This window comes from Rhinopithecus roxellana, chromosome 8, assembly GCF_007565055.1.
Source record: "Rhinopithecus roxellana isolate Shanxi Qingling chromosome 8, ASM756505v1, whole genome shotgun sequence".
In the NCBI taxonomy this organism is placed as follows: domain Eukaryota; kingdom Metazoa; phylum Chordata; class Mammalia; order Primates; family Cercopithecidae; genus Rhinopithecus; species Rhinopithecus roxellana.
In genome coordinates, this window is record NC_044556.1 from 61,153,013 (window position 1) to 61,705,732 (window position 552,720).

At 34.7% G+C, this 552,720-nt stretch overlaps 1 protein-coding gene across 1 annotated transcript; it reads left to right on the forward strand.

Moving 5' to 3' along the window:
• The first annotated feature begins 29,619 nt into the window (after nucleotides 1–29,619).
• On the forward strand, nucleotides 29,620–434,844 carry KCNT2 (potassium sodium-activated channel subfamily T member 2). The gene is made up of 28 exons (XM_030937154.1): nucleotides 29,620–29,965; nucleotides 145,475–145,554; nucleotides 147,832–147,931; nucleotides 157,665–157,713; nucleotides 161,106–161,165; nucleotides 171,328–171,402; nucleotides 172,603–172,686; nucleotides 175,700–175,794; nucleotides 214,853–215,033; nucleotides 216,342–216,506; nucleotides 218,623–218,759; nucleotides 221,489–221,552; nucleotides 245,950–246,058; nucleotides 272,563–272,671; nucleotides 298,997–299,146; nucleotides 300,846–301,075; nucleotides 313,957–314,170; nucleotides 316,720–316,825; nucleotides 321,151–321,323; nucleotides 328,496–328,567; nucleotides 332,070–332,204; nucleotides 342,849–342,960; nucleotides 362,048–362,149; nucleotides 365,531–365,614; nucleotides 366,935–367,063; nucleotides 389,888–390,188; nucleotides 424,633–424,717; nucleotides 432,336–434,844. The coding sequence occupies exons 1-28, from the start codon at nucleotides 29,871–29,873 to the stop codon at nucleotides 432,445–432,447; spliced, it is 3,408 nt and encodes a 1,135-aa protein (XP_030793014.1). The 5' UTR covers nucleotides 29,620–29,870; the 3' UTR covers nucleotides 432,448–434,844.
• The last annotated feature ends 117,876 nt before the right edge of the window (nucleotides 434,845–552,720 follow it).

Sequence of the window (552,720 nt, forward strand, 5' to 3'; positions counted from 1 at the left end):
TATAATAATTTCCATTTGTACCCATCCATATGTATATTAAGTTAACATGAGTTCAGACTAATGCTTCTGACTCTAACCCAATGCTACAAGATTTATTCTAGATTTCCTCCTGTTTTATGCAACCTCCCCTTCCAACAGTGAGAAGCTGACTCCTACCATGTAACATCTATTTACTTTTGTTTAATAACAGTACACAGGTATCGCATTTTGAGAATTATTCATTCTCACCCACATGAGAAATAACTTTGCCAGCTAGAATAGTACTTATGTACAGTTCCTTTTGCCTTCAGACTTACAGTTTCCAATAATTATCAAAGTTACTTAGATAAGCACCCTTTCCCTCTTCTTTAAGTGAGGTGATACCATACATTTAATAGAGTTAATTTTTAAATCTGAATTCCACCCAGTGATCCATCATCTTCCTACTTGATTATTTTTTAATTTGGATACATCCATGTTTACTCTTTGTGCTATGAAGTTTTTAAAATTTTTCTTGAAAGCATAATGTCCCATATTCACCACTACAGTAACATATGGTACTGCCAGCCTATAGAGTTGATCAATTAAAAATAAGAGAAATAGGATATTTTCTTTACCTTCATTTTTTACTTCTCCAACATTATTTTCTTTATATAGGTCCAAGTTTCTGACCTATATCATCTTCCTTCTGCCTGAAGTAAACCTTTTCACATTTCTTGCAGGTCTACTGGTGATGAATTCCTTCATTTTTTGTTTGCATAAGAAAGTCTTTTTATTTCTCCTGCGTTTTTACAGGATAATTTTTCTGGATATAGAATTCTGTGCTGATAGATCATTCTTTCAACACTTGTGGTATTTTACTCCACTCTGTTCTTGCTTTTGTGGTTTCTGATGAGTCGTCACTGCACTTCTTATCTCTGGTTCTGTAATAGGTAAGGTGTTTTTTCTTCTGAATTCTTTAAGATTTTCTTCTTTTTTTTTGTCTTTGGTTTTCTTAAATTTGAATAAAATATTAGGAGTGCTATTTCAGCATTTATTCAAGTTGGTGTTGTCTAATCTTCCTGGACTGGGTTGGGGTTTGTCATTAATTTTTTAATGTTTTTGGCCATTATTAATTCAAATTTTCTTCTGCTCCCCTCTCTGTTTTTTCTCCTTCTAATATTCTAATTATACATGGTCCCTCCATTTGAATTTTTCCCAGCATTCTTAAACATTCCTGACTGAGTTTTGTTTTTTCTTTACTTTACATTTTTCTCCTTAAATTTAAGTTTGGAAAGTTTCTATTGACCTCTTTATAAGCTCAGTGATGTTTTCCTTACCCTATTCTGGCCTACTTATGAGCTTATCCAAAGCAATCTCCATTTTTGTTACAGTGGTTTTGATTTCTAGCACTTCTTTTATATTCTTTCTCAAAATTTCTATTTCTGCTTACATTATCCATCTGTTCTTGCATGTTTTCTATTTTTTCCACTAGAACCCTTAACATATTAATTATAGTTATTTTAAATATTCTGTCTGATAAGTCCAAGATTTGTGTCTTATAAGTGTGGTTCTGATTTTTGTTTTGTCTTTTCAAACTGTGTTTTTTGTTTTCTTTTGGTGTATATTGTAATTTTTTGTCAAACACAAAACATGTTATATCAGGTCATAGGAACTGAGGTAAATAAAGCTCTACTGTGAGGATTTATGATCTGATTAGAAACTGAATTTTATTTAACGCTTGCTGCAGCTATGGATGTCAAATAATTCAAATTCTTCTAGTGTCCTTGACTTTCCCTCCTTGACTTTGGGCATTCCTAAGTATTTTTTCTCAAGATTCTGTGTCTTGCAGTTCTTTCATCTGTAATCAATAAGAGTTCTGTTGATTTGATGGTAAGGTGTTGTGGGAGAAGGTGTTTTGTACGTTTTGTAATTGTTCAATTAAATCTAATTGTGGGATGGGGGCTGTATATTTGGCCTGTGATCTTCACAAGTGTTTTTTCTCATATAGTTTTTTTGCTTGTTTGTTTGTTTGTTTTGTTTTCAATTATCCTTCCCAAGGTGAGACAGAAAGAATAGAAGAGGCTGGTGTGATAAGAATACCTTTCTCCATGACTCTGGGACAATGCTCTGTTATCTCCCTGGAGAGTTGGGATTTGTTATGGAAAAGATTCTGGGCATGTTTCACAAGGATTACTCTTCCAAATCCTCATGCCAGAACAAGGTCTTTTTTGGTTCTTCATTTTGAGAACCTGGTGCTATTTCTGGAGGTAAAGCACACAAAAGTGTGTGTACACTAGGAGGTGTGGGGTCCTTCTGAGTCTGCGGTCTCTGGGGTTTCTCATTTTCATTCTAGTCCACACTTGGCGTCTAGAAATTTGTCAAAATTATCGTTTAATTCTTATTAGTTTATGGCTTCAGCTACTTTTGCTTGAGATAAGTGGATCTGGGCTGTGACTCTCTGAATTTACTTCTCCAGATTTCAGGATGGTGGTTTGCCTGCAAAATCAATTCTTTGTTGGGCTCAAGAAAAGTTACTTATTTCCAATTTATCCACCTTTTCCTTGTTGTAAGAACAGGAGTGCCTACTTCTTAGATTTTGACATATGAGAGCTGAAAGTCCTTTATATTATTGACATGAATGTCTCAGTTGCTCAAATACATGGGTATCTTGATTGGGTATGATCTTTGTCTTTGGCATCTAAAAAAACTAGAGGAAGGCATGACAGAATGGTCCAAACCTAATACGTTTGCCTAGCTTGCACAATTGAAGCAATGTTTCAGACCAGGAGAAGAAATAGTGTTTGGTCTTCTCACAGAAGAGTTAACGTAAGCAGGGGCACTATCAGTTTAATAGCCCCAACGAGACAGTATAAGCCATTGAAGACTACAGAGGCTTAGACAAGAAAGTGCCATGTTCTCAAACTGACATAGGAGTGACAAAATATGGCCCTGGTACGTTGTCTTAAACATTGCAACTGCTTTTTAAAAATAACCATCTAAAGGAAAACCAAGTCATACTAATGACAAATCATCAATGAGTTTATTGACAAATCATCAATGAATTCTAGAACACTATAAACTCTTGATGCATGTTCAGATTCTGTTACAATGACGACTTTTGATAATGGCTTCTACTGAGAAAACTGCTTATGTATCACATTGCATATCATCCTAGCACAACTGAAAAAACATGCTGACTTTGAATAAAGCCAAAATCCAAGGCATAATTCAAGGTACCTTGTTGGGAACTATTTGGACTATAATTCAAACAAATTGTAAAGATGAGCTGTTGACTCATCAGCCATTAACTACAAAAAAGGAGCTTCAACACTTGACTGATTGTTTTGGATATTGCAGATAGCACATACCACAATTAAAAATTTTACTACAGCCTCTAGACTAATCAAACAGACTACCAGCTTAATATCTACAGCTCCTGGCTTTGAAATCAGTCCAAACATTAGTAACTGAAGCCCTGAAGCTCATATCTCCTTCATACTCCATGACATTACAAATAATCTGTTTCTGGTCGCAGAGCTGATTGAAACCTATGGCAAAAGACCATGAGTACTCCTCAGCCTCTAGAATTCATACTCAAGGACTTTCTTCTCCTGCTACAGAGAAGTGCTCCTACTATTTCTCTTACAGATTTAGATTATCTCACCTCAAAAAATGTCATTACTGCTTAGCGGAGCCCCCATATAGAAGCTAGAACTGGTCCTTCAGACCTCAGCCATGCTACCAGCTCCACCTTTACACAAATATTTCATGACTGTCTATAAAATAGTCTGCATACAGAGAAAACAAAATCAGTGCAATGAAGCAGCCTTCCAACACAATAATAGATTAACAAAATTCATGGCATTGATTGCTCTTCAAAATGAGTTGCACATCAAATGGTGTTCCTAGACGTCCCAATATTTACTGAAATTTACCTTTACGTAGACTTCTGGGCCAACACTAATAGCCTGAAAATATACATACTCAGGACTGTGTTTGTATGATAGCATAGGAAAGATCTGGCCTACTAGGAATGCATGAGTCATGGAGTGGGGAATGATAAAATTTTGAGAAGGAACAGTATCCCTCCCTTCTTTTAATAACAGTATTGTTAAATATATGTGCCATCTCTCATTTCTTTTATTTTTTGTGAGTACCATCACCTCTGAATATATATAGAATATTTTTAGATGCTTCTTTTAACCTCAATATGTGAAAGATCATATTGTTCAAAGTAAGGATACTTGAGCAGACATGAACTTGGACATTAACTGTGCCTCAAGTGGTTTTACACACCCCCGCTTCTGCCCCCATGGACTACTTATGAGAATAATATGGTGACTTTTGTTTCCCTGTAAAACTCACCACCCTGGAGAAAGGACATTCAGTATGTCTCATTCCCAAGAGAGAATGCAAACTTTAATTGGTTTGGTTTAAAAGTACTCAACCCTGAGAGATGGATGGGAGGATGAGAGCTCTTAAATAATTTTGTCTTTTGCTATTACACATATGTAAAAATAACCTGAAATACTCTTTTACAAATTTTTTGGGCAATGTCCCATAATACAAATCCCTTACAAATTTGGATATGTTACATTCCACTTGATCCAGCTTGTGGTTTCTCACTGATGCTCCACTCTCAGTAAATACTGTGCAACCCACTCTACTCCCAAACATACTGTGAAACCCACTATGGGTTTGTGTCAACCAGAGCTAAATTGCTTACACTTAATGAGTGCCCCCAGGGGATGAGACAAATATGAATGGTTTGGAGGCTCATTTCCTTCTCTCTCTTCCCCCCCGCCCCCCGAGACGGAATGTCTCTCTGTCGCCCAGACTGAAGTGCAGTGGCCTGATCTCGGCTCACTGCAAGCTCCACCTCCCGGGTTCACGCCATTCTCCTGCCTCAGCCTCCCGAGTAGCTGGGACTACAGGCGCCCACCATCACGCCCGGCTAATTTTTTTTTGTAATTTTAGTGCAGACGGGATTTCACTGTGTTAGCCAGGATGGTCTCGATCTCCTGACCTCGTGATCTGCCCGCCTCGGCCTCCCAAAGTGCTGGGATTACAGGCATGAGCCACCGTGCCCGGCCCTCTCTTTGTTTTTCTTTTTTTTTTTGTAAATACAACAAGGATCTGGCCCAGCTTGAGCCAATCTGGGGAGAAACAAGGCCCTTGTCTGACTTCAGCATTCTTGTCATTCAAGGTCTTTCCAAGTGCACTTGCTTTACAGATCTTGGCTGTAAGTATGCCTAGTCCCTAGTATTGCTCCTGAGATTCCCTGAAACACTTTTTGCTAATTAAATTATGCATTTCTATATCCATCCTAAGCTAACTTAAATATTTGTGACAAGAAGATAGGACACATTCTTTTGTGTGTGTGTGTGTGTGTGTGTGTGTGTGTGTGTGTGTGTGTGTGATTCTCATTTCTACATCCATCCTGTACAGGTAGGCTTCTCCCTGATGGAATATTGGTCATGGTCCACATAGACCTTCAATATTTTGCCTGTACTGTGAAATGAGAGCTCAGGGGATTGCTTGGAATCAGCTTTTAAGTTTTACCTGAAGATCAAATGTCTTTAATAGTTGTATGATTCTTCAGATTTTCTATTTCTCTTTTAATCAGTTTTCTCAACTTCTAATTTTTCTAGAAATTTGCCTATCTCATATGCATTTTCAAATATGTTGGCATGAATTTGTTCATAATTGTCTCATTGTTTTAATCTTAATATTATTTAATTCTGCCTGTTCTCTTTTTAGTTCTGCTTAATGTTCACCTTATCTGAGGTTTACCTACTTTATTGGTAATTTCAAAAACATCAATTCTTGGATTCGTTAGTTAACTCAGTTTTTCAATTTTGTTAATTTTTTTCTTTATTATTTCCACTCTTGTTGGATTTATATCATTGTTATACATGAGATAGCTGTTTAGCTCATTGATTTTAAAACTATTTTTTCTAATGTAAGAATTTTAGGCTATCCATTTATCTCTATATGTTCTTTTAATTTAACACTCTATTAAGATACATAGTACTTAAGTTATTCTAATTTTCTGAATTTTGCCTAATTTCCTTAGTGATTTTTCCTGTGATTCATGAGTTGTATGCTTTTTCTTATATTTACAAGTATAGTTTTATTCCAGTCATCTTTTGTTATTATTCCTTAATTGTATCATCATCTCATGAAGTTACTGTTTTAGCAAGTATTTGAAAATTTTTAAAACTAACTTGATGACTTGGCACACTATGACTTTTCATAAATATTCTATATGTGCATAAAAATGTATATTCTTCAATAGTTATGGTACACTAATATATATTATTATTTTAAGTTTAGTAATGGTGTTGATAAAATTGTCTAAATTGTTTCTGTTTATTAAAAATTTGTTTATTCTACCAACCACTAAGAGAGATATGATAAAATGACACAGAATGTTGATAGATTTGTCAGTATCTCTTTGTAGATGTGTCAATTATTCACTCTCTTTTCTCCCTGCTCTTTTTCTTTGTCTCTCTCTCCCCTTCTTTTTTCTTCCTCCCCTCTCCTGTCTCCTATGTTCTTAGATAAAATTGTAAAACTGTTGCAGATTGAGAAGTGAACATTTTACCATTATGCACTGATCCTCTTTAATTTACTGACATTTTGTAATCTAATGGATTTTTTCAGTTTAATTTGATAATTTTATCTTTTCACTGCAGAGTTTAGCTCAATTAGTGCAATTGTGATTATCACTTGTTTTAATCATTTTCCTGTCATCTTACAATTATTTCCTCTTTTACACTTTTTACTTTTCTTCTTTAATGATTTTTTTGTTTTTGTCTTATTTCATTTTTCATTTTTATTTTAATTATTTAAATAGTTATCTTAAAATTTTGTCATATGCATTTAACTGCATAAATTAAATCCATATTTTAATCACCCTTCAAACAATAAGAAATTATAATACTTGTCTGTTTATGACTTTCCCAATTTACACGCTCTTATTTCTTAGTATCTTAATCTTGCCCTTTCTTTTAACACCACTAATTAAAAATTATGATTATTGATTTTTAAAGAAATAGTATTTACCTAAATTTACCTCAAAATTAATTGTCTCTTAGACTATCCCTCTGTTGTCATTTATGAAAGCACAACTTCTAGAAGCTTCTTTCATTCTCTCTTTTTTTTTATATGGGTTTCTTGCTCTATCACCCAGGCTGGAGTGCAGTGGCACGATAATGGCTGACTGTAATCTCAAACTCTTGGGTTCAGGGTGTTGGAAATGCTTGTTCCCCAATGCTGCAAAGAAATAGCATTCGAACATAAATTTAATTCTCTCAGCAAGGCAATTTGTACTTTCTACAGAAAGAGTGCTCTCTGCAGTTATACAAGGGGATCCTCTGGCCTCAGCCTCCCTAGTAGCTGGAATTTCAGGCATCCATCATCACACTTGGCTAATTTTTTCTTATTTTTTGTAGATGCGGCATCTCATGTTACTCAGGCTGGTCTTGAATTCCTGGCCTCAAGCGATCTTCCTTCTTCATCCTTGCAAAGTGCTGAGATTAAACGCATGAGCCACTACACCCTGCTAAAAGCTTCTTTAACAAAGTCTGTTTTTAATAATTATTAGCTTTTTTATACAACATTTTTCTTCAAAGAGAGTTTTCCTGAGTACTCCATTGGAAGCTGATTTTTATTTTCTCTTGGCAACGTGAAGAGACTATTTCACATCTCATAGTTTCCATCTTGGCTTAAAAGTGTAAGATGGAGTTTTGAGCCTTTGTTTCATTGGTGAGTTTTCCTTTTTCTCTGCTTCCTTTAGGATCTTCTTCTTGTCTTTAGTGTTCCTCATTTTTACTAATGTATGCCTAGGTATGCATTTCTGTTTACTTGTTTACAACCCTTCTGTACTCATTGCTTCCTATCTATGTTTTATTTGTTCTGAAAAATTCTCAGATATGATTTCCTCAAATGTTTTCTCTTTTCTTTTATATATTCTTTTTCTGGGACTCATATTAGAGGTATATGCTGACCTCACTTTATAGCTTCTGTTTCTCTTTCATGTGATTTTGTCTGTTTTGCATTTGGGGCTATGTCTTCAGATTTATGTATTTATTTTATATTCTGTGCCTGATAATTTTAATGTCTGATGTGGGCATCATTGTAAATTTTTAGGTCTTATTTTTTCTGGCTCTCACTCTTGAAGACAAAGTTCTCTGTGTGTTTAATGATCTGTGATTGTCAATTCACGTTTTCTTCATATGTGAGAACATCTGAAAATATGAGGGCCTATTATTTTTCATAAGAAAGAGGAAATTTTCATTTGGTTCTGCCAGGTTCCAGAAGTAAGCAGTGAACCATGCAACATTTTAGATAGCTCCAAGCATCCCACTCACTAAAGTGGCAGTAATAAATACACCCAGAATCTCAGTGACTTAAAATGAGTTTTTATTTGTTTCTACATGTAAAAACACAAATATATAAAATATAATATAATTATATACAAAATATTGCATTTTGTGTATATAATATACAACATATTGTGCTTATATGTATAATATACAAAAATACAAATAATTTTAAACAGACTTTGGTTTAGACATATTTTTATAGAACATTCTTTAATATTTGTCTATTCTATTTCTCACTCATGCTGTTTGTTTATAAGGGCCACCCATGGACTGACCGTACATGTTTTTCTCACCCTGAGATCAACATGAGATCTCAGCCTGAGATCTAGGCTACCTGAATGCTATCAGTCACAAAGAAAAAGGAAGAAATCTGGTAAATTGTACACTATTTCTTAAAGCTTCTGATTGGAGATCATATAAATCAATACTACACTCATTTAATTGTCCAAAGAGGGTCCCATGGGTGAATTTAGTATCAAAACTATGAAGCATAGTCCTACTGTTAGTCTTAAATACTCTCATTTCATTGTTTCCTATTTTTGTTAGGTTTAACCTTTGTTCTAAGGTTCCAATGCTTACATTCAATTTCATACTTAATTTTTCAATTTTCTTCAAATCTTAGTTTTATTTCTAAGTGGATTTATTTTTTGCCACGAGTCTTTCCAAATGTGGCTCTTCTGTTATTGAGATCTTAATTTTGATTCATCTTTTTTCTCCCTGTATTTCATAATCAAATTTTTAGGATAAGCTGTTGTTGGACTCTATTCCTTGATTTCCTGCACATTCATAAATTTGTTTCTTTTATACTAAAATGTCAACTTGACTGAATATAAAAAGTATTGAGTCACACTTCTTTTTTCTAAGGACTTTATGAATATTGCACTCATTTTTAGTCTGTGATTACGTGCAAGAGTCATTCAGATTTTTCTACTTTCCATGACTTTCTCTGAATACCTATAGGGTACTTTTTTTTTTTTTTTTTTTTTTTGAGACGGAGTCTTGCTCTGTCGCCCAGGCTGGAGTGCAGTGGCCGGATCTCAGCTCACTGCAAGCTCCGCCTCCCGGGTTCACGCCATTCTCCTGCCTCAGCCTCCCGAGTAGCTGGGACTACAGGCGCCCGCCAGGTCGCCCGGCTAGTTTTTTGTATTTTTAGTAGAGACGGGGTTTCACCATGTTAGCCAGGATGGTCTCGATCTCCTGACCTCGTGATCCGCCCGTCTCGGCCTCCCAAAGTGCTGGGATTACAGGCTTGAGCCACCGCGCCCGGCCTTATAGGGTACTTTTTACTTTGTAACCAATTTTAATTTGACTTCATTTACATTGTTAAAATCACAAAATAAGATGTACTGTTTTACCAAGTCAAATAACACCGACATATAGAAAAGAAAATATCAGTAGCATTTATATACGCCCTCCTTAAGCTAGTTTTCCACTTTTTAAATATAAATATTTATTGCTTACAACACAGTTAGAGAAAATGTGGAAATCATATGTCTAGGATGAATTACTATTTTAAACGTAAGTACAATCATGTAAGCAATATGCAGATGAAGAAACACTACAAGAGTAGTAACATTCCAGAAGTTCCTGCATGTCCCCTTCCATTAGCTTGAGTAACCATTAGCTTGACTTCTAACAGCTGAAATAGTTTTGCCTATCTTTTTTGAATAAAAAACAAGAAGTTATTTGGCAAAATTAAAATATGCATAGTCAGAAATATAAATGGGATACAATATTTTTTATATTTTGTGTTAATGAAAGCATTGTATACAGACAGTGTAGTATCACACAAAAAGGTATGTGTATATTCTTAATAATAATATTTGAATTAAATTTTGTGAGCTATGTGAAGGGAGGCTAAATTTTTATACCTTCAGGTATCAATGGTTGTACTTATGTGAAATCCTGGGCATTGAGAAAGATTTGGAGAAACCAGAACTTTCATATATAGCTAATGAGAATGAACATTGGTACAATTACTTTAAATAACTCTTTAGCAGAATCTACCAAATTGGAAAATATTCACATGTTGCAGTCTATCAGTTCCATTCCTAGGTATATATTTAAAAAATTTATAGACATGTTCGCTAAAAGACATGATATGTATTAAAATTCCAATAGCCCTTATGATGGAATTGGTGCCTTTTTAAGAAGAGATCCAAAAGAGCCTACTTTCTCTCAATCTCTCTCTCTCTCTGTCTCTCTTTCTCTCTTTCTCTCTCTCTCTCCCTTTCTCTCTCTCTCACTCTTTCCCTACCACATGAGGATATTGCAGCCATCTGCGAACCTAAAGAAAGGTACTCACCAAAACCCAGACCATTCTGACATCTTGATCTTAAATTTCAAACCTTCAGAACTGTGAGAATTAAATGTTTGTTATTTAAGGCACACAATTTTTAGTATTCTATTTTAGCAGCCCAAATTGTCTAGGAAAATACATTACCCCAAACTACAATGCTTTATTACCACTCACCCACGCACATACACACACAAATGCTAAAATGAAAAAAATCCCATCGTAAGGGCTCCACCCCCAAGTCCATGACCAAAGGCCCCGTGCACTAATGTCATTCCATTGCAGAGTAGGCTTTCAACATGAATTTCGAGGGACATAATCATGCAGTCCATAGCACTTATTTAACAGTTTTATAGTCTTCTACAGCTTTTCTTCTATGTGCATATATAAAGGTACAGAGGATTTTTTCTATTTTATCTTCATTTGTTATTTAACATTTAATCATGCAAATAATTATTTATAACATGTGTATAAGGACTTACTGTAAAATAAATCTACATCTGCTTAAGAAATTGAATGTTATCTTTGTAGAATTCTTGATCTATCTTTGAAATTCAGTATTTTCAAAAGCATTTTTTTGCTTTTATTTAATCATCATTTTAAATTTATTAATTTTTAATTAATTCAGCTCTAGAAGCAGTGAGTTGAGATAATCATACTCTTCGGTTCAAAAGCACCTTAGTTGTTTTGTTTTATTTTCTTATCCTCTCTTATTGCCACTCTCTCTCCGATTGATTTTTCTTTCCTCCTACCGACTGCCAAACACATTAAAATATTTGATGGATAAACATTAGTGTGCATGTTCTTCCAAAATATATGTTTCACTTTTTCATAGAAATTATTTTTCCTACACATCCTATACTAGCTCTTAAATTTTTTATTCTGTATTATGTTTTAAATACCTGTCATGTTCATATACATGTTGCTGCATAGTTTTCATAATGTACACCAATCACAGATGACTTGTCTATCCCCTCAGTGACAGTCACTTTAACTGCTCCAACTTCTTTCTATCCCAACAATAATGCAGTACATGCCTTTGTACATGTGTCTTTATGGGTGATTGTGAAGACATCTCGGGGTATAGCTTTTGAGCTGCATTCCTTTTCCAAAAAGTTTATGTATACTAAATACAATTTTATACTAACTAATTGCTCTCTGGAATATCTACATAAGTCTGTATTCCAATACAGTATACAAAGGTTCTTATATCCTTATATGTCACTATTGTTTTAAAATTTGTATTTCTGTAGTTACTAATCTATGTAAACATTTCTTCCTAAACTTCAGGTAGTTATTAGTTTTCTTTCCTTTTCTGTAAAATTCCTCTTCATATCCTTTTCTATGAAAAACCATACTTTTAAATTATTGATATAATTGATACGCATAAATTTCTTATATATTTCTTACTTATTCTCAACTAACCCCTAATTAATTTTATGTATTGTAAAAGTCAGATTTTCCCAATCTGTCATTGGCTTGGTTTGTTAACTTTAACAGTTGTTTCTTTGTTCAGAAAAGGCATTGATTTTCTAAGTTTATTTAGTATCCAGCAATCTTTATGCACTCCGTTTTTTTTTTTTTTTTTTTTTTTTTTTTTTAGTCTGAGACAGTGTCTTGCCCTGTCATCAGGCTGGAGTGCAGTGACAACATCTCCGCTCACTGCAACCTCTGCCTCCTGCGTTCAAGCGATTCTTCTGCCTCAGTCCCCCGAGTAGCTGGGACTGCATTGCAGGTGCCCACCACCATGCCCGCTAATTTTTGTATTTTGAGTAGAGATGGGGTTTCACCATGTTGGCTTGGATGGTCTCTATCTCTTGATCTCCTGATCCGACCATCTCGGCCTCCCAAACTATTGAGATTACCAGCGTGAGCCACCACATCCGGCCTTCATGCACTCTTTTATCATCGTTAATAGTTTGCCTATGAATTCAGCTCCTCCAGTGTTTTTCTTAGTTTTATTGTTCTATATCGTTTTCTTAGAATACAATATGCTGTCTTAACCTATAAAGGATTATTTTCTTTTCAGAAAAATTAGTAAATTTTTGAATTTTTAAAATATGTTTTCTATTATCATATATGGGTTACATAATTGGTTTTTTCTCATATTCAGTAACAGCAATTATGCATAATTGTATTTTCTTTTTCTTTTATTTGTATCTCTAATCTGTTTTATTTATCATTTTTAAGAATTCCACATTGATTCTTTCAAGTCTTTCTTTCATGTCCTAAAATATAGAACAGGGATAAATATATGTGTGTGTGTGTGTGTGTGTGTGTTCATGATGGGGGGTGTATGTGTGTTTATATGGACGCAATGCTGCTAATGTTGCTTTTATTTTTGTATTTGTTTTGTTTCTCTCTTTTATCTTTTTCTGACCTCTGTGACGTACTTTTCATTTCTGGTCTTGTAACTGGTTTATGTTTTCTTTAAGTCTTTTGAACTCAAGAAGATTTGATTAGAAACGATCTTTTCGTTTTTGGTAATTGCTCTAGTCGTATTTTTAACTCTCTTTTTCATCCTATATTGCTTTTTTCTTATTTAATTTTTAATCTAGGAGTATCCCATCCATGTTTGTTTCTTTCTGATTATTACTAATTTTGAGTGGGATGCACATATCTGGTTTAGATATCTGCTGAAATAAAATTCAGGGTGAGAGATGTAAGCTAAAGCAGTGAACACTTAGGACATATCCTCATCATCTTTGTTTTGTCATCTCCTTGGTAATAGTCTCCACTCTTATTTACCTTTCTCATGTCTGCTGAGCAGAAAATCTTTGGAGTTTTCATTTCCACAGTAAAGCCCTATGTTCCAGGTGTCTGTGACATTTTTAGAATCTATTAATTTATTTTCTGCTGGCTTTGATTAGCTGTCATCAAGGTGATTGGGGTGTATGTACTATCATCTTGACTGATTTCTGAAAAGGTGGCATATATATGTGGCTTCTTATTCAGCCTTTCTACACTCCTCAATCTTGCTTTATAACACTGTATCCTATTCTCATGTTCCATGTAAGATATCTTTGATCCTTTCAGAGCTGTGCCATCTATTTTGAAGAACCTCTGCACTATTTAAAATATCTCTTAGTGTTTGCACTTACCCTTGACACTTTTTCCCATTTTGGTCCCGATAAGTTTTTTTTATTTGGAGTTTGTGATTTAAAATGTGATTGTCTCCTGGTCCCATTGATGACACAGCACTCGATGTTTTTTTATATTTGGTGGTTGTTTCAGTTGGCAACAGAGAAGGAGATGAATAAAATTGCAAAAGTGAAGAATGCTCAATTCATGAAGTTAAAAATGATGTAAAAGTAATTATTAAAATTACATAAAACAGGCCGGGCGCGGTGGCTCAAGCCTGTAATCCCAGCACTTTGGGAGGCCGAGACGGGCGGATCACGAGGTCAGGAGATCGAGACCATCCTGGCTAACACGGTGAAACCCCGTCTCTACTAAAAAATACAAAAAACTAGCCGGGCGACGAGGCGGGCGCCTGTAGTCCCAGCTACTCGGGAGGCTGAGACAGGAGAATGGCGTGAACCCGGGAGGCGGAGCTTGCAGTGAGCTGAGAGCCGGCCACTGCACTCCAGCCTGGGCGGCAGAGCAAGACTCCGTCTCAAAAAAAAAAAAAAAAAAAAAAAAAAAAAAAAAAATTACATAAAACATTGGGCAAAATTTTTTTCATTGTTCAAAACAGAGTCTCACCCTGTTGCCCAGGCTGGAGTGCAGTGGTGTGATCTCAGTTCACTGCAACCTCTGCCTCCTGGGTTCAACCCATTCTCCTACCTCAGCGCCCAGTAGCTGAGATTACAGGCATGTGCCACCACATCCAGCTAATTTTTGTATTTCTAGTAAAGACAGGTTTTCGCCATGTTGGCCAGGATGGTCACAAACTCCTGACCTCAGGTGATCCACCCACTTCGGCCTCCCAAAGTGCTGAGATTACAGGCGTGAGTCACCGTTCCAGCCTGGTTAAAATATTTTTAATTGCTGATCTTTGAAAGTCTGCTATTATTGTGAAATTTATTTTTCTATGGGATCAGATGGACTGATGATTTGTGGTGGGTGTGTAATTACTGCAGAACAAAATTTGGGACCTGAACATGGAGTGTTAGTCTGTGCCAATTATTTGAAAATTAGCATCCAAAAAGCAATAAAATTTGTTCCGAAAAATTGTAAAGTTATTTCACTACCTAGTTTTACTAGGAAAAGATTCTGGCATTGGGCCAATGATGACTGATAATTATTCATAGCACTATTGAAGAGATTGATGTATTTTTCTAGGATTTTTTTCAGGTGTAAGTGATAGAAATTCAGTTCTCTTAAGCAAAAAGATAACTTATTGATTCCTATGACTGGGTACTCTAGGAGTGGTGCTTGTTTTAGTCATAGCCAGATCCAGAAGCTTAAAAATAAATCTTGTGTTGTTGCAAAGTGTTAGGTATTTTCGGACCATTCACAATATGGACAGACATAGCCCCTAGTTAGAAATCTAGCAGAGCAAGAATTTTGTCTCCTGATATCCATACATGAAAGATTCCTCTTCACCATTGCTCATACTCTTTGAACCACATTAGATCATATGCTCATGCAAGTATATAGAAAGAGGTGGTAGAATACCACCATGATCTAATTAAAAACATAGGAGTTTTATATATTGGAACAGGATATTGACAGATGAAAATTTATTAATAAGTCCAATGTAATTAATTGGGACAAATATTATAATATCCTGAGTGCAATATGATCTCAGAATAGGCTTTACATTTCTATTTTGAGTACAGTATATGCAGAGACTCTGAAGTCTATTCTACTTTGTTTTGTTCTGAAAAGAACTGGACAAAGACAGACTAGACTATTTTAGTAATCTTTATTCTTTAGTTGTAGATTGGAAAACCAAAGACTTGAGGTATCTGTTCTGGTAGCTCTAGGTTTTGTTGGGAATCCGAGTTTTAAAGATATTCTCTTATTTCTGTTGGAAGTGAATAAAGTAAGTCTTCAGAGCTTCTGACAGCTATCTTGAAATCACAAAGAGGGATGTAGAAGGAATGGCAATTGCATGCAGAAGAACTAAATCCTTTGTGGCATCCATAGGTCACTATATTAAGTTTTGCTAAAGCTGACCTATGTCCGAATTTCCCCATATGTGACATAATAAATTTATTTAATTTTTAAAATGACATTGTAGATCATATATCTGCTACTTACAATTCAGAACATCCTAAGGGATATACTGGGACATTTTGATCCTTGACCTTTATGAATAGTGGCAAAACCTCCTTGTTTGAGAATTTATAATCTGCTAATTTGGATAAGTCATATTGACCTGGATGTTATTTGATGTTCCTCTTATGACTCCTCTTGCTCTAACTAACCAATAGAATCTTCCCCTTATATCTGACATCCCCACTTCACATTTGACTTGACTTCTTAACTTGGCTCTTCTTTCACAGTTCAGTTTCTGCACTATCTCTACTAAACAAAAAAGGTATATTTTTTCCTTTTGGGTTATGATTTGGGCATTTATATCTTCTCCCCTATTTGATGAATTGCTGCTTATTAGTTCACACATGACTTTAGCATGAATAACCTGGTTTCTAGATTACTCTTTCTAATAATGGTTGAGCTTCATCTCAGCACTTGGAATCTGTCCTTCACCTGTGGTTGGCTTTATTAGGAACTTATCCTTAGCAAGAGTTTTAGCAAAGAAGGGAATTGAGAATGAAAAATAGGTGAGACGTTTAAAAACAAAGTTATTTGATTTCCTATATTCACAATCTTAGCCTCATTTGACTCATGTTCTAGTTTAATTAAACTATAAATAAAATATGTTTGAAGAGTTGCCTGAATAAAACAGATAAGCCATCAAAAAATCATGGCCTTAGATAATTTGATAGTCAACTCCTAGGAAAACAGCCTATTCCTGATTCAGGAAATTAATTGAAAACTCATTTTTGGCTGTCAGGTCATTAACATTTAATGGCATTCAGTAGTTCTGTACCACACTGTGCAACCTGGGGATTTTCCCAGGGCTTAAGTACAAGTGAGCTTGTAGGCTTGCAGGCAAAAAGAAAGGAAATAGAAAGTGTAAAGCACAAAATAGAGTTGTTTTTTATTTCTGCTTCTTGATCTGGGTGAATGCCTTGTCAAAAATGTTAATAGTCCTAATATGCTGAAATATCATATCTTTCTGCATATTAATAGGTATTTTAATATGCTTTGCATTGATATTTGAGTGGGAGGTGGTGAATTTTTCTCTTAATTATTGATTTGGTTATGACATTTCCAGATTGCTTTTTTGCCATATCCTTATTTTTTGCAACCGTAAAGCTTGCGTGGACCCAGTGTAAAAATTGCATTACTCATTTAGCTCTGTAGCACATGTTCAGCTTGTTGCATCTGAACTCAATATGGTGCATATATTTTTTTTCTATGCATGTGAATGTAATTCAAGATGCTTGTTTTAATTTTAAATGCCTACATGCTCTGGCTTCTAACTACAGAATATTTAAGGTTTTCTGATTATCCATATTTATTATTTCCAGGGGAGTCCAGAAGAATCACTGAATAGCCAGATTTTTTTTCTTTTTAACTTTAGCACATTTATGTTGTTTCAGTTGCTATGAGGGTACATATTATAGTTTATTTTTTTGGATATAATCAAAACTGTTCAACCTAAGGAGTAAAACTTGAAAAGCGTAATTAAATTCATTAGTTGCTAAACATTGAAGATGAATTTATATTAAGGAAAAGACTTCTAAAAATGTTGATACCTATATTTTGAAAAACGCATATAATAACAATAGCAGACAATGTGGTGAGCACCATGGTAAATTATTGATATGTATTAATGTATTTTATTCCCCCAAATAAGCACTCTACTCCATTTTGCAGATGGGGAAAATGAAGCACAGTGAGTAAATTGTCCAAGGTCAAGCAGCTAGTAAATGCCAGTTTCAGGCTTTAAATCCAAATAGTCCGGATTCATAAGTTGTGTATTACCAAACGATATTGCTTCTCAGGTAGTTGATTAAAGTGAGGCAGAGGGGAACAGTGGACTGGGGAGGCAATGAACCCAGGTGTGGAAGAAGGTAAAGGGAAAGGGGTAGGCTTTAGACTAAGCTGTGCCGATTCTAGAATTCACAGCCCAAATGATGGAACTGCTGAAGAAGCTTTTCTAAGATTTTATGTGTGGGTGTGTTTGTATGTGTAAAAGATAGGATACAATTTTTGTACTCTTCAGGCTGGAGTGATCTGGGGGTGCAAAGGTAGCATTTACATTAAGAAAGAGATGCATGCTGACTCACTACTCTCAAATAATAGACATGCATGTTGAATAAACTAGTCTGATCTCAGCTAAAAAGATGTAAAATCACTAATAATATATAACTTTTTAGATATCAACCTATTCAATTATATACCTATAGTATCTCATGTTCTATAATTTTGTTCTTTTCTTGAGCACTGAATACAGAATGTTCAAATGCGGCTACACAGTTTCTGCTTATGGCCTTACTTACTGACTTCCTCTCTTTTCTCAATCTATAAGTATGTGTATTCAATGTCTTGACAATAGCATCACTATTCTTGTTTTTCTGTTTCATTCTTATTTTTATACAATAAAAAATTTACAGTCCGGGCGCGGTGCCTTATGCCTGTAATCCCAGCACTTTGGGAGGCCGAGGTGGGTGGATCACGAGGTCAGGAGATTGAAACCATCCTGGTTAACACGGCAAAACCCCGTGTCTACTAAAAATTAGCCAGGCATGGTGGCGGGCGCCTGTAGTCCCAGCTACTCAGGAGTCTGAGGCAGGAGAATGGTGTGAATCTGGGAGGCGGAGTTTGCAAGGAGCCTAGATTGTGCCATTGCACTCCAGCCTGGGCGACGAGCGAGACTCCGTCTCAAATAGATAGATATATAAATAAACAAAATAAAATAATTTACAGTAAAAACTCGCATATTTAATTATTTGTGCACTGAAACTGCACAAATCAAAGTGTTAATGGAAACAGAGCTACCATTTAACACTTGGAAGAGGTGAGTTACCTAAAAATAAATAAGAATATAAATTTGGTATATGATGACAATATTATTAATATTTACAACATATCTTTGTGGGAAAAGAAAATATATGAATCTTAAACCACTTAAGTATTTATATATAGCACACCAATACTCTTGATGTATGTAATACTCTTCTGTACGACAAAGTATGAATTTCCTAATTTCACGCCAATAGGCAACATTTTTTTTTTGACTTTTTGTCACCTGCTGTGTCTGTACTGTCATAGCACTTGCAATGAAAACTACTGTTAGCTTGTAGCTAAGGAGCATTGCATAATAATCAGAAAAATTTAATTTTCATGTTAATTATACTAAAATATCCACTAAGTGATTTACTTTGACTTTTTTGGTCTTTCTTTAATCATCTTCAAAATGAAGAAAATATCTATCCTACAAATATAAAATATTTTCAAATTATGATAGATTTTAAACTAATGAATCTGAAGTCATTTTTAATATTGGAATGAATAGATAGTAACTGTATAAGTTGTTGATATATTTTAGACATAATTCAGCAATAACGTTTACAGTTTTCCTCTGTCAATTAAATGTCTCAATACAAAGAATTAATAAAAATAAAAGACAATATTTCACATGTCAGTAAAACTTTCAATTAATAAGGTATCCTATGTATGTTTCTTCCTTTTTACAAGCATTATCCTACTTCTCAAATCAAATCCTGTATGAGAGAGGACCTAATAGACCTTAATATAAGGCTCTGACAATGTTTTCAAAATTTGCATACCTTAGTTAAATATGCAGATACACACATTTAAAAACAATGTCTACATGTGCAATAAAATTTTCCCAGATCTGAATTTTAAAATTTACGTGATTATCTTTTTGTTTGAGACAAGGTCTGACTTCATCGCCCAGGCTGGGGTGCAGTGGCGCTGTCTTGGCTCACTGCAACCCCCGCCTTCCAGGCTCAAGCCATCCTCCCACCTCAGCCTCCCGAGTAGCTAGGACTACAGGCAAGCACCCACATGCCCAGCTAATTTTTGGGTTTTTGTTTTGTTTTGTTTTGCTTTTTTGTAGACATGGGGTTACCATGATCACCTCCTCAGGTTTGGTTAATTTGCTAGGACAGCTCACAGTACTCAGGGAAACAGTTTACTTGTGTTTACTGGTCTACTGAAGAGACACTACAAAGGATACAGATGAACAACCAGATGGAAGAGATGCATAGGGCAAGGTACGTGAGAAGGGGCATGAAGCTTCCATGCCCTCCCTGGCACACCACCTTCCAGGCATCTCCATGAGTTTAGCAATCCAGAAGCTCTACAAAACCTGTCCTCTGGAGTTTTTATGTAGGTTTCATTATATAGGCATGATTGATTACATTACCGACCATTGGTGATCAATTCAATCTTCTGTCTTGCTCCTCTCCCTGAGATTGGAGATTGGGATAAAAGTTCCAACTGTCTAATCCTGACTTGATCTTTCCAGTGACCAGCCCTCATCCTGAAACTATCCAAGGGTCCCAACCACCAGTCGTTAGCATACAAAAGACACTCTTCTTACTTCAGACATTTCAAGAGTGTTGGGAGCTGTATGCCAGGAACCAGAGATTGAGACCACATATATATTTCTTATATATCACAATATGAATGAAGGTAATTGAGACTGGAGCAAAGTAGATGAATAGGATAGTGATAAAGCAATTTTATAATTTTATTTTTTAATTTATATTAACAATTGGTAAACACCAACATCTGCTAGTTATTAAATAAAAAGCTTCTTTCCTATGTGTATTGAGAAGAATATACACTTTGGAGTCAGAAAATTATTTAAATCTTGGCTTAGCATCTTCTAACTGGGTGGTATTTTCTGAGCCTAAATTTTCTCATCTTTTGAATTAGGACAACGTTATTTATTTTTCAGAGTTGTTATAAAGCTCCTATAATATTACCTGGCACATAATAGTTATTCATACTGTAGCTACTAATGTTTTATCAATATTATTAGCAATGTTATGTTTTCAACCTTTAATAGTAACAAAGTTAAGCCTTAGTTCATTCGCATTCCCTTAGTATCTATGGGGAATTGGTTTCAGGAGCCTACACAGATACCAACATTTAACTCAATTCTGACACTGTCTACCTAGAGATAGCTTCTGGTCCTCCAATTTCAAATCCAAAATGTGTGAATTTTCAAGCCCCTTATATAAAATAGCACAGTATTTGCCATGACCTATGCACAATCTCTGTGCACTTATATCATCTCTAGATTACTTATAATCTAGATTATAAGTAATACAATGTAAATGCTATAGAAATTATTGATATCCTGTGTTTTTATTTATATTGCTTTTTATTTTCATTTTGTTATTTTTGGAATATTTTTGATCCATGGTAGATTGAATCCACAGATGAGGAATCCATGGATGTGCAACTCATGGATATGAAAGACCAGCAGTATTTAATTTCTCATTCATTCATTAAACAGTTATTGATCATCCACTAATTGCCAGGTACTGTAGTAGCCATTTCTAAACAAGTACAGATACGCCAGTACTGGAAGGATGGTCGTGAAGAGAGGTGCACCCTTCAATCTATCCGTGGCAGAATTTGGGACACTAGTAACATAAATATGGGAATATTCAATATTAAAACAACAACAACAGCAACAACAACAACAACAACAACAACAACAACTGGAGTTTTCCAAATCTGATGGAGATTTTTTTCTCACAAAGACAATATGTTTTGTAAGTAGAAGAATAATATGGATATGATTTATTGATTGTTGTAGGAGAATATACTTCAATGTTATTGAATAACATTTGCCACTAAATAATTCCCTCTTTGGTTCTATATTCTCTCTCCCTACAAAATCCAGTCAATGTGAAGGAGATTTAAAAACAGATAAATGAAGGTGTTATGTGTTATCATTAAGAGTAGTGTTGAATAGCACGTATCTTTAGAGAGATACATGAGAAGAGGGAAAGAAATACCAGGAAGATCAGAGGATATTACTATGAACACAGTAAAACATTAACTGTCTCCTGACAGGTTTTTATCATAAGGTTTAACCTTGGCCAGAATTTGTATTTTTAGAATGGCTGACAAAAAAAAATACTAGAAGTGTTGGATAAATTATATTATGTATTGGAATAGCTTCATACATAAATCTCTAAATGACTTTTCTTTGTATTATTTACCTGTGCTAACTAGGTAAAATTTGTGAATTAAATGTGATATTCTGCCTTCTTTATTTTATCTCTACTCCTTCTTTTCAGTGTTGCTGAAATAAAAATGATTCTGCTCATGTAGCTGGACATGCTTAGAATATAGGACAGGTTTTGTTACATTTTTATTTCTGTAGATAGAATCTATTTTAGCTTGAATCAAGGGTCACAGAATAAAACTAATCAAGAAAATAGAGAAACACGTGTCCCTCTGCTCTGTTGGGAGAAGTTGAATTGCCGTCGGTTTTGCTCCCACCTCTCCATTCATCCTTCTCCCTAGTGGTCTCTGGGCTCAGTCTGTACCCTCCTCTTCTTTCATAGTATAAGAACCAGGTGCATTTATCCTTCCTCAATTTCAACAGTCACCTACATGTTGATCCTTTCCAGTTTTGTATCTCTGGAAAAGTGTTTGCTCTTGATATTCAGACCCATATATTCAAACCTTCTAGAATTCTCCATTTGAGCTTTTGCAAATCATGCAAAGCAAAATCATTTTCTCACTCAAACCTACTTCTGTATTCCTCTTTCATCCAACAGTAATACCCTCCACCTACTTACTAATCCGAGAAGCCTAGGAATTATCACTGATTCTTCACTCTCCATTAAATTTTACAATCTCTCCATTACTATCCCATCAATTCTGTCATTTTAATTTGTTATAAATCTGTTGTTTGCTTTCATGTGCATTGTCATCACTGCCTCATTTCAGACAATTGACATATCTGTACTAAAATACTGCATAGCTCATAAATGGTCTCCTTTCTTACATTCTTGTCCTCCCCACCAATCCGTTATCTACACTGCTACCCCAGTGATCTTTCCAAAGCATGAATTGGGCTTTGCAACTTACCTGCTTAAAATCCTTAAAAGATTCATCATTGTCTTCAAAATAAACCCAACCTTGTTGGTATAGTATACAAGGCTCTTCAGATATGGTCCTTAATAACTGAAGGTGCCAATCTTGCCATTTTTTCACCCTCCCTCTTTGGCTCCTCCTCACCCAAACTCATGTCCCAGCTCAAAGTCTATGAAGCTCTTGCATTTGCTAGATCCACCCATGCTTTCTCATTGCTGTCATTTGTGCCAGTATACTTTCCTTGCTGCTACTATTGCCTCCACCTTACTCACCCAATTTTTTATTCTTCAATATAGATGTCAGCCTCTACAGAAAGCCTTCCTTGATTTTCCAAAACTGGAATTGTGTGTCTTTATGTGCTCATTAGCAGCACAGCAGAATGTATTAATCACTATTGAGGCTTATTACATTCTAGTTTAACTTCTGGATTCTCTGTCTCTCAGCAGCTACTATACCCTCACTCATTAGACTACAAAAAGTTCAATTCATAGTAACCACTTAACACAATTTTATTGATAAAAAATAGTAGATTGGTATGAAACAGAATCGGTGAAACAAAAACAAAAACACAACAAATAAACCAACAAAAAGAAACCCATAGTAGAACAGACAACCACCTTCATAGAGATATTATGTAGCTTAATGACGTTATTTGAAGCGATGTGGATTTTCAGGTCTTCTGCCTCAGAGATGAAGTATCTATAAGTGGGTAGCCTAATATATAGTAAGTTTTTTTTTATCTTTTTAAATTTTATTTTCAAATAGTAGTTACAGGGCTATGTAGACATAATCATTGACAACTTTAGGAATTTTATCATAAAAATGACAAATGTGATGGACACATATTTTGAGTTTTGGGTAAAAATCCCCATCATGTTCTATGAATGCAACTGTATTCATTACACATTTATGAGTTAATCACAACTTAATTATCAACAGGGTGTTAAAATTGTTAATTAAATCATTCTTTACCCTTGGGAATGATTTTTTGTGTGTGTTAAAACATCAGTATAATCAATCGGTGTACTGGAAACCAGAGATTTTCGAAACAAACTTTTTTATTAAAAAAGAAGGAGAAATGAGAAGGTATCACATGTGTTTTCTAGAAAATAAAAAGAATAAAATTTCTAAAGCCAGGAAGCCATTCTCCTTAATCTTCATTTTTTTAATACTTACTCTACCCCAGTGGCATAATCATTCAGGAAAGTTTGGAAAGTTCTTTTTTGTTAATGTGGGGAAATTTCCTCTATTGCTCTAACTTACACTAGATGTTGATTAGAAGATTTAAGAACATTAGTGAGTAAGATACAAAATTGCAATGTTCAGAACAAAGTTTAAAATTGTTTTCAAAAATCAAATCTCATGTCATAATAGAATAAAAACATTTAAACATAGAGAAAGGAAAAGGCTCTATAAGGTATGCAATTAAAAGAGCACAGTGAAAGAAGGAAACAAAGGTAAAAAGAGTGAAAGAGGAAAACTACTTTTAATAGCAGGAAATGACATGACACGACAAGAAAAAAACGAAAGAGTAGAAAGACAGATGGGAGAACCAGAAGTGAAAATTAATGACAAAAAGAAGAAGTCCACCTACAGAAGACTGAAAAAAAAAATACAAGGGACAAAATGATCTTCCAATTATAAATGTGTTTCGTTGACCAAATACTGCTATATTTTAAAAAATGCCAGAATAGCTGTATTAGTCTGTTTTCATGCTGTTGATAAAGACATACCTGAGATGGTGAAAAAAAGAGGTTTAATTGGACTTACATTCCACGTGGCTGGGGAGGCCTCAGAATCATGATGGGGGGTGAAAGGCACTTACGTGGCAATGGCAAGAGAAACTGAGGAGGGTGCAAAAGGGGAAACCCCTGATAAAACCGTCAGATCTCGTGAGACTTATTTGCTACCATGAGAACAGTATGGGGGAAACTGCTCCCATGATTTAAATTATCTCTTACTAAGTCCCTCTCACAACACGTGGGAATTGTGGGAGTAAAATTGAAGATGAGATTTGGGTGGGGACACAGAGCCAAACCATATCATTCCACTCCTGGACCCACCAAATCTTATGTCCTCACATTTCAAAACCAGTCATGCTTTCCCAATAGTCCCCCAATGTCTTAACTCATTCCAGCATTAACCCAAAAGTCCACAGTCCAAGGTCTCATCTGAGACAAGGCAAGTCCCTTCCACCTATGAGCCTGTAAAATCAAAAGCAAGCTAGTTACTTCCCAGATACAAAGGGGTACATGTATTGGGTAAATACAGCCATTCCAAATGGGATAAATTGGCCAAAACAAAGGGGTTACATCAAGTCTGAAATCCAGCAGGATAGCTAAACTGTAAAGCTTCAAAATGATCTCCTTTGACTCTGTGTCTTACATGCAGGTCACACTGATGTAAGACATAGGTTCCCATAGTTTTGGGCAGCTCTGCCACTGTGACTTTGCAGGGTATAGCTCCCCTCTTGGCTACTTTCATGGGCTGGTGTTGAGTATCTGTGTCTTTTCCAGGTACACAGTGTGAGCTCTTGGTTGATCTGCCACTCTGGGGTCTGGAGGACAGTGGCCTTCTTCTCACAGCTTCACTCGGTAGTGCTCCAGCAGGGACTCTGTGAGGGGGCTCTGACCCCACATTTCCCTTTCACACTGCCCTAGCAGAGATTCTCCATGAGGGCCCCACCCCACAGCAAACTTTTGCGGGGCATCCAGGCGTGTCCACACATCTTCTGAAATCTAGGTGGAGGTTCCCAAAACTCAATTCTTGACCTCTGTGCTCCTGCAGGCTCGATACCATGTGGAAGCTGCCAAGGTTTGGGGCTTAAAATCATCAGCTGAGCTGCACCTTGGCCCCTATTGGCAATGGCTGGAGCAGCAGGGCACCAGGTCCCTAGGCTACACACAGCATGGGGACCCTTGGCCCCGCCCATGAAACCATTTTTCCCTCCTAGACTTCCAGGACGGTGATGGGCGGGGCTGCTATGGAGACCTGTGATATGTCCTGGAGACATTTTTCCCTTTGCCTTGGGGATTAACATTTGACTCCTTGTTACTTATGCAAATTTCTGCAGCCAGTTTGAATTTCTCCTCAAAAAATGGGTTTTGCTTTTCTACTGCATCGTCAGGCTGCAAATTTTCTGAACTTTTATGCTCTGTTTCCCTTTTAAAATTGAATGCCTTTAACAACACCCAAGTCACCTTTCAAATGCTTTGCTACTTAGAAATTTATTCTGCCAGATACCCTAAAATCATCTCTCTCAAGTTCAAATTTCCTCAGATCTCTAGGGCAGGGGCAAAATGCTGCCAGTCCCTTTGCTAAAACATAACAAGAGTCACCTTTACACCAGTTCCCAACAAGTTCCTCATCTCCATCTGAGACCACCTCAGTCTGGGCTTTATTGTTCATATTACTATCGACAATTTTGTCAAAGTCATTTAACAAGTCTCTAGGAGCTTCCAAACTTTTCCACATATTCCTGTCTCTTTCTAAGCCCTCCAAAGTGTTCCAGTCTCTGACTGATACCCAGTTCCAAAGTCGCTTCCATTTTTTTGGATATCTTTCCAGCAATGCCCACTCTACTGGTACCAATTTACTGTATTAGTTTATTTTCACACTGCTGATAAAGACATGCCTGAGACTGGGAAGAAAAAGATGTCTAACTGGACTTACAGTTGTTCTACATGGTTGAGGAGGCCTCAGAATCATGACAAGAGGCTAAAGGCCCTTCTTACATGGCGGTGACAAGAGAAAATGAGGAGAATGCAAAAGCAAAAACCCTTGATAAAACCATCAGATCTCACGAGACTCATTCACTATGATGAGAACAGTATGGGGTATACTACTGCCATGATTCAGATTATCTCCCACTGGGTCCCTTCTGCAACACATGAGAATTATAGGAGTATAATTCAAGATGTGTTTTGGGTGGGGACACAGAGCCAAACCGTATCAATAGCATTTCCTATATTACATTATTATTCTAATTTTCTTAAGTTAATAGTAAAAAAAAATTCACTTGGACAATTTCAAGACACAACAGAGAATCAAAGTATTGTCAATGCAGTAGTTTCTAATTGGTTGGGCTGAGCACATTACTTTGTATCATTTGTATGCTTAATGGTACATACTATTAGCTGAGTAGATTTTTTCTTATTTATTTATGTATTTATTTATTTATTTATTTATTTATTTTAATGTACTATTTGTTCTCTCCTAAACTGTTATCTGAGTATTTGGAAGCCAAATGACTAAGATTTTCACAAACGGTAAAATAGAGGCACATAGCTTTCTTTTAAGTAAAATGTTGCTTTATCCTCTAACCTCCAGCGTCCCAGGACTAACAACTGATTGCTATTTTTTTCTTTTCTTAGTGCTTTGATTTTTAGTCTGTTAATGATATGCAAATATTTCAGATTTTCTGTTATCCAAATAATACAGTTAGACTATAACAATAAAAATATTAACCTGGAACATTAAAAATACAATTAATAGAACAATTTTAATAGGAGATGATAAGATCTAAAATGTAAACCAGATCTCTCTCTCTCTCCCTCTCTATCTGTATAAACTAATAATGTAGTAATATTACTTTCTTATTTAGCAAAGTAATTACAAAAGTTCATGCTAAATTATGATTTCATAAACAAACACATACCACAGGAGCACAAGTATGGATGGAAAAAAACCATGCTTAATTTCCTAGGTTTAATAGCTTTTAATACAACTCCACACCTATTTGTTGAAATGTGGCTATTTTGAAGGTCCTGTGCTAGAGGAAGCTAAGCCACAGGGAGAGGGAAAGAGATGTAAGAAGAATGCACAGATAGCAGGTCAGGTTATAGTAAGCACTCCAGGCAAAATATCCACATGGGTTATGAAGGGTTCAAACAAAAGCGTTCAAAGGAAGAAGGCATCATAAGCAGCTGGAAAAACCAAGAAATCTAATGGAGAATATGTCATTTGAGATGGGTCTGGAAGAATGAGTAGGATTTTGAAGATAGAGACAAAGGGTATGACTTTTATTTCAACTGCTATTTTTCAGGTTTCAGTAGTCACCATATTTCATTTGATGTTACAAGTTTTAGTGATTTCTTCCTTCATTTCTAGCTTCTTAAATAAACCCTCTGCTACATGACCTCTACGGAGCATTAATCATGCCAAATTAATCACTATTTTCTGGATAAGCCATATATTCTAAAAAAATCACTATGCCGGCCGGGCGCGGTGGCTCAAGCCTGTAATCCCAGCACTTTGGGAGGCCGAGACGGGCGGATCACGAGGTCAGGAGATCGAGACCATCCTGGCTAATACGGTGAAACCCCGTCTCTACTAAAAAATACAAAAAACTAGCCGGGCGACGAGGCGGGCGCCTGTAGTCCCAGCTACTCGGGAGGCTGAGACAGGAGAATGGCATGAACCCGGGAGGCGGAGCTTGCAGTGAGCTGAGAGCCGGCCACTGCACTCCAGCCTGGGCGGCAGAGCAAGACTCCGTCTCAAAAAAAAAAAAAAAAAAAAAAAAATCACTATGCCTCTACTCATACTATTCTCTCTGCTTGCTTCACGTTTCTTCTTTTCCCTAAAGTAGGCTGCGAACAAATATAGAAGGCTTGGTTCATTTTCCATGTCTTCCTTGACCCCCACCTCGAAGAAGTGTGTGTATCTCACAGGTATTTCCAAATCCCTCTATATGTTCTTTGATTATTGTCTCTCACATTTTATCCATTTATCAAGGAACAAACTTGTTCCTTCACACAGAGAGGTTCTTAAGTAAGGGCAGGAGAAGCCGTATGGGTATCCTCCCGCCCAGGCTGTCAGGTGGTCAGTATTCGGTCTGTATACACTCTGATGCAATCAGTTTTTGAAGGAAGGAACGGTGAGCGCAAACAGAACCAGAGCTTGTTTAGTAGGGTTCATATAAGCAGTGGTTCTTAATGAAAAAAAAAAAAAAAAAAAAAAAAAAAAAAAAAAAAAAAAAAAAAGACCCTGGTGTCTCGGGCTCACTTCTTCCTCCGTGTGAATCACTAATAGGAGCGGACCGAAGGCTGAGGCCAGGCCACCTGGAAGCCCACAACGCTGCTAGTAGCAGCAACAGCAGTAATAGCAACTCACTACTGTAAAATCCTCAGTGCGTTTCGATGTTCCTTCCCTGTCATCTAAATGCTTCTCTTCAGCGGCCTAAGGTGGCCCTTCATTTTTCCCCGAGTTCAGGGAAACACCTCCCTTCTTTCAGAATGTGAGAAAAAAATGGGATTTTCCTGGGGCTGAGAGTGGGGATTCCCTTTCCAGAAACGTGCAATTTTTTCATCCCGCCCACCTGGACCGAAGGCGATCAAAGAGAGGGAGCTGGTGGCATATTGGAACACTCCAAGCACCCTGGCCCCCCTCCTTCCAGAAAAGGGTCTGGAGCCCCGCAATCCGCTAATTAGCTCGCCCCCATTGGTTGTCCCCAAGGCACCCCCGTGCCGTCACTGTGCTATGCTAATGAGGGGGAGTCTCATTGGCTGGGCCTTCAGCTCCAGCTCCGCAGGGAGATTGCGGGGAGAGCCGGGTTGGACGCGTCTGGGGCCGAAACCCACCGCCCCCGACTCCCGCCAGCTCTGGGCTGTGCCGGGTGCAAGCCCGCTCGAGAGAACAGCAGCGGCCGGGCTGCTGCCCTCTGGGAGGATCTGCCACCTGCCTTTAAGGAAAGTGCTTCACCATCAAGTGGCGCTCACTCCCACCCCTCTCCCCTCTTTCTAGGCACCGCGCGTCTTTTTCGGCGAAGTAACTTTTTATACTCGCCTCCCCCTGGTCCTGGGGACCAGAGGCGGTGCCGAGCCTGGGGGCGGTTCCTTGGCAGCGTTGATTCTTGTCAGAGCCAGACTTTTGCTCCTGGGTTGGGTTTGCATCATCCCCATTACACCCTCAGGAAAGAGGAGCCAGCCCCCTTTCAAGCCTTAGCTTCCGGCTCCAAGCCGACCCCCTCCCCCTCCCTGTCCCCTTCCCCTTCTCCCATCCCTCTCTGGGCCACAGCGTCTTGTTAGTCCTCTCCCTCTACTCCGCAATATTTTCTTTCTTTCTCCCTCCTCTCCTCCATTTGTTGTTTGATGTTTCCCACTCTTTGAGGAAGGATGGTTGATTTGGAGAGCGAAGTGCCCCCTCTGCCTCCCAGGTACAGGTTTCGAGATTTGCTGCTAGGGGACCAAGGATGGCAAAACGATGACAGGTGAGTGGTGTGGTGGAGGATTGTTCTGTAAATATTGCTGAAAAAGAGACGGAAATGGGAGGGCCGAAGTGGGGAAAGGAGGGAGAAAAGGAAAACGGAGCCAGAGAGGGAGACTAAGGCTGGGGGAGGGAGTAAAAGAGACTCTGATTTGTCTCTCCATTTTGACTCTACAGAACTGTTGCTATAGATAAGGAACTCCTTTTCTTTACACTTTTCTTATTCTTGCAAGGTATTTATTGCATTCATTTGGTGCTTATTCTTTTGTCTATCTATGCTTTTCTAGGATGTGTATAAGGCTGGTATCAGAGGTACAATACACCCAAATGGTATGCAAGATCAGTTCCAAAAAATTTGCGTTTTTTCCTTAGGTGTGGTTAATCAAACTCAAAATTGCATGCAAGTTGTTTGAAAAAGCACATTAGAAACTTAAAATCTCCTGAGTTTATTTACCTACTCCTTGTCTGTGTTGTCTTGAGTAGGTGTCTACTTGTCACTGGAAATTTTATGCTGTTTAAACATTTGGAGTTTTGGGTAGACAATTGGTTTAAATATGTAACAGGTAGTTAGTGAAAATGACAACCGTTTTAAAAGAATATACTCACTTTGAACAGGTAACTCTGACCATTATGAATAATGGTGTTTGTATAACATGATACAACCTTTTCATAACTAGTATATTTTTTTAACTGAAACAGCATATATGTCTCAAAATTACAACTAAGTTTCAAAACTAGAATATTTATTGCTAGCAAAATATTGTTCATATGTTTTATTTATAGCACTACTGCTTTGCACAAACTTCTGAAATTCCTCTATTTCTGTCTCAAGCACATTTTGTATTTCAGCGAATTTAGTATTTTCTGGAATAGTCATCCCATATATCGCATGCCACGTTTCTTTGTTTTAAAATAATACGTGTATACTAACTAGGTTCTTAACTCAGTTGAAATGTTTCATTGAAGTTTAGTTTAGTATTGATGTTCTATTTTAATTATATAAAAGACCCATTATTGGTCCAATCCAAAATCCCCTTCTCATTCACCACTGACCAATACACTCTGTTTCTTTTCTCCACCTTTTCAGCTCCCCATATCAACTACTGTCTCTACACACCCAGGATTTTATCTTGAGCATAAATTATGGGCATCTCGTTTGGTCTCATATTAGTAATTTGAAGGGAGATGGATGTTTTGTAGAGGATATTTTGATTCAATCTCTTTTAGGCAAAAGTACACTTATTGGCTAAAAATCTAAAGAAGTAATACCAATTTCTCAGTATTTTTGTGAAGTGTTTGAGTAAACTGAAGATAAAGAAAATAATTTTTAAGTGAATTTGTAATACAAATTGACATTTAGATAAACTGTATTAGCCTGGTTAAATGACTTTTTAAGTGTAGCATGGTGTTCCTAGTGACTGAATGTACATTTAGTTCAGGACCTCAGGATGATTATATAGAATAGAAATCCTCTTTGGAGAAAGTGTGAGATAGATAAACACATAAAGCCCATACTTTGGTTATAGTGATGGTATTGTTGCTTGTTTGTTTTAAATATCATATCCAATATGTTAATTTTCATGTGGTTGCCCTCATTTTTTTAAGGATGCTGCAGAAATATTTTAGTAATTAAGAATTTTGGTTAGTTGAACACTGCTTAAATGGATCACTGCTATATTAAAAAAGTTTTGCAGAATGGTTAAAATGTTATATTATGTTAAAAGGTCATGCTAGCCCAACTTTAACTTAAAAAGCAGGCCACATTTGCCACTAAAATGCATTATTAAACATTTAAGACAATCATTCAACCATTTTTAAGGACTTGGCTAATTTTGTGGCTTCACGGAAAACTGTTTTTTGATTGTGGTTCCATTTGTTGTTAATCTTTGAAGGCAAGATACTTGGAATCAAGGAAACCCAGACTTCAGTCCTTGGCTGTTTCCTTCACTAGATGAGTGGCCTTGGGAAAGTCATTCAGCCATTATGAGATTCAACAATCTTATTTTTTTATAATGGGAATTATACTATTTATCTTATAAAACTGTGACAAGAGGAAGGATGGAGAGGCACAGAACTAACATTTAGTTGGAACTAAGTTCTCCCAGGTTCTTTTAACTGTGTGATATGTTCTCTCTTAGTTAAACTCTGAATAGCAGGTAATTATGTTAGGCACAAAGAAACTGAAATTTTGGTAAATTTAATACTTGTCTTGGATATTATATCTTATCAGTGTAAAGATGACTCTTCAGTTCAGCTCATTGTTATTCAAATCCTCAAGAAATTCTTAAGTTCTTTTCATTTAATTTATTTGAACTTATAAGAATAATTTACAGCACCTAGCATTGTTTAGGTGCTCATTAAATGTTAGTTCCCTTGTTCACTTCTGATTTGCTGTTTGCAATCCTTTTTTTTTTTTTCCTTTTCAAAATCCTAAGCCAATATGTGGTAGGTGAAGTCATCTTCCTTGTCTATACTATGGTGACAAATTCCTCTTTGTAATTACGCCTGAATAGCAATCTTATTCTACTCAGTTATCTTCTTGGACTTAATTCCTATAGAGTTGAGGAGGAAGCCCTCTTTCATGTAGGAGTAGGTAGGTCATTTCCAACAACAGATACATTTAGTGTTCTGCCCATATTCTCAAAGCAACTTTCATTGAACACCTCCTGCATGAAGTTTTCTCCCCACCACCAACCTCAGGTGCACACAAGTCCTGCTTGGAGAAAAAGCTAGAGTGTCACTGAGTAAATAGGCTATTTCTGAATCAATACTTTTGGTTCCTTGCTCCTCAGCTTGGATAATTCTGAAGCATATTCTACACGGTGTCCAAAGGGACTGAGCTCCACTTGCCCGCAGTGATAACTGGCTTAATACTGAAAGCTTTATTGGCTTCTGTCTCTCTTCTCCCCTACTGGTATTTTATTTGTGATCAATTCCCAAATAAACTGCTTCTGCTGCAATCCTATCTCAAGCTTACCTTCTGGCAGAATCTGAATCAAGATAGCTGTCTTCTGGATCTAGAGAGCCACATCCTTGTAATGATGGAGGAATTGTGTTCCAAATGTAGGAACATAAACACTTCTACCTTGTTCCTCGCTGTAAGAATTTCAAACTCCGGCCGGGCGCGGTGGCTCACGCCTGTAATCCCTGCACTTTGGGAGGCCGAGGCTGGCGGATCACAAGGTCATGAGATCGAGACCACGGTGAAACCCCGTCTCTACTAAAAATACAAAACATTAGCCGGGCGCGGTGGCGGGCGCCTGTAGTCCCAGCTACTCAGGAGGCTGAGGCAGGAGAATGGCGTGAACCCGGGAGGCGGAGCTTGCAGTGAGCCGATATCGCGCCACTGCCCTCCAGCCAGGGCCACAGAGGGAGACTCCGTCTCAAAAAAAAAAAAAAAAAGAATTTCAAACTCCATCTTAGGTCATAGTTGATTGGCATATGAAAATGAATGAAGCATATCATAGATACTCAAATGGGTGTTGTTAAAGATATAATATTGATGGTCCTGTTAGGATATAGGAAGTATGTATTCCATACCATAGATTTTCTGTGAACCAACTTTGGATAAGTAGGTCACCGAAATTTATATTGTGCCACCTTTTGTGTAGGTATAAACACATACACATACACTGGCATAATGTACATGTAATGTATATAGTGTATATGTAAGAGATCTGCATTGTTTTTGTAATATATGTATTATAAAATATTGCATATGATATGCTAAAAATTGTGTATTGTTATGTAATGCATCATATATTACAAATATGTGTGATGAATAATATATTATAATATATGTAATGAATATATATGTGTGTGCATTATCTTAATGCTATCCTTATATAATTGCTTCTCTCTCATTTGCACTCTGATATCATTTTCTGAGTAGGACATATGGGAATAGGGTTAGACACAGCAGTGCAGAGAACTTAGCACATGGATAACACTACTTCTGTGAGGCCACAAAATAAATCTGAGAGTCGCTAAATGAGAATATTGCTTATGTGTAGGGATGTCTTTTGTATATACAATGCACACTTACTTGTTTGACATCCTGAGTAAAAACCAAAACTCTAATTCAAATGATTTGTATGATATGTCTTTAATGGCCATGTATTCATTCAGCTAATATTTGAATGTTTGCTACATCTCAGAGCCCCATTAAGTTAGGTTTTGGGACAAATATGGAAAGGAATATGAAATGGTGCTCAGTCTAGAGGAGGTCACAGATATGATAAGAGGTTAATTCACCCCAGAATATTGACAGTATTGTTTATGTTATGATGATGTCCTTATAGAATTTCCATTTTAAGACTGTCAAGACGATTCTGCACCATTTGCAGAAAGGATATTCAGCATTTACTTGAAAATAAAGTAGTTGAAGTCACATATTAGAGATGGCTGAAGGCATTCAACATTCAATATTCAACTCCTGGCACTAAACCATCTTCCTGCCTTGGCATCCCAAAGTGCTGGGATTATAGGTGTGAGCCACTGCTCCAAGCCTGTTTTCTGTTTTAATATTTCTACGATTCACAAAGCAATAAAGATTTAGGGTATTCTCCTGCAGTTAAAGACTGATAAGTTACAGGTTTTAAAAGTCGTCAGACACTTATACAAGCCTTCTCCTGTTTCATCATGATTTAGTAATTTTAAACTTTGGAACACAATGCACTTAATGTGAATAAATTGTCGCAATTCCAATTACTGTTAATGGAAAATCCTCAGTTGTAGCCATAGAAGAGAAAGTCATTTATTTAATTAAGACCATCATAGTTTTCAAAAATCAGGTCACTTGTTTCAAATCCAATAATTTCATGTATACCTGTTGTATTTTATAGGTGGCCTTTAGAAGTAATTAAAGGAAGTCAACTAATGCATTGTAGTTGTTAAAACGTTAAAGGATTTGAACACAGTACAAGTCAATCCAATTAACAGTTTAAGAGGTATTTATAAAAATAGATAAATATTTCAACAGCATTTGGAATATGTGTAATTTTAGATATAAACTGCAAAATATATTGCTTTACATAATCAAATTCAGTTGTGAGAATGGGTTTTGGATTGGCATATTAAACATTTTACAAATTACCAATTTTATACCCCATAATAAATTATATATTGTTTTGAAAAGCAGCCATTTCTTGTAAAATATTTATTCTAAATTTTAAGTTCAGGTTAGTAAAGACAATTTTAAATTTTTGAGTGCTGTTAAAATGAATGACACATTATTTTTACTCTTTAATCAGATAGTGGCATCAACTATGCATATACAACGTCTGCAAAAATGATTTAAACATTTACTTTAGGAAGAGTTTAGACAATCCTGTGTTTCTTATCAATATCGACTATATTATGAAAAAATCCACATTAGAAAATTAGAAACTTAAACAGGTAATGGTATAAAAAATAGACTTTGAATATATATAGTGTAATACATAAAATGCAGAGAAAAGATTATTACTTAGTAATTATTGTTTTTCAATCGCTACTAAGAATTCAGACATCAATATTTTATATAAAACACACAGAGTTCTTTTCTTTTGACCAACTCTTATAAATAAAATTGAAATGTTACTTTTCAAATTACTGATACTTTGTTTTTAAAGTCTGATTCAAGTTAACAGCTATCATATGTCCACTTTCTGTACTTGGTTATATATTAGCAGTACTTCTGTGAGTGACTTAATCGCTTCCCCGGGGTTCCACTTCTGAATACTGTCACATTCGGTATTACGTTGCAATATATGAATTTCTTGGGGACACCAACATTGAGATCATAGCAATCAATCATTTTGTCATCGGTGGTTCCTCTGTTTTTATTAGAGTATTCATGTATTGCCTATGTCATATTATTTATTATGCACCATGCTTGTCTAAGTTATCTTTAGAAAATAGAGCAAAAAGCAACATTTTTTACAGTGAAATGGTAACCAGTTGCTTTATATACTTATAATTTGAAATTAAGTTAACTTGGCCTTTTTCTGAGCAATATTTAATGTTGAGCAGTATCCTTCATCAAGATGTCTTTTTTCTGAGTTTTAAATTTATAATTAAAATTTTCTCTGCAAAAGCAATCAAAACAATAAATAATTATCCAGAAAGACAATTATTTTTAATCTTTGACAATCCTTGATTGGATATGGGATTTTTTTTATGGGTCATAGGAAAAAAACCCTTTTCACAGGATCTTAATCATTAGCAATTGAGTTGTAATTTAAGTAACAGACATCTATCTAAACATTGTGAGATAATGAATAGGATAAACTGTGTCCACATTGATAACAATATATTATAGTCATCTGCTCAACTTCTTTTTGAAATTAGGACGGATATGAATGTCAGACATATTACCAAAGAAATAAGACTTTTAGATAAAATATTGAGGAATAAAAATGCAGTATGGGGCAATTTATCTTTTATGTTGCTTTGTAATCTTATGTGGCAATTCTGAAAAAAAAATTGAAGTAGGCTAAAATACAGGGTCAGAGAATTGGTATGATGGCTATAAAATTGGTGAAACACCATCATTATAAGCGGATTAAAATAACCACTGTATCAGTAGAGCCAGTTATGTTTTTGCTAAATAACATCTCCCTACAGAAACTTCTGACAGATTTGGATATATTGGTCTTTATCATTTCAAAATTTAAATGATAGCCTGCAGAAACCCTTAACAACATTGGCATCATTCTTTCACAGATATTAAACACCTACTAATTATCAAGAAGCACACTAAGCACTAGGGATAAAATTGTGAGCAAAACAGACCTAGTTCAGATGTAAATGATTTTACAGTAGTGGAAACCGATATTAGATTTAAAAATACATACATGAACTTAAATACAGTTGTGCTAGGCTATAAAGGAGAATTGCACAACGTTATGAGAGAGCATGATGGAAGATGAGTCTAGTCTGGCAGATGAAATGGTGGTCTGGGGAAAGTTTTCAAAGAAATCTGTGTTGAGATCAAGCTCTAAGGATGAGAAGATGCTGGTAGATTAAATGGGAAAAGAATATTTCAGGCTAAGGAGCAGCTTGCCCAAAAGGCCAGTGTCGGGAGAGAGCGAGGCATTTTCAAGGAACTGAGGAAAGTCAGGAGGCATTCGGAAGTATGGGTCTGGAGTTCAAGAGACCAAACTGGGCCTTACATGTGGCCTTGTTACTGAAGCCATCCATAGCTATGGAGAAAATCACTTACAGAAGAGAAGGGTGGGCCTGGAGCACTGACACAATTTCATACTCAGCACAAAGTCAAAATTGGTTGGGTGGGGTTGTAGACGGTAGGATGCAAGTGAAGGTGGGGAACTTTAAGTCTCTTCTCATCTTGAGTTTTCTGCTTATGTAGAGTAGAGATGGATATGCAGGGCCAGAAACTTCTTCAGAAGTAGAAGTGGTGGTGGTGTGTGAAAGTTTAGAGGTATCAGCAAATGATCAAACTTTATGAATAAGCAAATTGTCAATATTGAGCATAGATACTGTTTTACTCTTGCAATTAAATAAAACATAGAACACTTGTTACTCTGTCAAACATGCAATGTAATCCATATCAAGAATGGATATCTAATATACACGTATTACTATTATTGTGCTCCAGAACATAGAAACCAAGCGTGGCTGATGTGTAGGGGACAATCGCTGGCAGCGCATCTCCAACTCTTTGACCTCTTTCCTCTTTAGAGTCTCAGCTGTACCTCTCTTCCAATCAGTGTTTCAGTAGTCTCAGCACTACGGCAATCATGCCACAGCCTTAAAGGGTGAGAACCATATCCCTCTGTGTATGCATTCCTTGAGTTCAGAGTTGTATTACTTCCAATTTTCACAGTATGTAAATATGGGTACGAAATGGACTTGGCATATAAAGCCAGAAAACTGTAAATCTAAGAAACAGTGAACTGGTTGTTCTTGGCTTTCTTGCACTGGACTTACATGTAATCATAATGATGAATTGTTATTACAAGGGCATACTTAGCCAACTTGTAAACCACTGTGTAAATAGGGATAAAAGCGGATTAACACATTTGGACCTCATTTAACTCTCTGTGGGAAAACTTGTAGATTGTCCACATATTACAAACAACTAGTTGTTAACAACGAGGGCCAGATGTCTAGTTTAATAATGGACAAATCTGTCAAAAATTGAAATACTACTCTGTCCCATAGGGATCAGATAGGGTGATCAGCAAGCTGCACAGGTTCCATTAAAGAGTGATGGTAATGACTTCCATCACTGCCACACTATGTGGTGATTACATTGGCAAATTATAGATGGAAGCTGTCAGTATTTTGTTTCTATTTCTTACCTTTCTTGCTCACAAGAGTTTATGTGCTATTTCATCCATTTCCAATAAAAATGCAAAAGATAAGGTGAAAATGTATGATCATATTGAGTATAGTATTTATCGTAACATCAGAGAACATTTACCAAGTACTTAGCATGTGTCAAACATTTTTCTAAGCAGTTACATATATTACTTTATTTAATCTTTATACCAATTCTGAGAAATTCTATTATTTTTCCCATTTTACAATTGAATCAACCAAGGTACAGAAATATATAACTTGTTCAAAGTCACATAACCTGTAAGAGGTAACTAGAATCTAATTATTATGCCCATTCACAACACTTACAACATACACAAATGCGATTTAATGCTATTTGAATAATAGGAAGAACAAAATTCAAACAAATTTAAAGACTTTTGAAGTCAGAAAAATCACACAGCTCTTGCATCCCCATAGGCCAGTGTTATAATGATTTGATTGAAATAAGTGTTAGGGAATTTTTGAAGTTGGTCATACTTTCTGAAGGAAAAAACGCTTTTCCCTCTAGATGTACAGCATGGTTCTTCTGACAGTCTAGAGAAAGTAGAATGAAATGGAAAATTAGCAAAACAAACTAAGGCAATGGTTTTATTTGTGTGTTTATGGGAGTATAGATTATTGATTGATTGATTGAAATCAGGTAAAGGTAATTAGTATTCCAGGAACAAAATAAAAACAGTTGCTTAGCAGAATGGTTAATATGAAAAAGGAAATGAATGATAAATGAATCATGAGCACATATCAATCAAAAAGGCATCATGTAAGATCAAACAGTTAACTTACTGTTTTAAAATGTCCATTTTGAATGCTTTGGCCAGGGTCATTCACTTCTTTGCTACTTTAGGTAATCCACAATTATTATTATTATTTTATAGCTAGGTTTGTTTTTCAATGTTTTTCTCAGTAGGACTTTAGGATTTCCTGTTTATGCTTCCATCTCCTGAAGTATTTGTGCCAGTGTGAAATTGATTTTTTTCTCAACACTGTACTGGTGATAATGAAAACACTATGCAGGAATGTTATGAAATTTACATATCATAAGGTGAAGTTACTTGATTTAGGGCTTAACACTTAGGCCTACTTATTAGTATGTTCTGCCTGTTTTGAAGATTTGCAGTGGTTCACAGAAATTCATGCAATAGCACAGAATAAATAGAAAGTACAACAGAATGAAAAGATAATAAGGAAAAAAACCAAGTTAGGTGTATGTAGGTTCATAGTATGACTTCCATGAATTTGTATGTATTTACTGAAGATGGGTTGTAAAGTTAGCCAGAGCAAAGACAAGGGCATGACCAGTCGCATAAGACGAGGAATGAAGTAGTAGTTCAGAAGAAGCTCAGCTTTCCTTGGGGCTCAAATTTAAAGCAAATTTATCCTGTGGATCTTTGGTTAGTGTACAGTATTCTTATTCACTCTCCTATCATGAAATAGCAAGTTTCATAAGACTCATAACATTCTCACTCCCTGGTGCTGATATAACTAGAGAGAATTATTTTCTTAAAGTAGATCTACAGGACACAACCAGTACTGTATTTCAGGTATATCCTATAGGACAAAAAAAAAAAAAAAAAAAAAAAAAGTACATGAGGTTACTGATTGATTATATTATTGATATATTGTGTACAGTGTACACTGCTCAGTCTTTCAATCTTCCTTAAGAACCTTTTAATCTTCCTTAAAAAAGTTTTTAACTTTCCTTACAAATCTTTTTTTTTTTTTTTTCTTTTTTAAGGATAGGTGGCTTTGATTAATAATAAAGAGATTGAAGTTACAAAGTTACATTCATTTTTTGGGGGGGTGTGGGAAGGGCAGAGTCTCTCTCTGTCGCTCAGGCTGGAGTGCAGGGGCGCGATCTCGTCTCACTGCAAGCTCCGCCTCCCGGATTCACGCCATTCTCCTGCCTCAGCCTCCTGAATGGCTGGGACTACTGGCTCCCACCACTACGCCTGGATAATTCTTTGTATTTTTAGTAGAGACGGGGTTTCACCGTGTTAGCCTGGATGGTCTTGATCTCCTGACCTCGTGGTCTGCCACCTTGGCCTCCCAAAGTGCTGGGATTACAGGCGTGAGCCAACACGCCCGGCAGAAGTTACATTCTTTGTTGAGAACCTGATATGTAAATGTAGTCAATAGATACTATAATAGAATGGCTGTCCTTTGATGGAGAACATACTAGGATTCTAACCAAAACACAAGCCTGAATTATGTTTATTCTCTCCTTTTTACCTATATTGTACTAATTAATTTATTTTCTTTTTCCACTAGTGTCCAAAGTAAATATACAATTTAATGTTCTATTAAGACTTTGTAAGGGCTGGGTGGGGTGGCTCATGCCTGTTATCCCAACACTCTGGGAAGCCAAGGCAACAGATTGCTTGAGCCCAGGAGTTCTAGATCAGACTGGGAAAAATGGCCAAACCCCATTACTGAAAAAGGACAAGACATTAGCCAGGTGTGGTGGTATGTGCTCTAATCCCAGCTACTTGGGAGGCTGACATAGGAGGATTGCTTCAGCTTGGGAGGATTGAGGCTGCAGTGAGCCGTGATCACACAGTTGCACTCCAGCACAAGACCCTGTCTCAAACAAACAAGCAAACAAAATAAATAAATAAAAAGTAAAGACTTTGTAAGAATTCTGAGTTTGGTTATTAATATAGCCCTATACAGTCAGCCTTCTCATAGCCATGGGTTTTGCATCTGTGGATTTAACCAATCATGGAGGGAAATTGTTTTTAAAAAACAAATAATACCATCAAAAAGTGGGCAAAGGACATGAATAGACAAGTCTCAAAACAAGACACACAAATAGCCAATACACATGAAAAAATGCTCAACATCACTAATTATCAGAGAAATGCAAATTAAAACCACAATGTGATACCACCGTACTACCACAAGAATGGCCATGATTATGAAGTCAAAAAACAATAAATGTTGGCATGGATGTGGTGAAAAGGGAACACTTTTATACTGCTGGTGGGAATGTAAATTAGTACAACCACTGTGGAAAACAGTATGGAGATTCCTTGAAAAACTAAAACTTGAACTACTATTTGATTTAGCAGTCCCACTACTGGGTACCTACTCAAAGGAAAAGAAGTCACTATGTGTTTGAAAACGACACATGCACATGCATATTTATAGCAGCACTACTTGCAGTTGCAGATATATGGAACTGACCTAAGTGCCCATCAACCAACAACTGGATAAAGAAAATGTTACACACGTATATATATATGTGTGTGTATATATACACGTATATATATATACACGTATGCACACACACACACACACACCCCCTATGGAATACAACTCAGCCATAACAACAAACAAAATAATGTCTTTTGGAGCAAATTGAATGGAGCTGGAGGCCATTATTCTAAGTGAAATAACTCAGGAATGGAAAACCAAACACCATATGTTCTCACTTACAAGTGGAAGCTAATCTATGAGGATGCAAAGCCCTGAGAGTGATATAATGGACTTTGGAGACACGGGGGGAAGGTTGGGAGGAAGGGTGGGGGATAAAAGACTATATATTGTGTGCAGTGTACACTGCTCAGGTGATGTGTGCACTAAAATCTCAGAAATCACCACTAAAACACTTATCCCCATAACCAAAAACCACCTGTAACTCAAAAACTATTGAAATAAAAATAAAAATGAGAAACCTACTACAAAAATGCAAATGAAAAGCCAGTACAGTATTGCAATTATTTACGTAGCATTTACATTGTGCTAGTTATTATAAGTAATCTAGATTTATACTTGATGGGAGGGTATGATTAAGTTATGTGCAAATGTTATGTCATTTATATCAAAGACTTGAGCATTTGTGGTTTTTAGTATCCCCAGGGGTCCTGGAACCAATCCCCTCTAGATACCAAGGAATGACTGTTTATATGTGCATAGATAGAGATATATATGAAGTACATGACTATTATGGCCAACTTCTGGTTGCTAAGTAATTCATATCATATGAATAACCTCAAACTAGTGCAGCTTTTTAATTTATCTATCATCTTTAATATCACCATAATTATTTCAATTATAGTGAATTAATATCATTAATTCATTAATATCAATTCCTTAATATCAATATAATTATTTCAATTCTCCATTTCAAAAACTTACAGTAGATTTGTACTATTTTTTCAAATTCCTTCCTCAATTAGGTATTGAGCTCTGCCTATTGTTTCTTGGTACAGTTTCATTCTATCTTATTTAAATTACTACAGCGCTTGCCAGCGTAGCTCTTTATTCCAGGTCTGTTTTATGCACCCTATCTACAGTAGTCTTCAATGCTTAACTCGAGCCTCAGTCAACCTATGCATTTTCATCATAGTCTTCTTAAACATGATTTTACCATGTCATATTCACATTTAAAGACCTATGGTATGTCATTAATGCTATTATTTGAAATTTAAACTGCTCAGCTCAACATTCAAAGCTCTTTATTAATCAACTTTTCTTCCTAAAATGCTTTTTGAAATTTGATCTGTGTATTTATTCACAGAAATCATCTCTTTTTTCACAAGCTGATGTCTGCTTTTTGCTTGTGTCATACCATGATCTGAGGCTATCTGGTATCAGGCCACCCCCTTTTTCATTACCAGACTCTAAATTGGATGCAGTACCAGAGTTATTAACGACATTTTGAAATCACTCCAATTAATCCATATATTCTACATGCCATTATTTTGTTTTATAATTATGCTTATATTTTTGAAGGTGTAACATAACTTTCTAGGGGTAAAACCAGGTCTTTAATTCGTTTTGGATCCTTCTACATTATTTAACACAAGTAGTCCATACAAAGTCTCCAAGAATTTTAGTTCTGTGGTATAAAGAAGATATTGCCAAAAGAAAAAGAAGTAAGTCACAGCTATGAATATATAGGCCACCACATATATACATATGTACATATTACAATAAAAATGAGTCATTTGAATTAAAATTCTTATCCCCCTTAGAAACAAAATAGTTTTCAATGTTCATTATAAGCCTAGGTATCATAGTTTAAGGTATTTGACTTGAAAATGTCTTTTCCCCATCTAATTTAATATTCACAAGGAGCTTTTCTGTGGAAATAGCAAAGCAGAATGTGTTCCAGTCCATAATTCATACTGTGACAGTTCAAATGACTGTTAAAGTGAATTCTGAAATTTACATAGGGAATTGCTCAGTGAAAACCATCAATCTGCTTGACAGCCAGCAGTGCCATTGTCCAAGGGACATGTGGAGGTGTTGTAAATTATCAACTCCATCTCATACTCACATAGGTAATGATAGTAATACAGAGTTGAGATGAACGGTATTGAATTTTGTGTGTGTGTGTGTGTGTGTGTGTGTGTGTGTATGTTGGTCTTCTGTAAAAAATTTTTTCTTTTCCTTATTGAGAAACAGTGCTTATAATAGTTTAGGGTCTGTTTAGTTTTGCAGTGTTAGTATGAATAAAGAGTGATTTTCTTGAAGAATCAAAAGTATGTAAAATACATCTGTGACCATTATCTAAACAACGTGTTCTAAAAATTCCAATAGAAGGTACGTTATTCAAAAACATGTACATTCCTATTATTATATGTGTACAAAGTCAGATCTTTTGTGGGGTTTTTTGTTACATTTTAATTTTTAATTTTTGTGGGTACATGGTAGGTGTACATATTTTGGGCGTTCATAAGATGTTGGATACAGGCATGCAACATGTAATAATCACATCATGGAAAATGGGGTATCCATCCCCCCAAGCATTTATCCTTTGTGTTACAAAAAAAATCCTATTATATGCTTTTAGTTATTTTTAAAACCAATCCCACTACTGGGTGTCTACCCAGAGGAAGAAAAATCATTATACAAAAAGATACTTGCACATGCATGTTCATAGCAGCACAACTCACAATTGAAAAAAATTGGAATCAGCCCAAATGCCCATCAATCAAAGAGTGGAAAAAGAAAAAAAAAAAATATATATATATATGTGTGTGTATATATATATGTATATATATGATGGAATACTACTCAGCCATAAACAGGAATGAATTAATGGCATTTGCAGCAACCTGGATGGAATTAGAGACTATTATTCTAAGTGAAGTAATTCAGGAATGCAAAACCAAACATCATAGGTTCTCACTCATATGTGGGAGCTAAGCTATGAGGATGCAAAGGCATAAGAATGATACAATGGACTTTGGTGACTCAGCAGCAAAGGGTGGGAGGGGGGTGAGGGATAAAAGACTACAAACTGGCTTCAGTGTATACTACTCAGGTGATGGGTACACCAAAATCTCACAAATTGCCACTAAAGAACTTACTCATGTAGCCAAATACCACGTATTCCCCCCAAATTTTATAGAAATAAAAATTATTTTATTAAATTAATTTATTAAATTATCTTAAAATAATTTTTATTAAATTTAATATAAATTTTTTATAGAAATAAAAAAATAAAAAATAAAAGTACATTTAAATTATTATTGACTGTAGATTCCCTCTTGTGTTATTAAATACTAGGTCTTATTCATTCTTTCTATCTCTATATATGTATTTTTAAATATATATTTTTATATGTGTATATACGTAGATATGTATCTGATTATATGTATGTATATATACATATATGTATTTCTAACTGTATATATGGTTAGAAAGCATTTGATAGCACATATATTAATATATAACTTTAACTATACATAAAATTATAACTATATAAATACATTTATATATTTTATATAGTTTGAAAGTTATATATTAATATATCTATATATAGTTTGAAACTTATATATTAATATATGTGCTATAAATATAAATATATAAATATACAGTTAGAAAGAATAACATTATATATTTATATAAATATATACATTTCTTTTTTACTTTTGTTACCCATTAACCATCCCCACCTCCTCTCCCAAAACCCTCACACTATCCTCCCAGCATCTGCTAAACATTCTTCTACTTTCTGTCTCCATGCCTCAGACTCCAGAGGAGCTGGGAGTACAGGCGCATGCCACTACACCTGGCTAATTTTTGTATCTTTTTGTAAAGACAGGGTTTCGCCATGTTGCCCAGGCTGGTCTTGAATTCCCTGCCTCAAGTGATCCACCAGCCTCATCCTCCCAAAGTACTGGGATTACAGGTGTGAGCCACTGCGCCTGGCCTGAGATCTCCTTTCAACATGAGATTTGAAGGTGGTGTAACATCTCAACCATATCAATAAGGAAGAGAACATACCTCTAAGTTGTGGTTGAGGTGAACTCGATTTTACTGCCAAGTAACGTGAAAATATCAATTTATAAACAGAAGCTTTGTTTTACTTAAAATTTTGAAGTAGATCAACCATCAGGATTTTGTGAGTGATGGAGCCCTTGCCCACCCCCAGCTCATCACCAAAAAGTCGTTTTCACCTGGAGAAGCATGTCCTACATTATCTGGAAGGGCAGTGAAGGAAAGAACGAGGGTAGTGCCAGGGTCTGTGAGGAAGCATGAAAGCAAGGCTCTGGAGGAGGAGTGCAGGCTTGGGGCTGTCACCTGAAACCTGGCCTCCACTGCAGTGACCATTATACTATTTACCTTTCTTATAACAAGCCATCTCATAATTAGAATCTGTTCTGCTTGTTAACAAATATTATCTGTCAGTGGCTGGCATCTGTTGATCACTTGTGGCAAATGTGGGATTTCTATACAGTTCTTTTTTACCCTCACCCTTTTGTATTTTTGCTCACTTGGCATATTTTAAATGCCTTATGTGAAGAAGAGCTATACTCGGTCAAAAGTGTGGGAAAAGTAAAGATTGACAAGTAGCAGCATTCTTGGCTTTATTCCTTTCAATATGTCCTTTAACATTTTGGTGATTTCCCAAAGACTAGAGGGTCACAGTGTGTTTACTTTGTATTTATTTTTTATTTGTATAAATTTAAGGGATACAAATGCAGTTTTGTTACAGGGATATACTATGTAGTGGTAAAGTCTTGGCTTTTAGTGTAGCTAAAACCTGTATAATGTATATTGTACTCTACACACTATTTTTAAAACAACAATGGCTACAAAAATGTGTTCTCTGGCATTGGAATGAAGAAAGCAAGAGGAATGTTAGAGTTACTCTGTTTAGAAGGTTTAGGAGTACACTGTAGGTAATACTTAGTAAAAATTGATTTAGAAATCTATATGCATAAATTGAATAACTTTTAATGAAATGGGATGAGTATGATAGACGGTAGGTTCAATAACTGACAGAATGAATGAAAGGGACAATTCAGTGTATTCAAAACACCTACAGAGAGCCAAGAATATCAAGAATGTGGAATAGTAGTCACATATAATCAGAGTTAATGAATAAATGTCACAAATACACATACTCATGTTGTATACTTTTATAAGAAATGGAACAACTTATTAGATTGATTATGAAGGATCTGGTATCAGAGGGATTGGTTTTTGGTTTGGTAAACTCCCCAAAGAGAGATGGTTTCAGAATAGAAAAATAAGGAAACATGTCATGCTTAAACTTACAATATTATTTGGTAATAAACTACTCAAATAATTTTATTATTTTATTTTAAATATACATTTTGGACATTTAATGCCAACACCTCTAGACTACAAATACTATGTTAAATTCTTTCAAGAACACTTAAAAATGTATAGTTGGTACATTTTAATGTGTGGAATTGTTAACAGAAGAACATGTAAAATACTTTGACTATTCACGCGGACGCACACAAACACATGCTGTTTTTTATATATAGTGACTTTAAGGATTATGTTTCTACAAGTGGAGTTATACCATAGAAGATACAGTTATATCAACTGATGTTTTCACTTAACATATTTTATGTAAACCTACTTAAATCCATTATTTTGTGACATGTATTTCTAAGTAGATTCCTAAACAAGATTACTTTTGATAGTATAATATTCTATAATATGAATATATCATGTTTATTTAATTAGGTGTTGTTAGATATTTAGGCTGCTTCCATGTTGATATTTTACATTCTTGTCTTTAAATACTTATAGGCTTTTGGGGGGCCTCACTGATGATTTACTAAAATAAATTCTTAAATATGAAATTATTGAGGAATAAGAGTATGAGCATTTCTATTTTATGGTGTTTAATGCATACTTCCACATCATTACCCTAGAAATATGATTTCATTCCTTTATACAACTAGTAGTCTATGTATTATTGTTTCTTGGTAAAAATTAATAGCTGCCCATAACTATACAACTTCTGTAAATCATTGTAAAATGTAAGTTTCTAAAATAATTGATTAGAGAAAACTATATTAGTCCTTTTTACTTTCTGGGTATACTATTGTATCATTGTAGATTTGTATCATTGGCAAAACAAAGACAAACAAGGAAATTTACACAGCTTATGTATTAAGAATAACAATAAAAGTGACTGCTTTTTAAAAATCTCAACAGAATGTTTGCAATAAGACAGTTTTTGTTTTGCTAATGAAATCTTTGTTTTGCTGTGTGCTAGTAAGGAAAGTAAAGGGAAAAGATTAATAAATCACACTTTGACATTGCCCTCTTGGAGAACCTCATGATAAAAATAGATACTATTCATGTTTTTATTATTTTAAGTAAATCATCACATTTGTGGTGTATTGCACCCAGGGCATTAGGGCAAAAGCTTTTGCTTTAAACGTTTGTTTTCCTTTTTTTTTTTTTTTTTCCGTCTATTTAATCCACATTCAGTGCTACAGAATATCACTTTTCAGTCAAATATTACAAATCAAATGTTCATGTACTGCCAGTGCTACTAATAGCATGTTCAAATAACCTGCAGAAGCTGAACTGCAAGATTTGAGATATTCAAAAGCCACTCCCTCTTGAAATAGCAGTTCAGGTTAATAGTAAATGAGAATTTGCCCTTTACTTTGCCTCAGCCGATAGAAAAGGTTTTTTAAAGTATTGATTACAGTTATTGTAATTTTTCCACACTATCTTATCAAGGCAAGAACCAGGCAGGCACTGAGCTAGAGAGTGTTACCATTTTTGAAAAGATGAATAAAATTTTCTCTCAAATTAATTAGATATTTGGGAGCAGTGGAGCATGTCAGTATTTAAGCAGGAGAATTTGAACTGTCTTAATTTTGCAGTGGACTTTTATTTTACTCTTCATCATGTTACTCCTAACCATGCCATTGCGTAGTCAATTTAATGCTAAAAGCAAATATCAAAGAGTTTGGGTTACATACTCTATGGGTTATTTCTGATACTTCTGTTTCATTAAAATAGAAGATTAAGTTTAAAAGGAAAGTAATTTTTTTTTCTATTGAGTACTTACATAAACATATGTCTATAAATTATTATAATCAAAGCCTACAAAGCCAAATCTTATAGCGTTATATCTAAATCAGGACTCTGAAATTAGGACATGATACACAGCAATCTGAATAATTATATGGAATGTTAATAAATGTTAATACTCTGTGAATTCTGGTATTACTATTTTGGTAGCAATTAAATAATATACTTTAAAGGTCATATGCTTCTTTAATGTCAGTATATTAGAGCTGTTAAGGGCATAAAGTCTTAACCAACTCTTTCTGATGAGTTTGGTCCCTCTTCCAGCATTTAGTAACTGTGTGGTCTTGGGCAATCATGTAATCTCTCTAGTTGTCTGTGCTCTCATCTGCAAAATGAGGATAATAATTTTACTGCTGTTGGTAGGTAATACGTAATTTATGAAAATTCCTTAGCTCAGTGCTGGGTAATAATTTCTGCTAAATGATACCTTCTTAGTCTTTAGAAGTCATCAATATGTTGTTATTTGATATTTTATGATTTAGAAAAAATATTTTCAAAAACACATTAAGTGTATAAAGTGCCAGTTCTTGTTAAAATTTTATTGAAATTTTTTCCATGATTCAAATATTTTCTATATTTCATTAAGTTGCTTTGAGGAAAGTAGAATCATCACAACAGAAGTTTATTGCTGTTCATGTTTCATAAACTCAGTCCATTTGAATGATACTGTGCTAAATGAGTTTTAGAGAGTCAAGCTTCAAGTCAAATTTTTTTCTCTCATACTTGTGGAAAACAAGAGTTCTGTTATCTTATTAACACTTATTAAATACTGTGATTATTATTCAATGTGGACACATTTTATCAATAAAATAAGAACTCAGGGGAGGAACACGAATAATATATAGTTTGTAATGGTAAGATATGATGGAAGAGATTGTATGTTGTACCACTTAGGGTTGTTGTTTTTTTTTTTAAATTCACTCAATTTTAATGTTGGTAGCCTCTAAATTATTTGTCTCCAACTAGTTCTTTCTATTCATGTTTCATAGTAGAAAAGGTGGTCTGATATTGGCTTTGCCAATAGCAGAGTAAGAAAGTGACTCAGTGATAAATCAGGTACTCTTATTAATGATAACAGAAATGAATAACAATGCATGTAAAAATTCGTATTCTTCTAGCAGCAGGGGATGTCTAGATTATCAATTGACTAGTATCAAACAAATTTGCCCCCAAATGATTGAATTCTTAATATTACTGACAGTTTTAAAACTTTAAATCAAGAGTTTAAAAACTCTATGAGATTTTAAATAAAACAACAAAATGGGGAATTTAGTAGCAAGAAAAGAAGTGAATGGCTTGATTAATCTGCTAATTATATGTATATTAATTAATTAATTTCTTTATTTTGAGACAGAGTCTAACTCTATTACCCAGGCTGGAGTGTAGCAGCAGAATCTCAGCTCACTGCAATCTGTGCCACCCAGGCTCAAGTGATCCTCCTGTCTCAGCCTCCCGAGTAGCTGGGACCACAGGCACTCACCACCATGCCTGGATAATGTTTTGTATTTTTTTAATAGAGAAGGGGTTTTGCCATGTTGCGCAGACTAGTCTCAAACTCCTCAATTCAAGGAGCTCAAGAGATCTGCCACTTTGGCCTCCGAAAGTTCTGGGATCGCAGTCATGAGTCATCACACTAGGCTTGCTAATTTTATCATTAAGAATTCAATAGAGTTGAAATTTATATGCTTTTAATAAAAAAGTTTCATTTATGTTTATTTCTATAAAATGTAACTGATGGGCTATAAAAACTAAAGTACTTGAAAGTATGAGTGTATCTAAAGTTTTAAATCCTGTACTTCTAGATGAGCTATTCCATTTTCAGTCTATGAATTACTAAGACTATGTCCAAGGAATTACACTGGTAAACCTTATGCATGAGTGAGTGAATGGTCTTTTCTTTTTTGATTAAAAGAAAAAAATACTCTAAAATAATCCCATTCCTTTTCTTGCTCTGTTATTTGTGAGTCATCAAATTCATTGTGTGATCTCTATAATAAGTTTTTTTTAATTAGTTAGCTTCCTATTGGCTGTAATAAATAGTTCAGTTATTTCCACTAAATTGACCAGTCCATTCCATTTATTTGGGCACTTGGATTATCGACTGAGTGGAATGACAAAGATAATTCATTAGTATTAATTGTTTAGATAAATACGTGTGGTCCAATAATCAAAATATAAATTAAATATATGTGTAGAAAACCTTCAAAGGAAATGTTTCTTTTCCTCTCTTCACAGTTTATTTACTCACTACCTATTACTTGATGTGTAAGTCAAGTCATCTTCTCTTTGAAGAGATAATTTGTGTAAAGTGTTTGACACAGAACAGGGTTGCATAGTATCTCAAGGTTACAGCTAATTCTTAACTTTCTGATCTTCCTCTTGCCTCTTCCTCACTATTGAGCTTTCTTCCTAGTCTAAGATTTTGTGCTTATTATTTTATTTCATTTTTATAACTACTCCCTTGAGTTGTCATTTTTAAAATATCTCCAGTTTCTACAACTAGACTCCACGTCTCTTCTACACCGTATTGTACTCATACTTGAAAATAATAAATGCTTGGCAAATTCTGAATGATAAGCCTCTACTGCCTGTGAATGGTCCGTGTTCTGGGTAGAACACATGTGTGCTGACTCTCCTTCATGGGGCCCATGCCCACTGGAAGCACCCTCTTCATTCGAAGTTCATCTTTGCAAACCCCACCCCCAAACAAACAAATGAAATGTTTTGCTTGGAACCCTGATTAAAGTCTCCTGAATATTAGACTGGGTGACAAATCATGAACCGTATTTGTACTTGGGTAAAATTTAACCCAAATTCCATTTGTAATCTTCAAGCTAATTAACTTCCTCCTGAGTCCCAAGGTTCTTTTTCTAGCAAAGCTTATATATTTAGTATTAAAATAAAATCTGATATAAAAGTTGACAGGAATTTTCTTTTGACAACATTATTTCTAGTTACTACAATGTTTGACAATATAATTTTCTGAGAATATGTTTATTCATCTGTACTCTTTCTTTCTCATCCTCATACTCTGTTGCTTTAATGGTCCAGGCATGCCCCTCTCTGCTCATCCTTTCTTCTAAGCCTACTGGTATGCATGCACCCTTACAAATAAATTTTCCAACACTCAGTTTTTTCAAAGAGAGTTCATCCATTCGTTAATTTGAGTAGGAACTAAACTGTAACATTAGAATCTTTTTAATAAAAGCTGATAATTTTCACACTACTCTTCATATATCACAGGTTTGGAAATGTGTTGCCCCTCTTCTTACAAATTATACACCATTATATTTCCCTTTATTTGAGGCGTATTTTACTTGTTACAGCCTTTGCTTTTTTCTTGTCACTGTGTTTTGACCTTTGGTGATTCCTCCACAGTTATGGAGGGTTTAGATGGGAGCTTCTATTCTTTTTATTTTATTTTATTTTATTTTATTTTAATCCCAGATGCTAATATCATTGTTTTCGCATTCTTTGCCCAGCGAACACCCTGTTCCAGACACTGCCTTTATAATTCCTTTAGTTTGGTGGCTTTTATGTCCAATTCTGCCCAGCACCCTCTTGTTAGGCTGGACCTGAGCATGACCAAGATTGTTTTACTTCTGGAAACTTATGTGACAACATCCCACCATGTAACTCTAACTTGTCCTTTCAGTCTTCACACTTCCTTACTAACACTAAACTGATTCATTTTTACATATCATCAAGACCTTCAGTACCCTATATATTTCCATGCTTTCCTGCCATTTTTAACCTGAACTTTTCTTTCCTGCCTCTTATTTACTCTTTTATCTTGTGCATTACTTTTTCTGCCCTATGGCTCTACTTATGTTCCTCTTAAAATTTCTGATGATCTTTTTCATGCTAGGTCCAATGAACATTTTTTTTTTTTTTTCTGACTCTCCTCCTCTTTCTCGAAACTTCCTTCTCTTGATTTCTATGATATCGTTCTTCTTTGTTTTATGTTCTACTCATCTTATCTTAGTTCTCCTTTACAGGCTTCCCTTATTTTATGTAGCACTGAAAACTATGTTTTATCAAGGATTCTTCTTTGGTGCTTTGTTCTTTTCATTTCTAGTTTACTTCATTTAAACTTCAATAAATGTAATTATATGTTGATAATTTCCAAATCATGATATTGTCTTGCTTCTCTGTGCAGAGCTCTAAAACTATACAGACTACTTTCCACTGGGTGTCTTTTCGTGTTCAACAGACATTTCAATCCACAGTGTCCAAAATTAATTTTGTCATCTCTTCGAAACTATTTACCCTATAGTATTTTCTGTGTTTAGGTATGGTACCAACATGCAACCAGCCACCCAAGGCTCGATTATTAAATTCTTTTTAAAGCTTGGTTCACTACAGGTCTCATTGCTTCAATTCATAGACGGCTCAAATAGCTGCCTTCTAGACTCCATTTTAATTATTACTCTTCTAATTAATGTGCCTGCCTTTCTCATCTGAACTGTAGAGAGGTGTTTTAATTTTTCTGCCTCAGGTCTTCTTTCTGGCTGCCACTGGACAATTCCTCTGTCTGGAATGAATAACAGCTTCTGAAGACATCCCACCCTACCTCTACACGTCACATGATATTCATCTATTGTTTGACCAGTTATCACTTACATAATCTTTATCTCAGCATTTTAGGAAGGCTTTTTCCCTATGCAAATCTCTGTATTTTATAATTCTGTATGATTATATTTTATAATCCTATGTAATCTGTATTATCTTCTGTATTTTATGCTTTTCAAACCTTTATTGTACTCTATTTGTTCTACTTTATTTAGTTTGGACAAGCTGAAGCAGGTGACATGGCTCATCTGTATCCTTGCCTGATGCATCAATGCAATGTAAATGAAGTGGTGGTGAGAGAATAATTCAAAGGACTCAGTGTTTGAACCAAGCCTAGTCAATGCTGCTCTATCTTGGGTGTTTGTGGAGGCACTACATTAGTGGCCAGGCCTGAATAAATTGGGAACTTGCCCTTATAAGGCAGCTCACACAACTTGCCCTCTATCATTCTCACCAACCCTTCAAAACTTCTAAAAATCTCAGCTCCACTTTGTTTTGCAAGTTTATTTTCCCTGCTTGCATAAAATTATTCATGGATCTTTAGCTCCTTAAAAGAACATGCATATAACATTACTTTTTACTAGCATTCTTCCAAGTACTTTACATGCCCAATGAGAAAGCATAGTATTATCCCCATTGTATAGCTGAAGAAACTGGCATAGAGAAGTTAAGTAACCCGTTGGTGATTACAAAGCTAGAAAGTGGCAGAGTCAGGAACTTGAACCCTATTTTTCTTGGCCATTAGGCTTGCTGGAAGGGGATACTAAGATGTAGTAAGGGAAAGTGGAGATGAGGGTCTTTTTTGATTTTCCTAAAAAATGTGGTGTTGTACTGGCATATGGAGAGAAGTTGATAAATAAATATTAAATATATACATGTTGGTTTTGAAATATATAAGACTTTTTAAAGTGTACCTGAAAAACTGGCAGTATTATTGGTTCTCCCACAGAATTTTCTTATGAGAGATATAATTTTCCTGAAATGTGAACATTGAGGCATTTGTAACGCCTATTATCCAGGTAGCATCTGTCTATTCATGTTGTACACATCTACTATAATTTAGGAGAACAACAAAATGAAAGACTTAGTTTTCAAAACATAAGTAATGGAAGAAAGTGATTTTGATATTTTTATGACATGGCTTTTAGTAAATACTTTTAAAATGAATTGAAGTTAATTTATGCATGAGTGGGATTTCTTTCTCTTTTTGGAAAGTTTTTATAAATAAATGGAAGCAAATATGTTCTTACCACTAACACTTTCCCCTCTGTCTTTCCCCCCATCTCCTTAGGATACTTGTGGAATGTCTCTAGAGTGAGTCGAGACACTGAGAGGACTTTGTATTGTGTTAACTTCATTATATTGAAATTTTGGAAGAGCCTCAGGGAATAAGGGACAGGAACAAATGGGGCAATATTCACCCGGTGGCATTCATTTTCAGTAAAGAGCAAGCAAAACCCTTTATTAAATTTAATGTTTTAGTTTTGCTTAGTTTGGAATACACACGTGTGTTTCACATATATAAAAATAGAACTTTTTTTTTACTAAACTTGTCCAGATCTAGATATTTCTAGGCATATGGATTTTGGAGGTACAAAATGAACTACTAAGAATAAATATTTCCTATTTCCTGCTCCTCAAGTATCATGTGAGAATAATTTTTCTATGACAATAAAAATAGTGAAACACCACAATCTGACCTATATATTTTCTTGCCACAGATTAGCATTTATGTTATCTTATTCTAAGCCAGTGTGATACAAAAAGCTAAAAATGCTAAAATAATGACTATATCACATATGTAATAATATTTCAGTTTAATTTTCTGAAAAAAGTGTATGTTTTGTAAATAGCTGTAGCAGCTATAGTCAAGATGATTTCTTGAGAGGAAATTACCTGTTCTTTAAAAAGTGTTCTTGCCAAAATAATGCTTATACGTAGCTCAAAAAGTCAGCTATTGTTAGAAAGCTTACAAGAAAACAAGAACAAGTAAAACAACAATAACAAAAACCATCTGGCCTCTGTCTTCACCTTGTCAGCCTTTCCATGATGTACTTTTCAGAAAGAAACACTTTGAAGCTTTTTGAGATTTTTTCCCCGCTTTTGTTCTCTATAGTCAGTTTCTCAGTTTCTCAATTTTGGGGAGTATTCATTGACTTCTTACTGTGAAATATAAGGAGTTAGCAGTCTAACTATACCATCACAACACACATCTTCCACTCCCCATTCTTCCAATATGGTCATTATTTTTGTTTAGAGGAATACCATGTATGCATATCATATAACTATTTAAATTTTGCTCAGAACTGAGTAATGAGTGTTATGATTATCATTTTCTTATTCAACTGATTTTGTTTCTAGGGATTTATGCATTTTCATTTTGTTGTCTGCTAAGTTTTCTAGTTACCTATTGATAGTGTTTCACCAAGCACTGTAGTAGAACTCTAAAGCCTTTCTCAGGGTAATCAAACACTTCAGACTTTACCTGTAGGGAAGGTCCAGGTTATGCTGTGGAAAGAAGCAGTCTCAGATCCTCCATGATTCTCTTCTGTGGAGTTACTCAGGAACTCTCTCCCCTCCCACTGAACCATCTTCAAGCTTCATTCTGTGCCCACAGCTCTCTGGGATTGTTTATCACTTTTTCTCTGTTGAGCTGGGGCTTCCATTCTATTAGTTCTTCCATTTAGTATTTCTGGAGCTGGGACTTCTATTCATAGTAAATCCATTATCTTAGGAATGCTGTTCACTTTCTTCACTTGAGTGTCCTATTTCCTGGATTTGTTTATTCTTTTGTATTGGTGAAGCACATTTTCCAGAAGCTTCCCTAGAAATGATTTCAGGAGGAAAGTTTTGAGCTTGTGCATGTCTGAAAATCTTTTTATTCTACCTTTCCACATGAGTGGAAACATTTCTAGGTTGGAAAATTATTTTCTGTCTGAATGTGGAAGGCATTTTTCCATTCTTTTATCTTTCCATGCTTCTGTTGAGAGGACCATGAACATTCGAATGAGACTTGATTCCAGCCAATGAAAGCTGTATCACCACTTTTCTGATATTTCATGATGCTGTAACTTAGTGTAGGTCTTTTTTTTTTTTGAGACGGAGTCTTACTCTGTTGCCCAGGCTGGAGTGCAGTGGCCGGATCTCAGCTCACTGCAAGCTCCGCCTCCTGGGCTTAGGCCATTCTCCTGCCTCAGCCTCCCGAGTAGCTGGGACTACAGGCGCCTGCCACCTCGCCCAGCTAGTTTTTTGTATTTTTTAGTAGAGACGGGGTTTCACTGTGTTAGCCAGGATGGTCTTGATCTCCTGACCTCGTGATCCGCCCGTCTCGGCCTCCCAAACTGCTGGGATTACAGGCTTGAGCCACCGCGCCCAGCCAGTGTAGGTCTTTTTAAAAACTTAACTGGGCCGGAGGTGGTGGCTCATGCCCATAGTCCCAGCACTTCTGGAGGCCAAGGTGGGTGGAGCAAATGAGGTCAGGAGTTCCAGACCAGCCTGGCCAACATGGTGAAACCCTGTCTCTACTAAAAATTCAAAAATTAGCCAGGCATGGTGGCGCATGCCTGTAATCCCACCTACTCAGGAGACTGAGGCAGGAGAATCACTTGAACCCAGGAGGAGGAGGTTGCAGTGAGCTGAGGTCATGTCATTGCACTCCAACCTAGGTGACAAACGAGACTCTGTCTCAAAAAAAAGGAAAAAACAAAAAGATTTTCTACTGTTTTTTTTTTTTTTTCACTTTTATTTTAGATTTAGGGGTACATGTGCATGTTTGTTATATAGGTAAACTTGTGTCATGAGGGTTTGCCATACAGATTATTTCATCACCCAGGTACTAAGCCTAGCACTCAATGGTTATTTCTTCCGGTCCTCTCCCTCCCCCCACCCTCCAACCTCAAGTAGGCCCAAGGGTTTATTGTTCCCTTCTTTGTGTCCATCTGTTGTCATCACTTAGCTCCCACTTATATGTGAGGACATGCTGTATTTGGTTTTCTATCCCTGCGTTATTTTGCTAAGCATAGTGTATACAAAATGGGGGAAAAAAGAAAATAATCTACATGACATGGATAACATGTCATTGTACCTTGGTCAGAACCCATACGTTGTGCAGTACCACGAGTGAACCCTAAGGTAAACTATGGGCTTTGGGTGATTGTGATGTGTCAACATAGGCTCATCCATCATTAACAACTGTATCTTGATGGAGAGGGATACTGATAATGAGGGAAACTAGACTTGTGTAGCTAGGGGTTATAGGAAAATCTCTGTACTTTCCTTTCCATTTTGCTGTGAACACAAAAGTGGTCTAAAAAAATAAAGTCTTTATAATACATTCTAAAAAAATGTTAATTGAATGCTATTTCGTTTCCCTCTAATACAAAAATATAACTGGAAGCTCTTTATGAATCAACAGGATTTGTTGCCTGAGGACTTTACTGTGGGTGACACAGGGAGTAGCTGATTATTTCCTTGTCACTCCCTCTCCTCCCATCCAAATCCCAAATGCCAATATTTTCAGTCTCTTGGGTCAGTCCCTCTAGATTTGAATTCTCTAATGTGCCATTTTCTAGAAGCTTAATTGAAAAAGAATTCTTCATACGTTAAGCTGTAATGTGTAGACTTTAACGTAGTCCCTGCAGTAGGTAGACTTTAACATAAGCAGAAGTGCCAGCTCGCCTCCCTAATTTCTTTCCTTCCTGGCCCATTCTGGTCTACAGCTAGTCTGTTTCATCCTCCAGTGCTCTATGAGGTCAGGGAGTGATATTTGCATAATTCTGTATGGTGAAGAAGGAGGTGTTGGTTCTCAGAGACTTTGCAGCCATTCTGTTTTTTGCACCAATGCTTTCTCCACTCTTAAGGCTCCTAGTTCCCTGAGTGACTTGTCTTTCCAGGTACGGAGGTGCTTCTTGTTGTCCTTCTGTGCTACCTAACATCCTGTCGGTTCTGGGTCTGTTACAACTAATTGGTTTTTCTCCTAACTATGGCGTATGGTAAGACTGCTGGTTTCCAAATTTTGATTCCAAATGAAAATACTTTAAAAATATCAATAGCACTTTTCTGTGAGCACTGTACTATATCAATGAGCTACTACAGCAGAAAGTGTAGCATTAAGTAAAATCCCCTAATGTGCTAAAAGCAGTGCAGATTTCATTTCTCATTACCCGGTTTTCCTAATAAAAAAATAATTTACGCATTTTAAAATAACATACATGAGAAACAGAGATAGAGTTTAAAATTTCTGTGTATTACATTTTTTGCTTCTTTGCATTTCTAATAATTTTTTGGGGTTATGAGTATTATGAATTCTACTTTTTTGGCAGATATTTTGGATTTCTGTAAATATTCTTGAGCTTTGTTTTAGAATATTATTTGGAGACAGTTTGATCCTTTTGGGTCTTGCTTTTAAGTTAGGCAGTACCAGAGCAACGCTCAGTCTAGGACTTATTCCCCGCTACTGAGGCAAGACCCTTGCGAGGACTCTAGCCAGTGTTCTCTGTTGTCCAGGCTGGAGTGCAGTGTCATGACCATGGCTCACTGCAACCTCTGCCTCCCAGGTTAAAGCAATTCTTGTGCCTCAGCCTCCCAAGTAGCTGGGATTACAGGCTTGTGCCTCCACACCCAGTTAATTTTTGTAAGTTTAGTAGAGACAAGGTTTCACCGTGTTGGCCAGGCTGGTCTGGAATTCCTGACCTCAGGTAATCTGCCGGCCTTGGCCTCGGAAAGTTCTGGAATTACAGACGTCAGCCACCGCACTCTGCCCTCTTCCTCAATTTAAGCTGAGAAGACAGTTCGAGCTAATGATTCTTAGATTTTATGTATATATAAAATCTAATATATATATTATTTATTATATCTATATTTATATTATTGTAAATATATATTAGATCTATCATATGTCCAAGTAATCTGTTGGTTTACATGATGAATGTCTACATTACAGAAGTCAGCTGAACTGACAAATCTCTTATACTCAGAACAATGGTTGAAATGTTTTCCCATTAGACGTTAGGGGGCTCACAGCTCTGCTAGAGTAGTCAAGGGACATAGTTTAGCTCTATGGACAATTTACTTACGAGTCATTCAACATAAAACTGTAGTATGTCATTATGTCCATTCTCTCAAAAGAAGAGTGTTAAATGAAACGAAAAAAAAATAACGTAGATACCATTGAATTATCCAAGTGAATGACGCTAGATACAGAGAATTCTGAATTTAAAAGGGAGTAGTTAAGAGAGTGTTCAATAATTGTATATCGAGATCTGTCAGTCATTGTTAGGGAGTTAAAGCAATGCGGATCATAGATCTTTGAAAGTTTCACCTTGTATGATTGATTAATTCATACTATTCACCCCATTACTTTCTTTGGGAAATGGCAAACTTTCACTTCTAAAACTCTGTTTATACTTTATACTTTCATAATTTTCAAAAATTGCTTAATTATAGATACCATGAAATTTATTTAGTACAGAAATTACTAAATAATGTACTCATATCAATTAATTATGAGTCTTTCTGGAATCTTTGAACTAAAGTCACCCTGTTACTTGTTGAAAACAGGGAGAAATATCTGGGAAAGACAGAGACAGACTCAAAACTCTTCTTTATCTGGTATTAATTTTTAAGAAAAAAGACAAAACCTTTCTTATGTATGTTTTTAAGATTGTAATATTCAATCGTAATAGAATAATGCAAGTAAAATTGTACATAAATCATATATATAATATCTATAATAGCTTCAATGTTTTAGAGTCTATAATTTTAAACATAAATGTATCTCTTTAAATCATAAAATATTTTTGATCTCTGTAAAAAAGTTGTGTTATTATTGAAAAGGCCTCATCAAGAAATAATTTCCCTTAGAAAAACAATTAGAAATTTGGAATATTTAGCTTATTCTGCCTGAGGTTTGTATCTTTATTATGCAATAGGAATTTTGTTGTAAAGTGTAGAAAGTACTGAAACGCATGAGAGCAAACCTGGATTCCAAGTTTTTTAGTCTTCCCTTGCTACCTACTTCCTGGTTAGTTGTTTAACAGCTGTTACTCTAAGTGATTCCCTTCTAAAACGAGACAACTTTCACTCTCTTTCACTCTCTTATAGGATTGCTGTGATAATCACGCTGGATAGTGTGTTTGAAAATGATTGGTTAAACACTTCACAAATGTATGGATTATTTGGTATGAAGATAGACTCTTAAGTTGATTAACATACAAGAAGACACAAAATTTCATTTGTTGGTTTTTATTACCAGGATGCTTTTCATATTTACTCTATTTATGCTTCATAAGAGCCTACCCAAAAATTAGATATTATTTTCTCCTCTCTCCAGAATAAGTAATAATATTATCAATAACTGATTCTCAGAAAAAGTAAATGATTTAATTAAGACCATGTAACTGTGATGGAATTGAGATTCAGACCTTGGTCTACTATACTGTATTGTTTCTTTATCACCCAGTTTTGTATACTTAGCTGATTTTTCCATATCTTTAAAATCTCTCTCTCTCTCTCTCTCTCTCTCTTCCCTTCAGGAAACTAAGTATCTGACACTATTATAAGTTAATTAATGCTATTAAGTTATTTGCAGGCCTCTAAGTGACTGAGAAAATAAATAAGAGTAACATACCAAGATAAAGTTATGGGTATGATAAGAGCACAATAAAAGAAAAGACCAAGGGAGGATTTGAAGGGAATGAGATGTTTACGTGAGTCAGGCGATAGGAACATGCAAAAGGAATAGCATATGCAAAGGTAAAGAACAGTGAGGGAGCCTGGAAAATTTAAGGAACTAACAAGCAAAGGGTGCAGTTTGGATAATGTCAGGAGATAATATTGCAAAGGTATGTAGGTTTCTGATCAACAAAGCATCCTATACCTCTCTCAAGTTTCTGAACTTTTTATGTTGAATTTGATGGAGAGGGAGAGATTTTTAAATGATTTTAAGCCATGAGGTGACCTGCTGAGATTTCTGTTTGGGGTTGTGTCTCTCCTCTGCTTTTACTAAAAGTTAGCTTGACTTGAGTAAAAACTTAGATGATTAAGTTTGGCTGTGATGTGAAATATATGAAAAATATATATAATTTCCTCTTCAAATTTCTGTTTGGGAAAGTTCTTGAAAGTCAATGAACCATTCTTTAGAAATAAAAACAAATTGCCTATGTTACTGCATGTTGAACTTTTCATGAGTAATATTTTGCTCTGGTAAGAGTGCATGTGTGCATGTATTTTATTATATACTGTGATTAGAAATATGTAAGGCAAACAAAACAAAACAAAATCTAGGAGGAAGAGAAGGGAGGGCATTCCTAGATCTTATTTAAGATTCAGAGCCCCTGGATTAAAAAAAAATCTGAGATAAATACTTATGGACATTATTTCCTGGGTTAAAGAATGATTTCACTCATGCAGTGAACATTTGTTGAAGTTTTACCATGTGGCACACACGTGTTTATGAACTGTAGATACAGTGATGAAAAATATAGCACTCAGCACTCCCAAGTGGGACTAACGTATATTTCAACAATTGTGATGGATTGTGATAAATGTGATGAGGGTTTGCACATTAAGGAGGTTATTCAGACCAGAATAGGCTTGTCAAAATATTAAATTGAAGGAAATAATAGAAATTGCCAAAGTATTTATCCTTCTTAATTTTTTTAAAAATTTTTTTTAAGAGGAAGGGTCTTGCTTTGTCACCCAGACTGGAGTGCTGTGGTGCAATCATAGCTCACTGCAGCCTTGAACTCCTGGGCTCAAGCAATCCTCCCACCTCAGCCTCTTGAGTAGTTGGTACTACAGGTGCATGCCACTATGCCTGGTTATTATTATTTTTTTTTTTTTTTGTAGAGATGGGGATATCACTATGTTGTCCAGGCTGATCTCAAATATCTGATCTGAATTTAACCTCCCACCTTGGTCTCCCAAGGTCCCTGCCCTGATCTTCTTAATTCTATAATACTCAGGCATGGCACCTTTCTCTTAGTGTCCCACAAAGGTGGAAATGTTCTATTAAAAGGAATTTGGACATAGTAGGGTTCAAAAAACAGTTTTCATGTTCATGGATCAGAAGATTTGACATAGTAAAGGGTCAGTTCTTTCTAAAGTGATCTGGGATGAAGGCACTTTCTGTCAATATTAGCAAAGTTTTTTGTAGATAAGTTTTATTCTAAAATGTTTATAGAAAAGAAGAGTCTTTGGAATAGCAAAAGCAATTTTCAAAAAGAGCAGTAATGTGGGAGGAATTAATTTTCTCAATGTTAAGACTTACTATTTAGCCACAGTTTTTAAGACATTGTATTTCTGGAGAACGGATGGAAACGTAGCTCAGTGGAATCAAATAAGGAACCCAGAAATAGAACCACACTAATATAATGCTCAACTAATAATATGCTCAATTAATTTTTAACAAACTAGAAAAGGCAGTTGAATAGAGGAGGAATACTTTTTCAATAAATGGTACTAGAGTAATTGGATATTTACAATTAAAAAATATAAGTCCCACATTTTGCACAAAATTATTCACAATAAATCATGGAGTTAAATGTAAAATAAAAAAAATAAATCTTGCAGAAAAACAAATAAAATGAAATTTTTAGGATCTAGAATAGGCAAATAGTACTCAGATCTGACATCAAAAATATGATCCCTACAAGGAAAAAATAAATTGCACTTCATCAAAATGCAAATATTTTGCTCTGCATAAGACCTTGTAAAGAGGATAAAAAGACAACTTACAATGTGGGAGAAATGTTTTCAAACCATATATCAACAATGGACTTATATCTAGAATATATAAAGATTTTTCAAAACTCCACAATAAAGAAGAAACAAAAAATATAGCTAGAAAATGAGCAAAAGATATGTGCAAATATTTTGGAAAAGAAGATATACAGATGGAAAATGGGCACATATAAAAGACCATAAGAAATATCATTAATCATGAGAAAAATATAAGTTCAGATGACAATGTGATATCACTACACACCTATCAGAATACCTGAAGATAACAAAACATAGTAATACCTTGAAATGCTGGGAAGGATGTGGAGAAACCAGATCACTTATGCATTTCTGGTGGGAGTATAAAATGGTATGGCTCCTCTGAAAAATTGTGTGGCAATTCTTTATAAAACTGAAAATGAATGTACATGACCTAGCAATTTCATCTTTAGGCATATGTCGCAGGGAAATGAAAACTGATTTTCACACAGAAACCTGTATACAAATGTTCAATGGCAGCTTTATTTGTAATAGCCTGCACCTGGTTAAATAAGCTGTGGTATATCTATACCATGAAATACTAGTCAGCAATAAAAAGGAAAAAGAAAACATAATTATTAATGCACTCAGCAACTTGGATGACCATCAAGAAAATCATACTAAGGGGAGGAAAAACACCAGTTTCCAAAGAACATACATAACACTTATTTAACCTTCATGAATAGCATATTTATAGGAATGGAGAGCAGATTAGTGATTGCCAGATATTAGGAATGGGGATGATGGTGAATGTGGTTATAGGCAGATAGTTTGAGGAAGTGTTGTGATGGTACAGTTAAGTATCTTGATTGTGGTGGTAGTTACATGAAGCAGCATGGGTGATAAAATTGCATAGAGCTATATATGCACTAATGAGTGCATATATTTGAGTCCCTAATATGAGTGCATAAATGCATTGAATCCATTCATAATTGGTGAAATTTCAATGAGATATTTGGATTGTACCAATTTCAGTTATTCTGGTTTTCATATAGTACTATAGTTGTGTCAGAAGTTAACAATAGTAGGAGCTGGGTGCAGGATGCATAAGACATCCTTGAACACTTCTTTGCCCTACCTGTGACTCTATAGTCATCTCAAAATAAAAGGTTAAAAAAACATGAAACAACTGCCATTTGGGAAAAAAAATTGTATATCTCCTCCATTAAGGATATTGTGACAAATAAAATTATTGGAACTTATGAACATTTCAGTCAGTTTTCTGAGGTAGCTCATTCAGATCCCTTCCTTCCTTCCTCTTTCTCTATCCCTCTTCTTCCTCCTTCCCTCTCTTTCTTCCTCCTTTCTCTTATTTCATATTTTATTTATTAGTTATTTAGTGTTTGAAACACTTTGAAGGATACTGGAGAAACGGCTTAAAGAAAATATGAAGATCATGTAACAAATCTTCAATCTAACTGAGTTCTACAGAGTAACTCATCAAAGTTGTTAAGATCATTTTCTCCTGGCGTGATTAGAAATCAAGACTTCCCATCATGAACTTAAAAAAAAAAAAATGATTCAGCAATTAAATGTAGTGCTGGATAAATAAGCATATCAAAAGCACAGTGTCTGCAAATTCCCATCACAGAAGGTGCACTTGATTTTAGATCAAGAAATCCGTGAAGTGAATAAACACACACACACACACACAAATATCTTTATGAGTTATATTTTGTGCTTTCACAGAATTTTAAATGTGTCTGTCACAATTCTCTCTCTTTTTTAGTATGTTTTTATTTTATCCTTAAATCTTAAAAATAGCCGTAACTCTCATATTTTTCTGTGTAGATTGTTAAGGCCATTCTTTGAAGTTAAATATAATAGACTGAATTTCTGTGAAGGATAAGCAGATGTTTTCTGTCTCTCTCATTAGGAAAGACATGGCCAAGTATCTGTTGTGTGCCAATTCAAAATCATCCAATTTTTTTTTTTTTTGAAATCCTGAAGAGACAAGGCCTGCCATGGTTAACAATAGCTTATTTTATCCTAGCATCCATTTAAACCTGAGACACTAGAATCCCTTTTCATTTTCTTCTATGTGTATATGGAGTAGAACTTATTAAAGTTTTTTGAGAAGCAGGTGTCATCATGCATCAAGAAACAACTGGAAATTATACATTAGACATTCTTACTCCATAAAAGCCTTTGCAGCAACTTTTCTGTTTTTTTTTTTTTTTTTTGTGATGTATCCATAAAATGAAATATTATTTCATTGTAAAAAGGAATGAAGTGCCAGCTCATGCTACAACATGGGTGAACCTTGAAAACATTATGTTAAGAAGCCAGACATAAAATACTACATAGTGTATATTACTATCTATATAAAATGACAAGAATAGGCAAATCCATCAAGACGGAAAGCAGATTAGTGACTGCCAGGGGCTGGGAGCAGAGGGAAGCGACTTCTTACTAGGTACCGGATTTGCTTTTGAGATGAAGCAAATGTTTTTGAACTAGATAGTGGTAATAAATGTACGACATTGTCCATGTCCTAAATGCCACTTACCTGTACAATTTAAACACTTAACTGTTAAAATGGTGAATTTTATGTTATGTATATTTTACCACCCCAACAAAATAAAGTATTGTAAAGCATCTAGCACAATATCCAGCACTTCACTGGAGTTCAAAAAAAAAACCTTCATTCATTATGAAGAACCAGTATGTAATCTTGCTGAACTTCTAGAATTATAACCAACAGTCAAGAGACGTACCTGTTTAAATAGTCTATGCAGCCTTATCATTGTGATGGATACTTTCCTTTAAAGTTTAGGAATGTTGACTGTAAAACTCATGCATTCCCCAACATTAGCATCACAGCTGTGATAGTCCAGCAAGCCTGGGCTGAGAATCACTAATTAAACACCTACGAGGCACTGATCTTGGTGCTAAGTGCTGAAAATGTGAAAATAAATAAGCCATGCGTCCTTCCTTAAAAAAAAAAAAAAAAAAAAAAAGAAACTTTTCTGTTTTGGTTCCTATGTGCTAGTTCATTCTACAAAGTGCCTCAATAAATAAGAACATTCTACAAAGTTCTTCTTCTTTTCACCAGATTTTATTGAAAGGGTCTACATTAACCTACTATCTAAATGCATCATAGTACTCAATAAAATATAGCAGCCTTTCAATAATAGTATCCATCACCCTTAGAAAGCCTTTGCATTCCATAATAATGATGACCTACAAATGATCCCACTCAAAGTGGTGATAGTGAATAGGAATTGCTGACAAAATGGCAAAACATATGCAGTTCTCTCTTTTGAATATTTTTTCCTTAGTCTTTTCTGATTCACTTCATTGCACTCTCTTTATCTCCTAGAAAGCCAAGATTAAGACATCTAAGATTCCTTTTTGTGTGTTGTTATCAAAGTCTTCCTTCTTTCCTAGATGCTGAGGGAGATACTCACTCATTGCTTACAGTGACTAGGTCATCACACCAACCTCTACTACTACCCAAACTTAGGCTACTACTCTCGAACTGGAGGATCCTATGCCAGGTGGAGCTTTCCCTGCAACGAGAAAAGTTCCAAGTCTCTAGTGGATCTTTATATTTGATCCAAAACTTGAACTGGCAAGGTTTAATTTTGGTGAGAAGGTTGGATGAATTCTCAGAATATGTCACTACCTTACCCTCTTATTTTATAGTCAAAGTTTGCTTTCATTTGGAAGAGATAAAGTGGTGAACATGAGCATTTCACCATGATTCATGAGCATTTCTGAGTAGAATCTGAGCCTTATGTGAGACAAGAGGACAAAGGTGTTCATAGAACCATTTCTTTCATGGTATTGAGAGATTGCCTTTCAGGTCCTGCTTCTTACTTTTAAAAGCTCTTTTAAGCAGATTTTAACACATGTACAATCAAGGTCGTATTTTTAGAATGGATGCACGTTAACAAATATATATACCATTTCTACTGCTAAAATAAAATAATTGATATTTCTGTTTCATGAAATCTCAGGAACTCACATTACTTCTCCATGAACACACCTCATTCTCTGCTGAGCTGACCCTTTCCATGGAGGGATTTCTGCATGTCTAAGGGAATAATGAATATGCTGGATCTCTGGAAACATAGATCTCAGAAGCCCTATACCTTCCCCTGAATTTGCACCATTTGGACTCTAATTTGATATGCATTAGGGAATGAATGATCTGTTGATCACAATTACCTTGTTTATAGACACGTGTTCCACAATAGAAGTAAACTAATCAATATGATTTAGTGACCAGGAATCCAGATGTCTTTTAAGACCAATTTTGACTTGTATTGACAGACTAACTTAACTTCAGTCCCTTGGAGATCAAAAATTGCACATGAAAGGACTTATTTTATTCATTCTCACATTTCTTTTGGCTCTCTGTTCCAATTGGATTTCAATGCTATTATATTCTGAGATGTTCCCTGAAGATAGCTTTACCTCTCTCATTCTTACTGCTTTAGAACATCTTGGGCACAGAAAAGTTTGGGGAATTTTTCGGTTCTTGTCCCATGCTGCCTCAATTCTTCCAACAGATACTGTAAATGGACCCCTAAGCATTTCTTTCTAATTGAACTTATTCTTCTATTTTCTGTTTAATACTCATGTGCCATCCATATCTTTGCAACAATATCTATTCTTAAAACGTCTATTATTTCAACAAATATGTGTTGAGCATGTCTCAGGTACTGTGAGATTACTATTCAATGTGTTGAAGTCATACAAAATAAGTAAATATTTCTGCCTTTATGGGGTTTACATCTTAGTGGGGAGGGGGAGACAAACTAATATAAGTAGTCTGCCATATGGGACCATATCAGAACAGTGTGGTAGGAGCAGGCCAGGAGAGCGAGCTGTCTGTTCATGTAGCTTACTTGTGCCTTCATGGCACTTACGTTAGAGGAAATGAAGACTTGGTTTTTTAGTGGAATAGGTCAGATGCAGCTATTCAATTGTTTATTAAGATGAACTCTCTGTGTTCTGTGGTCAGACCTTTAATCTTCATCAAGATCCAGTAGCAAGTAAGAATCTATCTGGCTTTTTTTGAAAAGCACAGTAGTTACTCACCTAAGAAGTGAGAATCCTAGGCATCCCCATTATATTCTTTTTATGAGGGCTTGTCACATATTCTGTATAGCACCCTAATCTGCTGTAGACACTTTGAGTATCATTGCATCTGCCAGTTTATAACATGTACAAAGTATTTTCCTGTTTAGAGAATCCTACTTTGAGTAGGATTCGAGTAGGATTCTCTACTCATAAAGCTTTTCAGTTCACTTGGTATTGTGTCAGAGTGTAACACCAATATGTGATATCAAAGTGTTGGGATGAGGTTCCCACAAGTATGTCTAACTCTCTCCCTTTGCACATTTTCAGGTTCTTTTCTTTATATTATGATACAGTTTTTTCCAATTGTTTTAAAGTCAGGTTTCGTCAGGTGAAATTAAAATTATGTAATCAAATGCACTGTGAAAATCTACCAACGCATATTTTAAAAAATTTAAACAATAAGAATATCAAATTCCAACAATTCTTCAAATTGGGATTATTTCATACTTACTGTACTTCACCCAAAGAGCAGATTATTCTTGCTATTGTTACTGTTCTTGGTTGTTTTTAGTGGAATGAAGTGTTGTCTCAAATGTCCTCACCTATCGTTACACGAAGCTTGTATACTCAAAGGCCTTTAAATTTTTTTTTTTTTTTTTACACTCTAGTGAAAGCTTCCTGGACTCAGGAGTCTTTTTGCTGGTTAGAACTTCGTAGCATAGCAGAAATTTCCTCTAGCCCTTGAGTGACTTTGGTTAACTTGGTTGAAGATTTCCCCCAATCTCTACACCTTTCTTCACCCCTGGAGGTTGTTTATCTGCCTCATAATCAAAGCAAAAGCATGCCTTTATTTTTAATAGAAATTTCTAGCAGCATATGTAAATAGCTTTCTTCCCACTCTGGCCATTTTGGGTGAACATGAACCCCAGTTGCTTAAGTATGAATAGGGACTTGCAGTCTGAAGACTGCCATTCTCTCCCTTCAGCCCTGCCTTTCCTGTTATCCTTTTGAATTATTTTCATTAACAAAATGAATTCATAGGGTTTTTTTTAGCTCTCTCCAGAAGTCTGAACTCCCTCAGCACTGTTTTGCCATAAATAGCTATAGCAGTAAGTTGTTCCAAGTGATCCTGAAGAAATCTATAAAATTTAATTGGTACATATCAAATAGAGACTGAAATAAATGAAATGATAGCTTTATCCTAATGTTGTGACCAAATACCAGATAAATTTATAGTTGTATTACAATCCCAATAAAATTTAAAGTATTTATTTTATTGAAAATCAACATAGCACTATCAAATTAATCTGAAACATAAATGTCAAGAATATGAGGTCATTTTTTAAAAATAGGAACAGACACTGCCAAATATTAAGGCATATTTTAAAAAGACAATATTTTAAAAAAATATTTTATTCAAAAAAATTCAGAAATTAATAAAACAATATGATCCTGAAATGATAGGAAGTTAACACAAGAATTTTCAATTAGAAGTAATCAATTAACTTGAAAGAAATAAATTTACAAATATAACAACATAAAAATCAAATCAACTTAACATTTTCAACAGATTAAGAGGCTAAATTAAAATAAAATCTTAGAAAAAGTAGGAGAAAGTAGAAATTGATATTTAAGATATCAAGAAAAGGATGGAAATCCTTTAGGAATAAATTTGTAATAGCAATCATTCACACTTCAGTGACTCCTGCTTCATCCATTGTCCTGGATTATTGCTTCTTTAAAAGAATAGAAAGTTATCACAAGAGAGCACATCAATAGATTTTACTATACAGAGTTCTTTGACCAAGAGCTATGAATTTTTTGTCTGTGTGCCAAACATAGTGTCTTTCTGGCATGCATTCAACCAGTATTTACTATTTGCTTTAATTATGTTGGAACCTGGAGGAAAAAAAAAAAAAAAAAAAACTCATTATATGACCTAAAGCAGAGTTCCCCAGCCTCAGGACCACTGACCGATACTGGACCTGGCCTTTTAGGAACTGGGCCACACAGCAGGAGGTGAGTTGCCAGCAAGCGAACATTACCACCTGAGCTCCACCTCCTGTCAGATCGGTGATGGCATTAGATTTTGTTTGTTTGTTTGAGACAGAGTCTTGCTCTGTCGCCCAGGCTGGAGTGCAGAGGTGCAATCTCTGCTCACTGCTAGCTCCGCCTCCCGGGTTCAGGCCATTCTCCTGCCTCAGCCTCCCAAGTAGCTGGGACTACAGACACCCACCAGCATGCTCAGCTAAGTTTTTTGTATTTTGTTTAGTAGAGACGGGGTTTCACTGTGTTAGCCAGGATGGTCTCGATGTCGTGACCTCGTGATCTGCCTGCCTTGGCCTCCCAAAGTGCTGGGATTACAGGCATGAGCCACTGCCCCGGCCATGGGCCTTAGATTTTTATAGGATGGCGAACCCCACGTAAACTGCACATGTGAGGGATCTAGGTTGCACGCTCCTTATAAGAATCTAATGCCTGATAATCTAGGGTGGAGCAGTTTCATCCTAAAACCATCTCTACCACCATCTGTCTTTCATGAAACTAGTCTCTGGTGCCAAAAAGGTTGGGGACCACTGACATAAATAACACACTTTAATGTGTGGTAAATGCAGATGGAGATTTACTGGGTATTAAGAGAGAGCAGACAAAGGATACTTAACGCAGTCGAGATCAAGTCTCAGGGTTTTTTGGTTTTGTTTCATTGCTTCCTTAGAGGTGAAGCCTTCTGTGCTGCAATATTAGAGCTGCTAAGAATTCTGAAAAAGACTGCAAGCACATAAATTGAAACCTAACGCTAAAGGTAGAGTGTTATCCTGAACGCAATCAAAGTATTGGATAAAGAAAGGATTCAGTACTGAGGGATAGTTGGAGATGTAAATGCTGTCCGGCAATTCCTCTGCTGTTTTCTATATCCTATTTCCTACATAAGCCCCTTTGAACTGCTCTCCTCTCTCCTCAGCAGTCCTTTACCACCTTTATCTCTTTCTCCACAGAAGATCTAACTTTTCACTTCAGGGATATGACAGAAGCCATCACACAGGAGAACTCCCTTAAGTTCTTGTAACAACATCTAAATGAACATAGTCCCATATGAATTGCTTATGACAAGAGTAAGAGCTGTTCTTCCAGATAGTAAATAATATGCCTTCTCTGGAACTCAGCTTTTGTATTTCCTCATGAATCCCAACCATCAGTTATCCATCCTGTTTCTAAAAATTCTGAAAAAAAAAAAAAAAAAAAAATAGAAGATCCTAGATTTATGCTGACAACAGCACTTGCTATTCAACCTTATCATTCAGGGACTTAAATGCAATGTGATCCCAGCACTTTGGGAGGCCGAGACGGGCGGATCACGAGGTCAGGAGATCGAGACCATCCTGGCTAACACGGTGAAACCCCGTCTCTACTAAAAAATACAAAAAACTAGCCGGGCGACGTGGCGGGTGCCTGTAGTCCCAGCTACTCGGGAGGCTGAGGCAGGAGAATGGCCTAAACCCAGGAGGCGGAGCTTGCAGTGAGCTGAGATCTGGCCACTGCACTCCAGCCTGGGCGGCAGAGCGAGAGTCCATCTCAAAAAAAAAAAAAAAAAAAAAAAAAAAAGCAATGTGATCAGAAGGTTAGACTTCAGGGAGGAGTGGAAATTTGATCTTTGCCCTTGACAGATAAGGAGATTTTGATGAGGTTACACTAAGAAGAAAGCATTATAGTCTAGAAGATGGAAGAGGGCATGGGAAAGTGAGTTGTGTTCAAGAAATGCTACACAGTCTAGTGTAGATTATTTAAAACTTTAGTGTTCAAGTAGAGGAGTGAGAGATACGGTTGAAATATAGAGTGAACTGTTTCATAATGGACCACTGTAATTAAGGAATTCATATTTAATTTTGTAATTAATATTCATCAAGTAAAGTTTTTAAGAACTATATAGATTAATAACTTTTAACTGATGTCATATGATTCTTGCATTTATTTGTGTTATTTATTGATGCATTTTAGTACATATTTGTGTTTATGGATCTTGTATGTATTCGTTGATTGATTTTGCAAGGTACTTTATTTGAAACTTTTGAAGTATATAATAAAAACCTAGCAAGATTTTTATCTTGGCTTAACAAGCAATCTTGCAATATAATAAAATACTAAATCTAATAATTTATTCATGTGTATTCTATACTTTTCTCCCAGGAGGTGCCCATATTAACTTGACATCTTTATCAGGCATTCATTTGCCACATTTTGCTATGGTAGTGATATACAATTTCCTTCTTATTTCTCAGGAAATGTCCTTTAAATAACTTTGTTACTTGGTACTAGCATGGTAAAACTGAAACAACAGTTTATTCATTGTGAAACTATGGGGAAACTTCCATTTAGTTTTCATAAAATATTCCTTTGTGTCCATTCTCACTCCCACCACCTTAATCTACCTTTTATTACTTCACATCTGCCCTATGGAGAGGGCCTCCCAAGATAATACTTTCCTTTTCCAACCTATTTGATTAATCTTGCACACAATTGCCATATTCATACTCATAAATATATCTTTGATTATGTCATTTCTCGCTGAAATAAGTTTTATTGTGTATCCCCATTTCTTCTTCCTGACTCAAAGGACACAATCTAAACTTTGCAACTTAACATTCAAAGACCACCAGTTATGACACCAAATTGCCTATGAAATCACTCAAACTGCTCTATTCAGGTCACTTTGCTACTTTGTTACTTTTTATAAACAAATTTCCTGCCAGGAAGGTAATTTTTTCATTGTTTGAATCTGATAAAATTTGCCCCAGAAATAGTCTCACTCTCCTTGGCAGTAAAGGATCTTTAGTGATCTAACTCAAGTAATCTTTTCCTTCACGGTCTACTTATTTCTTTTTTACAAATTAATTTTTAAAACTGACAAATAAAAATTATATATATTTGTAGTTTATAAGATGTATACATTATAGAATTGCTAAATACAGCTAATTAGCATAATCTCATCTCAAATACTTATCATTTTGATAGTGAGAAAGCTTCAAATCTACTCTCAGTGATTTTCAAGAATGTAATATATCTTTATTAACTACAGTTACCATGTTGTACATTAAATCTCTTGAACTTATCCCTCATCTCTAATATAAATTTTGTATCACTTGACCAACATCTCTCCAGCCTCCTCCCCACCCACATCCCCTAGTAACCACTCTTCTATTCTCTGCTTTCATGGGTTTAACTTGTAAATTACACTTATAATAAATGAGATTATGCAATATTTGGCTTTCGGTGTTTTGCTTATTTCACTTAACATCATGTCCTCCAGGTTCATTCATGTTGTCCCAAATGATAGTATTTCATTTTTTAAATGATGATAATATATACAACATATATATGAATATGTATAATAATTTGTATATATACAACATTTAAAACAGTTTTCATCCATTGGTGGACACCTTGGTGGATTCCATATCTTGGCTATTGTGACTAATGCTACATGAACATAGGAGTGCAGGTATTTTTTTCAGCATGTTGATTATATTTTCTTTTGGATATATACCCAGTAATGGGATGACATGGTAGTTCTATTTTTTATTTTTTTGAGGTATCTCTAGGCGGTTTTCCATAATGGCTCTACTGCTCCACCAACAGTGTGCAGATGTTCCCCTTTCTCCACATTCTAACCAACACTTATCTTTTGTCTTTTTGCTAATAACCATTCTAATCTGCATGAGATGATATCTCATTGTGGTTTTAATTTGCATTTCTCTAATGATTAGTGATGTTGAGGATTTTTTCATATATCTGGTGGACATTTGTATGTTTTTCTTTGAGAAACCCATTTGTAAAGTGGGTTTTTTTTTTTGCTATTGATTTTTTTTCTTATTTATTTTTGTATGTTAATCCTTTATCAGATACATGGTTTGCAAATATTTTCTCCTATTCTGTTGATTGTCTTTTTACTTTCACTCTGTTGATTGTTTTCTTGGGATGTTTTATATAACCCTATTTGTCAGTGTTTTGGTTTTGTTGCCTATGATAGGGGTGATATCCAAAAAATTATTGCCCAAACAAAGGCCATCTAGTTTTTCTTCTATATTTTCATCTATTACTTTTACAGTTTCAGGTCTATATTTAGGTCTTTAGTTAATTTCTGTTGAATTTTCTGTGTAAGAATTCAATTCTTTCTTCTGCAAGTTGTCCCAACACCACTTATTGAAGAGATTATCCTTTCTGCATTGTGTGTTCTTGTCTTCTTTGCTGAAAATCAATTGACTTTTAATGTATCTATTTATTTCTGGGCTGTCTATTCTGTTCTATTGATCTTTGTATCTGTTTTTATACCAGTACTATGCTGTTTAGATTACTATAGCTTTGTGGTATATTTGAAGTCAGATAGTGTGATACCTTTGACTTTTTTTCTTTTGGCTGAATGTTGAGTTGACTATTTGGGGTCTTTTGTGGCTTCACTCAAATTTTGGAATTGATTTTTCCATTTCTGTGAAAAATGTCATTAGAATTTTAATATGGATCTCATGGAATCTGTAGATCACTGGGTAGCATGGATGTTTTAACAATATTAATTATTATAGTGCATGAACATGCAATATTTTTCTGTTTATTTGTTTATTCAATTACTTTCATCAGTGTTTTATAATTTGCAAGATACAGGTCTTTTACCTCCTTGGTTAATTTTTTTCCTAAGTATTTTTATAGCTATTATAAACAGGATTAAAATTTTTTTTCAGATAGTTTCTTGTTAGTGTATAGAAATCCTACTAATTTTAGTATGTGATTTTGTATCCCGCAGCTCCACAGAATTCATTTATTAGTTCTGAGTTCCTTCAGTAGTTTTTTGGTGGGGTCTTTTGTATTTTCTATATATAAGATCATGTTCTCTGCAGACATAGACAGTTTAACTTCTTTCTTTCTAATATGGATGATTTTAATTATTTTTCTTGCCTAATTGCTTTGGCTAGGGCTTACAGTACTATGTTGAACGTAAGTGGCAAGAATGGTCATTTTTTGTGTGTGTGTTCTTGATTTGAGAGGAAAAATTTTCAACTTTGCCTCATTGAGTACGATGTGTGATGTGGGCTTGTAATAGATGGCTTTTATTGTGTTAAGGTTTATTCTATGTGTACTTTCTTGAAACTTTTATTATGAAAGGATGTTGAATTCTTTCAGACTTTTTTCTGTATGTATTGAGATAATCATATGATTTTTGTCTTTCATTTTGTTGATGTGATGTATCACATTTTTTGATTAGCATATGTTGAATTATAGTTGCATTACATGGATAAATACTGCTTGGTTACGGTAAATGGTCTTATCAATGTGCTATTAAATTTGGCTTACTACTATTTTGTTGAGGGTTTATATTAACAGTACATATTGCCCTAAATTTTTCTTTTCTTGTAGTGTCCTTGTCTATTTTTGGTATGAAGGTAATGTTGGTTTCATAAGATGAGTTTAGAAGTATTTGCCCTTCGGTTTTTTGGAAGAGTTTGAAAGTTTTTTTTTTGTTGTTGTTATTGAAGATAAAATGATAAAGATGAAGACCACTTCTTTGAAATGACAGACTGCATTTCCAGGTGGCACCCCAAACAGATGGTTTTAATAACACAGTCACTCCCCAACATCTTGTGAAAATTATACTAAAGCAGTCATGGTATTTCTTCATTACTAGTTATTGGAAAAAGAATGGGAGAAAGGTGTTGGAACAAAAATTGTAATCCCTAAAAGAGAATAAACAAAACAAAAAAAATTCTATCTTTCCCTCATATTTCTAAGGCCTGATTTCCTCTCCTGGCAACTGGCAGGGCTAGGTATTAGGACCTAGAGTAATGTTCCTACATTTTTGGCAATTTTGGGGAAAGACTGAAAGTTAAAGGCATAGAATAATTACTATTCTTACATCTAGTGCTCAAGTCCTGGATGTTAGAAACCTCAAAATTTGGGACAGTCTCTAAATAATGAAATATTTACTCCTTTATATTAATTGTATTTCTTCATTACTAGTTATTGGAAAAAGAATGGGAGAAAGGTGTTGGAACAAAAATTGTAATCCCTAAAAGAGAATAAACAAAACAAAAAAAAATTCTATCTTTCCCTCATATTTCTAAGGCCCGATTTCCTCTCCTGGCAACTGGCAGGGCTAGGTATTAGGACCTAGAGTAATGTTCCTGCATTTTTGGCAATTTTGGGGAAAGACTGAAAGTTAAAGGCATAGAATAATTACTATTCTTACATCTAGTGCTCAAGTCCTGGATGTTAGAAACCTCAAATTTTGGGACAGTCTCTAAATAATGAAATATTTACTCCTTTATATTAATGGTCTACACAGAAGGTCAGTGGACAACTAGGATGAGTTTAAAGCAAAGATTCTGCACTATACTTAGATAGTAGAGTTTTGCTAAATTGAAAAGAAAATATCTGGTATGAAAGAAAATAGTATTTTATTGGGTACTCAGGTGTTTGGTTTGGTTTCCTTGTTTACTTTTGTCAAGAGGGCACATTCATTGTTAAAGACATTGAGCTAAAATAGAATTGTCTTGGCAGTAATTAGCAATTCAGGAAAAAAAAAGAGAGAGAGAAGAAAGAAATCAGAGCCTTACTGTAATAACCAAAATACAATTCAATTAAAAATCAATGATATAATGACCAATTTATTATTTTTATTATTTTTCCCCCCAGTTCCCTCAAATTCAGTATTCAAATTTCTCAAACCTAGCACATGACTCTCACCCATCCTTGCTTCTCCTTTCATGTCCAGATTTCTTGGAATACCATCTGCCATGTTATTGTAAACTACAAAATAAAATTCTAAGCTCTCCAGTCATCTGAATGGACCCCTCTTCTTGGCCAAGAGCATTTCAAAGTTAACCTGACAAACTAGTTCAGGCCATGATGGTAAGGAGGTGGACAGACATGCCTCAACATACCCTCCTTCCTTTTGAATGCAGGCACAACTGACCAGTGTTAACATTAAAACAGAGATGTTAAGACTTTTTGTAGCAATAAGGTACCACATTCCAGCCTGACACTAGTATAGCATCACATGACAGATAGCAGGTCCTGAAAGAAATCAAAATATTTTATTCCAAAATGTATTTCTTTGACATATTTTGAAATGGCCCTGAAAAGCTGTCTCTTGTGGGAAAAATCTACATTTTGTAGAGAATTCCTTTCCCTTTCCAGATCTTTTCCCTGATCCAGGAGAGAATTAACTAAGAGTCTGGCACCTTTTTTAAGTCAATAAGAAACATTTGCAATCTATTTTCTCTGAAGCTTGATAAGACTCATGTGCATATTAAGAACCTTGGTCTCCTCATCCCCTGATCTTAACCCAGACACTCCTTTCTATGGATTCCAGGTCTTTAGATAAACTCAACCAGTTGCCAAATCTTTTAATCCCTCTATGACCTGGAGGGTCCTCCTTTACTCCCTGGAGTTGTTCCGCCTCTCTGAAGGGAACCAATGTACATACATCTTACGTGTATTGATTAATGTCTTATCTCTTGTCTGCCTAAAATGTATAAAACCAAGCTGTATTCCAACCACTTTGGACTCATGTTGTCAGGATCTCCTGAGGCTGTATCATAAGCATTTATGTTTCCTTCCTTCCTTCCTTCCTTCCTTCCTTCCTTCCTTCCTTCCTTCCTTCCTTCCTTCCTTCCTTCCTTCCTTCCTTCCTTTTTCTTTTTCTCTTTCTCTTTCTCTTTCTCTCTCTCTCTTTCTTTCTTTCTTTCTTTCTCTCTCTCTCTCTTTCTTTCTCTCTCTCTCTCTCTCTCCCTTTCTCTTTCTCTCTCCCCCTCCCTCTCTCTCTCCTGTCTCTCTCTTTCTCTCTCTTCTTTCTTTTCCTTTTTTTTTTTTTTTTTTTTTGAAGAAGTCTCGCTCTGTCACCAGGCTGGAGTGCACTGGTGCGATCTCAGCTCACTACAATGTGAGTATTTCTTTAACCTTGGCAAAATAAACTTCTAAATTGATTGAAACTTGTCTCAGATACTTTTTGGTTTACATTATAAACAACTTGGGAGTCATCTCTATGCCTCTCATTGTGATATGCAACTCACCAGCAGATCTTATTGATCTTATATATGAGATATCATAAATACATATAATTCTCTCCTTTATGATGCCCACCCTATTCTAAATTCCTACCATTTCTCACCTGAACCCTTTGTTAGTTAGGGGAGACTAGTCCATTCCTCTATTCTCTTTTATCCTTTACAATCAGAAAGATGATTTTTTTCCCCTAAAACTTTGACTTTTTTTCTCTTTAAACTTAACTGACAAATAGTAATAACATATATTTATGGGATATAATGTGATGTCCTGATATACGTATAAGTTGTGGAAGGATTAAATCAAGCTAATTAACATATGTATTATGACGTATACATTTTTAATAATAAGAACATTTCAAAACTACTCTTTTAGCAATTTTGAAATATATAATTCATCATTAGGTCACTTAAAATATTATCTTAGAATATAAAACTAGCATATTTCCCCGCTTTTCACATTGAAAAACAAAGTCTTCCTACCTAGAAATTCTAACCACAAAGGCAGAAGAAAAAGGAAAACTTCATTACTGAATAAGTATTAAACTGGAATGTGATACACATCACAGGTGATCTATTAAGGTACTACAAAGATGGAAGGAAATTTTGAAGCCAACTAGGTATGGACCTTTATATAAATGTTTTAAAGATACACAACAACTGGTCCTCAAGGAAGAGGACTCAGCAACACCATTTGTCACAAGTAACTGGGGTGGCCATGTGTGATGACTAACTGTCTCAGGAAGTCATTTTGCCACTTGGAGCAAGGTACCCACGGAAGGCAGTCTCCTATTTTCCCACAGAGAGTGAGATAGGTAGGGATGTTACCCCTTTTGCTCTTCACATTTCAAAGAGATGGCATTCAGGTTCTTTAGAAAGATATTCATGTATCATAAAGCTGACAAAAAGCCTACCTAGCTTTCCAAAGGACTTATATACATTTCAAAGAGAAGATGACGTACTTTACAATTCTAATTTTTAAAAAGTAAATAAAGAAAAAGGAGGAGCGAGATATCTCCATATTTTCAACATGGAAAATTAATCATCTTGTTTTTAATTTGCATTTGTCCTTACAACACCAAAATCATTTTAATTTCTTTAATACCTCATTGTTTGAGTGAAAGATTATTTTTCTGCTTCACCATTCCCTTTACCTAATTTAGATTTCATCATCTTTTTCATAACATTCCTTTTATTAAGTGCTCTCTCCTGCAGCAAATTTTAAGCTACACAAGCACAGGGCCTGCATCAGGTTTTGTTCACTATTGCTTTATGCCAAGTTTAGTGTAGTTCCTCTGGATGCAAAGCAAGCACTTTACTCATCTTTTTAGATGAAAGAATGTAAAAGAATAACATATGGGAAATTAAATTATTTAAAAAGAAAAATAATTAATCAAATATTTAGAATATTTATCAAATAACATCTGAATCAAGAAAATCTTTCTAAGATTAAAATTAAGACTGTAGAAGCAGTCTTTCTAAGAAAAAGAATGAGAAGTCTTATTTAACATGTCCCGTGGGCACACACATACATACACATAGAAAATTAAAAGATGGATAATACACTGGGAAAATACAAGAATGGATTGATTGATGTATTCTAAAAAATATTTTGGAGAATATTTTGCAAAGAACTAAATAGAAAATCCAGAAAAGATGAAATCGAAATATATTCTAACCACAAAAAGATTACCTCACTAAAAAACAGAGAAATGCACATTAAAATGAAATGTCATATTTAGTTGTGCTTTTTACAATTAAGCTGTTTAGTGTGAAAGAGGATATAGTAAAATAGAAACTTTCTTACTTTGCTAAAATAGAAACTTTCTTACTTTGCTAATGGGAAGGTAAATTTGTGCAACCCTTTGCAAAATGATTTGTCAATATTTATCAAGAGCATTGAAATGTTCTACTCTTTGACCAAGTAACTCCACTTCTGGGAATCTACCCTAGGAATGTATCTTAAATGATACCCGTAGTTCATTTATAATAACATAAAACTGGAAACAATCTAAATATTCAAAATTGGAGGAATGGCTTATTAATTCATGAAATATATGTGTTCATGGGATGAGTTTCTGTGTAGGCGTAAAATACCATGTATACCATTGTAACATGGGAAATATGCTGTTTTCATTGTTTTTTAAAAAAATTATTGCCAGGTTATGCATGTAATATGGAATAAAATGAAAATATAAATTAGTAAGAGAAAGAGCATTCCATTTATTTACTATGACTTTTATTGAAGTAAACAAATTACATATAAAACACTTGTGGAAAAGACATGTTGTTTTCAAGTAGTCTTAAAAAGCTGTACTTTAGATGAGATCAATATAGGACTGTATTCAGTGACTTTTTTTTCCCAAGTTAAACAGCTACTGTTTATATACATTTAAAACAAAATTAGGTGTGACTTTCTTATGCATATCTCATTTGTGTTTCAAATAAATGTGTCTCTTATGCTATTACTTCTTTTATTAAGATATTACTTGTTTACAAAGATATTACACCTTTGCATAAAAGTTTATATAAACTTGTGTGATGTAATTAAAGATTTATAATCAAATTTTTATACATAATAAAAATTCAAAAGCTCACACATTTGATTTAATGTGTATTTTTCAGGTTTACTACATTTCTGCAAAACACTAAGAAATGTTTTAACTCTGAGAAAAGATGTATCCACTTTATAAAAAGAGTAATAAGTAGAATACCTTCAGGAAAACACTTAGAAAAGGCGAGGATAAGTGATGAGTCATAACCTTATTTAAGTCAGCAGTTTGTCTTCTTACCCTAAGCTCACAGCCTATTTGCTTTTTGTTTTGTTTTCCCGGCAAATTACTGGCCAGGTTTCCGAAGACATTAGACATTCTTGTAAATTACATAATAATTGCCTTGTTGCACTGGCTGTGAAAATATTATTCCTCCCATTTGCTGCAAGCCCAAACAAAAACAAACAAGTAAAAAACACCCCCCAAATTAATAAAAACAACAAAACAAAAGAAACAAAAAACTACACACATACCCCCACACACACGTTATTCTAGATTTTCTAATTATTATAAGATTGTCAGATATATCCTTACTTTACTTACTTTATCCTTACTTTATGACCTTATTAATTAATGATGTAGATTTTTCTAGATTTAATAATTTGATTCTACTTTCCATTTATGATTTGAATGTGCGCATTTTCATGTGACATATGAGAGTTACATGCATAATTTTTTCAACAGTGTATAAGCTGCCTCTACTAAAGATTTTTTTTTGTTTCATTATATCGTGTAATTTTCTAATTAGAAATAAGAATCAATCACTCACTCTATCTTAACATCGGCTTACAATTAAAAAGTGCTTTTTGGAAAGTGTACCTCATCCACTTTGGCACGATGCTAATTTGTAACATTTTGACAGCAGTGAGATAAAATATTACAGAACATTCTCTGTCAGGTTGTGCAACTTCTCACATTTTGCCGCATAAGGACAATGAGATCTCATTGCTTTTTCTTAGTATTTCTGAAAGGCATTCTTTGATAAGGAAGTTTGATTTCATTTGGAACAAAAGATGCACCTTAAAATAGTAAATTTCTTTTTAATTTAAAATAATGTAAATAACTGAAAAGTTGGTTTATTGACCTACGTGATCATAGAAATTACGTGAGCTTATTCACAAACAAGACTTCAAAAAAATTGAAGTTTTTTTTTTTAACCCTCTTTAATAATCCTATACTTTTCTTTTTGCATACTTATCACTTTGGTGAGATTAGATGCTCAGTGGTAAGTAAAATGGAATAACATTGCTATTAATTAATACACCTTGTGCGCGTGACGAATCAGACTGTTATTCTATTGTCAGCCCACCATTTTGTTTTTCTACATGAGATCTTGTTGAGTCATAAACTTTGTATGAGGAGAATATTCACAGAGGCTATGAAAAATGACATCCTGACTATTAATTAAGACTAAGCTACAGTGTTCACTGAGACCGTTAGATTCCTCAAGAAATGATATGATGGCATTTGCTATGTTTTTAAAATCCTCACTCAAAATTAAGATAAAAATCCAAATACTTTGACAATTCTAGAAAAGTTAAATTTTATACCATCCCTTTGTGTCATTCTAAAACAAGGAATATTTTATTAAAACAAATAAATTTCTAATTTTTATGGGTACATAGTAGGTGTATATATTTCTGGAGTATATGAGATATTTTGGTGCAGGTACATAATGCATAATAATCACATCATGGAAAAGAGGGTATCTATCCCCTCAAGCATTTATTCTTTTTGTTCTGAATAATTCAATTATACTGTCATTATAAAATATACAACTAAATTATTATTGACTATAGTTCCTCTGTTGTGCTGTCAAATACTGTCTTATTCATTTTTCCTAACTATATATTTTTTGTATTTTTTAATCATCCCTACTTCCACCCTCTTTTCCCAATACCCCTCACCCCAGCATCCAGTAACCATCCTTCCATTCTTTTTCTCCATGAGTTCAATTGTTTTGATTTTCAGGTCCCACAAATAAGTGAGAACATATGATGTTTGTCTTTCTGTGCCTGGCTTATTTCACTTAACATAATGACCTCTAGTTCCATCCCTGTTGTTGCAAATGACAAAATGTCATTCATTTTTATGGTTAAAGAGTACTCTATTCTGTGTAAGTGCCACATTTTCTTTACCCATTCACCTGTCGATGGACACTTAGGTTTCTTCCAAATCTTGGCTATTGTGAACAGTGCTGCAACAAATAAGAGAATGCAGATATCTCCAACATACTGATTCCCTTTCTTTTGGGTATGTACCCAGCGGTGGGATTGTTGTACTCTATGGTACCTCTAGTTTTAGTTTTCTGAGGAACTACCAAACTGTTCTCTATACTGCTTGTGTTAATTTACATTCCCACCAACAATTCTTCACATCCTCACCAGCATTTTTTACTGGACTGACTTTTGGAAAGAAAGCCATTTTAACTGAGGTGAGAGGATATCTCATTACAGTTTGATTTGCATTTTCGGATGATCAGTGATGTTGAGTACCTTTTCATATACTTGTTTACCATTCGTATGTCTTCTTTTGAAAAACGTGTATTCAAATCTTTCACCCAATTTTAGTTGAATTATTAGATTGTTTTCCTATAGATTGTTTGACCTCTTTATATATTTATTTATTTTGGTTATTAATCTCTTGTGAAATGAGTAATTAGCAAATACTTTCTCCCATTCTGTGTGTTGTGTCTTCACTTTGTTGACTCTTTCTTTTGCAGAGCAGAAGGTTTTTAACTTGATGTGATCTCATTTGTCCATTTTTTGCTTGGCTGCCTGTGCTTGTGGGTTATTACTCAAGAAATTTTTGCCCAGATCAACATTTTGGAGAGTTTCCCCAGTGTTTTATTGTAGTAGTTTCCCAGATTGACATCTTAGATTTCAGTCTTTAATTCATTTTGATTTGATTTTCGTATGAGGTGAGAAATAGGAGTCAAATTTCACTCTTGTGCATATGGATATACAGTTTTCTCAGCACTATTTATAGAAGAGACTGTCCTTTCCCCAATGAACAGTTTTGACATGTTTGTCAAAAGTGAGATCACCATAGGTATGTGGATTTGTTTTGGGGTTCTTTGTTGTTTTCCATTGGTCTGTGTGTCTGCTTTTATGCCAGTACCTATCATGCTGTTTTGGTTACTACAACTTTGCAGTGTAATGTGAACTCAGGTCACGTGATTCTTCCAGGTTTGTTGTTTTTGCTCAGGATAGTTTTTGCTAGCCTGGGTCTTTTGTGATTTCATAAAAATTTTGTATTTTTTTTATTTCTGTGAAGAATGTTATTGGTATTTTGATTGAGATTGCATTGAATCAGTAGATTGCTTTGGGTTGTGTGGGCATTTTAACAATATTGATTCTTCCAACCCATGAACATGAAATATTTTTTCATTCTTTTCATGTCCTCTTTAATTTCTTACATTAGTATTTTATAGTTTTCATTGTAGACATCTTTCACTTTTTTGGTTAATTCCTAGGTATTTAATTATATTTGTGACTATTATAAATGGAATTGCTTTTTGATTTCTTTTTTAGATTTTTAACAGTTGGAATATAGAAATGCTACTGATTTTTGTTTGTTGATTTTGTATCCTGCGACTTTACTGAATTTATCAGTTCTAATAGTTTTCTGTGTAGTCTTTTAGGTTATTCCAAATGTAATATTATTCTAAATATAAGTATCATCTGCAAATAAGGATAATGTGACTTCTTCCTTTCCAGTTTGGGTGCCCTTTATTTCTTTCTCCTTTCTGAATGCTGTAGCTAGTGCTTCCATTACAATGTTGAATAACAGTGGAGAAAGTGGACATTCTTGTTATGCTCCAAATCTTAGAGAGAATGTTGCCAGTTTTTTTCCCATGCAGCATGATATTATCTGTGAGTCTGCAGTATATAGCTTTTATTATGTTGAAGTTTGTTCCCTCTGTCCCAAGTTTTTTTTTTTTTTTTTTTTGAGACGGAGTCTCGCTCTGTCACCCAGGCTGGAGTGCAGTGGCCGGATCTCAGCTCACTGCAAGCTCCGCCTCCCAGGTTTAGGCCATTCTCCTGCCTCAGCCTCCCGAGTAGCTGGGACTACAGGTGCCCGCCCCCTCGCCCGGCTAGTTTTTTGTATTTTTTTTAGTAGAGACGGGGTTTCACCGTGTTAGCCAGGATGCTCTCTATCTCCTGACCTCGTGATCCGCCCGTCTCAGCCTCCCAAAGTGCTGGGATTACAGGCTTGAGCCACCGCACCCGGCCCCAAATTTTTTGAGTTTTTATTATGAAGGTATGTTGAACTTTATCCAGTGCTGCTTCAGTATCAATTTAAATAATCATATGTTTTTTATTCTTCCTTCTGTTGATATGATGTATTGTATTGATCGATTTGCATATATTGACCCAACTTTGCATCCCTGGGATATATCCCAGTTGGTCATGATAAATGACCTTTTCAATATAATGTTGAATTTTGTTTGCTAGTATTTTGTGCAGGATTTTTGTATCAATATTCATCAGAGACATTGGCCTGTAGTTTTCTTTTTTTGGTGGTTCTTGTCTGGTTTTGGTAACAGGGCAATACTGGTCTTGTAGAATGATTTTTGAAGTATTCCTTTCTCTCTACTTTTCAGGACAGTTTGAGTAGTACTGGTATTAGTTATTTAAATGTTTGGTAGAATTCAGCAGTGAAGCTGTAGGGTCACAAGATTTTCTTGTTATTATGACTTCAATATCATTTCTTGTTATTGGTTTGTTCAGGTTTTGGATTTCTTCTCAGTTCAATCTTGCTACTCCTTATATGTCTAAGAAATTATCCAATTCCTCCAGATTTTCCAACTTGTTGACATATAGTTGATCTTAGTACTCACTAAGGACCCTTTGAATTTCTGTCGTATCCGTTGTACTATCTCCTTTTTCATCTCTGATTTGATTTATTTAGTTTTTCTCTCTTTTTTCTTAGTTACTTTGGCACTTGTCAATTTTGTTTATTTCTTCAATAAATCAACGTTCTGTTCAATAATCTTTTGTATTGTTTTCTTCATTTCAAATTCATTTATTTCTGCTCTGATCTTTGTTATTTCTTATCGTCTACTAATTTTGGGTTTGGTTGGCTCTTGTTTTTATAGCTCTTTAAGATGCATTATTAAGTTATTTATTTGATGTTTAGCAAGAATTTCACTTTCATTGTATTTATAACTATTTCTAACGTTTCTTGAAGTAGGCACTTGTAACTATAAATTTACCTCTTAGTACTGCTTTTGCTGTATTCCATAGGTTTTGGTATGTTGTTCTTCCGTCATCATTTGTTTCAAGAAAATTTTCAATTTCCTCTTAATTTCTTCATTGACCCATGGTCATTCATGCACATACTGCTTAATATCTACGTGTTTTTACACCTTTCATAATTGCCATTGTTATCAATTTATAGTTTTATTCCCTTGTCAGAATCAATGCTTGATATTATTTCAATTTTTTGAATGTTTTAAGAATTGTTTTGTGACATATGGTCTATCCTTGAGAATGACTCATGTGCTGAGGAAAAGAATGCATATTTGCAGCCATTGGATGAAATGTTCTGTAAACATCTATTATGTTCATTTGTTCTGTAGTGCACATCAAGTCCCATGTTTCTTTATTGATTTTCTTTCTGGGAGGTCTGTCCTCTGCTGAAAGTGATGTGTTTAAGTCAACTATCAGTGTGTTGAGGTCTGTCCCTCCCTTTAACTCTAGGAATATTTTGCCTTATATATCGGGGTCTTCCAGTGTTGGGTGCATTATATTTACAATCATTATATCGTCTTGCTAAATTGACCCATTATATAATGAGCTTCTTTTACTCTATAGTTTTTGGCTTGAAATCGATTTTGTCTCATATAAGTATAGTTACTTTTGCTTCTTTTTTGGTTTCTCTTGACATGGGATATATTTTTCTGTCTTATTATTTTCATTACAGAGGAAGTGATTTTGTTTAAGAAGTAGATCATTGGATCTTGTTTCTTCATCTATTCAGTCACTCTGTGTCTTTTGATTGGAGAGTTTAGTCCATTTACATTTTGTTATTATTGATAAGTAGGGAGTTATTCCTCCCATTTTGTTCTTTGTTTTATGGTTGTTTTGTGTTCTTTTCTTTCTTCTCTCCTATTTTCCTTTCTTTTAGTGAAGGTGATTTTCTCTGGTGGTATGCTTTAATTTCTTGCCTTTTATTTTTTGCATATCCATTGTATGTTTTCTGATTTGAGTTGACCAAGAGGGTTGCAAACGCTATCTTATACCCAATATTTTAAAATGCTGACAACTTAACACTGATTGAATAAACAAAGAAATACGAAAAAAAAAAAAACTAATAAAAACTCTACACTTTAACTACATTTCCCTGCTTTGTACCTTTTTATTCTCTTTATATCTTATTGTACTATGTCTTCAAAAGTTGTTGTAGTTATTTTTGATTGGTTTATCATTTAGTCCTTTTGCCTAAGTCAAGCATAGTTACGCACCACAATTACATTTTAACATTATTCTGTGTTTTCTGTGTGCTTACTATTTCCAGTGAGTTTTATACCTTCAGGTGATGTTTTCTTTCTCATTAACATCCTTTCCTTTCAGACTGAAGAACTCCCTTTAGCATTTCTTGTAGGAGAGGTCTGGTGTCGATGAAATTCCTCAGCTTTTCGTTGTCTGGGAAGGTCTTTATTTCTCCTGCATGCTTGAAGGATATTTTTGCCAGATATTATTATTCTAGGGTAAAAGTAAAGCAGGAATGTTTTAGTTTTTATATACTACTATAAGGACTCCTAGAAAATGAAGAAACTCATGATTTTAAAAGTAAAACAATCAGTAACTCCGCTTTTTAGAAACAAAAAATAATGTAGATATGGGCACATGTATCAAGAGAATTGGCGAGTGTTATTTTAGAATTAGAATGTGGTTTATTATTTCCCATTGGCATAAAATATTTACCTTTTTTTCTCATTTTTTTCTATTTATTTTATTTAGTTTCAAGAAAAGCGTTTGAAATTTTGTAGGTAACTATGTGATGACTTGATAGAAGAGAATAGGAAGGAGAACAGAATTGGCAAGAGTTTGAGACTCACTGTATTTATAAACATTTCTAACACATGACAAAATCACATTATTTTTAATATAGTGACCAGATACCTTTTCCATTATATACTCCTTACAATACATTTCACATTTTGTGTTTAGTTATAGGCACAACAATTGAAGGATACCAACCAGGGCAGGTAGAAGAGTGAATATTTCTTTTCATTATAAAAAAGGAAATTTAAGGGTAGAGAGTGTGGTAAAACTAAATGAGCCCACAGTGGATATTCTATAAGTGAATGTAATTGAGAAAGGAAACATTTTTTTCAGGTCGTGATTCTTCCATTGAGTTGTAAGAAACTGCAGAAAAACACATCAAAAAAGAGTCGCTCCATATTTCAGAGTGGACTTTATCCTAATGAGATGGATTCTCTCTCACTGATCCCCACTGCAAGTGCCAGATGCTCATCTTTCATGGATGATTTAGAAGGTGTCTCTCTAAGGAACAGAAGAAAGTAGCCTTTAAGGGTATTCATATTTTGACTGTATATCACCCTACTCATGTGTCCCTAACATACAAAAACTGCAGTCACCAAGATCTCAATGAAATAGCAAAGTAATCAAAGTTTATTTTGGTATTTCTCTTTCTCCACCAAAAATCCCCCTTTACAAAATTCTCTCATATTTAACATCTTCAGAATCCCCACATCTACCTGCCACTGGTTCTTCTATTCCATCTAGTCCTATTCTTTACACAAACAATTCCAAATATAAAATTTATGTTTGTTCTTCAAACCAAAACAAATATAGCTATACTACTTAGTGCCTTTGTGCCACAATCCGATGAAGACAATTGAACAGAAATCACAGACTTAAGACATTTAATGATCCCAGGGGATATCTAAGCATGAGTTAATCATCATCAATCTCAAAGTAGTAGGCATAGAGGAGTCAAGTCCAGGGAACTTCCAAGCTTCACTCATCTCCTGGAGGTTGAATTTATTCCCTTCCTTCATTGACTTCCCTAGAGGCAGTGATGTAAAAGCATGCAGTATGAACTGTGAACTGAGGCAGCATGGTCTGGCACAAATTCTGCAAATATCTCAAATAATGAATCATAAATATATGAATGTGAAGTTTGTGTGTGTGTGTGTGTGTGTGTGTGTGTGTGTGTGTGTGTGTGTTTAGAAAAATATCAGGAACATAATCTCCCAACATTGCCTTTAAATTTTCCATGGGGTCCATCTGAATTTGCTTAGCAATCTCTCTCAGAGCTTCCTGGTATCATTTTTCACCCTTCTACTGCCCCCACAGCCTTTGGTTCAGAGAATAAAAGCATCTGCCTGACGGAAACAGAGGTTCCCATGATAATTGAGCAGAAAGGGAATAGAAATTAGAAAGAGAGCATGTTCAGTTTTCTGGTGTCTGCTGACTGATTTATTTTAGAACCTCTACAAGTGGTCCTGTGCTTATTTTTAAGCCATTTGTACATGAATAAAAAAAAAAAAAAATATGTTCTTTAGGTTTAACATCCTAAATGGTTTCCTATATGTTAACATAAGAGATATATTAAAGACTACAAAGCTAAAGCTATTTTCTTGATTGTGATAATCATTTATTATAATAGCGTATACAACAGATATTACTTAAATGCTATCTAAAAATTTACATTTTTCTGACAGAATGATCATAAATGTGCCATGGTTAAAATAAGAAATCTTCATTCTGTATATTTTCTTACACATGGTGCTTGAAGCAAAACAGTTAAGAAGAATCTAGACAATCCAAATGTTTGATTTTCCAAATAAATTTGCCAGGATCTTTGGGTTTAAAAATTTTTTCCTCTCACTCGTGCTGAGAAAGTGCATATACATTTTGAAATTTCGTCTATTTGAGCAATGCTTTATTATCCTTTAAACTGATAATAAGCATATGGAAGTGGGATTGAATTGGAGACAAGCTGTTGATTTCTATTGAACACTCAAAAAATGTAAGGTATCAAAAAATTTTGTTAACTATCTAATGATGGGCTAAAATGTATCTGAAGTTTGGTAAAGTGGTATGTCATTCTGATGTGGGGCCAGAGAAAGGAATAGATCTTAAATCATTTGTCAAGCACATGGTACCTGTCTTTGGGGCCTTCTCATCTCCATTTCCTTGCCACTCGGGCCTCTGTTTCTTTCTCAGCCTATTTCTGCTTAAGGCATCTGAAACTTACAGCCCATGAGTTTTCCTACTGAACTCTTTCCTTCTTGCAAAAGGTTGTGTGTTTTATAGCTTGCTGTTTAGTTTAACCTCCATCATTATACTCAGATCCTATTCAAGAAAACTCTGCTTTCAGCTAGCAGTAAAAAAGAAATACTCAAATGTGTCTGAATAAAAGACCCACATGGCTCATAAAATTTCATGTGCATTGTAAGAATCACCTTGGTTACTTGATGAAAATGTGCTTTTGAAGGCTGGTACCAGAGTTATTTCTTTTCCATGTTTAATAAGCACTCCAACAGATTCTGATGCTGGTTGAGAAACATTGTTCTGGGATTTCTGTATATTACTAGAATTTTGGAAGGATTTAACTTAAGTCACAAGCAGACCAGAGCTGAAATGTGATACTATGTATCATAGAGATGTTTGTGAAACTATGAGTGTCACATACATGAAAAAATAAAATACATAATAACATAATACATAACACATAGTAAATTTATATGTGGTTTTGCTTTTTAGCTTATTCTTACTCTCTAGCATGGGGGGCCTATTAGCTGTAAAATAATTCTGTGTTACTTTTCCCTTGTGAAGTTTCTCACATCATAATTCACTTTGGAATACTTAGAGACCATGTGTAAACAAACAAACAAACAAAACAGGGTCATAATAGAGAAAAATGGAAGAAAATAAACTGCCAAAATTATACATTTTATTAATAGAAATTTTTGCATTTACTTCTTAAATTCAAAGAGAAATTTTGCTTTATCAGAATATAGCAGCTAAAGGAATATTTTAAAGAACTATAAAAGCAGATCTCCCTTTAGCTACTCAGCACAGAAGTACAATACAAAGAATGTCTTTTTACTATTTTTATTTTTTAGTTATTATTATTTTCTTAAATTCTCTCTCACATCATCATTTTTGCTTATAATGTTCTACTTATTTAATGAATACCTCCATAAAATTTCTTAAACTTTCCATTGCTAAGTGTCCATGGCTCTAGACACTTAGAAATGCTGCATCTGTGGACCCACTATAGATGTACCAAGTCAGAATTGCATTTTAGAGTATCCCTAGCCAATTTGTATCTGAAATACTTTTTTTTTTGGATGTTACCATACTGGAGTTTGTTTCTAATCTACAACTTTATGAAATGATTGATTCTTACTAACAATTTTCTAAAAGATGTATTGTTTTTGTTCAAATTATAAATGTCCATTTAAAACTAAAAAATACAGAAAAATCTAAATAAACTCAATCACTCAAAAATATTATTAATGTGATATTTTCAGGCACTTCTACATATAGGCAGATATAAAGAGAAATATGAATGTATGATGAATGGACTGATGGATGGATAATGAAAGGGTAAGAATTTTACCGAAATGAAATCATTCCATACAAAATATTTTAAAACGAAAGATATTATTTGAGTTGATAAAAACAAAGAAACTTAAGTGAAATTGAAAGTATTGTTGAACTTGAAGTAAATGTTTCTTTACAAGAAGAGCTATTAGATTTTACAAGTCATCTATAATGAGAACATTGTGAGATTAAATGTTTCAACTTTAGACATCCATTCTCTGTCCAATGAATATGAGAAAGTAAGTATCCACACTGCCTCACACCTCTACCTCCCAATTTTTTTTTTTTTTAATAATGGCAAGATTTTTTAATATTCACATTTGATTCCAAAATCATAATTTCAAAAGTTGTTAAAGTTTATTCCTATTTAGGGGTATAATTATCTTACTAATAGTACTTAGCAACAGTATCTCCCATCCTTAGTTTTTAATTTTGACCCACTTCTTAAGTTCAAATATTTAATTACATATTTTAATTTTCTCCACAAGGAAGTGTAATGAGTATTGTTTAACTTCTTGCATGCTTAAGAAAATATGTTGTCTTTTTACTAGAAGGCTAAATCCCATGGGTATATAGTTCTTTTGTTCCTCTTTGTTGCATAATGCCATAGGTAATTCCTGTGTTTTCAGGCATTGACTTTTTTTGCCTGGAAAAATCTCAGATTACTCTAATTTACTTATGCTGTCCTTGTACCTTACCAAATATTTATTACATTCTTTTTCTATGCAGTTTAGTACCTTTACCAGAATATGTGTTAGTTTTGCAATCAATGTTTCACGATATACATTGTGCCTTAAGTTGCTGATGATTCAAGGTTTCTTGATTTCAGTCCAATTTTCTTCAATAATGTCTTCAATGATTATTTTTGACTTTCTAATTTTACTTGTTCTCTTTTTAAGGGAAGTTTATTTATCTGTGTTTAAATTTTTTCTTTACTTCTGTTTCACCACAGTAGCATAGGTTTTGTAACAACTGGGAGATTTCATCACTCATTAGAATCTGATGCTTAGGTTTTTCCTTTTATGTTACTACTGCTTTTGAGGAATTAGCACTAATCTTCTGTTTCCAAGACTAAGGCATGTTCTGAGCTGTGATGTCAGGTGCCACCAGGTATAAGCAGAGGTGACTTAGAAAGCACTCAGTGTTATGGGAAGGTGTCCATCTGTTGATAATACAAATGTCAAATTGCTGGCTGCTATCACTAGGAGGCCCATATGCTGCAAAGATAAGAAGAGCAGCTAATTACACTCCATCTTTCAGAAGATATATAGTTTCCACTGTGCTAGAGACAAATGATGTAACATCAAATGTATGCATGACCAAAGACAAAAATAGACACATTTGACTTCTTTAAAATTAAAAACTTATGTGCTTCAAAGTACATCATCAAGAAATTATAAAGATAATTCACAGAATAGAAGTTTTTTTTTTTTTTTTTTTTTTTTTTTTTTGAGATGGAGTGTTGCTCTGTTGCCCAGACTGGAGTGCAGTGGTGCAGTCTTGTCTCACAGCAAACTCTGCCTCCTGGGTTCATGGCATTCTCCTGCCTCAGCTTCCCGCATAGATGGGACTGCAGGCGCTCACCACCATGCTCAGCTAATTTTTTTGTATTTTTAGTAGAGACAGGGTTTCACTGTGTTAACCAGGATGGTCTCTATCTCCTGACCTCGTGATCCACCTGCCTCGGCCTCCCAAAGTGCTGGATTATAGGCGTGAGCCACTGTGCCTGGCCTAGAAGAGTAATATTTAGCATGTAATGGAATAGACAAATGTTGGTGAGGATTTGAAGAAGTTACAGCTCTCATAAAATTGTTTGGTGCAAATATAAACTGATGAAGCTGCCTTGGAAAATGATCTGGCAATTCTCAAAGGTTAAACAGATTTAACATATGACCCAGAATACTATTGGGTATATATACTCAAGAGAAATGGAAACGTGTTCACAGAAGGCTTGTACGTTAATGTTTACAGCAATGTTACTCATAATAGCCCAAAATGTAGAAATGTGGTATATCCATACAAAGGAATATTATTCAGTAATGAAAAGAAATCAAGTATGATACAAGGTACAATATGGATGAAGTTTGAAAACATTAGGTTCAATGAGAAGAGTCAGACATAAAAATATAATATATTGCATAATTTCATTTACATGAGATATTTAGAATAGGTAAATCTATGAAAACACAAATTATATGAATAGTTGTTGGAGCTGGGGGGTGGGTAGGACGGAGAGTTCACTGGGGAAATGGGTGCCCCATTTCTTTTGGGGTGCTGAAAATATCCTAAAATTTGCTTTGGTGATGATTGCATGACTCTGTTAATGTACTGAAACCTACTGAATTATACACGTTCCATAAGTAAATTGTATGCTATATAAATTATATGGCAATATAGATATTAAAAGGAAAAGGCCAAGTGGAGCACAGTTTGGGGCTTTGCTTTCAGGTTCTCCTTGGACTTGCTTAGCAATCTCTCCAGCCTGATCCTGTTTCCTCAAGGTCATGTCTTCTGTTCAGTCTCCCCTAAACCATTGGTACGTCCCTGTGAATGCACTTTCTCTTCCCCTCCACTCTGGTGATCTGCTTCATGGTGGTGACGAAGAAAGGAGCTAAGCAAACAAAGGTGGTCTTATTCTCTCTTTATTCTCTTTTTAATTTTATAATTATGTTACAACTATATCCTGCTTACTTCTTATGGAAATACAAATCTGAACCTGGACAATTTTCAAGTGTTGGCGGGATTAGACCTGTGGGGAAACTCTCATAATTTATAGCAATTATGAGAGGTTCCACTAGTAACTTTTAGCATGTATGAAGAAAATATCAATATATTTGAATCAAATTGTCTATTATCCAAATGTTAGGTTTCTGAAAGGTCCACTGGGCTAGGATTTTTAACAATATTTTGGTAAGAATGAGAATTAATGTTTTTTGCCCCTTTTTCCTGTCCAGAAAATCATTTCATAAGCATTAGTTTTAAATCCAAACCTTTTATTTTTGTGAAAGCAGTCATTATTTCAAAGTTTTTTCTCAACTGCTAACATCCTGAGTAAAATCACATTGCTTAGTCTCACAGGAGACATCATTTGTACTATAAAACAAATGTGATCATGTATAACAAGACATCAAAGTGCAAGCTCGTCAATGTGCCTTTGTGCCGTTCAGGGCTTTCTTTTTCCAGTGAACTTTATGTCTGAAAACAAATTAGGATGAAAAGCCTGCTCAGTGAGAATATGAAATCATATCAAAGAAAGTGCCCAAACCATCCAAGCATTTCTAACATCCAGCAACTCAATTTCAAATCAGTTTGTTTCCAGTTTCTAACTCTAAATTTTCCCATGTTGCCTTTTCATCTTTCTAAATGCAATCCCCTTTAGAAGTAACAACACTTCCTATTTTCAGAAGAGCATTATTAGAAGTTGAAGTATATATTATTTTTTAAAAAATATTTATTTGTGAATAGGTAGTACAGTCATGTGGTTTAAAATTTTAAGACTAGTGTAAACAAGAATAAACACTCATTTGTATCTCTGGCTTCTTCCAGTTTACATTTCTAAAGACCATCAATTTAGGTGGGTTTTCTTTTTCCAATATATGCCTCAAAACATATTCTATACATCTATGATTAAAAATATATGTATATATATATTATATTCTTTATACGAATGATGGTGATTGTAGTCTGTTTTGTATATTTCTTTTTTCACTTTTCAGGAAGTGACAGAGATATGTCTACAACAGTGCATCAAGTTTTCTTATGGTTTTAAAATTTGTGATGTGAACTTTTGCATGGGAATGCCATAACTTACTGCTATGGTCACCTTTCATGGATATTTAGGTTGCTTTGGAGAGTCACTTGAGTTGTTGTTGCGTATGAGTGATTTGTTCCTTTCTGTCTCTGAGTGGTATTCCATGGTGTAGATGTACTATAATTTAACTATTCAACCAAGGAAGCACACCTGGGCTGTTTCCAGTTTTGAGCTATGACAAGTAAAGCCGCTATGAACATTTATGTTCAGGTTTTTCGTGTAAATATACAATTGTATTTCTGTGGCATAAATGCCTGAGTACGACTGCTGGATTATGTGGTAGTTCCATGTTTAATTTAAGAAACACCCAAATGGTTTTTTCCGGAGTGTCTGTATCACCTACTTCCCAATCAACAATGTATAAAGGATCCAGGTTTTCTATATCTTCATAGCATATAGGGTTGTTATTATTTTTTATTTTGGCCAACTGATAACTGTGTAATGGGTTTAATTTTTAAAATATGAAATATTAAATACTGTATTCATTAAGAATCATCCAGAAAATTATAGAAAATTATTGTAGACATCCATTTTCCTAACACAGTATGATTCTTCAAAGATGAAAATTAGAGTTACAGATTATACTTTATGACTTTTTAATTAAGTTTAGTTCTGTCTGGACTTACTTTATTTCCCAGGATTTTCTTTTCCTCTACATCTACTTTCACAGATTTGAGAGTACTAACATGGAAGTAAGTATGATTTATTGCTTCCCACTCTGACAAAATTTATGTTTCTATTGTTATATAGCAAGAGACTTCAGATTAATAATACTTCATGAGATGTACACAAGACATTTTACTGAGATTAAACTTTAGTATTCTGATTTTAGAATCCTCACAACTGCAGTATGTTAAAATGTTAATTCTCTAAGATATTGCCGAGAGACAGATGGGATAATTATCTTCATATAAAATATAATTGTTTGAAAGCTACAAATTAAATCATGAACCAAATTTCTCATGCATAAAGCTTAACTCTAGTAAATTCTGTTTAAGAATTATAAGTCAATAGCTTTCAAGACCAGCACTTTTTTTTCTTTATTATTATTATTATTATTATACTTAAAGTTCTAGGGTACATGTGCATAACGTGCAGGTTTGTTACATATGTATACTTGTGCCATGTTGGTGTGCTGCACCCATCAACTCATCAGCACCCATCAACTCGTCATTTACATCAGGTACAACTTTTTTTTAAGTTAATATTTTGCTTATACATTTACTAAATAGTTCATAATTTATAAGTTTATATAAAATATCTCACCATATTTATTTATGTTGCTAACTTTACTGTGAACATGTAATATTCCTTAATGTTCCACCAGTGTTTTCTGTAGTTGACTTGTATCCTTCAGACTTCTGTTTCTTGGTCATTTTCTCAGTAAGATATTTGACTGAGTTAAATCCTCCTTTTGTATATTTCCTTAACTCTTATTTCGTAACACATAGACTGACAGTTCTTCAATGCTGATCATGCTTTAACAGAATCACTTGTTTCTTGTCGTCCTGAGGAGGAGCAGTTACCTTATTTATTGTCATTTTCCCATAGTCAAGTTTGGCACCTTACCCCTAATAGGCATTCAATAAATCTATATATTTTTGTTGATTGGTTGAGGAATAAAATAATGGACCTAAAAATACCTCCCAGGCTCCTCAATCCATTTATATGTTAATTATTATTTCTTCAGTGAGTAATGTGTTCCTATTGCCTAGTTCTTTGAGGGTGAGCAGGTGGATGAACTCAGAAGGGGAATTATACAAGAAAGGTGTACTGTAGAAAGTTGTCCTGTGATCTCTTTTCCTCCAGCCACTTTCAGACATACTAGACTTATAGCTCCATCCCCTTATCCAGTATCTTGTCTTTTGGAAATTTAGATCTCTATAAAAATATGTAAGTTTTTACTTCAAATTAATGCGCTCTGAAGTTTTGTATCCATAGATGCAGTGTCACCAGGTTGCCCCACATTCTTGTCCTGAAAAGACTTGATAGAATTTTCTGACTATGTTTATGGAAGGTAATGCATATTTGGGTCAGTTTGTAAAAAGTAACAAATTCTAATTAGACAAAAAGCTCATTTTGGAAACTATATTTTCTTACTAGACTTTAGGCAGATTTTAGTTTAGTGTAAATGAGTTGGTTATTTAAACCTTTCACATCATGATTTTTTAAATGATAAATATTTTTACATAATTCTTGCTTTTGTAAATTATGTTTTATATACAACTTTTATCTAAATCTCTTAAATAATGATTTTTAAAATTATAAATGCTCTTGTATATTTCATTTTGTAAATGATGTTGTATATTTAAATTTTTAGGTGTTAGACACCTTGTGTTTTATCTGGAAAAGGGAATAATTGTTCTTAAAATGTTTGACTACCTCATATCATAAAACATATTTATTTAATTATTGAATAGGTGGCATATTTAAATATATTAATAATCAATAACTATATAATGGTGCATTGGACATTATCTCTCCCAACTTTGTACTTTAATCAATGTTCATCTTTACAGCATATTTCATGTCCTAGTGGTTGAGTATAGAATGTATTATCAGATAATTAATAATAAATCCTGTGTAATCAAAAACTGAGTCTTTTAAAAGTGACACTCAAGTGTAACACATTAGTAGAATATAAAATAATCTTGCTTGTTAGAGAAAAGATCAGCAAAGGTTTTCTGTGTAAACACCAGATAGTAAATATTTTAGGCTATGGGGCCATAAGATCTCTTATTAAATATACTCATTTATGCTGTTGTAACTTAAAAGCATTCTCTGATAATATACAATGAGTATGTTTATGCTCCCATAAGACTTTGCATATGGACAATGACATTTGATTTACAAGTAACTTTAACATGCCATAAAATATTACTCTTCATTAGATTTGTTTTGGGTCATTTAAAAATAGAAAAAAAATCTTAATTTATAGGATGTAAAAAAGAGGCAATGGTCAGAATTAGGTCCCTGGATTTCCTGACCTCAGTCCATAGCAAGTTATATCGTTGGGTTATATAATGTAATTCATTTTATCTCTATTTTTTTCAAATGTATTCAACATATTGATTTAAAATATATTTACTGACTTCTTTGGTTTTGTATATTCTATTTATTAATTAGGAATTAAGAGATACAATAATTTTGGAGTGATAATTAGATACTAGACGCTTTTTTTTCTTTTTTTTTTTTTTTTCTCAGTACAGTCACCTAAATAGATTTTTTTTCTTTTTCTTTCTTTCTTTTTTTTTTTTTTTTTTTTTTTTTTTGAGATGGAGTCTCACTCTGTTACCCAGGCTGGAGTGCAGTGGCGCAATCTCGGCTCACTGCAAGTTCCGCCTCCCAGGTTCACGCCTTTCTCCTGCCTCAGCCTCTCTAGTAGCTGGGACTACAGGCACCCACCACCACACCCGGCTAATTTTTTGTATTTTTAGTAGAGACAGGGTTTCACCGTGTTAGCCAGGGTGGTCTCGATCTCCTGACCTTATGATCCGCCAGCCTCAGCCTCCCAAAGTGCTGGGATTACAGGGGTGAGCCATCGCACCTGGCCTAAATAGATATCTAACTTCTATTTCATAGCTGAAATAATGAGAAAGAGAGGGGATTAGACATATTTTCAAGGTTACATACTTGCTGAGAGTTGGGCTATAATCTTTATACATGGGTTTGTATGATTCTGTGTTTGTAGAGCTGAACAACTATTATTCAGCCACGTTATGCTGCTTTCACTTTAGCACAGTATTGTGCTCATGCTTACGTGTTTAAAATTTTGTTGTTTCTTGGTTGGTTGGTATTCAATGCGGCTATAGTCTCAAAGACACAAACAGGAAAATTGAATTCGTATTTATTTTGCATTGCATAATTTTCAGCTGAGTGATTTTGCTCCATCTAGCTTCCTTTTGAGGAGAATTGGATTGGAACATTGCCAAATGAAGTTTGATATACAGATTAGTTTCTTTTTTCCCCAAACATGGTCCCCGATTTGGAGTTATATTTACAATTTAAGTTTTAACTTTGCGATTTTAGTCAATATCCTTTGGAATTCTTGGATTTTCAGAACATTTGATGATGCATCAGTATTAAGAGATTGTTTTTGACAGTGGTTAGAGAAAGAAGGAAATGTTCGTATATGTAGATTATAAAATATGTAAAAGTGCATATTCTTTTTCCTGGACTAGTAGTCTAAGAGTGATCCTTTTACTCAACAACAGCATAGAACTATATTCATAATGTAGGTAGTATGAAAAATTGAGCTACCCTTAAAAATAGAATTCAACTAGGGCAACACATTTTAATTCACTTTATAATTCTTCAAATTTGATCATGCCTTTTTTGGATATACACTAATTTATTTCAATAAATTATTTCAGAGTATATAAGAAATTTATTCAATGTTTTGAACAGAGTTGTTAAAGTAATAACAACTAACAGCATGCCACTGTAGCTAATATAATCACTCATTATATATATAATATGTATAATTTTATATATATAATATACTTTTACTTAAATGTATTATATTTAATTATTGTTTAGTGGCTAGTAACTTACTTTTAGATGTCAGAGAAAATTATTTCATATCTGTTTCCAAAATTCAAAGCAAAATCTAATATTGAGATCATGCCATTGCATTTTATGAGATTGATAAGAGTTGCAATTATTACTTAATGACTGTCAAGATAAGTGAGGGAAATGCCACTTTTTTAGATAAATAGTTTAATTGAAATAAAAGCTAAGTACTGTGTACCATTACATTGAAAACAGCTGGCAAAATGTGGGATGATGTTGTCCTAACTTGGAAACATCATCATTTTTAAAAACATTATTTGGGCTTATTTTTAAAATTGTGCATACCGTGTAATATATTCATATTTGGAAATTTATAGAAATGTTGGGAATCTATACTCAAACATCATAAACTGAAATATACCCATAATTTCACTTAATGTATACACAATAATGATTTAAGAAAACCCATGAGGGCACTGTATTCCCAGCAGCCCATGCAATGCAAACACACATGATGTACTCAAATATTTATTGAATGAGTTAATGTATGGCATCCATCTGCATGCTTTGTTTTCCCAAAGAAATATATTTTCTTATATTCTTATGTAAATTATCAGTAAAATAATACTCATTTATTTTTAAAACAGAAATAACTTAGTTTATCATGGATAATTTCATTAAAATGTATTCATTGCTTTCATTTTTGTGTTCATTTCTGATTTCTGTCTTCAAGAAGGTATTTAATAGTACTTGATTAAACTGCATGAAATGCCCTTATTTAGACAAAATATAAAACCATAACATAACACAAAGAGGAGGGTAAGATTATGTTTTAAAAATTCAAAAAAGGATACATTTCATGGAAGTGAATATTTCATTTCTTAAGCTCTAATCTTCTAAGTACATTTCAAAGTTAATTTTCAATTGAGTTGTGCTAGAATAATAAGCAGAAGTTAGAACATTTTAAGAATAATTAGTGTGAGAGAGTCAGATCATCCTTGGAAAATTGAGTTATAATTTAGTAAAACAGAATTTCAGTATGACCTGTGTAAGGAAGATGGTTATGCTTTAGTCAGGAGTAGGCTGAAGTGGCTTTCTAGTGCAGCTTGACTCAGCAGTTTTGGAGCGCAGGCACACAACTCCACACATTATGTAACCATGCTACATGAGGCGCATTATATAACCATGCCACGTCAGGCACATTAGATGATCACCCACCTGAGGTCATCCTTGGTTTGTAGTCACTACAGTCTGTAAAAAGTATAATTACACTGCTAATGCTGTACACACAGCTTGTGGTTTGCACCCATGACTCGCATCCAGGTCAGCTTGCACACACAGAGAGTAAAAGCCATGTCAAACTGTCTATGATTCTTTGAGTGTTTTTCCAGCTACCCATCACTTCATTGACTCCCCTCAGACCTCAGTTAGAACCTAACAATTAATTTCATGAACAGGATCCCCAGCTGGGTGAGCCTTTGGTCCATGCTGATTCCAGGTTTATCATGTAGCCACAACATGGGTTGTGGTTCCTGGTGGCAGCTATACTGCTTGGATGGCCTTCGGTGGGAACCTGAGCGGCAGTAGATGGGTCCCCTGTTTGCATGGAGAGGGCACTGAAGCAGCTGGAAGCACAGAACACCGATAAGGAATGAGTCTTTGCAGGCAGAGTTGGATGTGCATTTTTAACTGCGCTATGAGAAGTACACACTCAGACCCTGAGAGATTCAGCAGAATTAAGGGTCTTTCAGGCACAGGTGGGGCGCCTCGAGGCCTGGCTACACAGCTCAGGAAAAGAGTTAGAAGCTGCCGTGAGTTAGAAGGCACAGGCAGGGCACCTGGAAGCCCAGCTACAGAACTTGGAAAAGGAATTACCGGCTGCCGTGAATGCAGACCTGGGTTCACACCATAAAGAAGGGAAAGGTGCTTCAATTGTAGGTTCCCTCACCCCCACGAGAGATAAGAATGTCCCAACAAGTGACACACTCACAGATATGGATACATTTGATTTCGGTTGGAGTTAACTGAGAGAAAATCGTTAAGCAGCCCAAGGAAGTACTCCTAACTTTGTGGAGACAGTTGTCTTCGGAGCAGCAATTCTAGAAAATGCCCAAGTGGGAGAGGGTCATTGCTGCATGACCCAGTCCTGCCTGGCCATTTCAGGTCAAAGACTCATGAGAGTGTGGCAGGATGGGCTACAGTCATCATGCAACGAATTACTCAATAGCGGGATTGGTGCATTCATGGATAACAATCCCCCAGACTGGGAAAGCAGCTAGTAACTGCATATGCTGCCCTTCAGGTTAGTGACAGTGTGACAGGATAGGCTGCAGTTGTCGTGTGGATGACTTACCCAATGGCGAGATGGGTGCGTTCATGGGTAACAACCCCCCAGACTGGAATGGCATAGACATCCACTTTAGCAATGTGGGGCACCACACTCCAACTTACAGCAGTGGAGTATGCTGAGTATAAGCCCCTTAGCAGCAGAGTTGCAAGAGATCTTGGGACCTGCAGTCCTAATGCAAGATAAGGCCATGGTGCCTGAGGCACCCCTAGACATGGGTCTAGCCGAGGTGCTACTGCTGCCTTGACTGCTGTTGAAGTCCCACCTAGTACTAACACCATATTGTTTGAAACTGGGTGTGGACAGTGTGATCAATGGGTTGAACTCAGAGCAATATGAATGGTGATCACCAAGGAAGTGACACCTATGATAATCTTCACTGATAGCTGGGCAGTTTATCGAGGCTTAACCTTGTGGTTAACTACCTATAAGTTACAAAAGTGACTAGTTGGTCACCAGCCCATGTGGGGCCAGGCCATGTGGCAAGACCTATGATAGGAAAGATGACCTTCTCCACCAGGTATGGGGCTGAACAGTAACCTGTTGTTGTCTGCCCTAATGCCCATAAAGATAGGGAAATAGAAATCTGGCTTAATGTATAAAGCAACATTGGGATAATATCACGTGGAGTGGTTGGCACCATAACCTGGAGTTTTTGCTCCCTGTATTATTGCTGTGGCCTCTGAATCCAGGGTTCTGCCCTGTGGGCATGTGTCCCTGCCTGGAGGATACCCTCAGCTTAGAGGGTGGAGCACAAGGGAGATGGTTGCGCTTTAGTCAGGAGTAGGCCAAAGCAGCTTTCTGGCACAGTGTGATTCAGCAGGTTTGGAGCGCAGGCACACAGCTCTACATGATATGTATCCAACACCATGTGAGGCACATTAGATGATCACCCATGTGTACTCATGCTTGGCTTGGGGCCACTATTGTCTGTAAAAGATATAATTACCATGCTAAGGCTGTACATACGGCTTGTGGCTTGCACCCACAGCTCGCGTACAGGCCGCCTCATGCCCAGAGGGAGAGTAAAAGCCGTATTGAAACTGTCTGCGATTTCTCAAGTGTTTTTCCAGCTACCCGCCACCCCACCAACTCTCCTCAGACCTCAGCACCTAACAAACTGACATTTCATATAGTCATTGGCATCAGATTAGTATTCTCCATGGGCGTAAGTACCTATAGTAAAAGGGTGTATTATGTATAACACCCTTATACTATAAAGTAGTAATGCTGGTAAAACCAAGGTTATAAAAATGTGCAAAGGAAATAAGCATGATTCTAAAAAATGTTTTAGAGAAACTTTTTAAACAGCCTAAACTGGAATACATTTTACTATGTTTTCTCAAATATTTGTTAGAGTGATTTTCAATTGTCATTATTAATTGGAATTATCATTAGCAGATCCAGGCATCCTGGCTCTCCAATTTCCAATGTGTTACTGATGCTATCTTTAAATGAATATTGTTTATGACAAACACTTTTACAATATGTAACAGAAGAACAATTGAAATTTAGTTATTTGACATTTTAAGGATAAAGCCAAATCAAAGACAAAATGAGATGGTGTTGACCACATGGTGAATACCTCATAATGACCTTACTTGATGAGGCCCATGGTACAGTCTTAAAATCCTCCTGGAATGTTGGGCCTCTTTTTGTGAGAACATCCAGAGTTGTGTAATTTCAGAGCAACCGATCCATACTTAACAAACTAAAGTATGACTGAGAAACAAACCTTAATGTTAGGATACTGACTTTGTTCACATTAAATAATATGCATGGAAAGGAAAATTATAATCAGAATTATACCTTGATAACATGGAGCCAAGTAAGTAAAGAAAAGGGAAGTGAGTGATTTGAAGGATAGTTAGTAAGCAGTCCATGCTGTGGCTAGTCTCTACTAGGAAAATTTTATTAGAATTCTCCTCTAGAATTGAGGATGCCGAGAATTCTTTTGCTTTTGTTTCCTTTCATTGAGATGATTCAGCAGAAAGATATCAGTGAAGCTGGGTCATTTCTGCAAAGTTCCACAAAGTGACCTGCTTTTTCTTGAGTGGATTTTACAATCTATCTAATATATATCAAAAATATATAAATTCAGTTTTCACAGTTTTTGAATTTATTTTCTTTTATTTCTTGGTTTTACCTTTTAATCAAATTTTTAAGAAACAGGCTTCCTTTTTTTGTTCTTTTATGATTTGAAAGGCTAAAGATGAATGCCTTCTTTTAATATGTTTGTGTCACTCAATGCTAAATTAGTTCACAAAAGTTTTCTTGGTCTTCCTATTTCCTTCTTATTCTTCATCTGAGAATAACTTCAAGACATAAGCATTTCTGTTTCAGCTCAAATAATTAGTCTCCCAAACTCTAGCAAATACTACGTTAATAATAATTTTGTGGCTTGTATATATTTATTGCCTGGAGTAAGGTTTCAAAATGAGCAAGTTTAAGGTAATGCACCCAGCCCATTGTGTAGTTTCAATGCAGAAACAGTTTTCCACAGAGTCTAGTAGGAAATCAGTTTACTCCATGGAAAAATACTGCTATTTAAGATTTTCTCTCAAAGCATAAATATACTGAAAATAGTAATTTTTCAAATGCACTCAACATTGAAATATGGATAATCATCAGCTATGGGACCAGTCTTTGAATATGTGGTTTCCAAGGTAGTGCATTAATATATCTTAGGTAAAAAATATTTTTCCTTTTTTTCCCCCCCACCAATCTATTACCTTCCAAGTTTTTGTGAACTGAATGCAAGAATACTGGATCCTGATGACAGGTATCATGCATTATCTTCAAATTGTGAATAAAAGCCAATTTTAAATTAACCAAATTACCTTTGGAGCTGACCATCTACACGAAGAGAAGGCCTTCAGCCCAGGCTTTATGGTACTAGTGGAGAGGCCATAGTTACCTATCACCCACTCAACATACCCATTCTTTAGTGTCATGGATTTTCCATTCAGAGCACTTATTCTAATGTGTAAATAAACATTTATTATTTTTTATTTATTTTCTGTTGCTTCTGGCTATGGTAAGAGCTCTATGAAAACAAAACCTATTTTCTGTTCCTAGCTTTATATATGATGCCAACCACAATAGAAGACATAAGAATTATTGAGTGAATAAATAAATACTTCTACACCCAAGCTGAGGATTATTTTTCCACATGGATTATTCAAAGAATTCCTTGATTTCTAACCTAGGAGAAAGCTAGTCAGATTTCCTCCAATCTAACATGGGAGAAAGCTAGTTCATATCTCTTGGGAGACTAAGGACTCCAGAAGATTGAAGAACTTGAAAAGTTTCCAAATGCATTTTGGTTTGTATGAGTGCTGCCAATTAATGCCAGTACACCTAGTTCATATTTATAGTTGCTTCTCTAGAATCATCAGATTTCTCTTTTTAAATGATTCTCATCATTATGAGACATATAGACCTCTCCACAGAGGAATAAGAACAAGGATCTCCTTTTGTGATTGTAATTATCCCTTTTGTAAGGAATATTTTTCTTCTTACATATGCATTCCTAAGAAGGCCAGTAATTATTGCATATTGGAAGAGAGTTTCATTCACTACATCAATAGCTTTCTCTTAGTCATTCTGCCAGGACCACTAAGAAAACCTGTGCTTTAGAAGATATTAGTAGGTGCAAGTAATACCTATACTGAATTATGATATTCTTTTTTTTTTTTTTTTTTTTTTTTGAGACGGAGTCCTGCTCTGTCGCCCAGGCTGGAGTGCAGTGGTGTGATCTCGGCTCACTGCAAGTTCCGCCGCCCGAGTTCACACCATTCTCCTGCTTCAGCCTCCCAAGTAGTAGCTGGGACTACAGGCGCCCGCCACCACGCCCGGCTAATTTTTTGTATATTTAGTAGAGACAGGGTTTCACCGTGTCAGCCAGGATGGTCTCGATCTCCTGACCTTGTGATCCGCCTGCATGGGCCTCCCAAAGTGCTGGGATTAGAGGAATTATGATATTCTTAATAATCACCTTGATCTCTAACGTAAAAATGCAAATTTTATTTCATACACGATTTATATTATCTTTGGTTACCCACAAAAAGAGTCAAATTAGATTTGACCAGATAGAGATCTCTGCATGTGCTGATTATTTGAGAATTTTCTTTGCTTTTGAATTGCTGCTGCTTTTCTTTAGAAGGGGTAAATTTTGAATGCCCCAAATTTGCATGAGTGGAAATTATGTTCCCAAGATGATATGGAGAAGTTAGCAGCCTGAACTCCTTTTGTTTCATTGCAGTGTCTTACATTATAGGTTGTATGGTTTACGCCTTGGTTTATAAGAAGAGACTATGAGCTTGATTATTAATCCAAGTATATTAATAAAGTTGAACATTATCAGCTAGGCATCCTTTCACGTGGAAAAGTCACTTGTTTTGACTCAGCAACAGAGAATCACTAAACACACTAGAGTTTGTTCCTGGTGATACATTATTGGAGATTGCAGTAAAGTCACAATTTTTCTACTCTCTTTTATTTTCATTTTATTTTATTAAATAAATATAATACACATAGAATTAAACTAGGTGTGAAGATTCAAGGCTGGAGTAAGAAACACATAATCTCAAGGATTATATGTAACTTCTCTTGTTTATATCGATTTTTTTTACCTTTCCTGTTAATAAGACTCATGTTCCAAGTGGGAACTTGGAAATGTTAGAGTTCCAGGATATTAAGGTTATAAATGAACTTAGCTGTTGAATGCTTCTATTGATGTTACTTCTGGAAACTCAAAATCAGGTCCAAATAAATTACATGGAAATTGTAAATATCACCTACTTTTCCCTGTTTCTTGCTTGGCTAGTGCTGTTGTTTATGAACTATTCAGAATCAGAATGAATTGTTCCTGGCAGTATGTACTGTTATGCCAAACTGATGTTTTGAAAAGATGTCTCATGGACTTAAGTTTTAAATCAGAATATTATTTCTGTTGATCCTCATTTTATTCGTTGTGAAATAAATATGAACATGTGATAAGGCATCTCTTTCCTAAGATGGAAAAAGACTGATAAAATAAAGACTTTGTTGCTAAAAAAACCCAACATTTTATTATAGAGTTGAGCAAAGGAAACTAAACTACAAATTAGTGTGTTTTGGTAGCTATAGATAATGGGAGTAAGAGAACTGACTCACAGATAAACCTGTTTAGAATACTGATATCTCCGAATTGCCACTTTCTGTAACTTCCACATGTTAGGAAATGCTCCTTCAGTCATCAGTTCTTCACTTTTACCAGCAGACATTTTACAGTGTAATTACATTAAATTGCTGAAATAAAGACATCTCTAATTACTTCATGGAGAGACTCTAGTACAGACTGACTAGAGACTCTCTTGAAATAATCACTGAGCTCTTATTTCAGCAAACTTACCACAGATCTGCATTTCTCAGCGATAATATTGTGTATCCTTACTGAAAGTCTGTTTTGGGGTGATTTTTTTTATTATTTATATTTGTCTTATAATAATGGTTATCATAAGAATACCATAAAGATATGAGACAAAATGGGGAGAAGCTTTGACCTGTGAGTTCTATATTAAGTATTTCATATACATTCTTATTTTATTCTCATTAATATTAGAAAGTAGGAATCATTACCGCCATTTTACTTCAAGGAAATGGAGTCGCAGAACAGTTAACGTGGTGCCTTCGAAGTCCTGTAGCAAGTCAGCCCGTAGCTGGATTTAAATCCAAGTCAGTCTGGCTACAAAGTTCGTCTTCTTTTATTCCATGCCATTTTTCTTGATGTTACAATACTCAGCTGGTAACTTGTCCATTTGGAAGTCTGTGAGGGGATTCTGCTATGAGAATGGCAAGAATATATTTTCACTGATGAGGTCAGTAGACATGGATGGGTCTAGCTCAGCTGAGTTGAAGAAAATGTCTCCAAAGCTGTAGATGGCAAAGCCTACACTTGAAGAAATGGGAAAAGTAACTCCCCACAGACTTTTCAGCAGAATAAAAGTTATGAGAATATTAGAGGACATGGTTCTTCATCTCTGGGCAGTGATAAGTTCAAGAACTTATGTTGTGTAAAATTGCTATATACAGTAAAGCTTTGGCTTCTGATTCATCCTTTTAAGTTTGTGTTTGAAACTAACAAATAATTCTGGGAAATTGTCAGGGGCCGAAATAATAATTAAATAGTAGTTGGGAAAAGGACATGATGTGATTTCCATTATGGCCTATTGTTAAATGATCTAATGTCATCAGAGAGTAGCTATTTGATTCTTCTAATATAACATTCAAAAAGTGGTTTTGAAGGGATAAACATTTTAGGAAGTAAAATCATAGTTAAATCTTGTGATAGAGATGTTATTAAGTATAAATGATGTTTCTTATTTTGTTAGCACTTTATTTATATTACTTAAACAGTATGTAATCACTATAGGAAAGTGGAAAATACTGATTAGTGACAATTACTAGAACCTTCAAAAAAAAAACACAACATAATTTCAGCAATGCTAGTAAGTTGGTGTATAATATTTACCAGTTTTTCTATATTTACATGTATATACTTTACCTAAACAGGATGAAATAAAATGGTTTTGGTGACCTATTTTTTGTTTGTTTCTATATCAGTTTTCCACTTAATAGTACTTTATGAATAGCTGTCTATCATTAGTTGTGATTACAATACTATTTCATACTGTTGATATACCAAAAATATTTAACTAATTGTCTTTTACTGAACAGTTAGTTAAAATAGTTAACTAATTGTCTGTTATTGTTTCGATTTTTCAATCAAAACAAGGCTCTCGTGATTAAGACTTCAAAAAATATTTATATTCTACTTTGCAAAATTGTCATCATCTAAATTTTAAATCTGCTCCTAACATTTTGTTGCCTTTTAATGGGATTTGTACATTTTCTATATTGCTACATTTTAATGGATTTATACATATATATTTTTTCTTTGTGTGTTCTGCCGTTCCTGTTATAGCCACAATAAACTTCATATTTATTGTGTTTCTAAATGTATCAGTCATTTTGTAGGATGTGTGCCAAAAAATAGTGTCTTCTTAAAATTTGACATTTCATACTCCTTACTAGTATGAAATATGATTGCTGCATATTCTTCTGAGTCATCAGTCCTGTGTGTTTGGTAGACATGATCTCCATCTCATGGGAGATGGATGTTAAAATTAACATCTGATTTTGTTTACCAGAGAAAAGATCATAGGATATATTTTCTGAAACAAGTGGTATGTTCTGTATTTTGAGCACCGAACATCTTGAGACCAAATAAATGCAAAAGATTTTTAGAAAGAAGCCGAGAGGAATATTATGACAATTTATTTGCTATTAATGAATGCACAGTGTTCTGTAAAATAATCATGTTAACCAGTACACTGGTCTTCCTGCATCATCAACATTTCCTTAATAGTCTGCCAAGCAATGCTGAATCAAAGATACCATTAAAGAAATTAGAATCAGCTGCTGAAGCTGAAATGTTTACATCCTATAAAATCCTTAAAAAATAATGATAAAAACACAAGCCTACATTTCTTTGATCATGCTACTGGATGAAAGGAGTTTGTGGCTGTAAATAAATTTCTTTCTCTTGAACAAGTATCTGAGCAGAAGATCATAATGTCTCCACAGCTAGTTCCTTGCGGATCTACATTTGTGCCTTTTCCACGACTTCAGCCATCAATATCTGATTCAAGAAAAAGGTACTGTAGGGTAAGCTGTAACATCAAGGGGTTGAAATTATGAAAACGATTTTTGGATGTTTTTTGCTGACATGGATAAGGCTATAATTATTTGCTCTTTACTTATTTATTCATCTAAAATGGAGTATTTTTCATAATCTGTCGTTTCAATGAACTTACATTACATGGTTTAAATATATTTCTTTTAATGATCAACAAGGGATACACATTTCAGAAAACTCTCTTAAATATCAGTAATATTCAGTTTCGCTATTTATTTTTAAGTTACTTTGCAAAGTTGAGTACACACGTTATACACTGACTTTAAGCCATTACATTGATCTCATTTGACCTAAAATCTTTTCTCTACCATTGCTTTTTAAATTGAAGATATTTTGAATATGTTTCAATCAGCATTTTTTCCAAAAAGTTGTTCAATCACATTATTTAAGATTCATATTCAGGAGCTAAATATGTATAGCATAATCATAAGCATGAAAGGTATGGGGCAATCTAATGCACAATCGTATCATGTCTGACTTTATCTGCCCTTGAATGATTAGAATAGCTTTCTCTCAAAATGACTACTTCTGTTCCTTTTATCAGTACATTTTAGGCCAGGCTGCCAGTATTGCAGATGGGGTTGTTACAAATATACTGATGTCACCAATCAAGGGAATAATTCTACCTAATGAGCAAGGGAAGTGTTAACCAATTTTTATTAATGACAATCATAAGCCAGCAAGAAGGAAATCTCTACTCCATTAATGATTGTGTTTTTTTTATGATCAACACTTAAAAGTAAAATGCTTCTTTTTAAAATGGACCTTTGCTAAAGTAAGTGGGTATGAATCCATGAGTAAAGATTTATTGCATTTCTTAGTAGCCCTTTAGTCAATAGCACCTTCTTTGGCTTAGATATCATCGGAAAATAAGAATTTAGTGCATGCCATTTCTACTTGATTCTAGCTTGAACAATTCTAAGAGAAGCGAGGAAAGGAATCATGTAATTTATTTTTTCAATGGAAATTGCAGCATAGAATTTTCTGTTTTTCAGAGGAAAACATAGAATAATAAAACTAGTGTATCAAAAGACCATTTCTCAAACTGTATAAATACTTGGGACTACCGAGGATTATAATATGGACAGTAAAGTATTTGTTCACAATAATTCTACATCTGATTCTAACTTTCTAGAGAATGCTCATATAAAATCAAAAGGATTCATCTTTCTGTGGATTGCCAATGCTCACAGCATGAGTGACCTAAACAAATTAGAAAATGGAAAATGAAACAGGATATTTTGACAGAAAAAGCATAACGTTTTAATTCGTGATCTGGAAGCATATGTAATAAACATGGGACATTGTTCTATAGCACTGATTGTGGAGATTGTTAAGATTGGTGACATAGCTGTCATTCCATTACTGACCATTATTCTGTTTTATCAAAAATGCTTATTAGAGATAGTTAACTGAAAACAATTTGAGGCTAGAAAGTTGACAATTTAGGATTAAGGAAAAGTGGCAGAAGGAATTTGGTACATTAGCAAGAGTCATGATATAAGACCAGACCTATGTTCAATTCTTGCTCTGTCACTGTGTGTGAAAGGGGTGTACCTCTGTTCATAGGAATTATGTTCCTTTTGTGCACCAGCAAGCTTGCTTCACATTAAATTATTTAAACAAACTGGAACTTTTCAAATGGTAATTCAATATTTTCATTTAAATGAAAGTTTCTTAGTAATTAAGCATATATCCTTCATATGCTAGAAATATATGCTACTTTCAAAGAGCACATGCTGATTCACAGGCAGAATAATGGTTTCCTATTATTATTGTTCCCCATGAAAGAAATTCAAGCAGCTTTTAAAGTACTTGAAACTGTAAAGATAATGGCTTCATTTTCAGAAAATTTGTTAGATTATTAATATCATTCATTTTAGGTTACCCTGTTTTGCTAATAAAGTGTCATTACTCACATGTGAATATTTCTGAACAGATTTCAGGTAATTTAACCTAACTTCGTGTTAGTATGATGCATTTTTATGTCTGTGCTTCAACCTTTGTGTTACTAATACCTTATATTGGACAAACAGAAGACAAATTACTGAAGCTTATTAGCAGCTCTCATAAGTTCTATGAAGTCCATCTTTTTACATTAAAATGAATAAAAGAGATAACTTGTGATATCAAACACTCTTTTGCTTGTTCTACAAGAAGGTTAGAGATATCCTACAGAACAGTGATCCCCAACCTTTTTGGCACCAGTGACTGGTTCCTTGTAAGACAGTTTGTCCACAGACTGGTAGGGCATGGTTTCGGGATGAAACTGTTCTACTTCAGATCATCAGACATTAGTTAGATTATCATAAGGAGCACACAACATAGATCCCTTGCATACACAGTTCACAATAGGGTTTGCAATCCTATAAGAAACTAATGTCGCTGCTGATCTGACAGGAGGCAGAGCTCAGGTGTTAATGCTTGTTCACCTCCTGCTGTGGGCCTAACAGTGCACAGACCGGTACTAGTCCGGAGCTTGGGGGTTAGGGACCACTGTTACAGAATGAACACACTGAGGAGTATACAAAAAAGTGTAGACACAATGACTGACTTTGTGTTGTTAACATTTAAGGAACAGACAAGAACACATTGGATTATCTAAATGAAACTACATGGTGGCTGGGCGCGGTGGCTCATGTCTGTAATCCTAGCACTTTAGGAGGCCAAGGTGGGTGGATCACGAGGTCAGGAGATTGAGAGCATCTTGGCCAAAATGGTGAAACCCCATCTCTACTAAAAATACAGAATTATCTGGGCGTGGCAGCGCGTGCCTGTAATCCCGGCTACTGGAGAGGCTGAGGCAGGAGAATCGCTGGAACGTGGTAGGTGGAGGTTGCAGTGAGCCGAGATCGTGCCACTGCACTCCAGCCTGACGACAAAGCAAAACTCTGTCTCAAAAACAAAACAAAACAAAACAAAACAAAACAAAACAAAACAAAACAAAACAAAACAAAACTACATGGTAAGGTTCTAAGACTCAGAGAGAGTAATACTGTATGTATGTAAATTGTATATGTATAATTTATGTATACAATAATGTAACATATAACATTTGAATGGACTGTGTATGTGTGCATTTGTATTTTATATGATTTATATATTATAATTTATAAAATATAAGCATTGAACTTGTGTGTATGTTTATATATATATCATAGTATATATAAATTATACATGAATAATTTTTATATAATTATATGTGTAAAGCTTCACTCATGCTGAGCATTAAGACTCTATCTTGTAGTTTTATTTGAATGACCCACTGTGTTCTTGTCTGTTCCTCAAACGTTAACGCAAAGCCAGGGAATGTGTCTAGCATTTTTTTTTGCATACCCCTCAGTGTGTTTATTCACACACACACACAGTCAGTTCTCATTATTTGTGCTACTTATGTTCTATAAAGTAGTCATCAACTCTGCATTAGTGAATACTAAACTACTACTTCTAGGTTAGTATAGGAATAGGATTCTATAAACCTTTGGTCACATTTTTGTCAACAAATACATAACCTTGTTTTATGTATATGTCTGTTTAAAGACACCTTTTAAAATATATATTTCTATCACATAATTAAATATATACAGTATTTCATTACAATAAAACACTAGCCAAGAAAGTTTTCACATTTGCTGATTCTGAGTAACATGGCTGTAAACAGTAACGTAAACTTTTTTGGCTTTCAACCTCATAACAGTACTGCCTACTGTGCTTTTTTTGTTGTTTTTAAATCAGCTATCACCTCATGAATTCACAAATTTAGCTGCCTTCCCATCTTTTCTATAGCCTCGTTATGCACAATAGTTAGTTTAGCACTTTCTAGAGCAGGCGCATGTACAGACTGGCGATTATCTGGATGCACATTGAACTCACAGACAGCAGCCCTACAACTCATGACTGAAGAAAGCTCATCTAACACACATGTTTCTCTGTAAGGTACATCACAGTCTTCTACTTGCAGTTAGTAACAGTAGCAGAACCTCGACATTACACTTAAGAGCTGTTAAACAGGGAAACAAACAAAAGCATAAAAATCACACACACACAAAAGTGGCACTATTAAGACCATGGAAAGGACACTTACTTACAGTATGAGAGCTGAAACAAGAAGGCAGGGTATGGCCTGGGTCAACTCCATCTCTCCATCTGCGAATTTGCTGTGCAGATGACTGATTTTTTTTTTTTTTTGGCTTTACATAAATCTACAAATAACTGTGAAAATATTACCATTGTGGTCATTTTCTGTCTGTTCACTCACTTTCTTGGACAATCAAAAACCACTGAATAGCTACTTTTTTTGTGGTATTGACTATTCTTGCAAATGACATTGACATCTAATCTAGGTTAACTTCTTGAGCTAGAATCTAAAAGTCAAATTTGACTTGTTCTTTCCCAAAGATCTCCAAAATACAGCAAATCACCAAATTTCTTCCCTTTCTATACTTCAACCATAGCAATATAAAATAGATGAGAAATTGAAGATTCTATAATAAAATACTCATCGTATTTATAAAAGTTGAAACCTAGTGATTTATTAAATTAATATTTTTTAAGCTAGAAGACAGTTCATGGAACATGAAATCTAAATTGATTGATTTTCCTATTTGTTGCTAGAAATAGAAGTAAAATGAAAATTTGATAGCTTGGAACTACAATAGGCAGATACTTCAAATATTAAATTTAATAACTCCACTATCAATTTTTTATAATGATATCCAGGATATAGGAAAATGCAGATTTTGCTTAACACAAAATATATCTTATTATATATGACTTTAGTGTGAACTTCACTGTTTTACATCATATTATGTAATGTGTCTTGTATTTACATTTGAAACACAGACATTGACTGATATGGCATGATTTTGATAACCTCACTTATTGTATTTAATGAAATATGGAAAATTATTATGTAATATGGCATTAGTGATAATTATTTACTTGCCATCCTCTTTAGTGCACATGTTATTTTATACCACTGGACATCCATTCTCTCATTTTTGGTAACAATTCCTGATTCCCCTCTGTAAAACCACTTTTTTTCCCCCTTATTCTCAATCCATGGACTTTAGTACCCTTCTCCACCCCATTCTCATTCAAGCTCCCAACAAGAATGTGTGAACCTGAAATAATCAAATGGTAAGAATCCAGTTCTAAAGAATTTACTGAAGTGTGAAGTTTAAGGATGGCTGTCTGGGAAACACAGACTCCAAATGAATGGGGTCAGTGTTCTGAAGTGGAGAACTAGGGTTTTATCTTTATAGGTAGAAAAAAGAAATTAGTAGGATTATAATATTTTTCATATAAAGCTGGTTTATGAATTACAACAATTTGATTGGTTACACCTCGTTCCTTTTTGGGAAAGGTATACTTAACAGTTCATCTTGAGCAACTTGATAATCATAGAGTCTTTCGTGCTATCTGATCTGAGTCAGGAGCAAGAGAAAAAAGAAGGAAGTCAACCTATAATGAGGGTAAACAAGTAAGAGGGAAGGGAGCTTATCTCTGGTGTCATTTAATCTTTTACAACATTTTACAGAACAAAGTAGGTAAGGAAAAGTTAATATATAATTAGAGAAACAATCACATTTTCTTTAAGACTCAAAATAATTGAAAATTCCAACAGCTTTAATTTGAATTATTTATTTTCACAAATGTTACCAGGCTAAGTCAATTAAGGAATTTTATCCTCTGACCTCAGTTTTTAATTTAAAAGTAGATGCGTGGCTCTATCAGATGCTTTGAGACCCAGTAGAAGTTTTTCTTGAAATTGTGGTCTAGGCTCTCTTTCTTTATGGACTCAACAAGAATAAATACAATTTCTGGAGCAGTTGCAGACATCTTGCCACCATGAAGGAAAATCTGCTTCTGAATGAAGCAAGGGAATTGTAACTGGAGATGGAGAAAAATAAAATATCCGTGAATAGATAGGCTCCTGCTTCAATCCATGTCTGTAGGTGTCACCAGTCTACACGTTTCATTTTTGAGAGGCTTTAAATTCCTTCTTAATTTAAGCTAGTGTGTCTGGAATTGGTTCCTTCCGGTGGATTCTTGATCTTGCTAACTTCAGGAGTGAATCCGCAACCTTCGCAGTGTGTGTTACAACTCTGAAAGGTGGTGTGTCTGGAGTTGTTTGTTCCTCCTCGTGCGTTCATGGTTTCATTGCTTCAGGAGTGAAGCCACAGACCTTAGCGGTGAGTGCTACAGCTCGTAAAGGTAGTGCGGACCCAAAAAGTAAGCAGCAGCAAGATTTATTGTGAAGAGCAAAAGAACAAAGCTTCCACCTCCTGGAAGGGGACCTGAGTGGGTTGCCCTGCTGGCTCAGGTGGCCAGCTTTTATTCCTTTATTTGGCCCCACACATGTCCTGCTGATTAGTCCATTTTACAGAGTGCTGGTTGGTCCATTTTACAGAGTGCTGGTTGGTCCATTTTACAGAGTGCTGATTGGTGCATTTACAATCCTTTAGCTAGACACAGAGTGCTGATTGGTGCATTTTTTACAGAGTGCTGATTGGTGCATTTACAATCCTTTAGCTAGACACGGAGCGCTGATTCGTGCATTTTTACAGAGTGCTGATTGGTGCATTTACAATCTTTTAGCTAGACACAGCATGCTGATTGGTGCATTTACAATCCTCTAGCCAGACAGAAAAGTTCTCCAAGTCCCCTCTCGACCCAAGAAGTTCAGCTGGCTTCACCTCTCACTAGTACAAGTAGCTTCTTTTTCTCAATTGCAAACTGAGGAGTATGAAGTCATATTATACCCAACAAAAAAAACCAGTTCAGACATTTGAAAACTATTTTAAGAGTTAAAGCCTAAAATCTTAAGGTTTAGTGACTTGATTTCCACAGATTTTGCTGACTATTTGTATTAAGACATCATTTTGGTAAACGTACATCTATTCTTCATCAAAAACTGCTGGTACCTCTACTAGTAATACTTTGTGCATATGTATTATCTTCCATCACTTATATCTAGTTTGTATTTGACCTATAGCTCTTTTATGGACACCTAAACTAAATTCATTTTAATTAGTCTTTAATTTTTGTTAATATAAAGAAGTTTACAAGCAATCTAGGATACAAGAAGGATAAAATTTGTAAATATGCATGCAGAAAATGAAAGCAGGTTTGGAATGGAGTTGCCCAGCATAGGGACTCTTTCTGCATAAGCACATTGTTTAAATACAAGTTACAGAGATTATTACACTCTGTGGTGTATTGTTAGACAAAACTATAAGTATTACTGGAGTTTAATTATTTATTTATGAACCTATTTATGAATTCCTGACATTCATCTTTATTTTATAAGTTAATATGCTTTTAAAAAAACTTTTGTTTTAGCTTCAGAGGTACATATTTGGTTCGTTATATAGGTCATATATATAACATATTGTATATGTTATATATAGGTCACAATATGTTATATATATGTGTCATAGGTGTTTGTTATACAGATTATTTTGTCACCCAGGTACTAAGGCTAGCACCTAATAGCTGTTGTTTCTGATCCTCTCCCTCCTCCCAACCTCCAACTTCAAGTAGGCCCTAGTGTCTATTATTTCCCTCTTTGTGTCCATGTGTTCTCATCATTTAGCTCCCACTTGTAAGTGAGAACATATGGTATTTGGTATTTTGTTTCTGTGTTGGTTTGCTAAGGATGATGCCATCCAGCTCTATTCATGTTCCTCTAAAGGATATAATCTCATTCTTTTTTTATGGCTGAGTAGTATTCCATGGTGTACACATGCCACATTTTCTTTTTTCAGTCTTCCACTGATGGACATTTATGTTGATTCCATGTCTTTGCTATTGTGAATATTGCTGCAATGAACATGTGGGTGCATGTATCTTCATGGTAGAATGATTTATATTCCTTTAGGGTACCCAGTAATGGAATTGTTGGGTCAAATGGTAGTTTTGTTTCTAGCTCTTTGAGGAATCAACACACTGCTTTCCACAATTTTTAAACTAAGTTACACTCCCACCATCAGTGTATAAGCATTTTCTTTTCTCCACAACCTCACTAGCATCTGTTATTTTTTGACTTCTTAAACATAATAGCCATTCTTACTGGTATGAGATGGTATATCATTGTGGTTTTGATTTGCTTTTCTCTAATGATCAGTGATGTTGAGCTATTTTTTTATATGATTATTTGTTGCACGTATATCTTATTTTGAAAAGTTGATGTTTATGTAATTTGCCCACTTTTTAATGGCTTGCCTATTTTTTTTTCTAATAAATTTATTAAAATTTCCTATAGATATTAGACTTTTTTCAGATGTATAGTTTGCAAATATTTTCTCCCATTCTGTAGATTGTCTGTTTGCTGTGTTGATAGGTTATTTTGTTGAACAGCTCTTAAGTTTAATTAGATCCAATTTGTTGATTTTTGCTTTTGTTGTGATTGCTTTTGGTGTCTTTGTCATGAAACCTTTGCCCGTTCCTGTGTCCTAAATGATATTACGTAGATTATCTTTCAGGACTTTTATAGTTTTGGGTTTTACATTTAACTCTTTGATCCATCTTGAGTTGATTTTTGCATATGGTGTAAGAAATGTGTTCAGTTTCAATATTCTGTATATGGCTAGCCAGTTATCCCAGCACCGTTTATTGAATAGTGAGTCCTTTCCCCATTGCATGCTTTTGTCAGCTTTGTCAAAGATCAGATGATTGTAGGTGTGCGCCATTATTTCTGGGTTCTCTACCATGTTTCAATGGTCTATGTGTCTGTTTTCATGCCAGGACCGTGCTTTTTTAGTTACCGTATCCCTGTAGTATAGTTTTAATTCAGGTAATGTGATGCCTCTAGCTTTGTTCTTTATGCTTAGGATTGCTTTGGCTATCCAGACTCTTTTTTGGTTCCATATGAATTTTAAAATAGCTTTCTCTTAGTTACGTGAAGAATGGCATTGATACTTAGATAGGAATAGTTTTGAATCTGTAAATTGCTTTGGGCCGTATGACCACTTTAATAATATTGATTCTTCTTATCTATGAGCATGAGATTGTATTTCTATTGTGTCCTCTCTGATTTCTTTGAGCAGCGTTTTGTAATTCTTGCTGACATCTTTCACCTTTCTGGTTAGTTGTATTCCCAGGTGTTTTGTTCTTTATGTGGTAATTGTGAGTGGGATCATTTTCCTGATGAGACTCTTGGCTTGACTGTTGGAGTGCTAGGAATTTTTGTATGTTGATTTTGTATCCTAAAACTTTGCTGAATTTGTTTATCACCTGAAGGAACTTATGGGTTGAGACCATGGAGTTTTCTAGATAGAGAATCATGTCATCTACAAACAGGGATAGTTTGACTTCCTGTCTTCCTATTTAGATACACATTATTTCTTTCTTGTACCTGATTGCTCTGGCCAGGACTTTCAATATTATGTTGAATAGGAGTGGTGAGAGAGGACATCTTTCTCTTGTGCCAGTTTTCAAGGGGAATGCTTCCAGCTTTTGCCTATTCAGTATGATATTGGCTGTGAGCTTGTCATATATAGCTCTCATTATTTTGTGATATAGTTTTTCAATACCTGGTTTTTGAGAGTTTTTAAAATCAAAGGATGTTGAATTTTATCAAAAGCCTTTTCTATATCCATTGAGATGATCATGTGGTTTTTATCTTTAGTTCTGTTTATGAGATGCATGACATTTATTGATTTACATATGTTAAACCAACCTTGAATCCCAGGGATAAAGCCTGCTTGATCATGGTGGATTAGCTCATTGATGTGCTGCTGGATTTGGTTTGCCAGTATTTTGTTGACAATTTTTGCATACATGTTCATTGAGGATATTGGCCTGAAGTTTTCTTTTTGTTGTTGTTGTTGTGCCTCTGCCAGGTTTTAGTATCATTTCTTTGATGCTGGCCTCGTAGAATGAGCTAAGGAGGAGTCACATCTCTTCAATTTTTTGGAATAGTTTCAACAGGAATGGTACCAGATCTTCCTTGTATACTAGGTAGAATTCAGCTGTGAATCTGTCTGGTCTTGGGCTTTTTGTGTGTATTGGTAGGCTATTTATTACCGATTTAATATCAGAGCTCAGTTTTGGTCTGTTCAGGGAATCAATTTCTTCTTGGCTCAGTCTTGGGAGGGTGTATGTGTTCAGGAATTTATTTATCTCATCTGGGTTTTCTAGTTTGTGTGCATAGAGGTGTTTAGAGTAGTCTCTGATGGTTATTTGTATTTCTGTGGGGACAGTGGTAATATCTCCTTTGTTGTTTCTGATTGTGTTTATTTGGATCTTATCTCTTTTCTATATTATTCTAGGTACTATCCTATCTAACTTATTAATTTTTTCAAAAAAATTAACCCCCAGATTTAGTGATTTTTTTATTTGTTTTTCTGTATCAATCTCTTTCAGTTCAGGTCTGATTCTGATTACTTCTTGTCTTCTGCTAGCTTTGGGGTTGGTTTGCTTTTGCTACACTAGTCTTTCTAGTTGTGATGTTAGGTTGTTAATTTGAGATCTTTCTAACTTTTTGGTGTCAGCATTTAATACTGTAAATTTCCCTCTTAACACTGCCTTAGCTGTGTCCTAGAGATTCTGCTGTGTTGTATCTTTGTTCTCACAAGTTTCAAAAAACATCTTGAATTTCTGCCTTACTTTCATTATTTACTCTAAAGTCATCAAGGAACATTTAATTTCCATGTAATTGCGTGGCTTTGAGTGATGTTTTTCTTTATTCTTGATTTTAATTTTTATTGTGCTGTGCTCTAACAGTGTGTTTGGTATAATTTTGGTTCTTTCAGATGTGCTGAGGACTTTTTTATGTTGGACTGTATGGTCAATTTTAACCTGTGTGCCTTGTGGCAATAAGAAGAATGTATACTCTGTTGTTTTTGGGTAGAAAGTTCTGTAGAGGTCTATCATATCCATATGGTCCAATGTTGAGTTCAGGTCCTGAATGTCCTTGTTAATTTTCTTCCTCACTGATCTCTCTAAGACTGTCATTGGAGTGTTGATGTCTCCCGCTATTGTTTCATGGGAGTCTAAGTTTCGTTGTAGGTGTTTAAGAACTTGCTTTATAAATCTGGTTGCTCCTGTGTTGGTTGCATATATATTTAGGATAGTTAGGCCTTCTTCTTGAATTGAACCCTTTACCGTTATGCGATGCCCTTTTTTTCATCATTTTTGTTCTTTGTTAGTTTAAAATCTGTTTTATCTGAAATTAGCATTGCAACCTCTGCTTTTTTCTGATTTCTATTTGCTTGATATATTTTCCTCCATCCCTTTATTTTGATCCTATCTGTGTCATTGCATATGAGATGGGTCTCTTGAAGACAGCATACCATTAGATCTTGCTTTTTTTTTTTTTTTTTTTTTTCTTTTAATCCAGCTTGCCACATTGTCCTTTTTAAATGGTGAGATTTAGGCTGTTTCCATTCAGGATTAGTATTGATACATGTGGATTTGATCCTCTCATGTGTTTTTAACCAGTTATTATGCTGACTTTTTTGGGTGGTTGTTTTATATTTCACTGGTCTGTGTACTTAGCTTTGTTTTTATTGGCTGGTAATGGTTTTGGCTTTCCATATTTAGTGCTTCTTTCAGTGTCTATTCTAATGTGGATTGATGGTAACAAACTCCCTTAGCATTTGATCTAGAAAGGATGATGTTTTTCCTTTTCTGAGAAAGCTTAGTTTCATTGGATATAAAATTCTTGATTAAAGATTTTTTATTTCTTTAAGAATGTTGAATGCAGGCTGCCAATGTCCTCTGGCTAGTAGAGTTTTTGCAGAGAGGTCCATTGTTAGCCTCTTGAGGTTTCCTATTGAGAAACAGGACTAGCTGGAATTTCCTAGGCGGACAGAATTCCTACGCCTAGCTGGGAAGGTGACCACATCCACCTTTAAACAAGGGGCTTGCAACTTAGTCCACACCCGACCAATCAGAGAGCCCACTAAAATGCTAATTAGGCAAACACAGGAGGTAAAGAAATAGCCAATCATCTATTGCCTGAGAGCACAGTGGGAGGAACAAGGATCGGGATATAAACCCAGGCATTTGAACTGGCAATGGCAACCCCCTTTAGGTCCCCTCCCCTTAAATGGGATCTCTGTTTTCACTCGATTTCACTCCATGAAATCTTGCAGCTGCACTCTTCTGGTCCATGTTTTGTTGTGGTTCGAGCTGAGCTTTCACTTGTTGTACACCACTGCTGTTTGCTGCTGTCACACACCCACTGCTGACTTCCATCCCACTGTATCTGGTAGGGTGTCCGCTGTTCTGATCCAGAGAGACGTCCTTTGCCATTCCCGATTGGGCTAAAGGCTTGCCATTGTTCCTGCACAGCTAAGTGCCTGGGTTCATCCTGATCCAGCTGAACACTCGTCACTGGGTTCTATGGTTCTCTTCTGTGACCCACGGCTTCTAATAGCACTGTAACAGTCACCATATGGCCCAAGATTCCATTCCTTAGAATCTGTGAGGCCAAGAACCCCAGGTCAGAGAACACTAGGCTTGCCACTGTCTTGGAAGTGGCCTGCTGCCGTTCTGGAAGTGGCCCACCACCATCTTAGGAGCTCTGGGAGCAAGGACCCCCTATTAACACTATGTATGTGACCTGCCCTTTCTGTCTAGCAGCCTTTAGCATTCTTTCCTTTTGACTTTGGAAAATCTGATGATCATGTATCTTAGGGATAATTTGCTTGTGTTTAATCTTGCAGGGGTTCTCTGTATTTCCTGAATTTGACTTTTAGCCTCTGTAGCAAGGTAGGAAAATTTTCATGGACAGTATCCTGAAATATGTTTTCCAAGTTGTTTGCTTTCTCCTGTCCCTTTCAGAGATGCCAGTGACTCATATATTTAGCCTCTTTACATAATCCCATATTTCTTGGAGGTTTTGTTTCTTTGTATTCTTTTTTTCTTTATTTTCATCTGAGTGTCTTATTTCAGAGAACCAGTCTTCAAGTTCTGAGATTCTTTACTCAGCTTGTTCTACTGTGCTGTTAGTACTTGCGATTGCATTGTGAAATTTTTGTAGTGTGTTTTTCAGCCTTTTCAGATCAGTTAGGTTCTCTCCTACACTGGCTGTTTCATCTATCAGCTCCTTATCATTTTATTAATTCTAGGTTCCTCAGATTGCATTTTGCTGTTCTCCTGAACATTGATGATCTTCATTCTTATCCATATTCTGAATTCTATTTCTGTCATTTCAACCAATTCAGACTGGATAAGAATGCTTGTCGGAGACTAGTGCAGCTGTTTGGAGGAGATAAGACACTCTGGCCACTTGAGTTGCTCAAGTTCTTGCATTGGTTCTTTCTCATCTCTATGTGTGGATATTGCTTTAACTGCCAGGCTCCCTCTGATTAAAGTGGTAAAGTGGGGGCAGCACGGTATTGCTGGAGTCATAGGTCAGATGGCCTTGTCCGGTAGGGAGAAGAGAGTACTGGGACCTGCATGGAGTACCATCTGATCACTTTTCTGTGAGGTGGGTGCTCTGTTCTGGGGGACTGGACCAACCTCTGGTCACCATGGACTCCCCAGACTGTGGAGACAGCAAGCGTGAAGACTGTAAGACAGCAAATACGGCAATCCCCACTCCCATTGGGAGTTCTGTCCCAGGGAGCTGCAGAGCTGCTACTGGCTGGAAAATGCCAGCTGTGGGGTGGTTGGAGAATTAGGCTGGGAGGACCCACCCAATGAGGAGGTATGAGATCAGGGACCCACATAACAAAAAGTCCTGTTGCTTTTCCATAAGGGTGCTGTGGTATGCTGGGCATCTGCTCCAGTCCCTAGTCACCTTGGATTTTTCAGTACCTGAAGGTATCAACAGTGAAGACTGCAAAACAGCAAAGATGACTGCCTGCAGATCTCTCTGGGAGCTCTGTCTCTGAAAAGCTCTGCCCCTGTTGCCAGCCCAGACACACTAACAGGGGTGGCTAGGTACCCTGCTTGACAGGTCCCACCCAGTAAGGAGGATAAGATCAGGGACTCACATTAAAAAGCAGTCAGCCTGCTTTTTCATAGAGCAGCTATGCTGTGTTGGTGGTCTGCTTCAGCCTGTAGTCCTCTCAGACCCTCCAAAGCCCAAAGGCAAGAATAGGTAAGGTGGCAAAATAACAAAGATGGTAGTACACCCCTCCCTCTGGGAGCTCAGTGCCTGGGAGGTTTGGGACTGCTGCTGTCACCTGGAAAACACCGGCAGGGGGGTTGTAGATCTTGGTGGAGAGATTCTGCCCAGAGAAGAAAAATGGGACCAGGCACTCATGTGAAAAAGCAATCTAGCTGCCTCTCTGTAGAGCTGCTGTGCCATGCTGGGGGACCACCACAGTCCCTAATTGCCCCTGATTCCTCAGATCTCTAAGGCAACAATGATTAAGGTTACAAAACAGCAAAGATGTTGGTCTGCCCCTCCCTCTGGGAGCTCCATCTCAAGGTGATGTGACAATGCTACTCATGACTGGCTGGAGTTCCAAGCCAGTGGGTCTTATCCTGGGAGTTGCCGTGAAAGCAAGGCCTGCAGACGAATGCTGCTCAGTGCCTGGATTTGGCTCCTTTCCTAGGGCATGTCTGACCTTCCACCTTGCTGAAGTTGCAGCTGCCTTTGCTGGGAAGCCTGGGTATCTAATGCTCCTGGGGCTTCGCATGTGCCTGACCAGATGCTCTGCATGCCAGACTAAAAGCCCTGGTGTAGGGGTTCACCAGGGGACCTCCTGATCTAAGGGTTGCAAAAATCTGTGGGAGGAGCATGGGTCCCTGAGGTCACTCACTCATTTACTCACTAATTCCCTGGGTTGGGGAGGCTACCCTGGCTCTGTGTTGCTCCAAGGTGGGCAGTCATATTGTCTTGCTTTTCTCCAATATCCTTGGGTCAAGTTGTTTTCTTGATGAATCCCAATGTGTGTGCCTGGATGTTTAGTTCAAGGTGCTGTATTTACTTGCCCCTTCACTTTTCTCCATAAGGGTGGCACACACTAGCTGCTTCTAGTTAGGATCTTGTTCTTATTCTTATTGTTGTTGTTGTTTTTAATGAGGTAAACGTGATCTATTGTTGAAGTAAAATTGCTTTACAATAATTCTCAGTTATTTTCACAAAGTTGTTCTACAGTTAGGCTTTAATTTCATATCAACTTTATCTTAGTTCTAAAGAGCACATCTTCATTGTTAATGTTAAGTCAATGCTTGCTATATTTTTATCAATGCACAAATGAAATACACATATTTTCATAAGTACTGGAGTTGTAAGCAAGTTTGCATGCTATTAATAGTCTTCAGAGTTTATCATCTATTTTATATAGTGGAATGACTGACTGTTAATGGAAACCTGATAGACTTATATCTGGAGTTGAAAGACTTATTGATAGTGGTAGCAGTGTGAGGTGGCAGTCTTCTCAGCTATTTGCAAGCCTCAGGGTCATGGATGGGACCATGCTGTAGCTATTCCCATAACCATGGCTGCTCATAAAGTTATCCTTATCACAGAAATGCTGGAAATCCCTTACAACAGGATCTCATAGTCCTTTTCCATCATTATCGGAAATCATAGTGAACTAGGACCTAAAAGTTTCCCAGATATTCTTTTTTAAAACATATTTTACAGTTTTCCTAAATTAGAGACATGGATTATGTCAAGAGGCTGAATGTCTAGAATGTCTAGAACTCATCTGTTGTGGGCTTGTTTCATTTGTTATTTGAAATGAGCTTTAATTATTTCTGTTTCTCTCTAAAAATTAATGATTTAAATTCAGACTTGCTCGGTGTGAGAGGTACCTCACCTGTTAAAGTACAAATGGTTTCATGATTCTAAAAGACATGCTTAGCAGAATTAATAAAGTTATGGTTTTAATGATTCATTAATAAGTATATGAAAATCATCCAAAATTAGAAGGAAATTAACTATCTTATATTTTTACATAGATATAGAAAAGCAATATAGTGGTGATTTAAATATGTACATTGGTATGTAAATACTGCACATATGTAAATACAAATGCAACACATTTAAATATGTAAGTTGATAGGTAAATATAATACATATTTATTTAAATGTTTAAGTAAATGTTCACATAGTACACATTTTCCCAACATTTTAACTATAATTTTTGTGAAGTACATTAGCTATTCTGAAAGTATCAGTAAGAAAAATACTTTTTTCAGTGGTTTTCTCCACATAGAAGAACATAATGATACTACTACTGATTCATTTGGTGGACTACTGAGGGGAAGGCTGAAGAAGATTGCTGAGTGGGGATTCCAAATAAGTCCCAATATTAGTACACAAAAAGAAGGGATGACTGAAAGTTAGAAAAAATGGTCAGAAGATATTTATAATTGTCAGCATGATTTTTACAGATAAAAATGTAAATAAGAAGAAGAGGAAACAACAAACTTTTATATAGCAAACTTCTTTCAACACTCAACAAATGTGTTGAGTACTTAACGTGTATCTGGCCCTGTGTTGGGTTCTGAAAACACGAGTAAAATGAACAAAATAGAAATAATTCCTGCCTTCACAATTATAGATCCAAGTAAAGCCATTACTGGCAGCTTTGGAGGGACACATAGCAAGAAACATGCCCTTAAATCAACTCTTGATGAGGCTCATATTTAGATGTTATTAATGATGCATTCCATCTGGTAGCTTCCTGTCTATTTCAGACTATTTTTGCTCATTATTTTTGCAAAGCACTAAGTGTAGAGGCTTCTACTTTGCTCAAAGAGAGTATACACCTTCAACATGGAAATATACAAAATATCAAAGTACGGAAATATTTTTAGAATTTACTTTTATTTCCTTTTTTTATACTTCTATGTTCTATGTAGAACCAGTTGTTCGGTCTCTAAGGTCCATTTGGAGGATCTAGATAATTAAAAAACAGTTTCAACACATTATAATAAGTACTATTGTGAAAGGATTAAAGGGGACTGAGCAAGAACACATGTGTGTCACTTCACTAAGACTGGGGAGGAAGAAGGTTCAGGAAGCATCGAAAGTGAGAGCTGAAGGCAGAAGGACAAGGCCTGGAAGGAAACAAGGCAAAAGAGAGCTTAGTTCATGTAAGAGTTGTTCATTGTTTTTCTTAAAAGTCCAAGTGAATATTCTCGTTGAAAAATTGTACGATAATTAACTCTGGTTGAGGAAATAAAGAGATATCATAGTATGCTAGATTATTCATATTATCCCCAGCAAATCAGAAGCATGCATTTTAAAATTAACAAATGTGTTCCTTTTTGAAGCAAGGTTATTTGGGAGTTTCTGTTTCTCAGCATAGATGCCAGATGGCAGAATCCACAGATTGCCAGCCTCTGCATGCTGATAGTTGTCAACTTTGGATGCTAACAGGGTGTTAGAAGTAACTATTGCAGAGTATCTTTTGATTCAGTATATATTAGTGAGTATTCACTATGAATTAGGTGCTGGGCATACAGTTATAAGCAAAAACTGGTAAGTATCTCATCAGTGGAGCTTGAGGCTTAATCAAACTTTAAGAAGCTTTGTGATGACAAACTTTATTGTGACTTAAAACTAATTCTAAATTTTTATAGAATCCTGGATGCCATAATTAGAATTAATTGAGAGAAGAAAGGATAGGCATAGGGAAATTAGCAGGTAGATCGGAGTACCTCCTTTTTCAGACACAATAAGGTGATGGGGAGAAGAGAGTGGGTGGTTATTTCTTTTCCAGTACTTCCTTCTGTGTCACTATACATCACTCACCCTAGGGATCCAATCTGGCAGTTTTTGCAGCAATATCTAATTAAAGGTCATGCCTTAGAATAGAAGTCTTTGCACATCACAGTACTTTCAATGATGTGAAATATTTTGTTGCTATTTTTGTAGATTGATAAATGGATGGAGTTCAGTTTGGGTTCAATATTTCCATTTTTTACTTAAAGTTTTGTTTTGATTTGTTTCACTGTGTCTTGGTTGAAAATAAATTATAATCTGAAGTCAAGTTTAAAAAGTTTAAATATCTTAGGTCACTATTGCTAGTGTCAACTGAACATGTTCATTGCGAGCATGTTTTCTTTTTTCTCTCTTATTCTGGTAAAACATTTTTACTACTTGAAGAACTAAAGTTAATATTAATATGCACTCAAGTAAAAAGAGGATTCACGTATAACGACATGATTTTGGCTGAACCATGAGAAGAATAGATTTGACATCAGCTAACATGGAAAGGAGTTTTCAGGGAAGAGAACAAGGAATTTAAGTTTGTATATGCTGAGTTGCAGATGTCTGATAGAGATCCAACTAGAAATATTGAGTAGACAGTTTAATGAATATATGAGTTTGGGGAAGTGAATTGAGCTGGAAATATAAATTTGGCAATCCTGGACATATACTTGGATTGCATTTTGAGTGTAGCTAAAAAAGAGGATTATTTTAAGAATAGACAAGAAAGAACCAGCTGAGGTTACTCAGAAGGAGTACCCTGGAAGGTAGGAAGAAAATGGAGTGTCTGGAGTGCCCTGGAAGTCAAGTAAAGGTGATTCAAACATGATGAAACGATCAACTGTGCCTAACGCTGGTAGAATAAGTACGATGAGCACTGATCACCAATATCTGCATTTTGCTATGTGTGGAGGTCACTGGTGCCTTGAAAAATTGCTAATTTGGTGGAGAGGTAGAATAGGTTAAAGAAAGCATAAGGGATGAGAAATTAGAGTCAGTGATTTCAGACCTATTGCTAACAAGTGTTGTAGCCTGAATTGTGTCTGTCTCCACCCGCTGATATTTATATGTTGAAGCACTAGCCCCTAGTACCTCAGAATGTGACTGTATTTAGAGAGAGGGTCTTAAAAGAGGTGATTATGTTAACATGAGGTTGTTAGGGTGGGCCTTATTCCAATCTGGCTTGTGTTCTTCTAAGAAGAGTAATTTTGAACACACGTAGGTATGCAGAGGAAAGATGATGTGAGGGCACAATGAGTAAGCAGTCATCTGCAAAACAAGGAGAAGTGCCTCAAGAAAAATCAGCCCTACTGCACCTTGATTTTGGACTTCTGGCCTCCAGAACAATGAGAAAATAAGTTTATCTTTAAGCCACCCAGAATCTATGTTATTTTGTTATAGCAGCCCTGGCAAACTAATATTATGTCTCATTATGTCTCTCTGTCTCCCCTTCCATACTGCTCTGAACGATGACAAGACAGCTAAGTGCCTGTACCATCTATTTCTGCTGTAAGAAAGACTTTTCTTAGTTCATGCACTGATGATGTTGCCTTTAGGGACCCTGGTTTTTGTGAGAGATTTCTGTGGGGAATTTCTGTGGAGTTTTTTGTAGGGGATGTCTTTGAAAGGTTTCTGACCTGTCAAAACAGAAATTCCTTGTCAGCAAAAATTGACAGATAACACCAGGGTGAACAGTAGCTTCAGTGATAGCTTATTTCTCTGGATTCTTATTTTCTTTTCTGGCTTCTAAGGACTTTCCTTACTTTTTTTGCTAAGCCATGCATGTTTTAAAAAGTGTGTGTGTGTGTGTGTGTGTGTGTGTGTGTGTGTGTGTGTGTATGTATGTGTATTTATGTGTAATAATTTATTCAACTTTTTTAGATGCTTCCTTCAGGGTCGGGGGAAAGAGTTTCATGGGACATCTGGTCTACCATATTGCCAGATGCAGAATCCTGAATTACTTTTAAAACTTTCTTTGTGGTTAAGCAATTTCCTCTTATATTTGCCAGTTTAATCGTAACTAGTTGCTTGGTTTTGCGTCAGGTAGAGTTACTGTGAAATTAATAGGCATCTAATAAAAGGTAATTGTTAATGCCTCTGGTTGGATTCTCTAGAAGTGGACACTGATACAAAGTTTGTTTTGTAGGCTGTTCTGGGAGAGGTGGCTGTTTGTAGCTAAGGCAGACATTGAAGCAGCTGGCAGCTGGAGAATATCTAGCTGTTATTGATGAAGGAGAATCTGGGTGCCACATTTGCAGGTCTATCACATACACTTATATGATACTTAACACATGATAAAGTCTTAGGAAATAATATTTAACTACTAAATTAGTTGAAACTTAAATTGTTAGCCATTGTTTATTGTGTAAATAAATTTTATCCAGAAAGTTTCTAAAATATCTGTTTAGCTATGGTAATATATTTTATAATCTAAGTATGTTTTATAATCAGAAAAATATGTAATAACAAATACAGAGTAAATTGTATGTATATAACATAAGTTAGGGTTAATTGTATGGGCTCTGGGCTTAGACTGCCTGGAGCAGTTCCATTGTTTATGATTTGCATGACTTTGGGCAAATGCCTCAGTCCCCTAATCTATATAATGGAGGTAGAGATTAAACAAGGCATTATGGCTATGTGCTCTGCATAGTGCCCAGGGGTTATTAGTAAATAGTTCCTCTTGATAAGTTATTCTCACAATTTATTAATATAGTTCTTAGCTTCTACTCAAGTTCTTTTAACTTACATGGGCTTCTTTTTAACTTTCTACATTCATATCTTGCATTTATCTGATTTGCTCCTTTTGTTCCAGCTATTTTTATTTCTTTTACTTCCCTGAGTGTACTATATATACATATATTTACATATTTTTCTCTTTATACTTGCTATTTCTTAAATAAGAAAATATCTTCCATGTGTCTTCTTACCCAAACTTGCCAATCATATTCATCATATTCTATATGGTTCCCTATCAAATTCCTACTAGTGCTAAATATTTGATTAATTTACTTATTGGTAGCATATGGACATTTCTTCTCAGATAGTCCCACGGAGTCCTCCTGCCCATTTTCAATAAATACGTTTACAATTGCTTTTAATCTCCAGAAGTTCAGAATTAATTTTGTTGCGATTCTTAGTTTGTGGCACACCCTCATCATTGTCATGTGGATAGACTTTATTTCATTCATTTATTACTTCATTATTTAATTAATTAACTTAGTAAACATATACAGACAACTATGACACTTGAAGAACCAATACCTTATAAATAACTGAACTATAACTCTGGAATGCTGCACTGTCTTCTCTGACCTTCCTCGCAGAGATAGTTTCTATCCTGGTTTTGGCTTTTCATTCCTTCTGCTTTAAAAAATATGGCTTAACAGATGTGTATGCATCTGTAAATAAGTTATTGTTTAATTTTTAAAATGTTTTTGAACTTTATAAAAGTGAACACTATGTTACATATAGTCTTAGACTTCCATCTTTCATTCAACATTATGTAACTAAGATTTATTGATGCTGTTGCATATAATCATGAACTACAAACTTTTACTGTAATTTTCCATTACATAAATATGTCACAAGTTATGCCTGTCAATGGATATTTAAGTTTCCTCTGTTTTGTATTTAAATGTGCTCTTATGACATGAACTGCTTCCTTGAACCTTCTTTCTTTCTTTCTTTCTTTTTTTTTTTTTCAGAGTTTCACTTTTTTTTTTTTTTGCTCAGGCTGGAGGGCAGTGGTGCAATCTCGGCTCACTGCAACTTGCGCCTCCTGGGTTCAAGTGATTCTCCTGTGTTAACCTCTCGAGTAGCTGGGTTTCCAGGCACGTGCCACCATACCCAGCTAATTTTTGTATTTTTAGTAGACATGGGGTTTCACCATGTTGGGCAGGCTGGTCTCAAACTGCTGACCTCAGGTGATCCACTTGCGTCAGACTCCCAAAGTGCTGGGATTACAGGCGTTAGCAACCACGCCCAGTCCTTTGAACTTTCTCATACATGCATCTCAGTGCATGTGTTTAAGTTTGTCTAATGCATCTATCTAGGCATGGAGTTGTTAGGTTGCAAATACAAAAATATTTGACTAGACAATGCCAAATTGTTTACCAAAATGATTGCACCGACTCCACTGATAATAAGAAAACCTTTGATTCACATTGTGCAACATTTGTCTTTATTACACTTTTTGATTTTTGCAGTTAAATGGATATAAAATGTTACCTCACTATAGTCCCATGTATATTTCCTGAGTGCTAATGAGGTTTAACATTTCTCACTAAGGTTATTAGCCAATATTGTTCCTCTTCTGTGCCATGCTAGTTGGCGTCTTTTGGTTACATGTTTGTTCTTAATTATTTATTAATAATTCTTTATTCTTAATTTTAAATCTTTACCAGATATTCAAACATCTTCTCCCAGTTATGAACTTATTTCACTTTCTTTAAGGTTGTAAATAATTAATATCTTTTATAAATTTGAGCTTATAGAATTTTCTGAACCCATTAGTGAAGTTATTTCTTGGTTTACACTCTTCCTAGAGCAGAAATTTTACACATATTTTCTGTTTCTGTTTTTGTTTTGTTTCTAAAGTACACTTTCACTATTCAAAGTTCAAAAATATTAACCATTATTTTTTCATAAAAGGTTAAAATGTCTTTTAATGTTTCAGGAGGTGATTTTATCTATATCTATATATTGTGAGATAGAGATCCAATTTCTTTTCTGTTTGTTTCTTTACTGTTATTTTTTGCCACTTAGGGAAGCGTTTAAAAAGAATCATTTATTTAATGTTTCTTCTTTTTTACTACTGTTCAGCCATACCACCTCTGTTATGTATTAATACTTATTATATGCATGAGTCAATTGATTGAATCTTTTTAAATTTTATGAATCAATTTATCCTTCTCTGTACCACTTCCAGAATGCCCTAATTACTGCACCATCATTTTTATTTATTTATTTTTTAAATTATACTTTAAGTTCTAGGGTACATGTGCACAACGTGCAGGTTTGTTACATATGTATACATGTGCCATGTTAAAAGTCTTAATATTAAGTAGAGAAAACCTCTACTCTTTATTTTTCTCCTCAAACATCCAGTATAGTTTGATCTTTTACTCATTACAGAATCAGATTATCAAGTTCCACAAAATAGTCTATGTGGTTTTGATTGGAAGCTTATGGAATCTATAGATTATTTTATAAGATAATAAATAACATTTGTTTTCCAAAGCAGTTACATCATCTTAAATTATGTTCGCCATTAGTAAGAAATTATTATTAATTTGAGGAGGGGTTGTTATAGCATAATTTTCATACGGTTAAGAACATATCCTTTATATAAATATAAAGTGAGAACATGTCAGAAATTTTATATACCTCATTAATTAATGAAGGAAATAGTAATGCATTAACACGGGTCCAGGAGCTTTTGTTAAGCTAAGTAATTCTAGGCAATGATAGAATAAGATTGCTGAGTTACCCCTCCACCTGTGCTTCCACAAATACAGTCGCCATCCCACACCAACCCCTAGTTCTACAGGCCCATAAAGAGTAACCTTCGAAATTATCTTTTTTGATTAGGCAGAAATTCTTTTGATGCCTATTAGACAAAACTCCATACATTAATGTCTTTTCCTTCACGTTTGTACAATACCACAGAAAATAGAAAACCACGTCCAGCACTGCATTGAAAGAGCAACTAGTAATTGCCTTCATCTACTTTCAAGTTCTGGATAATTTTTCTGATAGAACTGACAGTGAATTTTTCTTGAGTATAACATTTTCAAATTTTAACTATATCATAATCAACTTCTCAGATAGTTTAGGGAAATTGTATTGAGATGGTTTCATCAAAGAGTCTTATTTAAAATTGGCAGAATATGATCACCAGATTTTTAGATTACTGCTGTCTTCTTTGACATATGCATATATTTAAAAATAACATTTAGATTTCATATTATATAATAAAATTATAGAAAATAAATTTATTATTTACTCATTTCTTTTAAAATAAAATATAGATGTTTTAATCATTATTTATGAGACCAAATAAAACTTCAGGATCCTTTAGTAGGGGATTTGTGATTAAATGGTGAATATTATTATGGAGAAATGACATGACGTCATTAAAAATGATGACATAGGCCTCATCTACTTTGACTAAAAATAATTACATTATGGAACAGCGGGTGTGGGAAAGCTCCCTTTATACCGTAAACAACAAATAATTGAAATGTCACTAGAAAGCTCAGAAATGAATTAAATTATGTTTGCTCAAACTATCTTCACTTAGTGAGTAAGCTTTAACAGTATTTCAGGAGAGTGATGCTATAATTGAGTTATTTATCAGGCGTTAGGATCAAGGCTCTTGTGGTATTAGGGGGATCTTTCAAGGTGGAAAACTGATTTAGAATGGTAAAAGTTCTTGACAAAGTGAGGGCTTTGAAGGAAGTCTTAATGAGTAAGCTACTGTATGAAAAGTGATCTGTTTGTCCAGGTGAGCAGATTATTTATTATCTCCAATAAATTGATCTGTAGGCATTTTCTGAAGTAAATAATGAAGTTCTTTACTGTATTATATGCTTATTTTTCCCAAGTAAATGATTATTATAGGAATCAAACACATCAAATTGAAATAGATGAACCAGTTTTTGTTTTTCCAATTATACCTTTATTTTAGGAACGTTTTGTATTATCAACACACTATAAAAGTTATGAGTTGTCATTGCCCTGTTGTATGTTTCACATATACGCTATGTTTTTTAAATTTCTATAGCAATCCTGTTACATGGAAGTAATATCTGCATTTTACAGAGAATAATAGTTATTAGACCTGGTAATCAAATGCATATCCAAAGCTTGTGCTCATCTTCTTTAGCTGTTACACTATACTACAGAATAAACTAATTAACACACAAATGTTGTGAAAAGCATATTTTCCCCAGAAAACCCATTTGTATTTTCGTTTTTATTAAGTGAAATTATATTTATGACTGTTTTCCCTTCTTCCTTCAAATTCTGTCACCTTGACTTTACATGTATTACACCTACTACAATTTGCCTATTAAAAGTTGTAGGCGTTACTTTAACTTAAGCAAGCGCACTACATACTAAGAGAAATCCTAAAGACATATATGTGTTCCAGTGAGCTGTGCCCATTACTGAATTGTGACTTCTCCGAGTTAAGTGCAAAATGGAAGAGACAATTTGGAGGGTTGATTTAAAATTGTATGTTTTTGGTGGGAAGTGTTAAGTTAAAAAAAAAAAAAAGTGCTTCCTTCACTGCATATTAGTGTGTTCATGTAATTTCCAGTTTCATACAGATAACTCTCATTAGTTGAACATAGCCAGACTCTGGTAATCCTAAACTGTCAGATCATCTTTATATTTTCCTTCAAGATTTTACAGTGACTAGTGAAATATTCCCATTTGAGTTAGAGATTACATGGTATTTTCTATACTCTTATGTATCGAGAAAAGGAGAAGAGGGTTTTTGTGTTGTAGTTATGAAGACTTTTGATTGGCAAGTTATTAGGTTTATTGTGGGGTTGCAGGTGCCTGTAGTCATATTATAAGCTTTTAAGTAGTTTTGTGATTAACAGCTTTGTATATCTATAATGTATGTAATCATACATATGTATATTTTTGTTTACATATGTATATGTACTTATGTATGTTTGTATATTACCTTTGGGGCCTTTCGTGTGTTCATAAATAATGGGAAGGGGTGGAGGTGGGGTAAGAAGATAAACTTGGAAATAATTTAGGAGCATCTGCTCTTTTTTTTTTTTTTTTCCTTTTCTGAGGTGGTAGTGGTAAGAATATGTAATCCTTGCCAAACATAATTTATTACAAGCCTAAATTCTGTGTATTTTTCCTGTTCTTTATTATACACTTGATAGAATAAAAATGAATAAACTTTTCATTCTTTGCTTTTTTTTTTTCTTTCTTTTCTTTTCTCTTTTTAATGGCTTGGCTAAGACCTGCCCACCTCATACAGATGGGGAGGGGGCATGAAGAGGTGGAATCTCTTTGCAATTTAAGAATGACAAAATATACCTTTATAATTATTCTGAATTTCTTTATCTTTTGCTTCCCATGTTTAGATTTAAATCAAATTGGGGTTGCTTGGATTTAATTATTTTAAATAAAATGGGGAAGTACAGAGAGTTGACCCAGCAAATGAACATTGAATATAAGGATGTGAATTTTCTAACTGAAAAGAGAAATTTTTTTTTGCATTTAAAGAGTGCTTTAATAGAAAAGTACTCTTGGCTGATTTCGTAATGTGTTTTACCATGGAAACCACAAGACTATTTCCAGTTACCTGCAAGTTATGATTACTAAGGGCTGATAAGGAGAGTCAATGCAGTTATTGAGGGGCTATTGATAATATTTCTAATAAAAAAATTGATAGTTGTTATTTATCCCATTTTATTTCCTCATTACCATTACATCACATGACATTGTATATGTATATGTAATATATATAAACACATGTATATATGTGCATATACATGTGTGTCTCTGTGTGTGTGTGTAGCTGAGTTCCAGTTCCAAAACTGACATTATTTTGAATTGTACTTTAAAAATGCAGACAATGCTACTAAATGTCATCAAAATTAATCTTTCCTTCCTTATGTTACTGACTAAATGTGTTGAGTATGTTAGACTTGAGTAATTATGAAAATAATTAGACTGCAAAAAGAAGTTGTGAAATATCTTAGGGAAAATTGAACAACATTTAAATTGCATTTCTCTGTGTACATAGAGGAGAGTTTGGAAACCAGGTAGAAACTCATTGGAAGCACTTGAGCATGAACTACTTTTTTTTTTTTTTTTGAGATGGAGTCTCACTCTGTTACCTGGGCTGGAGTGCAGTGGTGCAATCTAAACTCACTGCAACCTCTGCCTCCAGGGTTCAAGCAATTCTCCTGCCTCAGCTTCCCGAGTCTGGGACTACAGGCACTCGCCACTATGCCCAGCTAGTTTTTTGTATTTTAGTAGAGACAAGGTTCCACCATGTTGCCCAGGCTGGTCTCAAACTCCTGAGCTCAGGCAATGTGCTGGTCGCGGCCTCCCAAAGTGCTGGCATTACAAGAGTGAGCCGCCACGCCTGGCCCAAAACTACCTTTTTAAAATGAAAAATGGATAGGAGGCTTACTTATTTATTTTTTACAAGCCTTCATTTTTATTTTAATATTTATAGATTTAGGGGGAACGAGTGCAGTTTTCTTGCATGGGTATATTGTGTAGTGGTGAAATCTGGGCTTTTTGTGTGCCCGTCATCTGAATACTGAACATTGTACCCATTAGATAATTTTTCAGCCCTTATCTCCATCCCACCTTCCCACCTTTCAAAGTCTTCAATTTCTGGTTTTTCATTCTGTATGTCCATGTATACCCATTGTTTAGCTCCCGGTTATAAGTGAGGATATGCAATATTTAACATTCTGTTTCTAGGTTATTTTGCTTAGAATAATGGTCCACAGTTCCATTCATGTTGCTGAAAAAGATATTATTTCATTCTTTTTTTTTTATACCCAAGTAGTATTCCATTGTGTTTGTATGTGTGTTTGTGTATGTATCTATATCTACCCCACATTTTCTTTATCCAATTATCCATTAAGTGGACACTTAGACTGCTTTGCTATTGGTAGTAGTGCTGCAATAAACATACAAGTACTTGTATCTTTTTGATATAATGAATGACTTCTTTCCCTTTGGGTACACACCCAGGAATTGGATTGCTGGATTGGATGGTAGTTTGATTTTCAGTTCTTTGCAAAATCTCCATACTGCTTACCACAGAGATTGTACTAACTTACATTCCTGCCAGTAGTGTTGTGCACCCTCTTCTCTGCAAACTTTCCGATGTCTGTTGTTTTTTGACTTTTTATAGTAACCATTCTTACTGGTGTAAGGTGGGATCTCATTGTGACTTTAATTTGTACTTCTCTGATGATTAGCATTGTTGAGCATGGTTGCATATGTTTGTGGCTGCATATGTTTGTATGCCTTCTTTTTAAAAATGTCTGTTCATATCCTTTCCACACTTTTTAAAGAGTTTAAATTTTTTCTTGCTGGGTTGTTTGAGTTCCTTGTAGATTCTGGATATTAGCCGTTTGTTGGATGCACAGTTTGCAAATATTTTTTGGCATTCTGTATATTATCTGTTTACTCTGTTTGTTTCCTTTGATGTACAGAAGAATCTTCATTTAATTAATTCCTATTTGTCTATTTTTCTTTAGTTGTGTTTGACAAGCTTTCATTTGTTGGTTATCAGAAATTAAGTATGAATATTTGGAAATGGATAGGAATCTGGGTTAGAGTCAATAATCACAGGGCAGACCTTAACAAACATATCCCACTATTTATGGGTATAGCCCAGTATTTATGGGTGGATCTGTTGTTTACAATGTTCTTTTATAATATTTTACAAATGCTCTAGAATTCTACTACTAATAAAGTCTCAACTTGATAAGAAGGCAAGAAGCAAAAATAGAATAGAAAGATCAGTGTTCCAACTCTGTCCTAATCCTAGCTGTATGCATTTGGGCCAGTCACTAAAATTATTTGAATCAACCTTTTTTTTTTTTTTTTTTTTTTTTTTTATGGAGTCTCACTCTATCACCCAGGCTGGAGTGCAGTTGTAGAATCTCGGCTCACTGCAATCTCCACCTCCAAAGTTCAAGTGATTCTTCTGCCTCAGCCTCCCACATAGCCGGGATTACAGGCATGCACCACCACACCCAGCTAATTTTTGTGTTTTTAGTAGAGATGGGGTTTCACCATTTTAGCCAGGCTGGTCTAGAACTGCTGACCTCAGGTGATCCACCCGCCTCGGCCTCCCAAAGTTCTGTTATTACAGGCGTGAGCCACCATGTCTGGCCCAAAGTTTTTTTTTCTGTGAAGTTGATATCTGTGCTACTCAAGTAAAAATCAAATAAATTAATAACTGTATACTTTATAAACATTTATTGTAATCATAGACAGCTAAAGGTACAAATAAATACACAAATATAAATTCATAACCTATTTGCAAAATCTGTGGGGAAATGACATTTATCATAAGGTAGATTAAGTTGGAATAAGAAAGAGTTCCCAAGGATTCACCTCACCATAAACCCAAGTTTTGCATCGTCAGACGTTATGAGGAAGAAAAGTAAGATGAGGCCGGGCGCGGTGGCTCACGCCTGTAATCCCAGCACTTTGGGAGGCTGAGGTGGGTGGATCACAAGGTCAGGAGATCGAGACCATCCTGGCTAACACGGTAAAACCCCGTCTCTACTAAAAAAAAAAAAAAAATTACACGCCTCCTGTAGTCCCAGCTACTCAGGAGGCTGAGGCAGGAGGATGGCGTGAACCCAGGAGGTGGAGCTAGAAGTAAGCAGAGATCGTGCCACTGCACTCCAACCTGGGCGACAGAGTAAGACTCTTTCAAAAAAAAAAAAAAAAAGAAAAAGTAAGACGATTTTATCTCTCCCATCATACTATTGGTTCAGAGTCCTCATGGTTTGTAACAAAGAAAAAACTGGCTACCACACTATACCTTCATCTATACCTTCATTCAGGAATTTATTTCTGAATCTTTAATTACCAGTAGGTCCTAACTAATATGTGCGATGCAAATGATATAAGCATGGGCAAAACTCAATATGGCCCTTGCCCTCATGGAGTTTACATTCTAATGAATTAACGTGGTGTGACTGAGAACTGGTACCATCACCATTATAGAAAATGACTGTATTAGGATTGCCACAATGAAGCACCACAAACTTAATGCTTGAAAACAACAGAATTTGATTGACTGACAGTAATGGAGACCAGAAATTTGAACATAGGGTGTAGGCAGGGTCATGCGCTTTACTAAGGCTCTAGGAGAGGATCTTTCCTTGCCTTTTCTAGGTTCTAGTAGTCCCAGGTGTTCCTTGAGTTTTGAAAGTATAACTCAATCTCTGCCTTTGTCTTCATATGAACATCTTCCTTCTGCATATGTGTCTGTGTGCAAGTTTTTCTTTTCTTATAAAGACACCTGTCATATTCGATTTAGCATTCATCCTATTATAGTATACCCTCATATTAATTTAACTAGCTATGTCTGCAATGACGTCATTCCCAAATAAGTTCGAATTCTGCGGTCGTGAGAGCTAGGACTTTTTTTTTTTTTTTTTTTAGAGGGACATAATTCATCCCATCACAATGACCTTAGAGAAAATAGGATTAAACTTAGAATAATGTGGTACATTTGGAAAGGTATAATTTTTATTTTTGTTAGTAGTGAAAACAGAGTGAGGGAACTTTGGCAGTATACTTTCTCTTTACTGATCAAAGTCAGATCACCAAACATGGAATTAACGGATGCCACAATCTAGAAGCACAGAAATAACTCCAGGTGAAAAGTTCTTAGACATGGTAGTTGTACTGGGAGCTATGTATATTAACTCGCCATTCAGATGTACATTTTCCAAAGGACAACAAACATCAAATAAATAGAGAACAGGACTTCTGTGCATCCATTGAATCTGCCTGCTGAGACCAGAAGGTCGAGGCAGAAAATCCCTTGTCTGAGATGAGTACAGTAATAAAAATCTCATATGTGACTCCATGACCAATATTGCAGAATCAGAAAGAAAGAGGAGGGAAATAGCAGGTACCAAGTAGATACAGAGGAAGAACCTTCCTCTGATAATGATCTATATCTACTATAAGATTTAAAAAGACTATCCACAAAAGTTTGACATCCTAAATAGGTGTCAAGGCATTAGCACTAGAAAAAAGCAAACTAGTGTTTCTGAAAGAATGGTGCATTGACAACCTGGATCAGAATTATTTTTCTTATTATTAAAATGATGAGGCCTACTTTAAATTTACTAAAGAAGAATTTTAAGAGTGAATCAGGGAAACTGCATTTTAACAAGACTCCTGGGGAATTTTACATTGAATTCAAGTATCAGAACAAAATAATGAAAGGAAAATGAAAAAATAGTATCAAATTAAAATCAACATTAAGGTAGTTGACATCATTAGGAAAAATTGATGACAGTTGCAAAAAACATCTCTGCAGTATCTAAATTGTTTCAGACTATAGAAAAATCTGGAGTTTTTCAATTCATATTTGAAGATACTAGAATAATCTTAAAAAGACATCACACCATTATGACTGTAGAAGAAAAACTCCTGAAAAAGTATAGGAAATTGAATCCAGCAGCAAATTACCTGAATAGTTTACCATCACAAAAACAACTTATTCCAGGATAGACAAAAACAATTGCATCATAGAAAAGCTGTTGAAGTAATTCACCAAATCAGTACATGAAAAGAAAAGCAACAATATACTATTAACTTGATAGATTCAATATAGGTTTTTTATAACAATCAATACCCATCCATTACTGATATAATTTTTAGTAAAGTGTAGATATTTAAGCAATCCCAAGTTCAACAAAATACAATTGTTCCTCAGTAATCATGGGGATTGGTTCCAAGACTTCTGTGAATACAAAAATCCACAATGCTTAAGTACCTCATATAAAATAGCATAAGATTTGCATAATAATCTATGCACATCATCCAGCATAATTTAAATTATCTCTAGATTACTTATAATACCTAATAAAATATAAACGTTATGTAAATAGTTGCTATACTGTATTGCATAAGGAATAATGACAAGAAAAACAAGTCTGTACATGTTCAGTACAGATGTTGTTCTTGGTTTTTCCCAAATATTTCCTATCCTCAACTGGTTGAATACATGAATGTGGAACTTAATGGATACAAAGGGCCAAGTGTAATTAATTACTGCTTAAAACACTAGAGGCATCCTCTTATAAGAAAGGGACACCACAATTATTTGACTTTTTTTTTCCCCAAAAATGCTAGTCAATATAGTAAGGCATAAAAAATGAACTATAAATACAGTAGTTCCTCAAATAATGCCATTTCATTCAATATTGCTTTGTTATAACATTGTTGAGAGAAAAATCTATTCCTGGTTGGGGTGGTGACTGTCTGTGTGGAGTTTGCACATTCTGTCCATGTCTGCGTGGGTTTTCTTCAGTTACTGCAGTTTCCTCCCATGTGCCAAACATGTGCAAGTTAGGTGAATTAGTGTGTCTAAATGATCCTAGCATGAGTGTTGATGTTTGAGTGTGTCTTGCAATGTGATGGTGTCCTGTCCAGATGGCATCCTGCCTGGCTCCTTGAGCTGCCAGGATGGGCTCTGGCCACCTACCACCCTGAACTGGAACAAGTGGGTAAATAACCTTGCTTGTTTTCATTAATCTTTCTTGAATGTATGTATAGTTCATATTTATTTCAACCTTTAATATAAAAAGTATTTGGGTCTTTATTTAGAAGTTTGGTGACATTTTTGTGGCCAGTAGAAACTTAACTCTTGTTTACATCAGTTAGTCGATGGTAAAATTGGATTTGTTATCTATCATTTCTCTTAAAGTCACAAAGAAGCTATGGATGACATTGTGAGGTCTTAAAGAACATATCCATGACTGTCTGTCTAGCAAACCCAAGTAATAAATGTGAAAAAAAATCACATGTAAGAGAGATCAACATGGTAGCCATTTCCAATATCAAAACCAAAAAGTTAAAAGATTGGAACAAAACAGTTTTAAAAAGCAACTAAAATTATAAAATAGACAGGAATAAGTGTCGCAAAGAATATGTAAGATCTACTCAAATAAAATGTTGTTGATCAACATAAAAATAACTATTAAATAGGGAGAACATATTTCAAAAGAAGATACCACCTAACAATGATTAGAATTCCAGTATCTTTTTAAATCCAATATAATTGTTATTATTGTATTTGAATAAATGTAACAAAATTACCTTAAATTTTAGCTTTTGTATAAGCCTTTGACAAAAATGACATCTAAAAAACTGATGAGAGCAGATTTGCCCTAATTCAAAACTCTGTGGTTCTGGGGAAGGTCCAGAAAGAGTACACGAACTCAGTGTAAGAGTACACTAAAGAGTACACTAACATAGTCTACTAGATGTAAGTAAATTCAGATAAAGTTAGATGGAGGTAGGGAGGTCAGAAGAAAAGAAAGAAAAGAGGGAGGCAAGATTAAAGGAAGGAAAGGAGGGAGGAAGGAATGGAGGGAGGAGATGAAACAGTGTTTAAACTTGAAAAAGGAAGCAGTGAGATTATATTTAAAACCAGTTAAAATCATGAAAAACATTGGGAAGGGTAAACACTAAACTCTGAACTAAATACCTGGGTGCTAAAAAACTGGTGCTGAGGAATGTCTCAAAAGTATATGCTATCACTAACATGCCTTGCTGCTGGAAAGAGCAATTTAATACATTGAATCAAAAAAATTTTTTTAAAAGCTTTGCTTTATATCGTAACCAGTAAGACTAAAGGACATTTTTTTTTTTTTTTTTTTTTTTTTTGGGCCCAAAATAAGTCATGTATCCAAAAACATTTTGGTTGCCTTTTGGCTTTAAAAAAAGTTGTATAATTTCATGTTTTAATATAATCCATGTTTCTCAATGATTATATTGACTCAGATCGCCAGACTCATTAAGAGATTTACTTCCCATAATTTGATAATTAGATTGGGATTAGGAAATTATTTAATGAGAGACTTCACACCATGCAAAATTGCCTTTGCTCTCAGGAAAGAGAAAGCCAGTGGCTTACTGGAGAGCTCTCCACACTGATGGCCATTGCAAAGTTGGATAATTCTCATTCATAATTTGTGTATTTATCTATTATTAGTTCTATTTAATAGAGAATCACATTATGTGTCATTCCATTTTAATAATGTTGGTCACTGAAATATTTAAAGACAATTGTGACTCCTAACTCTTCATAATTATGAATTCTTTCTAGTTTCTTCTACCTTTCCATATGTCATATGTTTTCCAGATTCCTCATTATTTTAGTTAAGGCTTTAGATGATCTCATTTTAGTTAAAAATGCTCCTCTGCACCTGTGATCCCAGCATTTTGGGAGGCTGAGGCAGGCGGATCATGAGGTCAGGAGATGGAGACCATCCCGACTAACACGGTGAAACCCTGTCTCTACTAAAAATATATATATATAAAAAAAAAAATTAGCCGAGCGTAGTGGTGGGTGCCTGTAGTCCCAGCTACTCCGGAGGCTGAGGCAGGAGACTGGCGTGAACCCGGGAGGCAGAGCTTGCAGTGAGCCGAGATTGCGCCACTGCACTCCAGCCTGGACAACAGAGCAAGACTCCATCTCAAAAAAAAACAACAACAACAAAAATGGCTCCTCTGTTACATACCCAGTACTGAACTCCAATATTATCTGAAAAATGGAATCATTCTTATAAATTTGGTAATTCTAGGAAGCAAATCTGCATGGCCTTTGCTGAATTATTTGTGTAATAGCCGTATGTCCTCTCAAATTTGCTTATGTAGCCATAACAAATTTCAACTAATTTAGCTTTATCTCACTATTTACAGTTACTATATTTAAAATGAACTGACTTTTCATTTGATAAACAAGGGAAACAGATCCAATAATGCATTTCCAAGACACCGATGAAGTTTTGTTTCTGTATGTGTGTGCCTGGGCTTTTGTAGAATGTATATGTATGTAGATTTGTAGATGGAAATGTTCTGCTAAAAGGTATCATTGCCATTTTAGTGGCAACTTCTAGTCTGGAGAAGTTATCGACTAAAGAGAATCTTGCTTACTTTAAAACAATTTCATTTAATGTATAAGGTGAAGAAAAAAACAAAGTAAGTGAGAATATGATAACAAGGAAATATAAATAGAAATATATTCTTTAGAGAGAAGATATAAAAGAACATTCAAGTATTTTAGAAGACACAACACATACAACTTGATTGGTAATTAATTTTAAAAATGCCCTGGTGAGGGGAACATCACACAACTGGAGCCTGGGGAAGGAATAGCATTACGAGAAATACCTAATGTAGACGACGGGTCGATGGATGCAGCACACCACACACATGGCACGTGTATACCTGTGTAACAAACCTGCACGTACTGCACATGTATCCCAGAACTTAAAGTATAATAATTTTTTTAAATGCCCTGTTGCTTTTGTAACACAAGAAACTGCTTTTAAACTATTCATGGTTTTCCTTGAATAAGCAGGGTAATAGAGAGTTTATAAGATAATATAGTAGCGAAATATTTCTCAAATGCATGAGCAGCTTTGTAATGTCAATTTTTTTTTTTTTCTGCTAGTTTTCTCTAAGGTATCTACTCTTGCAAAAAACAAAATCAAAAATCTCATTCCCCAAAAAATGACCCCCAAACCTTATCTGGCTTACATGAATTACAATTTCAAAATGTTACCATATTAGAAAAAATGAAATTAAATATTTGTTTTTGTGTAAACATTAAAATCCATTCTTAGCTGTTTTTGAAATTCTAATTCATAATAAATATATTTCAGAATGATTAAGGAAATTGAGTATTATTTATAAGTTACCTTGCACCGAACAAGATTTCTCGTTTCACTTAGTATTTTGAAAGTATTAATTATGCCTTATCAAAGGTAGACTGCTAGAATTTAGACTATTTATTAAAGTAATATTATTATTTTAGACTGTTGATATTTTTGTATAGTGGATCAAATATATAACATGCAGTCTATTAATTTAGTTGTTTGCTGTATAATCTCTGTGGTAACTTTAACAATTCTATTTGCCACTACTACTTCTTGGTTGATCCATAAGTAAGAAGGTAAAGTGTTATAGAGTATGGTGTTCTAAATAAGCTCTGGATGTAGTGAGGAATTGATTATTAAGCCCTGCCTTTTAAAATTCTGAATAAGTAGATCTGGCATGGTGGTGCCCAAACTGAATTTTTCAAGCATCAGCTAATTCTTACACAGGGAAAAAAATGGGGAAAGCACTGATTGAAAACCCTTTCAAAGACACATATTAAAGACTTTTGCATTATTGCTGTTTTGAATAATCCATACCACTCATTACATTCATTAATACAAATAATTGAATTGACTGTGTATAATATTTAAAAAGATTATATCTTTAAAAGTAGAAAGTAACTGCTCCTCTCTAAATCAGTACTTTACTCAGTTCTCATTTTCCATGGCAGGGAATTTACTAAAATATATAATGCATTAAATCAAATAATTTATTTTAAAAATGTATTATTCTTTAAGTTAATTAGAGAACTACAGATGAATGATATTTGCTGCTCTTCATGAAAATAAATATATGATGGCTTACATACATTTACATGTTTTTATTTTCTGTTTGCAGAGTACAAGTTGAATTCTATATGAATGAAAATACATTTAAAGAAAGACTAAAATTATTTTTCATAAAAAACCAGAGATCAAGTAAGTTATTCATTTCATTCCCCCTCTCTGTTCGTACATATATTTACTTCAAAATATTTAAACTGTGTAATCTTTTGCAAAATACTTTTTAGAGGAAAAAAATTAGTTATTTTTTTCCAGCAGGTGGTAACGTTTTAGAAAAATATAGACACTACGTATAGTGATATTAATGCCTCTTGAACATCTTCAGTTCTCCAAATTCCATGTCAATAAGTCGACTTCTGAGTGGACTATCTGGATTAGTAGAAACATTGAGGAAAACAATTTAAATGACGGTCCCTCCATTTTAACTCTAAATATTGTAGTTTCAAAAAGCTCTGGTAGACCACAATGGGAAACAATTGTCTGATTTAGGGAAGGGAACGTTTAATATTTCCTAATCATTCCAAATAATAAGAAACATCTAGATTGCACTGAAATATACAGATTCCTATCTTTCTTAGTCTGGAGATTTTGAGCCAGGAAGTGTAGGGTAGATCTCAGAGTTTAACATCCCAGTGATTCTTATCATCATACAAATGTAAGAAAGTAACAAAGTAGAACTTCAAGAATACAAAATTGGCATAGTCACTGTCCTCCTGAGCCTATTCAATGTTAGGAGTGCCTCTGATACTTGTTGCTTCCCAAAATGCCACATATGTTTAAAAAGTCATATGTAATAAGCCAATGTGCAATTTTTTTCATGGTCATTGCTTAAAATATCACAAGGAATGGAAAGGCCTGCATTAGTTGATGTAGACGTTAAGCTCTGTGAATTTGACCGCGAAATCCTCCTGTCAAAATTAAGTTGTGCCTCTGTAGGTAGGATTCAAAGAGAGAAACTTGACTTGTGGGAAGCTATCCAAATACTGGTGATAGAGAATATTTCAATATTTAAGTCATACTGCTCAGATAATCTTAATGACAGACTGGCCTCAAGGTAGAGACTGTTAGTAGCTAACGCTTTCCTACCATGATTGTTCAGAATATCCAAGGAAGCCCCACAAATAGATATTACCTAAAGGGGTCACATCATCTGAATAGTTTCCCTTATTTCCGTACTAAGAGTCCTATCTTTCCAGGCCAAAAAAGGTGGATGCATTGTTTGAATCCTTCACCCATAGTCAAATGCAACTAAGCAGTTATGAGGAGGCCCATTTCTATAAAACCAGCACAATTTCATTAATAATTTGAAAGATTTTATAAAGAAGTGAATCCATAAAATGTATTCAGCATTTTAATTGGAAAACCTAGGAAAAATTTCACAATTGATAAGCATTGACCTTTTAACTGGTAAGAAATGTTACCACAAGTACACTCACAACGGCAGAGTAGGACAAAAAAGGTGACATTTCATTTCTAGATTTTATTAAGTAATAATTATAAGGAAGTATTTATCAAAATTTTACTCATAATGCATGAATCAGATATCACAGGTAATTACAGGAAAGATAATGCTCATATTAATCAGACTTTATGCATATTTTGCTTAATCTTAAATACTCTTCTTCATCATCGTTGAATATTACAGGCTGCATAATTGTGACCTACACAGTTTAGAAGATACATACATGACAGTTTTAATTCCCACAAAAGTTTAAGATTTCATGGGTATTTTAAATAGCTAAAAATAGAATTTAATTTATTGAACTTTAAATGTATGTGTGTGTGAGAGAGATGGAGAGATTGTGTGTGTATTTCTCAGTGTATGCTATTAAGATTTCTCTATACTTATTTAATATATAATTATATAATGAATACATAATATATAATTATATAATTGGTATGTGTTATAATTATATAGCTAATATTAAATATACAACAGAGAACTATACAAATACAATTAATTTGTTTATAATCACATCCACAAGATTCTGTGAAGGTATGAGTTTTATAACTTGGCTTGTGAATTTGTAAGCAGCTAGATTTTCTACCCAGTTAAACTTTATCCCAAAACTTACGGATATATAAAATGCTTAAACTTATAAACATACTTTAATCAACCTTGATTGGACATACATTTTTTGGCTTCTGAATGTTCAAATCTAGATTTAGTCTCGGTATAAAATATGCACTCTCATTTGCAGTTCAAGTATTCTGTCAAGCTCACTTTTGTTTCAATATTCAGGTAATTAAAATTCAGTTACCAAGAACTTCAGAGAGTTTAGACAATTATAGTAGTGTAGCTTCTAAATACAATTTAAGTGTTGTATTTAAAGTTGATATTTTTGACAATTCTTTTTAGTCTTTTGTGAACTAAGTTCAAATGAAAATAAAACTTTTATCGTTTGTTTAAAGGTCTAAGGATACGCCTGTTCAATTTTTCTCTCAAATTACTAAGCTGCTTATTATACATAATCCGAGTACTACTAGAAAATCCTTCACAAGGAAATGAATGGTAAGGTACCTTTTCCTGACCTTCAGCAATATTATTTTGATTATTTTGAGTTGTATCACATTTTAAATTTAAAGCATGTTGTGTAGAGCTTCATTTTTAAGGATGTTTTAGTTGTTTGTCATAAATAAAATTGATCTGATTTACAGGCACTTCATAATTCTTGTAGGTTCTTTATAGGTATCTTTTATTATTTTTCTGTTTGATGCTAATATTGGACTGTTAGGCATAAAATTTTATTGCTAGCCAAAGTGCATTAAGTAGTTTTTGTTTTAAAATGGGTGTCTCTTTAAAGACCCGAATATCTTTCTGTTCTTGATTTTCAGATACTCCCGAAAGGTTTACTCTACTGCATGCCAGTTTTATATTTTCATAATAATAAGTAGTTATTAACCTTCAATGGAAACACTCCATCATATATTGGGAAGGATAACTATCTCAAGACTCAGTTTTAACCTGTGCAGTTCTTTATCTTATTTGAGTTAAATGACACTGATGTATTAACTTGAGTTATTTTGTGCTCATAATCGTGTTGCTCTTATTAAATTATATTTCTAGTCATTTGTGGATTTTCGTTTTTAGGCTCTGCCTTTTGCTGGAAGCAGTAGGGAAAGGTACTGGTGTGTAATTGTATGTATATTATTTATCTCATCATCATCCTGGACCCTTGTCCAGCCTACTAAATATACAATGATTTTCAAAGCTGAAAATTTAAATTTGATGACTAACATCTGTACAATTATTTCTTCATGTGCAAGTCTGCCTTAAGAAAATTAAAAAACGAAAAGATAAAAGTAAAATGAAAGTGAGCTCAGAATCTGCATCTAAATGAATTGGTTACCCCTCAGCTTGTTTAGGTAGTACAAATGATTCTGTATTTGTTGAAAAGTTTGCATTTATTTAAAGGTGTCTAGATTTATTTAATGTTAAAGATTAATAAGTGAGCTTTTATTTAATAATCTGTGAGAATTCTTTATAAAACTATTTAATGAAATATAATTATGAGTATTTCACTGTGTCTTTATTACTTAGCGTGTACCAGTCACATTGCTATTAGCAAATATATAGAGAGGCACAGGAACATTCAGTATCCTTAGGGAACTTTTAATCTGTGAAAAGATTGTTTATTTTGGAGTTCCTGCTATTTCTGTCATTAGACTAGTTTTCTTATATGTGTTTTTTTTTTCAGTATATACTTCATCTTATTATTCTCACCTTATATATGAAGAAACAGAGGTTTTCTCATATTTGCCACTCTGCTTTGAGACCCTCAGGACTGACTACTTACTATGCTTTTTAATCTCTGTGTAACTCAGTGACCATAGGAAACCATTCCCCCAAATTCCAACTGCGTATTTAACTTTCCTACTTTGATGTCCAGACATTTCAGACTCACTGTGTTCCAATTAGCTTTTTCAGTGCTCTTCCACATCTCAGTGACTGAAAACTCTATCCTTCCCCCAAACTCTGCTGTACTCACAGCCTTCCACATTTTAGCTGATAACAATTACATCCTAGAAGTTGCTTGTACTAAAAGCTTTAGAGTCATTTCTTTACTTTTCTGCAGCATATACAAATGCCTTAGAAAATTCTCTCATTTCTACTTTCAAGATAAACCTAGCACATAATCACTTCTCAATGCCACCATATTTGTACAAGCCACCTTCTCACACCTGGAGTGCTGCAATAGCCTCCTAATTAATTACTCCCACTAATTCTGCCTTTGTTCCCTTTTGACAGATTCTTAATGTAGAAGCTATTTGTGTAAAATATAAGTCACATTTTGATACGACTCTGCTCTGAGTGCCAAAGTACTTACGACGGCCTTATGACTTCACCACCTACTACTCATCCCACACCCATTCTGCTCCAGCCAGATTCTCCCCTCTCTGTTCCTCGATCATACCAGACACACCCAGCTTAGGTCCTTCATAAGGGCATTTCTTTGTGTCCAGGATTCTCTTCCTTCAGATAACATAAGGTGCACTTCCTCAGATAATATGAAGCTTCCTACTTAAAATTGTAATCTCCTCATAAGACTCCCTTAATAGCGTTCTTTTACTTTTTTTTCTTTTCTTTAGATCCTGTTTCTCTTTTACATATTCTACCTAATATTACTCATTTATTTGTTTTCTGTGATATTCCATGAATACTAGAGAGGATATTCCATGACAGCAGGGATCATTGCCTGAATCCCCGGAGCCTGGCACAAAGTGGGAAACAATAGTCATTTGTTAAATGAATGAATGGATACATGAGTAAAAGAATCTAATCTTTAGATTCTTAGTAATCTAACTTTTGCCTACTCCACCTCACCAGCCCCTTACACCAGCTCTGCTGAACTACTTGAAGTAGCTTATACACTCTTCAGTCTCCCTTCCTCTGGGCCTTTGAACATTCTTCTCCTTCTTCTGGGAAATTAGGTTTCCTGCTTCTCAGAACCCACACTTTTTAAACTTGCTTCTGGCCTCCAGGGCCTTCAGGAAAACAACTTTTTGGATAACAGTTAATCCAAAATCCTTATGGGTATTGTGCCCTGTAGCCCAGTTCCACTCTGGCTTAGGAGTGTCTTCTGAGTACTCTCCCACATACTTCTCTCACAACAGCCAAAGCATTACCGTTGATATTACCATTCCCTTATCAGTCCTTTCTATGTGCTCACCAAGGGCAAGAACCATGCCATGTTTTCCTCTGTAGCTCTCACACTAAGCACAGGACTTGCTAGGTCAGTGAATGCTGCTGAATTAATGAAATGATGCTCAGCAATTTTATTGATAGTGTGTTGTACAGTAAAAATGATTGAGGGCTACTGATGGAGATGTCAGTGTTTTTAAAATGGTTCATGTAACAAATTATTCTACAATCATATCAGAATTATTTTTAAAATGTGGTGATTTATAAATAAAAAGTACACTAGCGAGACCTGAAAATCATAAAATGAGGCATGATGGAATCCTTCTAAGGGTAAAAGGGCATTTGGTGGGTGTTAGCAGAGTAAAATTATATTATTTGAAAACATTAAGAGGAACGAAGTTTCCTACAATTAACTTCTATGTAATATCACTAAGAATATTTGGCCATAATTATAGAGGATATACATTTGAAAAATCAGATTATGGTAATTAAAAAACATTTATGGTTTCATTTTGAATACAATGTTCTGTTTAGTTCCCATTGTCAGTGCAGTATTAGTTAATGAAAAACAGAAGTCGCCTTTATGGGCGCAGGCTCTATTTTAAAATAATGAGGCTAATTAAGCTAAGAGATTTATTTAATTAGAGCTTCTGACATGATAAGTCTGCAGATATTTTGTGCGGCTTTGCTTTATTTTTAAATCCCTTTCAGGAATCAAAACTGTTATGAAAATGTTATAATGTGGAAAACCTGAAGAATATTAAACTAATTTTACTCTTAATATATGATGTGTGAATGGCAAACTGTGATGTACATACAATGTGTAGTAAATGATTTAAAGATGTTAGCAAAGGAAGCACACCTGCAGCATGTAGTTTATAAATTACATTGAAAGATGAGCCGTCAGTATTAACTCATTGCCTGCTGATGCTTACAGTTCATCGATGTATCCAAACTCATGTATCTGTTTCCAGTTTAAAAATTGTTGAAATGATCATTTGTTTTTAACATCAAGTGATAGAGACACAGGTAAGAAGCACATGAACAGGCTCCTATTTTATGGTATTTGGATTCTAGTTAAAATCAAAGCCTAATATAGCAAACAGTGTGTTTAAGTGAAATTCAAATTTTAAATATTATTTCTTCCTCAGGGTAACAACTATTAAAGGAAAAAATGGAATTTTGACAATAGCTCTTAAATATTTAATGATCAATAGGAATAAGTATTTTAATGTAGACCTTTTCTTCTTATTGTTTTAGAATAAAGTAGAACTAAGTTCTCTAACAAATCTCAAACATTTAAAGGTATTTTTTGTTTGTTTGTTTGTTTACTGGAGTCTAATACTGGAAACCAATACTGGTGTTTTTGGTCATTGTGAACTTTTTCTCCATATAATGATTCACATACACAAACATACACACACAGACACACACAGACACACACACACACTCCATAACATGATAGATGTTATATGTACAAGCCCCCTGCATTCTGTGATTTTGTGTTGTCCTAAGACCTGAATCTTTGCATCCAGCTTTCAGAAAGTGAAAGAGAGCTTGGAGAAGGCATATATATTTTTAAAAATTATTGGCCAACAAACAACAAACATCACTTTTACTTGTACTTCATACTCAGATCCCATGTGAGAACCAGTTATATCATCATACCTTGACACAAAGACTGAGAAATGTAGTTGACTGAAGAGTGACTTTTTTGCATTTGACTCTGTGCCATGGAAGGGGGAGAATGAATGTTAATTAAAGCCCACTCTGTCACAGCCAATGTTACGTCTGGTGCAAGGGCCCTTAATGTCCATTCTTTCAAAGAGTTAGTTATCAGTCTTCTCTCTAACATCCTTGATAGTTGGTTGTCTAACCTGGGATTAAATATTTCCAATATTTTGAAAAGATTCAAATACTGAAAAGTCTTTCTATCATACTGGCAAGACTCATATGCTTTCATATTTTGGTCACCTAGTTTTTGGATGTGTATTACATATTTTATGTTCGTCTTGAAATATGGGCTTAGTATCATATCTAGTATTCAGATTTCACTGTATATTATGGTCAGGGGAGTTGTATAATTTACCCTCCTGTTTTATTTATTATTTGTTAATACATTACAAACTTATATTAGTTTTTTTTTTAGCATTACCAATCTTTGAGTTCATCTTGGGTTTGTGAACAACATGTCCTTTCATATGAATTATGTTCTGCATGTTAACCCTATTACTTTCAAATGCTTTGTTCTTCTGCTGAACATATTCACCCCCTGACTTCCACCTCCTCTGCCAAAGCTGTTCTCACACTTTTACCATCTGTTTTCCTACTTTTAAGACGGTTCATAAGTGTTCTGGGAAAAGTGGCTGAGGCTACATTACTAAGTTCCTGTATTGAACTTTTGCTTTTCCTTACATTGTTTGCTATGGTTCCTTTACTTTTCATAATAACGCTTCATACGTGAATTTTATCAACAGGATAGTCTAATTCAGAATAACTAAATGATATATATTTGGGTTTTGGTTTGCATTTTTTATTTAATTTTTATATTTTTGAAAAGGGAAATTTGTTTTTATTATTTAAAAATGTTTCATGCATATTACAATATAGATATATATGGCAAGGAAGTAAAAATTATCTTATATCACAACACCTAGAATAAGTATTTTTAGCATTTTTAATGACTAATTATTTACAAATTCTCTCTATACACAGACGTATAGATAACATACACGTACCGATATGACCTAAAGTAATATTTTAATAACTTTTTCCTCAGTTGTAATGTTTTTGTTGTTTTACTTGATGATGATGCATCTGCTACTTAAATTCTCTTCTTGTTGGATATTCAGGTAGATTCCAGTTACTCTCTTGCTATAAATAATACTGAAATAAATATTATTGTGCATGTTTTCTTTTCTCCTAGTGTTTTTGTGTCAATGAGACTAAATGTTCATTTGAAATTATCATTTGGCTGTCAGTTTTAGTTTCACTCCTCATTTATTTTGGAGGTTATCTAGTAATGTGCATATTAGATACCACATTCTTTTTTTCATGATAAATTCATTTTATGAAGGAGGGTTTGAACACTAGTTTTTACTAAAATGTTTACATTTCCTTCTATGTATTTATCCAATTTAATGTTAAGGAAACATGTCTTTCAATTGGAGATCTCCTTGAAATTTATAGATCCAAGATTTGTAGAACTTTTCTTTTTATGGATTCTGAAGTCTATTTCACAAGACACAGTCTAGCCTGGAAAATAAGTATGTCTTTTTTAAAACTCTTACTTAAATTCTTTATGACATTTCAATTGCCTACCAATATCACAGACCAAAGAAAATGCTATTAGTTTGATGTAAGTAAACTTTTTTCAGAATTTTTCAACTATGAAGTTGATTTTATTATAAATTTCAGATATACACGTTAGAAAATTATTTCATTTGGACCCTTTAAAAAAGTATTAATTTCACCAAATTTGCTATACTGGCAGTGTAAAAGTCTTAAACTAACTTTATTATTATTTTTTCTAAGTTTCCACCTCTGCCCCTCCCCAGCCCCAACAGGCCCTGGTACCTGTTGTTCCCATCTGTGTGTCTATGTGATCTCATTGTTCAGCTCCTACTTATGAGTGATAACATGTGGTGTTTGGTTTTCTGTTCCTGCATTTGCTGCGGATGATGGCTTCTAGCTTCATCCATGTTCCTGAAAAGGACAAGATCTCATTCCTTTTTATGGCTGCATAGTATTCCATGGTGTATATGTACATTTTTTTATCCAGTCTATCATTGTTAGGCATTATGGTTGGTTCCATGACTTTGCTATTGTAAATAGTACTGCAATAAGCATAAGTTTGCATGTGTCTTTAGAGCAGAATGATGTATACTGCTTTGGTTACATACCCAGCAATGGTATTTGATTATATACTCAGGTCAAATGGTATTTCTGGTTCTAGCTTCTTGAGAAATTGTCATACTGTTTCCCACAATGGTTGAACTCATTTACATTCTCACCAACAGTGTAAAAGCGTTCCTAATTCTCCAGCATGTATTGTTTCTTGACTTTTTAAAAAGCATCTGCTATTCAATAAATGGTACTGGGAAAACTGGCTAGCCATATGCAGAAAACTGAAACTGGACCCCTTCCTTACACCTTATACAAAAATTAGCTCAAGATTGATTAAAGACTTAAATGTAAAACCCAAAACCATAAAAGCCCTAGAAGAAGCCCCAGGCAATACCATTTAGGAAGTAAGCATGGGCAAAGCCTTCATGACAAAAATGCCAAAAGTAGTTGCTACAAAAGCCAGAATTCACAAATAGGATCTTATTAAACTAAAGAGCTGGTGCACAGCAAAATAAACTATAATCAAAGTTAAAACATTAGGCAGCCTACAGAATGGGAGAACATTTTTGCAATCTACCCATCTGACAAAGGTCTGATATCCAGAATTTACAAGGAACTAAAACAAATTTACATGAAAGAAACAAACAACCCCATCAAAAACTGGGCATTGTTTGTTTCTCAAAAGAAGACATTTATGCAGCCAATGAGCATATGAAAAAAAGCTCAACATCACTGATCGTTAGAGAAAGGTAAATCAAAACCACAATGAGATACCATCTCACACCAGTCAGAATGGCGATTATGAAAGTCAAGCAGATTTTACTAAGTCTATGTTAATTATCAAATTTCTTCGAAAATACTCACGCACTTCTGTTTAGCAACTCATTTTACAGTTTTTTTTCCAGGGATTGCTATCTACTTACCAGTATAGCTTTTTTGGCACATACTTTTTCCATTTACAAAACTGGGCATATATCCCTCTTCCTCTGACACACGTTGTTATTGTCTGATTTCTCGAATGTTACTCAGCATATGAAAGTGTTTTAAAAAGGACAGTGATACTGAATTCATAAGTTATATCTTTGCCTTTATTGGCACCATTTATCATTGATAATTGGTTGCCTAGTTTAATATATGCATGTACTTAGCAAACCATTGGGTTTATAATGGTGAGTAAAAAAGATATGTTATTTTATCTTATGGAGCTTGTAATTGTGAGGAGACAGCCATTAAAAGAACACATATACAAATACATATAAAGCTTCCACTGAGATGAGTGACAGGAAAGGTGTGATGGATGACATGGCCCAAGAGATTAGTTGACAAAGTTGATCAAGTGAAATCCTCAGAGAGGTTTTCCCTGAAACACAGAGGGCTGAGCTGAGACTTCTAGGATAAGAGGAGAGAATGTAGAAAGGGCTTGTAGAAAGAAGGAGTGTGTCCACTTGAATATGTCTGAGACTGCCAGGTCAACTGTTTTGATCTTTTTCTAACAAAAGTGCAAAGGCAATACACAATAGGGAATAGGGAAATGTGATCTAAAACACATTTTGAAAGAATCAGTGTATTTGCAACTTGGAGAAAAATGGTAGAGGGCAAAATAAGGTGCAGGTGTTATGCCCAGACCGTTTGTTCCCCGAAGAAGACCACCAGAGTCCAGAGTCAAAGCCAAGCGGCAAGGATCTTTAATGCAAGTTCGAACTTGGTCCCTCCGTTCTACAACATACAAGAGGGCCCCGAATGATGCATGTGCCCGCTTTTTATAGCCCGATGCATACAGGATATGTAAGGTTACAGAGGTACAAAGGAATTCTTTTGGTTGCGGCATTACAACTGGTAATTGGTTAATACAATTAACAGTTTTCTATTTGTTCCCACGCATTTAATAAAACTACAAACGGTTGTGACCTTATCAGGGGCTCTCTAGGTGGTGTTTCTGAGCTGTGTGTGGGGGGGGATGTGTTTGTGTTGGGCTCAGGAAGTTGGGACAAAATAGAGGACTGTGTTTGTACTGGGCCCAGGACTAAGATATGTGGCAGACACCGGTAATTAGAGCAGGGCAGAGACTTTCACAACGTTTGTCCTTACAATGTCTGGAGTCTATAGATAACCTAATCGGTTAGGTCCGGGGTCGATCTTTAACTAGGCTCAGGGCGCCACCTGGGCTGTCAGGGCGCCGCCCAGGCTGTCTGCCTGTGGACTTCATTTCTGCCTTTTAGTTTTTTTTCATTTGATCTCTTTCACAGGTTTCCCACTGGTAGGTTTTTGCAAGCATCCAGTTGTGATAAATGATATCTTAGAATAAGGTGATTGTGGTAGTAGACATGAAAAGAAGGAAGTGAATTCTGCAGATATTTGGTTGCAACGACTGAAAAGATTTGGTGTCTAGTGAGTTTAGTATTTACAGATGTAGGAGAAGAAAGTATCTAAAAGGATGCTCAAGTTTTGAGTAGCAAAATAAAGTGGGATTTGGTACCATTTACTGAGATGCGAAAAACTACCATTCACCTGATTCTCTTTGGGAAAATGTAATTATTTTCATCTTTTTCTGAATAGTGTATATTGCTGTGAGTGACTCCCATTGAAATGAACTGTGTACTAAATGATGTAGACAAAGCTAGGTTATAAATTGTGGAAAATTAGAATTAGAGGGATAGTAAGTGTCATGATGTTCTTTCCAGAGCATAAGCCTTTTTATCATCAGAAAATATATTTTTAGGGAGTAAAGATGATTACTTCTTGTCTTGCCCAATATGTTAACCCCAGTCACACTTTTTTTCATGGTATGTTAAATATTTTATAGAACTTCAAGTCTGAAATATTATTGCCTTTTATACTCTTTTACTGACTTTTTTCTGATTATTTATACTGTTGAATTTTATTACTCAAATATATGTCCTTTTAAAAATAAGAAAATCTTAGAGTTTATAGAAGACTGTTAAGTGACTTTTCAGTGTAAAATTATCCAGTAAAGGGTTTGAGGTTATTCTGCCTTCCCATAACATTCTTTCAATAATGTCACATATTTTAATTTATTAACAGTGACCAAAAATGAAATTCAGAAAGTTTTTATTGGAATAGAAATGAATATTAGCAAAAAGAAAACTAAGGCAGCAATATTTTTTCAAATGTTAATTTTGGTATTTTGTCTTTTTTATGCTAGCATTATTTTAATATTTCCAACTTTAACTGAATTTTAAAAGTGAATAGATTTTTCACACTTTAAAAAATTAACTTACTATTATTCTTTTTATAGGTCTCATATCTTTTGGGTGAACAGAAGTCTACCTTTGTGGGGCTTACAGGTTATGTATAATTTTGCTTTGTCCCTATATCTCTGGGTTTATTCATATTTCACAGAGAAGTACTATTGGAGAGCTTTTGATGTTCAAAATGAGTTTGTCTTTCTGCTTGACTAATCTTCATGCACATCTTGGACTAATATTTTCATTTTTTTCCTCTTGTTTGTCTGAGCCCTGCATTCTACCTCTTGAGGATTTCATCATGATCAGAATTAGATTTTAAAGAGCTTGTGAGAGTTTGGAGAAAACCAAAGTAAACTAGTGCTTTAAGGCTCCACAGGTTTTCCCAAACTACATTAAATACTCCTGTTATATGATTCCTTTAAAGTTAATCAAAGCCCATAACTCTGTTTACTTTTTGCCTTGTATTCTTAGTGTCTGCAATATGATAGAATATCAATAAATAATGATTTAATGAATGAACAAATGAAACAATGACTCATATCACCAATAGTGAGAGCTTAGCTCCTAAGCAATTCATCATGTAAATAAAACCAAAAGTATGCCATAGCATAAAAGGAGTCTTTAAGAAAGGCCACGAAAATATGAAAGAGCACAACATGTCTGATTTATATTGTTGAGGTGTTCCCTAGAGTCTCCGTTATTTCTTTGTTTTGTTTTGTTTTTTATTGAATTCCATGCCCAGCAAACTTTTTGTAAGTTTCTATCTCCTGTACTTCTGTTTACTTCTTACCGATCCTTTTTATTTTCTGTTGCTTTTAAAAATTACAAATTAATTGGAAGAATAGAATCACCAACATCAAAAAGAATTGGAGGTTGGAAGACACTTGAGTCTGGAGGAAAGAGAAAGACTTTAAGACTCACTGCTTAGGAGCAATCTTTAAAATACTTTATTTATTTATTTATAAAGTTGTATACGTTTATGGGGTACAAGTGCAATGTTATTACCTAGCTATTTTGCTTAGTGGTGAAGTTCAGCCTTTTACTATATCCATCACTCAAATAATGTATGTTACATTCATCAAGCAATTTCTCATCAGCCACGCCCTTTCTATGTTCTCACACTTCAATTTCTTCAGTATCTCTCATTCTACACCAATTCCACATTCCAGATTTTTAAATCATGCCTTAAAAGTCTGCATATTTGTATGTGATAATGAATTAAAATATGTGTGCATTGTGATCATAACCATGAAATCAAGTTTTTTTTTTTTTTTTGAGACAGAGTTTCGCTCTGTCACCCAAGCTGGAGTGCAGTGGCACAATCTCGGCTCACTGCAAGCTCCGTCTCCCGAGTTCACCCCATTCTACTGTCTCAGCCTCCCGAGTAGCTGGGACTACAGGTGCCCGCCACCATGCCCGGCTAATTTTTTGTATTTTTAGTAGAGATAGGATTTCACCGTGTTAACGAGGATGGTCTCGATCTCCTGACCTTGTGATCCTCCTGCCTCGGCCTCCCAAAGTGTTGGGATTACAGGCGTCAGCCACCACGCCTCGCCAAAATAAAGTTTTTACTATGTCTAAGTGTTTTTTTTTTTTTTTTTTTTTGAGACGGAGTCTCGCTCTGTCGCCCAGGCTGGAGTGCAGTGGCCGGATCTCGGCTCACTGCAAGCTCCGCCTCCCGGGTTTTATGCCATTCTCCTGCCTCAGCGTCCCGAGTAGCTGGGACTACAGGCGCCCGCCACCTCGCCCGGCTAATTTTTTGTATTTTTTAGTAGAGACAGGGTTTCACCGTGTTAGCCAGGATGGTCTCGATCTCCTGACCTCGTGATCCGCCCGTCTCGGCCTCCCAAAGTGCTGGGATTACAGGCTTGAGCCACCGCGCCCAGCCTGTCTAAGTGTTTTATAGTTTGTTAAAGTCAAGTTGTTTTTACATTGCCTTACTCTGACTTTTGTTGCAATATCATATTAATTTATAAATAACTCTGAAATTGTTGAAATGTTCATTAAAATGTAGTCTTTTAATCTCTGAACTATCCTTCAATTAAGTGCACATTTAAAATAAATTGTTTCATGAATAGCCGCATATTATCTTCAAATATATTTTGATCTACTCAAATTGCTTTTTAAAATAGTGATATTTTAAAATAACAACAGTTCTCTTTTTTAAATAGCACTTTAAGTAACATGTTAAAAATGCTCTAGAGATCATCTAATGCTATGTACTTCTACAAAAAAGCATGAGTAATTATGATTTAGAGAATTTGTGGAGAAAATGAAAGAGATTTGAGTTTTCTATCATAATAATGCCTAGTTACTGCACATACTTCTGAACATATTTTACTTACACTGCTATGCATTTTGTCTGTTTTCTTATTGTTCTCATGTTTTAATATTCTTTTAAATTCAAAGATTTTATCCCAACAGAAGAAAAAATGTAATCTCCCGGGTATCTGCCATTCTCATTCAAATAGTCTTAAATCTCAAAAATCTATAAACATATATATTTACCTGAGTCACTTTTTGTTTATATTTGCTTATTAGTTTCTATTTAGCCATCCTAAGGTTGTAGAGTATTTAACACAGAATAATTTTATTATCTTTTCTTGCTACTTTTTGTGGCATAGTAATATATTTTTGGTAGTTAGCAGTAGAGATTATGTATACAATAAAGAATATAGAAAAAAATAGAAGCATACATAGGAAGATAGGACTAACACTTCTATCCGCACAAGGGGAATTGGTTATGAAATTCATTCGGATAAAATCTGAAAGTATTTTGAAGTGCTGATATGGTCTATTTTATTTAGTATTCAGAGATGTAGTCTTTTTATTTTGTTTGACATGGGTGATAGGATTGAATATACCATTAAACTTGAAGAGTGTGTTATTTCATTTTCTGTATTTTCTGAAGAGAAATGCTGATTTTGGTACAGATGATCATGCTTCTGGGATGGAGTGGTTATCTGTGGTGGAGAGTTATGTGTGATTTTATGTATTAGAAACACACACACATAGCTGGGCATGGTGGCTCACGCCTGTAATCCCAGCACTTAGGAAGGCTGAGGTGGGTGGATTGCTTGAGCCCAGGGGCTCAAGACCAGCCCAGACAACATTGCAAGACCCCATTTCTATTTAAAAAAAATTTTTTTAAACTAAACACACACATAAAAGAACCTGTTCTTTATATATCATGTAAACTTCAGCCAGTCTGACTATTTTAATACCACCTTTACATTTTGAATAATAAATAAAAAAGGTTTATTAAGGAGTATTAGAATTTATGAAAACTAAGCTGTAGTACAGGAGACAGCAAACTCTGGCCAGCAACCTGTCATCTGTGTATAGAAGTTAAAGTGCCACCTAATAAGGCCTATTATACACCCATATATGTATACATGCACATATATTTAAATAAAGTTAGTAGTATAGTCAAGAATATATATAATTTAATTGCATTGCATTTTCTCATTAAGTTGCAATTTATCTTTCAGGTTTCAGTGGCATTGATAAGTCTGTTTGAAACAATATTACTTGGTTATCTTAGTTATAAGGTAAGTTATTTTAATTAGCAGTTTCCTACTGATAGAACACATTGGTAGTGTTTACTCAGTATTCTTTTATTTATAATTTGCACTTGAGGGTAAGGCTGACTCTTCTTGAGCCACTTTGTTTTGAGCCTCTCCAGTAGGTGATAAAAAGCTCTATTATTATGGTAATGTTTTCCTTAATGACTTACAAATGCTTTGCTAGTTCCTATGGGTTTACTTACCCATTATATGCATGCATTAGTGAGGCAAGCAAATGGAATGGTTCAGCTTTATCGTATTCAACTTTTTTTCTTTTTCTGATTTGTCAAAAAATATTGAGAAAGTAAAAACATGTCTGTTAGGAATTATTTTAATAAATTATCTTATTTTTGATAAAGCTTTGTTTGGCTAACATGATTTAACAAATATTTAATGAGCTCCTATTTAATGGAGCGCTCTATACTTCACATGATTCTCTTCTCAATGAGTTTACAATCAGGAAAAGGGGGGTTACAGCAGAACATCATACAGATAATAATAATAAAAGCAGAATATAACAGGTACTTCCAGTGAGGTCAAAGAAAGCACTGTGGGGTTTTATAGAGAGAGCTCATATCGTAGAATGAAAAGGAAACAGCAGTCCTTGAACCACAGTGATTTCAATAAGGCAAGATGAAAAGACAGTACAATAGAGATTGATAAAATTCACAAAGGCATAAAGGAAGGACTTTGCATGTAAAATTGGAGGAATAATAAATATATTTGTCTAGAATATAGGCATTGTATAGCAGCATGTATTTTTAAGTTGATGGGAGATGACTACCACAAGATTCTGTAATTGAAATTCAGTTTTAGGAATATTAGTTCAGAATCTCTATGCAGTTCAGGTCAAACTAGACATTATGGTGAAGTTCATGTGCTCAGTTAAGATATGTTGCAGTATGAAAGGAAAACTGACAGTAAGATTTTGGCTGGATGAAAAGATTTGCCCGTTTTAATGAAAGATTAATTATGAAGGTAAAAGCTAAAGAAATCATCAACTGATGGGTTGAGATAGGCGAAGAGAAGGAAATTCATAGCATTCTAATAGTTTCTGAGTTTTAATGACTGGAAATATGGTAGTAAAACTAAGAAACAGTTGTGTCAAGAAAAATGTCAGATTGGGATCCACATAGATTAAATAATGGAATTGGTTCTGGAGGTGATGAATTTCGGGTACTGGTGAACACACAGTTAAATAAGGTATGCAATTGAGAATGAAAAGCTGGAACTTTTGAGGAAGAGATTTATTAAGACTTGACAGTCATGTTCATCATTAAGACTTCTTGATAGTAAAGGAAGCCATGAGAATCTATCATGCATGGGTTAATCAACAGGGTGGAAACTAAAGCTTATGTTGATGGAGATGCTTAAATTGAGGGTTTGGGAGGAAGAACAGAACAATCAGGGAAGACAGAGAAGTTAGAAAAGTTAGCAAGTCATTGGAATGGTTGTCATAATCATTACTAATTTTTGTTAATAGCCTTTTTATCTACTCTATCAAGTGTACTCAAGGTTATGTTTTGGGGGAACTCATGTCTAGCACATCAATTTCTTTCTCACTTTTTTATTTTTTAGTTTTTGAGAAAAGGTCTCACACTGCCACCCAGGCTGGAGAGCAGTAGCACGATTATGGCTCACTGCACCTTCAGCTCCTCCTGGGCTCAAGCAATTCTCCCTACTCTCTTGACTAGCTGAGACTATAGGTGCACCCCGCCACATGGCTAATTTTTTTGTATTTTTTTGTAGAGACAGGATTTTGCCTGTTGCCCAAGCTGGTCTCAAACTCCTCAGGTCAGGTGATCCTCCCACCTCAACCTCTCAAATGGCTGGGGTTACAGGCATGAGCCACTGCATCTGTCCCTGTCTCACTTTTTTTTTTTTTTTTTTTTTTTTTTTTTTTTTTTTTTTTTTTGAGACGGAGTCTCGCTCTGTCGCCCAGGCTGGAGTGCAGTGGCCGGATCTCAGCTCACTGCAAGCTCCGCCTCCCGGGTTCACGCCATTCTCCTGCCTCAGCCTCCCGAGTAGCTGGGACTACAGGCGCCCGCCAGGTCGCCCGGCTAGTTTTTATTTTTTTTTGTATTTTTAGTAGAGACGGGGTTTCACCATGTTAGCCAGGATGGTCTCGATCTCCTGACCTCGTGATCCGCCCGTCTCGGCCTCCCAAAGTGCTGGGATTACAGGCTTGAGCCACCGCGCCCGGCCCCCTGTCTCACTTTTTAAAACATAAGAGCTTCGAAGTTAACGTTCTTCAGACTATTATTTAATTCTAGATTTAGAACAAGAAGTTTTTACAAACACACCCTTTTTTCAGGCTCACTTTTTTTTTCTTTTTAATTCTCATTATTGCCATCTTAAAAAAAAAAAAAACACCAATTTCTAAGAATGTCAGATTGATGAATAAGAAAGTATAAAAACAAAAGAATGACAGCTTTAAAAAATATAGGTGGATTAATTAAAATTTATGAGAAGACATAGGATGTTAGAAATGTCTGAGGAACAAAAAGTATTATATAAAAGCACATGTGCTGTGTCAAGTGTGAGAAGCCTGATAAAAGGATATTGAGTTTACAGATTAGGAGGTCATTTGCTATTGGCCTAGAGTAGGTCAGTTATAATGGAATACAATTGAGTGTCAAAATTGTTAAATGGAGAACGTTGTTTGACTGGGGCAGGTGCTTACTCAAAGTAGTAGGATGAAGCAAGGATGACTGCTTCATAATAAAAAAAATCTGCATTGTTTAAAAAAGAGAGAAAGTACAAGGCAGGAGTAAAATATTACAGGAAAGTTTGTAATAAGTAAGAAGTAAGTAAGCTGGAATAGAAACCTCAGGTTTAATGATTAGTTTTGGAAAGTCTCCATTCTCTTTGGAGAGTGCAGAAGGTGGAAAGTGGTGGATCAAGAAATAAATTAGAGCTAGGGAAGGGAAATGAAAGAACTTACACATGGCCACACATCCCTAAATTACCTAGAAAGTACTAAATCAATAATAAGCAATATAGATGAAGATGCTGAAGAAGGGTCTTTTAAGGGTTTATTAGTATATCTCCTTGTCAAAATACGTGCACTATAAATATGTCCTGATTGACAAATCTGGATATTGAGTAACTAGAAAAATAAAACAAAATAAAAAAATCAAATAAATTAATGTCCCAGATCTTATCTTTAATGTTCATTAATATACATGCATACATATGTACAATAAATGTTGAATGTAACATATAAATAATGGTATGCTTAAAATTTAGGCCTGCGTGTTTTGGGGTAAATTAATCCTATCCCTTCCACTAGTACAGGAGTATATACAGAACTGTAACATGGCCAAAATATTAATCTACATTTGAAGATGCATTTGCTCCAACTTCTGGATAAAATGTAATATGAAATTAAGGTTGGTGTTTTGCTAATAAAACTTTTAGCACTAATTTTAAAAGCCTTTTACAAACACGTATCAATTCAAGATAATTTTTCATCGCAATCATATGATGATGACATTTATAATCAATTATTGCTTATAATTTATAAAATTAGAGCAGAAAATTATAAGACCTAGCATGCAGAACTAGATGATATATAACATTTCCATAAACATTAATGGCTTCGATGGAGGAAATGTAGACAGCAGTTAAGTCCAGTGTGTTACAGAGAAAACAGATAGGATAAATAGGAGTTATATGACAGTAGAAGGATAGGTTGCTGTTAATTATCTTCTTTTTCCTTTTATAAATATCGTCCAATCTGGGAATCTCTTTGGTCCCTTCAACAGAGTGTTCAATAATTTTTTTAGAATGGGTAAATCAAGTAATTGGTAGTCATTTATGGTCTCTAAATAAGGCATGTTTTGGTAGCAGAATTTAAAACATACTTCTTCCTTCAAGATAGATTTTTTTTTTTTTTTTTTTTTTTTTTTTTTTTTTTTTGAGACAGGGTTCTCACTCTGTTGCTCAAGCTGGAGTGCAGTGGCATGATTGCCTCTACCTCCTAGGCAGTATAGATCTACTTGCCTCACCTTCCTGAGTGGCTTGGGACTGCAGGTGTGCACCACCACACTTGACTAATATTTGTATTTTTTTTTTTTTTTTAAGAGATGGGGTTTTGCTATGTTGCTTAGGCTGGTCTGGAACTCCTGGGCTCAAGTGATCTGGTTGCCTCCTCAGCCTCCCAAAGTGCTGGGATTATAGACATGAGCCACCATGCCTAAGTTAGATTTTTTAAAGAAAAGTAATATACAGACACACAGAAATGGATATTGTATTGCACCAGCAATTGTATCCACTGCTGATATTATTCTTTGATACTTATACTTCTGAAATAGTAATATTAATAGCAAATCCATATATAACTTCCTTGTGTTTGTTTATATATGTATATTTATAGATTATATATGCTTATGTGTATATATTAAATATTTAAAAATACACTTAATACAGCATTATATAAGCATTTTATAATTCTTGAAATTAGACATTCTAAAATAAACATAACTAAATCATTAACAACTAAAATAGTTTTAACTTTCATTGAGACTGTAGGTTTTGAAAACCAGGCTAAGTTAAAGTGAAATTAGCTAGAACTATTAAAGTACATGTTGAGTTTAGCAGATAATGAATTAGCATCCATGACATGAACTTATTTTGTCTTCTGTCATACAGAAGTGCAGGTCTGTGCTTAAATCATCATTCCATTCATGTTTATAGCTAGTTGGCAAAACAAACATGGTAATCACCCAAACCTAAAGTTCTTATTCTTTTGTTGTCATAAATACCCTCTAATTCTTTATCAACTGCTTTCAAAATAAAGTTCTATTTATGCACACACATTCATTAAATCAAAAGGAAACAAAAACAAACTCTGGCACAATTTCCAAACCTCCACACATAAAAATTCATCATACCTAGAAACTTTTTGCTAAATCTCCAATTCTTTTTTCCATAATCACATTACAAAAAGCAACAATTTTGAAAGTTTAACACCACACTGGCTTATTTCTGGAAAAGAACAAAGAATTTAGTCCAGGACTCCTGAATACCAGATACTGTTGATTCTGCTTATCTTGCCCTGAAAATGGTAAATCTAAATATTGTTGGGTTTATATGCAGAAATATAAAGTAAGACTGCCATAGTATTATTACGCTATTTTAAATTCATCCAAAGAAGACAAATTACCAAACCTTGTATTAAATATTTTAAAATACAGGTATCCTTAACATTTAAGAATAAAAAGTATTTACAAGATGGCCTAATCTGAGCTTGCAACAAATAAACTGCTATAACTAATTTAATTTTTAAAGTGCTCTTTAGGGTTGCACAGATAGTAGTTCCAAGGTTCCATATTTCTTTATGAAAAAAATAAAAGTGCGATGCATTTTAGAAAATCGCATATTTTCCTGCATTATTGTTGGTCAAAAATGATGTGTCCATGCTAAATGTAGACTAATTGGATTGAGATTTCTTTATATTTTACTGAATTCTATCAATAAGAAGAGGAACATAGAGAGGACTGGCCACTGAGAGCAGATACAGTTACTACTCAGAAACTAAAGAAGTTAGTTTTTGGAAGAAGAATAATGCTTTTTATCTCCTTCATGAAAATAAGATTAAATGAAAATGTATTTAACATAATTTTGAAAGGCATTGTGCTTGCCTTTCAATTTTATTTCTTAGTTTTCTTACATAGTGGCATTGTATGAATGCGTGCTTTTTTTCACCATACTAGCATTTATCCTTAGGTTTTTGTGATTTAGGCTTATTGGGACTCTTTCTTGGCCAATGAAACTTGTAGATCCTTTCTATATTTATGTTTCATTAGCTTTTTTTAAGAAAGATAATTTATGGATGTATCTCGTAGTTCAGAAGACAACCTGAAATCTTCGAATGAAACTCAATGCATATAACTGAAAAGAGATGCATTTATTTTTAGCAATAAATACATTGCCCCACTGTACAATTTTAGACCATGAAAATTAGTCCTCTGTGGGAAGTTCATTCATGTGTCACAAACTTACACAAACACACACATATATGCATACATGTGGTGTGAAGCAACAATCCGTGGCTGACATAATGTACCAACAGTTTTTATTTAGGAGATTCAGACTGTCGAGCACTGTGCTAGGAGTAGAGCATGCAATCCTGAAATATTCTTGTCCTGACCTTGACCTCACAGAGTTTAAAATGTTGTAATATGTTTAGTATATAAATACAAAGTGAAAAAAAATAACGTGAAATAAATTGATGGAGGATCAAGAAGCCTAATGTAGGGGGAGATCCTGCCTAGAGGGCATATGATGAAGGGGCAAGGAAAGCCTCTAAAAACTCAGATTTCAGTTGCGAGCTGAGAGGCAGGTATGAGTTAACTTGGCAAAGTGAAGTTGGAAAGAAAGGTAAAGCTTTTCCAAGCCTCTTGAAGAGTTATATGCAAAAATATACATAAGTCATGTTCTAAGCAGTGAATATACTTTATATATTACATCTATGGAAGGAATGATCTTTAAAATAAGGTTGGAGATGTCAACAAGAGAAAAATGAAATAGTATCTTCTATGATATAATCACATTTTTGTCTTTGTTGTGTAAGTGTCTGAATAGTTCTGAAAAGTAGGCGTGTTCTGGGGTGAAGGTGCAGGAGATAGGTAATAGTGCAGTAGATGAATTGGAATGGGGCAAGAATGAAGAGATGATGGCTAATTAGGCTTAACAAGTCAAAAAGTGAGAACTGAGCTGAAATAAAACCTAGAAAATCTCAAGATCTATTTACAAGTTAGTAGGTCTTATTGATAAATTATAGTATAAGTATAACTATAGTATAATGTGAAAGGAAAATTTAAAAAGTTTCTCCAGGATTTTTGGTTTGTGCTACTGGGAGATAAGTCAGGGAACAAGTCATAAGTTTTGCTTTAGACATACTATATGTAAAGTGCTTTTGAGGCATTGATGTGAAGCAGTGGGTTAAGCAGTTGATCTGAGTCAGAATCTCAAGAGATAAAATATTGATTCGGGCTATTGATACAATACTGGAAGTCATTACTTATTTCTACTTATTACTGATTATAAGTTGAAGCTGAAACATGGATGAAATTACTTAACATGGGCATATAAACAAGAACTTTTGAATACTTTCCTCCAGAAAATTTCAGTTTTCTCTGCAATTACAAGTTTGATCATTTCTACGTGATTACTTGAAGTATAAAGGTTTTAAACAATACCATTCTTTCAAATGAGATCATTTGGATCCAGTGGAAAGAAATGCAAATATTTAAGCTCCAAAAATAAAATAACTGTATCAAAGAAGGGGAAGAGTATGTATGAAATAGCTGGGAGTATCATTTACTCATTCATGATATTAATTGAGCCCCCACAAGCATTTTAAAAAATTAGTTCACTGAAATGTTACAGATGCTTGCCAAGGGGATTAGTTTTGAAGGTGTGGAGGTGTAATATTACAGCTAGGGGGACAGATGTGGGCAGAGGTATACAAGCATAAAGTAGCCTAGCTTGTTCAGCCATGGATATAAAATTCAGCATGGATGAATCTTTGGTTGAGTTCAGGATAGGGACAGAAACATCAAAAGTACAAGCCAAGCTAGTAGCCAGAGTTTAAATTGTGAAATTTCATGTAATACAGTGATGAGTTTGGATTTTATTATGTGAGCAATGGGAATTTGGCATTGTAGAAAGATTCTTCTGGCTTTAATGTGGAAGAAAAATCAGAAACAAACCCAACCTAGACAGATAATTAAATAAGAATCATAAAAGTCTAATGTGTTATAAATGGAAATGAAGAGAAGAGAGCCATAAGAGATAAAAGGCTTTTGTTTATATGAACTAAATTATACAGTGTGCCACAGTTCATACTAATTTTGCTGGGCATTAACAGAAATATTCTTTTATATCACTAGTAGAAACTGTTCCCATAACCCTCCTTTCTTGCTACTCAGATCAATCTCTTCTTGTGCACAGTCATTGACACCAAAGAAAAATGTAAAATGAAAAGTGAAAATACAATAAAGGAAGAGTAAAGCAAAGGATAACATTCTGGAAATGATGCCATGTAAAAACTGATGAAAGAAATGATATTATTAGCTACACAATTAAAAAAAAAAAACATGGCATAGCTATGACTAGTTATAACTCTTTTGTTAAATAGTCTTGATTCAGTAGTAGTAGGAAAAGACCAGTCTTTCTACACTTCTTCAAAACCATGCATCCTCTGTCTGATCCATGCTAATCAGATGACATCTCAGAGAGGTGCCATAGCTTTTCTGGTCTTTTCATTCATACAGCAAATCTCAGTTTAGTATTTAAGACATTAGGATCGATATATGCAAAAATTTAAAATTCTCCTCTAGGAAAGCTTCTCCCTGTCCTCAATTCAGACCTACATAGAACAGGGAATCATCATGGGAGGCCTATCTGCTGTTTCTACTTCCTCTCTTATTTAATGCCCTTTAAGGCTAAGGAAGAAGAGGGAGTGAAGTGCAGTCAGTTTCTGGGTTGAAGTTGCCTGACTGGCACAGTTATTGTCTGATGTTTGGTTGTTCTGCATGTCAGACACAAGCTCTGGCTCTTTCTCCCATGTAAAACTTCTGTGGCCTATCTGGGGCCTTTGAATTTCCTGGAGCCCTCAGTGTGTCAGGCTAGCCACTAGGGCTCTGACACAGACCTTGGACTTCTCAGATCCGCCATCTGTTGAAGTCCCATTTCACCTTCAGCTACACAGTCTTATTGAGTGTAAACCATTTTTAAATAACCATAGGTTCCATTCTTTAGAGTCTATATCTGGTTCCCAGAAAATAGGCACTTTTGCCTTAAAATTGAAGGAGGTGTAATATTACAGCTAGGGGGACAGATGTGGGCAGAGGTATACAAGCATAAAGTAGCCTAGCTTGTTCAGCCATGGATATAAAATTCGTGTCCTGCTCTTACCCAGTCATCTTTTTCTTTGACTTCTTCATTTTAAAAAGTTTTGGGCAGTAGCCAAATACAGTCTCCATGTTGGAGCCAAGCTAAGAGGTTTGGTTTCCTACAGCCCTTTTCACTTAACTTGAGGTGATAAGATGCACCACAGCACCTGTAGTATCTCTATAAGGAGGCATTCTCACTGCTTCCCTTTCTTCTAACTTCCCACTCCTTTACTGTTTTTATGTAGCCTGGATGAGAGTGATAAACTATGCTCACGAAACCTATTACTTAATTTCTTAGTACATAGAAACAATAGCTGCTCTAGAACTTTGCTTTGGGATGTGCAAGTATGTTCCATCAATGTAGTCTTAAGCCTTTGGGGCCTTAAGGAAAATTAAGAAAAAGAGTCCCAATTTTATAGTCAGTGTTATAACGGATAATTGGAGATTACAGGGATAGCAGATTTCAAATTGCCTTTCTAATACACAGATCTCTTCATAGAAGAATAAACTGCTTTAGAAAAGTCTGTGCTCATTATCATCAGACACCAATCAAGAAAGTTTCAGTGGTGACCTATTAATGTTAGGGTCACTTTCACGGACATGTATTTTGTGCATAATATCAGGGTCAGCACAGGGTTCCACAACCAGAAGCTCTTCATGATTAGTTCAATGTTCTAATGTTACCTTCTTGACATTATTAATTTCTTATTAGGAGGCCTTATATTTTTCATTTTGCACTGGGTCCTGCAAATTATGTACTCAGTCCTGATTAATATGTTTGTATTATGAGGGTAGGGAGATTAGTCTAAATGATTGAAAAAGACTTTCCTTTAAATTGTATTAATGTGAAAGCAATTTTAATACCAATGATTGTTAACAAGGGTATGTTTCACAAACTAATATACTTGATGGTTAGTGAATATCATTATTTTAGTAAGTAAAACTTCATATTGTCACTTTTTAATTGACTCTGTAGGTTTTGTTAGTGTGTTTTATTTTTACTAGTACGTTTTCTTCCATGACACATTACTTGATAAAAAATGTTATGTGCAATATTCATGGTAGAGCACAATTACACTAAGAAAAATAATCTCTGAAAGTCATTGCTACATCTCTATACAATATTCAGTATTCTGTTAATGGAAGCATATTTATTTCTAGAGAAATTCTAAGTGCTGTCTTTTTCCCCCATTAATAAGATGCAGTATAATTGACTTTCATTTTTATTCATTCTTTCTTGGAAGGGAAACATCTGGGAACAGATTTTACGAATACCCTTCATCTTGGAAATAATTAATGCGGTTCCCTTCATTATCTCAGTAAGTCCTGAAAGAACCTTAAAAAACACTTTTTGTAATTAGACTTAAGTAAAATCTTTAAATCTAGATACTGTTAAATAATATGGTAGCTAAGATAAATGGATTTAGACTTTGGTTAGAATCATGATACTAAGCAACAAGATAAAATTGACTGGATAACTGCATTGTGTAACTAAATGGAAACTAATGATTTAGTACAATAGCAAAGTAAAATATTTTAAAGAGCTATATGCTCTGGGGATGCCATTTGACAAATGTCATTATTATTTAAAATTACTAGAAATTACTTATCCACTTATTGTTTATATTGTGGATTTTTAAAAAAATAAGCCAATTGGAAACATATTTACAAAAGTTTCTAATATGTTGAAAATATTTATCTGTGGTTTAACCACAAGATTTATTAAGTCCAATTCTCTTTTTAGTGAGGAGATTGCCAAAAGTCAGACACCCAACATTTTACTTCTTTTCAAAGTGCTGTGTGTTATCAGTTCCATGATGATCCTATTCAACTACAGTCCCATAAATATGTAACTCAACACTTTCCTGTTGCAAAATTATATTTTAATCACAATTTAATAAAGTTGTAGTAATGTCTGTTGGGATTATACTTTGTAACACTTTATTTGAATTTTATTTGGAAGATTTTGAAAATAAGTAGAGATTACCTGGAGCTGTTGCTGTCTTCTGATAATTATTTTAATTTGAGTGATTTATCTAGAGAAGCAACTGGAACTAGATTAAATGACAGGTTAACTAAATATAATTCTAATTAAACATAGCTCCCCAACGTCACTTAAAGTGGTTTAACATAAAGAGAGTAAGAGGCAATATTGTAAAAAGAGAGTACCTTCCCTCTTTGTTCTTACTTAATACCTCAAGTTACAGAGAAAAGAAAGCCAATGTCTATTACAAACCACCACACTAAAAGATTTAATGATAGAATTAGCATAGATATCTGCCATCTGGTGAGAGCGTATTATTTTCTTTTTGCTTCTGCAATAATTTCCCTAAGAAAGATTTAGACAATGAATGAAAGAACATATCAATTTCTTGCATTTTATTAATAGTGAGTTTACATTATTTGTCATGTTTTAAATTATTACACTTTCTTTAATAACATTTTTTCTATTTCTTTTCAGTCTGCTGGGTATGATTTATTGCTTTGAGATAAAAGTCTAGTTTCGGTTTGTTTTCCAGATATTCTGGCCTTCCTTAAGGAATCTATTTGTCCCAGTCTTTCTGAACTGTTGGCTTGCCAAACATGCCTTGGAAAATATGATTGTAAGTATAGAAGTGAAGTGCAAATATGAAAAGATTTTTAAACGATTTCTTATTTTCAATGTTTAGACTAAACAGAAAGACATAATTTAGGATCTAGTCTTGAACTTTCTTATTCTGCATTTTCCCATAACGTACAACTCATACTATTGGAATTAATTAAGCTGTAATTACATTTTCAAGTGTTTCATTTTTAAACATATTTTAAATGAATTTAGGGTCATAGTCAATTGTTTCATTTAAATGTTTTTTTTAAATGAGTCATTTTGGTAAAATACTATTAAATAATTAAAGAGATACATAGTATAAATTTGTGGGTTAACAGACCTTAAATGAACAGTCTGCTGTATCTTAATCAGAAGGAAAACTTGTAAAATGTCCATATTGCCAAGTTACTACCTTTGTAAGGCCCTATGACTGGTAAACAAAAATGGTTCAGAATTTCTCAATATCACTAGAAACCTTATTGGTTTTTGGACTGGTTCAGCCACTTAGCCAATCTTCAGAGTACAAATTTCCTTCCCTCCCAAGGCAGTTTTTTGATGCATAATGGGACTCCTGGCTTTTGAGGGCTCATTTAAGTGATTTTGTCAAACTGCTCTTAATTGTAGGTAGTCTCATATTCAGTGAACATCTGTGGGGCTTCCTAAGATTCCATGTGGGAGCCAGAAGTCCCTCATTTAGAGTCATCCTTCTGGATTTGCTTGAGCAGGGTTGTGAGTGGGACATTAGGGGAAAAGGAAGCAAGAGGTAGAATAAAAGATGGAGAACTCAGAGCTGTGCCACAGTTGCATTTTGCCCAAGGCTGACTCTGCTTGGCGGCATGGTTTATAACTATGACCAAAACATTTTTACCACAGGCTTTAGTACTTCAAAGCTAGCTGTAAGGCATTGCCATTGAGTCATTCATACCACAAATGTTAATACATGTTCACTATACGCTGAACAATGTGATAGACAAATGATCTGACTTCTTTGCTATTCTCTTTATCTGCAAAGAAAAGCACCTACAAGTTTGCTGTGATGATCAAATGAAATTATATATACATATATATACACAAAATGTACACACATACATATGTATAATATGTGTGTATAGTATTTTATCTGGCACAACAAAGTAAGGGCTCAATATTATTAATTTTACTGCTTTGAAAATTATACTGGTCTGGAGGCAAACTTATTTTCCATTAAATGGGTTTTAAACAGAGATTATGACTACAGTTTTGGCCAAAGGAATATTTGGATAACATTTTAGTATTCACAACTCGATGAATGTTTCTAAACATTTATATCGAGTAACCACTGGAGTCTTATGAAAGTACATGGCCAAAGGGTGGGAGAGTGTGGCCTGTGAAATGATTTGCAGAAACATTGGGCTGTCATAATTGTCCCAATGAAATACTGTTTGACTAAATATAGATTGCCTAAATTGCTAATGAATAAAAATACATCAGAAAAAAGTAAACTTATTTATTAATTTCTGTGTTATTAGTTATTGGAAAAAATAACTCAAACAAGACAGGATACATTAGACAAATATTGACAGTAAAAAAGTCTGTTTTGCATTATTAATTTAAGATTCATTTTCCATTTTATTTCCATATCTCTTCTTGCCAGATGCTCAACTTGTATTTACTTTTCTGTTCATTAATACCTCTGCCATTAGAAACTAAACGGTGAGAGGTGAAATCCAAATCAGTCAGCTTAGTTATTTGTTTTCAAAACAGTTCTGTTTAAATAAGTGGTAGACACATTAGTGGTAGACAAATAATGACTCATTGAAATATTTTTATTGGTGAAGTTAGTTATCTCGTGCTGTACTGATTTAAGCCTAAGCGTTTATTATTTTAAAATTGAGATAAAAATGATACAAATTACAAAAATCCAGCAATCTACTGCATAGACTAAACACTAGTAATAATTTATATCCTTCAAATATTTTCTATGCAAAAATATGCACACATATCATACATGGAATAATGATGTATGTTTGATTGTGTAATTGGAATTTTTTGTCATATACTGGTATGTAGTGGACTAGTTCTTATGTTATTAAAATTTCTCCTTCAAATCAGTTTTAATGGATTTGGCTAAATTTACGTAGCTATCAATTTATGTAACAATTTTTGTATTACATATTTATGTTATTTTAACATTTATGAACATTCATTATTTTATTTACTAAGTATTATAATTTTGTAACAAAGATGAACATAAATATTGGTGCCCATCTCTTATGACTTTCATGTGGTTAAGTTTTCAAAATTATATTTTTGAGTAAATACTTAATGATTTAATGCTTGAAATGGATAGGATGTATTTCTGAGTTTTGACTTATATTACCAAATTGCCTTCTAGAAATTTATAACAAAGTACCTGAGGGGTAGTGCATGTGAGTGTTCACTTTTGTACATTAAACAACACTAAAAATTATTTTTACTGTTTGCTATTGGAAAGATAAAATATAGTATATCTTGAATTGACATTTATCATAATGCTAAAGAAATTAAACTTAGAGAAAAATTGTTTATTGTCTTTTTCATTTTTTTTTTCTTTTCAAGATAATCTATCTGGGCTAATTGATGTTAATTTTCCTGATAATGAGCTTTGTTTGTAGTTTCACTCATCTATTCCCTCTTCCTTAATTAAACATACTATTTTCTGATCTTTTGAAATTAGGATTTTCCATAAGAGGTCAAGCTTAACATGTAGGGGTTTGGGGGAGTAAGTGCAACACCTGTTCAGATGTCTGTAATGCAAGTAAACTGAAATTCAGTGCTTTGGTAGTCTTCCTATACCAATATCTTTGTACTATGCAAGCTTGAGTAAGTTACATTTAGATCTAAGCAAAAATGGAAATATGCTAATATTTCTGTTTGAAATACATGCATTGATTATGTATATATGTTTGCGTACAGGAGAGTTGACATGAAATGTATTCTAGTAAATGTAATGAAACTCATGCATATTCAGTATTTATCAAAATTTACAACTTTTTTCTTTATTATTTTAGAATGATCTACACAGAGCAATTCAGCGAACACAGTCTGCAATGTTTAATCAAGTTTTGATTTTAATATCTACATTACTATGCCTTATCTTCACCTGGTAAGATTGTACATATCAGAATTTGTGTTATGTTTCATTTACTTATAGTTTCTAAAGGAAACCGTATTATAAACTACTTTCATTAATAGCTGTCAATAAATAAATACATAAATATTCACCAAAAAATGTAACAGATCGCCTGCAGAAGTAAAAGCAACACTCTTTGTTCAGTCTTACCAAACAAGAAAGCACATACATCATTGCTATTGATACTCTGCAACTGATACATACTGCAACTCTGACATTTTACCAACTGCTGTAAACAGCCAAACTATGAGAATTTATGTTGCATGCCATAGTTGTCAAACAAGAATTTTTCCTTCAAACTACTGAAATAGAAGTGCCCTCATCTTTCTACATTCTTCAAAGCAGAAACACTGTTGAAAAAACTGTCCTTACCAATCACTGCTTCTGCCTCTGCCTTCTCTGCATGAGTTTTAGTGTGCATTCAGGCAGAAAGCCAGGGCAGATTTATGGCCAGTGCAAGGCAAAACATGGCACTTCATTATAAAAACATATAAAATATGCTTTATTATAAAAACAATAATTTCCCTTTCTGGAAGTTCACACTCTGACAATTATAGAGTTATCCAATGTGAAATGTGACACTGGACATGGATTCATGCAGATCCTTAATGAGAGAAAAAACGTGAACATCAAAAAATGAGGTAGAATATTATGTTTGTGTTGCAGGAATCATAGATATGTGTAATTGTGCTGTGACCTGGATCTGACCCTACTGAGAAAGAGGAAAAGCTAATTAGGAAGTACTAAAAAAGGAAAAATGCACACATACACTAGTACAACCGAGCTAGGTATAAATATAGCTATACATGTAGGCATGTAAATATAGATATATAGGTATGACAAGTTTTTGTATCAATGGTATGTGGTTAGTAACTCTATGAAATGGTTTTCAAATATGTTTTATTGCATACTTTTATCATTTAAAGACAGCAGACCTGTTTTAGCATACTTAATGCCTTTAAATATAAAATAGCCTCTAAAATTGATATAGCCATCTTATCACCCAGTGTCTTTTTACCCTTCACAAACTGTTTTATGATTCGCCTAATAATTACCTAACTACATTAATATGAAAAATTAATTGCAATTATTTTCCTTCTAAAGTCACTAAAAATTCTGAATTTCAATGTAATAACATTATTTGGGCAACTTAGGAGTTTTCTCATCTAACCTAAGGGAAAGTACTTACAAATTTTAAAACAATTATGTTTGTATGGTATGCATATGCTAATTTTTCAATTGTTGGAAAATTAAAAATACTAAAATTAATGATCACCAAATATAATGTGGGAGTCTCTTAAAGTAAATTTAGACAAAGGATCATTGAGATGTTAATGTGATAAAAAGGAAAATTTTTACATGATGACATTTAGCAGTACTTTTGTTCTGGAGGCATCTTCATCACAATTAATCTTCATCTGCAGTGGGCTTTCTATGCGCTCCTACTTTCTGCCTAGTGCTTCTTTTTTTGGGGTAGTCTAGGTGGCACCTGGACATATTTCACCATTTTCTTGTGCCAAAGGATGCCACAGTGCTAGAGAAAGGGTTATTCATTATTTATATGAAATTTCCACTATATAATATATTCATTATTGAAATTATTTCCATTTCATTGTTTTATTTGGTATAATAGTTGTTGTTTTGTGTATGTCTTGTGTGTGTGTGTTTTAGTTTTAAATAATTAAGTAGTGGTTTTGAGATATTATCTAATATTACAACTGTCATCAGTATGTGGATATGTCTCTTAATGTGCAATGATTATGTAACATTAAGTTTAACTATATACAATTTTATTGCTTTTAATCACATGTATCATAATATGTTCTTAAATTATAATAACTCAAATGGATAAACTGAGGTTTGATTTCTTTGTGTATTCTTCTCTGCATTACAAGCAAACGTCTTCATAACTTATGATCATCATCATAAGATTGAATACGTTTTGTTCAAGTTCAACATCAAAGGTATAATTACCAAGAAACATAAAAACAATGTTATATATTAGTTATATCTTGGTCATAGTATATCATGTAGGCTGTTTTAACAAAGTGTCACAACCACACACAACGTAAAATAGAAATATCCACAAAAATACAGCAACTTAAACAAACAGAAATGTCTAGGCAGTCCGTCTAAGACTGTTTCCCCAGCTTGACACTGCTAGGGAATAATTTTCCTTATATCTTGTTCTGTGGTTCAAGATGGCTGCCCTGTTCTTGCAAGTACATCCTAAGTCCAGCCTGTAGTTAGGAAAGTAAGACACAACTTGTACTTTAGGCTACAATTTGGTTATATATCCACATATGGCTGAAAGGGGCCCTGCGAAAGTGTTGTCTAGCTGGGTAGTAGTATATCTAACTGAATACTGTACTATCACACAAAAAAGAAAAAACAGCTGGAGACTGAAATAAAAAGAAGTCTCTTGGTACTAAGTGATAAAAGTCTACATGTACATTAGTTGTTTAAAACTTAGGGTTATCCTAGCTTGGAGCCCTTGAACAACTTTTTACATATCATTAAATAAGGATACTAATCATACTTTTAAGGTTGTTTTGAAGTGAGGATTAAATTAGATATAAAGTATTAAGTATATGGCATGGCATATAATGTGACTACTTCAAAAGTTTTAGTTTTTTTCAATTTCAAATGCCTTCTTTATAAAAGATGATTAAATTCTCACGTGAATCCACAAAAACTAAATTGCTTAAAAATATCTAAACATAGTATGTATCCTTTTAATAAAGCTATAAGAGGGAACCACTATGCCTAAAATATATTAACAGGAAATATAAGAAAACATCTTTCGCCACTGTATTCAAGTTTTCAGTATTTCCTACCTATTTCTAATACTTGAGTCTCTCATTATCTCCACTAGGTTGAAGATAATGGTAGCATTGCTCTCTTGGTACATTTAATGCTTTCAATTACACACAGCATTGCGATATGCCCATGGCTCTAGTTTTACTTCATTTAGAGTACTTTTATATTTTGATCTTAGTGTAACATGACAGGTAAAAACCAGGGGCATGGTAAATAGGGGAATAATTTTAGGCCACAGAGAGGGGAGTAACTGTTCTGTAAAGATAAAAGTAAACTATTTTTGGACTATTTAGAAATTTTTCTCATGTAAATAGATTCCATCATTTATTTTATCACTTCTGAATATTGAACCATAGGACATGTCAGAAATTAACATTGCCAAATCAGAACTTTTAATATGTGCCTTGTAATTTGAGCCTGAAATATTTGGATAAATTGGCTATATTATTCAGGAATCTCACAGTCTTAAAATTACCTGTTTTGGAAAGCTGTTACATGGTTTTTTTAAAAAAAATCTTCCCTTCACCATTGCAAAGAACTGTCATTACGCATCTGTCTACAAGAGGCACATGTTTAGTGCCAAACCGAAATAAATATTAAGCTGCTGTGCTGACCCACTCTCTACGGGAAATGTGCTCAGAATTGTTTTTTTCTGTCATTGTAATGGAATTGGACTAATCTGTCCACATATTGGCAGTGTATCCCTCTTCATCAATAACACACACTTCCAAGACAGCTGGGAATTGTGATTCATTCTGTGTCTCTAAAACAAAGCAGAGTAAACTGGAACATCCGGGAATTAAATGCATGACTTTAGCTTAATTATCAACATATTGTAACCAATAATAAGCACTATCATTTATAATGAATTTGGTGTTTCTAATTTTACACTGATAGATTTATTTTGCAACTACTTTACTTCAAACTTTAGTATTTTTAAATTTACATGTGCTTATATATTTTCATATTATTTCATGGGATTCTAACATAAGGAACTATATTATGTTAATTGATTTCCTGTTTTAGTTCAATAGTATAATTTCCTGTTTTAGTTCAATGTCATAGTAATAATTGAATCAATTCACCTTCTCAGTCTTATTTCAAGACAAACTAAACTAATTTATTGCTTAAAACTATGATCATGTTAAACATGATTAACATGCTTAATTCAAAAGTACTTAGAATTTTCCTATGCATTGATTAAAACCTATTTAAACACTGGATGCTTAAGTTCTTGAACTCTATTTACTGGTTGAAGTCTAAAGGCAAGTAGCTACTTGGGAAGTGGACAGTGAGAAGATAATTGCTGTAGTTTGGATGAAGAATTACGACATGGTCTAATGGTGTTAATTGCCACTCTCATGATATTAGATTCCTAGTTTTTTGTTTTTTTGTTTTCACATTAGTTTTTCTTACGTTATAAATGAATTACTGAAAGTGCTTTTGTCTGAAGATCTGGCAATTGACTAACAACTTTCTTCCTTATTCTTCCTGCTATGGTTTAAATTTTCATAATGGTTATGTACAATTTTTGAAAACAAAATAAGACAAAATCACAATAAGTGAGAAATGTAAAAGGAAGAATAAATTTTATACAAAATGTAAAATATAATTATATGTAACATTCAATATAATCTGCATAATTAATCCTTATTCAAATGAGTCTCATATTAAGTTCTACTTCCCCATTTTCTCCTACTCAGCATTGAAGTCTCAACTTTTAGATTTTAGCTTCTCTATAACACTTTCTTGTAGTCTGTCTAAATTATGGGATGTGGTCAAGGTTTATGCTTCTTCAGCATTCTAAAAACTGTGAAATATATAATGGTTCTTTAATTATCAGTGTTTCTTCTAGACTTTTATAATTCATAAGAGCTCAAATTTGCCTTAATTCAAAGACTCAATTTGCCTTTCTTACCATTTTATGCCCAGTGTCTCTTATGGTAGTTGGAAAATAGTAGATATTTAACCAATATTTGCAGTTGATAGAAAATAACATTCTGGAATAACAATACCCTTATCAAGTGGAAATACTTAAATATATTATAAGTTAAGCATTTCAAACCATATATTTTAAGAACGTTGTTTTAAAACTGTTATTTTCAGTTAAGTTTTGTGTGAGATCATAAGAAGGACTTTTTACAGTTATAAGCCAGAGTGTAAGTCTGTGAAAATGACTTCTGACCAAAAGATATGACTGAGTAGCAAAACTTTTGCAACTTTTTAATTTAAAAAATACCCTTGGATATAATTTTTATAAATTATACACACATACCTTATAATTTTGGCCAATTTTGTCTTCATATAACCCCCAAATTTATGCCTTGAACAATTTCCCTTTTTTGCTTTTTGTAGAATTTGTGAGAGCAGAACAATGCAATAAAATTACTGAAACTGTTAGAGAGCAAATGGGCTTGCTGCCTGATGCACAGAGAAGACAATAACTATGGCACTTGCTTTTGAGAAAAGAAGGCTTTATTGCAAAATTGGCCATGAAACAGAGAGACAGGTTCAAATCAGTTTTCCTGATTTTGGTCCTGAAGCAAGTTTTAAGGGGTTAGAGGGCAGCAGAAAGGATTTAGGAATGTTTACTTGACAGAGTTTGATTAGAGGGCTTCAGATGTGGTCATTTACAGTAAGCCATGTTGAGGCAAAGTGTAGCCCTGCATCTTCCAAGTCAAGGAATCCCTCACTTCTGAAAGTTTTCAGCATTCAGATTCTAATTTTGTCCCAGTCTTTTGGTTCCAGATATTGTTAGAGGTCAAAGCTTTTTCTAGGGCACATGCCCTGACTATATGACTTACAGTTTTTGGCTCTGTTTTACCTGAAAGATAACTTGACATTTTGTTATATCAACAGAGCAGGCCCAGTTTGAGCTGGTGCCATGGTTACAGAACTAGCAACTGTATGGAGCATAAAAACAAATTGGCTAAATACTCACAGCATTATCATAAGTGCCATCATGTTTTTCTCTTCCCATTATTGTTTAGTATTTTTAACTTTTTTTCTGTTTATTTCTTTGATTTTGTTTTCTTGAAATTTCTATTTTACTTTTGTCTGATCTGAATCCTGATCCTCTCCTGAAAATCTGTTAATCTTCTATTATTTTGAAATAAAGAAAAATCCATGTTTATACATTAGGATGCAGGGTAGGGCATGGTCAGCTTTTATAAATTATTAAATGGCAAAGTATATTGACCCCGAATTTATGGCTAATGACATGATTTACTAATATCTTTTGCATAGACACAAAGATAGTGCTCAGGAGAGTGAGACATTTCTTTTAACAATAGAAAAACTGGTTTTATCATTATCTCAAAAAAAATTCCCTAGAAAATGTAAAATCCAACATCTCAAATGATGATATGTTTCATGGGACTCTTAGCTATTAGGTATACAATCTATGGGAAATGGAAATGATTATTTGGGACAATTTAATTGGTATTCACTCAATAAATACCAAAATGCAAGTTGTGGGCTGATTTGAATGCTAATGTTTGAATTACAGGCATGGTTGAAAGTGTTAGATGCTTTCAGCACAGAATGCCATTGCTAATTAAGTTTTTCCAGTAACTGCACAGCAATGAGATTCATAGGGAGTATATGGGATATTAAACATTATTTATTCCTGCCTTGTGACTATTTTTCTCTGATAACATTTTGTTGTACAAATTGACATTTGCCAGGTGGTAAAAAAGTTTGCAGTCTCAATATTTCCTTTCATTCAAATTAATGTTTTCCTTATAAACCATGCCAAAGCTTGAAAAATTTGTACTGCCAAATGTATAGTTAACATTTCAGAAAAACCTCATTTTAAGAAGCACAGAATAAATAATTTGCAATTAATATGCCTTTGTGATTATATACAGGGCCTATTTAAGTAAGCAAATTAATTATGACTTATAGGTATTTTGAGAAGGTAACATAAGAGTTTGTATTCAACTTCTTAATTAAATTTTATTTTAGAATTTTGTAACAACAAAATTATTTTGTATGGGTTTGTGTCAAAGATAACACTTAAGAATGTTTTGTAAAGAAGCAAACTCCACAGTAGATTCTTAACTCAAATCCAACATTCTTCATGAGATTATCTTGAAATATTTTAAAAAATAAACTCACTTTTCTAAAAGAAATAATTAATATTGAAGTCTTAAAAATCATAATTGATTTAAATTCTTTTATATTTGAAATATGTTCTTACCTAATATAATTTTTGTTTTATGTTATTTTCTGTTTTTTAATATTGCTTTTTAATTAAGCAGTCACCCATTCAGGAATGAGAATATTATATTTATTTTGTATATATTAACAAAATTATATATGACATTGTAGTAGGTAGGTTTGACCCAGTTGCAGGTTGGGACTGAGATGAAATGTAAAATTGTAAGTCTCATTCTGGATGATTTTAGTCTCACGCATTATCTGCCCTGGGAGCTTTGCCTTTAAAAACTCAAACGTTCCTATTCCCAGAACCTTATCTTCTGATTCTGGTTTTTATCACTGCAGAGAGCTAAAATCTATCACTGTGAATGGTGCATTTTGAGGCCATGACTTACCTGGTGGGGGTTCTCTCACCTGTATTCTCAAGCAGCAATTGAGTGCAATCTCTTCTAGGTCAGGGCAGGCTGTTCACTAAGTTAACTGCTGACTCCTTCTTATGAAAGATAGGTAAGAAGCCTTGACTAAAAATAGATAGCTTAATGATCAATAATAAATGGTCTCCATTCTGGTTTAGTTTGTGCTGAACGTTTTCCATTTACCAAGTGCATGCTATCTAGGTTGTTCTTAATACATTTACCTTATTTTCTTTCACCTCTTATTAACTTCCTTAATTACCCTCTTAATGATAATTGTCATCACACCAGAGTGACTGCAGGGAGTTGCTTTTTTTTTTTTTTTTTTTGTAAGCTTTAAGATATGATTGCCATTTGGAATAATGGTAAGCATAACAAACTCTGGAACCATGCAGTCCAGGGCTTATATTATGTCTTTTTCATTAATCAATTCAGTAAGCATAACTTCATATCATTTAACTGCTCTAAGTTCAGTTTACTATCCATAATATGTAGAAAATAATACTGTATAGAATTGTTGTGAAAAGACTGAGTTAATATATAAATAGTAAGTAATATGGAACACAATTCATTATATGAACGAATAAATTATTGTTATTATTATTTAATTTTTAGTGTGAAAATAGTGTTTTTTTGTGGGTAGGAGGGCTATACTTGCATAAAAATGGACTTCACTGTTGTTTTCTAAATTGTCTACTTTTTAATCAGTTTTATCTTCAGACAGCCTTGAGAAAGTACATAATAATGTGTGTTGAATACATGTGGAATACAAAGTTTGGGAGTAAAAAATTACTTTGTTTGGAAAATAGTTCACTTTTTGATTGGGATATCAGTTGAGAATTAAATTGTTTTGACTGGAAAATACAAAGAATTTCTCTCAGGAAACTTGTATTAAGACCAATCATTGTCCTTTTGTGCCTTAACATCCACATGCATACACTAATATGTATTCTTTGGTTTAACTGTATCGTGCGTACTCTCTTGAGGACTTTTAGGTAATTTTTCTAGAATATATTTCTGGTATGCCTGTGTTATTTATTGATGCCTATTAAACACTTGGCATATATCGGATTATAATTATGCTTACAGAGATGAACTTTGTTAGTACATAATCATAAGAATCTTATGATGTTTTGGGAAAATCATGTATGACACTAGTGGTATGAACAAAGTCAAAATGGACTGCAGAGAATGCACAATTTAATTGCATCTATTACTTTATTCCCCTACTAATAAATCACAAGAAGACACAAGGGGGCATAAATAAGAACTTAAAACTTAGGAATTGTTGAGGGCACTTTGACATCTAAAAACGAGAACACAAAATCTGGAAGTAGTCAAGAAAGGTATATTTTGTTAATCAGAGAAAGAAGACATGTGTAGAAGTAAAATACAATGGTAGCGCAAAAGACAGAATGGAGCAAATAGAATTGTATTGTTTTAATTTTTATACTATACATAAAATGTTAAGTTCTGGAAACAGTCATTACAAATGCAATAAAATAAAATAAATCAAAGGGACTTTGTCAGTAAACCAATAATGGAGATAAAACGGATCTTTAAACATAATTAATTCAAAGAAAAATTGAGTGTCCTACTTAAAGTGTAGTAGAAAAAAACATGAAGACTTGGCAAACTGCAAGGAAGACTCCTGGAGGAAGTCTGCTTAACACATCCTTTTCCTCCTCCACTCTGAATACCAGTTTCTACCTGTTCATGCCTCCTGAGACAGGCAAGAAAAGTGCCAAGAAGGAAGCTGTTGGGATTTTTTTGCCATTTGGAAACTGGAGAGCCTGAGACTAGAATAAAGGCACTTGAGTGAGGACTGAATGAATCGGAACCAGAGAATTGTTTAAACTTGGAGATCCAGTGTAGGTGGACATCTGCTGGGGTGAATTTTACCAACCTGCCCGGCCTCCAAAGAGTTAAGGATGAACTAAAGAGCTTGCCTGAAGCCTCTTCATCTACTGAGAGTGGGAAATTTGAGAATAGGGTCAGAAAGGTTTCTTGCTGACACCTCAGCCAGGGTCTCACAGCCAGTGTACTGCCGGCCCCCAGGAGCAAAGATGTCTCTGCTTTCGTGAGAATTGCCACCACTTGCTCAGCAAGCAGATAAAAGAAAATAATCATCTAAGAGGGCCAATAACCAAGGAATGGAAAAACAAACAATAACCTAGATAGGTCTCTAATTAAATAGACTTGCTCATGGAAATAGAACACATTAGGGAATGGACTTGGAGGATGTATCTGGAACACCTAATCAATACTATAGATATTCATAAGAGAGAAAAAACAAAAGATAAAAAAAAGATAATAAACAAATAGTAGGAAAAATGGTAGGCTGTTTTGCGGAAAGATATGAGTCTGGAGAGTAAAATGTTAGAAAAAAACAATCATCTCAGCATATAGTGCTAAAATTATTTCACTCCAAACACAAAGAGAAACTTGTCCAAGCTTCCAGTAGGAAAACAAAAGATTACTGACTGTTTTTCTTATAAATTATATGCCTATTTCCAAAAGGTAGGCAGCTTGGCCTTCAAAGATATCCATGTTCTAATCCCTGTAACTTGTGAATATGTTACGTTAGATGATAAAAGGGATTTCAAAGATGTAATTAGGGTTACAGACATTAAACTAAGGAGATTATCCTGGATTATCCAAGTGACCTAGTCTGAAGTCATATGAGCTCTTACAAGAAGAAAACTCTGGGGCTGGAGTCAAATAAATGCACTGTAAGGAGAGATGAGGCAGAAGGGAAAGAGAGATGAAGTATGGGAAGGACCCAACCAGCCATTTCCAGCTCTGAATCTGAAGAAGACTACATGCTAGGGAATGTAGGAGTCCACTAGAAGGTGAAATTGACTCCTGGTCAGGAGCCAGGGAGGAAACAGTACTTTAGTCCAACAATCTCATAAAACTGAACTGCACACAACATGAGTGGTCTTGGAAGCAGAGTCTCCCCTAGAGCTTCTAGTAGTGAGCCAGGGCTGGTCAACACCTTGATTTCTGCCTTGGGAAACTCACAGAGAAGAAACTGGCTGAGACCACCTAGACTTCTGGACTCTAGAATTGTGAGAAAATAAATTTGTGTTATTTTAAATGCTGTTTGTGGTAAATTTTTTAAATGCTGTTTGTGATTTTTTTTTTTCCTGCAGCAATCAAAAACGAGTACAGTTTTAATGGAAAATAATTGAACCCAGTAATGGAATTGCTGGGTATATACTCAAGAGAAGGTAAATGATTCTACAAAATGGGCACAGATGGGTGCCCATCTGTGGTAGATTGGATAAAGAAAATATGGTACAGATACACCGTGAAATACTACACAGTCATAGAAAAGAATGAAATCATGTCTTTTGCAGTAACACAGATGCAGCTGAAGGCCATAATCCTAAGTGAATTAATGCAGAAACAGAAAACCAAATACTGCATGTTCTCACTTATAAGTGAGAGGTAAACATTGGATACATAAGGATGGCAACAATAGGCACTGGGGACTACTGGAGGAGGAAGAGGGAAGGAGGGCAAGGGCTGAAAAACTACCTATTAGATACTATGCTCACTATCCGGATGATGGGATCATTTGTACCCCAGACCTTAGCATCATGCAATGTACTGATGTGACAAATGTGTAAATGTACCCTCAGAATCTAAAATAAAAATTTAAATTATATAAACAATAAAATTAATGCATTTGCAGCAACTGTTGTATCTGCTATACTGGAAATTCCAAGATGGTTGAAAAATAAGTATAGACATCAGAGAGAAAAGCCTGAGATCAAGAATCCCATACCCACTTCTCTAGGTGTAAGAAAATTATTTCAGGAAATGTAAGAATTAAAAGAGTACACATTCTATCTGAGAAAAAATACTCAGGGAAGAATAATTAAAAAAATGGGGCCGGGCGCGGTGGCTCAAGCCTGTAATCCCAGCACTTTGGGAGGCCGAGACGGGCGGATCACGAGGTCAGGAGATCAAGACCATCCTGGCTAATACGGTGAAACCCCGTCTCTACTAAAAATACAAAAAAAACTAGCCGGGCGAAGTGGTGGGCGCCTGTAGTCCCAGCTACTCGGGAGGCTGAGGCAGGAGAATGGCGTAAACTCGGGAGGCGGAGCTTGCAGTGAGCTGAGATCTGGCCACTGCACTCCAGTCCGGGCGACAGAGCGAGACTCCGCCTCAAAAAAAAAAAAAAAAAAAAAAAAAAAAATGGAAAGATGACAAAATATGAAATTGGCTGTGAATTATGCAATGCATTTGTTTAATCAACATTTATTGAGAAACTAACATATTTCAGAACTTCTAGAGGGCTAAAGATAGAGAAATGAGCAAGTAGACAAAGATAATGCTTTCAGATAGCTTATATTACATTCGCGATGGGCACAGATGGGAGACAAATAGTAAATATTTATCTTTTCCATGCTGAGTACAGATAAAAACTATAGGGAAAGATAGGGAGGTAAATATCAGATAGCTTGGTGAAAGAAAGCTCTAAGGAGTAACCTTTGTGACAACACGTGAATTATCCCCTCATTGGATGTGGCATGATCTAAGATGTGACTATAGAGGTTGAGTGACCAAGAAGTGGAGGAAGGAAAGATTGTTTAATGTGAAAACGTTAAAACAACAATCTGAGAAGTCAGACTGTTTCAGAAGCATCCAGTCAAGGAAACAAAAATTGCTGTCTATTGGAAGGGGGAATTCGTGGCAAAATTATGAAAGTACTCAAGGAACACAAATAAGAATGTGAGATTGTTCCACTCCTGAACAGGAGGAATTAAGGTGAAATGATGAAGTTGTAAGTATCATGGCGCTGCCTTACAAGAATTTAGAAGCCACACAATCACTGACTTTGGAGATCCAAGGAGTCAAAAAGCATCCCTCAATGTTGCTGCCACCACCTGAGTCAAAGTCCTCAAGTGCCATAGTGTTGAGGCCATGGAAAATCCACTACTGTGATTGGATTGCAGTCTCTGGCTTCTGCTGACATACTCCACAGAAGCCAGGCTTCCACACGCACCAGCTGTTGGCGCTGTTACTTAAAAGGCCAGAAGAAGATAAAACAACAAAAAACAACAACACAAACTGAAAAAGAAAAAATAAAACAAAAACAGAACAAAACAAAAATAACAGGCCAAAACAGCTTCTCAGCCTCACTGGACGACAGAGTTCCCAGATAGTTGATGAAACATTCTGAGTGTTTCTGTTAGGGTGAATTTGATGAGACTAACATTTTATTTGGTAGAGTAGGGCAGACTGCCCTCCATAATGTGGGTGGACCTCATCAGTTGAAGGTAAAAAAAAAAAAACCCACCCTCCCCAGTCTCTCCACTAGACTGACTTCAGACTCCAACACTGGCTTTCCCTGGGTCTCTCACACCATCAGTCTTCATAGTTTAATAAGTCAATTCCTTATAATACATCTCTTTAAATATATAACATACTGGTTCTATTTCTCTGGAGAATTTGGACTAACACTCTTTCTTCTGTGTTCCAATCTGCCAGTAGTGCCTCTGTGCTGACAGAATCTAACCTGAAGTCAAATGACAAGAGAGACAGGAAATTTCAGTTTGCAGACATAGTTTCCAAAACATAGCTGAGCCATAAAAAGCTGATATGGAACTGAGTTCATACACAAGATTGCCTGTACATAGGTTGTTCAGGGAGTCATTTACATGAATGGAGACTGAGGCCATATAAGAGAGTTAGTGAAAGAGGGAGCTTAGTGGGCTACAGAATAAGGATAATGATTGGGGTTATAATCTGTAATTTTAGACTTTCATGGTGACTAAAGAGAATGAGAGGCATATGGCATTAATCATCAATATATTTCATATAAAGGTGGGTTATTAGTTCTCACAGTTTTTTTGGATTCATCTAATAGGCAGTTTATAGCAATGAAGTGGTAATGTGATAGTGGCTGGGATTGGTGATATTACTGGAAACGTGAAGAGCTTTATATGCCTTTTAAAAACCTTGCAGGTAGAAGGCATGACTAAAGGATGTACAACCATCTTTACAGAAAACAAGGGAAGTTATGGAGGGATCTCTTAAGTTTGTGTGAATTTGAACTTAAGAGGATATTATATTATTGGATAATACAAATACCATGTGGGAATACTTGTCTATTATCCAGTTCTAATAACTATCTTGAGCAAAAGAACTAAATTATCTGAGCAAACCTAGGAGAGGGGAGAAGGAAAGCTAGGAAAAGTGTAATAGCATTCCAAAATTTATTTGGGAATATTTATAATGTATGGTACAGAAAGGACCATATCTCCTTGGTCAGTCTCCCCAAAAGAGGGGAAAATGAGTAACAACAAAGTAAAAGAAAAAACAGTAAAAACAAATGACATTTAAATGACAAGTACAAACAGATTAGTTCCTTCATTCCCCTAAACATAAAGGAACTAAATTTTTCTATTGAAGAAAAGAAAGTGTCTCATTGAGTAAAAACATTAATGCTCCTTATAAGAAGTATATTAATGCTCCTTATAAGTAGTATATTTTAGTATATTTAAGGTGGCAAAGAAACTTTGCAAAGGGATAACATAAAAGTACAAATGAAAAGAAATAAGACTGACTGGCACGGTGGCTTATGCCTGTAATCCTAGCACTTTGGGAAGCCGAGGCAAGCACAGCTCAGGAATTTGAGACCAGCCTGGGCAACACGGTGAAACCTCATCCTACTAAAATACAAAACAAAACAACAAAATTGGTTCAGTGTGGTGGTGTGCGTCTGTAGTTCCAGCTACTCAGGAGGCTGGGGCATAAGAATTACCTGAACCTGGGATTCAGAGGTTGCAGTGAGACGAGATGGTGTCTGTACTCCAGCCTGGGCAACAGAGTGAGATGGAGTCTCAAAAAAAAAAAAAAAAAAAAGGATAGAGCACTAAAAATACAAATATTTATTAATTCGGTCAGCGTAATTTTGCATTTCTTTTAGGTGCTAGAGCTGGAGCAGTAATTAAAATGATCAAAATCTTTTTCAACTTAGGGATAATGACAATAATCATTAGCTGACATTATATAATGTCAGCTAATAAAAAAATGAAAAAATAAATCTGTGGCGAGGATGGAGGCAGATGGGCTGCTTTTTTAGGTAGGGTGTTCAGGGAACTGCTCTCTAAAGAAGTGGAATTTGAATAGGGAAATAAATGAAGTATTCAAATAAACCATGCATATGTCTAGTTAAAGTGTGCTAGGCAGAAGAGGAGTCAGTGCAAAGCTCTGGGACAGAAGCTTTATTTACTTATTTGAAGAACACACTCAGACATTTTAATAAAAATGCTATGGATACTATACGGAGAACAGACCGTGAGGAGACAAGAGCTGTAGCAGATATAATGTCTGGGAGGTTATTGTGGGACTCCAGGAAAGAGGTTATGAATTCTTGACCTAGAATGGTAGCAAGGAAGTAGGCAGTGATTGGAATTGCAATCTGCTTTAAAGATAGAAGTGACACACTTTTGATTACAAACTGGATATAAGGTGTGAGGACAAAAAATCAAGAATAACTTTGAGGTTTGTATTCTCGAAAACTGTGTGAATGATGGTGCCACATACATACAAGGATGAGAAAATCTGGTAAGGAACCTGAAAAGGAAGGGAAATAAGGAGTTCATTATATTCTGCATAACTTTTAGAAATCCAAGGGAAGATGTCTAATAGCCATTTAGCTATAGGATCCTGGAGTTCAATAGAGGGGTTGGGATTAGTGTGTAAATCTGGTAATCATTAACATATAAATGATCACTAAAATCACAGGATTAGAAGAGAACACCTAGGCAATGACAAAGTGGAATCTCTGATTAAAAGTAAAACAAAACAAAAACCTTAACAGGGCAGTGGGAGGCATTATATAGGGATGAATGACACAAAGTATTAGTAGACAGGGTCTTCACCTGTGGTATCCAAAACACTTGGCCTTTAAATATACAAAGTAAAAATGAGTGAAAATGCAATAAGAATTTGATAAAAAATATAATTATAGCAGAAGATTTTTATAAAGAATCATATTACTAAAATGGATTTGAGAATATTTTTTATTTTCCACTTCTCCAAACACAGCCCTTTCTATACCATCCTACCCAGATGGTTCTCTATTTTAAACCATAGTCAACGTCAGAGCTTTTATAGTACATTTTTATTATTATAAAAGCATTTTCCTACCCTCAAGCAACTAAACTTATGTTGAATTCATACATCTTTTTGAAACATTATAAATTCTATTTTTCTTTTAAAATTTCTCATTTTTTATTCTTTTTTTTCTTTGTTAGTGCCTTTTCTATTACCTAACTCCTGAAATTATGTAGACATTTTTACATTTCAACTGAGTATAGAATCCTTATAATGAAGATTGTGATTCATTGCTTTTCTTCTCATGATTTCCTATTAGTACATTGTCTAAATTATTTCATCATGGATGATGAAATAGCCTTTTTCTTGTCCATGATCTTTCCCAGGATATTTTAAAGTATTTTGATTCAGAGTGTGTCGAAATACTTATTTTAGCAATGTCTTCTTTTTCTACATGAATTGCTTAAACTGATGATATCTTCTACCCAAGTTAATATACCAGGGTTACATTATCTTCCACTAACATCTTGCTTTGCAAATATTATATAGAATATTTCTGATTTTCCCTCATAATCTAGGTTCATTTGGACACTTAATACTCTTTTATAGAGGCTGTCTGTTAGCCCATTGAATTACATTTATTATAGGTCTTTGTTAGGTCTTTATGTATAAGTTTTGGGTATTTATTTTTAGGTTCCTGGTTTGCTAGCAAATTGATTTTAGGATGTTCTAAATATCTCATTAGAATTTCATATGAGCTTGTTCCCTCTAGTATGCCTACTGTGAAGGTGGAAAACCACTTTCAATTCTCTGCTTCATAATTATCTTTAATATTGACAATTGAGAGTACTTGGTCTTCTTTTCTACAAGCCAAATATTCCCCAAATGCTTTTAACTGTTCTCCCCAGGATTTTTTTGTTTGTTTGTTTGCCTTTCTCTAAATTTTTCCTGTTTTATGATTATAAATTCAAATAGGGCCCAGTGCTGAATAACTGCAAAGATGCAGCTCGTCTATATAAAAGCATTTTGTAATTTATAAAGTGCTATTCAAACATGAAGTAGTATTTTTATTGCCGCAATTTAGGGGAAATATTTTTAGTTTAAAAAAAATGATTGTTCTTCTTAGGTTTTATCTTTCACAGGGGCATATTTATATACAGCTATCTAGTGTGTCATTAGGTAGAAAACAAACAAAAAAAAAGTCATTAGATTTGAAGATATATTGGTGTACCTCTTTCTTGCTGTGTGACTTTGGTTGAATAACAGGCTTCCTGAGCCTCAATCTACTTATTTGTCAAATGGAGAAAGAAGAATATTATATAAATTTCAGCAATAGGATTTGAGACAGCTTTTAAAATAGACATGAAATTGGATTATTAGAACAGAAGCAGAAAAAACAGCAAGTCAACAGAGTAGGGATTAAGTATAAACATTGTATAAACGTTATAAAAAGCTTCCAGGCTACACAGTAGAAGGCAAGTATGTAATTTTACCTAGCTCTCATTAGAAAGAGTAAATACATAGTTAGAGAAAAACAAAACACATGTTTCTCAATGAAATTAATACTTTCCCTCTTGCAGAACTCAGGAATTTCATTATGTAGACAAAATAATACAGAAATGTTATATATAATAATACAATATGTTTTATATAAAATTTTTTATAATGTGCAAATATCATTGGCTCCCTGCCTATTGCCTTAGAGTTTTGCTTGCATTATCTCTTTTAATTCCTATAATAGCTCTGTGACACTGGAATACTTATTATCTCTTGTCTATAGAGGAGACAAATAAGGTCGGAGGGAGTTAAGTGAGTTTTTAAGTAAGTTGGACATCAGAAATGAGTCTGGGTTTCTCTGACCATACTCTGCCTCTTTTTCATGCATTTAAGCCTTATCAGTAGTTTGAAAGCAATTCTTTTTCCAGGGGATGACATGTTGTGGTTAAAAAATTATGGTACTTTACAAGAATCAACTTTATCCTAGGAGATCCATTAGAAAACATAGAGCAGTGGAAGAATAATTTATACTTTCATTTAACTTTTCCTAATATCATTCTCTTTCCAGGCCTTTGGTAAGAGTTAGAGAGAAAGCTACCAAGGCTCTTCCTGCTCCCAATGGCTTGCCTTCTCTATCTGCCTAGATGTTTATAGAGGTAGACGGATTTCAAGATCATCTAGAAACTGATAACTGCAGCAGTCCAAAACAACGTTGTTGATTCTTCTGTCTTTCCAGACAACTTTTTTTTTGTCTATCTTCTCTGTCAGTTACTCCACTATTCACCCTAACCCCTAAAAGAAGTGAAAAAAATTTGGCGTATCTGGAGTCTTCCCCTTTCTTCACATTGAGTATTCAATCCATTGACAAGCCCTATTGGTTCTGCCTTCCAAATCTTTCCATGCAGCTCTGCACTGTCACTACTCCTTTTATGCTCCATTATCTCTTGCTTGGATGATCTGGTCTGTCTGCAGTATAATTGCTCCCTTATGCTTACCTCTCTGACCCCAACTTATATTGTACTTATTGTACTTTCTCTCCTTCAGTAGGCATCCTCACCACAGCTTTCTTTTTGTTCCTTGATGATATCATGATGATTCCTAACGTGTGGGTTTTGAACTAAGTGTTTCCGATTCCTTGTATGTTCTTTACTTAGCTTTTGGCCCCCTTTAGGTCTTGGCTCATATGTCAAATACTTAAAGGAACCTTTCTTGACAACTCAGTTCAGGGTCTTAAAAATGTTGCTACACCATCTACCACCAACTACTCTGTAATACATTAGCTTTCTGTTATCTTCAATCATTTGCTTGTATCACAATTTTTTTCTTTGGCTAACATAAAATATGTTCTGGAAATGGAACTGAGTTTTTATTGTACATTTGAGGCAAACTATTTCATTGAAGATGGAAAGAAAGAGAAAGAAAAAATGAAACAGTGAAGCAGTGATTTTACTTTAAGTTCAATTTCATCCAAAACGATTAATGATGAAGGCCAATTGATGCACTGTATTATTCTTTTCATACTAGCCATGTTTTGAACCTTGTGACAAATATTTACAACAGGGATCAAAACTTTAGAGATCTACATTTCTAATGGGTAAAGACAGGTGGTAGTAAAAAGAGTGATATTAAGTGAGTTCTTTTACATTACATAAGTGGAAGGAAGACACTGTGGACAAATTTTTCACTTAGGAAAGGCAGCATAGCTTAGTTAAATTTTATATTATTTGGAACGTTTGTCTTAGTTAATTAGTAGCTTAATAACTATCAGTGGTTTAGTTCACTAGATTATAAATGTGGTCTCTTTTCGATATAGAGAAGGACTCAGAATACAGTCACTGAATAAACAAAGTACTTTTAGGTAACTTGCTCTCTTCCTAATTGATTTCTCTCAAAAGTGAAGATATGTCTAATTTTGAAGATTTCACAGAGAAGGCTTATTTAACTTCCACAAAGTTGGGGGTAATTGGTGAAAAGCTTTATTATATTTCCAGGGCTACCACTTATGAGTAGAGTGAACCTTGGTCAAGATTTTTACCCTTACTGCCCTAAGATGCTACTTCTGTAGAGAAACGAGTTGGACTAGATCAATCAGTTGTTCCCAACCAGTAAGCTGAGATTCTGTAGCTTGCTCCATACCTATCATCAGTGTCATCAGGGCTTTGTTATTCTATGACACTGATAATTGCTAAGAATGAGGATAAAGGTGATTAGAATAATGACTGTTAAATGGTATTTTTAGTTGAATGAGTCTCGGAGTGAAAAAGTATAGAGAAGGTATATTTATTGTACATGTTGGATTTTTAAAAAATCTATCTTTTGCTTATTTTTTTGTCAGATATTTTGAAAAAAATACAGAATAAAAGCTTTTACTGAATGGTAGCATCTTAATTGCAATATTATTGCCTACTTTAATCTCCTTGAGTTTAAATAATCTGATATGGTAAGTCTCTTACAAATTTTCTAAAAATTAAAGCCATAGGAGCAATGTCCATTAGGTTAATGCTAACACAGACTATGTTTTCCAGTAACTCTCTTTAGTTTAGAATGTGTCATTGACCTTCCGACACTGCTCTTTGAACAGATATCATTGATCAGGAAAACAGTTGTAGTTTGCAGTAATTTTTTTTTTTTTTTTTTTTTTTTTTTTTTTTTTTGCTTAAGAGGCCATTCTGTATAGATACTGATGTATTTGCTACTAGCTTATAAGCAATTAAATATACCATTGATAGAGAGGTTAGTTGAATGCTCAAATAGACTGCTCAGCTTCCTTTCAACAGTGTTGTTTCTCACATATGGTTATGTTTGTATATTACAGAATTATCTGTGAATATTATAGTCCATGAAATGGATATAAGTTCATTAACCATCTCTTAGAAGGGAGAAATGTTTCAGTTGATTTTAAGCAGAGATTATTACGAAACTGAAAGAGCTATCATTACGAGAAAGTTTCTCTGTTGGTGTACATGATATTTTAATATTACACTTTAATAATTGAATTCAAATAAGTAGTTACATAAAAATAAGAGTCAGTTTTACTGTGAGAGTAATTCTCATAGCTTACAATGTAAAGAGACATGTTAAGCTGTAGTTTCTGTTTTAGTTTTAATGGTTAAATTCAAACCATTTCTGTTAGAATAAAACAAAGCTTATTTTGTGCCTCATTTAATTTCCAGAAAATGTTGACTAGAGACTATTTGGTCTTGCTATCTGGCAGTAGCCAGCAAGATATTCCTGTGGAAATGCAATAAATGAGTACAAATCAGTTTAAATTAGCTGGTATTTATTTGGTCTTATTTCATATTTCACATGTGCAAGGACATTTAAATTGAGTATTCATCTTACTAACTTCTTGATAGTAAAGAAGATGGGATATACACATATATTATTTTATTTTTATCAACTCTGTGAACATATCTTTAAACATATAATGGAAATTAATAGTGTGTAAGCTAATATTTCTCTATTATTTCTTGGATATACACTTTACTTCTGAGGACTGAATGAGATAAGTAAAATAAATTTAAGCAAAAAGAAAAATAGGTTGTAGAGAATAAAGGGTTCACAACTTAGAAAATCCTTTTAGACTGAATTTAGTAGCATTTATATATCTATTATTTGCTCTGGTCAGAGCTATAAATTCACTTGGGTGATTTTCATGGGCAGTCTTAAAAGTGATTTTCAACCTGAGACTAATAGTTTAGTGTAAATATATTTGCTGCTTGGGGCAGTAGAAACCACTCATAATATCAGTAGCTATTGATTTACTGATGACCTCAAACACAACCCAAATGATTTCATTCTCTTGCTTAAAATTCTTCATTTGTGCTGTTAGGGTCTTCAGGTTAATGCAAATATCTTAGTGTTGTATATGAAATAATTTATAATTTGTCCCTGCTTTCTTCACTGACCTCATCTACTCATATTTGCCCTACTCAAAATGCTTTTGTTTATAGTCATATTGCACCATAGTAATGCATTTTACTGTTGAGTTTTTAATGGAAAATTTTATTATATCTTCTTTATAGCCAGTAGAATTTGTTTTTAACTGGTCATGATGTTGAAACTTTTCCTATCAAGAATACCCTTTTTTTAAAGTAAACTAATGAGAGGAAGACGAAACATAAATTCAAAGGAAAGCAGCACAGGCATTACGCTTGTTTGTTTTTGAAAGTTAAGCCTCAAAAAAACAGGAAAAAAGGAAACATAATTCTTAGAACGATTGACCTTTTGTATTATTGTATTACTGGGAAGGGAGTAAAGGTATATTTAGAAAGGAATCTCTGCTATCACAGTGGGGTTCAGAAAAGCAGTGTAAGTTCTTTCTAATATTAAAGTGAGAAAAGTTTATTTGAAGAAATATTTACATGTGCATGGAGGCTATGAACATGCATGTGGACATGTGATACATACCTGTAGACTCACACATATATCCCATAGGTAAACACACACACTCACTCTCTCTGTCTCTCTTATGTTTTTTTTTGTTCAAGCTCATTTCTTCTGTGAGCCATCATCAAATGATGTAGTTCCTCAGGGATCAGTTCTATCTCCTTTTTAAATTTTATCATTTCTTCTTATATTTTTCTTTTAGGAATATATCTTACATTTTAGTTATATTATCTGTAATTCTATAAATATAGCGGTATGGATAGTGTGTTATGATATGTGTCCATACAAATTAATATCTAGGGATGGCTAATGAGCTTATGAAGGACTCTAATCAGGAACTGGTACCGACTATTGCCAGTTTCAAGCGTCAATAGTTCTGTGCCCAAATCCTTTCAAATTAACATAAGATGAATTAGAAATATTTTTCAAGACATGTGGTTGGCAAGAAAATATTGTTTGTTTGCCTCTGCCCTTGTGTAATTGGATTATAAGAACATGGTGAGCACAGTAGCCTAACCCTTTAGGGAACCTTTTCAAACCTGTTTCCATTTAACAGCACCTTCAGTCACCTGATTCCATAAGCTGGTTATTGAACCTGCCTTTAGTACATTTTCATACTTTTGTGGTACGAACTTTTTTTCCCCCCATGTGTTTGTTCCCATATGTTTGTTGATATGTAATCCTCTTTGATCTTACAAAATAGGGATTGATAACTATTTTATGTGATGGAGTTTCATCTAAGGTTTGCTCTCAGTGTATAATGTTTGGCTGCAAGGCTGTGGAGGGCAAGGAAAATCAAGCTGAAGCCTCAATTTTTCCTCTTTACATTCGTGGTTACAAATATGCCCCCCAAATAACTTGAAAATGATGACCAAATAAATAGTCTTAGGTCAGTTTTTATGGCTTTAATTACAACTTTTAAATGCAACTGTTTCTGTTACATTTCCTCTTAGACTCCTCAAACTAAATATGACCAAAAGAAAATTTATATTTCTTCCCAAAATGTCCCCATCTCTGAGATAGCAATTACTGCTCATTCTTTTGAGCAATCCAGATACGTAGGAGGCATTCTTAACACTTCCTGCTTTGTTACAGAATACACAATCAACAAATCTCATAGATTTTACCTTCTAAACATCCTGCAAATCTATCCACTTCTGTACTTCTTAGTCACCACTTTATTTATCTGAATGATCATAACGTCTTTATAGCAACAGCTATATATGTGGCTTACCTATATGCCCTCTGGCTCTATTCCAAACCATTCGTCTCATGACGTCCAAATGACCTTTGTGATATACAAATACGACTGTGTTGCCACATACTTAATACTTGTTAAAATATTCCGTGTGTCTTGGGGTATAGACAAAGCTTAATTTGTTCTAAATTTCTTTCATGAACAGTGTTGTCCCTATGTTTTTATTTTCATCCCACATTTTAATTTTTTCTCTGCTTAGGAGTCCTATTTTTGTTGTTTTGTTTTTACTTCCTCCATCATGCTAACCTCCCTTCTACCTAGAATGCTCTGCCTTCTCTACTGAATAAAAGTTGAAAGCCTGACATCCTTTTTATTTTAAGCATGACTCTTGCATTGAAGTCCGAACCACCTGCTTAGATCAAATTTCACTATGAACGGAAATCATAACTCTGGAGCCTCTCTTTCTATAGTTGTATACATATACATTAGTCATTATTTTCTATCTCTTCCACTAAAATCTAAGTTCCATCAAGGAAACAGTCATGCTGGTTTTTACATAGCAGTGTCTTTGCCAGTACTAAGTACTGTGACTGACATTTAGTAGTACTCAATAAATAGGTGAATGGAGAACAAAACTTTTTCAAATGCATGTGGTCTGCAACAGAGCAAATATAAAAGCATAAGCACTTATATCTCACATTTTTCAGGAGAAGCAAATCCTATAAGTTTTCCAAGAAGCAAGAAGTAATAAATTAAAAGTGTTCTCATTTATTAGTAGAAAGGTAAAGTGATTAAGTACCAGGTTGCCTTTATTTACTGTCTTATGTGATTTCGTTTTAAAAACATGAAAATAATTATAATAGCTTTTCTATCGGTGGTACAGCAGAACTGTTCTTTTTCTCAATAAGGATTTAACCTGGTAATGTTGGAGTTTCATAGAATGGGAGTTTCCAGATGAACGTGATGAATTTTCTTGATTATTGACTGTACCATGCGATTGCCTTTGACCATTATGGTTCTGTCTCCTTATTTTCACCTGGTTTGATCTACTTTAATCATCCTTCTTATTCCATTGTTTTGTCTCTTTATTTGTCTACTTCCTTCACAATTCACAGTGGGAAATACATTTTACATTAAGGCACAGTACATATTTCTTAATAAATGTTTACGAATGAATATGAATAGATACTTTGCATAGCATATGACCTAAGGATTCAACAGAACAATACACTACATGATTAAAAGCTCCATCTTTCCTACTAATGACAGAACCCTCCCAATTTCATTTGTATATATAATAGTAATGACCCACAGGCTGAGTCTATAAAAAAATCTACAAAGATTGTTTAGCAGATGCTTTTATTTTTTTAAAAATCATTAATGATGAAAGAAGATAAAATGTAGTCAATTGCAATTTAACAGAATTTTGTTTAAAGAAGTATATTCTATAGGACTGACAATAGACAATGTGGAGTCCATTTAGTTGAAAGGTTTAATGTAAGAAAGAACACTTAGCACTCTGGTCGGCAAAGCCTTAGATAATTTCTGTCGTATGCCTTGGCGGTTCTTCTCTCATTAGGTGAAAGAAAAAAAGGAAAAAAAAAAAAGTAGATTTAAAAATATATAAATTAAGAGAGCTATTCAAAATGGAGGAATATTTTGTTAAAATGAGATTTAAGAAGTGAATACTTTTTAAATGTTTATTTTTTTACTTCTAAGGGTAATCTGAAATGAAAGGCCAGCTATGATATATGTCATAAATCTTGATACTGCAAAATGGGTCCTAATACTTTTCAGTTAATGTGTTAAGATGTTTCATAGGTATTTAGTTTCTTTAACTAAAATTATTCTTAATAAGATTTAACACTATTTCAGTTAACAAAAAGGTGGAATGTTAATTTTTTTAATGAGTTACAGTTTTGAGTCTTCCTTTCCATATGGCATGCTCAATTTGGTGAGCCACATTTCAAAATAATTGCAGTACTTAGGAAAAAAATCTGTCTTCTCCCAGCTTCTTTCTGAGCAGGATGAGGAAGCTTCTGTGCTTATCTAGTGCTTTGCTTGGCTGCTGTGGGGCTGTATGTATAGACTGTACTTTGTCAGAAATCTCAAGGTTCAGATTTGTAGGAACTCAGTAAAAGAGATGCTGAGTGAGGCATATTGATTTTTTTTTGGATCTGAGGAAGGAATGGTAGGTCATACCAAAATGCATACTTACGGGTTTTTAAGTGGAATCAAATTGAGATGAAGGGTAGAGATGGAGAATTTTTAAAATGTTGTATTTTTAAGTTATATATTTGGATATCCATGAAAAAACAAAAAAAAATTAGGGACTGGCAGTTTCATTATTAAATTCCTTTATGGAACAGTTACTCCAAGGCTGTGTAATCCACATGATAGGCAAAGATGAAAGTTACTCAAGTCATTTTATGATTAAGGTAAACTGTGATTCTAAAATACTAAGACAAAGCACAAACTATAGGCTCACATTCTCAAAGTTTATTCCATAAAACCCTAACTCTTTGAAATATTCTGTATAATCCAAAATATTTGGCAGATATGTTTGGTAAATCCTATAAAATTAATCCATCCTCAGAGATCCACAATAAATATTAGCTCACTAAAAAAATCTGAAAAGTCATTTGATAAAAAACTATACTTAACCCAGAGTTGCCAAATGTATTTGACTGCAGAATCTTGTATCTGCTTAATATTTACCACCAAATTGGATTGTCAAGGAACATATACATACAATGAAATACAGAACTGAAGACAAAGTTCACTTTAAAATGATGGATTAAAAAATCCTGTGGTAATAAATTGCCAGGATAAAATTGTAAGTTCATTTAAATTAAAAATTAAAACCAAACAAAATATTAAACAAATAAAAAGACGCTAAACATTACCTCAAGGGTAGACAGGGGTAGGATAATATACGACTTCGTTTGTATCCTTATTGTATGTCTTTAGTTTATTTTACTTTACATTCTGGCATACATGTTCAGAACATGCAAGTTTGTTACATAGATATACATGTGTCATGGTGGTTTGCTGCACCTATCAATCCATCACCCAGGTTTTAAGCCCCACGTGCATTAGGTATCTGTCGTAATGCTCTTCCTCCCCCTGCCCCCTACCTGCTGACAGGCCCTGGTGTGTAATGATCCCCTCCCAGTGTCCATGTGTTATTATATGTCTTTTAATAACAAGTCCATATTACTATTGTTTTGGAACGGAAAAGATTAGAACTGTAAACAAGTTCAAGTAGGATGTAAACCAAGGAGTGTAAGAAATGGCTTTCTACAGGTATATATTAATATAATACAAAATGCAAATGGTTGGAGGATATCTAATAGGAATGTTAAATTCAGCGTGTCCAAAAGGGAAATATTTTCATACCTTCTACCTGAAAAGTTTTCTGTAATATTTCTTGCTTTATGTCATTATTAACCATTGCCTTTATCCCCTACTATCCGTAGGTCATATTTGGAAAATCAGTAACTATTGGTTGAAAACCAGATAAAACAATATACTTGTCAAGGGGGCATATTTATTTCATATGGTTTTAGTCATACATTCAATCTTCTATTCATATGGTTGGGAATTATTAGAGTATGTGAAATTCCCCAGGAAATTTCTGTATTTTTCTGTTGTACATTGGTTGTAATCAAGTTCTGAAAAGGTGTTTAGGGACAAATTTAGCCATTTGTCATTTTGTTCTATTGTATGCATAATATAAACATGTATTTACCTGAATTTTAGAAAAAAATACTATATATATATAAGCATATAAAATTCTTGAAGGATTTTTATTCTGCGACAATATTCTTTAAAACAGATATTAACCAAAGTGGACATTCACATAAAACTAAGTCACGGTAAAACAGAAATTACCATGTGAATTAGTTTTGAAAGCCCAAGCCCAGTTTAAACTCAATATTGTGAATATTGACCACCATTATGCAAAAAGATAAATATGTGAATGGCAGGATTTGTCTGCTTCCCAAAGTGCATAAACTTTTAATAAATGGGTATACTTAACATTCACAAAATATAAAATCCATAAGTCATATAAAATTAAATATCTGTTTAAATCTTAATAGTGAGCATGAATATATGTTTTAAGTAATATAAAAAGAGAAAATTCTATGGGAATTTTTTTCAAAATGTTACCTTTTAAAATTTAGGTTTTAAATGTTAACATATCATGATATTACTTACATAACTTAGTGACTTGTATAAATATACACATATAGGATATATAGATATACTGTCTTTTATATAATCACAAATGAAATCCTTTCATTCAGTTAATGTCAGTGATAAGTAATCCTTTAAAACAAGTCACTAGCCTGATGTTGACATACTGGCACTAAAATAGTGCTTAATCTTTTTTCCCTTACTGCTTTTCCAAGAATTCATTGTCAGTTTCTGTAAATGATGGCAGTCAATCCTCCAAAGGTCACCTAATCTCAGCATGACTATTCTTTGTAAATAGTTAAAGATTATGGGTTTACCTTGCAAATTGCCTAACTTTTCTTTTCTTTTTTTTTTTTTTTTTTTTTGGAGCCTTCTATGATCGCCCATATTTCCACTTCCATAACCCTTGGGACTCGCAGCATTGAGAAAGGATACGATTATAGCTACTCATTAATCCGTGGATGGTGTCCTGCTGCTAATAAACTTGTTAGTGAATCCCTAGGAAAGAGGGATAAACACTGTTTTTTTATCACCACTTTCTCTCTCTTCAATCCCCGACTCTATTGTTAGCAGTAGCATTTTATTTTTTTATAAAATAGAAACCAAAGCTTTATACCACTGTTGTGTATATATTTGATTCATTTTTATTATTCCATTTCTGTCATGCTGGGGCTATAAATAACAAAATTACTACTGAATTATTGAACATTTTTCTATCCCAGACATTTCATAGAGCATTAGCTCATTTATTTATCATTATAGCCAATGAGAAGTTAATATTATTATTAATACATTTGCTTTTCAATTGAGGAGCATGAAGCTTGAATAACCTACCTAGGTTAGCACTGTATTAGAAAGTAAAACCGTTTATTAATTTATGATATTATTAGTAATAGTAAAGTGAGGTCATAATCATTCACTTTAGATTTTAGAAGCTCTTTTTTTTACCCTGACTGGGTGAAAGACCTTTGTCCTATTGATGTCTGCATCTGTAACATGCAGTACAATGCTTGGCTAGTAAACCATTAATAAATTTATTTGTATGAATAAATGTGACTAACTTTTATAATGTTAGGTAACTTTTTTCCGTTATAAAACATTTAAGTAAAATTTTATAGCATGTGTTAGTATATATACATGATTTTATTATTAGTTAAAATTTATAGGTATTTTTGCAATAGAGAAATTCTAATAAAAAGATATTACATTTGCAATTTTTCATTTGAAAGTAAATGAGTATAAATGAATTAGAGTAACTTTGATATACATTAGCTAAGCAAGAATTATAAATAGAACATGGTGTGATATTGGTTTATTTTTTATATTTTAGAGCGCAATAAATTTTTTAATTTAAAATGTTTAGACAGGGGATATAGGACAATAAACAAAATGTGTGTTACAATTAGATAACTACCAAAACCAAGCATTTTAAGAAAGCTAATATATATGTATACATATATAGTTCCCAGTCACGAAACAATATTTAATTTGATTGCTAGAATATATAAACATACCAAAGTATTTACTAAAATCCACCAACCATGATCATTTTTGCTTTAATGAGACATTATTAAATTCTCCTGCTACTTTAATTTAATTTGTAATTTAAATTGTTTAACTTGGTTTTAACTGACTGAAAAGATGCATCTCTTTTATGATATGGCAAAATAGAATATTATGCTTATGAATGTGCTGTATTTGAGTATATTTTGTATTTAATTTATCAGAAAATCTCTGCTTATCATTAAAATTATTTCTGGATACAGACACAAAAGAAGAACTCACCAAAATTCATTAATTATGATGAAAGAGAGGAGACAGTTTTCGTTTAATAATAGCTCCAAAGACATGTGTGAATGAAACAAGATAACACTCTATATTACAATGCCTAATTATCACGTATTGCTTCAAATCTTTATGTAACATGTTTTAGGATTCAGAGATCTAGGTAAAATAACTAATATGTATTAGTGAAATATTAATGTTTGTGCATAATGCAAATCCAATATGTTTTCAATTCTAATACTGTCTTTGGTTTAATTATTATATAATATATAAGTAACAGTCAACTGTCTGTGTATCCACCTGTCCTGAAGGCACACTTTCTTCTCTTCCTTCCTACAATTAGCTGAATTGTTTTTTGAAGAGATAGTTTATATATAAGGATATATTTTACTTGAATGATTACCACAGAGCAGTAAAATAAGTCTTTATATTTATTATCTTTGAAACATCTCCAGTTGTGTTGCCAGTAACCAAAATAATATGCAATTAAACAATGTTTTACACATGTTGTGTATAGGTACTCTATAATGGGTATCAGAAAATGATGCTATGACTATATAATGTGAATCAGAACAGTCTATTTTCTGTTTTTGTTTTTGTTTTTTTTTCTGAGACGGAGTCTCACTCGTCGCCCAGGCTGGAGTGCAGTGGCCGGATCTCAGCTCACTGCAAGCTCCGCCTCCCGGGTTCACGCCATTCTCCTGCCTCAGCCTCCCGAGCAGCTGGGACTACAGGCGCCCGCCACATCGCCCGGCTAATTTTTTGTATTTTTAGTAGAGATGGGGTTTCACCGTGTTAGCCAGGATGGTCTCCATCTCCTGACCTGGTGATCTGCCCGCCTCGGCCTCCCAAAGTGCTAGGATTGTAGGCGCCCAGCCTAATCTCTGTTTTTAAATTAAACTTCTCCATGTCTTAGTATCATTTTGTAAAAAACTCTGAACAAGTACTTTTAAAAATACTTTTTAAATGAAATGTTTAGAATTTGGTGAGGCTTGAAGACATTTTTTCTTAAATAATGTGAACATTCTACCTTTAGGATTTGATAAGCTAGTGAAAATTTCTGCAAAATTCCCTTCTAAACAATTTCAACTCTTTGAGAAGGTGATATTTTACATAAACACAAGATAACAAAAAGGGAAGTAGTTGCAAAAGTTAATGGGAAAGTGACAATGGAGTCCAGATTGTATACCTATCACAGGCAATTCTGTCTCTAATGTGGAGTAATTTGTTTCTTCCGTAAAACATAGCCTAGACAGTTGTCTGAATGTTTTAGTATGTACTGAACTGATTGACTGAACTTTTATCAGAGTATGCAGTATTCACTAAACATAACAGGATTATGAGTCAAGCATTTGATTTGTAAGTCTACATGGTAGCAAAGTTAATCATAAAAACTTTTGAAATACGTTATTGGCATAGACTTTTCAGAATGAAATGTGACTAAAATAAATATATCTTATATTGGAATATGCAATTTTTTTTATAAAAGATAAATTTTTAGTTTATTATTTACTTGTACATTACATATGTAGAATGAATTTCAGTAAGTAAATCAAAAGCATTTCAAATTCCCCAATTTTTCATTTATTATATTTAAATATTACTACCTGAAACAAAAGCTGGAGTTATAAATACTAGTTACTAGGAAAAGTAAAGCCTATTTTACTTACTTTTAGTACTTGACTATTTCAAATGATATTATGTTAAGTAAACAGTCCAAATAGTGAAGGTGAGATAAATGAGACAAAAGTTTAAGAAAGAAGCAAATTAGATCCAGATGCTGTATTCCATAATCATATATATATATGGAATATATATATATGTGTGTGTGTGTGTGTGTGTGTGTGTGTATGTATATATATATATATATATATATATATATATAGAGAGAGAGAGAGAGAGAGAGAGAGAGAGAGAGAGAGTATCTACTGCTGAATAACAAAGCACCCCTAAACTTAGTGGCTTAAAATAGCTAGTTGGTGATTTCTCAAAATTCTGTGGTTGATTTCCAGGGCTGATTTTCTGCCAGTCTCACCTTAATTACTCTTTCAACTTAAGCAATCTAATGGCCTGAGAAGAAATGGAAGATGTAACATGGCCCTACTATCATGTCTGGCAATTGGAAGAGAACCAAGTAGGACATCTTAGTTCTCTTCCACATGGCCTCTCATCCTCTAGTAGACTGTACCACCATCTTCACAGTGTGGTGGTCTCGGGGTATCAAGAAAATGAGAAAAAGAGCTGCGATGTCTCTTAAGGCTTAGCATCTGCAACCACATGATGTCACTTCCATCATATTTATTGGTCAAAGCAAGTCATTAGTCCAGTTCAAATTCAAGGACCTGAAGACATAGACTTCATATCTTGACGGGTGGTACAGGAATATTATATTGCAAAAGAAGGGTTTGTTGAACATATGAAGACTTGATTTGTTGGCAGCTATTATAATATTCTATCAAACTACAGATTATAGAAGTTTCTTTAAACAGTGAGAATCCCGCAGCTTTTTGAACCTGAGGTTGAGCTGTGTTTAAAGAATATGAATACTGCCTTTATGAGTACATTATGTTAAAAGGACAGACAAAAGACCTGAAAGCACAGTAGGAGACTTTTCTGATAATTTAGGTCTGGAAAATAAATGTTTGAATTAGGAAATACATATTTTAACTATAGTCAGAGATTGGCTTTTAATGCATACTCAAGCAAAAGTAAGCATTCAATATTTGAATCTTTAAAAATATGTAAGTTATCTTCCTTTCCTTTCTATTTTCTAGTGAAGTATAAAGAATTTAAGCAAAAATTGTTTACACTGTCAAACATATGTTATTTTAAATAAAATTTTAAAACCTGACTTCACAGAAGTATTATACAATTCCATTTTTGGTAATACTAGGCTACATCTGAATATTCTTATAATTAGTTTGGCAATATTCCATAGAGGTAGCTGTGCCAATAAACTGATATGAATCAACTCCTTGGTTTAAGTGTGCTTACAATCTGGCAACTCACACAAAATTTGTAAGCATAAAACGAGGGCGATTTTGCTGGGCCATTTTGGAGACCTGAAGTGACTAAAGTAAAAGGAAAAAAAGCAAATAAACTCACACAAAAGTTGTAAACAATTAAAATGATGACGTGTATCTTCCTTTCTCTCTTCTGTCTCTTGATCCTTCTAGTTATGTACCTACCCATCTACATAACCATTCATAAACTTATTCTTGACTGTACCAAAATATGTGTATATATGTATATACATATATATATATATGCATAAACACAATAGAATATGTATGCTACATAATTTAGACAAATAAGGAGATTATCTTAAAAGACTGGGAAAGGAACTTCTGGAAAGTAAACACTGAATATTTATTTCTTCATGGTTGTCATAATTGAGCCATGTGCTTGGTGTACCCATAAGCCATAGTGAGAGTTCACAAATATACACTGATTTTTAAAATAGCTTTATAGGGATATAATACATGTATCATAAAATTTACTCATTTTAAGTGTAAATTCAATATTTTTTTCATGTATATTCAAAGTTATATACATAAAGTGATATATACCATCACCTCAATTCAGTTTTAGAACATTTTCACCACCACATTCCCACCAACAGTCCCAGGCAACCACTAATTTGCTGGCTGTTCTCTGGACATTTCGTATGAACAGAATCATACAACATATGGTCTTTTATATCTGACTTATTTCATTCAACATGTTTTTGCAGTTTATCCAGAACTTGGCTTCTTTTAATTTTTATTTATTTATTTGTTTACTGAGTAGTATTCCATGATTGTATTAGTCTATGCTGCTATAACCAAATTCTTGAGGCTGGGTAATATGTAAACAATAGAAATTTCTTTCTCACAATCCTGAAGGCTGTGAAGGCCAAGATCAAGGTGTTGGAAATTTAACATCTCTTAAGGGCCTTCTCTCTGCTTTCCAGATGAGGACTTACTACTGCATCCTCCCCAGGCAGAAGGGCAAAAAGGGCCTAGCTGGTTCTGACCTACAATTTGATAAGATTGCTAATTCCATTCATGAGTGCTCTACTCTCACGACTTTTCATCACCTCCTAAAGGCCCCACTTCTTAATAACGTTGCATTATGAAATTTAAGTGTCAATGCGAATTTTGAAGGGGACACAAACATTCACCCCATAGCCTTCTGCTCCTGGCCCATCAAAATGCATGTCTTGCTCACATACAAAATACATTTTATTTCATCCCAGTAGCCCCTAAAGTTTTAAGTTGTTCCAACACCAACTCTAAGTCCAAAGTCTCATCTAAATATCACCTAAATTAGATATGGGTGAGACTCAAGGCATGATTCATCCTGAGGCAAATTACTCTTCAGCTGTGAGCCTGTGAAATTAAACAAGTTTTGTGCTTCCAAAATACAATGGCGAGACAGGCATAGGATAGACATTCTTATTCTAAAGGGGAGAAATAGTCAAGAAGAAATGAGTAATAAGTCCCAATTAAGTTTGAAATCCAACAAGGAAAAAACATTAAATCTTGAGGTTTGAGATTAATTTTTGACTCCATGTCTTGACTTCTGGTCACACTGGGGAGGAGTTGGCCCCCATCAGGCCGTGGGAAGCCCCATCTTCTAGGCTTTGCTTGGCATAGACCACACAGCAGCACCTGTAGGGTTGGGGTCTAGTATCCCCAGCTCTCCCACACTGGCATTTCATGCTGGTGACTACAGCTATGGGGTTTGAGGGATAGCTCCACCCCTATGGCTCTACCACACATTGCTCTAATGGGGACTCTCTGTGTGGCCATACCCCTGCAGTAGTTCTCTTTCTTGACCCCAAGTTCTCCAAGACATCCTTTGAAATCTGGGGAAAGGTAACCATGCCTTCACAGCTTGTGCCCTTTGCCGCCTCTGCAAAATTAGCACCACATGAATGCCACCAAGGTTTACCATCTCCAACTCCCATAGTAGCATCCTGAGTCACTCCTGCACCTGCTTGACCAGCACTTGGGGTGGCCGAAGAGCACTGCACCGGAATGAAGAAAGCCAACTCTTGAGGCCCCAAAGGTGTCCTGGTTTTCTCTGTTGAAATTGTTCTGCCCTCAAAGTTTTCACACTCTAGTCCTGTGATGAGAGTGACAGTCTGGAGGAGCTCCAAAATGCCTTCAGGATTATTCTTCCATTGTCTTGATGAAGACCACCTGGCTTCTTTTTAGCTCACAAGAGTCTCCATATCACATGGTTGCTTGGACATACTGTTAGTGTTTTTTCAGGATCACAATTTTTATTTACAATCTGACTAGGCTGGGTATTTTCCAAATTATTAGGTTTTGCTTCCCTTTTGATTATAAATTTCATCTTTAATCCATTTCTCCCTTCTGGCATTTTACTAAAAGCAGTCAAGAACCACAATACATCACCCTGAACACTTTGCTTAGAGATTTCTTCTGCTGCATATTCTAGTTCACCACCTTTAAACTGTGCCTTCCACAAAATATTAGGACACAGACATAATTACCCAGTTTTACCACTTTGTAATAAGGATGACTTTTCCTCCAGTTTCCAATTAGATATTCTTCATTTCTGTCTAAGAACTCATCAGAAAGGCCTTTACTGTAGGTATTTCCCCCAATATTCTGGTCATGTCTGTTTAAATAATCTATAAGAAGAGGTAGGTTACTCTCCTTTTCTTCTGAGCCTTCACCAAAATTGCCCTTAAACGCTGGAAATGTAGGCTTTTTTTCTGTCATGTACCCTAAAATTTTTCCTGCCTCTATCCATTACCTAATGCCAAAGCTGCTTTCATATTTTTAGGTATTTGTTATAGCAACACCCTATTTCTCAGTGTCAATTTCTGTATTAGTTCATTTGTGCTGCTGTAATAAAATACTTGAGATGGTAATTTATGAACAACAGAAATATATTTCTCACAATTCCAGAAGAAGGGGAGTTCACGATCAAGGGCTCACAGATTTGGTATCTGGTGAAAGCCTTCTCTCTCACCAAGGTGAGGCATTGTTGCTGTGTCTTCACAAGGCAGAAGGCATAAGAGCAAAAAGAGGACTAGCTAGTTCCCTCCAACACTTTTATAAGATTGCTGATCCCATTCTTGAGAGCCCCAGATTTAATCACCTCCTAAAGCCCACCTCTAAATAATGTTGCATTGTGAATTTAAGTTTCAACATGAATTTTGGAGGAGACACAGACATTCAAACCATAGCAATTATGCACTGATTGCTGTGTTGCAAATCTTACATCTTCCTCCAACATTGCACAACATATTTTATTATTCATAGTCTCACTTTACTGTTTTTTGCTAATAGCAACGTTATTCCTAATGTTATTTTGACACATTTCTAATTTGAGGACATTTAACAACTTTTACACCACGCCCTTACTGTCACCTCATCAATAGCTTTGTACAAATGATCGATTCATTTAATGACTTGTTTTAAGAATGGTTTGGTGTCTTAGTCCATTTTGTGCTGCCATAAGATAATGCCTGAAACTGGGTAATTTATAATAAGTGGAAATGTATTGGCTCATATTGGTTTTGGATGCTGGGAATACAAGATCAAGGTGCTGGCGACTGGTGAAGGTCTTCCTGCTATCTCATAACATGGTAGAAGAGGCAAAGAGAGAGAGGAAGCACACATGAGACAGAGAGAGAGAGAGAGAAAGCATGTGAGGGAGCCCATTCCCAGGATACCAATGTTAGTTCATTCATGTTGGTGGAGCCCTCCTGACCTAAACACCTCTTAACGGTCTCACCTCTTAGTATGGTACAATGGCAATCAATTGGTTTTTTCCCTCTGATATCATTTTATTGGATATCCTTGAATTATGCACATTCATAGCAGTATATCATAATGAAGTCAGTGTATTCCTTTTTAGGGGGAAGCTTCTTAATGTTAAAAGCTTCCTAAGCGTTATTTGCTAAAACACAGTTTGAATAGCAGTGTAACTGTGTAGTCTGATGATATATATATATATATTTTTAATATACTTTAAGTTCTAGGGTACATGTGCACAACATACAGGTTTGTTACATATGTACACATGTGCCTTGTTGGTGTGCTGCACCCATTAACTCGTCATTTACATTAGGTATAGCTCCTAATGCTATCCCTCCCCACTCCCCCTTCTTCACAATAGATCCCGGTGTGTGATGTTCCCCTTCCTGTGTCCAAGTGATCTCATTGTTCAATTCCCACCCATGAGTGAGAACATGCGGTATTTGGTTTTCTGTTCTTGTGATAGTTTGCTGAGAATGATGGTTTCCAGCTGCATCCATGTCCCTACAAAGGACATGAACTCATCCTTTTTTATAGCTGCATAGTATTCCATGGTGTATATGTGCCACATTTTCTTAATCCAGTCTGTCACTGATGGACATTTGGGTTGATTCCAAGTCTTTGCTATTGTGAATAGTGCCACAATAAACATATGTGTGCATGTGTCTTTATAGCAGCATGACTTAGAAGCCTTTGGGTATATACCCAGTAATAGGATGACTGGGTCAAATGGTATTTCTAGTTCTAGATCCTTCAGGAATCGCCACACTGTTTTCCATAATGGTTGAACTAGTTTACAGTCCCACCAACAGTGTAAAAGTGTTCCTATTTCTCCACATCCTCTCCAGCACCTGTAGTTTCCCGATTTTTTAATGATTGCCATTCCAACTGGTGTGAGATGGTATCTCATTGTGGTTTTGATTTGCATTTCTCTGATGGCCAGTGATGATGAGCATTTTTTCATGTGTCTGGTGGCTGTATGAATGTCTTCTTTTGAGAAGTGTCTGTTCATATCCTTTGCCCACTTTTTGATGGGGTGGTTTGTTTTTTTCTTGTAAATTTGATTGAGTTCTTTATAGGTTCTGGATATTAGCCCTTTGTCAGATGAGATTGCAAAAACTTTCTCCCATTCTGTAGGTTGCCTGTTCACTCTGATGGTAGTTTCTTTTGCTATGCAGAAGCTCTTTAGTTTAATTAGATCCCATTTGTCAATTTTGGCTTTTGTTGCCATTGCTTTTGGTGTTTTAGACATGAAGTCCTTGCCCATGCCTATGTCCTGAATGATATTACCTAGGTTTTATTCTGGGCTTTTTATGGTTTTAGATCTAACATTTAAGTTTCTAATCCATCTTGAATTAATTTTCTTATAAGGAATAAGGAAAGGATACAGTTTCAGCTTTCTACTTATGGTTAGGCAATTTTCCCAGCACCATTTATTAAATAGGGAATCCTTTCCCCATTTCTTGTTTTTGTCAGGTTTGTCAAAAATCAGATGGCTGTAGATGTGTGGTATTATTTCTGAGGGCTCTGTTCTGTTCCATTGGTCTATATCTCTGTTTTGGTACCAGTACCATGCTGTTTTGGTTACTGTAGCTTTGTAGTATATTTTGAAGTCAGGTAGCGTGATGCCTCCAACTTTATTCTTTTGGCTTAGGATTGTCTTGGCATTGTGGGGTCTTTTTTGGTTCCATATGAACTTTAAAGTAGTTTTTTCCAATTCTGTGAGGAAAGTCATTGGTAGCTTATGGGGATGGCATTGAATCTATAAATTACCTTGGGAAGTATGGCCATTTTCACAATATTGATTCTACCTATCCATGAGCATGGGTATGTTCTTCCATTTGTTTGTGTCCTCTTTTATTTCACTGAGCAGTGGTTTATAGTTCTACTTGAAGAGGTCCTTTACATCCCTGGTAAGTTGGATTCCTAGGTATTTTATTCTCTTCGAAGCTATTGTGAATGGGAGTTCATTCATGATTTGGCTCTCTGTCTGTTACTGGTGTATAAGAATGCTTGTGACTTTTGCACATTGATTTTGGATCCTGAGACTTTGCTGAAGTTGCTCATCAGCTTAAGGAGATTTTGGGCTGAGACAATGGGGTTTTCTAAATATACAATCATGTCAGCTGCAAACAGGGACAATTTGACTTCTTCTTTTCCTAACTGAATACTCTTTATTTCTTTCTCTTGCCTGATTGCCCTAGCCAGAACTTCCAACACTATGTTGAATAGGAGTGGTGAGAGAGGATATCCCTGTCTTGTGCCAGTTTTCAAAGGGAATGCTTCCAGTTTTTGCCCATTCAGTATGATATTGATTGTGGGTTTGTCATAAGTAGTTCTTACTATTTTGAGAAACGTTCCATCAGTACCGAATTTATTGAGCGTTTTTATCATGAAGGGCTGTTGAATTTTGTCAAAGGCCTTTTCTGCATCTATTGAGATAATCATGTGGTTTTTTCCTTTGGTTCTGTTTATATGCTGGATTACATTTATTGATTTGCATATGTTGAACCAGCCTTGCATCCCAGGGATGAAGCCCACTTGATCATGGTGGATAAGCTTTTTGATGTGCTGCTGGATTTGGTTTGCCAGTATTTTGTTGAGGATTTTTGCATTGATGTTCATCAGGGATATTGGTCTAAAATTATCTTTTTTGGTTGTATCTCTGTCAGGCTTTGGTATCAGGATGATGTTGGCCTCGTAAAATGAGTTAGGGAGGATTCCCTCTTTTTCTATTGATTGGAATAGTTTCAGAAGGAATGGTACCAACTCCTCCTTGTACCTCTGGTAGAATTTGGCTGTGAATCCGTCTAGTCTTGGACTTTTTTTGGTTGGTAGGCTATTAATTATTGCCTCAATCTCAGAGCCTGCTATTGGTCCATTCAGGAATTCAACTTCTTCCAGGTTTAGTCTTGAGAGAGTGTAAGTGTCCAGGAAATTATCCATTTCTTCTAGGTTTTCTAGTTTATTTGCATAGAGGTGTTTATAGTATTCTCTGATGGTAGTTTGTATTTCTGTGGGGTCGGTGGTGATATCCCCTTTATCATTTTTTATTGCATCTATTTGATTCTTCTCTCTTTTCTTCTTTATTAGTCTTGCTAGCGGTCTATCAATTTTATTGATTTTTTTCAAATAACCAGCTCCTGGATTCACTGATTTTTGGAGGGTTTTTTGTGTCTCTATCTCCTTCAGTTCTGCACTGATCTTAGTTATTTCTTGCCTTCTGCTAGCTTTTGAGTGTGTTTGCTCTTGACTTGAGTTTTGGAGGGGACAACATTCTAACCATAGCACTTGGCAATTGTTAACTCCTCAAGCCTTTTACTGTCTTTCTCTTCTTCCTAAATTATAAAAAAAGAAAAAGAAAAGACTTTGTATTTTGGTAGGGATTCGATGTAGCGTTTTCTGATCTCGATGTTCGTCTGGTGTCTTTGTGTATCACCCATGAGATTGTCTGTTCATTCTACATGTTACTCAAATATACTATGTGATATTTTAACTACCATTTTTGGTCACTAATCGAAATAAGAGCATATCTGGACAATGTAGGAAAATAACTTACTACTTATGTTTTTCTTAGAAAAATATATTATAAAATATAAGAGCCTATTAAATTGCTTTCTGAAATGTGCTTTGGCTTTCAACAAAATAATCATGAGAACTTTTGTGTCCTATTTGAAAGATTTAATTTTAATTCATATTTGTTTCTTTAGCATTTGTGGGATCCAACATCTGGAACGAATAGGAAAGAAGCTGAATCTCTTTGACTCCCTTTATTTCTGCATTGTGACGTTTTCTACTGTGGGCTTTGGGGATGTCACTCCTGAAACATGGTCCTCCAAGCTTTTTGTCGTTGCTATGATTTGTGTTGCTCTTGTGGTTCTACCCATACAGGTAAACATAACCATCTTACATTGTATAAAAATGTACGGAGACATGAAATTGAATCCTCCACATTTATAAAAAATGGAAAGTGGCTTATCTAACAATAATTTACTAACACATACTATCATTACATTTAATCAATTACATAAATTACTGCAGAAATGTCATTTTACATTTTATTAGAAACACCAAGTTGTTTCTTTTATTCTTCTAGTCATAATTGACAGCCCTCATCTTATTTCAATCCTTCAAGATTTTTTAAAAATATAAGGTACTTAATTATATTAAATATAGAATAATGTAGTTTTAAATCGTAGGATGTTACATCAAAGAAATAAAGTTGTGAAGGGTTGATTTTTCTTGGTTCTTCAAAATAAACCACAAAGTCATACAGTGCAATGAAGACAAATCAATTACTTATGTTGGCCAAATAAAACAAAATCTGGATCAGGTACAGTGGCTCATGCCTATAAACCCAGTATTTTGGGAGGCTGAGGCAGGTGGATGACTTGAGCCCAGGAGTTCCAGATGAGCTTGGGCTATAAGGTAAAATCCCATCTCTATAAAAAAAAAAAAAAAAGTCTGAACATGGTATGTAAATATTATGTGACACTTTGGGGAATGAGTAGGGAGGTTGCAAAGGGACAGATATATAAATGAAATTAAAAATAAGTAGATGCAATCTCTAACTCTTTCCTATAATAAGCCCTGGGTGTCCATGTGTGGGCAGATCAGAAGCAGGCTATGGGGAAATGCAAATCAAACTTGCATATTCTGTTGCAAAACTTTGGCTGCAATGTATCTGAATATAATACCTACAAAAATGGCTTTCCTACTCCAATAAATCTATGCATGTCTTTCTTCTTGACATCCCTCCCTTGCACCTTTCACTTTCCTCAGTTGCTGGCTACTGTACAGCTAGAATGTGGCCTTGTGTGTTGTGGTAAGAGTAACTCCTATTGCATGAGGTGTGGTTAGAACTTGACAGAGAGTGTGGGAAAATAACAATGAGGCTTTTCTGTTTCACTCAGCTCTACTGGACATAAAGCAGAGGTACAAACCTCTTTGTGGCCTGTTATTATGTAATAGCAAAATCATGTTAATATGTTTCCTTAGAGATCTGAAGCCCCTGGGAGGCATTTGCAGCCCTGTAGAAATTATATGAAAAGTCTGTTGTTGAAGGGGAACACTGACGATTAGAATCTCAATGAGTTCCTTCTGGGAAATTGAAAGTACCTAATAAACAATAGATGTATTGCATTGATTTATTTATTTCCTTACCTTGTTTTTCATTCACATGTGGAAAATATATTACAGTTTGAACAGTTGGCTTATTTGTGGATGGAGAGACAAAAGTCAGGTGGAAACTATAGTCGACATAGAGCTCAAACTGAAAAGCATGTCGTCCTGTGTGTCAGCTCACTGAAGATTGATTTACTTATGGATTTTTTAAATGAATTTTATGCTCATCCTCGACTCCAGGTACATTTGGCTTACGTTATGTACTATACTGGATTGTACCTACTAACATATTGTCAAAGTCAATTAACTGATGGTGCAGCCTGCTTTGTGGAGGATTTTTATTTATACAACCAAATATAGAAAGAGTAAATGAAGAACCACAAATATAACCAGGAACATAGAAAAAAATGCTGGAGGAATACACAGTATTTTAAGTTTCCTTCTGTATCTACGCTAAAAGACAGATGGAATAATGTTAATGGTACAAAGAAGATTTTTCTTTGAATTAAAGATTACTTTTTCTCCCTTGGGTAGAGCATAAATGATATTTTTATGAAACAGTGAATTTTAAGATAAAATATAATAAAACAAGAAAGAAACCATTTCAATATCATCTGCTCAGTTAAATACTGCAGAATTTTATCAAGGATTGCTAATGGAAATGTGGAAGTCTGGGACTTTCATTTTTTTCCTCTGTTTCCTGAAGTATAAATAGGTCCTATTTGTATAGCAATACATGACCAAAAATTGGACAATAACTAGGCGAATTGAGAATATGAATTATGAAGAAACTTTTTTTCTGTTTATGAAGATAAAATTCTTGAATATTTCCGCTTTCTGCTATGGGCCACGGCATTAATCTCCTTTCCTGATTACCGCACTTAATATGTTTGAAGGTCTTATATTTACTCGACCAATTTGTGTCAAGAAGTTGAATAACTCTAGACTTCAAGACAATGCTTAGTATATCTAATTATCCTTTCCTTACAAAACATAGAAATATTGATTTATGAATATTTTGGAGACCTTTATAAATACTATATTTTTGTGTTTTAAAACACCTAATTTACAATTGATTCTTAAATGGTAGAATCATTTTGTTCTGTCTTAAATGGAAGAATCATTTTGTTCTTATTCATTTGTTTTCATATGTTAACTTGAATTTTTAATAGCAACTTCATACTTATTTGTTGTTTTCTTTAAAATTATTTATATTTAATTAATTTCAAGCTTACTTATTATGATCCATAAAGAAAATCCATTTGGGGGAATATTCTGATCCCATGGTGTATTAGCCTGTTCTCACACTGCTATAAAGAAATACCTGACAGTGGGCAATGTACAAAGAAAAGAGATTTAATTGACTTATGGTTCCACTGGCTATACTGGAAACATGGTTGGAGAGGCCTAAGGAAACTTACAGTCATATGTAATATGAAAGGGAAGCAGGTATGTCTTCACATGGCCAGAGCAGGAGGAAGAGGGGGTGCTATACACTCACTATCAAGAGAACAGCAAGGAAGAAATCTGCCACTGTGATTCAGTCAACTCCCAGCAGGCCCCTCCCTTAACATTTGTGATTACAGTTTAACATGAGGTTTGGGCAGGGACACAAATCCAAACCATATCACACAGTCATTAACTTTGTCTAGTATCAATGTAGAGAATTATTTAAACTCCAGAAATTCCTAGTAGATATATTTCACAGCGGTAAAATGGTGAAGGTTTACCAGAGAATTTTAATTTCTATAGGTCATTGTTTTAAACCGTTTCACCACTCAGATGTAATTTTCTCCAAATGATCATATATTTGTAATATTTTGATATCATGTTCTTTTAATTTACTTTGCATTTTCAGTGTTTTTATGAATCCTTATTCATTCAAATATCCACCAGAAACTGTTCAAAATTATTGTATCATAATTATATAGCCAAATGATATAAATCACTATCAAAGTTTTGATCCTAAAAGTAATGAAGTGTGAATTGATACTTAAATGCTTCTGCCTGGTGTTCAATGTATATTTTAGGATCAGTCTGTAGATAGAACTAAATCTTCACAATGTGAAAGTGTGTGCCAGATATAACCACTGATTACCTTCCCTTATGCTCTTAGTAAGATTGAAATAAGTTGAGATGAACTTATTGATTTATGAGATTTGTGTATGTCCCAGTTGTATTTATTATAGTGTAATGCTATTTAATATATGCACAGGTTTTCAATGTGAAGTTTTATTAGCAAAAGTTCATTTCAGTTTTATCATATTTCAGGTTTTTCTTAGATATTTTGTTTTTCTATGTAGTATAGCATAAAACATTATTGTTTCTATTCCATTGCCCATTTTGTTTTGAATAGGATTATTATGTGGTGATTTTGTGTCCTACTGAAATGGATGTACAAGTTCGAAGGGTACTGCAGATTCCAATGTGGTCCCAAAGAGTTATCTACCTTCAAGGTTCAGCCCTTAAAGATCAAGACCTATTGAGAGCAAAGTAGGTATCCTTGCCTTTCATCTTGCAGCTTACAGTTTTGAGTGACTTAATATTTTCTCTTTCCTCCAAATTTTAGCAATTTTTGGTGTTGCAAAATGTGTTAATGTTTGAGTATAGACTTTTGCCTTAGTCCCTCTGCTGGCCAAACTAAAAGGTTAAAAATGTATCATGAAATCAGTGTGTTTACTCCTCTTTTTCAGCCTCATCTCAAGGCAAAATTGTTCAACAGACTGTGACCACACAACACAATGAGAAAAGTGGCCCAGTATAACTATCTTAAGCTGTCAGAGATTCACAGAGGCATCTAGACTCACTGTTAGAGTAGTCTCCAAATCCCTGAATACTGTTTTTATCCCACATATAAAAATTGTGGGCTAAATATGATGTGACATACCAGTGCAGTGTGAGTTAGGGTTTATGTTTTAAAGACCTTACACTATGTATTGAACAGATAGTACTTGTGTTCCCTGGGGTCAGAGACAAAATGGTTGCTGTGGACTAGAGGAATCAGAAAGGTGACAGGTCTTACTTAGCTATCCTCTTCTTTTTGTGCGTGTACCAGGCAATTTGTCTTAAAGGTGACATGGTCTTAAACATTTGTCACAAGTTAACAAGTTATATCATATGAGCAGAGTGTGAGTATTATTGAGCAGAGTGTGAGTATTATTGAGCCTCCGAGTGTGGACACCAGGGAAACAGAGGTTCTGCAAAACAATGTCCTTAGTTTCAGATGCTGGAAGATATCTTCAACAAAAGTGGTTTTGCTCAATACTTTCTGCTGTTTTTAAAGTTTTAAACATGTCTTCATGTTTATCCTTGAGTTGCCCTACATGCTCTTCTAGATATAAAAGTCTCCCCACTGAATTGAACAGCATAAGTGCTTTATACTTTTTTTTTCTTTCCTGGATAACCTGAGTGTGCATGAGTGGGTGTGTGTTTGTGCCTGTCTTCACTGTGTGTGCAAGTCTGTGTGTGTGTGTGTGTATGTCTAGTGGGTGTTGGAAAAGAACAGAAGAAAAGTCAACTCTTTTGTGGAACAGACTTCCAGACTCCTTTGTGCTGCATAGTCCTTCAAATGATGACTAGATACCTAGTCAGAAACTCTGATGTTATCTTTGATTTATATATAATGAAGTCAATTTAACGGAGTATTTTTTCACTGATTTAACTTCTGAAACAAAAACATCACGAAAAACTAGCAGGATATAATGAGTGTTATCTAATTGGAAAGTTACATTTCTTTGTGAGTATATTCATCTTTTAGGTGGATTAAATATATTTGTGGTCAGTGTACATGTGACAGTTCTATAAGTCATCAGATTTTCCCAGCACCTCAGGTAAACCCTGGCTTTAGGTATTTAGAGTTTGCTATTTATACTCATTATTTGGGTGTGCTAGAGAAATAGATGCTTAGATATTACTATAATCTAGATCTTTGTATTCATCGGTGTAGATAATCAATATTCCTTATTTATTGTATGATAGCTAAGTTCTTCACACAATAAGCATGAGTAATATTCATATTATGTTCAATATGAATTTGTGTAATATATGGAGGCTTCTTTCCATCTAACAAATTTATCTGAGTTATTGGTATAGCTATTAGTATCTAAGCTATATCCTACTTAGGATTAATGTAACTAATTTATTACTAATAGTCTTAAAATGATCTCTTGGTAAAAGCAATCATATTTACAAGAAAAATTCCTCCATGGGAATAAAAGAAAAGAGAAGGGAATGAAGGAGAGAGAGAGGTAGCTGGCTGGTCATACTCAAAAAGCTATTTTAAAAAAATAAGAGTGACGCAGTATCCATTTTTATGTTCATTTCCAATCTTAGCTTCCTATAAAAGATTTGGGGTTTAATATAAACTAATACATTTTTCAGTGCAATTCCTTATGCATAGAGCATGGAGTAGGAGTCTCCAAACAAGTTTCATAGGTTAGTTGCATGAGTTTTGAGTTGCTTCGTTGAAAATGGTATTTAGAGAAAGTTACCCAACACTCATATTATCTTAAAAACCATGGCGCAACATCTTCCCACAACTGTTTGGTTTGGTCTTATTTCAAAGACTTTTATATTTCCTCTCCATAGAAAATATTTTTTTTGGAAAATATTTACTTTATCACAGTGAACCACAGAGATAAATCATTCCTCATTTTGAAAATAAACATTCTTGTGCTTTTGGAACATCATGTATCAAACACTAAAATATACTGTGTCTTCATCACTAAACTTAGGAAATATTGAACCCTAGCATGAGAGGAAGGGGCTTGGGAAAGGATGAGTGATCTCCAGGAAGTATAAATACAGAGTAGAGTTTGACTTATGAATACAGAGAAGCTGTATTCCACCCCTCTTAGTTTGATTCAGACATAACAGTTAAAATACGATTAGTCATAAAATAAAGACCAATATATCCCCTTAATTTACTCAAAGCATGCATATAAAATACATTTAATAGTAAAAAGGAATAAAGTTTGGCTTTTATTAACTTTTGTCATAAAACATTGAGTTATAATAGACAACCCAGTAGCAGATTTTTTTTTTCTTCAGAGTCAGATATAGTCAAGATCTACTAGAAATTCAACTTTCATTTAAGCTTAAGGATACACATGGTCTACATGTACATTTTGTGCAATATATGGACTAAAGACTTAAATTCTATTTTTCAGAAAACGTGTAGATATTTCAGTGTGTGATTATTTTGTTTTTCCGTCTGTATTTAGGATGGATGACGCTGAGGCCTGTTTTATTCTCAGTAGCCGTTGTGAAGTGGATAGGACATCATCTGTAAGTTTCTAAAATCTCTTTTAGTAAGTTGTGCTTTCCATTTTAGAAGATTTTTTTAAATTTGAGTTTTTAAAAATCTGCCAACATTAAGTACTGGTGACCTTAAAGTTTATTTGTTTTAAAGGAAACAAATATTACAGAGCTGTCTGTGATATTTGTATCAATTGTATTAACAAAAGTGTTTTTCAAATAGTTTCTACAAATACTCTCATAATCTGTTGGCCAAAATGAATCATATATAAACAGAACTAGACCTTTTTTTAAATTAAATACGTCTTATGAGTTGTAGTTTTGTTAAAGTGGCCTCAGGTTTTTCAACCTTAAGACAAAACAGATGGAACAGGCATTAGATCCAATTGGAGAGTTTCTTAAAAATATGCATTTGAGAACCTTCTATTCAAGATATTTGGGGTGGTAATCAACAATCTTTGTATTTTTAAAAGCCCCCTAGGTAATTCTGAAACACATTACAATTTGGTAACCTTTTGCTTATATGATATTTATGATGTATTTTTTAGTTCTACAGTTCTATTAAACTTATAACTAAATTAAATTGTATAAAGCAAATAATGGTATAAACTATATTTTAAAATGTTTTTATTTTATTACTTTTAAAAGCGCTTCACTATTTTATGTTCTGTAAATTCTACTATCTCCTGTGTTTATAAGCCATTGACTCCATCTGTAGCCATTATCTGTGGTGTGTGGACATATGAGAACAATTGGTGGTTTTTATAGTGACTGGGAAAAGGCAAAATGTGCATAAGTCTTTCAGGTATATGTTTTATTCTCTTCTGGAGCACTTAATAGGCATACTCTTTTACATTAATCTAGGACTGTAAGTTCTGAATGGGCAGGCTCTGTGTTGTCCTCACTCTAATTTACTTAAACTACTTATCCATGTCTAAGATTTTAAACTGATTTTCTCATCTTTGATTTGGAGTGGACAGCTATTAGCTGAATTGTGGCTGTGAAAAATTCTTATGTTGAAGTCCCACCCTTAGTACCTCAGCATGTGAACTTATGTGGTGATAAGGTGTTGAAAGAAGTAATAAATTTATAATGAGACCATTAGCATAGGCACTAATCCAATATGACCAGTGTCCTTATAAAAAGAGAAAATTTGAAGGCAGACATGTATACAGGGAAAACACCATGTAAACGTGAAGATGGCAATATGCATGCCAAGGAGAGAGGTCTGGAACAGTTCCTTCCCTCACAGCTCTCAGGAAGACCCAACCGGGCCAACACCTTGATTTCTCATTTCTAGTCTGTAGAACTATGAGATAATAAAATTCTGTTGTTTAAGCCATCCAGCTTGTGGTACTTTGTTTGGCAGCCCGAGAAAGCTAATAGAAGAGTGTAGACCAAAAAATGATTGGAAAACTTTAAAAATATTTTTTTGAAATATATATATATATATATGAAAAAGTATCTACTCGCCGCTTTCTTCACAATTACTACCTGAATTCAGATCAGACTGATTCATCAGTTCATTTAAGCACTACTTCAATCGTCTCTTAATTGGTTCAATGTCGTAGGTACTCCAAACATGTTTACCGAAGAAATGAATTTGAACCGAAGATAATCAATTGTTTCTATAATTGATTGACTTATGTCATTGTGAGTGTTGTGCCCGTTCCAGTGGTAATTTGACTTTAAAATATTTTCAGTTTTTCAGTATGTGTACTATCTTTGTGTAACAAGGGAGGTGTAAGCGTTAGGAAATAAATACATAATATCTTCTAGGGTACCCTTTACAATGTGAATTTGGAAGCTTTTAGTTAATCAAATGTATTCTTTTTTTTTTTCCTGACACTACTAAATTGGAAAAAATGAGTAAGAAGATTTACACCTATAGGGACAACAGATTTGGTAGATGAGAAAATACTAATTTTATATTAATAATAATTTTGCAAGCTGCAAAGCAGATGGATGAGTGGCAACAGTGAAGGAAGTAAAAATTTAAGTTGAGACAGGAAACAAATTAGAAGCAAGCTGCTTTTTGCAACGGAACCTCAACAGTCTCAGAAAATAGAGGTACCAGATGTCTCTGAATGTAGGGTTATATGTATGACTAAATATATGAATACTGGTTAGAAGTCTGTAAGAAAAGTAAGTTCTCTGAACCCCTCTACATATCCATTGCTGGTTACTTTCCTAATCCTGGTAAAAGAGTTTTGGAGAATTTGATCCAGGGATACTCTCTACTCAGAAACACCACCTACAGTTAAGAGTCTAGGTACCATGCTAAAATTAAGGGAATTAAGAGTAAGTTGCCTCACTGAATGTGATATGATTTTCCCAAATGCCTCTGAGAACTGTTACAGCGTGATCCATATCTCTATTGATGTTGACACAAGATTGGAGGAGTTTCCTCAGGGGAAATGATTCAACACAAGATAAAATGCCTTTTATGAATCAATCAAAAGTGTGTGCATCTGTGTGTGTGTGTGTGTGTGTGTGTGTATGTGCAGAGATATGAAACCTGGTGTTCCCTAGTGCAATATTAAAAATTGATAACTCTAAAATAAAATCTATGTGAAAAAAGCTCTCTGCCTACACTCAAATACTAACCTCTTTTGAGTGCTTAACTCCTACTTGTATTCAGACACCAGACATAGGGCTTTGAGGACATTTCTAACAAGAATAAGAAGGAATAAGCAAACAAACAAAAAACACATACACAAAAAGAGAAACTCAGAGGAAACAAACAATACCATATAGTTCTGGAAAAAAAATCAATCTTAAAATATATATTTAATAAATATTCCTAGTAATATGAGAATATCATACATACATAAAACAAGTATAGTAGACTAGATCACAAAACAAAACAAGACATTCAGTGAACCTGAAAGGGCTCCTGGAAATTGAATCTAGCGTAACAAATGAATAACTTAATAAAAAGCCTAGAAGGTAAACCTAAGGACATTGAAGAATGAAGAATAATAAAATAAGCAATAAAACCAAATAGTGTAAAAGAAGAATTTAAAAGGTGAGAAAATTATGGTAGTTAAAGAGAAGCAATATCAATATAGTAGGAATTTAAGAAAGGGATTTTATGAAACACTGGGGTAGAATATTATGAAAGACATAATGCACTCAAATTTTCCGCACAGAAATTGTCAAATTGAGAGGGCCCAGTCATTATACAATTAGGACTAGAGAAGTTCTGTGGTGGTCAAGAAGAAGGAAACAAAAGAAAAGCCAAAGGAAAAAGGAAAAGGCATATGAGGAAGAGGAACAATAGGAGAAAAAAGAAAATATTCAAAACTAAGGGTGGAAAGTTAGAATGTCTTCAGACCTCTCATCAGTAATGGCAGAAGACAGTGGGACAATGCTTTCAACATTCTGAAGGGAAATATTTTTTCATTTAGAATTTTGTATCCTGGCAAAAGTTTGGTTTAGTAAGAAGGTAAAAAGAAGTTATTTATATAAACTAAAAATTTTAAAGAACGCACAACTCTCTGGAAGCTGCTGGAAGATGTGTTTACCAAAAACAAGGAGTGCATTGAAGGAGAAGTAGCCTCAGGGGATCCACCACAGGAGAGAATGAAAATTTCCATACTAATGGTGGAAGTGGACCCTAAACAGCAGGCTCTCAGTGCCAGCAGTCAGATCATTGTGGGGAGTGGAGAACTTCAGGAAGGCCACCACTGGGGAGGAGACCAAGCTGGTGCTACCTGATGTGGTTGAGTGTATTGAGAACAGCTTTCCACTTCTGGTCAGGTGTTTTGGATTGCAATGCGTCTCCCCTTTTATTTTCACTTGTTGGAGCCCTAACTCCTAGTTCTTCACAATTGTACTGTATTTGGATATAGGGCTTTTAAAGAGATAAGTAAGTTAAAATGAAGCCATTAGGGTAGACTATAATCTAATATGGCTGATGTCTTTAAAAGAGGAGAATAAAATAATAGATACACAGAGATACCAGGGGTGTATGTGCACATAGAGTAACCAGGTGAAGAGGCCAATGTCACAGGCCTCAGAGGAAACCAACTCTGATGGGACTTTGTCCTAGAACTTCCAGGTGCCAGAACTGTGAGAAAATAAATGTCTTTTGTTTAAGTCATCGAATCTGGGTTGTTTTTGTAGTTGTTGTTGTTTTTGAGACTCGAGTTTTGCTTTTCTTGCCCAGGCTGGAGTAGAATGGCTCGATCTCAGCTCACTGCAACCTCCGCCTTCCAGGTACCATTCCTGGCCAATTTTAAAATATTTATTCATCTATTTATTTATTTTATTTTATTTATTTATTTATTTTTGTAGTTTTAGTAGATATGAGGTTTCTCCATGTTGGTCAGGCTGGTCTCGAACTCCTGACCTCAGGTGATCTGCCCGCCTTGGCCTCCCACAGTGCTGGCATTACAGGTGTGAGCCACCATGCCCAGCCGAATCTGGGTTATTTTTTTAATGGTAGCCCAAGCAGACTAATATATGCCAGATTCTAAATTAGTAACGAGTGGCTAGAAAACTAACAAAGGTAAAAAGAAACAATTAGAAAGGAAAACAGATCACTCAAGATTGGAAATATAATTATAGCACTCAACATGCCATATTATGAAAAACAGCCATAATAATGCAAACACTGAAGATTGATTTTAAAAAAATTATTGAACTACAGTCATGCACCACATAACATTTCAGTGACAGATTGAATATACAATGGTAGTCCCATAGGATTGTAATGGAGCTGAAAAAATCCTATTGCCTAGTGACATCATAGCTGCTGTAACTTAGCAGTGCAGAGCTTACGTGTCGGTGATGATGTTGACTAAGATCAATAGGTTATACCCTATAACGTAGTACGTGCTAGGCTGTGCCATTTAGGTTCTGTAAGTCCAGTCTATGCCCAATGACAAAATCGTCTAATGATACATTTCTCAGAATTTATCCCCATCGCTAAATGACTCATGACTTGTATATTCAAAGGATGGGAAAACGGAAATTCAGAATGAGGGATGAGAAGAAAGATATACTCTTTTGTTCTATAATAGAAAGCTAATAGATAATAATTTAAATTGAAAAGCAGGAAATAATAATAAAATCAGTTAGAAATATGGAAGGAGGTTAAGAGAATACCCAATTTTGGGGCTGTAAAGGGACTGTCTCTGTGGAGTGGAAATATGGTGTGAGAGTAGGAAGGAGAGAGGAGGCTGCACTTACATGTTATGGAACTTGTCTTTTTGGACTATGTACAAGTATAGGTTTGATAGCATTTTTAATTAAGTGTGATTTAGAATATGCCTTGGTCTAGGAAAAATTCATTAATCTGAAAAATGTGCCATTAGTTGTGAGGAGGTAAGCAGGCTTCTTGTCACACGAGCTTCATGTAACCCTTGAGATGTCAGTATAAACATGAGTAAATTTGCAGTTGAATTGCCTGTATTTTTTATATACGTACTTTTTTTGTATTTCAATAAAAATCTATTTACAAGAAAAAGTGGCAAGCTGGATTTGGTCTCCAGGCCCTCATAGTTTGCTGACCTCTGCTATAGATAATTAATATTGTTTTAAAATTTTTTCTGTGGGTATATAATAGATGTATTTAGTTACGTTAAATGAAATACGCCAGGCACAGGAAGGCACACATTGCGTGGAATCTAAAAATCAAAGCAATTGAACTCATGGACATAGAGAGTAGAAGGATAGTTACTAGAAGCTGGGAAGGGTAGTGGGGGAGTGGTGATGGGGAGATTGGCTTGGTTAATGGGCATAAAATAAAATAGAAAGAATGAATAAGACCTACTATTTGATAGCACAACAGTGACTCTAGTCAATAATAATTCAACTGTACATTTAAAAATAACTAAGTGTATAATTGGATTATGTGTAGCACAAAGGATAGATGATTGAGGGGGTGGATACTTATATATTTTTTAATTCAACTTTCATCTAAATTTCTAATTAAATTATTCTGTCTTACTTTTACTTATGAATCAGGAGAAGATATAAGGCATGCCAAGTGAAGTTTCGTAAAATAGGTAGAACTCAACAGCTGTTATACTTTCGGGAAAACTGTTTAGTAAAACAGGTAGCATATATAGCTGTGAAAAGTTTAGCAGAATAGAGAGGGGTCAGTAGGTACAGTAGTATCCCCCTTATCCACGGGGAATACTTTCCAACATCCCCAACTGATGCTAATTATTGGTATAATTACCGATAGTACCAAACCCTATATATAGTATGAACAAATTTCTTTTTTCTTCTTTACAATTTCATGGATACAGGATTCGGTCTTACTATAGATCTTAGCAACCTCAGCATATGATATTTTTCTTTCCTTAACTTGAGAACTTTCACTTTTCACTTCAAGGAGGCACTTGATGGCTTCTTTTTGGCATATCCAAATTGGCAGCATCCCTACTCTTGCACTTTGGGCCACTAAGTAAAATGAGGGCCACATGAACACAAGCACTGCAATACTTCAAGAGCCAATGTGATAACTAAGATGGCTACTAAGTGGCTAATGGGTGGGAAGCATATATAGTGTGAATATACTGGACAAAGGGATGATTCACATCCTGGGTGGGACAGGGTGGAAGGGAGTGAGATTTTGTGCTACTTAGAATGGCATGTAACTTAAAACATATAACTTGTTTATTTCTAGAATTTTCCTTTTAATATTATTTGGTCAAAGTTGACCTTGGGTAACTGAAACTGTGGGAAGGCAAAACTGTAAAACTGTGAATGGGGGGACTATTATAAAAGGAAAGCAAGTAAATTTTTAAAAACCTACCAGGGAAGTCAGTGTCAGAATTGGGGCATCTTGAACAAAGGGACAACAAGAGAGTGCCTTTGAGTCCTGGTAACTGGGTAGAGTTTTAAGTCTTGATAGACAGAAAGGGTAAGGAAGAAAAACCCATGTTCATGAGTGGTACAATATCTCTGCTACTTTGGCAAAGACTGGAATCTCTTTTAATTGTTTTATGTTTGGATGTACAGGGACTCATGGAAGTGTCTACAGCCCTTGGAGAGATAGAAAGTTTGAGGGACTTGGTTATAAAATAGAAAGCAGACTATTCCTAATATGCTTATATCTGGACACAACAATAGGCTGTATCATTCACCTCTTTTTTAAAACATTTATATGTATATTGGTGAGCACAATGATTCAAATAAAGATGTATACAAATTATGCATTATGCTAAATAGCTAACAATGTTAGCATAGAGGACACCACATTGCTTGGTAATTAACAATCTCCCATTTAATGTACTGTTTCTTAGGAAGGATCTGGCATAGTTGCTGATACAAACACTACATTATGTCTTATACAGAGGTTGATTAAACAATTCTCTCAAACGACACTCCTCCTCCTCCAGCATTTAGTGTAAACTCAATCAGGGTAGTAGAAATCTTTGCTCTTTGATTCCCCAAAAGCTAATAAATGCATGTTTTCTCCAGTTTTCACAATGTCGAGGTCTGCTTGTTTTGTTTGTATCATTCTCTAGGGACTGTATGGTGAATACAGGAGAGCTTGGTCCAGATAATTTCTTTTAGTTGCCTCTCCCCAAGTAAGTTGTTCTGGAAGAGAATAATCAATTCCTCTTTTGTGATTAAACAGTCCTGCTACAATTTAATCATTTCACATGCAGTAAACTTTTCTTGGATATTCATTTAGAAGAAAATGAAATGTTTTGACGTTGGCCCTTAATATGATCAAACCAGTGTCACTGTCATTTTATGTGCTTCCAGTACACAGCCAGTGTGTTGGGAGGGTCAGAAGGCCTGGAATCATAGTATGTTCTTACCTTATGTAAAATACTCCGACTTGTCTAAAGACTGTCAGGTCTCCCTTTTCTTAAACTCACTCACACTAAATAGTTGAACCATATGGAAAAATTATGGAGAATTATTTAGGGGAAATTCTTTTCCCATCTTACAAGGTATAACAATCAAAGCTTATTCCTAGGCTACATACTCTTTGATATGGTTGAAAATTGTGTTTAAACCACTAGTAAGTAGTGAGAATAAACAGGAACATTTTACACTTTACCAACACAGTTAAGGAGAACAACAACAACAACAAAAACTTTTACTTTGTTTGTAAAAGTAATACAAAATATCAGGTCAATTACATGGAATCTTGAAGAAATATTTGTTTGGTTGATAAGATTGAGCAAAATTCTTTTTCTTCCCATAGCCTCTATTCTAAGAATAACATTGTGAAATTAATTAGTGAAATGTTTATGATTTCTTAAGAAAGACAGATTTAGAATAAATTTTAAAATGTTTATTTCTGGATAGAGCATTTCCAAAAATTACTTTTAATTGATTAATCTTGCAGTATTTTCTGACTATTAGAAAATACTGCAATTCTGAGACTTGCAGTATTTTCTGACTATTAGAAAATACTGCAAGTCTCAGAATTGTAATGTACAGAGTATAACGTAGCTTTTTATAGTATTTTGAATTAGAATAATCTGTTACATATAAAAATATATTTTTAAAATCTGTATAAATGAATTGTTAATATTAAGCATAACTTTGAAGCAATTTTCCTCAATGCTGTTCTAAATCAATCTGACACATTATGAAACCTTTTTTTTATATATATTATGATCCTTGGCATGGTACAGCTTTTGAAAAACATTGATTGCACACTATTTTTAAAAAGTACATATTGAATTATTATTGCTGAATTTGTAAAATTAACTGAGTAAGTTATTTTGTTGTTTTATTGACAACAATGTTAAAACTAGGCAAACACTGCCAGTCCTAGAATTGGTCTGTGTGTATTTTTCTGATTGGGGAGGGGAATTTCTGAATGACATTAAAATGCAAAATTAATAAGCATTACAAATACTCTGCTGTGGAATTAGCAATATTTTACAAAAAGTAAATGTATGTCTACATAAAATTTTGTATTCTTTATTAGAAAAACAGTAAATAATCATGAATTTGAAAGTGCCATAGCAGATGACTCAGTAAATTTTTCTTTTTTCTTTGAATGGCCAAAATTATTTAGAAAAATTATTAAGTGTAATTTCACTGTGATCAAAATGCTTTCTGACTACTCTAGATTAATGTTATTTAAAAACAATAAAGCACATGACATATGCTTTTTAAAAAAGGTGCCCAGTTTTTTTTTATACGATGGTAACATTTAAAGATTTGGCAATCATTAAAAAGTTAGGGAACAACAGGTGCTGGAGAGGATGTGGAGAAATAGGAACACTTTTACACTGTTGGTGGGATTGTAAACTAGTTCATCTATTATGGAAAACAGTATGGCGAGTCCTCAGGGATCTAGAACTAGAAATACTGTATGACCCAGCCATCCCATTACTAGGTATATACCCAAAGGAATATAAATCATGCTGCTATAAAGGCACATGCACACGTATGTTTATTGTGGCACTATTCACAATAGCAAAGACTTGGAATCAACCCAAATGTCCATCAGTGACAGACTGGATTAAGAAAATTTGGCACATATACATCATGGAATACTATGCAGCCATAAAAAAGGATGAGTTTGTGTCCTTTGTAGGGACATGGATGCAGCTGGAAACCATCATTCTCAGCAAACTACCACAAGAACAGAAAACTAAATACTGCGTGTTCTCACTCATAGGTGGGAATTGAATTATGAGATCACTTGGACTTGGGAAGGGGAACATCACACACCGGGCCCTATTATGGGGAGAAGGGAGGGGGAGGGATGGTATTGGGAGTTATACCTGATGTAAATGATGAGTTGATGGGTGCTGACGAGTTGATGGATGCAGCACACCAACATGGCACAAGTATACATATGTACCAAACCTGCATGTTGTGCACATGTACACTAGATCTTACAATAATAAAAAAAAAAGAAAAAATAAAGATTTGTAACATCATAATGCTAATTATCTGCAAAAATCTTGCAATTTTTCAGGGTTGTAGTTTTAGTCAACATTTCTACTATTAGTATACATATTTTAGCTCATTTTTCTTCAAGTCCAATTAATAAATAATGGAAAAAAAAGATCCAAACCTTTGACATTTAATAAGTCACTTTCATGTGGTCAAGCATTTTGTGCCTATTATGTCATTTAATACCACAATTTGTTCATACATGAGAAAACCAAGTCTCAGAGATGTTCAATAGATTTCCCAGAGTGACAGTCTAAATTTTACCCAGTTTAGTCCAAATCCCAAACCTCTGCCTTTACAACAAACTTCTCCCCATGTTGATAATAGCTTAGCTTATTGTTCAAATGACATATACATTTGAAAATAAAAGTGGTACTACTGTTTAAATATTATAATAAGAATGACATATATACATAGTTTCTGGTATCAGCTCTCTGTTCTACTCCTTTCCATCCTAGTTTATCCCTTAAAGAATGTATATTAACTTTGTATCCATTAAATTATTAATCTATTTTATATCCTTGCCCTGTAAGAAAATGACATTTTCTGACCTCTTTTCTCCTCTGACTTTCAATCTCAATTTTTCATTTCCCAATTTCCATTTTTGAAGTTACATTTGTGCATCTGAAGACTGATACCGTTTACTTTCTCTTCTCTAAACAAAACGAGGATGTCTGCCATTATTTATTGATGACTCTAAGTGTCGAACCCAATAAACATTTAGAATTGCATGAGTATGAACATATTGTTTATTGAAGACCCAGTGATCATTTTGATTACATTTTCTTTTTCCTTTCTTGTGTTGCTTCATTCAAAATTTTCAAAATCAGCTATATATTTTATGTGTTGATTACCATACTGTACATTTGTGTGTGCTGGGGGGTAGGGGGCTGCTAACTTATTTGTAAAGCTCCTTTTTACCACTCACTATTTTATTGTCTTGTCATATGTTTACATGTCTTAGTTTATCTAGCTTCAAATTTCTAGGAGGCTAACTGATGTAATCTGTTGCAACCCACTCCAAATTGAGCATAGTATTCTATACAAGGAAGAAAAAGCACCCCAGTATAATATTATCTCCATTTTCAAATATGATTCCTTCTTTTCCAGTATTCATTCAACAAATATTTATTGAGTATTCTGTACCCCAAACACTGACACACTAGCTGAACATATAGTTATTAACAAAACAATAAAACATTTTCATTCTTATGGAGCTTATCTATTAGTAGAAGTGACGTTAAGTTGTAAGTGACATCTTATGTACTAGTAAGAATTGACATTAAATAAATGTGTACAATGTTAGTGAAAAGTATTAAATATGCTGGGGAGAGAGCATATGAAATGTTCAGAAAGACAAGCATTATAAATTGAATCATGAATTAAAAATTGTTTAAGATTAACCTAAGATAATCATAAAGTTCATTATTTATAGAACACATCAACACAACAGCATATTAGAGAGCTCGTACATCTTATCAGAGAGCTCATACATCATCATCAAGTATAATTTATCCATGGAATGCAAAAATGGTTCAACATACTAAAATTAATAACTGTGATAAACCACATTAATCGAATAAAGAACTTAAAAATATATTCCCATTTCAATATACTCAGAAAAATCATGTAACAAAATTTTCCATAGGAGCGTATCTTTATTAAAAAACATAGTATATACAGGGATTGGTAATATCCACAATTTCAGGCATCCACTGATGGTCTTGGAATATATCCCCCACCCCTGTAGATAAGGGGTAACTATTTTATGTAGAAAACTATAAAGATTCCAGAAAAAAAACTAACTGTTAGAACTAATATATCAATTTAGTAAAATTACTTGCATTCCTATATACTAACAATGAACCATTAGAAGGAAATTCAGAAAAAACTCCTTTTACAATAGCCCTCAAAAAGAATAAAATACTTATAATTAAACTTAATCAAGGAGGTGAAAGACTAGTACACTGAAAACTACAAAACATTGTTACAAGAAATTGAAGGAGACATAAATAAATGGAAAATGGAAAGACATCCTGTGTTCACTATTTCCATCAGAATCTCACTGGCCAGTTTTTTTTTTTTTTAAACTGGAATAGTTAAAAACAATCCCGAAATTAATATAGCACCACAAAAGATCCAGAATAGCCAAAACAATCCTAAGAACAAAGAAGAGAGCAGGAGGTATCACACTTTGTGATTTAAAAATATATGTCAAAGCTATAGTTATTAAAGCCATATGGTACCAGCATAAATACATGCATATAGACTAATAAAGAGCCTAAAAATAACCCTATGCATATATAGTCAACTGATCTTTAACAAGGTTGTCAAGAATACACAATGTGGAAAGGATAGTCTCTTCAACAGAAGGAAAAAATGAAGGAAGGAAGGAAGGAAGGAAGGAAGGAAGAATGGAAGGAAGGAAAGACAGAAGGTGGGAAGAGAGGGAGGGAGGGAGGGCGAGAGCAATGAGGAAGGAGGGAAGGAAGGAAGGAAGGAAGGAAGGAAGGAAGGAAGGAAGGAAGAGAGGGAGGGAAGAAGGGATGGAGGAAGGGAAAGGAAGGAGGGAAAGGAAGGAAGGAAAAGAAGGAAGGAAGGAAGGAAGAAACGAAGGAAGGAAGGAACAAACAGAGGAAGGAAAGAAGGGAGGGAGAGAGGAAAAGAGTAGGAGAAAATAAAGAAAGAAGGAAAGGAACGAAAAGAAGGAAAGAAAAGACACTGAGATCTTACATCCTACACACACACAAAATCTTAGACTTTAACTTGATCTGAAATGGTAAAATCGAAACAGAGGAAAAGCTTGACTTTGGTCTTGGCATTGATTTCTTGGTTATAACACCAAAGCACAAGCAACAAAATAAAAAATAGACAAGTGGTGTTATGTCCAACTAAACAAAACGAAAAACTTATGCATAGCAAAGGAAAAAATAATAGTGAAAAGATAACCCGAAGAATGGGAGAAAATATTTGCAAACCATATATCTAATAAGGGATAAATTTCAAGACTATATAGGGAACTTCTATAGCCTAATAGCAAAAACTGAAACCAAACACACACACACACACACACACACACACACACACACACACACACACACACACACAAAAGGAAATAAGCTGATTAAGAAGTAGGCAAAAGACTTGAATGGAAATATCTCCGAATAAGACATACAAGTGGCCAAAAAGTACCATATTTGAACAGATGATCAACATCATTAATTATCAGGGAAAGGAAATCAAAACAGCAAAGAGATATCATTTTATATCTCTTAGGATTGTTGTCAAAATCAAGATACAAAGAGTTGATGGTGATGTGGAGAAATTCAAAACATTGTCCACTGGTTGTGGATATATAAAATAATGAAGCAGCTATGAAAAAACAATATGGTGGTTTTTCAAAAACCTAAAATAGAATTGCCATATGACTCAGAAATCCCACTTCCTGTGATACATCCAAAGGGATTGAAATCAACATGCCAAAGAGATGTCTGTACCCCTATGTTCATTGTAGTATTGTTCACAATAGCCAAGAAATCAAAATAAACATTGTCCAATAACAGATGAATAGAAAAGGAAATTTGGTTTATACTGCCAACAGATCTACATTAGAAAAAAGTTGAAGAAAGTTCTTTAGCAAATAGAAATGATGTCTTATGACACTCTGGATTCACATGAAAAAATTAAGAAAGCCAGAAATGATAAATATGTTGGTAAATATAACTTGAAATTTAAAAAATATTATTTATTGTTTCAAGCAAAGTAATGACAATTATTGTGGGATTTATAACAAACAAGTAAAATGAATGACATTCTAGCATGATGACTGAAAAAATGGAACATGCTGTAGTGAGATTCTTTATGTATTATTTGAAAGATGGGTGTAATATATACTGGTGTATGTTATAAACCTTAGGGTAGCCCTTAATAAAGATTTTAAAAACCTATATGATTAAGTGGAACAATAAATGTATTTAATGCAAAGGCAGCAGTAAAAGGGAACAAAGAATAGATGAGATAAATAGAAAAATAAGAGGATGAAAATGATACACTGCACAAATACTAATCATACATAAGTGGAAGGTAGCTGTATTAAGCAAAGAAAACTCATGGACAAGAACTCATACCAAAGATGAAGAGGAATACTTTGTATTGAGTAAAGGATCAGTGCATTAAAAAAATAACACTCCTAAATGTGTGTGTGTGTGCTATATATATATATAAAACTCTCAAAATACATGAAGTATAAAATGGCATAACTGAAAGGAGGAGTAAAAAGCTACAGTTAGTCTTATAATTTTCAACACTTCTGTCTTATCAATCAATGAAAAAAGGCAGGAGATCAGTAGATTTGTAACAAACTTGAACACACCATCACCAGCTTGATCTAATTGACATATGGAATATTACACTAAAAAACGGAATTCCAGTGTTCAAGCACACATGAAACATTCACAGAGATACATCATATTCTGAACCATAAAAGATATGGCAGAGAATTTAAAACCTACAGAATATGTTCTCTGATTATAATTGAATTAAATGAGGCATCAATAATAAAAACACAGCTGAAAAATACCTAAATATTTGGAAATAAAACAAAATATCCATAAGTAACCCATGGGTAAAAGATAAAATAAGAAGAATTATGATGAAAATGCAACACATTAAATTGTATGGAACGCAGCTTTACAAGCATCTGAAGAGAAATTCATATCTTTAAATTTTTATATTGGAAAGGTTCAAAATTTAATAGCAAAAAGGAATTGGAGGCAACAATTATGAACTTTGAAAGTGTTTTCTGTACAGGAGCGCAATGAAATCGGGCAGTAACTGATGGGTAATGTTTGATCAATGAAAGCTTTGTTTCCTCCTTTTCCTTTTTTCACTTTTTTTTAGTGGGAAAGATTTTGGTGAGTAAATATGGCAAATATTTACCAAAGATGGCAAAATTGGTCATGAAAGAATATAATAGGATGTGATCTTATGCAGGAATGGAAGGTTTTTCTTGGATAGGGGTGTAAAACTTTCATCCATTTTAACAAACGGGAAAACAGAATATATAGATAGAGATGAAGGTATGTTTGTGGCCCCATGGAAAAGAGCTTGTGGAAGTTGATTTTTCTTGTTTCCATTTGCTTAGTGAAATAACAGTTGAGATTATCAGGGCAGAGGGAGGCTCCGGGCCCTTGAGAAACACTGGCAAGTGGCAGAGGGAGGATTCACATCCCAAAGGAGCAGAGAAAGAATTTATAATGGAAAATTTTCTGAAATAAACGTTCTAAGTAAAGAAAGGTCAGAGCCCTGCAGTCAGGAGGAAATCTGTCTAATGTTTATTCACGCTGAGGGGAGAAACTTTGAGGCATCTTAGGTATTTGACTCCCAAGGCTTTAAGTTGTAACTCTCTGAAAAAAAAAAAAAAATGTTTTTATTCCCGGCTCATGCTGCTGACTTTCCTCTTAAATGTCAAAGACATATTTATTCTTGATTATTACATGCATTTTTGAACATATGGTATCTTAGAAAAGAAAGCAAACAATCACCAAGCACTCAGTGATTTCCCTTCATGTACCCTTCTGACAGCATGAGAAAAGAGCTGAAATAAAATGTTTGCTACGGAAACTTTTTCACTGTGTTTTTCAAGTATGTTTTGTTTTAAGAAGATCTACCTCAGGCACTGAAACAAGCACATAATCATCTGTACTGTCATTCCCTAATGAAATGTACCTTAGATTCTTTTGGGAGATTTTGCAAATTTATTTATCTCTTTAGTCAACCCAGTGGTTAGTGACTTGTTTTCAAAAATATTTTCCTTACCATTCTCAAAACTCACAGAATTTTAAACTTGAAAAGATACCTTGATATCCCTAATATAACTGAGATTTTAGTACACTCAGAAATAGTTTTTGGTAAATTTTTGACTGATGTACATCACCGGACTTCAGTTACATGCTGTCAAGATAACCTGACCTCTTTACGAATCACTTTATTATTCATTTGACATTTGTATACCAGTGAGTTTCAAGAGGTTTTTGGATAGTGTGGTCATGACTATGTTAAATTGAGTAACTAGATCAGGGAAAATTCAAGAGGCTTAAGATCTGGAATTGGATTTGGTGTTGAGGGAAGTGTCCTTCAAAACCTGGGAGAGGATTTAAGTAAGTAAAACATACAATTTAAGGCGTGTATCATTCTGGATGAATTACTCTAACTCGGACCAAGGACTAGGAAACAATACAGTGCTTCAGCTTTCAGAAAGAGTACAAAATGAGTTTAGTTACTCTATAAGGAAAAACAAAAAGTAAGCTTTTGAACTTGCAATAATGTTGACTTGTTGCTGAGTCCCAAAATTTCTGGTAAGATTTTGATAATATATATGGAGATTCCGACAGGCAAGCAGGTTTTTATCAGTAAGTATCTGTAAGGAGTGGTACATTTTCAGCCACAAGAGTGGGAATCAAAATCAGAATTACAGTCCCTGAGAGATCATTGAAAAAGCAAGGACATTTTTTCCTAAAACGAGAACTCAAGATAATGTTTCAGTCCCAGATACACTGTTAAATCCCTTCTGCTGAAACTTGGCAGGGGGACAAAATTATATTTACAACCATACAAGTTTGAATGCTGAGGCCCAGAATGCTAGACCAAGTCTTCTTTTAATTTTTTTGGTTTTTGACTTTAGTGTAGATTGTTCATGAAGGCTAGGTCATTGTCGAGTCTGTAGGTTTGGGTGAGTGATACAGTTTAATTAGACTACAACTAGTTGGCCTGATGTTCTACTTTCTAATAGCCAGCTATTCTGTTGTAAAATGCAGCAACACATTTTAATGGTAGAGTATTTTTTAGTGATTTTGGCTGTTTTCTTTTAAAGTATTTTTATTTAAGAGCACTTTTGAATTATTTTTGTATTTAAAACAAGGATGTATCATATTTGAAGCCTACTTCTCTAAAGACATCAATTACAATTAATCACAATGAAATGTATCATTTTCTTAATTCAGTCATAAAGTTAGGTCAATTAGTTATAGATGATAGATACTATGGATCCTCTGTATCAGAATTACCTTCAGTTTTTGATATTACCTGATATACGTATATGTAATCTAACCTTATACTTTTTAACAGTCTACATATTAGTCCTGGATGTTCTAATTATGAACAAAATAGACCCTGAACTCAAGGTGATTTTGAGTCCAATCTACTGTGAGGTCTTCATAGGGACATCTTTGAAGAAATTGTTCTGTGGGCAAGGAATACATTTGGCAAGAACTGTTTATACAACAATACATTCGAATGTTTTCAAGATAGGTTTGTTTTCCAGATTGCCATAAGACTTTTTTTGTTCTTTATAAGTTTTGTGATTAGTTTGCTCAATCACCTATAAATTTTGGACAAATCTATCTACATGTATTATTTTAAGTTTTACAATTCAGTTTCACTTTATATACTAGTAATCTTAAAAAATAAAGTGTCCAATGACTAAGTTAACAAGATATACTCAAAGTATGTGGGGTAAATAGATCAATTTTCAAGTGCTGCAGATGGATTTTATAAATTAAAAATTGAAAGGAAAGTGATGCCTTTGATCAAACCAATGTTTTATCACTTCTAGGTGACAGACTCTAATTGAGAGTCTAATAAAAATTTTAAATTTATGGATAGGTAAATAATTCATGTATAAAATTTCATCTAAAATGTTTGAGTTCTTTAATGGGTTATTTGGATTTCAGTAAAGTAATTCCTGCCATAGGTAAAGTGATTTATTATAAGTCCTCAGAACAACAATCAATATCTTAGATAGTACAATTTATTAAGTTGAATTTTATGGAGACATTCTTCATTAATTTAATTTTTAGGCAAACTGACTTTTTGTAAAATGTTCTGTTTCACAGTAGCAATAAACATCCAGGTGATGTGATAGTGTCCCAAATTACCTGCCTTTATTATTACAGCATTTTTATTCTAAAGTTATCACAATAAACATTTTGCTCTATGGTAAGAAATATGGAGCATTTTACTTAAGAATGAATTTGTCCCCAAGAAAATAAAAAAAAAAAAAAATCAATCTTACCCTCTGCTTTTAGAAAAAAATGAAGTGAAATCGTGTTTCTTTGCTAGTTACATTATCTGTATTAGGAAAATTTTCCTTTTGTATTTCTCATGTGATATTTATGTTATATAGCTCTTTTCTTTTTTCTTCACTTAATGATCCACTCAAAATTATTGATGTTTGTTCTGTTTTGTGAGGGCATAAATTATGAATAAAACAAGGAAGATTTCAGAATAGGTACTTTATTCCACGTATTCAGGCATTGAATTGAAATATTTACTAAATGCTTTCTATATGCCTAATGCTCATTGTATGATCACATTTAGTGTTCAAACTATCGATATGAAGTAAATATTGTTTTTCTTATTCACCTGTGATATGCAAATGAATGCTAGGTTCTGGGAATAAGCTAGGGTGAGCAAAATGTAGACATGGCCCTTGCCTTCATAAAGCTTATAGTTTACTGAGGACCAACTTTTAAAAATGCTAAATGTTAGATGGGGTTAATTGTTTACAGAATACAATGGGATCAAGTAGCATCATCTATCCTAGTGTACCAGCAGTCAGAAGAAAAGGCTTCCTAGATAAGTGATGTTTTAGCTGGGATGAGAGGCATTAGTAGGGCTGAACCAGTAAAGAATGTTCTTGGCAAATGGTCCTAGGTGAGAAATGCTGGTTATCTGAGTGGAGAATGTGCATTATCACTAAGTGGAGGAATGCAAAGACTGAGGAAATAGTTTGGGAAAAGTTTAATAAAGGTGGTTGTAAGCCTTGTTAAGAAGTTTGAATTTGATGCCAAAACAAGGGAAACCACTATAGGATTTTAACAGTAAGAATTTTGGTTGGAAAAAACTTCATCTGATAACATTACAGAATTAGTGAAAAAATGTTATAAAGCTTGAGATAGGCTGATTGGGGGGCTGTTGCCCTTACTCCAAGCCAGAAGTGACAAGTTTTTAGATCAGGTTGTGGCACTGGTGCTGGAGAATAGTGGAATCTATTAGACCAATATTTAGAGGCATAATCAACAAGATTTGAGAACTCACTAAATGTAAGGTAAGTGAGACAGAGAAGCTGATGATTTAGCATCCGGTAGTATTTTCCTTTGGGAAAAGGGAGGATTACCAGTAGCAAGATAATTTCGGTTTGGGATAAGAATGTCAAAGGACAAACAAGTGTGTGGTGTCAGATAAACCAAAGGAGGATGTTTTAGGGAGCCAGTGATCTACAAGTCAACTGTTGCCAAGGGTTAAGATAAAGAAGAAAAGCAAGTTGCACACATCCATTATACAATAACTAAAACTTCTGTAAGAAGAATCAGATCCATGGTAAGTTCCCTGTACTCATGTGTTTTGTAAGCTCTGAAGTGAAAATTAGAGCCCAAGGTTGGTGACTCTACAGATCATGCTTTTCTCACTTACTTTTTAAAAACTAAGCTAGACTTTTTGTTGTTATTGTTAAGCCATTCTAGGTTTACAGAGAAAATGGAACAAAAAATATAGAGAATGTCCGTATCTCACCCCCTACACTCCTCTCCCCCTACACCCCATTTTCCCATTTTTATCTTCCAGTATTGTGGCACATTCATTGAAACTAATGAACCAATATTGATAAATTATTTAACTAAAAACCATAATTTACATTAGGGTTCACTCTTTGTATTGTATATTCTGTGGGTTTTGATAAATGTAATATGACATGCATTCACCATTATAATATCACAAGGAATATTTTTAGGGTCTTAGAACTATTCTCTGCTTTACCTATACATCCTTCTGTCCTTTCTTTTTCCCAACCTGGCAACCACTGACCTCTGTACTATCTCCATAATTTTGCATTACTACAATGACATATAGTTGAAATCATGCATTATGCAGCCTTTTCAGATTGTCTTTTTTCACTTAGCAATATGCATTTGAGATTTTGCATGTCTTTTCTTGGCTTGATAGTGTATTTCTTTGCATTGCCCAATATTCCATTGTATGGATGTAGCACGGTTTATCCATTCATTTATTGAAGTTCATCTTGGTTACATCCAAGTGTTTATAATTATAAATTAAGTTGTTTTAAGCATGTGCATGCAGGTTTTTGTAGAGACCTACATTTTCTATTCACTTAGGTAAATACTAAGTATCCCAATTGCTGGATTATTTGGTTAGGGTACACTTACTTTTGTAAGAAATTGTCAAACTGTATTCCAAAATTGATGTATCATTTTGCATTCCTTCCCAGCAATGAATGCAACTGCCTGTTGATCTATGTCCTCTCTAGTATTTGGTGTTTTCAGCATTTCAGATTTTAGCTATTATGAAAAGTATTTAGTGATATCTTACTGTTTTAATTTGCAACTCTCTAATGATATGTGTTGAATGTCTTTTCATTCTTCTAATCTGTGTATGTTCTTGGGTCAGATGTCTGTTCAGATCTCCTGCCCATTTTAAATTCAGTTGTTTGTTTTCTTGCTATCTACATCTTTGTGTTTCAACATGTTTAGTCCATTACCATTTGATGTCATTATTAATATGGTTAGATATAGCTCTATCTCAATTGTTTTCTGTTTGTTTCCTCTGATTTTGGTTCCTCTGTTTTTCCTTGCCCACATTTTTTATTACTTGGTTTCGTGAAGCATTGAATGTAGTATACCTATTGACTTTTTAGATATGCCTTTTGAATTTTTTTTTTCGTGAGTGCTCTAGGGATTACAATACACATTCTTACTGCTTCATATCAGATTTATGTCATTTTTATACCACTTGTTAAAATTATAAACTTGCATTTATTTGTTTTCTACTGTCCCATGTTATTGTTGTTAGATGTAATAATTTATCCATAGATTAGAAACTACACTAAACAATATTATAAATGTTGCTTTATTCAGATTATATATTTTATAGAAATTAAGAGGAAGTGTTTTTTATAGTCACTACAACATTAAGCATTTGTTACTCTTGTTTTATTTCTGAAGTGCTTTCTCCCTGCTATCATTTTTCTCGAGCTTATATAGTTTTCTTAAACTTTTCTTGTAGTATGATTCCAATGGCAGTACATATCCTTAGATTTCTTTATTTTAAAAAGTCCTTTATTTCACCTTCCTGTTTGAAGGAGTTTTTGCTAGATACAAAGTTCTGGTTTCATAGCTTTTTTTCCTTCATTCTAAACTTCAGAATTTTTTCCAGGGTGGTTTGACTTTCACAATTTTTAATGAGAGTCCTTGGCCATATGACTCTTTCTTTGGGTGCTATCAAGATTTTGTCTTCATTTTTGTTTTTTAACAGTTTTAATACAATGTGGCTAGGCATGGTTATCTTTTTGTTTATCTAGTTTAGATTTTGCTAATTTTCTTGAACTTATAAGTGTATGTCTTCTACAAAATTAAAAAGTTTCTAGTCATTATTTCTTCAAATCATTTTCTGCTATTTTTTCTCTTTTGTTTTCTTTTTGTGAATTCAATTATATTATGTAAGATCTTTTTACCGTGTTACACAAGTTCCTGAACTCTGTTCCCTTTTCCTTACCTCTTCTCTTTGTTTTTCAAATTGGGTAAATTCTATTGATCTATGTTCAAGTTCACTGACTCCTTTCTTCTGTCATTCCCAATCTATTTCAAAGCCCATATAGTGAATATGTTTTTTCATAAACTTTGGCTTTTTAATCTAAAAATACTTTCTATTACTCTGCTGAAATTTTCTTTTTTAATTACAAGCATGTTTTTCATTACATTACTGATCATAGTTCTAGTAGAAGCTTTAATTCCTTCTCTGCTCATTCTAACATTTCAGACCGTCTAGTAGCTACCATCTATTGGTTATCATTTTATTTGTTTCCCATGCAAATAGGTCACATTTTTCTGGAAATTCATGAATTAAATAATATTGCATTGTATTTTGTATATTGTGTTATGTTGCGGAGCCTTGGATTCTACTGTATTCTTCCAAAGAATGTTAGTGCTCTCAATTTAGCACAGGCTAAGTTGCTTAAACTCAAAATAAAGAAAACTCCATCACCATTGGGGTTGGTAGTGCTTCACAAATGTCAGCTTGGATTGTTTTTATGCTTTCCCATGCATTCATGGTTCAGAGGTCAGCCAAAGTTGTTTACACTCATTCACAGAATTTGTGGTTTCTCTTTGCTACCTCTCCCTTTTCCTGTCTCTGGTGGCTCTGGTTGCTCCAGGCTCCATTCCCTTGTTGTTCTGGCAGGTTTTCTCTGGAGTTTTAGCCAACTTGTGCTGTTGTGGTAAGCACAGCCGCCCTCAGGTCACAGCAGCAAAAACATGGAAATTATGACCTGCAAGATACTTCCTCCAAGTTTTAATTTTCCTCTAAATTCTGCCTACTTTAGTTGATTTACTAGGGCCTTTATATGCTTGTTCTACAGATTTTTTAATAGTTGTCATATGCAAGGACAATTTATTAGGAGTTTATTCTTTCATATTGATAAACCTCCTGACCTCCTCTATTTCTTCTTTTATTATTAATGTTACATTTTTTGCTGGTGTCAGCAGATAAGTCTCACTTTAAATTTTTCCTAAGAAATTCATTTTTCTTCTTTACCTTTTATCCTTCATTATATTACTTCTGCTACTACTAAGATGATACGCATAATAAGAAAAACAACTTACGTTTTTTCAATAAATGACTGCCAACCTCTAATAAAAGGTGTATGTGTGTTGTCTATTTCACCATAGAAATCCTGTAAGATACAGAATATCTACAGTTTACTAATGAAGAACTTTAACTTGCCCAAGTCTAATTAGATACTGAGGGATAAAGTAGGGTTAAAAACCCTAGAATAACCCATTATCTTCAACACAACACTAAACATAATGAAATAAAATAAGATAAAAATCATAACTTGGCATCTGCTTATATAGTGGTTGACTTTCTATTTTTTTCCTTCTCCTTTAAAATTGTGTACTTCTAGTGAAAGAGAAATAACAGTAATCCTCCATTAAATTATCTATAACCCTCAAACCTCAGATTTAAAAGCATGTAAAATGGATTAACAATTATTCACTTGATGAATCTTAGTAGAATTATTAGGCTCATTCTGATATTTGAATATTTGCCTGTAAGGTGCATATGGTCCATGTAAACCATACTGGACTACCATTCATCAACTTTCATGTAACTTAAAGTTACTATCGTATTTTGGGTTGCTATAAGAAAATAGCATATACTGGGTGGATTATAGACAACAGAAATGTATTGCTCACAATTTTGGGGGCTGGAAAGTCCAAGATCAAGGAGCCAGCAGACCTAATGTCTGATAAAGACTGGCTTCCTGGTTCCTAGATAGTTGTCTTCTTGCAACATCCTTACGTGGCTGAAGAAGTGAGGGAGCTCTCTCTTGGGTGTCTTTTATATGGGCATTAACCCATTCATGATGACTGCCCTCATGATGAGGCCTACCAGAGGCCTCATCTCCTAGTGCCTTCACAATGCGGGGTAGGATTTCAACATGTAAATCTGGGGAGGAAATGATCATTCTGTCTATAGCAGTTTCCAACCATAAATAACACCTTCTTCTATCTGCATTTGGATAAACAGTCCCTTGTGCCTATCTGTATTTTGGATCTTCCTTTCCTTCCACTAATAGTACTGTCAGATAGAACTTTCTGTGATGGTGAAAAATTTATATAGCTCTGCTTTCTAACATGGCAGCCACTAGCCACGTGCAGCTTTGAGTATTTGAAATGTGGCTGGTGTGATTGAGTAATTAAATTCTTAACTTTAAGTTTAGATACTTCAAATTTAAATAGCCTCATGTGCCTGGTGGCTGTTATATGGACAGTACTATCCTAGAGCATTTCTGTGCTTCCTTTTCAAAAATGTATTAGCTACCTGTGTGGCATATTTCTCTAATAATCTTCCTTGATTTTTTTTCAATTCATTGAATTTACGGGGTGACTACTCTGTAAAGGAGTTCGTGTTAAGCATGATTTTGATTCCCTTCCTTAGTCTAAATGTCTTTTTAAAATCTTTTTTGATACATTTTATTATATCTTAGAGTTTTTTATGTCTTTAAACATACCACACAGGTACACACACACGCACACACATACGCACACAAGTCAAAATTCTTTTACCTTTACTATTATATTTAAAAAAGTAATTTTCTAAGCATGTTACTATTATACGTACATTTTTTATTTCTCCTTGGAAATTCCTATTACAAATTATTACTTTTGCTACCTGTCTGAAAGCTTCTGACTGCCGGAATTTTCTAGGAAAATTGTTTTTAAGTCTGTCTAGCTATTTTTTCTCTTAATCTTTTCTAATATTCTAAGTGCTAGCAATTAGCTATGATTAAATTAGCCATTACTACCTTCTTCTATGGAAATAATAGGTATCCTTAACAAGTCCTCACAGTACTTTTTATGTTTAAGTTTTAACGATGAATGTGACAAAGCAAACTGATTGCTTACTTTTACTTTATATATTATAAAAATTGTAACTTATGATATTTTTATTTTGATCACTTCAGGATCACCAAACAATTTTGAGAGCATGGGCTGTGAAAGATTTTGCTCCAAATTGTCCTTTGTATGTCCAGATATTAAAGCCTGAAAATAAATTTCACATCAAATTTGCTGGTAAGTTTTTATCTTGCATGAGATCCATTGAATTTCCTGAAACTCCTATAGTGGTTTAAGAGTTAAGTCTCTGAACTAAGTGGCAACTTAAAATATTCAAGATTCTAAAGAACTGAAAATGATTATCAAATGCCAACTGCTTATTAAAAAGACCTTTGTAACTAAGCTATCTTATTTTTACTTACTGTTATTTAAGAAAAGAAGTGTTTTCGAAAATTTTTAAATATACATGATGATGACTTGCTATGAAAAAATTTTTGAATGGCAGTAATGACATTAGCACTACGTAAAATCTTAACATGATGACTTTAAACTTGAGTGTCACCACTTAAGACAGGTAGATTAATATTTTGAACCTTATTTCCTGTCTATTAAAAGGCCACACGGATTATGTCTCTGTTTTATTGGGGTTAATAGTAAGGATTTAATAAATAATGTCTGAAACATATTAAGTGTTCTATTGTATGGATATTGTATTAGGACCTTAAAACAATATGTATTTTCGAAAAATAATTTGTGATTTTGAGTGTATTTTAACAAAAATTCAGAACAGACTTCAGTTCTTTCTCCCTTCTTATGTTTCCACATAGTTGGTATGTTTCCACAGAGAGATCAACTTTGCTGAAAAAGTTTACTGCTAAAATAAAAACAAAAAACTATTTGCATTAATCTATTTTCTAATTCTCATTTTGTCATTATTTTAATAATAAAGTAATAATAATTACTTTAATTTTAAATCCTATTTACTATTATTATATATTACATATTAATAATACCATCAAAATGAATGAATTATTTACAAATTCTATCCCAACCATTTGTCTCAATATTTCTCACTGTGACACCTGATGAAATTCTTTTTATTAGTGCCTGCATTCTTTTATGACTGAGATTACAGCATTTCAGAGGATCTCTTTTTATATCGTGTAAAGATGAAGGCATCCTAGTTTCATTAAAATGCCACAAAAAGAATTTGGAGTGATGTATGAAGTTCTCAAAACAAAATCATATATTTTATATCTCAGCATGATATCAAAAATTATGGACTTTTCCTTTCAAAAGGCAGTGTATCAAGCTGTCACTTAGTTTCTGTAAGAGATTGTTTAAATAATGGCCCTCAAGAAACCATGCTGTATATGTCTGTGCCCTGTTGCCATGTGATTTTGCAGCTTTTTGCCATGAAGAGGTGAAATCTATTTCCCCATCTTTGTATATAGGGTTTGCTTTGTGATTTGCTTTGACCAATATAATGTAACAAAACTTACACTGTGGAACAACAGAAGCTAAGACTTAAAAGGCCATACTGGTTCTGCTTTTGCTGTTTTGGGAACATTGCTCAGAGACTACATATAAAGAAACTCAGTTTAGCCTCTCTAAGAATGAAAAATCACTTGGAAAGTGAGGCTCATCCATACCAGCACCTCACTTGTCCAGCTCCCAGCTTACTTACCAGCCAACCCAAGGAATCATGCTGACCCACAGAATTTTGAGAAATAAAATGGTGGTTAAGTCACTGAAGTTTGGAGGTTACTAGTCGTGTGGCAGTAGATAACTAATACTGTTGGTGATAAAATAATAATTACTTTAATTTTAAATCATATTTACTTGACAATATTTATTATATTCCTGTCCTTGTACTCTCATATGTATGAAGTAAACAGATTCCAATATTCACAAGATATGAAATGAGACATTTGCATTTCCATTTATTTAAATAGCTCCTTTGGTTTATCCTAAATTGTGGAAATATAATCATGACTATAATTTCTGTTTAAAAAGTAAGCAAAGTGGCCGGGCGCGGTGGCTCAAGCCTGTAATCCCAGCACTTTGGGAGGCCGAGACGGGTGGATCGCGAGGACAGGAGATCGAGACCAACCTAGCTAACACGGCGAAACCCCGTCTCTACTAAAAAATACAAAAAACTAGCCGGGCGAGTTGGCGGGCGCCTGTAGTCCCAGCTACTTGGGAGGCTGAGGCAGGAGAATGGCGTAAACCCGGGAGGCGGAGCTTGCAGTGAGCTGAGATCCGGCCACTGCACTCCAGCCTGGGCGACAGAGCAAGACTCCGTCTCAAAAAAAAAAAAAAAAAAAAAAGTAAGCAAAGTTTACTTTCAGCAAATTGTCCTTTTTATAATAAATTTGTCAAAATAACATGATTGAAACTGCAAATTCAGGATTGAGACATTTCGTGGTGATGTAGTTGCTGTCCTGTGTACTGACTGCATGACCTCAAGCTTCTTCAAGTCTTTAAGCTCGAGTTTTTCAAGTTGTAAAATGGGGATGATATGAGAAGCAACCCCCTCTTGTCATTACAATACTAAAAATGATACTTGGAAGTATCTTTTTAATTTTTAAGCCACCAGCAAGTGATGCCTATTTAAGCAATTGGGATAATTTATATCCTGAGTGCCTATATGTAATCTTCATGACAAATTTATATTATACTTGTTTAGAGGAAGACTAGCTGGGCTTTCCCATAATGTATTACAAACAGTTTATAAGAGATATTTCAAAAGCATATAATTCTGAGCTTACACACATTTTCTCAGAATAGAAAATATAAGATATCTTCTCAACTCATTTCATGGGAATAACGTAGCCTTGATACAAAACTCAGTAAGGATAGTTTTGGAAATGACATTTAGAGTCTAACTTAATTGGTTAACAGAGTTGAAAAATCATATAAAATATTTTAGCAAAACAAACCAAGTAATATATTTATAAAAGAATATATAATCACCAAGTTGAAATTATTCCAGAAATAGATCATTATGTCAAAAGAGAATAACCATATCACAATTTTAATGAATGTAGTAAAGTATTTGAGACACACGTCAACATTCATTCACAATTAAAACTTAAAAAAAAAAAAACAAAGATATTGGAAAGCTAGGACCAAAAACTTCTTAATCTAAGACAAGTTATCTTCAAAATAACAAAGAAAAAATTATATTTAGTAATAACATATTGAAAAGCTGTCATTTAGGTACAAACATAGGTGTCTACTAAAACAACTTTTATTCAGTATTTTTCTGGAAATCATAAAAATGGCAGTGAAGCTGGAAAAAGGTAAAAGATATAAGCATTGGAACACAAGAAATAAAATTGTCATTGTCCACATATCATCAAATTCTCTACAAGGAAAATGAAAAAGAATTTATTTCTTTCTATTCACCTTTTCCTTAGAGCAACTCATCTATTTATATAATTTGCAAAGTTAAAACTCTTCTTCAGTATCCACTATGAGCTTCAGTTTTGAATCTTGAACTGCATGGTCAATATCTCTTATTAGATTTCTAACAGCCCTCTTAAAATTAAAATGTTGAAAAATAGTTATTGAGTTTTCTCTGACCTAAAACCTGTTTCTCACCCATTATTCTCAGCACCATCTGTTTAGAACTCAATCAAAAACCTGTGAGTCATGTTTTCCTTCTCTGCATCCAGTTGCACATCTTGTCCTATGGGTTATATTACCTAATCCACAGTGGCATCACAACCCTACCCATTATCTCTCACTTAGGCTATTTCAAAAGAGTCCCTTTTCGTCTTTTTCCGGGTATTCACAAGTTGTATCTGTAAGCTTACTGCTGCACTTCATGTCCCCCAGAGCATTTGCAACAGTGATTGCTGTTTGTGTATCACAGCAGGCAGCTCCATCTTCATACCTCCATTGTAAACCTAAACTCGTTTTCTTTTACCAGGACACAATGCCAATACCCTTTCACAATATCATTATTTTTTAAAGATTGTTTCTTGTGAATAATTTGTGTCACCTTTTATGGTTCAAAAGTCAGATGGTAGTATAGCTTTGGTTATGTCAAATCATTTTTTTTTTTCCAGTGAGAGACTTTTTTTTTTTACCAATATAATATTTTTGTTAGAAGTGGCAATTGGTACTGAAAATGACAGAGGCAATGGCAGTGTGCCATAGACATGACTAATACAAAAATGTGTTTTTGTAACATCTTGTATTCTCTGTCAAACTCTTGTGGGTGCAGCAATTCTAGTAAAGCTTCTCTAGGGTCAGATATACGATCTATAATCACCTGGGGAAACCTTATGCCTCCATGTTATGGAGCCCTTCATAAATTCCCCTCCTCAGTTGCAAAACCAAGATTAAAGGGCACAATATTATGGGGAAGTTTAGTTATCAGATAAGTTTCTGTAGCTCAACATTTAATCAGACTGAAATCAACTTCATATTTTCTTCTCTACTGTGCATTTCCCAATCATTTAATGCACACACACACACACACACACCCCCCAGACCGTAAAAGAAAAAATATGTACTTTACTAGGAAGATAACTTCTTCATTGAAAAACCTTGAATGAACTTTAAAAATAAACTGTGCTCTCCAATTAATCAATTTCAGCTAAATGAAGTTTGCTGTTTGCCTCCTAGTCAGATGAAGTTACTCAGAAAATCAGTGGGAGGTGAATTCATGTTTTAAGAGTAAATTAATAGCTAAATTTAGATAAACACAGTATCTCTATCTTCCTAATAAAGTGTTATGTCGTCTGTGAATATTCAGTTCTCTTAGGTTCCTCATCCAACTTTGTTTCAACTGTTCAGTCCTACTAAAATCTCCCACTTCATTTGAACAGATATGAGAAGAAATAAAAATTAAATTGGCAAATTTTTACCTACAAGTAGGAGTAAAGAATATAAAAACAAAGGAGTGAATGAAAGTGTGAATTATCTATTTTCCATGCTTCTTTTTTAGTCCAAAGTCTACCCTTGAGCTATTTTCCATGCTTTGGTTATGGTATTTCATATATAACAGAATTTGATTGCAATTTGTTCATGAAAAATAGAACCATATCTCAACAATAAAGTGTTGACTGAATGAAATACTTTGTACTTCGCAATTCAAACCTGCCTAGAAGAATGCATAATTATACTAGAACAGTAGGAGTTAGTTCTTCTAACAATTAAAAAATCATTTTTAATTTCAATAAGAAGTTAAAAGTCCAAGCAGAAGTAAATGTGTTTTAGCAATGTCATAGACAATATTGTTTAAACATGTGTCTTTCATAGAGCGTGATTCCCATTATAAAAATAATAATATTTAAAGTGCACACACATATATGCACATATCTTGGAGAAATGATTCGACCACAAAATGAAGGTTTTCCTCAGCTTAGCCATCATCTATTTTGTACTAAATCACTAGATATTCCAATGCATCACTTTTTCCTACCCAAGAAAGAGAGTGGGAAAATATTTCCAAGCAATATAAATATTGGAAATCATCTTAGCTGTTTCTAAATAACATATGGATGTTCAGGCTTGACTTTCACCAAATGGTAAAGTGTGAGATTTTTATGCTGAATGATTTCTTCATTTCCCATATAACACCCACATAGACATCATTTTAAACTTCATTTTTACAACCTACTTAAGAACATAATGCTTAGAGTTGTTATATTTTCAAAATATAAAACATTAAACCTTTGAAAATTCTCAATTTTTTGGATGGAAACCTTTTCTCTTTGACTTTTTTTATTATTGTGGAGATCATCAGAAACCACTTAACATAAGACCATGTTCAAACCCAGCACTGTCTGGAGAATCTTTAATTTTTTATGCCATTCCTCACTATTTTTTACTTTCAAAAAGTCAAACTTACACTGTTTAAAACAGTTATACAATTAAAAAAAAAGTATTCTCTCCATCTACATTCAAAAACTGTGAACATTTTGCCACTTTTGACTAGTCTTCTCTTTGTACGCATACACAAATACACACATATTTTTATTTCAGCAGAGCTTTCTTAAGAATAAGGAAATTCTGCTACATAACAATGCTAAAATTTTTACCCGTAAAATGGTCAATAGTAATTTTATGAATCCAGTTTATATGCAAATGTTATCAATTGTCCCTCAGATTTTCCTTAAATCTGTATTTTAAAATTCAGTATTAAATCAAAATTTTATTTTTACTAATTTTTTTATTTCTTTTTAAACATTTTTATGAAATAGTTTTAGACTTATGGAAAAGCAGTATAGATAATACAAAGAGTTCTATATGCCCTCTACATCCCACAGCTTCTCCTAATGTTAATGTGGTATATATAACCATTGTCCATTTAATAAAAACAAGAAATTAACAATGGTATTGATTATTTTTAGGTGAAAAATTTAAAATTTAAATATTGCAAAAGATGTCCAAGCCATCTTTCCTGTTTATTTTCCTTGACATCTGATTAAATTGACACTGGACATTAGGTATTTCAAGCCATTTTCTTGTGGGCCACTTATGACTTTAATTAACTAAAATAATCTTTTTGTTTCTCTCTATTAATGTTTTTTATAGTTGTATATTTTCAACAACCCGATTTCTTGGTTCTGAGTACCAGAGTAAAATAACGCTTATTTTTTTAGAAAGTGCCAGACATATTCTATCATATCCTAGGCCTATGATATTTAGTCTGCCAAGTAGTTCCTTGATACAAATGTCTTATGAAAAAGACCAGGTATGCTCTCTTTCACTCTTGAATACTTCTTCAGAGCATTTTCTAGAGTTGTACTATGATCAAAGTGTTGTTCTAGGCACTAGTGACATAATGATGAACTAGATGTAATTAAGTGTTAATTCCAGTGGCAGCTTTTCTCATTGCCTTTACCTGTCACCCTTTAAAAAAGTCAATGTACTTTTATATACTTCCCAAGAATACCACTCCAATGAGCTTATCCTTACTACATAGAGCTTTATTTGAAGCCTTACAACCCCCCTTTCCTGCCCTTCACAATCTCCATGTATATCAAACCAATGATTCCAGTTATGCTCTAGTCTCACTCTATATTGCTTGATGAATTTAGTCAATCTCATACACCTACAATAGACAGTTAAGGCTTTCATGATTTAGTTTCCCCATCCCAGAAGTAATTGGTTTTGCTTTGAAAAGAGTCTCCTAACATGTTTTTGTTTGTTTGTTTGTTTGTTTTTTTAATAAAAGAATGAATGAGATCTTAACAGTAGGATGGTCAGCAAGTGGAGATGACAGTTCTTATAATGGGATGTTAAAACTGTCATTGCCTCAAATCACCTTGACTTGGAACTTCATATTGTGCATATACAAACACACAAATGCGTATGCATCCGTGTGTGTACATGTGATTGTGAATTAAATTTTACTAAGATTTTGTTGGAGAAGTAGTGTGAGAATAATACAAGTATTAGGTAAAGACATAACATTTTAACTAGATAAAAAAATAACTCTAGGGGAAATGTTGAGTGCAGTGAGGAGGACAAAAAGAACCTCATAGGAGTGATTATTTAGGAAGCTGTTATAGTTGTCCAGGTGAGAGATACAAAGAGAGCTATCATAATGGATATGGGGAATGAGAACATATTCATAAAACATTTCATATATTTTCTGTAAACTTAAAAATCGGCTGACTGCAGCAACTAAGGGAGATTGAGAATATCATTTTATCTTTGCTACTCTCACCTTTTCATATATGTTCACATTTAATATGAATTCTGTTATAGTACTGAACTAATTGTTTTATAGTCATTTCAATGACATTTAGCACCAGAATATGAGTTTAAGTGCCTTATATGTTCAGTGATTGCACAGTGCTTGACACATAACATCTAATTACTGTACTATAGAGAATATATGATTTAAAAGATCCACTTTAAAAAGTGATGATATAACCTGGTAAAATAAAAAGTATGCCAAAATAAATGAAATAGTTTGCAAGCACACAAGTAATGTTCCATCATGTTATGGAAAAAAAAAAAAAAAAAAAAAATTCTAGAGTAGAGAGTGACACAGAAAAAGAGCACCAGAAATCTAAAAACAGCTCCTTGTAGTTTTTTTCTGAGTATTAGGTCACACATGTCCAAAATGAAACTCTAAAAGCCAGTCTAAAAACAACCAAAGAATCGTAAGTAGAACAATTCCCAGTGCTAAAATAGGGTGGGGAGATATTCACACTCTGAGCAGACATAGTAGAATGACCTGGGTGATCAGCAGGACATTTGAAGTCTTATGAGATACATGGTTTGCTAGTAAGGTTGACTTAGCCCCAGAGTAAAGGGAACTCTAAATAGAACAGTATTAATTTTCAGTAATAAAAGCTTACCACTAACTCTTCAGTTTACAATGACGCAAACCTATTATCTGTGTTTCTGTGGGTCAGGATTCCTGGGATGGGTTGTGTAGCTCCCCTGGTCGAGGTCTCACCAGTCTGCAGTGAAGATATCCACTTCATCTATAATCTCATTTGAGGTTTGACTTCTTAGAATTTTGTCTACTAACACTGCCCTTGAAAGTTTCAAAATCCAGCAGGCCTTCAAGATATCAAACTAATTCTACCAAAATGAAGCACCCTGTTTTAAATGTTGTATAACGTTGGCCAGTATCAAATTGTAATGACTAGACATATCAATAAATGGGAAATTCCGACTGTGATTAAGGTAGAAATAAAACCTGTTCTGTACAAGCTTATATCCAGAAAATAAAGGAAAGGAGAAAAAAATTTATACTGATTTTGTAAGGCCAGCATTATTTGATTAGGCCAAAGCCAAAGACAAAGAAAAGAAAACCACAAGCTGTTATGTTTTATGAACACAGATGCAAAAATCTTCCAACAAATCAGTAGCAAATCCAATTCAGTAACATACAGAAAGAACATACTGTTACCTTGTTGGGTTTATCCCAAGGCTACAGTAGTCATATAACATTTAAAATCAGAGCAGTTCACCATATTAATACATTAAAGGGGAAAATAAGCTATATGATCATATCAACAGATGCAACAACAGCATTTTAAAAATCAGTAATGTTTCTGACAAAAATTTGCGCATACTGGAAATAGAAGAAAAGCAACATCATATTTTTATTATACTTGATGCTTATAGACTGAGTACTAAACTCTAATATTGAAACGTCAAAGTTGTGTGCTGTACTTCTATTCACACTGTACTGAAGGTCCTAACCTGTGCAATAAGACAAATTACAGAAATGTTAATGTACACGTTAGAAAGGAAATAGTAAAAGTAGCTTTATTCATAAACTAAGTGAACATTTCTTTAAAAATGGTAATGAATCTATAATAAAGCTGGTAGTACTAATGAATGAGTTAGGAACATCAAAATGATCTTCTTTATACAGAAATCAATTTTATTTTTCTATGCTTGTAAAGATAATTTAGGAATTTAAATTAAATATAACCTTTAAAATTCTTCGAAAGTATGAAATAGATGTGGGAGAACTTAATAAAATATGTGCAAGTCTCATATAAAGAAACTATAAACATTGCTGAGAGAAATTTTTAAAGAGCTAAATAAGCTGAGAATGAAGCTTATTTCAAGGGTTAAAAGATTCAATATTTTAACATGTATATCCAAATTAACCTATAGATTCAATACATATTTCAACTGAAATTATAGCTGGCACTTTGAAATATTAATAAACTTATTTTAAATAATATAAAAATATAAAGAAATGATAATCATAACTATGAAAAAGAAGATTCATGTCAGAATATCTGTAGTACCTTTGTTTTGAAGCTTATTGTAATACTAAAGTATTAAAGACAGCATGGAATTATCATAATGATAGACAAATAGATAAATGGAACGGAATACAACCCAGAAGTAGATCAACTTCTACATTTTCAACGATGATGCCAAGTTAATTACCTTGGAGAGGCGATAATCTTCAATAGATAGTTCAGGATCAACTTTATATCCTTCTGGAAAAAATATATATCTTAAGCCTTACCTCACACCACACACTGAATACTAAGTGGAAACAAATTATACACTTAAATGTAAAATGTGAGACTACAAAATATCTAAAATAAAACATAGAGGAATGTTTTCACAGTCTTGACTGGCAAATATTTCTTAGGCACACACAAAAAGCACAAGTCATAAGAGAAAAAAAAAAAAAGAAAAATTGGCTGTCATCAAAATTAAACCTTCTGCACTTCACAAGACAATTTCAAAGAATGGCGAGCCCCAGACTGGGATGAAAATATTCACAGTGAATATAGCTGAGTAAAGTTTGAATCCAAACATATATAAAGAACTCTTACAATTCAATGTTAAGAGTCCAAACAAACCAATAAAAATAGAGAGAAGAATTGAACGGACATTTTATACACACACAAGGACAGACATACCAATGACCACTAAGCATATGAAAAGATTGTCAATATCACTAATCATCAGCAAAATGAAGATTGGAAAGCAATACCATTACACACACAGAATGCCAAACATTAAAAGGATTCTTAGTATCATGTGGCTGAAGCTCTCATGCCCTCTTGAAGCTTACATTCTAGTGGGAAAGATAATTTGAGCAAGAAGGTACTTAGATGGCTCTTAAGGGAAAAAAATGCAAGCATCAAGGAAAGCTTAAAATAGGGTGAACATACAGATATGATAGATGAATTTTGGCAAAGGGACATGTAAGTTATACACTGACACAGGAATGGTTTAGTTATATTTAAATGAATGAAGATATGAATGATTCCTGAATGTTGCCATACAGTAAGAAACCAAGGTAGAAAATGTTGTGGTGAATTAGTAGGAACTGAAAATACTTAATATGACTGCACCAAGATAGAGGATAGTAAGAACTGGGGTTGGAAAAAAGGTAGAGATAAGATTAGGAATAACTTTATAACTCACTTTATAAAGAAATATATAGTACTAGGTAGAAGATGGGTTTGTGGAAGATGATTATTTTTAATTTACTTATAGATTTTTGCATATTCTCATTTTTCTAACAAAATCCAAATAATCAAGCATAATTAATACCATGATAAAATTTGTGAATGGTTATATCTAAGCAGTGAAATTGTTATTCACCTAATTATAGCTATAGGTTATGTTTATGTAGACTATAATACTCCTTTTACAGGAAGTAAAATATCATTGTTACTGTTAGCAAAATATATATAAATTTATGAATATGTGTTAGTCTATTGCTACATTTTATAACCCATGATCAATCTAATTTAATATTTTCATAAAGCCACTTTCATTCATGCCAAATTCTCATTTAAGCCATCAAGCTATTCTGTATAATCAGTCATAAGGACTAAACTGATAAATCTGCCAATAGCTATATCTTTCTTGAGAATGCTAGCTCTGCTTCAAATAAGAAATGAGAAATAAGGCAAATTAAAAAGTGGTAGCTATTTGTAAATATTGCCAAGGTGAATATGATTAGTGGAACTTCTAGGTTAAATGGTATTTGTACTTTTATGGTTTTTAGTACACAATGCCAGTTTGCTCTCCAGAAATATATAACTTACCCTTGAACAAATGGGCAATATTAACTTTTGCCCTTTGGTAGAAAGAAAAATAACATAAGAACTACAATAATTATTATAATAATAGTGGTGGTCAACACATGTAGTGCTTCCTGTGCAAGGGCTACTGTTCTAAGGCACCACTTATAGATTAACTCAATTCTCATTACAATTTCATAAGCTAGTTTATTGGTTATATATTGCTACATAACTACCCCAAAACTTTATGGTGTAAACAGCAATGTAAATTTGTTATCTCAGTTTCTGTGGGTCAGGAATTTGGGAGAAGTAATAATCTGGATATTTATGATGTTACAATGAAGATGTAGGTTATTTGGGGTAGTTGCAATTATCAAATAACTGCAGGTATTTGAAGGCTTGACTTGGGTAGAATATCTGTTTTCAAAGTGGTTTACTCACATGGCTCCCAAGTTGGTGCTGGCTGTTGGTAGGAGATCTTGGTTTCTTACATGTGGACCTTTCCTCTGGGCTGTTCGAACCTCCGCATGACGTGGCAGCTGGCTGTTCCCAGGGCAGATGATTCAAGAGAGAGCAAGGCAAAGCCACAATGCCTTTTATGGCATAGCCTTAGATGTCAAACTTTGTTATTCTGCAATACCCTAATGGTTATATGGTTCAGTCCTATTCTGCTGTGTAGGAGGGAACAGCACAGGCATGAATACCAGCATGTAAGAGTTATTTGAGGCAATCCTGGAGGCTGGCTACCACAGACAGATTATATTATTATTACAATTTTACAGATGAGGAAACAGATCCAAATATATAAATGCCGAAATGGTGCCATACTAAATGGTTGAGACAGGACTTGAATCCACATTCTCTGTCTCCAGAATGCATGCTTTTAACAGACATGTGGTATTGCCTTTAATTCTTCATTTTAATTTTCAATCTTTATTACACAGAGTTGTACATTCTTGTGTTTTTTGTCTAATTTTTGCATTTGTATATAAAATTTATTCCAGTGACCTTATTTTCTGTTTGGCTATTTTTCCATGAGTTATAGGGATTTTTTATATTCTGAAATTAGTAGCAATTTGGTTTTTTATATACAGTCATGTGCTGCATAACAACGTCTCAGTCAACAATATACTGCATATACAGTGGTGGTTCCGTAGATTGTAATACCATACCTTTTTCTATGTTTAAACATGTTTAGCTACACAAATGCTCACCATTGTGTCACAATTGCCTACAGTATTCAGTACATTAATGTGCTGTACAGGTCAAAAATAGTGTGTGGATAGTACATGATTGGAATGTCAAAGTCATTTTATTTTTGGAATCTGCTGATGTGAATATAGTATTGAAGAATTGCGTGGGCTGTTTTGGGGTGGTTGAAGTTGGTGATGTTGAAGAAGGGCAATTCAGAGTAGGTAAGGACCCCAAGAAGATAAAGCATTTGGCTCAAGTGTCTCATAAAATAAAGCTCATTTTGCATTGAGAATTCCTTTTAAAGTGCATATTCCTCTTGGTGAAATTGAAATTTCAATCTTTTTAATATGTTACTCTATTCAGATTATTAGGTGAATATCTAGTTGATAGTAGCATCGACCTATTTGTCTGTCTGAATGTCTTTCAATCTCTTATTCTATAAGAATAGACATTTTGGAGGAAGAGGGAATGAAGATTAGGTTGTTATGGGAGACTTCCAAAAGATAACCAGTGACCAAAAAGTGGGTTAATTCGAGGGATGATTTAATTAATTAATTAATTAATTAATTTTTTTACAGTTTTGTCCAGAGTAATGTTTGCCAAAAAACTGTTGTAACATATTGTTTTTTCTTTTCTTTCTTTTTTTTTTTTTTTTTTTTTTTTTTGAGATGGAGTCTCACTTTGTCACCCAGGCTGCAGGCTGGAGTGCGGTGGCACCATCTCAGCTCACTGCAACTTCCGCCTCCCAGGTTCAAGAGATTCTTCTGCCTCAGCCTCCCAAGTAGCTGGGATTACAGGCATGAACCAGCATGCCCAGCTAATTTTTTATTTTTCTTTTTAGTAGAGATGGACTTTCACCATGATGGCCAAGCTGGTTTCTAACTCCTGACCTCAAGTGATCCGCCCACCTTGGCCTCCCAAAGTGCTAGGATTTCAGGCGTGAGATTATACGTTACAATCATAAATTTGGCTGTGGGTTGTTGTTTGTCTGGGAGGATCAGGCAAACTTTAGCATCTTTCCCCATTGGTAAGGGAAGAGTATGGGTGGGCTCACATAAATGCGTATTTCTATGTATTATTTATTGTTATTAAACAAAACTTTACTTGTTATGGGGCTATATAACTGACTGTATGCTTTCCTGAGTCACTTCAATTGAAGTTAACAGCTTTAGTTTCTTACTGCTTTATTGTGGTATATTTGATAAATAAAATTGCATAAACTGAAGGTGTACAATGTGTTGATATACATATGTATTATGAACTTATTTACACAATCAAGTGAGTTAGCACATCCATCACCTCACATAGTTCCCTTTTTAATGTGTGTGGTTAGAGTATTAAAAGTCTTCTTTCAGCACATTTCAAGTATAAAATACAGTATTGTTAACTATATAAGAATTACAGCTTTTTGTGATTGATAAAAATAACTGTGCATTTTTATCTAATTTGATACCAAGTATAGCTGGCCAAAGACTTAACATTCTTACAGGCGAGGGATTCAGACTCATGCCTTGTGATTCCAAATTCAATGATTCTTTAAATCAAGCACAGGGCAACACTGAATACACTTTCCTACTTTATGTTGCATTTCTGCAAGTTCTGGGGTTACAATTTAGTCTTCATAGAATGTTTGATTCAAAAGTTTCTTTTTTGATTTAATGACAAGAATTTCCCGAGAGTTACAGTAAAAATGATATATAATAGAAGATATACTTGGACCCTGTCATCACTCCCGATGATTCCTGTCTTATTTATACTATTCAGCCCATAAAGTACCCAAATTCAATCTTCCTTCCATTTTGCTTATTCAATCACCCAGTGCTATAAACACTCTCTTTCCACCTCATCAAGTCTTCTAATGCAATGCTATTCAAAGTGTGGTCCAAAGACCAGTTTCATTCCACAAACTTTTATCAAGCTGCAACATGATTAATATAGCAATTGAGAGCAGCATTTTAGAAATTTTGCTAGGGATTTGACATTACCACGACATCCAAATGCATAATTAGTGGACTGTCTCTTTGGAAAGCATACAAACTACTAAGCATATAGACTAGTTTGGGCTTTCTCAAAATCATAGGTTAATCACATATGGCATGAGCTGCCCGTGTGCTTGCAATGGGTTACAACCCATTCTTTCTTTTTATTTTACAATTAAAAAGAAAAAGAAAACTGGCCCTTCATCACAAATAGCTTGAGAACCATCATTCCATCACATCATCAGTCTAGTCTTCCTGTACCTCAGTTTCGTTTCTTCTCTTTTTTTCTCTTTAAGGAGACTGAACTCTGTAGTCTGCCATTTCATTCAGTCAGCCTGTCAGTGTTCTGACTTCCTTTGTTTTTCATTTTTTTCCCCATAGCTTTTGATCAAAAATCAACACACATGCAAACAAACAAAATTCCATGTACATTGATCCTTTTTTTTACTCCTTGACTGGCACTCCTGGAAAAACAGTAACACCCAGTGGGTCAGATTTATGTTATCATAAACTCATGTTCAGGCAGCTCAAAGCGGCCCTTAACGTTGTGGTTTTTCGTTTTTTTCTTTTAATCAAACTATTCTCTTGCTCTTGTAATTACTATTTCAGATCTATCTCATTTTCTAATACACAGAGATATGGGAAGCCAATACATGAAAACTTCCTTAAATTTTGCAACTTATTTTCCAAGTGTTAATTTATGTTCACTTATCGCTTCCTGCTTTTTCCTATTATAATTGAAGGATTTCCTTTCCATGTATTTGCTGAGTGCCCCATTACCTCATACCCTATCAGCAACCTCAGCAATATTTTCCTTCCTTAATCTTCAGATTTCTTTCTTTGTTAATATATTTCTATAAACATTTCCGTTTCTTCCTACCCCTCCAATTTTATTTTTAAGAAATTCTGCATGCTTTCTTTGCCTTTCAAACAACTTTTCTTAATTATCCTTAAAATATTTGGTTAAACAGACCTGGCACAGTGGCTTACATCTGTAATCCCAGCACTTTGGGAGGCCGAGGTGGACAGATCACGAGGTCAGGAGATCGAGACCATCTTGGCTAACACAGTGAAACCCTGTCTCTACTAAAAATACAAAAAAAAAAAAAAAAAAAAAAATTAGCCGGGTGTGGTGGCGGGCACCTGTAGTCCCAGCTACTCAGGAGGCTGAGGCAGGAGAATGGCGTGAACCTGGGAGGCGGAGCTTGCAGTGAGCTGAGATCGTGCCACTGCACTCCAGACTGGGCGACAGAGTGACACTCCGTCTCAAAAAAACAAACAAAAAAAATTGGTTAAACATCATTTCCTTAAGTGATGCTTTTTTCATTCCCTCAAAGCAGGCAAAGTATCCTTATATCCTCCTAACACATATGCATTTATTTTCTTTTTATCATTTATTGCAGTATTTATTTGCTACTAATAAATCTTCCAGAGATCTTCCAAAATATTTTTGAATCAGTCACTCAAATGATTTCAGTTCAGCTACAATATTGTGTTTTGTGGTTGAAAAGGAATGAAACTGATCTCAAGGGCAAACTTGCCTACGTTCCCTCAAACTTCACTATTACACAATAGGTGTTTGGGGAGCTCGGTGGTTGTATTTTCTCAGTCATCAGTTCAGTATAACGGCTGCTCCAGCCATTTGTTCATCTGGTAGCAAGTGGTAATCTTTAAATGGTTTCTAGAGAAGGAAACACTGCTACATTATGTTACCTATTTTAAGTGCCAGTTAATCAGTTTTAGAGTTGTATAGCTTTTGTAGAGTTCTTTGTAGATAGTTTGAATTTAATAAGTAATAAATTTAGCCAAGTTAGTTCACTGTTCTGAGTATCTGATTGCTTATCTGAAAACTACTTTACACAATATGTATCATAGAACTTTTGTGAGGTTGAATTATATATATATATATATATATATATATGTCACTTAGCATGAAAGCAGAAATATTATTTGGTATTATTATTTTATTACTAAAAAGAATCTTCAGTAAGTATCTTTTATACTATCAGAAGCTGATAAAGAATACTCTTGGTTAGAACCTAAACAAATTGAAATTCTGAGGAAAATAATTTTTCAAAAATTATTAAGACTGCTGTGTATTTGTGAAAGGTATAAAAGAAAAGGAGGTTAATGAAATTAAAACTGTTTTGCACTAGATGGAGGAAATTTGACCCCCCTTTTGAGCATTTGATAGCTTGAAACATCAAAAAAGATTATATTTATTGTACTAAAATAAGTATTGAAGCAATTGGAAAAACAGAAACATGCTTTTTACTTGTATTATTGAAATGAAATAAATCTGTTTTACAGAGAATTGCAAATCTCAAATTGGGTTAGATTCTATGCATTTAATAAGCATTCTTATATTTAGATCTGGTGAAACTAAGTGACTTTTAAAGATTTACTTAAATCTATTCTTAGCCATTTAATGGTTGAATGCCTCACAATCTTTGAATTGGTAAAGTTTCTGACGTGTTCATATGCACACGCGCACACACACACACACACACACACACACGAGTGGTTATTTTATTGATTAAAGTAACAGGATCAAAATAAAACTCACTTGATTGCAAAATATTATCTATTCTCGTATAAGAAAAAGATACAATTTTTTGTAGCAATAAACCCACTCTTGCTTGTAAACAGAATCTAATAAGCAAAGGATATGGCAAAGATTTTATAATGCAATTTAATCAGTTGGTCTATTTAATAAACTTTTTCCCCATAAAATAAAAATTACTAACATTTAGATTTTAAAATTCACCCTGGTTCATTTTTTCTGTTTAAAAGCCATTTTCCAAAGGATATTTGATTTCCGTAAATTAAAACCCAGCACTAGATTGGTTTACTGCACTTTCCACTATTTACTGTTTTCCAAAGAGCTGTTACCTAGCAACTGCATGGAAGAGGTTTCTAGTACTTTAAATCATACAAGAGCTCAGAATATAAGATGACGTAGACTTTTAAGAAAATATTCTGACTTGTTTTAAAGTAATTATCAATTTTATTTTTCATAAGGTAAAAGGGACTTGAAGACAATTTTGATTCTTATCTATCAATAAATTTGCATGCCAATTGTAATTTTTTATTTTAGAAGCTTTTAAACTGAAAATGACAGAAATTAGAATAACAAAGAAGAAATCAATAATCTCACATAATACTACTATTTTGAAAGTCATATGCTTCTAAAACTCTTTCCCACCTGTTGAGGTAGTTTCTATTGACAGTTTGATGCTTATCTTTGCACATTATTTTCTGTGCATATCCAGAAACACATACAGGCATACACATGAGCATTCTTGCAGAATTCAGCATTTTTACAAAAGTGAGACCATGTTTTAATTGCATAACAATGGAATTATGCTATATTGTTTTGCCACTTACATTTAAAAAATATACTGTTGGCATTTGTTTCAAGATAGTTTACTGAAATCGTCTTTTTATTTTAATAACACAGGATTGTGATGATCCATAATATTTGTTTAGAATTCTGATTAGCCTTTTTTTTTTTTTTTTTTCCTGAGACGGAGTCTCGCTCTGTCGCCCAGGCTGGAGTGCAGTGGCACGATCTCGGCTCACTGAAAGCTCCATCCCCCAGATTCACACCATTCTCTTGCCTCGGCCTCCCAAGTAGCTGGGACTACGGGCGCCCACCACCACGCCCAGCTAATTTTTTTTTTTTTTTTTTTGTATTTTTAGTAGAGATGGAGTTTCACCACGTTAGGCAAGATGATCTCGAACTCCTGACTTTGTGATCTGCCTGCCTCAGCCTCCCAAAGTGCTGGGATTACAGGTGTGAGCCACCACGCCCGGCCCTGACTAGCATTTTATACTCATTTTCTATTTCTTTCCTCAGATAATTCTATGAGGTAAACACTACTGTAATTCACATTTTAGATATAAGGCCAGTTAGGCCTAGGGATTAAGAAATTTGCCCATGGCCTGGCACACTCACTGGTGATACCACTTGATCACTTGATCTCATGTGCTTATGTCTTATCAAGCGATAGTGAAGAAAGATCTAAGTCAGAATAAACAGAAACCTTTAATGGATGAGAAGAAAATACAAGATAAGATGCATATATGTATATCTTGTATTTTATTCTCTCTCTCCATATATACAGAGAGGGAGAGAGAACGTCTCACTCTGTTACCCAGGCTGGAGTGTAGTGACACGATCTTGGCTCACTGTAGCCACTACCTCCCAAGTTCAAACAATTCTCCTGCCTCAGCCTCCCGAGTAGCTGGTATTACAGGCATGGACCACCACCCCTAGCTAATTTTTTGTATTTTTGATAGAGACTGGGTTTTGCCATGTTGGCCAGATCGGTCTCAAACTTCTGACCTCAGATGATGTGCCCGCCTCAAGCTCCCAAAGTTCTGGGATTTCAGGCATTAACCACCACGCCCTGCCACATATAATTTTTGAATAGGAAACACTTTCTTCAACAAAGGAGGGGAATTAGAAGCTAGAAGGAATAAAATGACAGATTTATATTTGATAAAGAGGTATCTTTCTTTGTATAATCAAAGCTGTGCCTTTGTCACATATGTTGTCTCACCAACAAGAAGAAAACAGGTTAGGAAAAGTAGTTTTGTATACAAAAAGTAACCCAGAGTCTGTACATTTCTGCACATTGTCCCATCAGAAAAACCCTGGTAATGTGGCCGTATCTATCTAAAAGGGAAACTGAGATATGTAACTTCTACCAGAGCAGCCATGAATCCAGGTAAAATATAGAAGTGGGGTGAGGGGAAATAAGGTCTCTATCACTAAAAAAGAAAGAGAAAATGAATACTGGGGGAGACAGTAATTTTAGCCCTGGTTCAAGTCTTTAGGCACCCAAGTAACCATACATAACATTATATATAAATTTATTATACATTATATATTAAATTATATATGTTGCTGTTATATATGTTAATTACATATACAATGTTGTTTATCTATATAAACAACATTATACATAATGTTGTACGTGGTTACTTGGGTGCCTAAAGGCTTGAACCATGGCTAAAACTACTCTCTTCCCCCAGTATCCACTTTCTCTTTCTTTCTTTTTAGAATGGCATTTATATAGTGCCACTAAAACATAGAGTATTTGACATAGGGAATAAATGAGAAAACACTCATCCATTCTCTATGACAAATAATCCAAGTTTCATCAAATGCCATATGCAGCTCAAAGTTCAGGATATCTGGACAATGCAGAGTCAGATCTAGATGTGGCTCCTAATAATCTAGCAATATACACATTAATAAATTTTCTAGGTGTTCCCAAGACCAGTACTCCATATAGATACACAATAGTAGAGGAAGAAAGCTGTAATAAAATAATAGTTTTTGGAAAACAGATGAAGAAAATGCACAGTAGTCATTAGTCCATAGCAAGTCCTGTGGCATGTGAATTGAGAAACCTCCAAAGAAACGTGTCAAGTTCCTTAATGAAACCTTGATTTTGCTCTTTAGAGAGTAATTCCTTTGTGCATTCATACGCATGGCTCACTATTCTCTGTGGTCACTCTTGAAGTTGAAATTCGAGTGGATTTCTTCTAGGCCTCTCTGTGTGTCAGTAACTGTGTTCAAAGTTCTTTTCTAAGAACTTTGTTAAACCTGACTTACTGAATTTTGTTGCCTTGTCCACATCGCCGTCTTTCTTGTAATGGTGGATACCTTGTTATTATCTGAAACAAGTATGAATGTGAAGTCAGCACTGCACTTTAATCTGATTTTGTCACAGGTCTGTCTTTATTGGTCTGGCTGGGAAGTCTAAATTAGAGGCCTCTGATAAAGGCTCTGAAAGGGAATGTCATCATCTCCTGCTATTTAGGATACAGTTCACTTTTTCAATTCTGCAAGTATCCATTTTTATACATTTTTTAAATTTTTGATCACAAGAAAACAATGTACTACTTAAGAGAGTTCTATTCCCTTCTCTTTCTGCTTGCAAAGTGATCAGTTCTTACCTCATATCAGCTCTCTATGTATTGCTGACTAAAATCAGCAAGGTGCTGTGAACAAACATTAGTATACTTGCCCTTTTCAACCACCTCTTCTAAACATCTCTCTATTGATAGGTGGTTTTGGGATACAAAGGGGAAAATGGGTAGTAGGGGAAAATAGCAGTTACTGTTACTGATGTATTTCTACATTATGCATTTCTATATTATCTAAATTTTATGACTTTGTCTTCTATTTTTAACTAGAAAATTATTTGATAAAAATTGGCAGTTTATGACTTGAAATTCTCCCCCCCCCACACACACACACCAAAAAAATATGTATCTGATAAACTGAAAATGTGCTCGATCCCCCAACTCACTGTCACTCTCTCCAACACTGCTTGGTCATACTATCTGATGATGTTTATGCCCATGAAAATGATTCTTTCGATGTTCTAGACTAATGTTTCTGTAATTTCCATTCTTTCAGTGTTATTACTCAGCTCATCCTAGCTCAGCAAAAATTTCTAGGGTCATAACTTAGATCATATCATTACCAATAAACGTGACTCCTCTGTCATCTGTAATCCTAGTGTCTCCTTCTCTGACCACCACTTCCTATCTTTGTAGTTCACTCCCTCTAATGAAGAACTTCAACGATCTTTTGACCATACAAGACTTACAATTCATTGTCCTTACCAAATCTTCACTGCCATTTACACCCAGAGGTCTTGTTTTCCTTTCTTAGCCTGTTTGAATGTCATGGTACATTATTAATGACCTACATCTTCAATTCACCATCAATGACTTGACCCTCTACATTAGTTGGACTTGTTTGTCAGAAGCCAGCCTTAAGTCTCACTCTCTGTCTTCTTGGTGTAAACTTCCATGCATTTTAAATGTAGCTAAAGGAAACAAAATAAACAAGCAAAAGGCAACCTGCAACCTCTAAACTCCAAGCTCCTCCTTAATCATCATTTCCACTTATTTCGCTAAAAAAAAAAAAAAAAAAAAAACCATAGGAAGAAAAACAGAACTTTTATAAACTTCCACCAACAAATCTACCCACCCACCTGGATTTATATCAATATGTTCTGCCTTCTCTGCTCTTATTTCAGACAAAAAAATTTAGCACTCATATGACTGAGAAGGGGCATGGAAAAGGTGTTAGTATGATTACTCAAATTCTGACTCTCTATGAATCATATTTTAAGGTATATACACATATATACACACATATACACATATATGTGTATATATATGCACACATATATACATGTATGTGTATATATGCATATATATGAGCGTGTATGTGTGTGTGTGTGTGTGTGTGTATATCCTTTATGTTTTAGAATTTACAAAAAGCCTCTAAACCATTTGGCAGATCAAACAACACTGTTCAACAGAACTATTTGTAATAATGCAAATGTCTATGTATGAACTATCCCATACTGTAGCTTGTAGCCACAAGTGTCATTGAGCCATTAGGATGTGACCAGTATGATAGAGGAATTGAAATTTTATTGGTATTTACTTTTAATTTATTTAAATTTAAATAGCCACATATGACTGGTGTCTACTGTATTGGATAGCATAGTTTAGAAGGGTAGAAGGGTAATAAGTTGTTGAAGTCAAAAAAGTTGCAAATTTAAAATTTTATTTGAGAATCACATAATTGCAATTCAGGGCATACACACAGGCTGGAGTGGTCTTTGGTATGTCTGAAAAATAAATAGAAGATTGGGGGCCTTATTTTTTAAATAAATGTTCTATATTATTTTGAAAGAATGGTCATTTGCACTGAAGAAGCTTTTGGGAGCTGGCAATCTTTGGTGAGTAAGGGTGGTAGGTAAAATTAGTTTCAGAATCATGGCAGCTATTAGCTAAAATTGGTCTTAGGGTTACATCAGGCTGTTTTAGCAGCTGTGCTTGTGACAGTTTAATTATTAGAACTGGTGTTAATGTGCCCTGACTGCTTTTTCCCCTTGGCCTCTCAACTCTGAATTTGTTACAGGACCAAAGGGTTCATATGCCCACTACACAGTAACATACCAATACGCTGAGACAAGAGGGTTAGCAGCAAAGAAAGAGTTTAATGATTACAGTAGACCCAAACAAGGAGACAGGAGACCCTCAAATTCATCTCCCTGAGGAGATAGAGTTTTTAAGGAGATGGTGGAGATCAGGGGGATATTGGGATCATTGACTGGATGGAGATAGAGTTTTTAAGGAGATGGTGGAGATCAGGGGGATATTGGGATCATTGACTGGATGGAGTAAGAGGCATGAAATAATCAGAGTGTGGATACAGTCTTCTTTGATGAGTCAGCTCTTCTTGGGGTCATAAAGAGTAGCTAGCATCAATGGGGATCCTTCAGACCAGCTGATGTCAGCAGTTTCACCAGTATGCAGAACCTTAAAGAATATCTCAAATGGAAAAGTTAATGTCTTACAATGCTTAAGTTGTAATCTCTAGAGCACTTAAGGGATGCTATAGCCTTGCGGCAGTGTTTATGTGGTTTGTGGGCAATAGGGAAACAACTACGAGGAAGTGGGTCAGAAAGTAAGCGGACCTAATGATTCATGCTGAATGGTGCTGCAAGCTTGTTTTATTTTCATTTCTCCTCCTTCTTTCTTTTAAAATTAGTTTTATAAAATTTATAGGGATGGTTTTATTTTAGTTGGATGTGTCAAGAGTAACCCAATTTACGTAATCAAATCTTATAAGGTGGAATGCTGAAGAGCTGGAAAACATGAAAACCAATTAGGAAGTTGTTAGCCTAGAGGAAAGAACACCAGAGTTTGAATAACAGTTCCCAATTCCTTAGCTGTAATTCCAAAACAAGGAATCTCTGAAACATGAAAATATTTTTGTATTCTTGGTGGTAAAACACAAAATTATCTGAAATTATTTGGTGGTAGTTCCTGCACTGAACTGCCATGAAGCTATTTAACCCTTTATTTTTTCTACTTAGTATAAATATTCACACATTTAGCTGTAGAAACAATGATATTTTTAGGAATAGGTTGTTCCTTGGATATGTTATATAGTGTCTGGTAGATGAAACATATTGCCTTCTAAAATCTGAATATTTTTTAATTCTGAAATTTGATATCTCAGTCATAAGAATTATGGATGTATTAGAAACCTGTAGTAAGTAGTGAGAATGACAATGGGGAAAAAAGAGAGGGGAATTTGATTGTATAATCCATAAACTTTGGCTATTACAATGTATTGGGAAATGAGGGGCAGTTAGTATGAAAGAATGTTTTCAGTATTTTAATTCAGGCTAAGGATTAGTGGTTAGTTCTAAAAAATGTCCCAAGAGGAAGGATGGATTTGGACCTGAGAGGACAAGTCTAGATATACAAGCAGTTCTATTTTGCAGATTGAATTTTAACTCTCTGTGATACATGCAAACAAATATTATTATCCAGTTGAATAGTCTATCACATCTTTTTCCTTGTATTTTCCATTCATAGAAATTAAATAGCTTTTTTAATGAAAAGAGTACTGAATTTACATTTTGTCTAACAAAGGCTTTCATGATAATTATATATTAACTTATTTATCTAAAAAAATGGTTATTTTCTCTGATCCAATACTCTCTTTTTCTAATAAATATTTTGCAACACTTCCTACACTATTTTGAAGTGAAATTCAGAGTAAGTATAACTATCCATACACATAAAGTATAAAAAATTAGTATAATATTCTAAATCTAATATGAAAGAAAAAATGGAAATAATAATAAAAAGCATGTTTTTTAAATATGTAAACACTCAGGCATGAATACACAAGAAGATATGGGAAAAAAAAGACACTTTTACCAATGACAAGGTGCTAGCTTTTGACTGATATGTAACATATATTAATTTTTATTAATGAGTCACATACAATGCTAAATGTAATAAAGTAAATTTTCTCTTAATTTACACCACGGTGCATCCCTAGATAATTCAGCGTACAATGGAACAATGCACACATACTTTGTGTTTATGTGTAAAATTGCCACCTTTTTACACATAAAATTGATGGTACTACATACATTTTTTGTTGAAAGGGCTGATCGACACTGTAAAACTTTCACCAAATGTAGAAAAAAGACACATGCAAACACAAAAATGACTACCTGAAATTTAGGAGTCTTTTGCTTCCTTCTAATTTTCTCTGATTAGTACGCTTTTTGAAACATTAGCCAGTGCATCAAAATATTCCCACAGCTATTGTCCTCCAAACTCAGATGCACACATTTATTGAAGAAAAGGGAGGAGACCTTTTTTTTTTTTTTTTTTTTTTTACTTTTTCAACTATTGAAGGAAAATACAATGAGATATTTTCAAAGTATCACACATCCATCACATTTTCTCACATTTCCCTACTGAAAGAAATATGGTTTGTGCACTATAGTAAGGAAAAGTTAATAACTGCATATGCTACATTGCATATATGGTAATCATACCTTCCAAATTTTCTGTTACAGTTTGAAATTTTAAAAATTCTGTGTCATAATAAATGTACATATTTTTCTCAGATCATCTGTTCTAATTTTTGATTTGAAATTTATGGGTCCTCTATGTATTGATATCATATGATTCTACAGTAATAACATTCCGGGTTTAGCAGTTTTGTCACACTGTTTTCACACATTGGGCATGCACACTCAAAATTATTTTGAGATAATATTGAAATGATAGTTTAAAGACACTGTTCTTTTGCATTATGTACACTTCTCTGGATTCAAAATTGTATCTAGAATCTGCTTGCAGATTCTTTCCTGCAAAGCAATAAATAATCTGGTTATGTATTTTAAAAACATTTTAAGTTAATTATAATATATTGACAAGTCGGTGTGGAGAGAGAAATTATTAGTAGAAACACGATATTTTTAGAGTAAGTCCTGATATATATTCATAGTATGTATTTTCTTCCATAAAATGTGAAAGAGAAACAATACAAAATGAAAACAAAATAAAAAAGTAGTATGCTTTCTCATGTACTAAATCATATTATAAAAATAGGACAGAACTAAGGTCAGTGTTTGTCCAGTGCATTTGCTAAACCATTTCCCTCATCACCTTTTCATCTTTCTTCATAAATTGTATGGTGTTATGTGTTCATTTTATAGATCTGGCTCACTGAAAAATTTGATCTTCTATTTCTTAATTTTGTTAAAACTGCTATTTTTCTGCCTGAGAATATTTATTTTCTTAGAACTTTAAACCTTCTCTTTATTTTTAATATCAGCTATACTTTTTTATTTGGGAAAACAGGTTTTTTGTTATTTCCAAAATAAACACTATTTACTCGCTTTTTAAAAACACAACTTCTGTAGAAAATAGAATATCTGGCATCTGGACCCTCATTCCTGCATAAAAATGCTTGGCCTGAGTAGCGTCATTCTCTTTAGATGTGGCCTGCACCTTCTCACTTCTAACACTATTATTTTTATGTGATTGAATTTCAGCAGCCATTTATTATGTTTTCTGGCTGGACCCTATCATCTTTTGAGTGTATGACTTTTAGGTATTTGGAGTTAAAGTACAATTTCAAGTTCAATTTATTTTAGCAAATTCTATTGCTTGATATTACAATTATTTTCATAGTATCAAATCTATTTCTTCTATGCTAGGCACATATTATCTGCTAAATCTTTTAATAATTACTTTCTAAAATTTATGCTGTGTTATTATAAATTTGATATATCAATACTCTTCTAAATCAGTACTGTTGTGTTTTATACCATAGAATGATCAGAACAAAAGGAGATTTTATAAAGTATTTGATATATTTTAGACCACACCTCAAACCCACCTGCTAGGCATAGGAAGATTAAGCATTTTACCAAAAGTTGCCAATTTTGTTAAGACAGGGTTAAGCATTTTAGCAAAGGTTGCTAAATTTGTTGAGATAGGAGTGACCCCCACGCCAGTCACTTAACTCGTACTCCAGTGCTCTCTCTTAGCTCGCTCTTATTTCCTGGGAATAAAATTGCACTTGTAAAAACATCTCTAAAAAAAGTATGTTTATATTGAGACTTTTGCCATTTTATTCATTTTGTTTTATTTTCTATATTTTATTACTCTCCAAAGGTAAATTATTCTAATTTACCTATTTTATTTCAAACAGATCATGTTGTTTGTGAAGAAGAGTTTAAATACGCCATGTTAGCTTTAAACTGTATATGCCCAGCAACATCTACACTTATTACACTACTGGTTCATACCTCTAGAGGGCAGTAAGTATATTTTTTCTTTAAGATAACCTTTTAAATTATATAAAAAACAATAAGAGCAGTTACGTGATTTAGAAATATAGAAGGCCAACGTATACAGCTAGATATGTACCTGTATTTGAATTTGCGTGAGTTATCTTTATCTGATAGATGAATATAGACATATTAAGGAATCCAAGACATAGAAAATTGACAGTGGTTTGCTGTCTTTTCTCAGTAGTCTTGAGATCGTTTGTTGCGATTTATTAATACATTCTAAGTGCCTGCACCATTTGTTAGGCCTAGGATTAGGACATGATTTTTATCTTAAAGATGAATACTTATGCAGCAAATGAAACATTTAATTAAAGGATTCTGACAGTTATTAGTATAAGAACTTAAAGTTAAATTTTTCTGTTCCTGGGGTAAGTTTTACCTGAAAGCTTAATGTACACAATTGATGTCAAAATGGCAATTTTATAATATAATAATAACAAAGTAGTTGTATAAAATTAGCTAATGCAGTATAAATCACTTTTTATATGCATTTCAAGGTTGGAGAAAGTTATACCATTAGAACCTTTTCTGTTCTTGTTTATTTTGATAGAGTTTTATGAAACACAGAAGTTGTTTTTGACTAAGATGATCAAAGAAAATATAACTAGTGAACATAGTCATTGCTCTTAAAGAGACAAATGTACTTCATTTCATACCTTGTCATATTTCTAATCTTATATTTCAGACAAAATGTTGATTTTCTAAGTAAATTCCACTTATGCTAGTGGTTATGATTACTCATATTAAATATTAAGTAAGTTAATTGATAATTGTTTAAGTGTCAAATCAAATAAATCCAGAAAAAGGAAAATTCTTTCTTGAGACTTATTTATAGGTGAATAAGTTGTTAATTTAAAAGTAGTAAATGCTCAGTGGTATTCTAATTAGATTTTACTGTCTTATTTCTAATTGCCTAATTGGGATGGTAAGATTTTCTTAGGAGCAATTTTCTCAAAGTTGTGAATACGAATATTTTTTATTCTGTACACTAACAAGCCTTTAATCTGTGCAATAGGAAGGATATAACAGGATTAGGAATGACATTTATTTTCTTTGCAGAAAGGATCTGTCTTTTTGACGCAATTAAATAAAGTGCTAAAAATTATTTTAACACCAGTTAAGTGAACATTCATAGAATTCATCAAGTGTCTCCATTATTTTTCCGTAACATCTTTGTACAGACTCATACAACTATAATGATGACTATCTAGGCAACTTCATTGTTGTATACATGAATGATAAAATAAGTTCTATAAACACTATATAACACAGCTCATTACTCATGACTGAAGTTAAATTGCCTTGTGCATCTCCTAGTAAATATTATTTATTGACAAACAGTATTGCCTCGTGAAAAAGAATTATACTTCACATAAGTTAAAAAAGGATTTTAGTGATCCTTAGAATAAGACTTTTCCCAGTGTACTTTAATGAATTTTACCTTATTAAAAAAGAAAGCAATGTTGTTGAAAACATTGTTATATAATTAAGGACTTCCTTTAAATAAGAGTGACTTGCAAAATTATTTCACAACTGTGTCACAGTAAATGTTATCATCCACCATAATAACTTTTTATAGCAGATTTACTGAAATAAAGTTTACATACTATACAATTCACCCATTTAAAGTGTACAGTTCAGTATGTTAAAAGTATATTCATAGAACTATCCAACTGTCACCACCAAATGATTTCCGAACCCCATAAAGAAATTATCTACCCTTTATCATCACCCTGCATTTCCCCCCGCTAATTCTTGCAGCCCTAGGCAACCACAATCTATTTCTGTTTTTATAGATTTACTGCAGTCTCCACAGTAGCTGGGACTATAGTCATGCGCCACCATGCACTGGTTTTTCTTTTCTTTTCTTTTCTTTTTTTTTTTTTTGAAACGGGGTTTTGCCATGTTGCCCAGCCTAGTCTCAAACTCCTGGACTCAAGTGATCCATCTGCCTTGGCCTTCCAAAGTGCTGGGATTACAGACCTGCGCCATTATGCTCAGCTGAAATCATTTTAGTATATTTTGTATTGCAGTAAAGAAATGAACATAAATAATGTTAAATAATTTGGTTTTGCTTTAGATTCAGGGGATATGTGTGCATATTGGTTACTTGGGTACGTTGCCTAATGGTAGAGACTGGGCTTCTAGTGTGCTGGTCACCCAACTATTGAACATTGTACATAATGTTTTGCAAGGTTCATTCATATTGTAATATGCATCAGCACTTTATTCCTTTTTACAACTGAATAATATTCCTTTGCATGGATATATCACTATTTTTCCACTCATCAGTTGGAGGGCATTTGGGTTGCTTCTAACATTTTCACAATGCTGCTATTAACATTTGTGAAAGGCTTTTGTGTGACATAGGCTTTCATTTTCCTGGTCTATATGTAGGAGTAGAATTGCTGGGTCATATGGTCACTCTGTTTAGCTTCTTTAGGAACTGTCAGAATATTTTTCCAATGGCACTTCGATTATCATCATCAATATATCAGGATGCTACTTTATTTACATCATCAGCAATATTCATAATTATCAGTTTTTTTTTTTTTTTTTTTTACCATAACCATCCTAGTGGGTATGAAGTGGTCTCTCCAGCAACTTAGGCAGTACTCTAATACAATTCCCAAGGCTGATTAAAACTCTTATGATATAACATTTTCTTTTTATATTTTTTATTTGTTAATTCCAGTTCTAGCTGATCTGTCAGTCATAAAATAACTTATATGACTTCAGATAACTGTGTTCTTTATATTTGTAGAGAGTTCATTCTGTATTTTAATGCTTCTTAATTTTTTCCTCATTTTTCACACCTGCGCTCACTTTATTTACATTTGCGTGTTCAGTGCTTGTGGCAGTGGGATGTCTTGTTGTTGATTAAATTAGCAGTTTGATTTATTTGGCAATCTTGTCAAAAATAAGTGTATTCTCAATGAACATAAATTTGTTCTTTAGAAAAAAATTACCTCTGAACATGGACCATAATGATTTCCATAAGGAGATACTGGATTATCAGTCCAGTTTGTTAACATTCAACTGGCCCATCCTAATGACATTTCATCTTTACCAGAATTTCAAAAATTTAGCAATTCATTTTCTTTCTCTTTCAATTTGTTTTCACGAGAATATTTAATTAGTCCCATCCATGAGGTAATCTTTTTCACCTCAGTAATAATCGAGGGGTAAGAAAAAGAGAGAATTGATAAGAAAAATACTACTTAGTTAGAGTTTACAGAAGTTTGCCACTGATTAGATATGAGTGTAGAAAAGAGAGAGGGGGAAAAAAAGAAAATCTCCTCACTTATTGACACTGGACAGTAGAAAATAATGAAGTACATAGTTGGCAGAAAGAAAAGTGGTTTGTTATTGGATATATTTGCTTTCTAATGAAGACATAATGTGGTAGGAATTGCTGCACACTCGGTTCCTGAGGCGGTGGATCGTGCCAGTCAGGCTCACAAAGGTGAAGGAGTAAGTAGTAGGGATTTGGGAGAAATGACAACTTGAGACTATTTTCTAGGAATTTATTAATTCTAGGAAATAGAGTGAAGAAAAGGAAAGCAAACATAGTATAGTATAATAAAATAAAACTGAGATAGGATTTCTAAAAGGAACTGGATTGTTAATAATATAGATGATTCCAGATTAAGACTGAGCAAGCTTTTTGGAGGCTGTTCTCTGAGGACTTCTGAAAAAACAATTTCGACAATGGGGATTTTCTTATTGTGCGAAAGTATGAACAAATTAAGGGATGATAAGAAGTGAAGTGTGTTTGGAGATTGCTACTTCATTAGGTTTGCTCGTTAATCGAAGAAAGAAAAATAATGAAAGCCCTATTGCACAGAAATGTTAAGGAAAGGTTTTTTCTATGTACACAAGTATTTATCTACTTTTGTTTGCTTTTAATGTTTAAATTTTAAGTACCACTAAAGAAAAAGAGATTGAAAACGCAATGAGGGAGTAAAGGATGGGCTCCAGAGACTGGAATGTTTCTTCCTGATAAAGGAAAAATCATTTATTCCTTAGGAAGTAATGGGGGAGGCAAGCAGTGATTTACACTAACTTTATTTCTGTATAATAAGGAATACTGCATTAGTTAAAAATGTGTTCTGCCTCATGTGATGTAGTATCTCACTGAAAGTAGGAGTGGTGTTTAGTTTACACCTTAAAAACTATAGGTTCAGCATCCAGAGCAGGCTATCTGACTCAATGACGACGTCATCAGAGCACTTTGTTCTTTCTATTTTCTTATTCCAACATCTTTAGCCTATAGTCTTTACCCTTCAGGATTCTCTTATTGTAATCATAAAATGCATTCTCTGCTTCAGGCTAGTCTTCTAGGTAGGAAGATGGAAGAATGACAAAGGGGCAGATTACTGCCAGCTGAGGCTATATTGAAGGCTTTCCTTGAGTCCCACTCATTGCCTTTTAACATATAATTGGTCTGAGCCCTGTCACATGTTTCCAGACATATCTCCAGCATCCTGAAACGTGAAGTCATTTAGATTTATAGCTTTTTAATAGAGAAAGGCAAGAGGAGAGTGGTTTATAAAACATTTTGGAGTAGTCAATACAGTTTCTGTCATTTTGTCACAGATTTGTGATTATCATTAAAAATTATACATGGCAAAGAAACTATGCTTTCTTATTTTGCATAAAGAATATAAGTATATTTCACATATTCAAATGTGGGTTTGATTCTAGTTGTATCTGTTAGTTATGTAAATAGTTATAACTTGTAAAATCTATATACATCTACACATGTATTTACATACAAATACATACATATATTTATTTAGAGTTGGATGTTATTTTTTAAAAATCATTAGGTTAAATATCATAGGAATGAAATGTTAAATCAGAGGATCTTAGAAGGGAATATATTGAATCATACAAACAACTGAGATCACCTAAGTTTTACATGTGAAGTGCCACGAAGGTCATTGACAGTCATTAAAGAGAGAGCTCAAATCTGCTGATGCAATCATTCTACTGAAATAAACATTACGTATACCTATGGTACAGTTACTACATGATTTTTTTTTTATAGATATTTACCTGAATTTTAATGTTTCCTGTCAAAAACCAAACCAGTCATATTATTATTTTTATAAAATGTATTATACAGAAATTTATCTCATTAAAGCTGCAGCTAAAATTATACTCTTCAGGAATCAGAAATCCTAATCACAAACAAAATTCTTTCTGTTTTGTAGTAGGCATCCTGCAACCTCAGGAAGGAAATGTGGCATAGAGGAAAGAACACTGGTTTTGGCAGACAGAAATGGTTGACTCATTAACTGCCAAACTCAATTAACATTGAACCAACCTGCTCCATTTAATTTTCAGTCATATTATATGGAAAGTTGAGATAATTTTTATCTAATCCATTTACTTATTCACTTATTTAGTAATTAGTCATTGAATATTTACTGTGTGATAGAACGATTTCAGGTGTTCTTTAAAAACCAACGGAAAAATCTCTGCTCTTGGGGAGCTTTTATTCCAATTAGAGAGACAAAATAAAAAATAATAAACAAGTAAAATACAAATATTTCTGCCAGAAATAGTGCTATGGAGAAAGATTAAGTAGGGAAAGGCAACGAAGAGCACAAGGATGTAGCAATGGGTTCAATTTAAATGATACAGTCATAATATGACTTCATCAAGGAGTTGATATTTAATCAATGACCTGAGCAAATTAAAGTAATAACTATGCACATATCTGAGATAAGAGTTTTCCAGGCAAAAGGGAAAGCAGTGACTCTGAGATGCAAGCACATCTGATGACTTGAGGAACAGTAAGAAGACAAGCATAAGCCGGGCGTGGTGGCTCATGCCTGCAATTCCAATACTTTGGGAGGCCAAAGCAGGCAGATCACGTGGTTTCGGGAGTTTGAGATCAGCCTGATCAACATGGAAAAACCCCATCTCCACTAAAAATACAAGATTAGCCGGGCATGGTGGTGCACGCTTGTAATCCCAGCTAATCAGGAGGCTGAGGCAGGAGAATCGCTTGAACTCGGGAGGCAGAGTTTGTAGAGAGCCAAGATGGCCCCATTGGACTCCAGCCTGGGCAACAAGAGCAAAACTCTGTCTCAAAAATGAATAAATAAATAAATAAGACAATAAAGAAGATATGCATAAATAGAGCAGAGTGAAGGAAGAGAAAGGTAGTAAAAGTTGAGATCTGAAAATAAAGCATGGGTCAGGGTCATGTAGCATCTCCTAGGCCATTATAAGAATGTTGATGAACATACAAATTTGGCTGTCATGAGCATATAAACACTGTTTAAAGCCTTGAAACTGGATGAAGTCAACCCACAGGATTACTTTGAAAATTATGTAACCACGCCCAGCCATAGCAATTGGTCTTTAGTTGTCTCATTGGCTTTGTTAATCTGTATCAGTCAGAATCTATAAAAGTAAAAGTCAGTCTTTTAATTTGGTATCAATATTGGCAGTTTGAGAGAGACAGGAGAAGGCAAAACAGGATACCCAGATAGACAGGCTGCATTTGTGATGGAGTAGAAAAAAAGTCCCATGCCTTGCATGTTTGTATTTTATATCTAAATCAGAATATTCCTAGGCCTATACCAAAAAATCACAGTTTCATGACTATAAGAGAATAAATGTTCATAATTTTATTTAGATTTTTTTTGAACAATGACATTAATGAACAAGAGTAGATATTAGAATGCAAGAACACCGATGGCGTGCTTTTAACCATGACCAATCTTTTGATTCACTGTCTTAAATATTACGGAAATTAGAATTAAATGTATTTTGAGAAAAAAGTGATTTAAATACCTATAATACTGAACCTTTTTATTTTCAAGTGATACATTATTCAATCATAGATTTTTATAGAAGAAAGCCACCATGAGTTACAGGAAGTATAACATTCTTTTGTCTGCTTAAAAGGTGTATGTTTTTAGTGACCATTTGAAAGTGTATGTGGAGGAAATGAACTGTATAAAGAATTGAAGAGGCCTTAAATAAGAAAAATGCATTTGAAAATAAAGCAGAAGACATAAATATTAAAAATATAGATATCAGAGAAAATCATTGTTAACTTCTATAAGTTTAAGCAAATAATAGTTGCTATTAATTAAAATACTGACAACATATTATGACAAGTATATTTTGAAATAACGTTATTTTGATTTATGAGACCAAAGAAAGAGAAGGTTTCAAATACTAATCAGTTGGTGTATGATACGAATGTATATTTGAAGTACTTTGAATGGATGAAAATATTTAACAATTCCAATGCTATATTTTATAAATACATCAAAAGTAAGGGGAAGCTAATTTGCTTTTACATTGCTGCAGAATTATTTTTAAAAAGTTGCAGTATTGTAAATATGCTCCTCAGAGGGTTATTTCATAAGAAGTTCTTCATTAACTTACTGGGAAAGTATGTTATTTTCACAAACAAGTTCAAACAGCAGATCTAGATATTGCCACAATGCTCCTTGTGAAATGAAAATTGTCATAAACATTAGCTGTCAAGTTTATCTGTTGTGTTCAAAGTAATTGGTGTCTTTAAAAATAGAAAAGAAAAACAGAATACCTGATTTACATTTTTTTCTTAGCTTTCAAGATTTCATTATGCCTGTATTCAATTGCTAAGTTTAAAATTATAGAAAGATGGTTTTGTTCAGTTTTCTATCATGAGCATTTAAGCTTAAGGGAATTTTAGGATTCCTCAAGTAACTATTTCAACAGAGACTGCTTAATAATTTTGCAAAATCTGCAGCCACAGTGGAAACACATTAAGCCAAAATGCAATGTAATTAATTTGTGTGTATGCTGTATAAAAACTGATTCTGTAATTTCATATGGCTGCCAAATTTGTGTTCCAAGGCAAAATTAGTGTTTTTGGATGGGCATTAATACTTTTCCTGAAAAATAAAATTACATATTCAAGGGAGTTCAGAAATATTAAGTTAAACATATTTTTAATGACATTTTAAAAACCTTTTAATTTGAACCAAATTGTTTTTCTTTTTTTTTTTTTTTTTTTTTTTTTTTTTTTTTTTTTTTTTTGAGACGGAGTCTCACTCTGTCGCCCAGGCTAGAGTACAGTGGTGCAATCTTGGCTCACTGCAAGCTCTACCTCCCAGTTCATGCCATTTTCCTACCTCAGCCTCCCGAGTAGCTGGGACTACAGGCACCCGCCACCACGCTTGGCTAATTTTTTGGATTTTTAGTAGAGACGGTGTTTCACCGTGTTAGCCAGGATAGTCTTGATCTCCTGACCTGGTGATCTGCCTGCCTTGGCCTCCCAAAGTTCTGGGATTACAGGCGTGAGCCACCACGCATGGCCTAATTTGAACCAATTTTAAACTTACACAAAAGTTGGAAAACCAGCAGAGTTCACACATACCCTTCCCAAACATAAACTTCCCTTAACATTTACCTTTTATAATCATAGTACAGTTATCAAAAGAAGGGGTTAACATTGGTACAATACCATTGACTAAATTATAGGCCTTATTTGAGTTTTATTTTCTTCATTAATGTCTATTTTCTGTTCCAGAACTCTAAGATCCTGCATTGCCTTTAGCTGTTATTTCTCCTTAACCTCCTCCAATTTGTAACACTTCTTGTGGATGAGATTGGAATCAATATAAACTCATGATTGTCTATGTATATAAACAAAAAAGATAGATACAGAAATACAGATGTGCCTCCCATGTATGTCTGCTAGTATATATACTTATAATTCCTTACTGTGTCTCTGAGACAGAATAGAGGCAATGACATCTCAGTAGCAATGAGCAAACATGTCTTAGTAAATTTGTGATACTATAGAAGAATACCTGAGACTGGGTAATTTATAAAGACAGATTTATTTTCTTGGGAAGTCCAAAATTCAGGACCGGAGTCTTGTGAGGGCCTTCTTACTGTGTCATCCCATGGCAGAAGGCGGAAGGGCAAGAGAGTATATGTAAAAGAGAGCTAATGGGGAGGATGAACTCGTGTTTATAACAAACCCATTCTCCAGCCATAGGATGTTAATCAGTTCTCTGAGACAGAGTCCTATGAACTAATAAGGCCTTATTAGGCCCCACTTCCCAACACTGTGGCATTGGACATTAAGTTTCCAACACACGAACTTTAGGGAACATACTCAAATCCTAGCAGCACTTAAGGCTCAGCTCTTGATTGGTAAACATCATCCTCTAATATAAATATCCAGGGCTCCTTGGAGTATTGGTTGATTCCAGGAATGGGGCAGGGAAAATACAAGATAAGCCTGAAAAATGTTGTCGTGGCAGAAAGTAAGGAATTGCTCAGAATATGGGGACTGGTCAAAAGAAACAACATGAAAGAGGTCCTAATGGGCTAAGGTGGAATCTTTGGGCAACAAAATAAATAATGATATTAGATTTTAACCCATAAAATAAAATAAATATCCAGTAGTCCATTCTAATATAAATAAGTAAATAGGGGATAAGGCATAGCTCTTTCTTACTGAAGAATTCTGATTAATAAATGTAGAAGGAAAGAGAAAAATATGAAGTCACCATTAGGCAAACACTACAGTAATAATTGTGATCCTCAATGAGTAGTAATATTAGAGGTGAAAGTTTGAGGAGAACTAGTATAATTGTGTACTTTTGACACGTCTCCCTAAGATAGTTAATAACTATGAAGGGAAAATTTGTAACTTTATCATGGAGAAACCTGGGAGACACCATCTTAATTTAACCAAGGGATCAAGTAACCATAATCAATAAAGATGTTTTCATGTTGCCTTTCATATGATACACTAAGAAGTTACTTTGGTATTCCTGGTAACATTTTCTAATCATGTGAAAACATCAAAACACATCCATATTGAGAGCATTTTACAAAATAACTGCCTGAATCTCTTTAAAATTTCAGGTCTTTAGCAAAGAAAGACTGAGGAATTAAAAATTTATTTTAAAACCTTTAGTCAGCTTAACTTGAGGGGTTTTAAATATTTGGAGATAGTATTTTGACTAGAGGACTTTCCCCTGCAAAACCTTTATAAAAATATGTACTTGGAAGAAAAGATAGGCCAGCAAATGCCAAATAAAGCAATGCTTTGCTCTGTCTTACTGCCTTGAACCCAAATTCAAAGTAGAACTCTTAAGGATCTGAACTACACCAGACAGAAGCCTTCAATGTTTCTCTGACCATTAGGCTAATGAACTCAGATGAAAATTAGCCATGAGATCTTCCTTGTCTGTTATGCTCTGGCATCCAGAATCTCCAAACACTGTGATAAGGGAAAATAAAAAATCCATTGTCATTTACCATCACCAGAAAAGTAGGACTGAGAAAGACCACAAGACAGGAGGAAAGCGAGGAAGGAGGCAGAGATAGGAAGATAGGAAGACTTTGTTTCCCTTGAATCCTGAGCTCCTCACAGAGGCCCCAGCGAATCAGCTGTCATGTGAAAGGAGGAGAAAGTTTCTTAAAAGTAATAGGGATTACAATTACCACAATGACTGCAAAAAAAAAAAAAAGGTTGGGGTAGCATGCTCAAATGAACTATTTTTAGTTCCCTTGGAAGTTTCACACTCAAAAACTGTGACAGAGAACTATATAACTATATTTTGTAACCTGGCAAATCTAGTTCAGTCACCCTCCTCCTTAGGGTAAAGAATAAAGTAGCAGTGAGGATGAGAGGCATTTTGATTTCCTTTTAGAGTGAAACACACACACACACACACACACACACACACACACACACACACAGTTTAAAGTCTTAATGTGTTTGATTGCTATAAATGTGCTAATTATTAGTTGGCATATAAAACTTGAACTTTATTTGATATAACTTTCTTAAAACTGAGCCTCTATTTTCATTAATAGATTAAAGTATGTTTTTGAGTGGTTTCAGTCAGATTTGAAGGTATTAACAGACTTGTTTTCCAAACCCCACTTCTCCTTCCCACTCCTACTACCCCACACCACCAGCTACCTGGTGATTTTCTGACTGCAACAAGGTAGGGAAACGCCCTTTATCAATGGGTGTGTAATAGGTCCATGACTCATTCTGGTATCATAAACTTCTCAGGTAGACAGTGTAGCTACTCATTATCTAGCTGCTGACAACAGCTAATGTCATCTTCTGGCAAGCTTCCTGGTGAGCCATAAGTCTCATGCCTACTTCTTGTTTTGAGGACACACATCTGCCCTACTTACTACTTCACAGAGCTTTTTTATGAATGGGCTCCTGGGATCCAACTGCTTCTCAGTCATCTCTGATTGGTTGTCTAGTTGCATCATTCTGGTGTCCCCTTAGGCTTCTTCAGGTAACCTTTGGGGCATATCCATTACCTCATCAATCGATGTATGAGAAAGATATATATATATAAAGCCACTATCTATGGCAAACTCTCATCTTCCTCTGTGTGTATGTGTGTGTCTGTGTTTGTATGTTTGTGTGTGTGTGTGTGTGTGTGTGTATGTGTGTGGTGGGGGGGTGGGATGCTTGTGGTGACTCTTATCCGGCAAACTCAACCAATTCTCTTAACTTACTTCATGCCCCTGCATATCCCCTTCATAGGCTGCTGTTCAGCTAACTATGTCCTGAGAAAAAATGTGGAACTTTCTGCTGCGTAGATTTCCAAACGTGGAAAGGCGTTTTTCTTATTTCTATCTCACATCCTTCCCTTTCTTTCCTCTGTAGGATATGAATTTCACTTCATCAGGGTACTACATAATGGTTAATACTTGCTCTTCTAAACTCTCCCACCTTGCACTATTCTGCTCTAACTTACATGGATCTTCGTGGTCATAGTATTAATTTGCTAGTTCTGCCATAGAAAACTACCACAGACTGGGTGGCTTAAACAACAGAAGTTTATTTTTTCACTGTTCTGGAGGCTAGGAGTCCTAGATCAATGTTTGGTTTCTCCCAAGTCCTCTCTCCTTGGCTTGCAGATGGCTGTATTTTCGCTGTGTCCTCACATGGGGTTTCCTCTGTTGCGCCCACGTTCCTGATGTCTTTCGTGTGTCCAAATTTCCTCTTCTTAGGAGAACACCAGTCAGATTGTAATAGGACCTACATCAACAGTCTCAATTTAATCACCTCTCAAAGGGCCCATTTCCAAATACAGTCATATTCTGATATACTGTGGATTGGGCTGCAACATATGAATTGTTGGGGGATACACTTGGCTGAAGAACACCCTGGAGGTGGGCACACCATGGGTTCTAATGAAACGCATTTACCAACTGCTATTGTTGTCACTATGCAAATAATTCTGCCAGTTCCACAGAAGCCTGCTTCTTTAATCATGGGAATTAAGTAAGATGATACGTAATCCCCAGTTGTCCTTTCTCCATTTGTCCTATGGCAACAAACAAACAAGAACAAAAAAACCTACTACACAGCTGGAGATCTGAGTGGAGGTAATCACAGGAAAGGAAAATAATGATAATAGTAAATAATAGAAAATTGGGTTCTTAAACTTACTTTTCTTAAAATATAAAACAATGTATATTGAAAATCTATACAGAAAGGCATTTTATTAGATGTATCCCAAAATCTATTTGACTGAGAAATGTTTTCCTAAGCAGACTCATTAAAATGTCAACAGGAACAAGTATTCTATTACATATTTTGAGGAATCTGGATGTTGACCCTTGTCTGGCAGTCCCATGCTTGGAAAGTGTTTAATAGCTCAGCAGTCATTATTCAATTAGATCTAAATATATCTGCTTTATTTCTTTAAGACTCTCTGTGCTCTAGTACTAATTTATTTTTGTATCCTTATCTCTCGTGATTCTCTTATATATAGCATGTACTCCAAATTACATGATCCTAAATATACTTTGTGGTTTCCGCCTTCTACATCTTTTTTTTTAATGCCGTTTCCTCTGCCTTCCTAGAAGGTTTTGTTAAATCAAAAATTCCATCTCTTCATGAATATTTTTAATCTCCCTAATTCAGTGTGATTTCTTCCTTCTATGAATCTGCATAGATGTTACTATATTCTGCCAGAGCAGGTATCATGCACTTTTTTTCTTTACTTATGAGGTTGTAATTTTGTTCAATGTAGAAAACATATCTTGCTTATCTTTAAACTTTCCATAATGTTTTTCACAATATAAATCTTCAATAAATATTAGTTAAATAAATGAAATGAAAGATGCACTAAAGGATTGAGATAGTTTTTTCTTTGGATCTATGCCCTGGTTCCAAGTAGTTTATGAACCATATGCATTTATCTGCTTTCTCTCATGAGACTCCATTGATATAATGAAAAAGAAATTTTTAATAAATTGCAATCTTTTATCAATGAAAAATAACTAGAAAGAGTTGAATGAATTTCTGGGAGATGGAAAGTAAGCAAAGCAATATTTTCTGTGGGAAATCGCAGCCCAGACTTTCTTTAAAGGGTGATACAGTAAGACAAAACATCAGTCCCCAGTGAAGCTTTGGGGTACAAGGTGCCTAGAAAAAGAGGGCAAATATTAATTCAAGTTATGTATATTGAACGAGGACTTACACCTCTTTCATGAATCACAGTACTATTTCCCTGCAGTTAAGTCTAGCCAGACATTTACCATCAGGAAAAATACATTTTTTTTTCATAGAATAATTTAAAGAAAATGAAGTCTACCTTAGCAGATAATTTGGAACTGGGTTCCAGTTCTCTATAATCTGGTATTTGAGAGGCTCCAGACTGAGTAGTCTAATTTCTTCTTGCTTACTATAAGGTAAAACCTACCATTTTACAAATCATGTTCACAGACAAAGGAATCCATTTAATATCCTTATGCCTTGTACTCAAAATTTGAAATATGGCTCTTGTTATTTGCTGAATATCAGCATGCAGGATGAGATGAGAGAAATATATCCAGCTAAAGGATAGCAGCTGCTTCTGTTTGTACTGAAATTGTTTTGGGTCTATAGCGAAGGTTGGGTGTTACTTACACTCTTAGCAAACATAGAGTTTTAAAAAAACAAGACTATAATATTTAAAAGGAAAGTCAAATATATATTTTGGAAACAAGGAGAGTTTCATTAAGTGAAAACAAAAGTACATTAACAAGAGATTCAAAGATGTATTTGAAAAGTAGAGTAGTACAAATAATAATTTAGAAGACTATATTGAAGTATCATAAAGGGTGGTGATGATTGTTCAAAGGAATAAAATCTTACCAATTTTGTTTTTGTACAGACTTAAATATTTAACTTAAATTTCTGTTGACTATGATTCTGGAGGTGCCGATTTTCTCTTCTGTAGTAAGGGGATAAAAGGGCCATAACAAATAAATACACAACTCCAAAAGAACTTAAAATGATGATAATTATTATTCCCAGGAAGACTCAAACAGAAGAGCAGTTGTGGTGCAGAAATGGAGAGGAAAGACCTGTTGAATGATTGCTGAAATAAAAAAGAAAAATTTGTTTTAGAAGATAATCTCACAGAAATATTGAGGATTTTAGATAAAAATGCAGACTTGGAATATATAAGCAAAAAGACTAGAAGCACAGGAGATCAATCCAGAAAAGATGATATCTGCTTTGGTAGCAGTTCCACCAAGAGAAGATAGAGAAAATGATAGTTAGAAATTGCAAGAGAAGAGGAGAGACTCAAGCCTGTAAATTGTTAGGGTCTCTTGAGTGTGAGTCATAATAAGTGAACAAGAACCACTCTTAGATACTTAGCATTGCCAAATTATAAAACACTAATGATGAAGAAAATTTTCTGAAAAAGAAAGAGGAAAAAAAATAGTATTGATTAGAGTTTTTAAACTTTAGATAAGACTACACATTGCCTAGTGTTAAGTATAAAGAGAAATATAAAGGAATATGGAGAGTCACAGAGTCATTGGGAAAGCAAGGAAGTTACTCTTTATGTTAAACTTGTGTAAACAATTCCCACTACCACACCAAGCAACTAACCAGATAAAGGAGCTTTGGTCTCTAAAAGCCCCCAGAACAATACTACCTCTACGAAATAAATTCTATCAGTGAATAGGTTTTATTTGGCTGCCAACATGGTGTCAACATTTTTTTTTTCCTTTTGAATTGTTTCTTCGAATTTGCAGTTCAGTAGACATCCAACAACAAATTCACTACAAGTTTGAACACTACTTATTGTCCTATATCTGACCTGATTCATGTATTTACTTTACTAAATGTGCTCTGTAGACACTAGAGTCAAAACGCTGGAAAATAGAAATGAAAAATAGTAATATGATTATATAAGCAACTCTGGGGAAATTCACTGTGAAAAACATTATTTTCTCTTATATCTTACAGGAGGAGGTCAATAGGTAGTACCTACAATAATAGGGTAGTAAATGTGGTAACATATTATTAAGAAATGTCTTAAAACTCTTTGAAGTAAGCTCAGAATTTGGAAGCATGTGTTTTTAATTATTATTATTATTATTATTGGGTCAAAATTTAAGCTATGAATGAGAAAATAGCATTTAATTAAGGGTTAAAATATTATTATAGTTTGGTCATTTATTTAGTCATTTTATAAATAATCATCACATGCATCCATACTATGTAAGGTACCGTGTTAGCACTTTGGGGAATATAAGCTTGAATACATTGTGATCACAAATCAGACAGTAGTCTGATTAACAGGTGATTACTCAGACTAAGTGCAGGGCAGGATACAATTTAACATTGTTTTTATACGTATTTGAAATGTATTGCAAATTTCTGCTAATGGATTTGTTTTGCTAATAAAGATTCTTTTTAGTTATGGTAAGATTAATTACTTGAGAAGAAGTCAAATGACAACATGGAGAGACAGCAAAAGTGTCCTAGTTATAATTATTTTTAAAAGGGCAAATGATAAAATGTAAATAACAGTAATAGGAGGTTCCTAAGTTCCTATATGTCTAAGAATTAATATTGATGGAATGTATCTTTCCTAGAAAATTCACTACAATGTTTTAAAGTAAAGGTACAGATATAGCAAATACTCAATGGCTTGAAGCACTTAAACAGAAGTGAAGCATATGGTATTCACTAAGCAAGCAGGCTGTGATCTGTGCAAGACAGGGGAAAGTACAATGTAGCCATAAAATTTTATTAATGCTGAAATAGAACAGTTTAAAATCAGTGAGATATAACTTATTTAATAATGGAATTAAAGAGCTGAGGATGCAACTCCAATATTACAAGTGAATTTATTTTTTCACCTGGCAATTTAAAAAGTAGATGAAAAGTCTTAACACGATTTTAGGGTATTTTTTGTGTGTGGTGATAGTGGGAATTAAATGAACACTTCAAAAAACCCTTTGGAGTTACTGAAGGAGAAATCAACATTAAGGGCAGTGAATTTAAGCTAATTTCATGTACAACCAACCTTTTAAATCTAACTTTTGCACTCTTTTTTATTTCTCATTGAAGTAGATGCCTTTCAAAACAGTGTTCATTGTTTATGATCAGTGTCAATAATGCATGAAAACCATTTAGCATTTTCCTATTCTCTCCACTTTTGACGGCCATTTTTCTTATCCTGAAAATGGCAAACAGCTTTCCGGTTCCATCTGGTGGTAGAAAATTGATTACCATGCTTTATATTGTGTCTGCAACTTTTAATCTTAGAACTCAGATTTCTAATTTGATGCTTGGTGACCTACAATGTTGGGGCAGTTCCGCTATTCAAGAACTGGAATTCATAAGCATCTTCCTAGTAGACTGAGGTGTCTTAATTTTTTTTTTTATTACTTCTATCTGGAGTTCTCAAGTACTTTTCTTTCTAGATATTCTGCATCTATACAGTCAGTTCTGTCTGCAGATTTACAAGAATAAAAGTTCATACAATATAAAGTTATGTGTTAGCTGTTTATTTTGTAAACTCACCTATTTTGGAAGCTTCTGTGTACCCCACATACCCCTGTACCATAAATTATATTTGTCTTTCCAATGGCACAGGCTACGATTTGTCAGAATTATTTATTTGACCTACAGTGGCTAAACTGTAGATTCCTAACATTGATAGTAAAGGCACAATGATAATACCATTTAAATATTTTAATTTTTAAATAAAGTTTGCAATAATTGTGAAATAATGTAATTCATGAGCACAAAAAATCACCCTGGGAAGTATACAAATAACAAAATGGTTGCAACCAAAGTGACATTATTTCCATAGATTATGGAATTAAATAAAGTGCATTAATTTTAATTATATTTAAACCTTTTGGTGACTTATTTTAGACCTTTAAAATCTCTTTGAAATCAATATAGTGAGTTAGTATATTATCTTCTTCAAAATAGAGTATCAATAAAGAAATTTATATTTAACTCATTTGTTAATCTTATTCAAGTACAAACTTGAATGAAATTCTTTCCTAAAAATGTCAAAATATTTCTATAGTTACATATATGCAAAAATTTCTGTAGTTATATTTATATATATGTAAATACTTTTACTACATAGTGAAGAATGAATTATATCAAAGTTATCTTGTGATAAGGTACTCTTTATTACAGTTGATGCAAAGATAACTTAGTTTGATAATAAATATAAATATATAAAAGCAGCTAGTATGACAGTCTGTGTCAATTTTGGTGAATCTGAAGTAAATTATGTATCATCTGTTTAGCTACATTATATAGGATCAAAGAGAACAAAATGTACCAGCAAACTAAATCCAAGGATTACAATGTAGATAGAGGTGCTTAAAACAGCACATATAATGCTGTGAAAGAGGTACACTCCCACTGATGATTACATTTTACAACTTTAAAGACAGTGCTTCATAACACCAAGGCTGTTCTTTAGTTTACCTCTAGTGTGATGACATTCTTATATGCCTTAAGAAAATATGAAAATTAAAAAATAAATTCTACTTTCTAACTTCTATTAATATGAATTTCACAAAAACATACAGCTTCATAAAAACATATGAAGTCACCAATATAATAAGATTTTGTGCTATTTTATTAAAATTGGGACTACTTTACTGAGCAGGGTAGTACGGCATATCCTGAAATAAGAAAAGAGTATACAACATATTAAGAATTCAATATATTGTATCTGGGACAGGAAATTTCAATTAAATCCTTTATTTCTCCCTTTGGAAAAACTGGTATGAGGAAACTCTTAAAAACAAAACTATATAAGGTTCTTTTACTGCATTCAGAGGTCTGTGTTGAAATACATTTCTGCAAAGAGCAGATCCAACTACTTATTAGCTAACAGCCCTTATTCCACTTGGTTGATTATATTGAAGTACAGGACACTAATATGTGAGTTAATTCTTTCTGCCAATAAATAACCATTTGCCTTGAATATGCAATCATGGGTAAGTGAGAAATATGCAACTTGTATTTAAAAAAAAATGTCCAAATTGATTTACACACAATCCAAAAGTTAATGGAACAAATAATATCTTTACCTTGGAAACAATAAACAGAATGGAATAAACATATCTTTTCTGTGGTTTATGTTTTCTAACCAATACTTACTATGCTGAGAGGAGCCGTCATGTTGTCCCTGGTTTGGTGATTATAATCCAAAATTGAGGACAAAAAATGAATCAAGTATTTTATTTGCTAATCTTCTTATCCTTCTATAAGAAGAGATGATCGGAGAGGGTGACAGATAGAGGAGCACAGTGGTTATGCATCCACCCCCAGCTAAGTGAGGTGAGGTCCAAAAAAATTACTTATTACTCATGGAAAATAGGATATTTGCCTGCAGTAGGAGCTAACATCTCATTTGCCAGTTAGACATCTGCTTATGTAGTTTCCTGAGATTATTTGAACATGAGGGAAAAAAGAGAAGGAGATGGCAAGTTAGGTAGATGACAAGTCAGGGAGTAGAGACTGCTGTAGAGCAGCCCACACTCTTGTGCATGAGTTTCCTGAAGCACAACAGATAGTTTAAAAAGGTTTGACTTATCTTTCTAGTACCCCGCCTACTCCACAAAGTGAGGCAGCTCAAGAAGCTAGAGTCTATAGGGTGTACCGCTAGGAAATAACAAAGAGTGGAATGCAGTTTCTTGCTTACCAGTGATGTTATACAGAGGCCCAACTCTTACTCGCCAAAAAACATTTTCATGTCTCTATAATATAGGCATCACGTAGTTACCATCTTCATAGAGAACAAAGATGACAGAATTAGCCTAGAGAGCAGTGACATCCCAGGGAGAACAAACCTGAGCTAGTAAGATTGGAGCTTCAAATTTGACAGGCCTGGGTTGGATTTAAATGCAGCTCCAACATGATTTTAAAGAAATGGGATCTGCCTAAAATATTATTACATGATAGGAATGGGAGATCTGAAATTGCATGGCTGAAGGCTACAAAATCATGGAATTTGTAATTTATTTACTTCACTAGACTTCTTTTTTCCTTTTTCCCAAGCAATCAACTTGTCTTCCAACATCCTTTCCTTCTAATTTTTTTTTCCATTAAGACATTTGTTTAGGGTATAAAAATGTAAAGAATAATAGACACAAGCTTCTTTTCCTTCCAAGATGTCTCATCAAAAATTTTCTACAGCTCTCATGACTGGTATTGGGTATTAGGTGCATGAACTCTACAGCATGCCCCTTTATTCAGAGGGACTAGAGACCTAAGGGATTCTTTCTTTCTTTTCTTTCCTTTGTTGCTCAGGCTGGAGTAGCTGGGATTACAGGCATGCACCACCACACTTAGTTTTTTTTTTTTATTTTTTATTTTTGTATTTTTCGTAGAGACAGGGTTTTGCCATATTGGTTAGGCTGGTCTCAAACCCCCGACCTCAGATGATCCACCCGTCTCGGCCTCCCAAAGTGTTGGGATTACAGGTGTGAGTCACTGCGCCCGGCCGGGATTCTTTCAAATATTAAACGTATACTGTTCTTCTGTACTCCATTTGTTTTTTTAATATCATATTTCATCTCCATATTCTATTCTTTCTTTCCTTTATTTTTAAAATCCAAGATCATTAAAAATAGCTGTAGCTAGCAATGATTTTGAGAACAAATGTGGGCATAAAGTTTGCTGAGAAGGATTCTTTACTATTCAATTATCAGTCAGTATAGTAGAACAGCCTCACAACAGTATGAAGTAGATAATAGATTATACTATTTTAGAGGTTGGAGTGTACCTCAAGGTTAACAGTTAGTAAATACACAAGCCTCTTATTTCCCCTAAATGTTCATTTAATTGCTGTAAACACATCTCAAATCTTTAGTAAATGGTTTTTCATAATTTTCAGTGAGCTTCCCATTCTATGCTTTTTGTCCATAATATTTCTTGTGTTTTTACTGCTGCTATTTTAATCTAATTATAACATTAAATTGATATAATACTAAATTCACTTTATGTCCATTAGTGATTATGAAATTCAGCGTTTTTTTTTTTTTTTTTAATTCTAACAACACATTTATTATAGAGAAAGTAATTCGTTAGACCTAAAAATTATTCTGGTGAAGGCAAAAGGAATTATTTAATTAGAAAAGCAGAACATTTAGTAATTGAGCATGAAGAACATTGTTAGATTATTCTTTGTGCATTTAACAAAACATATATTAAGCTCTTCCTCTGTGTCAGAACTGATGTCGCATCTTGGGTATATAGTGGTAAACAATACATGCTCTCTTTTCTCATAAAGCTTATTTCACAGGGAAACAAGATATTAAGAATTAATTAACACAATCTAATATTACAGTATTATGAAAGGAGAAGTACACTACAACAAAACTGAGGCAGTAATGATTAAGCTGAGGGTCAAGAATGGATAGGCCATAGGAGGTAGAGAGAAAAGTATTGTGGAAAATCCTAGACATAAGAGAGAGTGTCTTGTTCAGGACGAATCAAAGACTTCTAATGGCTGATGTGCGCAACAGAAAGCAGACAGAAGTAATAGATGAAACCTGAAAGACAGTCATAGAACAGACCAGCAGGGCTTTGTAATGACAATTTTTCAAAGTTAAAACTTTATCAAATTGAAGAAGGAAGCCCTTTAGCATTTTCAATGGGAGAGTGACATGAAATAATTTGAGATTTTGAAATTTACTCTTATTACATTACTATAAAAGGATTTGTGAAAGCATTCACTGGAAACAAGGAAGTGAGTTAGGACTGTTTTAAAGGTGTAAGAATTGATGATGGAGAAAGGAATAAACAAATAGGTGAGTACAAGTCACACCTGGGTGATAAAATTAAAGGATTTGCTGCTATAAGAAGTTTGGAAATGCACTATTTATTTATGTAATTATTTCTCCCTCATTCAAAATCAATCTTGAATTAAGTCTACCCAGATGTAAAAAGTAAGAGAATAAGAAAAATAGAAAATTGGGATAGAACAGTAAGCTGAAGACAAATGAATGATTTTTGGACTTATAGGACGTAAAATGTCCTGCATTACTAATAAAGGTACAAAAACTTGGCTTTTAATATCCTAGTATCCTGAAGAATGGAAACAAAACAGCAGCAACATTCACACCTGAATATTGGAGTTCCTCAGAACTGACGTTCCTGAACAAAGTGCTGACTTTTTAGCTGGAGTGTCTGGAATGAATTATTATTTGATCTACCCATGCTGGCAAGATCATCAAAGCCATTGAACCTCAGTTTTTTTATCTGTGAAACGGGGATAATAGCATATATCTCATAGATTACCAGGACAATAAAATTATTTCATTAAATAAATATTTTTGAACATCTACTATGTCTTAGAAAATGTTCTAGTCACCAGAAATCCTCCAGAAAACAGGGTAAACAACAGGGCTCAGTGGTTCCACTGCCACATTCTGCTGAGATTGGTGTTGGGTGAGATGTTGTGGCAGAAATAAAGGGTAATTAGCATGCAAATGAAGATATAATGTGTTGCTAACATAAAGATGTCAATTTCATCCAAATTTATTATTTTAATTCCATCCCAACAATCATACCAACACAACATTCTTTTTTAAAATAGATAAGCTGATTCTAAGTTTACATGATAAAGTGAAGCAATCAGAGAAGTGAGGAAAATTTTGAAGGACGATAATAATGAGAGAGGATTACCTTATATACTTAAAAATAATGCACAGTTACAATAATTGAAATAGTGTGTTATTAGTGAATACATAGAGAAGAATCAATTAACAGGCTACAAATTATATGTACTTCTAATACAGGCACACATAATTAGGAATTTGGTATTTGATAAAGGAATTATTTTAAATTAGTGAGTAAAAAGATAGATTATTCAATACATTGAGTAACTGGGTAGATGCTCAAAAAAGTTAAATTCAATACATTCATCATAGAAATGGAAAAATGATTACTTTGTGCCTAAATAAAATATTAGTCCTAAAATATTAATAAGTAGGGGCTAGGGGAAGCTCATATAATGTAGACCAAATGCTGCCCTAAAACACCGCAAGGAAGCAGTGAAAAATATACAAACGAAAAGCTTAAATTATTAGTATCAATCATGGTGGGTTTTTTTGTTTTGCCTTTTTGTGATGCATTTTATTTTTTATTTATTAGAAAATATTTCAGACACTCAAAAAGTATAAGAATATTATCATGAACATCAATGTACCTAGCATTCCAGATTAAAAAATAAATAAATATTCTAAATGTTTGTGAAACCTCACATACACCATGTCTGTTTGACATCTCCTCTCTTTTTCTAAGACTTAGTTTGCTGCAAAGCTGAATCTGCAGACTATTATTTTATCTAACATTTTGTATTTAAGATTTCCCCATGATGCCTTGTAAGCACTGGGACTTGCATTTTCACTCTTATCTATATGGATATTTATTTGTTTGTTTATCCATATTTCTTTTCACTGTTATCTATATAGATATTTGTTTGTTTATCTATCCATATTTCTTGTGGCTAAGAATATTTAAGATTGTTATATATTTTTCTCTTTATTAGCAAATTTTTCAAGTCTACCTTCAGAACATACCCAGAATCTAACATAATCCAAACCATTATCATCTAGGTGGATCATTGCAAGAAGAAGGGATCATTGTCCCTTCTTCAGTCTGTTTTCAACACAATGACCAAAGGGATTTTATAGAATATGAATTGGACCTTTTGTACTAGTCTTAAAAAATCTCCGATGATTGCCAAGTCATCCCAATGAAAGGTCAAAGCCATAGTACAACTATTTATAAAGTCCTACATGATCCCTCTTCCCATCTACTTACCTGTGGACCCATTTTCTCCCCCTCCCTGAATTCCAGCTAAACTCGCTTCCCTGCTCTTCCTTAGCCCCATCAAGCATTAACTCTGTCTCAGGGAAGTGCTTGTAGCTCCTTCTGCCTGTAATGGTCTTCTCCAAGACCTCTCTTGCCTTCCTCAAGATTTTTACTCAAATATCATATTTTCCACAGTCACACTATTTACATTTTATTCTACCTGCTAAAATGTTAGCTCCCTTCCTGCTTTATTTTTCTCCCCACCATTATCATCTCTAAACACAACACAATTTGCTTTTTCTTGTTTATTGTTGGGCTTCTCCCACTAGTGATTCTATAAGACAAGACATTTTTACCTTTTTGGTTAACTGCTCTAACCTTTTAATCTAAAGCCTTTACTGACATTTCACAGGTGCTCAATAAATATTTTGTGTATTAGTTAATGAGTGGAGACTGGATATACACACCAGCATTACATGTTATATTGATGTCTAGCATTTCTCAAGCAAATAACGTGAGCTGAAAATAACAAAATATGTATATTGACAGTTAGATGAATTTAGAGATTCGAGGTTAACTATTAGAGGTTTTGAAGAAATCATAAAGAAAAAAAATTCCAACAAAATGACATCCTAAAAAATGATGCTGCCTGAGGGGCAATGTGCCAGTATAAAATAGCAAGGCAATAAGCAAATTATTTAAGAAAATTTATCTGAACTGTCTTTGTCTGATTCCATCCCTTTCTGTTCCCTTCCAAGTTACCACATTGTGTTCCCCTGTCAGCTTCTGGAATTAGAGTTCTAATTCTCTTGAATAGCTTTTAGTACCCTTGCATGACAATTAGTTGACCTCATGCTGGCTTTTGAATCTCAAACAAATACTGATGAATTACCAGCACCATCTCATACATTTTCAGCCTTTCAGATAGATTCTGTTCTTGCCAAGTACCATCTTGCCAATTAGTAATGTGGTACATAACAAAAATAACTTTATTTTTGTTTGCCAAAGGGAACATTTTTTCCACCAGGGACAATCATTCTTAGGAAGCAGTAGCTAGATGTAGTCATATGCAATCAAAAATCAAAATTGTTTTATGTTGTTGTTTTCCTATTTCCAAAAATACATTAGCGTTATGGAAGAATGGGTACAGGTTTTAAAAGCATTATTGTTTAGTAAGTCGACTAGGTTTATTTAAAATGGCTCCGGAATTTAGCAATAAGGAAGATGTAACATCAGAGTAATATTGACAGCTTACATTTACTGCATGTTTTCTCTGATCCCAACATCTCCCAAATGATTTCTTTGTGTTACCTCATTTTATCTAATCCAATGAAGCTGATACTGTTTTTCACTGAAGAGATAATCACTGAAAAGTTAAATAACTCACAAAAGATTGTAGAGTTTGGCCAGGGCCAATGGCTCAAGCCTGTAATCCTAGCACTTTGGGAGGCCCACGCGGGTGGATTGCCTGAGGTCGGGAGGTCAAGACCAACCTGGCCAGCATGGTGAAACCCCATCTCTACTAAAAAATATAAAAATTAGCCAGGCATGGTGGCAGGTGCCTGTAATCCCAGCTACTCAGGAAGCCGAGGCAGGAGAATCGCTTGAACCCAGGAGAGGTTGCAGTGAGCTGAGATCGTGCCATTGTTCTCCAGCCTGGATGACAAAACAAGACTCCATCTCAAAAAACAAACAAACAAACAAACAAAAAAGATTATAGAGTTTATAGAGTTGAGACTCAGATTAGACAATCAAACTCCAGGGCCCAGGCTCTTAAGCATACTTAAGAAGGAATGAAGCAGAAATGAGGCATACTTAGAAAATATAGATATTTTTTAAAGCTTATTGACAATTTGAAAATATTGATAAATGTTACCTTCCTAATAAACCCTTTAGACAATACTCAGTTCAAAATAGCTTTTAAAGTCCTAAACATGGCTGTAATGCCTTGTGATCTGTTTTTGATCCATTAAGAATCTATTAGAGATTATGATAAATTATTTTGATTTTTATATATTTATCATATTGCTTCTGAACTGTGCTTTTTTGTAGAGTTCATAAGCTTCATTCAGCAAAGGTAAATTAATTTACTATATAAAATGAGAAATAAGCTACTTATATATCCATTATAAATTTCTCATAAATTGAATTTTTAATATATTTCTAAAGTCACTGAGTTAGGCAGGCAGTGCAGAATGTTCCAGAACAAAAGACATTGCACTTTTTGTAGTAAACTTATCTTTTTTGTAAAAATATGTTTGTGGGATGTCTTTTGGAGATTTAGTCAGTTCAGGCTGTTATTACAAATTACCACAGCTTGGGCATTTTATAAACAACGGAAATCCAAGATCTAGGTGCCAACATGATTCAGTGCTGGTGAGGGCCGCCTTCTGAGTTTTAAACAGCTGACTTGTATTCTCACATGGAGGGAAGATAGCTCTTTAGCATCTTTTTAAAATGCACTAATTCCATTCCTGAGGGCTCTACCCTCATGACCTAATTGCCTCTCAAAGGCCCCATCCCCAAATACCTTAATAATGGGATTAGGATTCCAACATGAATTTGGTGGTTACAAAAATATTCAGTTAGTTGGAGAGATCCTTACATTTATCACAGAAAACTGTCTTTTCTTGACTGCTATAGAATTGGAAGAAAGTTATTGCTATGATATGAACAAAAAATAAAAATATATATTCTATAAAATCAAATTGATAAATTGAGATACATTTGTAATTTTAGGTATAAAGCAAAATAAAATACCTACAGCAGCCACGCAGGTATCATAGGTAAGATGACCTTGGCTATATTATGGAGACTGTACAATAAATTTTAGAAGATATGCATGATAGGATATGTATAAAGAGAGACTGAAAGTTAAATCCTGTATCTCATTGATTCATTATGAGAGTAAAGCTCTTCATTAGCTGGATCTTGAAAAGCTCCCATTTTCTAGAAAACTGCCATTTCTCAATCATATATGTATATATACACTACTAATTTCAAATTTTTTGTAGAAACTCTTGAATATAATGTCATCTTCAGAGTTCAAAGCATTACTCAGCTGCTTCTTTGGATTGTGCTTGCCAGTTCTTATACAGTTGAGAAACAGTTCTATGACAACTGTTTTTTAACCACATTCACTGTGTTTTCTTTTTGTGTGTGTGTATGTGTGTGTGCTTGTGTTGCAGAGAAGGCCAGCAATCGCCAGAACAATGGCAGAAGATGTACGGTAGATGCTCTGGGAATGAAGTCTACCACATTGTTTTGGAAGAAAGTACATTTTTTGCTGAATATGAAGGAAAGAGTTTTACATATGCCTCTTTCCATGCACACAAAAAGTATGTCTCTGCCTCAGACAAAAATTAAAATATTAATCAGTCCAGCATACCATGTGGAAACCGTTTTCAAAAATAGAATGCATATTGTGCTCATGTGTTTAGGCATTCCGAAATTTTTGTCACAATATTACCCAATGTTGAAACATTTGAACCCTGGTGCCTGTATGGTATCTATAAGACTGTCAGGAGTAAATTATAATTTATTAGGAATATTTCATTTAGCAACTTTTAAAGTCTTTTTAAAATATTTTAATCCATTAAGAATTTACAAACACATGAAAATCTTCTTCACAGACCTGAATTTTAAGATGTTGATTAGGAGCTAAAACAAAATAACACTAATATTTCTAAAAACTGTACATTTAAAAAAAAAAATCTCTGATGGTGGCCCTTGTTTTGACCTGAGAAATAAGTTAAAAAATGAATAAAACTACCTTCCAATTCAAACGTAGACCTTTTTTTGCTTTTCCTTTTTGGAAAAAAAAAAAAAAAAGGGATTTACTTAAGAAATAAAAATGTATGTATATAATGAAAACAACATATTATCTGTATTAAATGTTTTAATGTAGCATATTTTGGAGGGTTTACAATATACCTATATAGTCTACTAATCTATTTTGTAATGTACAGGAACCCCCAACTTACGATGCTTTGACTTACGATTTTTTGACCATGATGGTACAAAACAATAGCCATTCAGTAGAAACCGTACTTCCTGTATCCATACAGTCATTCTAGTTTTCACTTTCAATAGAATATTCAATAAATTACATAAGCTATTTAACACTTTATTGTAAAACGAGCTTGGTATTAGATGATTTTGCCCAACTGTAGGCAACGTAAGTGTTACGAGTATCTTTAAGGTTGGCTAGGTTAAAACTATGATATTTGTTAGGCTAGCTGTATAAAAAGCATTTTTTATTTAATAATATTTTTAACTTATGCTGGGTTTATCAAGGTATAACTTTATCATAAGTCAAGGAGCTTCTGTATTCTACTTTACTTCTCAATGTAATTCTATTGATACATATACTTTTATTGCTTAAAAAAATCTTTAAACTTGATTTAATTTGTAACACTTTAAGGCATGTTGAAATAAAAGGATTCAGGATAATTTGTGCTTCCAGGAAGCCCCCAAAAATATGTAAGAAATTTTTTGAGGATCCTGTTGCATTTAAAGATTGCTATTTTTTTCTGACTAAGTGCATACTTATTTTAGACTGTTTAAAAATATATAATTTTTTTCCTAAAATTTAAAGTAAACCAGCTATAATAAATTCAGGGACCCTGGTTCTCTTTTAGGTGACCACGGGTAAGTTTCTTTCCTTTGGCCAATAGTTTTAAGCTTTTTATTTTATTTTTTTTACCAAAGTAAGAAATGCTGTTTATGTTTTTTTGACCAAAGTGAAATTGTTGTAAAAATTTGCAGAATAATATTGCCCTTAGTATATACATGCACTCATGTTGCTTATGTTCTTCCATTCATTTTCATTAAAATGTAAATTTATAGTGGTCATAATCAGCTAAATTAGTTTTACAACACACTAAGCACATAGTTTATTTTCCTGTAAAAATGAGGATCTTGAACTTCTAGGATCATTTCAAACTTCAAAATGCTATGACTTAAAACTTTTATTTTCCTCAGTCTTAACAATCATTTACTAATTTTCTTACAAACTCTTTATTTTTTTTATTTAAGGTTTGGCGTCTGCTTGATTGGTGTTAGGAGGGAAGATAATAAAAACATTTTGCTGAATCCAGGTCCTCGATATATTATGAATTCTACAGACATATGTTTTTATATTAATATTACCAAAGAAGAGAATTCAGCATTTAAAAACCAAGACCAGCAACCAAAAAGCAATGTGTCCAGGTCATTTTATCATGGACCTTCCAGATTACCTGTACATAGCATAATTGCCAGCATGGGTAAGTATAAATGAATTTGAAAATATCATTAATTTATTCCTAAAATAAAAAAATAATGATAGATACAAATGCATTTCCATTTTTGTTAAAAGTTTAAAGCAAATTTCAAGCATGCAGCATTTTACAAACTAGGTATGATTAGGTATACAGAACAACATTTCTAAGTTGTGAATTTTTTAAAAAGTACGATATTAGCCTACTGTGGTGGCATGGGCCTATAATACCACCTATTCCAGAGGCTGAGGTGGAAGAATTTTTGAGACAGGAGTTTGAGAACAGCCTGGGCAACATAGAAAGACCCTGTGTCCCCCCCCCAAAAAAAAAAAAAAATCATTCTAAGATATTACAAAAACACAACCAACAATCATTTTATATTCTCATAAGCTCCATACACTTTTTTTTTTTTTTTTTTTTTTTTTTTTGAGACGGAGTCTCACCCTGTCGCCCAGACTGGAGTGCGGTGGCGCGATCTGGGCTCACAGAAAGCTCCGCCTCCTGGGTTCACGCCATTCTCCTGCCTCAGCTTCCCCAGTAGCTGGGACTGCAGGCGCCCGCCACCACTCCCGGCTAACTTTTTGTATTTTTTTTTTTTTTTTTATAGAGGCGGGGTTTCACTGTGTTAGTCAGGATGGTGTCTATCTCCTGACTTCGTGATCCGCCCGCCTCGGTCTCCCAAAGTGCTGGAATTACAGGCGTGAGCCACTGCCCCCAGCCATCTGCATACACTTTTATATTTCAAGTTCTCTTTGTAATTATCATCAGCAAAGGTTATTTCAAATATTCTTCATTTTCTCAAAATTCTCTTTCCATCTCCACCTCATTCTCACCATTGAACTTGGCTTCTATAACACAGAAGAAAAAAGATAAAATAAAAAAAACTTCATGCAAGTAAGAATTTCCTTACAGTTTGGCTACCAAACCATCTACAAACCTACCAACGTTTAGTATCTGTCACAAGGAAAATGTGCCCTTTTTAACATACTGAAACATTCATTTATTCCATGAACCATGCTGTTGTTCCTCCTCAGAGACTTTACTCTGTAATCTATCCTCATTACCTAACTTCATTTTCTATTCAGAATCACTGGCTGATCTCTCTCTCTCTGGCTCTCTCTCTTTGTCTCTCTCTCTGTCTCTGTCTCTCTCTCTCTCTCTCTCTCTCTCTCTCTCTGTGTGTGTGTCTTCATATCTCTGTGTGCATCATACGCATGTAATTTTGAACCTTCTGTGATAACAACTTCAGAGACAAATTTCTCCAAAGTGTTGTGTTTAGTGGCAGACTTTAGATTTTATTGTTGTCCTATATCCATGATTCTATCCAGTTCAATCTAACACCTGCAGTCATATCACTGAAACTATTCAGGCAAGATCACCACTCTCCTCTTTGTCACTACATCTAATGATTGTCTTCACAGTATATGACAAGAATATTGACCATGTTCTTCCTGAAACACTCTAATGACGTGTTTTTCTGCATTGTGCACATTCATTTTTTGTGTGGTCACGTCTGTTCTCATGGATTCAACTGTCCAAAAAGTGATTATTCCTTTACCTAAAGCATTAACTCAACATCTATTTACAGCAAAAGGAACTGTCTACTGGTTATTTCTATTTGAGTATTGCAGGAAAAGCTAGCACAGCATATTCAAATTAAAGTGATCTCTACACTCTCATTCAACACCATTTTCTCCTTCTCCTTCTTTTTTTTTCCTAAAAAGCAGATGACAACATTATCCTTTGATTTGTAAAGTCACAATTCTGACTTTTCACCACCCACTCTTCTCATACCTCATAGTTAACCAAATTCTATGAAATCTGACCAGTAGATAGCCCCTAGAATCATTCAGTTTTTTTTCCATGTCCACCACCAACATCATCATGGTCTGTGCCTCCATCCTCCTCTCCCTGAACTGCAGGATCAACAACCTTGTCTTCTTTCCATGTCTCCAGCCTTGCCACCCTACACTCAATTCTCTACCCTGCCACCAGAGTAAAAAATTTTAAATATAATTTTGATAATATTTTCCTGAATAAATCACCTGCTTTCTACTACCCATTGGAAAAAAAGTCTAAATTCTATCGTGTGACTTAACTTATAAGTAGGTTTATAAGTTCTTGTTTGCATTATGCAATCCTAGTTTTCTTAAGTTCTTGTTTGCATTATGCAATCCTAGTTTTCTTAAGAATGTTCCAGTTTCTTAGGATTATTCCAGTTTATATAATTGCCCTGATGTAATTATTAAAAGAACCCCCTTTTACTCTGCAGTATCCTAGTTTAGAAAATAAATTGCTTAGTCATTTTCTTTATAGGCTTTTTATTAATGATATTTTTTTACTTTTCTAGCCCCACATTTTACCACACCTTCGCTGTTCTCCTAAGCGCCAAACATACTCACTTTCTTTCAATCTTCACTAATTTTTTTTTCACCAATGGGCCTTAAAACATTAAGTTTCCTCTGGCAGGAGCTATTCCTCACACCCCAACATTGTCTAAGTAAATATCACTCCCTCCAAACACAATGGTTCTACCTAGACTTTCTTAGGTAATCCTATTTGTCATTTACATATGTTTATTCTGCAGTAGCAATATTCATTTTTAATGTATTCAAAAAGTACTTATTGTGTGCCTAATATGTACCCAAAAAGGTATTTATTGAGTACCTAACATGTACCAAGAACTCTCGTAAGTATTTGTGATAAAACGTTAGTGAAGAAACAAACAAAGATCCTTCATTCACAGAGCTTACATTCTATTTTGGAGAAGACAGGCAATAAGCAAAGTATATATAAAAAATAATTATATTACTTAATATGTTAGTGGGTTATAAGTTATAAAGGAAAAACTAAAAGAAGAGAACAGAGCTAGTATAGGAGATAATTAAATTTGGGAGAAGCGGAGTTTTAAATGAAGTGGTTAGTAGGCCAGAAAGTGATGTTTGAGCAGATACCTGAAGGAAATGAGGAATTAGTCCTGTGGAGGTCTGGAGAAAGAGCATTCCTGACAGAGATAACAGCTGGCACAAAGGTCCTAAAGTGGGAGCCTGGCTGGGGTGCCCCAGGAACAGTAAAAGGGCCCTTGTGCCTCAAGCACAGTAAAGGCTGGAAGAGTAGTAGGAGATGAGGAGGAACAAGTAGAAAGAGGCCAGATTCTGTCAGGATTATTTAAGTCCATATGAGGATTGCAGCTTCTACCCTCAGTGAAGTGGGAATTATTGCGAGATTTTATGCAGAGCCATTGACCTGATCTCACCTATGCTGACTTGTTTTTGTACTCAACTCAGGCTGCTGTTGAAAATAAATGGTTTGAAGCAAGGATCAGACTATTTTCAAGTGGAAGTAGTAAGAAGGAGAAAATTCTGGATGTACTTTAGGATAATCAGGATTCCTTAACAAATGAAATTGAACTGTGAGAAAAAGAGAAGTGTGAATAAACATAAGGTTTTTGGATTAAGCAAGTAGAGAAAGGGAATGGTCATAAATTGAGAGGAAAGGCTGGGAGAATGCAGGTTTTGGCAGAGCGGGGAAGGTCCAGGGAAGATAAAAGAGTATTTTGGAACACCTTGAAGATGTCTAACAGGAAGTTAGATGTAAGAGTCTAGATTTCGGTGGGGCGGAGCAAGATGGCCGAATAGGAACAGCTCCAGTCTCCAACTCCCAGCACGAGCAACACAGAAGACCGGTGATTTCTGCATTTTCAACTGAGGTACTGGGGTCATCTCACTAGGGAGTGCCGGACAATCGGTGCTGGTCAGCTGCTGCAGCCCGACCAGTGAGAGCTGAAGCAGGGCGAGGCATCGCCTCACCTGGGAAGCGCAAGGGGGAAGGGAATCCCTTTTCCTAGCCAGGGGAACTGAGACACACAACACCTGGAAAATAGGGTAACTCCCACCCCAATACTGCGCTTTAAGCAAACGGGCACACCAGGAGAATATATCCCACACCTGGCCGGGAGGGTCCCATGCCCACGGAGCCTCCCTCATTGCTAACACAGCAGTCTGCGATCTAACTGCAAGGCAGCAGCGAGGCTGGGGGAGGGGTGCCCGCCATTGCTGAGGCTTAAGAAGGTAAACAAAGCTGCTGGGAAGCTCGAACTGGGTGGAGCTCACAGCAGCTCAAGGAAACCTGCCTGTCTTTGTAGACTCCACCTCTGGGGACAGGGCACAGATAAAAAACAACAACAAAAAAGCAGCAGAACCTCTGCAGACTCAAGCAACTCTGTCTGACAGCTTTGAAGAGAGCAGTGGATCTCCCCACACGGAGGTTGAGATCTGAGAAGGGACAGACTGCCCGCTCAAGCGGGTCCCTGACGCCTGAGTAGCCTAACTCGGAGACATCCCCCACCAGGGGCAGTCTGACACCCCACACCTCACAGGGTGGAGTACACCCCTGAGAGGAAGCTTCCAAAGTAAGAATGAGACAGGTACACTCGCTGTTCAGCAATATTCTATCTTCCGCAACCTCTGCTGCTGATACCCAGGCAAACAGGGTCTGGAGTGGACCTCAAGCAATCTCCAACAGACCTACAGCTGAGGGTCCTGACTGTCAGAAGGAAAACTATCAAACAGGAAGGACACCTATACCAAAACCCCATCAGTACGTTACCATCATCAAAGACCAGAGACAGATAAAACCACAAAGATGGGGAAAAAGCAGGGCAGAAGAGCTGGAAATTCAAAAAATAAGAGTGCATCTCCCCCTGCAAAGGTGAGCAGCCCATTGCCAGCAACAGATCGAAGCTGGTCAGAGAATGACTTTGACAAGATGAGAGAAGAAGGCTTCGGTCCATCAAACTTCTCAGAGCTAAAGGATGAATTACGTACCCAGTGCAAAGAAACTAAAAATCTTGAAAAAAGAGTGGAAGAATTGACAGCTAGACTAATTAATGCAGAGAAGGTCATAAACAAAATGACAGAGATGAAAACCATGACACGAGAAATACGTGACAAATGCACAAGCTTCAGTAACCGACTCGATCAACTGGAAGAAAGAGTATCAGCGACTGAGGATCAAATGAATGAAATGAAGTGAGAAGAGAAACCAAAAGGAAAAAGAAGAAAAAGAAATGAACAAAGCCTGCAAGAAGTATGGGATTATGTAAAAAGACCAAATCTACGTCTGATTGGGGTGCCTCAAAGTGAGGGGGAAAATGGAACCAAGTTGGAAAACACTCTTCAGGATATCATCCAGGAGAACTTCCCCAACCTAGTAGGGCAGGCCAACATTCAAATTCAGGAAATACAGAGAACGCCACAAAGATACTCCTCGAGAAGAGCAACTCCAAGACACATAATTGCCAGATTCACCAAAGTTGAAATGAAGGAAAAAATCTTAAGGGCAGCCAGAGAGAAAGGTCGGGTTACCCACAAAGGGAAGCCCATCAGACTAACAGCAGATCTCTCAGCAGAAACTCTACAAGCCAGAAGAGAGTGGGGGCCAATATTCAACGTTCTTAAAGAAAAGAATTTTCAACCCAGAATTTCATATCCAGCCAAACTAAGTTTCATAAGTGAAGGAGAAATAAAATCCCTTACAGATAAGCAAATGCTTAGAGATTTTGTCACCACCAGGCCTGCCTTACAAGAGACCCTGAAGGAAGCACTAAACATGGAAAGGAACAACCGGTACCAGCCATTGCAAAAACATGCCAAAATATAAAGACCATCGAGGCTAGGAAGAAACTACATCAACTGACGAGCAAAATAACCAGTTAATATTATAATGGCAGGATCAAGTTCACACATAACAATATTAACCTTAAATGTAAATAGACTAAATGCTCCAATTAAAAGACACAGACTGGCAAACTGGATAAAGAGTCAAGACCCATCAGTCTGCTGTATTCAGGAGACCCATCTCACATGCAGAGACATGCATAGGCTCAAAATAAAGGGATGGAGGAAGATCTACCAAGCAAATGGAGAACAAAAAAAAGCAGGGGTTGCAATCCTAGTCTCTGATAAAACAGACTTTAAACCATCAAAGATCAGAAGAGACAAAGAAGGCCATTACATAATGGTAAAGGGATCAATTCAACAGGAAGAGCTAACTCTCCTAAATATATATGCACCCAATACAGGCGCACCCAGATTCATAAAGCAGCTCCTTAGAGACTTACAAAGAGACTTAGACTCCCATACAATAATAATGGGAGACTTCAACACTCCACTGTCAACATTAGACAGATCAACAAGACAGAAAGTTAACAAGGATATCCAGGAATTGAACTCATCTCTGCACCAAGCAGACCTAATAGACATCTATAGAACTCTCCATCCCAAGTCAACAGAATATACATTCTTCTCAGCACCACATCACACTTATTCCCACATTGACCACATAATTGGAAGTAAAGCACTCCTCAGCAAATGTAAAAGAACAGAAATTATAACAAACTGTCTCTCAGACCACAGTGCAATTAAACTAGAACTCAGGACTAAGAAACTCAATCAAAACCGCTCAACTACATGGAAACTGAACAACCTGCTCCTGAATGACTACTGGGTGCATAACGAAATGAAAGCAGAAATAAAGATGTTCTTTGAAACCAATGAGAACAAAGACACAACATACCAGAATCTCTGGGACACATTTAAAGCAGTGTGTAGAGGGAAATTTATAACACTAAATGGCCACAAGAGAAAGCAGGAAAGATCTAAAATTGACACTCTAACATCACAACTAAAAGAACTAGAGAGGCAAGAGCAAACACATTCAAAAGCTAGCAGAAGGCAAGAAATAACTAAGATCAGAGCAGAACTGAGGGAGATAGAGACACAAAAAACCCTCCAAAAAATCAATGAATCCAGGAGTTGGTTTTTTGAAAAGATCAACAAAATTGACAGACCACTAGCAAGACTAATAAAGAAGAAAAGAGAGAGGAATCAAATAGATGCAATAAAAAATGATAAAGGGGATATCTCCACCAACCCCACAGAAATACAAACTACCATCAGAGAATACTATAAACACCTCTACGCAAATCAACTAGAAAATCCAGAAGAAATGGATAATTTCCTGGACACTTACACTCTCCCAAGACTAAACCAGGAAGAAGTGGAATCCCTGAATAGACCAATAGCAGGCTCTAAAATTGAGGCAATAATTAATAGCCTACCAGTCAAAAAAAGTTCAGGACCAGATGGATTCACAGCCGAATTCTACCAGAGGTACAAGGAGGGGCTGGTACCATTCCTTCTGAAACTATTCCAATCAATAGAAAAAGAGGGAATCCTCCCTAACTCATTTTATGAGGCCAACATCATCCTGATACCAAAGCCTGGCAGAGACACAACAAAAAAAGAGAATTTTAGACCAATATCCCTGATGAACATCGATGCAAAAATCCTCCATAAAATACTGGCAAACTGGATTCAGCAGCACATCAAAAACCTTATCCACCATGATCAAGTGGGCTTCATCCCTGGGATGCAAAGCTGGTTCAACATTCACAAATCAATAAACGTAATCCAGCATATAAACAGGACAAAAGACAAGAACCACATGATTATCTCAATAGATGCAGAAAAGGCTTCTGACAAAATTCAACAGCCCTTCATGCTAAAAATGCTCAATAAATTCGGTATTGATGGAACGTACCTCAAAATAATAAGAGCTATTTATGACAAACCCACAGCTGATATCATTCTGAATGGGCAAAAACTGGAAAAATTCCCTTTGAAAACTGGCACAAGACAGGAATGCCCTCTCTCACCACTCCTATTCAACATAGTGTTGGAAGTTCTGGCTAGGGCAATCAGGCAAGAGAAAGAAATCAAGGGTATTCAGTTAGGAAAAGAAGAAGTCAAATTGTCCCTGTTTGCAGATGACATGATTGTATATTTAGAAAACCCCATTGTCTCAACCCAAAATCTCCTTAATCTGATAAGAAACTTCAGCAAAGTCTCAGGATACAAAATTAATGTGCAAAAATCACAAGCATTCTTATACACCAGTAACAGACAAGCAGAGAGCCAAATCATGAATGAACTTCCATTCACAATTGCTTCAAAGAGAATAAAATAATTAGGAATCCAACTTACAAGGGATGTCAGGGACCTCTTCAAGGAGAACTACAAACCACTGCTCAGTGAAATCAAAGAGGACACAAACAAATGGAAGAACATACCATGCTCATGGATAGGAAGAATCAATATTGTGAAAATGGCCATACTGCCCAAGGTTATTTATAGATTCAATGCCATCCCCATCAAGATACCAATGAGTTTCTTCACAGAATTGGAAAAAACTGCTTTAAAGTTCATATGGAACCAAAAAAGAGCCCGCATTGCCAAGACAATCCTAAGTCAAAAGGACAAAGCTGGAGGCGTCAAGCTACCTGACTTCAAACTATACTACAAGGCTACAGTAACCAAAACAGCATGGTACTGGTACCAAAACAGAGATATAGACCAATGGAACAGAACAGAGTCCTCAGAAATAATAGCACACATCTACCGCCATCTGATCTTTGACAAACCTGAGAGAAACAAGAAATGGGGAAAGGATTCCCTATTTAATAAATGGTGCTGGGAAAATTGGCTAGCCATAAGTAGAAAGCTGAAACTGGAGCCTTTCCTTACTCCTTATTCGAAAATTAATTCAAGATGGATTAGAGACTTAAATGTTAGACCTAATACCATAAAAGCCCTAGAAGAAAATCTAGGTAGTGTCATTCAGGACATAGGCATGGGCAAGGACTTCATGTCTAAAACACCAAAAGCAACGGCAGCAAAAGCCGAAGTTGACAAATGGGATCTAATTAAACTAAAGAGCTTCTGCACAGCAAAAGATACTACCATCAGAGTGAACAGGCAACCTACAGAATGGGAGAAAATTTTTGCAATCTACTCATCTGACAAAGGGTAATATCCAGAATCTACAAAGAACTCAAACAGTATACAAGAAAAAAACAAACAACCCCATCAAAAAGTGGGCAAAGGATATGAACAGACATTTCTCAAAAGAAGACATTCATACAGCCAACAGACACATGAAAAAATGCTCATCATCACTCGCCGTCAGAGAAATGCAAATCAAAACCACAATGAGATACCATCTCACACCAGTTAGAATGGCAATCATTAAAAAGTCAGGAAACAACAGGTGTTGGAGAGGATGTGGAGAAATAGGAACACTTTGATACTGTTGGTGGGATTGTAAACTAGTTCAATCATTATGGAAAACAGTATGGCAATTCCTCAAGGATCTATAACTAGATATACCATATGACCCAGCCATCCCACTACTGGGTATATACCCAAAAGGAGTATAAATTATTCTATTACAAAGACATATGCACATGTATGTTTATTGCGGCACTATTCACAATAGCAAGACTTGGAATCAACCCAAATGTCCATCTTTGACAGACTGGATTAAGAAAATGTGGCACATATACACCATGGAATACTATGCAGCCATAAAAAAGGATGAGTTTGCGTCCTTTGTAGGGACATGGATGCAGCTGGAAACCATCATTCTCAGCAAACTGTCACAAGAACTGAAAACCGAACACCGCATGTTCTCACTCATAGGTGGGAATTGAACAATGAGATCACTTGGACTCAGGAAGGGGAACATCACACACTGGGGCCTATCATGGGGAGGGGGGAGGGGGGAGGGATTGCATTGGGAGTTATACATAATATAAATAATGAGTTGATGGGTGCTGACGAGTTGATGGGTGCAGCACACCAACATGGCACAAGTATACATATGTAACAAACCTGCATGTTATGCACATGTACCCTAGAACTTAAAGTATAAAAAAAAAAAAAAAAAAAAAAGTCTAGATTTCAGGAAAGAGAGAGAGGTGGAAAAAGTAAATTTTTTAATTCTGAGCTTATGTATACATTTAAAGCCATAAGACTGAATGAAGTCATTGAGGAAATAAGTACAGAGAGGAAAAAAATAAAAGAGAAAGAACAGACCTCTGCCTTATACTAGATTAAGTGTCAGGGGGATGAGAAGAAACCAGCAAAGGAGACCAAAGAGAAGCTACTGGCAGGATAGTAGGAAAACCCAATGAGTGTGGTGTCCTGGAATCCAAGTGAGCTAAGTGCATCAAGAGAATGCCATGGTAAGCCATGTCAAATGTTACCAATGGGTAATATAACGTAAGGACTGAGAAGTGTCAATTGACTTTAGCAATGCAGTGATCATTGTTCACCCTCATAAGACTTGTTTCAGTGGAGTGGTGGTGGACAATGCTAGATTGGAGTGCACTTGGGAAAGAATGGTAGAAGATAAATTAGAAACCATAGGTCTGGACAGCTCTTAAAACGTCTCACTGCAAAATGGAGAAAAGAAATGGAATTGTAGCTTTTGTTGAAAGTACAAGCAAGTAAGAAAGGCAGAGAGACTGAGGGTTTGTATAATAGATTGTATATAATTATAGGCCATGGAACTTAATTTAAGTAAAGAAGTGAAAAAGATGTATTTTGGTTAAAAAAAGAATGAAAGGATAGTGGATTAATTCATTCTAATTCCAGTGAAAATCAAGAGGGAAAGAGCTGGAAAGTCAAGGTACAGGTGTCAAAGAGTGAGATGCCAGAAGGAGAGATGATGTGCAGCAAGTAATAATTACAAAAGCTAAGGTGTGACCATGAGAGTGAATGACTGAAGAGTGATAGTAAAAAGAAAGCCATTACTAGAGAGCAGGACAAGGAGCTGAGTCTGGAATGTTGGAAGAATCATCTGTGTGTATGGTGAAACTGCCAAAAATCAGGACAGACATTGTGGAGAGACTACTAATAATGCAAGAGCTAAACTGTCCGGGTGTATTCAGTTGCATAGGTATAGAAATGGGGAACATGGAGAGTTTAACTTAACCAGGGTTCAATTTTGTCAAGAGGGTGGAATGAATAAAAAAATGTATCAAGGGATCCAAGGGTATATGCAAGAAAATAAACCATAATGCTTACACATGGAATTTAAGATAGGTAAGAAGAGAAGAGAGAACATCGAGGGAATGAAAGAGACAAACTCTGGTATCATTAGTAGAATTGAAATTCCATCTTGGTAAATCATAGCTAGTGTTGGGAAATCAGTGAGAGTGGCCTGAACAAACAAGAAATAGTGGTGGTCAAAGAGTGAATGCATAAAAATGTGTGCAATATTGTTTTTATTGGTTATAACAAGGTCTAATAAACTACTATGGAAATGAAGGGCTGAGATAAGGTAAACATTTCTTCAGTTCATGTTATTATAATGAGGAAGAAGGTTGGAAGGTCAGATTTGAGGAAAGAGGAATTTTAAATGGTCATGTGCTGCATAAAGACAATTCAGTCAATGATGGATGACATATACAATGTTGGTCTCATAAGATTGTAATACCATATTTTTACTGTACCTTTTCTATATTGAGATTACCATTGTGTTAGAATTGACTACACCACTCAGTATAGTAATATGCTGTACAGATTTGCAGTCTAGGAACAGTAGGCTACACCATATAGCCTAGGGGCAGTAGGCTATACCTATACCAAATAGCAATAGGCTATACCATACAGCCTATGCACCATATAGCCTAGGATAGTGCTACCTCCTCTAGGTTTGTGTAAGTATACTCTATGATGTTTGAATATCGAAGAAATCGCCAAATGGTAGATTTCTCAGAACATATCCCCCCTTTTAAGCAATGCATGACTGTAATTGTTTCAAAGAATGGGACAGAGTAAAGACTAACAACTTTTAGAAGGATGACTAGGTGCCACTGAGTGCATAAATGAAATGAGTAATTATGAAATATGATATCTTTCATCATTATTTTCTCCAGAAGGAGAGGAACCTCAATTTTTCATAAATGGATATTAAAATTAATTTTTAAATTTCAATAAAATTCACAAAGGGAATTGCTTCTTCCTCCTTCTATGTCTTGAGTGCCTCAACTATTCAATAACCTTCAGCCACTTGGGCTTGGGCTTGCCATTCTTACTACCTCCAGGTATTTCCATGACTTGTGTGTTCCTTATTGTATTTCAGGTCAAAAATCAAATGTCCTAACTTCACAGTGGCCTTCTTTCTTACCAAATAAAAATTCCATTCCTCTCCCTGCATGCTACTGATCATTATCTACAATTATCCATTTATTGGTCTACTTGCTACATACGGCTTTCATCTCATAGAAACTTTTTGTCTTCTCTACAGATCTCAAGTACCTGGAACAGTGCTCCCCACATGTGGCACTCAATAAATATTCATTTAATAAAAAATAAGTGTAACACATTAGTAGTTCCGATATTTTAAAAAGTGGTCACAAATCAATTACAAAAAGATAGCTCGATAGAAAAGGGGACACTTGAACCCAGGAGGCGGAGCTTGCAGTGAGAAGAGATTGTGCCACTGCACTCCAGCCTGCAGGATAGAGCAAGATTTTGTCTTCAAAAAGAAAGAAAAAAAAAAAAAAAAAAAAAAAAAAAAGAAAAGAAAAGAAAAGAAAAAGAAAAGGGGGAAGACATAATGAAACATTCGCAAAATGGACATGGTCAACAACAAAAGAATACATTTTAAATAAATATAAATTGAAACATCAGGATTTACCTTTTCACTTTAAGTTTCTATATATTTCAGGATTTTACAAATCTTATGTTTCATGGTGTAGAGCAACACTCTGCAAATACAGTTTTGTGCAAATAGAGATTTTCTTGCCCAGGAAAATGCCCGCATGCAAAAGAAATACTTAGCTATTAGAACTAAAAATACACACACATAAATGTGTATGTGTGTGTGTATATATATATATATCTGTGTGTGTGTATATATATATATGTATACATATATATCTTGATTATGTTCATTATATTTCATATTTCATTTAACCTTCAACACTAATGATCAATATGGCAAACGCCTTGAAAAATTTTCATGTTTTATTGTTTTAGGTACTGTGGCTATAGACTTGCAAGACACAAGCTGTAGATCAGCAAGTGGCCCTACCCTGTCTCTTCCTACAGAGGGAAGCAAAGAAATAAGAAGACCTAGCATTGCTCCCGTTTTAGAGGTTGCAGATACATCATCGATTCAAACATGTGATCTTCTAAGTGACCAATCAGAAGATGAAACTACACCAGATGAAGAAATTTCTTCAAATTTAGAGTATGTTCAGATACTCTGAGGAGTAAGATTACTGGGTTTTGTGCTAATGTCTTTAAGTATTTTCTTTAGGTACCTTCCCACTAGGTAAGGAGCTAATGATCTTTCCTTCTGAACATCATAGTATCATTCCTATATAATTCTACCAAAACACACTGCTAGTAGCCAGTATCTCAAGTTTCTGGCTTCAATATATATTTCTAGTCTCTTTTTCTCTTAATGTTTTGTCCTCAAGGAAAAAAAAAGATATAAATCAATGTTCCCAAGATATAAACTTCATTTTCATAATTGTATGCTTTTTATAGCATATTGTACTTTATACTTTGAATTTACTTTATTACACATTCATATTGAAGTTCAATTATTCAATGAAATGAAAATGCAGCCCCCTCCATTAAGCTTTCCTTACTTATCTCAGCGTTCAGCACTTTCATACACTATGCATTAATTAATATTTTAAATGTATGTTAAAAAGGAGTACTGTTTCCTTTTTCTAAGCTTCCGTAATAGTAGAGTATCAATCTATATAGTATTAATCACATTGTAGCCTGCAGTAGAGTTTGTTTACAGGTCTTATTCCACATATTAAATTGTCATTCTTCAGGAAAACATAGCAGTCCACAGCCTTGACTGTGGAGTCCTAAGGACATTGTTTGCCATGCCAGTTCCATTTTATATTGGTTATGTACAAGTGACTTTAATTAAAAAAAAAAAAAAAAAAAAACTGGCAGCTGGGCACAGTGGCTCACACCTGTAATCCCAGCACTTTGGGAGACTGAGATGGGTGGATCATTTGAGGTAACGAGATTGAGACCAGCCTAACCAATATGGTGAAATCCCATCTCTACTAAAAATATAAAAATTAACTAGGAGTGGTGGTGCGCGCCTGTAATCCCACCTACTTGGAAGGCTGAGACAGGAGAATCGCTTGAACTCAGGAGGTGGAGGTTGCAGTGAGCCGAGATCCTGCCACTGCAGTCCAGCCAGGGTGACAGTGTAAGACTCTGTCAAAAAAAAAAAAAAAAAAAAAAAAAAAAAACTGGCCAAGAATTCACCTGTTAACTCAGTGTAATTACTACTTCATAAAGCTATGAAGTGATTAATTGAGGTAATAGAGAACAAGTGCTTATGCCAAATCAATGTTTTGTGCAGAGTAAGTATTCAATTACTATTAATTACTATCAGTCGTAGTATGGGTACTAGTGGCATTGGTAATATAATCTATAACATTTCTTCCAGTATCTTTAAGTAATGTTGAATTGAACTAAAAAGAACTTAAATATCATTGATGCTTGAAAATATTCTTTGTTCTAATTTATCCCACTTAAAAAATTATTGTAAGAAAGGTTGATGTACCCACAAAACCAAATCTATTCTCCAAAGAAATTAATGGACAGAGTCCTCAAATATATTTGGAATCTAGGATGGGAACAGGGAGAGGTTTGGTAACCAGTGTCTTCACAGGAAACAGTGTTTTGGAGTGTGATTGATATTCTTTCTTTACACTTCTTGAAAATTGAGAGGTAATTTTTTTTTTTTTAATTCCAGAAAAATGGGAGAGATGTTGCAGTAATTGCAGAGATTACCAACTTCTAAATTTACAAAATTACCCTCTAATTTTATCTCTCAGTCAATGAAGTTTATTTCCTGAAAACACTGATTTGCATATCTTCTTTAAGATAAAACAGTTTTAACTAGGTCTGAAATTTTATGGCTTAGCAGGTAGATTTGTTAAAACCAAACACTCTTATTGGATAAGGGAATATTCACTAAATTTTATATTGTTGCCTAATTTTCATTTATGCTGCTGCGTTTTAGAAGTTTCATTCTGAAAGTCAGTATAGCCGAAATATGGCTGTTTTTTAAAAGTCAGCAAGCTAAATGTCTCTGATAATGTTTTAAGCATGATTCCAACAAAAACTATGTTTTTAACCATTTAACTCAGTTATTGATCCATTTCGGTTATGCATTTATGTCTACTGAATACAGATAGAGCAAATCATAATAATGCATTTTGCTTTAAATGTATGTTGTAAAAATTAACATTATTTTATTTTTTGATTTTTTTTTTTTTTTAAATAAAAATCTTCTAAGCTGTGAGTTAGCAAACTTTTTCTGGAAAGGAACAGCCAGTAAATATTTCAGGCTTTTTGACCCCTGTTGCAACTACTAACTCTGTTACCAAAGCACAAAAACACCTATACACAATATATACATGAGTGAGTGTGGCTGAATTACATTAAACCTTTATTTATAGATCCTGAAAGTTGCACTTCATATAATTTTCCCATGACATGAAATACTAGTTTGACTTTTTCCAATCATTTAAAAATACAAAAACAACCCTCAGCTTGCAAAACCACATGTTGGGCCATATTTGACCCTGGGGCCACAGCTTGCCTACCTCTCTTCTTAACTACCTCTTTATCAAAATATAATTGCAACACAGAGTTATTGATTATAATGTTATTAAAACAGAGGAGCATGTCAGTAACTTAATTTCCCAAATTTGCATGCCTTATCCAAGGGTAATAGTTTGTATTGTTTTACAGGTATGCTAAAGGTTACCCACCTTATTCTCCATATATAGGAAGTTCACCCACTTTTTGTCATCTCCTTCATGAAAAAGTACCATTTTGCTGCTTAAGATTAGACAAAGTAAGTACTTGTTGCTGTTATTTTGTTCACAAAATAAAATCATAGCATTTTATAATGACATAATGTAAGTAATTTATACAGCATTTTGATTACAATATGTTTAAGGGGTATTGGTATTATCTTTTCCAATGTAAATTTACATAAAGTGGTCAGTTGTACTTTTTTAACTGCACCAATGATTACCCAAATGCTTTAGTCTTCTACTAAATTATCCTAATGGATCTGCTAGTCGTGTTGTTAAAGAGGAAAATAAGGTACCAAATCTCATCCCTATGAACCCTCAACATCCAAAGTCTCCAAAAATCATTTTGGCCAAATGTGCATTGTTGATTTTACCATTATTACTTTATATCTTGTTATGAAATCCCTTGACATGATGGGAAGAGTAAGTCCATGTGCTAGACACAAAGATTCATTTATAACTAAAGTGAAAGCTCATATTAGAGTTTTGCCTAATATTTCCTTTCTCAAAGTTTTACTGTCATTCTTGGACCAAGAGAAACTGTCCAAAAGGTAAAAATTCTAAGAATGCTAGAGGTTTTATCTTTTTTCACAGTGCAACCATTGGGCTTGACTGTTATGAGTTTATTCTCTTGAAGAATAACAACACTGATAAAAGGAAGAACCTTATATTCACTGCCCCTAGAGATTCAGGTGTGCCACTAATTCTAACTAAGAACTTTTTCTTTTACGTTACATTTTGAAGTTACAGTTAAAATCTCAGCTCTCCACTTAGAAGTCATGTAAAACGGGCAACTAACTTCACCAAGTTTCAGTTTCCTCACCCGTAAAGTGGATATTATTTTAATATGAACCTCATAGGGATCTTATAGGGAGTATATAATTTAGTATATGTTTAATAAAGTGCAAGAAACTTAATAACTGAGTTGGTGCTTAATACATTTGGTTAATATTATTCCTATTATTTTTTATATGATAAGTATTATAAATTTTGACTGTTACTATCAATCTTGAGGAAGAAGATTTAGAGAACATTAGAAAATTCTTGCCTTTATTTCCCTGAAGTTGCTTTAAGAATCTTTGTCATTACTCTGAAATATTCATCTGGGCCCATTGAGATGGATGATTCTGTCCTTTGAGACCATATTATACATATATATATGTTTCATTGTATATATATATAGGCTTATATATAGTGTGTGTTTGCATATAGTGTGTATATATATATAGGTTTCTGTATATATATATAGGTTTCAGTCGAATGATATTCTGTCCCTCAAGACTGAATATATATATAGGTCTCGTTCAAATATATATATATATATATATATATATATATATATATATATATATATATATATATTGATCTTGAGAGACAGAATCATCCATCTCAGTGGACCCAGATGAATACATATATTTATATATTTACTTTAATATTATGAAGCACTTGACATTTCTGGCCAGCTATGCATTTTCAGTAACATTAATAAACCCTAAATTTCAAGGCCCTTCCCCCACATGGACTCCTTTTAAGACTAATATTATTTATAATATTTTTGTTATTTTCTTTATGGATAAATCTTAAAATAATATATGCTTCAGTCACCACAAAACTTGGATTCACTTCTGGTTTTATTTCTTTTAATGCATAGTTAAAATAGAAAAAAAGTATTACAAGACAAGAAAGTGGAAATAATTTATCTCCAAACAAGGATCCCATTGTAACTGAAAGGCTAAACTTTCAGAGAACAGGATTGGTGGAGGCACAATAAGAGGATCTTTTAATATCAAAGGACTGTTAAAATGCTTCATTTATCATATTAATGAAGCAAAATTTCTGGGTGTTGCTGATTGACTAGCAATACCTGGAATTATTGGTTACTTAGGTACCATTAGACTGATAGAAGGTGGTCTGCTATGTAAATGAGCACCCACTTTGGGATTATAGGAACAGTATGGGATTATGCAGCTGATTCTACTGTGTCTGTGAAGTGTGTGAGTTCGGATCACGTTATCCAGTTTATTCTGTGTCAGTATCAGTAGGGCTGGTGTCCTGGTCAGTGTTTATGAACACTAAATTCTCTGTTCTCTGCTCTTTGTTTCCCTATTAATTAAGCTATTTCTAAATCTCCTTAGGGAAAGTTATTTTTTCCTTTGTTGATCTCATAAATATTGACATTCTTGATGATCCAAACATCACCTTAACACTATTCTTGTTGCATGTGTGATCTCTTTCTGAGTGACTTTATTTCTTTATATTACTTCAGATTCTGCTTATTATTCTCCAAGAACCCTTTCAATAAAGACTTGTTGCCCTTGTTCTTACCATTTCCTTTGTTCTCCATTCTTTCTTATACCTTAGAATTTCCTTCTGGATTCATTTTCCTGCTTCCTAGATTACCATCTTCAGAAATTCTGTTAAGGAGATTCTATTGGTGGTGAATCCTTTTAATTATGGTTTCCCTTCAAATGTTCTTATTTTGTGCTCATTCTTGAAAGACGGTTTACTTTGTGTCCAAGTCCAGGCTACTAGTTTAGTTTTTTTTTTCTTTTTTTTCTTTTAGCACTTTAAGGACTTTACTTACTGCCTTCTGTGCTCCAAATAATGGCTGAAAAGTCAGCTACCATTCCAATTGTGTTTTTTTTTTTTCTGTTGTTTTTATTGTTCATGTGGCTCTTTTCTCTGTGTCTACTTTTAAGATCGCATTTGGTTTTTCATCACATCTCAAAAACTCTCAGTCAATATTTGCTTGAATAAGGTTTCTTTCTGACTCTCTCTTAGCTCTTTTTCAGATATTCTGATTAAATAAATGTTACATATTCTCACGATAGCTTCCAAGTCTTAATTTTTTCACCCTAGGTTCTGTTTCTTTTCTTCTCTACCTTTTGTTTTCGTTTCTATCTTCCATTCTGTCCTTCACGTGATCCCTTTGGCAGAATCTTATGTGGAATTTAAATAATCTTTTGAGTTACACTCTTTAGTTTGAGAAGATACAGAGAAATATATTTAGATATTATTTTTAACATCTACCTGCTAGATGTTATTTTAAATAGACTCTTGTTCTTTTCTCATGCTTTAAATGCTTTCTTCTATTTCTTTGAACATGTTAAATGTGCACATTTTGTATTCTGAATTTAATCACAAAATTCATAGTCTTTGTGGGTCTAGTTATCTTGTTATGATTGTTTCTGTTTACTCATCATGCCTTGTTTTCACCAGTGTTTTTTATTTTTTTTATTAAAGAATAATGGCAAAGAATATTCCAGAGGTGTCCGAGTACGGTGGCTCATGCCTGTAATCCCAGCATTTGGGGAGGCTGAGGTGGGTGGATTGCTTGAGCCCAGGACCCCATTTCTACAAAAATACAAAAACAGTTGAGCGTGCTGGTGCCCACCTATAGTTCCAGCTACTTGGGAGGCTGAGGTGGGAGAATCACCTGAGCCTGGAAAGTTGAGGTTTCAGTGAGCAATGATTGTGCCACCTCACTCCAGCCTGGGTGACAGGAGTGAGGCCCTGTCTCAAAAAAAAAAAAAAAAAAAAAAAAAAAAAAAAGATCAAAATATTCCAGAGATTTAACTACTCTCAACCCACATGAAGAGATCAGAGTATTCCAGAGATTTAACTAATCTTAACCCACATAAATAAGAAATGCACATAAAGACATATAAAAGTAAAATAGCAGAACATCAAAATAGTTCTCCATGCATATAATTTAGCTGAAAATAATATTGGGTTAACAATGCTAACTCTGTCAAATTCTAGACTCCATGAAGTAGCAAAACGCCCTTAGCCCAACGATGAGTTTTTGGTAATGCTTTGTTCTTGTTTTTCTTGGTGTTATTGGGTATTTTACTTTAGAGTATTTGCATCATTACCTTGCCAGCTCAGCTATACATGTAGACAGTTAGGGTTTTTGTTTGTTTGTTTGTTTCGTTTTGTTTTTCACTGTTTTCTTTTCTTCATCACTTTAAGCATTCGGTACTGGGAATGTTCCCGAAATGATCTAATTATGATATTACTATATTTCTGGAAATGAAAGTCAGAGAAAATAAATTTGTAAAAGTGTATACCTCGATGTCTTCTAGCAGCAAGCTTTAGTTGACGATAGAACAAGCACACACACAAAATGTTGGCTCTTTCAACATCAAACTACAAACCTGCAGTTCATTTTCCTTGTCCATACACACTTTTATTTCTTGCTGCAGGTTGCAGAAATGGGCACAGAGAAATGTAACCATTTTCAAATTTATTAGAAAATAAGGATTTACATGGTTAAATTTTATATTTTCATATAGCTTAATTTTTTTCCAAATTTTAATGGAGTATAAAAATGACATTTCAATGTATACTTTTTCTTCTCTAGAGTTGCCAGCATAACTACTATGAGGATGCAAAAGCCTATGGATTCAAAAATAAACTAATTATAGTTGCAGCTGAAACAGCTGGAAATGGATTATATAACTTTATTGTTCCTCTCAGGGCATACTATAGACCAAAGAAAGAACTTAATCCCATAGTACTGCTGTTGGATAACCCGTAAGTATATTTTAAGACACACAGACAAGATAAACTGTATTTAATAGTATATTAATGTATATCAGAAATAATTGCCTGTAATATGCTGGTAGTATTTTAAATCAGATACATTATGGTACATGATTCATTGGGAGTTATATTCTGTGCTGTGATACAAAATATATCATTGAATATGATTTTGTTTCATAAATACTACTTAAAACTGGGATATTCTGAGAATTTTATTTAAAACTGTTTTGCAAGTGGTCATCTACTCATAATACCACAGGAAACAGGCCACTGAAATAATTACTGCAATTTTCCTTAAATTAATCAACTAGCCTGTCAAATCTCTGCCAAAACTGGACAATTTTTTTTTTTTGTCTTTCTAAAGAACCATTAATTACCAGAGAAGCATTTACTGATCCATTTTTATATGTTATAACACAAAGCATCATCAGAGGTTATTATGATCGGACCACTGTTAAACCATACATTCTATGACATGATAGAAGTAATGCTTTACCATGTGCATTTATTTTGAAATATTGGATTGGTTTACTTTTGTTAAACAGGACTACTTAAGCATTTCAAAATTCTTGTGCAAATATAAATATAGGTCACTGAATGTGACGGTCAAAACCATTTTATTCTAAAATTATAATATCCATCTCTGTGACTGGAAATTAGTAGCAGGTGGTCTTCAGATTAATACCATATTTTAGGATTGTCTCACTCTCCTCATCCATTCCAATGTGATGCAAATGTCAATATGAACTATTAATAAATGAGGCCAAATTCTGTTGCCTTGTCTCTGCCTTTCAAAATTATCAAAGTTTTCCTTAGGAGAGACATCTCCCAATACATTATAACTTTATAGTGTTGCTTATTCTCACTATACTGATATCAAAATGCTTATTGATGCAACTTTCTTAGCATCATTATAAGAATAATCAACTGCAAAAACTTACCACACTTGCAGAATTTTCATTTGAAGAATTTTCAGATATGATTACTCAATGACTTTTTCTATACTTCTTCAACATCTAAGGAAAACTGAGGCATATTTAGGGTAAATGTAGGGGAACAGAAACTTGGACCAAATTTCAGAAGAAATAAAAGCTTGTTAAAATAAATTTCAGAACAATCAAAGTTGCATTGTGGGATGGCCATGGCAATGCAGTGTTTGTAAATCACTTCTTTCAAACATAACCTTAATTCTGAAGCATCTCTGGTAGGAAGCTCCAAGGAACTGGCTGAGCTGCCACACAAGAGATGCCTAACTATGTGAGTTCAAATGTGTCAGCTTTTGCCTTCTTTTGCTTATGATGAGTCCATTGCCCTGAGAGTGGAAGTTAAGACAATGGCATTTGCAAACATTGCCTTAGAGTAGCTCCATGTTGTATGGCTTGGATCAAACTGGATCAATTCAGGTACCAGGTTACAGACAGGAAGACAGGAAGTGGATTGAGAAGAAAGTGGAACTGTGCTTACAGCATCGTTCTGATAGGACTAAGGACAAAACTGTATGTTCCTCCTCTTTACATAGTTTCAAGATAAAGTTTCTTGTTCTGATGTGTAAATCGCCCTACCCAAAATCAGTCTCTTCATATTTGGGACTGGAGTTCACTCTACGAACAGAGATGGACTCCTCATTTTCAATCTTCAGTCTTGCTAGGTAATCTTATCTCAAATCTCTAAGTCTCCATTTTCACGCAGGTGACAGGAGCTAAGCAGTGTTTTACTTGTATGTTTTATGTAGATTTTAGAGTAGCTATAACCAAATCAATCCCTTTCTGTTTGGTTTTGAATAAACAGGTTACAGAAATGTCTGATTATTGAATGATTGATTGATTTGTATATTAAGATTAAAAAATCAATTCTGTGATTGTTCAAGATTGATCAATGATCAATCACATTGATCAATGATTGATCAATCACAGAACAATCTGAAAACTCCACCTCTCTTAATTACTGACAACTGGTTAGTATTTCTCTATAAACATATATGTGGCTTTTATCAGAGAATAATTCATCTGAATAAGACCATAAAGATTATTCAATAAAGTTAATGCTATTTACCTCTATCCTCTGTTCATAATTATAATGACTATTGGTCATTTACTACATGTCAGTCATCATACTATACACTTTAATTTACATTTAGTTGCACAAGTCACATATTTACATTACAGTGATGATTTAGTCTTAGCGAGATGTGCCCAACAGTTTAAACTCTCAAATTATGATGCAAACATTTAAATAAACCAAAAGCTGTGTGAGGTAGCTACAACGCTGTCTCTTATTTTAAGAGGGTGTAAAAGAGACACAGAGAAGGTGAATGACCTTTTTCATGGTCTATTCTTGGATTAGACTTTTCTATGAAATTTCTGTTTTATTTTTCTTTCAACTTACAAGTTTTTGATATATGAAAAATACATGTTGCTTGCTCATACTTTTTAAAAACAAGAATATATCTTAACTGGATTATTTTTGCATTGAAAGTTCCCTTTGCCTTCATAATGGCTTACATTTGGGAATCCAACAATCCACATTATATTGTTATTAAATCATTCTTGTAGGGTTTGACTTTATTTCAAAGGGTTAGATTGAAAGTGCATGCTGGAATATCTATTAGCTTTCTGTGTACTTCCCGAAAGTAGTGTCAAACATTCTTATTTATTGTCCTCTGTTCCTTTGGTTAAGAGTGAGGAAACTAAAACTAAACACCAATTAACAATGTTCCAGGAAGTTTTATGCAATTCTTTTTTTTTTTTTTTTTTTAAACAATGAGATGCCTATTGCTCTGAAATGGAGAGCATTTTGCAATCTATTCTACAATATTACAAAAAAAAACAAGGCTTTCTTCTTTACAATATTTCCATGTTATGGGAATTCCTACAACGATGATTGCATACACTTTTAGAATTATTAGTTAGTTTTGAAGGTTTGACTTTACTTTAATTTCACATGCGTACAGCTGAAAATCAGTACATGGCTATTTTAAAAAATTAGTTGAAAGTCCAATTAATTCAATGTAACAGAAATAAATAATAGCAGATATAATAAGCAAGGAATTTTAAAGTGTAAATTAAATTTATAATATTCATACACATAATATGCCAAAATAAGTGTTCACAATGTTTTCAAATATAAAGCTTTCTAGATCTCAAATGTAATTAAATAAAACTCAGTCATATTGAAAAGCATCTTTCAGTTGGTACTGGTTCATTAGAGCTGGTGTCAGTTCTGATCGGTTGGCCATCTGTTCTGTTTGGTCTGTTGTGCCATACTGATTTTAAATATTTTGATTACCACCCCAACCTTGAAGGTCATCTAGTCATTTTTAACATCATCTCATGTGAAAGACAGAAAAGCAAGTCAAAAGCTAGAATATATTATCCAAAGCTACATAAGAATGAAGTGAAAGATCCAGGCTTTTGCTCTTAATATTTATCAAAGTCTTGTTCACACTATCCATTTATTAAATCAATCTTCTTTCCACATATGGTGCCAAGTAAACTTCAGCCTATTTTAAAAGTAATGATAAAATGTCTGATGTCAGTGTTCTTATTTTTAAAATTCAAACTTTAGACTCATTCAGATCTGAGATAAGTTCTAAATTTATTCTCTTGATAGGTCTGTTAAATGTTACTGAGTCTTTTTAAGCCATATTTTTCTGATTTGTAAAATGGTTAAAACATTTATCTTTAAAAGCTATTGTGAGATGAGGTAGATAATGTATATAAAATCCTAATGCAATATCTGATTCATAAAAGGAAGATGAGAAACATCATTGTTTTCTTCTGTCAATCAAGAAAATAACATTGTTACTATTCAAACTGATGGAAGGATTTATATGGAAACCCAATTAATGAAAAATCACACTTATTTAAGTAGTTAAAATTAAACTACTTTCATATTGTCTAGCAAGGAATAAACTACTTAAAAGTAGAATTAGGAAATGTTAAAATAAACTATGCTCATAAAAGCATACTATACTCATTTCTTGAACTTGAAATAAAGATATTAAATTTTTATTGTTATTAGTTAAATGGGAACAAAATAATGGTCTTGAATTTTACAAATTCATACAAATTTGCAAACCTTTTTTACTTCCTAACAGTCACTGACTAATATTTGAATGACAACTTTTACTATGAGAATTTCTTTAAGAATATGAGGCTTTTGGCTCATAAGTAGTCATCTTTTGTGGTGAATTGCAGTTAAGACTCATTAATGAATGTGCTCATTTTTCTTCTGTTTACTAACATCAGTTACTTTTTGTGTTTGTTGAATTTTTATTTTGTTTATTACCAGTTAGTTTCAGCCTGTGTTGCTTTGCTTTGTTTCGGTTCATGTATATTTATTCCTCCCTGAATCTATTTTTTTTGTCATGTTTACCTTTTTAATTGATTATAAAATACTTATTTATATATTAAGCAACTTTGGTCTACAAATTTTGTATAAATAACAATTTTTCGACATTTACTTCTTATTAATCTGTTTGTAATGAGTTATATACTTAAATCTGTCAACCATTGTCACCACTTCTCCTTAATGTAATTCCTAACGTAAATAAGCCTTCTCTGTTTAGCAGTCAGATTTTTAAAAATGCATACATTTTAATCTACTGCATAATATTTTTAAATATAAAACTCTTCATCGGTACTTTGAGGACATAATGTAGGAAAAGGACCTCTAGTTTTAGGAATATTTTATGTTTTTGTTTAATGTTTTTCAATAATAATGCTTCCCAATGTAAAGGTTGTGCTTGCCAATTAGCTGCCTCCTAATGATTAAAACATTGTTTTATTATGAGCCTATGATATCATTTATGTTATTCAATTACTAAGCAGGTCGGTGCCATGAAAACTGTTGACAATGTATTTAGGTGAGCTGGCATAATACATGTAAATGCAGAATTTATTTATTCTTTGTGTTTCAGATTTCCTTTTAAGCCACCTTTTTTCAATAGCTATAGTAGATTAATCTATCTGTTATACAAAATTAAATTTTGCAAAAAATACAGCATAGTAGACCACTTACCTTAGATGTCTTTCATCAGGATTATATATTTAACACGGTTCAGGTGACTTCATTTACCTTGTAACATAGCTGCTCTAATTCATGTAAGGATGAACCATGCTACCACAATACAGATGTTAAAGCAATTTCCAAGGATTTGGAACATTGCTTGCCCATTGTAAGTACATATTTGTGGTAAAATTGCATGTGACTGAAATTCATGAGTCTCTTAAAGCATAACAATGATTAAATTTGATGGCCAGTTAGGTTTTATATTCTCTGCTAGACAAAGCAACAAAATAGAAAGACCTTATCTTCATTTTTAACTCTAGTAGAAGGGTTGGCATAAAATCAAGACTTACTTTGTCCACAGTGACCTCAAGACACAGGCGAAGGGATTTTTCAGATCACCACATCAGCTCAGTGTTGCCCCACTCTTGTGGTACCTGCATCCTCCTATGTGTTCTCCAATTACAAGACAGGGTGAGAGAGATGTGGAGGGTTTTGAATCAACAATTAAAATAGCCCTGCTAATTTTAAGAAGCAGGACAGTGCCTAGAAAGAGTATAACTAGAAATCTCTACCGTAAGGCACTATCAGAGACTGCTACTGGAGTGTATATTTGGTTATAATATTTGTTAAAAACATATATCAGGATCTTTAAAACTATGTATAGGCTGTGATCCACTAATATCTCTTCTATAAATGTTTTGGGATAATGATAAAATATCAATGCTTAAAAAAAAAAAGAAACGAAAGTCTTCAGAAGATGTGAACACCAGTGTTAAATACAATAGCAAGGTACTGCAAAGAACTGATAACTGCACTATTTCACAGCAAAAAGTGAAAATAACTTACAAAATAAGTGAAGATTTTAAGAATGAAGTGTGGTACATTTGTAAGATGTAATAATATTGGGTCATTTTAATGACTACAAAGAAAATTAATGATAGGAGAAATTTAATCGAAATTAAAATAATGGTATTCTTTACAAGTTTTTTTTTTCTTTTAATGTTTTGCTGTATTGAGCATTCTTTTTCTTCAGACTGTAAAGAGCTGGAAGGATGACTAACAGGAGAGAAATAAGTCAGGGAGAGAAAAAAAGTTCATCTAGCCAGGGAGGCTTGTAGGTACTATAGTTTTCTTGGCCTAGTATTTTCCTCTCCTCCTTTTACGCTGGACAAACTCCTACTAATCCTTTAACATTCAAATTAAATATCATCTCTATGAAATGTTCCTCAATTCTGCCTCCTAAATATAACATATTGTTTGTTTTTTACAGATTAAAATATGTAATAGAATTGTATGATTTTTTATGTGAATTTTTAAAATTCTGTATTTCTTATAAGTTAACAGGATATTCTTTTGCATAAGCCTGAATGTATTAAAATGTCTATTAAATAAAATTTTTGGATACATATATGCTGAGTCAATAGATACCTGAAGGAATTAATAACTTTGTAAAATGAATACAATAGATTAAGCAATTTCTAAGGAAGCTTTCTGGTTTATGGTTCTTTCCTCAAATATGTATATAAGTAAAGATTTCAGTCATAAATGTTTCCTCAATAATATATATTGAGTATACTAATAAGTTAAAAAATGCATTACTTTCATTATGATTTTATATAATACGTATTTTGCATGAGCATATATACTATATTTATTTGACATACTGATATATTATATAGGGCATGTTGTGATTATACATCTATCCCTTAGAGAAAATGGTTCTTAATAGACATCTTAATAGTTGCTCACTAGTAGGCATTAATTAGTACCCATTGCTTTAAATCATCTAAAAAAATGCATTAGTTTTTTATTTTACAAGGCCTCCTCTGCATGGATAACTTTTAAATTTATATATAAGATTTCTTAGTCATAATTAAGAATATCAATTCTGTATTTTTGTAGAATTATGCCATAATGTTTCTGATTTAGAAAGCTGAAATACAACTTGTTTTTATAATTCTGAGGCATTTTATGATTCATAACAAGTGCAAATGACATTTTCTAGTTAATGTTAAGAAAAAAAGCACTAAAATTAATTTTGTCAGCAGTGTTGAGTTTTGGAAATACAAACTAAGTCAACTTACTTCCTTTCCCTAGAAGTGCTGCCACTGTTGTGACATTGTGTTTCATTTTGTAACCCATCTACTACTTAGGCCAGATATGCATTTTCTGGATGCAATCTGTTGGTTTCCAATGGTTTACTACATGGTGGGCTCTATTGACAAGTAGGTGACAAAATCTTTGGCACACTAACTAGTGTAGTGTCCTGTGGTTTGTCATGTGCTGTGCCTTGTTACTGCATGATGAGTGTAATTTGCCGTGTCAGTATTGCAAATATGATATATTTTGCATGTAGAGCTTATGTTCTCGTGTTATACATCTTGTATTAAACTTTCTAAGCAGTAATCTATTGTTGAATTAAAACAAATCTTGCTGCATGTCAATTTTGTCAGTTTTGCTCAGTTTCTAATGCTATTTTTAGTTTTGTGTCATCTATAACAACGTTATTACTATTGACATAGTGGTAGAGAAAACTAAAGTTGCAATATTGTGATGCATTGATAGCATTACGATAACTTCTGGAAACTGAAATAATTTAGAAATGCTCATTTTAACTTAGTAGTAATTTAACTTATAAATTAGAACAATTCCTTTAGGGTTTACTTTGGTCACATGTCAGAGTTTATACTTTCTAAAATATTTGTTAATTAAAAGGTCATATGTGTTTAACACATTAGTAGTTAAATACAAATTCTTATACATGTGTCATGGTGACATTAAAAATATATATAAAAATAAAAGATCAAAAAGCTAATATACTTGAAATAATATGTTACTTTTCTACTTCTAAATAATGTCAGCCAGAGCCTTCAAAATAAAATGCTAAAATTTACCAGCTGAGAACTTTAATGCTTACATTTTATCCTGTAGATGTTGAAGAAAACAAAGTTTTATAACTTTAAAAGTATTCAGTGCTGTAGATATGTTAAAGGTCAACCAGTCTAAAATATGTTTAGCCTCCATTCTACATTAATATAATTTACATCATCAGGTATGATAATACTAACCAAGTAAATAAACTGTAGTTAGATGCACTAAAATTACTATTTAAATTCTACACATGTTTTATAACCAGTCATCTTTTTTGAAATCTTTTGAGATGATAGTGTTCTGTTAAAATTTGTTAGAAAAACAGTATATCTAAAAGCTAAAGAATAAGCATCCCATCTATCTTTTCTGATGTAAACTATGAAGTGGATTCTGCCTCCGTAAAAGTATCTATGATGAGAGAATAAAGAATTGAGAAGATTAAATTACTAGGGACAGAAATAAAACAGAATTGGCTACAAACAGCTAATTATTGGTCTGGGGACTGTTATGTTCATCTAACAGTTCTCTTTTGCTTGTGTTTGAAATCTTTCTTTAAAAATACCTCTTTGAATGAATTAAAACACATTCATGAACACTTCTTTATACTTACACATTTCACATTCTAGTCCTTGCAAAAAGGGATCTTAGAGAGGGATAGAAAGGGAGGCTTTGCCAATTATTCCTATAACTTGTTTTCTGTCTAGATTGACTTTCTTGTGCTGCCATCTGCTGGCCGCACTGTGTAAAGCATCCATGCTGAGGAAAAAATAAGGCAATGGCCTTGCACAAATTATGACGGACAGGAGTTATAAGAATGAGTTGGAAGCCTACTTTAAAAAAAAAAAAAAAAGTGCAGTAGTAAATAGAAAAAGAATAATATAATCTTAAAACTTAAAAAATGAAAAAGCTTCTACATGGTTTAGAAATATTATTCCAAATTTATTTATTTTCTATATAGATTTAAATTCATAATTAATGATAATTTGCCAAGGTTATGAGTAAACTGTAACAGCTAGTATTTTTGAGACTGGAATTAATCAATACATGTGGGTATAGGTAACAGTTAGCTATGTAGCACGGGTACTCTCAAAGTGAACTTTTGGTCAAGTGTTCACTTCAACGTCATTGAATTATTGATGATTAAATATTCATCTTTCCTATCTTCACTTCTATGCATATATACTTATCCAGTCACTCTTATCCTCGACTGCCCTATCCTTTCCTTTTCCTATATAGGTAATTATAATGGAGATATTTATTAATGAAGAAAAAAGATTGTGAAAACTGAAATATGAGAAAGTAATGTAAAATTATAATAAGGTGATGTGAAGACATATGACTTAAGCGTCATTTTGATGGTCCACAAGGGCCATACCACATTCATTTCCCATCTAACTCTTTCTTTTTTAATGTATTTAATAAATTAAGAAAAATTATAATACATTTCCTGAATAAAAGAAAGACCCAAGTATCCCTAGGCATTTAAACTTGAAGGTCATCATAGTGGTTGGATGTTATGGTCCTGGCCCCTCTTATCATAGGAAATTTATTTGGAATAACATTCTGTTTCCACAGTTTTAGCCATAAAATCTCTGCCACAGACCATTGTTCCTGATTCAAGCGAAATATTTTTTCTGGACTACTCCTGGGGATCTTGGACTCAAGGCTTTGGTAATACCCTCTCGCCTAATAACAGAGTAAGAAATCCTGCCTCCCGCCTTCCCATAAAAGGAAAATAATTCCCTCTAACGTGACATGGCTAACTCAACCAATCATGCACTTGGAAAAGATCCTCAGGGACTTCACTCTTCAATTTTAAAACCTAAGAGAAACTACTGCTCTTTAAGCTTTAAACATCCTATTATAAATCAGAAGATACGGAAATCAATTAACCTATCTTTTCTTATCTGTCTTCAATCAACTCTGTACCTAGAACATTCTTGTACTCATTCGAGTGTAGTCTCCATTATCCAATTCAGTTCTACTTTCCTAGTTTGCATGAAGCAGAGGCAATGAGAATAATGGTTCCCTGTTTCAGCTTTAACGGTAAACATTTTCTTTTAATTCATTGGGAGAATGATAGGTAAGATTTTTTTTTCTTTTTTTTCTTTTTTTTTTTTTTTTTTTTTTTTTTTTTTTTTTTTTTTGGTCAGTGGTAGGAAAGAAGACTGACTCTATTTTAGCTCCCAGGTATGTGTTTCCTACTTTAGCAATTACTTCACCCAGCCAAAGAAATCAGGTTACTCAAACACTTGCTCCGAAACTTAGGCTGGCTAAACAGTAGCCTTGCATACAACAGAATTTGTATATTTTACATTCTCTTGGTTGTGTAGAACCAATGTATAACACATAGGTCTTACATAAAGGAATAATAAACATTTAAAAATAAACATTTCATAGTTTTGTATTTTTTCATTAGACTTATCATCTAAATTAACATAACACTTATTTATTTCTCTCTTGCCAAAATTACTTTAGATGTAAAAAAATGTAAATGTTGTGTCTTCGAAGTAGTATGTAACTGTAAAAAGAAATTTCTAACATGCTCTATTTTATTGCAAAATGGATGTATTCCATATTTCATGTATATAATTAATAAAATTATTAAAACATTTTAACACACATTTTGAAACAGTTGAGATCTAATGATGTGTAAAGTACCCAATATAAAAATTATTTCATATTAGTAGATAATATTGTGTCATAATTCCCATTAATAGCTACCTGTGCACACTCTGTAAAAGCCACCTCTAAAGGCAACTTATGTAAGCACAGGGGATAGTGCTAGACTTTAGCACTGATTATAACCTTGTGATTTATTCAATGTTTGTTTTTCTCTGTTGATTTTTATCAAAGCCTAGATGACTTACTCAGGTGTGGAGTGACCTTTGCTGCTAATATGGTGGTTGTGGATAAAGAGAGCACCATGAGTGCCGAGGAAGACTACATGGCAGATGCCAAAACCATTGTGAATGTGCAGACACTTTTCAGGTAAGTGGCTGAATCATCCAACCCTGCCACTTACTTTGTGCTAAACATTGGTAAAATATTTGACACTGACTCTGTGTGAAGAATGAACATGAGACACATTGACTTTATGTTCATTTATTCATTTTCTTTTCATAAAGTAAATGTTTATTGAGTACATCAAGTATGACTGGCACTGCATACAGTTAAATTTTTAGCACCAGATCAGTAATGCTTCTCATAAAATAAATTGAATGATATATCTGTTTTCTCAGATAGTTTAACAGTGGCAAATTCTTGAAAATCATGTGTACTAGTAGTCATGAGTTTTGACAAGCAGCCCATGTTCTCATATTGGCATTATGCCTAGCAGTGACCAAATATTTACATTTACATACTGAATAACTAAGACTGAAAGACTGCGCAGCTGGGAACAGGTAATTTACCCATGTTAAGAGCAAAGTCATGACATCATTTTCACTATTTTCCTGTCTTTTATTAATTAAATGTACCCACTGAATTTAATTCATTGAATTTAATTTAATTGGGATATGAATCCCCAATATGGTTATCTTTGGGTAAGAGTAAACAATCCCGACCAGAGAAAGATCTGTGCCATAACTAAAGTCAAACTCATCTGTCATTCAAGTCATCAGTTTCACTTGGAACAATTCTCCCTAAAATCATATGAAAATTTAAATATCAAAAAGACAATTTTTATAAGTTGTATGAGTTTTGGCAAAGCCTGAAGGAAATATGTGAGCTACCAAATTACAGAGGTAAATGAAACAATATCAACTTTCTCATCATCCATGTTCCCTCCACTTTCATATTGTAGCAAAGTGTATATTGAGGTTAATTATTTCGCTTTCTAGTTTGAGTTCAAAATTCAAAGGAGAGAGCCTAGATGTGTGTCTGTGTTAAGTTGCCTATTTTTACTATGATTTTGGGCAAATTACTTTTCTTCTCTACCTCTCAATATATTAACCACAATATTATTGAAGATTTAGAAATATGCAATACTTTATTTAGCACATGCCTGGTTATTTTTAATTACTTAATAAATATTAGCTATTAATAATACTAGCAGTATAATTATCACTTCCATGTGGCAGAGTGGAAAAACCACTGACCATGGACTATATAGCAGCAAACTTTATCTGGTACAACATATGTCCTAGAGGCTCCAGCTGACAGTCACTAACTTTGTGACCTTCCTAACCTCATTAAGATTCAGTTTTCCTCATCTGTAAAATGCTGCAGAAAATAACCCACTTTGCAGTGTTAATGTAAAGATTAGAGATCAGTTATTTAAAGAATCTGTCATAGCAGCTGGAAAATCTACACTGAATTTGCATAAGAACCTCTTGTTCCAGAAGAAGAAATATACACTTTAAAGTTATTATAATGCAGCAGTTCACTTAGAATATAGCTAACTAGTTCACTAATGAGCTGTATTAAACAGCACATTTTTAAAAGACACTATATAGAACTCGTTTAAAATATTACAGATATATAAGCATTTTTTTCTCTAGAGAATATAAAAGAAAATTACAGGGTAGAAAATTAATTCAAGGATGAGATTTATAGCCAGTGAGTAGGGTAAAAATCATACTTTTTGATTCCATGCTTGGCAAAAGCTAATTATATAAAAGAAGATCCTAGGTCTTTTTAATTAAACATGTTATTTAAACTTTCAATTTACCGTGAATTTTATTTCTATTATGGTGATGTTTCTATTGATTTAACTTTTATTATATATTCTCTGGATGAATCATTTTGATTCCAAGATAATAATAAATCCCCGTCTTACTGAGAAGTTCAAAGGCTGTAATTAGTAATTAAAAAAAAATTAACTCACTATAGTAATTATGGACAGATACACACGTGGCAACTAGTTGTGCAAAGGCTATGCTTCTCTGAGTACCTAGCTGAAGATGTGATTATCACCTGTTGAATGAATGAATGGATGGATGAATGAACTAATTAGTAACTTTGGATACCTTGACTATTAGGCTTATCTGTCTTCAGCAGTATATTTTAAAAATTATATAGTTTTATGGTATATATAGTGATCTAGACTGAATAGTTTTGAGCAGAATTTTTCAAAAGAACTATTAAAAATACAAATTGCAAATAAATTACCTCTGTTCTCTCCTTTCTTATGCCCTATCATGACATTACTATTATTTCTCCAAGCATATGACAATATTTTTTAGGAAAAAAATCATATAAAACTTTTTTGTGTGTTATATGTTAAGCTACTAATCTGTGTGTGCTAAGCTAGGCTAGTTTTACATTATAAAAAAGTAAGACAGACATTTATAGATTTCTATGATATAAGAAGTATCACTTATGCAGATAAATGACCAAAATTATGCAGACTTGGGAGTTACATTTTATAGATGTAGTTAATTATCGTCCTCCAGATCACTTTTATGCATTCCTTGGATATTTTAGTTCCTGATTTACTATGACTTTTGGCAACCCTGATTATCATAATTATTGATGATTTCAACAATCTTACATAGATAATCTTTTGAATATCTGACCTTCACCACCCATTCTCATGGTCATAGCCTAAACCTTGAACAATGAATAATTTTACACTCCACATTCTCAGTTTCTAGCATTCAACACTCTGAGTAGTGCTACTTATTTTCTATCTAATTTCTTCTAATAGCCCCAACTCTTAATAGTCCTTTGACCACACTGGAACCTGTCATCCACTGATCCTACTACCATTTTACTTACCCTTATCACCTGAGGGCTTTTTCCCTTCCTTACCCAGATTCAAGTCTATGATCAATCATGATAATCACTGCTGCACCGAAACACTCAATGGATGATTACTGATCATCTGCTACACACTGACACTGATCTCAGCTCTCTCCCTTTTCTCTCTTCCTCCTACTCCCAGTTTTCTCTCCTTTTAGGTTCTCTACCCACCACCTTGCATGAAATTCCTTAGAGGCAGATGACAACATTCCAGAGGTAGGATCCAGTTACCCTCATCAGTAAGCATCAAACAACTAGAAATCCAATCACAATGGCTGGATATCAGAGTATTTAGGATTAAAGCTTTGGGCCCCATCCCTAAGAGAACTAAATTCTTATACATTAATTATGCATGCGGGAATAGTATCTTTAAAATATTTCAGCCAATCCTTATATCTTAGAGAACACCATTCATACTCTCAATTGAGAGCTAATTTCTAATTCGTTGATTGGTAAGGCCTATGACATTGATAGAAGCACAGATAACAGAAGTAATGTTGTGTGAACATTCAGATTAAAAGCCAAAGTTGGCCACCTTAGATGATGAAATAGAATGCCAGCTGCACCTGGTGTTTAACTTAAACCGATGCATCCATCTATCACATTGTTTATTTTGAAGTGTTTAGAAAAGTAAATTTCAGACATCATGAGAGTGCTAGAACGACCTAGAAAAGTCTTTTATTTATCACTTACCCTGATTTGTTCTTTCTCTCATGATGAGTTTTATTGTTTCTTTTTTTTTAAATTAATTTATTTATTTTTTCCTCAGGGAGGGGGCGCTCTTAGTAGGCTTTTAAAGCAGCAAACTTTCTCTGGGACTACCTCTACTCCAGAGGTTCCACGTTCTCTAGAGGAGTAGTGTATCTCTACTCCTTTACTCAGAAAAGACTCCTTGAATCCTAAGCAATTGGCTCATTACCTCCCCAGATGCCATTGCCATTTCTGCATACAAAAGACAATAAGGAGATAAGATCTTCCTGGGGTTAGATCCTGTTGTACCTCTCTCCAAAAAAGGATTTTTATTTACACATCTAAGAAAAGACACTCAAGTAAGCCATCCCAGTATAAAGAGCTCCTCAAAAGTGAAAGAAAAGCAAGTCCTCAATTTCAAATTGAAATTTACCCTCCTAAAGATAGCAAGACAATCATTACAATTGGAAAACATTGCATGTTTTCATGTTTGTATGAACAAGTACTAATATCTAAACAAAGTTTAAACTCTCAAATGAAAATGTGCTTTGGATTAGAAAAAACCACAGTAAAAAGTCTATGTCAAATTGATCTACCAAAATATCCTTCTTGGTGGCTGTTTGGCATGTCACTGGCATCTGTCATTACTTTCATTTTACTGAGAAAGAAATAAACATTTAGAGAAATTTAGTGTCTCATCCTAGCCCATCTAGAAAAACAATGATGGATTCAGGCCTATGACCAGAGTGCCAAGAAAGACAAGAGAACTTTATCTAGGAGCTGAGGGGAAAAAAAAAAAAAAATCTCTTTGGAGAGTACACAGAATAATGTTTAGGGCAGAATGGGTAGAGAATTTGTATGGTAAAAGTCCAGGTGTGACCTAGTTGAGAAGTTCCCTTGGGTTGATTTTGTTTTAATACAAAGATTTTTGGTTGCTGTTTTTGCTGTTGTTTTCTAAACTTTAGCTGACCACACTTGTAAGATAATGAGCAATGTCAATGGAAACATTGAAACAGTCATGGATTGTCATCTGTTTGGAATGGAGCAACTCCTGCATTAGATCTATAGTAGGACAGGATCTGTAGTAGGACAGGATCTGTGGCCATGCCTGCAATTGTGATTTGTTAATATATCATGCTTGGCCCCTAGGTTTATTGGATATCTAGTAAGTGTCAGGACTAGACAGGATGCTGTGGCGGCAGTGATAAACAAGGTGGACATAGCTGGTGGCCTTAGAATGCTAATAGTCTGACAGGGAAGATATTAAGGCAGTCATTTAAATTTTTAATTAGAGAATTATAACTGTGGCAATTATTGGAGAAAATATCTAGAATTGTGTATAGACCCAGATAACAAGAATATTTGCTCTGGTCCCATGGGTCAGAGAATGTCTTCCTGAGGAATTGATAATCTTTTACCTGAAAAGTGAAGAGATACTAAATGGGCAAAAGGATGGGGAGAGCACATTCCATATGGGGCAGCATATATGAAGCTCTGAGACCCTGACAGTGACTATTCAAGGACTTGGAGCAGAGCAAGGGGAAAATTGGTGCGAGGAGGCTGAAATGGAATTTAGAAGTCATATTTTCATGGCTTTGTAAAGTATGTTCATAAGTTGGTCTGAATTTTAAGAATAACAGAAAATCATTGAAGGATAGAGGAGTTTAAAAGATAACTACAGGTGCAAGGTAGAGAATCCTTTCAGGAAAAGAAAGAGTGGGTAAGAGCAGACCAGTTAAGAGACTTCTGCATTGCCATGACTATAAGAGCATAGAAGGGCAAACAATGAACATTGTTTATTTATTTTTGTTTTTTAAAAGAAAAGAATATTGTCTTTAGATTGGCACAAGTAGTCATAATCTTACTAAGGAAACAACACGTACCTGCATATGGAAAATGACAGATTTCAAAATAATATAACCATAAGTATAAGTAAATAATTTAAAATACTCAACATGTATAAATATGAGTGATGCCTTTATATAGTGAAAACCACTTTTAATGTTTAGATTGGCGATGGTTTACATGGATAAGATTTTTGAGGATTCAGAGGATTCCTGATATTTATCATACTGTCATTTATTACTAACTCAGACTTCCTGAAGTATTTTTAAATTATTTATGAAAGATTACATACAGATTTTTGAGGATTCAGAGGATTCCTGATATTTATCATACTGTCATTTATTACTAACTCAGACTTCCTGAAGTATTTTTAAATTATTTATGAAAGATTACATACATTTATAATTGTTTTAGTGTTGATAGTCAATTGCAGTCCAAAAATTCCAATTAGTGTTTTATGTATATCTAAGTGTGTCTGTATACCTCCTATTAATGTATACCCCTGTTATTTAAAAACACTATTTCCAGCTACCATGGCAATCAGAATTTGTAGTGTAACATATAGCTCAGTATGTAATGTTTTGAATAAAATGTCATAAACATTTTCCAATGTTCTTATATTTGTGTGTTTTGCTTTATGATACAAATATAGCTAGTTTCAGAGTTCCCCCAGTAGCCTGTGAAATAGAATATATGGTATGTTTTTCATCTTTATATTGGATAGTAAAAATATTTATTGAATAAATTAATGCAGGGAGGGAACTCTTCCATAGATATTTTACACATCTCCACAATTACATTTATATCACTGAGTCAGCACACGAAGTAATTGTAGAAAAGTTTTAAATAGAACAAACTATATCTTTTTTTTTTATTACAGTGTTGCTCTATTATGTTCCTAGTGCCCAGGGAAAAGAGACTTATTATTTCATTTTAATTCTAAAATGTTCTACATGCAAAATGTATTTAGCTCATATTAAGACACGGAAATAGGTTTACGTTATTAGTGTTTCAAAGGAGCCTAAATAAATCTATTAGACAACCAAATTTGTAAATATAAAATATTATAACTGAATACAAGTAATAGTCTATGGATATAAAGGGCATTAACATACTGTTTCATTATATAAGTATTAGTTCTAGATTTTTCACTAGGTGGCAGGCTTAGCTAATACTTTCAGTTTCTCAGTCCAAAATAACATAAATGTTCTATGTTCATTTATGTAGAACAGAAATGGGAGGCACATCACATAAATTATGTTGTCCTATTTAATTTCAACTCCAGAAGTCACTCAAATACAGTGACTGGGTCACTCAATCGTATTTTCACTCACTCTTATTAAGACCCCAAATATTTTTAGCTACATATGTGTATATTTCTATTTGATAAGATATGTCATAAAAGGATAATAAACAAAAGAATCCAGGTAACCACAACTTGATTCAAAGTGAAAATACTGATTTATATCAAAGATAAAATACATATTTTTTAAGGGAAATAAAAATGTTCCAAAAGTTAAACTCTATTTTCATTAGTTTGTAACTACATTTTCCTCATAAATTCTATCTCTAGCCTGATATCTCAACACTGTCCTAAATGTTCTTCATAATTTATTCATTCACTAGTGTCTTAATGCTACTTAATCTAGGAGTGTTGAGTCAGCCACAATTTATCACCCCTAGAAAAAATACATATATCCTTATAATGTGTGAATTTTTATTGTTTCATCTATTATATTATAGTGTTTAAAGTCAGGAATCTTACTTTATGTATTTATCTATCTCCTGGAGACCAGAACTTTCTGAGAGTAAAAAGTTGATAATTATTCATTAAGTCTAAATAAAAGTAATTTATAAAATGTATTTTTAAAAGAGTTGATTTTTAATATATGAAACACGAATCCATTGCTAGATATTGTTAATAATTTATTTTATTTGGGTCATCTGTGTTTCCTTACACTGGTCTATCTTCCTCTTTATCATAATGGGGAGGGGAAGCTTCAGCACCTAATGCTGTGGTGTGACTCAGGCCCTGCCACCTACTAGAATGTTACCTTGAACATAGTATTTTGTCTCTTTGGGCCTCAGTTTCCTCATCTATAAACTAATAATTGGAGGTAAATCATAGAGTAGTTTTTTGCAGTTTGAAGAGGTAACGTGACCCTCTCGATTTCTAACACAAATTGGAAACTATTGAGATCCAAAGAAGTCAGGCACATAGAGTTAAAAATATTAGGCAAGAGGATGTGACTTTGGTGTAGGCAAAAGTGGGCTTTTAAAATCCACCCTTGAGAACCTTGGTCAGGAGCCATACTGGACAACCACAAGACTTGTCCTATAGGGCTTATCTCTCCTCACAGCTTGGCACAGACCAGCACGCATCTAAAGACACTGAAAAGATAGAGTCAGGGTTGAGACATGCACCCTCAGCTCTTCCTAGGGAAAGAGAGGATACAGATAGAAACACAAGAGGGTTCCTACCTGATGTGAAGATTACATGATTTAACACATGGACAACTCTTAGAGTAGTACTTTATAGTTATTGTTTTATGGACATCATCCCATCAGAGAGAGAGAAAAAAAAGGAAAAGACAAAGAGGAGAACCTTAGATCCATTAATTTTTCTTTTTAAAGTTTAGTGCATAAATGTGGGATTTATTGTCTGCATGAGTCTATAGGGCTTTGTGTTCATTGATTCATTTTTGTCCTATTTTTCATTTTAGTTTCTATTTCTCCAGATGATTGAATTTTGTCTGTGACAACCATATATGGTGAATATCTTTAGTGACATTGTTATTTTAAAATATTTCTTAAATAAATACTTTGAAACTCCCAGATGGTATGAAAATTGGCAGTTGGTGGCATTTCCCAGGCCTACCAGATGGAGTTTGCCAGCCAAAAGTCAATAGACATTTTTTTCCATCAGGCCACTTTTCTAATTTTTAACGAGTTTTTGGGAGAATAACTTTTATTTATTGAACGTACCATCATGGGTGACTTTTGAGTGAGAATAGAGCTGCTGAAAGAAAGTCCTGTGAAATATGGATGCTATAGTGTTTCTCCGTAAGCTCATCTAATTAAATTCCATGCCCTGTTCATCAAGATTTCATCTCAAATGCACAAACATGAATTGAGAAATTGTTTACTTTCACAAAGCTTTGTTAATTAAAGGAATATAAGGTCATAGGCACTGAGAGGGAAACCTTGCTTTCTTGGTGTGACGATTTATTAAGATAACTAAGGCATGAATAAAACCAACCAGGAAGCTAGAGAGGCCGTCAGGTAGTTTCATCAATAAGTCAAACACTGGGGAGCCAAAGTGGAGGGGATGATTCTGACCTTAAAAATAGTTTAAGTTTCATCTTGAATGGATGGATTTGAGAGCCACTTTAAATATTGGTTGTGATTTCGTAATATAGAGATTCAGGAGAAAAGGAAACAGAAAAGAAATGGCATTTCAGGCAGAAATAGCAACATGAGAACATTTTAAAAAAACTAACAGTAATAATCATTCTAACTAAGAAACAGTGCGTTTAGTATGTAGCCAGTAGCTTCATGCTTTGCTACATCCTTTCTTTGCAGAATCTGATATTTAGAGTTTCTGTAATGAATTTAAGGTCACAGAACTATTGAAAAAGGTATCAGTTGCACAAATAAAATTACAGTATTTTTAACATTAGAAGTCAACAAAAGAAATTATATCCTGGTTATTGTTTTGCTTATATTATTTAAATAACGATTATTACAATTTACCTAAATCAAGAACTATAACACTATTTATTATCAAAATGAAGATTAAGCCTATATAATACTGGCTATATTTCTTCCTTTTATTAAAAGATTTCACAAAATACCCAAAGATATCCTAGCTCTCAAGGGCCTTGATTATGTAAGACCCAATGTTAGTCCATTTGGGCTCACGGCCAAGAGGGCATGTTAAGTTTCACAGATAACTCTAGGGGGGAAAAAAAAAAAAAAAAAACTCTTCTTAAGGATGAGTTAGTGTCTTAACTAGAATGGTGACTAAAGCCCAGTGGAAACACGCCTGAGAGGCAGATAATCAGAGAAGCCTGGTCTGAAGGCTAAGAAAGGCCCTGCTGGCTGCAGAGCAGTAGGGTGGACCCACTCTCCCCAGCAGGAGGGGGCAGTCCTGGCAAATCATCCATCAACCTTCCGGAGTTAGACTTGAGGAAAGGTAAAAACTTATCTGTAACGCTAGGGTTCAGGGACGGGGCTCCCATCTTAAAAGAAGCATGTACCACATCAAGCACTCAGGCACATGGAAGTAACAGCACCCTCATGACTGAATGAGCATATATTCATAAATTGAGAGCAGCAGGAGTTGTTTGTTCCTGAGCCACACAAACAGGCTGTTTATATTCTGCATATTTGCAGTCAGTTCTAGTCCCTGAGTTCAAGGGATGGTTCAGCCTAGTGATGGGAATTGTAAGTGGTCATAACTTGGTTTAAAGACATATCATATGGAAAACAAAGCTGATTATCACAGAAGTGGCTGCCACGGAGAATATCAAAATATTTAAACAAGGAAAACTAACAGGGATGCATAGATATCAGATCATCTGATCATGATAGGATCAGATCATGAACAACAGCAAAAATAAAAAGCATTTATTGTGGTATCATCCTGCCTCTTTTCTCTGCGGGGAATCAATCTTATGTGAGCGTGTATGTATGTGTGCTCGTTTTGGTATATATTTGAGAGAGTGTCAAATGCGCAGAAAGCTAATGTGAAGCCATGGGACCTGTGAAAAAAATTCTCAGGAGACTTTTGGGGAACACTATCAATGCTTTAGCTTTGGCCCTGATTCATTACAATGAAATTTTATATAAATGATTTCCTCATCTCAGAAGTTTGTTGCAGCAAGATTTGACATTTAAAAACTACACGCTATGAGAATAAGGGGCCATAGGACATGAAAGGGCTCACATAATGGACAAGAAGCTCATTATGTGAAATTTTTGCCCATCAGCTTATTTATCTTTACACATTTCTGTTTCAATACCATCCTCAGAGTAACCTTGTTACTTCTTAAATCACCTTTATGAGTTTCTCTTCTATGTTGTTCCATAATTGTAAAGAGAAAATATCTAATAAAAGCCTAATTACTGAATTTATTTTTCTTATTGTGCTAAAATGTCCGTTAAAATATTCTTTGGGAAATATTGTTTCATTTTTCCTTCATTGTACAGAAGATTTTATGTGGCACTGCCCTGCTGTTGTAATTGGATATAGTTTTATGCCTAAGGCTAAGAATCACTCACTCATAAAGATGTTGTTATAAAAAATACCATATTGGATTGTTAGTGTAATGCAAATGTTCTTTTGAAATGTAGGTTGTTTTCCAGTCTCAGTATTATCACAGAGCTAACTCACCCAGCCAACATGAGATTCATGCAATTCAGAGCCAAAGACTGTTATTCTCTTGCTCTTTCAAAACTGGAAAAGGTAAGACCCCACATTATCCAGTAAATTAGATGTAACCATCTTTATTCAGAAATTAACTCTGTAAATATATAAATACAAATGCCATGAGATAGTAAAAATAAAATGCTGTTTTGAATTTCTGTTTGGGAGATGAAATTCTAGTTTACGATTTTTTTTAAAATGTGAATGGACAGATTTGAACAATTTATATCACAGGTAAATATGATGGAGATATTTTGTTCTATTATTATTAAGTATTAAACACATGATTTGTGAAAGAATTAAATGCAACAGAAATGTGTATACTCACTTATTTGCTATGTCATGAAATCTGTCTTTACACAGGGCTTTGCAGTTTCCAAAAATCCTTAAGGTCTTAGAAAACTATAGGCTTTGTTAAAAGCTGGCTTCCCAGATGTCACCAACGCAACCTGACGTAAAGCTAAGTTTATTGCTTACCTAGGTAGGGGAGACTTCCTCCCCAACAGAAGTTTGGCAAGGTCTCAGAGGGAAGAAAACAAGGTCAAAATTTAATGAGAACTGGAATTTAATTTAATGATATTTCAAAACAGAGACTTGATCGGGACTGGGAAGAGATCCTGATAATGCTAATAGAGACAATGGAATTGCAAAGTAATGTTATATGGTCAGAAAGATTTGGTTTCCATTTTCAGTATACAGGCTGAGTGTGGGTGTAGATGGTTTTCGCACTCAATTTTTACTTACTACTAAATTGTAGTGTACTGAGAGAACTAGATGTGAAAGAAAAAAAAAAAGACCCAGTCTTATACATGTAAAATGTGTTAACCTGGGTGTAGTGGCTCGTGCCTATAATCAGAGTGATTTGGGAAGCTGAGACAGGAGGATCCCTTGAGCCCAAAAGTTCAACGCTGCAGTGAGCTACGATCATGGCAGTGCACGCCAGCCTGGGTGGCAGAGTGAGATCCTGCTTCTAAAAATAAATGAATAGTTAAATATAGGCTGCTTTCATTTCTTATAACAATGTAAGAGTAGAGAAAATGATGCCTTATATTTTTTTGGTTAGTTATTTCTGTTATGACAGACCAGACGCTGTCCTATTCCTGGGAAACATATTGTTGAGTAAGGTGGTATCTGTACCCTTATCTACTGATTTATCCAAAACTAGTCATACATGTCATGTTTATAGAGCCTTACCCTGCGTTTTCATGGCCATAGGGAAAATGTTGTGCCCTGCTTCCAGATGTGGAACTCAGTTTGAGGCTAGATAGATACCTCTCCCAAGATTATACAGCTACCAGTCCAATTCAGTAAGGGAAATGTAAGGCTATTAATATTCAGGACAGAGAATTTCCACTATGCCACATCACTTTAGCAACATAAAAAAAGATGGCAAGCAGGGCTAAATTGACTCAGACTCAAAAGCAAACCAAATAATCAGAAATCCAGCAGGAATCCGTGCTGGCATGATGTAGTACAGCCTCCTTCATGATAAATGAGGTAGAATCACCTCGTGCTGAAGAAGCCAGGCTCTGGAGTCAGATTGGTCCAACTCGCCACTACTTTTGAGGAATGGAAACTAGATAAATTATTTCATAGCCTTGGGATTCTTATACGGAAAATAGTGGTAGGAACTATTTTAAATAGTAGGGTCATTATAAAGATTACAGCACGTAATCTATGCAAAACACTTCACCCTGCATTTGACATATAATTAGTACTCAAATAAATGGCACTAAAATCTTCACGATAGATTTTGTATTTGTTGATATTGTCGCTAATAAACATTTTATTCTGTGTATTCAGATTGTTGATGAGTCAGTTGATATAGCAAGGTCATAATTGTGGAAGATATTTTCAGTATTTGTTAGCATTTGTGTTGACATGGTTGTGTGCTTATTGCATTAGGGGAAAAGAAGAAAACTATGAGATATATATGCCAGTCAGCTACATACATCTCTTTATCCAAAGGAAAAATAAAACTTGATATCTTCTCAGCAAACAAGAAACTACAATTTAGACCCAGGTATCTAGGCTAAACTCCCAAAGAGAGAGACACAAGTTGCCTTCCTCCTTAATGTTCACATTTCAAAAAGATACCCCCAAGTCCCACAAGAAAAACATTCCTGGAATGCAAAACTGACTACAGGTTTATTTAACTTTTCAGAGATTTGCATCCATCTCACTGACAGAGAAAGGATTTTCAGTTACAAGTTTTTGACAGGGAAAGGATTTACAATTACAAGTTTTCTAAAGAAAATGCTCCAAGGAAAAGGGAAGGGACTTTGGTCATCAGGGTAATTTTTCTTTTTTTTTTTTTTGAGATTTGTATTTGCTCTTATATCTTTTAGATTTTTCCCACGAAGAAAAAAGAAACTCAACACATCAACATATTTCCAAAGTATTCAAAGATAGAAAGACTAGAGGAAGTGGGATTGAAATCAGTAGTTTGAATGTTATAAAGCCATGGAAAATTCTTTGATCCACTTGTTACCACATTATGTTAAAGTTAGGATTTTAGAAACTTAAAAATTTTTAAATGTAGAAACTTTTTAGTCTTTTATATTCTCGTGGGTTGAATCTCATGCCCATCCAAAAAAAAAAAAAAAAAAAAAAAAAAGTTGTCCTGAGGTCCTAACTCTTACAGACATGGTCTTTAGAGAAAGGCAGTCAATTTCAAAGGAAACTATAGGGTGGTTTCTAATTTGTGGCTCACTGACAGTTTTATTAAAAGTACGAATTTAGATACAGAGACAGACACACATTAAAGGAAGGCAATGTGAAGGGGAACAGAAGACAGTCCTCCATAAGCCAAGGAGAAGGGCCTGGAATAGATCTTTCATTTACAGTCCTCAGAAGAAACCAATCTTGACAACATCTTTATTTCAGACTTCTTGCCTCCACGACTATAAGACAATAAATTTATACTGTTTAAAATGCCCAGGTGATATTACTTTATTATGGCAGCCCTATCAAACAATGTTCCATGAATGATATGGTAAATCTTCCAATCAAGTGTTTTTATTTATTTATTTAATCATGAATATTTACTGGTACGACAGCTAACACAGTATTTACTTATCTTTCCATATTTGTATTCTGGGTGCAAGAAGATTTTTAGGATTAGAAAACTGATCTCTATTTCCAATATTTAAATAATCAGTAGCTTTTTCTATAGTTACTGTTGGCTAAGGGATACATGGATTTTTATTCTTCCAAACAATTATGAATATTGTTTCCATCTATCTGTAAGTAGATGCCCTTGCACCTTCACAGGTGACACCTTCACCTTTAGAAACACAATTAAGATTTTATATCCCGGCTGGGTGTGGTGACTCACACCTGTAATCTCAGCACTTTGGGAGGTCAAAGCAGGTGGATGACTTGAGGTCAGGAGTTCGAGACCAGCATGGCCAACATGGTGAAATCCTGCCTCCACTAATAATAGAAAAATTAGCCAGGCGTGGTGGTGTGCACCTGTAGTCCCAGCTACTCAGGAGGCTGAGGCATGAGAATCGCTTGAACCCAGGAGGCAGAGGTTTTAGTGACCCAAGATTGAGCTATTACACTCCAGCCTGGGTGACAGAGAGAGACTCTGTCTCTAAATAAATAAATAAATAAATAAATAAATCAGAAATAAACAACAACTTGGCTGCTGACAGACTTTTTTTGCTACTAAGTGGTCTTCATTCATGTTTAAGAAGTGGTAGGATTTATAGGGATAGGTGTGGAATGTTAAACTGTATTATTCCCAATTACTTTACTTTTGTGATGATTAAGCTTTGATGTTTTCCTTGTAAATCTTGCATTCTAATAAATATTAATATATGGTTTCCATTGGTATCAGAAATAATATTCTGTAAAGATTTACTGAACGTAACTATGTAATGAAGAATGTCCACTGTAAGGGGATATAGGGGTGAAGATAAAATTATCCCTTTGCCCTCCAAAGGTTTGCTGAAACTCACAAAAGGCAGATTAATAGCAGAAGCAGCATGCAAATTTATTAGCACACATGCGGGAGAATCACCAAGTAATTGCCCCACCATGCAATGGGGTGCACATGATTATATACTTTTTTCCTAGAAGAAAGGGAGATGAGAGGTATGAATGATTTGGGGGGGACACATAGTAAATGATCTTCAGGGAAATTCAGTAGACTTGAGGAACATATAATATGGCCTGGGACAAAATCTGTTGGGCCCACAGAGCAGACAATGGTTTGTGACAAAAGTCTGTTCAGATGTGTTGACAGACTTCAGTCTTGCTTCCTATGATGTGAGTTCAGTTAATGAAAACTCAAGGAAGAGACCAGAGTAATTGTTTTCTTCTTTGGCAGGTCCAGACTTTAGGCCAATAAGGGAACTTCAGAGAACAACTTCATCCTGTGCTTTGGGACAGAAAGGATTGAGAGGAGGTTGTAGGGTGGTGGGGAGTCAGAGAGATCTTGAGAGACTTCTTATTCTGTTCAGCATGTCAAGGCACTATATTTTGGGGTATTAGTTTCTGAGCTCCAATAGGGAGAAAAAATTTCTCACTCATTATTATAGGGGCAGAGGCTCCTATAACAAAAATCAGATTAACAAGAGTGAAATATAACACATTTATTGAACATAATAATATGTGACAGATGTCTTCAGAAACAAAGACTAAAAGAAACAGGGAAATCTGTGTATTTATATGCCTAGGCGTGGACAGTTGTACAGCATTATGATTGGACAAAGTGGGTATCATGGTAATAAATTAGGGAGGTGACTTAGCAAGGCCTATTTTTCAGATCTTCTTGGCATCTCTTTGTCTTCAGATATGAGGACCTTGCCCTCCTCTGAGTAGAGGGGGAACCCTCTGGAATGAGGATCTGATGACTTACTTTCAGTGGAAGGTCAGCTAAGTTTTATGGCCTACTTCAGGGAAGGAGGGGTGAGAGAAGGTTAAGAGTCCATCCTGCTGCTGCTGTTTTCTCACATGTCAAGCTGACATATTTTGGAGTAGCATGTCCTGAATCCCATCACCACAACACCGTCTTTCAATGAGAAATGGAAAGAGCTAAAAACGTGGAAGGATAACTAGTTCATAACAACAATATGAAAAAGTATTGTGCAGTTCATTGATTATTCCTTGCTATCTTGAGGAACTCCCTTTTCCACTGTCTTCTGTGGTCCTTGTGTATCCACTCAAGCCTCTTCTCAAGCCATCGTTACCTATGTGACTTCAGAAATATGCACTCCTTGCAGCCTATGTAATTTTTGTAGTCTACTACTTGCTTATGGAAGTTTGAGAAAGTTTGAAGATTTTCATGCCTATGAAAACTTACAAAGACTAAAGGTTTTTCAGACTATATTTGTCTTTCTGTGCCTGACTTATTTTTCTTAACATAATGACTATTATGTTAAGAGAAACGATCCACGTTGCTGCAAATAACACGATCTTATTATTTTTGCAGATCCATAATATTCTGTTGTGTATACATATCACGTTTTCTTTAGCCAGTCATCTGTTGATAAACACTTAGGTTAATTCCATATCTTGGCTGTTCTAAATGATGCTGTTATAAACATGGAATTGTAGATACCTCTCCGAAATGCTAATTTTCTTTCTTTTGGATGTATACCCAGCAGTGGGATTGCTGGATCATGTGGCAGTTCTATTACTTTTTTGAAGAATCTTCATATTGCTGTCCATAATTGGTGTACTACTCTGCATTCTTATAACCAGCAATCATAAGCGTTCCCATTTCTCTGCATCCTTGCCAACACTTGTTATGTTTTGTCTTTTTGATATTTTGATAATAGGCATTCTAACTGGGGTGAGATGATGTCTCACTGTGGCCTTGATTTACATTTCCCTCATGATTAGTAATGTTGAGTGTTTTGTTGTTTTGGGGAGAAATGAGCAGGTTACCTTCTATTCTGCCATCTTGGTAATAGTATTTGTGCCCATTTTCTTTTTCATCTGACCTTTCTTTTATTGTTTGTCCACTTTTTTGCTGATTTTTTTTATGTTATCCTTGTCTTGGATATTCACATCACCACTACAATTTTCTCAGTGATGCTTTCCGTGTTTGAATGTCATTGACGCTTCTCCCAACAAAGTAGGTGTAACAAGTGTAACAGGCAACAGTAGAAGAGCTACAAAGAGATGGAGAAGGCAAGGAGAAAAAGAAATGGAAAAGAAGAAAACAGCAATAGAATGAAAGGGAAATTTTTGTCTCATTTTCTTCCAAAGGCTTATTTCTTTTCTCTTGTTTTGATGTATTTCACAAAGCCTATTATTAGTGTGTGTATTTGTGCACAATTTGCTTCAAGACTGCTTTCTTTATATTTGCTTTTGAGTGATCACCATTCCCAAATGATGATCATAATCACAATATACAATCATGTGATAATTACACCCGATGTAAGAAGCAAAATAATGAAAATCTGAGATGACTAGGTGGTATAATAAAAATAAATACTTGGTCTTTGTCCCTGGTTTCTGACTCAGACCTTCAAAACTCCTTGTAATTTTCTGTGTGATAGGAGTGTTTTTTTGTTATTCATACTTTTCAACCATACTAGATGCTATGGCAACAAAGGGACTTATGGAAGGGCACCTCTATAAGCTGGGGTGGGCACCAGAAAAAGGAAGCTCTGATTAAAAGGTTGAAACTTTTAGCCTTTACCCTCAACTCTAGGGAGGGGAGAAGGGCTAGGGGCTGAGTTTCATCACATGACTAAAGATGTAGTTAATCTTCCCTACATAACGAAGCCTGAATAAAAACTGAAAAATGAGGCTTGGATTGCTTCCCGGTTGGTGAGCATGTTGACATCCTGAGAGAATGGGGCACCCCAACATCACAGTCATGGAAGTTCCTGTGTTTGGGAGACCCTTTAAGACTTTCCACCACATACTTTTTCATCTACTATTCATTTGTATTCTTCAAATCATATGTATAGTGCTTTTGTTGCTCTGTGATTTATTTCAGCTGATTATTGAATCTGAGGGTTTTGGGGAAGCCCTATATATGTAACTGGCTGAGCAGGAATACAGTTGGCTTGAGGGCACCTAGGCCTTATGGTTTAAATTGGGCACAGTCTTCTGGGACTGAGCACCTTAACTTGTGGAGTCTTTGCCAACTCCGGGTAGTTAGTGTCACAATAGAACTCAATTGTAGGATGCACGCTTGATACCAGAGAATTGGTGTCAGAATGCAGTAAGTTATATATTATTTTTGTAGTCAGTGGTAGAACAAAATGATAAGAATTTCTACCAGTGATTGGAGATATCTTCTGGGAGAAATACGATAAAAATGTCATTTTTTTTCAATATATTTTCACTATAAAATAGCAAGAAGGTAAAATTTACACATTCTCAATTTAAACTCAAGTGAATAAATATTTCCTGAGCACATACTATGAGCCAAATGCCTTGCTGAACAGCTAGGCATTGCAACATTGAAGAAACCACATCGAATTTATAATATGATGGGTGACACAAATATATGAAAACAAACAAAAGCACATCGTCTTACTAAGTTGTTCTGTCCAGACAACTTAAGTTACATTTTATTCATAATCTAGATTCTGAAACAGCTGAGTGGGAGTTTGCTGCTACCTGCTAACACTGAGTTTGATTCATTAAGAAAGATTCTTATCTTGTTTTTAAGAAAATATTTACCTTGTCTCTATATTCACCCAAAAAGAATTTGAAAAGAATACTAATCAATCTCTGTTTCTTTAAATGAGGAAAAACATTGCCCTACCTATTCTAGAAAAGTTATAAGTACAGTTTATATGGATAACAATTTTAATGGACAAATGTGTCTATTAATAATATTTATAGGATTGTGATTTTGTATAATAAGCCTAAAGTCTTCACATTATACCACGAAGACAGTGCAGTGCATAGCCAGGGAGGACATTCACTTCAAATTCAATGAAATTAGCTCCCAATGGAAGAATGCCACACGGCTTCTGTATATGTGTCTATTGTGAAGAGGAAAATGTACAGCAAATTGTTAAAACCATTAAAATCAAAATATTAAATGCAGAAAAATAATGAATTTATGTAGCTAAGTTAATAAATTATTTGAATGTGGTAATCTTACAAAGTTAATTATTTTATGAAATAAATAACATAATACAGTAGTTAACTTTATTATTCTTAGGAAGTCCAACAATTGTCTTTTCATAAACTTATACACACACATACACACACAAACACATCTACAGAGAGAGAGAGAGATTGCAGAATTTATTTAACTTCTTGATAAATGAAAGAAACAAAAATGCTTGTAAGTCACAAAAAAGAAAGTATCATCTAGGATGACAAAGATTACTTTTGGGTGTGCTTTCTTTTCGAGATGTTAAAATAGTATCACATTAGACAAAGACATTAAATCAACGATTTTCCTACTTATTACTTCTCCCTCTACATTAAGAAGTATGTCCATCACTATTTGATTCTGTTTTGCTGGTCTGCAAGGCACTACTCATTTTTGAATTCACAGTCAAAGAAAGTACAGTACATTTTTCAGCCTTCCATTTGAATGTACGGAGAACTGCAGCAGGAACCCTTGACTTCACAGACCAAGTTGAATAAAAGAACATTTCAAAACATTAAAACCAACAGAGTACCAGATTTATTATACTGGGAAAATGAACACTTGTTTTGAGTTTATTTTAAATATCTTTCTTGTTGCTATAACCTGTAGAAGAATTACTTGACAGATTCTGTGCTGAATGCTGTCATTATATTTAGCTTGAACTAATTGGATACAGGCTCAGAAAATGTTCAAATAATTAGTTTACTATTTTCGGTGCATAAATTTCTCCACAAGGTGTAGAATTTGTATTATTTGTATTTAAAGTCCTTCCAAATTCCTTCCAGTAATATATTAGGAATCTAAAATTATAGTCTCCATATACTTATTCATATTTGTAATATATTCATTATCATAATCAAACTCAGTTTAATTGAATATGGACATATTTAAATTACTGTTAACTCTTTTTGGAAAAAAGTTTGTTCTTGGCATCTTTGACTATTATTTCATTTTTTATAATTTCTATAGCTATCGTATTTTCTTATTTATTTATGTAATATTTTTAAACTTAATTCTTGGGGCTTCAAACTGTCAAATCATAAAGTTATCAAATCATAAAATTAAACTTAGGACAGTTTAACTTTAATACATCAAACAGATAATAGTATATTTATATATAATTTCATTCTTTAGTTTGAAAATGATTTTGATCTGTGGGACCCATTACTGAATGCTATTCATCATGTGCTCCTGTGATTATAACAAGTCATCATGTGCTCATGTGATTATAACTGATTTAAGTAATATATTAGAAGTGTAACATATGGAACAGTTTTGGTATATCAAAACAACAAAATAGTCTAGACTCAGCAATGGGTCATTCATATGCACTCCTGTTAATCTTTCAAAGTCATGATATAATTTACATTGACAGCCCTCCATGTCATAAAACGTACACAAAAGATGTATGCATCCTTTGTTTACTTTCTAAGGACTCAGATATTTAAATATTATCGTTAAATTTATAGCCTCCCTAACTTAAAACTGATCTCTTGAATTATGATTTTTATGCTCAAAACAAAAAAAGACTTCCTAACTTAACGCTCATCTCTTGAATGACAGTTTTTATGCTCAATAAAAATATTCTTTTTAAATGTTTTTGCCTTACTCGAAATGTAGCTTTTGCACTTATGCTCTAGTTAAAAGGAGTGGAATATCCTGCTTAATTCTTATATGAAGACTATTTTCTAACCTTTTCTGTTCCAAAATTTTACCCAATGGGGATTGCCAAGTGTTTCTGTAGACATTTTGAGTGGTTCGAATTCTCCATCTCTTTCCTTGCATTTAACAATTTTTTTTATTTTTGGTTTTCAGTTTTTCCCTTATTATGAATATTACTGTTGACTTTGCCTGTTTTTGTTATTTTTAGATTTACAGTTGTATCTTAAGAGTTACAATTTTTGAACAACAATAAATCATACAGAACTTACCTTTATTTGTGCTTTTAAGTATTATAGGTACATATAGCTTGTTTTATAGTTTATAAAAGCACAAGAAAGAACACTGGTTTTAACTTCTCCAAATTATCATTTTAAAAAGTACCAATGTTTTGTTCTTTTATTTTATATTTTTATTTTATATTTATATTTTTATTTTTAATTGACAAATAATTATTAATTGGGTACAGTGTGACATTTATATATACACATACACACACACACACACACACACACACATATATATATTTACAACATGGCATGATTAGATTAAACTAATTAACAAATCCAGGACCTCACATAGTTACTACTTTTGTAGTGAAAAGATTTAAAATCAACTCTTTAAGCCATTTTAGAATATACAATACATTATTATTTATTGAAGTTAGCATTTTTTTTTTGCAATAGATCACTAACCTTTTTCCTCTTAACTGAAACATTGCACTCTTTTGATCCACATCCCCTTATGCCCTTCCACCAGTCTCTGGTAACCATCATTCTACTCTCTACTATGAATTCAACTTTATGACATAATTATTTTCTTTTTTTAGGCAAAATAGTATTCCACTGTGTATATATACCACATTTTCTTTATCCATTAATCTGATGATGAACACTAGATTGCTTCCATATCTTAGCCATTGTGAATAAGGCTGCCATGAACATAGGAGTGCAGACATCTCTTCAACATACTTTTTCAATTTATTTGAATATATACCCAGAAGTGAGATTACTGTACTGCATGTCTCTTTTTAGTTTTCTGAGGAAACTCCATACTATTTTTCATAATGGCTGTCTTGGCAGGGCACAGTAGCTTAAGCCTGTAATCCCAGCACTTTTGAGAGGCCGAGGCAGGCGGATCACGAGGTCAGGAGATCAAGACATCCTGGCCAACATGTTGAAACCCTGTCTCTACTGAAAATACAAAAATTATCTGGGTGTGGCAGCGTGTGCCTGTAATCCCAGCTACTCCGGAGGCTGAGACAGGAGAATCGCTTGAACCAGGGAGTCGGCGGTTGCAATGAGCTGAGATCGCGCCACTGCACTCTAGCCTGGCGACAGAGCGAGATTCGGTCTCAAAAAACAAAAAGCAAAACATAATGGCTGCCTTAATTTACATTCCCACCAACAGTGCAAAACGTTCTCTTTGCTCCACTCCACTGGCTGACACTTACATTTTGTCTTTTTGATAGTAGCCATTCTAACAGGTATGAGGTGATATCTTATTGTAGTTTTAATTTGCATTTCCCTGATGATCAGTGATGTTGATCAGCTTTTCCCTTACGTGTTGGCTGGTTGTTTACGTCCTTTTGAGAAGTGTCTCTGTAGGTCCTTTGTCTTTTTTGTGACTCGGTTATTTGTTTTATTGCTGTTGAGTTGTTTGAGACCTTACATATTTTGGATATTAGCCCCTTATCAAATGTATTATTTGCAGATATTTTCTCCTACTCTATAGGATGTCTGTTCATTCCATTAAATTTTTTTTTGATTGTGCAGAAGCCTTTTAGTTTGATATAATCCCAAGTGTTTGTATATGTTCTTGCTGCCTGTGTGCTTTTGGGTTGCTAGACAATAAATTATTGCCCAGAGCAATGTTATGGAACACTTCGTCTGTGTTTTCTTCTAATAGTTTGACAATTTCTGGCCTTACATTTAAGTCTTTGAGTTGATCTTTGTATATAGCATGAGATAAGGGTCCAATTTCATGCCTTTGCTTGCGGATATCCAGTTTTCCCAGCACAGTTTAGTGAAGAGATGATCTTTTCTCCATGGTGTTGTCTTGGCATCTTTGTTAAAAAAAATCAATTGACCATTAATTCATGGGTTTATTTCTGGGCTCTTTATCCTGTTCTATTGGTCAATCTTCCTGTCTGCTTTTATGCCAGTTCCGTTCTAGTTGGATTACTATAGCTTTGTAATAGATTTTGAAGTCAGATACTGTGATGTCTCCAGCTTTGTTTTTTGTTTTGTTTCGTTTTTTTCTCTCAATATTGCTTTGGCTGTTTGAGGTCTTTTGTGATTCGATTCAAATTTTAGGACTGTTTTATCTAAATTCTGTGAAAAATGACGTTGATTTATGGATATTTTAACGATATTGTTTCTTCCAGTGTGTGACTACAATATCACTTTAGATTTATTTGTGTCTTCCATAATTTCTTTTATTAGTGTTTAATAATTTACAGTATAAAGATCTTTTACCTCCTTGATTACATTTATTCCTAAGTACTTTTTTTTTTTATGCTATTGTGAATGGGACTGATTCATTAATTATTTTTTCAGGTCATTTGTTTTTAGGGTAAAGAAACACTGTTGACTTTTATGTGTTGATTTTGTACCCTGCACATTTGCTGAATTTGTTTATCACTTCTAACAGCTTTTTGGTGGAGTAAAGTTTTCATATATTATAAGTTCATGACATTGGCAGAGACAATTTTACTTCTTCCTTTTCTATTTAGATGCCTTTTACTTCTTTTTCTTGTCTAATTGCTCTGGCCAGAACTTCTAATACTGTGTTGAGCAAAAGTTGTTTGAATGGGCAACGTTGGCTTGCCCCTGATCTTAGAAGAAAAGCTTTTCACTTTCTACCACTGAGTGTAATGTTAGATGTGAACTTTTTATACATGGCCTATATTATGTTGGGGTACATTTCTTCTATGCCTTATTTATTGAGAGTTTTCCATCATAAAAGGAAGTTGAATTTTGTCAAGTGCTTTTTATACATGACCTTGCAATATTTGGTTTTTAAGTGTGTCCTCAGTAAAAGTATATATCCCTGTAAAACCAGAAAGTTTTGTTAATTATTTTTGTATGCTAAGAACCTAGTTCAGTGCCTGATTCATAAAAGTAAATTGAGAAACATTTGTTGGTTGTATTACTTAGAATTGTCTCCTAAGCCATGGAATATTTTGTAGTCAATTAGAAATGTTCTATTTTTTAAGACACATTTAAAGTATATATTTAAATTACTTGCTATGTTATTTTCTGATATAATTACTATTCACCCAAGTACTTTTAAGCAGGATTTGAGTTAGTAAATCTCTAGCCTCATTTCTAAATATTTTATCTTCCAAAGTGTAAAATAAGAGCCTTTTAATGGAAGTAATGAATGGAAACTAGTGAAGTGAAAAATTCTGGCCAGTTACTGCCATGATTTATGATATCTGATTCTCCTAATTTAAAATAAGTCAGAAATGCAGATTTTTATATTAAATGTTAAATGTTGGAACTTACTAAACTTCAATAAATTTAGCCAGTCCAAATGAAACTCCTCTGTAGTTGAGATTTGGACTAATTGCTGCCAGTTCGTAACTTCTAGCCATATGTTGTTTTTTTGAGACACAGAGAGGTAAGTTAATGATAGTGTCACAAAAATCTAACTGGATAGGAAAGACTAAGTATTAATCATCCCAAATTCTTATTTTTCATATGTAAAGTCAGCATGATAAAGTGCAATTCATAAAATTAATCCAAATTCATCATTGTCCAGAACTAAAAGAGAAAATAATTGTGTAATGTATTCTTATCAGGATGGAATCAGATGCTTGGAACCTTACTTTTTTAAGGTTTTGAAAATAGTGTCATAAAAATCTTCTTTTTTTTCTCTGTAATGAAAGTTAATAACAAAAGGACAGGAAATCATACATGCAAAGTGATTCTCACAAGCAGAAGGGCAGCATCACTGTGTTTGTATGAAAGGATTTCATAGGGTGGGTAGCATGATACGTATTTTGAAGGATGAAGAGGACCTGCAGAGATGGTTTTGAAACAGAGTTTTGACCTACAGAGATTATTTTGATATCTCTTATATGAGATTGTTACCCACAGTGAGTTGGAACCCAAATATGAGGAAGACATTTTCAGTATTTAACTAGTCAATCATCTGACTGATAGTCTGTGCTGGGAAGTACTGAAAAGTTATCCTGGAAAGCCGTTTGGGAGCTAAACCTTAGAATGCCCTGAATACTGAGTCTTTGGAGTTTTTGATGCAGTGAATGTGGAGTCATGGTAAGTTTTTAAATGAGGACATGGAGGAGGTGACATCGTCAGACCTATACTTTTATGAAATTGATGTGAAATTTTTATGTTTATCTGAAAAGAGACATTATGGGGAAAAGGGAAAGAGTAAGTTATTTCAATAAATCAGGCATGAGATAATAAAGGCCTGGTCTAGGACTGTCAGGGTGAATATACTGATTAAAACTAAAGAGAGAATTCTGGGAAATAATTGACCTTAGTGAGATAGATGATATATTTATTTAAATATATTAAAATTATAGTACATAAGTACAAAAAAAAGTGGTGATATACAAATGAAGCTCAGGAACAGGATGAAATATATATATATACACACACACACACCCCTATACATATACATACACACACACACACATATATATGCATACACAGATATATTCAAAGGTTGTACACATAAATGTATAATTGTAAAGCCTTAAGAAATACAAGGCTTAGAGAGCCACAAGGAAGGTAAAAAGAGCCACAAGGAAAGTGAGTTTAACTAAGGACTTTATCCTGAGGTTCATAAAGGAGAGTCTAGAAAGAAGACAAATCAGAGAAAATGAGCGAGAGGTCCAAGAGTATTCTGGAAACTGAGATAGAGTGATGTGAAAAGACAAAGCTCCAGAATTAGAATGCAGTTTGTCAAACACTGTAAGAAAGTTCAAGCAGGATGAATGCTGACAAAAACCACTAGATTTAGGAATTACATTATGATTGAGTCCAGAGGAAAGAATGAAGGAATGTAAAAGAATTATAATTGAGAAAGTAGGAGATGGAAACCAGTAATTTGTGCCAATAAAATTCTTGAATTTTTTACCTACCACACTGTTCTGTTAAATCCAATAATTTTATCATCTCATTCCATATGGTATTGATGGACACAGATGAAAGGAAACAAAATTTCTGCCAGAAACATATTTCTTCTTCCAAGAAAGGCACATGTTCATGATAATAAAACAAATGGAAGAGTAGGTAAGACCAAACATTTAAAAGTGTCTGAAATATTTATTGATTTAAATGTCACTGGAATTCTTTTAGATATTTATATAAATATTTGTTAGGAAAAAATATCATCAGTAAAACTTCAATTGAATTCAGAATTCTACTAGGAAAGAAATATGGTAAGTTTAACAAAAAGGAATCATAGTGTATGTTTATACTAGCCACAATAGCAGAAGCATTTTGTAAAATCCAGTAACTGAACACAGTAAAGTAAAAAAGCTTTGCATATTGTGAACATTACATTCTTTATATTCTCAAACCTCCGTTAAAGAACCAAAGTGAGAAGAGAGAGGTATTGAGTGAACCTCAAATGTTTGTTTCTTGCTTCCAGTATGTGAATGTTCTAAGCATTAAATTATACAATAAATTGTCTCTTGATGTAGGCTGCTAACATAAGTAGAAAAAAATTATTTATTTTTCCAATCAAATGTCACTAACTGTGTGCCAGACATTGTTTTAGGCATTGTATAAGTAACAGAAAGCAAACTCAAGGTGTCTGCCCTCTTGATACATGGGATCTAGCTGAGATAGATTATTAATAAATTAAAAACATAAACAAGATGTAATAGGTTTCAAAAAAGCTATGAAAGTAATAACAAGTTATATTCAAGAGTAACTGCAGAAAGACATGTTTTAAATAAGGTGATAAGGAAACACCTCTTTGGGGAAGTAATATTTGAGCTATAATGATAACACCAGCCTCGTCCAGTAAAAACCTGGGAATTAGCATTATAGGAAGAATAAAAAATACAAAGTTCTTTAGGTAATATATCATTTAGCATATTCAAACAACTGATAAAAAATAGCTTTTAAAGTGCTTACTATATACAGTACTTTTAGAGGTTTTATTATGTTTATTTTTTGTAATCACAGTGGGATGTAGATGTCAGTATGACTCCCAATGCACCGTTATAAAACTGAGCAACAGAAAGCTTAAGTAACTTGCAAAAGATCATACAACTAGTAGGCAGAAACACTTGACTGAAACTATTGTATGTATTTTCAGAATCCAAGCTCCAAACGATTGTATGTTATATTGCCTGTATGATCGATATTTTTGGCAGGTAGACTTGTCCACTGGCGTCAAAACCCAAGTCCAAATCAACTTGTGATCTGATCTTCCTCCACACTTTCTATTTTACAGAAGTTGCCATCATCTGCCTCATTATCTAGAGACCTGTGTATCATCCTCATTTTCTCTCTACTTTAGTTCCGAATTCAATCATCATATCCTCTTAAAATTTAATGTCTAAATGCATTCTGAGTAAGACCTGTTTCTGCAAATATCACAGTAGAATGTACATTCATCTTTCACTAGCATTGCTGTCTTAACACTGTAGTTTATCTTGCTCAGTTTTCCCATGCCACCTCCTCATTCACAAGCCGTTTTCCATATTGTCATCAAAGTGAGCATCCTAAAAACATGATCAGGTCACTTCTCCTCTTAAAAACATTTAGTTTTTCCCCACTGCCCTTAAGATGAAATTCAAAACACTTAACATGGTTTCAAAGTAGGGTAACCATGTGTTTTGTTATTTCTTAGACAGTCTCAATTTATATCATTATTTTTGAGTATAATTCTTAATTGCATCCCCACTATTCTAAAACATATCCTGGTACTTTAAGACCTAGTCCAAAGTTATAGCTCCAGTCTCATTTCTGACCTCTCCATTCAACCCATACACTTAAACTCTATGGTATATTCATATTGGATTGTTTGTAGTTCCTGAAGTCTCTCAAGCTTTTTTTTTTTTTACTTCCATTAGAACATGCTGGGCATTCTGCTTATAGCTTTCTGCTTATCACTCACTCTTCCCAAATTTACTGGCTAATTTCTACTCAGTTTTAGGTCTCAACTTAGACATCCCTCTAATTCAGCTCTCTGGCTTTTCTACCAAATAATAAGCTAGGTATCCTTCCTAAGTATATACTACTGCCTAATTATTACATATATTCACCCAAGTATTTTTGCCTATTTTGCTATTGGCACCATTCACAGCAGTGTAAGTTCTTGCAGACAAGAAAAATATCTCCGTTTGTTTAACTAGCTCCTGGCCCATATTCAACATATAATACTTCTATTAACTGGTAAGATTCTTTTAGTTCTATATAGGAGCTCTGTATTCCTAGCACTGAGGATGATTGATGCCCTACACAAAGTACGTTCTCAACACATATTTATTAAGTGACTACTTTAATGCACAAATGAATACATTGGTGTTTGGGGCCTTTAATAGTGAATGGAACTAATTTTAATTAGCGTTGCTGTTTAAGGTGATATCAATAGGATTCAGATGTGTGGAGATGGGAAGAGTTCATTTCCCACAGGATAAGCACTGTAGGTTACAAAACTGTTCTGTATTTGAAAATATAGTGTGTGAAATGGTAATGTAATTGAACCAAGGAATGTTTGTTTGTTTGCTTGCTTGTTTTGAAGAGTAAACATAGCATCATATTCTCAGGGGTTCCAGCACTTTATTCTGGCTACTCCCTTTAACCTGGGTTTAACATATCATGGCTTGGTTTTCTCCAGGATACTTCTTACACATCGAGAACTAGATTTGCCCTCAAATTCACAGGAAAACCTACCTATCTCACAATAAGAACAGCTAATTCCAGTTATCTCCAAGCCACTCACATGAGCTGTTCAAGTTAAGCACTCTTAACACCTAGGTTTGTAAATCAGAGAATATATTATGATTTCATAAACATAGACAAAAATGTGGAACCACTTTCCTATCCTTTGCCTTACCTTCTCCCTATATCTCAAGTGAAGATGCTTTTATAGCGATAGTCATCTCAACTAGATAGGCACTATAGATGCATGTGAGATGGAAGGCTTCCCTTCCATGAGAACTCACAAATTTGTTACATTAGAAACAGGAGCTTGCTTCTGTTGCCTCAAGAAGTGAAGGTTGATTTCTTATTTTCTCAGCTGTGTAAGTATTCCTAGTAAAGGGAATTTGTCAACAAAAGAAACTAGAATTTTTTAGGTTGCCATTTGTTAAATAGAAGCTTAACTTACATTCTCAAGAAACTCTTCAAAACTTAAACAGATTTGACATTTGCTCTCATACCTTCATTTATTGAAGGAAAAAAATTGCAACAGAATTTTTAAAAAGAAACCATCATACATCATAACACCCCCCAACTCATAAGCCTTCAAAAATACATAAACAATTTAGATGTGTGTGTGTGTGTGTGTGTGTGTGTGTGTGTGTGTGTGTATGATATACAGAAGATTGATTGCAAACTGATATAGCAAATGCAATTTATCAGTTAGGTGGAGAAATGAAACTAAGATGATGAACAGCTAGAGACTCCTGGATGTACAAAGCCTGTTTTAGTCTGTTAGGGCTCCTAGAACAGAGTACTGTAGACTGGGTGGCTTATAGACTCCAGATGTTTATTTCTCAGTCTGGAGGCTGGGGATTCCACATTCAAGGTGCTGGGAGATTTGGTGTCTGGTGAGAGCCCATTTCCTAGTTCATAGATGGCACATGGTAGAAGGGGCAAAGAGTTTCTCTTTTTTAAAAGGGCATTAATTGCATTCATGAGGGTTCCACCTCCATGACCTAATCAACTCCCAAAGGCTTCACTTCCTAATACTATTACCTTGGGGATTGGAATTTCAATGTATGAATTTTGAGGGGACACAAACATTCAAACCATAACAGGTGCCTGTCTCCCTATTTTTTTGTTTTCACCCATGAGAATATTTAAAAGCAGGTCTTTGCAGTGTTATGGTACATTGTGTGACCTTAGGTTTTTTTTTTTTTTTTTTTTTTTTGATTCAATGATTTTTATTTGTTTCCATTACGATGTCTCTTCTTGTGTGAAGAGTAAATACGTGCTTAATGCACAAAAAATATTAACCCTTCTTCACTATTGGGTGTTTTAACTGAGAAAATGTGGTTGTGAAAATAAAAGGGCAATTTGAAAAATATAATTATCAGTGAAGTAATGACACATTTATAGCCAAGAACCATATGATAAGTTTTTTTTTACATATGTCAACACAATTTACTGAGGCAGAAATGAATGAAATATGGAATGCTCACAAATTTTTCTATCTCAAATTTCTGAACAGAAAGAACGGGAGAGAGGCTCTAACTTAGCCTTTATGTTTCGACTGCCTTTTGCTGCTGGGAGGGTGTTTAGCATCAGTATGTTGGACACTCTGCTATATCAGGTATACAATATTTCTTTTTTTCTCTTTAAAATGGTGGTTGTTTTCTGTTTTATTTAGATTTTATTTAAATGAATAGTACTTCTAGTGTTTCACATGCAGCTATTAACTTAAAATTGGCACCAGAAGTAATTCAGTATTTTATTTCATGTACATAATTGACATATATGCTCCTATGAAACATTTTGTAAGAAAAAATATTATTTTTTAAAGTGACCTATGGAAATTATTTCAGGCATTCTTTTGTGCTGGTGTTCTGCAATTTTAATATATGTAATACATTTTAGTACATTTTGCATGTTACTCCAAGCATGTTACTGGATTTAAAAAAGTCATAGATAATTACCGACTTAAGACAAACAGCATTCCTTATGGTATACATTTTTTTCAGGTTTGAAATAAAATACCAAATTGATGTCAATAAACTGATAAACTAAGGACATTTTAAGAATCCACTGATTCTTGCCTATTTTAGAAAAATATGAAAAGACTACAACTAAAAACGATTGAGTTTGTTCCTGAATGCCAAGTTAACTTTTGTTTTATCATAGCTAAGAGGTTTGCAGAGATGTTTGTTCATACTAATACCATCTTTTTTGTCTCTGCCAGAAACTGAACAGCAGTACTATTTCATTTTCTCTGATTCAAGTAATCAATCTCTAAATATTTCCATTAAGAAGAAAGATATATTCGTAGAGTTTTAAATTATTTGATAACATTAATCTCAAATTAAGCATTTCAGCATTTTATTGTACCTATTCTTTTTGCTTATTTATGTACTGTCTTCTATAATTGCTTGACTGAACAAACTAATCCAAAGAGAGTTAAAGCTTTTCTGCAGACCTTTGAGCTAATTTTGCCTGTGAGTATGCCTCTAGCAATGTCAGGAACCATCTGCTCATGTTAGATGAGTGCTGGAGCAAGCACAGCAAAGTAGAACAAATACACCCCTATTATCCCTAAAGTTTCCAGACATATTATCTGGGTACTACAGGAGGCCGGCCCCCCACTCCAAACACTGTTACCACACACACATACTTCTGATCTCTCAAAGAGATTAAATTTCAGGGGATGGTTTATTTGAAGAGCAGTGTTGAAACTAAAGATTTTATATCAATAGGAGCCAAATGCTTGGGTGCAATTATGTACCAGTAGTTTTAAGATTTTTTTAGCCACAGTATCCTCTGTTTAAATAAAATCTTGTAACGAAATCTAATGAATAAGCTAAATAGAAGAAAAACTGTTCTAAAAACTGTTCTATAGAAATGGAAAGCAGTAGTTTTTTCTTTCTTTTTATTTTTGCCTCACGTTTATGTTATAAATAGAGATACAGGAAATTGCATGACTTTCTGAAACTTCTAAAGAAAGAGTGAACTAGAACTATATATATATAAAAAACTATATATATATAAAATAACTATATATAACTATATATATAACTAACTATATATATAAATATACATATATATATATATATATATATTTTTTTTTTTTTTTTTAACAGAGTCCAGTCTGTCGTCCTGTCTGGAGGGCAGTGGTGCGATCTCGGCTCACTGCAACCTCCACCTCCCATGTTCAAACAATACTCTTGCCTCAGGCTCCCAAATAGCTGACATTACAGGCATGCACCATCACATCTGGCTAATTTTTGTATTTTTAATAGAGACGAATTTCACCATGTTGGTCAGGCTGGTCTTGAACCCCTGACCTCAGGTGATCCGCCAACCTTGGCCTCCCAAAGTGCTGAGATTACAGGCGTGAGCCACGGTGCTCAGCCTAAAGTCTTAAATTTTAACACAGTAAACATATTTTGCATTTCAATACATACCGGCATTTGTGTATGTGTCTGTATGTATGTATGTATGTATGTATGTAGGTATAACTGAACAACACTTACCCTTTCTGCTTGTAATTTGCTGTACTATTTTCTATCTTACTGAATATACTCTATTTCATTTTTTTAAAAAATTGCTGGCATAATTCATAACTATTTTGTGACTTTTTTGAAAAACACTTAAGTAGAGGACTTCTGAATTAGTAAAATCCAGAGCATCATTTCTCTTCAGTGGGACTTTTGATCTATTGTCAATGGTTCTTGAACGATTGGAAATTATTTTCAGTCACATTTTCTTTAATTGCTTACTAACAAAATGGTCCGTGTCTGTAAAGACTATTCTAGTTTTCAAACTTTCCAATAGTATAAGAGATGCACTGTCACCCCAGGGAAATGTGATGATTCTATTTATGTATTTCATTTTATTTATTTATTTTTTTGTTTGTTTTTTTGAGACAGAGTCTCGCTCTGTCACCCAGACTGGAGTGCAATGGCACGATCTTGGCTCACTGCAAGCTCTGCCTACCCGGTTCACGCCATTCTCATGCCTCAGCCTCCCGAGTAGCTGGGACTACAGGCGCCTGTCACCACGCCCAGCTAATTTTTTGTATTTTTAGTGGAGACGAGGTTTCACCATGTTAGCCAGGGTGGTCTCAATCTCCTGACCTTGTGATCCACCTGCCTCGGCCTCCCAAAGTACTGAGATTACAGGCGTGAGCTACAGCCTTTATTTTTTAAAGACTCAATTTTAGTCCTGGTGTGTTGGCTCACGCCAGTAATCTCAGCATTTTGGGGTGGCCAAGGCAGGCTATCATTGAGGTCGGGAGTTCTAGACCAGCCTGGCCAATATGGGAAATCTTGTCTCTACTAAAAATACAAAAATCAGCCAGGCTCCATGGCACATGCCTGTCGTCTCAGCTACCTGGGAGATTGAGACAGGAGAATCACTTGAACCTGGGAAGTGGAGGCTGCAGTGAGCCGAGATCATGCCACTGCACTCCAGCCTGGATGACATGGCAAGACACTATCTCAAATAAATAAATAAATAAATAAATAAATAAATAAACAAACAAATAAAAGGCCCTATCATGAATGTGGAAGGAGAATATGCAATAATAAATAATAAATATAGTTTAGAAATTTACTTCACTAGCTTAGAGTTTAATTCTAAAAAAAAGACTGAAATTTTTCATTGAAAATTTATTTTAATTGTTCCAAGTTTTTATGATAGTCACCATTTCGTTTGGAGTTTTTGCTTTAAAAATTCTAAAAATGTTTTTATCATGCCTAATAACACACATAAAATATATGTATAGTTAGATATTTCTAGATAAAAATGATTTCCTATGTTTCCTTATGAACAGCTTGACTATACATGTCTATCTAGGATACAAACAAGATAGATTAAATTTACTTTTGTATGGAAGGTTAATAATGTGATATGAGAAATAATCTTTTAGAAGATGTTCACACTTCTAGCTGTTCTACACATATCATACACATTATATATAAATATACATTTATATATTGTTCGTTTGTTTATATTGCAGTCATTTGTGAAGGATTATATGATTTCTATCACGAGACTTCTGTTGGGACTGGACACTACACCAGGATCTGGGTTTCTTTGTTCTGTAAGTTAATAATCTCTGTAATAGAAGATTGTTATGATAGAAGGTTTTGAAATCTATCTACCATGTACTTTGTTAATTCTTCCATGTCATATGTTATTTTTTGTATTGTGAATGAATCCAGAGTTGCATTTGAATTTTTTAAATTCCTTTACAAATTTCAGGATTTATGTACAATATGTACAATATGTACAAATTTACATATTATTTTTACTTAGTAATCATAATAAATCGTCATTTTGTGTAAAATGTTGAATGAATTTGGCTGGTTGAGGTGGCTCATGCCTGTAATCCCAGCACTTTGGGAGGCTGAGGCAGGCGGATCACAAGGTCAGGAGATGGAGACCATCTTGACTAACACGGTGAAACCCCGTCTCTACCAAAAATACAAAAAATTAGCTGGGTGTGGTGGTGGGCACCTGTAGTCCCAGCTACTCGGGAGGCTGAGAATGACGTGAACCTGGCGGGGGTGGAGCTTTCAGTGAGCCGAGATGGCTTCACTGCATTCCAGCCTGGGCAACAGAGCAAGACTGTCTCAAAAAAAAAAAAAAAAGTTGAATGAATTTTTTTTATTAACTGGCAATTTGAGACTGCCATGGGATACTATACTGTCCAGGAAAATGGTGATCATGCTGTTTAACTCCTTTGTTTTATAGATAAGTATACTTTGTCCAAGTATACTGAATGAAATGATTTGGTAACAGTTCAGATTTACAAGAAGAAAAGGGGGGCTACAATTTTTGTTTCCTGTCTTCTATCACTATGCTTATTCTACTATTCATCTTTCTCAATATGGGCATTATTAGAACATTGGGTGGAACAAGTCATTATGGTACTAGAGTGTCTTTTGCACTTTACATTTGGTAACATCAGCAGACCCTGTACATTAAATACCAGTGGCAGCCTCCAGTTATTGCAGCATGCAGAATAGTTTCCATATGCTTTACATTTCCCAGTCAATTACCAGTGCTCTATTGCCTACTGATATCAAACTAATATAATGTCATACTGCCCGAAATTGAGTACTTGGATTTCTTAAGTTTGGTGATGCATAATAAATAAATTTAATACATGGATAAGCATGAAATATTACTTGGAGATTTCCAAATACTAACAATTTCTGCCTTTAAGAAGTGAAAAACGCTTGAGCCAGGGATGTTGGTTGCGGCTGCAGTGAGCCATGATTGCACCGTTGCGTTATAGCCTGGGTGACAGAGTGAGACCTTGCCCCCTATAAAAATAAATAAAGAAAGAAGTGAAAAGGTACCACTAGGTTTCTATTTCTGACACATTTAATATGTAAATAATTTGTGCGTATTATAGATGAAAATCACTGCGGATGACTTATGGATCAGAACTTACGCCAGACTTTATCAGAAGTTGTGTTCTTCTACTGGAGATGTTCCCATTGGAATCTACAGGACTGAGTCTCAGAAACTTACTACATCTGAGGTTTGGACATAACAATATATTCTTGTTTTGATGTTTAATCTGATGAGTGCAATCATTCATAAGCTTATAAACTGATTTCTAAAAAATGCAATGAAAGTGAAAAAGAATGCTACCTGAATACGTAGTGTTAAATCTCAGAAGCAAATTTTTTTCAACTATTTGTTTTACTCTATATCAGTATTCCAAAAAATACTGTTTGCTAAGCGGCTGTTCTAAGTCTATAGATGTTGGGCTTTAGATGACTTTTGTAGATCTAGGATTAGCTGTTTCCGGAAGATTATCAGGAAGCAAATTAACTATAAATAACCTTGAGGTTCTGACAAATAAGAAAAGTTCTCAGGGCAAGCAATCTGGATTTCTAATATATGCCCCTACTGCATATATTATCATTTTGAAGGAAGCAAAACAAAGATAATTTAGTAAGTGTTAAAATTCTCATTTCTCAATCTGTAGATGGATGACCACTCTAAAGCCAAAATAAAACTCTAAGAGTAGTGTCAGATCTTCCCAAAGTAAATCTCAGTAAATTTAACAGCAAACTTGATCCTGCTAGTATGGAAGGAGAATCTCTGATAAGTTCATGAAGCAGAAAACATATTTGCATTTTGATTTGGTCACTTCATGTGGTTCATGTTGTTCAAAGTAGTTTTTATAGCCTTAGTATAATATCACCTTTTAGGTTAGACTCTTTTCTGAAATAAAGATTTTGGATGAACGCATCATTCTATCAATATCTATAAAATTATTTAACGTAAATTATGGTTTGTATTCTCGACAATTTTTTTTCTTCAGACACTCCAAAGTTATTACAAATTAAAAAGAAATTTTGGTTAGCCATTTCTTTTTTGGTCTGATACAAAATTACCTCAACTATGTGGCTCATTTCAGACACATGCATTTCAGTAATTTATATGATCATTAAACCACCTCGTGACAAAATTAACCAATCCCTATAGAAAAGAACTTTATAGAAAGCATAAGGATAATGGGGTAGATTCTCGTTGTTGCTGTTAAAATTCATAGTTTGACACTTATGTAAGTTACCAGCAGAAAATAGGTTAGTTTTTCTCAGGTGCTTCTTGGTGGTTTTACTGTAGCTTCCTTCAGGAGTGTTAAATGGAGCTTTGTGGCCAGGTACAGTGGCTCACGCCTGTAATCCCAGCACCTTCGGAGGCCTAGGCAGGTGGATCACAAGGTCAGGAGTTCGAGATCAGCCTGGCCAATATGATGAAACCGCATATCTACTAAAAAAAATACAAAAATAAGTCAGATGTGGTGGTGCGCACCTGTAGTCCCAGCTACTCAAGAGGCTGAGGCAGAAGAATTGTTTGAACCTGGGAGGCAGAGGTTGCCGTGAGCCAAGATCGTGCCACTGCACTCCAGCCTGAGTGACAGAGCGAGACTTCGTCTCAAATATTAATAATAATAATTTTTTTTAAATGAAGTTTTGCTGCCATCTCTCCTGCTGAGTCTGAGTTTTTCTTTTCCTGTGGTGGTTGTTGTTCACATGGCAAAGAATGAGATGAATCAAGACAAAACTAGGAATGATTGACTGGAAAAACAAACCAGACAGTTAAATATGTAAGATGTTTGTCTAGATAGGCCTAAAATTTTAAGAATACTGGATTCAAAACAATATTATGTAATTAAAGATTAAGAGAAGATCAAGTGCTTTCATAGCCAAGCAGTTAAGCACGATCATGATCTATTCAGGCTGTTATAACAAAAAACCATGGACTGGGTGGCTTGTAAACAACGGAAATTTAACTCTCAGAGTTTTGAAGGCTGGGAAGTCCAAGATCAGGGGACTTGATTACATGTTGGTTACATGTCTGGTGAGGACCTGTTTCCTGGTTCTCAGATGGCCATCTTCTCACTGAATTCTCACCTGGTGGAAAGGGAAGGGGATCTCTCTGAGTCTTCTTTTATAAGGCTCTGTCATGATCTAATCACCTTCCCAAAGCCCCACCTTCAAATATCATCAACACTGAGGATTAGGTTTTCACATATGCATTGTGTGGTGATGGAGAACAAATATTCAGTCTATACAAATAATTTCTTATTTGACCATAGCAAGTACAAAGAAGATTTTCATACAGTAGAGTGTTGCCATGTTTTTTTTTTTTTTTTTTTTTTTTTTAATCTCACATATATGCTTTGGGAATTGCAATGCAGTAAATTTCTGGCCTTGGTCAACTCCATGTCCATGTCAGTATTATGTATTATAATAATGTCCATATATTATGAAAAGACTTTTTGTGCTGTTGGCATTGCAGATAGGAAAAGGATAACTGGGTATTTGAATTGTCATCAAGGAGTATTTAACTACATTTAGTCAACTCTGCCCATACCAAGTAAAGATCATCTCATTAAAATGCTTGTAATTTCTCAAATATCTAGATTATATTAAAAATATATATCATTGGGATGATAAAAGGACACTGTTTTTAAATAAAAATAATACCACTTGTTTTTCTGTACTGAATTCAATCCATCTTCTAGCACTCATATTTTTATTAAATTAAATTCTGCCTATTGTAGAAAGAATTGAGGCAACTAACAAAGATAAACAATAGAAACATTAAGGACTTTTTACAAAAAAATATTTTAATAGGAACAGAAAAATTAATGTTACTCTACTAGCATACCCTGAGTGCTATAGTTGAGCCTGACTTCTATTTTTAATTTCCTGGTAAATAAGGTAAAAAATAGTGATATGTTGATCTCTATGGTAATTATGGTCTGATACATGAAAGGATAAAATTCATCTTGCAAAAGATTTGTTTTTCTTGGTCATTTGTTAAAAGAATGAGTATATTATTTGCTTCCTGAATTTGGAGATTTTAGATACATGATGAGTAATATCTATTTTTGCAAGATGTACTTTTGCAAGATGAAAAAGTACCATTAAAGTGCATATCTCTTACATTAATCTTTAAAAAAAAAAGTAGAAAGGAGCATCAATTAAATCTTAACCCAATAAAGACATTGAGATTTTTTTGTATTTAAAGAAGAAAACATTATTTTTTTTCAGATTATATAAAAACACAGAAAAAGAGCTTAGTGGATCTAACAAAATAAAATTGACTCTGACAATTCAACATGTCTCTCAAATACCAGATGATTCGAAAACAAAGTTTTGAAATTTCAATAACCATCAGTATTCAAAATGGCCCTGTTCTCTTACTTGAATTTAAAGAAAGACACTAGATTTCAGGAAGTAGAAACTTCATTCAGTAATTACTATCGGAGAGTCTATATTTTTGCTTAGTTTTCTGTCAGATCTCGATTTTCCTCAACAGTTCAGAAATCTTTGCTTCTGTCACTCTCTCCTAAATGAACATATATTAAAGGTTTAGTCTATGGAAGTGGTCTGTGGCCTGTGGACCCCGGAAAGATTTGAGGGCTAGAAGTATCACACTGAATTCTGAATGCTAAGTTAAAAGATATATTCTGTACACTTTACACTTCAGCAAATTGGAAGACTCTCTCCTAGAAAAACTGACCAATCCAAGTGGAAGGGCCTAAAAATACAGATGGGGGAGGTTCTTTAAGTTTAGTAATCTAGCCAGATCACCATGAAATGCAGCAATAAAAAGAATCTCACCTAGAGCTTTCAGATACATTATTAGTCATTTACTCTAAGAAGACAACTAAACATTCCCAACAGAAGTGAAAAAGCTTATAATACGAAGTTCAGGAAGTTATTAATAAACTAGAGCAAGCATTCAAAACATGGGCAAAGAGTAAAGAAGAGATAAATTTAGAGAACTAATCTAGAAGTTCTAAGATTTTAATCATAAGATTTCAAGGAAGAGGAAATGCACACAAATTGAAGAAATATTACTATAATAATTCTAGAAAAATCAGTAGTGTGTTAGTTTCCAAATGGTAAGGGTTACTATGTGTCCACAACAGTGAGTTAAACAGTGAATCACATCATCACCTTTCAAAACACTGAAGGTAAGGAGAGGATCCTAAAATCTTTCAGAGAGATGAGCAGGAGACCATAGGATAGGTCACATGCAAGGTCCTATTTGGGTTTTCTCAACAGCAATACCACAAACCAGAAGAAAATGGAACAATTCTCTCAAGATTTTAAAAGAGTATTATTTTCAAATTAGAATTTTTTATCCAGTCAAAGCAAACTTGTGTAGGAGTTGAATAAATCAGATGTCAATTATATGTATTCTCCAAAAATATCCTTCCCATGTCTGCTCTCTAAGGAAACTACTACCACCAAAATGAATAAGTAAAATGAGAGAAAAATAATGATCTTCAGGAAACCAGATGTTTTATGGAAACCAGTGACAATAATGAAGTAAAGGGGATCAACAGGATGGTGATGAAAAGACCCCCAGGCACAAAGGGAGACCTAGAGCAGGTCAGAAGGCTTCAGAGAGAATTCTTTAGGAAGATTAAATCTATAGACTTCCTGATGCATCTCAATGTTTTGAATTAATATTAGACAGTAGCCAAAGAGTTCAGGATAAATTATTGCATATATCTAAGTACATATCAAAGCAATTAATACAATAAAGCGATTATTGACTTGAAGAATATAACACCATTATCAACAATAAAGAATGTGTACAGGAAATGAATACTAACCACATACCTATATATCTCATCTGTAAAGTATACTTAATCATAGTATGTCCTGAATTTTGATCCAATAAAAATTGTGTTAAACTATTTTGAGATGATGAGGGCAAACGTAGTGGATTATATGGAAAAGATTGTTAATGACTCTCCTTGCAGAGTGAGAAGTCAATAGATAAAAGCAGAAAGTGAAAAAAGCATGAAATAATAGTCAGGCATATTCTATAGAAACAGAGAGAGAAAGAACAACATATCCAACTAAGAGGCAAAAGTAGATGGGTCTTATGAGAGGGAATTAAGAGAGATTATACTATAAGCTGCTATTTTTGTAAACAAGCTATAACATTTTCTGACTGTTCAAACCATGCATGTATAACTAATAAAAACACTGATAGATATATAGGCACAATGTAGTGATATCATACCCATTCATTAATTATTTCTTTAGTATATACACATTTAAGTGCTAAGTTCTACTCTGTACTATGAAGACCTTTTATTAAATATCAACATCTTATATAAGGATAAACACATAATATAAAGACTTCAGGCTTTGCTTTCTGGTTTATTCATGAAATTAAAAAAAAAAAAAACTTTTAAAGGCAGATGCAGGTTTTCATGCCACATCATTTTCTAGCCTGTCTTTAATATCTTCCCACATTCTGAGTAGAGAAAACAAAAGTTATCATTTGTTATATCTCTGATATAACTGCTTGGCTGTGGGGGTGGGAGAAGCACTGCCTAATGTTTAGCTGACATTTTTAAAAACATAAATGTTGGTAAAGAACATTGATAATCAACACTGGTAACATTTATAGAAAGCCTGGAATACTATCTCATTTTTTTCTGATGTGGTGTAGATTAGTGAGAGGAGAAGTTACACAAACACAAGCAGAGAATAAAGTGAGGATCCACACAGTGACTGGAAAACCAGCCTATGGAAAACAGAGTAGAGATGGAACTGCCCATTCTTAATTAATCATATGTCCTCCGTGCCAGGAGAACTTCTACCACCATCTATGTGTTTCTAGTTCAGGGAATTTCAACAAACATCAGATATTCCTGGTTTGAAAAATATATACAGGAAGGACAGGGACACATATTACTCTTAGTGGACAAAAAGGATCAGTATTTTCCTTCTCAATCCATAATACAAAATTATAAAATGCAAAAAGGCTCCCTGAAGTCATTTAGTGGCAAAACCTCACCTTAATTTTCATGAGATTCTTTATAATGTTTACTTATTTCATTTAGAGTGAATATTTATACTTTTCATTGCAGAAATATTAATTTTTGAAAATAAAGGATGCCCAGGTTCCACTGGGGGTATTGTCTACCATATAGCATATAACATAGTATTAACTTTCCAAAATCTGAACAATTCTGAATTATTAAGCATATTTGTCCTTTGGTTAAGAAAAGGTAAACCTAGGTTTGCCTCCAGTTTTCAGTGTGCAGAAAATCTCATTTGTTTGAAGTATACTATAACCAGTGAACATTTTACTAGAAACCAGAAAAACATCTTTTAAAGCATATTAATGTACCAACATCATTTGTAGTGTATGCAGTAAATTTGTGGAATGTGTTACCCTTAATTTTGGCCACTTTTATAGTGAATAAATCTTGTAGCTTCCAAAAATGTGTGTAGTGGAATAAGCATTGTCCCATCTGCCAATCATTAACACTTTACTATTAGAATGGGAAGTAGCATTTACAATATATTATTAAGATATGAATTTACCTATTATAAAATCTTATTAAGATTATTTTAATAAGGCTTAGGATTGATTGGTTTTAAAATTCTACCTGTCCATTCTTTGCTATTATTCTCTCAAACAACATTTATTACATTGTGTCATGTATAAGGAATCCTGAAATAGTTTCAAGAAACCCACAATCAAATGTTTATTATGCATTTTGTATATTTTCAATTATAGATAATACCATTATAATACTTATAATACTAATGCTAAATGAGTTATATTACAAGTTATATTACATCAAATAATATACTTGAAAATGTTACTTTCACCTGTTCAAAAATGAATAGATTATTGTTCTTTAAACTTGAAGAATAAGACAGCATGATTTTTATTTATAACCCCTACTTAGCTATGAAACATTGATTAAGGAAATCAATTATTTTAGATTCCATAGCCAATCTGAAAGCTCAGAATATTTCTGTCAACTAACTTAATTACATGTATATTTAGGAGAAAAAATCAATCTTACTGTAAGATCTGAAATTAAAAAATAGTACAAGCATTAACACCAATAATGATTATTGAATGTCAATAATTATATCAAGTATTCTGTAATGACTAGAGTAGCTTTATAAACTACTACCGATTATTATATTTTCTTCTACAAGCACCACTTTTTCTATCAAACTTAGGATGACAATTTCAGACAAAAATAATCTAACAAGACTGAATATTTAAAAATAATAGCTTATTCTTCAGCTAATTTGGTTCAAAAGCCCTATGACAAATATGCATGAAACTGGATTTTGTTATGTTGGTATATGTTACATTTTGTCCTTGTTACTGATTGTTACATGTATGTATTGTTTAGTCATTGTTTAAACTGTGTTTTGTGTGTTTCTTTTTCCCTCCCGTGTGTCAGTCTCGAAAAATACCATCACAAGTAAGTATTTTCCGTTTGTTTCCCTTTCCTCAAATGGTGTAATATGTTAATTCAGAGCTATTAAAGAAAAATAATACAAAATGTTGAATTCAATACTCAGATTTTAAAATGAAATAAATCAATTAAACTTAAATGCATATAAATGCTTTATTTTCAAATTAATGTACTTCTATTTCCCCAGTAAATTTCCTGGAATTTGCCATTGTAAAGATTAAATTCTAAGGAGTGTTTATGTTTCAATATTTTTGTGCTAATTAAAGTTAATAATGAAAGATATTTCAAGATATTATCGTGGTTTTTAAAGTGATTAGAAAACTAGTTTTCTTTTGCTTTTCAACTTTTTAGAGTAGGCTTCCTTCATCTACTATACAGGAGAACCCTTACGTTATTCTTAGTACATTCTCTAATTACACATAAAAGGTTATAGATTTTAGACTGATTTATTTCAGAAGCTGTTTTACTTAACAAAGGTGTATGTAAATACTCTTAAGAATATTACTTATGTAATGTTTTACTTAACAAAAGTTTTACTTAACAATGTTTTACTTAACAAAGGTGTATGTAAATATTCTTAAGAATATTATAGTGAGACTACTTAAGATCTCTCTTAGCAAATTTCAAGCACATGATATATTAACTGTAGTTACCATGCTGTACTTTAGGTCTCCAGAACTTATGCACTTTATAATAGAAGGTTATCTTTAACCATCATCTTCCCATTTCCCCCATCCTCTGGCCAATGGTAACCACCCTCCTACTCTTTTTCCATGAATTTGACTTTTTGAGAGAAGGAGAACAACATGGATGAACCTAGACAAGATTACACTAAGTGAAATAAACCACATGTTTACAAAAGCTGTTTATAGTTTTTTTGGTCTTTTCTACACATCACCTTGGGGCGTTAATTGCTTCCTGTGGTTTCAATAATTCATCTATGTTGATAGATGGCAAAGTTGGGTTTGTAGCTCTATCTGTTCTAATTCCTTAACATGAAACACAAATACTTAATCTTTATCTGGAAGATCCTCTCCATCTTGTTATCTACCAGAATTACAAATATTTGAGTAGCACTAGGCACCAAATGCATCCAGGTAAGTACTTAAAATGCATAAGTAAACAAAAGGTTTTTCAGAGGGTTGACATAAAAACTTCATGACTTTTCTTCGATTTAATTAATTTTGGTGGATTTAATATACCAAATCTCTCTTCTCTTCAGTATCTTGCATAGTGTAGCCAGATCGATGTTCATTTTTCTTTATTCACATGATGAAGAATCTCTAATGTATGTCTGATGCCTACTATTTCAAATAAAAATTTTTATTGCTGATTTTAAGCTACTCTATCCCCCTGTCCCATTCCTGGACAAGTCACTTATCCAGTTATTTTGCTTGATCAATTAGCACTGGGCTTGGAGCACATTGATCTGAGTTTAAATCTTGCCCTCTGTTTTACTAGCTGTGCCTGAACTTTGGCTATATGTAGCAGAGTGAAGATTAAGTAAAAAATATATTCTTATTTCACAAGGTAGAAAAAGGCAGAAATGTGTGGAGTGAGTTGATCAGAGTTAAAGGCAAGTAATTCTGTGGCAAAGCACATAGAGTAACATAGATCTTACTTCATCATTCCTCATTGGTGCATTGTTTTTGGGTGCATGATACCACCTTAGAAAATGTTCATGTCAATTCACTTAAAGTTATAAATAAAATATATAAAGTAAGTACTCCTGTGATTAAGTACTTTAATATTAGTCAAGCATAGCTGTGTTCACTAACCTTCAATGTATCCTAATTCACACATATGAACATACAACCACAAACTCGCAGGCATATTATAAGTCTCAGCTCATCTATAATTTTGTTTCACTTTCTCGCTAACAAAAACTTTACTCTTAAATCTTTCTTTTTACCTTATTTTATATTTTTTTCTAATATTTTCTAGTTCTACTGATTCTTAATCTCATTCATTCTCAAACCCAGGAAAGCATTTCTTACTTTAATTATTTACTTAATTTAACTTAATAAGAGTCTCACTGGCACACTTACTAACAAGAGGCTATTTAATGCATCCAATTTATTTAACTTAATTTAACCACATAGTCATGGCTTTCTGTCCACTTAACGTCTCAAACTGCCTAAAGATCATTCTTCTACTTAGCAATGCCACAGAAAGTAAATTAAGCTTTTAATCACAGTTCCCTGTCAAATGGCTGCTACTCTACAAAATGAAAACTGAAGAGAAAATTATAAAATTGATTTAGATTCCCTAGGTCTTCATAAGGAAGTCATGATCTGTAAGCAGTGTTGTATTTAGATCCATAGTATATTTTAGATAGACTATTTACTTAAGAATGCAAATATTTGTATTTACCAGTTCTTACATTATTCTTTTCTTTAATTAAAGCGTTGCATGTAACATAGAAATTTTCTTTCCACAGGCTCATTTATCCATTGGTTCTTAGATGCTGCAAAGGATAAGAGAATTATGCATGTGTGTGTGGGGGGGGGGGGGTTGTGTGTGTGTTTAAAATGTTTTGTGTGTGGTTGGGGAGGTGCTGTACTCACATTAGAATCACTGTAATGGCTTTTGAAAACTTCATAGTTAGGTCTTTTCTTCTGGACTATAATATACTGAAGGTGATAGAGTGATAGCCCCTCTGGCCTACCTTATAGTGTGTAGGTTTTACACATACATGCATACACACACACACAAACACACACCCACATGTTGAAACCATTGCTTTAGTCTGTATATTTCGGTAACTGTCCTACCTTATAGTGTATAGGTTCTACACTTACATGCACACACACACTCAGATACACACACATGCATGTTGAAATCATCGCTTTAGACTATGTATTTTGGTAATTCTGAAAAAGTATAAATTGCACTGCTAAGTTAATAGAGCTAGCAATGAAACCGTGATTCTGATGATGCAAACCATTTGACTGCCTGTATGCGTATGTTGAATTTGTGTGTTTATAAAATGCTTTTCTCTTTGTTGATTTTGTTTGTAAGTCAATTATAGAGTCTAATGCGATTCAGCAGTCTAGCAATACTCTTTACAAATATATATAAATATGCATAATATATACAAACATAAGCATACATACTTAATTTTGTTTGTGTGTAGAAATCAAATATGTTTTTATATTTCGTGATTTCTAGACATCTAGACATAAAATGAACCCTTTGGTTAGGGAAACCATTCCTTAGATTTCTAATAAATGAAAAGTTAATTATAATGAAATCAGTCTTGATTTGGGCCAGTCTGATTTAGACCTTGGGTCACTATAGCCCATACCAAATAAATAGTAAATGGGTAAAGACATGTCTTGAGATCCAAAAACATAGTTACCAAATTTACAGCAATAATAATTTTGGTGCTAATAATATTATTTTAAAAGTTTGCATTCACTTTTAAAAGAAAAGCAATTCTATACCTTCAGAAAAGATAAAAAACATTCCACTACTGCACAGTGAAGGAAACAGAAGTAGTCTGATTTCATAAGAAAAACAACTAAAAAATAGTCGTAGTGACATAAATGGAGCCATATAATGGAGAAACATGAGAAAATTAAGGAAATTTTATTAAGTATTTAAAATAAATTTCTGAACAGCACACCTGAAAAATTATGAGTACTTTAGAGAAGGATCATAAACCTTAAATATGAGAAATTGTTATTTGGAAAATTTATTTCTCAGGGTCACTGGTAACCTTTGTAGCATACTTGTATGAATGCAAGATGCATGACTTGTATTTGAAACTCCCACCATAAGCATTGCTAAATAAACTAATAACATTTTCTCAATTCTCCTCCTCTTCAATGTCTTTATGATGATAGATATTTTTTATGGCACATAGATTAGAAGGAAAAAAGCTGTAGTAAGAGCTAGTTGATAATACCCAACACCTCATTTCATTCCAAGAAAAATACATCTTCCTTGGCCTCCATGATAGTTAATTTTTGTATATATTCCCATATTCTTAATTTCTCATTTCTCTTCTGCTTACTGCTCCACAACTGAGAATAGTAAGATATAAAACTTGAAATTGGGAGCTTGCTTCTAAACTATGCCTATGTTTTTATTACTGTATCCCATGTGCTTTGTGCAAGTGCTCAACGTATATTTACTAAAGTCAGTCACAGATATCTTTCTTAACATAGAATCATTCTTTCAAATCTGTTCACACTTATGTTAATTCTATCTTTACACAATTTTATTTGTACCACCTCTGTCATTAATTTTGGTACCTATTATTTTACCCTTAATTGTTATGTAATTGTTTATGATTGTGTACCTTTGATTTGTTTTCACAGATTATAAGGTGCTAAGTGGAAGAGACATGTATAGCATTATTTCTTTATTATTATTATTTACCTAGAACTGATGATGATCTACATAAACTGGATATAGTTCTGAGGAGAATTTTTACCACTCCACAGAGGCAGTGTGGAGAATTCACCCAAAATATGGTTTAGATGTTAAAACTGAGGATGCCACACATGCCCCAATAGTGTTTGATGAGTTTTGTTTGTTTTTTGTTTGTTTGTTTGTTTGTTTTTTATGAGAAGAGCAAGATGGACTCCCAAGTAGGTCTGAGGGAGCAGATCAGTTTTGTTTTGGCCTTTATCGTGATTAGAGGTTGGGTTTTGGGTGAGATTTCTCATGCATAAGGACCATAAACTTCCTGCTAGGGAAAAAGTAAGAAGTGCTCAGGCTTTCTTATCAACTTGCTCAAATATGGGGCAGAAGGTTGTATAAGAGCTTGAAAGTTGTCAGCAGTCAAATATCAAAAATGGAGTCAGACACCGTTGCAGTGTACCCCTGCTGTTGGACAGCTGACTGAAATGTGCCTTGTTTCATTTAATAGAATGCTCCATGAAGCTTGTAGCCTGTGTTTAGTAGGGAGATAAAAGTTATCTTAAATGCCTTGTTCAAAAGCACAGTGTTGTGTATTTTGGAAAAGTGAAATTCATATCTTAGTCACTTACAATGATGTCTGGAACATAGAAGGTGGTGAGAATTGTTTTGATGAGTCTTGCATTATGGTCTTAAATGTGTATGTGTAAAGACACGTGTGACCTTGATTATTATTTTGTGTATGTATAAGGCAAGAGATTCCCAGAGTTCTTTACCTTGCAGAGGGCAACCTTGGATAAGGAATTGTTTCTGCCATTGGCTGGACCAGAGGGCCAAATCACAGACAGTGACCCAAGAGTCTGTAGAAATGTGCAAGTGGGAACTGTTATTATCCAGGGTGTCTAGTGCTCAAATGACTCCCCGCTAACCTTTGGGTCCTGTCCTTTGTTAGGTCTGTCATTTTAAGGGATCAAAAGCAGCAGTTCTCGAGTGAGCTTCATCACATTTAACACAATACCACCATCCATGCACTGTTCACTTGATTAATCTCAAGGGACTCCCTAGGTTGCCAAGGGATTTAGGATACGAGTGACTTGCTCAAGTAACATGGCATATGACAAGGGGCTGAGGACAGGGGAAACATTCCCCTCCTACAGGTGCCATATGCCCAAGTTTTACCCTTTCCTTTGTGTGGCTATGTCAGACTTGCAGGGTGATACTTTCATAACCAAAGGCACAATGGGCCACTGAGTGCAGACTCCTGAGCACAGGGCATCTGATTTCAGTAGAGCTCAGTATACAACTAGCAGTTGCCATTCTAATGGTATATAGCATGTAACCAAGGAGGAAAGTTTTTGCTACCAGAAGCCCACGAGCACCATTATGGTTGATGCAGGAGGTAGTAGAAGAGCCGAACAATGTGATTGCCTGTTGTAACTGCAATTTGGAGAGATTCTAGAACCTTTTGTTTTAAGGGGTCTCATTCAGTGTAGGCCAGTTTGTGAGTAGGAGCATAAAAGGACTTAAGTAAAATGTAAATACTTGTTAATGAGGAATATCTTCCATCTGGAACCCCAAAAGGCCTTAAAATGTTAGCTTTGTCTTAACGTTGTGGATACTGACAGGTCATTGTTTCTCGAGACTGTCAATGATGAAGTAGCCTTTGATCAAGTAATGCTCAGAAGTTTGACTACACTTGGGAACCTTGCAGTTTGTATAAGGCAATGGTCTATTCTTTTGTGTGAGTTCCTTTTTGAATGTTTATTCATCCTGAATGAGTGTGCCAAAGGAATCTCCTTGGAAGAGAATGGCATCAATGTAATATCATACCTATTTTCCCACAGAAACTTGGATGCAGTAAAGATCTTACAGAGGGATTGTTTGTGACTGCAGAACTGTTTAAATATCCTATGTGTAGTCAAGTAGAGAAGTTTGAGTTCTTTTGAAGGTAAAGAAAAACTACAAGCCTTTTCCTGTAACTGTGGGAATCGGCATCTGTGTTGTTACGGAGGCATAGGCAGCAACAGCAACAGAAGCATTTTTGTTGGGGGCCAAAAGAGCTATCTCCTTTTAGGAGTGTAAGAGGCTATCAAAAGAGGCACTTAATAGAACATATTTGTCAAATCCTTATGACTTTATGACTGCAAAATATTTACAAATTGATGATTGAATGGAGTCAGTAATGTCACCGAGTGATGGTGGCCTTAATAATTAAAGTCCTTAATAATAATTAAAAAATATACATTGGGGCTGGAATGAGGTCCTACACATAGACTGGGACTTACCAGCCTCCCCATCTATAGGGCAGAAGGGAAAGGAAGAGTGTTGGCACTTGAAAGCAGTCAGCAGTCTAATGTCAAACATTAAACTTACGATGATCTACTACCAGGCTCTGCTTATTTGTGTTCAATTTTAAGAACAAGCCAAATTTGACTATTAAATGGAGAAGAAGTGGTGACTATTACCCCTTCTGTAAATAGTTCTCTGGTAAGGGATTCCAATCCTTGAAGGACTTGTTCCAATTATTGTAGTCCTTATTAACTACTTACATTGAGCAGACAGAATGTGCATGAGGTTTTATATTGCAAAACTACTTGTATGTGTCAAAGATATGATTTGATTTACTTTAATTTGTTATTAATTTAATCAGAGCATCCATGTCTACTATGGGATATTTTTATACAATATCTGTTATGACCGTGGAGAATTTAGGCCAGAAAGTAATTCTGATGGTTAAGATAAGGTATATTTATTTGCCCTGTATTTTATATCTGATAATCACCTCCACAAGAGTAAGGGAAGGTACCTTTATTTTACTGAATCCCCATATTTAGGGTACTTTGTTTGAATTTAGTATCATCTCCAGTAATAACTATAGTTTAGTCCTCAACTTTGATTAAGGTTCTGAAGTTTTGCCAATGGGTGCATCTCAGGAAACATACAAGTTAATTTGGAGCTTGTGTTGTAGAGGCACACCATTCACCAAACTTACCTGTCTTTATAAATTCTTCAAGTAATTTAAGAATTTCCAAGTGGGACAAATTTTAGACTTCTGTTTACATTTTTGTTTTCTCCTGTGTATCCAGCTTTCTGTTTATTCCTCCTATATCCAGTTTTGTTTTTGTTGTTGGGGCTGGTGTTGTTTTATGTTTGTTTGTTTTCTATCCTGCTTATATTACAAGCCTTCTCCTTTAGAGTCTCAAGTAAGTATCATCCGGGTTATGGGCCTCCCTGATGGCAGTGGTTGCTTCATCACATTTTAAGTTCCCTAGGTTGAAATTGGGTTTGAATTAACCTCTTGGGTATGCCACAGAGGCCTGTTTTTGGTTTTCTCTCTAACTGTGGGGATCAGGAACTGTGTTGTCATGGAGGCATAGACAGCAACAGCAGCAGAAGCAGTTTTTGGGGTGGCCGCATACTCCTTTTAGGAGTATGAAACTCAGCATTCCATATGGTAACTGCTCTTCTTCCATATAAGGAACCACCCAATGGAACTGTATAATGCACAAAGTAACAGGCATTTTTCCTAGGACACACTGTAGAATGGGGGCTGATGCATGGTTGAAACATACAGCCAGTGATCACACAGTAGGAATTATTCCCCTGGGCCTAGTGTCAGTCATATTTCTTACTGGATCCCAACCACATGATTCAGTATGAGACACAAAGATAGGTCTGGGCAAAGACACATGACATGGGGCTATTGCCAAACTCCTGTTCCTAAATATTACTGATGCTTCCAGGCATTAAGATCATTTAATTCTGAACAGAAACTTGGAAAGACTCAGCAAATGCAGCATAAAGTTGCTCCGGTTAAAGTATCAGCTTTCCAGGAGGCAGAAAAAAACCCAAACAGCATAATTGTCTCCATACAACACAACAAATTAACAAGGCAAAATATAAGAAGAAAGACCCCCAGCAGTTGTGGTCATTGCCTAGATACCCCTTGCTGTGCCAATTGTTAAGACTAGCTTTCATAGATGGGATAATACCTAACCACCATCCCAAATCCGGTCCTGTTGAGACTGATGACTGCACACCTGCACCAACAGGGTATTGAAAAGGGTACAACTCGTATAATGAGGCTTTCTATGGAGAGTGAGGCAGGCTTCCAACCAGGTCAAAAAATGGCTTGGGCTGGAAAGAGCAAGGAAAAGAAACTGGCTTGGCTTTCATCACGATTAAAGATTGGGGCTGGGCTGGGCATCGTGGCTCACACCTGTAATCCCAGCACTTTGAGAGGTCAACATGGGAGGATAGCTTGAGCTCAGGAGTTCTAGACCAGCCAGGTCAACATGGTGAAACCCCATCTCTACAAAAATACAAAAATTAGCCAGACATGGTGGTCCACGCCTGTGGTCCCAGCTACTCGGGAGACTGAGGCGGGAGGATTGCTTGAGCTGGCAGGTGGAAGTCGCAGTGAGCAGAGATCCTGCCACTGCCCTCCGGTCTAGGCAACAGAGCAGGACCCTGTCTTAAAATAAATACATACATGCATACATACATACATACATACTTTTTAAAATTAAAAAATATACATTGGGGCTGGAATGAGGTCCTACACATAGACTGGGACTTACCAGCCTCCCCATCTATAGGGCAGAAGGGAAAGGAAGAGTGTTGGCACTTGAAAGCAGTCAGCAGTCTAATGTCAAAAATGGAGGCAGACTATTTATGATGAGAAGAATATGGTAAATGAATGTCTCCATATCTTGAGCTGATGGGGAAGACTTAAATTTCTAAATAAGTAATGAAAAATCAATAAATAATGTATATACCTTCTGCTTGTTATCCACACATTTATGAATTATATCACTAGAATTCCTAGTATAATAAGACAAACCATTAAAAACAATGACAAAGTCCCCTCTCAATTTATTCTTTTTAACACAAATACAGTATTTAAGTTCTAAGAGCAGGCAGCTATCAAGTGGTTAGCAGTTACATGATATTAATATTCAATGCTAAAACAGGAACAAAAACATAAGATTTTTCTGGGCTTAAAGCAATAGGAAAAGCATTAAGAAATTGAAGCCTTATAAACCAGCTGTTTCCAAATGACAGCTTTGAAAGTTCAGGAAAAAAAAAATCACCAGCAAGATGAGAAAGAATGCCAATATAATAAATTAGCTAGATTCCAAATTCCACAGATACCATAGTATAAGTAGAAAGTGGAGATTTAATTAAACACACACACACATACTTATATACACACAATGCAGTAAAACCAAGTCATCAAAGAGCTGTAAATGTGCAAGTTAATGTGTAAACTTAAAAATGCATCATAAAAAAGAGATGGAAATAACCAGAAACATAACAGTAACTATATTTGATTTTTCTTTTAGAGATAATAACCAAAATGTAGATGAGGTTGGGTGGAGACAGAGGGGCTTCATTTGATAGTAGTGAAAAATGACTAGCATAAATTTGTGGATTATTTAATATTATTTCTTAATAGAGAATTTGATTTTTTTTCACTTAGACATATATATAAATTTTGCCTTTTGAAGTTATAGAATTGGAATGCTGAGGTAATAGAGGTTCTACCTACTCCGAGTATATTTTATATTCATAGAATTATACATAGGTGGTTTGCTACACCCATCAACCCATAATCTACATTAGGTATTTCTCCTAATGCTCTCCCTTCCCTAGTCCCCCACCCCGTGACAGGCCCCAGTGTGTGATGTTCGCCTCCTTCTGTCCATGTGTTCTCATTAGTTAACTCCCGATTATGAGTGAGTACATGCAGTGTTTGGTTTTCTGTTCTTGTGTTAGTTTGCTGACAATAATGATTTTCAGCCTCATCCATGTCCCTGCAAAGGACACAAACTCATCTTTTTCATGGCTGCATAGGATTCCATGGTATAAATTGGCCACATTTTCAAAACCACCTATGCAACAAACCTGCACGTTCTGCACATGTACCCCAGAGCTTAAAATAAAATAAAATAAAGAATTATATATAGGTGGAACTGAAAGATACCTAAGAGACCACACAGATGAAATAACTTATTTTTATGTATGAAAAAGGAAATCAAAGATTAAAATAATTTTCATCATTCCATCAAATTATTGGCTTTAAAAATGTTATTTGAACATGAATTTCTTTAGTAAATATTTGGCTTTAAATTTACTTTAGAGTTTAAATACTAGGTTCTTATAAATTTTGTGTTTTCTTGTCATGAAGACAGGGTATTTTCCTGTCTAAAATTAGATTATTTTCTAAGAATCTCAGTGATTTGCTTAAGGTCATAAAATATTTTCTTGAAGTGGTTGAAAATACAGCTTATTTATTTGATTCTAAATTCAACATTTTTTACACTATAAGATTGTTTATTCTCTAATTGTGTTTTTGATTCCAAAATTAATTTGGAAATGCATCAATATACAGTGTAACTAGCTATTTTCTCTCTCTGCATAGATCGCAGACCACATGTACATATTAAATTGAGCTTTGGAAATTGGTGAAACATTTTTCTTTAGATTTTTTTTTTAAATAAAAATAAGCTTTCAGTGGACTCAGAGTCACTAGCCTTGGTGCTTATATATTTAAATTTAGATGATCTCTCAAGTATTCTTATAATTTAACCTTTATTTAATGGAAAATATCAGATAAGGATTCTTTGAGAAAATGTTAAACTAGCACATTTTAGTGATTTCATTTTCTTTTCTTCTTTGGCAACAGTTCTGACTTCAATCATAAATCAAATAACACAGTCTAGAGTATTATGAAGTCTGTAAAACTATCCTTAAGGGAGTCATGAGTCCAGATTACAAACACTCATTTTCAAACTACTGAGTGAATTGGTTTATTTAAAATACTACATTGTTCTATAGATTGCTCAATAACCTATGACGTGAATAACTCTTCAATAAAAAATCAGGAGGAAGTTGAACTGAGTCACTTTGATGTGTGTGAAGAGTGTGGAAAAGAGTGATGTATTTAGTGTATCTGACATTTTCTACTTTCCTGAAAACAATAACATAATCAGCTATTTTAGGCATAACAAACATTTTCTTATTTATTACGTTTTTAATTATTATTCATATGAAGAAATACTTTCAGTCTTAAAAATCATATTAAGTATGATAAATATTTAGGAAGTAATATAAGTTTTAGAAAATGATAATATTTTAAATTTGTATAGAAATTGTTGGAGTAGTCACCAATTTTTCACTTCTTCATTGAACTGTATATATTACCAGGAGAATTTCATTTACATATGCAAATATATTTTCATCTTTCTCGTAAACATTAGTATTAAATTTTGATTTTTCAAGTTAATGATTATATTATGTGCCTGACAAAAAAGTTAGAGTTCTCTAGTAATTCCATGAAAAAGTACAAAATAATTCATAGAAACTGTGCAAAATGAAAAATATTCACCTTCACTTTAAAAATTTGTTCTCTTGTTTAAATTTACTAAGCTTTAACCAAGAAATCTTTATCCCCAAGAATGTGTTTTTAGCACCTTGATTTATTCAGAACTCTAATGATAGAGAAAAGTGCACCAAAAATGTGAATGATTCCCTCTCTTTTTCATCCCCATTTTTCACTTTTTGCATACCCATCATAATTATTTCATATTATTTTCTCTCTTTTATTCTCCTTTTATACAAGGTCATAAGCCATAACATATGAATATTTATTGGGTGTTTTCTAAGACAGACATCTTACAATGCCTTTTCACGCATTATCTCTTTTATGTCTTCAGAAAAAGTTGGTAGGCAAAGTAATAATGTAATAATAGAATGACAATTTTTTAGAGAGGGAAATGGAAATAATCTTCGAGAGCTTAGATTACATAACCAAGAAGGCAAACTGGTAAGTGGTAGAACTGTTGTTTAAACTCAGGTCTATCTGATGCTAAAACCTTGCATTTAACCACTCTATTATCGTGATGCTGAGTTCAGGAGAAGGTCCTACTATAAAGGCACTGCTGTCTATCCAGCACTATATTATTTCCACTAGATTATGATGCCATGTTTAAAACACAAGAGAGTTGCAACTACAAGAAGAAATGACATCAGGAAAGTATATTTATAAATGGACCTCCTATTAAAACATGGAAGCACACACACACAAGCACACACACATTCAGTATCCAAGGAATAGAGTAACAAATGTTTATTGCTAATGTTATTGATATTGTGGATAATTTTACAAGGATCTATTAATGGTATTACTGTTATATGTGAAAGTTTATGGTTGACAGATGTTTTCTTTATATATTAATGTCATATGAATTTTCACATTTCTGTCAAATAGAAGATGGTTATCATTATCCTCACTTTTTTTTTTTTTTTTTTTTTTTGTTTTGAGACGGAGTCTCGCTCTGTTGCCCAGGCTGGAGTGCAGTGGCTGGATCTCAGCTCACTGCAAGCTCCGCCTCCCGGGTTTACGCCATTCTCCTGCCTCAGCCTCCCAAGTAGCTGGGACTACAGGCGCCCGCCAACTCGCCCGGCTAGTTTTTTGTATTTTTTAGTAGAGACGGGGTTTCGCCGTGTTAGCTAGGTTGGTCTCGATCTCCTGACCTCGCGATCCACCCGTCTCGGCCTCCCAAAGTGCTGGGATTACAGGCTTGAGCCACCGCGCCCGGCCTATCCTCACTTTTTTATAGAGGCTGTGCAGTATTATTGTAGGGACAGAGTTAAGAATCATTCAAAATAGAACTCAAATTTGTGTATATTATACACATAAAATTAATGTACTTTTTATTATGTCCTGTTGGAAGAATGAGAGAAAGGAATGCAAATTCCAAACATGTAAAGAACAACTTATGTGTTTTGGGTTTGGATTTCCTAAAATTAACCCTCAAATTCTTCTCATTTCTTTTTTTTTTTTTGAGACGGAGTCTCGCTCTGTCCCCCTGGCTGGAGTGCAGTGGCGCGATCTCAGCTCACTGCAAACTCTGCCTCCCGGGTTCCTGCCATTCTCCTGCCTCAGCCTCCCAAGTAGCTGGGACTACAGGCGCCCGCCACCGTGCCCAGCTAATTTTTTGTATTTTTAGTAGAGACGGGGTTTCACCATGGTCTCGATCTCCTGACCTTGTGATCCGCCCGCCTCGGCCTCCCAAAGTGCTGGGATTACAGGCATGAGCCACCGCGCCCGGCCCTCATTTCTTTTTACTGTAGTTAAAGTGAGAGGTTAGTAAAGAAATATTACTTATTTTATGGAATTATTGAAAAAAATGACGAGATTCTTATGTATTTTTATGTACAAGTTATAATAGTTTCTTTTGGGGAAATTCAAAATAATGCTGAATAGGCTATTACATATTGCTTAACTAATGTATACACAGGTTTCAGTTCATCTTGTAGATGTATACTTTACAGGATGCCTGATACACATGTGGGCTAAGGAAAAGCATTCACAAAATCAATGTTTCATCTCCTACCTGGAAAAGAAGTGAATCCCTACTCTCCCCTTTAACATTTTTTATTAAGTTATGGTTTTGTGACTTGAATTATAAGTGGTATTAGATGAACATAGTATCTTTAATGTTTGGTTGGGAAGATTGTTATTTCCACATATTTGTAGGAAATCAAACTATCACTCATAGGGACTTATGACTAGAAAGAGGAACAAAAAGATCACTTCAAATGAATTTAAGATTATGATTAAATTCTGCAAGCAAGTCTCTAAAAATGACTGAAATAGTATATTTTCATTGTTGCTACAAAGTGTAACTATACTACTAAATACATATTGATATTCTTGTTGGTGGTAGATATTACTTAAGAGTTTATGTGTTTTACTTCCACAGAAGTGAATTTTCAGTATATTATCAAGTAGGTGAGAGTAGAGTTAAAACTTTATTAAAATGTTCATTATTGTTAAACCATGGTACTAAAAACTTTGAATGCTTAGAAATTAAATTCTGGTAGATAAAATATGGTTTCCAAAATCATTTAATCTCAATTATTTTATAATGAAGAGATGAAGTTTTTTGGATATCCCTCTGATATAGCACTGTTTTGAAACAGATGTGGATTAGTATTTGAATTTTTGGCTGAAATTAAGTGTGAGAGAATTTCATAGCTTGCCACTGGGAATTGTATATAAAGCATTGACTGAGCCTGTATAATTTATATTCACTTTTAAAGGATTTTATTGGATCTACTTCCTGACGTTACTTAAATTGGTAATTTAAATTCTATTACTTTAAAAGCCAGCAACACATACATGTTGTAACTGAAGTTCAAGCTTCCATCTGTAGAAGGGAAACACAGTTAACAGATTCATGAATGCTGCTCTTAAGTACAATAGTATTCAGGAAATTGTTCATTTGCACGTGCATGTTTTTAGAAAGTAAGACTTTCTTCTTCGATCAGTGTTGCATTTCATATGACTGCCTAGTATGAAAAGCAACGATTTTGAAACAGTAAGCATTTGCTTATTAAAGCCTTAAAATCAAAGGAGAGCATCTTACTGTAAAAATCAGATTGGGTCGTAAAAGTTTAAGTCATAATAGTCTTTGTGAATTTGTTCATTGTTTTTCCCTCCTGTGGAGAACGACCTGTTTTAAATTTGAGTTGTGATTCTACAGAATACTTAAAACATTTCCTGAAATAGGTTTTAATTTTAGTCAGAAAAGCAATTTATACGGTGAATAATAAATGCATGATTTAAAAAGTGAGTTTTGTTTTCTTCTGGGGCATATGAGAGAATTTTTAAAATTCACGTATTATAATGTTCATGCCAGTGCTGTCTTTAGAAAGAGCAATAATTTAAAATCCTTTAAAAACATTATTAATTCCAAATCTAAGGTAATTATCTTAATTATTTAATTTGAGTGTGAAATACTTTTAATAGATTTAGAAAAGTCCATTACATGGATTTTATTTGAATAAAGTTATAAAATGTCTGTTTTTGTATGTTTCAAACAACTGTGCACTAGTAATATCATAAATAACTATTTATGATAAGTAAACTTTTATGCATAAAAATTAAATACTTTCATTAAGAAATTGTACCAGAGGATACAGATATTTATTTTGCCTGATTTATATGTAAGTTCAAGGAAACATAGATTTTAATATTCTCAGTACTGGAAAACTAGAATCCAAGACTGATTTTGCTCTTTCTGTGAAAACTCTCATGAGTGGAAATACAACTATGCCAATATATTAGCAAATAAAATATTATTTCAACTTCAGGCCATATTTATTTCTAAAGTATCTAATTATCAATATCCATTTCCTTTTAAGTCTCAAATATCTATCAGTGTAGAAGAGTGGGAAGACACCAAAGACTCCAGAGAACAAGGGCACCACCGCGGTAATCACCGCAACTCCACATCCAGTGATCAGTCGGACCATCCCTTGCTGCGGAGAAAAAGCATGCAGTGGGCCCGAAGACTGAGCAGAAAAGGCCCAAAACACTCCGGTAAAACAGCTGAAAAAATAACCCAGCAGCGACTGAACCTCTACAGGAGGTCAGAAAGACAAGAGCTTGCTGAACTTGTGAAAAATAGAATGAAACACTTGGGTCTTTCTACAGTGGGATATGGTATGCTCTTTAAAAACTACTGTATATATGGACTCATGATTTCTTGCCATTAGTAGTGATATAGTTGGTTCTAATTTAGTAAACAATTGCATTTTTGCTTCACAGATCAATTAGTAGAAACTAGTGATACATCTAATCTCCTATAGAAAATTTAAATGATGATGGTAAGATAAAATACTAAAAATTTTCAGTGTTTGCTGAATCTGCTAGGTACTGTGCTAAACTCATTACACAAATTATCTTAATTTTAGTTTTTACAAAAACTCTGGGCCAGACCCTGTGTTTTGAAGCTCAAATAGTGCTTTATCTCATACAGTGCAGATCTGTCTGAATAATTGTTCAGTTCCTGTATTAATCCATAACTGCCATATAGACACTATAGACACAGCTTAAATAAATAATGCAAAACCTAAATAAATAATGCAAAGATACATTTAAAATGTATCATTTATCAGTGTATGAATTTTACTTTAAAAAGATATTTAGTCCATTCAAAGGAAAACCAAATTATAAACAAGGTGTTTTATTTTATGTATATAAATGTGTAACATGGGTAAACCAGGAACTCAGATAGTGTTAGTATCATGCAAGTTAAGAATCCAATAGAAGGTATTCCATATTTACCCTTTTCTCTTGTTTATTATTGAAATCTCAACATGAGGTAATATTCTTAGGAAGAAATTTTCGTCATTGAATTAGAGTTTAAAAGAAGTTGCCTCTGCTTCTTTGAATAAGGAAAAAACCCACATATTAATTTAGCACTACTCTATGCAGAGCATGCTATGCGTGCTACTCCAGAAACTATGCTAGGTGTTTTATGTGAGTTTTCTCATTACTCTTTATAACCCTGATTTGATAGGTATCTCATTTTACCCTTTAGAATTTTGACTCTTCGAAGTTAAAACTTTGCTCAAAGACATACAGTTAAAATGTGTTGTAGTCAGAACTCCATATATAGTTGAAGTTCATAATTATATGATACTTAATTAACTGTAGCCCAGATTCATCTGTGACAAGTAATTTTAATATAACCATATTGAATGTTTTACATTAAGAAGCAAATTAAAAGAAAAAGTAAGATCATCATTGTAGAAATCCACTAATAGCTATCTGCCAATTAACTGACATGGAATGTGATTATATTCTTAAAGGATTATAGTCCCATATATGTGTACTTTTGTTAGTTATTATTCAGCTATTTTTGCTTTTAATAATAAGTCCCAGTGAATGGTTACTTATCCAAGTTCCAGCTGTTTTTCCTGAACATTATAACCCCAGGGTGGTCCTGGAAGCAGTGTGGCAGGTAAGTTTGATTCTCAGAAACTCAAAAGTGCGTAAGCTGACTGCATGAGAGAAACATTAGAAAACGTATTGTTTTTGCTAATGAAATGTCTATCACGTATCTTGCATTTAGATATTCTCTCTGGTTTATTTTTATTATAATTTTTTAATTTAATTTTCACACTTACAGAAAAAAAGAACAGATTCTGTTCACCTTGTTTTTATTTTTTATTTCTTTCTTCCTCTCTCTCTTCATTCTCTTGATCTATTTGCCCATAGATCCATCAGTCCATTCCAAAACCTTGTATTGGCTATCTCTAATAGCATAGTAATTATGAAAACAGATTTGGAATCTAATACATCATGGGCTTCTGGTATTTTCCATTTATTTCTAACTTACGTTAATTCATCCACTCAGCCCTTACTATTGGGCTGCCCTCTCTGTGCCAGGGCACTGGGAATAGAAAAATGACCTCCTCAGACAAGACCTCTGTATTTATAAACTCATATTCTAGTGTCAGCCAATAGATTTGTTAAATTATTTAACCTCTCAGCTTATTTTCTTATCTGTGAAATGAAAATAATAATGATACCTATATCATAGATTTGTTGTGAGAGACAAATTAGATAATGAATAATAAAGTTCTTAGCCCAGAACTATCATTTGACTAGTGCCATAGTTATACTGCATGTCTGTTTGAGTATTGTACGTATGTGTGTACTTTATACATAAAAAAGTAAGATTTTTTTGCACATTTACAAAAAGAATAAAACAACACATTTTGCCTCCTTAGGGATAGATAATGGATATTGTCTCCATTGAGGATGAATCATTTAAAGCAATTGTTGTTTTGCCTGTTGATTGATTTAATGACAAGTCACAGTCTGATTTTTTTTTCAGTAGATTTGGGTGCCCTGAAAGAATTAAACAGAGTACAATATTTACTTACTGGATAAAGGATGTAAAAGAGAGGGAAAAAGAAGAGTCAGAAGATGACTCTTGAGGGGTCTAGTACGAGCAACTGAATCTATGATGGTGGCATTCACTGAGCTTAGAAGAACACATATGGGTGAAGATAATTTATCTCTTGTGAGTGCCTGGAAGACTTCTAATGGTTGATGCGCTGTATGAAGTTGAATTTCTTTTGTCTAATGCTCAAGAAAAAAAAGTGAGTTGTGTACATAGACTTGAGTATTCAGCTTAAATAAATTTTAATTAAAGCCACTGGAGTAGATGAAATAACCCTCAGGTGAAGATTTAGTGGGTGAATCACAAGGTCAGGAGTTCGAGACCACCCTGGCCAACATGGTGAAACCCCATCCCTACAAAAAATATAAAAAATTTGCTGGACGTAGTGGCGGGCACCCATAATCCCAGCTACTCAGGAGGCTGAGGCAGGAAAATTGCTTGAACCTGGGAGGCAGAGGTTGCAGTGAGTCGAGATCACGCCACTGCACTCCAGCCCAGGTGACAGAGTGAAACTCCATTCAAAAATAAAAATTATTCACATTTCTGGAATGTTTAGGTTAAAGCCTTGAAAACAAGAAATAAGAGGCTGAGGAGTCTAGAACTAAGCACAATGGTATGTTGTCAATTGCTTATATTTTTACCATAACATCGACCCCTTCTGCATTCATAAGGTGTGGGGCCTGGGGTGATCCTCTAAGCACCTCAAGTTGGCTTTCTCCAGCCTTAAGCAGTTTTGTCTATTACCTCAGTATGCTGAACAAAAGTCGTTTCCTCTATGGTCTGTGTGTTGAAAAAAATATTAAAAATTGTTGAGCTAGAGAAATAGAAAAACTAGAAAAATAGAGAATGACTAATAGTGCCAAATTGTATTGAAGATATAGTTATATGTCATTTGTGACCTTGAAGAGGACAATCTCAGTTGAATGATATGTGTGAAAGTTACATATTGAAAGCTACATATCCAATAGCTTGAAGTAAGAATTTGGATACAGTGAATTTACACATATTAGTTAAGATTAAGAGGACTGACTATAAGTAAGTATAGATTAGGAGGACTGACTATAAGTAAGTAAACAGTTTTTTTTTTTCTTTTAAAGGCATGTTTTAAACAAAATTGAAGGATTTATTTCTCTCCCAGATTATGATATTGGAGATATTCCAAGATGGTAGGATGCCAGGTTATTGGAAATTCAGTTTTCTGTCTTGTTGTTCCACCATCTAATATTTCCATTGCCAAAGTCATATCATTGTACACAATAGCTATTGGAACTCCAATCATTTTTTCCACATTCCACCAGAAGGAAGGAAGGAGGGACCAGCAAAGAAATTACTGTCTCAGTGGAAAGATATTACCAAGGGGTTGCACACACCATTTCCACTATATCCCATTGTCAAGAATGTATGTTTTATTTTTGGTGGCTCAGATCTCTATTAAGGAAGAAAATAATGGATACCAGGTGACAACCCTGCCATGGCAGGTATTTTTTTTTTTTTTTTAAGAAGCTTTATTGTGAAAGAGAAATGAAAACTGTGCAAACAGCTGGATGGGAAGTGGAGAAGAAAGAGAAACTACTTCTTTTTGAAGACCAAAGAGAGATGAGCATGTTTAAATGTTAAGATTGATTCATTAGTGAAAAAGTTAGAAATATAGAAATTGAACACATATGGAACTCTTTCCTTAGGTATTTGGAAATGAGGGAAAAATACATGCTTTTAAATGTGGTAAACTTGTAGTTACTTTAACAGGAAGTTGAGTCATCATTCATATGATAGTAGGAGTTAAAATCATGTGCTGAGATTGATGGCAAGAATGTCAGGTTAAAGAATGTTTATATTCCCCAAGAAAAAGGTGTCCTTTTGTACAATTCTACCTAAATCTTTTGACTTAGGTGATAAAGAAAATTTTAAACAAGAATAAATGTAGAAAGAGTAGTATAATAAAACAATATTTACCCAATATCTTGCTTCAGCAGTTATCAACTCATAGCCTAGGTAGGCAACAAACATCAGATCCTGTCTCTACCAAAACAAACAAAAAATTAGCGAGATGTGGTAGCACACACCTGTAGTCCCAGCTACTCAGGATGCTGAGTGAGAGGATTGTATGAACACTGGAGTTCAAGGCCGCAGTGAGCCATAATCATGCCATTGCACTCCAGCATGGGCGGTAGAGACCCTGTCTTAAAACAAAACAAAACAAAAGACTCAAAGGCCTGTCTTGCTTCATGTGTACTCACACTAATTTCACCCATTTCTCTCACTTCTTACATTATTTTTAGGTAAATTTCAGACATTATGTAGTTTAGTTTTTACCTCTATAATTTAAGAAATAGTTTCCTTTTCTTTTCTTTTCTTTTTCTTTTTTTTTTTTTTTTTTTTTTTTTTTTTTTTTTTTTTTTTTTTTTTGAGACTGAGTCTCGCTGTGTCATCCAGGCTGGAATGCAATGGCACCATCTCAGATCACTGCAACCTCTGACTCCCGGGATCAAGTGATTCTCCTCCCTCAGCTTCCCAAATAGGTGGGATTACAGGCATGGGCCACCATGCCTGCCTAATTTTGATACTTTTAGTAGAAACGAGGTTTTGCCATGTTGGTCAGACTAGTATTTAACTCCTGACCTCAGGTGATTCACCAACCTCAGCCTTCCAAAGTCCTGGAATTACAGGTGTGAACCACTGTGCTGGCAAGAACTAGTTTTAAGAACAAAACCACGGGGGATTTTCACAATTAAAAGTAGTTATTTAATGTCATCAAATATTCACTTGGTTTTTAAGTGTTCACTTATTTCAGCAAATGTCATAATGTTTAGTTTGTTTAAATTAGAATCAATTAAGATCCATTCATTGACATGGGTGATAGCTTTATTTAGTTGTTTTTATTTATTTTCATTTATTTTCTATTATACTTTAAGTTCTAGGGTACATGTGCACAACGTGCAGGTTTGGTACATATGTAAACATGTGCCATGTTGGTGTGCTGCATCCATTAACTCGTCATTTACATTAGGCATATTTCCTAATGCTATACCTCCCTGCTCCCCACACCCCACAACAGGCCCCAGTGTGTGATGTTCCACTTCCTGTGTCCAAGTGTTCTCATTGTTCGAGTCCCACCTATGAATGAGAACATGCGGTGTTTGGTTTTCTGTTCTTGTGATAGTTTGCTGAGAATGATGGTTTCCAGCTGCATCCATGCCCCTACAGAGGACATGAACTCATAATTTTTATGGCTGCATAGCATTCCATGGTGTATATGTGCCACATTTTCTTAATCAAGTCTGTCATTGATGGACATTTGGATGGGTTCCAAGTCTTTGCTATTGTGAATAGTGCCGCAGTAAATATACATGTGCATGTGTCTTTAGAGCAGCATGATTTATAATCCTTTGGGTATATACCCAATACTGGGATAGCTGGGTCAAATGGTATTTATAGTTCTAGATCCTTGAGGAATCGCCACACTGTCTTCCACAATGGTTGAACTAGTTTACAGTCCCACCAACAGTGTAAAAGTGCTTCTATTTCTCCACATCCTCTCTAGTACCTGTTGTTTCCTGGCTTTTTAATTATCGCCATTCTAATTGGTGTGAGATGGTATCTCATTGTGGTTTTGATTTGCATTTCTCTGATGGCCAGTGATGATGAGCATTTTTTCATGTGTCTATTGGCTGCATAAATGTTTTCTTTTGAGAAGTGTCTGTTCATATCCTTCACCCACTTTTTGATTCAGTTGTTTGATTTTTTCTTGTAAATTTGTTTAAGTTTGTAGAATCTGGATATTCGTCCTTTGTCAGACGGGTAGATTGCAAAAATTTTCTCCCATTCTGTGGGTTGCCTGTTCACTCTGATGGTAATTTATTTTGCTGTGCAGAAGCTCTTTAGTTTACTTAGATCCCATTTGTCAATTTTGGCTTTTGTTGCTATTGCTTTTGGTGTTTTAGTCATGACGTCTTTGCCCATGCCTATGTCCTGAATGGTATTGCCTAGGTTTTCTTCTAGGGTTTTTATGGTTTTAGGTCTAACATTTAAGTCTTTAATCCATCTTGAATTAGTGTTTGTATAAGGTGTAAGGAAGAGATCTAGTTTCAGCTTTCTACATATGGCTAGCAAGTTTTCCCAGCACCATTTATTAAATGGGGAATCTTTTCCAATTTCTTCTGTTTGTCAGATTTGTGAAAGACATGATGGTTGTAGATGTGTAGTATTATTTCCGAGGGCTCTGTTCTGTTCCATTGGTCTATATCTCTGTGTTGGTACAAGTACCATGCTGTTTTGGTTACTGTAGACTTGTAGTGTAGTTTGAAGTCAGGTAGCATGATGCCTCCAGCTTTGTTCTTTTGGCTTAGGTTTGTCTTGGCAATGCAGGCTCTTTTTTGGTTCCATATGAACTTTAAAGTAGATTTTTCCAATTCTGTGAAGAAAGTCATTGGTAGCTTGATGGGGTTGGCATTGAATCTATAAATTACCTTGGGAAGTATGGGCATTTTCATGATATTGATTCTTCCTATCCATGAGCATGGACTGTTCTTCCATTTGTTTGTGTCCTCTTTTATTTCATTGAGCAGTGGTTTGTAGTTCTCCTTGAAGAGTTCCTTCACATCCCTTGTAATTTGGATTCCTAGGTATTTTATTCTCTTTGAAGCAATTGTGAATGGGAGTTCACTCATGATTTTGCTCTCTGTTTGTCGGTTATTGGTGTAGAGGAATGCTTGTGATTTTTGCACATTGATTTTGTATCCTGAGACTTTGCTGAAGTTTCTTATCAGCTTAAGGAGATTCTGTACTGAGACAATGGGGTTTTCTAAATATACAATCATATCATCTGCAAACAGGGCAATTTGACTTCTTCTTTTCCTAATTGAATACCCTTATTTCTTTCTCCTGCCTGATTGCCCTGGTCGGAACTTCCAACACTATGTTGAATAGGAGTGGTGAGAGAGGGCATCCCTGTCTTGTACCAGTTTTCAAAGGGAATGCTTCCAGTGTTTGCCCATTCAGTATGATGCTGGCTGTGGGTTTGTCATAAATAGCTCTTATTATTTTGAGATAGGTCCCATCAATACCAAATGTATTGAGAGTTTTTAGCATGAAGGGCTGTTGAATTTTGTTGAAGGCCTTTTCTGCATCTATTGAGATAATCAAGTGGTTTTTGTCTTTGGTTCTGTTTATATGTTGGATTACGTTTATTGATTTTTGTATTTTGAACCAGCCTTGCATCCCAGGGATGAAGCCCACTTGATCATGGTGGATAAGCTTTTTGATGTGCTGCTGGATTCAGTTTGCCAGAATTTTATTGATGATTTTTCCATCGACGTTCATCAGGGATATTGGTCTAAAATTCTCTTTTTTTTTTTTATTGTGTCTCTGCCAGGCTTTGTTATCAGGAAGATGCTGGCCTTATAAAATGAGTTAGGGAGGATCCTCTCTTTTTCTATTGATTGAAATCGTTTCAGAGGAATGGTACCAGCTCCTCCTTGTACCTCTGGTATAATTCAGCTGTGAATCCGTCTGGTCCTGGACTTTTTTTGGTTGATAGGCTATTAATTATTGCCTCAATTTCAGAGCCTGTTATTGATATATTCAGGTATTCAACTTCTTCCTGGTTTAGTCTTGGGAGGGTGTATGCATCCAAGAATTTATCCATTTCTTCTAAATTTTCCAGTTTATTTGCATAGAAGTGTTTAGAATATTCTCTGATGGTAGTTTGTATTTCTGTGGGGTCAGTGGTGATATCCCCTTTATCATTTGTTATTGTGTCTATTTGATTCTTCTCTCTTTTCTTCTTTATTAATCTTGCTAGCAGTCTATCAATTTTGTTGATCTTTTCAAAAATCCAGTTCCTGGATTCATTGATTTCTTGAAGGGTTTTTTATGTCTCTGTCTCCTTCAGTTCTGCTCTGATCTTATTTATGTCTTGCCTTCTGCTAGCTTTTGAATGTGTTTGCTGTTCCTTCTCTAGTTCTTTTAATTGTGATATTAGGGTGTCAGTTTTATATCTTTCCTCCTCCTGCTTTCTCTTGTGGGCATTTATTGCTATAAATTTCCTTCTACACAGTGCTTTAAATGTGTCCCAGAGATTCTGGTACATTGTGTCTTTTTTCTCATTGCTTTCAAAAAACATCTTTATTTCTGCCTTCATTTCGTTATGCACCCAGTAGTCATTCAGGAGCAGGTTGTTCAGTTTCCATTTAGTTGAGCAGTTTTGAATGAGTTTCTTAATCCTGAGTTCTAGTTTGTTTGTGGTCTGAGAGACAGTCTGTTATAATTTCTGTTCTTTTACATTTGCTGAAGAGTGCTTCACTTCCTTTGTGATCAATTTTGGAATAAGTGCAATGTGGTGCTACGAACAATGTATGTTCTGTTGATTTGGGGTGGAGAGTTCTGTAGATATCTATTAGGTCCGCTTGGTGAGGAGGTGAGTTCAATTCCTGGATATCCTTGTTAACTTTCTGTCTCATTTTTCTGTCTAATGTTGACAGTGGGATGTTAAAGTCTCCCATTATTATTATGTGGGAGTATAAGTCTCTTTGTAGGTCTCTAAGGACTTGCTTTATGAATGTGAGTGTTCCTGTATTGGGTGCATATATATTTGTGATAGTTAGCTCTTCTTGTTGAATTAATCCCTTTACCATTATGTAATGGTCTTCTTTGTCTCTTTTGATCTTTGTTGGTTTAAAGTCTGTTTTATCAGAGACTAGGATTGTAACCTCTGCTTTCTTGTTGTTTTCCATTTGCTTGGTAGATCTTCCTCCATCCCTTTATTTTGAGCCTATGGGTGTCCCTGCACATGAGATGGGTCTCCTGAATACAGCACACTGATGGGTCTTGACTCTTTATCCAATTTGCCAGTCTGTGTCTTTTAATTGGAGCATTTAGCCCATTTACATTTAAGGCTAATATTGTTATATGTGAATTTGATTCTGTCATTATGATGTTAGCTGGTTCTTTTACTCATTAGTTGATGCAGTTTCTTCCTAGCATCGATGGTCTTTACATTTGGGCATGTTTTTTCAGTGGCTGGTACTGGTTGTTCCTTTCCATGTTCAGTGCTTCCTTCAGGAGCTCTTGTAAGGCAGACCTGGTGGTGACAAAATCTCTCAGTATTTGCTTGTCTGTAAAGGATTTTATTTCTCCTTCACTTATTAAGCTTAGTTTGACTGGATATGAAATTCTAGGTTGAAATTCTTTTCTTTAAGAATGTTGAATATTTTCCCCTACTATCTTCTGGCTTGTAGAATTTCAGCAGAGAGATCAGCTGTTGATCTGATGGACTTCCTTTTGTGGGTAACCCAACCTTTCTCTCTGGCTGTCTTAACATTTTTTTCCTTCATTTCAAATTTGGTGAATCTGACAATTATGTGTGTTGGAGTTGCTCTTCTCAAGGAATATCTTTGTGGTGTTCTCTGTATTTCCTTAATTTGAATGTTGGCCTGCCCTACTAGGTTGGGGAAGTTCTCCTGGATGATATCCTGGAGAGTGTTTTCCAACTTGGTTCCATTCTCCCTGTCACTTTCAGGTACACCAATGAGACGTAGATTTGGTCTTTTCACATAGTCCCATATTTCTTGGAGGCTTTGTTTGTTTCTTTTTACTCTTTTTGCTCTAAACTTCTCTTCTCACTTCATTTCATTCATCTTATCTTCAATCACTGATACTCTTTCTTCTAGTTGATGGAATCGACTACTGAAGCTTGTGCATTTGTCACGTAGTTCTCATGCCATGGCTTTCAGCTCCTTTAGGTCATTTAAGGTCTTCTCTACCCTGGTTATTCTAGTTAGCTGTTTGTCTAATCTTTTTTCAACGTTTTTTACTTCTTTGCTATGGGTTCAAACATCCTCCTTTAGCTCAGAGAAGTTTGATCATCTGAAGCCTTCATCTCTCAACTCGTCAAAGTCATTCTCTGTCCAGCTTTGTTCCATTGCTGGTGAGGAACTGCGCTCCTTTGGAGGAGAAGAGGCCCTCTCATTTTTAAAATTTTCAGCTTTCCTGCTCTGGTTTCTCCCCATTTTTGTGGTTTTATCTTCCTTTGATCTTTGATGATGGTGATGTACAGATGGGGTTATGGTGTGGATGTCCTTTCTGTTTATTAGTTTTCCTTCTAACAGTCAGGACCCTCAGCTGCAGGTCTGTTGGAGTTTGCTGGAAGTCCACTCCAGATCCTGTTTGCCTGGGTATCACTAGCGGAGGCTGCAGATCAGCAAATATTGCAGAACAGCAAATGTTGCTGCCTGATCCTTCCTCTGGAAGCTTCGTCTCAAAGGAGCACCCAGCCATGTGAGGTGTCAGTCGGCCCCCACTGGGAGGTGCCTCCCAGTTAGGCTACTCTGGGGCTGTGGACACACTTGAGGAGGCAGTCTGCCCATTCTCAGATCTCAAACTCCATAATGGGAGAAGCACTACTCTCTTCAAAGCTGTCAGACAGGGGCATTTAAGTCTGCAGAAGTGTCTGCTGCCTTTGGTTCAGCTATGCCCTGCCCCGAGAGGTGGAGTCTATAGAGGCAGGCAGGCCTTTTTGAGCTGCAGTGGGCTCCACCTAGTTTGAGCTTCTGGGCTGCTTTGTTTACATACTCAAGTCTCAGCAAGGGCGGGTGCCCCTCCCCCAGCCTCTGAGCCAGGTGTGGGATATAATCTCCTGGTGTGACCTTTGCTAAGGTTGGAAAAGTGCAGTATTAGGGTGGGAGTGACCCGATTTTCCAGGTGCCATCTGTCACAGCTTCCCTTGGCTAGGAAACGGAATTCCCTGACCCCTTGTGCTTCCCGGGTGAGGTGATGCCTTTTCCTATTTCAACTCACACTTGGTGTTGCACCCCCTATCCTGCACCCACTGTCCTGCATCCACTGTCCAACAAGCCCTAGTGAGATGAACACGGTACCTCAGTTGGAAATGCAGAAATCACTCGTCTTCTGCTACACTCACGCAGGGAGCTGTAGACTGGAGCTGTTCCTATTCGGCCATCTTGCTATTTAGTTGTTTTTAATATATGTATCCCCCAACTCATAGTTTTTTATTGCAACTTATTTTGTAACAAAGTTGTCTTTGTCCTCTGGCATCTCCCATACTCTAAATTTCTAATCTGAACTTGTCCATTACATTCTTCCCTTTTGTTTTTTTAACCATATTTTGTATTATTATGAACTCATATATTTAAACATATTTGATATGTTTTAATGCATTGGAGTTACTGTATTATTCATTAGGTTGTCCTAAATTTGCCCAGCAGGTTTCTCTTTAAATGTCTCTGGAGTTATTTTTTCATATTAGCAATCATCTTTGATAGACTGTTCTTGCTCTCTGTAGGACTACATACTTCTACCTTGGAATATGTCATCTCTTCAGGTATCTCAATTTTCTTGTAGTGGAAAATAACATTTCAAACATAGTCAAGATTTAGAGGCCAAGTATAGTGGCTCACACCTGTAATCCCAGCACTTTGGGAGGCTGAGGCAGGCAGATCACAAGGTCAGGAGATTTAGACCATCCTGGCTAACATGGTGAAACCTCATCTCTACTAAAAATACAAAAAAAAAAAATAGCTGGGAGTGGTGACAGGTGCCTGTAGTCCCAGCTACTCGAGAGTCTAAGGCAGGAGGATGGCGTGAACCCAGGAGGCAGAGCTTACAGTGAGCCGAGATCATGCCACTGCACTCTAGCCTGGTGACAGAGACTCCATCTCAAATATATATATATATATATATATATATATATATATTAGAGATACTCATTTTTACTGGGTTGTCTTCATTTCTAGACAGACAGACAGATAAGAGAGAGAGAATATCTCGTGAGTTAACGTAGATACTACAATTGAAATCCAGGGTTACAGAATTTTGATTCAATATTTTTCTATCTATATTTCCTTTCTCTTAAATTGATATTAGTGGTTGTAAACAACAGAAATGATAGCATTATATGCTAATATCAAAACTGGAATTGTTAAGGAATCATGCATTTCTTTCGTTTTATGACTTTTATGTGTTCGTCAATTGAACACATAGGGTATAGCCCAATAGGAATGTGTAGTAAAAATATTTCGTTTTAAGGCTTGGAATAGTTGTTCTTGGTATGGTTATAACAGCAACTGAATATAAATTTAAGTTCAGTTTTGTTTCCAATGTTTTGGAACATCTTTATTTTTTTTTTTCTATTAATGGTTATGTAAACTATTTACATAGTTCCACAAGGTATATTTAAAGAAATTTTACGCCTATTTCTGTTGCTACTCCACAATCTTCTCCTTTCTTTATGGATAACCTGGTTTTTTTGTTTGTTTGTTTTGTTTTGTTTTATATATATACACACACACACACACACACACACATATATATATATACACACACACACAGTTTGTACTTTATTTTTTAAATAGAAATTTTAAAACATAAATGGTGGCATATGTTCGTATTTTCCCCTGTTGTGTCTTTCACTTAACAGTACATCCTGGAGATTACTAGCTTGTTAGAATATAGAATAGTCCTTGTGTTTCTTAATAGCTGCCTACACCCCATTGTGGAGATGTACTTGCCTGTTTAACTAGTCTCTTAAGTCTTTTGTGATTACAAATAGCTCTGCAATGAATAGGCTTATGTATACTTTTTTTTAACATTTTTTCCCAGTGTATCCATGGGATGAATTTCTGAAAGTGAGATTACTAGATTAACAATTAGGTGTATACATAATTTTGCTAATGGCCAGATTTTCTGACTTAGGTGTGTACCGCTTTATATTTCTATTAGCAAAGTATGAGAGAGTCTGTTTTTCCAAAATTTTGTCATTAGAATATGTTGTCAGACTTTTGGATGTTTCACATATTCTTAAATATTCTTTAAATATTTTACCAACCTAATAGGTAAAAACAATTATATCTCAGTGACTTTCTTATTATGATGATGTTAAGCATCTTTTCATATGGTTATAAGCCCTTTTCAGTGAACTTATTTCTCTATCCAATTTTACAGACATTCTGTAATACTTTGAGAAATTGCTTATATGTTAGCTATACTAATATTGCCAGAAAGGGCCCCAATACAAGCCCAAAAAGATGTTGTGCAAGAATTCAGGGCAAGTCCACAGTACAAAGTGAAAGTAAGTTTATTAAGGAAAAAAAAAAAAAAAAAAAAAAGAATGGCTACCCCATAGGCAAAGCAGCCCTGAGGGCTGCTGGTGGTCCATTTTTATGGTTATTTCTGATTGTATGTTAAACAAGGGGTGGATTATTCATGAGTTTTCTGGGAAAGGGGTAGCCAGTTCCCTGAACTAAGGGTTCCTCCCATTTTAGACCATATAGGGTAACTTCCTGACGTTGCCATGGCATTTGTAAACTGTCATGGTGCTGGTGAGAGTGTAGCAGTGAAGGCTACCAGAGGTCAATCTCATCACCATTGGTTTTGGTGGGTCTTTACTGCAACCTGTTTAATCAACAAGGTCTATATGACCTGTATCTTGTGCTAACCTGTTTCATACTGTGACTTAGAATGCCTACTTAACTGAGAATGCAGTCCAGTGGGTCACAGCCCTATTTTGCCCAGCCCCTATTCAAGATGGGATTGCTCTGGTTTAAATGCCTCTGACACTAACACTGTTTTTGATATATATATACAATAGATCAAAGGATTAATATAATATAATATAATATAATATATAATATGACAATAACCTGTGAAATTGTCAAACTTGAGGACAATGGTGCTTTACAAGTGACATATTTTATTTTTATACTGTCTAAAGAAAAATAATTCTATATCAAATAACAAAAATTCATAAGGAAATGTTGAAAAATATTTAAAAATGTAAGTCACTAAATTGCTGATTTCCTTCGAAGAATTAGCAAACACTGTAAAATACACATTGTCAGTAATATCATAGAGCAGTCGATACTATGGTAACTACTGAATTAAGTTTTTTTAGATTATCTTTGTTAAACCAAAATTAAATAATGTGAAATTATAATTTATTGAAAATGCTGTCACGGACCACAGCTTACATGGATGTCATTTTTGTTTGGCTTAATTTTTTCATGATTGATTTCAGGGTTTAAATTTTGGCAAAAATGTTAGCCATTTTTTTTTAGTAGTAAAAGGATATGCCAGGCTTAAAAACTGGCTCAGTGGTACCAGAAAATTTTGAAAATTTGATGCTTGAGGCTATAGAAATTATTGCCTTATGATCATGGAGGAATTGACAACTGTTGAGGAAAAATATGAAGATAAGTTCCAAAAGGAAATATTAAGACTGAGGGCAAGATTTTATACTTGTGTTTATGCTTATATAATAATATGTGAAAACTCAACTGTGAAATAGTGGAGACACATTTTGTTTGCCGTTTGAGAGATTAAAACAAAGTTATGAGACATTAAATGCCTTGCCCAGAGTGATTAACATGGAGGAGGAACTGAAACTCTGACCTTATCTGCAAATGTATAGCCCTGTTAAAATTGTTAATATTTTCTGATATACAGGTTAGGCTGAAAGAATCAAAAGTCATACAAATTCTCATGCATTTACTATCTGAGATATACATATACCTACTCCCAAAAGATTCTGCATTAGAACACAGGTACACAATATTTCACTTGTAATTCCAAAATTCATAATTTCTGAAACCAAGGTTTTAAGTAAGTTTGACACTAAAACATGTTTGGATATGGAAACTGATCCAAACTACCTGAAACCATTAGTATCTTTTACTTATCCTATTTATTGTGAACATATATGTTTTACTGCAGAATCGTTAATTTCTCTGCTGCTTCAAACCCTACAGATGATGCTACATATTATGCATTATATGCTCAGCAATACTTTCTAAATCTGAAAAATTTAGTTCTGAAGCACATCTAGCTTCAAGGAATTGAGATGTGGAGTATGAGAACCCATATGCTTTGGGGAAGCAGCTGAAGTGACAATCTATAAATTCTGCTATTTCCCAGGGGTGTGATGTGTTAGTTATAATTTCAAATAATAGAATGCAAGTGAAAGGATTTTTTAACCTACAAACTATATTGCAAATGTGAATCATTTTTTTCTGTTCATAACTAGCATTATCCCTCAATAATCTGTTTAGATTGACTCTCATGCTCACCAAAATTACTCTTTTTTATCTATTGATGGATTTTTTTGATTAGCCCATAAAATGATATTTTTAGTAGTATATATTGGCAAGTAAATCTTCCTGATGTGACTGCTGATCGCAGGTACTAGCTGATTTTGACGTGTATTGTTATAAATTTCATATTGTTAGTAAAAGACAGAAAGCCAAGGAAAGAATAAAATAAATCCTTTTAAATAACACAAGATAACTAACAGTGTCTGGACTTGTTTTTTATTATATTCAAGATAAATTCCTATTTTTTGTCAAGTAAATTATAATTTGCCTAAAATAATGAATAGAATAACCAAGAACTCTTTTATAGGTAACGTGGGGACTTAGTTCTTAGTCATTGTCTTTCTTACGCAAAATAAATAAGCAAACTTAACAAGAAAGAATTGTTATTCCTACTCAAACTATGATAGATTTAACAGCAGTAGTAATAGTAGTGGTGATGGTGGTAGTAGTAATAATAAGACCATCATCTTCACTTTTCAGCTCATAAGTTTTCATATTTTTTAATGAATAAATCAAATACATTTCTCTAGTACAGATTTTTCACAGATTTATCCTAAAACATTTACCAATTGGGGGAAAGGAACTATGGCTAGCTATTCCTTTTATAACCTTTTTGCAACATTTAATAATTAGAGGAATAATACAAGTATCTGAGATCATGCTAATGACTTCACTAACAATTTACTATTTCAGAAGGAATTGGCACTGGATTTTTATTATTTTTTGAGACATATCATTTAGCTTTTCCTAATATAAATGAGTATGTGTGTATTTTCCCCAGAAAATTGATTGCATTCTATATACTTCTATATTTCCAGAACTCTCCGGGTTGACCCTCAAAAACACAAGAATTAATACAGGGGATTTGATTTATGTTAATCTCATTCTGTTCTTAGAACTTTATTAGGACTAAACTAAATTTTTTTTCTTAATAGATAAATCAATAAAGCGTTCAAAATGGGTAATTGATGAGTTGATGATAGGTAGTAAATGAAAATATTTGAGCAACAAATTGTTCCTATCTCCTTAAATTAAAATATAAAGTTTAACTTTATAGAATTGTATCATGTCCTTCCTAGAGTATTAATTTTTCAATGATACAAATTTTTTACATAATTTCTCACCATACTTAATTGCAACTATACATATATTTAATGTTTACAACCAGAAACTCATCTGTAGTGTTTTGGCACATGTGTAGGAAAAAATGAGGCCAATTTGAATCAAATAATTGTTTTTTGTTATTGAGATAAGTTAGTTTAACAGTTTATTATGGATTGAGTGGTTGATAAATAATCAAAAAAAGTACAAAGAAAGAGCTTTCTAAATGCACGAAAAAAACAGAGAGAAACTTCTGATTTTGACAATCATTTATGCTCTCAACTGAGAGCATAAATCTCAAACTGAAATAACACAAAAAATGTGAAACAATAGTGTGCAAACTTTGGACAAAGGAAGCATGTAACTTTATTCCCCAGGGAAAGGGAAATAGATGAATTAACTCCTTTACAAATCAAGGACTAGGATGCAAAATAAAAAAAATATGACCCATAACCAGTAGAAAAATAAATCAACAGAAACAGATTTGGAAAACACAGATCTTATAAAATAGTTATTATAATATATTCTGTATGTTCAAAGTGGCAGAGGAAAACAAGAACATGATAAAGAAATAAACTGAAGATAGAAAAGAGATCAAATTGAACATTCTAAAAATGCATAATGCAGTATTCCAAGTGAAATACTGGATGGGGGTAACATCAGAATAGCTACCACAGAAAAAAATATCAATGTGCATAAAGCCATAGAAATAGAGTCTCCAAAATAGAATATAGAGAGAAGGAGGGAAAATAAAACTTTGAAACTCACATAGAATGTTACCAGTGGAACAATATCAACTAATGTAACATACGTGTAATTGGACTCCAAAAAGGAGAGAAGAGAATGAATATTTGAAGAAACAACAGCCAAAATTTTTTCAGATTCGATGAGAACTCTACCTAAAATTTAAGAAACTCCTTGAAACCCAAGCAATATAAATATTTAAAAATATAAATAATAAATACATTTTAATAACTAATGCCAAGAAACAATATACAAAACTGCTGAAAATATTTCAGAAGGACTAGAGGAAAAAACCACTTTATGAATAAGGAATAAATGTAAAATGTCAACAGACTTCTTGTTAGAAACTTTACAAATCAAAAAAATAGAAAGGCATCTTGAGAGTAGTAAAAAAATAGTCCACCTATAACATTATATATAAAGTAGATATCTTTCTAAAATGAAGGCAAATAATGATATTTTTAGACAAACAAATGTTGAATTTATTTATACTACAAAAAAAAAAATGCTAAAAGGCATTCCCAAAACAGAAGAAAAATGATGCCAGGTGGAATTACGAATCTAGACCAAATAAATAGTAAATATATAGGTAAACATGCAAGCTATGTTTTTATTTTGTTAAAAGATAATTTACTGTTGGAAGCAAGTTTATAACATTGTGTGATTTATAGTACATGTAGAAGAAAAATGTCTGACTATATTAACTCAAATAACAGGAAAGAAAAAACTGACATATAATGTAGTAAGGTTGTTCTACTACATGTGAAATGGTATTATATTATTTCAGAGTAGTGAGTAATAACTTAAAGCTGTATATTGTAAACTGTATAACATGGGAAATAATAGCACACTAGTTTTGCTAAATAAAACAACCATCCTTTCTTGTTTATGTATTGTACATGGCCTCTTTCAATCTACAATGCAAGAATTTGGTGGATGCCAACAGTTATCATACGGTCTGAAAAGTCTAAAATATTTACTATCTGGCTCTTTACAGAACAAAAGTTTGCCAACCTATTACCTAGAGGAACTACAAAATAACTAAGTCAAAATGATATAACTAATAGCCAATAGTACAAATAAAATGGAATGATTAAAAGAAGAAAAATTTTAAAAACTCACTTCAAAGAAGGAAGAGAAAACAAAACAATAAGAAAGAACACAACGAGAAAAATGAAATGTCTAAACCCTAATATAGTAACAGTTATATTAAATATAAAGGGACTACACAGTTCAGTTGAAATGCAGAGGTCATCAGGTAGCATTAAAGAAAGCAAAATGTCATATATGTAGTCTGAAAGAAACCCACTTAAATTAAAAAAAAAAAAAACTGGTTAAAAGGAAAATACACTTTAAGTTTTTTTAATTTTAGTAAGCACATAGTAGTTGTATATATTTACATGGTACATGAGGTATTTTGATAAAGGCAAATAATGCATAATAATCATATCAGGGTTAATAAGGTTTCTATTACCTCAAGCATTTATTATTTCTTTGTGTTATAACCAATCCACTTATACTCTTTTAGTTATTTTTAAATGCACAATAAATTATTATTGACTGTAGTCACCATGTTTTGCTATCAAATACTAGATCTTATTTATTCTATCTAATTATAGTTTTGTACCCAATAACTATCCCCTCTTCTCCCATGCCCACTACCATTCCCAGACTCTGGTAACTATCATTTTACTTACTCTCTGTCTCCATGAGTTCAGTTGCTTTAATGTTTAGCTCCCACGAATAAATGAGAACATGTGAAGTTTTTATCTCTGTGCGTGGCTTATTTTACCTAACATAATGACCTCCAGTTCCATCACATTGTTTCAAATTACAGTATCTCATTCTTTTTTTGGTTCAGAAAAACAAACAACAACAAAAACTGTTGTTTTTGGAAGGGCTAGAGGGAAAAAGCACTTTATGAATGAGGAATAAATGTAAAATGACAACAGACTTCTTCTTAGAAACTTTGCAAATAAAAAAAAAAATAGAAAGGCATCTTTACTCCACTGTATATATGTATCATATTTTCTTTATCCATCCATCTCTTGATGGAACTTAGGTTGCTTTCAAATCTTGGCTAGTGTGAATACAGTTGCAATAAACATGGGAGTGCAGATATCCTTTCTTTTGGGTATATACCTAGAAGTGAGATTGCTGGATCATATGGCAGTTATGTCTTTAGTTTTCTGAGGAAGCTCTAAACTATTCTCCTCATAGTGGTTGTACTAATTTACTTCCCGCCAACAGTGTACAAGGGTTCCCTTTATTCCACATCTTTGTCGGGATTAATCATTGCCTGTATTTTGGATAAAAGTATTTAATTGTGGTGAGATGATACATCATTGTAGTTTTGATTTGTCTTTTTCTGATGATCAGTGACGTTGAGGAACTTTACATATACCTGTTTTTCATTTATGTGTCTGCTTTTCATCAATGTCTATTCATCTCTTTTGCCTATTTTTAAATTGAATACTAGATGATTTCCCGTAAAGTTGTTTGAGCTCCTCACATAATGTGATTATTAATCACTTGTCAGATACAGAGTTTGCAGATAGTTTCTCCCATATTGTGGGTTGTCACTTCACTTTGTTGATTATTCCCTTTGCTGTGAATAAGCTTTTTAACCTGATGTGATCCGATTTGTCAATTTTTGCATTGGTTGTCTGCTTGTGGGGTATCAATAAGTCATTACCCAGTCCAATGTCCTGAAGAGTTTTCCCAATGTTTTCTCTTAGTACTTTCAGAGTTAATAGTCTTAAATTTAACTCTTGAATGTTGATTTATTTTTGTAAATAGTGAAAGATAAGGGTCTAGAGCTTCATTCTTCTGCATATAGATATCCAGTTTTCCTAGAATCATTCATTGAAATTCCTTTCACCAATGTATGTTCTTGACACCTTTGTGGAAAATGAATTCACTGTTGATATCTGGTTTTGTTTCTGGGTTCTCTATTCTGTTCCATTGGTCTATATGTCTGTACCATACTGTATCATGCCAGTACCATGGTTCATGCTGTGTTTTTATGCCAGTAACATGCTGTTTTAGTTACTATAGCTCTGTAGTATAATATGAAGTCAGGTAATATGAATCAGGTAATATGAAGTCTGCCAGTTTTGTTCTTTTTTGCTCAGAGTAGCTATACTGGGTCTTTGTGGTAACATATACATTTTAGAATAGCTTTTTTTATTTGTGTGAAGAATATCATTGGTATTTTGATAGGGATTACATTGAATCTGTAGATTGCTTTGCATAGCATGGGCATTTTAACAATATTGATTCTTCCAATCTGTGAACATGAAATATCATTCTAATTGTTGTGTCCTCTTCAAATTCTTTCATCAATGTTTTTGGTTTACATTGCAGAGCTTTTTCACTTCTTTAAGCTAGTTCCTAGATATTTAATTTTATTTGTGGCTGTTCTAAATGGGATTACCTTCTTGGTTTAATCAGATTATTCATTGTTGGCATATAAAAATACTACTTTTTTTTTTTTTTTTGAGACAGAGTCTCACTCTTGTCATCCAGGCTGGAGTACAGTGGTATGCCTCCTGGGTTCAAGTGATTCTCCTGCCTCAGCCTCCCGAGTAGCTGGAATTACAGGAATAAGCCACCAGGCCCAGCTAATTTTTGTATTTTTAGTAGAGACAGGGTTTCACTGTGTTGGCCAGGCTGGTCTCAAACTCTTGACTTTGGGTGATCCTCCCGCCTCGGCCTCCCAAAGTGCTGGGATTACAGGCGTGAGCCACCATGTCCAGCCACTGAGTTTTGTATGTTGATTTTGTACCCCGCAAGTTTACTGAATTTGTTTATCATTTGTAATACTCTTGGTTGAATCCTTAGGTTTTTCCAAATAGAACAGCGCATCTTCTGCAAACAAGGATAATTTGATTCCTTCTTTTCCAATTTGAATGCCCTTTCTTTCCTTCTCTCTCTTGCCTGTCTATTCTAGATAGAACTTCCAGTATTATGTTGAATGATGTTGTTGAAAGTGGGCATCCTTAACATGTTCCAGATCTTAGAGAAGAGGCTTTCAGTTTTCCCCACTCAGTATGATATCAACTGTGCATGTTGTATATGGTTTTATTGTGTTGAGGTTTGTTACTCCTATACCCAATTTTTGGAGTTTTTTTTTTAATCATGAAAGGATTTTGAATTTTTCCAAAATAATCCTTTTAATGTGCTGTTGAATTCAGTCTGCTAATATTGTGCTGAGGATTTTTGCATCAATGTTCATCAGAGACATTGGCCTGTAGTTTTGTCTGTTTGTTTCTTTGTTGATGTATCTTTATTTGGTTTTCGTATCAGGGTAATACTGTCTTCTTAGAAAGACTTTGGAAGTATTCCTTCCTCTTCTATTTTTTGGAATAGGTTGAGTAGGATTGTTGTTAGTCCTTCTCTAGATGTTTGGGGTGTAGCCATAGATTCCAAGGCTTTTCTTTGCTGGGACATTACTTATTATGGCTTTCATGTCATTATTTGTTATTGGTCTGTTTAGGCTTTTGATTTCTTCATGTTTCAGTCTTGGTAGGTTTTGTGTGTCTAGGAATTTATCAATTTCTTCCAGGTTCCTATTCATTTCCATATGATTGTTCATAGTTGCATAGCCTCTAAATGATCCTTTGTATTTCTACAGTATCAGTTGTAATGTTTCATTTTCATCTCTTATTTTATTTATTTGGGTCTTTCCTCTTTTTTTCTTTAGTCTGGATAAAAGTTTGTCAATTTTGTTTATCTTATCAAAAAACGACTTTTTCTTTTGTTGATCTTTTGTATTTTTTTTCTTCATTTCAATGTCATTTATTTCTGCTCATGTCTTTATTATTTCTTTTTTTCTGTTTTTGGTTTAGCTTGCTCTTGCCATTCTAGTTCTTTAAGATGCATCATTGGGTTGTTTGTTTGAAGTTTTTCTGCTTGTCTGATGTAGACAATTTTAGCTATAAATTTTCCTCTAAGTACCTCTTTCATTGTATCCCATAGGTTTTGGTATGTTGTGTTTCCATTAATTTTTTTAAAGAAATTTTTCAATTTCCTTCTTAATATCTTCATTGACCCATTGGTCATTCAAGATTATCTGGTTTAATTTCCATGTGTTTGGATAGTTTTCATAGTTCTCTTGTTGAAGATACTTGCTATAATGTTATTTTTAAAATAAATTATTAAAACTTGTCTTGTGGCCTAACATATGGCCCGTCCTTGAGAATAATCTATATACTAAGGAGAAGAATGTGTATTGTGCAACCATTGGATGAAATGTAATATAGATTTTGGCTGTGCCCCCACCCATATCTCATCTTGAATTGTAGTTTCCATAATCCCTAACTGTTGTGGGAGGGACCTGGTGGGAGGTAATTGAATCATGGGGGTGGGTATTTCTATGCTGTTCTTACTACAGTGAGTTCTCACAAATCTGATGGTTTTATAAGGGTCTCTTCTGCCTTTGGCTCAGCACTTCTCCTTCATGCCATCATGTGAAGAAAGATATGTTTTCTTCCCCTTCTGCCATGATTGTAAGTTTTCTGAGGCCTTCCCAGTCATGCAGAACTGTGAGTCAATTTCTCTTTTAAAATTACCCAGTCTCTGGAAGTTCTTCATAGCAGTGTGAGAACAGACCAATACAAAATGTTTTGCCAATATTTTAATAGATATTTGGTCTATGGCAAGGATTAAGTTTGACATTTTCTTGCTGATTTTCTGTCTGGATGATCTGTTCCACATTGAAAGAGGGCTGTTGAAGTCTCCAGTTATTATTGTATCAGAGTCTATCTCTCTCTTTAGTTCTTTTAATATTTTCTTTGTATATCTGGGTCATCCAATGTGGTTGCAGGTATGTTTTCAATTGTTATGTCCTTTTTCTAAATTTACTCCTTAATCATTTTATAATGACCTTTGTCTCTTTTTATAGTTTTTGCCTTGAAGTCTATTTTATCTGATATAAATACAGCTACTTCTAGTCTTTTTTGGTTTCTATTGGCATGGAATGTCTTTTTCTGTACCATTTTTTTTGGTCTATGTGTGTCTTTTGAGTGGAAGTGTGTTTCTTGTAGGCAAGAGATCATTAAGTCTTGTTTTTCTAATTCATTCAGATGCTGTATGTATTTTGATTGGGAGGGTTTAGTCCATTTACATTCAATGTTTTCATTGATAAGTAACAACTTACTCCTGACTTTTTTTTTTTTTTTTTTTTTTTTTTTGGCTGGATGTTTTGTGGTCTTCTCTTCCTTCTCATCTTCCTGTTATTGAAGGTGATTTTCTCTGGTGGTATATTTTAATTTCTTCCTTTTATTTATTGTGTACCTGTTGTAGGTTTTTTGATTTGAGATACCATGAGGCTGGCAAAATATCTTACAACTCATTTTATTAAACTGATGACAACATTACACTGATTTCATAAACAAACAAGCAAGTAAAGAGAAAACTAACCAAAACTCTACCCTTTAACTTTATCCTCCACTTTTTAACTTTTTGTTGTTTGTATTCATATCTTATTATACTATGTCCTGAAAACTTGAAAAGTTGTAGTTATTATTTTTGATCAGTTTATCTTTCAGTCTTTCTACTGAAAATACAAGTAATTTACACACCACTATTACACTGTTACAATATTTTGTGGGTTTTTTGTGTATTTACTACTGTCAGTGAGTTTTGTACCTTCAGATGATTTCTTATTGTTTTAACATCCTTTTCTTTCAGATTGAAAAATTCTCTTTAGCATTTCTTATAGGCAGGTCTGGTGTTGATGAAATCCCTCAGATTTGTCTGACTGGGAAAGTCTTTATTTCTCCTTTATGTTTAAAAAATATTTTCAATGGGTCGAAAATACAAGGATAAAAGGACAACTATTATTCCTATTCTAGGATGCAAGTATTTTTCCTTCAGCACTTTAAATATATCATGCCACTCTCTCCTGGCCTGTAAGGTTTCCACTAAGAAATCTGCTCCCAGATATATTAGAGCACCATTGTATGTTATTTCTTTTCTCTTGCTACTTTTCAGATCCTTTCTTTATTCTTGATCTTTGAGAGTCTGATTATTAAATGTCTTGAAGTAGTCTTATTTTGGTTAATCTGTTTGATGTTCTATTACCATCTTGTATTTATATATTGACATATTTCTCTAGGCTTGAGAACTTCTCTGTTACTGTCCTGTTTTATAAACGTTCTAAACCTATCTTTCAACCTCCTCTTTAAAGCCAGTAACTCTTAGATTTGCCCGTTTGGTGCTATTTTCTAGATTCTGTGGGCATGCTTCATGTTTTAAAATTGTGCTTTCCTTTTTCTCCTCTGACTGAGTACTTTCAAATAGCCCGTTTTCAAGCTCACTAATTCTTCTTCTGTTAAGAGATTGATGCATTCTTCATTATGCCAGTAGCATTTTTCAACTCTAGAATTTTTGCTTGCTTCTTTTTAATTAGTTCAACCTCTTTGTTACATTTTTTGTTAGGATTCTGAATTCCTTCTCTGTGTTATCTTGAATTTTGTGGAGTTTCTTCAAAACAGCTATGTTGAATAATCCATCTAAACAATCACATATCTCTGTCTCCCCATAATTGGTCGCCGATTCCTTATTTTGTTTGGTGACGACACATTTTCCAAGATGGTCTTGATGCTTCTGGATGTTCGTCAGTGTCTGGGCATTGAAGAGTTAGGTATTTATTGTATTCTTTGCAATCTGTTCTTGTGTGTACCCATCTTTCTTGGAAGGCTTTTCAAGTGTTCAGACTTGGGCTTTGTTATTTTTTAATTTTGCTTTCGCTTTTTTAGAGAGAGGGTCTTGCTCTGTTGCCCAGGCTGGTCTCAAACTCCTGGGCTCAAGCAGTCCTCCCTGTAATTCTGAGATTACAGGCATGAGACACCACACCCTGCCTGAGACGTGGACTTCGTGTTCAAAGTGTTTGGTCACTGCAGCCATATCTACTCAGGGGGCACCCCAAGCCCTGTAATGCTGTGGCTCTTATAGACTTGTAAAAGTACTACATTCTTGGTATTGCGTAAGATCTTGAAGCATTCTCTGGATTACCAGGCAGAGACTCTTGTTCTCTTTCTTTACTTCCTTCCAAACAGAGTCTCTCTGTGCTGAGCTGCCTGGAGCTTGGGGAGGGATAACACAAGCACCCCTCTGGCCACCACACCTGGGACTGCAATGGGTCAGACCTGAAGCCAACACACTATGGGGCCTTGCCTAAGGCTTGTAGTAACCACTGCCTGGCTATCACCTATGCTAGCTGAAAGCCTTAGAGCTCTACAATCAGAAGGTGGCAAAGCCAGCCCATCTGTTTTTCTCCCTTCAGGTGGTAACTTTCCTGCTTATTCTGGGCAAGTCCAGAGATGCCTTTCAGGAGCCAGGGCCCAGAGTCAGAAACTTCAGGACTCTAACTGTATCCCTATCCTACTGCAGCTGACCTGGCACCTAACCCACAGACAAAGTCCATCCCTCTCTTCCCTCCCCTTCCTATAAGCAAAGAAATCTCTCCCTGTGGCCACCACTACTCCGGGCCAATGTTGGGTACTACCTGGTTACTGTCTATGTTCATTCAAGGCCCACATGCTCTTCGGTCAGATTTTGGTGAATGTTGTCAGGCATGAATCTCTCTCCTCAGGACAGCAGGCACCCCTTTGGCCCAGGGAGGGTCCAGAAATGCTGACCAAGAGCCAAGGCCTAGAATTGGGGACCCTAAGAGCCCACTTGGTGCTCTATCCCACTGTGACCAAGCTAGTACCTGGGGCTGCAAGACAAAGTCCCCTTTACCCATCCCTCTTTTTCTCTAGCATAAAGAATCTCTTGCTGTAACCACCAGAGCTGGGAATGTTCTGGGTCATACCTGATGCCAGCACATCTCTGAGTCTCACTTAAGGCCCACAGCAATCACTGCTGATTATTCAGGGTCCAAGGGCTCTTTAATTGGCAGGTAATGAATGCTGCCAGGACTGAATCCTTCTGTTTAAGGAAGCAGGTTCCTTTCTGGCCTGGGGTATGTCTAGAAATATCATCTGGGAGCTAGAGGCTGGAATGGGGGCCTCAGGACTTTGCCTGGTGCCCTGTCATACTATGGCTGAGCTGGTATCCAAGTTGCAACACAAAGTCCTCTTTACTCTTTCCTCCCCTCAAGCAGAAAGGAGGAGCCTCTCTTGGAGCTGTGAGCTGCTTGCCTGGGGTTCGGGGAGGGGAGGCACAAGCACTCCCTTTGCCGTCCCAGCTGATATCTCACTGGGTCTTGTGCCACATGAAGTCCATTGTCTTTGATTCCAACACAGCTCCAGGACTTCCCCAGGAATTTCAGTCCTTATAGCCTAGACTTCCTTTCAAGTTTATTTAGAATCCCAGAACACTTTAGCCCACAGTGATAAGGCTTGCCAGAACTCATGTTGTGACTGCTGGAATAGGCAGCTCTTCTCTGGCTAGAACTTGTCTAAGTGTTCCTTCTGTGGGCGCCGGCTGAGCTCTGCTCAGTGTTGCTTACCACTGTTTCAGGGCAGTACTGAGTTCCAATGCAGTCTCACAGTCACTGTGTTCTCCATTCCCCGAGTGCACAGACTCCCTGCACCATGCGGTCACCGTCAAAAGATAGGGTGGGGTTGGTGTTGGAAAATCAAGATGGTCTCTCCTACCCTCCTTAGTGCCCCTTTCAGTAACATAAAGTTAAAAACAGATGCTGTAATTGCTCACCTGATCTGTGGTTTTTATGAAGGTGCTTTTTATGTGTGGATAGTTGTTCAATTTGGTGTTCTTTCAGAAAGTATGATCAGTGGAAGCTTCTATTTGGTCATCTTGCTTCAACTCCTCTGTGGAAAAGCACTTCTTAAAACAGGTTTTTTATGCAATAAAAAAAGAAAGCTAGAGTGGCTGTATTAGCATCAAAGTAGATCCATGCAATAACATGGATTCAACACAAAAACATAGCTAAGAGAAAAATAGGAACACATTTTATTACTCCTAGAAAACTGATTGCTTCTTGAAATTAGTGATTGCTAGAAGTTGAGAGGAGAAAATTGACTACAAAAGGGGCATGAGAGATCTTTTTGGCATTTTGAAAGTGTTTGACACCATAATTATGGTAGTGGTTGCCACACTATGCATTTGTCAAAACTCAATGTGCACTTGGGATTAGTTAATTTCTCATTTCATTTTTACCCAACACACCTATGTGATAATCAAAACGGTGATGGTGATCCTAAAATAACTTCAATGATATGTTTAAAGTTATATAGGAGGTTTACAGTACCTTACAGTAAACCTATCACTAAAGATTCCTGACACTTATTCTGAAGATATGTATTATACAGTATGAAGCCATTCTAAGAAAATTGCTAAAAGGGTGTGTGAGGGCAAAAACTTTGCCTGTCGTGTTCATTGGTGTGTCCTCAGAATTAGAATTATCTGTGATTCATATAATCATGCTGTTATCATTACTGAATGACTTAGTTGAAAAAGAAACTAATGAATACCATGTGATAAATTACAATTATCAACTAATCATAAAAATGTTCTGTAAGTCGAATGAAAGTACTGCAGTATAGCTGCAAAACTGGAAAACTTGGTGTGTACTTATTTTTAAATTATTTAAGTAATATGTTTAGTATAGTTTTCTTCAATCCTCAGCTATTACATCAGTAGTAGTACCTTTAAATCAGTGGGGCCAATTATTAAAATAAAATTATGTAATAAATATGCTATTTGTGTTTCCAAAATTTTTTTGGCTTTCTATAATGTCTTGATTTTACATTTTCAGATTATCAATTAGATTCATCACTAAATTTTGAAGTACTTCACCTGAACACATGTAAAACCTTTTACTTGACATGCAATGAATATTCTATTTAAATGTAAATGTACTCTATGTTCCTTACTATGAAGACAATCTGTATAGTTTTATCCCACATTATTTAATATAAAATAGCTGTCATCATAGTATTTTGAAAGAAACTAGTATTTATTGAGAGCTTCCATTTACCAGGGCTCCCAGTAGCCTTGAAGATTATGATGGGGCAAGGGATGTGGGACAATGGAGAAAGCATCTTGACAAAACAAAACAGGACTTTGCACCACTGAAGAAATCATATGTGCTTGGACTAATTGTTCATGTTTGCTTTCTTTTGAATTCTTTATCATGTTAAAAAAATACAGCAAAGTGGTTTTGATCTTTCAATATTTATAAAATATAACATTGGTTTTTAAAAGAAAACCTATGTTTTCTTTTAAACACAGGTAGGGTACTGACATAGGCTTTTAAGAAATATTGAAAACTCTATTTTGAAAGGAAAATTGAGTATCAAGTAGCTAGTTTTATTTGCCGGAAGCTAGTAAGTGATGGAGTGGCTCATGGCGAGTTGAAATGTAGCTTGTTCTGAAAATCTATCTACTCATTTTACTCATAGTTTCATATAATCTTGAATACACTGAATATTAATATGAGGATAAATTAAGACAGTTCAAACATTATTAATAATTTTATCTTGCCTATCAGAAAATGATTAAAAATCTTTGAATGGTAATAAAAGTAACTTTAAATAGAGGTCAGTTAAATGGAATTATTTTTTTTTATTCTTATCTCTAAGCACCTTTCACATCCCCCAAATATACTGGTCAGTTCAGTAAAAATAGACAAAATACTTGTACTCATAAACATAATTTGGCACTAAACTGGAATACATGAGCAAATTGAGTCAGCACTGTAAAACTAGCCAGTTTTATAGGTGGGTAACACGTAATGTGTATATAAGTTCAGGTGAAGGAAAATGAAATCATCACTAGGTTATGCTATTACCAACTATGTAGAAGAAGTTAAGCACTGTACAACTGTGATTATCTTCCCTAATAAGGTGTTTCTTATACTGACTAAAGGAAAACACACTGTCTTTCTCATATAGCACTAATTTATTTTACTTGTTTTCTCCCATTGGCATTCAAACATACTGTGGTATCTCCCGCTTAACATTCTGTCTCTCCTTCTTTCAGTCTCTTTCTCTGTCTTCCTTTCTCTCTCTCTCTCTCTCTCTCTCTCTTTTCTCTCTCTGTCTCCCACATCATTTCTAACTCTCTTCCACTCCCTTTTTAATAATTTATTCAATTTCTATTGTTCTCATGCTACCAATATTTCTCACATGGGTTTCTGTTTCACAATGACCACCTAATAGTCCTGAGTTTAAACCACTCAGTTAATTTCCCACAAAGCAATCAAAGTGATATATTTAATATAAAATTGTTTCATTCCACCAGCCTTCCCCTCGACCCTTACAATCTTTCAATGTTTTCTCGTTGCACTTAGAATAAAATTCAAACTGCTGACCAAGGTTAAAGCCCTTCTAGAATCTGGTCCCAGCTTGCCTGTTCAACATCATCTCAAATTAATCTTCTTCTCTCTCACTTTAGTCCGTTCCCTGGTGCCTACTTGCTACAAGTTAAACCAAACCATTTCTTGTTTTGCCATTTGCTCTTCTATTTGTTCAAAACACTCTTTCTCTATTTATGCATGCCAACACCTTCATATAGCAATACATATTTAATTTTTTTTTGTAATTTACTGCTTGATTTTGCCTGCTACAATAATAATAATCTTCATGTTGCACTTAATATCAATAAGGCACTAAGTACAAGAACTATAAATCAATGTGAACATATTAATTTTAAATTATATTTCTTATTTATTTATCAGAATTTAATTCTAACAACAACCTGTAAGATTGCAGTGTTGCTATCCTCATTTTTCACGCCAGGATGCTAGTCACAGAGATTAAGAGAAATTAAATAATTTCCCTAAGATCTCAGAGTGAGCAATTGGCAGATCCAGAATTTCAATGCATGCAGTCTGGTTTCAGAGCCTTTGTTCTTAACTGGGCCTGTAAGTGATATCGTTATATTATATAGAATGTTCCTCTGACTACACATGATACAATGGATGTGTGTTTTCAGAAGTTATATTCGTGTACTAGGGCTGCCATAACAAAATACCACAGAGTATATGGTTTAAACACTAGAAGTTTATTTTCTCACAATTCTGGAAGATGGAAGTCCAACATCAAGGTGCCCAAACTTTGATTTCTTCTGAGGCCTCTCATGTTGGCTGACAGATGGCTGCCTTCTTTCTGTGTCCTCATACAGTCTTGTCTCTGTATGTATTTACTCCTGGTATCTCTTCTTTTTATGAGGACACCGGTCCTATTGGATTAGGGGACAACCCTGTTGACCCCATTTAAACCTAATTAGTTTTTGAGAGTCTATCTCCAAATACAGTCATCTTAGTGGTTAACTTTTCTTTTCTTTTTTTTTTTTTTTTTTGAGACAGAGTCTCGCTCTATAGCCCAGGCTGGAGTGCAGTGGCCGGATCTCAGCTCACTGCAAGCTCCGCCTCCTGGGTTTACGCCATTCTCCTGCCTCAGCCTCCCAAGTAGTTGGGACTACAGGCGCCCGCCAACTCGCCCAGCTAGTTTTTTGTATTTTTTTTTTTTAGTAGAGACGGAGTTTCACCGTGTTAGCTAGGATGGTCTCGATCTCCTGACCTCGTGATCCGCCCGTCTCGGCCTCCCAAAGTGCTGGGATTACAGGCTTGAGCCACCGCGCCTGGCCGGTAGTTAGCTTTTCAACCCTGGAGTTTGTGGGGGAACGCACAATTCAGTCTATAACAGAAGTATTATTTAATGGTAACCTATACAAATATACATGATATTTAATTTTCTTTCTTACGAAATTCTATTATGCTCTTTTAAAAATCCTTTTAAAATACTTCAATATGAAAATTTAAAACAAAACAAAAATATGAAATTAATGTGCATGGAATAGAACTCATTAATCAATTATTTTGTAAGAACCATAGGAATATGATTCTGTTTCTTTTCTAATGTGATCTATTTATACAAACTACTCTAAGCAAAATATTTAATAATTTTATATCGCAAACTAAGTTTCTTTGTAAATGCTAGTAGCAATCTTTAACTTTTTCTCCATATAATTTATTTTAACGTTTACAATATTCAAAAATACTATTTTCAGTTTTTATGAGTAGTTTTATTAAAAGAATTATGTCACTGATGAAAAAGTAATTTTAATAAAAATAATTTAATCCATATAATTTTTTTTTTATTTTGCCAGTATCATATTTTGGTTATCAGGAACACAGTAAATATATATTCGTTGCAAATTCCCTTCATAGATATTTTTGTTTGGTAAGAAATAGCTTCTGTTGTTCGTAAAGCCAATTTACCAAACAGAATTTACTTTATTCAGTAAATATGGTATCCTTGTTGCAGAGCCATATTTTAATTAATTTGTATCTTTCCCATAGTCAATGATAATTATCATGATACAATCCTGAAGATCCCACAAATCTACCACATTTTCACCTCCAGAATGAAAGAATGTCTAGAAAATAACCATAGAGAAAGACTGATGGAGACAACATATTCCAGGATTATGGCTAATAAAAACTATTGTTGAATGTGGTTTTGATGTGTGACTGCAATACACTTTTAGAAAATCTCACTCCTTCATTCTTTATTATTATTATCATTATTATACTTTAAGTTCTAGGGTACATGTGCACAACGTGCAGGTTTGTTACATATGTATATATGTGCTGTGTTGGTTTGCTGCACCCATTAACTTGTTATTTATATTAGCATTATATAATGCTAATATATAATATATAATGTATATTATTATATAATATATAATTTATATTAACTCATCATTTATATTAGCATTATATAATGCTTCTTAAACACAAAGTCACAAAAAAGAGGGGCAACTGCAGGCCTTCTCCACAAAGCAGCATGGCAGAGAACAAGCAGGCAAACTGTACCCTATAGCAAGGCACACATGAAAGAAAAAGAGAATAGCTTTGAAGTCAGCAAATTCTTTTTACCTAATTCTAAAAGGTAAGTCATTCCTTCTTCCTGAGGAAAAGTCAATGAGGGGTGAGGAAAGAAACCCGGAGAGATTATTTCTGATTATGATGTTTTCTATGTCGTAATAAGCCATATATAATAATTGAATTGAAAACATTGACAAAATGCTTGCTCCAGTCCCTGTGGTTTGTGGGAAAATAAAAATCTTCAGTAGGAAAAATAATACAGGCTGCTTAAGCAGAAAAAATAATATTGACACAAAAATCGTATCTCCTGCTGGAAATTTCTCAATTAACTACACAATTTTTACATTTTTAACAGATAAATCAGGTCACTAATAGAATTTGGCTTGTTTCTGGAACCAAAAATGAGTATAATATCCTGTTAATAATCAAGGATAAAAGCTAGGTATTGATATTGACTGATAAGTTATCTGTTAAATTGTTTTTCTTGTATCACAGTTCAATAATGTCATTGTTTATAAAAGAAACAGAGTTTCATACATAGTCAAATAAGATGGAGATTTTCTAGTCCACCTCTTACTTTTTAGATTATTACAATTTAGTCTCCACAATGCACTATCAATCTGTACCTTTGCAGAACAGTTGTAGAAATTCAAGCAAGGGGGCATTTCTCAAAGAGCACATATGAATCAAAATTTCTTTTCATATGGAGAAATAATCCAAGTAATCTCCTACCAGCAAAATATGTTTTGAGTTGGAATTATACCTTATTTGTAGTAAGCATCAATATATGTTCATTGGAATTTTAATCTCCAGCCAGTTAACCTAGCCATCTAACACTAGATGTGACCACTAGATTTAGCAATAAAAATACAGATTCCCAGTGGAACTTAAATTTCTGATAAGCAACAAAAATATTTTAGTATAAGTATATCACATGCATTATTTGGCATACATTTATTCTAAAAAACATTAGTTGTATGATCAAGCCACTGTACTCCAGCCTGAATGACAGAGTGAGATCCCAACAACAGCAACAAAAATGGTAGTTGTTTATCTAAAATTCAAATTTCATGGGCATTCTCTATTTTTCCTGGCAACCGTAACACTATGGCATGATACAATTCCTTGTGTGTATCCCATAGATGTGGAACTGAATATACTAGTTTATTTGATTATGAATTTGGTGAGCTATTGGTTGTAATAATTTTACTGGCAAACTCATAGTGGATTTAATTATTTTGTGATTTATCTGCCTCGTAAGATAAGGATTTTTGTTTTTACACTTTAAAAATAGGGCACATCTCCATATCAACTTGAAATATCATAGCTGAAAATAGTGTCTTTCATATTAAATTGACAGGTTTCTCATTAGAGGGACACCGTAGTCAACATTACTTTATGAAAGTAATTTATATTCCAGTGCAGCAAATTGTTCATCAGGGTCAGCTATGTTGGGCTTAAAATATCTTGATTTTAGTTTAATGCAGTTATTTGAGTATGCACTAAATACTGTTGGTATTGGTATGAAACTGATTCTTAGATTGGTATGAAACTTATTCTTAGACTTTGGGTCAAACTGAAAAAATTATTTCTTTCTTCAGGAGCCATTCTTGTCTGCAGCTGCAGTGGTTGGAATACTATAGCTCAAGAACAGGATTCTTGAGAGAATTCTCATAGATTGAAAATTTTGCCCATGGGAGGAATTATGTTTATTGAAGTATACATCCACATAACTTTATATTTACATCTTACGATAATCTTGAAATCTAAAAAATTGAGACCCCAAAGCTGTTTGCCATTGTTTTTCCTAAAGCTATATATATAGCTTTAGGAAAAACAAATGATTCAGCAGTACACCTCCCTTAAAATTCATGGTTAAATTCTGTTCCAGAGAATTATTTGCATCCTGCAAAAGCATTAAGATGAGTTACATGAGATGTGTCATGTAGCAAAGCCAAACACATATTTAGGGTCTTCAAGCTTTTTTGACACATATCTATTACGCTTTCTAAATATAATGTAATTATATTATTTTTCCCAAGAATTTCCTGTGTGGATATTCTTTTCTAGGATTGTTATCTATAGCCATAATTATTTTTTATAATTGATAAAGCATAGTAAATCAAGTAAATGTCTTATCTAGGCATTTATTAAAGAAAAATACTTTTTCAGTGTAATAAAAGGTAGATTATAACTGTGGTTATTCTGAACAGAATTAGATACTTTATTTTATCATCTATTGGAACAAAAAATAAGTACCCATCAGATATTTTCAATGACAGTAATTTGAAAACAGCCAAACTTACATGCACAATCATGCTGTGGACAAAACTACGTAAGTTCTTGTTGACAGTTATATGGTTTGAATACAAGCTGTTTGATAGTAATTCCTGTAATTTTCTATAAGTAGTATAACAAACTTGTCACTTATTTATCTTCTAGATGAAATGAATGATCATCAAAGTACCCTCTCCTACATCCTGATTAACCCATCTCCAGATACCAGAATAGAGCTGAATGATGTTGTGTAAGTTGATCTTATATCTCATATAACACATATATTTTTAGAAAACTACTATTTATTTTTGTACTTTCATTAGGTCATCCTAGCCTCTTATTTTTCTTATAAGTGCTTAGTCTATGCCTAATTTTGTAAATAAACAAATGCATTTGATGTGTTTCATGTAATATAAAAATTAGGATTGTTTAAAAGGAGTATAAAATAAAGAAATAGCATGAATTCTGTATTCTGTGAGCTAAAAAATATTTGGAAAAATAAGGGAAAATCTGGAAGAATAAAAGAGCAACTCAACAGGAAACCTGAAATATCCCACACTGTCTAGTTCTAAATACCTTTAAGTTCCCAAAAGCCGAATTACGATTGGTCAAGCACTTATAGATAAAGGTCTACGGTACTAATTTTATTTCTCAAAAAATAATTATTGAACATATACAGTTGTAGCACTCACCTAAATATGTGAGATAGACTAAGGCATTTTCTCCGACTTCGAAGTCCTTACACTGTAATTAACAAAGCTACAATTTACACATGAAAAATGTAATAGTAATACATAATATGACTTTGTCACTAACAAACTAAATCAGTTGAATGAGATAGTGCTTTTCTGAATTAATAGAGGGAGACTTTATTGAGTGGTTGGAGCAATTATAAAGAATGTAAGACTTAAACTAGACTCTGAAAGGTAGATAGAATTTGTGATGGTGGAGAAGAGAGGACATTCCAGAACAGGAAGAATGGCTTGGAAAATGCACTATACAGGAATTGCATAAAGTGTTTCAGTGGCAATTTGACTGGAGTAGAAGTTTTGTGTAGTTAGCATTTCTGTTGAAAGGTAAATGTAATACTGAAAAAATAAATTATATTTGCCTCTGGAAAGGTCTTAGATGACAAAATGGATTTAAAGTTGGTCTTAGAGATGATGAACAGCACTTAGACATATATGAGCAAGCATGTAGCAAGACTTTAGAAAAGGCACTTTGATGGCTGTTGGTGTAAGCCTAGGAAACAAATTCCTTAGAAGAATCTGCCCTTGAGATACACGACCTGTCCTGGGGTAGATCAAGTGATGTTTACCCAAGGTAGCTAACTATACATTGTATTGCTGACAGAAAATGAGTGCAAAAGATCCACATGTTTTGTTGGATATTAGATCCATAGGATGTGTTTGCATCTGTAATCCAGAAAGCAAGTGATAAGGTCAGAGACTAGCAGAACTGAGAACATTTTGTGATGCTGAGCATAATATGGATCCATGCAAGAGGTTTAGGACTAAATGTAATAATGTGCAAAAATTTAGAAGACTCTTTGATATGTTGTCAGTTTTGTGGAAAATTTTGACTGGAGTGGAAAGGGTATGATTTTTTTAAAGGAGTTCTGCAGAAAACAATAGAATTGATTGATAGGATGGGTTAGGGTTGAGGTGAACATGAATGTAGGGTAAACAATTAAAAAGCAGGTGTGAGGGAACGAACCATCTGTCATAGCATCAAGATAAAGCATTGCGAAGGCAAGCCCCTATCTAAATAGATTTATGAAGGCAGAAAATGAGACTTGATTATTGATTTGGGAATTGAAAAAGAAATCTAATATAGCTTTAGGGTTTCGAAACTGTGTGATTACAAAAATAAAAATAAAAATGTTGTTTCAACAAAACAAGTCAGAATGGGGAGACAATCTTCCAGGCTGAAAAGAGGGGTTGTTGGGTAGTAAAAAAAAAAAAAAGAGAGATGATATGTGGGTTCAAGTATATATGTATTTTTAATAAATATTGACTTTCTAATGAATTAATTTTTATTGATACATACTACTTGTGCATTTTATGGGGTACATGTGATATTTTGATACATGCATAAAATATGTAATGATCAATCAGGGTAATTGGGATAGCCATTACCCCAAACACTTATAATTTTTTTGTGTTAGGAATATCCCAAATCTTCTTTTCCAGCTATTTTGAAATATACAATAAAGTCTTGTTAAGCAGAGTTGCCCTACTGTACTTTGAAGCACTGGAATTTATTTCTTCTGTGTAACTGTATTTTGGTTACTAATAAACCAATCTCTCTCCATCTTCCCCTCCTCATCACCCTTCCCAGCCTCTGGTAACATTCTACCCACTATCTCCATGAGATCAGTTATTTCAGCTCACACATTTGAATGAAAACATATGGTATTTGTTTTTCTGTGGCTTATTTCACTTAACATAATGTTTTCCAGTTCTGACTGTGTTGCTGCAAATGACAGAATTTCATCTTTTTTATGGATGAATGGTCTTCTACTTTGCCTATATACCACAAATTTTCTTCGTCCATCCATTCAAATATACTATTTAAAGTACAAAGAGGAAATGCATAGAAAGCATTGAGATACATAGTATTAGAACTTTGAAGATAAGCCCGTTTTCTATAGAAAACAAAAATATTACTTCTCTTCCAGCTGAAAAAGGCAAATAGGGAATGTTTTTCCCAAAAATATAAATACAGAAGAAAAAGTAGAAGAATGAGTGTTGAACTACTGAGGAGAGTTTTGTTTTAGGGCAGAAACAGGAAGCATTTCAAAAACTTATTAGGAAAATAAAACAGCAGGAGTAAATCTGACCCCAAATAAATGTAAAGAGATTCCTAAAATGCACCTGAGATAGAACTATCTAGTATAATATTGCTTTATTTTATCATCTGATAATACTGGTTAGAATACAGGAGCATTGGGGAAACAGACGAATAATAATTTAAGCTAGTAGAATTCTTAAGTCACTGTCAAAAATTGTATCTGATGGTGGTACTGAATTTATAAAGGACTTCAATTAGAGGAAAACTTCTTATTTATGATGTACTTGGATTTTAATTTCTCATCCTGGACCCTTCACATGGTATATTATGATAATAAAATAAAGCTGTTCTTTTTTCTTAGCATCCACATTTATACATGTCTTTTTTCTTTTAAGTCCATAGTATAGACAATTTTATTAAATATCTAATCTACCCATATTAATTCCAGCCTTCTTATACCTCTTTTTCAAATAAGTATAATTGGGTTAATTATACAGAATGTTAAAAATTATGCTTACTTTGTTTTTATTTTGTAATAAATTACATTTCTTTAGCTTAATACAATCATTTCCCTAATTATTTTTGACAGAATGTTCAAAGAAAATGCTGTCAACCTTTTGAGTCTAAGAACATGTCCTTTTGTCAAATATTTATGTTTATAATTTCAAATAATGTTTAACCTTTTTACTTATGAATAAAATACATATGTCACAATGTGGACAGGTAAAGTAGACATATTTTAGAGAATTTTCCGCCTTTTAGATACTCTTATTTTTTATTAGTTTTAAGCTAAAACATCAACATGACTGCTATTAAAAAAAATTTAAAAAGCTTTACTTACACCATTGCAGTGATCTGTATTTGTGACACTAAGATAATTAAATTTCAGTGGAACCAGAGCAATGATAAATTATCATTTGAAAGATGCCTAACATGACAAGTAATATATAAAAACACAGTTTAAGAAATTTGCTTTATTGGACTCAGAGGTTTTGTAATGATAATAGTAAGAAAAGGAACTTTTGCTACTACATCAATGAATGTAGAGGATAATGGATTATACTGGTTTCTTTTATGTTTTTCTAAAAATTCACTTTCAGAAGTTCATTTTAAATGAAGAAGCAACATTAATTTGATACAAACAATAATAAATCACTAGATGATATGGTATTAAAAAGTATAATTTGCACTATTAGTTTTCTTCATCAATCTACAATGCTATTGATATTTAAAGTAATTATAAAGCAGTGTGCATAGATGACAAAATCCAGTTAATAGGTCCAAGAACACTAATCTCAACTTTTTTTTGGTCAAAGAAAATAGACTCAATGTTTTTTATTGCCTTTTCTCATTTTCATTAAGGAGTATATTTTATGAACTTTTTCCTTCAGTCTTTAAGAACACGGTGCAATCTTTATTAGAGTTCTCACTTTTTAATTAGTTTCCCTGTTCATTTTATATACTGCCTCTTAAAAATATTATAGAAGTATGAAATACTTCTTTCATTTGGACTTGGAACATGGCTTTCTTAGAATGCTGTGTTGCATATATTTATTTTCTTTCTCTCCTTTTCAAACCCTTAGTGACTTCCTACTGCCTTTGGAACACAATTGAAACTAATTATTCTGAAACTTAAGGTCTTTCATTACCTGTTTCCTACCTTTGTTTCTGACTTTACCTACCATGATTTACCAGTTTTCTAAAGTCAAATCCTTTCTAAGCACATCAGAAACATCCATCCTCTGTAGTCTCCATTGACAACGTTTGGAGTCACCTCCTGTTCCTTCCTCCTAAATCTTCTCTGAAGCCTGGAGAGGCAAGTTCAACCCAACCCATCAATAAAGTAGTTTCTAATTCTCTCTGTTGTTCTTTTTCACTTTGTATGACGTTTGGAATTTCTTTTTTCTTTCCATTATATCTACTTCATAAATTATGCTTTAATCTTCTGCCGGATAGAGGTCAAGTTTTGTGATTTTTTTAAATTCTAAAGTGTTAGCACAGTTTCCTACAGGTGCTCAAGAAGCAGTTACTGAAGATACTCAGGCATACCTCAGAGATACTGCAGGATTTGTTCCAGACTACCACGATAGAGTGAATATTGCAATCAAGCGAGTCACTTGAATTTTTTGGTTTCCCAGTGCATACAAAATTTATGTTTGCATTATACTGTGGTCTACTAAGTGTGCAAAAGCAAAGCATTGTGTCTAAAAATGTACTTAATTAAAAAATAGCTTATTGCTAAAAAATGCTAGCAATCATCTGCACCTTCATGGAGTCATAATCTTTTTTTGCTGGTAGAGAGTCTTGCCTCAATGTTGATGGCTGCTGACAGATTGGGGTAGTGGTTTCTGAAGGTTTGAATGGTGTGGCAATTTCTTAAAATTAGACAACAATGAAGTAGTATGCTGCATTGATTGACTCTTTCTTTCATGCAAGATTTATCTGTAGCATGTGATACCCTTTGATAGCGTTTTATCCAAAGTGGAACTTCTTTCAAAACTGGAGTCAATCCTTTCAAACCCTGCTGCTACTTTGTCAACTAAGTTTATGTAATAATATAAATTCTTTATAGTCATTTCAACAATGTTCATAGCATCTTCAGCAGGAGATTTCATCTCAAGAAACCAATTTATTTGATCATAAATAAGAAGCAACTCCTCATTCATTCAAGTTTTGGTCAGAGATTGCAGCAATTGAGTCACATCTTTGGGCTCTGCTTCTAATTCTAGTTCTCTTGCTATTTCTACCACAACTGCAGTTACTTCCTCCACTGAAGTCTTGAACCCCTCAAAGTTATCGATAAGGGTTAGAGTCAACTTCTTCCAAACTTCTGTTAATGTTGATATTTCTACCTCATCCCATGAATCATGAACATTGAAATGACTCTGATCCATGGACTGCAGAATAGCTGTTGGGTTAGCAAGAATGATACAATACTAATCTCATTGTATATCTCCATCAGAGCTCTTGGGTGACCTAGTGCTTTATCAAGGGACAGTAATATTTTGAAAACAGTCTTTTTTTTAAGCATTAAGTCTCAACAGTATTCAGTAAACTATGCTTTAAACAAATGTGCTGCCAGCCAAGCTTTGCTTTTCCATTTCTAGAGCACAGGAAGAGCAGATTTAGCAGAATTCTTAAGTGGAATTACCATTCCAGAATGGTAAATGAGCACCGGCTTCAACTGAAAGTCACCGGATGTATTAGCCCCTACCAAAAGAGTCAGCCTGTCACTGAAGCTTTGAAACCAGGCTTTGTCTTCTCCACTCTAGCTATGAAAGTACTAGATAGCACCTTTTTTCCAATAGAAGTCTGCCTTCCAAATTGAAAATCTGTTGTTTAATTTAGCCACCTGCATCAATGATCTTATTAATAGTTTGATTTTTTGGATAACTTGCTGTAACCTCTCCATTGGCACTGTCTGTTTCACCTTGCACGTTTATGTTATGGAGGAGACTTACTTCCTTAAGCTTCATGAGCTAACCTCTGCTAGCTTCCTCTTCTGTAGCTAACCTCTTCCATAGCTTCTTCACCTCCTTCACCTTTCAGAGAACTGAAAAGAGGTAGAGCATCACTCTGGATTTGGCTTTGGATTAAGAGAATGTTGTAGCGGGTTTGATCTTTTTTCCAGACCACTCATACTTTTGCCATCTCAGCAATAAAGCTGTTTACCTTTCTTATCAGTTGTGTATTCACTGAAGTAGCACTTTTAATTTCCCTAGGAACTTTTCCTTTGCATTTACAACTTGGCTAACTGGCACAAAAGACCTAACTTCCAACTTATGTAAGCTTTTGATGTGCCTTCCTCACTAAGCATAATCATTTCTAGCTTTTGATTTAAAGTGAGAGACATAAGACTCTTCTTTTCACTTGAACAACTACAAGTCATTTTTGGGTTATTAACTGATCTAACTTTAATATTCTTGTGTTTTGGGGAATACAGATGGTGGAGGAGAGGGAGAGAAAGTCAAAGGAATAGCCAGTTGGTGAAGTGATCAGAACACACATATTTTATTGGTTAAAATTGCTTTCTTATATGGGTGCGGATAATGGTATCCTAAAACAATTACAATAGGAACATCAAAGATTACTGATCACAGATCACCATAACAGATATAATTACAATGGAAAAAGTTCAAGTTACCAAATCTGACACAGAGACCCTAAGTGAGCTCATGTTGTTGGAAAAAATGTCTCCAATGGACTTGCTTGATGCAGGGTTGCCACAAAGCTTCCGTGTATAAATAATGCAATATTGACAAAGTACAATCAAGTAAAAAGCAATAAAAAAGGTATGCCTGTACGTCATTTGACAGTCTGAAGTAAGACAACTCTCTTAAAACAAATTCTCACGTTAATGAAATGTTTGAGTTTGGCAGATAAACGTTTTTATATTTACTAGCAGAATTAGTTAAGAATGATTCTCCATACTTTAATATTATCACTTACTATACCATAATCTGAATTTTAGATAAATAATTTTTCAGCTAATTTAAACATTATGCATTATATTCACTATAAACATTTGTTAAACTGTTGATTTTATAGACTCATAAAATATTTAAATTGAAAAGACTACAGAAACCATTTACATCAATCTCCTAATTTTTTTAAGTCATAAAAATAAGACAAGGAACAGTTAAGTAATGGAAGAATAATGGCTAAAATGTAGGTCTCCTTCATAGAAAAATGGCCAAAGTAAGGGATAATAAGTCAACAGCATACTAAATCATAAAACTCTGATGAGACAAAGGTGCTGAAATTGATTATAATTGAAAAATAATGGTGCCTGACAGCCAACATGCACAGGGAAAAAGAGGAAGAAGAAGAAACATAATAGTGCTTGATTCATCAGCATTCATCATCATAATCTTCTCAGGTATGAAAATGGTAGTGTTAACCGTGCCAAATTGTAAAGGCCAACTAAACAGTGAGTTCTACCACCAATGTTGTATATAGACAGTTTAGATTATCTGAAAACTGAACAAATAAAGTAGAAATATAAAGTGTTAGTGTGAATCAATGTTGCCTGTATTTACTATTGCAAAGTTATTTATTTTGTTTTCTTTTATTAGATACTTAATTCGACCAGATCCATTGGCCTACCTTCCAAACAGTGAGCCCAGTCGAAGAAACAGCATCTGCAATGTCACTGGTCAAGATTCTCGGGAAGAAACTCAACTTTGATAAAAAATAAAATGAGAAACTTTTTTCCTACAGGGACCTTGCTTGGAACCAGAAAAGTTTTGCTGGCACGAAAGAAACTAGATGGAAATACATGTAATTCTCTCATATTTAAAAACATAATCTCTTCTCTTAGAAGTATAGATCATTTTGAAATTTAATGTACTTACTGGTACTCTCCCTGTTAATAGTTGAAGGACATCAATGGAATAGATTTGAAAAGCTATATTAAAATACAAAAATTTAAATCTGACATTTAATTATTTTATAATAATCCAAACTATATGAAACCAGTTTTAAAAATTATTAAGGTTTTATGAAATTGACAAAATCTAACTCTATTTGGTGCATCACAATGGACACAGAATGTTGCTGCTCCTCTTAAAAATTAAATGTGTCATATCATATTCTTTAAACTTACTGTTTTACAAAACTGAGCTCATCATAATTATCTAGTCTTCTCTACATAGAGATTAACCAACAAACTTGTGTGGCTGACTTTTGTGTAAGAATCATAGTTTGCTTTAGAATACGAATCTTTAAGTCATTTTAACTTTTTTTCTCTGCCTTATGATATAAAAATATTTATCTTAGAATTTGAGATGTTCATAGCATGTTTTACACTGAAGAAACTAAAACATAAAAAGAAACACTAAGTTCCTGCAGTTTTTGGTAATTTTATGTCTAGCAAACATTTTATGCCAAGAAAAGCATACTATAAAGCAAATATCTATTATTCTCCTAAATGAATGCCTAGCATAGAGAAAATACTTAATACACATTTGTTGACTTAAATTTAATTCAAGGATTAAAACATTAACTGGATTTCTTGAAATATACAGTAATGATTGTCCTTAGGCTCTTGGGCTTTACCATTTTTCATATATCTGTATAGTAAATTTCATTAGAAAAATTCTTTTAAAATTGACAGAAGATAATTTATACCTTTTATGGAATCTGAAGACACTTCAAAACAATAAAAGTCCTTCTTATGTCTTTGGTAATGGAACAATAACACTCGATGAAGGGTGTATTAAAAATTTTGGCTTAATTTTGAAATCGTATATATGAACTATATAAGAGAAAAGCATAAAACAAAAATAGGTAGCTCTTGGCTTTTAACATTAATGCAAATCATGCAGAATTTGAGTCATAAATTTAAATATAAATGGACCATTTATGACACCCATTTTTTACCTTTATTGCATTTACCCCCCACAGAAATAGATCAAAAAAGCACAAGAGTATGTGTATATAGTTTACCAGGTAGTGGAAGTGTGTTAAAATGTTCCTATAAAATAAACATTGGTAAATTTAAATATATACTATTCTAATTCTGTATTTTTTAATTTTTGAATTTGACATTGATTTTAATTCAACAACAACAAAAAATGAATATAAAACTAGAAAGGGAAATTTTTTCTTTTCATAATGAAGCAGATCAACTTAAAGGATAATACATTGTTTTAAGAAAAGATATTCTAGTGTTCTCTCAATAATTCTACAGAAATAAAAGGGTAAAGTGCAACGTGAAATCAAAGATTATAGTCATTATATAATTTGGCTTGGAGACTATGAAATGTCTTTTTTTCTTTTTGGTATTTTACATTATTCACGTTTTAGAATAACAAGAACACCAAGAATTACCCCTAAAACAGAGACCCTGCATTTACTCTACTTTGATCAGAGAAGTAGAATGTATAACAGGTTACCTAAAATTGGAAGCATGCCTTAAAACTTAAAGATTGTATGCATATATGTGTATATGTTATAAACATTGGAAATACATTTGACACACACATTCACATATAAATTGTTAAAAACTGAAGGCAGAATGGAACTAATATATGTAACAGAGAAAAACAATAAATTTATTGAACTTATTTTATATTTGCATATCAAGAGTCAAGTACGATGTTTCTTTAAGTTGACTTTTTTTACTTCATTATTTTTAGGAATAAATGTAAGATTTTACAATCTTTTATTTCCCCACAAGATCTGAAGTTTAGTATTTTTGCATTATGACAGTTGTTGAGACTAGGATTTTAAGCTAGGATATGATTATATTTCCTATATAACTAAAAATTTTGTTTCATAAATTTTAAAATAATTATTTTTGACTATGAACATTAGTCCAAATTTAATATTTGACACAGTTCATACCAGCTTGCTACAATAATGATAATTTATTAGTCTTTCTGTTATTTAAACAAATAAAAATATGCTTATACAAGACTTTTAATGAACTGTTGCCTTTTTAAAATAATTATACTTGCACATGAAAATAAAATATAAAGTCATTAATAGTCCTTGTAGCCCAATGGGAATTGATGTCTGTACCATTTTGCTACCAGTTACATTGAACTGCTTTAAAATAAATAATAAAATTATTTCTAATGATGAAAACTCTTGATTTTTTTGCCAAAACTTCAGTTGCTTAGATAAATTATGTGTTGGATCTATAAAAATCATTTTTCAGTTTTATATTTTAAACCCAAAATAACTATGGAGGTGATCTCATTGGAAAATATAGTGATAAATAAAGTTCTGTTGAATTATATCTTAACATAATAGATTCTGAATAGTTGCACTATTTCAGAAAAGGAGAAGTGAGCATGGAAGGAGAGTTGAGATGGGAGGAAATGAACTTTAGGAAAAAAGGGGGCAAGAAGAAAACAGAAGGTAAGAAAAAAATAAACCTTAGTGAGGACATCAGAAGAGAGAAGTATTTTATGACACAGAATCATGTCACAATACACTCATTTAAGAATCAGATATCTCTGGTTAGAGAAAAGAAAAAATAGTTTTTAATGTAAAGATGGACTTCCAGAAAAATGGAATACTTCCATTTCTCCCTATTCCTCCTGCCAAACACAGCTAAACCCCCTAGATATTATATGTAAAACAGATCTAAGAAGGTTCTGAACGGTGGAAAGGAGGAGGAAGACAGATTAGGGAATTGGGACTTGAAGAAAGACATGGTGGTGAATTCCGTGGTATTTTTCTTGGCTTCCTGTATATCCTGATTTTGATAGTGAGAAACATCAATGAGCACAGATGAAAAAGTTCCAAGAAAAGCCTGCTCCCTCCTTCAAAAGGACTGGTTCCTGTGACAGATGTGGCTTCTGCAGCACCAGACTGCTGACAGTTCAGTATGGATGGCTTCTCCTGAGACGGGCTCCACACCTGGCGGCCTGACGCTTTCCTCAGCACCCTGTTAGATGATTTTCTAGTGGTGTGCTTCCAGTGAGACGCTTTCCCATAAAAAACTTCCTCTGGCACCCTAGAGGGTGAAATTCCAGCAAAATCTGCCAGTGCGGCACCATAATGACTTTTCTGCTGTTCTGTAAGCCACAGCTGTGCTATCTTGATTTCCAGGGCAGTCCTGGAATCTCTTCCTGGAGCACTTTATCTTGGTCTTGAAAATAATGTGTGCTCCTTACGTCTGCTATTGCTATGTTATTTTCAAGTTCTCTTTACTATTACTAACCGATCTGATATTACTCTATTGCTCTGTTATAGTTCAAAAATCTCAGTATAAAATGTTCTGTGTCCAAATCACTGTGCCCAAACAGAACCCCGACTGATAAATTATGCACAAATCAGCAGTTCTCTGTTTAATGAAATAATGGTGATATCGAATTCTACAAACCTGAGAGACAGACTTTGGACAAATGCAACAAATTAAATAGCACCTGCTGGGAAACTTTGCAGACAGACAATGCACTCATCCTGTGGAGCATTAGACACTTTTCATTTCATTTTGATCTTCTCTACTGTTTTGAATAGGACTGCCTCCAGTCCTATAGTTTATAGGACTAACTCATTTGTGGGAAGGGAGAAATAGACATGCCAGCTTAAATCATGTAGGTCGATCTAAAATTATAGCAAATTGTTTTTAAAAATAGTAATTTTGCTAGCCGGGCGAGGTGGCGGGAGCCTGTAGTCCCAGCTACCCGGGAGGCTGAGGCAGGAGAATGGCATAAACCCCGGAGGCAGAGCTTGCAGTGAGCTGAGATCCGGCCACTGCACTCCAGCCCGGGCGACAGAGCGAGACTCCGTCTCAAAAAAAATTAAAAAAATTAAAAAAAAATAGGAATTTTGCTTATAATTAAACAATATGCTTATATTATTATCCAATAGAATTGTATTTTATTACTTAATCTAAATATGTGTTTGTAAAAACAAAACAAAGACCTGTTTTTCTAAAAATAAATAATAGAAATCTTTCACAAATTGCACTATAATTAATCACACTCCAAGGAAATATAATATAATTCTACTTCAAGATTTGTATTTTCTTCTTTTTGTATCATACACAAAATACATTTCATTCTAGTGACACCAAGCTGGATATCTTTGTACTTGGAAATTAAATGCCATTCCAAAAAGAAGCATTTCCAAATTTATTGACTTCCACTCTCTGATCCGTATGTTATTCATATAGACTAAGAAAGCGTGAGTAGTTCATTAGAATACATTTTTTTTCCTCTGAAAATTCTAGACTTTCAAAAAACAGGAGCTATGAGACACTTTTATTAATAGAAATGAGGTTGGTACTAAAGTCGATGTTTGTAAATACACTGCATAGCTGTATAGGCACAATTAAGTTATATATCGCTAAAGTATTATTTTAGAGCTTTAAGTTCTTTTAATTACTGATTATTATCATACACAAGAAATCCATTAAAAAAGATAATAGATTCCAAATTTTAACTGAGACCACAGAATGAAAGCCTCCAAAAGATTTATCAATCTGTCATAAGATTTCAAAAAGAAACTGACATTTTGTGATATACATTAGGCAGGACAGATTCAGCTACAATACAGTAATAGGTTAAACTCCATACATAATCTCAAGTGGTTTAATATAATAAATATTCCATTTTATATGGAATAATGTCTAATGCAGAAAATGATTTGAAGTTTTAAGATAAAAGATTTTACAAATGTACATTCATTGAAACAATATAAAAATACAAATCATCACAGCAATAGAAATATAACTCAAGTACCTTTACTAAAAATTCAAACTTGAAAATAAAATATGGAGAAAACCATAATTATTATAAAATTTTAGATGTTCTTGGGCCAAGTTATAAATGACTTGATTTTGAAAACAAAGTATGATCACTTTTTAATTAAAAATAATTGATTTCTAATCTTTCTGGCAAAAAGCATACTGTGAAATGACTACGAAATAACTGACATTTCCACTGGGAAACATGTTGGTAAAAATAATTAAGTAGCTGTGCTTGATTTATTATCATTAACTAAAGGAGAGAAGTTCTTACTTTGAAGCATTCAGCATCCTCCAAGTTAGTTAATGTGGGCAATCCTCATTTCTCAGTTTAGTGATGTTAAGATTTATTCTTATACTAGAATCAAGTTGCAACCTAATTTAAGAAAGCAAAGTAATCAGTTACTTCTGAGTCACTGTTAAAAACTCAGAAGCCTAAATTAGCCAAAGAGGAGATGGTCCTTTGATCATTTTGAAATGTAAAATTTTAAGGTCACATATTTTTAAGATAAGAAATCTGTCTGGTGAAAATGTATTACCTAGTTATCAATATAGATGTGACATTTATTACTAAAATTTAAAATCACTTAATAAAATAATTTTATTTTGTTAAAATATTATTTTGGGATTTGGGGGCTATACTGCCATTTTTTTTCTTGAGTTTGACTGAAAGACTGATATCTATCTACTGTAGATAAGAAACTATTGAAAATGTATTAGGAATCTGCATGAATGATGGTTTAGTATTTTGAAGTAGTTCCTGTAATATTTTTAAAGTTTTTCTTAGGCAACTATTATTAAAAGATATTGACAAAATCTGCCCTCATAATCATTTAAACTCATAATAATTTAAACTTTCAGAGCAATTTTTCAATATTAAAAGCATCAAGCTTCCCTGACATCTTTTAGTATTCTCTAACACCCTCCATTTGTTTACTTCTTTATATCAAATAACCACCAAAGCAATTACCAAATCCATATAGCCTTGAAGCAACTTAGTGAAGTAATTTAACATCTTTTTGTATCATAGATAGAAACCAATTTTCATCACAGTCTAAAATCAATTGTTTCTCTGTAACTCTTCCAATATCATCATAGAATAAACTACGGGATACAGATGAGATCAAGCATGAGAGTTTTTTTTGTGTATACAATATTGACCACTTCTTTAGACATGTCTGTGTTGTAATTGGCACACCTTGCATCCTGTTATGCTGCATTGCACTCACTTCTACAGAGATGGCTACTTGACCCTCAAGCATTCAGGAGCTAAATGGCGGGGCATGTTAACCATATGGAAAGGTGGTTGGTCACTTAGCAGCAACTCCCCTGTCTTGTGACATGGCAGGAATGGTGCTCTGAGAGCCAAGACAAATGAATTGTGTCTGTGTCCATTTTTTAACAAGATGATGCACAGGAACCTTTGCTGAAGGAAACCAGTTATTGAGCTTGTCCTTGGAACACGGATTCACTCCAAATGACCTTGAGGCACATGAAACAACTGACAATGGTAACTGAGTGATGAAATTGGAAATGACTTCTGCAGGAGAAAAATTACTGTAGATACAGACACCCCAGATATGGACACTCACAATTATTATGTGGCAACTTTATGTGGTTTTACGTGTTCATGAACTACAAAAAAAAAAAAAAAAAAAAAAAAAAAAAATTGTCATGAGGACTTTAGCAGCTCAAAAATAAGCCTCTGCTGAAAAATTTTAAAAGTTTATTCAGCTGACAATACCTATTGTTGTTCATCACACCAATCGGATTGCCACCTGCTCACAGAATATAAACACAAGGCTATTATTTGATCCTACTAGAGAAAAAAATTCCCCAAAGGACAAACCTGAGGTTCATCTTGAATTTTCCTCTTCTCCTTTACCACACCTTCTATCCATCAATTAGTTGTCATTTCTTGTGATTTTCCTTCCTAAATGTCTCTCACATCCAGTCACACTATTGCCTTCCTGGACCAGTGAACTCAGATGTTAGCCTACTTCTGCACTACTCTGGTAAGGCTCCCAAACCCCATCTTTCCCTCTTCCATTCCTTTCTCCAAATTATGCTCAGAAAGATTGTTCAAAGATTTAAATGTATTAGTTAAAATCATCCACAGGCCTCTTATTACTCTTAGAATAAGAACCGAAGTGATTATCCGTCCTAATAAATAAGTATGATCTTCTTGTCATGCTAACTATTCATTCAGTTGTGCAAAAATATATATCAAGAACCACTGTTGAAATAAATAAGTATTTTTCAAGGAAGGTCTCAAATGTCTTCACTAATGATAATATACAAGTAAATATTTCCTTTACACACCCTCATAATATCCCATGCCTCTTCACAGCTTCTTGCTCCCAAATGTACTTATGTTATTAGTAACAGTATTATAACCTAATATTTGATCAATAGAGAAGAAACAAAATATTAAAATCTAGTTGGAAGGACTTTCTCAGGGAGAGATGTATGTTTTGTTTAGAAATACACTATTGGGCAAGTCTGGCTAAAAGAGAAGTTCATATGGAAGCAGCGTGAAGGGGCTGAGGTAAGACAAGTGACAGCTAAACTACACATAAGATTATAGGAGAGATTTGAAGAGTAGAAAGAGGACTAAGTCCAGTGAGAAGATATCATGAGGGTAGCACCACTTTCCAGGTGGTAGGTGAGGAATCTAGTGAACTCTAGTCTAGTGAACTTTGGCTAGAGAAGCTTTTAGTGCCGGGGGTGGTAAAATAACTTTTTATGAAAAAGAAAAAAAAAAAAGGCTAATTGTTTTTGAGATGGAGTTTCACTCTTTTTGTCCAGGGTGGAGTGCAATGGCACGATCTCAGCTCACTGCAACCTCCACCTCCCAGATTCAAGCAATTCTCCTGCCTCAGCCTCCTGAGTGGCTGAGACTACAGGTATGTGCCACCATGCCCGGCTAATTTTGTATTTTTAGTAGAGACGGGGTTTCTCCATGTTGGTCAGGCTGGTCTCGAACTCCTGACCTCAGGTGATCCAACTACCTTGGAATCCCAAAGTGCTGGGATTACAGGCGTGAGTTGCTGTGCCCGGCAGAATAATTGCTTTTGTTTATGTGCTGTGGTATACTTCAGGGTATCTGCTTCCTCCCCTCTTATCAACTTAAACCTTCAATAAATTCTATTATTTATAGAATCCTGTCTAATTGATATTTGGAGAATAAAGGGATATTTAGCAATAAAATAGTCAGTGTCTCAAGGCAGAACAGACAGCTGAGAAAGAACGGATGACATGAACAAAGCAGCTCCCAGGTGAAGGATTTAACATCATATTTAAGACATTTTGATTTTCCTCTAACTTAAAGTAATCCTGGTAGGGGCAATGGAGAAACTGCTATACCCACCTACACCTGTTTACTGCTAGTTTTTCTTGATGGATTATAATTCCTGAAGTCAGGGACCATGACTCTACACACAAAGCCCTAGATTTTATTTATTTATTTATTTATTTATTTATTTATTTATTTATTTATTTGGGACACAGTCTCATTCTCTTGCCCAGACCGGAGTGCAGTAGTGCGAACTTGGCTCACTGCAACCTCTGTCTCCTGAGTTCAAGTGATTCTCCTGCCTCATTCTCCTGAGTTACTGGTATTACCACACTCAGCTAATTTTTTGTATTTTTAGTAGAGACAAGGTTTCGTCATGTTGGGCAAGTTTTGCTAAAAGAGAAGCTTTTATGGAAACAGAGTGAAGGGTCTAAGGTAAGGCAAGTGACAGCTAAACTGCTCCACATAAGATTATAGACTGGTCTCGAACTCCTGATCTCAAGTGATCCGCCCAACTCAACCTCCCAAAGTGCTGGGATTACAGGCATGAGCCACTGAGCCCATCCTCCTAGATTATGGATCTTGGGAAATAGTTGTTGATTACCAAATAGGCATTGCATTATAAACTCTAGATACCAAAGAATACCTAACAATTCAGAAATTAGGCCTCATAAACTAGTTATATTCTGTGTGTCTACATATTATTTAGGAAATGCAACTTTCTAATTTCTTTTCTCAAACACATATGTGTGTCAATCAGCATGGAGAGAAAGCATTGAGGGAGAGGAATAGGGGAGAAAAAGTAAGAACATTATTTTACTTTAAAGGGATTTTCAGTTTGGAGTAACAAACTGCAGCTTAGAGAACAGAGACAAGCCATTATGTAGAAAGAGAAACGTTTGAAACCAAAATCTATTGGTTCAGTCCTAATACAAATGACATCACTGATGTGCATGTGCAAAACAAAGTGGACAATGGCAGAGGATGCAAATCTCATTAATTCTACACATTTAATTGCCTTGCTATCTTTCTACTTCAGTTTCTGTATAAGATCATGGGTTGCAAAATGTATTTACATGCATAGTTAACCATAGCTAAGGAAAATCTAATAAAGCAAACTTCTGAGAAGTCAGGAATCTCTTTCCATGATGCAAAAGTGGTATTAAAAAAAAAAAAAGGTCCAAATTTTTGGTCCACCTTGTTCTACTATTCTCAAGATATTAATTCCTAGACCTAAAGATTGAATCGTTTTAACACAATGCAAATGAACACACTATTCCCTGTTATGCACATTATATGTATGTGTGTTTTGAAAGTGTGTGTGAGTGGCATTTTAGTATCTGCCCTTCCTGTTATAGAGTAATTCTCTATTAATTGTTAGAATTAATAGCATGCAATTTCCTGCCTCCACTACAGAAAATGAAGACAGAAAATCCTCACTCATTCATTTTCAATGATCTAGGCTTACCTACATCTAAGATTTTAATCTGGAGCTGATAAAGTTAAGATGAAGAGGTGGTCCAAATTGATTTATGATGTGTTACAAAAGCATCAGTGATGGCCATTTTTGGTGTTCAACAAAATAAAACGTCTAGCATTGGATGCAGTATACAGTAGTACTATTCTGGCTAGATCATTTTCCTACCAAACTTCAGGATCCTCATTGATTCTTGCCTGTTTTCCAAGCCTGCCTCTTTATTATTAAGTTTGAAGTGTAAGCCCCCATATCTATCTAAAAATTCCTCTCTTGTATAAGAAAAATGTGTTTTGTCAGTTTAAAAAAAGGGTGGTAGTTTTTTTGTTTGTTTGCAAAAAGAACCATAGTAACTCTTTTTGTATTCACATCATTCGGTGGTTCCCTCTGTATTGAGTCTCCCCTCTCTGTTAGCTGTTTTGACCAATGGGACAATAGCAAATGAGATGGAAGTAGAGGTTGTGAAAAGGCTTATTTGTTGTGACTTAGACTTTTTGTTCTCTGTGAGACCTGGGATGACTGATCTTGAGAATTTGAGATCACATGAAAAAGAGACCAAACATCTTACCAAACAACTTATTTAGGCCGTTATAGACCACTGGATATCAACCAATCTTCCAGGTGACCACAGAAATTATCTAAGACAGCTGAGACCAGAATAACCACCAACAGTCCTACATAATGAGAAAAAAATAGTAAACATCTGTTATTTTAAGCTATGAAGTTTTGAACTGACTTTTTATATAGCAAAAGGCAATTGATACACCCAGAATTAATTTATATGCCCAAGGAGAACACACTTTTCTAATTCACTCATCCAACTCCAAATTTGGGATCTCTGGATGATATCCATTTATTCTCTAGTTTCATCCCTCAGATGCTAAAGTCTCTAAACCAGGAAAGCCTGGATAAAATAGAAAGAAAAACTATTTTACCTTTCTTGTCCTCTGTCTTTCTTTTTTCAAAAGTGTGTCATTACATGTAATTCTGAAAAGAACCACTTTCAATGCCATTTCTTGGTATTCAAAGCAACGTTTTCTGGCTATAGTAGAAATAGAATCATATATTGGCTACTGATTGACATGATACATCACATTTTCCAGCACTCAAAATTTGAAAGACATTACTGTCAATGTGACCCTATATCTGAATATCCAATATACAATCCATAGCTCTCTATGGCCTGTGGTTCTGGGTTACAAGGTATGTAATACCAGTAAATATTACAGACATCGGACTACTTTACTGGATTTAATCATATCTCCCAAATCCATATCCACAGAAAACCTGTGAATATGACCTTGTTTGAAAATAGGGTATTTATAATGTAATCAAGTTAAGATGAAGTCATACTGCATTACGGAGGGCTCCAAATCTGATAGGACTATTGTCTTTTTAAGAAGAGATATATTGGGACACAGAGACACACAATGAGAAACTTGTGATAATAAAGGTAGTGATTGGAGTTATTCAGCAAAAAGCAAGGAAACATCAAGGACTGCCAGCAACCACCAGAAGCTGGGAGAGAGCCATGGAACAGATTCTCCCATGGAGTCTCCAGAAGAAGTGCATCTCACTGACAACTTGATTTCTCACTTGTGGCCTCCAGAACTATGAGAATAAACGTCTCTTGTCATAAACCTCCACGTTTGTGGTCATTTGTTGTGACAGTCCAAGGAAACAAATATACTTATCATCTTAATTTTTTTACTTTGAAGTAAGTTGCTTGGTCAGTGGTGTTAACGGGGGATTCCAAGATAGTAATGGCAAGTAAAATAAATTAAAAGTACATTAACCAGACAGCCTAACAGTAGGAGATAATAAACATTCCGTTATTCCCATGTTCCACTGGACTAATAATGATGTAGGCTCTGGGTGGAAATTTGTTTTGCCATCTGATCTCCAGTGTAACAATAATAACCTTCCTCAAGGTGACCTGGGCCTCTCTTTCATTTAAGGAAATCTGATGATTCTATAATTTCCTTCAGATATGAGAGTGGAATAAAGTAGATGACTCTCATGGTTATGTGACTCAGGTTCTACAAATCAAGGAAAATGTTGATGTGTTGCCTATCAACTAGTTTTATTCCTTTATAAAACATAATTAACTTAACAACTGCCAGTGAAATTTTATTTGAGAGCAGATCCTGACATCTATCTGATGCCTTTGAGGGTAACCATAGCAACCTTACTTGAGACATTGAGAGCTGATACCTAGTCCTGCCACCTTGGATATCTTCCCATCCCAGCTGAGATCACAGTACTTGACACCATTCTCAGCCATTAATGGTTTGGCCGAGAAAAATTTGGCCCCATGTACCCACCCGAATCTCATCTCGAATTGTAATCCCCATGTGTCGAGGGAGGGAACTGATGGGACGTGATGGGATCATGAGGGCAGTTTCCCCCATGCTGTTCTCATGATAGTGAGTGAGTTCTCATGAGATCTGATGGTTTTAAAGTGTGGAACTTACCTCATTCTCCTTCTCCTGCTACCATGTAAGACGTACCTTGCTTTCCCTTCACCTTCCACGATGATTATAAGTTTCCTGATGCCTTTCAGCCATCTGAAGTGTGAGTCAATTAAACCTTTTTTTCTGCATAAATTACCCAGTCTCAGGTAGTTCTCTATAGCAATGTGAAAATGAACTAATACAGCCACATTCCAGGCATAGACAGAACAGTAATAAAGTGCTAGTATGATTTACATATTAAAAACTTTGGTAAGGCACGTGAGTTGTAACTATAGCCCAGTGGATCACATTCTTGTTGCTGGTTAGAATTACCCAGGGAGCTTTTTAAAAATATCGATGCTCAGGCCTCATTCTAAACCAATTAAATCAGAATCCCTGAAGCAAGAGCTTGGATGTTTATACATATACTTAAGGATCTTTAAATCATTCTAATGTATAACCAGTATTATTTTTCCCTTAAATATGGAATTAACTTGCCACTGTCTCTGAAAATGAAGTTTCTTTGTGGGATACTGACATTCACTGGTATGTGTTTGCCTGTGGGTGCCTGTTGAGGAGTTAATCCGAGGGTCAGGAATATCCCATGTGCCCTTTCCTCTTCTTTATCTCAGTCACCACATTTAATCCCAGGTCAGTCCTCTGTTTCCATACTCAAATCTACATCTGACTCTGCATATAAGCATCCACCTCCCATTACCCTCAACTTCTGAATCCATTTGACTGTGCATGCCCTTGGCAATGATTTCTCCAGTATCAGCAAAAACTTATATATTTTCAACTTTTTTGCAAATTCTCTTACTTTCTTTCTTTAAAATGAACTCAAATCTTTCCTTACGAAACCATATTTCCTGCAGCCTGAATATTGAATAATGTCTCATTTCTCCTCCCACATTTCTTATTCCACTAAGCCTAAAGGTGAGGTTGGTCCTCTCCTTGATACTCTTGGCTGCTTCTAGTTATGTTTTTCCTCCCTCTTTACTCAATCACGCCCTCCAATTTTGAATCTCATGTGATCAGATGAATGCAGTCCACCAACTACTTTTCCTGTTTTTTTTTTTTTTTTTTTTTTTTTTTTTTTTTTTTTTTTTTTTTTGCCACACATCATTTACAAACCCTGCCTCCATTTCTTAAATATTTTAGCTTCTGGATTACTATCAGATTCCCCAACAAAATTCCTGTTTAATTCTTGGTAATCTAAATATGCAGTAGATGAACCTTCCAACGCTGTGACTGCATAATTTTTAGATCTCCTCTCCTAAAATGACCTTATCTTACAGCACTCCTCAGCCGCTCATTCTTATGATCATATCTTAGAAATGTCCAGTATTAATAAGTGAATAAAAGCCTTCAGAATCTCATTTCTGTTGAAAGATAATTTTCTGAAAAAGATAAAGTCATGATTTTCAAAGAGATATGAAAATAAACATGTGAACATGTGTTAAAGAATTTATTTTACTTCTATGCTGTGAGGAAGCCAGGCAGATGTTGTAAATGGTTGAAAGGAAAAGTCAAAATAAAACATGTATGTGGAGTAAATGAATGCTGAGATAAATTTGTAAATGAAAAAAAAAATTCCACAGAAGAGACAAAATCAACCAAATCAATATCAAACAAGAGTTAATGTATGTGTCTCTCAGTTGCATACAACTTTTACAAACAGTTAGAAAACAGCTTAAAGACAATGAAGAGGACCAGAATCAGAAAACCTGTAAGGGCATGTTATAGATGGTGCAAAGTTTTCAACTGAGACACAAGAAACTATAGTTTACATAGATTCCATACTGTAATTGACCCTCAATCTTTCTAGCTTTCTCGCTCTAGAAATATGTACACAGCAACCCCTTGACCACCCCCACCCCAACCCCATAGCTGCTATGTATTCACCATCCCTCACATCCCTTATGACATCTATTTCTTTTCCATGCTTAAATATTTACACTTAATCATTTTAATAACCCTCTTATATGTATCTTTAAATTTCTTGTCAATTTTCTCTTTATTATACTCAGTTGAAAATCCTTTGTAATGCTAGTTACATTCAACTCTCCATCTGTGACTATGCTATATGGTGACAGATACATACAGATACAGAGGGATTTTCTGCTCATTGTCCATTCATGTGCTCTCCCATATTTTCCGGACTCGTTGTAGTTTATTCAGGACAAGGGACTAGTTTTGTCAATGCTCTGTGACCATGCATTATTTCCTAGATGAAGTATTTAAGATCCTGTGCATAAGACTCAATACTCTCTTTCCCAGCCTCATAGTTAGAAAGAGGCTTCATCAGTCCAGGTCCCTGAATGACCATGTGGAGAAGTGCACACACACAACCACACCACCACCACACCCAATACCACCAACCTAAAGACATATAAAATGAGTGAGAAATCAACTTGGTTGCTTCAAGCTAGTGAGAACAGGGGGTTGTTTGTTACTGCTGCAGAGACTAGTTTATCCTATGTAAAATATGTGTTGACTGGGTTCACTTTAAATTTGTAATTCCAAATTTCAAGTATTTCTTTAATGTTCCTAGAAATGATACTATAATTCTCTAGTGTTTTTATTTCCTATTCTCCTAAAGGACTATATCAGAGTCTTTTTTCAAGGCTCTAGTGCTTTCTCCCTCATCCTCAGACCCAACTGATGACCTTGCATCTTATTTAACAGACAAGCCCACAACATATAACTTTCAAAGTATCTCAGGTGCATATCTATTATAATATATATTTATACACTCTGTCCATTTTTCTTTTGCAATGGATAAAGTATATCTTCTCCCAATTCAGATCACGCCTTTATTTTTATGTTGTATTCCCTTTTTTTTTTTTTTTATTTACTTCTATACAGGAACATTTCCCCAGTGGTATGTTTATTCTCTACTTAACTTTTCCCATTAGCATATAAAATACGTTATTTATAAAAGTGGCAGAACACCTTTATAAATTGAAAAAAACACTTTTCAACTTAATTACTTAGTTAATGTCTAATCTCTCTACACTCTCTGACAACAACACTCTTTGAAAAGTTATTCATAATTCCTGTCCTCAGTTCTTCTCCTTTCATTTTCTGTTCAACCTATTCTTCTTTTGCTTCTACTACTACACTAAAATAGCTCTTGACATGACACCTTTCCTCTCTGCATTGATAAATTAAAAGTCAGTGTGCAACCCTCATCTTGATCTGTCAGCAAGCAGCATTTGACAGATAATTTTCTCCTTCATCACTTGTCCAAGACAAAACACTAGTCTCTCTCTTATCTCACTGACCACTCAGTGATCTAAGTGGTTCTAAGACACCTTTCTTCTCAGTGAAAAAAATTATTTGTACTTAATTCTAGTATAAAACATGTTACGAATAACATAATAACAGAGTTGGAATGAAAAGAAACGTTGGAGTGAAGAAAAAATCCTTCAAAAGAGGGAAAGTGCTATGTGTAGAAGTGAGGGATGCTTGATAAACATGCAACATATTCTAAGAGGACACAGAATTCCCATGATTACAGAAAACTAAATACATGTATAGAAATAATAAATATTATTTTATTGATACACTAATATGGTACTACTTTAGTGCTTAAAATGATGATGTAGATATATGTCTAATAACTAGAGTTTAATGTAGAGATACATGCTATTCTACTAAATGGAAGTTAATATAATACAGTGTGAAAATATGGGAGAAACTTTTTGCAAGCTACTCATCGGATGAAGTTCTAATATCCAGACTCTATAAGGAATTTTAACAAATTTACAAGAAAAAAAAAATCCATCAAAAAGTGGCCAAAGGATATGAACCAGGCACTTCTTGGCATGATCTCGGCTCACAGCAACTTCTGTCTCCCGAGTTCAAGTGATTCTCATGCCTCAGCCTCCCGAGTAGCTGGGGTCACAGGCATGCGACACCAACGCCTGGCTAATTTTGTATTTTTAGTTGAGACAGGGTTTCTCCATGTTGGTCAGGCTGGTCTTGAATTCCCGACCTCAGGTGATCCTCCCCCCTCGGCCTCCCAAGCTGCTGGGGTTACAGGCTTGACCCACCATGCTGGGCCTGAACAGACACCTCTTAAAAGAAGACATTTTTGTGGCCAACAAACATAGGAAAAAAGCTCATCATCACTGGTCATTAGAGAAATGCAAATCCAAACCACAATGAGATACCATCTCACACCAGTTAGAATTGTGATTTTCAAAAAGTCAGGAAACAACAGATGCTGGATAGGCTGTGGAGAAATAGGAACACTTTTACACTGTTGGTAAGAGTGTAAATTAGTTCAACCACTGTGGAAGACAGTGTGGCGATTCCTTAAGGATCCAGAACCAGAAATACCATTTGACCCAGCAATACCATTACTGGGTATATACCCAAAGGATTATAAATCATTCTATTCTAAAGACACATGCACACATATGTTTATAGCAGCACTATTTACAATAGCAAAGACTTAGAGCCAACCGAAGTGCCCATAAATGATACACTGGATAAAGAAAATGTGGCACATATACACCATGGAATACTATACAGCCATAAAAAAAGAATGAATTTATGTCCTTTGCAGGGACATGGATGAAGCTAAAATCATCATCCTCAGCAAACTAACACAGGAACAGAAAACCAAACATCACATGTTCTCACTCACAAGTGGGAATAGAAAAATGAGAACACAGGGACACAGGGAGGGGAACAACACACACTGGGACCTGTCAGTGGGGCGGGGGGAGAGGGGAGGTAGAACACCAGTACAAATAGTTAATGAATGTGGGGCTCAAAACCTAGATGATGGGTTGATAGGTGTGGTAAACCACCATGGCACATGTATACTTATGTGACAAACCTGCATATTCTGCATATGTATCCCAGAAAGTAAAGTTAAAAAAAAAAAAAAAAAAAAGGAAAGAAAAAAGAAAGAAATGAACAAAGAAAATATCTGCTTGATTTCTCTTTCTTGTAAAGTTATAGGAACTAGTAATAAAGCTGGTTTGTTTATAATTGTTAGAGAATAATTTTCACAAAAGTAAAATCATGACTCTCACACAAATATAAAATGAACAAAGATTTTATTGAACTAATTAATTCATGAGGAAAACAGTAGGATTTTAATAACTACTTCAAAGAGCATCTGCAAAACTAGAAAATATATGAAAAAATGCAATGCCTGTGTTAGATATAATAGAAGTTATTGTCTAACAGGTTAATTAATCTGTAGAACAATTTATTCTACTGTACAGAAATTATTTACATTTCACCAAAAATATATTATTTTTAAAAATTTTGCAATTGAAGCCTGGGAGACTTGCCTATATAACATGACACCATGTGACTTTGAAAGGATGTGCTGCCTAGCTTTTTGATTTATTTCCAAGCTTACCAAATTTTTTAACATACTCGAACTTGAAAAAAATGCACCATGTTAGTTAGAGATGAGTGATTAAAGACAGTGAGATTAATTTTTTTCCCATTCAATTTCCAGGAATCCTTGAATTCAATCCACAGTTGAACTCCAGAACTATATCTCATAAAGCTGTTATGCAGGAAAGGGATTATCCAGCAGGTCTGGATTGCTCAGATTTTGCACATTTTCAAGGAAGGACATTCTTTAGGAACAGCCCTGGGCCAGCTGCTGGTAGATGAGCACTGAGTTCTTGGAATATTATGCTTGGTAAGATATTTTATATGCGTGAGGCCTTGGGCCACTTTGTACCTGATGGCTTAGTTTTTGCAAACTAATACAATTTATAGTGAATTCCTGTTTTTGCTTTGGTGTGTTAGAGTATTAGTAGTTGAGGTCAGTCACGCAGGTGGTGTGTTCCTACATGACTGACCCCAGGAAAACTCTCGATACCAAGGCTCAGGTGGGATTCCCTACTTGGCAACACATTGCTTTATGTAGTCACAGGTCATCAATGGAAGAATGAAACATCTGTATGACTTCACTGGGAGAGGGCTTTTAGAAACTCGTACTTTGTTTCTTCTTCCCATTGTCCCATGTAACTTTTCCCTTTGCTGATTTTAATCTATTTGTACCCTGTCACAATAATAAACCATAACCAAGAGTATAACAGCATCTCAATCTTGTGAGTCCTTCTAGCAAATCACCGAGTCTAAGTATAATCTTTGGAACCCCCGACACAGTTGCAGTGAGTAACCAAAGAGATAATGCATATAGAGTGTTTGGGCAAATAAAAGATTTTATGGGCTCGCTTTCAGACCACAGAAAATGCCAATTATAAGACAACTCCTCTCTAGCACACCTTGATATAATTGATCGGATTTAAGATGGAGCCCCAGACATCTTCCCCACACTCTTCTCCAAACTAAGAGCCATGGCCCCATTATCTAACTTGAGACGATCAGGGCAAATCCTATTCTGTCCTTTATTCTTGTTTATCTCAGTCACTACTTGTTACTTAAGTACTATAATCTTTTAATAAAATTCTAAACCTGATGTTACTTTTTTGCATCATTAATGACTCTTTAGTATGAGACAAATAGTCTGGCCATAATTTGCTCATAATTTGGCTAAAATATAGAATTAAACCTACCACTGGGTTTGTACTCACTTTCCTTTGAATGTCACCCATCTTCCTTTGATCCAGTTCTTTGTAAAAATCGCTTGGTTTCCTGAATAGATGAACTCAACCACTAAGTGACTTTTCAGATGATACAAAAAATAAATAGATCAGAAATATGAACACTGAATCAAATAGTACCCCAAAAGAGAGTTTCCTGTCTCCACAGAAACAACTGGGTACATTTTATATGAACTAGATTTGCAACCAAACTTTCAGAGAAATGGACCTGGATAAAGAGTTAAGGAACATATGATGCATTATCAGAGGCTAATGTTTAGACTTTAAAACAAAGTCAAACTAATCAGGTACAACCAAAAGCAGTTTTTTGTTAGATTTACACGATGATTCCTCTAGTATAAATTTCAGCAACTGACACTGGACTATTTTTCATATTTGATAGCAAAACATTGAAAGAATATTTCAAAATATCATAGGGATAACTTTACCAAAAATAAATAATTGAATTGTCTCTGAACACTGGTATTAGATTTGTGTGTGTGTGGGGGGGGGGGGGGGGGGGAATTTATTTTACCTACTTCTACAAATTGGGGAGTAATGTGTAATTTTATTGAACTGATGCCTGCTTTAGAGATAGTCCCTATTGTAATGGAGACTCATTTTGCCTCACCAAATCTCAAATAATTTAACTTAAGGTATTTGTGTAATTTGATTCAAGAAGATAAAAACTGAAAATGTAAATTCAAAATTTTAACCACCAAAGAGGAATTTTGGACTCTTGTCTTCTGTTCTAAGTGTCTTCATTTCACAAATTACAGAAGACCAAAACATATGAAGAGTTTTACATGCTATGATTTAAAAAATAGCAGGAGGATTGGACAATGTAATTAAGGCCATAGAACTTCATGCTTGAAAGAATTTAATGTAATAGAGCAGGTGGTTCAAAATAGAGTCATTTTACATATAATGCAAGCCATTTAAAGTAGAATATTAACAATTTTAGGAAAAGGATGCTCTACTTAAAACCTTATAAGCTTGTCTGGAATGCTTAGTATTGCTAAAAATGTCTGTGAAACAAACAATAAAATTACAGAATTAATAATTAGGCTTATGTCCTATACATGGGTCGGCAGATTTTTTCATATCAAAATTCTTTTTGCTTAATTTATTTCAGTATCTTGGCATCTGGATTAGAAGTAAACTGCAAGATCTGTTCACATCTTAGTACTAGTCTGTTTCACTGCTCAAATGTTTGATCTCCAGATTTTTAAATTCAGTGCATAGCTGCTATTTCATAACATGATCTAATAAATGTACTCAAAACAAAAGAAAAAAGAGAAGTAAAAGAAAACCTAACATTACGCTTAGAGATATTGGAACAATTACCACTAGGAACTCTACATGTGACCATAACACATTAAAACCAGTGCAGATCTGGATTGATTTTATCCCCAGGTGATAATGATTTCCCCTCCTTTCTACGCTAAAGGATAACCGAAGAGGAGATTGAGAACTAAAACCAGTATATTTTTCTATTCCTCTGCTCAGAAATTCTAACCCAGAGATACTTTACTATTTCTCTACTAAATAATTCTAGCACATAGCACGCTTTTATTTTTGTGTCAGGCAATATAGGCCTTAGGTAAAAATTACTTATATGCTTGCTCCAGAAAATATTTACTTTTCAAAGGTAAGATTGTGAACCAACCTAAACAATTTTCTTATCAAAATTAGCAGCCTGCTCATCAAACTCACAAGACTCTTACCTTTCTGCATTTGATACCATAAACTTCACCTGATCCAAATAATTCCCTGCTTGGCAAGACTACCTTATATCATCCAGTCCAGGCCTTAAATCTGACTTCTCTTTTCTGAGACACTGCTTAAGTTCTGTCAAAGCAGTATCTGCGGTAAGTTTGATAAATAAAATTGCTTGCTAAACATCGATATCTACTTTTCTGGCAGATGTTTGGGAAAGTCAAAAGTTGACAGAATATACTTAATTTATTTTCCCTTCTTAATCTCCTGATATGTATTAGAATCTCCTAATATGTGTTACAATCTCTTGGTTCCTTTAGCATAACTTTAAATAACATACACAAATTGTTGTTTCATAGTTACTAAATTCAATGCCGTTTGAATCCTCATTAATACAGAGATTGGAGAGTATCTAATTAATAAAGACATGGAAATAAATGTATATATTTTTCTCATTCACCTTTCCTAAGTTTTACATTTTTTTTTTTTTTTTTTTTTTTTTTTTTTTTTTTTTTTTGAGACGGAGTCTCGCTCTGTCGCCCGGGCTGGAGTGCAGTGGCCGGATCTCAGCTCACTGCAAGCTCCGCCTCCCGGGTTTACGCCATTCTCCTGCCTCAGCCTCCCGAGTAGCTGGGACTACAGGCGCCCGCCACCTCACCCGGCTAGTTTTTTGTATTTTTTAGTAGAGACGGGGTTTCACCATGTTAGCCAGGATGGTCTCGATCTTCTGACCTCGTGATCCGCCCGTCTCGGCCTCCCAAAGCGCTGGGATTACAGGCTTGAGCCACCGCGCCCGGCCAAGTTTTACATTTTTTATTTTGGAATTTGTCAACATATGTAACAGTTATCTTCCTGCATTAGTTTAATTTTGGTTTTAGAAATAAATCCTTATTGCCAGTGAGTAAAAGCACTCTACTATGGTTTTTCTGATCAGCATTTAGTTGGCTGGATTTTTCAAACATAGAATAAGTATAATGTAGATTTTTTTTTTTACCTCTGTGCCTAGATTCTTCATTGAGTCTCACTGGTTTTATGATATATATGAAAATGTCTGCTAGTGGCTTTCGATTTGAATGACAGCTTCTAAAATAAACATTCTTGCATTGCTCTTTATTTTTCTCAGAACTTTGTGTCTATTGCTCTATCACATTCTAGCACTGGGTGTGTCAATGAAAAAAAAGTTTGAAAGTCTGAGGCTGGCCTGATGATATTTTTAATCTTTATTTGTTAGAAGCATGATATTTCTGTTAAAATGTCTCAAGAATCCTTTATCCTGATTTTCCAGGTACCTTCTGCCACGGCTTCCCCTTGCACTTCCTGGGTCAGGCAATGCCCCGCCCTTTTCCGTCAACTGCACCCACTGTCTGTCAAGTCCCAGTGAGATGAACCTGGTACCTCAGTTGGAAATGCAGAAATGGGCCGGGCGCGGTGGCTCAAGCCTGTAATCCCAGCACTTTGGGAGGCCGAGACGGGCGGATCACGAGGTCAGGAGATGGAGACCATCCTGGCTAACACGGTGAAACCCCGTCTCTACTAAAAATACAAAAAAAACTAGCCGGGCGAGGTGGCGGGCGCCTGTAGTCCCAGCTACTCCGGAGGCTGAGGCAGGAGAATGGCGTAAAGCCAGGAGGCGGAGCTTGCAGTGAGCTGAGATCTGGCCACTGCACTCCAGTCCGGGCGACAGAGCGAGACTCCGCCTCAAAAAAAAAAAAAAAAAAAGAAAGAAAAGAAAATAGTAATTATTATGCCTTCACATCTGTCCAGGTTTACTCTACTAACTCAAGTTTGTCTTCTTCCCATGAGACTGAAGAGGTTCTTGGATAAGAAAAAAACAAATTATCAATGACATGATAATTTACCAGTGATGGGTCAAATATAATGAGGACCAATAATTGACCTTTGGAACTGGCTACAAAGAGGTCATTGTTAATCCTGATGGAGAAACTTCAGTGTGAACCCTTTCTTCTTTGAAACACTCATTCTCTTGACCTATGGACAGTAAAAATCTTTCAGCTTGATTTACTTCTGTGGCCTCCACTTGCCTTTTTTTTTTTTTTTTTTTTTTTACTTTTTTTTTTTTTCCCTATGCTGGTTCTTCCTCATCTCCCTCATCTTTTAAAATTGGGCTCCAGAGGGCTTGTCTTTATATGTCTTCTCTTCTCTGGGGACACACATTCAATTTTGTAGTCTCATATTATCTTTTAGCTTTAAACATTATCTACTGTTGATGAAATCTAAATTTATGTTTCTAACTTAGATGTGCCCCTTAAACTTTAGATTCATATTTAATCGCTTTCTTGATAATTCCAATTAAATATATAATAGGAACCTAAATTTTACGTTTAAAACTCCTTCCTCTATAATCTTCTATTTTTAATAATGAGTAGTGTCACATTGTCAATTGTATAGGTTAGGAACCTCATAGTCATCCTTGTTTCCTGGATTTTTTTCTCATACTTTGAATTAACATCATCAGCAAATCCTGTTAGTTCTTTCTTCAAAGTATATGCAGCATTTCACCAAATTTTCTTCTATAGAATTTCACCATTTCTATACCCTGGTCAAAGTCACCATCTTCCCTATCTGAGATAATTGTATTACCCTCCCAACTAATCACTCTGTATTTCATCTTCCACCTCCACTAATCCATTCTCAATCCAAATGCCTGAATCTTTCTATTAAAATATGTTGAATCCCGCCACTCAAAACCTTCTAATGGCTTTCCAACTTATTCACAATAAAACTCAAGTGTGTAATGCCCCATATATCTGGACTCCTGTTACCTCCATGTCTTAATCTTCCTACTGTTTCCTCTGTCATCACTCAGCTCTAGCCAAACTTAGTCTTATTGTTATTTTCTTAAAAATTAAAGAGATATGTTCCTTCCTCAGAGACATGACATTTCTTGTTTCCTTTCCTTGGAATATTCTTCCTTCAGATACCTGAATGACTTTCTGTTCTATTATTACTTCCCTTAGGCTCTCCTTGAATACCATATACAAAAATTCAAACTCTTTCTCAGCTTTACCTCTTACCACTGCAACTTTATCTCACTTCCTTGATATATTTCATGTAGCAAATTTATCACCACCTTATATATCACGTATCTACTTCATTTACATGTTGACTTCCTCTTAATATGAGTTCCATGTATTTAGAATTTTGTTTGTTTATTTTGTTTGCCTTTGCATCACCAGTATCTTGTTCACAGTAGGTAATCAATAATTATTTGTTAAATTAATGCATGTCTGAAATAAATTCTGTCTCACCTCTATTCTCTCCTCCTACATCTACTCTCACCATATCCCCAGTCAGAGGAGAAAATTATAAAGATAACCATTACTAGAGGATATTTTATTTTGTTTTCTGATAGGATGAATCATACTTTCAGCTGGAAATTATTAAATATAAATATTTCCTGTCTCACCTTTAGCTTGCTTCCTAGTCTCTTAAATGAAAATGCTTAATTTCCCACTAAATTTCTACCATATTACATAATTCATTTATTTATTATGTGATTGTCATTGGCCTCCCCCAGATGTCATCTCTGAAAGAGCAATGCTTTCTGTCTGTTTTGCATTCTGCAGTGTCTTATGTTTGCAGCACCATGACCGGCACAGTGTAGACGCTCAATAAAACTTTGTCTAATGAATCAAGTGAACACTAATCATTCTTTTGGCTATATAATATCTATGCATCACCTGTCTTGTGCAGCTATGAATCACTTTACTTATTTTTAGCTATCTTTAATGTTAACATTGCAAAAATATTAAAGGTAAAAAATATAGGGAAGAGAAAATGGAGTTAGTGTAAATAAGCATGGCTCTTATAAGCTATTTTACTATCAGTATCCAAAAAAATTAAGAGGAAAGGTATCTAAAACCACCCTGAAATATTCCAGGGTCATTTTTCAGTGACATTTCCTATAATAAAACAGATATCACTGAACTTTAGTTCATAGATATGCAGAGTGCAAAAATATTGCATTTAATTTTGTCTAGAGTTCATTTTAACTGACAAAAACACATTCCTTTGCTGACAAATGAGTTTGTGAATTGAATCTTCCTAACTGAATCTCTTGTGTGCTCCTGGCAGAGTGAAATTCAAATCAGCCTCCCACCTTTCGCTCTGCATTCTTAGATTTTCTTCTAGAGTTAATTGGGTTCTTCCTGGTGACAAGCAACTTGATTTCTAAGAGAATATGCAAATGCACATAGGCTAGTATGCATTTAATCATTTTCATTAATAACAATAAGTCCTTTCTGTAGATTCTAAAGTATACAGAAGGATTGACTAAAGAACAGAAAAATATATTGTAAAAGTTTAGATATTAGAATAGACCCAATTAAAAATATTTTTTAGAGTACACACTGAAGGCATCACTGATCCATAACTTGATTAGACATATTGATTTATCTTTATCATTTTTTCCTACAAATTTGCAGTAACATGTCAGTCAGCAGCTCTGAAATGAAAAAAAAAAAAATACATAGCCAATTAAAAGAGTTACATATGTTTTAATGTTTGTAAGTATAGTGTTAGGTTGTAAAGTGAAATATATGAAGCGTTATACCTTAGAGAGCATTCTTAGGGGATAATTTGAGAACTAAAAACATTTTTTGCCTGGCGCGGTGGCTCAAGCCTGTAATCCCAGCACTTTGGGAGGCCGAGACGGGCGGATCACGAGGTCAGGAGATCGAGACCATCCTGGCGAACACGGTGAAACCCCGTCTCTACTTAAAAAATACAAAAAACTAGCCGGGCGAGGTGGCGGGCGCCTGTAGTCCCAGCTACTCGGGAAGCTGAGACAGGAGAATGGCGTAAACCCGGGAGGCGGAGCTTGCAGTGAGCTGAGATCCGGCCACTGCACTCCAGCCCGGGCGACAGAGCAAGACTCCGTCTCCAAAAAAAAAAAAAAAAAAAATTTTTTAAAGGAAAGTAACTATACTTGTCTAGCAATACATCATATGCCATATTTGTAGATTATCTGTTCTGTGTTATATTAAAAATGAAATGCTCTAAATTTTCTAGTAAAATCTAGAGAAGAATATTCATATATTATTTTCATATATTTATCTTTCTCCAATTTAAGTGTTTGTAGAGAAGTGATAGCAAATGCTTATAAAGCACTTGCTATTTTTCATTATTAGCTATGAAGGATATGGTAAAATTCCATTATTTTCATATTTAATAATCAGAACGATTGAAATATTGGATCCAAAATGAATTTTACTGTGGTTGAAAAATATGTCCGTGAGTCAGGAACATCTCTGATATTTACAGAAAAAGACTACATTCACATTCACATACACAAATACACACATACACAGTACGGTTATAGTATGCTCCCAATTTAATTAACCAAGGGTATGTAATTTTAGCAATGATAAACTGGCTACAATAAGCAGGAACAGTTGTATCTATCTTAGCACCACAGAAACCTTGAAAGGGGTATGCAGATGCTGGCAACACTGTCCAATCACGTGATTATATTAGCAGGTCTGGAGTTCCAGTTTATGAGAATGCTTCATCAAAATTCTAAACATTTTATATAAATAAACTGTCATCTCTCATTTAAGCTTTCTGTCTCTCTCTTTCTTTCTCCTTTCTTTCTTTTCTTTGTTTCTTTCTCCTTTCTTTCTTCTTTCTTTCTTTCTCTCCTTCTCTCCTTCCTTCTTTCTTCTTTTTGTCTTTTCTTTTTCTTTCTATCTCTCTCCTTCCTTCCTTCTTTCCTTCCTTCCTTCCTTCCTTCCTTCCTTCCTTCCTTCCTTCCTTCCTTCCTTCCTTCCTTCCTTCCTTCCTTCCTTCCTTCCTTCCTTCCTTCCTTCCTTCCTTCTTCCCCTGTGTCTTTCTTTTCTTTTTTCTTTCACAATGATTTCTTCTAGATCTGACTCAAATTCAGCAATGACAAGGTACATTTCTGGAGGAGCAGAATCAGTGCCCAGATGTCCCTGACTAACATTGTTGTAGTTTGCTGCATGAAGATGATTCAATCTTCTTATATGCCGGAATTTCTAATACTGAGTTTAGTACAAATATCACAAGTGATTCTTCCCCCAATAGCAAATTTTATTTAAAAATTTTTGTAGTATTAGCATCTTAGCATATAACACAAACTCACTCTTCTTGTATTCTAAGCAATTTTGTCTTTCAGTTTTAAATTACACTAAATTCCAAGTCTCATATACATGTCAATGGAGAGCTATTTATACTAAATAATAATGTTGGCACATGCACAAAAAGGAAGTAAAAGAAATAAAATATTCATGGTCATAAGACCTTGGTGATTTTTTTTTCTTCCTGAGCATAGATAGAGCAGAAAAAATAATTACCTGGCTATCATGTAGCAAGTCACCTGCAAACTTACAGGCTTAAAACCAAACATATGTATTATCATACAGAGTTTCTGAGGGTCAGAAATCTAGAAGCAATTTATCTGTGTCTCTCATGAGGTTATAGTCCTCATGAGATTAGTTGAGGTTGCAGTTATCTGAAGGTTTGACTGGGGTTGGAAGATCTGCTTCTAAGGTCACTTGGCTGTCACCAGAAGGCCTCAGTTCTTCAGCACATGGTCCTCTCATAACATGGCATCTGGCTTCCCCAAGAGCAAGTCATTTAACAGAAAGAGACAGGGAAAGATAGAAAGAGAGAGAGACAGAGACAGGCAGAGAGAGAGAGAGAGAGAAAGAGAGACCAAGACAGAAATTATATGCGTTTTATGTCTTAGTTTTAAAGTCACATAGCATTACTTCCTAATTTTTCTATTTGATAGAAATGAGTCATCAATTCCAGCCCATATACAAGGAGAAAGGAATTAAGCTTCATCTCTTGAAGGGAGCAGTTAAAAAAAATGTTGGACATGTATAAAGCCACTGGAATAGTTTCTTATTCATTATTGCATTCCCGTAGAGAAACTAATACTCTTCCTATGGTCAATTAATATTTGTTGATCTTAATGCACTTTCATTACATTCATCCAACTAATTCCCAAAAACTGTACCCATACAATAAATATTAGTCAGCCAATATCTTCGGATAATAAATCAATTAAAAATTTTCATTTGTATATGTGTCTTTTGATACAAAAAGTAAAATTAAGTCAAATTTGGGTCATACAAATTATCATACACTTTAAATTCCATAGAGTCAATACAAATGCCCAGAAAAGTCCAGATAATTTTTTTTTGAGATGGAGTCTTGCATTGTCACACAGGCTGGAGTGCAGTCACGTGATCTCGGCTCACGGCAACTGCCACCTCCCAGGTTCAAGCGATTCTCCTCCTAAGCCTCCCAAGTAGCTGGGATTACAGGTGCCTGCTACCATGCCCAGCTAATTTTTTGTATTTTTACTAGAGATGGGGTTTCACTATGTTGACCAGGCTGGTCTTAAACTCCTGACTTTGTGATCTGCCCAACTCAGCCTCCCAAATGCTAGGATTACACAGAGAATATTTTTTTTTTTGGATTGAATCACTTCTCTAGTCAGAACCAGAATATTTACCTAATTTTAATGGTTTCCAAATTATAACAATTTCAGTAGAAAAGACACAATGGCAAGCAATAAGATTAATATAAATATATAGAGAAAATTTAACTTCACATAAAGGATGATATTCTAGGGGCTAATTTGTATGGAAACTCCTAAAATCTGAAGAAATAAACCTATGTACATATCTTCTAAGTGTGTGTCTCTAGGTGTATATGTCTCTGAGTTTAAGAGATAGGATCTTGCTATGTTGCCCAGGCTGGCCTTAAACTCCTGAGTTCAAGCAATCCTCCTGCCTCAGCCTCTTGAGTAGCTAGAACTCACCTTGTACTCTAAATGTGTGTTTCCAATGCTTAAAGAAGCATAGATTTCTTGAGATTAAGAATCCTAACAGCACATATCCAGCTTTAGAACAAAAGACTTTCATTGGCATGGACCATTTGTTAGCAGAATGTCATGTAGATGGATCTTTTCTCATAGGAAAGCCACTGAGAAGGCTCTGAAAGTAAGATTTCACCAAAGGCTATTGTACCAGAGTCTGCATCAGAGTCTTAGCAACAATCGAGTCTGTTTTCATGACAAAATGTATATCAGGGAAATAAAAAGTAACTTGTTTCACAAGCATAAGAACTTTATGGGTCATATTTTATATGTATCCTGAAAGATCTGTTGAATAATATCATGATTCTGTCTACTTTCTTTCATTATACCTTAAGCAGAATATTCTTTCTCAACAGCCAATGTAAATAGATGAACCATATGATATCCCAGTACTACAGTTTCAGTTCTTGAAGTTTTTCTGATACTGGTTCCATCTGAATTTTTGTATAGCTGGAGATAGATTAAAACACCAAAACAGGTAATTTTTTACATGTGTTTTCTTCTTTAATAATAAATTCATATGGCCAAGGATACTTGTTTTTCTCATGGGCTTTCTGAGATAGTCTAGTACCATTATATATTTTTTCATGCTAAACAAACCACTGGTAGGAGCATGCACTGTGATATTTCTTTATTTAATTTCCTTAAGGGCTGAAGTTTTCTTGGTAATTTTTTTTTTTTGAAAATTAAAATCAAATTATTTTGTGACCATAATTGAAGATAAATGAGTCCTGGGTTTTGACTCCACAAGTATGAAAAGTAAATAGTTCATTCCTAAGCAGATGGTACCTATTAAGAAAGATTTGTACAAAATGCAGAGAAGAGATAATTATTGTTTGTGCAAGAACCTTGTTTTATACTTTTTAAAGTGTCTTTAAAAATATGATATATTACAGGGAGAGGTTCCCAGATGGCCGAATAGGAACAGCTCCAGTCTATAGCTCCCAGTGTGAGCAACGCAGAAGATGGATCATTTCTGCATTTCCTTTTTTTTTTTTTTTTTTTTTTTTGAGACGGAGTCTCGCTCTGTCGCCCAGGCTGGAGTGCAGTGGCCGGATCTCAGCTCACTGCAAGCTCCGCCTCCTGGGTTTACGCCATTCTCCTGCCTCAGCCTCCCGAGTAGTTGGGACTACAGGCGCCCGCCACCTCGCCCGGCTAGTTTTTTGTATTTTTTTGGTAGAGACGGGGTTTCACCGTGTTCGCCAGGATGGTCTCGATCTCCTGATCTCGTGATCCGCCCGTCTCGGCCTCCCAAAGTGCTGGGATTACAGGCTTGAGCCACCGCGCCCGGCCCATTTCTGCATTTCCAACTGAGGTACCAGGTTCATCTCACTGGGACTTGACAGACAGTGGGTGCAGTTGACGGAAAAGGGTGGGGCATTGCCTGACCCAGGAAGTGCAAGGGGAAGCCGTGGCAGAAGGTACCTGGAAAATCAGGACACTCCCACCCTAATACTGTGCTTTTCCAATGGTCTTAGCAAACAACACACCAGGAGATTATATCCCGCACCTGGCTCAGAGAGTCCTTCACCCACAGAGCCTCACTCACTGCTAGCACAGCAGTCTGAGATCGAACTGCAAGGTGGCGGTGAGGCTGTGGGAGGGGTGTCTGCCATTGCTGAGGCTTAAGTAAGTAAACAAAGCGGCCCAGAAGCTCGAACTGGGTGGAGCCCACAGCAGCTCAAGGAGTCCTGCCTGCCTCTGTAGACTCCACCTCTCGGGGCAGGGCATAGCTGAACAAAAGGCAGCAGAAACTTCTGCAGACTTAAACGTCCCTGTCTGACAGCATTGAAGAGAGTAGTGGTTCTCCCAGCATGTAGTTTGAGATCTGAGAACGAACAGACTGCCTCCTCAAGTGGGTCCCTGACCCCCAAGTAGCATAACTGGGAGATACCGCCTAGTAGGGTCCAACTGACACCTCATACAGCTGGGTGCCCCTCTGAGACAAAGCTTCCAGAGGAAGGATCAGGCAGCAACATTTACCGTTCTGCAATAATTGCTGTTCTGCAGCTTCTGCTGGTGATACTCAGGCAAACAGGGTCTGAAGTGGACCTCCAGCAAACTCCAACAGACCTGCAGCTGAGGGTCCTGACTGTTAGAAGGAAAACTAACGAGCAGAAAGGACATCCACACTACAGCCCCATCTGTATGTTACCATCATCAAAGACCAAAGGTAGATAAAAACCACAAAGATGGGGAGAAACCAGAGCAGAAAAGTTAACAATTCTAAAAATCAGAGTGCCTTTTCTTTTCCAAAGGAATGCTGCTCCTCGCCGGTAACGGAACAAAGCTGGATGGAGAATGACTTTGACAAGTTGGGAGAAGAAGACTTCAGATGCTCAGTAATAATAAACTTCTCCAAGCTAAAGGAGGATGTTGGAACCCATCACAAAGAAGCTAAAAACCTTGAAAAAAGATTAGGCGAAGGGCTATCTAGAGTAAACAGTGTAAAGAAGACCTTAAATGACCTGATGGAGCTGAAAATTATGGGACAACAACTATGTGACACATGCACAAGCTTCAGTAGCTAATTTGATCAAGTGAAAGAAAGAGTATCAGTGATTGAAGATGAAATGAATGAAGTGAAGCAAGAAGTTTACAGAAAAAAAGGGTAAAAAGAAATGAACAAAGCCTCCAAGAAACAGGGGGACTATGTGAAAAGACCAAATATATGTCTGATTGGTATACCTGAAAGTGCCCAGGAGAATGGAACCAAGTTGGAAAACGCTTTCCAGGATATCATCCAGGAGAACTTCCCCAACCTAGCAAGGGAAGCCAACATTCAAATTCAGGAAATACAGAGAACACCACAGAGATACTCCTTGAGAAGAGAAATTCCAACACACATAATTGTCAGATTCACCAAAGTTGAAAGACAAAAACCACATGATTATCTCCATAGATGCAGAAAAGGCCTTCAACAAAATTCAACAGTCCTTCATGCTAACACCTCTCAATAAACTAGGTGTTAATGGGATGTATCTCAAAATAATAAGAGCTATTTATGATAAACCACAGCCAATATCATACTGAATGGGCAAAAACTGGAAGCATCCACTTTGCCACTTTTAAAACTGGCACGAGACAAGGATGCTCTCTCTCACCACTCCTATTCAACATAGTATTGGAAGTTCTGGCCAGGGTTATCAAGCAGGAGAAAGAAATAAAGGGTATTCAATTAGGAAAAGAGGAAGTCAAACTGTTCCTGTTTATAGATGACGTGATTGTATATTTAGAAAACTCTATCGTCTCAGCCCAAATTCTCCTTAAGCTGATAAGCAACTTCAGCAGTCTCAGGATACAAAATCAATGTGCAAAATTCACAAGTATTCCTCTACACCAATAACCAACAAACAGAGAGCAAAATCATGAGTGAACTCCCATTCACAATAGCTTCAAAGAGAATACAATACCTAGGAATCCAACTTACAAGGGACCTCTTCAAGGAGAACTACAAACCACTGCTCAACGAAATAAAAGAGGACACAAACAAATGGAAGAACATTCCATGCTCATGGATAGGAAGAATCAATATCATGAAAATGGCCATACTGCCCAAGGTAATTTATAGATTCAATGCCATCCCCATCAAGCTACCAATTACTTTCTTCACAGAATTGGAAAAAACTACTTTAAAGTTCATATGTATCCAAAAAAAGAGCTCGCATTGCAACTACAATCCTAAGCCAAAAGAACAAAGCTGGAGGCATCACGCTACCTGACTTCAAACTATACTACAAGGCTACAGTAAGCAAAACAGTATGATACTGGTACCAAAACAGAGATACAGACTAATGGAATAGAACAAAGCCCTCAGAAATAATACCACACCTCTACAACCATCTGATCTTTGACAAACCTGACAAAAACAAGCAATGGGGAAAGGATTCCTTATTTAATAAATGGTGCTGGGAAAACTGACTAGCCATACGTAGAAAGCTAAAACTGGATCCCTTCCTTACACCTTATATGAAAATTAACTCAAGATGGATTAAAGACTTAAATGTTAGACCTAAAACCATAAAAACCCTAGAAGAAAACCTAGGCAATACCATTCAGGACATAGGCATGGGCAAGGACTTCATGTCTAAAACACCAAAAGCAATAGCAACAAAAGCCAAAATTGACAAATGGGATCTAAGTAAACTAAAGAGCTTCTGCACAGCAAAAGAAACTACCATCAGAGTGAATAGGCAACCTACAGAATGGGAGAAGACTTTTACAATCTACCCATCTGACAAAGGGCTAATATCCAGAATCTACAAAGAACTTAAACAAATTTATAAGAAAAAAATCAAACGACCCCATCAAAAAGTGGACAAAGGATATGAACAGACACTCCTCAAAAGAAGACATTTATGCAGCCAACAGACACAAGAAAAAATGCTCATCATCACTGGTCATCAGAGAAATGCAAATCAAAACCATAATGAGATACCATCTCACACCAGTTACAATGGTGATCATCAAAAAGTCAGGAAACAACAGGTGCTGGAGAGGATGTGGAGAAATAGGAACACCTTTACACTGTTGGTGGGACCGTAAACTAGTTCAACTATTGTAGAAGACAGCGTGGAGATGCCTCAAGGATCTAGAACTAGAAATACCATTTGACCCAGCCATCCCAATACTGGGTATACACACAAAGGATTATAAATCATGCTGCTATAAAGACACATACACAGGTATGTTTACTGTGGCACTATTCACAATAGCACAGACTTGGAACCAACCCAAATGTCCATCAATGATAGACTGGATTAAGAAAATGTGGCACACATACACCATGGAATACTATGCAGCCATAAAAAAAGGATGAGTTCATGTCCTTTGCAGGGACATGATGAAGCTGGAAACCATCATTCTGAGCAAACTATTGCAATGACAGAAAACCAAACACCACATGTTCTCACTTATAGGTGGGAATTGAACAATGAGAACACTTGGACACAGGAAGGGGAATATCACACACCCGGGCCTGTTGTTGGGGGGTGGGGGAGTGATAGCATTAGGAGATATACCTAATGTAAATTATGAGTTAACGGGTGTAGCACACCAACATGGCACATGTATACATATGTAACGAACCTGCACGTTGTGCACATGTACCCTAGAACTTAAAGTATAATAAAAAAAATAAATAAATTAGATATATTACATTAGAGAAAGTATATATGGCTCCAAGACACTGATTTTTCCTACTTAGTAAGAATTTTTTTCTTCTTTTTCTGCTTCTCTTAATCCTTTGATATTTCAGGTAAAATAAGGTGAAGTTTGCATCTGAAAATAATAATATAACTTAACTTTCATATTGTTGAAACAAATGATGCTGGAAAATAAATGTTCCACCAGCAAACTTTTTTTGGATGACATTAGTTCATTAGTTCTTCTTGATTTAAAACAAGAATGCAATGAATTAAGGACCGAAGGCAATATATAGTTCGTGGCACAGAACATACTAATATCATTCATATCAATAGAAAACAAAATGCCAATACACCATTATATTTCTTTAAATGAGGATATAATACCGGTTTCCATGGGAAAAACCTACTTTTTCCATTCTACCTTTCTATTTCTTTCCAAGTGATAGAAAATCTAATGTATTATGCCAAAGTCCAAGACTCTGTTTCATCTAGTTTCACTAGTGATAGTAGTTTAAAACATCTGGCATGGCCAGGCATGGTGGCTCATGCTTGTAATCCAAGCACTTTGGAAGACCAAGGTGGGTAGATCACGAGGTCAGGAGTTTGAGACCAGCTTGACAAAGATGGTGAAACTCTGTCTCTACAAAAAAATACAAAAATTAGCTGGGTGTGGTGGCAGATGCCTGTAATCCCAGCTATTGGAGGCTGAGGCAGGAGAAGCATTTGAACCCGGGAAGTGGACTTTGCAATTAGCCAAGATAGCACTACTGCACCCTAGCCTGGGCAACAGAGCAAGACTCCATCTCAAACAACAACAAAATCTATCTGGCAGATATGTACCTCTGTCTTTTTACTTACCTATTTTTGTGATTGTGAAATAATAACATGATTTAAGTTCATCTTGCAGTCCATTCTTTTCCTCTGATCAAGTAGTGGAATCTGGAAACTGAATCATAGCAGTAATCCCTGACTAACTTACTCTCCCTCTTAGATTTTGCATTTCCAAGTTTGTAGAAATATGAGAGTGAGAATTTGATGACTGTTCTATCTTCTTTCTGTTCCCTTTTTTTGGCACATGACACCAGCATGGTTCTAATACTGGAGCTGGAGGCAGGCAGCTCAGCTGAGCTTCACAACAGGCATCAGGAAAAACTGTGAACTGAGAGACATGCTTCAGATTGAAGGTTCTCGTACTTATATACTAAATATCTCACAATTTAAGAGTGTCATGTAGGAAACGTCTTAGGAATTTGAGCCAGTACATGGAAAGAGTCTATTACTTGAGGATAAAAGTGTTAGTATTATGCAGAATAATCGAGTTTTTAATCGTTAGATGAGAATCCATAAAAGATTATTAATCATTAACACTTTGTGTTTTCAGCTTTTGAATTACTGGTATTTTTCATTGTTATTAAATTCAAGTATTTGCATTAGTAGGCAGACCTAAACTCTGTTCTTTATCATGTTTTGGACTTCATGCAGTGATAAAGGGCAAACTCTGAAAAAATTAACTTGGAGATTCCTATAGGTTTTCCACCAACTCTTTCACACTGTCCCTACCATGTGCTTTTAAATTGGTTCTCATTTGTTTAGTTGATAAGCTCAGCCAAAGCTGTAGATGTCATAGGTACAGATCATGGCCTATTCACCTTCCAGACAATGTAATCAATAATGGATGAAAAACAATAAGGCCCCTTTTATACATAAATATGTCATCTTCTGGGTTGGGGAAAAAAGCACAAAGGAATTGTTTAAAACCCAAGGCTTCTTGGTATACTCTAGCCATCAGATTTTATTAAAAGCTATGAGAAAATTATAGTGAAAGGGCTAAACATCTTCTAAATAGAATATATTAGCAGAAATATGTTAATGAAAATTTAGAAAAAGAATATATGAAATTTATAAAATACAGATACTAATCTTGCAGTTAATAAGTAGAACAGTAGAAATGCATAACCTGTGTAAAAACTAGTTTTGACCCTACAGAAATGCAGGATGATTTATTTCTTTATTTTACCTTGTCCAGAGGTATTGCATAAAAGTAGTTAGGATTATTTTTTTAAATCTTTTTGAGACAAAATGAAGCATTAGAGGAATTTATCAAGGAGACAGGTAAAGGCAGCATGGAAAGGAAAGCATATGCTGTAACTGAAATAGTTACTCAGGGATTGGAAAGTGGAAGTACCAAAGGAAGGAAATCTAATAGGTTTAAATTACTGAAGAAATATTGATCCTTGCTATTATCCTAAGTATACCAACAATGGAATCAATTACCAGAAGTTTATCTTCAGGAATCTATTGAGTGTGATTCTTCAGCCTGGGCAAACTTAGGAAAGAGGTAGATATGTGACATGTATGTGAGAATTTCTAGAACAACTACAGCTCTAGATAGCCTGAGAATTCTAAATAAAGGGATTTAAACAGAAAATTGGGATTGTGGGTAACGCAAAGTCAATAACCTTTCTTGAAGACTTACTTCCAACAAATGTGGTATTTCTCATTCTCTCCTAAGGGAAGTCAAGATTATATGCCTAAGGATGATGCACACCCAACTTTGCACTGGAATATCTGGTAAGAAAGATTCAAAAAATAAGTGAAACTAAGACATTTTAAATATATTGGGTAGATACTAAAAAACGAAGTAGTGACTTTGAGGATATATATTATAAAACTATTTTTTTCTGTAAGAGATTATTTCAAATAGTATCTATTAAAAATAATGTATGGCTGGGCGCGGTGGCTCATGCCTGTAATCCCAGCACTTTGGGAGACCGAGGCGAGTGGATCACCTGAGGTCAGGAGTTTGAGACCAGCCTGGCCAACATGGTGAAAACCCATCTCTACTAAAAATACAAAAAATTAGCTGGGTGTAGTGGTGGGCGCCTATAATCCCAGTTACTCCAGAGGCTGAGTGAAACAAGGGAATCACTTGAACCTGGAGGCGGAGGTTGCAGTGAGCTGAGGTCGTGCCACTGCACTCCAGTCTGGGTGACAAGAGCCAAAACCCTGTCTCAAAAAAAAAAAAAAAAAAATGTATTTTTGAGTGAGTTTCTCCCAAATATATAAGCATCATAAAGCCATAACTGACATTTTGATGGAAAATTTCTTCCACATGAGTCATATTCACTTGTGGTAAATCTTGATAGTGAGCTCGCACTAGCTTTCATTCTGGTGAAGCTGAAACCAGGATTTTTGTCTACTCTGTATCTTCTTCTCATGGTAGAGAGGATAGTGTGGATTCGCTGGTATGCTTCATGACAGACAATAGCAAAGTGAAGCATTCCTTCTGTTTAATGAATATTAAGTTAGTTATAATGTTGGTTATATATTAGATAGATGTAGAACTAGCCTGTGCTACTTTCATGTGTACCATTGCTTCTCCCAAGGAACGTTTGAATAGTTTCTATCTCTGGGAGTTGCTGAAAGAGCTCTATCAGTTTCAGTGGTGGAAAGTACAGGCTCTAGGCATTGAAGAAATAACATAGTACATCTAAACACTTCATTATATCCCATCTTTGTGGATAAAGTGAATAAAGACAATTTTAGGAAGAGATTCAAATACTTGAATAAGTGTTTTAACGTGGCGATGGTTTTTAGTATTAAAAATTTTGATTATTTACAATTTATTTTGGAAAACCAAACCAAAGAATTATTGAGTAACAAAACATTTAACTAAAACTGTGGTGAAGGGAGAAACAAATTCACATTGTGATTTAAAACTAGTCTATTTCCTTTCCAAATAGAAGGCAATAGCTATCTTATGGACAATATTCCTATATATTGCTATCTTATGGACAATATTCCAGGACACAAATGAATCCCAGTTACTGATCCATCATTAACCTTCCCCTTTCAAGGTCTCTGTGAACAAGAGATGTATTCAGATAGTCTGCTCCTGATTTGTGTGTCCAGCTTTCCACTGCTGGGATTATACATCCTTGCTAACCAAATTGGGAACTCACTATAGCTTACAGAGAGGTTGTATGTGAACTTGTGCACACATGTGTGTTTGTGTGTGTGTGTGTGTTCTTTTCCTGCAAACACATAACTTATCTGAAATGTTGTAGCCTCCATATAACTTACTGATGGACCCATTACTTCTATTAAACAAGTTCCCCATATTTCTATTACACAAATAGGCAGGAAGGAGATGATGAAGAGTTTCAATTTTTTCTAAATGTAGGTGATTAGAATTCACTGGTGTGTTTTCAGTAGAAGAGGGATATGATAATCTGATTTCTACTTTTGTGAAGTTACTTTAGATATTGAGTAGAGAATAGACTGAGTAAATTCTCTTTTTACTCCAGTAAAAAGGCTGGAGGGAGACACGTGTTAAAGTTAGAAGGTTATTGAAATTTTTAAAAATAATTTTTTTTTTTTTTTTTTTTTTTTTTTTTTTTTTTTTTTTTTTTTTTTTTTTGAGACGGAGGCTCTGTCGCCCAGGCTGGAGTGCAGTGGCCAGATCTCAGCTCACTGCAAGCTCCGCCTCCCGGGTTCATGCTATTCTCCTGCCTCAGCCTCCCGAGTAGCTGGGACTACAGGCGCCCACCACCTCGCCCGGCTAGTTTTTTTTTGTATTTTTTTAGTAGAGACGGGGTTTCACCGTGTTAGCCAGGATGGTCTCGATCTCCTGACCTCGTGATCCGCCCGTCTCGGCCTCCCAAAGTGCTGGGATTACAGGCTTGAGCCACCGCGCCCGGCCAAAAATAATTTTTTTTTAAACTTACAAGAATACAGAAGTCATGTTAGGTGACCAAAGAAATCTCCAGTTACTATGAAGCTGGCTGACATATCAAAATGATACATTTGCTTTCATAAAATTAATCTCAAAACTAGAAATGCTCCTTGATTCTTTTAGCATGCTCTTGTAGTTACAATTGCACTGAATTTATCTAAACACTTATGGAAAATTATGTATATTTTCATACAACTCTATAGCTAAGTAATTATACAATTCTATATATTTCAACTTATTTTTTAATGTCCATTTTCCAGGAGTGATACCGACAAGATGGTGGAGTAGAAGACAGCAGCCTTCATTCTGTCCCCCTGCAAAGTAACAATTCATTAGGCATCGATGAATGAAACACTAAGAGGGCAAAAGATTCCAATTAAAAACCTTCAGCAGCACCATGGAACAAGGAAACATGGACAAAATCTGTACACAAAAGAACACTGAGGAGATCAGCACACCTGAGACTTCTGGAGATGACGACCAACCTCCTAATGGCTAGTTTTTCGACCCACAACCAGGGTCCCTCACATGTGAAGCTTGTTTATCCTAGAAGACTCCCTTGTATCTGATTTCTGATCAATTACAACTGTCTGACCATTGCTCTATGCCGGAGCTGGGAGCTTGAACAATAAAATGGCATGGATATTGGTACCAGCCACATGGTGAGTGCCAACATAGTTCCCAGTAGCCTTCTCTGCAGAGCACCTTGGCAGACTTTGCCACTGAGGATTACAACAGCCCATATGGCATCTGCAGATTCCCCATAGCCTTCACAGCAAAGGTGCTATTAGTGTTCATTGGCATGGACCCCAGCAGGCTGCTCTGCAGAGGATACTGGCAGCTTTTGCCACTGAGCTAACCAACAGTCATCATTGAAACAAACCTCCTTGAAGAGGGAGATGCTCCTGGTATCCCTCCCCCAAGAAGAAGCTACTGCTGTGCCACACCGAGATCAGTGTTTCTTAAGTCCCAGCTACATTGGGCTTTCGGTACTAAAGAGGCTAATAATTCTGTTTTAATGGGAAATAAAGGGAAGCTGGATATGGGTGTTTTATAGTGTGACTTTCACATGATACTACTTTTACCTGGCAGACAGCGTAATGGCTGGTTGTCCCACCCACAGACAGGGTTCTCTCACATGTGAAACTTGTTTATACTGGAAGACTTCCTTGTGTCTGGTTCCTGACCTGTTATGACTGTCTGACCATTGCTCTGTGCTGCAGATGGGAAATTGATCTCATGTTCTCCCTGGCATCCCAGGGAAGGTGCGGTCTGGGGAAACCCCTAATTCTTCAGACGGAAGGTGCAAATTCTATAAGTACCACAATAGAAAATAAATTCAAAGAATTTTACTTACAGATCCTAGACAAGAAAAGTGTGATGAGTTCAAGAAAGCAATCATCCATCCTCGGATCTTGTGTGACAGGAAAGAAGAGTTTGACAGAGACAGAGAAATGCATGTGGCAACTAGCAGTATAAATAAGGAAATAGGATGTGGGTCACTTTAAGTTAAAAGGCAAATAACTGAATGGTTCACTTAAAGGATAGCAGTGGGAAAGCAAGGATCCCAATTACATAGCACTTTGTGGTCACCTGCACCTTGGTAATCGGAGTCACCCCTACAACAAGCTAGCCTCCATCCAGACTCCAGGGGTACTGTAGCTTGGTGTGTACTTGAGCTCTGTGCTCCAGCTCCATGACCACACCACAGGCATCATGCATCAAACATGAATGACTATCACAAAGAGCATGTACATGACCTGGACCTCATGCCAAGGGAGATTCCCTCCCCTATTAGAAAAAAAAAAGAACAGGAGGACACCAGCAGGCTTCACCAACCAAAACCTCAACAGCTTTTATCACGTTTATAGACATCCATAATGCTAGTTGCTGAGGGCCCTTGCAGTCTTTTTTGTTTATTTGTTTATTTTTTTGAGACGGAGCCTTGCTCTGTTGCTCAGGCTGGAATGCAGTGGCACGATCTTGGCTCACTGCAACCTCTCCCTCCCAGTTTCACACCATTCTCTGGCCTCAGCCTCCCAAGTAGCTGGGACTACAGGCACCCACCACCACACCCGGCTAATTTGTGTGTGTGTGTGTGTGTGTGTACTTTTAGCAGAGACAGGGTTTTACCGTGTTAGCCAGGACGGTCTCGATCTTCTGACCTCGTGATCTGCCCGCCTCGGCCTCCCAAAGTGTTGGGATTACAGGCGTGAGCCACCGCACTCGGCCGCCCCTGCAATCTTAACAAATGCTGACCTCAGCTGACAGATCTGCAGAGAGATAGTGCTCTCACCAGAACTGGAACCATCCCACCCTACACAGCCAGAGAGAACCCTTACACTCACACATGGGTGAAGGTCGTTCTCCACTAAAACTAGTTGATAAAGTCCAGAAGAGATGATGAACCATTACATACACAGACATTAACTTAAGGCAACAAGAAACACACACACACACACATGCTCCACCACCAACACGTACACTAACAACAAGAAAAAAAATGACACCACCAAATAATAAGGAAGAAAATAATTTTCTAGTAACTGACCTCAAAGAAATAGAAATTTACAAATTTTCTGACAAGAAAATCCAAAATTGTTTTTGAAAAGCTCAGTTGAACTACAAAAGAATATAGGTTTAAAAAAATCAACAATATCAGAAAACAAAATGAAGATAGTCCCCTTGGTACCAATGGGAAACTGGTTCCAGGATTCCCTGTGGATGCAAAAATCTGTGCATACTCATGTTCTGCAGTTTGCCCTGTGAAACTCAGGAATATGAAAAGTCAGCACTCCATACGCATTGGTTTTGCATCTTACAAATGCTGTATTTTTAATTCACTATTGGTTGTGGAGTCAGAATCCATGGATAGGAAAGGTCATCTGTATTTATTTTTAATCTGCGTATAAGTGGACCTGTATTGTTCAAACTTGTGTTGTTCAAGAGTCAACTGTATTTAAAAAATAAGAAAGTCAATGAAGAAACAAAAAATTATGAAAAGAACACAAATTCTGAAGCTGAAGAAGACAGTGAGCTAAATTAAAAACACTTTATATATGTAACATATGCAGCAGATTTGATCACATGTCAGAAAGAACATGTGAACTTGAAGACAGATAATAGATAATATCTTGTAAGAGGAGAAAAAGAAAAACAACGAATAAAAAAATGAAGAAAGTCTGTGAGATATACGGGACATGATCAAGAGAACTAATTTTTGCATAATAGATCTATAGAAGGAAAAGAGAAAAAGGAGCAGAAAGTTTACTTAAATGATTAATGAATGAATCTGGATATACATATGGGCATCCAGGTACATGATACTGAAAAGTCTCCAATAACGTTCAATCCAAAAAAGAGCTCGTCAACAACTGTCATCATCAAATTGTCAGAAATCAAAGATGAAGAAATAAATGTGGAAAGTGGCATGAGAAAAGAGATTCCTCACAGAAAAGGGGACCTCCAAGAGGCCATCAATTGATTTTGTAGAACAAAAAAAATGTGGTAGGTCAGGAAAGAGTAGGATGATACATTCAAAGCACAAAAAAAAAAAAAAAAAAAAAAAAAAAGAAGAAGAAGAAAAAGAATAAGAAGAAGAAGGAGGAGGAGGAGGAGGAGGAGGAAGAGAAAACTAGCAAGCAAAAATACTTTATCTGACAAATCTGTCTTTCAGAACTGAAGGAAAGATAAAAATTTCCCAGACAAACAAAATTTGAGGAAGTTCATCACAACTGTACCTCCTTATAAGACATACTAAAGGGGGTGCTTCAAGCTGAAGCAAAAGGATGCTAATTATTTTCTCATGAAAATATTTCTCATGAAAACATGAGAAATAAAGCTCATTGGTAAAGCAAATATATAGTCAAATTCTGAATACTCTGATACTACAATGGCAGTATGTAAATCACTTTTAACTATAATTTAAAGGTTAAAAGACAAAATATTAAAAATAACTAATGGTTAGTAGATATACAATATAAAAATGTAAATTGTGACTTAAAAGCATCAAATACAGGGGAGGAGAATAAAAGGGCAGAATTTTTGTATGTGATTAAAATTCTGTTGTTAGCTTAAAATAGAGTAACTACAGGAGGCTTTATTTAAGCCTTATGGTAATCACAAAGCAAAAACTTAGAGTAGACACACATAAGATAATGGGAAAGGAATCAAAACATGCTGCTACAGACAATCATCAAATCACAAAGGATGACAACAAGTGATGCAGAACACAAAACAGCCAGAAATTGATTAATAAAATGGCAAAAGTAAGTTCATGTCTATCTATAATTACCTTGAATGTGAACATATTAAAGCCTCTAATCAAAATACATATGGTGGCTCAACCCATCAAAAGCAAGGTCCAATTATATCCCTCTGCATTAGTTTGCTTTGGTTGCCATAACAAAATACCATACATTGGGTGGCTTAAACAGAAATTTGTGTCTTACAGTTCTGCAGTCTTGGAAGTAAAATATTAATGTTCTGGGTGATTCATTTTCTGATGAGAACTTGCCCTTTCTCTCCACTGTGTGAGAATACAAGTCTGGCTGCCTTCTCCCTGTGTCTTCACATGGTAGAGAGAGGGAACGCTCTTCTGCTCTTATAAGGGTGCTAATCTCATCATGAATTCCTTACCTTTATTACCTCATCTAACTCTATCTCCCAAAGGCTCTGTCTCAGACACTCTCTCATTGGAAATTAGGGTTGTAATGTATAAACTTTGGGGAGACACAAATATTCAGTCCTTAACAACTGCCATCTCTGGACTTTTTCAAAATTTATTGTATCTTTCTTTATATTTGACTCTCCGAGCTGTCCATGTGATTATTGACACATCATTTATAAATGAGTAGAGCAATGCTACCCGTCTTGTTTCATAGACCTGTACAATATCATTTGTTACTCACTGACCGAAATTATCAGTCATATACCAAAGCATAGATTAGGCTTCAGTTGTTTTCACTGGGAGAAATCTCAGGGGAAAAAAAGTGACTTTTCAGAAATTTCAAAATACTACAAACTCACATCACAGTCATTAAGTCTAACATGCAAAGACAATAGAAGAACACAAAGTTCAGATTTTTAAAATATTGCTATTTCAGTGGTCAGCTGTGAGACTTAAAGATATGGCAGTCAAAACTTCACGACTTTATAATATGATTATTTCTTCATTAATAAGCACCAAAGGTCCATTTTTCCCCAATTTAAAATTTGACTACTGTTTGGTATTATATGTTTGAGAGCAAAACATCCCATGTCTTGTGCTGTGAATGTGATAAAGGTATGTTATATGATTTTTATGGTCAGGCACAGTGGCTCATGCCTGTAATCCCAGCACTTTGTGAGGCCAAGGCGAGTAGATCACTTGAAGCCAAGAGTTCAAGACAAGCCGCCCAACATGGTAAAATCCCATCTCTACTAAAAATGTAAAAATTAGTCAGACACGGTGTTATGTGCCAGTAGTCCCAGTCACTTGGGAGGCTGAGGCTTGAGAATCTCTTGAACCCACAAGGCCTCACCACTGCACTCCAGCCTGGGGGACAGACAGAGATCCTGTCTCAAAAAAAAGAAAGAAAAAAGAAAGGAAGAAGGAAGGAAGGAAGGAGAGAGAAAGAAGAAAGAAAAAGAAAGAGAAAGAAAGAAAAAGAAAGAAAGAAAGAAAGAAAGAAAGAAAGAAAGAAAGAAAGAAAGAAAGAAAGAAAGAAAGAAAGAAAGAAAAGAAGAAAGAAAACTTTATGTGGTTATGTATTATTTATTATAACAATCAATTTAAGAATTTTAAATAACATTTATCAAAGCTGAAAGTTTACATAAACAATATTTGTATGAATGTATAATGACCCCTGTAAATTTCCTAATCCTAGCAGCCATCAGTTTGGTGTGAAGAGCTTTCTGTATGATGTCACATGTTTCCCTGACCCCCCTGTGGCTTATCTGTATCGTAGTAGTTAGCCTGATTACTCATTTACTCTTTTTTTTTTTTTTTTTGAGATGGAGTCTCTCTCTGTTGCCCAAATTGGAGTGCAGTGGCGTCATCTCAACTCACTGCAAGCTCCACCTCCCAGGTTCATGCCATTCTCCTGTCTTAACCTTCCGAGAAGCTGGAACTACAGGCATGAACCACCATGCCTGGCTGATTTTTTGTATTTTTACTAGAGACAGGATTTCACCGTGTTAGCCAGGATGGTCTTCATCTCCTGACCTCATGATCCGCCCACCTCAGCCTCCCAAAGTGCTGGGATTACAAGCATGAGCCACGGCTCCTGGCCTACTCATTTACTCTCACCTTTCTTCATGGAAATCTAAATAAAGACCAAACTACTTCTAATTTTAAACATTGAAACAAAGGTGAGCTCTACATTTATTAAAGAAACGTTAATAAAACAAGTAAGAACACTTACCCAATTTTTGGTGAGTCAGTGAGTGACAGTGGTCATGGCGATGTTGGGTTAAATCAAGAAATAAATGTTTGCAAAGTGAAAATCGTAAAGAGTACCTCCTACCACCACACGGTTTAAAAACAGGCAATGAAAAATACGGTGAGCTCACTGAGCGCTTTCCTACAGAATTGCTCCTTGTTGTGCATCTGTATGATTACTGCATATCTTATGAATTTTTATTTTATAATTTTTATATTCATTCATTTATTTATTTTCCAACTTCATTTATTACATTTCAGGGTCATGAATGGTCAGAGCCTATCCCAGCAGTTCAGAGCTCAAGGTGAGAACAAACCTTAGACAGAGTGCCATCCACTGAGGGACATATTTACACATATATCAATACTCACTCAGACTGGGACCATTTAAACACACAAATTAACCTAATATGCACATCTTTGGGATGTGAGAGAAACCTGGAGTACTGGGAGAAAACCCATACAGACATAGGAAGAACATCCACATTCAACACAACAGTTGATTACCCTCAGGCAGTAATCAATTTTTTCTCATTTACCTAATAAAATGACATTGAATGAAATGGTATTATTCAAGGACCTGCTGTATCCTACTCTCCTTGGTCAATTTCCTTAGAATTCACTCCTACACATGTTCCCCAAGTTTCTGTGAATATATATTAGCAGAATCCTGCAATTCTTCTTGTTTCTAAACTCCTTTCTTCAGAAGTCTGGTATAAAAAGTTCACCCTTGAGCAATTGAGGGTTAGGGATTTTTACCCAACTCTTTTCACCCTCCCTTAGTTGAAAATCCACTTATAACTTTTGACTCCTCCAAAATTTAACTACTAGTAGCCTACTGTTGATGAGAAGCCTTGTTGATAACATAAACAGTTGATTAACACACATTTTTTATGTAACCTGTATTATTATATATACTGTATTCTTACAATAAAGTAAGCTAGAGAAAAGAAAATTTTATTAGGAAAAGTATAAGAAAGAAAATATATTAACTGTTCATTAAGTGGAAGTGGATCATCATAAAGGTCTTCATCTTCCTAATTTTCACACTGAGTAGGCTGAGGAGGAGAAGGAAGAGAGGGCTCAGGAGTAATGAGACGGAAGAGGTGGAAGAGGTGTAAGAGTGAGCAGGAGAGGCAGGCACACTTGATATGACTTTACAGAAGTACAAGGTAATTTCTGTCTGAGATTTTTTTTGGTTTTTCATTTCTCAAGCAATGTTTCTATATATACCAATCCTTCCACCATTGGCTTTAGTTCCAGTGCCCATATCATAGATGGGTCCATGTCATAAAAGAAGTCAAAAGCAATCTTAAATACTTGGAATCCTTCTGCCAGATTGTCTGTCAATTGATTTTCTAGCACTGCTTCTTCTCTTTTATTTCTGATCATCTGACACTGGCTCAGATTCACTCATCTTCATCAAGTTGTCTTCTATTAATTCTGCCACTCTGGTCTCTATTAACTCTCTACTTTCCCCAAGATTTGTATCTTAAACTCCCCTCCCCCCGATCTTTTTTTTGCCATATCCACAATGTCTTTTATGATATCCTTGATGGCCTCTGTCATAAATACGGGAAGCCATGCACAGCATTTGAACACGGTTTACTCCAGCAGGAATCTATTGTTTTGGGCTTGATGGCATTTGTGGCATTCTCTATAACAATGACATTTTCCATGGTGTAACCGTTCCAGACATTCCTCATGTTCTCTCTATCAGAATTATGTTCCATAGCACTGACAATCTTTTTCATAGAGTACTATTTGTAGTGAACCTTAAAAATCCTTATGACTCCCTGATCTAGAGGTTCAATTAGAGATATTGTGTTTGGGGGCAAATAAACAATTTTGATGCCTTTGGTGTTGAATTCATGGGGTTCTGGGTGATCAGGGGCATTTTTCAACATGAAAAGAGCTTTAAAAGTCAGTCCCTCACTGGCAAGATACATCCTGACTTCAGGGACTAAGCATCAATGCAAAAAAGTGTTCTTGTTTTTCAGGCCTTCTTATTGCAGAACCAAACGATTGACAACTTGTGTTTATCTTTCCCCTTTAGGGCTTGGAAAGATGGGGGCAGTCCTGATCATAGACCTGAGGGCTTGTAGCAATCCTACAATCAAATAAAAGCTGCATTTTCATTAGGAGAAATACCTAATGTAGATGACGGATTGATGGGTGCAGCAAACCACCATGGCACGTGTATACGTATGTAACAAGCCTGAACGTTCTGCACATGTATCACAGAACTTAAAGTATAAAAAAAAAAAAAAAAAAAAAAAAAAAAAAATTTTCTACTGCATCATTTCTTTTGCTACATTTCCCCAACTGACTAACATTTTATTCTATTCACAAATTTCTAACTACTGGAACAAGTACAAATCTAAACAAGCATAGCAAGTTTGACTAAAGAGAGTGTTCTAACTCCTAAAATATCTCAAGATTCATTTTGTTTGTTATAAATCCAGTTACTCTAGTTTTTTTTGGCTAATATTTAAATTAAACCTTATATTTAGTTGTATTTATGGTAAAAAGCTTATGTTGAATTTTCTTCTGTTATTCATTATAATACCTAAATTTAACCCGTGTATTTTCTTCATTTGCATTTATTGTGATTACTAATATACCTAAATTTATTTTTACTATATTATTTAATGCTATTAACCTTGTTTTTTCTATGAATTTTTATCTCCTTCTTTCTGGCATTTATTGCTTGCTTATTCTATCTTGAAGACTATATACAATATTTCTATCTTTTAAGTGACGACCTTTAAAAGTCAACATGCATATCTGACTTATTCCCTCGCAAAAACAGCTGCATTTTCAATATGATATAAAAGCGTATTTTGCAAAACGTGTAAGGATATTGGGCCTGCTGGGGTAGCTGCATTGATGGCTTTGTGAATTCCCTTTTCTTCTTTTACAACGGTCCTTAGGCTGGATTCATTTATCTTGAAATGGCGGGAAACTGCAGCTGTAGACCTCAATCTGTAGTACATATCAAGCATTTCAACTTTTTTCTTGTAATATCATGACTTTTCTCTGTTTCTTGGGAGCACTTCCAGCGTCACAAGTGGCATTTCATATGGATCTCATGGTGTCACTCAAGGTTTACAATATTATAGTAAACATGATGAAAAATGCACAAGAACAAGGAAAGATCACTTTTTACTGAGATACATGATTTACTTGGAGAGGCAAACTACTCATGAGGAATATGAGGAATTGATCATTGTCACAGGACATTTTAAGCCTGTACCTACAACATTTGAGCTCCCCACAATAGCACTGGGAGTTTGCTATGAAATTACTACAGATGTAGTTAATGATTTAATACTGCGCCTTTAGGTTTCTCTCAGCTGTGAATAGCAGCATGTATGATCTGTATATTTTTGTGTAACTGTTGATAAATTTCAACTTTTTATAATAGATTTGTGTATATTTTATGGAAGTAAATGACAAAAAGAACTAGCATCTACATATATTTTTACTTATGCCATACCTAAATTTTTCTAATTGTCTTTGATATTTCTAGGTTGTACGGTTCATCTATGAGTACTTCCCAGTTGTTGCAAAATCTCCAAATATGTTTCCAAGATATTTATTTAAAAAAATTCTCAAGTAAGTGGACTCACAGTTCAAACTCATGTTGTTCAAGGGTCAATTGTACTTATCTCCTTGGAGGATGCTGAGAGTTGGTTGATATTAGTCAAGTCAAGAGTAAACAGGGAGTAACTTTGATGTGTCTTGAAGAAATTGAGTGTCCCCTTTTGTTTTAGCATTCTTTAGAGAAATGGACCCAATAGAAGATAAATATTTATACCTTTTTATAGAAAAAGTGCAAAATCTCCAGATTGGGAGCGCAGGCTGGAGATCCAGGAAAAAGTGCACATGCAGTTTTAGTCCAACAGCTCTCTGCTGCAGAATTACCTTATGTTCAGGGGAGATCAGCCTTTTCTTCAATCCTTCAACTGATTGGATTAGGCCTACCCACATTATGAAGAGAAGCCTGCTTTACTCAGAATCCTCTGACATAAATACAAATCTCATCTAAAAATACCCTTCAAGTTGACACAAAAACTAACCATCATACCTTTCTAGGCATCTGCTAATCAAAGAATTTTAAAAGTCTATGATTTGAAGGAAGAGCAGGATGCTCAGACTCACAAGAGCATGCTACTTCCACTAGTAAGGGGAGATCAGAGTGATTTGAGTACAAAATTGTCAGTTTCATCTACAGTAAATGAGATTCCCCCATTCCATGCTTCAGGTTTCATCTTTTTCCAACTAATGACCAATGTTCACAAGTGAAACTCAGTGAGACTAAGCCTTCCCCTGTTGCTGTAGCTTAGCCAGTCAGAACTAAATTTTACATTTGATTCTCAGCAGTATTAGCCAAATAACTACAAAAATTAAGATATTCTCTTAAGCCCGCACAGAAGCTCTCTGGTTCTGACAACATGACTTGAGCTGGTTCTGAAAAACTCTCAGCTTGCCATTTCTATTCTGTAAGCTTTGAATGGGCTCAATCTTGTATCATAGTCATCATTACTCTGATGAACCTTAATTACAGTAAACTTTCCAGCTCCCAAAGCAGTGTGCTTTAGTCTCTATCACACTCAATCCAGAAAATACTTTGATTAATTGTGATGATACTGCATACCATAGATTACTAGCATCTCATTTCAACTTGGCAAGAAAGCCGAGTTTGAGAGCAGGATTAAACGAACAGCAAAATCCCATCTTGGCAATTCTAGTTCTGGGAACACCTTTCACTACCAGTTCTAGGTATCAGTATCAGTCTGGGTCCAACCATGGGAGAGAAATCACACCATAGTATGAACAGAAAATTTTAATATGAAAACTAGTTAATAATAACAGAAATTGGAGAATACAAGATTTATTTATTTAATAAGAAATAAAAAGAACTGTTAAGAATATAGACTCATAGGTATAAATAGCTATTACTTGTAGGGTTAAGATAAGGAATCTAACGGAGAGATACTCCCCAAAACGTAGTTAGAGCCTTACTGGGGAGTGAAGCAACATGGCTTCCTATATGGCAGAAAAGTTGCTGTGGTGTCCGGAATGTCAGAAGTTGCTGTAAATCTGTTCTCTGGGGTACCTGGGAAAGCTAACTCTAGAGAGATGCTGTGCTTTGCAACTTGCTGCAAAGTGAAATATGAGAAGCCTCAGAAGCTATTCATATGAGATGCTTTTCTGATGGAATTCTTCTATAAAGTTTCCCAAGGTGGGTGTCTGAGGAAGTTACTAGCTGCTGGGCACTGCAGAAGCCTGTTCCTGGAGGAGCTGTTCACTGCAGAAGTAGGAAACTGGGGAAGCCACTCACTGGGGCATCCAGAGCTGTAGAAACTGCATGCTAAAGCAGCCTAGTAAGGGGAGCACAATAGAACCTGGAAAAAACATAATCAAACCAAACTAAACCAAATTTTTTCTCCTCCAGTGTTTCTGTAGTAGTACTCTCTACTGAAAAAAAAATCAACCTCATGTTGCCAGCTGGCAAAAGTGTTTAAAGGGTCCAGACTCAGGTCCATTTTCACAGAACAGGCCAAGATAACTCTTGGATAGTAAAGGAAGTGTTAGTCATTTCCTTCGCTGTGCAGAAGCTTTATGTTTGATGTAGTCTTGTCTGTTTTTGCTTTTGTAGCTTACACTTTTCATATCACATCCGGGAAATTTTGCTTCAACTAATGTCATAAAGGTTTTCCTCTGTTTTCTTTTGGGAGTTTTATAGATTTAAGTCTTGGGTTTGATTCTTTACTGCATTTTTGAGTTGATTTGTATGTATGGTGTAATATAAAGATCTGATTTCATTCTTTTGTATTTCGATATCCTGTTTTCCTATCACCCTTTGTGAAAGACTATCCTTTCCCTACTGTGTATTCTTGAAACTGTTGTTGAAAGTCAGTTTATCATATATGTGCGGGTTTATTTCCATTATGGAGAGGAATGGTCCACACCAATGTCTTTGTCCTTTACTTGAGTTAAAATTCATCACTCGGAGGTCATCATACCAAATTATTTTTTGAAACCCACCCTCCTCATAATAAAAGTATGAGATAAAGGATCATTTACAAAACTACTGACAAGTTTTATTGTAATTTAGTGCCTTTAGCTTAGCTTTTCACCATGTGGCCATTTTATTATACTTGTTAAACTGAACCATATGACAAAGCTATTTTAGTAGATCCAAATAGTCAAATATTAGCTATTTTATCACAGTTGAAACCAATAAAATTTGAAAATTTTGTCTGCACATTCTGTTTTTATTATTAATAAAGCTATTGACTGCATCTAGGTCTAAAATTTAAAGGCGAAAAACTGTGTTTTCCTAGGTTTATGTTATTTCTCAGCTTACTGACCAGAATAGATGCCACACTTTTATCATTTGGTTTATTCAAGGAAATATCACTAGCAGTAAGTTGACTTATATAAGATGCAACTAATTTTTAAAAATAATATAATTAAAATATATCTTTTTGTAGGAATTTACATTATAGACAGATGCATATTCCTAACAATCTACTAGTGAACAAGAAAACTTAGACTGAATTAAACATTACAGTTCTAAATCTTATATCAGAGGTCACAGAACCTTTGTTCCAGCTAACTAAAATCATTTAACATAAATGAAACCTACTTTAACTCTTCTTTCATTATTTTATTCATAGCTACATAATTGTTTACTCAAAATAAAATTTAAATTGCATATTTTTACATTGGAAAAAATAACAAAAAGTCATGTTATCCTGTGACTTAAGTAATGTATCATGGCTTAGGCTTATGCTAGTCTAATAAGCTAATGAGCATCATCGTTCTCTTTAAAAGACTAAACACACGATATTTTAAAAAATTAAGCAGGCCAGGCGCGGTGGCTCAAGCCTGTAATCCCAGCACTTTGGGAGGCCGAGACGGGCGGATCACGAGGTCAGGAGATCGAGACCATCTTGGCTAACATGGTGAAACCCCGTCTCTACTAAAAATACAAAAAATTAGCCGGGCGTGGTGGCGGGCGCCTGTAGTCCCAGCTACTCGGAGGCTGAGGCGGGAGAATGGCATGAACCCGGGAGGCAGAGCTTGCAGTGAGCAGAGATGGCGCCACTGCACTCCAGCCTGGGCGACACAGCCAGACTCCGTCTCAAAAAAAAAAAAAAAAAAAAAAAAAAAAAAAAAAAAAATTAAGCATATTGTGATTATACCTTACTGTTCTTTGCCTTCTGTTATTTAACAAGTGAGATGAATAGACATGACAAAACTAATCTTCAAAAAGAGTAAAGAAATTTTAAGGATAATAAACTTTTTCTCATTAGAATAAATAATAAAATACATGTTACCAAGACAGATTCTAAATGACTGAATTTTTCCAGAAGAATTTCTAAGGTCTGAAAAAATTTGTCCCTATTAGATATTTAGACAAATATTTCATAGAGAAATCACAAATAGTTTTCAGACTAAAGATTACTCTCAATCAAGACAATTTTATTTACAATTTCATAAAGGATGCCTTTGCTTTTAATTTTAAATTTTTATTTTTTAAAAAAGCAGAACATTGGGTGGCTTTGCTGATTTCTAATCTATGTAAGAAGATTATATGTGTGAGTGATGCACAGGACATGCTTGATCACCTTTTCCATACCTAATATCTACCTGCACACCTTCTACTTTGGGAACTGAAGAAAGCATATTCACTGTTTCAGAGATTACTCTCCATAAAGAATAACTCTTCCAGATAATTTGAATTCTAATATCACCATTCAGTTATGAGACAAAAATGATTTTTTAGCCCCCGCCCAGTTGAAGAAAACTAGTGGTTGGGATTGGAAAGATTCTAGAGGTGAATACAAGTTTTGCTGATACCCTTGAAACTAATACCTGGGGTAGGAGTAAAGTTTGGAGCAATAGGATCTTCCTTTCCATTTGTAGAACTGTGAGAAGAGTGGCCCTGAGTTTTGTTTTTCTCTGGAGAAACTATGATAGAAGCCAACCCTCCAGCATTGTCTGTAACAGGGTAGATCTTGGTGCTAGGTCAGGGATGAGCAAAGACAGCCCTCTGACGTTGCAGAGAAAGTAACTGAAATCCTCTGGCCTAACTGAGGCATAGAATTAAACAGAAGGTGGGTGCCCCAGACATACGCTCCAGAAGGGATTTGTCACAGAGCTGAGAAAATGCACATTCTGGAGTGGTAAATGTGGTGAAATCAGTTTTCATTCCTGTGACTGGTAGATGAATGAAGGACAAATGATAATGAACAAACTATCTACTTATAATTAAAAACTGCAGCTTTTACCACCTGTAACATGAAAGTACTCTTTGTTTAATTTGAGAAATTCAGCAAAGAAGGAAAAAAGAAAATGATATATCACTATTGTTTACATTTATGGGGTGCAATACCACATACATGCAATGTGAAATGATTGAATCAAGCTAATTAACATATGCAGCACCTCACTTACTTATTTTTTGTCCTGATATACTTGAAATGTAATCTTAGTTATTTTGAAATATACAATAAATTATTATTGTCTCTAGTCACCTTGTTGTGCAATAGATCTCAAAACTTATTTTTCTTGTCTATCTGAAACTTTGTATCTTTTGATCAACAACCTCCCATTCCTTTCTTCCCAACATCACCACCCCAGCTCCCAGTACCCATCATTCTACTCTCTACTTCTATGAGTTGAGCTATTTTAGATTCCGCATTTAAGTGAGATCATGCAGTATTTGTCTTTCTGTGCCTCGCTTATTTTACTTAACATGTTCTCCAGTTTTCATCCATGTTGTCTCAAATGACAAGAATTCCTCATTTTTTAAGACTGAATATTATTCCATTGTGTATATATATACACTACATTTTCTTTATTCACCCATTGATAAACACTTCGGTTGATTTCAAATCTTGGCTATTATGAATAATGCTGTAATGAACATGGGAGAGCAGAATTTTTTTGACATACTGAATTCAATTCCTTTGTATCTCACAGCAGGCAGTGTGATTGCTGGATCATATGGTAGTTCTATTTTTAATTTTTTTTCAGAAAAAAAATACAGCTTTCCACAATAGCTATACTAATTTACATTCCCTCTAACAATGAAAATAACCCTTTTCTTCCCATCCTCATCAACACTTATCTTTTATCTTTTTGATAAAAGCCATTCTAATAAGTGGAGGCAATATATTATTGTGGTTTTAACCTATATTTACCTAATAATCAGTGATTTTGAGCATTTTTTAATGTACCCATGACCTTTTGTATGTCTGCTTTGAGAAATGTCTGTTCAGGTCCTTTGCCCATTTTAAAATCAGGTTATTTGTTTTCTTGCTACCAAGTTGAGTTCCTGATATATTTTGAATATTGACCCCTTATCAGATGGTGTACAAATATTTTTTTCTAATCTGTCTTTTCACTTTACCGTTTGCTTTGCTGTGCAGAAGATTTTTAGTTTGACGCCATCCTGTGTATCTGTCTTTTTTTTTTTTTTTTGTCTATTTGTTTGTTTGTTTTTTGCCTGAACTTTCACAGTCATATCCAAAAACAACAACAAAAAAACAAAATTATTATTCAGACCAATGTCATGGAGTTTTTCCCCTATGTTCTCTTCTAGTACTTTCATGGTTTCAGGTTCCACATTTAAGTGTTTAATCCATTTTGAGTTTAATGTTGTATGTGGTGTGAGATTAGGATCTAATTACACTCTTCTGCATGTGGTTATCCAGTTTTTCCAACACATTTAATGAGGAGACCATCCATTTCCCATGATGTGTTCTTGGCACCTTTGTAAAACATCAGTTGACCATAAATGTGTGGGTTATTTCTGGGCTTTCTATGCTTTTTCATTGGTTATGTGTCTGTTTTTATGCCAGTACTATTAGGTTTTAATTGCGATCTCTTTATAATGTGTTTTGAAACAAGGGAGTATGATGCTGCCAGCCTTGTTCTTTTTGTTCAAGATTGTTTTTGCTGTTCAGGATCTTTTGTGGTGCCATTCACATTAAAAGACTGTTTCTTTCTATTTTGTAAAAAATGACACTGGAATTTTGATAGTGATTACATTGAGTCTGTAGATCACTTTGATTGAATAGACATTTTTACAATATTAATTCTTCTAATACATGAATATAAAATGTCTTTCTATTTATTTGTGGGTTTTTTTTTTTTTCACTTTCTTTCTTCAACGTCTTACAGTTTTTAATATATAGGCCTTTCACTTCTGTGGTTAAATTTAAACCTCAGTACTTATTTTTATTGCTGTTATTTTAAAGGGGGTTGTTTTCTTAATTGTTTCTCAATTTCCTTTTAGCAACACCAAAAGTCTATTATTGGTATAAAGAAATGATACTAATTTTTGTGTGCTGATATTGGTCCAACACATTCACTTAATTCATTGAGTTATTAATTCTAACAACTTTTGGTGGAGTCTTTAGCAAATGGAGACAATTTTACTTCCTCCTCTTCTACTAAGATGTCTTTTGTTTCTTTCTCTTGCTTAATTGCTTTAGCTAGGACTTCCAGTACTATGTCGAATAGAGATAGTGAAAGTGGGCATCCTTATCTTTTCCATGGTCTTAGAAGAAAAGCTTTCAACTTTTTCCCGTAGAAAAGGGTGTTAGCTACAAATTTGTCATATATGACCTTTATTTTGTTGAGGTACATTCCTTATATGCCTAATCTATTGAGAGTTTTCATTATAAAGGGATATTGAATTTTGTCAAATGCTTTTTAAAAATCTGTTTAGATTAATTGTGTGTTTGTTTGTTTGTTTATTTTCTTAATGTGGTATATCACAAGTATTAACTTGAGTATGTTAAACCATCCTTGCATCACGTGAATAAATCCCACTTGACTACAGTAAATGATTCTTTTGATATCTTATTGAATTTGGTTTACTAATATTTTGCTGAGGGTTTTTACCTCTATGTTTATCTGGCTTTATAATTCTAATGCAGTTTGGGAATCTCCAGCCAGGAGATATAGCATTAAAAATGTAGTATATTCCCAACCTTATTTATCTTTATAATCCATATTCATGCATACTCATTAACATCTCCCAGAATACTGTTCAGTAAAAGCATTTTTGAAAACAGTGCTTTATATATATACAAAAAAAAAAAAACTTTGGTTTTTATTGAACATATAGGATATTTAGACCAAATAGATATTTTCCTATTACTTATTTGGTGAGTATAATTAATGGCTGCCACATGCACCTAGACACATAGTAAGATGTAGGGCCATTAATCATAAAAATAACAACGCAAAAGTTTCCAAAAGGGCACTAAAACCAGACACACACACACACAAAATAGGCCATCTAAAAAAACATGAATTCCATATTAGCAGCTGATTTATCTTGAACACACTCTATGCTAGAAGACAATGAAGTTCTGCCTTTAATGTTCTAAAGGGAATCATTTTCCATTTTCATTCTCTATGAAATAAAATGATCAATCTCTTCATAGTAGAATAAAGTCATTCTTCAGAAGTAGGAGTGCTCAAATAATATATCTCCCCCTCATCTTTTCATGTGAGGTTTCTTCTCACTATGCATACATAAAAGGAAGATAGCAATGGAAGGAAGCACCAGGATGGCAAGCAGGCTTAGAGAGTGTATTAGCCAGGGTTCTCTAGAGGGGCAGAGCTAATAGGATAGACTTATATATAAAAGAGAGTAAGTTTATTAAGTATTAACTCCCACAATCACAAGGTCCCACAATAAGCTGTTGCAGGCTGAGGAGCAAGGAGAGCCAGCCTGAGTTCCCAAACTGAAGAAGTTGTAGTCCAATGTTTGAGGGCAAGAAATATCCAACATGAGAGAAAGATGTACGCTGGGAGGTTAGGCCAGGCTTCCTTTTCACATTTTTCTGCCTTCTTATATTCTAGCCATGCTGGCAGCTGATTAGATTATGCCCATCCAGATTAAGGGTGAGTCCACCTTTCCTAGTCCACTAACTCAAATGTTAATCTCCTTTGGCATCACCCTCAGAGACATATCCAGAATCAATACTTTGCATCCTTCAATCCAATTAAGTTAACACTCAGTATTAACCATCACAAGTCTACCCCTTATCAACCCGAACTCATACACATCTCCTGAGATCAAACATAATCTTCAAATGGAGACAATAATAGGGTCATAATTCTGCCTAACATAATACAGCTATCCTTTGTATAACTGGAAATGCACCAATCTTCAACCCAAATACTGTGACATAAAGTTAACAATACTTAAATGTTGATGTGAAGTCTATAAATCATATGTCACATGATGACAAAGAAAGAAAAAATTGAAGATATTTTCTTAGTACAAGTGTATACACGCACAAACATGTTTTTAACAAAAGAAGGAGGAAATAGTAATGACATTTACAATCCTCGTTTCTGCAGCTGGTCACGTGGTTGTAGTTGGCATTGATGACCACCTTCTTCTACTACCCATTCTGTATTCCATTTGCCTTCAACAATCACCTCAGCAGGTCATGATGTTTTTCCTGGTGGAGTGACCCAGATCTTCATTCATGAAGGGTCTGGGTCATTTGTACTCCTGCCTGGATTGGGCTGTTGTAGTTTCCCATTGACCTTATCAGAGAGCATGGTAATATTAAGAAATGCACTAATGGATCTTCTGTATTCCACGCATACTCTTCCTTAACTCTAATGTGGAGTAGAAGACTGATTTCATCTTGGTAGTCTGGGTCAGTCACCCCAGCCAACATTGTGATTCCTTTCTTAGTCTGTTGACTTAAAGGTAGGAGGAAACTAAAGTGTCCAGGTGACAATCTTAACTTCCAGTTAAATAGAATTGTTGTTGGGTCTCCTGGTGGCAGCATTCCTCCCTCTGGAACTACGACCTCTATGCCAGGAGAACGTCGCATAGAATATCGTGGGAACAGAAAGAAAAAATTTTGCTAGTGGATCACTAGGGGTGATGGTGAGTTGTGCCACTTCCACTTCCACCTGTTGATTCCTGGACTCATGAATCCTGGCTATGGGAGAAACAGTACCATATATTGGATGCTGATTCAGAGCACACGCAGCCTTCTGGAGAACTGGCCCTAGGCCTGGAAAGTAGCGTCAACTAGTTGGCATTGGAATTGTGACTTCAAAAGGCCATTCCACTGTTCTATTAATCCAGTTACTTCAGGATGATGGGGAACATGTTAAGACCAGTGAATTCCATGAGCATGAGCCCACTGCCATACTTCTTTATCTCTAAAGTGAGTGCCACAAATTGTAGTCTTGACAGAAGCATTGCGTAAAGGATAAGCAAACCCATATCCGGAGTTATTGTCTATTCAGGGAGGATAAACCTCTTCCCTTTCCATGATGGAAGAGGTCCAATATAGTCAATCTACCACCAGGTAGCTGGCTGATCACCCTGAGGAATGGTGCCATATCAAGGGCTCAGAGTTGGTCTCTGCTGTGGCAAATTGGGAACTCAGTGGTGTCTGTAGCCAGATCAACCTTGGTGAGTCAAAGTCCATATTGCTGAGCCCATTCGTAACCTCCATCCCTGCCACCATGGACACTTTGTTCATGGGCCCAGGGGGCGATAGCAGGGGTGGCTGGGGAAGGTGGCTGAGTGGTGAAGGTCAATACTTTCTATCCTTCAATCCAATCAAGTTGACATTCAGTATTAATGATCACAGAAGGCAATCATTTACCATATTGTAGAAGGTGGATGGAGACTTCCATAAAAGAGGTGTCTTTAACAATATGAGTCCAATAGAATCAATCACATGCTACATGAGAAACATTCTATCGCAGGGCTACTACATATGATTCTGGCTTTAAAGGGGTGCCTTTCATAATGTGCACATTGTAGATTTCTAGATTTCTACAGTGTGCACAGATGACAGTGAAAACCATGTAATAGAACAATTTTATATCAGATGAAAGTATATATGTTAAAGAAGAGATTTTTTTTTTCAAAAATAGTGGCAAAGCTGAATTAAATTTAAAGAGAAATAGTTCAAGGGAAAAAATAAACCTTCTAAATAAATAGAAATAAAATAAAGGAAATGTAATGTAATGAGGATTACATTAGAAATGACATCAATAAAGTCTTCCCAGAGTTTTCATTACATAAGTTATTCTGCAGGTTGTGATGTTCTCATAATTTTTACCAATTTCCTCTGATAATATAATCCCAAATGGAAACTTTTAAGTTCTCATTTTACATGAACTCTGAACAGATTCTGGCATTATTTTGACTCTACTTGTTTTCTACAACATCATATGCCTTCTTCCCTGACTTGGTCCCTACGTCTCCTGCCATGCCTTCATTTTATGCCTTACATGGAGCTTTCCTTTGTATTCTGTCCTTGCTAACCTCATTACTGCACATTGTTTCCTAAGGCAATTAAATTTGCTTCTGTAATGAAATAATTTTTTTTTTTTTTTTTTTTTTTTTGTGACGGAGTCTCACTCTGTCGCCCAGGCTGGAGTGCAGTGGCGCAATCTCGGCTCACTGCAAGCTCCACCTCCCGGGATGACGCCATTCTCCTGCCTCAACCTCCCGAGCAGCTGAGACTACAGGCGCCCGCCACAACGCCCGGCTAATTTTTTGTATTTTTAGTAGAGACGGGGTTTCACTGTGTTAGCCAGGGTGGTCTCTATCTCCTCACCTCATGATCCACCCGCCTCGGCCTCCCAAAGTACTGGGATTACAGGCTTGAGCCACCGCGCCCGGCCTGAAATAATAAATTTATAAAAATTTCACTCTGTTGATTACCAAGTTTAAATGCATTAGATCTCAGCATCAATGTGCCTTATTCAGAATCCCTTCTTATTCTCCTAATCTACAATGCAACACCCATTATACTTACAATACCAGTTATACTGTCACCATCTGTATGATATAGCCACTGCTACAGGCTGAATGTTTGTGTCCTCCCCATGAAAATCGTGTGTTGAAACTCTCACTCATAAGGTGATGATATTAGGAAGTAAGGCTTTGGGAGGTGATTCGGTTATCAGAATGGAGACCTCATGATTGGGATTACTGCCTTTGTAAAAGACTGCAGAACACTAGCTAGTCCCTTCCGTCATGTGAAGACAGTGAAAAGGCACCATCTATGAGGCAGAAAGCAGGTCCTCACCATATATGTAATCTGCTGGTGGCCTGATCTTGAACCTCCTAGGCTTCAGAACTGTGAGAAATATATATTTTTTTGGTTTATAAACCATTCAGTTTACAGTATTTTGTTATAGTTACCCAAATAGACTGTCATTACATTGTACCCATTTGTTTAATGTCTCTTTTTCCATTAGATTGACAGAAATTATTGTGTATTTTAATGATAATTAAACAGATGATGTCAGAAGTGGGGTGCAAAGTAGAGCTTCTGACAATCCCCAGGAGTACTCAGTGAACAAGCAAGGTACCTGCAGAACCCACTTGTGTCCATTGATCTCTCAGAGTGCCTGGAGATCATGGGTAAGTTCTCTTTCAGATTTTGGAGCTCCACCTCTTTGTGTTTTGAGCTTTCTGAGTTCCTTAGAGCAAATTTTTGATCCAAACTGTGTTTGGAAATTGCAACAGAAACTGGATTGGGTCCAGCAATGGATTTGATCTGGTCATTAACCAGCTTGGATCCAGTTAGAGCCCTCTTACATCTGACTGGGTCAGAAAGAAATTGGTAGCAAATGGTCATATTGTAGGGTTGTAAAATTTGGCTTTAAAAAATTTATGGAGATTTTTGTGTTCTACACCTTTGTTTCATTTTACTTGTGCACTTAGGCAGGAAAAATCATTGGACAAGTTAATCAAGGGAACCTGAGAGCAAAGCCAATATTAGATAAAAATGAGATTCTTAATATCTGAAAAACTGAGTCATTTCTGGCTTATACATTAGGCATAGGAAGAAGCAAAGTGTTACAGAAATGGCAAAATCTTACTTTTAAGTAACTTACAGTGAAACATTCTGAATAAACAACAATGCATTGAAGTGCATTTAAAAATGAGGGCTCTCAAAAATTCAATCTGCCAATCTTTCAGATTAATTATTATCCTAATCCAAAGGAAATATGCTGCAGCACCAAGTGGCTGACTTTGGATAGGTAATGGGGTGCATTTTACCTGAATAAAACATTGGGTTAGAGGCTCTCCCCTCAACAAAGTCTCTTTTGGTTAAAAATGGATTAAAGATGACAGGGCCCAACCAAGGGCAAGTTTGACCTTTGCCAGTTCAATGTTGGGTGCTAAGAAGAGTGGCTAATGTCATGTATTTTTCTCTGGCCAGAATAAAAAATGTTAATTGGGTTAGCCCCCATGCAACCCCATGGGCAGCAACTTGCAAAACTGAGAGACTTTTACCTGTGGTTCCATGAAACAAAAATCCCATTGTCCAAGTCAAACTACTGATGATAACCCATCAGTTATCAGTGCTATGCACCAAATTTGGAGAAACAACTAGTATTCAAGAGTATAGAAGTCTAACGTTAATTAAGCACGGACTCATGGAGAACCAGGATGGCCACCTTGTGCTTCCTGAGTCCATAAAGCTTTTATTATTAAAAGTTCTGCATTCCATAACTCATCATGGAAAATATAAAATGATCCTAATTGAATATATTGTTGTGGTGACATATATTCCTAAAGTGGTTTATAACCAATGTTTGGTCCCATATTCCTGGGAAAACAATCAAACCTTCTAGATTGTGAAGGGATTGATTATCTTCTCTGAACCATATTTCTGTGAACCATAAAAAGCTTTCTTTACTGGTGAAAATACACTGTGGCATAATAACTTAGTGTTATAATATCAGGCCTCTTCTGTGGGAGAGCTTTTATACAACCAGAAGACGTGCTTTGAAAATAACATGTGAGTGAACTCCCTTCATAAAATGTTAAAATGGCCCATCAGATGACCAAACATATATCCATGGATGATCATGGATAAACTTATACTTTCACAGGTAAAAGATGAAAGCCCAATGTAGATAGGAGACCGTTTAGTTAAGTGAACAGACTCTTTATCCAGCTCATTCTTTGATCTATTTGATTGTAGGTGGTTTGGTTTGTGGGGACCCTGGGTAAGAAGCATGCTCTACACTCTTGGTATTATCCTCCAGAGAGTCATACAATTAGTCTCCCTATTGTTCTGCATTCTCTCAAAGGTTATAAATGTTTTCATGCAGCCATCTCTAGAATGTCAAATGGTCTCTCTTCAATTGGAATGATAAGAGCTGAAAGAAATGTGTGACCATGAGGACTCTGTAACCTATGAATGGAAACCTGAGACCGGAAACCCAAAATGATGGTAACTGAGAGTGGTGCTAAGACCCTAAGTTTTGGTAAAACTCTTAACTAAGTGAGAACCTAGCCAAAAAGGGGGAAATTTTTAAAACAAAATTATTAGAGGCCATTATTTTCGACTGAACTCATGCACTAGGCCCCAACAAACCAAACCAAACAAAAATGGAGTTGTTCATGCTAAATGTGACATAATCAGACTAAGACTTTAAAGACACATATAGATTTTAGATTAGAACAGACTTGATTTTGTTTTCTCCTCTAAACAGGACATTCCAGCATAAGGAGGTACCCTCTACTTAGTCCTTGTTTCTACCTTTACAGTACTCACTGTTTTGTTTCCCAGTGGGATTCAAGACCACATATGTACATTTACAAAGGTGATAGTGACATCAATGTCTAAAGTTTTAGTCAATCTCTCAAAATTGAGAAAATGACCAAAATGGGGGAACTGTTAACAAAAACCAAATATGGTCATACTTCTATATTTGATTTCTTGTGGATGAACTGAAACCTAACTTAATAGGTAGACAAGACTGAAAACCTAACTTAGAAATATGTGCCTGCAACAATTGCTGGGTCTCGGCCAATCCCAGCAACCACATTTCAATCATTCATACACTGCTGAGTGTTCACACTGTGTTCAAATTAGGCAAATGCCACGCTGTAATCAATCCAGCTGTTTCTGTACCTCACTTCCAGTTTCTGTATGTCACTTTACTTTTTTTAGTCTATACATTTGTTCTCACCATGAGGCACCCCTGGAGTCTCTCTGAATCTGCTGTGATTCTGGGGCTGCTCGATTCACGAATTGTTCATTGCTCAATTAAACTCCTTTAAATTTAATTCAGCTGAAGTTTTCTTTTTAACATCACAAAGAGGAAATGTTAAAAAAAAAAAAAAGCTGAGCATGTTTCATCAGTAAGGCTTATTTTCAACAGTGTTTACATTTGAACAAGGTAAATGCACACATATGTCTAAATAAACTGTGCTGTTATCAATTAATTGTACACATGCTTCTTGAAATTGTAGAATATAAATAAAACTATAGAAAAGCATTATAATTCACAATAACAGTACCCAAACATTTGTCATTAATACATTTCTGGGTTTTTTTTAGGGCTGTCTCAATGTAGTGTGTGTTTTAAATATTACACTAGACTGCATAAGCACTTCTGTGTCTTAGTTTTTAATCTTAGTATTATACTGTGATAGTTACCAAAGCTGTTAAGAATTTTTCAAAACATAATTTCCATAGCTGCACAATATCTCATTATTTATATACACCAAAATGTAACTATTTTCATGTGATCAGTTTTTAAGTTATTACCTGTGAACTCTAAACTCACCCTCCTATATTCCACATGATTTCTGAGATACTATATAATGTACCATGAAGTGGAATATAGGAGGAATATTTAGATCCTCTGTTTTATATGACACTATAATTAAAATTTTGCTTTATACTTTTAGGATGTACATGTTTGTATCTACGATTATAGTTAAAGATTTATTTTAGGTATATGTTAGAACACTTGCTCCAGACTCCTGATTCTTCCCAAGCGGTAGACAGTGATTAGAGCAATATTCTTGGCCTCTCAGAATGAAACATTTGGGAGCAGGAACTAGGAAGATGTTTAAACCTCAGCCCTGCCCTTCTCTTCCTCATTTGAGACCTGTAATCCTATAGAGAATATGAGCCCCAGTGTCCTTTTGTGCCTTAAGTTTATCAATGAAAGCTCTATCTTAGTAGGAAGGCCTGCAGTTCTTCAGAGCAGTCTGTGATCAGATGGGCAAGTTTCTGGACTTTAGTATTAGAAACACCAGGTTGTCACATAACTAAGGCATGTTCTCTTACAGCTCTATCTGTGGCTCCATTTTCAGGCAGAAAAAAAGGTTGTTGTCTAAGGAATTCTGTGTCAAAGGTTCTGAACATTGTAATAGTTTTAAAATAAATTGTCAAACAAGATAATGCTAACTTACACTCTCAATAACAGCACCCTGACCAGAGCTAAATATTATTATTTTGATAAAAATGTTTTGATGGGTAAAATTCTATCTAAATTGTTTAGTATTTTTAAATAATCACTTAGAATGCTATAGCTTATTAAAATGGATAGTGACAAAAGAGCAATGCTTAAATGATAGTCACCATTGGTAACACATTTTAAACATAACTGAGACCACTGTATTGATTTGAAATTTTATACTCATTTTTCTCATCAAATGTAAAAGCAAAGAAAAAAGAAGAAATGGAGATGTGAACTTGAAGCAATATTTATTGAATAGAGAATAACTTCTATAAATCTACCATAGCATTGATTATACAAAGACCAATAAAATAACTGTCAGAAACTCTCAACAACGTAGATACAGAAGGAATATACCTCAACACAATGAAGACCATATGTCACAGGCTCCCATCTACCATTACATATTTAATTGTGAAAAGTTGAAAGCTTTTCCATAAGATCAGGAAGAAGACAGGATGCCCACTCTCCTCATTTCTGTTCAGCATAGTACTAGAAATTCTAACCAGAGCAATTAGGCAAGAAAAAAAAAAAGCCACCCAAATTAGAAAAGGATGTCAAATGATCTCTGTTTGCTGACGATTTGATCTTATATAGAAAACCCCCAAGACTTCATTAAAAAAATTGTTAGAACTAATACATTCAGTAAAGTTATGTAATACAAAATCAATATACAAAATTCAGTTGTTTCTATATAATAAAAAATAACTATCTGAAAAAGAAATTAAGAAAATAATCTCATTCACAGTATATCAAAAAATACAGAGAAATAAATTTTACCAAAATGTTGAAAGATCTGAACACTGAAAACTGTAAAGCACTGATGAAAGAAATTAAGGAAAACACAAATCAATGAAAAGATATACTGTATTTATAGATAGAAAAAGATAAGATTGTCAAAATATCCATATTACTCAAAGTGATCTACATATTTAATGCCATCTCTCTCAAAATTTAAATTGCATTTTTCACAGAATTAGAAAAATCAATTCTGTAATTTATATGAAGCTACAAAAGCTCCAGAATAGCTGAAGCAATCTTAAGTGAGAAGAAGAAAGCTTGGGGGATCACATTTTCTGATTTCAAATTATATTGCAAAGCAGAAATTTAAGTTAGTTATTAATACCTTAATCCTTATATTTCCAATAGAATCAAAATACTGAGATGCTGGTATAAAAACAAGCACACAGACCAATGGAACAGCATAGAGGGCTCAGAAATAAAGGTAAAAGATAGTCTCTTTGATAGGTTTGGGAAAACTGGATATTCATATGCAAAATATTAAATTGGATCATTATCTTACACTATACATAAAAATCAACTCAAAATATGTTGATGATTTACACATAATACTTAAAACTATAAACTCTTGGAGAAAAACATTGATAAAAGCTCTACAACATTGTTCTTGGCAATAATTTTTTTGGATATGACACCAAAACTATAGAAAACAAAAGTAAAAATAAACAAGTGGAACTGCATTAAATTAAAAATTTTCTGCACAGTAAAGAAAACAACAAATGAGATGGCAAACCAGAGAATGGAAGAAAATATTTGCAAGCATATATCTGACAAAGGGGGTTGTTATAAAAATATATAAGGAATTTACACAATTCAATAGCAAAGCAAAGCAAAACAAAACAAAACATATTTAAAAGTAGGCAAAGGGGTCGGGCACGGTGGCTCAAGCCTGTAATCCCAGCACTTTGGGAGGTCGAGACGGGTGGATCACGAGGTCAGGAGATCGAGACCTTACTGGCTAACATGGTGACACCCCGTCTCTACTAAGAATACAAAAAATTAGCCGGGCGAGGTGGCGGGCGCCTGTGGTCCCAGCTACTCGGGAGGCTAAGGCAGGAGAATGGCGTGAACCGAGGAGGCGGAGGTTGCAGTGAGCTGAGATCCGGCCACTGCACTTCAGCCTGGGCGACAGAGCAAGACTCCGCCTCAAAAAAGACATACAATGGGTAAATGGGTATTTTAAAAGATGCTCAAGTTCAGGAGCCCAGCTGGCTTCACTCAGTGGATCCTGCACCAGGTCTGCAGGCTGAGCTGCCCGCCAGCCCCTAGTCCTGCCTGCACTCCTCAGCCCTTGGGCTGTCGATGGGACCTGGCCCCATGGAGCAGGGGGTGGTGCCCTTGGGGGAGGCTCAGGCCACGCGGGAGCCCACTGCAGTGGGAGGAGCTCAGACATGACAGGCTGCAAGTCCTGATCCCTGCCCACAGGGAGGCAGCTAAACCCGGCGAGAATTTGAGTGCAGCCCCGGCAGGCAGGCCGGCACTGTGGGGGACCTGGCGCAACCTCCACAGCTGCTGGCCTGGGTGCTAAGCCCCTCACTGCCCTGGGATGGTGGTGCCGGCAGGCTGCTCCGTCTGGGGCCAGCCGAGCCTGAGCCCGCGCCCACGCCCACCGGAACTCACACCTGCCGGTGAGCACAGCCCCGGTTCCCACCGGCGCCTCTCCCTCCACACCTCCGGGCAAGCAGAGGGAGGAGGCTCCAGCCTCAGCCAGCCCAGAGAGGGGCTCTCACAGTGCTGTGGTGGGCTGAAGTGCTCCTCAAGCACCCCCAGAGTGGACACTGAGGCACGAGACTGAGGAGGTGCTGAGAGTGAGGGCTGCTAGCACATTGTCACCTCTCAATAAGAAGAATATGCCCAAACTAGGCCACTGTGTCAGTAAGGATGAGAGTAACAAGGCCAATCCTGGGATCTAACCTGCAGTTTGGGGTCAAGCCCAACTATGCTCAACCTAGATCAGCTGACCCCCAGATGGCCAACAGCAAGGAGCAAAAATACATGCATCTTGTTTGAAGCCATTGTATTCTGAGACAATTTGTTACACAAAATTATTGACATTTGTAAATTGACACTTTCACGTATATTCTTAGTTAAGGCTCAGAATGCTCATATGAAGTAGGTTTTATTATCCGCCTTTCACACACGGAAACTAAGCACTAGATAAATTAAGAAATGTGTCCAAAGAAACATAGCTAGGAAGCAAAAATGGAGAAATCTATTTCCAATGTAGAAAGTTCAATTCTCCCGTTAGTAAAAGTATGTTGTAACAAGACTGTTCTTAGTAAGAATTAGCTGCTTTTCTTTGCGGGTGCCACAGTTATATTTTATTTTGATTTTGACTTATGGGACTGAGTTGGCATTATGGTAAAGTGATTAAGAGTGTGGGCTCTGAAATCAGACTGCCTGGGTTTATATTTTGGCCCCAAACTTACTTTTTATGTGCAAGTTATTTAAGTTGATTTTTCTATTTCTTCATCATGATATGGGCATAAAGCTATATAGTTCATATGGTCGTTGTGAGATGTCTATATGTTAATACATTTAATAGGCACTCAATAAATATTATTATTTTGGAAAAATGGCCAGTTTTTATATTCTAAATTTATATATGTGCTGAGTAAATTGTCATTTGTTAGATTTTGTATGCAGGAGATCAGTTTCAACATCTACTATGCAAGAGGAGTGAGAGAAAATCAATCCATTAATTAACAGCAGTCATCAAATATGCCTGATGTGCAAACGGTTTGTTAACTCTGAGATGATCTGAGAAACTTACTAAAATCTGCACCTATGAATTGTAAGAATGTTCAAGTCAGTAAAATATTATGAACAAAGACATACATCGGCTACAAAACTTCACAGCCTATATGGCAAATGAAATATCCTCATTTGTTGAAGAAAAAATAAACATTCATGAGAGGTAATAAGAGACATGGGAGTAGAGATGGGTTGAGGTCAAATTGATGGAGATTTATAATATAATAACAGGAATTCTTTCTCTTTTGGGGTTAGGAGGAAGTTAAAAATGAACAGAAGATTGACTTTACCAAATTTCTGTTTAATGAGAAAATTCATCTAGTTGCAATGTTTAAGATGTATCAGTTTGAGTAAAGGTTGGAAATACAAAGTATGAGGTGTAAAAACACGTTAAGGCATTTCCCAAAGACATTATTTATTGTCAAGGATAATTTTCCATAACACCAAGTACCTTTCAGTTAGAGCCTGTGTCTCAGATGTAATTGTGTATTAATTGAATTTGATTAATATCTGTTTATGCTGTTAGTTTAAAACTCCCCAATAGCAGACATTATCTTTGTATGTTTGTTGTGTTTGTTTAACATTTTGTCCTCAGAACCTGCAGCAGTGATTGGCCCAAATAATAGATTAAATATTTAATCAAAATTTGTAATTTTATAATTGAACAAAGTGTAAGTGTTTCAACCAAGATTATGTAAATTAAATGAATTTAATTTTTAAAACTACTTTTTCATTGAAATACAAAGTTTCACTGAACTTTAAATGTCAGGAATATTTGAATCCGAATATGGGAAAATGTTTTCCATTCTACTGTCTTCTGAAATACAATAATATAATTTGTGTTGTGTGTCTGTGTGTGTGTGTGTATGCACGCATGCATGTGCGTATGTGATATTTGAAGTAACAATTCTAGGTAGTTTGTCATGGGAGATTGTCAGGGTTATTTAACTATAATACTTTCAAAGGCAATTCACACATTGAAATAGTGAATTTGTTGGCTTGAATTTTGTGTTTTTCCCAAGAGATTGTGAACTCTTTAAGAGTAGAAACTTTGCCTTTTTAAGCTCTCTACTTCACAAAGTGCTTGGTGCATCATTGGTGATCACCATGTATGGAAAGGAATGAATTTTCCTAATGTTAATCTGGAATTAAAGATGTAAATATGCTCTGAGTTCCAGAACTACTGACCATTTTGCTCAGTTTTATCTTCCCAGGGACGGACTATGTCTGTATTTACATTACTACCACGCTCTCTTGATTCTGTAGCTTTGTATTAAGTTTTAAATTGGGAATTGTGAAAGCTCCAACTTCCTTTTCAAAAATGTTTTGGCTGTTCTGGTCCTTCTCATTTTCACATACATTTTAGAATTAGCTTGTCTATTATTGAAGATAAAGCAGCTGGGCTGTTGATAGGAATTTCACTGAATCTATAGATTATTTTACCATCTTAACAATATTAAGTTTTCTTATCCATGGACCAGGGATAGCTTTCCATTTTTATTTAGGTCTTCTTTAATTTCTTTCAACGATGTTTTGTAGTTTTCAGTGTACAAGCCTTGCACTTCTTTTGTTTAATTTATTCCCAGGTATTTAATTCTGCCAAGTTTTGTAACTACACTTTGGTGGAAATAGTCATGCTCATTTACTTACCTACTGTCTATAGCTGCTTTCACTACAATAGGAGAGTAGGTACAATAAAAAGGTTTGCTCACCCCTTGTCTGGAAGTCTCCTGATTGTACTCTCTACTAACAAATACAGCAGGAATTATTTTCCATAAACACTCTGAGAAATTTAAGTTTTCTTTCTAAAGTTGCAATAAAGTAATCTTTGCACTGCATAGAAATGTCTCATCTCTTATCTTTGGGCCATTAGCCTCTGCAATTTCTAGTATAATTTATTGTCTGCTTCAACAAATCCTCAAATTACCATCGTCTGAATGACACAATGAGGGTCTCTAGGACCTTCAGATATTATCCTTAGATTCCAGATAAACTGCAGCATTACAATACGGATCGTTTGAGCTTCATAATATAGGAATACTGAATAAGTATCCTTGCTCTTTTGACACAAGACAACAGAATGCAATGTGAGGATGTCAAGTCATCTGGGAACACTTTCTTAAGATTTCCTCTCAATTTCTGTGTATTTTGGAAAGGTCCTTAATTGTTTGCTGCCTCTGCAAGCTAGACATCTCTTTCAACAAATGGAGACCCAGATGGTGAGGAAAGAGAAGAAACAATCGAATTAATGAAAATGTTCTTTCAGTTTGTTATTGAGCTTGTTATTCTCCTGAGTGCTTGCTTTGTGACTGTTATACTAACTGACCCTATGGGTAGAGGAGAAGGAAACATCTCTTCTGTTAAATTAAAAAAAATAACAATCAGACATACAAGTAGAATTATATTATTTCTTATTTTTGAAAGATACTTGTGCCAACATCTCATATAGTTTTCAACAAAATAGATTTAATTGATCTCCTTTCAGGGGTAGCCAATCAACAGTAGGTGGGAGGAACAAAAATTCAAAATCTTAGAACTGAAACACACCTCAAAATACAAGAAAAATTGGAAGAAGACATTGACTAACGAGAATTTTAAAATTTAAAGGCTTGACTTAGAAAGAAATGCAAGTACAAATGATGTGGACTGTATTATTGGTTTATCTTTGAAATTGCTTTGTGACAGCACCATCTTGTGGCTAAATTTAAAATAGTTTTCCTCTCTAATCAAAAGTAGGCTTAAGCTAAATATATAGTTTCTTATGATTAGTCTAACATATGTTATACTTATAAACTATTGTCTTTTTATTTAATTATACTGTAATTTTAAGAATATGCTTTTTATTATTTAAAATTCAGAAATGTTTTCATTTTATAAATTATTTTGAAAGATCTCACTGTACTTCTCAGGGCTAATTTAATACTTTAAAAAGTACATAATACTTTTTAATATCAAAAGTTATATTTGAGCATAGAGAAAGTTAAATATATCATGAATTGCACATAAGAACTTTTAAAAAATCAGAAATATTTTTATCTTTGAACTTACTTTTTAAGCATTCTTGAAAAGTTAAAGAAATTATATCATTAAACTTCTAACAAATGTTAGAATCTAAGGGATAGATAAGGCGATAATCTTCAGTTTACAAGACAAGCATGATAAATGTGAACACTGTAATACTAAAAAGATCATCAAAATTTGTGCTATTTATATTGTGTTACTAGAGAGCATGAACCAAATGTTTATGAATTTAGACTGCTTGTGGTCTACTCTTTACGCTGTGATAAGAGCTATTCTCAGTTTCTTTTTTTTTTTTTTTCAGAAACCTCTCATAGTAGCTAATTTTCACCCCTTCCCAACTTTATAAATTCCATTTTAAATCTCCTTTATAACGCAAAATTCCTAATTACTGATGATGGGCATTGTTTGCAAAGAATATGGCTTCATTTCAATCTTCTTCATAATGTATTTCCTGTGACCATTTAATTTAGATTGTGTGTTTATTACCTTGAGGATCACGTCCAACCTCTCTGACGGTAGGTGCAAAGTATGCTGAGAATGAATACAACCTAGATTCTTCAATCTGGAAGGCAATTTTGGTAACACCAGTTCAGTTTGCCAAGAAGGAAATTTAGACCCCAAAAGTAAAGCACGTTTTCTAAAATCAAACTGGTGTAGGCTGATTAACCAAGGGGAAAATAAAATGCTTTAGGCTTTGAGACACAAGTTTTTTTTTTTTTTTTTTTTTTTTTTTTTTTTTTTTTTTTTTTTTTAGTGCAAATTACGATTTATGAAGGTTTTCAAAATATATACACACAGCCAATCTTATGATTATGTATTTAATATTTAGTTTTGAACAGAATAACATGTTTCTAATGATGATAATAACACAAGTATGATTTAGTTAAAAATAACTTCGTTTGTTTTTAGACTTTTTATTTTGCCCATGAGTTATTTAGAAATATGTTATTTAGATTCCAAATACTTGGAAATTTCTTAGCTATTTTTCCATTATTGTTTTCCATTTAAATTCTGTTAGGTTATCAGAATACATATCACAATATATAATATGAAATATTAATTTCTACTTTTTAATTTTGGTAAGGTCAGTTTTAAGACCCAGAAATAAGTCTATGTATTACGTGCACTTGAAAAGAATGTGTATTCTGCAGTTTGGGTTTGGATGTACTATACGTAACAGTTGGGCCACATTAGTTGATAGTGTTGCTAAAGTCATCGGTAGTCTTACCGGTTTTTTTGCTGCCTTGTCTTACGATTTAATAAAATAAGACTATTGAAGTCTCCAACTGCAATAGTGGATTTGCGGATTTCTCCTTTCAGTTCTATCTATTTTTGTTTCATGTATTTGAAGTTATTTTACTAGAGGCAAACCTATTTAAGATTGTTTTATGTCTTCTTGTAGAATTATGCCCTTTGCCACATGTAATGTCCCTCTTTATTCCTGATAATATTCCTTGTTCTAAAATTTGCTGTTTCTGAAATAAATACAATTATTCCACCTTTCTTTTGTTAGTATTTTCGTGGTATATATTTCATTCTTTCATTTTTAACCTTTTAAGTATTTATATTTGAAGTGAGATTCTTATAGACAGTATAAAATTGAGTCTAGATTTTAAAATCTAATTTAATGATTTATATCATTTAACTAATATGCTTAAACCATTCACATGGAAAGTGATTATTGATATGATTGATTCAATCTAAGATCTTCTAGAGATTTTCTATTGTTTCACTTGTTCTTTGCTCTTATTTTTTGTCATTGCATTCTCTGAGTTTCAGTCTTTTTATGATTCTATTTTATCTCCTTTATTGATTTATATTGATTTTGTTATGCCCAGACCGTTTATTCCCTGAAGAAGACCACCAGAGTCCAGAGTCAAAGCCAAGTGGCAAGGATCTTTAATGCAAGTTCGAACTTGGTCCCTCCGTTCTACAACATACAAGAGGGCCCCGAATGATGCATGTGCCCGCTTTTATAGCCCGATGCATACAGGATATCTAAGGTTACAGAGGTACAAAGGAATTCTTTTGGTTGCAGCATCACAATTGGTAATTGGTTAATATTTTAAGTTATACAATTAACAGTTTTCTATTTGTTCTCATGCATTTAGTAAAACTACAAACGGTTGTGACCTTATCAGGGGCTCTCTAGGTGGTGTTTCTGAGATGTGTGGAGGGGGGGGGATGTGTTTGTGTTGGGCTCAGAAAGTTGGGGCAAAATAGAGGAATGTGTTTGTACTGGGCCCAGGACTAAGATATGTGGCAGACACCGGTAATTAGAACAGAACAGAGCAGGACAGAGACTTTCACAACGTTTGTCCTTACAATGTCTGGAGTCTATAGATAACCTAGTTGGTTAGGTCCGGGGTCGATCTTTAACTAGGCTCAGGGCGCCGCCCGGGCTGCCAGGGCGCCACCCGGGCTGTTTGCCTGTGAACTTCATTTCTGCCTTTTAGTTTTTTTCATTTGATCTCTTTCAATTTCTCTTTTTTACTTAGTAGTTTCCTAGTCTTTACAATATTCATTTTTAAGTAATCTGAGTCTATAATCAAAAAATGTTATACCACTTTCCAATACTACGAGGAAGTATCACAGAATATACTCATTTTCTCCCTCCCATCTTTTGTGTCATTTTGCAATAATTTCACTATCACATATTTTATAAACATACTAGCTTTCACTTAAAGTCACGTCTCTTTTAGCATAAAGAGAAAACAAATACTTTATATTTTACTTTTATTAATTTATTTTCTGAATTTTAATTTTGTTCTGTAGATCCAAGTTTCTGATCTGTATCACAGTCTGTCTTAAAAATAACTTTCTTTAACGCTTCTCCTATGGTAGGTCTGCAAGCAAGAAATGTCTTTAGTTACTGTTTTAATCAGAAAATATTAATTGTCTATCTCTTTTGTAGGATATTTTGGGATATAGAATTCTGAGTTTACAGTTTTTTTTTTAACTTTTGTTTTGTTTTGTTTTGTTTTTGCATTTTAAAGATGTCACTCTATTCCTTGCTTGCATGGATTGTGACCAAAAAAAAATCTGCTAAATTCTTTAGTTTTTCACTGTAGTTAACATCTTTTTTATTTGACTGCCTTCAATATTTTCCTTTTCTTTTTTAAAACTAGTTTTAATATGATATATTAAGGTTTATAAAATCATTATTCATAGTTCTTAGTGTTCACTGAGCTCCTTGGATCTGTAGTTTTGTATCTATCACTCAGCTATTATTTTTCAAATATTTTTTCTGTTCTTTTCTCTATCTCCTTTTTTTGGAATTTCAGTTATACATATATCAGGTCATTGCATTCCAGCCTGGGAAACAGAGTGAGACCCTGTCTCAAAAATAAATAAATAAATATTGTTCTCTAATACGAGCAATGAGGCGAGATGGCTTGTTTTAGGGCTGGCACAATGGACAATATAAGATGAGCATTTAACATCTTGTAGAGCCAGGAAATAAGGGGAGAGGGAGAAAGGAGTGATGTCAAAAGGACACAGAAAACAAGTTGAACGAGCTCCCTTTTCCAAAGCTGGATCTATTCCAACAACATAATAAATAATAATAGCAATAGATTGTAACTCAAGGAATGGAATAAATACTTATAAATAAATAGCTGTAACTTATAAATGAATAAATATATTTTCTGAATATATAAGTAGGGGAGAAGGGGCATATCCTTTAAACAGAAGGGAACAAATGATAAATGTAGGAAGGATGAGGCATCGAAAATCACCATTAGAACACTGTAGTAATTGTTGCTGCAGGGAAGATCCACTAAGGCCTGCTGAAAGTAGTCAGCAAAATTTTAAGGGAGAAACAAGATATTTGTATAATTTCAACATATTTCCCTCAAATCTTTAATAATTTCTGTATTCATTTTAACATATATCCAAAATTATTTGATATTATTCCATCTAGGATGTGGAACTTAATTTGCCTCCCATTGAATGTGGCATGGACTTAGTGACATGCTCCTAACAAATAGAATATGGAAGGGAACAATAACAACTTAAGAGGGGAGAAACCCAGAAGACAGACACCACCTCTTCTAAGTGATCAACATTAACATCATGAGTAGGAAGTCAGGTTGATAGCATGTCACACTGACATGATGTGGTAAGAAGACACTGCTGACCAGGCGCGGTGGCTCACATCTGTAATTCTAGCACTTTGGGAGGCCGAGGTGGGTGGATCACCTGAGTTCAGGAGTTAGAGACCAGTCTGACCGACAGGGAGAAACCTTGTCTCTACTAAAAAGACAATATTAGCCAGGTGTGGTGGTGCATGCCTGTAATCTCAGCTACTCAGGAGGCTGAGGCAGGAGAATCACTTGAACCTGGGAGGCACAGGTTGCAGTGAGCCGAGATGGTGCCATTGCACTCCAGTCTTGGTGACAGAGCGAGACTCGGTCTCAAAAAAAAAAAAAATAATAATAATAATATAAATAAATAAATAAATAAAAACACTACTGTGATTGTCTTCTCTCAAATCCAAAACTCCAATCAAATTATGAGATATATTAGACAAACTCAAATTGAAACCAATATTTCTTCAAAGGTGACAAAGTTATGGAAATAAAGTCATAAAAAAGAAACAAAACAGATAAGCGTGTGTAAAGTCACTAATTCCAGGGGACTAAGGAGACATACTGACTAAATGCAATGTGGTATCCTGGTTTGATTTTAGGCATTAGTGGAAAAACTAGTGAAATCTGAGTAAAATATGTAATATAGTTAATAGTATTTACCAATATTAAATTCTTAATATTTAAAAACATTATATAGTAAAGTTAGATGTTAACATTTAGAGGAAGTTAGGTGAAAAGTAGATGGGGATACAAGCCACTATCTATCTTTGCAACTTCTCTGTAAATCTAAAATTGTTTTAAAATAAAATGTTTTACAAAAAGATTAAAAGTGTAGTTTTGAACCCACTCGTGTTTTTCTTGAGTCACCATGTGTCTATTTATCTAAACTCTAGAGGGAGCACAACCGGTTTTCTGGTCAGAAGGATTTCCATCATCAGGACATCTTATGGCATGAATACGAACAACTTGAGTTGAAGTTTAAAAGCATATAGTATTTCCATAAGTTCCATCACTAAACTGAGAAATGAATAGTCTGATCCCTGGTGGCCGAATATCTAAATAATTGGCTTTAGCTGCAGAATCAAGGGAATCAATTGTTATCTACCTTCTATTTCCTTTGGCCCATCAGTCTGATTTAGCAGAGCCTTTCTGTTGACTAGTTTGAAATTTGTAGTCTTTTAGCTACCCGTATTAGTTATTTGCATACTGTCATTGATAATAATGACAGAGATAAAATCTCATTCATGTTCTTATAAAATCAAAGACTCACACAGGGGATTCCCAATTTCTATTGCTAGAGATGCATCTCCCAGGGCTGTGACTGTTCACAAAGTCTGAGTACACCTCCCATGACAACCTCTTTTCCATATTCCTAAACATGATATTAGTATGAAATCAGTGAACTAAAAAAAATCTGCTCCTTCTATATTTACATGTTTTTCTTACAAAATACACAGTCACCAAAATCTCTGGGCTCAGAATTTTTTGTTGTCTTCAGTTGCATGTCTAGCAAAAAACAGTGCCCCCTACGAGGTTTCCAAATGTCTGTGAAAGTGTGAGTAGTGAGCAATTGCATCAGATAGTCATCTCGTCCAAAAGGCCAATGAGTGACGCTATGTAACCCCTTCTGACATCTGCCCAAGGCTGCACTCAGCATGGGTCTCTGCAGCCATAATTGCAATAACAGAGAGGCAAGGTTCTCACATGGCGCCGGAGAAGCTGTCTATCCTTTAGTTTTTTTAAATCTCTGTCCATACCTGCTGCTACTCTTTTTTGAAAACACTTCTTATGTGTCTGCTGGTATATAGACTCCCAAATGTGCATCTACAAGTAGAGTATCATTCTTTCAGAATCCAAATAATCCGACCTCTGCCAGAAGACTGTACAACTATCATGTCAATAGTTTGTTTGGAATGATGGTAAGAGTAGCCTCAGAAACAACTTCAACAAATCAAGCAAGGAATATTTATTTAAAGAATGCACAGGGAAGTCAGTGCCATCGACTCCTGGGAGAACAATTAGAAAGACAGTTCAGGTCACTCAGCATTTCAGGCTTTTGATCTCAAAGTTCTCACCAGAGTTTTTAAGATTTCAGAGGACACTATCTGAATGGAGGGCCATTTCAGAACTCCTTCAGTCCTAGTATTGTATTGAGTAGCTTGAATAGTTTCACACATAGATTGATCTGAGCCAGATGAATCTCAGTGATCTTAGGTTTAATTAATATTCAGTGTGACTGCTAGAGTACAGGGCATAGCATACTCAGACCCATTTATATTACGAAGAGCATGCTATTCAGTCAACGCATTCATAATCCATGTTTTTTTTTTTTTTTTTTTTTTTTTAAGTTGGCTAGTAGACTCTAAGGTCATAAACTTCTTTATTTATATTTTCTTCATAGGGCCAAGTCCACCTCTTACTCCCAATACACACACAAACACACACACATACACACACCATATTTATCCAAATAAATGGAGTTTGGGATATATTGTTTATGGCTGGGCAACATCCTTCTCTGGTGAAAAGATTCAAAATAGTTGTTGAATATGTAAAATCTTTACAAAATATATTAAATATTTTTGTGAGAAACCCCAAAGTAGTGTAATTTTAGGGAGAAAATTTTATACCAAAATATCCTGATATAGCCTGATGGTAGACTTCTGATTTTCAGGGAGTGACAGGTCATGCCAACTCGAATTCATCCTTGAATCTCCCAAAATTACATTTTATAGAATAAAAAGCAGCAGACAGTTTAAATAATACAAGCAAACACTCTCAAAACCTGCTGCTGAATACTTCCATACGAGTTTGTTTTGTGTTTGGGCTTCAGGAAGGACCATAGGGAGGGCTGACAATTCAGGCTTCTTTGCTTCTTGGACAATCTAATTTAGGTAAGGAGTTTTGCAGGGTTCAGCTGAGTATAACTAGACTAGAGCTATCACCCCCAAGCCTTCCTTCTTCTATGGATTTTTTTCAGACAATATAACCTCCTCATTGCCTCTAGGGAGATTTTTGTAAAATGCAAGTTGCATCATATTATTCCCTTAAGTATTAGATCTCAAACACCTTTAGACAATAGCTAAAACCAAAAAGCACTTTGCCAGGTAAGAATGAGTTTGCCCTAGCCTTCCTCTGAAAACTTCTTATGTCCCTCTCTCAGTCTTTATATTAGACATATGAAACACTTAGTGTCTCATGCTTTTTTCTCACCCCGAGACCTTTGAAGAGGAAGTGCCTTTTCATTCCTTTCTCCATATGGCTAATTTCTATACAACCTTCAACTCTTAGCTTAATTGCAACTCCTCAGGGGAATACCCCTTAGCCCTCCACAGTGAATGAGGTCCATTATTAGACACTCTCATGCCGTCTGTCCACATCACTTGGCATGCTTTGAATTATTCAATTAATGGTTTAAGGTGATTTTTTTTTTTATCTGTGGGTTTCCCGTTAGATTATAAGCCAAGAAGGCAGGTGTCATGCTGATTTCTACTTTCATTATACCTAGCATTGACTACAATGAACAGAAAACAGAGGTTACAAAATAGTTTGGGGCTGATTAACTCATTAGAATTCTACTTTGGTGATGTGATACTAAAGTCCCACTTAATGACAAAGTGTTATTTTCGTTGCTTCATTCTCTGTGCAAAAATTTCCCTTAGGGAACTCTGAAGGAACTTGCAGCGCAGAACATCCTTATTTGTTCCCCAGCCAAATAGCATCATAATTTAATGTTAATTGTGCACCATTCATCACCATCTCTTAAAATTCGTGCTCATTTTTCTTCCCTTTCTTTGTAACATTTTTGCTCAGAATTTAAAGTCTGTTTCACTAATGCCAAAAGTCATTGTTTTATAAAGAAATGAAGATTATTTAGAGACTTTTTCCTTCAGGTTTCCTCATGAGGTAACTTTAAAAACTTTTAAAATATATTATATATATTATGAACAGATTACTTTATTCTTATTCAACATAGTATTTATTGCATATGCTTGAATACATGACACTAGTTTCTGTTTTCATTTTTTAAAATTTTATACGTGTTTTATACATTGTATTGAAGATAGAACAAGATGTGCAATCAGCAATTTAAACATGCTATTAGAAATTGCAGTTTGACTTGAATATATAACCAAACCCATTATAGACCACAGATTTAAACAGTAAAGTCTGAAATAGATGCATAAATATATACAGATTTTGCAGATAGTATTGAGAACTTTTTCTGTTTATTTCTATTAATAGCTACTTCAGTAAATCATAATGTAGCCACAAAAATACAATAAAAATTATGGATTTTAAACCCTACACATGAAACAAAAAGGAATTTTAAAATTGTGACCTCACCTCAGTTCTACTGAAATATCTTATTCATAATTACATTGGAATAGAGAAAGTACGTACGAAACTCCTAAAGAGCTGACATGTTCACAAATATCCAACAAAGCAAGAATTAACTAAATGGACTACACTCAGAAAGTTAAAGCAAGCCTTTTAACTTTTGCTTGGAATACTGCTGATCCTTGGTTTGTTTTACAAAGTGAAGGAAACTTATTTTAAACTATTTATGGCCTTTAATAATTGAGTAAGGTGTACTTCTATGAACAAAATTTGGAGCATGTTTACTTCTCCTTCTGGTTCCTCTAGAATTTGGAAACTATCTGTGAGTACTTTTAACTTTGGCAATATAGTTGTTTGCATCAGTGCAATAAGAATCCATTTTTCTTTGTCAACAGTACACAATTGGAAAAACTTGTTATTTTACTAAGGTTTTAACTGAAAGAGTGTGTTTCCCTTTAAGGAATCAAGCTTGACATACAGAGCCAATAAAAGCCTCTTGGGGAGAACTGGCCTCATACCTTGTCTACACAGTCTCTGCAAACAGTTCCTAACCTGCGGTCAGTAAAGTATCTCACTTTCTAACAGGTCTGGGAGCTCCAAGTTTATCTTGGGACCTCAAGAGGATAGGATCACCCAGCTTACAGGTATTTGAGCATACAAACCCATGGCTGGGTTCGCCTTTAATTGTCTTATCTGAAATTCCTTGTGAAACAGTTTCATCAAAGCCAATCCAAAAGGCCTATAGAAATAACCATTCTTGCTGCACTTTATGTAAATAATCAGGCCAAGTATAAGACTACAGTTTATTCATAATTTGTTTTTAGCAAAAAGAGGACTAGAGAGAAAAATTGTGCTTCAAAACTTATCATACATTTATCATTAAGTCCTAGTCTCATTAATTGTTTTTAAGCTTTTTGTCTACATATTAGACTAACCCTGCTTATTCCTGTGAATCAAGTAGTGATTTCCTGCAGCCTGAAAGGAAAGATAAGGGATGAGTAATGTAAAAATCTGGATCAGTATGCTAATTCTAGGCAATTATCCTGCAAATTCCGCCAGGTAATAAAAGTAAGTAGGGTGCTCATAACCCAGAGTTTCCTTTGTTTGGGAAAATAAAACGAAGGCACTTCAGAGACCCCCAAAGGGAAATTCTATATCTTGTCAAGCTAAATTTTAAATGGAAATTATCTACCACACCACACTTATGGAAAGTGCTGTACTCACTCTATTATTTGCAGTAGGGTTATACACGGTAGCATCTTCTAACAGAAATATCAGAGAGTTTCCATTGCTACCGTATTTTGTTTAATTATTTTCCTTATAGAAGGGATAATAGTTACTAACAACAACAACCAAAAAAAAATGGAAGTTGTACTATCACTGAGTCTGCTAGGATTTTTTTTTATCAGGTTTAGTAACGCAGTTTTTTTTTTTTTTTTTTTTTTTTTTTTGAGACGGAGTCTCGCTCTGTCGCCCAGGCTGGAGTGCAATGGCAGGATCTCTGCTCACTGCAAGCTCCGCCTCCCGGGTCACGTCATTCTCCTGCCTCAGACTCCCGACTAGCTGGAACTACAGGCGCCCAACACCACTCCCGGCTAATTTTTTGTATTTTTTGTAGAGACGGAGTTTCACCGTGTTAGCCAGGATGGTCTCGATCCCCTGACCTCCTGATCCGCCTACTTCGGCCTCCCAAAGTGCTGGAATTACAGGCGTGAGCCACTGCCCCTGGCCAGTGATGCAGTTTTAAATGAAACATGCTGCTTTTGGATTAACACCTCTAGTAAAGTAAAGGAAAATCTAAAGGTACTTAAAAATCAAATCAAAATTATTGACAGGCTCAGGGAAAATGCCTGTTTCAGCCCTGAGTGACCGCAATCCCTGTCTGACAAATTCCAGTCTTGTTTATGGAATTGGTTAACCCTGTGTTAAGCCTTCTCTTGCTTATATGTCTTGTATTGATATTTGGACCCTGTGCATACAGTACTATAACTCGAATGGTTTCTTCTTGCCTAGAAGCTATCAAACTCCAAATGGTGCTATAAACTGAACCGCACATGGACACGCCATTCTTCTGAGGACCCTTAGATGGATTCCGGAAGGAACCCTAGCTGCTGTTCCCCATTTGACACCCCTTTTCAGCAGGAAGTAGCCAGAAGGCGTGGTCGCCTAAAACCCCCTAACATCCGTTAGTGTGGCATCTCCACAGGGAGACTGTTGTAGGAGTTAAGAAACTATTTTAGACAGTTAGAGAGGAAAAGGGGTCCCTGGGAGATTTTCATTTTTTAAAGCATCTCCAGAAAAGATTCCTGTAAAGCTCCGGCTCTTAGAGCCAGGCCGGCAACCTTTGATATGCAAATGCAAGCCATTAGAAACTGGGTCCACTCAAACATTGCTATTCCCGTGGCCTTCTTGCCCTTTCTCCACATCTTCCTGGCAACATGGCCACCCCCAAGTATCACCAGGTGTGTAGAGCATCATGTTGCCCTGCATGGGCATTTTAATATGCAAATACCCTGATCTGCAATGCATTTGCATATTAAATCAGACACTGCCTCCTCCAGCCTCTGTATTCATACCTAGCTGGTATCTGTGGCAGGTGGAGTTCCCTCTCTCAGCTTTGGAACCACCCCCTCCTTCTGTCTCTGTACAGGGGAGCTTCTTCCTTCTCTCTTCCTTCTTGCCCCTTCTTGCCTTTTAACTCTCTGCTCCTTAAAACTCAAAAAAAAAAAAAAAAAAAAAAAAAAAAAGGAAAAACATTTCTTTCGACCTTGAAAATAAATGCAGCAATGTGTCAATGCAATCAATGTACACTTTAAAACTATAACATAAATGTATAGTTAATTTATACTATTATTTTTCCATAAATTTTGGAATGGTGATAAGCATAAATGTTTCTGTAATCCTGCAATTGATGTTTATTTGTTTTTGTTGACTTTGAATCTGAACTCCATATCTATATTTAGGAACTCCCAAAATTTATAAATGTGGGTAGAAGGAAGAGCCCACTGAAGCTGAAAACACCAAATACTTGCTTTTGCAGCACCATTTGAGCTTCAGTGTGTTGCTTACACTCAGCTAATCCAGTGTATTTGCTCAAGACATTGAACCTGGCTCTAGGGACAGAAAAATAGTAAGGAATAAGGGAAAGTAAATTCTATTGGTGAGGGAGCAACTTCAGCATCACCAGGTCTTTAAATGCAGCAAAAGTAGTGGTGGTGCCCTGCAAAGAGAGTTACAGGAACCATGGTCCACGTCCTGGCAAAGCAGAACTCAGTCAACATGGTTTTGTGGTAAAATCGTACCACATGCTCACTGTGCAACATTCCTGGGAATTCTATGAGTGACTGATGTGTATGAATTATTCAATATCCACTTAAGACTTTTCGGCTTTAATGAGACACTTAGTTGCTGTTGTTTTGAATCCATATTCCTCATGAAAGCAGTGTCTACACTTTACAAAATGCACATTTATCTACACTGATTAGCAATAAATGTAGTTCCAAAATTCTAATATATTTTAAACCCTGGTATAGAAAAATGGTGTTTCTAGTATTCTAGTTTATGAAACTATAAAAAAGGTTATATGTAATTTTTTCATAATAAAACCGGTTGTCTTTAAGCAAGAATTTATAACTAACTCACCACTTTTAGAAATGCTATAGATTTGGTGTGTTGTTCTAAATAGTGAACTTCTTTGTGTTATCATACGATATAACTTTTAGACTGTTAAAATAATGTAACAGATGACCTCCTGGATAACTTATGATATTCCTAAGGGAGTTGAATTACTTTATACAAAGAGTATCATGTCACCAATGTTTGGCATATCTTTTATCAAAAAAAGGAGATGAAGTCTTAGAGAGTTAAGTAAATAGTACAATGTTACAGAATACTAAGTGGAGCCAGAGTGCCCACTTAGGCGGTCTGGCATATTTTGAAACATAATGCAATTGTACACCACATTCTTTACCTCTTTAAATCTGGGTTAGCCCTATGTCCAATTTGACCAATTAAATACAAGCATAGCCCTTATTTGGCCTGGAAGCTTCCACTTTATGCCTTGTAAGGGCCAATTGTGTAGAGTCCTCAAGTGGTCCCAAGGGAGGGATCCCACAGCTCCTGGCTGACAGTCCCAGCAGAGATCCTACCTGACAGCCAGTACCAACTTACCACTATGTTAGTGAAGAGGAGGCAGCCATCCTTCATATTTCACCCTCAGTTTTTGTAGTATCTCGTCTGAGGCCCCACACATTATGTAACAGATTTTGATCTGATGCCATAATTGGATGAGACTTTGGGAATGTTGGGTGTGGAGTGAGTGCATTTCTCATTTGAATTGTGGCCGAAGGCCAACTGTAAACTGACTGTATTTGCTGAAAATGCTGGAACAACATTTCTCATCATACATATTCTTCATTATAATCTTGCCACAGCTCCATCAGGAGGTGAAGCCTTTTTCCTTGTATCCCCCTTGACTGGCCTATGACTTCTTTGACCAACAGAATAAAGTAGAAGTAAGTTCTGGGTGTAGCTATTTACCTGACTGGCAATCCTCTTTTGCTTTCTCTGGGAACCAAGCTTCTCCGCTATGAGGAAGCCTTAGAGAGGAACACATAGAGAAGAAACAAGGTCTCCAAATGATGTTCCTGAATTATGATGTTAATGAAGAAAACACCTTGAATATCCCGTCCAGACATTTGATCTATTCCAACTGAGACTTCAATCCTTGGGGAATAAGAAGAGATCATCCCTACTATTGCCCTGTTGGAATTGCTGAACCACAAAACCACAAGATTGCTTTATGCTTCCAACTTTTGAGATTTTATGCAGCATTAAATAACGATACCATTTTTACTGTATACCAATTCTCTTTCAGGTGTTGGACATATAACAATGAATAAAATAGGCTATATCCTGCTTATATTTGAGTGAAGAGAGACATAAAAGATAAATGTTTAGTAGTAAGAAGAAAAGATTTTACATAGTGATACATTTTGTAATGAATACACACATGCATAAAAGTGGAGACAAACCAAGGTCATGTTACGTTGAGTGCCTCAAGATGAAATTGGTAACTTTAGACAGAAAGATTATGAAAAAAAAAAATTCTGAAGAGGTAAATAAGTTGAGATTCAAATGATGAAAGTAGTCATCTATGAGATATCTTGAAGGTTGTACACCCTGAGCTGGAAATGATTTTGGCATAATCAAGTACGATAATGGAGGCCAGAAAAGCTAGAGAGCAATAAAGGCAAGGGAGTATATGAGATGTTCCTGGGTCCTCTGGAACAGAGACGTGTCCAGGAACATTGTGAGCTAAGACAGGAGCTTAGATTTCATTGTGTGAACAATAGGAACATACAGGAACAATAGAAAACCATTGAATGGGTCAAATGAAAGGAATAATATGGTCCAATTTAATTTCATTTATACTTTAAATTTTGGAATAATTTTAGATTTATGGAAAAGTTGCAAAACTAGAGTTTCTTTGTATCCTAACCCAGTTTCTCTTATTGTTAAAGGCTTTCATTACCATAATTTGCCAAAAATAAGAAACTAATATTAGTATATTATTATTAACTAAATTACAGACTTAATTTTAATTTCAATTGGAAGGAAAGGGTAAGGAATAGTGGCTGCGCAGATAATCTGGCTTCAATGTTTAAAATCCCTGGTTGGTGGGAGGGACAAACTTTGAGACAAGATCCACAGGATCCAAGGACATGAGGAAGACAAATGGTAGAGGGTTCAGACTGGTACCAGGGAAGAATGCCTTCATGTCCTGTACAAATGAGGAGACCCTGTATTTCCTGTTCTAAACATTCTTCCTTCACGGGATTAGCAAATATAGGTCACTGCATTTAAAATCTAGTTAGGCAGGACTTTGCTGCACATATCTGTCACAGTTGAATATATTTAAGCTCAAAGGGTGGTGTGATGAATCTGTACCCACAGGGAATCACATTAATCGTGTTACAGTAGAAAGTAGTAAAGAAGTAAAGTGACACAAATGGAATCAGGTTATAGCGAGTGATCCACCAAGAGAAGAAAATCTAAAATAGCAGTTCCAAACCCTTTTAATCTCAGGCCCCCTTTACACTAGTAAAATTATTGAAGACCCTTCAAAGTTATGTGTTTTTGAATGATCTCAGTTAGCATATTAAAAATTAAAAATATAAAATATTATTAAATAACTTATTTAAAAGTAACTGAAATATACTCCTTACATTTTGAATGAATAACATATTTATATGACAAATAACTATATTTTCAAAAACATAAGATGAAGAGTGGCATTGCTTTACAATTTTGTAAATTTCTTAAAGATTGGCTTAATAGGAGACAGCTAGAATTTCATATTTTCTTCTTCCTTTACTCTGTTGCAATACCTTCTGTACCTTCTGGAAAATTCCACTGGACTCTTGTAAAGAATGAGAGCGAAAAAGCAAATACTGTTTTACTATTAATTTGAAAATGTTTTTGACCTCATAGACCCTCTGTAAAGGACTTCCAGGGGTCCCAAAGCACATTTTGAGAACCACAGGGCCAAAGGAATCACATGTAGATGGATGCATATAGGTGCTGTTGCTGCTGTTGCTGGATAAGACATTGCCAAAAATAAATATAATCTTCTTTAGTATTTTGGCTAAGGCTTGCTCTGTGTTCATGATACCAATATTCTTAGAAATGTGACATTTATTTATTAGATACTTTCACGTACTTTATCTGATTTACTTCCTGTAAACACGGAATTGTCCTTTATCCTGACAGAAATTGTTGAAACCCATTTTGATACAGAAGGAATATTAAGTTCAGCATGGCAAGTAACTTGTTTTGACATGCACAACCAAATAATAGCAGAGATTGTCTCCCAAGGCTATGTGCTTTCCAGAACATCTATGCTTTCCCTTTAAGCAATAATTTCTCAATGCAGCAATAATTAGGACTTATGGGAAAATGAAGATTACTTGTAAATATAGTACAAAGAAAGGACTTAAATAAAGCCTTATGTGGGGAACTTGAAAATGAACAGAAGCCGTAGGTCAAATGTGAAGAAAACAGATTTTTGTTGTATTAGCATAACAGTAATTACAACAAAAATTATGACATCTACTGAATAAAATTAAAGCTTACATGGAGAGCATCTTTTGGGATGGGTCGTTCACTTAAGCACCCCTGACAGGCATTCTGTGGAGAAAAAATCAGTTGTATTTTGGAGGAATTGAGGGAAAGGAAAAACTCGGGGGTAGTTAGCCTGAAGCATCTATGCTAGAAGACATGAGAGTCATGCAGATATTTTGGGGAGCCATGATTGGAGATGTTACAAGGACTTCAGAGTCAGCTCCTTGGCTTATCATCTACACAATTTATATAAATTCTATTTCAGTAAACCTATATATCCACAGAAAGAGTTTTTATAAAGTTTTTTTTTTTTAATGTGGAATATAAGATTTCAAGTGTGTAGCTTATCTCATTTCATTATTCTTGCTGCCAGATTCACTTTATTTCTGCATGAAATGGTGACACCTTGGGTTATTGGGTTAGCTTTTCCTTTGTAAATAACTCCAGCACTTTCCTCTGATAGGCAATTCAGATTATTACTTATGAGGGCCATCAAGCTGCAGATACATTTAGCTGCATCAAAAATAAAATACCCATTGCCTTACAATTCATGATATGTCCAGAAAGCTTAAATATTTTAGAATATGTAATATATTTTGTCACTGTAAGTCACTTTCACAACTGACTGTGCAAAAAGTTATCAGATGGTTGCCAATATTTTCTCAAATTTGAATCTACCTGCATATCATTTGCTAAACAGTTTCCAAGCCTAAATCACATAAAGAATTGCTATAATGTGTATAAGAATGGAGGTGCATCTAATGTTATCCACAGCTAAAATGAAACATGTCCATACTACTGGGGCTTTTGTCATCATCTTATAACCACATCTGGTGTGAAGATATAACCATGTCACACTTATCTGTCATTATAATGAAATTTATTTAATTTTCTATCTTGAAGTTCAAATGATGGGGTAGTAAGAGGCAGAGGAAAGTTATTTTAATGTTTATGTGTGAGTGAGACAGACATCCCACCCTCATGTCAATGATGTCTGCTGGGGATAGTTTCAGCTTCTACACAGAGGTAAGGAATGTATTATTTATAGTCCAAGAAAATAATCCATTTAATTATTGTGTGCATTAGTTTCCTCCTGGTGCTGCAACAAATTGCCACAAATTTTGTGGCTTCAAACAGCATCAATTTGTTATCTTAGAGTTCTGAAAGTCAGAAATTTGAAAAGCATCTAAAGAGGTTAAAATCAATGTGTCAACAAAGCCATGCCCCTTCTCAAGTCTCCAAAGAAGAATCCTTTTCTTTGACTTTCCTAGTTTCTTGAAGCCATACACGTCTCTTGGCTCATGGTCTTTTTCTCCAGAGGAAATCACTCCAATTTCTGTTTCCGTTCTCCCATCTCATTTTGTATCCCTCCTATCAAGCCTTATGGTTACATTGAACCCACCCATACAATCCAGGATAATCTCTCTCAAGAACCCTATTCTAATTAAATCTGTAAAGTACCTTTTGCTATGGAAGGTAACATAATCACTGGTTCTGGGAATTAGGAGCAAGGTTTTTTTGTTTATTATTATTTTGTTTATCAAAGACACTTGATTACTGATTCGCTCATGTATCTGCCCAGATTGCAAATGCTTACCAAATAATTGCAAATTATCCTACCAGATAATTTGCCAGCAGAGATTCTGCCATCAGTTCACTTACAGTCAAGGCTGATATGATGAGTCTGATATGATGAGTCTGATACAGTGACTTTATTGGACCACAGTTAAAAATCATACAGCATTATAAGAGCAAGTTAGATGAAAAGTCAAACTATACTATGGGGCTCACGGCAGGTTTTCTGGAGGAGGCAACAGTGCAAAGAAGAGTAGAAAAGTGAGTGGTAGGTAGCCAGTTAAGCTGCATGTGGTGTGAAGAAGAAGGAAGAGAATCACATGAATTTCATCATGTGCTTAGTTGGCTTTCTATACCACCTGTACCTGCAATCCATTGGTTCTACTCCATTACACTCTCCCCCATTTTCTTCACTAACTTATAAACCACCTTAAAGCCAATGGATCACCTTTGTAATCACTCTTCCACGCCCACTCACAATTCCTTTATTTTTCTTCTACATTTTCACCGAATCCAGAACATACTAATTTATCCCAACTCTTTGACATCTCTATACCTGCATCTATGCAGCTGAGTGAAGCAAGAGAAAAGCAGACATATATACTATCTGGTTTCACTTTACCTTTATAACCTTGAATATTAGATGAGCTCATAATGCTACCTAGAAATCCTAATAGAGTCCCCTGGGCCAGTTATTCTCTCACAACCCTAGGCAGCTATTGCACATCTCCCGCTCTCTCCTCAAATTGCCATCAACTTCTCTTTTCTTGGCCGATAATTCTGCATTCTATCTCATTGTGTAAACAAAATGACTGGAAATGAAATTATACAATCTTGCCCTACCATATCTGTCCACCTATCCATCTGTCTATCTGTCTATCCTAGTGCCTCAAATTTATAGAAATCATCTCTTTGCTTTTTTTTATCACTGAACTGTAATTCTAGTCCAGTCTTCCCATCTGTACACCAGTTCCCATGTGTTTTTCAGTTCCTTGTAGATAATATTTCAATAATTCTGCTTTCTCATGCACTGAATTTTTTCTTTTTCTCTATGAACCATTCCATTAGCATACATGCATGTTGCTATTTCGTGATCTTGAAAATAAAACCCCATCTCCATTTAATATTGCTCTCCAGTGATTAGCTCATTTTTCTGCTTCCCTTTGTAGTAACATTTCTCAAAATAATACACATACTCCTTTCTCTCTTTTAAATATCTCTTAAACTTATTTCACATAAGATTTTATTCTCTATACTCTAGTGAAACTGCTTATGTAAAAATGCTACATATAATGGTTCACACTATTATAATACTTACTATGTTCCAGATACTTTATAAAAGCACTTTATGAGACTAATCCTTACTACAACTTGCAGGGTAGCTAGTAAGAAGTGTAGGTGGGAACAAAATCCAGGTAGATATTGCCTAAATCCATACTTTTGGCCCCTACGCTATATTGCCTCTCTAACACACAATAACCTCTACATTTGTAAACCTCATTTTCAATTCTTAGTCCTCGTCTTCTTTAACCTGTCAGTAGCAGTTAACAAATTGATTATTTTTGTACTTTACAAAAATCAATTTTCATTGGCTTTTGGGACCCCACATTTCTCTGATTTTCCTTCCACTTCATTCTTATAGGTCTCAGAAGGAACAGAGTAGATACACATAAAAAATATATGGTTCCTTGTGCTTAAGGATGTGGTATTTAGTTACGCAGAAGGTACACTGGTGAGCAAGTAGTCTTTCAGCAAAGTTTTAAAAGGGATACATTCGAAGTGCTGTGGTGTTTAGAACCAGAAGTTACTAACTTTCCTGTGAAATTGTGTTTATTTCAAGAGGAGTAGTACTTAGGCTACGTTTTCAGATATAAATAGGAGGATGTTAGATTGAGAAAATGCAAAAGAATGTTCCAAGTAAACTGAAAGCATATGTGAACACAGGATGTTTGAAAAATCATTTAAGAAGCTAATGTGGCTATTTTCACCTGCAATTCAACGTCTTTATTTGATTTTGAATCAGTATGCTTGAGAATTAGGCTAAATTACCCAGAGACACAGCAACATGCAGTAGTGGTAGTTTCACTTTTTAGCTACATCCACATTAGATTCCTTTATAGAAATTTTAATAAATATCACTGCCCAGCCTGTGCCCTCTGGGCGTATGATTAGTTTTTCTGGGATGCAACCTGAGCACTGGTGTTTTAAAAAGTTCCCCAGGTAAATGCAATGTGTAGCCTGAGTTGAGAACTACTGGGCTATAACATAAATAATGCTGAGGAGAATTAGCTAGAAATCAAGTCTGGAGGTCGAGTCCAAGCTAGATTGTAAAGGTCTTTTAGGCTTTGCTGGAGCGTTTGAATATTGTCTTATAAATAATATAAGACTGAAGAGGGTTTTATGGAGGATCATGATGTGATGTAATCAGTGTTCTCAAAACAAAAATAACTTTAGAGAATGGTATGAGTTGGGGAATGGAATATTGTTGCAATAACATCAGCACAGGTTATGTGGTGAGCCTCTTGTCTTAATTCTGCCTGTACTTAGTATAGTGTTGGGTATGTTTGTCAGATGCCAAAGAAGAGAGATATGCAGGCTAGTAAAAGTGATTCGCTGGTTGGGTAAACTATTGAAGGGGAGGGTTCAACATTTCTCTTTTGTTTCAATATAAAGGTGTCAGGTATTTTTTTTTCAAAAATTAAATTTGTTAAATTTATAAATTATTTAATAAGCCTGGAAATGAGTGAGGGGAGCAAAGGCAAGCATATCTGAGTAGTCTGAAGCAATCAATTTACCTTTAAGGATGCAAGATTACTTTTGTGTTGAACATAAGCCTGTCTCTTAGTTCTCTGCAAAGTCATGCACAATTACAGCTTGAAAATCTTGATCAAGATTCATTGTGATCTACTCATAGCATCTGAGACTTTTGTTTAAAAAAGGAAGGGAGGCCGGGCGCGGTGGTTCAAGCCTGTAATCCCAGCACTTTGGGAGACCGAGACGGGCGGATCACAAGGTCAGGAGATCGAGACTATCCTGGCTAACACGGTGAAACCCCGTCTCTACTAAAAAAAATACAGAAAACTAGCCGGGTGAGGTGGCGGGTGCTTGTAGTCCCAGCTACCCGGGAGGTTGAGGCAGGAGAATGGCCTGAACCCAGGAGGCGGAGCTTGCAGTGAACTGACATCCGGCCACTGCACTCCAGCCTGGGTGACAGAGCGAGACTTCGTCTCAAAAAAAAAAAAAAAAAAAAAAAAAAAAAAAAAAAAAAAAAGAAAGAAAGGGAGATTATTTCAAGAGGTTTTCAACATGATCTAGGGTGAAGTGAAAGTCAAAGGAGAGAGTGAGGATGGAGAGGAATGTGCAGCATTTCATTTCATCAACTAATGTGGTTCATTCCACACTGGCCTTGAAGCTCCTGAAAGAGATCAGCATTCTCACCTCAGTGCCTTTGTATTCTTTTTCTTTCGTTCAGAACATTATATATCCAGATTATAGCAGAACTTACTCCTTCTCTTGTTCCATGTTTCTGCTCACATATCACCCCATCAGAGAAACATTTTATATACCCAACTCTCCACTCCACCTTGTTAGTGACTTCATCTTCTTTCTCTGCTTCCTTTTTTTTCTCTCACGAGACCCATCACTGCCATAAATGAATGAATTCTTCCTAGAAAGAAAAACAGTGTAGGCATGGAAGGAAGTATTTATGTCAGGAATGAAGCAAAGAAGGCAGGACATTATCTTAATAGGAAAGTTTTTCTTGTGAAAGATGACTATTTCTGCGTTTAAGTCCCAAACTCCATACTGAAGACTGGATGCTACCAATTTCTTTCTCAATACAGTAGAAATAGAAAATAAAAAAGCAAGAATAACCTGAAACAACATGAGCATATTGGTTGTATAATGAAGAAAATAAAGGTAAAAATGTTGAAATTTAAATTTTCAGAGCTTTCATATCCTCAATTCATAGACAGTTCTGATAGCATCATGAGCACATTCTCACTTTTATACAGTGGACATTTCAACTGTGAAAACTGCTAGCATTCAGGTCACTGTGAGAGAGAGGCTTTGTTAAGGAATAGAAAATGCAAAGCTCTTTGAAATCAAGATTGAAATCAAGAATCATATCCATAGTATTTGGCACAATATTCCAGGGAACTAGAATGATAACAATTGTTTATTTCACTTACTAAGCTATTTTCTGAGAACCATCCACGTCCCAGTTATAGCAGTAGGCCCTGGCCATGCAGGGGTGAACAAAGCAAGCTTACTGCCCTCATAAAGCTTAAAGTTTATTAGGGACAGATAAATTTTAAATAAATTATTAAAGAATTAATAGATAACACATTGTTATGTAATTTATGTTTTAAAAGTGAAAAGAAAGACAAAGACGGTTCAAACTTTCTGGATATAAATGATCATAAATATTTGAAAAGTCATATATGTTATCTCTAAAGATCATAATCAAATGAATAAAATTATCCCACATTTTTCACCAAGTTTGGCATAGAAATACAATCAGGAACAGACAAGGATAAAAGGATCAGGCGTATTTCCTGTAGAACTAGATGAGGAACATACCTTGGGATTAGATTTGAGTCAGAATTAGGATTTCTCTGTCTTTCTCCAGTCCAGATCTCAGGATTTAGTTACTTGGAGAATGAGGCTTACACGGACTGACAGTGCCAGGAAGTATAGCTTGTAAATTTGTAGCCTCCTGTAGTCATGAAGCCTCTCCTATTAATGGAACACTACAAGTCGAATGCTGATGCAGGGGAAGGGCTATTCCTTAAAAAGAAATGTCTCAGACTGGTTGATCCGTGTGTACTCAGAACTTTTGCAGAACTCTCCAATCAAACAACTGGACACGTTACTGGTGCCATTGTGAGGAGTGTGCAAGAAAGAGAAGGAAGCGTCAAATCTATTTGTCCAATACATCTAAGAAGGCACAAGTCTCTATCTTCTAACCTTCCAGAAAAGGAGATGAAATGGATGATTCTCCCCACATTACAGGTCACTTGTCATTTTAAGTTTAAATTATCTACATGATTTTTAATTATCAGTTTACTTTTTGCCCTTTCTTGCCATAGATGAAGTCCTTTCAATGGATAAAGACACTTTATTTGATGAATTACCTTCTGCTGCATACATATTATGTCATTTCAGTAAACATTTATTAATTGAGCTGATACTTTTACCAATGGGAATTCTTTGTGTTGCTTTAAAACAACAGCTTATAAATTTTATTTCCTACCTTCTTACACTGCATTACTATATAAATGTGTTTTACATTAGTTATATCTACAAAAACTCATTTTCTCTATCAAATGATGCATTCAAGTTTGAATTGCCGTAATTTACTCTGGTGAGCTGTTTAATCACTCTATATATCAAAACCACTAAAAATTTGCACTGGGTTCATATCTTGGCTCAGTGTACTTTTATCCTTGTGACTGGCCAAAGTCAAAGCTATCAAGACAAATTCCTCAACTTACTCCTTTTTTCTCTTTTATGTACACATTTTCTGCATTTTCACAACCATATTTTTTGCCATTCTTCTCCAGTTCTGTGTCTTAAGATTGTTTTTCAGCATTTTCAGTTACAATGATATTCCAGATATACTTCTCCAAAGAAAAGCATAGTGCATTCTGGATCTTTCTCCTTTCTTCTAAACCTAACACTCCTTTGACTTATCTCCTTAGGGTCTATTATTCATAATTTAACCTGATATATTGTTTTTTTCTAAGGCAATGACATTTGCTTGGTCCAAAAAATAAATACACATTTGCTTGGGAAATGTCATCACATTAGATAACAGGAATGTCTAATACAATTTCAGATATAAAGACAAGGCCAGTGACAGACATATACTGGACCTGGGATCCTTTTAATACCCCTTAAATATGTAACAACCTTCAAGACCATCCTGAAACCAATCAGCCCTCCTCTTCCTATAATTGAAGTTGTATTCATCTTTGACATGTAATGATACCAATTCTCCAGGAGTATCTAATATTCCTGTTGCACCAGCCTTCTCTCCACTTAAATTGCATGTTGAGTCTAGACTGAACCTAGAGATATGAAGCAATTTTTCATACTGGCTAAGAGCTAAAGCTCTCAAATTCCACATATCTGGATTTGGATTCTAGTACCATCAATGATAAGTAACTCAGGTACATTTCTCAACATTCTTAGGTTCAATTTCCTTGTTTATGAATTCGAAATAATAACAGTAGGCTGGGTATGGTTGCTCATGCCTCCCAGCACTTTGTAAGGCTGAGGTTGGCAGATTGCTCAAGCCCAGGAGCTCGAGGTCAGTCTGGACAACATAGTGAAACACTGTCTCTACAAATAATAATAATAATAATAAGAAGAAGAAGAAGAAGAAGAAGAAGGAGAAGGAGAAGAAGAAGAAGAATTGGTAGGGCGCAGGTCACGGGGGCCTGCAGTCCCAACTACGTGGGAGGATGAGGTGGGAGGCTGAGGTGGGAGGTTTGAACTGGGGAGGTGGAGGTTGCAGTGAGCCAAGATCAACCTGAGTGACAGAGTGAGATACTGTCTTAAAAAAAAAAGAGAGAGAGAGAGAGAGAGAGAAAAGAAACAATAGTATCTACTTGCTTAAATGGTATATTAACTAGTATAGAGGATACAGTCAGTACTTGCTAGATAATTAGCTTCTACTTATCCCTCTGGAATGAGCTTCATTTCTACTTCTCCTGAGACATTTTTCTTAATCTCCAGACAAGGTTAAATCCTTGTTTTATAGACTTTCATTGCACACTTCTGTTCCTACAGCTCATCATAATACACTGAATAAACAACATTCATGATATAGAATATTAATAAAGTTTTTGCACTATCTGTTTTCAAATCTGCTCCACAGGGTGAATCTGTTCTCTGACATTTGGATATATCTTAGACCAAGTACTACTGGGACTTTCTTGGTCACTTGGTCATTTTTCAATAGTAAAGTCTCCTTAGTTACCTCTAGTCACAAAATCATCAGTTTAGCAATTAATATATCTATTTTAGCATACTAATAATTTTTAAAAATCAAATTTCATATGCAGTTAAGACTTCTTCTCTGTTTGGGACCCAAGAGAAGGAGGAGCCACAGTTAATTTGTTCTCTTTTTTTGCATCTAATGGGTCTGCCCTTCCTCTTTCAACTTCTTAACCACAGAATTTTTTCTCTCCCAAGTTCTGAGCTAGAAGGGAAGGAAATAAGAAGACTGGAAAAGTCTCACTGCATCACTGCATTGGTACTCTTAAAATTATTTAGCGTCCATCTTTTCAGGACAGAGTAAGTTTTTCTCTCTTTCTTTTACTTATTTAGCTTCCTCCAAGAAAGTCATTATTTTTTTCACCTTACATTGGCTTGAATTTTGTCATTGCTTCAACAGAAAATGGGATATAAATAGATTCATTGAGTATCCTATTGCACTTAATACTATTTATTTATTATCCACCTTCCCCATCAACAGTTTTACTCAATGAAAGCATATTTATCTATCTTCTTACTGCATATAATATCCTTGTGCCTAATATATATTAGACACTCAAAACATGGATGCGAACAAGAACTGAAATAAGACTTTAGATATACACAATGCTTATGGGGCCATCTTTGCCCCTCTGAATGTGTATTTATGTTTGTTATCTGGTTCTATACTGAAGTGCATTAAATATCCAATTTTATCAGTCTAGTTTTGGGATGCTTCTATCAAACTTTAGTTCATAATGAAATTGGGGAGACTGAGGAGGTATCAATTTCAGCTAATTTCAGATTTGACATTAGGTGGGAGTATTCTTTGTTTTCTAAGTTTAAGTGAGGAGTCATATGTTGGCATAATAAATACTTCCTCAGATTCTGTTATAGTCTAAATCCACATATATTTTTATAAAAATAAAGCAGGACATACTTTAGAACCATTTATAGAATGAAGAAGTATTTTTCCAACATGATCTAATTCTTCAAGATGAAATTCCTTCTCTTCATCATTCTACTTTTAGAGTCCTATGATAGTTTAACACTGTTGGTTCTAGAGGGACTAGAAAAGCAAGAACAAACCAACATCTACGCTTGCAGAAGAAAGAGAAATAACAAAACCAAAACTGAACTGAATAAATTGCGATGCCAAAAGATCCTACAAAAATCAACACAACCAAGTTAGTTATTTGAAATAATAAATAATATTCACAGATGACTAGTTAGACTAATAAAGAAAAAAGAGAGATTCAAATATAGACCATTACAAATGGCAAAGGGGACTTTACCATGGACCCAACAAAAATATAAAAAATTCTCAGAGACTATGAGGAACACCTCTATGCACAAACTAGAAAATCTAGGTGAAATGGATAAATTCCTAGATACAACCTTCCAAAATTGAACCTGGAAAAAATTAAAGCCCTGTACAGACCAATAATGAATTCTGAAATGGAATCAGTAATAAAAAGTCTACCAACAAGAAAAAAACGCAGACCATATGGATTCCCAGCTGAATTCTACCAGAAGTATAAAGCAGAGCTGGTATCAATCCTACCAAAACTCTTCCAAAAATTTGAGAGGGGACTCCTTTCTAACTCATTGTATGAGGTTAACATCATCCTGAAACCAAAACCTGGCAAGGAGACACACAAAAAAGAAAACTTTATGCCAATATCCATGATGATCATAGATGTAAAAAAATCCTCAACAAAATACTAGCAAACTAAACCCAGCAGCACATCATAAAGCTAATACATCTTGATCAAGCAGGCTTTCTTTCTGGGATTCAAGGTTGGTTCAATGTATACATATCAATAAATGTGATTAATCACATAAACAAAACTAAAAACAAAAAACACATTCTCATCTCAACAGTTGCAGAAAAGGCTTTCAATAAAATTCAACATTCCTTCATGTTAAAAACCCTCAAAAAACTAGGCATTGAAGGAACATACCTCAAAATAAGAAGCATCCATGATAAACCCATAGCCAATACATAGTGAATAGGCAAAAGCTAGAAACATTCCCCTTGAAAACCAGAATAAAAGAAGAAAGTCCATTCTCACCACTTCTATTCAACATAGTAATAGAACTTTTAGTCAGAGAAACCAGGCAAAAGAAAGAAATAAAAACATCCAAATAGAAAGAGAGGAAGTAAAAGTGTCTTTCTTTGTAGATGATATAATTTATATCCAGAAAATGCCATCATATCTTTCCAAAAGCTTAAAACCTGATAAACAACTTCAGCAAAGTTTCAGGGTACAAAATCAATGTACAAAAATAAAATTGGTAGCATTTCTATACACCAACATCCAAGTTCAGAATCAAATCAAGAACACAATTTCATTCACAATAGCCACACAAAAAATAAAATGCCTAGATATACAACTAACCAAGGAGGTGAAAGATCTCTACAATGAGACTTATAAAACAATGCTGAAATAAATCAGAGACAACAGAAGCAAATTGAAAAACATTCCATGCTCATGGATAGGAAGAGTCAATATTGTTAAAACGGCCACACTGTCCAAAGCAATTTACATATTCAATGTTATTTCTATCAAACTGCCAGTGATATTTTTCATAAAATTAGAAAAACAACTGTTCTAAAATTCATATGGAATGCAAAAAGAGCCCAAATAGCCAACACAATCCTAAGTGAAAAGAACAAAGCCAAAGTCATAGCACTACCCGACGTCACACTATACTACAAGGCTCTATAACAAAAACAGCATGGTACTGGTACAAAAACAGACACATAAACCAATGGAACAGGTTAAAGAACCTAGAAATAAAGCCACTCACCTACAATCATCTAATTTTCAGCAGGGTCGACCAAAATCAGCAATGTGGAAACAAGTTCCTCTTCAATAAATGGTGCTAGGATAAGTGACTAGCAACATGCAGAAGATTGAAACTGGACCCCTTCTTTTCACCATATAAGAAGTCAGCTCTAGATAGATTAAAGACTTAAATGTATAACCTAAAACTACAAAAACTCTAGAAGAAAATCTAGGAAATACCATTCTGTACATAGGCCCTGGCAAAGATTTCGTGATGAAGACTCCAAAACCAATTGCAATACAACCAAAAATTGACAAAGGGGACCTAATTAAACTGAAGAGCTTCTACACAGCAAGAGAAATTATCAACAAATAGACAACTTACTCAATGGGAAAAATGTTTGCAAACTCTATGTCCAGCAAAGGTCTAATATCTAGAATCTATAAGGAACTTAAACAAATTAACAAGAAAAAAAAAAAAAAAACTCCATTAAGAAGTGGATAAATGACATGAACAGACACATCCTAAAGAAAGACATACAAGCAATCAACAAATACATGCAAAAATGCTCAACATCACTAATCATTAGAGAAACACAAATCAAAACCACAAAGAGATACCATCTCACACAAATTAGAATGGCTTTTGTTAAAAAGTCTAGAAATAATAGATGCTGGTGAGGTTGCAAAGAAAAATAAGCATTTACGCACCTTGGCAAGACTGTAAATTAGTTCAGCTACTGTGAAAAGCAGTTTGGACATTTCTCAGATAACTTGAAATTGGGCCACCATTTGACCTGGCAATCCTATTAGTGGGAATATTCTCAAAGGAATGTAAATCATTCTACCATACAGACACATACACACATATGTTCATTGCAGTACTCTTTGCAATAGCAAAGATATGGAATTAACCTAATTGCCCATACATGTTACGTTGGACAATGGAAATGTGGCACATATACAATATGGAACACTATGCAGCCATAAAAAGAATGAAATCATGTCCTTTGCATCAACAAGAATGGAGTTGGAGGCCATTATCATTAGTGAATTAACACAAGAACAGAAAGCCAAATACCACATGCTCTCACTTGTAAGTGGGAACTAAACATTGAGTACACATGTACACAAAGAAGGGAACAGTAGACACTGTGGCCTACTTGAGGGTGGAGGGTGGAAGGAGGGTGAAGATTGAAAAATTACCTATTGGGTACTATGCTTATTACCTGGGTGACAAAATAATCTGTACACCTAACCCCCGTCACATGCAATTTACCCATGTAACAAACTTGCACATGTACCCCCGAACCTAAAAATTGGGGAAAAAAAGTATTTGAAAAGGTTTCCTAAAGCATTCAAAATGCAACATGTTAACCATCACTTTGAAAGAAAAATTACAGATTAAAATTAAAAGATTAAATTTAAAGTTTAGAGTGGTATGAGAATACCACTGCTCACTGTTGTGAGGAGATTCATTTGTGTTTCACAGACACAAGAGGTGGCAATCTTAGAGTGTCAAAGCCTACACTCAGTGATCATTTGAAACACAACAGGAATACATAATTTTCCTGATCACAGCAGAAGCTAATAGCAAAGCAAACACTAGAGCCTGGATCTTCTGAGTGTTAAGTCCATTTATCCTGTGTTATGTCAACTATGCCATGCTTATTTATTTTTAGCTTAGAATATTCCAGCAGCCTGTTCATTATTTTTTGAACTTCTGGATATCTATCATAGAATACAATTTTACCTACTCCATGATTAAAAATATGTTAATATTTTTCAAATTTGCTTCACATCCCTTTAAGTAAGTAGACAGATGAAGAAATGAAGCAGATACAATTAAAAAATTAAAACCTTTTCCCACAAACTGCCCCATTTCTCTACTCACTCCTTCCTTCCTCAGAGGAATATTTTTTTTTTCTTTCTCCTTTTTCATTCTTTTTTTTTTTTTTTTTTTTTTTTTTTTTTTTTGAGATGGAGTCTTGCTCTGTCGCCCAGGCTGGATTGCAGTGGCGTGATCTTGGCTCACTGTAACCTCCGCCTCCCGGGTTCAAGCGACTATTCTGCCTCACCCTCCTGAGTAGCTGGGATTACCAGCACCTACCACCACACCTGGCCATTTTCTTTCTTTCTTTTTTTTCTTAGTAGAGACAGGGTTTCACCATCTTGGCCGGGCTGGTCTCAAACTCCTGACCTTGTGATCCACCCGCCTCGGCCTCCCAAAGTGCTGGGATTACAGGCATGAGCCACCGTGCCCTGGTGGAATTCTTTTTATTTCCATTTGTGTAGTATGTAGCTGTATTTGCTTCAATTTTTTTTTCATAAATATCTTACTCTGTATATCTTTTTCAACTTGTTTCTTTTCTTCAGGGTTTTAGTTTTGAAATTTATCTACGGTACCATATATAGATTTCACTCCCTCATATTACAAGTACGATTATTTTTTATAAATTAGCAATAATTTATCTATTCTCATAATGGAAGACAGTTTAGTTAACCAATTTTATTGTTAGAAACAGTGTTACAACAAACATCCTTGTACACACGTATATATGGCATTATCATGTGGTAGTGTATATGCATATTCTAATTTATAGATTTTGTCCAATTGGCCTCTAAAATGATTAAACCAATAAACTGTTGTAGCAGCAGCAAAAGTCCTTCTTCATCCATATCCTTGACAACAATGGATAGTATTAAATTTTGTCAGTCTAGGTGAGTAAATGGTATTTCATTGTTTCAATTTGCATTTTAATGATTACTAATGAGGCTGAAAAACTTTCCATATATTTATTATCAGGTATATTCTTATGTATCTTGATAATATTTTCTATTGGGTTATTATTATTATCTTTTCTTAATGTCAGAGTTATTTATATATTCCTGTAACGAATCCTTTGCTGACAATAGGTGTTGCAAATATTCTCTCCCAATCTTCTAGTCATTGGGTTGTCTGTACTTAAACTTATTATTAGTATTATTATTATTATAGAGTTAATTTTTAGTGAGCCTGTGCCTCTGGACTATGGACTTCACAGATGTTTCTCACCTTTTTACTCCCCAACTTAGGTGAAATAGAATGGCTAAAGTGGGATAGAGTAGGATATGTCCCTTTCTCCAGATCAGTTAGACTTTGTAAAATCCCAGCAGGTTAGGCTCCAGTTAACTAGATTTTCCTGAGGGCAGGTCTTGTTAATAAGAACAGAATATTCTGTAGTATTTCAGTACAGTTACTTTTCCCCTACCCCCGCTGGAAGCATGGGGGAATTTTTCTGTGACCTTTAGTGTGAGAACCTGGTTGAGCTCTTGGAGGTAAAGTTCACAAAAACATGTGGCACCCCACTATGACTGGGTCTCCCTGGAGTTTTTAACTCTCAGACTCCATCACACCTAGCTTCTAGTAATCTGTCAAATAAAGTCCAGATTTTCCTACCACACACTGATTCCTGGAGTTTCTTCTCTGATAATTTGTAATTCTCTGTATCCACTTGTATGTCTCTCCAGTTTTAGGAACACCAGTTTGCCCTGTGACCTTACTTCTCTTACAGATCTAAAGAGCGTTTTCGATTTGTCAATGTGTTCATCTTTTTATTCTTCAGAACAAAATGATGACTTCCAAGCTCCTTACATGGGAATTGGAAACTAAAAGCCCCTATGGTTAATTTTTATATGACCATTAATTGGTTCCTTAACATAAGGTTAAATTCTTCAGTCTTTACAGTTTATGCTTTTTGAGACTACTTCAGAAGTCCTGTTTGATCCTGTTGTCTTAAAAACAGTCTCTGTCCTTACTGTTTTTAGGGGGGAGGTGTAAATTCAGGGGGTACAAGTGCAGCTTTGTTACATAGATAAATTGCAGAGTTGTGAAGTTTGGGCGTTTAGTGTAACCATCACCTGAATTAGTATACATTGTACTCATTAAGTAATTTCTCATCCCTCACCCATTCCTGCCCTCCTACCTCTCAGAGTCTTCAATGAGTTATATGCCACACTCTATGTAAATGTATACACTTTATGGAGCTCCTACTTATAAGTGAGAATATGCAGTATCTGACTTTCTAATTTTGAGTCATTTCATTTATCCACACTTACTCTTTTAGTTTGATTTTTTCACATTTGATATTTTTCCATCTGCATTTTGTTTTTGTATATCATTTGAGGTGGGAATATAACGTAGCTTTTTCATATAGTTAGTTGTAATTTGTAAATATACACATGTATATATTTAATATATGTATTTAAATATACATATTTTATTAGTCCATCTTTTCCTCATTAATATTTAATACTACTTTTGTCACATAGTTACTTTGTCTATTCCTGTCAAATTTAAAAGACATCTGGCAGAATGAGTTACCCACTCATTCTTCACAATTTTTCTCAGACATTTTGGGTCTTTTATTTTTCCATATGAAATTTTGCATCAATGTTTCTAGATCTCTAAAAAAGTTCTATGGCATGTTTTTGTTGGAATTACATTGAAATTATTATTTTTATTTACAAACTGGGACAAAATAAGTTTAGGTTTCTGTATATATTATAATCACATTATAGCTGTCTTTTGATTTGAGATAATACTCAGGTCACCTTAACTGAAGTTTTATGTTTTCCTAAAACTCTTCATTCATGGATGCAGTCTTTAGGTTTAGCTCTTCAAATGGCTAATCACATGTAATGTGTGTGATATTTTACCAGTTTACCTCTCAAAGGGAATTCTCATTTTTAAATCTGTGTCAAGCACATCACTGAATCTTTAGGTTTTATTCACACTGGCTTATGAGACTTGCAGTGATCTTACTGCTACGTCTGATATCTTCAGTGATTACCTATGTTTATCCTAATCATTATGCTTACGAAGTTACCTCTTTCTCCTTTGATACTCTGTATACACAGAAACTTTGCCTAAAAAGAAAGAGCTTCCCAAGTTCTGACCCATTTTTCAATGTGAAATTCTTGACAGCTTTATAATATCGTGCAACCTAGTTTTAAAGGACATAATAAAACGATTATGGCTGACTTAGAGTGATATGTTTCCTCCCTCATGGAGCCACAGGATACAAGGTTAATATTAAATAAGTATGTATCAGCTATCCACTGATGACACTTGAAAACCGGTGGCATAATTCAGTCTGAGTCTGAAGGCCTGAGAACCAGAGGAGCCTGTGTAACTCCCAGTTTAAGGCCAAAGGTCTGAGAATCAGAGAAACTGCTGGTATAAATCCTGGGTGCTGAAGTCCTAAGAACTAGGACCCCTATGTACCAGGGCAGGAGGAAATGAATCTCCCATCTCAAAGAGAGAGAGAGTGAATTCACCCTTCCTCTGCCTGTTTATTTAGGCCCTCAAAAAATTGGATGATGCCCACACACCTTAGTGAGGGTAGATCTTCTTTACCCAGTCTATTGATTCAAATGCTAGTATCTCTTCTGTAGATATCCACACAGACACAGCCAGAAATATCATTTTACCAGCTATCTGTGTATCCCTTAGACCAGTCAAGTTGACTAATAAAATTAATCATCACAAATGCTTTTACTGCATTATCCTATCATGGAACTAATTTTAATTCACACGATTTGAAAAAAAAATGTATGCAGCTGCACAGCCATTAACAAGACTAACTCAAAAATGATACAAACTATCTAGGTTCCATAAATATGACCCTCCAATCTATGCACCTGCAATATTTAAAAAAAATAGGAATGATGTGAACTAACATATATTTGAGTTCTGAAATGTTGTTAGGATAGATACTCACTAGAAAATGAAATATTACAGTGAAATCTATGTATTTTAATTCTATCCAATCTTTTCTATTGGTGGATGACTTAGGGAGTAATTTATGCTTTAAGAGTAATTTAGTTTATAAAAACAAAAAATTTGTTTTAAGATATCATGATTTCTTTTAATGATTTACTTATTTTAAGCCACTTTTTTTTCTTTCCTTGAGGAAAATTTCATTAGAATTCAGACGGCTTTTTGCCTCTACAGGCTTGACCTTCTGTGAAATGACACTGCTCAAATTACTTAAGTAATTTGAAATTACTTAAGTAATATATTCATTTTCCTTTGCAGCTCCACTAATGGTTTTATTATATGAACATAAATATTTGTATTTTATTTCAATTTGGTGAATGGAAATATGATTTAAACAAAAAAGGATGCTTATTTGATCTTGACGAAAAGTGCAAAAGGAAAGATTTTTTTAAAAACTATTTGCATGATTTAAGATAGTCAGAAAAATTGATTCCCAAATGCTGGTGCCAATGGAGCCAAACATAATACCACCATTCCAGAAAACTGTGTTTATGAGCATTCAGCTCACAGGTGAAGCAGCAAGAGAAAGAAGAGTCTGTGCTGGGGAAAATGCTGACAGATGGCAGATTTGCTGATTCCTTTCTCTCATAATGAAGCAGGATGCTCAGCTAGAGTTGCAAGCCAGATATTAATGCATTTTTCGTTTACTAAGGCCAATAAGGTTTTATCGCTGTAATGAGTAATGTTTTAGCTGCTGTAAGACAGCAGACAATTTATTCAAATATGAAATTAGATTACTAAAGGTAAAGTAACATTGCCAGAAAAACAAAATTAAAATAAATCCCCAAATAGTGCAACATTAAAAAAAAGGTCTAAAGATAAAGGACAAAGGTTTTTAATTACACCCTAGAGGAAGTCTTTATAATAAATTCATTGTGTGTGTGTGTGTGTACACACACACCATCACATATATAAAATTACTTAAAAGAGATTTTTCTGGGTCAGGTATTCAGGTATATTTTATATACTGTAAATAATTCATATTGTGCTGGTTACTAAACTATTGACTCTCAATTCTAACCTACCTTTCTATACTCTGCTTTGTGATATTGGGTCTAGGACTCTGAAGTTCAAATCTATGCTTTGCCTGCAGTCTCCCATTAAACTTCATGAATAGAGGCTGCTAGAGGGAGACTAGGAGGCTAGGGACTCATTTTCTTTCATTTTACTTCTAGTCGGCTTTGTATTCCTATGAGAATCACCCTACTGGCAATTTTTTCTTTCTTTTTCTTTTTTCTTTTTTTTCACAGCAACAACAGTGCCTTCTCATGGCAGCATTTGAATTCAGTACTCACAAGACCATTTTCAATGTAGCTTCCTCAGACACTTCAACTCTCACGTTTGATTCCCAGGCCTATAGGGCCCCTTCCTCAAATTCCAAAACACCTGTCCTAGCTGAGCAGCTTACTTTTCTCAGAAGCCTACATTTCAGCTCCCTAGGACTTCCCCAAGCTTCTAAGATTAATAGCTCTAGCCTCTTTCATTCTGTTTGTTCAGATCTAATTGTGATAGCTGCTTCCTGAATTTGCTCCCAACATGATAAGTTGTCTTTTGGCCTTTTCAGTTACTAAGTTAATAACTTTGTATAAAGTAGTTTTTTCAAATATTAAATTACTTCTGTTAAAATAACTGGTATAATTTAACTGAACACTGATGGATACCGATATTATACAGAACAATCAGAAATTTTATAGCATAATAGATGGGTAGGGCTGGACGTGGTGACTCACGCCTAAAATCCCAGCACTTTGGGAGGCCAAGGCAGGAGGATCACTTGAGGTCAGAAGTTTGAGACCAGCCTGGGCAAAATAGTGAGATCTTTTCTCTACAAACAAACAAACAAACAAAGAAAAACTAGCCAGGTGTGGTGTTGTGTGTCTATAGTCCAACCTGCTTGGGAGGCTGAGGTGGGAGGGTCACTTGAGACTGGGAGTTCAAGGCTGTAGTGAGTCATGATCGTACCACTGCACCCCAGTTTAGACAACAGAGTGAGACCCTAACTTAAAAAAAAAAAAAGATGGAAAATGCGGTTATATTTTTGCATGTATAGAAAATCAAATGTTTCTTAAACCTCTACTGTTATCTGAGATGATCTAGCTACTTCTTTAATAATTAAAGTAAGGAGGCCAGGTGTAGTGACTCATGCCTGTAATCCCAGCACTCTGGGAGGCCGAGGCAGGCAGATCACGAGGTCAGGAGATCCAGACCACGGTGAAACCCCATATCTACTGAAAATAAAAATAAAAATTAAAAAAAATCAGCCGGGCACCTTGGCGGGCGCCTGTAGTCCCAGCTACTCTGGAGGCTGAGGGAGCAAGAACGGCGTGAACTCGGGAGGTGGAGCTTGCTCCAGCTACATCCATATTTCTGCAAAGGACATGATTGCCTTCTTCTTTATGGCTGCATAGTATTCCACGGTGTACGTGTATCACCTTTTCTTTATTCAGTCCACTGCTGGTAGTCATCTATGTTGATTTCATTTCTTTGCTATTGTGAAGAGTGCTGTGACAAACATACGAGTGTGGATGTTTGTTTGACAGAATTATTTCTTTTTCTTTGTGTATATACTGAGTAATGAGATTTTTGGGTCAGATAATAGTTCATTTTTAGTTCTTTGAGAAATCTCCAAACTGCTTTCCACAGTGGCTGAACTAATTTACATTCCCAGTAACAGTGTATAAACCTCTTTTCTCTTGATCCTTGCCAACATCTGTTATTTTTTTACTTTTTAGTAGTAGCCATTCTGACTAGTATGAGATGGTATCTCTTTGTGATTTTGATTTGCATTTCTCTGATGCTTCGTGATGTTGAGCATTTTTGCATATGTTTGTTGGTTGCTTGTATGTCTTCTTTTGAGGCGTTTCTGTTCATGTTGATTGCTTGCTTTTTAACAGTTATTTGTTTTTTCTTGTTGATTTGTTTAAGACCCTTATAAATTCTGGATATTATAAATTCTGGATATTAGTCCTTATAAATTCTGGATATTAGTCCTTTGTTGGATGCATAGTTTGTGAATATTTTTTTCTCATTCTATAGGTTGTCTGTTTGTTGATAGTTTCTTTTGCTGTGCAAAGCTCTTTAGTTAGGTCCCACTTGTCAATTATGTTTGTGTGTGTGTGTGTGTGTGTGTGTGTGTGTGTGTGTGTTTTGCTTTTGAGGACTTAGTCATAAATTATTTGTCTAGGCCAATGTCCAGAAGAGTATTTCCTAGATTTTCTTCCAGGATTTTTAAAATTTAGGTTCTTACATTTAAGACTTTAACACATCTTGAGTTAATTTTTGTATATGGTGATAGATAGGGGTCCAGTTTCATTCTTGTGCAAACAGTTAACCAGTTTTCTCAGCACAATTTATTGAATAGGGTGTTCTTTCCTATTTTTGTCAACTTTGTCAAACCTCAGATGGCTGTAGGTATGTGGCTTTATTTTTGTGTTCCTCACCCTGTTTCATTGGTCTATGTGTCTGTTTTTATTCTAGCACCATGTTGTCTTGGCTACTGCAGCCTTGTAGTATAGTTTGAAGTCTGGTGATGTGGTGCCTCTGGCTTCTTTTTGTTTGGGATTGCTTTGGGTATCCGGGCTCCTTTTTAGTTCTATATGAATTTTAGAATAGTTTTTTCTAGTTATGTGAAAAATGATGGTAATTTGATAGGAATTTCAGTGATTCTGTAGATTGCTTTGGGCAGTATGAATAATTTATCTATATTTATTCTGATCCATGAGCATGGAATGTTTTCCCTTTCATTCATGTCATCTTTGATAGCTGATTTCTACAATAGATGATGCTCAATACCTCAGTCCAGGTATTAACCTGTTTCTCAATTCTGAATTAGGTAACTTCTTGTGTGCACCTGTATACTGTTCTGTATAACTACATACCCCATATACCATCTAGTCTGGGGCAGTTTCATATTCTTGTTTTGAAAGCCACTTCCAGACTATTTGAGACGTTTAAACCCCTACATTGCAGGCAAGTGCTGTCTGGTTTGTATGGTCATCACTGACCTTTGCCTCACTCCTATATTTAGTTCTTTATGATTTTGTATCTGCATTTTTACAGCCACCAATTTGGTCCTGCTCCAATTCATTCTCAAGTCTTTACCAAATTAAGGTTTTGTTCCTAAAATGCATATCTCTTTCAGTCACTTGGATATTTAGAATCGCTTAGGGAATCTGAGTGTAAACTCCAGGATTCTAAACTTTCATTTATCTCTCCAGTTCATTTCTCACAAAACCCACTTTCATATTTGATGTGGAACTCTAGTTCCAAGACTACTTAAACTTCTTAAATTAAAAGTATATTTTTATTTACATTTTTTAAAGGTGTATTTTCTTGACTTTGAGCCTCAACAAGTGCTATCCTCGTTTGAATGAATACCCTCCCTCCATTATTTTACTGGTTAAGTTTTATTTAACTGTCAAGATTCATCTTTAGTAACATTTTCATGTTTCCTCAATTTTGGGTTTGGTAATTTCCCATGTGCTCCTGTATATTGTTATGTACAACTATTGTATGAATCATTATTCTATTTTAATTGCCTTTGTACAACACTGTAATTCTTCTGTGGGAATAAGTTCATATTAAAATTTGTATCTCCAGTGGTGAGGAGACAAAAAAAGACTAACATATACTAATAAAATGTAAGAATGAGAAATGAGCAAAATAAGTGTACAAATTAGGCTAATTCATATAGATATTCATGAATCAAGGCACACACCTTCACAGGTATTTTAAAACATCTGAGAAAACCACACAGATTTTTATAAGAATTCAAATTCAATCACTGGTATTAAGCAACAAATAACCAAGGAATATTCAAAGGTAATAAATGAAAATACAGTTGGTTATTAAACACATGAAAAGTTGTTCAGCCACATTTATTTATTCAAACCAAATTGAAATATTATTTTTTACCTGTCATATTTACAAAATTCAAAAATTAGATTAAATGTTATAGACCAAGGGTATGGATAATCAAGATGCTCACTTTTTTGCTGGAAATATAAATTGGTACAAGATATCATAAAAATGTTTCAATATCCTTAAAAATTATAAAGTTATATAACCCTTTTGCTATGCTAATCAAATACTAGAAATCTATTCTGCAGATACAGTCTTAAATACAACATTGCTTATTAAACAAAAAGTATGTAGAGAGATGGATGATTGTACACTATAGAGATTATGCAGTTATAAAACATAAGCTATTTATGAATTAATAGAAAATGATATGATCTACATGATATTGAATGCCTTAAAAGGGAGGGAGGTGCAGAAGAATGTGTCAAGTATGTCATACTTTATATAGTATGTGAATAAATAGGTTGATTGTAGTAGTGGCACCAATCATTCACGCTTTTCTGTATGCATGTCTATTACAATATGACTTTGAAACTTCTCCCATAAAGGAGTAGATCCCTACTTCCAGATGGCTTGCTTTGGCAAACAGAATATGACAGACACGAAAGTCTACTGCTTTTGAGCCCATGCCTCAGAGGGACTTGCATGTTTCTGCTCTCTTTCTTGGAAACCTGCCACTGCCATGTGAACATGCCCATGCTTAGTCACCCCTGGACCCAGCTGATAGCCTGCCAAACACCAGATATGTAAATGAGGCTATTTTAGGCAGCTGGGCCTTGGCAAGCCATCAGCTGACCCAAATATGTGAGTGAGAACCCTCTTGAGATCAGCCTAGTGAGACCCAGAGCAAAAACATTCTAATGTCCCGTAAACTTGTCATAATAAATGTGTATTGTTTGAAGCCATTGAGTTTTGAGGTGCTTTTCTAAGCATAATAGTTAACTGATATCGAACAGAATAAAGAACATATGTATTTTCCCCCCGTAAGCATAGGATATCTCTGGAAATATGCACAGGTAACTGATAGTATTGACTGAATCCAGAAAGAAGATCGTTTTTGGTGGACACCGGATGGCAGGCAGACTTTTCATTGTTATCCTTTTGATGTTTCAACATAAGCTTGTATCATATAATTTTAAAAATAAATTGTAATTATGTAGCTAAATTACCAAAATAAGGCCAAACAAAGCAACAAAAAAAAGTAGAAAAAGAACAGAGACTCTGGTGTCAGACACACCTGAGTTAAAATTTTGTTCTACCAAATTATTCATTTTGTGACTTAGGTCAAGTTACTCAAATGCTCTCTGAGACTGTAAAATGGAGTTAATATATCACTTTTGTTTTGTTTTATGAGGATTAGCACTCAGAGGATCTTGTAAGAAGAAAAATATTTTAGTGACATTAGAAATATCAACATCTGCAAGATACCATCTCACACCAGTTAGAATGGCAATCATTAAAAAGGAAACAACAGGTGCTGGAGAGGATGTGGAGAAATAGGAACACTTTTACACTGTTGGTGGGACTGTAAACTGGTTCAACGATTGTGGAAAACAGTATGGCGATTCCTCAAGGATCTAGAACTAGAAATACCATATGACCCAGCCATCTCATTACTGGGTATATACCCAAAGGATTATAAATCATGCTACTATAAAGACACATCCACACGTATGGTTATTGTGGCACTATTCACAATAGCAAAGACTTGGAATCAACCCAAATGTCCATCAGTGACAGACTGGATTAAGCAAATGTGGCACATATACACCATGGAATACTATGCAGCCATAAAAAAGGATGAGTTCGTGTCCTTTGTAGGGGCATGGATGCAGCTGGAAACCATCATTCTCAGCAAACTATCACAAGAACAGAAAACCAAACACCACATGTTCTCACTTACAGGTGGGAATTGAACAATGAGATCACTTGCACTCTGGAAGGGGAACATCACACACCGGGGCCTATTATGGGGAGAGGGGAGGAGGGAGGGATGGCATTGGGAGTTATACCTCATGTAAATGACAAGTTGATGGGTGTCAATGAATTGATGGGTGCAGAACACCAACATGGCACATGTACACATATGTAACAAACCTGCACATTGTGCACATGTACCCTAGAACTTAAAGTATAATAAAAATAAATAAATAAATAAATAAATAAATAAATAAATAAATAAATAAATAAAATTTTAAAAAAGTGTCCTGTCAAATGGTTAAAAAAAAAAAAAGAAATGCAATCATCTGGAGCACTCTCTTTTGTGCACTGGGCCATTTGGCTGTCAACAGGAGCCTCTGTGCCAATGAGAAGGGGAATAAAATGGAGGAACATGCATAGATTAAATGTCCTTCATGATTTCTGTTCCTGGGTCTGATCTTTATATTTTTGATTATCTAAAAATTATGTTATTTAATTGTTGTGATCTTGGGATCATAATACCATGGAAATCAGTAGTGTTAAAAAACAGACAAAAATAAAAACAAAAAATGAGTTATAAAAACAAAATATCAGGAACTTTTAAAAAAGAAAAATAAAACTATTTTACTTTTAGAAACAGTAAAATTGCAAACACTTCCATAAGTTCAAATGAGAGGAGAAATAAGTTGTTGAATATACTTAATAAAGGAAAACAAATATCATTACCCATTCTTAAGTATTTCTTCCATCATGCATTTCTCTTATAATTTGGACACCATCATCTTGTTTTTAATATCCTGTTTTTTAGAAGACTCTGATTATTAACTTGCTGTGGAATCTATATCTATCTATATCTATGCATATGTATGTGCATATATATATATGTGTGTGTATGTGTAACATATATATGCAATTTTTAGAAGTAAACATTTTACTTTAGTCCCAGAGTATCCAGCTGTTGTTTCACAATCAGATGGTTTTCTTACAAATACGAGATAAGACATAGGCATCCTGAGTCTGCTCCCTCTTCAATGGTGACATGACCAGGTGATGCACTCAATGCAATCCAGCCAGGTTGGATTCTGTTCTTTACTAGCTGGTTTATCTTGGGAAAATTGCATAAATACTGTGAATCACCATTCCACATTTTTAAATTAGTATTTTAAAGACTACCTCATAGAGTTGTGAGAGTTAGTGAGAAAATGTCTATAATATCTCAGTAAATCCAAGAGCAAGGATGAAGTTGGGCCTTAGAGAGAAATTGACTAGGATTAGGAACAGAGGCTTTGTGAGCTGGCCGGTTAGTTCGTGCTTTCTCTCTCCTGTTGAATCTACTTTGTTCTGTATACATGCTTTACTCTTGGTTGCTAAAGCTTAACTTTCTTAATATGGCCAGAAAGATCACTTTTGATAGATCTCTAAGTAAGTCTTTTTTTCTTTTTTTCTTTTTTTTTTTCTTTCTTTCTTTCTTTTTTTTTTTTTTTTTTGATTTGAGACGGAGTCTCACTCTGTTGCCCAGGCTGGAGTGCAGTGGTGCGATCTCTGCACACTGCAACCTCCACCTCTTGATTCAAGCAATTCTCCTGCCTCAGCCTCCTGAGTAGCTGGGATTACAGGCAGGCGCCACCATGCCGGGTTAATTTTTGTATTTTTAGGAGAGACAGGGTTTCACCATGTTGGTTAGGCTGGTCTCGAGCTCCTGACTTCATGAGCCTCCCCCCTCAGCCTCCAAAGCACTGGGATTACAGGCCATGCCTGGCCTCTCTAGTAAAACTTTATAACACATTAACACGAGGGAAAGTGATTTCCCTCTCTAATTTGCTGATCTAAAACTCTCAGTAAAGGAACCTCTTGGTACAGCTTGGTTTAAAGCTTATCCCTGGAATGATCAACTTTGATCAGGGGGCTAGGACACAGTTTAGGAACATGGCAGGTTCCAAGGGAACCATGTGCTAAAAAGAAATAACAGTATAGTCCTAGAAATGTAGTGCCTGCCAACAAATTCATTAGGGGTCTATTTTTTTTTTACTGCGTAAAGTTATGCATTTTATTGTTTTTAACTGAAATTCTTGGATGTATAGGAAATATAGTCAATTTTACAAAAATGACCAATGATGGATTATCTTTAAGTAATCTAAGATAGTGATAATTAAACATTGAGTTCAAAAATGAATATTCTAACTTATATTTAAACAATGGTATATGTGTGTAATATCTGGGCACTTACTAAAACATGACTCATGTTTCCAGGTGATAAAAACAGAATTAGCACCTTTAATTGTTTGTTTTTCACACATTTTTATTGTATGAGGCCTCTTAATTTTTTTTAGTTTTAAACAAGTACAAAATACATTCTTTTGTATAAAGTTACTAAGTGTTAAGGAAATGTTGGAAAAATATTTGCTATAAGTGACCCTGGAACTAATTGTGAATACAGTAGCCCTTCTTCTCAGAAGTTTTGCTTTCTGGAGTTTTAATTACTGCTGGTGAAGTGATTATAAAAATAGGTGAGTACAGCACAATAAGATATTTTTAGAGAGAGGCAGAGAACAGATAGAAAGAGGGGTCACATTTACATAACTTTTATTACAGTATATTATTATAACTGTTCTATTTTATGATTAATTATTATCGTTTATCTCTTAATGTGTCCAGTTTATAAACTAAACTTCTTTATAGATATGTGTATGTAGGAAAAATCATAGTCCTTGTAAGATTCAGTACTATTTGTGGTTTCAGGCAACTACTGGGAGTCTTGGAACATATTTCCCAAGGACAAGGTGGGCCTACTGTAGTTAAATATACCTGAATTTATTTTGTATACATGGATTTACAGTACAGATAAAATGTTTCACTTCCCTATATAAAATTGAATTCAAGAAATAATATGAACATTCAGAGATTATAAACCAGTTATAACATTTGCCATCTCTTGTGGCCATTAGTCCTGAGTGGAGAAAGCAGTCAATGAATCTTTCACTAGTATTCTTAACTGTGTGTGTGACTCAAATGATAACATATGTACTTATGGGAAGAAAAAAAAAAAAAAACAACACAGAAGCACAAGATTCAGTTGTTTTCCCTTTAATGTACACATATTGGCTAATATCCAGAACACATGTTCAGGGAGTGGAATGGAAAGTGTGGCCTCAGTACTTTCAGGCTTCCCTGGAATTTTGCTAATATTACAAGCATAAAGCTCTAGTTATATCAACACTTTTCATAATTTTATAGCTATGAAATGAATATTTGGATTACTAAGGCTCTTTAAGCCTTCCTGTTCTCTGGGAAAAACTAGCATTTTGAAGTTGCAAGGCAATTATTTAACATCTTTCTCCACCATGATGATATTCTAATAAACTTGTGTTAGTAATAAAGAATAGAGACTTTGAAACTTCTCTTAAATCAAATACTCACATCCCAAACCTACTATATCCATTTTGTTCTCTTGGATCCACAACCCCTCATACAATAAGTGAGGCATAATAAGAACTCCATATATTTGTTGACTATTTAATGAAATTATAAAACATCTACTCATGTGCTGTACAATATACCAAAGACAAACAAATTTCCCACATTTGCTCACGTTATTTACCAGTGTCTGGAAACTTCCATCCAGTCTCCTCACCCTAATTAAGATCTGTCCATAAAGACTGAAATCAATTTATATCTCACTTTCCCAACTTTCTTAGTGAACATTCATCATCATATTGGTCATCCCATATATTCTGAAGATCACTTTTAAAATTAATCATACAATTGCATAAAAGGGACTTATGTAAGTATACTTCTTCTTAGCTAGATTATTTAGCTCATTGAGCCTAGCTACTCTGTCTAAATTGACTCTTTCTTTCAAATATTTACTCCAGAGTCTTTCTTATAGATGATACTTACGTCACAGCATTTTCTGAAGAAATACATTTTCTTCCATTAGTTTTGACCATCTATAGGATGCAAGGTGGTCTAACTATTGGACACCAGGATATCCACACACTTTCTTTAAGACACAGCTTTGTTTCCAGACATAAACCCAAAACATTAAATATGTTTTGCCCTTTGCTTTTTTTAAAATATATATATATATTTTTAAGTTCTTGGATACATGTGCAGAACCTGCAGGTTTGTTACATAGGTACACATGTGACATGGTGGTTTGCTACACCCATCAACCCATTGTCTACATTATGTATTGCTCCTAATGCTATCCCTCATAGCCCCCCACTGCTCAACAGGTCCCGGTGTGTGATATTCCCCTCCCTGGGTCCATGTGTTCTCATTGTTCAACTCCCACTTATGAGTGAGATTGTGCAGTGTTTGTTTTTCTGTTCCTGTGTTAGTTTGCTGAGAATGATGATTTCCAGCTTCATCCATATCCTTGCAAAAGACATGAACTCATCCCTTTTTTATGGCTGCATAGTATTCCATGGCGTATATGTGCCACATTTTCTTTATCCAGTCTATTGCTGATGGGCATTTCAGTTGGTTCCAAGTCTTTGCTCTTGTGAATATTGCTGCATTAAACGTACATGTGCATGTGTATTTATAGAAGAATGATTTATAATCCTTTGGGTATATACCCAGGATTGCTGGATCAAATGGTATTTCTGGTTCTAGATCCTTGAGGAATCACCACACTGTCTTCCACAATGGTTGAACTAATTCACACTCCCACCAACAGTGTAAAAGCTTTCCTATTTTTTCACATCCTCTCCAGCATCTGCTATTTCCTGACTTTTTAATGATTGTCATTCCAACTGTCTTGAGATGGTATATCATTGCGGTTTTGATTTGCATTTCTCTAATGATCAGAGATGATGAGCTTTTTTTCATATGTTTGTTGTACACAAAAATGTCTTCTTTTGAGGAGTGTCTGATAATATCCTTCACCCACTTTTTGATGGGATTTTTTTTTTCTTGTTAAATTGTTTAAGTTCTTTGTAAATTCTAGATATTAGCCCTTTGTCAGATGGATAGATTGCAAAAAATGTTCTCCCATTCTGTAGGTTGGCTGTTCACTCCGATGATTGTTTCTCTTGCTGTGCAGAACCTATTTAGTTTAATTAGATCCCATTTGTTGATTTTGGCTTTTGTTGTTATTGCTTTTGCTGTTTTAGTCATGAAGCCTTGCCCATGGCTATGTCCTGAATGGTATTGCGTAGGTTTTCTTCTAGAGTTTTTATGATTTTAGGTCTTATGTGTAAGTTTTTAATCCATCTTGAGTTAATTTTTGTATAAAGTTTAAGGAAGGTGTCCAGTTTCAGTTTTCTGCATATAGGTAGCCAGTTTTCCCAACACCATTTATTAAATAGGGAATCCTTTCCCCATTGCTTGTTTTTGTCAGGTTTGTCAAAGATCAGATCGTTATACATCTGTGGCATTATTTCTGAGGCCTCTGTTTTGTTCTGTTGGTACATGTATATTGAGGACAGTGAGCTCTTCTTGTTGAATTGATCCTTTTACCATTATGTAATGCCCTTCTTTGTCTCTTTTGATCTTTATTGGTTTAAAATCTGTTTTATCAGAGACTAGCATTGCAAAGAAAATGGCCTTTGGTTTTTTTAGGTAGCATTTTTCTTTGTAGCAGAAAAGATTTCTTAAACTTCTCCATAATTTACAAATCTTAAAAATGTCGCAGTTTGACAATTCTTGGTAAAAATCCGTTAAGTTGTCAACTTGGATAACAGAAGCTATTGTTTATCAGTTTATTACACAAAGCCTTTTCAGCATCATGTGACATATTATCATGTGACTAATTGTATATTATGAAAGTGGAATCTTTTCTGTTTTTTTTTCTAGCATATCTTGATCTAGAATGCTGGCTTTCTAGATTCTCACCAACTATGTGCTTTGGCTTTTCAGGCAATAACTTTTTCGAAATAACTCCTTTCTTAATCTGTTAATCATCTAATTGTTTTAAAAAGCCTTACTCTGTTTTGAGATTTCAGTGTTTGCCTAAAAAATTTAGCACCTTTACTCTTCAAATGTTGTGATCTTTAATAAGCTTGCTTTACAACTTTGCTGGAATCATTGCTGCATATCCTAGTTGTTTGCAACAAACAGCAAACAATAAAATAGGACAACATGGATCAACAGCCCATGTAAGACTCAGTAATATGTGATTTTCCTTGTAACAGAAAGCTTGTTTCGTGTCCTCTGTTACACTGGTATAGTAAAAGAACTTGAAATTTGTAATTATTAATTACTAACATTAACAAATTATTTTTCATCTTAGATCTAGAATTCTCTTCTATCTCACACATTATATTCAAAATAATCACATTGAAACATCAGACTTGTTTGTAAAATGTAAACCCTAATGAATATAAATCAGAAGGGCAAACAAGTGAAAAAATTAAAAATATGAAAGTTCACAATACAATGTACTTCTATTCTACACAATCATATTTTGTAGCACCCAGAACAACAGCAAAATGGCACAGCAGCTGGATCACAATATGTAAACATTCCTTCTTTAGGATTAAAATTTTCCTCTAACTTTTTATTGTAGGAGCTGTATTGGTCCATTTTCATGCTGCTGATAAAAGCATAACTGAGACTGGGAAGAATAATAGTTTTAATGGACTCGCAGTTCCACGTGGCTGAGGAGACCTTACATCATGGAGGAAGGTGAAAGGCACTTCTTACATAGTGGTGGCAAGACAGAATGAGAAAGAAGTGAAAGCAGAAACCCCTTATAGAACCACCAGATTGTGTGAGACTTATTCACTATCACAAGAACAGTATGGAGGAAACCACCCTCATGATTCAATTATCTCCCATTGGGTCCCTCTCAGAACACATGCGAATTATGGGAGTACAATTCAAGATGAGATTTAGTTGGGGACACAGAACCAAACCATATCAGGAGTAGAGCATGTTTTCTTTGTAATTAAGTGAACTGTACGCAACAAAACTCAAGGGAGCTAACTGAAGATGGAATAGTGTTATGAGTCATTGGCTCCTCTTTACAATAAAGTACTCGTAAGTTATCAAGTCTGTTCCATTGTGCATCAAAAACAAGAAATGGACTCAGCCAAAGGAACACAGTCCTATATGCAGCCAAGTGGGAGCTTAATATCCTCTACTACAAATGCTAAATAGGCTATTCAGTCAGTGTCCATCATTACGAGCACTAGCATTAAGTAGCAAGTAAATATATGTTTTTGTTTGATCATATTCTCTAATGAAATCACTAGTGACATCTTGCTGAAACTAGGGTCCGGTGGAACCTGGTTGAAAAACACTAGTTGCTGAAAAATAATGCTTTTAAATTTTGTCATTCCATATAAACTTTTAGAGATATTTTTCAGTAAGTGTTTAAAATTGAAATAGTAAAATAGTGTGAAATAAGATATACAATATTTTTTCTTGGTATTTGCATATTTGAATACATACATGAAGTATTTTACTGAATTTGAGTAATGTGTCTAAACTTGATAATTATTCTTTAAAACAGATATTTGTTTTAAAATAAAATGAGTAAAGAATAATTATTACTGAAGATTGCATCTTAACTTTTTAAAAATTCATTTTAAATTTATTTTTTGAAAACATGTTGAATATAGCAAAACATTCTGCTAATATATTGAACTAAGCTAATCATTTTTAACTTATCTTGTTTACAGGATTTATCTTGTTTTTGTGTTACTATAGATAGAAATTCCAAAGACATAACATACAGTTATTTTATTTTTAATTTTTGGGGAGTACATAGTAAGTGTATGTATCTATGGAGTACATGAGATGTTTTGATACAGGCATTCAATGTGAAATAACCACATCATGGAGAAGGGGTAGCCATCCCCTCAGGCATTTATCCTTTGAGTTACAACCAATTCAATTACACTTTTTAGGTTATTTTAAAATGTACAATGAAGTTATTGGCTACGGTCACCCTGTTGTGCTATAAAGTAGTGGGTCTTATTTATTCTATTTTTTTTTTTGGTACCCATTAACCATCTTCACTTCTCCCAAGTCACCCACTGCTCTTCCCAGCCTATGGTAACCATCCTTCTACTCTGTAAATCCATGAATTCAACTGTTTTGATTTTTAAATGCCACAAATAAGTGAGAACATGTAATGTTTGTTTTTCTGTGCCTGGTTTATTTCAGTCAACATAATGATTTCCAGTTCATCCAAGTTGCAAATGACTAGATCTCATTCTTTTCTATGACTGAATAGTACTCCCTTGTGCATATGTACCACATTTTCTTTATCCATTAATCTGTTGATAGCCACTTAGATTGCTTACAAATATTTGCTATTGTAAACAGTACTTCAACAAATGTAGTAATGCAGATATCTCTTTGTTGTAATGATTCCCTTTCTTTTGGGTATATATGCAACAGTGGGCTGACTGAATCATATGGTATCTCAAGTTTTAGTTTTTTGAGGAACCTCCAAACTGTTTTCCATAGTGGTTGTAATAATTTACATTCACATCAACAGTGTACAAGGAGCATTCCCTTTTCTCTACATCTTTGCCAGCATTTGCTATTGCCTGTCTTTTGCATATAAGCCATTTTAACTGTGTTGAGATGATATCCTATTGTACTTGTGATGTGCATTTCCCTGATCATCAATAATGCTGAGCACTTTTTCATGTGCCTATTTGCCATTTGTATGTCTTCTTTTGAGAAATGTCTATTCAAATCTTTTGCATATATTTTGAACTCTTTATATATTCTGGTTATTATTTCCTGTCAGATGGATAATTAGCAAATATTTCTTCCATTTTGTTGGTAGTCTCTTCATTTTGTTGACTGTATCTTTTACTGTGCAGAAACTTTTTAACTTGATGTGATCCCACTTGTCCATGTTTGCTTTTGTTGCCTGTGCTTGTGGGGTATTTCTCAATAAGTCTTTGCCCAGATCAATGTCCTGGAGAATTCTCTCAATATTTTATTTTCGTAGTTTTATAGTTTGAGGCCTTAGGTTTAAGTCTTTAATCCATTTTGATTGGATTTTTATGTATGGTGAGAGATAGGGGTCGAGTTTCATTGTTCTTCATATGGATATCTAGTTTTCCTAGCATCATATATTGAAAAGATTACCTTTTCCCCAGTGTTTGTTCTTGACACTTTTGTCAAAAATGAGTTCACTGTAGGTTTGTGGATTTGTTCCTGGGATATCTATTCCCTTCCATTGGTCACTGTGTGTATTTTTATGGCAGTACCATGCTGTTTTGTTTACCATAGCACTGTAGTATAATTTGAAGTCAAGTAATGTAATACCTCCAGTTCTGTGGTTCAATAAAAATATTAGGTTTGTTTTTTCTATTTCTAGAATGTCATTGGTATTTTGATAGAGATTGCATTGAATCTGTAGATTGCCTTGGATGATATGGACATTTTAATAATACTGATTCTTCCAACTCACGAACGTGGAGTTATTTTCCATTCTTTTTTGTCCTTTTCAATTTTTCAATCAGTGTTTTATAGTTTTCATTATAGAGTTTTTACTTCTCTCATTAAGTTAATCCATAGGTATTTAATTTTATGTGTGGCTGTTGTAAATGGGATTACTTTAATTTTTTTCACATTGTTCATTCTTGGCATACACAAATGCTACTGTTTTTTATATGTTGATTTTGTGTTCTGCAACTTTACTGGGTTTCTTTATCAGTTCCAATTGTTTTTGTGTTGGAGTCTTTAGGTTTTTCCAAATGTAAGTTCGTATTATCTTCACACAAGGATAATTTGGTTTCTTCCTTTCCCATTTGGATGCCTTTTCTATCTTTCTCTTGTCTAATTGTTCAAGCTAAGACTTCCAGTACCATGTTGAAAAACAGTTGTAAAAATGGGCATTCTTGTTGTGTTTCAGATCTTAGAGGAAAGGCTTTCATGTTTTCCCCTTCAGCATAATACTAGTTGTGGGTCTGTTGTATATGGCTTTTCTTGTATTGGCATATGATCCTTCTATCCGCAGTTTCTTCTACAAGCCTGTAGCCTTGAGTTAGGCAATTATAACCTCTTAAACTGGAGTCTCTATGACTATTTGCAGAGTGACCTTACTGGTGTCTTCATCCATCATTGCATCAATCACAGTTTCGTAGCCACATCCTGTTCCCCTATGATTTGGGCCAATGTGGGGATGGGATATCACAGACTCCAAGTAAAGTCCTTGCCACCCCAAGATACTTTATGGTGCCTGGGACATCTTAGCACCTCTCTT

Excerpts from the sequence above, each read along its gene's own strand:
- KCNT2 (XM_030937154.1), top strand. The coding sequence starts at position 29,871 with ATGGTTGATTTGGAGAGCGAAGTGCCCCCTCTGCCTCCCAGGTACAGG. Across the intron at positions 314,171-316,719 it reads GAAATTTCTTCAAATTTAGA|GTATGCTAAAGGTTACCCAC; the intron begins GTATGTTCAGAT and ends ATTGTTTTACAG. Across the intron at positions 332,205-342,848 it reads AATGTGCAGACACTTTTCAG|GTTGTTTTCCAGTCTCAGTA; the intron begins GTAAGTGGCTGA and ends TTTGAAATGTAG.